Source organism: Thamnophis elegans, chromosome 2, assembly GCF_009769535.1.
Source record: "Thamnophis elegans isolate rThaEle1 chromosome 2, rThaEle1.pri, whole genome shotgun sequence".
NCBI classification, from domain to species: Eukaryota; Metazoa; Chordata; class Lepidosauria; order Squamata; family Colubridae; genus Thamnophis; species Thamnophis elegans.
The window spans coordinates 170,112,812-170,689,527 of record NC_045542.1 but is presented as its reverse complement, the minus strand read 5'-3'; the positions used below and the strand labels follow the sequence as shown (position 1 = coordinate 170,689,527).

General features: G+C 43.5%; 12 protein-coding genes, 1 long non-coding RNA gene and 1 other non-coding gene across 22 annotated transcripts in view; 4 read left to right on the top strand and 10 right to left on the bottom strand.

Moving 5' to 3' along the window:
* LOC116503384 (major histocompatibility complex class I-related gene protein-like) overlaps positions 1–5,981 on the top strand; it is a 17,200-nt gene extending 11,219 nt beyond the window's left edge. For 2 of the 3 annotated variants that reach the window (XM_032209767.1, XM_032209766.1), the window contains exons 7-8: positions 1,617–1,652; positions 4,349–5,981. In XM_032209767.1, coding sequence (XP_032065658.1) covers positions 1,617–1,652; positions 4,349–4,641 — 329 coding nt within the window. In that variant the 3' untranslated portion in view covers positions 4,642–5,981. The remainder of the gene's footprint in view (positions 1–1,616; positions 1,653–4,348) is intronic. The other variant, XM_032209768.1, reaches the window with a different exon arrangement.
* An 18,420-nt stretch (positions 5,982–24,401) lies between these two features.
* Positions 24,402–55,594, top strand: LOC116502590 (vomeronasal type-2 receptor 26-like). Its single transcript, XM_032208467.1, has 8 exons — positions 24,402–24,647; positions 24,964–25,046; positions 47,456–47,744; positions 48,537–49,355; positions 50,698–50,925; positions 52,463–52,589; positions 54,684–55,284; positions 55,399–55,594. The coding sequence occupies exons 1-8, from the start codon at positions 24,402–24,404 to the stop codon at positions 55,592–55,594; spliced, it is 2,589 nt and encodes an 862-aa protein (XP_032064358.1).
* Positions 55,595–59,113: 3,519 nt separating this feature from the next.
* On the bottom strand, positions 59,114–137,345 carry LOC116503326 (alpha-2-macroglobulin-like). The gene is made up of 36 exons (XM_032209660.1): positions 137,197–137,345; positions 132,910–133,096; positions 131,139–131,346; positions 127,995–128,047; positions 126,339–126,359; positions 120,651–120,819; positions 119,632–119,716; positions 115,968–116,085; positions 114,589–114,703; positions 111,700–111,809; positions 110,829–110,990; positions 108,734–108,949; positions 108,154–108,214; positions 105,687–105,832; positions 102,954–103,103; positions 102,136–102,291; positions 100,909–100,996; positions 96,393–96,558; positions 92,182–92,410; positions 90,062–90,188; positions 87,126–87,247; positions 85,881–85,932; positions 83,926–84,009; positions 81,565–81,741; positions 79,681–79,765; positions 73,943–74,099; positions 72,085–72,159; positions 69,376–69,541; positions 67,337–67,566; positions 66,938–67,150; positions 65,525–65,652; positions 65,154–65,244; positions 63,681–63,749; positions 62,721–62,823; positions 61,739–61,780; positions 59,114–59,415 (listed from the first exon to the last, which is right to left on the bottom strand). The coding sequence occupies exons 1-36, from the start codon at positions 137,289–137,291 to the stop codon at positions 59,393–59,395; spliced, it is 4,479 nt and encodes a 1,492-aa protein (XP_032065551.1). The 5' UTR covers positions 137,292–137,345; the 3' UTR covers positions 59,114–59,392.
* An 11,421-nt stretch (positions 137,346–148,766) lies between these two features.
* LOC116503328 (alpha-2-macroglobulin-like) lies at positions 148,767–332,000 on the bottom strand. Of its 5 annotated transcripts, none has more exons than XM_032209663.1 (36): positions 331,780–331,991; positions 315,683–315,857; positions 312,456–312,621; positions 306,232–306,287; positions 305,168–305,188; positions 302,542–302,710; positions 301,239–301,323; positions 297,447–297,543; positions 289,669–289,783; positions 287,653–287,762; positions 285,356–285,517; positions 283,479–283,703; positions 282,343–282,406; positions 281,127–281,272; positions 279,124–279,273; positions 277,376–277,540; positions 273,187–273,250; positions 269,118–269,259; positions 264,658–264,949; positions 263,915–264,041; positions 254,153–254,274; positions 253,341–253,392; positions 251,730–251,813; positions 249,731–249,907; positions 248,064–248,148; positions 245,134–245,290; positions 242,247–242,321; positions 239,243–239,408; positions 161,899–162,125; positions 161,088–161,300; positions 155,672–155,799; positions 155,291–155,381; positions 152,753–152,821; positions 151,169–151,271; positions 149,618–149,659; positions 148,767–149,009 (listed from the first exon to the last, which is right to left on the bottom strand). In XM_032209663.1, the coding sequence occupies exons 1-36, from the start codon at positions 331,872–331,874 to the stop codon at positions 148,981–148,983; spliced, it is 4,446 nt and encodes a 1,481-aa protein (XP_032065554.1). In that variant the 5' UTR covers positions 331,875–331,991; the 3' UTR covers positions 148,767–148,980. The 5 variants fall into 5 exon arrangements, with proteins under 5 accessions (XP_032065554.1, XP_032065557.1, XP_032065555.1 ...); XM_032209666.1 differs by having other exon boundaries at positions 305,168–305,190; positions 306,237–306,287; XM_032209664.1 differs by lacking the exon at positions 239,243–239,408 and adding an exon at positions 165,271–165,436 and having other exon boundaries at positions 331,780–331,990.
* Positions 163,536–163,699, bottom strand: LOC116505126. The gene has a single exon (XR_004254908.1). It is a non-coding gene; the product is annotated as a U1 spliceosomal RNA (small nuclear RNA).
* LOC116503372 (alpha-2-macroglobulin-like) lies at positions 177,648–202,475 on the bottom strand. 2 transcript variants are annotated; one of them, XM_032209746.1, is made up of 13 exons: positions 202,391–202,475; positions 199,124–199,238; positions 197,381–197,490; positions 196,151–196,312; positions 195,107–195,331; positions 190,167–190,230; positions 187,990–188,135; positions 186,314–186,463; positions 185,841–186,008; positions 184,560–184,623; positions 181,223–181,439; positions 178,719–179,006; positions 177,648–177,775 (listed from the first exon to the last, which is right to left on the bottom strand). In XM_032209746.1, the coding sequence occupies exons 2-13, from the start codon at positions 199,209–199,211 to the stop codon at positions 177,760–177,762; spliced, it is 1,698 nt and encodes a 565-aa protein (XP_032065637.1). In that variant the 5' UTR covers positions 199,212–199,238; positions 202,391–202,475; the 3' UTR covers positions 177,648–177,759. The 2 variants fall into 2 exon arrangements, with proteins under 2 accessions (XP_032065637.1, XP_032065638.1); XM_032209747.1 differs by lacking the exon at positions 202,391–202,475 and adding an exon at positions 200,761–200,775.
* LOC116503418 (alpha-1-macroglobulin-like) lies at positions 201,313–215,922 on the bottom strand. Its single transcript, XM_032209820.1, has 7 exons — positions 215,668–215,922; positions 210,310–210,493; positions 206,781–206,946; positions 205,644–205,696; positions 205,155–205,175; positions 203,735–203,903; positions 201,313–202,475 (listed from the first exon to the last, which is right to left on the bottom strand). Exons 1-7 carry the CDS (start codon positions 215,760–215,762, stop codon positions 202,315–202,317), a joined length of 849 nt encoding a protein of 282 aa, XP_032065711.1. The 5' UTR covers positions 215,763–215,922; the 3' UTR covers positions 201,313–202,314.
* A 7,744-nt stretch (positions 332,001–339,744) lies between the features above and the next one.
* Positions 339,745–410,263, bottom strand: LOC116503325 (alpha-2-macroglobulin-like). The gene is made up of 37 exons (XM_032209659.1): positions 410,070–410,263; positions 406,358–406,541; positions 406,016–406,181; positions 402,998–403,050; positions 402,290–402,310; positions 399,092–399,260; positions 395,845–395,929; positions 394,366–394,483; positions 391,331–391,445; positions 389,572–389,681; positions 387,733–387,894; positions 384,550–384,774; positions 383,483–383,546; positions 383,157–383,240; positions 381,620–381,765; positions 380,113–380,262; positions 377,257–377,421; positions 376,174–376,237; positions 373,979–374,192; positions 370,233–370,524; positions 366,976–367,102; positions 365,151–365,272; positions 364,353–364,404; positions 362,481–362,564; positions 359,857–360,033; positions 358,459–358,543; positions 354,574–354,730; positions 353,279–353,353; positions 350,935–351,100; positions 349,096–349,322; positions 348,613–348,825; positions 344,926–345,053; positions 344,565–344,655; positions 343,165–343,233; positions 341,466–341,568; positions 340,452–340,493; positions 339,745–339,947 (listed from the first exon to the last, which is right to left on the bottom strand). The coding sequence occupies exons 1-37, from the start codon at positions 410,162–410,164 to the stop codon at positions 339,922–339,924; spliced, it is 4,626 nt and encodes a 1,541-aa protein (XP_032065550.1). The 5' UTR covers positions 410,165–410,263; the 3' UTR covers positions 339,745–339,921.
* Positions 410,264–423,850: 13,587 nt separating this feature from the next.
* Positions 423,851–426,673, bottom strand: LOC116503466. The gene is made up of 2 exons (XR_004254708.1): positions 426,561–426,673; positions 423,851–424,748 (listed from the first exon to the last, which is right to left on the bottom strand). It is a non-coding gene; the product is annotated as an uncharacterized LOC116503466 (long non-coding RNA).
* A 13,189-nt stretch (positions 426,674–439,862) lies between these two features.
* Positions 439,863–452,590, top strand: LOC116503400 (major histocompatibility complex class I-related gene protein-like). Its single transcript, XM_032209800.1, has 6 exons — positions 439,863–440,042; positions 444,664–444,939; positions 445,299–445,574; positions 446,953–447,243; positions 449,252–449,332; positions 451,914–452,590. The coding sequence occupies exons 1-6, from the start codon at positions 439,991–439,993 to the stop codon at positions 452,018–452,020; spliced, it is 1,083 nt and encodes a 360-aa protein (XP_032065691.1). The 5' UTR covers positions 439,863–439,990; the 3' UTR covers positions 452,021–452,590.
* A 6,525-nt stretch (positions 452,591–459,115) lies between these two features.
* Positions 459,116–475,399, bottom strand: LOC116503391 (major histocompatibility complex class I-related gene protein-like). 2 transcript variants are annotated; one of them, XM_032209784.1, is made up of 6 exons: positions 475,184–475,399; positions 471,225–471,500; positions 462,469–462,744; positions 461,002–461,286; positions 460,190–460,270; positions 459,116–459,408 (listed from the first exon to the last, which is right to left on the bottom strand). In XM_032209784.1, the coding sequence occupies exons 1-6, from the start codon at positions 475,347–475,349 to the stop codon at positions 459,320–459,322; spliced, it is 1,173 nt and encodes a 390-aa protein (XP_032065675.1). In that variant the 5' UTR covers positions 475,350–475,399; the 3' UTR covers positions 459,116–459,319. The 2 variants fall into 2 exon arrangements, with proteins under 2 accessions (XP_032065675.1, XP_032065676.1); XM_032209785.1 differs by lacking the exon at positions 460,190–460,270.
* A 16,049-nt stretch (positions 475,400–491,448) lies between these two features.
* Positions 491,449–520,976, bottom strand: LOC116502589 (major histocompatibility complex class I-related gene protein-like). Its single transcript, XM_032208466.1, has 7 exons — positions 520,876–520,976; positions 520,662–520,780; positions 510,778–511,053; positions 496,619–496,894; positions 495,155–495,439; positions 494,337–494,417; positions 491,449–491,676 (listed from the first exon to the last, which is right to left on the bottom strand). Exons 1-7 carry the CDS (start codon positions 520,974–520,976, stop codon positions 491,669–491,671), a joined length of 1,146 nt encoding a protein of 381 aa, XP_032064357.1. The 3' UTR covers positions 491,449–491,668.
* A 718-nt stretch (positions 520,977–521,694) lies between these two features.
* LOC116503376 (major histocompatibility complex class I-related gene protein-like) lies at positions 521,695–551,860 on the bottom strand. Its single transcript, XM_032209753.1, has 9 exons — positions 551,699–551,860; positions 537,332–537,607; positions 533,330–533,515; positions 531,860–532,147; positions 528,156–528,425; positions 526,555–526,674; positions 525,757–525,789; positions 522,878–522,999; positions 521,695–522,746 (listed from the first exon to the last, which is right to left on the bottom strand). The coding sequence occupies exons 1-9, from the start codon at positions 551,763–551,765 to the stop codon at positions 522,717–522,719; spliced, it is 1,392 nt and encodes a 463-aa protein (XP_032065644.1). The 5' UTR covers positions 551,766–551,860; the 3' UTR covers positions 521,695–522,716.
* Positions 551,861–573,762: 21,902 nt separating this feature from the next.
* Positions 573,763–576,716, top strand: part of LOC116503408 (zinc-alpha-2-glycoprotein-like) — a 3,703-nt gene continuing 749 nt past the window's right edge. The window contains exons 1-3 of the mRNA XM_032209808.1: positions 573,763–573,938; positions 575,493–575,765; positions 576,164–576,439. Of these exons, the coding sequence (XP_032065699.1) occupies positions 573,773–573,938; positions 575,493–575,765; positions 576,164–576,439 (715 nt within the window). The 5' untranslated portion in view covers positions 573,763–573,772. The remainder of the gene's footprint in view (positions 573,939–575,492; positions 575,766–576,163; positions 576,440–576,716) is intronic.

Here is a 576,716-nt window from a genome sequence, read left to right as displayed (position 1 = left end):
GCAGTGTTTCTCAACCTGCTCAATTTGAAGATATGTGGATTTCAACTTCAATTCTGGGAGTTGAAGTCCGCACATCTTCAAATTGACCAGGTTGAGAAACGCTGCTCCACGCTATAATGTTGAGGTTGGTTTGCTTTTGGAGATCTGGTCTACACCATATCCTATGTTATATCCTAAGGTTGTGTTTGTCAACCTTGGCAGTTTGAAGATTGATAAACTTTAATTCTAGAATCCCCTAGTCAACCTCAGTGCCCCTGAACCTGGTGTTTCCCACAAGCTTCCTTGAACACAACCTCCAAATCTCCTGAAAATCTTGGAGACGGGCAGGGGTGGGTTCCTGCCAGTTCTAACCTCTTCTATAGAAGAGGTTTCATAAATCTACAATGCCGTTTAGAACTGGTTCCAGCTTCTCCCCCTGCCCGTCCAAACATCATCAAGATGAAGAGCGAGAAAAGGAATTCTGGGAGTTGAAGTTCACAAGTCTTAAAGCTGTCAAATTTGAACACCCCTGTTTTTTTTCCCTAAAGGGTTAGTAGTGCAAGGGTCTTGTAACTTGACAGCTTTAAGACTTGAGTGCTTCAATGCCAGATTTTCTGAGCCAACATTTTGGTTGCTAAGCAAGAGCTTTGTTAAGTGAGTTTCATCACATTTTACAATTTGGCCATGCCCACCCAGTCACATGGCTGGCAAGCCACTCCCACTCAGTCACATGGCTGGCAAGCCACTCCCACCCAGTCACATGGCTGGCAAGCCACTCCCACAAAGCAGGCCACACCTACAGAAGAGGTTCTAAAACATTTTGAAACCCACCACTGAGAACGGGTCCATATGATACCCTCAGCTAATATCACTCTATATAAAGCCTTAGTAAGACCACACCTAGAATACTGCATGCAGTGTTGGTCACTGGAAGTTGTGGGAGCTTCATCACTGGAAGCTTTCAAGAAAAGGCTGGACTGCCCTCTGTCCGAAATGGTGTAAGGTCTCCTGCTTGGGCAGGGATTGGACTAGATGACCTACAAGGTCCCTTCCAACTCTGTTAATCGAATCTGAAACCTTGGCATTTGAAGGTGCATGGCCATCTGGCTGGGGAATTCTGGGAGTTGAAGTCCATGCGCCTTTAAGTCACCAAGGCTCCAAAACACTGCCTGAAGCAATAATATTTAGGCTGATTTGCTTTTGAGGATGTTGACTGAATCCTTGGTTTGGGATCTGGAAACTCCTCTGCCTAACTGGTAGCAGCACTGAGCTGAACTTGGCAGACTCCAAAAAAGAAGCCAGAGCTGGGCTACTTTCGTGCTGGGATGGGAGACCACTAAGAAATCCAGGGGCTATAAGCTGAACTCGGGAAGTCCAAGAATTAATCAACATTGATCTTGCTTAGCTTCTTTAAACCTGCCAAACTTATTTAATGACATGTTCACACCCCTTTTGGGAGGGGGGGGGACATTCCCATCTTCCAGGATGATTTTCCGACTTCCCAGTCCAGGACTAGTAAGTTTCCGATTCTGCAGGAATGAAGTTCTGAAGCTCTGAATTTCTACCAAAGGCCGAGGGGAAAATAAGGGACCTCTAAGTGAGAACATTGTTTTTGACTTCTTGATTCTGTTTTGCAGAAAAATGTGGCAGAAACACGTACAGATCAGCGTCGGGTGAGTGGCCTTGAAATGTAATTTTGGTACAGGTTGCCTTAGAGCTGGAGCCCAAATGAAAATGTGGAAGATTTACAGTTTCCCTGCAATGAGAAACACAGGTAGTCCTTGACTTATGACAACAATTGAGCCCAAATTTTATGTTGCTAAGTGTTAGATTTGCTAAGTGCCCCATTTTTACGTTTCTTGCCACAGTTCTTAAGTGAAATCACTGCAGTTGTTAGTATGATTAAGCTTAAATTTTCTGTTGCTAAGCAAGGCAGTTGTTAAGTGAGTTTTGCCCCATTTTATCCCTTTTCTTAGCCCTGTTGTTAAGTGAATCACTGCAGTTGTTAAGTTAGTAACAAGGTTGTTAAGTGAATCTGGTTTTCCCATTGACTTTACTTGTTAGAAGATCGCAAAAGAGAATCATATGACTCTAGGACACACAATCGTCATAAATGTGTGTTCTGACCCCGCTCTCCGTACACCAAGGCACTCCAAGACAAGAATACTGCTAGACTATTTATTCACAGTAAATTAACACACTGACAAGACCTTGGCAGCAATCCAGACTTCCAAGATAAGAAATATACACAAGAGCTTCTCCAGCATTGGTAATGAAGTTGAATCCTGCAAACAGTCTCCTCCCAAAGTCTTTCCTTATATACTCTCTTGAGAGGAGCCTAATTACAACCACCTGGGTCCAATTATGTTCTGTATCTGCGTAGTTGTTCTCTGCGTCTATCTGCCCGCCGTTGACCAACTCCCTTGTCTCCTCCCCACTGCTCCAAGGCCTGACGTCATGGGCACACTCCCTTTGGCTTTCACCGCTGCTCCATGCCTCATGTGCCTCCTGGTGGCCAACCAGCCTCTCTGATCCCTGCTCGGAGTCGGAACCCTGTCCAGGGTCCTCCACATCTTTCAGAGCCGACTCATAGGGCCCCTCGCTGTTGGAGTCTGTTTGCAGCTCCAGCAGTTCCTGCTGGGCCACAACAATGTGAGTCAGTTGTCAAGAATCCAAATGCAAATTGTGTGATGTTGGGGATTCTGCAATGGTCATAAGTGTGAAAAATGGTCATAATAATCTATCCCTATGTACACTGAGAGCTTCTGCACTGGAGACAAATTCCTTGTGTGTCTAATCACACTTGGCCAATAAAGAATTCTAATTCTAATAAGTCATTGTTTTCAGTGCCGTTGTAACTTTGAATGGTCATTAAATGAAACATAAGTCAAGGACCACCTGTATAGGATCCTGTTACATACAGGTAGTCTTCAACCTACAACCCTTCATTTAGTGACCATTAGAAGTTACGACAGCATCGGAAAATATGACTTGTGACTATTTTTCACATTTAAAACTGTTGTAGCATCTCCATGTCCATATGATCAAAATTTGGACATTATCTTGTATTTATGACGGTTGCCTTGTCCTTGGGTCATGTGATCCTCTTTTGTGACCTTCTGACAAGCAAAGACAATGGGGAAGCCAGATTCACTTAACAACTATGTTACTAACTTAACAACTGCAGCGATTCCCTTAATAACTGTGCTAAGAAAAGTTGTAAAATGGGGCAAAACTCACTTAACAACTATCTTGCTTAGCAACAGAAATTCGGGGCTTAATCGTGGTTGTAAGTCGAGGATTAGCTGTAGAAGTAAGTTTGTATATATCCATATATTTACTGAATGATTAGTTAGAATTTCTAAACTGCACAGTATTCAAATCTCTCTGGGCAGTTCGCAATAAAACACACAAACAAAAATTGAGTAAAACATATAGAGGCTGTAGCAAAAGTTGCGGCCATCAGCCAACCACAATATATTTTATTAATTTTTTGTCAGCCTTGATCCAGAAACAAAGCTCTAGACATTAGAGTAATGGCAATAAATGAAACTAATTGTTAGCTGGGCATAATAAATTGGTCATTGTTTTTTTTTTAAAATGATGTCCATCACGTTCATGCCAAACAGAATTTGGAAAAGCCCTATTCTGGATCAGGAGTCTCCAAACTTGGCAACTTGTGGACTTCAACTCCCAGAATTCCCCAGACTTGAAGTTGAGAGTTGAAGTGAGAGTTGAAGTCCATAAGTCTTAAATGTTGGCAAATTTGGAAATCCCTATTCTATATAGCAAGAGCACTTAGGCTAACGTACCGCTTTCACAGTGTTTTACAGCCCCCTCTAACAGAACTGCCAAACTACTGGCAGCCGGCAATCTAGGAGAAGTAGCCTGCAGTACTGCATTCTAGCCACTGCGCCACCGTGACTCTTAAGTTAGCAATAGCAATAGCAATAGCAGTTAGACTTATATACTGCTTCATAGGGCTTTCAGCCCTCTCTAAGCGGTTTACAGAGTCAGCATATTGCCCCCAACAACAATCCGGGTCTTCATTTTACCCACCTCGGAAGGATGGAAGGCTGAGTCAACCCTGAGCTGGTGAGATTTGAACAGCCAAACTGCCGAACTAGCAGTCAGCAGAAGTAACCTGCAGTACTGCACTCTAACCACTGTGCCACCTCGGCTCTTAGTTGTATGATCATTGATGGGAGATGACAGATAGCAAGAGGAAACTCTTTTTTATGTTTTTAAAAAAGTGTACACATGGGGAGATGCCCAGGAGTTTGTATTTCGTGTATGCAAACTATTGTTTGACTAAAAGGGACCTGCTATTTTCCTCCACATCTTGCTTTTTCTCATCTCTTTGTTACAGCCAGCACCCCGGATTTTGAAAGTCCTCCAGTGGTGAGTAGGGGATGCAGGTCTGTAGGTTCACATCTCTTTCATCAGGGGCAGAAAAAAAATATCCCCAGCTCTGCAAGAAAAAAGATCTATTTATTTATCTATAAAATTTATATAGGGGCCCATCTCACTGAAAAAGACCCTGGGTTGTATTTATATTCTTTTCTTTGTTCAAAATGGCCATTTCTGGTAGCTCCATCAACTTTTGTAGCCATTCATCCAAGGAGGGGGGGAATCAAAATGCCCTTCCATTTTTCTACATAAAGTAATCTTGCTGCCATCAAGATCACAGTTTCAATTTTTTTTCAAAGTCTTTTTCCATTAAGCCCAAAAGAAAAAATTTCTGGTGAATTAGAGTGAGAATAGAGTTGGAAGGGACCTTGTAGGTCATCTAGTCCAACCCCGCTGCTCAAGCTGGATATCCTGTACTATTGCTGACAAATGGCTGTTCAGCCTCCTCTTGAAAGCCTCCAGTAATTTTATCTTTCTATTCACTTTAAGAATTTTCTGCATTAGGATGTGAATCCTAGATTCTTGTTATTATTTAGGTGGATTGCATCATGCCATTTTTCTTCATTGTTTGAATTCTTTCCTTTTCCCTCCAGAATTGAATTGTATATGGCTTAGAATCACCTGTACTTAAAGCAACCCATAAGTCTAGGTAAAAGATAGGTGGACAAAGGATTGACTGATTCAACAAACTCTGGGAATTTACTAGTCTACTAGCTGCAAGGACTGTAAGATGAGCTGACACCAGACATACACTGTTTTCCCCTCTTCTTCATGAAGCCCGCTTGGCAGATAAAACCAGAGCAAAGGAGAGCTCCACACAGGACTTGGAGTTGAATCACTTGGTGCTCCTGAAGGAGTGGTGCAGTGGCCTAGAGATGGAGCTCTCGCCTCACAATCAGGAGACTGTGAGTTTGATTGTAGATAGAGACTGATATTTCTCTCTTTGGGCACAATCGGTATATATAAAAGGCACTCCCTCATTATGAAGTCTCCAGAACCGTAAAGCCTACAAACTTGAAATTTGGCACGTACGTTCCTCTTGGCTTCTATGTGCCCGCTAAGAAAGGATTTTTTGAAACGACCATCAGGTCGTTAGTATTTCTTATAGTATTAATTAACATGCTCTGATGCTAAGGAGTTCTACTCCTCCTCCCCACCTGAAAAGAACTCTGTTCCAACTGCCAGTTGCCTTATATCAACACGGTCTGATGCTAAGGTATTAGATATTCTACTCCCCCTCCCCACGTGAAAAGAAGTCTGACATTCCATTACCTCAGTTCAAACTGGCAGATGTTCCACTCCTTCACTCAGGAGCGGTCTGGGACTCCTTACAGTACTAAACGTTGGTACCTCATCAAAATGCCTATTCCTTCCACCTATGGAACTGTTTCTGGACTCAAGGCAGTGGGAGCGACATTCTCTTATGTGTTTCAATCACCAACCACCACTGAGCCAACGTATTGTGAACCGAATTCCTCCTGCATAGCCCGATCACATGCTTTCGTCATGAAGCACAGGGTGTCAGCATTCCAAATATCATGCAGAATTAAATCAGAGTCCAAGGCAGAGCTATCCTTAAAGTTCCAATTTAATAAGACAGACATGTTAGCATGAACTGTGGAATCCCAAATCTAAAAGCTTCCTGGGATTCCACCCAGTTGAAAGTTCATGAACTTATCCCCGCACCCACAAATCCATCACATGGTCCAATCTTCTTCGGCCACACTGGCATTTCCACCCAGCTGATTCAGGTCAGGTGCAGAGGTGCGGAGACAAAAGATGACCTTGAGCTTCTAGAAAGGAATGACAACAACACATTCCACAATTCTACTCCTTTCTATTCCCCCTCCCAATTACTACACTAATAAAACAGCATAATGAAATAAAGAGTGTGGCAGGCCAAAGATCCTAAAAAGGAATATGACTGCAGGCCTGGCACAGGGATCCAGCAAGTGAGAATATACCCGCTGCAAAATTCCACATTGGTGACAGGAAGGGCATCTTGCTAGTAAACACTCAGCTCCATTCACTCCATCCCGTAAGGGATTATGGTGTCTTTAAACAACGAAGAACAACAACTTGCTGCTCCTGAAGGATCTGCATCAAAAAATGCTAGTATTGTTTTAGCCATCAGGAAGAGTTCAAGCTGTTTACACTGTCTTTTTTAATCAAAGGAAGGCTTTATAAATTGATGCAATTTCTTTTTATATAACTTCTTTCATTAAAGAAATGTTTGATAGGATTGAAATAACACATAGAATTTCCAATAAAACACTTCATGCAGCTTCTCTTGCTGCATTTCTAAAACAGTTACATCAAAAGCTATTCCCAATCATTTCTAAGTAAACCTGGGAAAAAGTCATGGCTACATTAATATATCAAATCATCTTGCGAAAAGAACATTCTTGGACTTCGGGCATTTTGTAGGGTCTTAAAAACATGTTTGGGTCACTGAATTGACCTGGATGGTATCAAAGCCTTTGCAATGGCTGTTCTTCAAAATATATTGTGATTATTACAATTAAAGGGAGGAGGCAAAAATGAGCAAAAAAAAGCCTGTTTCTCGCAAAAACAGGCCCATTTTTTGTTCAAAAAAGAGGCATGAATAGCCTTTAGGAGGCTTGCTCCTGGGGCCTGGGGGGGTGGGGGAGGCAAAAAGAATAAAACGGCCCATTTTTCGTTCATTTTGGCCCTCCCCATCCCCCAGGAGCACTCTGGAAGCCTCCTAAAGGCTATGCACAGCCATTTTTGCAAAGGGGGAAGGGATTCGGGAGGCAAAAAAAATGCTTTATTCAGTGTATAAGACGCACCCAGATTTTCAGCCTCTTTTGAGGGAAAAAGGTATATACTCCGAAAAATACAGTACTCCCTAACTTTTTTTTTTTAATGGTCGTGTGATAATTGCCAGTACAAGTCCTTGCCATTGTTCTTGGCAGGATTTCAGAAGTGGTTTCCTGGGATTACCTGCTTCCTAGGGCTGAGAGCAAAGGACTGGCTCACAGTCACCTAGCTGGCTTTGTGGCAAAGGTGGAATTCAAATTCGGAGCCTCCCAGTTCCTAGCTTGGGCCTTCAACACTATTTCACATTAGTTCCCTGAACTTAGGACCACAATTGCACCCAAAATCTCTGTTATTTTTTGGGAGTGTAAGATGCACCTTTTTCCCCTCAAAAAAGAGGCTGAAAATCTGGATGCATCTTATACACTGAATACAGCATTTTTGGCCTCCTGAAACCCTGCCCCTTCACCAAAATGGCCACGCAGAGCCTGTAGAAGGCTTTCAGAGAGCTCCTGGGGGCTGGGGAGGGCAGAAATAAGCAAAAAATGGGCCATTTTTTCTTCTTTTTGCCTCCTCCTGTCCCCAGAAACACTACAAGCCTCCTAAAGGCTATTCATGCCCCTTTTTTGGACAAAAAATGGGTCTGTTTTTGTGAGAAACTAGCTTTTTTTGGGCTCAATTTTGCCCCCCCCCAGACCCCAGGAGTACTCTATATAAGCCTTCTATGCATGCAGGGTTTTTTGACAGAACACAGGCCCGTTTTTGTAAAAAATCAGGCCATTTTTATGCTCGTTTTTTGGGGGGCCCACCCCCAGGAGCACTCTGCAAGCTCCCTAAAGGCTATTCATGCCTTTGTTGGAAAAAAAATGGGCCCATGTTCACGAAAAATGGGTGATTTGTGGGAGGTTTGCAGAGTGCAAAAACTTTTTTTTTTTTTTTTAAATTGCCTATTCAAAACCTTGGTGCGTCTTATGCTCTGAAAAATATGATAAGTTAGTTTTGCCCCATTTTATGACCTTTCTTGCCTCTTTTGTTAAGTGAATCACGGCAGTTGATAAGTTAGGAAACCGGTGGTAGGTGAGCCTGGCTTCCCTCTTGACTATGCTTGACAGAAGGTCACCAAAGGGGATCGCGTGAACTTTGGACTTTGCAACTGTCATTATACGAACCAGTTGCCAAGCATCTGAATTTTGATCACGAAACTATGGGTCTTGTGTGAAAAATGATCCTATGTCCCTCCCCCCCACACTGCCGTTGTAACTTTGAACGGTCACTAAACAAATTGTTGTAAGTCAAGGACCACTTGAACTAACCAAACCAGTAATAAAAACAGAACACCGAACTTTTAAAATGAATAATAAGGGTGGGAGAGGAATGGTCCCACTCTAGGCAGAATGCTGTTTTGATCCTGGGTTAAACCAATAGTCGAAAGTTATTATTCTCTGAAGCATTAACTAAATTGCAGCTAACATGCTGCATTCAGATTAATCGGTTCGGGTCCTATAATCTGAATTCATGCTGTGAATCAGTACACTGAATAGCCAAGTGGACTGGTTTATCACACATATACACACACATAGCAAATTTAGCAGGCAAATGAATGAGGACACTGGGATTTTAATCAAATTAGTTAAACGTGTCACAGAATGTAAGAGTGGAGGGGATTTAGAGGGGAGTGGAGGGGATTTAGAGGGGAGTGGAGGGGATTTAGCCCACACCACTCCCTGATATTTGTACAAATATCACTACTATGTTTGGTCTGCAGTCATCAAGGTCAACGCACCCCCTAATCTGATGCTCCTCAGATAAATTGGGATTAGAGTTCCTAACCAGCATCATTCTAGGATTGGGTAAATTGACCGAATCTATTATTTATATATTTTTGTATTTTTATGTTGTTTTAAATTAGCTACTCTTTTTTTTTTACAGTATTCTGTTTTAAAGGCTTGTATGCTTGTATAAAGTTGTTCGTAAATCTAATAAATGTCTGACTTGTTTTTACATCATTGGCATCAGCACTCATTGACAAAGAAATTGTCTTTCATGGATTTTGGGGGCCTGTTGAACCTTCCTTTGCCAGCAGGTGGCACTCTTAAATCAAATTTCAATCTTATTCTTCTTGATACAATTTTACTATAATACTCCAACATTTAAATGTGGTATCCAACGCCAACTCCCATCCAATTTAAAAATCCAATCTTCTGTACTTCTAGCAATTTTTTTTGTTTTCTTCCTTTAATTCTTTTGTCTTCCATTTCAAAGTTCTAAAATTTTACTCAAAGTAGCTAGATCGCTGCCACATGAAAAATAATTAGGAGTCTCTCTTTCCTGAATATTCTTTTGGGGTTACAATTCAAAAGGATTCTCCTCACCCAGTTCCGAACACTGTTTCCCATATGCACGCCAGAACTCGTCTTGGATGTCAAGCTGTCTCCGGCTTCGTGACAACTATCTTAGGTTGTCTTTTCTCTCAACATGGCCTAGAGCAGAGATGGTGAACCTTTTTTGGCTAGTGTGCCATAAGGGGGGGAGCGCAGGGGGGTTGTGCGCGGGTGTGCCACACCCATAATGCAATGCACGCCCCCAGCGCACATACACACATGACAGCAGCTCCCCTCACCATTTTTACATGCTTTTTTCACCCTCCCCAGGCTCCAGAGGTTTTATAGGGGCTTAATAGAGGTCTTCATCCTAATGGTATGCCAATGTACGTCCAATTTCTGCTACTGGTGTGGGTGTACCGATGCGAACCAGTAGGAACTCACTACTGCCTTGTGGAGGGTCCTGGCTGAACTCTCAGGAAGGTTGTGCAATGCACACCAGTTCAGTCAACACAGAAAGACTCACAGGTGGCTGTCAGTGGGTGTGTTGCACTTACATAGGTAGAGAATCCAAAGTCCCATGATCATGATGGAAAAAACAGCCACAATTCCCAAAGGACTCCACCATGTTGTAGCTAAAGAAGGAGAAACATGGTTCTGATCAGACAGTTCCCTGAAGGGAGATGCAGAAACAAATGGAAGCATTTCCCAACCTGTATGGGCCTGCAGGAAGTGCCCCCACCTGAAGGAAACCCTTCCCTTCCAAGGCTGAAGAGAGTGGAGCAAATGGCCTTGAAGCACAAAAGGAAAAGCCACAAGCAATCATATACTGTATATCACATCATTTCATACACCATCATGCATTATTTCTTCATATCTTTGCTGTTAAGTTACCACTTCCAACTATTTAGATATCACTACATTTCCTGCTCTCCATCTGAAAACATGAGGTGGTGCAGAAGAAAATCACCCTCTCCCCATTTTCAAATATTGATGTAACATTTATTTCTACACAGACATTATTTCTACACATCAAAACCTCTCAGTCCCTCACCTGTTTCCTCCTGGAAACTCAACACCGGGAGCTCCTGCAAGCCCTCATGCTCCAGGTGACACTGAAAACAGTTCCTTTCCTTGGGGTCGATCTCAACACTGAGTCAGACATAATAGGTCCCATCTCAGTTGGGGGCCACGTTCCTATGGAGGGTTTCGTTCTTCCAGACATCTCTGTCCCTCTTCCAGGTGGCAGTGAGCCTCTTGCCTTCGCCTTCTACCTCTCCGCAACGAGGTAGAAAGCGAAGGCAGGAGGCTCACTGCCACTGTTTCTCTTGAGGCTACCCACTTGAGGCTCGCATTGACAAATCCATGGCGGTACTGCAGCGATCCTAAACTCCCACCTAGAGCACGCGTGCCACAGAATCCAAATGCAGGAAGCAGGGTCTGTTTCCTCGCGCATCTCTCTCAAAGAAAACCTTCCTTGTTCTACCTCTCCTGGCTGCAATATCAGCTATCTTTGAGTCTCCCGCTGGCCAAGTGACATCACATGATATTGGATAATTCATTGGGATTTTCAAAGTCATTGAGAAAATTTTTGCTTTTAAGCTAATTAAACTTCCTATCTGTCAGTTTATCTGTGCAATTTTGTTGGATATTTTTAACAATACATTAAAATGAAGTATACAGGGCGGGGCATAACCTTTTCCTAGGGGGTCACAGCAACACTTGTAATAACAACACAAATAATTCATACACCATTCGAAAGCCCATCAAAAACTGAGTTTATTGACACGATTTAATAGTCAGTATGACCACCATTAGCCCTTCGAACAGCATTCAAACGAGGTGGATAAGAACACAACAAATCTTCAAACAGTTCCGTTCGATTTTCCAGATTTTTCAACACAGTTTCCAAATTCATTCTCAAAGTTTCAACCGAATATCGATTTTGACCTTGCTCCTGAATCATCAGAGCTTCCACTTCATCCTTAATTATGGCCCCAATGTTCTCTGCCGGATTGAGATCTGGCGAATTGAGATCTGGCTCCAGCATCGCGAGCCTCTCGAAAGGCAATGCATTTTATTCTGTCAATGATCCTTTGTTCTTCCGAATCGAATTTTCCAGCCATTCTTAAAGCAAATTTAACATTTAATAGCTCATTCAATTCAGTTTTTTATGGGCTTTAAAATGAGGTGTCGCGGAAGTTGTAAACTGCTGTCGATCTTGCTGTGACCCCCTAGGAAAAGGTTATGCCCCGCCCTGTATCAAGTGAAATTCATTAAAATGAAGTATATCAACATGTACTATTTTAATATTACCAGTATTAAGTGCCATTTATATATTCATTTCAAAGCTCTTTTTTATTTAATCCGAAATGAATTTGAAAAGATAATTGTAGTGAGTTTGCTTTTGAACAAATATTTCTAAATTTATTCGTTTACAATTATATTTGTTTTAAAATTTTATTAGTTTGATTTGATATAACACTGATTTCGTTGTTGTCTTGGGTAACATCTGTGGAAAAAATCCAGGTGCTCAGGCATGAAAATGTACCGCTCAAACACTATTCTTTTCCGCCCACACTGAAAGAAAATTAGCGGGAACATTGGTTAGGGGGCATTGAAGATTATTTTTGCTTTGCTATGTGATGGGGGACTCTTTTCTGCCAATAGTTTAAAAGGTGGCTTGATTGCTTAGGATGTAAACATATGGGGAGGGGGAGCCTTCAGAAACCTGCTCAATGGAGCCCCACTTAAGAACTTTGCTCCTTTCCTGTCTCTCACTGAAGAGGGAGGGGGGCTGCGGGGTATCTGCCTCAGAAAAAAACTTTTATTCTGCTCTGCAACAGGAGGGAGTGGGGTGCATATTAAAAGCGAGAGAAACGTTAGCGCCTTAAAACCACTAGCCAGGATGTTAGAAACAAGAACATCTCGCTTATAAGAAAACACCCAAAACCCAGATAGGTTTTGGGTGTAAAAGAAAACTCAGATAGGGTGAAAAAACAAGTGACGTGAAATCCAAATAACCAATCAATATTATCTGCTATGCAAAGGGTTTAACATGACCTAATTTGCAGGCAGATATGTGTGAATGCAGGCAGACACGCTTGGATCCACCACTCTCTGAGGGACAAATCAAAGGGGAGGCCTCCAGGTCATGTAAATTGGGAGTTGAGAAGAGAGTGAATGGTTCCTAAGAATTATATCCGGCCAGGGGACAGGTACCTTGGCTGTGCGTTCATCCGGGGGCAGCCGCCCTTAAGTCCTTGCGATCTTGTCTGAGCTGTGACTGGGAAACTTAAATAGCAAGGGCTCCTGGAGTGGACACACGTGCCATCCTGGCTCAGAGGAAGTGTGTCTGAATGACTATAAGCTGCCCACTTTTGGCCCTGAGAGAAGTCCCTGGATAGAGTGGGGCTCAAAGGTCGAAGCCCAGAAAAACCAAGGTGTGGACAATTTCATCGTGGAGAAAGAGATTGAAAACAAAAGCCAGGCTTCCTCAAGATATGTGGCAGAAGTTAACCATCCAGAGAATGAGGTGAGACACATGGGGGATTGCCCCCAAGGGTTGTGTTTAGTCCTGGGGGAACAGAATACAACACTCTTAGGAAACCCCCTGAGATATAGTCAGTTACCAGGATGGGTAACAAGTTTACAGGAGGCAAAGAACAAAGGGATGAGATCCCAGTTAACAAATCTAAAACTGGAACAAAAGAAAAAAGAAAAAAGAGGGGGGGGGGAGGAGAGTCTCAATGGAACGTTTTGTTCCTGTGTTGTTTTAACTTGCGTGTTTGTCAATGTATTTAAGTGTTTTTTTTAAAGAGAGAGAGTTTGTGACATCAGTGCCCTCCACCTGTGTATCTTTGACATGAAGTGGTTGACACTGAAGGGGTAGGAGACCCAGGGAGATAAAAGGTGGAATCAGATATCGGTCAGGAAGAAAAAAACGGTCCCATTAGGTGGGGCCAGGATGAAGGAAACCAAAAGGGTTCTTGAAGGGACAGATCAACTGGACCACAAACCCGGTCCAAAGGAGCAGTTGAGACAGGACTCCAATTGCCCCTAAGGGAAATTGTATTGCCAGGAGCTGAGGGGGAGCTATGTAAGATGTGGGTATATGCTCAATGACTGATTTATATAATTGGAACAATCAAACTCCTAATTATGAGAGAATCCAGATCAGATGCATGTCCTTTTTGCGTCCATTTTCCGAACTCACCAGCCTACATGGGCAGCCATACAGAGTCTGATGGAAATTTTATTAACCCCAGAGGAAAGAAGGATGGTGAAGGGATGCATGGATAAGGCTTTGCAGAAGGATCATACAACGGATCCGGACTGGACATGTTTACTGGAGGAACCAGATTGGGAACCTCAGTCCATTCGGCTGCAAAACTATCGGACTTAGTTTATTAGGACTCAAACAGGGTGTCCCAAAAGTTAAGAACTTCGGGAAGGTCTATCAAATTCAACAGAAACAGGATGAAAATCCATGGGAAATCCTCGAACGCATTTATCAAGCCTTTAGGAAATATACCAATTAGATCCCGAGGCTGAAGAAAATCAGAGAATGGTCAATATGACCTTCATTGGTCACTCTGCAGATGACATTAGGGCAAAATTATAGAAGAGAGAGGGGGGCCCAGGAAAGGTGATCTCTGAACCTGTGGAGTTTTACATGCTCATGGACTCTTTGGAAAGAAAGTGCTCACTGATTTTGTCACTCGACACATGCTGGAAAAAGGCACATATGCCGTTGTTAATCAGGTTGCTGCAGCCTGTCTCTGTTGTGCACAAAACAACGCAAAGACAGGATGGAAACTTCCTTTGGGAGTCCTTCTACAGGGCTCATACACAAGTGCTGTGTGGCAAATAGATTTCCCCAAATTTCCCTGGAAACTGGGATTTAGAGATCTCTTGGTTATGTGTGTAGTTTTTCTGGGTGGGTTGAGGCTTTTCCATGCCATACAAAGAAGGCTACAGAAGTAGCCCGTATCCAAACTTTGTCAGGAAGCCCACCTGCACTGGCCGCAGATAGCCGTGACCTGGGGTGAAAAACAAGGGACGTGAAATCCAAATAACCATTCAATATTATCTGTTTTCACCCGTTTTGCAAAATGCGTGCAAATTCGAAAGGAAATGCCAAATGTTGAGGGAAGGCAGACTTTTCCTTCTGGGAAAGGAGCTTAGAGGTTGAGAGACCCCAGGACACATTCATCCCTTCCTTTATGCTTCCTCCCCTCTGGGTCTCAAGTCCCTCCAGGCACTTACCCTGAAAGGCGGTTTGAAGCACTGCTGCTGGAACCATTTTCTTTCTGTATATAACTTCCGCGTTTAGACGTCAAAAATCTTCGACGGAAATGTCATCATATATGCTTGACTAGCTATTGCGTTCTATTTATCACATGGTCCAATCATCTTCTTCCACGTTGTTTTTTTTTAATTAATTTTTTTTTAATTTTTAATTTAAAACAAGTACAACATCTTTCTTTACATGCTATAGAAAGTGTGTCAGTTGGTCACAAATAAACTTTCGTACATCTCCTCCACAGTCAACAAACATGACTCATGTTAACTCGATCATTTTAACTCAAATATTCATACATATCACCATCATCATATATCTATTTTCATTTGACTGTAATTATTATTTAAAAATATTAATAAAAATAATAATCTTAAACAATACATGCCCACACCAGTGGGAAAAGAAAAAAAAAAAGACAAAAAGAACAAAAGACAAGGCAGGGAAGAAAAAACAAAACAAAAAACAAAAACAAAAACGAAAACAAAAAAGAACACAGGTATACATTATATATAAAAAAAGTATATCAGCTGTTTACAACATGTTTTGGTGCATCTCTTCCATTAATTCATATTAATTCAAATATCTTAACTCAAATGTTTACCATATTAACATCATTATACCTCCACTTTTAATTGACTACAGTTATTTAAACATCCTTCATCCTTAACTATGCCAAAGAATTAATCCATAACACCTGCTGACATTTCATTTACTTGTTTGTAAAATCATCTATTAACATCAAATCCTCATATCCTATTTTAGCTGAACATCCATAATATTTAATACCAAAAAGTCCATCTTCCATGCAGTATAGTTTATTATCATTCTCCCTTCTTTATGTAGTTATATCATATATCATAACATTTTCCCCATATTAATTAACATTTAACTGTATATATTTTATTTTATTTTTTAATAGTGATATTGTGATTAATAACCTTTGTATATAATCCAAAAATATTTCCAACCTTCCTTTCTCATATCCAATTATTATTTATCATATCAGCTCCACATTATATACATTACTATCAATATCAATTATTATTCAGCTATATCTATTACAAATAAGAGTAATTAGATTTAGCTAGTTTTCAATTGTATTCTTCAATCTATCAGCCTATGTCTCTCCAATAGCAAAACTTCCTTAGTCCTATTGCCATTCTTAAAACAAGTTCCCCAAACGTTTTTATAAGCAAGTCCAAACAGAAATATCTTCGCACCTTTTTGCTTAAGGTGCCTCTGGTGTAATAACGTTGTCCTTGGCTTGTTCCACTCAATTTGTCTTTGATTTTCAAGGGTGGTATCGAAAATTCTGCAAATAATGTTTCATAAAGTATAGATTCTTTAATGCTTCTCATTCCTCCTGCGATCTGTCTTTTGAGATAAATCTTCTGTATGGCAGCCCCTCTTTCAAGCGTTGCATCTCTTTCTCTTTCTGCCTCCGAAGTAGACCAGACGCCCGACGTGTCAGCAAGTTGAGAGACTTCCTTTCTGACATTCTTCATTTGAATTTCAGGAGCACTCAAACATTCAACGTTCTCACTCTTTCCTTCATATTTTAATGTTAAAAACAACAGATAGTCCAGTTTTTTTTCAGATTTTTCATATGTGTCAAACAACTTTTGACAAGCGGAAAAAATCATTTGAAACGAATCACTTGAAGCAAGTATAGACGCCATGATGTGACGCAGAAGATATTTGCAAGTAAGGACACGCTGGGAGCTATGCAATCTTATCTGATCTTAGACCAACACAGCCAAGCAGTAAAAGTGTCAAGTTATAAGAAGCCAAATTATAGTAAATTGGTTTACAGCCCACTTAAAGAGAGCCTGAGGGAGTGTTGAAGTAAAGTAAACTTTCCTTTATCCACGTAAACAGCATTCAAAACATTTAAGAAATAGGGTAACCACCAGCCATAAATCCATTAAAAAAAACCCAATTTGCCGCTAGATTCTTCTGTTCTTTGGTTTCAATTAGCTTAGATTTTAATGCGGACCATCTCTCTTTGAGTAATAAAATCAGCTTACCAGTTGAAATCACTTCTACCATTCTTAGGGGCTACCTGCAGTTTCGGTTAGCATACAGCTAATCCAGAAAGGGTTGGCAAAAGGGGTTGAATTCCGAGCCCCCCCGAGACCTGCGAATGTCTCTGAGGTCACTGGATCTCCCCAAACCTTCACTGTCTCTTCAGGACAGCTAGGATCGAAAACGACCCGTCCAATTCCTCCGGAATAGGGGAATTTCATCAATGGCCTGAAACTCCGTCTTCTCACTGCTAAGCCCCACCTTCTTCTTCGTCTTCTTCCACGTTGTTATCTCCACCCAAAAGGGCGGAGACAAAAGATGACCTTGGTCTTCTAGAAAAAATGACGATGTTTCTATTGCTCCCTCCTATTGACTATACTAATGAAACAGCATAATGAAATAAGAGAAAGTATGGCAGGCCAAAAATTCTAAAAGGGATATAATTGCAGGCCAGACAGGCGGTGGATGCTCTTATGCTAGACCCATTTACTAGTTTCAACAAGCTACAATGAAATTCTGGGCCAATTTTCCCTAGACTTCTGGGTAGACTGAGTTGAACTGTAAATGGGCTAACTATCTTCACAATTGGGAATGGACCGAGAAATTTTGGACCAAATTCCTTGCTAGACATTCCTAATCATATGTATTTGGTAGACAAAAAAACTTTGTCCCCCACAAGGAAGGGGTTCTGGAGCGAGTGATGTTTCTCAGCTTGCTTCTTGTAGGCTTCTGCTGCATCTGCTAGAGCCTTCTTCGTGTTCTTCCAACCTTTCTTTAGTATGTCCATCCATTCATTCAAAGACATAGAGGAGGGAGGTTCTCTAGGCAGTTCAGGCATGGGAACAAATTCCATGCCACTGGTAATCTGGAAAGGAGTAAATCCAGGGCTGCTGTGAACCGCATTGTTGTACGCCACTTCAGCGAAGGGTAGCAAGTCTGACCAGTTGTCTTGCTGATAGTCCACAAGACACTGGATGTATTGTTCCACTACTACATTGGCTCTCTCATGCTGGGATGAACCTCTGAGCTCAGTTCTTGTGCGGACCCAATGGATCTCAGGACCTCTCTCCAGAACTTGGCTGTGAACTGGACTCCACGGTATGAAATGATCCTCTTGGGCAATCCGTGCAGGCGATAAATATGTTTCACAAACATTTTCGCTAATTTCTTTGTGGACAGTAACCCTGAGCAAGCGATGAAATGCGCCTGCTTGAAACCAAGTCAATAACTGTCCAGATTACTCTGTTCCCACTGCTGTCGGGGAGTTCCATGATGATGTCCATTGCGACCTCTTCCCATGGTCGGTTAGGTCTGGCCACTCGTTGTAGCAGTCCAGGGGACTTCTCCGGGCAGTGGTTTCATCGTTGCGCAAGTAGCACAGCTTTTTACATTATCTTCCACCTCTGATTCCATCTTTGGCCACCAAAATTGACGCCTGGCGAGGTGGAGCATTTTTAGGAATCCAAAGTGGCCTCCTAGTTCTGCCTCATGGCTTCGCTGTAGAACTTCCAGCCTCAACCCCGCGGGGACGTACTGTTTGGACCCCTTCCAGGCTAATCCATTTTCCATCATTAGGATTTCCTGGTTGTTGTTGAGCCACTGGTCTGTTGGGAGCGCCAATTTCATAGCTGTCATCACCTTATCCTGGCTTCCATTTCTATCATGCTGTGGTTTTCTCAACAAAACATCCCCCAACAAGTTTTTGGGTACTTGTTGGACAGTTGAGGTTTTTGTCTCTGCTGCAGGTTCTGGGCTCTTGGATTCAATCATCCTTGGCTGGCCCATTTCTCCATCAGTAGTAGGGGCTCAACCACAATCATCAATTTCCTACCACTGTCTTCCCACTTCATCGTAGGCTTCCACTTGTCAAGCCATGCAAACCCCAAGATTATTTTTTCCGGCATCTCTGGAGCCACAATGAATCTGAGAAGCTCGCAGTGGCAGCCCACTTGTAACTTCACCAGTTCAGTTACTAGCATGGTTTGGGCCCCTCCAATTAGCGTTCTATCTACCTGCTCAACACGAATGGGACAGGCTAGAGATCTTGTGCTTATGCCTAGTTGCTTGACAATTGACATGCTGATTAATCATTGAGCGCAACTGGTGCTCACAACTGCTTCAACTTCCCCCTCCAACCCCGTCTCAGGCACTTGGAGGTTGACTTGGAAGGCGAAGGGGCGGATGGGTGCATTCACCATTGGGTCATCTTCAACATTTTCCTCCTCTGAGGCCTCCCCCTTGGTAGGAATCTTTGTCACCTTAAGTTGGGGATCCTCTTCCAGAGGTTGTTGACCCTTTTCCTCCTCCAAGACCTCCCCCTTGGTAGGACTCTTCGTCACCTTAAGCTGGGGATCCTCTTCCAGAGGTTGGTTGCCCTTTTCCTTCTCCGAGGCCTCCCTCTTGGTAGGACTCTTCATCACCCTAAGTTGGGGATCTTCTTCTAGAAGTTGTTGGCCCAGATGACTCCTTTCTGGTGGCATCTGGGGCCTTCTCTTTACTGCCATGGCGGTTGGTGCACACGTTTGTGGCAATGGAGCTGGAGCCAAGCACTCTGATGCCTTGTGGCCAAGTTGACAGCAAAGGTGGGATTTTATTGCCCCCCCCATGAGGAAAGTTACATCTCTAAACTTAGGAACCACCTCATCACAATTTTCCACCATCCATTCTGTAGCTTGCCCCTTGGTAATCCCTTCTTCCATTGTTGAGAACCTTTCTTTGTAGGAAGGTTGGGTAAGAACCTGTTGGGGCGTTGCAGGGGAGACTGGAACTGGTGGGGAGGTCAATCCCTCGGTTGGCCACTGCCCAGTTGTCTGCCATGGTGCCATCTGCTGAGGAAGGGCAGGTACCAATTGGAATCCCTTCCATCCATGACCTGGGATTAAGACCCATCCCGAGGTTGCCTGATTCACAGGTTGAGGTTCAACTAATGATGGCTGGTTAGGAGGGGTTATGTGCCAAGATCCCCTCTGCTGGCTTAGAGGATTTCTGGCCTAAGGGCCCCTCTGCTGGCTTGGAGGACTTTCCCATGTTAATGGCCCAGGAGGTGCCCACTGGCATTTTATCCATCCATACTCTGGAAGAAAGCTCAATTTAGTGGTGCTTCGTTCACAAGCTGCAGCCCAATTTCCGATGGCTGGCAAGTGAAAGATGCTGGCCAAATCTCCTCTTGCTGGCTGGGTTGAATTTCCCATTTTGATAGGGATTCTGTCTTCAACTCAGTTGCAGGGCATTGGCTTATTTGGAAGGAGTCAAAATCTCCACTCCAGGGTTTTTTCCAAGCCTTGGCTGGGGGGAAGGAGGGAGAGCATGCACTCATGTTTAGTTGTCTGAAATGGTCTGAGCCAGTCTATCCTACATAACAAAGATCTCCCCTCTTCAGATCCAGGTGAAGGATCAGATGATGGAATGTATGTCCAGATGAGGCCCTGGGGATCAGAGGAAGGGCCATATGTGGCAAGGAGACCCAGGTGTGAATGGAATGGACATGAGAGTAAGGAATATGAATTCTGATCAAACATTTTCTTTAGTCTTCATTTCTGTGCCTTGACATTTAAGAACTTTGCTCCTTTCCTGTCTCTCACTGAAGAGGGAATGGGGGTCGCAGGGGAGATGCCTCAGAAAAAGCTGTTTGTTCTTTTATTCTGCTCTGCAATAGGAAGGAGGGAGAGACATATTAATCACAAGACAAAAGTTAGCACCTTAAAGCCACTAGCCAGGATATTAGGAACAAGAAGAGCTGCTTATAAGAAAAACTGCAAAACTCTTTGCAAGATACCCGTGACTTGGGGTGAACAACAGGTCACATGACATTTAGCCTTTTCACATAAGAAGCATCAGAGTTTGGGAGGGGGCTTAAATCTAAATAACCAATCAATATTATCTATTATGCATGCATTATTAGGGGAAGGGCAAAGGGTTGAACACAACCATCCTTTGACTATAAAAACTGCTGTAAGAATCTGCTCTTGGGCCTTGGTTAGCTTTTCAAACCGGGGTCCTTATATCTTAGTATCAAAATAAAAGTACAATTCTATATCACACCTTGTGTCCGGTGACTTATCGGCTTCGACACTAATCAAGAGCCCAGTTTTGGGGACAACACAGGATAATGGGATTAAGGCATGGTAGTATTAGCTCTTTACCCATCTCACCACAGGGCACCTGGGAAGAAGCAATGCTCAACAAAACCTCTCTTCTTCTCCCAACATCTGAAGCATGTGATCCCCCTTTTCTGTTCAGGAGCTCAAGCCATGTGATCCTGTCCACCATTACACCATCTTTCCAAGCAGCCTCCATGTTTCCAGTGTCTTTTTCCCAACTTAGAACTGAACCGAGAAGGACATTTCTTCCAAAAGGATAAAGGGCTAGTACTATCATGTCCTGAGGCCCATATCGTAATCCCATCACCCTGGAGCTGAAGGGTGGAGATCTTTGTTATATAGAACAGACTGGCTCAGACCTTACTGGCTCATTCACAAAGTTGGGTGCGTCTGAGTTTCTGCCTCTCTTGAGTTTCTACTTCTTTTTTAGGGGAAATATTCTGCCTTTTTAATAGTTCACAAAATATTTCATTTCTCTAGGAAAGGGGTGCGTTTTAACTTCCAACAAAAGGATGGATACTGAAGCTGAAGCTGAACTACTTTAGCCATAAGAGAGACCTCCTTGGATAAAGACCCTGGTGATGTTGGCAAAGATGGAAGGTGAAAGGAGAAGGGGATGGCAAAGGATAAGATGGTTAGATAGTGTCATCGAGGCAATGAACATGGATTTGGGCAAACTCCAGAAACAATGGAGGATAGGAGGGCTTGGCGTACTTTAAGATCCATGGTCAAACTTGGTCCCTTTAAGATTTTTGGACTTCAACTCCCAGCATGCATGGCTGGCTGGAGAATTCTGGGAGTTGAAGTCCACAAGTCTTAAAGGGACCAAATTTTGAGAACTTCCTGCTCCATAGAGTTGTGAAGAGAGGGACAAGATTTAGCACCTGAACAACAACAAAAGTTAAGCAACGTGAGTTTTCTTGATTGCCCGGGTTCTGCCGCCTAAATCCGCCAGACTCGGCTCTCCTCCAGTCTTGCCTTTTGAGGCCTGAGGCTTCCAAGGGCGCTTAGCAAGCCCGGCCTCCTTCAGTCCCACCCTACAAATGAAATAGTGAAACTTCAAGCCTTCTTAGCCAGGGAGGATGTGTGGCCAGAATGCTGCTTCCTCCTCGTCCACCACCACCTTTGCCTCCTAAGTGGTCCCTCTAGGCTTCGCAACTCGGTATTCTTAACCCTTGAAGTGGGGACTCCAAAACTTGCCTCCATCCTTCCTTTTTAAAAGGGCACCTTCCAGCTGATATTTCTTCAACTACTCCGACTAACAGCTCCTCCACCCAGCCTTTGCCATGCCTCCTCCCGGTCCAGCCTAGAGGGAGAAAAAACAAAATAAAAAAGGTAACAGAATAACAGAGCTGGAAGTGCCCTTGTTAGATACCAGAAACATTGATAATGGTTTACACCAAGGTCCTCTGTTCCATCAAGCCAGTGCCAACAAAACATACTCCTCCCTGACTCTCAACCAACTTAATAATTATGGATTGAGGATGGCTTCCTACTTTTATACTTTAACCATTCCCAAGTATAGAAGAGCTTTTTCTCTAGCTCACTTTAATGTCTTGCCCTCAGCACTTATGGATGGTCGTTTTAAGAGGCTCCCGATTAACGAGCGGCGATACCCTTGTGACAGAGCCGAGGTTGAAACTGTGGAGCATGTCCCTCTATTTTGCCCCATGTGTAACGCAGACAGATCTAAGTTACTGTCTCTTCTTGAAATCGTCCCTTCTAGTCCTAGTGGCTGTAATTTGTTTGAGGAAAACACTGTAACTTCCCTCACTTAAGCTTTGGGTGACTGATTGCTATGATGCTACGATCAATTCTCTTATGTCTCTTTTGTAGTACTCTTATTTTGGTCTGTGACCGTAAATAAAGTATTATTATTATTATTTTAAAAAAATTGAAACTAGACAAATTGATTGGCCAGGGAATCCTAGAGCCAGTAGATCACGCAGGCTGGGAGCCCCTATAGTGACACCTGTCAAGCCTGACAGGTCTGTCCGCATCTGCATGGATTACAAGTGCACGCTAAACAAAGCTTTGCAGCAAAGCACTTATCGTGTTCCCATTGTACAGCATTTACTGCACTCATTAGGCCCTGGAAAAGTTTTTTACAAAATTAGATGTGGCACAGGCATACCAGCAGTTGCCTGTAGATGGCGCCATGGCAGAGGCTGAAACCATTGTGATGCACAGGGGTGCATTCAAATGCACCCCCCTTCAATTCGGAGTTAGTATCGCCCCTGAACTGTTCCAAAGCATCATGGAACGGCTTTTGCAGGGGATTCCAGGAGTCACCCCCTATTTTGATGACATATTGGTATCGGCTGCAAATAAGGTGCAATTGTTTAAAAGATTGGGAACTGTTCTGGCCAGAATCAGAGACAAAGGCCTCTGCCTCAAAAAAGAAAAAAAATGCCAAATTAATGTGCCAAGGGTTGAATTCCTAGGGTACCTCATCGACAGCTCTGGGATTCACCTGACCAACAAAAAAAATAGGCAATCCAGGATGCCCCTACACCTCGCAATCAGACTGAACTGCGGGCATTTCTCAGGCTCCTTAACTTCTACAGTGTCTTTCTCCAACAGAAAGCCATGCCACTTGTCCTAGCATGCAACGCTTCCCCCTTTGGCATAGGAGCTGTCCTCAGCCATCACATGCCCAATGGAACCGAGGCGCCCCTGCTACTCATGAACCTTGTCTGCTGCCGAACGGAACTACAGCCAACTGGACCGTGAGGATCTGGCTGCAGTCGCCGGCATAAAACGGTTCCACGAGTACATCTACAGATGTGACTTTGAACTTATCACAGACCACAAACCATTGCTGGGTTTGCTTGCTGGGGACCAGCCTATTCCTGCATCTTTGTCGCAGCGAATGACCAGATGGACAATCTTCCTCACAGCCTACAGTTATCGCCTTGTCCATTGACCAGGCTCTACATTGGGGCATGTCGACGCCTTAAGTTGATGCCCACTGCCTGAACTGCTTGCAGAACCTACCCCTGAGCAGCCAGTCCTCCTCATTGACTGTCTTGAGGCTGGTCCTGTCTCGTCTTCAGATGTCACCCGCCAATCAGCAAAAGACTACACTCAAACAGATTTTGAACTGGGTGTGGAGGGGGTGGCTCAAGGGGCCTGTTGGGTCTGAATTTAAAATGTTTTACTGCAAATGTTATGAACTGTCAGTAATAAATGGTTGTTTACTGTGGGGGGGGGGTCGTTGTTCCACCCAAACTGCACATTGCCATATTAGAGGCCTTGCACGTAGGGCATCCTGGAATTGTCAGGATGAAGTCTTTGGCCAGGAGCTACATGTAATGGCCTAACATGGACAGGGAGATAGAAGAATCGGTGGTTACCTGCACACCGAGCAAGGAGTCCAGACCAGCTCCCTCAGAGGCACCCGCTAAAGAGTGGGAGTGACCTCAGGCACCATGGTCTAGGGTGCACATAGATTTTGCTGGCCCTGTTCACGGCCAGACTTTCATGGTAGTTGTGGACGCCTACTGGAAATGGCTAGAAATAGTCCTCATGACCTCTACCATGGCAGAAGTGGTCATCAAGGCACTATGGAGACTTTTCTCCACTCATGGCCTGCCCGATGTCTTGGTCTCTGACAACGGGCCCCAATTTACGGCCATGCAGTTCAAGACTTACTTAGCAGCACAGGGAATCAGACATGCCCTGGTCGCTCCATTCCATCCGGCTTCTAATGGTCAGGCTGAGAGAATGGTGAGACCTGCAAAAGAAGCCCTATCCAGGATGGGCCCGGGAGATTGGCAAACACGGGTTGATCAATTCCTCCTCATACAACACATCACGCCAAGTGCTACCACTGGTAGAAGCCCTTCTGAGCTTCTAATGGGTCGCCGGCTAAGGTCCCACTTAGACCGGCTACACTACTCTGCCGTGTTGCCCCCAGATTTGACCAGCAAAATAAGAAACTTTAGCGTAGGGGATCAAGTTTACACCCACAACTATGCTGGGGGAACTCTTTGGATTCCTGCCACAGTGATAGGCATCACCGGGCCTTGCTCTTACCTATTAGAGCTCGAGGACGGTCGAAATTGGAGATGGCACATTGACCAACTCTGCGGCTGCATCTCCAACTCCAGTCTTAGGCAACCAGAGGTAACTCCTGCATGAGTTAGCCAAAGCCCTACCCAAAAGGAGCACAAATTCACTCCTAACACAGATAACTCAACCCTGAAGGTGCCAGGGAACTTATCTGTAATTGTTGCAGGCCCGTAGCAAGTTCCAAGCGAACCGGCTCCAGAAACTCCAGCTGCGGCCTGTGAGAAGTTCCAGGAGCTTCCACCAGGCGAAGCCGTGGAGCCAATAGGTCCATCTGACTTGACTGAAGAACACCCACCAACTGAATTGCGCAGGTCTGGGCGAGCCACCAGAAAACCCGCCTACCTGCCTGACTACGTCACAAGTTGGTTGAGCCCATCTAAGAGCGGAGGGGTGTTAGATACCAAAAACATTGATAATGGTTTACACCAAGGTCCTCTGTTCTGGTGGGAACAGAGATTCAATCTGATTGGTTGAAGGGTCTGCTCATAAAAGGGCTGCTGTCACACTGAACCTTCGCTGGATTGTCCATAGTTGATCTGTGCCAATAAAGAGCTGTTTGTTACTGTGAAGCCTGAGTGTGTCTTTCCTTTACCCGATCTAATAACCCTAGAGGTCATCTAGTCCAACCCCCTATTCAAGCAGGAGACCCCTACAGAATAACAGAATCACAGAGTTGGAAGGAACCCTGGAGGCCATCTAGTCCAACCCGCCTGCTCAGCATTCCCTGGCAAAGGCAGTCATATACTGAGTGTCACAATTTATTTGACATTTATACCATTTCGGTATAAATTAAGGAGAATATTGGTAGCCCAGGTTTAAAAGGAGGGGTCCTTGGTGCCCTCTGAGCTGGCATCCTTTCTTCCAGATGTTTCATTACCAAAAACAATGCTGTTTATTCATTATTTATTTATTTAGAACATTGATATTGCTGCCTATTCGCACAAGACGATTTACGGGACATAAAAACACAATGTAAAAATAATAATAACAATAAAATAATAATAATAAAATGCAGGTAGTTCTCCACTTACGACCACAACTGAACCCCAAATTTTGGTTGTTAAGTTTCAGACATTTGTTAAGGGAGTTTGCTCCATTTTATGACCTTTCTTGCCACGGTTGTTAAGCGAATCACTTTGGCCGATAAGTTAGTAACACAACTGTCAAGTGAATCTGGCTTCCCCATGGACTTTGCCTGTCAAACGTTATATGCCCAATGACATATAATAAGAGAATATGAAAGTTTGCTGATTCTTAGTGCTGTTTTGAACCATCCCAGGCAAGAGTTGGTTTTTTCTATGGATATCCAGTGTAATAAATACGATGGTGTTCACTGTGCCATGTATTTTCTTTTTTTATTGCCTTGCAAAACATTTTGAGTTTGAGCCCTTAAAACTAGGAATCCAATACCAGGTAGGTTTTATTTTGTATGGCATAACAGAATACAGAAGAGAAGGATCAGTGAAGAGAAGGACCAGGGAAGAGATGATAGCAGTGTTCCAATACTGGAGGGACTGCCACAGAGAGGAAGGGGTCAAGGTATTCTCCAAAGCACCTGAAGGCCAGGCAAGAAATAATGGGTGGAAACTGACCAAGGAGAGATTCAACCTGGAAATAAGGAGGAACTTTCTGACAGTGAGAACAATCAACCAATGGAACAGAAGTTGCCTTCAGAGGTTGTGGGAGTTTCATCACTTGGGACTTTCAAGAAGAGATTGGGCTGCCATTTGTCAGAAATGGTGTAGAGTCTCCTGCTTCAGTGGGGGGTTAGACTGGATGACTTACAAGGTCCCTTCCAACTCTGTTAATACAATATGAGTGCATAAAACACACCAAAACAACATATAAATGTGTATCAAAATAGAAAATACCAGTAATGTGAATTATCTTTAAAAAGCACTGTATGAATGAATAAAACTATTAAATTATATACAAGTGGGGACTAGAATGGCTAGACCAGGTGTCTAGCTCACCCTTGAGATGATGTATTTCTTACAGAGATCCAGAGAACCTTCTGAGGGTGCATTGCATCGCAATATGATGTAAAGTTTCCGAGGACATTTCTGCATTCCCACAATCATAGTTAGAATTATTGACCAGCCCCCATTTGTATTTCCAGAATTGGCACCTGCCAGGAATAGATCGGGTCCAGTTGAGCATAAGTAATTGTGCTTTTCCTGATGTTCATGACATTCAAGGAGAAGCAGTATGAATTGCCAAACATCAAAATTTTGATCGCGTGACCATGAGGATGCTGCAACGGTCGCTAAGTGTGAAAATGGTCGCTAAGTGTGAAAAATGGTCATCAGTCACTTTTTTCAATGCCATTGTAACTTTGCTCACTATACCACCTTTCTTGCCACAGTTCTTAAGTGAATAACTGCAGCTGGTATTTTGTATTTTGGATAGAATCTTTTTTTAAAATAGTCTAAGACAATTTTAAAAAAGAATCCATGCAGAATAAATTGAAGTAAAACATTTCAAACTATTCCACACAGAATAAATTGAAGTAAAACTATTTTTTAAAAATACTATGCACAATATATTTCAAAATATTGTGCATAGAATTTTTAAAAATGGTTTCACTTCAATTTATTTTGGATAGAATCTTTTTAAAAATAGTCTACAATAATTTAAAAAAAGAATCCACACAGAATAAAACTATTTTAAAAAATCCTATGCACAATAAATAAAATATTATTTTAAAATACATTTAAAAAATAAAAGAAGACAACCCAGCTCACTTACCAGCAGGCACAAGTGAGCACTCCAAGTCAATCCAGAATGATGTAGATGTTAATACAAAGAACTGAGCAAATTAAAATGGTGAAATTATTAGTCCCAGGGAAATATTTTTCAAAGAAACTTTGCCACCATTTTTTCCACACAAACCGACCTCCAACCTCCGTGGCCCTCCCCTCCTGGAAATCCAGGAAGAAACAGTCCTTACTTCTCTAGCCAAGTATTTCCTGCAGCTCTATGGTACTGGGTCATCTTTTCTTATAAAATGAGGTAAAAGGGGTGTGGGGGGGGTCCGTTTTGTTGCTTTAACGTTTTAATATCTTCAATGAAAGTACTAAGACATAGAGAGGGATTAGACAGGGTGTCTTTTGTCTTGCCCCGGTTAGGATTTCTTAAGCAAATCCACTGGGCTTTCAACATGAAGCCAGAAAATCAGGACTTTTTAAAAACGCCCCGGGACACGGGACAAATTGTTATAAATCGTGACTGTCCCGCCGAAATCGGGACATCTGGTCACCTTAGCCTAATGCCCCCAACAATCTGGCCCTTAATTGTTAATTGTTAGGATAGTGGCTATTTCTACTCAAGTAGGGAAACAGATCATGCAAAAGGTTGAGATGGTTACTTCTGCACACTACAACAGAGGGGGATGCTCGTGGTTCTACCCTACAACACCACAAATTTTAGAAGCAGCATGAGCTCTTCCAGAATGGTTTGAACGCCATTCACCCCGAGAAGGAAAATATTCCTGACAAAATGCCTGTTTTGCCTGATTTGAACTTGTGTATTCTGGCCAACCTCCAGCACCAGTCCACAAATCCCTGGCAGGTTTTTCACCAAGCCCAGCCACCTGAACCCCAGGTTCAGTAGCCACTTTAGACAAGAAACTCAGTGCCACAACATAAACACAATAGTTGCTTTATTGCAGAGAGAGAACTGTGCATTCACAGAGGATTTGCCAGTAGCAGAAGGATACCCATCTTACAAGTAAGGGCCCTTAATAGAATAACAGAATAAGAGAATTGGAAGGGATCTTGGAGATCTTCTAGTCCAACCCTCTGCTCAGAAGGAAACTCAATTATATTTCAGATAAATGGTTGTCTAATCTTTCCCCCAAAACCTCCAGTGTTGGAGCATCCCCAATTTCTGGAAAGAAGTGGAACCAGCTTGGAACAGTGAAACAGCTTGTCTTCAGAAGTGAGCAGGAAGGACCCCTCTGGAGGAGACATAAGTTGTAGCTATCACAATTTGGTTTAAATATCAGGAAAAATGTCCAGGTGGAAGAGCTGACCCTAGAAAAGAAACTGGAACAAATTCAGATATGCATAGAGTGCTCTTCGTTCAAATTAAACTGGTTTTTCTTGTTACAGCACTGAGGAAGAAAAATGTCACACTTATCTTTCTCATACACAAGGATCTCCAGTTAGCAAGATACATTTGTTTGCACACTTGTTAAACTCAGTGACTGAGCTTTGTCATGTTAACTCCCTCTTTTTTTTAAAAAATAGTTCCTTTATTTTTGCTTTCTTCTCCCTAGCCAGGATTTTTCCTTGTTCTTTGGTTACATCTGGATACCTTTTCCAATGTACGGTAGGTCTTTTTCACCACCAACTAGTTTTTGTCCAGCCAATCTGTTTCTTTGGATAAGCCTTTCTTCAGCATTTTCACACCCCAGTCCTGAGAAAGCTGCACCACAGCACAGAAAGGACAATTACGCGCTCAGAAAAGGATAAGCAAGAGGCTGATGGCCTCAAAACCAAGTGAGATTTTTGCTAAAGCTTTGCAGAGATACTTCACATTGAAATCTTTAGGTCATATTAGCACTTACTTAGGTGTTCAGATTGACAAAACATAGAAGGGGTTTAGTCTTTCACAAGAGGATAAAATTGAACACATTTTGCATCAATGCAATATGAAGGATGCTAATACAACAAAGACACCCATGCAAACAGATTTTTACAACTTGACACATGAATCAAGTCCTGAATTTGAGGATCAAACACTTTATCGTTCAGTCATTGGGTCACTGTTGTATATTAGTAGTTGGACCAGACCCGACATTGCACTTAGTGTTAAATCTTGTGTCTCGAGGTAAGGCAACACAGTTTCATTGGACAAGCATTAAGAAGTTATTGAAATACTTAAAACATACTAAACATATAAAGTTATTGTTAGAACCAACACATACTGATTATGCAGAATTATGTTGTTATGCAGATTGGGCAAGTGATAAGAAATCACGTAAAAATACTTCAGGTTATATGATAAGCAAGAGGCTGATGGCCTCGAAACCAACCACCAGAAAAAACAATTAAAGAATCTGGGTTTATTTAGCCTGCAACAAAGAGACAGTTGTAAGTAAATAGTAAGAGGAAATAAATGGTTGTTAGCCAGCTCAGCATAAGTGATGACTTCTTCTCTAGAGCTCTATAATGAAAAAAAAAAGGAATTGTTTATTTTAGTAGCATCTAATATGTCAGTTCAAAGGAATATTTCTTTCAGGATAAATGTTTCAGATTCAGGTGTCATCTTTCCTTTTTGTAGTGAGGTGATCTTTTGTATCAGGCCTTAGGATGATAATGTAGCACTTGGGGAAGAAGATGCAGACCAGCAGGCCACCGCTGGAGGCTAAGATGGAGAAGACCTGCACGACCACCATGGACTTCCTCTTGGTGCTCTGATAGGCAGGCACAAAGGACAGCCAAACGCTGCAGAAGACCAGCATGCTGAAGGTGATCAGCTTGGCTTCGTTGAAGGCCCCAGGCAGATTCCTGGCCAGGAAAGCCACCGTGAAGCAGATGGCGGCCAGGAAGCCCATATACCCAAGGAAGACATAAAACATGGCGACAGAGCCTTCATTGCATTGCAGGGTGATCTCTCTGGGCTGGGAGTGCATGTCGGAGTCAGGGAAAGGTGGGGAGACACTGAGCCAGATGGAGCAAATGATTATCTGGACAGCAGAACAAGAAAGGATAATGGCGTTGGCAAAACTCTTCCCAAGCCATCTGTTCATCCTCTTCCCCGGCTTTGTGGCCAGGAAAGCCAGCACCACCGTGATTGTTTTGGCCAGGATGGAAGAGACAGCCCCTGAGAAGATGATGCTGAAGGCTGTTTGTCGGAGGAGGCAAGTGGCTTTGCTTGGCCGTCCAATGAAGAGAAAAGTGGACAAGACGTTAATCAGGAGGGAATTGAGGATGATGTAAGAAACATCCCGATTATTGGCTTTGACTATTGGGGTCTCCAAATATTTAATAAAGATTCCTAAGATGAACTCAGTGATTAAGGATAAGAATAAAGCAAAGGAAACCACAATAATGCCTAAACTTTCTCTGTAATGCAAGAAGACTGTGATCTTAGGGATACATTGATCTTGATCTTTGTTTGGATGATTGTTAGGTAAGCTCCCCGTTGGGAGAGCGAGTGCGTTTAGAGAAGCGTTGTGAGAGTTGTGTTGGAGAACACACAAACCATCGTACAGAGACACTGCAGTTTAAATAGGCTTTTACTTTCGTGGAAATAGAGGTATCAGAGTCCATCAAACAGTCCAAGCCATACACGGATAAGACAGTCAGTCATCAGCGTTAAGGGATAAGCCAAATAACATAGTCCAGTATCAGTGGGTCATTTGATGCACTGATCTGCATCTGCAAAACAAATAACACCAAATTATTCTTCATTTTACATTCACTGACTCACCCATTGTTTCATTCATTTGGGTGCCTTTTTGTCAGTAATATGCCAGCTCATATACTGTTGTTCACTCACTTAAGTTGTGTCCAACTCTTCATGACCCCATGGACCATAGCCCCCCTTGTATCCTCCACTGTCTCTCAGAGTTTGCTCAAATTTATCTTTGTTGCATCGATGATGCTATTTCACCATCTCATTCTCTGTCATCCCTTTCTCATTTTGTCCTCAATCTTTCTCAACATCAGGGTCTTTTCCTATGAGTCTTCTCTTCTCATTTGGTGGCCAAAGTCTTTGTGTTTCTGTTTCAGTATCTGTCCTTCCAGTCAGGATTATTCATATTTGTTCAGTCATAATTTGGGGGCTGATACCTCAGAGACAGAATATGGAAGAGTATATTAGGGAAGACAATATATAGTGGAGTGATGAAGAGAGCAAAACAAAATGGGATATAAGATTTTTAAAAAGTCAGAGGTTTTTTTATTTGTAGCAGCACATCCAGCAAGCACACAAGTAAGTGAACTTCAACAGGATTCAATTGTATATAAGAAACTTCTTTATATACAATACCAAACAGTAGAATTCAGTATACAATATCAGGAACACAGAAGCAATATTCATAGAAGCAAGTCATTGCAAAGTAGAGAGATACAGAGGCTAATATTGTAGCGAAAATTAGAGAGGCCTAACCAACTCTTATATACAGTTGAGCAAGTCTAAGCTACGACCAGACTCCAAACTGTCTCTTATGGCCCTGTATAAACAAATACTATGTTTCACTAATCAAACAATCCCCATGTCTATTCCAGTCTATGAATATATTCTGACAAAAAAAATCTGTTATTATGGATAATTGTTATCTTTATTGCTTTGATTGCTGACACCAACAGAATTCTTATTAGACACAACCACTAATGTTGCACAAGGTTTCCCTGTGGTGATTTGATCTCCGTGTATCCATCATGTCTTACTCCGAACCCCCTTCAGCCATAACTCCATCTGCACAGGAAACACATTCATAGCAACAAACTGGTTGTCCCTCTGGAACCACCTTGACCCATCCTTGCCATACATCTAGAAGAGGGCATGGGCTAAACATATAAAAAAAGATGTTAATGAATGTTGTTTAGGGATCATTTATTTAAGTAAAAAGAGACTAAACTTTGTTTTATCTCAGAATCTGCAATTACCCAACTGGTATAATTACAGATGGCTTTCCTATTACTCTCTTCTTTTACCCCAAGTTGCTTTGTCAATGGTGCTTTTTCTTCTTTTATCTGCACTTTTCTCTGGGTTAAATTTTAGGCTGTATGTTTCTTAGGAGAAGCTACAGAAGGGCAACAACAGAGCTTAATCTACACGTCAATATAGTAGTAAAGGAAGGATAATTTACACACTGTGAAAAGCATCGTAACAATTTTGGCCTTATTACCAAAATAACTTGTATCCACCACCGATTTTAGGAAGATTATTGCTGATGCATGCTGGATAAGTGGAAACCAAAAAGAATTAATACTTGTTTCATTGATTAGACAATAGGTATAGATTTTATGCATTTCCAAGTTGTAGGATGGTCTTATAGCAATAGCAGTTAGACTTATATAACACTTCACAGTGCTTTATAAGCCACTCTAAGTGATTTACAGAGTCAGCCAATTGCCCCCAACCATCTGGGCTCTCATTTTATCCACCTCAGAAGGATGGAAGGATGAGTCAATCATGAGCTGGTGAGAATCAAACAGCCAAACTGCTGGCAGTCAGCAGAAGTAGCCTGCAGTACATCATTCTAACCACCATGTTACTAAAACTTATGAAAAGTTTGGTTGTTGTTCGGTCTCTAACTTGTGTCCAACTCTTTGTGTTCCATTAGATCATAGCACCCCTGCGTTCCACTGTCTCCCAGAGTTTGCCCAAAATCATTGCATCTATGATACTATCTAACCATCTATCATCCTCTGCTGTCCTCTGCTCCTTTTACCTTCCATCTTTACCAACATCAGAGTATTTCCAATTAGTCCTTTCTTCTCATTTGGTGGCCAAAGTATCAAAATTGGAAACCTAAAACACCTCATTCTCCTCACGAAGAAAGGTAGAGGATGGGTCAACAAGACAGCAATAGCAATAGCAATAGCAGATTTTTATATACCGCTTCATAGGGCTTTCAGCCCTCTCTAAGCGGTTTACAGAGTCAGCATATTGCCCCCAACAACAATCCGGGTCCTCATTTTACCCACCTCGGAAGGAGGGAAGGCTGAGTCAACCCTGAGCCGGTGAGATTTGAACCGCTGAACTGCTGATCTAGCAGTCAGCTGAAGTGGCCTGCAGTACTGCACTCTACCCACTGCGCCACCTCGGCTCTGCTAGACAGATTGCAAATGTCCACATAACAAAGCATGATGGCTTTAGATTATCAAAGGAGTGGGACAAAGCTGTATACACTCCAGAGGTGGGTTCCTACCAGTTCGCACCTATTCGGTAGAACCGGTTCGTCCAATCTACCAAACCGTTTATAAGAGGTTCCACCAGTGGACCTGGAAAGCAGGCCACACCTACAGAAGAGGTTCCAAAAATTTTTGAAACCCACCATTGGTCCTTGGATATGATTATTCTACACTATCAAGCTCATATTTATAAAACTCAGTGCCTCTGTGAAAGGTAAGGATGACTACTGCGTTTGTGGTGCAATCAGAACATTGCGCGTGTTGAAGTTGTTTTAATGCAAACCAAAGATGCCTTTTAAAAAAGAAGTTTACATCATATTCTTATACATGCCAGTGCTGTGTGTGAGGTAATTTAAGGTGGTTCTGACAAGTGTCATCGGCATCTTCATATCCGGTCACATGGGCGGCAAGCCACTCCCACAAAGGAGGCCACACCCACAGAGTAGGTTCAAACAATTTTTGAAACTCACCACTGAGTTCCACTCCCCTTATTTGCTGAATCTATATTAAGGAAAGCTGCATTGGAAGAAGATGAGCATGGTTCTAATATTGGAGGAATAAATGTCAGTAATCTGTGATACCCTGATGACACTGCCATTTTCACTGAAAATGCAAAGCACTTCAAAATAATAGTAATAACAGTCTAGCACAACAGTGGAACAAACAAGGCTAAAAGTAAATAAAAGACAAAGCCAATGACAATGTGGGAAGACCCCTCCCTGGAGAATGAAATGTTTTGGGAAATATTTTTTAAAAAGGCATAATAGAATATTTCCCCTAAAGGACAAATGCAACAAATCTTAAGGGAGGCAGAAACCAGCCCCAGTTTCCCTGCCCCAAGCAGAAACTGAGGAGGCCTTACCAGCCTTTTAGAAAGGCTGGTAATGCATTTGGTAATCCATTCAGAAAGATTGGGTCAGCCTATCTACAAAACAAGAGACCTTCAGCTCCAGGGTGATGGGATTAAGACATGAGGTATTAAAAGAGGAGAAGGTAGTTCAAACATGGTTCCAGTATGGGCAATTACAGGCTAGGTGGAAAATAGATCAAAAAATTGGTTTTATCCAAGTTGAGGATAACTTGTTTAAACAAATAAGAGATCAAAGCTTAATGCATATAAAGAGGATATATAATGTATTACTACAGATGGATTCGGAAACAGAATTAGTTAAAGATTGTATGATAAAATGGGCTCAAAATATTGAAGAACCAATAATGTTGGATACATGGGAAAGAATCTGGGTAAGAAATGTGAAATTTACACAAGCTCAAAATCTGAGAGAAATTTTTTACAAGATGTTCTATAGATGGCATTTAGATCCTAAAAAGTTGGCTTCTATGTATCCGAATGTACAGCCTAAATGTTGGAGGTGTGGTTCTCTCAATGCTACATATTATCATATATGGTGGACCTGCCAAAAGGTTAAGGCATTTTGGATAAAAATATGGTGGATTATGCAAAATATTTTTAAAAGAAGGATAAAGTTTATTCCTCAGTTATTTTTACTAGGTATATGTACTGACTTTACAGTGGTAGAGACTAATTTGATTCTGCACCTAATAACTGCAGCAAGACTGTTGGTGGCGCAATATTGGAAGAAGGAAAATTTGCCTACAATCCAAGAATGGACATTGAAAGTGACAAACTTAGCCGAGATGGCTAAAATATCGGCATATCTTAAAGACCATTCAAATGAGAGATATAAACGAGACTGGAAAAAATGGATTGACTATATACAAAATAAATACGGGACCAAGAAATTCCAGTTAGCCTATGCTTAAGATCAGAAATGATTTAAACTGTTAAAAGTTAGTTCAGTAAGAAGAAGCTAAGGTCAATGTAGAATGTCATTAATTTCTTTATTTCTTTTTTCTCAATAGATTTTAGACTGTGTTAGTTAAAAATCCATACCGTGTACGGGTTCTGGGAAGTCGGGGTGGGGGGAAGGAGGAGAGGGGTTGGGAGGGTGGAGGGAGGGAGGGGCACACAAAAAAATTGTACTTCAATGTCTTAATGATTGACAAATGATGAAATATTTGTGTTTTTTTTAAAGAAATAAAATAAATATTTGACTGAAAAAAAAAGAGAAAAAATAATAATAAAAGAACAATAGAAACAAAAAAAAAAAGACATGACCCTTCAGGGCATAATAGGATTAACCTTTTAGCAGAAGACACAGAGCTCACTACATTGCACAACCCCCCTAGCAGTATCTCTGAAACTTATAAAAATCCATGTACTCTTCAAGCTAGTTGAGCTGCCCCACAAACCCTGGGGGTTCTGCTTCACCAATAAATGGAGCCTCTTTCCAATCAGCCCCCAGTCCCCATTTTGTTTCCAGTGAATTTCTCCAGGGGTGGGATTCAGACAGTTTGCACCACTTCAGGAGAATCGGTTAACTTGGTGAACTGGTTGTTAGAAGAAATCATTAAGGCAGAGAAATGGTTGTTAAATCATTTGAATCCCACCACTGACTTTCTCCCAGCTTGGAATTGAACCAGGTGGATTTTCCTTCTTTTCCCCCCCAAATTTTGTTTTTGAATAAAAAACAAACAAAATCATCCTCCTTTACAAATTGCAAAAAGGTGTGTCAATTGGTTACAAAGAGTTTTTGTGCATCTCTTCCATAGTCATCACCTCTATTCATATCAAATTATCTATTTTACATCACAAATACTTATATATATTGTTATCATCACACCTCATCCTTCATATGACTATAGTTGTTTTAACGTCCCTTTAGAACAAACATTCCAAAATTTAAAACAAAACCACATAGTGGCATTCCCTTATCTATTTTCAATATCATCTAACCACATTATACCTTTATAACACATTCAAAATTAAAAAATAATTATATTTAATAACAAAAAAATTTGAACCTCTTTTCTTAATCATTGTTTACAATTTATATCCAATTTCCCTTTTATCCTGTCAATACAAATTATTACATTATCATTATCAGTCATTTATTTAACGATAGTTTGATTTTCACTTACTTTCCCCCCTTTTTTCACCTTTAAAATATTTACCAAATTTCCTCTTATCAAACCAATATATACATATACATATACATATACATATACATATACATATACATATACATATACATATACATATACATATACATATACATATACATATACATATACATATACATATACAGATACAGATACAGATACAGATACAGATACAGATACAGATACATATACATATACATATACATACATACATACATACACACATTGTTATCCTTTATCTAACTTTATCCATTAACACTACATTTTTAACATAATGCTCTAATTTTGACAAAAATTTTAAACCTCTTTTCTTAATCATTGTATACAATTTATATCCACTTTCCCCTTTTATCATATCAATACAAATTATTACATTATTATCATTATCAGTCATTTATTTAGTGATAGTTTGACTATGTTTAACTTACTTTTCCTCCTTTTTTCATCTTTTAAATATTTATACCAAATTTCTTCTTGTCAAACCAATATACAGTATATGTGTACATTGTTATCATTATCAATTATTTACCTAACTTTATCATTATCACTACATTTTTAACATAGAGCTCTAATTTTAACTAAATTTAACTATGTTTTATTATTAATTTTCATATCTCAACCTGTGTCTTTCCAGTAATAGTGTAGTCCTATTTCTTTTGCCATTTGTGGAATTGGTTTTCTGATTATTTTCTTAATCAAATTTGTTTGGACTTCTCTTCGCAACTTGTTGCTTATTACATACCTTGTAAAATCTCGAAACCCTCCATCAGCTTCCTTTATCAGTTTATCTTTGGTTATCAGTAATGTTTTGATCAAAATTTCTCTCCTTAAATCCATCCATTCTTCTCTTTTCTTCTTCTATATCTTGAATTCTGTAGTAAAACACCTTTCCATCTATCTTCCCTTCCCTTAATCCACTCTTTCCATCTCCAATCACACTCAGTTCACTGTCAATATCCACGGATGGATTTTCCTTCTAACAACAAGTACAACAACCAGCCTTGGAATCAATGATGAAGAAAATAACACAGTGGAGAGCTTCTGCTTTTTAGGAAGAACTAGGGGCTATCTGTCAGCTTGGAAGCCATTTTTCTTTGAGGCTTCTGGGCTGTCACATTCAGTGATTGGGAATTTGGGAGGGAGATTTCATGGAGTGCGGGAAAATTAGCCACAACAACATTCCTTTCTCAGAAAGTCAAGGACATGTTACTCTGCACCTGGAGGGGAATGCCTGGGGATAGTCTCCAGTTGGAACGAAATAATGATTGGACCATGTGATGAACTATTAGGTGCAGGAGTTCGATTTTGGATTATCTCTGGGCTAGGGAAAACCCAGAAATCTCAGATTTGGGTTTTCCTCAGATGTGGCAATATGACATATCTAATAAAATAGATCTTTGAGAAGATGAGCATCTCGGGGTCTTTTAATTTGGAGGTTGTTACATGGACCGCTGTCATTAGCAGTCAAAAAATATACCACACACTAACACTTGGTGGAGTCGCAGTGAAGACTTTCATTGTTTAGGAAGCAACCTATTCAATGATGGCAACGAAAAAAACTTAACATAAAGATGGATTTTGAACAAAAGAAACAAGCTTGTGATTCTGAATTGGCTCAAGCAGAGACCCTTAAAGATGCAAAGATTACAATTTCACGACAGCTGCTCTGCATCAAATGTTGAACCAGCTGAGGTCTGCAGACAACCTAAGAGAGAAGCCCCATTGAAATATTCTAACCACCAGAATTTAAGCAGGGTGCTGGTGGTGGACTCAAAACAGCTCGCCCACCTGGTTAAACCATTTTGGCCACACAATGGCATCCTCATTGATGATAAACTCGGGGTCTGGGGATCCCCATCTTTCTAGACTGCCAAAGGTTACTTTCTTAACAGAGCCATTGAGAAACTTTATCCAGTAGATGAGGTCAAAGTCAGCTGACAGGACTCCGTTCTTGTCCAAATATATACCATCCGTGGTATGGTTGTAAAACTGGAAGTTTTGCAGAAAAGGATGAAACTAGAACAAGCAATTGAACAATAAATTTAGAAGGGTAATGTGACACGTTACCATGGCAACACAGCCAGAGAAGTGGTATGAGTTCCTTTATTAACGCCAACTGTGCCCCCAACATCCCTTTCAACTCTCTGACCTGGAGAAGAACTCTTCCATAAACCTGTACAAGCCTTTGGCTGAAAATACTTCAGTTCAAACATTGTAAGCAGAAAACTTCCAACTATAAATCCAACAGGGCAAGATAAGGTAATTAATCTGGCAGGGCAAGCAAGATAAGGAGTTCCAGAAGTGAAGTAGCACAGCACTAAATCAAACCAGTTGGGAGGATGCCAAGAACTCAGATAAGCAGTTAAACAGCGTTTGTTCCCGACAACCGCCTCTCCCATTTTCCTCTCCTTTAAACTCCATCCCCAGGTGTGCCTGGTAAAGGGAATTGGGGCCCTTTCCTCCTTCGTACACACACACACACACACACACACACACGCTCGTCACAAAAAACCATCCAGGCAGAAACCCAAAATTTTTACTGTTGCCTTGAAATCCCAGTAAGGGTATGGCTAGCTGATGAGAGCTAAATAGCTTGAAATAGATCTATACTAGTCTCCCTTTATTTATTTATCAGCACAAATAGAACAAAATGTAACAAAAAGGCAACAGTAAAAATATTGGGTTTCTGCCTGGATGGTCTCTTGTGACGAGCCGAAGGACAGAGAATGGAAGTAGTGATCTTCCTCCCATATTTGGGCATACCAGGGGTTGTAAAAATCTAATAGATACCTTTCACCCTGGCCTCGCTGATAATGGATAAGAGCCTGTGGCCTAATGGCTAAGAAGTCTGCCTCGTATGTAATATAGCCCAGGTTCAAATCCCAGTAAGGGTATGGCTATCTGAGGAGAGCTAAATAGCTTGAAATAGATCTATACTAGTCTCCCTTTATTTATTTATCAGCACAAATACAACAAAATGTAACAAAAAGGCAACAGTAAAAATATTGGGTTTCTGCCTGGATGGTCTCTTGTGACGAGCCGAAGGACAGAGAATGGAAGTAGTGATCTTCCTCCCATATTTGGGCATACCAGGGGTTGTAAAAATCTAATAGATACCTTTCACCCTGGCCTCGCTGATAATGGATAAGAGCCTGTGGCCTAATGGCTAAGAAGTCTGCCTCGTATGTAATATAGCCCAGGTTCAAATCCCAGTAAGGGTATGGCTATCTGAGGAGAGCTAAATAGCTTGAAATAGATCTATACTAGTCTCCCTTTATTTATTTATCAGCACAAATACAACAAAATGTAACAAAAAGGCAACAGTAAAAATATTGGGTTTCTGCCTGGATGGTCTCTTGTGACGAGCCGAAGGACAGAGAATGGAAGTAGTGATCTTCCTCCCATATTTGGGCATACCAGGGGTTGTAAAAATCTAATAGATACCTTTCACCCTGGCCTCGCTGATAATGGATAAGAGCCTGTGGCCTAATGGCTAAGAAGTCTGCCTCGTATGTAATATAGCCCAGGTTCAAATCCCAGTAAGGGTATGGCTATCTGAGGAGAGCTAAATAGCTTGAAATAGATCTATACTAGTCTCCCTTTATTTATTTATCAGCACAAATACAACAAAATGTAACAAAAAGGCAACAGTAAAAATATTGGGTTTCTGCCTGGATGGTCTCTTGTGACGAGCCGAAGGACAGAGAATGGAATATATATGATTTTTACAACCCCCGGTATGGCCAAATATGGGAGGAAGATCACTACTTCCATTCTCTGTCCTTCGGCTCGTCACAAGAGACCATCCAGGCAGAAACCCAATATTTTTACTTTCTCCCAGGAGTAGTCTACTCCTGGAAACACCAAGCCTGAAGTAGTCTGAAGCAGCCTGAAGATGACGAATGAGACTTTGTCGAAACATCGCCAAGACATCTCCAATTCTACGCGGGAGAAAACCCGAACAACTAGAGACCTACATATACATACATACATATATATATATATATATATATATATATATATATATATATATATATATATATATATATATATATATATGTTTTTTTATTTTTTTATTTGTGCTGATAAATAAATAAAGGGAGACTAGTATAGATCTATTTCAAGCTATTTAGCTCTCATCAGCTAGCCATACCCTTACTGGGATTTGAACCTGTAAGGGTATGGCTAGCTGATGAGAGCTAAATAGCTTGAAATAGATCTATACTAGTCTCCCTTTATTTATTTATCAGCACAAATAAAAAAAAACACAAATATAACAAAGGCAACAGTAAAAATGTTGGGTTTCTGTCGTGATGGACTCTTGTGATGAGCCGATTGACAGATGATGGAAGCAGTTAGCTTCCTCCCATAATTGGGGCTTACCAGGGGTTGTAAAAATCTAATATATATATATAATCTCCTTACTGTTATCAAAGTTGAGAAAGACACTTCTAAAAATATCATGACTTTTCTACATTAAATAGTTTTATCTAGGTCTGGACAGTGAATCATCCCAGGGGGAGGAACCACAGCTGGACCCTTTGGTCAACATGTTTTCTCGGGCCCTGCATTGCGGTCACAGAGAGAATTGAGCCTGTCACCAGGTCTGGTGTTCTTTGCTTTATGATTATCAAAATCACCATCATTTCCTCTTCATAAAAATCACCCCAGGGACCTTTGCCAAGATTGTCTTTGAGCATCAAAAGAGAGCAGGTGATGTTTTCCATCCAAGTCTGCATAGACTGACTCTTAAATGCCTGTAGTCTACTGAGGCTGGACTTTGACCAAGGTCCAACTTAGAGGAAGAAGACATACGGTTTCTCCACTCCTATCCTTTCTGGAAAGGAATCAAAGGCTCAAGAAGACTTGGAAAGTTTCTCCTCATGGTCCTAATGAGTTGAGAAGCAGAGAAAAGTCTTCTAATCCTCACCAGAAATGTTGCTGGTGTTTCCCCTGCTTCTGCTGCTTCTACGGATAACCTGTGGGGTGTGGAAGACCAAATGCTCCTTGACATTGGAAGAGAGTATAACACAGCGAGTGCATGATTTCAAGTCAGCAGACTATATCCTTGGTGGGATTGCTTCTGAAAATATGGTTCTGCGCCCATTTTACCATTTCAATGTGTCTCCCTCGACCAAAGAATACATCCAGTGAGTCCAAAGAAGTGGGTGGAATTGCTTCTAGTTCATTCACTTCTGATTTCACCAACATCCAACTTCTACTAGGGATTCCCTGCACTCATGGGTGCTTCTTAAATCTCTGGGAAAGACTTTGGTGATCTATTTATTTAGAGTTTTTTTAATGCACTAAAGCAGCATTAGTGTTCTTCCTGAACTCTGAATTACCTCTGAATCAGGGTGAAATTCAACAAGTTCTGGAGAACAGTTAGCAGAAATTTTGAGTAGTTCGGAGAACTGGCAAATACCACCTCTGGCTGTCCCCAGAGTGAGGAGGGAATGGAGGTTTTGCAATATCCTTCCTCTTGAATGAGATAGGAAAGGAGATTTTGGGGTATCCTTCCACTGCCACCCTCACCAAGCCATGCCCACAGAACCAGTAGTAAAAAAAAATAGAATTTCACCACTGCTCTGAATTGGAACACCATGTCCATAATATAGCACGTAACCAATTCTGAAGGCATGATTAAAGCTCCCCAACTCTCTTGTAACCTGTGTTTGAGTTATGTTTGTAAGTTTCTCAAGGTTCTTATTTCCTGGAAGTGACAAATCTTGGGGGCAGAAAGTCCAATGAGTTCACACTGTCTCAGTCAGCATCACAGCTTCCTTTGTAACTATCAAAAGATAACTTCCCTGCTTCTAAGGCTGCTAAATAACTGTATATTAATTTTAAAAACTTATCCCTTGACAAAATTCTAGTGTATTATCATAAATTAGCCATTTGTCTTTACTTATCATTTCTCTTCTATACAATGCGCCTTCCTAAATGTATTTTCAGTCACAGTCTATGCTTCCATCAATTCTATATTCCTAGTATGACATGTCTAACAAAATGGATTTTAAAATATGCATTAATTTTATCTTTGTTGTACATAAATATCCATGCCACCCAAGTCTTGTCATGTCCTTTTATATGTCATGAATATCCACCCTTTCATTCAAATTAAACAAGTTGCAAAGTATAATTTCACATCAAGTAACCCCAGTCCCCCCCTTTCTTTCTCATCCTGTAACACCTTATATTTAACTCATGTTTTTTCTCCCTACCACACAAATGTAGATGTATCTTTCTCCCATGTTTGAATGATATTGTTATGTATGTATGTATGTATGTATGTATGTATGTATGTATGTATGTATGTATGTATGTATTTTTGTGTCACAACCCCTGGTATGCCCAAATATGGGAGGAAGCATACTGCTTCCTTTCTCTGTCTATCAGCTCATCACAAGAGACCATCCAGACAGAAAGCCATTATTTTTACTGTTGCTTTTGTTGCCTTTGCCTTTGTATGTGTATGTGTATGTGCATGTGAATGTGTGTGTGTGTGTGTGTGTGTATGTATGTATGTATGTATGTATGTATGTATCAGGGGTGGGTTTCTCGCCCCGTTCCAACCGGATCGGTTGGAACGAGGCCGGCGGCGTCCTCGCGCACGCACGCGGCGCATGCGTGCACGCATGCGGCGCATGCGTGCACGCATGCGGCACGCGCATGCATACTAGTGTCTGCGCGATGCTCCAGCTGCTCCTGGAGGATCGTGCAGGCGCTGTATGCGTTCTGCGCATGCGTGGAAAGCGCAGAATTCGTAAAAATCGGGTAAGGAGCGGGCGCGGGTGTGCGGGCGCGCGCGGGCGCGGGGGGGGGGGGCGTCGCCATTCCCGGAAGTTACTTACTTCCGGGTTCGGCGACCAACTGGATCGCAGGGACCGGTGCGAACCGGTCGAAACCCACCCCTGGTATGTATGTATGTATGTATGTATGTATGTATGTATGTATGTATGTATGTATAGGGCTCATTTGTAGGGGTGTTTCTCTATTTCAATAGCTTCCATAATTATTCTCTTGTTGAAGTGTTCTGTTTTGGAGATTAATCTGGTCCTTCAAAATTAATTTCGTGTCCTGTAGCTTTAAGGTGCTGGAAAAGGGAGGAAGCTTTTTCTTTTTTTCTTACTGCGTTTTTGTGTTCTGTGATGCATGCATTTATTCTCCTGTTCGTTTGTCCTATGTATGTGGCAGGGCAGATTTTGCATGGTATTTCGTAGGTTTTCTAGCTGGATTTTGTCTTTGGGGTTTCTTAAGATGTTGGCTATTTTTTGGTCAGTGTTGAAGGCTGTCTTGATATTGTGAAATAACATGAAAATCTACAAAGTGTGTGTGTGTGTGTGTGTGTGTGTGTGTTTTCGTAGATTTGGTTTTCTAGCTGGATTTTGTCTTCTGCTTTATCTTTTGTTTCAGTTTGGTTGTGAAACCTGCTAATAGACCAAATTATTTTAGCACCCTGATTCCCTTTAATGGATCATCAAAATCAGTCCCAAATCATCTGCAAAAGATCTTTAATTGTAAAGTAAGTGTAGTTTTAATTTTTCACTCCCAAAATTCTGGTCCTATGTCTCTATTCAGTATTACATGAACTATAATAAACAGAAAAGGGGACATAGGGCAGCCATGCCTGGTTACTTTGGTATTGTTAGATCTCTACTAACAATAATTTGTGCTTTCTATAAATGGGCTTTCTTGGCCCATTTTGTAAAATTTTCACCAAAATTCATATCTTCCCAAATTTTAAATAAGAAATACCCGTCAACAGGCTTCTATGCATTTAAAATAATCTATGCAGTTTATTTTTCAGTATGTTGTTTAAAATATTCTAAAATCTCTAACACAATTGTTAACATAGAATAGAATAGAACAGAATTCTTTATTGGCCAAGTGTGATTGGACACACAAGGAATTTGTCTTTGGTGCAGATGCTCTCAGTGTACATAAAAGAAAATATATATTGGTCAAGAATCATAAGGTACAACTTTTAATGATAGTCATAGGATACGAATATGCAATCAAATCATATTAGGAAACATTCAATATAAATTGTAAGGATACAAACAAAAGTTACAGTCATACAGTCATCAATGGGAAGAGATGGGTAATAGGTACGATGAGAAGATTAATAGTAATGCAGATTTAGTGTTGAGGGAATTATTTGTTTACAGTGATGGTGTTTGGGGAAAAACTGTTCTTGTGTCTAGTTGTTCTGGTGTGCAGTGCTCTGTAGCATCGTTTTGGGGGTAGGAGTTGAAACAATTTATGTCCAGGATGTGAGGGGTTTGTAAATATTTTCACAGCCCTCTTTTTGACTCATGCAGTGTACAGGTCTTCAATGGAAGGCAGGTTGGTAGTAATTGTTTTTTCTGCAGTTGTAATTATCCTCTGAAGTCTGTGTCTGTCTTGTTGAGTTGCAGAACCAAACCAGACATTGTCCTTTAACTGTCTTTTTGGTAACAGGACACATTGGTCTTCATGAATACATTCTTGTAAAATTATTGTCATTAGAAATGAAGTTCACAAGGACTTAATGTCCATATAAGCAACAACATATCTGTGTGAGTATATCTTATGCCTCCCAGCCACTCAACACCACCCTCCAGGCCTTCCGCAAAGCCCTTAAAACCTGGCTGTTCCGACAGGCCTGGGGCTAAAGAACCGTGCCCCTATCTTGAATGGTATGATTGTTGCGCTTTTAAATTATGTATTGTTTTGTGTTGTGTCAAATTGTTTGTATCCCCCCTTCCCTTGTTTTGAGTTGTGAGCCGCCCTGAGTCCCCCTCGGTCCCGCCCTGAGTCCCCCTCGGGGGAAAAGGGCGGCATACAAATGAAATAAACATAAACAAATGAAATAAATAAACATAAACATTCATTCACTCCTGTCATTTATTTATGGGGAGCAGCTGTTTGGAGAACAAGTGGGTTATCTTCTGATCTTGCCTTTATTTGTAGAGATTTCAGGGGCTAGTACTAACATTGAGTTTGAGTTTGAGTTTATTTCATTTGTATGCCGCCCTTTTCCCTAAGGGGACTCAGGGCGGCTCACAGCTCAAAAAGGGAAGGGGGGATACAGACAGTTTAGTAACAACACAAAACAATACATAATTAAAAAGCACAACAGTCATACCATTTGAACTAGGGCAGCGAATCTTTAGCCCCAGGCCTGTCGGAATAGCCAGGTTTTAAGGGCTATGCGGAAGGCCTGGAGGGTGGTGAGGGTACGAATTTCCACGGGGAGTTCGTTCCAAAGGGTTGGAGCAGCCACAGAGAAGGCTCTCCTCCGGGTAGTCGCCAGTCAACACTGGCCAGCGGATGGAATTCGGAGGAGGCCTAGTCTGTGGGATCTAATTTGTCTAGTGGAGGTAATTGGCAGAAGGCGGTCTCTCAAGTACCCAGGTCCAATACCATGAAGGGCTTTATAAGTGACGACTAGCACCTTGAAGCGTATACGGAGACCAATAGGCAGCCAGTGCAGCTCGCGGAGGATAGGTGTTACATGGGTGAACCGAGGTGCACCCACAATCGCTCACGCGGCTGCATTCTGGACAAGCTGAAGTCGCCAAATACTCTTCAAGGGCTGCCCCACGTAGAGCACGTTGCAGTAGTCCAGTCTGGAGGTCACAAGGGCACGACCTTTATTTGTAGAGATTTCAGGGGCTAGTACTAACATTCAGAGTACCCATCTCCATTGTAATGATGTCCCCTTTCTTCAAAAGTGTCTAGTCTGCCATAGATGTCACTGGAAACTCCTAGAAGCAGAGAGTATATTATGACACAGAAGCTACCATATTTTCCAGAGTATAAAACGCACTACCCCCCTAAAAGAGGGTGAAAATTTGGGTGTATTCTACACTGAATGTAGCTGAGATGAGCCCCGCCCACCCAACAGCCCCCCCACCCCACCCCTTTGGCCTGTGCCTCCCAGCAATTTACCTCCTTGCAAAAAAACGGAAAATGGTGCTTGTGGGGCAGCCATAAGCTATGGCAATCCCTGCAGTCTGAAACAGCTGATCATCAGGAGGCCCGTGCTTGAACTAAAAGTGAAACAGGCTGTTTGCTGCAAAGTGCTGGAAGGCAGAGGCAATTTCAGGCTAAACTGAAACAGGATGTTTGTTGTTTGCTGCAAGGAGGTAAGTCATAACTATAAATGCCTATAGAATGTTCACAGTATTAGACTTATTTTTTAAAGACTGCTTTATTATTGTTCTACACAGCTTAACAAAATGAAGAAGCTTTTTAAAATAAATGCTTGATCTGAAAAGGCCCAGTGCTATTGTATCTTCTTTTAAATAGCAGAGAATAATGAATACTTCCAGAAAGCCATATCAATTTTAATAGCATCTGTACAAGTATGGTCTGAGATATAACACCATAAACAGTGTATATCGTCTGTACTGTTTGCTGTTTGCTGCAAGGAAGAAAATTGCTGGGAGACAGAGGCAGAGGCAGATTTGTTTTCCCTTGTTTTTCTTCCCAAAAGCCAGGTGCGTCTTATACTTCGGAGTGTCTTATACTCTGAAAAATATGGTAAATGGAGGATGATAGTGTGATCTTATTTCTTTTTTGCAGGGAAAAACAAACAATATGGCATGTCCTTTCCTTCTTGTTCACCATCCAAGAGATCACCCAGAGTCCAAGTATCTTATCGAATATCACTTTGGGCTACAACGTCCATGATGTTTATTGCAGTGAAGAAATCACTTTTGAAGCCTTGCTAGACCTTCTTTCTTTTGGACAAGCCAACATTCCCAATTATAAGTGTGGAGGAGAGGAGAACCTGCTGGCTGTTCTTGATGAGACAGACTCTGACATCTCCATCCAGATTTCAACGCCCTTAGGCATCTACAAAATCCCACAGGTAAAGCTGGAAAAACTGAAAACTATCCATTTCTCCCTTAAAATACCACCTGAAAACTTAAGATTGTAAATTGAAGGCTGACTGTTATTTTGTCATTGTATTTTCTTCTTCTCTAAAGGTCACGAGGGAAAGAAAAGGCAATTGCTTATTTTAGCATCTAATATGCAAATTTGCAGTGGCTCAGTGGCTAAGACACTGAGCTTGTCGATCAGAAAGATCGGCAGTTCGAATCCCTAGTGCTTCCTAACAGAGTGAGCTCCTGTTACTTCTGCCAACCTAGCAGTTCGAAAGCATGTAAAAATGCAAGTGGAAAAATAGGAACCACCTTTGATGGGAAGGTAACAGAGTTCTGTGCACCTTCTGTGTTTAGTCATCCTGGCCACATGACCACAGAGGCGTCCTCGGTCAGTGCTGGCTCTTTGGTTTTGAAACGGAGATGACCACTGCCCTCTAGAGTCGGAACGACTAGCATATATGTGTGAGGGGACCCTTTACCTTTACCTTACCTATGTTCTTAGAAAGATTGGGAAGAATTCCGGACAAAAGAAGAAGGGGACGACAGAGAATGAGGTGGTTGGATGGAGTCACCAAAGCGGTAGGCGTGAGCTTAAATGGACTCCAGAGGATGGTAGAGGACAGGAAGGCCTGGAGGGATGTTGTCCATGGGATCACAATGGGATGGACATGACTTTGCAACTAACAACAACAACATGTCCCCAGAGAGGTTTTACAGGGTTAACATGACTCATCTGCAATCCCTTCTTTTCATTCAATCCCTTCTTTTCATTCCAGATATCTTATGCTTTTGTTTCTCAAGTGTTGAGCAATAAAGACCTATTCCCATTTTTCTACCGGATGGTGCCTGAAGAGGGAATCCAATATTCAGGGATGGTCAAACTCCTCCTTTATTTCAGGTGGACCTCCATCGGCCTCGTTGCTCCCGACACAGACAAAGGAGAGGTGTTTCTGAAAATGTTGACGCCACTCCTGGAAACGAATGGCATTTGTGTCCTTTTCTCACTAACCCTCTCAGGGATAAATCGGTACGAAGTGGATATCCCTTCTGATATCTTTCTCAAATGGAAACAAATCAATGTCTATATTTTCTTGGTGGAGACAAATTCTGACTTCATTAGAATGCGTCTTATAGAAAATGTCTTTGAGGAGGAAATAAAACCGAAACAAGGGAAAATCTGGATCATTACAGCAATGAGGAATATCATCCTTGACCTGAAGTACTCTTCTCTGTCTTTCCAGTACACCTATGGCTTTTTTTCCTTCTATCTCCGGACCGAGAAGAAGATAAAATATGATGACATGGTTCTCTTCTATGCTTCAATGGAGCTGTATGTTTATCGAGCATTTCGATGTTCGTATTCTAAACATGCCTTGTCTGTGAAAGGCTGGATAAGATGCAGAGAGAGAGAGAATCGAAGGTCTTTGCCCCAGGAGCAAATTGAAAGGGTGCTTTCCCTCAATGGCTACCGCCTCTACAAGACCATCTGGGCTGTGGCCCATGCCTTAAACGCTGCCTTTGCCTCCAGATCCAAGCAGAGGAGGAGGAGGAAAAGTGGGAAGGAGTCGGGAATTCAAACTCTGCAGCCTTGGCAGGTATTTTATTTTCGACTCTGATTTCTCTGTCTCTGTAATCATCACCTTGCAAAAGGTCAACTGTGGAATGGTTTGTTGTTTGCGATAAGGGAGAATATTTGTAGCTCAGGGTTGAAATGAGAGGTCCTTGGTACTCTCTGAGAATGTTTATTTTCTTCCAGATGTTTCATTATCCAAACTTGGTAACATCATCGGCAGACTAGCACCAATGATGTTACCTAGTTTGGGTAATGAAACGTCTGTGAAAAATGACACCAAGATGACACCAAGCTGGCAGGAATAGTCACCACTCCAGAAGATAGGCTTAAGATACAGAAGGATCTTGATAGACTATACAGTATATGTGATAACTTGCTCAATAGTAGCAACTCAATAGTAGTAAGAGGGAATCTTGGCGTCCTAGTGGACAACCATTGAAATATGAGCCAGCCATGTGCAGCAGCTGCCAAAAAAGCTGACATAGTTCTAGGCTACATAAACAGAGGGATAGATCTGTGAAGTGTTAATACCATTTTATAATGCCTTGGTAAGGCCACACTTGGAATACTGCATTCAGTTTTGGTCGCCACGATATAGAAAAGATGTGGAGACTCTAGAAAGAGTGCAGAGAAGAGCAACAAAGAGGATTAGGGGACTGGAGGCTAAAACATATTAATATTTAATATTCATATTTAATGAAAAGAAGGACCAAGGGAGACATGATAGCAGTGCTCCAATATCTCAGGGGTTGCCACAAAGAAGCTATTCTCCAAAGCACCTGAGGGTAGGACAAGAAGCAATGGGTGGAAACTAATCAAGGAGAGAAGCAATTTAGAACTGAGGAGAAATTTCCTGACATTTAGAACAATTAATCAGTGGAACAGTTTGCCTCCAAACGTTGTGATTGCTCCAACAGTGGAAGTTTTAAAGAAGCAATTGGACAACCATTTGTCTGAAATGGTATCAGGTTCCCTGCCTAAGCAGAGGGTTGGACTAGATGACCTTCAAGGTACCTTCCAACTCTGTTATTCTATTCTATTCTATTCTATTCTATTTTAAACAACCAAGTCCAGAGAGTACCAATAACACTTCGTTTGTAAAGAACAACAGGGTATCTGAGAAGAACACACATAATTTCCACTCATAATTATCACTGGCTTGCTCTGAGCCTTCTGGCTCCCTTAAGACATAGCTCGTTGGCACCTTCTGGTATTCACTGTGACACATTTTGCCAAGTGCCAAGAGTCACCTGTTCTTTGTGGGCTCTAGGACTAACTTCTTGTGGGACAACACAACGCGGGACAAGAGTTACACTAATATCAGTGAAATGGTGGCATATACCTTCTAAAATTTGTCATTCTAGCTACATCCTTTTCTACAAAATTCTCAGCTTTACAACCATTCCATAGAGAGTGTATACCTAAGTAAGGACGGAGAGCTAATAGCTGACTTGGACATTATCTACTGGGTGAAGTTTCCCAATAAATCTGTCAATCAAGTCATCTTTGGGAGCATAGAGGGACAGGGATCCTTGGAGTCCAAGTTGATTATTAAGGAGGAAGCCATTGTCTGGCCAAAATGGCTTAACCAGGTGAGAACATCACTTCCACACCTATCCCATCATTGCCAGCAGCCTTCTGGCAGTTGATTGTAGGACACAACGCAGCATCTGAATACCTTTTCCAATTCCTTCATTGCTACCTTACCATCTGTGGTGTATATCGTCACTTGCTGGTTTCTTTAATCTAAAAGGTAGAATCTATCCAACACTTTAACATCTTTATTGGTGGGTTATTGTGTTGTCATTGTTAGTTGGTCACCTTTAATGTTTGTACCGTTGTTACCATGTTCCTTACAATCAGGGAGGCATCTATAGACTTCTTTTCTTCTCTTCTTTATTTATTTATTTAGTTTGTCACTCATCTACAAGATAACAGGAATAAGAATAAACACGAATAAGAACACAGGAAATCAGAGGTGGGCTGCTACCGGTTCAGGTGAACCAGTAGTGGAAACCAGGACTGAGTCGCCAAACTGGTAGGGGGCAGCAGGCTGGCCACACCCCTGAACCGGTTCCCTAGTCACCCATGCTGTTGCGTTTTTTACTGTATTTTTAATGGTCTGCACATGCGCAGAAGAATTTGCATGCAAATTGGCAGTAACACCGGCAGTAACCCAACGCTGGTATAAATAAATGGAGACAGTAAGATGTTAGGCACGCTCGTGCACTTATGGAGGCTCCTAGCCTTTCTCATACCTCTAGCTCTTCTCGTCTCTCTCCTCTTCTCTACTCCTCCTCCCCTCTTCTCCCCTCTTTTCTTCCCTCCCTCCCTTTTCTTCCCTTCTTTCTTTTTCAATTATTCACTGTACATTACAAAGCGCCGAGGTGGCGCAGTGGTTAAATGCAGCACTGCAGGCTACTTCAGCTGACTGCAGTTCTGCAGTTCAGCTGTTTAAATCTCACTGGCTCAGGGTTGACTCAGCCTTCCATCCTTCCGAGGTGGGTAAAATGAGGACCCGGATTGTTGGGGGCAATATGCTGACTCTGTAAACCGCTTAGAGAGGGCTGAAATCCCTATGAAGCAGTATATAAGTCTAACTGCTATTGCTATTGCTATTGCTAAATAAGGTCTCATGTTCTGCTAGCATTGATCATTCAGAATCCTTTGAGATTCTTTTTAGAAGTTTTGCCTTAGTTTTTGGTTTGTTTGTCTGTTTTTGTGCCTACAAGTCAATGTTGACTCCTGGAGAAGCCCCTGCAGTTTTCTTGGCAGGACATTCAAAAGTGGCTTGCCATTGCCTTCTTCCTAGGGCTGAAAGAGGGGAACTGGCCTAAGGTCACCCAACTGGATTTGTGCTAAGGAGAGGATCTAGGATCTCCTGGTCTCCTGGTTTAAAGGCAGATGCTTTAACCACTACCCCACACTGGATCTTGCCCTAAGACACTTACAGCTTAAAAATCAACCAAGGGGAACAAAAAGGGGGATAATAGAAAGAGATTAACTGAGAAGCCATCAGCAATTATTCTCATTGAAGAAAGTGTTGAATAGTGAAACCAAGTTTAGTTTCCTTTCCTTAAATGCAGAACCCCAAGACCTGTTCATTAATATCTCTTTTTTTCTATTTAGTCCATGCCCCCTTCCAGGTGTGTTGAAAGCTGCTATCCCGGATGGGTCAAGCTAGTTCCAGAAGGAGATCCAGTCTGCTGCTACAAGTGTGTTCCATGTGCAGATGGGACCATCTCCATTCAGAAAGGTGGGGATTCTAGAGGGGTGGGGTTTCAGTCAGTCCTATTATCCATCTCTGCCACCTCATTTCTGTGCCTCCTAATTGGTGGCTGTATGAAAGTGTGGCCCAAGGCAGCCCCAAGTATAACATCATGAGAGCACGGAGCATGGAGATGAAGTCCATTCCATTCCATTCCATTCCATTTATTAGACTTGTATGCCGCCCTATTCCCGGAGGGACTCAGGGCGGCGAACAGACATAAGGGGAAGGGGGGGATACAAAACAACGGAACAAGACAGGATACAACAACAAGTTAAAACCACACAACAATCAGCAATTCGAGTGGGGCTGGGAACTCATCAGCCCCAGGCCTGCCGGAACAGCCAGGTCTTAACGGCTTTGCAGAAAGCCTGAAGGGTGGTGAGGTCACTGTGCAAAGTTGTTGACGAAGATTCACAGTCTGTCCAGGTGTAGCAAGTTAAAACCCACCCCTCACCTAGAACATGAACTATTTCAGGAAATATTAAAAAGGTAGAATATTTCCCCTAAAAAGAAAAGTAGAAACTCAGAGAGGCAGAAACTCTGCCCCCCACATTTTGTCAATGGGCCATTAAGGCCTGAGACAGTATATTCTACATAAAAAAGGTAGAATTAACCCTCTACCCATCTCACCACATGGCACTTGATCAGCCAATAAGGCAAACAAGCTTGGGTCTCAAGACAGCCTACAAATTTAGCTAAGACCCCCACCCCCCAGGAGTCTGAGAGCCAATGGGATACATTCCTTACACAGGAACATGAAACAGAGAGGTGGGGCCCAACAGAGATTATAAAACCCAGGAATTCTCAGCATCTCTGCCCTTTTCTGCTCAGGAGCTCAAGCCATGTGATCCTGCCCACCATTAAAACCATCTTTCCAAACAGCCTCCATGTTTCCAGTATCTTTTTTCCCCACTTGGAACTGAACCCAGAGGGGCGTTTCTTCCAACACAGGTAGACCTGTCTGGAAGTTGAGTCATGACAACCGGACCTTTGAAACAATTCACTGCTTGTCCAAGTAGCTTCTTCAATGTGAACAAGTTGGTTAGAGGGACCCCCATATATGTCTTCCAGTGTGGTTTCATGTATGTGCCTTATTCTCTCAATTTAACACCTAACCTGAATAGGCCTAGTATCCTGCTTAACAAGTAGGCAGAGTCATTGGTGAACCTGTCAAGTGGTCTTAATCTTCCTGGGGACTGATGCAAGAACAGCATAAATAACAGGGGACAGGTTGTGCCTGAGGCAGTGGTGGGATTCAAATAATATAACAACCGGTTCTCTGCCCTAATGACCAGCAGGGTAGGTGGGGCTTGGTGGTTATGTTACTGGGTGGACATGGCCAACTCAGCATCACTCACATTGATGGGCACTTCACCTTTGCTGTTACAATGTAATAAGGGTTAACCGGAGAGGCAGTTTCTATAAGCAGGGCGATAAAGATTAGGATAGAAACAACACCAGAATGTTTCCTTCCTGCTTTCCCTACAAGATTAGCCCTTGTAAAGTGGAAAAACAAAACAAAATGAGATTTCTTCCAACAACCGGTTCTCCGAACTGCTTAGAAAGTTACCAACCGGTTCTCCCGAATAGGTGCGAACTGGCTGAATCCCACCACTGGCCTGAGGCCTCCTTATTTTTTTCTAAAGCTAGCTTCGTCATCTGGCATCTCTTTTTCTCCATCTCAATTTGCTGTTTCCTAAGAAGAAAAAAAGTAAGATGCTGGGAGTAAATACAGATTCCAGTCAAAGATTATTCTATGAGCCATGGTGGTGCAGTGGTGCAGTGCAGTACTGCAGGCTACTTCTGCTGATCACCAGCTGCCTTCAATTTGGCAGTTCAAATCTCACCAGGCTCAAGGTTGACTCAGCCGTCTGTCCTTCTGAAGCAGGTAAAATGAGGAGCCAGATTGTTGGGGGCAAGAGGTTGAGGGGGCAAGAGGTTGACTCTGTAAACTGCTTAGAGAGGGCTGTAAAGCAGTGTGAAGTGGTATATAAGTCAAAGTGCTAATTGCTAATGATTGAAAAATGAATAGGGGGGAAATGGCAGAATAATTTAAGTTGTTATTCTTGTCCTTTGCAGATGCAGAGCAGTGCTTCCGATGTCCAAACAATCTGTATCCAAACAAAACTAAAGACCAATGTATCCCTAAGATCACAGACTTCTTGCATTACAGAGAAACTTTGGGCATTGTCATGGTTTCCTTTGCTTTAGTCTTATCCTTAATCACTGGGTTCATCTTAGGAATCTTTATTAAATATTTGGAGACCCCGATAGTCAAAGCCAATAATCGGGATGTTTCTTACATCATCCTCACTTCCCTCCTGCTTTCCTTCTTGTCCACTTTTCTCTTCATTGGACGGCCAAGGAAAGCCACTTGCCTCCTCCGACAAACAGCCTTCAGCATCATCTTCTCAGGGGCTGTCTCTTCCATCCTGGCCAAAACAATCACAGTGGTGCTGGCTTTCCTGGCCACAAAGCCGGGGAAGAGGATGAACAGATGGCTTGGGAAGAGTTTTGCCAACGCCATTATCCTTTCTTGTTCTGCTGTCCAGATAATCATTTGCTCCATCTGGCTCAGTGTCTCTCCACCTTTCCCTGACTCCGACATGCACTCCCAGCCCAGAGAGATCACCCTGCAATGCAATGAAGGCTCTGTCGCCATGTTTTATGTCTCCCTTGGGTATATGGGCTTCCTGGCCGCCATCTGCTTCACGGTGGCTTTCCTGGCCAGGAATCTGCCTGGGGCCTTCAACGAAGCCAAGCTGATCACCTTCAGCATGCTGGTCTTTTGCAGCGTTTGGGTGTCCTTTGTGCCTGCCTATCAGAGCACCAAGGGGAAGTCCATGGTGGTCGTGCAGGTCTTCTCCATCTTAGCCTCTAGCGGTGGCCTGCTGGTCTGCATCTTCTTCCCCAAGTGCTACATTATCATCCTAAGGCCTGATCTGAATACAAAAGACCACCTGACCACAAAAAGGAAAGATGGCATCTGAATCTGAAATATTTATGCAGTGGTTCATTTGTTCTGAAAAAGCAACGTTTCTTCAAATTGGCAAAGGTAAAGATAAAGGTTCCCCTGCACATGCGTGGTAGTCCTTTCTGGCTCTAGGATGTGGTGCTCATCTCCATTTCAAAGCTGAAGAGCCAGCGCTGTCCGAAGACGTCTCCGTGGTCATGTGGCCAGCATGGCTAAATGCCGAAGGCGCATGGGGCGCTGTTACCTTCCCACCAAAGGTGGTCCCTATTTTTCTACTTGCATTTTTTACATGCTTTCGAACTGCTAGGTTAAGCAGAAGCTGGGACAAGTAACGGGAGCTCACTCTGTTAAGCGGCGCTAGGGATCCGGGCCGCTGAACTGCCGACCTTTCTGATCGACAAGCTCAGCATCTTAGCCACTGAGACACTGCAAATTGGCATATTAGATGCTAAAATAAGCAATTGCCTTTTCTTTCCCTCTTGACCTTTAGAGAAGAAGTCATCACATGCTGCACCAGCTAGCAACTATTTACATCCTTTAGCTTGAATTTTCATCTATGTCATCTATGTAACAGAGATGAAGTCTATGGCTGAAGTATGATAACCTTTGAAATGTTCGTAGAGAGTTGTTGCATTTGCTTTCAACTCTCTTTGTTGTAGGCTAAACAAACCCAGTTCCTTTAACTGTTCCTCAGGGATGGAATTCTATCAGTTTAACAACTGGTTCACTGAGCGCATGCTTTGCGCACATGGGCAGTTTAGCAAAGAATTAACTTCCGGATTACTGCTGGGGAAGGAAAACAGCTGAGGCGTGGCACTCTGCCGCGCAACTCAGCTGAATAGATGACAGTAGGTAAAGTGCAGGGGGATCCAGGCTAGTGGGAGTGAACCAGTTCTCTCCCAGCTGATCTTTGGAGTTACCGGTTCGCCTGAACCAGTCTGAACAGGGAGAATCCCTGCTGTTCCTTCTGGCAATTGGTTTCCAGGTCTTTAATGTCTTGCTTATCCTTTTCTAATCTTGTAAATGTTCTTTCTGTGCTGTCCTACCCCAAAACAGGATACGTGGACTATTCTAGGTCAATGAGAAGACCTCCAGCAAGCTGATCTTACAGTCAAGATTTCTGAGGGGCAGGTTTGCCTGGAAGAGAGACCTCTGTGCTTGGGATTGCGTTATTTTTGTGGGCGAAGTGACATGGCTGCAGCTGTCCCAGGAGTGGGATGTGAAAATGCTGTAGAAAGAAGAGAGGATCGCGCAAGGAAGCGGATAGTCTCTGGACCAAGAGTGGCTGAGGGAGAAAAAGACCTATGTTGGAAAAGACGTAACTCAGATGTAACTGAGGGACGAAGGATGACCCAGATGCTGGCTAGAAGGAACAAAGCAAAAATAAAGCAAGGATTTTTTAACATGACAGACCTCAGTCAGTGGTTGAGTTTAACACGTGTGTGGGTTATGGAGGGAGCCATTCAGACAGTAAAAGAACCGCAGGAAGCTCTGTAAATACATGTATATTTGGCTCTTAATGGAAGATCCCTGCATGTGGGAAACAGAAGCATGAAATGTTTCTTCCTCATTGCTAGAAATTCCACAGTTGATTACTGGATAATTTCATATGATCTCTTGAATTTCTTACAGAAGATGGAGGTAGACTCGCAACTGGAAGTTCTTCCTCATTGCTAACAATAAAAATCTGTTTAGTTTGGCGGAACAATGTTTGTGTGCATTTCTAAATTAGTTCCAGTTTCTATGTCTAACCTCAGTTCTTCCACCCGGACATTTTTCCTGATAATGAAACCAAATTGTGATAGCTACAACCTATGGAAAGTGTTTCCTCAGCATCCTCTATATGGCTTGCTTTATGTAACTAAACCCTGATTTCAGGACCCCTCCCAATCTTAAAACTGAACAATTCCAGAATTCTCCACTACTGATTATAGTGAATTGTGCAGTTCCAGAAATGAGGTTAGGGCAAGAAAAATGTGACACTTGGTGGGATAATCTGTACAAAATCAGTTCATTTCAGCCAAAACAAATAAAAAATAATAAAAGGATATACAGGTAAGAATATAAGGAAGAATATAAGGAAGAATATATAAAGAATATAAGGAAAGAGCTGAAGATTTGAGTTCTCGGGCAAAATTGTATTGTATTGTATTTGTATTTGTATTTGGTTTATTTGTATGCCGCCCTTCTCCAGGAGGGACTCAGGGCGGCGAACAACTCAGGGGGGAAAGGGAACATAAACAACAGTACACATAATTAAAATACACGAAAATCACACAGCCATACCAGTCGAGAGGGGAGGGGAACTCATCAACCCCAGGCCTGCCGGCACAGCCAGGTTTTGACGGCTTTCCGGAAGGCCTGGAGAGAGGTGAGGGTCCGGATCTCCGCGGGGAGTTCATTCCAAAGGGCCGGAGCTGCTACAGAGAAGGTCCTCCCCCGGGTAGTAGCCAGATGGAACCCGGAGGAGGCCGACCCTGTGAGATCTGGCGGGTCTTTGGGAGGTAATTGGCAGTGGGCGGTCTCTCAAGTTATCAAAATTATTTTAAACAATATTGTAAGAGGGATGGGATGAGATGGGATGGGAAAGGAAAGTTCTTTTCATTACAAGTGATTCTAAAGAATGGGGTATTGAATTTGTAAAAATGGCTTCCTTAAGAAAGAGTCTCATAACAGTTCATTTTTGGTTTCCCCATGTTGGCTGGTGAATTCTGGAAGTTGAAGTGCACACATCTTGAAGTCGCCAAAATTGAGAAACATTAAAGTTCAATTTCAGAGAAATGTAGAGCTCCCCTGTTGACTTTTCGAATGATAATTTTCCATTCTTTTCCTGTATGTTTGAGAATGACTGAACTTGAATATTAATCTCAATATTTGTGTAAATGTACTGTATTTTTCAGAGTACAAGACGCAGCTTTTTCCCACAAAAAAGAGGGTGAAAATCTGGATGTAGCACCCAGGAGCACTCTACAAGCCTCCCAAAGCTCTGCATGCCTTTTGGTGGTTGTTGTTGCTGTTGTTGTTTTGCAAAAAATGAAGCATGCAGAGGGTTTGGGAGGCCTGTATAGTGCAAAAACCTTTTTTAAAAAAATTTACCTCTTCAAAATCATGATGCGTCTTATACGCCGGTGCGTCTTATAGTCCGAAAAATGCAGTATATATGAAAGGATGCTGTGCTGTTCCTTACCTTCACCATCCAAATATTAATTTTATACATTGATCCATTTACAGCATTAAATTTTTGGAAGTTGGGGGCATTTCTTTGCTAATAAGGGGGCTTTCTTATATTTAAAGGGGGGGGGACAATTCTCCCTACAAAATATTAATCCGTATCTGATTTTCTCCCCTCTTAATTTGCTTTGGCTTCCTTCAATCCCCACCGTGGTGCCCCATCGCACCCCACCCCAATGATTTTCCTGGTTCTCCCTAATGTTGAGAGCAGCTCTTATCGAACCTGTCTCCCATACACTGACTCTCCCTACAAACACCTCTCACCATACCCCTCAAATTAAAAGATTCATTTGAGAAACCATGATGGAATACAAAAACCTTGTTTTATTTCATCCAACGATTGTAGAAAGAAAAAAAAATATTTCTGCTCTAGATCTCCATTGGCGATCTACACCCCGGTTTTCTGTTACCATCGCTGGTGAAACTGTATGTAGCCAGTCTCCTGGAAGACAGTATAATTCAGGCACATAACATTTAGTGGGTTTTTGTATAGGAAAAAATGTGGAGGGCAGCACAATTGGTTGATTCTTCCTTGATTCTCTTCTTTGGTCAATAGTTGTGGTCTGGCCAGAGATTTTCTTGTTTAATTGTTTTTGACATTTTCGTCTGTCGAAGAAAAAGCATGAAAATTGTCATACGCAAGAGTCAGCCAAAATTCTTTCTAAGAATTGCCTGCACAGGTAGTCCTTGACTTACAACAGTTCAGTTAGTGAACATTCAAAGTTGGAAAGGCACTGAAAAGAGTGAGTTATGACTATTTTTCAGCATCCCCAGGGTAACGTGATTTACATTCAGATGCTTGACTACTGGTTCACATTTGTGATGGTGGCAGTGTCCCAGAGTCCCCTTTTGTGACCTTCTAACAACCATGTGACTAACGTTTAATAGCAATAGCAATAGCAGTTAGACTTATATACCGCTTCATAGGGCTTTCAGCCCTCTCTAAGCGGTTTACAGAGTCAGCATATTGCCCCCAACAACAATCCGGGTCCTCATTTTACCCACCTCGAAAGGATGGAAGGCTGAGTCAACCCTGAGCCAGTGAGATTTGAACAGCCGAACTGCAGTCAGCTGAAGTAGCCTGCAGTGCTGCACTCTAACCACTCCGCCACCTCGGCTCTTATAAACTGTTAACAACTGTGCCAATTCGCTTAACAACTGGGGCAAGAAAAGTTGTAAAGTGGAGCAAATTTCTCTCTTAACAACATAAATGTCAGGCTAAATTGTGATGGCTAATTTGAGGGCTACCTGCACTCATAAGATTGGGGTTTTGAAAGAGGATGTTCAATGGCTGTGTGGGAGGGTAGCAATAGCCCTTAGACTTATATACCGCTTCACAGTGCTTTACAGCCCTCTCTAAGCAGTTTACACAGTCAACATATTTCCCCCCACAATCTGGGTCCTCATTTTACCAACCTCGGAAGGATGAGTCAACCTTGGGCCTGGTGAGATTCGATCTGCCAAACTGCTGGCAGCCGGTGATCAGCAGAGGTAGCCTGCAGTACTGCACTCTAACCACTGTACCACTGCAGCTCACTAATTGTTTAATGGCTCTCGCTATCAGGAAATTTCTCTTTAATTCTAGTTTAGTTTCCATCCATTGCTTCTTGTCCTGCTCTCAGGTGTTTTGGAGAATAGCTTGATTCCCTCTTTTTTGCAGCAACCTCTTAGATATTAGAACATACCATGTCACCCCTAGTCCTTCTTTTCATTAAACTAGAAATGCCCAATTCCTGCAACCGTTCTTTATATATTTTAGCTCCTAATCATCTTTGTTGTTCTTCTCTGCACTCTTTCTAGAGCAGTGATGGAGAACCTTTTTTGGCTCATGTGCCAAAAGTGGGGGGAGCACAGGGGGGGATCATGTGTGGGCATTCCACACCCATAATGCAATGCACAACCCCAGTGCGCATGCACGCATGACCAGCGCTCCCTCCCATTTTTTGCATGCTTTTTTCCCTCCCCATGCTCCAGAGGCTTTATAGGAGCCTGGGGAGGATGAAAACAGCCTCCTCGGCCCCCTTGGAGGCCCTCCGGAGACTTCAGGAGCTTTCCTACGGGCAAACTGAAAGTTTGGAAACCAACTTCCGGTTTGCTTGTAGGGCCAGTTTTAGCCCTCCGGAGCCTTCAAGGGCCTTCTCCCTGAAGGCTCTGGAGGGCAACAAGCGACCCTACGAGCAAACCGGAAGTAAGTTCCCGAACCTCCAGTTTGCCCGTAGGACCGGTTTTTTTGCGCTCAGGAGGCTTCAGGGAAGTTCAGGAAGTCTCCGGAGGGCCTCCAGGAGGGCGGGGAGGCTGCTTTCGCCCTCCCCAGGCTCCTATAAATCCTCTGGAGCCAGGGGAGGGCACAAAATGATCTCAAAAAAAGGCTGAAGTCAGCTGGCCAGCACGCACATGTACACTGGCCAGCTGACAGGGCAACACCTTGCATGCCCTGACAAATGGCTCTGCGTTCCACCTGTGGCACGTATGTCATAGGTTCATCATCCCGGTTCTTTATATCGTGGCAACCAAAACTGGATGCAAAACTAGAATGGTTCTTATCAAGGCAATTGGGGGAGGTGTCAACCTAGCATTTTTATAGGAAAACTAGACTATTCTATGAGGTCATCTCAGCCCCAAGAAAGGCTGGTTTCTGTAGTGCAAGATCCCAAAGGATTGGCTTCAGCCAGATTTTGTCCCTATACAGATTGCAAAGTGGGGTTCCACACCATTCTAACAAAATTCACTTTTAAAAAAGGGCTCCATAGTGACCTAAGTACCCTTTTTGAAGCGCTTGTTTGTAACTTTGCAAAAACGGGATGAAACTGAATTATTTGGAAGTTCTTGTTAAAATAAAACAGCCCTGTGATGATCTCTGAGGAGGAGGAGAAAAGAAATGCCTGAAATTGGGAATTTTGGCAAGAATCAATTGCTGTTTATACTCCACCTGTGCTGCAGGGGGCGATATACTCCGAGATGGCAAAATCATCTGAAAACACACAAAAAAAGAGGTAGAACTGTCAGAGTGCCTCACTTAACTTGGTCAAAGGTTTCCTCAGTCCTCATGCTGCATTCAGGGGTGAAATGGTACCAGTTCGGACCAGTTCACCCAAACCAGTAGTAAAAAAATGCAGTATTTCCTGCTTTCTAGCTAATATAAATCGTGTGGCACAGCGGATTTCCCCCCCATTCTACTTACCTTTGCAGGCACGCTGGATAGCAGGCTCCACCCACCCGCCTGGCCATCATCAAATCTATTTTTGATGCTCTGTGCATGCATGGAGGTGGCGCCCATGAGCTCACATTTGTAAACCGGTAATGAATGTAAGTATATTTCACCCCATCCCCACCCCCGGTTCTGTTGGTATGGCTTTGTGGGGTGGGGTGTCATGTGACTGGGTGGGCGTGGCCAGCTTTTTTTTTTCACTTTCAGCTATTTTTTTAAAGCTTTTTAAAGCATTTTTTCCCTGCCTGTTCAAGCAAACTGGCAGAGAAAAAAACTCTTTAAAAAGCTAAAAAAAAAAGCTTCCGATGATCATGCGGCTCAGGGAAAAATGCTTTAAAAAGCGTGGAAAAAGCATCCAACAATCACATGGCTGACAGCTGATCCACACAATCCTCAGAAGCTTTCTTTTTTACGACTGGTTCGCAGAACCAAGGACAATTTTTCCTACCGGTAGGGCCAAACCAGGCCCTACCAATCGGGAGGATTTCACCCCTGATTTCACCCCAGGCTGCATTAGATTGTTTTCAACTAAATAACCCTTATCACTTTGACAAGACCTTTGAATCTTAGATTAGATTAACAGAGTTGGAAGGGACCTTGGAAGGGAAGCTTGGGATAAACTTGTAAAATGGAGATGGATTTTGAAAAACAGTAGAATTAACTACAGTAATCAGGCCTCTCGCCACCAGGATCCCTTTCTCACCTGTTTCATAATAATCATAAACTTTCACCAAGGCAGGCTTCAGGCCTTGGACAGGAGTCTCCTGCTCCACTCTGAAGATGAAACTCTGGGTAATATTGCTGACCTGCAGACCAAGAGAGATGATGGGATTATTCAAGAGGTGGCCAGGCTAGAGAAGTGTCTTTTCTGAAGCGTGCAACCATGCATAGAGAATTAATGGGGACTTTCTACTTGCGGGGCTATTTCCACATTCCTGAGTCACCTGATCTCGCAAGACCAAGGACATATTTTGGCCGTGTCCATAGAGGAGCTCTGGTTAGCTGACTCCCTCCCAACTAGAGAAAAAAATGAGCATCCCACTACAGGACACTGTCTAGGGACATTTCTGAAGAAAGGGACTAGCCTCAGCTCTCTCCCGGGGATGTCCCTCAGAGAGGCCACCCACCTCTTGGGCAGAAAGGGGAGTTCCTACACTTTCTCAACTGCTCAAGCAGGCGATGCTATACTGTTTCACACAAATGGTTGTCCAATCTCTTCTTAAAAACCACCAATGTTGCAGCATCCATAACTTCTGGAGGCAAATCGTTCAACTGATTAATTGTTCTAACTCTCAGGAAATTTCTCCTTAGTTCTAGGTTGCTTCTCTCCTTGATTAGTCTCAATCCATTGCTTCTTGTCCTGCCTTCAGGTGCTTTGGAGAATGGTTTGACTCCCTCTTCTTTGTGGCAACCCCTGAGATATTGGAAGACTGCTATCATGTCTCCCCTAGTCCTTCTTTTCATTAAGCTAGACATATCCAGTTCCTGCAACCGTTCTTCCTATGTTTTAGTTTCCGGTCCCCTAATCATCTTTGTTGCTCTTCTCTCAAAAGTCTCATCATCTTCTTAATATCATGGCAACCAAAGCTAATTTTGTCGCATGAGCCCTATCTTCTTGCAGGGAGGGAAGGTTCTCCCACCCCAGCTTTCGTTCACCACTCACCTCTTCCAAATACAGGAGAACCTGGGTGGTTGCAATTTCAGTCCGCTGGATGGCAGGATGATTTTCCAGCTGGTGAAGAAAGGGAAAAGATGGGGTCATAATTCAAACTCTTTGGCTTGCAATGAAGAAAAGGAAGGGGAGACCTCATGGAGGACTACCAAAGCATACCTGGCATTATCCATGTGGAAGAGGAAGGGACTTTCTCTCAGAATTGAGAGCTTAAGAGCTGTGGTGGTGTAGTGATTGGAATGCAGCATTGCAGGATAATTCTGCCCAGTGGTGGGTTTCTACCAGTTTGCACTAGTTCTCTCGAAACTGGTAGCTCTGCTGTCAAGCAGAGAGCAAACCGGTTCTCTGTTGCTTTGAAAGTGGGCCTCCCGCCCATCCCTTTATTATACCTACCTTTATTGCAGCTTCTGAAGCCCAGCTGATTGGGGACGGCAGATTGAATTGCCGCTCCTCAGCTGTTTTCCTTGCTTTCCGAGAAAGTTTCTTTCAAGTGTGCATGCATGCACAGTGAAACGTGCACTCAGCAAACCAGTAGGAACACCAGTAGGAACCCACCACTGATTCTGCCCACTTCCAAGATCAAAATACTGAACATCATTAAATTCTAATTTTTTACGGACATGCCAAAGACTACAGATATATTGCTGTGTGCCATGCTGAATGAGGCCAATGTCATGCCCCCATCTGAGCCTGAATCTGCGGAGGAAGATGAGTCAGAAGTGGAGCAGATGGAGATCGAGCGGGTGGCTTCGTTGGCTTGGAAGGAAAATGGGGAGAAGCAGGCCCAGTCACGCCAGAGACTTTCAGGATTGGGACGACTGGTAGGCAGGGAGGAAGGGGGGCAGGATGACCAAGAAAGGCTAAGCAGTGAACATGAGAGATAGAGGTCAGGCAATGAGCAAGGACTACCCCCTCCTGATCTGCGAGCATGGAGAGTGGAGAGAAGGTGAGAACAGCGCAGACTGACCCAACTACATGAGAGGAGAGTGCCTCTCCCCTCCTCACAAGGCACACCTGGGGACTGAAATTTAAGGAGACGCTGTTGGGAACAAACGCTGAATTTTTGAGTGTCAACATTTGAACTTCCCTGGTTTCCTTGCATTCTTTCTGGATTTGTTGCTTTGCAGCCGTGGTGCTCACAGCGTTGGGCTACACTATTTGCAGGAAACATGGGAGCAATAAAGGGCCAGTTTGAACTGCCAGCTACCTGTGTTACCTCTATGCCGTGCTCTGGGTCATCACACCAATTAGTCTTCCTGCTCTGTTTGTGCAAGCTGATCAAAGTTGTTTGTGGCCAGTCTGAGTGCCAGAGTTTGTGAATCCCACATGCTAATTGATGCTTCAATGGAGCATCAAATGGAGACTACTTTTATTGAATATTTAAAGGGTAATTCTTAACCTCTTAATGCCCAGTTTTGTTGCCAAGAACAGTAATTTTTCGGAGGGGACAAAAAAGGTCTTTACCAACTTTACAGTGAATTTCACCGGGATGTATCCGGATAGCATCTTAATCTGGACAATTGCCATGTTGGACACCACACGTTGGCCTGTGTAACTGGGAAACCAAGGGGGAAAAAAAGCCATGTCACATTGTTTTAAAGCAAAAGTGCACAACTTAAGGGCAACACGCTGTGGGTTCATAAAGGCTTTGATGAAGTGCCTCCATCCCATTCTCCCATTGAATGGAACTACTCGAGTGCAGGACATTGGCTTTTCAGAAGATGGAAGAGCCAAGCTGCAGCCTTTGAACCCTTAGAAGTTGCCCATCCTTGAAGGAGAAGTACTGGCTAGATAGCCCCATGCAGATGCCCACCTACTCAGCATTGACCCATTACCTGACTTGGATAGCAATATCAAAGTTCTGGTGGGCTTTAGGTCCTGTGCAATTTTGGGGAACCGTCTGCACAAGCAAATTGAATGGTGCATCCTCTCGGGGTGGTTGGATGTTGTACCTCAAGCTGGTCTGAAAAGGAAACAGCACACTCGTGTCTATCTCTGAATGGCTGCTGTGAGTGAGATGCATGATAAGATGTGAAGGGCCCGTAGAGTGGGAGACCCCATCACTTCACAGAGGCAGGGATCAAGCTCCAGGAACTATTCAACCTACAGCAAGCACCACTGGAATTTGTCTGAAGTTAAGCCTCTAAATTGGTTCGCCCAGAGACAGATGATCTTTACTCTTGAGGGCATCAGGTGATACAGCTTTTGGCCACAAGTGTGGTGCTCACAAGGATGAAAACAGAGGACTTGGAGATGTCCCACCAAAAGGCTGAGTCTCCAAGCGCCAGTTTCTGGGTAGGATTGTGGGGAAGGCTATCAAAGAACCTTCATATCAGAGCCATGGTGGCACAGTGGTTAGAATGCAGTATTGCAGGCTAACTCTGCAACTGCCAGAGGTTTAATTCTCATTGGCACAAGGTTGACTCAGCCTTCTATCCTTCCAAAGTCAGTAAAATGATAAACCAGATTGTTGAGGGCAATATGCTGGCTCTGTAAATCGCTTAGAGAGACCTGTAAAGCACTGTGAAGTGGTATATAAGTCTAGGTGCTCTTGCTGTATCTCCTTCCGGTCCAAAATCTTCTGTATTGATACCTTATTCAGATTATTTATACAGATAGTCCTCAACTTACGACCGCAACTGAGCCTCAAATTTCTGTGGCTAAGCAAGAAAAGCAAGTTAAGTGAATTATGCCCCATTTCAGGGACTTTTTTGCCACAATTGCTAAGCGAATCAGTGCAGTTGTTAAGTTAGCAACATGGCCGTGAAGTGAATCTGGCTTCCCCATTGACTTTGCTTGTCAGAAGGTTGCAAAAGATGATCATGTGACCCTGGGACACTGCAATGGTCGTAAAAGTGAACCAGTTGCCAAGCAACCAAATTTTGATCATGTGGCTGCAGGGAAGCTGCAATGATCACAAGCGTGGAAAACGGTGATAAGTACATTTTTTCAGTGTCTTTGTAACTTCAAATCAGAGGTGGGTTCCTACCAGTTCGCACCTATTCGGTAGAACCGGTTCGTCAAATCTACTGAACAGGTTAGAAGAGGTTCCACCAGTGGACCCGGAAAGCAGGCCACACCTACAGAAGAAGTTCCAAATATTTTTGAAACCCACCACTGCTTCAAGTGGTCACTAAATGAATGCTTGTAAGTCGAGGATCGCCTGTTAACTTTTCAATCTGTCCAAGCAATCTTTACAGGCGAGGGAAAGCAATTTTCTTCTCCAGCAGATGGTTAAGGAGACTCACCTGCATAAAGACGCACCCGGTCACCTCAGCCGTGTAGTCCCCTGGCACTGAGGGCAGATCTTGGCACTGAAGCAGCAGAGAGTTGGTGCTGTCTATATGGAATTTTCTCAGGGCAACATCTCCGGAACTCAAGGTCACTTCGGCGCCAGCTCTGTCCTTGGAATAAGTAATTGTCTTGTACTGGCAGAGGGCCTGGAGAGCCACCACTGTATCCTGCAAGAGAACGCAAAGCTAGGACATCTTTCTTGGATGACACACACCACAGCTGGAATCCTGGGAATTAAGACTCAGTACAACTGGAGGACACAGCGGGGAAAACGTCAGGTCCACGAAGTTGGTGCAGGGAGTATTAGAGCATCTTCCAAGTATCCTCCGAGAATCTGTGGGGAGACAACGTACCTGTGTAGAAGAGAATCCTCCATTGGGATTCTGTTGGTTGGTCAACCATTTGACGATGGTAGTTGCTATCGTCAATTCTTCCTGGGAAGGGGATGGTTTTTTGGCCACGTAAGCAAGTAGAACGTAGGAGGTCATCTCTACCTCAGCAGAGGGAGCGCGGGGGTGGTAGTATGGGAGATCGAGTGTCTTCTTTTGCTTCTCAGGTCTCTCCCAATGGATGGAGCCATCTTCTTCAGAAAGAGAATGAAGGGTTTTAGCGTTGGGTTGCCCCATTCAGGCTACACCAGAGGCCTCCAACATTGGCCAAGTATCTTTGGCTTCTCAAGGACATTTTATTGCACTTAACAGAATAACAGAATAACAGAGTGAAGGGACCTTTGGGATCTTCTAGTCTAACCCCTTGCTCAAGTAGGAACTCCTATACCATTTTAATTAAATGGCTATCTAATCTCTTCTTAAAAGCCTTCGGTGATGGAGCACTCACCAGTCGTTCTACTGGTTTATGGTTCTCACTGTCAGGAAATTTCTCCTTAGTTCTAGGTTGCTTCCCTCCTTGGTTAGTTTCCAACCACTGCTTCTTTTGTGTTATTCCACAATCCTTAAGTACCATAGCTGAAGCTTGGCATACTATTAATTGCCTAGCCCTCCAAATATTTTAGTATTTGTTAGCCCAGCATGTAGATCAGACCAGGAAATCAACTCCACAGGAAAGCTAAAAGTATCTATATTGAGGCTGGCTCCAATTACATAATCTGGTAATGCTACTAGTTTGATAATGAAACTTCTGCAAGAAAAGGTAGAGCACCAAGGACCCTCATAATCTTTGAAGTCTAATTGTGCTTCTCCTCTTCTTACATCTAGTGAATCAGGGCAGTGTCTGTCCAGACTGCTTCCAAGTGCTGTCTCATTGCTCTGGACTTAAAAAATGTTTCAGTACCTTTTACTTAAGTAATGGTTTTTGCATATTTCCATCAAGATTATCCTTAAGGTAAAGGTAAAGCTTCCCCTCACACATATGTGCCAGTCATTCCTGACTCTAGGGGGTGGTGCTCATCTCTGTTTCAAAGTGGAAAAGCCAACGCTGTCCGAAGACATCTCCGTTTTCATGTGGCTGGCATAACTAAATGCCCAAGGCGCGTGGCATGCTGTTACCTTCCCACCAAAGGTGGTTCCTATTTTTTCTACTTGCATTTTTACATACTTTGGAACTGCTAGGTTGGCAGAAGCTGGGACAAATAACAGGAGCTCACTCCATTATGCAGTACTAGGGATTCGAACCACTCAACTGCTGACCTTTCGATCAACAAGTTCAGCATCTTAGCCACTGATCCACCGTGTCCCTCTTATCCTTCTTACTCTCTGCATTATCCACTCCTTTCCCCATATCTGGAATCCTTTAATGGAGGATCAGAGGGTCTTGTTGCAATGCCAGGAATGTGGGAATAGTTTTAGTGAGAAGCAAATTAAAATGATTATGGATAAACAACAACAACAAAAAAATAATGTTACATATTTCATGTGTAAATTCCATGAGTTCATTCTTTTTTGACCTCTTCCCATAATCCTTGCTTTATGACCATAAGTGAGACTGTTGTTAAGTGAATTCTGCCTCACTTTATGATCTTTGAGGCACAAGCTCAGATGAGCAAATCTTCACAATAATAAGCAAATTAATTGTCTCCTGCAAACACCACTTCCCCTTTGCTCCCCTATTTATTCCCTATGGGAGGGGACACTGAATGTCCCCTTGTGCCTTTACTCCCGAGTCAACCTCTGTTCCTTAATTGTTCCCTTCTCCTGACAGCTCTATGCATACACACATCGGGAACAGGCTCCAGCTGTTCTTCTGCCTCACTTATCTCTGACTCCGAAGGTAGTGGATAAATGTTGGACAGCTCTGGACCCATCTCTGCCTACAATGCAGAGCACCCATCAGAGCCTTCCCCAGACTCCAGGATTGGCCCAAGTTCCTCCCCAACCTCCTCTTCATTGGAGTCTGCCGCCAGCTTCTCTGGCAGCTGTCGGGCCACAATCCTTACCTTCCTTCACGGCTAGTTTCTGAAGGGAGTCCAACATTTCTTGCCTCTTCTCCTCATTCTCTGCCAGAGTAAAGGCGTACGCCATCAGAGCCTGAAGGTAAACATGGATCTCTTCCTTCTGGGCCTCTGTCTCCAAGAAGCGCAAGGCATTTTGTACCAAAAAGTTCTGCCATGGGGGAGAAACATGAGGCAGGCAATTTACAAAAACCTGATGGGTTCACAAAAGTTGGTTCAATACCTTTTGTAACGCAAACAAACCTGGCAGATGGTTAGCTTATCAGATTAGGAAAAAAAGCAAAACTCGAAATATATCTAAACTGATTTACAGAGGGAAGGAGGTGTTTCAACAGGAAGAGATTCAAAAGTGGTAGAGAGTAACTTGATTCTGCACCTAATAACGGCAGCAAGACTGTTGGTGGCGCAATACTGGAAGAAGGAAGACTTGCCTACAACTCAGGAATGGACATTGAAAGTTACAAACTTAGCCGAGATGGCTAAAATATCGGCATATATTAAAGATCACTCAAATGAGAGATATAAACAAGACTGGAAAAAATGGATTGACTATATACAAAATAAATACGGGACCAAGAAATTCCAGTTAGCCTATGCTTAAGATCAGAAATGATTTAAATTGTTTAAAGTTAGTTCAGCAAGAAGAAGCTAAGGTCAATGTAGAATATCATTAATTTCTTTATTTCTTTTTTTCAATAGATTTTAGACTGTGTTTGTTAAAAATCCATACCGTGCACGGGTTCTGGGAAGTCGGGGGGGGGGGAAGGAGGAGGGAGGTTGGGGGGGAGGGTGGAGGGAGGGAGGGGTATACATTAGGCTAGACAAGAATTTGGTGGTAAACTAGAATTATTTTGACATACAAAAAATTGTACTTCGATGTCTTACTGATTGAGGAATGATGAAATGTTTGTCTTAAAAGAAATAAAACTTTTGAACACTAAAAAAAAAAAGTTGGTTCGTTTTGCATCCAGATCTTTCTCCCTGCTCATAATTCAACCAGAATAGATCTTGAAGGAACCTTAGAGGCCTTCTAGTCCAAACTTCAGCTCAAGCAGAAAAACTTATAGCATTATATACATATAACCCTATACCATACCAGGGACTGGGTGTGACTAGTTTAATGAAAAGAAGAACTAGGGGAGACATAACAGTGTTTCAATATCTGAGGGGTTGCCACAAAGAAGAGGGAGTCAAACTATTCTCCAAGGCATCTGAGGGTAGAACAAGAAGCAATGGGTGAAAACTAATCAAAGAGAGAAGCAACTTAGGAGAAATTTCCTGACAGTTAGAACAATTAATCAGTTGAATAATTTGCCTCCGGAAGTTGTGAATGCTACAACACTGTAAGTTTTTAAGAAGTTGTTGGATAACCATTTGTAAGGTTTCCTCCCTAAATAGGGGATTGGACTAGGAGACCTCCAAGGCCCCTTCCAACTCTGTTACTCTATTCTATTCTATTCTATTCTATTCTATTCTATTTCAAACAAATGGTTGCTCAATCTCTTAAAAACATCCACTGATGAAGAACCCATGATTTCTGGAGGCAAGCTGTTCCACTGGGTAATTGTTCTTGTGTTAGGAATTTTCTCCGTAATTCCAGGTTGTTTCTATCCTGATTAGTTTCCCTCCATTGTTTCTTGTCCTGCCCTCTGGTGCTTTGGAAAATAAATTGACACCCCCCCATCCTCTTTGTGGCAACCCCTCAAATACTGGAACACTGCTATCATATTACCCCATGCCTTTCTTTTTTTCTAAACTACACCAGGTATAGTCTTACTAAGGTTTATAAAACGGCATTAATACGTCACGTGATTTTGATTCTATGCCTCTGTTTATACAACTAAGGATGGTATTTGGGTTTTTTTTTTAAGCTGCTGCTGCACATTGCTGTCTCATTTTTAAGCGATCGTTCTGCAGGAATCAAGTTCAGTCGGAGCATTTCAGAGTTTATTTCAGGAAGTCTCCAAATTTGGCAACTTCAAGCCTTGTGGACTTCAACTCTCAGAATTCCTCAGTCAGCATTGCTGGCAGAGGAATTCTGGGAGTTGAAGAACACAAATCTTAAAGTTGTCAAGTTTAGAAACCCCTCGTTTATTTTATTGTTCCATTATTTTACTTCTAATAATGGAGAATATTTGTAGCTTAGGGTTGTAGCTTACTTCTGTTCTGTTCATACTCTTTTTCAAGTCTTTCTTTTTATTGTTGGAAGCGGCTAAGAATAGATCCCCAGTGAGATACATGGCAAAGAAATTTAACAAATAATACTTTTCTTGACCACAAGATAGTAGTGATTTGTGTCAAACTAACTTAAAGGTAAGGTAAAGGTTCCCCTCACACATATGTGCTAGTCATTCCCGACTCTAGGGGGCAGTGCTCATCTCTGTTTATAAGCCGAAGAGCCTGTGCTGTCTGAAGACGTCTCTGTGGTCATATGGCTGGCATGACTAAACGTCGAAGGTACACGGAACGCTGTTATCTTCCCACCAAACGTGGTTCCTGTTTTTCTACTTGCATTTTTACGTGCTTTCGAACTGCTAGGTTGGCAGAACCTGGGACAAATAACAGGAGCTCACTCAGTTATGCGGCGCTAGGGCTTCAAACTGCCGAATTGCTGACCTTTATGATCGACACGCTCCGCGTCTTAGCCACTGAACCCTTGAATCCCATTCAAATTAACAGAGGATGTTTACTTACCGTGCGAGGCAGAGGCATTTCCAGTAAAGCTATGGTGATATAGGCCGTAAGAGAAACACTGTCATCAACTCCACCCTGGAAGAAAGGAGACAAGCAGATATCAGCCCTTCTGCTATCTTTCTAGTCCTCTCTCCAAGATCTGTATCCCATCACACTCACACAAAGGCAAGTTTTTTTTTTCTGGCCTATGTGGATGCTACCATCCAAGGACATTTCCAATCTCCATCTTCCCTGAGCCATTGTGGCACAGTGATTAGAATGTAGTATTGCAGGCTGACTCTGCCCACTGCCAGGAATTTGATCCTGACCTGCTCAAGATTGGCTCATCCTTCCATCCTTCCAGTACAGTCAGTAAAATGAGGACCCAGATTGTTGGGGGCAAGATGCTGACTCTGTAAAACCACTTAAAGAGGGCTGTAAAGCACTATGAAGTGGTAGATAAGTCTAAATGCTATGCTGTTACTCTTCCTCCCATGTCTCCACCCTTTGTTGAAGCTTCATCTTATTTTGGGCAGTATAAATCTCCATTTCTGCCTTCTGGTACAGCTCCTACAACATAGCTAAGTGAATTAAGGCCATTGGCTAAGCCATAAGGGATGCAGAACTCCATGCTTTATGCTGTCACCTACTGGTCATTGGGAATTTTTCAGCCCACATATATTGGCCTAATAGTCTTGGGGTAGGAGAGGAGCAGTCCACCCATTGCATTTGTTAGGAATATAATCTAACGGTTGGGTTGGCAATATATAAACCATGTAACAATGTTGTACCTGTTTCTTTAAATCATACTGTAAAATGTGATTGGTTGCTGTTTTTTTCAATCGGCCATAAGAGAGAGCCAGAATGGCTATTAGCTCTCTGTTCGTTAGATGCTGGGCTGATCTGATCTGAGTGTTTTGGAAGCTGGCTGTTAGAAAGTGCTGTGAGTTATTGTAAGTTTTACAACTGTTAGCAAACTTTGAGTACTGAAGTGATTATATGATACTGGACTATGTTATTTGGATTATCCCTTAACTGAAAGAGGTTGATGACTGACTGTCTTATCCGTGTATGACTTGGACTGTTTGATGGACTCTGATACCTCTATTTCCACGAAAGTAAAAGCCTATTTAAACTGCAGTGTCTCTGTATGCTGGTTTGTGTGTCCTCCAACACAACTCTCACAACGCTTCTCTGAACGCACTCGCTCTCCCAACGGGGAGCTTACCTAACAGCATTAAAAAAAATCTTAGAAAAGAAACTTCTGCTCTATGCAAATGATGTGTTTTGCACAATCATACTGTTAGGGATCTCCAAATTTGGCAACTTTTAAGACTTGTGGACTTCAACTCCCAGAATTGCCTAGTCAATATGGGTGGTTGGGAAATTCTGGGAGTTGGCGTCCACAAGTCTTAAAGGTGTTAAGTTACAAGACCCTTGCACCCCTAACCCTTTAGAAAAAAAACCAGGGGTGTTCAAACTTGACAGCTTTAAGACTTGTGGACTTCAACTCCCAGAATCCCTCCTCCAGTTATGTTGGCTCAGGAACTCTAGCATTGAAGTGTGCAAGTCTTAAAGCTGTCAAGTTACAAGATCCTTGCACCCCTAACCCTTTAGAAAAAAATCCCCCAGGGGTGTTCAAACTTGACAGCTTTAAGACTTGTGGACTTCCCAGAATTCCTCTCTCGCTCTTCAGCTTGATGATGTGCAGCCGGGCGGGGGGAGGGAGCTGGAACCGGTTCTAAAAGGCACTGTAGATTTGTGGAACCTCTTCTATAGAAGAGGTTAGAACTGGCAGGAACCCACCCCTGCTCTGACCTTACTTCCAGCAAAACCATACTTAAAACTATCATCCAACAAATATCCCCACCCTCTGTACCTTTAGTGCGTTGTTCAGCAGTGACCCCACTTTTAGGAAGGAACCATCTGCCAACTGCCTGATTGCCAGTAAATTCTGAGCATCAATGATATGTTTTTGGTCCATGGAGATGAAGGATGCCGCCTGAGTGAAACTCTTCAGCACAAAAGCAGTCAACCTACAAAATAACCCAGAATATGAGAGTTTTCATTTTCCCCTTGTATCAAGTCTTCTAGTGTGAGGTCTTCTTCAGAATGGGGCCTTCTTGGTCCACGAAGAATTGTTTGCTTCACTCAGAATAAGGGACTTATGACCGTTTTCCACACTTACAACATTGCAGCATCCCTGTAGTTGACATGATCAAAATTCAGATATTCACCACTGCTTCACCTTTACAACGGTTGCAGTGTCCCGGGGTCATGTGATCCCCTTTTGTGACCTTCTCACCAGCGAAGTCCATGAAAAACCAGATTTCACTGGTTTCAACAACCATGTGACTAAATTAACAACTGCAGTGGTTCATTTAACAACTGTGACAAGAAAGGTCGCCAGATGGGGCAAAATTCACTTAACAAAAGCTTCACTTAGCAACAGAAATTTGGGGCTCACTTATGGTCGTAAGTTGAGGACTGCCACTAACATGATTCAGAGGTTGGGATTATGGACTGCAAAGTCCCCTGCATTTTTTTAAACATACACCTTATGTTATCAAAAGTTTTCTTTGTGTCCCTTGGCAGGGAGGGATAGGACACTCCACCCCTTCAACCCCAGGTAGAGCTGCTAGCATCTTCCCCACTCACAGAATTATTACCCCTCTTATTTAGAATGCTTCATTTCCTCCCAAAAAATTTTAAAAGCTCCTTGAGCTGCATTCAGCTCCTGGTGACTTCACTTAGGTGTCCCATGTAATTATCTTGGCAACAATACAGGTGCTCTTCACCACTGATTCGGCAACTTTTTGAAGTTACTACAGAGCAGAATGAGACTTATGACTTCAAAGTTGTGGCCAGCACTGAATTCCTGTGGTCATGTGATTGCCATCCGCAATCTTCATTTCTGAGAAGCAAAGTCAATGGGGAAGCCAGCAGGAAATTGCAAATCACAACCATGTGATGTTGCACTTAAGGATAGTGTTTGATTTGCTTATTGACCACAATCAGTCAACTAAGTTTACAAGGATGGAGTTGCTGGTTCATATTGCACTTACTCAAATGACTTATATGGAGGCTATTTGATCAGGGTCTATGACAATTCGCCACAGCCACACCATGGCCAACCTGCCATGGCCAACTCATTACAGCCAACTCGCCACAGCCATCTCGCTAGAGGACAACTCGCTGCAGGACAAAAGTTACACTAATATCAAAGATATGGTGGAATAGGACTTCCTGGGGGCGTGGCCTGTTGCCGAGGAGGGCTCCACCGAGCTCCTCAGAGATCTGGTCTGTATATCTAAATAAGATCATAGATAGCACCCCTTTTTGGCTAAGAAAGGGGCAGGGAGGATAGCTCCGTAGGCTAGGGTCTATTCGTAAGCCACAGCCTTTTTCTTTTTTTGGGCTGTGGAAGGAGATTAGACCCAGCCGTAGCGGAGCTTTATCTCCAGCCAGTTCTTCTCAGCTGCTTTTTTTTTTCTAGGCAGCCCCAGACAGGCTAGCCCCCCCCAGGACAAAACAAAGTTTTTTCAAGCTAGAATTGATACGGGCGGGTCCCACCCCTGTGAGATTTATGCTTTTATTACTATCTTAAATACCAGCACCATTTATCTTAGAGACTTCTTTGTTCTTTGTCTAAATGGACTTCAAAATGGCGATTTCTCTCCTTGGATGATTGATACTGGATCTACTTAGCCGGTTTTATCTTCCTGCAGACCGCTCCTTAACAAGATAAACTCTTCTTCTTTGGAAATAGAGGGGAGCGAAGCGCTGCTTACTTGTTTATTTATTATGGCACCCAGGTCAAAGAAGCGTCTTGCTACAAATGTGTCGAAAGAATTTAAAGAATCTTTACTGGAAACACAGCCTTTGTCTCCTATGCCCTCTACTGGAGAATTTTTAACACAGGAATATCTCTTTAAAATGTTTAATGCCTTTAAACAAGAAATTAAGGACTTTGTATTGGAATTATATGATGATTTAAAGTCTAAAGTTAATCAGATGAAGGCGAATACGTTTGCAGCCGTGTCTGCACTGTCAGATTACTCTGCTGAAATAGAGAACAAATTGGAAAGTCTGGAGAAGGCTAATTTTAATTTGACTACCAATATTCAAATTTTACAACAAAAAATTAGGGACACTGAACAACAGCTTATGATGATAAATTTTAATAGGAAGGCATTTGCAATAAGGGTCAGAGGATTCCGTGAAAAGGAGCAAGAGAATTTGAAACAGACCTTTGCTGAAGCCTTCAGCCATGCGCTGGGAAGCCCGGGACTTAACTTGGATTGGCAGATTCGGAAAATCTATCGCCAGAACTCATTGATAGCGGAACAGCGACAGCTCCCGAGGGACATAATTATACATTTCTCTACAAAAGAATCTAGAAATGCGATTGTACAAATGTTCCATAATAACAGTCTCCGAGTTGACGGCCAGGACCTGATTGTTTTCAAAGATATTCCTTTTCAGATGCTGAAAGCAAGAAGGGACTACACCTTTTTAACTAAGGAGCTTAGGAGTCAACAGATTCGATACAGATGGGAGGCCCCCGCAGGTATCACGGTTACATTTGAGAATCAAAGATTTCGTCTTAACTCTGTTTCGGAGGCTCAAGATTTCTATTGTAGGACTCTGAAGGCGGGACTTCCTGACGCGCTTGGAAGAGAGGAGAGACAAGCGGAAGGAGAAGGCAAGCGGCCGGCCATGTGGCTGCAAGATGGAGGGGGTAGCCCCTCCTCCCTCGGAGAAGCAGAAAAATGGAGATCGAGAATTTAGACATTTTAAAATGCTTGCTAAAGTTGAGGACTGAATGGGGGTTTGAGACCCCTTTCCGGTAGAAAAAGCAGACTAATTTTTATCAGAAGGGAAAGCTGGGTGAAAGTACTTTGAGCTAGATTTTAAATTAACGTTAGCATAAATTTGATAGTGGTAAACATCAGACAAGCAAGGGATGAGGGTAAAATTTACGTTGTTTAAAGCTTATTAGAACAGAAAGCTGGTTGGGATTATCTTAAGATAAGTGTAAAAAGAATGCGGAATGATTTATGTTGTTTAAACTTTGTCAGAAGGGACTACTTTAAAATAGAAGGTTAACTGACTCTTGCTGAAAGTATTATTTGAATATGTGGAATGATCCATGCTATTTAACTTTTATTTGAAGGGAAAGTTGGTTGAAATCGCTTTGAGTTACATTTTAAACAAATGTTAGTATAAATCTGATAGTGGTAAATATCAGACAAGTAAGGGATGAGGGTCAAATGCATGTGGAATTAACTACGTTATTTAAATCTTACTAGAAGAGGAAGTCGGTTGGAATTACCTTAAGATAGAAATTGATCCCTGTGTAAAGTAATATTTGATCTACGCTGCTTGATCCATGCTATTTAACTTTTATTTGAAGGGAAAGTTGGTTGAAATCGCTCTGAGTTGCATTTTAAACAAATGCTAGTATAAATTTGATAGTGGTAAATAGTAGACAAGTAAGGGATGAGGGTAAAATGCATGTGGAAGGAACTACGTTATTTAAACCCTATTAGAAGAGGAAGTCGGTTGGAATTATCTTAAGATAGAAATTGATTCCTGTGTAAAGTAATATTTGATTTACGCTGCTTAATTTTACTAAGGAGGGGAAACTTGGCTAGATTATTTTGAACTACTGTCTGAAACGGGGGTTAAGAATGCTGTTTAAATTTTACTAGAAGGGAAAGTTTGATTACTTGTCTGTAAAGTTATATTTGAATATATGGCATGAACCACGTTGCTTAAATCTTATCGGAAGGGATCATGAGGTTTAGGAAGAGGAACGGGAGAGTCTACAGAAGGTTGGGGTAAATAGCAAAGAAGTAAGAGACGAGAATAAAATATAGATAGAATGATTTATACTATTTAAGCATAGATAAAGATGGGGGGCTGAGATCAACACAAAGAGTGGTTTCTTTTTCTTTTTTTCTTCTTTTTTCTTTTCTCTTTTTTTTCTCTTTTCTTTTTTTTTCTGTTTTTCTTTCTTTTGACATATTACTTTTATTTTTTAATCTATATGTATACAAGATTTTTTAGACAGAAGGTAGTGCCAGGTGTGGGCCCTGGGAAGTCGGGAGGATTGGGGATGGGGATTTGTGGGGGGTGGGGTGGGGGGGTGGTAACATAGTCCTAATAAGAACAAGAATGTATTTATATACGGTTTTTTTTTTTTCCCCTTGGTTCATCCTATCAGATCAAATAACACTTGAATAAAGGCATACACCAAGGAGGGAGGTAGAGGGAAAGAAGAGGGAGGAGTAAGGAAGGAGTAAGGGGAATGTAAGGAGGATGTCCGGGGAGTAAGGGGAGAAGGAAGGTTTGAGGGGAAAGGGAAGTAGGAGGGGAGTGTTAGAGGGAGAAAGGAAAGTTGGAGGGGGTAGATGGGGTGTATGGAGGATGGAAGGGTTAGGTGGGGTTGTGAATGATGAGTTGTGTTTCCTTTTTATTTGTTCGTTTTATTCCCTTTTTCTTTTTTTTTTCTTTACTTTTCTTATAGTAAATACCCTGTATATAAGTGATTGTAAATGGAATGTGAAAAATGAATAAAATATATTCAAAGATATGGTGGAATAGAATCATTAAAGAAAGGATGCTAAAGGAGGAACAGAATGAAATGTGAATGGCAAAAATTAAAATAATTTTTATTTGTATTTATTTTAAATAGAATTGTTAAATTGTCCCACAATGAGTTGGCTGTGGCAAGTTCACCAGCTGCAAGTTGCCTGTTGCGAGTTGGCCGTGGCGAGTTGGCCGCAGTGAGTTTGCCACAGTTGGCTATGGCAAGTTGTTCCATTCCCATTTGAGCATTACCTTATTCAGCAAAGTGTCAGGTTTCCGAAAGATGCCCTAATTAATTCATGAGCCTCAAGCCAGGTTTCAAAAGAAATCCAGTCATTTATTAGGAACACCATTTCGGCAATACCCCATTGCAGTTAGATCTGACCTCATTTAAATTATGGCTGAACTTTGTCCCTGTTTCTTCCCTTCCCCCAGTCTGTGTCATAAATCACATTCTCCAACGAGTGCACACCTCACAAGCCTGCTCTAGTAATCTGAGAACCGACTCTAGCTGAAGGTATGCGTGGAATGCATACTCCTCCTTTCCTCCCCATGGCAACTTGATAACAGACATTGAAATGCTTTATGAGTTGACACAAAGTTTTTTTCTAACTTCCTACTGTAGCTCTTGGCCTTCTAATTTTCTGGCAGTCTCCTAGTTCAAGTGCTACCAAGGTTCAACTCTCTTACTGTGTTTCCCCGAAAATAAGACATGGTCTTATTTTCTTTGGTGCCCCGAAATAAGTGCTTGGCCTTATTTTCCGCGAGGTTTTATTATTTTTTGAGGTGCAGGAGACATCGAGCGTGGTCACCTCATGGCAGCTGCTATATCGCAATATTTTCAGGGAGGGCTTATTTTCAGAAGAGGGCTTATTTTAGCGCATGTGCTCAAAAGCCCTATTGGGTTTATTATCCGGGGAGGTCTTATTTTCAGATAAAGAGGGTAGCTTCTTGCTGTTAGTGGGAAGGGGAGAGGAACAGCCACATTAAGTATTATTTTTCCATAGAACAAAGAAATCTCACCAGGTATTTCCTATCTCTGAGCTCCGTTCTCCAAAGGTGCTGTAGGAACCGTCATGATGCTTGTAGTTTAGTTGCCTCTGATAGCCTGAAGCAGAAGATGAACATGAGTGGCAGGCAGAGAAAAATGTGCAAACCCCCTTTCAAATCCAATTCAATGTGCTTGTTCAACTATCTAAGTCAATTTGATTCTGAAATGGGATTAAACCAGTTAGGGATGATTGATGGCCAGAACCCACCCAAACTACAAGTTAAGCATCAGCGACTGTGCTTGATTATAGCTTCTTTTCCCAACAAACAGCACTCCCCTATGAGATTGAGAGTATCTGCAGGATGCATTCCTTTCCAACTGGCTCCAATTTACCTTATATTTCCAATTTCTTCCCTGGCATTTCTCAGCTACTCCAGGATAATACAAAGGAAAAGTTTTTGATTGCTCCTTTCTGCACGGTTCCTGCCCTCCTCTTTCCAACAGTTGAAGGGCTCCACATTTGACTCCGCCAATCAAATCTGACCTACCATATTTTTTGGCGTATATGATGCACCTTCCCCCCAAAGATGCACCTCACTCCCCAAAAAGAGGATGAAAATCAGGGTGCATCTTATACACTAATTCAGCACTTTGGGGCTTTTGAATCCCTGCCCCACACATCCTGTTTTTCACAAAAGTGGATGTGCAGAGAGTTTGGGAGGCCTGCAAAGTGCTACTGGTGACTGGGGAGGGCAAAAACTTTTGTTTTTGTTTTTACCTCTTCAAAATCTTGGTGCGTCTTATACTCCGGTGCTTCAGTCCAAAAAATACAGTAATTTACAACCTTAATCAATAAAGATCAAAGTTCCCCTTCCCAGCCATGTCTGACTCTAGGGGATGGTGCTGATCTCCCTTTCCTAGCCAAGAGATCCAGCTGTCAAGCTCAAAGCACGCAGTGGCATAGGGGTTAGAATGCAGTACTGTAGGCTACTTCTGCTGATTGCCGGCTGCCAGCAGCTTGGCAGTTCGATTCCCACAAGACTCAAGGTTTACTCAGGCTTCCATCCCTCTGAGGTGGGTAAAATGAGGACTCAGATTGTTGGGGCTGTTATAGGCTGACTCTGTAAACCGCTTAGAGAGAGCTGTAAAGCACTGTGAAGTGGTATACAAGTCTAAGCGCTATTGCTATTATATTGTTGCAACCATTATCACTTCTTGGCTTGCCAACAAACAAGCGGGGAGGGATGGGTGAGAAAAAATGCAGACTCCAAACTTCGAAGAGGAGAGGTATGAGACTCAAGGGCGCACTTGCAGGTGTTAGCCAAACCCAAAGATTCTTTCTCATAACAATACAAAAACACTCAATTGGACAATGTGAACTGCACAAATAATGGGGAGAGGGAATTTCATATTGAACCATGTGGGTTTGTGCAGGAATTAGGTAGAACTGGTTTTGCCTTCAATGGTACCGAAATGATGTACTCAATACAGTTCTGCACTGAGACATTGGCAGGTTTCAAATGTGCTTGGTTGGGCTTGTCAGTTGGGATGTTGACATCCTCATTGTCAGAAGATACTCCCGTGTTCATGTGCCAACATGGCTATATGCTGAGGTGCACTGAATGCTGTTACTTTCCCGCTAAAGTGCTGCCTATTTATCTACTTGCAGCTGCATGCTTTCAAACTGCTAAGTCAGCAGGATCTGGAGCAGGAATGGGAGCTCATTCTGTCATGTGGTACGGGTGAGTCTCAAACTACCAGCCTTCCAAACCCAGAGGCTTAACCACTAGACCATTGCGCCCCTTCCTTAATCAATACCAGTGGCCAATCTGTGGATCAAATCTTTGAAAGTTCCTAACCTCAGTAAGAAAACAAAGGGGAGAATTCATGTGGGACTGCCCTGGAATGCTTCTCACCTGTCACTAAATATCCAATGGCCTTGGATTTGATTTCCTCGGTCAGTTGTCCAGTCTGATTGAGATAGTTCAGGATGTAGATATTGGGGGCAAAGAGGGCCATGTTCTGCTCCCCACAGCCGTATGGCATCTTGAGAAGTTGATTGAGGTTCTTTATCGCGCCTCCTAGAATGTCTCCTGCAATAGAGAAAGAGGTGGATGGAAAATAGGGGTCATTAGAAAATTTTGGAACAGGTGTGTTGTGGATTGGGAAGCTGAAGTCCAGAACCTCTGAAGAAGAAACTGGATAATTTTGGAAGAAAATGACACAGTAAAGCTATAGAAGAATGGAGATTTAGGAGGATGCCTCTGTGTGTTTCTGGCCATTCCTATGGCAGATATAGTTCAAATGTCACTGCTGACATTGCTTGTGGAGAGTTGGCAAAAGACATCTAAGTCTGACCCTGTGAGAGCTTATGTTGTTCATCTCTAAATTACCAAAATGGAGACTTCCAGGTAGAATGGTTCTAAGGCGATCAAGTCAAGGACCATCCAGTTCAGCAATCTGTCCAACAGTTCAGGCATGAAATCCTCTTATCTTCGTTACCATTTTGGTAGCGGGAGCACGCCCACCCATGCGCTCGCTTCGCTTGCATGCGGCATACCTGGGCATGCACAGAACCTTCTGCGCATGCGCAGAGTGTGCATGATGACATTAGGGTGGGTAGGCGTAGCCTCGCACCGCTGCCACTATCGGTCCTCCTGAATACCACCTCTGCAACAGTGACCAAAGAAGCAGAGTCTGATAACCTCTTCTTTGGTCACTGTTGCACTGACCAAAAAATCTGAAACCCTCTAAACCCTGTCAATTAAAAGTGGATTTTCCATTACTGGGTCCTCTGATTTAAATCTCAAGCATGTCAAATTTTAATCAGCAAAGTTTCACTCTGTAGAATAACAGAGTTGGAAGGGATCTTGGAGGTCTCCTAGTCCAACCCCCTGCTCAAGATGGAGACCCTATACCATTTCACAGGTGGCTGTCCAATCTTATCTTAAAAAATCTCCAGTGATGGAGCATCCACAATCTCTGGAGGCAAAATATCCCATTGGTAAAGCTACAAAGAAGAAGGTTCAGTTTTGACATCAGGTGAATGTCTTGCCTTGCTGTATCAGCTTCCAGCCAGTGAAACAGGCTGCCATATGAAGTGGCGGGGAAGGCCTTCAGACAGAGGCTGTCAGAAATGCTGAACTGCAACCTAGGTATTAATGTTTAGTAATGTAAGGAGCCCCAGACTGCTCCTGAGTGAAGGAGTAGAATATCTGTCAATTTGAACTGAGGTAATGGAATGTAAGGCAGAGTTGGAACAGAGTTCTTTTCAGGTGGGGAGTGGGAGTAGAACTTCTTAGCATCAGAGCGTGTTTATATCTAAATGTCTCTCTCTGTGTGTGTGTGTGTGTGTGTGTGTGTGTGTGTGTAGAGATAGGTAGGTAGGTATATTGTAGACCATGAGTTAGTGTGTGTGTGTGTGTAGGTAGGTAGCAGGGGTGGGTTTCAACTGGTTTGCGGCGGTCCCCGCGAACCGGTTTGTCAGCGAACCCGGAAGTAAGTAACTTCCGGGAACAGCGAAGGGCCGGCCCGCCTGCCCGCGCTCCTTACCCGGTTTTGATGAGTTCTGCGCTTCCACGCATGCGCAGGATGCATACAGCGCCTGCGCGATCCTCCAGGAGCAGCTGGAGCATCGCACAGATGCTAGTATGCATGCGTGCACTGCGCACGTGCACGAGGATGCCGCTGGCCCCGTTCCAACCAAACCGGTTGGAACGGGGCGAGAAACCCACTCCTGGTAGGTAGGTAGGTAGATAGGTAGGTAGGTATATTGTAGACCATGAGTCATTGGTGGCTTATAATCCAAGAATTCTTCATTCTACTATGGTAGAATAGAGTAACAGAGTTGTAAGGGACCTTGGAGGTCTTCTAGTCCAACCCTCTGCCTAGGCAGGAAACTCTACACCGCTTCAGACAAATGGCTATCCAACATCTTCTTAAAGACTTCCAGTGTTGGGGCTTTCACAACTTCTGGAGGCAAGTTGTTCCACTGATTAATTGTTCTAACTGTCAGGAAATTTCTCCTCAGTTCCAAGTTGCTTCTCTCTATGATTAGTTTCCACCCATTGCTTCTTGTCCTACCTTCAGGTGCTTTGGAGAACCTGCACTGAATGGCTACACATGATCTGTAAGATCACATTCGATTTTATCATTTAATAAGACAGGTGAGGCAGAAGAGGTAGAAGCATAACGTCTGGAACCCACAAAAAGTAGGCGAGAGAAAAAAAGGAAGGGAAGGGGGTTTGAAGAACTAGGAGGAGGGTTCCTATACTTACCAAGCACACAAAATGTCGCCCTGGCAGAGCCTTCCACAACATTTTCTGGCACCTTCAAAGAAATAGATTCCGACTGTGCGTCTCCTGGAAGAAAACAGAATATAGACAGTGCTGGAGGCCCTACAGGGTTTGAAGCGGTATATAAGTCTAACGGCTATTGCTATTGCTATCTCAGTTGGTGTACCCAGAACAAAAGGAGATCAAACCCTACAATGACGTTATACTTAGAAACTCCAGGGTCTAAAAAAAAATCTCAAACCCTCTAAACCCCCTCAATTAAAAGTGGATTTTCCATTGGTGGATCCTCTGACTTCAATCTCAAGCATTTCCTCCTGCTGTCAAAAGACATCAAATTGTGGGCGACTTCTACAAATGCTTCTCCACCCCACCCCAAATTCCTTAGAATGCAGAATAACAGAGTTGGAAGGGACCGTGGAAGTCTTCTAAGTCCAGTCCCCCCCCCCAACTTTTCTGGCTTTGAGGATTTGGGGGGGGGCGGAGGTGGAAAGGAGAGAGGATGGTTCCGTGGGAGCAGTGGGTGAGTGTGTGCACCCACAAATCCATTTCCACAAGCGTGTGCCCACCGTTCGTACAAATGGAGCTGCACACACATACAGGTTTGGCTGTCGCTTCCGCAGCCTGGTTCCAAATGGTTCATGACCTGGCACCGAACTGCAGACTGGGGATTTATGGACTCCTGTTCTAGTTCAATCTCCTGCTCAAGCAGGAAATCCTATGCCAGGGATGGCCAACCTTTCGGTCATCATGTGCCCAAAGCATGCGCTCCCACCTGCACCCATAATGCAATGCGTACATGCCCCCCTATGTTCCCTACCCCCTGCGTATGCACCCATGACCCCCCATGCATGCATGACCCCCCGCTACCCCTGCCCCCTAGATAGGCACATGTGACCCCCTCGTGCCGTGTTTTGGGCCAAGTAGGCCTCCCTGCAGCCTCCTTAGAGGAAAAATGGACCACCCCCCCCCCCCACGCTTGTGCATGTGTGTCTTCCATGCACCCAACCCCCCATACATGCATGGCAGAGACCCAAAAATCAGTGGCTGCATGGTACATCTGCACGCACGGAGGAGCTGAGCTGGGGGCAACAGCTCATGTGCCCGCCACAGGTTTGCCATCATGGCCTTATGCCATTCTGGAGAAATGGCTGTCCGAGCTCTTCTTCTAAACCTCCAGTGATAGAGTAGCGAAGGCAAATTGTTTCACTGGTTAATTGTTCTCATTTTTTAGATTCCAGCTAGGAAAGCAAGTTTCTTTAAGCACTTAACTATTCACTATTTAGCAAATATTAACTACGTTAGGAATATAATCTAACGGTTGGGTTGGCAATATATAAATCATGTAACAATGTTGTACCTGTTTCTTTAAAGCATGCTGTAAAATGTGATTGGTTACTGTTTTCCTCAATCGGCCATAAGAGGGAGCCAGAACAACTGTTAGCTCTCTGTTTGTTAGATGCTGGGCTGATCTGATCTGAGTGCCGTGAGCTATTGTAAGTTTTGCAACTGCTAGCAAACTTTGAGTTCTGAACTGACTATATGATACTGGACTATGTTAGTTGGATTATCCCTTAACTGAAAGACCTTGATGACTGACTGTCTTATCCTTTTATGACTTGGACTGCTTGATGGACTCAGATACCTCTATGTCCACGAAAGTAAAAGCCTATTTAAATTGCAGTGTCTCTGTACGCTGGTTTGTGTGTTCTCCAACATAACTCTCACAACACTTCTTTGAACATACTCACTCTCCCAACGGGGAGCTTACCTAACAAACTGTTTTTAAGGTTTACAGCTTGCTTAAAGAAACTTAAAATTTCCTCCACGTTACCAGAAAAGGGGACCAAATTTTGGGGGGGCCCTCCGCTCTAAAGCGAATCATCCTCATCCATTTAATGCTGTGATGGAGAAGAAGCACCGTGAAGGAGCAGCCATACCTTGTGTACAGATGACAGAGTTGAAGACCACCTCTTTCTCGATCCCTTCAGGCTTCACCAGACAGACAGAAAAGAAGGAAAAAAAGAAAGTTAGGGTTGAGTACTGGAAACTCTAAATGCAAACCGGCAGAAATACATGCAAAGGGCAACAAAGGGAGATGAAGTGGCGAAGAGAAACTAGACTCTAGAGAACCTTATGACCTTATCAACTATGGCAGTTTGCTGTTAACTGTGATTTCTCTGTATCAGGAACATAGGAGGACCTGCTAAACACATACAGCATTTCCTGAACTTCTCTTATAGTTGAATGAGGCTCAGACCCCAAAATAATTAAAGGAGTATCTGACTTGACTCCCAAATGTGTCCTGTCAGTCCAAAAATCCAATTCTGAGGTACAAGTCAAGAGCTGGAGGATTCCCTTTGTCAGGTCAGTTAAAATAGAGCCATGGGGGCACAGTGGTTAGAATGCAGTATTGCAGGCTATTGTAGTTCTGCCAACTGCCAGCAGTGCAATTCTCACTGGGTCAAGGTTGACTCAATCCTTCCATCCTTCTGAGATCAGTAAAATGAGAACCTAGATTCTCATTTTACTGACCTCTGGGTAAAACTTCAGCCTGGGGGAATAGGCAGAGATTTTAACCTGCTTAAAGATGGTGGTATGTGTTTAAGCGCAATTGTTATTGCTAAAGATTAAGTTATTAAAAAGAGAGGGAACAGCTTCATGTTGTTTTCAGTGTTTCTTCTTTGTTTCTGATTCTTTCCATGGAATGAGAGCTAAGCAAGGAAGGAATCACAGCGGATGAAATCTGAGTAAGTTATATAACAATCTGGGAACTGGCAGACTAGATGTGCTATTGATTTGATGTTTTATTTTGTACAGGTAGAGTAGTGTTTCTCAATTTTATATCATGTGGACTTCAAGCCCCAGAATTCCCCAACCAGAGTCACTACGCTGAATGATGACTGGGGAATACTGGGAGGGTTCACCCAGATATCTTAAAGTTGCCAACATTGAGAAACAGTAAGGAAGTTAATTATCATTAATGGTTGTGAAGAAACAGAGAGTGATAACTCTAGGAAAGTGGAACTCATTGAATGGAAAGATGGATTGGTGACCCAAATTCATTTTCAGAAATAGAGCAGCTAAAAATTGGATTAATGCAATTGAAAACAAGAATATTGCTTTTGTACATTTTTTGCATGGTCTTCACCATGTCTGGTCCATGATTAAGCCACCCCACATACCTCAACTAAAAGTGTTTTGATCACAACGTCTTTTCGCTTTATGCTGCGTGTTTCCACCAATTCATTCCCACAAGGTTCATCTGAACTCAGGGCCTCAGCACTGGCTGTGAAATTCACTTCACCTAGGACAAAAAAGTCACAACTTGGTCACAACTATGCTATGCAAGCATTTAAGGGCGTCCCACTTAAGGATCACCGCTAATCCTAACAGACTCCTGATTATATTAAAAATGGTGGACTGGAGCTTTCTGGAGCAGATTAAGCACTGACTGAAGCTACACAGTTTTAATATACAGCTAGTTTTCAGCAGATCCTGAAAGCATTGTGAGTCTTCAGCATTTCACCACTTTGGAAGAAGGACATGCCATCTGCCATATTTAGGAACAGACAATTCATTTGTAAGCACGAGTTCCAACTTAAACACGAATTTTGGTCAGACACTGATTTACAGAATGGAACCCAGGGGCTACCTATAAATTACAGTGACTTTCCACCTTAAGTAATTGCCCATTGTATATTGGAATTTACCAAAGAGTCTGATATTGATTATGAAAAGGCTAGGATTAGCCTTTTGAATGTTGTCTCTTTGTAGAGCTCTTCTTTGTGGAGTTTGTTAAGGAATTTAAATTCAGTAGCTGAAAACAGTGGGGTTGTACAATGAGCAGAGCGTACAGTTATAGCTGATTGTTTGGAGATTGGAACTGATTGTGCTGGTTCCTGTGTGAGGCAATCTCCACTGTGATTGGATGCTGTGGGTGTGGAGGGGGAGTTTTCCTTTTCCCCCACCATTTTTTCTTCTATGCCCTGGGTGCCCAGATGATTTACCTCATGACGTATTGATGTGCCTGACTGTCTTGTTTGCTGTCAATATAGATGTTAAACATATTTATTTATATAAAACTACAAGTTTGTGTCAGGGTCTCTTGACGCCATTTGGACACCTGCTGTGCAATTCCAGGATAGAGTTTTAGAACATATTTTCACACAACTTTCTTACCCAAAGGCCTTTCTTCACCCAGTCAGCTGATAATCTAATCCAGGCAGAACTGGCAACTGACAATGGAACCATTAGACAAGAGAAATGACTACGGATCATTTTAAGGGACTATCAAGCTTTTATCCGATCTACTTCTTCCAATCTTCCTTGATATTCCATGAGCTTTGGGGTCATCAAAGCTCTTTTCCTATTGGTCAGGCAGCACCCATGGGTACCTTCTGAGTACCCTAGCCAATTTGTATTTGAGAGGAATTACTTGGACTACCATGTCTTGGTAGCCATGTTTATTCCATAGCATCTTGCGTTTTTTTGACTGCTCTTCATTTCCATATCGGTTCTTTGGAAGATTAAGTGAGCAGGGAAGAATTACTGGGTTCAATCAATCAATCAATCAATCAATCAATCAATCAAAACAGAGCTAGAAGGGACCTTGGAGGTCTTCCAGTCCAACCCCCTGCTCAAGCAGGGGACCGTACAGCATTCCAGACAAGGGACTGTCCAGTATCTTCTTAAAAAACTCCAGTGATGAAGCCTCCATAACATCTGAAGGAAAGCTGTCCCATTGGTTAATTGTCCTCATTGTTAGGGAGCTTCTCCTTAATTCCACGTTGCTGCTCTCCTGGATTAGTTTCCATGCATTGTTGCTTGTCCTGCTCTCTGGTGCTTTAGAAAATAAGCTGATGTCCTCCTCTTTGTAGTTGCCTCTCAAATACTGGAATACTGCTATCATACCCACCCCACCCCCTCCCAGTCCTTTTTCTCTCTAGACGAGCCAAATCCAAATCATGCAGCCGTTCTTCATACATATGTTTTATACTCCAGGCCTTGATAATCATCTTAGTTGTTCTTCTTTGCATTTTTCTAAAATCTCAACATCTTTTTTGCAATGTGGTGACCAAAACTGGATGCAGTATTCCAGGTGTGGCCTTACTAAGGCTTTATAAAGCGGTACTAAGACTTCAAGTGATTTTGATTCTATGCCTCTGTTTATACAACCCAGGAGTGTATTGGCTTTTTTGGCTGCCGCTGCACACTGCTGATTCATGTTTTAAGTGATCTTTCACTAGGATTCCAAGGTCCCTCTCACAGTTACTGTTTTTGAGCTAGGTTTCACCTCATCTGTACTTGTACCTGCCTAAACTTGCTTTCTCCACATTAAATTTCATTTTGTTGGATAGGGCCCATTGTTCAAGTCTGTCAAGAGTTTTTGTATCCTGAGCTTGTCTTCTAGGGTGTTGGCTATCCTTGCCAGCTTAGTGTCATCTGCTTGAATTGTTGGGTTGTTGAATTCCCGTCACAATCTTGAACCTTCTCTGACTTTGTTAAATGTGTTACCTCAATTTTGTTGTTGTCTGAAACAAGTAGTATCCAAGAAAGCCTGCTCAACCCACATTTTATTTCACATAAAACATTTTTAAAAATGACTAAAAACCGTTGTGGTTGTAAGCCACCATGGATCTTGAAAGTTCTGTGGCTCCTCTTCCTCCCAACTAGGGATGCAATGCTACTGGTTTAGACCGGTTTGCCAGAACCGTTAGTAAAAATGCTACCGGTTCACCTGAACCAGTAGCAAAAAAAAAATGCTACCGGTTCAGGCAAACCTATATTTCCGACAATCAGCTGTGACGCACAATTTATATTAGCTAGAATTGTTGGATTTCCTGCTTTCAAGCTAATCTAAATTGCATGCCTCAGCAGATTCCCCCCCCTGCTGTTCTATTTACCTTTGCAGGCATGCTTGGTAGCTCCACACACATACCCGGATGTCATTGATGTGCTACGCATGCGTGAAAGGTCACATTTGTGAGCCGGTAGCAAAGGTAAGTTGATTTCATCCCTGCTCTCAGTCCCCAACTCAAATTCACTATTTCAACTTGATTTATTTCTCATATTTATTATTTTTATAAATAATTCAAGGCAATGAACATTTACTACATACCAAGTGATGTCAGAGACACTGTCCAAGACACTGTTATCCTTCCATTTGCACCAATGCAGTAAGATTCTTCCTCCTTTTTCAGAGAGATCGCCTCAAAGCCAGCAGAGGGAGCCAGAGATATTTTGACCTGGCCATAAAGAATAAGATGACAATGAGAAAGCTGGGTGGTATCCAATGGTGGGTTTCAAATTTTTTTAGAACCTCTTCTGTAGGTGTGGCCTGCTTTGTGGGAGTGGCTTGCTGGCCATGTGACTGGGTGGGCATGGCCAACTTGTAAAATGTGGTGAAACTCACTTAACAACGCTCTTGCTTAGCAACCAAAATGTTGGCTGAAACTCTGGCATTTGAAGCACACAAGTCTTAAAGCTGTCAAGTTACAAGACCCTTGCACACCGAGCCCTTTAGAAACAAAACCCCAGGGTGTTCAAACTTGACAGCTTTAAGACTTGTGGACTTCAACTCCCAGAATTCCTCCTTCAGTCATGTTGGCTCAGGAACTCTGGCATTGAAGCACACAAGTCTTAAAGCTGTAAGAGCCAAGGTGGCGCAGTGGTTAAATGCAGCACTGCAGGCTACTGCTAGATCAGCAGGTCAGCGGTTCAAATCTCACCGGCTCAGGGTTGACTCAGCCTTCCATCCTTCCGAGGTGGGTAAAATGAGGACCCAGATTGTTGGGGGCAATATGCTGACTCTCTGTAAAACCGCTTAGAGAGGCCTGAAGGCCTATGAAGCGGTATATAAGTCTACTGCTATTGCTATTGCTATTGCTGTCAAGTTACAAGACCTTTGCACCCCTTACCCTTTAGAAAAAAACCCCCAGGGGTGTTCAAACTTGACAGCTTTAAGACTTGTGGACTTCAACTCCCAGAATCCTTCCTCTCACTCTTCATCTTGATGATGTGCGGAAGGGCGGGAGGAGGGAGCTGGAACCGGTTCTAAATGGCACTGTAGATTTGTGGAACCTCTCCTATAGAAGAGGTTAGAACTGGCAGGAACCCACCCCTGGTGGTATCCCTTGAGTGGTGCCCCTCCAGGGAAGGAATTCCTAAAAGGAGAAGAACAAGGTGGGCTTCAGTAGATAAGAAGTAAAGATTAAGAGACAGAGAGAGTTTCAGAGGGAGAAAGGCTAGGTTAGCCCTGCTGAGTTTTAGACAAATGATTGTCCAATCTCCTGGCGCATGCACAACTTCTGGAGCAATGGTCCCCAACCTTTTGGGCACCAGGGACCATTTCCATGGAGAGTGGGTTTTTTTTTTCATGGCTCAGAGGGGGTGTTGTTTAGTGTGCTGCCTGCAAACTGTGGATGGGTCTTCACTTGTTTGCGCAGCCCGGTTTCTGGGATGCTGCAACCCACTGCCAATGCATGGACTGGACGTTGAGGACACCTATGCTGGAAGGTTGAGTCATTATAATAGATTAAAACAGCATGTGAAATCTGGGAGCATTACATTGATTGAAATAATAGCAGAACAGAATAACAGAGTTGGAAGGGAGGGACCTTGGAGGTCTTCTACTCCAACCCCCTGCTCAAGCAGGAGACCCAATAGCACATCAGACAAATTGTTGTCCAATCGATTCTTAAAAATGTGTTGGATCAGTTACAACTTCTGGAGGCAAATTGTTACACTGATTAATTTTTCTCACTGTCAGAAAATGTATTTTTTTTCCAATTAGTTTTAATTAGTTTTAATTTTAATTTTAATTTTAATTTGATTTTTTTAAAAAAAATGTTATTGTCAATTCTTATTGGGTTTGTTTGGGTTATTCTATTTAATTTTTTAAAACTTTTGTATTATGTGTTTCTTTTAATGTTGTACGCCGCCCTGAGTCCTTGGGAGAAGGGCGGCATATAAATTTAATAAACCTAAACCTAAACCTAGTTTCCATCCGTTGCTTCTTGTTCTTCATTCAGGTGCATTGAAGCATGGCTTGACCCCGTCTTCCTTGTGGCAACCTCTCATATATTGGAAGAATGCTGTCATGTCATCTCTACTCCTTCTTTTCACTAGACTAGACATGCCCACAATTTTTGGCAAGTTGGTTGTCCAGTCTCTTCTTAGAAACCTCCAGTGATGGAGCACCCACAACTTTACAACCCACAACTGTTAAGGACTCTTTACCCGGATGTTGTGAGTCTGGTAGGAGAAGACAGTAGCCTTGAGTGGGAAGGTTTCTCCTCGCACCACAGAGTATGGCATGGTAAGTTCAATGAAGAATGGCTGGAAGGCCTTTAGATAAGTGGCTTGGGCCAGGCCAAAGCCTACGTCTGCTGAAAGACAGAAAGCTCCAGCTTTCCATTCGGTGATGGTGTCCGGGATGGTCACAGGAACAGACGTGGCTTTAGAATCTCTGAAAGACAGAAGAGATCAGCAAGTGAGGAGAAGCGATACCAATATCCTTGCAGTGAGGAAACCTATGCAGGTTCAATACATAGCATCTATGCTATACATAGCATAGCAGTGCTTAGAATGCAGTATTGCAGGCTATTGTAGCTCTGCCAACTGCCAGCAGTGCAATTCTCACTGGGTCAAGGTTCACTCAATCTTCCATACTGAGGTCAGTATAATGAGAACCTAGATTCTCATTTTACTGACCTCTGCGTAAAACCTCAGCCTGGGGGAATAGGCAGACATTGTAAACTGCTTAAAGATGGCTCTATATTTCTAAGTGCAATTGCTATTGCTAAAGATTAAGTTATTAAAAAGAGAGGGAACAGCTTCATGTTGTTTTCAGTGTTTCTTCTTTGTTTCCTTCTCTTTCCATGGACTGAGCGCTAAGCAAGGAAGGAATCACAGCTGATGAAATCTGAGTAAGTTATATAACAATCTAGGGACTGGCAAGCTAGATGTGCTATTGATTTGATTTTTTATTCTGTAGACTAGTGGTTCTCGATTTTACATCATGTCCGGGATGGTCACAGGAACAGACATGGGTTTAGAATCTCTGAAAGACAGAAGAGATCTTCTTTTATCTTCTTATTTGTATCCTCTTCCCCTTCTGGTTGTTAGCCGCCCTGAGTCTCTCGGGAATAGGGCGGCATACAAATTGAATAAACTACAACTAACTAAACTAACTATCAGCAAGTGAGGAGAAGGGATACCAAAATCCTTGCAGTCAGGAGAACCTATGCAGGGTCAATACATAGCATCTCAATTACAGATAATCCATAATTAACAACAGCGATGGGACCGCAATTCCATCACTAAGCAACGTGATTTTAAAGTACAATGTCATGTCACTGCACCATTCGGTAACAGCAGTTCTAGTTGCCATCATTAAGCGAATCCCATGCCATTGTTAAATGTGATATAACCTGATCACCTCTTGCTAGCTTCCCTATTGAACACATGATAGCAGGTATTCATGCAATCCTACATGATCACTGGAGTCTTCCAATATCTAAGGGGCTGCCACAAAGAAGAGGGGGACAACCAATTCTCCAAAGCACTTGAAAGGAGAACAAGAAGCAATGGCTGGAAACTAATCAAGGAGATAACCAACCTAGAAATAAGGAGAAATTTCCTGACAGTGAGAACAATTAATCAGTGGAACAACTTCCCTCCAGAAGTTATGTGTTCTCCAGCACTGGTTTTTTTTTTAAAGAAGATACTGGACAACCACTTGTCTGAATTGATACAGGTCTGCTGCTTGAGCAGGGGGTTGGACTAGAAGACCTCCAAGGTCCTTTCCAACTCTGTCATTCAGGTATTGATTATGGTTATAGGAAGCCAGAAAAGAAGGTTGCAAATTACTATCACATGACTGTGGCACACTGTGATGTCAGAACTGGGTGCCAGGTGCCAAGCATCTGAACTGTGATCATGTGATCATAGGGACACTAAAACAGCCAGAACTTTGAGGGTGTCATAAGTAGCACTCATTCAGCAAAGCCCTAAGTTTAAGTAATCACTGAATGTGTGATCATTCATATTATACTTTCAAATCAGTTTCTGAAACCATTTGGGGATTTTTTTTCTAAAGCTCCTGTTCCTTTGGCCTCCCAAAAAGGATAAATTTTAGAAACTGAAGGAAATGGGATTGATGGAATTGTTTGTGTGGAGAGAACTGCACTCAAAAGGAATTGAGAGTCAAATCCTAGATTCTCCTAGATTCTCCTAGATTCTGCCTCGGTTTACCTTCCCAGCAAGCAACCGAGTCGGAAGATCATTGAAAAGCAATTAATTAGGATAACCCTGAGAAAGTAGGATCTCCCTATGAAAAGGGAGAACCTCGAGACCCATCTTACATTCCTTTTATAGTTAACACAACAAAGAAAAATGAAAGAGGAAAGCTGGCTGGACAAGATACACAGTAAGAGGAATCCCTCAATGCACAGTAAAGTTAGATAATGCCAGTTGACACTAAGAAAGTTTTTCTTATCAGGAGATATTATCCAGCCACCCTTCTGTAACTTATCTTTTCAGTTTAAGGATGTTAGAAGCAATCTAATCAATCCATCCAATCATAGGATAAAGGTTTTCCTGGATTTCAATCTCTAATGAACCTGAACATTATTTTAAAAGGGGGAAAATAAGTCAACTTAAAATGCAAAATAACCTTGTTGGTTAACAAATTACAAAACCCATGTCATGATGTGACCCTCAGAACCTTGATGAGGGAATGAAACAAGGTCAAGGTGATAGCTAAGACTGGGGGTGGGGGGTCACCCATTTATTGCATGTTTTAAAAGGGGCAGAGCTTTCAGTTCCCATGATTGCACCTGGCCCTCATGCAGAAAGTTAAGAGACAATGCAAAAGAGAGAAATTTATTTAGAGCAGTTAGAGCTTGAATACGATAGCATTTAGCTCTGCATTTTTAGAGCAAAACACAACCCAAAAGTTTGATACCATTTAAAATAGTCAGTTCTCTGAGGTTTGCAGTGTGGTTTTCTAACCACAATACTAATGTATAGTAACGAAAAGTCAGCTCAAAAGTTGATGAGCAGGTTGATGAAATGCTCTATAAGGCTTCGGGATTGGGCGGCATATAAATATATTTAATAAATAAATATATTTAATAAATAAATAAATGTTGTCCCCATTCCCCTGCAAAATGCAGGACTTCAAATTAAAGTGTCTATGACATTTTTCTTAAAAGAAGTCCCATTAAGCAGAAAGCATCACATCTCAGGGTCATCAGTGTCTGTGGCCCTTGTTAGTGGCACTGCTCTTCCCACAATGACCATCCTTAAAGTCTTTAGAGCACCATAACGATGACCTTGGAAGAAGCCACCCGGAAGCCATTAAGTAGCTAGAAAGGTATTAGACTATCTTCCCCTCGACTCCCCTGGAATATAAAAAGGTAAGGAAGGGAAAACAGGAGACTTGCAAGATTCTGTTATCATAGCCTATTTCAATTGAAACCAAATTAAATTATAGGTGATTCTCAACTTACAACTGCCACTGAGCCCAAAATTTCTGTTGTTAAGTGAAACATTTGTTAAGTGAGTTTTGCCCCTTTTTACGATCTTTCTTGCCACCGCTGTTAAGTGACTCACTGCAGCAGTGGTGGGTTCCTACCGGTTCGGCCCAATTCAGCCGAAACGGTAGTGGTTTGGCGGCATGGGTCGCTGGAACCGGCAGTGACCCAGGCCTGCCACGCCCCTGAACTGGTTCTCCGGGCGGCGCCTACAGTGGTGCCATCTTGTTTTTTCTGTGCATGCACAGAACAATTTTTATTGCACTGTGCATCCGCGCACAGCCGACTCGAAGCGAACTGGCAGTAGTGCCTGCCGGAACCCACCCCTGCACTGCAGTTGTCAAGTGAGCAGCACACTTGCTAAGTGACTCTGTCTTCCCCATTGACTTTGCCTGTGAGAAGATCGCAGAAGGGAATCACGTGACCCCGGGACAGTGCAATGTTCACAAATATGAGTCAGTTGCCAAGCCTCTGAATTTGAAGCACATGACCACGGGAATGCTGCCATGGCCGTAAGTGTGGAAAATAGCCATAAGTCCCTTTTTCAGTGCCGTTGTAATTTTGAAAGGTCACTAAATGAACCGTTGTAAGCTGAGGACTACCTGTATTAAATGTGCTACAGCCAAGGCAACTTGCTTGAGTTTCTTTCTAATATTTTCCACCTCCCTGAGTTCAACATAAGGATCTGTAGTTGAGCTTGTCCTAAAGGCTTCTGGATGATCTCTCTAAAGTTGTCACAACACACCTAAGAAAAGGGTGTGACTTATAACACACCACCACAATGCGGCAATGAACCTGCAGGTTGGGGTGCCATAGTTTAAACATGTGGGCAGCAGCAGATACGGGAATATTTTCTGTGAAGATTTCATCAATGAATGGCCTGTTCTTTTGCAGCCTGACGCCACCACTTACTCTATTATCACCAAGTCCCACAACCACGTTTCAGGGAACTCCATTCTGACAGTCTCAGCAGGCATCCTTTCATCTTCTCTATGTGGAAGACTATAAACGAAATTACTAGAAATGTCATGACCAATCCTTGAATCAACGAGCCTTGCGGGTACTCCAAAGTGCAGACCTAGAAGAAAAGAATATGAGAGAATTTACATGTATTCCACCGTATTTGTAAAGACCCTTGATAGACCTGATCTGCAGGAACTCATCTCCTATCTTTGAAAGGCATATAAGACCCAGTCTTATGTTGTTGTTGTTGTTGTTGTTGTTGTTGTTATTATTATTATTATTATTGTTGTTGTTGTTGTACAATTGTATCACAGCGGCCAGTTGTTTCGCCGGATTTGGCATTGGTTACTAGTCGGGCCCCACTCAGGGGCCTAGGACGTCGTAACGTATTTTCGTAATATGCGTGCAGATCCAAGCAGTGCGGCTTTTTGCATTTGACTGATGGTGGTTTTGTCAATTTTTAACTGTTTCAAACGTAATTCCAGTGCTTTTGGAATAGCACCCAGTGTGCCAATTACCACTGGAATTACCACTGCTGGTTTGTGCCATAGTCGTTGAATTTCGATTTTTAAGTCCTGGTATTTTGCTATTTTTTCATGTTCCTTCTCGGCGACCCTGCTATCACCTGGTATTGCCTATGATTGTGACCTTATTTTTCTGTCTATGATTGTGACCTTATTTTTCTCAACCAGTGTGATGTCTGGTGTATTATGCGCCAGTATTTTGTCCGTTTGTATACGGAAATCTCACAAGATCTTGACCATCTGATTTTCGGTGACTTTTTCAGGCTGATGTTCCCACCAGTTTGTTGCTGTTTTAATATTATAATTTTTTCACAAATTCCAATGGATCATTTGTGCTACTGAATTGTGCCGCAATTTATAATCAGTCTGCGCAATTTTTTTACAGCAGCTGAGTATGTGATCAACAGTTTCATCAGCTTCTTTGCAAAGTCTGCATTTGGCATCAGAGGATTTTTCGATTTTGGCCTTAATTATTATTATTATTGTTATTCTAATTGTTATTGTTATTTTTATTGTTATTTTAGCTCCAAAAGATGCATTTGGCTTTATTTCCGGGGGAAACACGGTACCGGAGATGGTGAGAGACCAGCCCCTGCCACCCTAGCCCAGCGCCCTCGCCAGTGCACATCATCATCATCACTATACCTCTGGTATGGAGCAACATGACCTCTAAATGTCACTGGTAGGAGAAGGGTAGGTGCCCCTCTCCTGATTCCAAGCTCCCACAATTTTGGTTGTCTAATATGAGAAATGTGGGCGACGAAAGAGCAACACTAAATGCTTAGAAGCCTCTCTGGTGCAAAATCCAGCCAAAATATGTATGCTGTTTAGGATAGGTAAAGGTAAACGTTCCCCTTGCACATATGTGCTAGTCGTTCCTGACTCTAGGGGGCAGTGCTGATCTCCGTTTCAAAGCTGAAGAGTCAGCGCTGCCCAAAGCCGTCTCCGTGGTCATGTGGCTGGCATAACTAAATGCTGAAGATGCACAGAATGCTGTTTCCTTCCCACCAAATTTTTCTACTTGTATTTTTACATGCTTTCGAACTGCTAGTTTGGAAGAAGCTGGGACAAGTAACGGGAGTTCATTCCGTTACGCGGCACTAGGGATTTGAACTGCCAAACTGCCGACCTTTATGACCCTGCCATTTAGGATACTTTGTATAATTTTAAGAGCCTTGCTTCCAGAGAACAACAATCAGCTGCCTATGGAGATTCTCAGTCTTTTAAGAGTTAAGTGTTCAGAACTGGAGTTGATATTGATGAGTTGATAGTGGTGATAAAGTCACAACAATAATTACAAGTCATCTTTCAACTGGCAAACTTTCGTTTAGTGACTGTTCAAAGTTACAATGGCACTGAAAAAAACTTATCACTGTTTTTCAGACTTAACAATTGTTGCAGCATCCTCAGGGTGGCATGATCAAAATTCAGACACTTATCAACCGGGGCATATTTATGACAGTTGCAGTGTCCCAGGGTCATGTGATCACTTTTTGTGACCTTCGGACAAGCAAAGTCAATCGGGAAGCCAGACTGAATTTACAACTGTTTTACTAACTTAACAACTGCAGAGATTCACTTAATATCTGCAGCAGGAAAGGTCCTATAATGGGGCAAAACTCACTTAACAACTGTCTCACTTAGAAATAGAAAAACATTGGCTCAATTCTGATTGTAAAGTGGGCCGTGGTGGCTCAGCTTACTGAGCTTGCCGATCAAAAAAGATTGGCAGTTCGGTGGTTCAAATCCCTATTGCAGCGTAACGGAGTGAGCTCCCGTTACTTGTTCCAGCTTCTGCCAACCTAGCAGTTTGAAAGCATGTAAAAAATGCAAAAGCCTCCCATGCCCCACCGGAGCATCCCTGAAGCCCCCGGAGCGCAAAAAACCAGCCCTACGGGGAAAGTTTGGGGATGGACTTCTGGTTTGCTCATAGGGCCAGTTTACACCCTCCGGAGCCTTCAGGGGCCTTTCGGAGGCTTCCCCGAAGTCACTTCCAGTTTGCTCGTAGGGCTATTTTTAGTTCTCTGGAACCTTCAGGGAAGCCTCCTGAAGGTCCCTGAAGGCTCTGGAGGACCAACAACTGCCCTATGAGGAAACCAGAAGTGACTTCCAGTTTCCTCATAGGGTCGTTTTTAGTCCTCCGGAGCCTTCAGGGAAGCCTCTGGAAGGCCCCTGAAGGCTCCGGAGGGCTTAAACCGGCCCTACCAGCAAACCGGAAGTCCATTCCTGAACTTCCGGTTTGCCAATAGGGCTGTTTTTTTGCACTCCAGAGGCTTCAGGGAAGTTCCTGTTTTTGACCTCCCCAGGCTCCTATAAAGCCTGTGGAGCCTGTGGAGGGCAAAAAAGCATGAAAAAATGGGGGGGGGGGGCGCATTGCATTATGGGTGCAGCATGCCCACACACAACCCCTCTGCACTCCCCTCCGCTTATGGCATGCGAGACCGCCTTCTGCCAATTACCTCCCTGCGTCCCATCAGATCGCACAGGGTAGGCCTCCTCCGAATCCCATCCGCCAGTCAGTGCCAACTGGCGACTACGCGGAGGAGAGCCTTCTCAGTTGCAGCTCCGACGCTATGGAACAATCTCCCCGTGGAGATCCGCACCCTCACCACCGCCCAGGCCTTCCGCACGGCCCTTAAGATCTGGCTATCCCGTCAGGCCTGGGGATAAAAAATCTTAGTTTGTCCCCTCCCGAATGATGAATGAATGTTGTGTTCTATTTTTTAATATTATGTATTGTTTTATGTCTTTTGTCTTTGTACCCCCCTTTCCCGTGTTTTGTAAGCCGCCCTGAGTCCCCTCAGGGAAAAGGGCGGCCTATAAATTATAATAAACATTCCCAAACATTCCCAAACATGCGAGCCAAAAAAAGTTCGCCATCGGTGCCCTATACTGCTTGAGCAAGTCTTCTAGCCCCAGCCCCCTGCTCAAACAGTAGATCCTGCCTATACCATTTCAGACAAGGGGTTATTCAATCTCTTCTTAAAAGCCTCCAGCAATGAGGGGTTTATCACTGAAGAAGTTCAGAGCAATGTAACTATTATTCCTTCCTACAATTTTACCTTGTCAACCACTGTCCAATCCACACTCCACTTATTTTACTGAGTCATAAGGAAAATTGAAGAGTGGGGTGGTGGTGGTGGTTTCCAAGCAAGAAACTCAGTTTCAATTCTTAAAGGCAGAAAGGAAAATTTCCCTGATCTGGGTGCTTTTAAACCAGTGGTGGGATTCAATTTTTTTTTGCTACCGGCTCTGTGGCTATAGCTTGGTGGGCATGGCATGGCTTGGTAGGTGTGGTATGGCTGTGTGGGTGTGACTTGGCACAGGAAGGATACTGTAAAATCTCCATTCCCTCCCCACTCCAGGGAACGATTACAGCAAAATCCCCAATTCCCTCCAATTAGCTGGGACTCAAGAGGCAGAGAATAGTTGGTCAGAAATGGTATTTAATAGTTCTCGAAGCTACTCAAAATTTCCGCTACCAGAGGTGGCACGCAGAGCCCTCTCTGTGGGCATCTGCGCTGTCGCCAGTTGCACTTCTGGGTTCCGTCACGCACAAGCACACCAGCCAGTTGGCCTTCGCGCATGTGTGTGACGGAACTCAGAAATGTAGCTAGCGGCTGTCTGCATGCAGCCAGCCACTCTCTTCCAGGTTTCATTGCGCACAAGCACGAAGACCAGCTGGCTGGCGCACATGTGCACAATGGAACCCGGAAGTGAAGCTGGCTGCCTTGCGCATGTGCACTGGCCATCTGCTCACTTCTGAGTTTCGGTGCTCTGCCGTGCACGCTAATATGTGCGCGCACACATGCACTGCTTTGGCAATCTGTGCCACAAAGGTTAGCCACCGCTGCTTTAGAACAAAGCCATGAGAGCATTGTATTTTACATTTCCAGAGCACATATCCCACATATTCAGCCCTCCGTGGATCAAATACTTACTGGGGTATCCGTAAGTTACTCTAGGATAGGAATGGCATATGTTCGGCTTTAGTATTTTAGTGCTAGTAAAAACTTTTAAACCCAAGCCCTGTCAAAGGAATGAAGAAGTCACAGTGAAACATTTCAGAAAGCATGAACATTTTTCTTAAAAGTCCAAGGTGAAATTCCAATTTTCTTGCAGCTGAACTCAAGTCTTGTGACTTTTTCAGCAACTGCCTGGAAATAATTTACTTCTGTAAATCAACTAGTCTACAACCCGGGATTTCCAGGTGCCGTTATCTAATCAATCTAAGGTAATGGCTCAAATCAGATTCAATGCTTAGAACTTTTTGGGAGGGGAGGCATCCATCAAGTGATTTTGGAAACAGTATGGAAGGAGTTTATCCTCACTTGTATCAAGGTAGATTTTTTTCAGCCTAAATTATAATCCTGAACTTCCAACAGGTTTCTGGCCTCCTGTTAAACCAATCCAACCTTACTTCACTGTTTGAGATCAGCTAAGCAGTTTAGTTCTTATCAATTGCTTTGTTGTTGTTGTTAATTGCGAAGTCATGTCCAACCCATCGCGACCCCATTGGCACCGTTCCTCCATGCCTTCCTGTCCTCTACCATCCTCTGGAGTCCATTTAAGCTCACGCCTATTGCTTCGGGGACTCCATCCAGCACTTCATTCTCTGTTGTCCCATTCTTCTTTCGCCCTCAATCGTTCCCAGCATTAGGCTCTTCCCCTATGAGTCCTTCCTCCTCATTAGGTGGCCAAAGTATTTGAGTTTCATCTACAGGATCTGGCCTTCTAAAGAGCAGTAAGCCTTGCTCTCCTCTAGGACTGACCGGTTTGATCTCCTTGCAGTCCAAGGGACTCACAGGCATCGTCTCTAGTACCAGAGTTCAAAGGCCTCCATTCTTTGGCACACAGCCTTTCTTATGGTCCAACTTTTACAGCCATACATTGCAACTGGGAAAACCATAGCCTTGATTATAGGCATCTTTGTTAGCAAGGTGATGTCTCTGCTTTTTTAGTATGCTGTCTAAATTTGCCATAGCTTTCTGCCCCAGGAGCAAGCTATCAATTGCTACCCTGCCTCTATTCAAACCAGGAAACTGAGCTAAGGGTTTTTGTCTAAATCTCAAGAAATCTCAATACTAAAATGAGCTTGAAGAGGGAGTGACACATTATTATAGAATAAACTGGAAATTTCACCTTCCAGAAGCAGCAGAGAAGCTCACCTTAAGAATTTTGGAAACATCGGCTTCCTCATGAGAAAAAGGGATAGGGCGATAACGGATACCACCCACTTCAATATTTTCCATTTTGATGCACGGCTTCCATTCATTTTCAAAGTGTAGCTCATGTGAAGAAGAGACTGGTAGCAATGCATAGATCTGAAAAGAGAGACATTGCAATTCAGTAAATCTGTCCATCTCATGCGGGATCCCCAGAGAAGAGCAACAAAGATGATTACGGGACTGGAGACTAAAGCATATAAAGAACGGTTGCAGACATGTTAGACTTACACAGTTCCTACAACCGTTCTTCATACGTTTTAGCCTCCATCCCCTAATTATTTTTGTTGCTCTTGTCTGCACTCTTGTTAGAGTCTCAACATATTTTTTACATTGTGGCGACCAAAACTGGATGCAATATTCCAAGCGTGGCCTTACCAAGGCATTATAAAATGATATTAACACTTCACGTGATCTCGATTCCATCCCTCTGTTTATGCCGCCTAGAACTGTGCTGGCTTTTTTGGCAGCTGCTGCACCCTGCTAGCTCATATGTAAATGGTTCTCCACTAGGACCCCAAGATCCTTCTCACACTTACTACTGTTGAGCAAGGTGCCACCTATACTGTACCTGTGCATTTCGTTTTTCTTGTCTAAATGTAGAACCTTACTCTTTTCACCATTGAATTTCATTTTGTTAGATAGCACCCAATGTTCAAGTCTGTCAAGATCATTTTGATTCTTAAGCCTATCTTCTGGAGTGTTGGCTATTCCTGCCAGCTTGGTGTCATCTGACTTCATAGGTTCTCCATGTGACTCACCTTCTCATGGGAAAGCTCAGCTTCAGGTTTCAACAGAAAGATACTCTGGTCAACAGCATTGAAAGCACAGAGGGAGCCAGGGGAAGCAGCAAGATGGAGTTGAGTTTTCTGGCCAGGCAGGCCTTGTTGATCAGAGAACCACAGTCTGGCCTGCAAACATAAACCAGATCTTTGAAAAGGGCTTTTCTTTCTGCTAAATGGAATAAGAAATGGAAATACAACATGATCCACTTGGTCAGGAAGGCCTAACAGAGACTCCATTTTCTTAGGGTCTTGTGTAAAAATAGGGTGGAACAACAACCGATGACGTCCTCATTTATTGCATCACGGTATGGCATGCTGGTCTGATAGCCACGGATAGAAAAACGTTACAGAGGGTGGTGAGCACAGCACAAAACATTGTGGGCTGTCCCCTAATGCCCCCTAGGTCAGATTGCTGCCTGAGAAGAGTGAGGAAAATCCTCAGGGACAACTCTGAACAGCACTTCTTTACCCTCCTACCTTCGGGAAGGAGATATAGAAGCATAGCCAGCTGCCCAAACAGGCTGAAGAACAGTTTTTATCTGTGGGCTGTCAGACTCCTCAATACAAAATAACATCATAACTACAGAGTATGATGGACTTGCAGGGCCGGCACAATGTGTAACATGTTCACACTGGTGTAATGGGACTGGGTGTTTGTTAATATGATTTACTGGGTTAGGGATATTTTTTTTCTTTTTGTCTTCACTGTGAATTGTGTTGGGGGAGGTGCACTGAGGGAGCTCAACTAATCTCATTGTACATATGTTATGCACTTATGCAATAACAACAACAACAACAACCCCACCTCCGAGGAGCTTTACCTTGTTGTGGTGGAGGGGCTTGCATGCTCTAATGATCCTAAGGGCTATGCTGAACAGGTACAACCATATCAGACAGGTCTTAGGTGAAGGGCCAGACAAAATTTGCTCCACAACCCATTCAAATATGGTGAATACGGAAAAAATGAAATTTATGCCAGCTGAACCGTCTCCTGGATTAACAAGGATTCCATTGGATGCTATGGCTCCGGGGCATTCTGTGCAAAATGAGCTACAGGGCTCAGCTCCCTCTGCTAGGCAACCAGGGCATGGACCTGACAAGCTACTGGAAGAAAAAGCAAAAAAGCGAAAAAACTGGACTAGGGAAGAAAACATCTCTATTATGAAAGCTTACTATCAGTCTGAGCCAGCAAAACGTGGATTTCAAAAACGAATGTATCAGATTTGGAAGGTGAACCACACGGACTGTGATATCAGTGAACAAAGGCTAATGGACCAACAACGTGCAATTCTAAGCCACAAATTCTTCACTACAGCAGAATTAATAGGAACTGAAGAGAAAGCAACTAATGGTCTGAATATACCAACAAAGAAGAGTAACATCAAGAATGATTTGCAGACTCAAAAGCAAACTGAGGAAAAAAGGGAGGAAGAGGATGCTGAAATGGATGAAGATAAAGAACAAGGAAGCACTGAAGAACAAACACCAACAGATATTGCTCAATTAGCTGAGAAAATAAAGCATCAAATGAAAGATGCTGAAAGAACACATTTGCCAAAGCTGAACCAAGTGAACCGGAAAGAATTGAGAAAGGTACTAAAAAAGGTCAATGAGGCTGTGCAAACCATTCAAACCACTACTTTAGCTGAAGCAAATCAGCTGATGTATGCAGCAGCCTTCATAACCACCAAAGAATTGGGTTTGAAAATACAAAAGAACCAAAGAGGCAAGAAGAGGAAGCCTAAATGGAAAATTTGGTTGGAATTGAAGATCAAAAACCTTCGTGGAGACTTGAGCAACTTGAAGAACCTAAGGCAAGGTCAGCTAAAGAACAAGCAGGTCAAAAGCAGCCTGGAAGCAAGATACGATTTGGAGAATAAAGAGATTGTGATAGTAATTGAAGAGCTGAAGCAGAGGGTTGTTGCTGTTGCTGAAAAGATTAAAAGATATGAAAACCGAGTAACTCAATTCAAGGAAAACTCACAGTTCAGAGCAAATCAGAACCAGTTTTATAAGAGCTTAGAAAGTGGAGATGGAGTAACAACAAATGAAAAGCCTGATAAAGGGAAAGCTCTGAAATTCTGGAAGAATTTGTGGGAAAACAACAAGAAGCACAACAGAAATGCAAATGGATCAAACAGATTGAGGATTCTATTAAAGTGCATAAAATGTAAGATGTGAAAATAACAAAAGAAATGGTGCAAAGACAGCCCAGCCCCCTGCCCAAGCATGAGACCTTACACCATTTCTGACAAATGGCAGTTCAATCTGTTCTTGACAGCCTCTAGAAATCTCTCCTTGATCAGTTTGCATCAATCATTCCTTGTCTGGCCTTCAGGTGCCTTGGAAAATAGATTGACACCCCACCCTCCCTCTTTGTGGCAACCCCTCAAGTATTAGAAGATTGCTATCACGTCTCCCCTGGTCCTTTGCATTATATTTTCAAATGTCTTCTTTCAGGCTTCTCTTCTGCTTGATTTGTCCAATGTACACATTTTTCCAGCATATTCCTAGTAAATGACCATTAAATCTGGAGGTCTTCTTGTTCAGCCCCCTGTTCCAAGGTCCCTTCTTATTCTGTAATACTGTAAATCTATGCTGCCTTTTCTGTGTGCTCAGTCCAGGTCAGAAGGGAAGCCCATTAACCACATGGTCAGTATGCTATTTACGAAACATGATTAAAAGTGGCCATTTTGTTTCTTCACTTACCTTGTTGGGGAAACACTTTTCTACAGTGAAATCTCTTGAGTGAGCAACAAGTTCTCCGCTGGGCAAAATGGTGTAGAGGAACAAGCGGGTTATGGGTGCAGTGTCAACATCTACCAAGAGATCCAAAAGGAAGTCGCCTTTGGGTTCTAAAGCAAGAAAATCCCAGGTGGAGGAGAGGGGGGGGGGAGGGAGGGAGGGAGAGGGAGAGAGATTGAAAAGGGGAAAGTTAGAAGGAATTAATTCCAGTTGGAATACATCAAGCAACCACAACAGGTGAGGAATGTGGGATAGAAGTGGATCATGGAAGAATCAGGAGCTGGAGGGCTTCAACTGCTCTCTTCTCCTTCATAGTTGCATGTACTTGCCTTAGCCATGAATAAGCAGGTGAATCTCCTTCTAGTAACATCATCTACCACACAGGAGGGCAACAGACATAAAACACGCCACGTGGCACGTGCCATGGAGCCCTTTGCTATCTTAGAAAGTAAGGATGTTGGCTCAGACCCCTGTGTCAGTGCTGTTAACATGTTTCCCGGAAAATAAGACTCAGTCTTATTTTCTTTTGGGCTCCAAAATAAGCACTAGGGTTTATTTTTGGGGGGTGTCTTAATTTTTTCCCCATTTACGAGAGGCCCACTTCTTCTGTTTGTTTGCAGTGAGGCGGGAGGCCGTGCCACCGCAGTGAGGTGCAGGGAGATGGAACTGCCCCACATGCCCTGCACTGGCTTACTGTAGCTCAGGGCCCTCACACCCAGGCTATCCATGACCCAAAAACTCTCTTGCCTTGCGGTGGCAGCTCCAGCATATCACTCAGTCTCCTGCTCTATTGGGGTCATGAACAAGCAGAAGTGGTCCAGAGGTGAGGCAGTTTTTGGGGTGTGGATAGCCTGTGTGTGGGGGCCCTGAGCTATGGTAAGCCGGTCTGTGGCTTGTGGGGGGGGGCAGCTCACCTCGCCTCATGGCCGCAGCACCCCTTCCTCCTCACTTCACCATGTGTTGGCAGCACTGCAAGTAACCAGATGGAATGGGCAGGCTGTGCAGGGACTTAAGTAGGGCTTATTTTGGGGATAGGGCTTATATTAGGAACAATCACAAAAAATGCCTTGGCCTTATTTTCAGGATAGGTGTTATTTTCAGGGAAATACAGTAGTAGTGCCTCTCCAGCAGTGGTGGGTTTCAAATTTTTTTAGAACCTCTTCTGTAGGTGTGGCCTGCTTTGTGGGAGTGGCTTGCTGGCCATGTGACCAGGTGGAAGTGGCCAACTTGTAAAATGTGGTGAAACTCACTTAACAATGCTCTTGCTTAGCAACCAAAATGTTGGCTCGGAAACTCTGGCATTTGAAGCACGCAAAGTCTTCAAGCTCTCAAGTTACAAGAGCCAAGGTGGCGCAGTGGTTAAATGCAGCACTGCAGGCTACTGCTAGATCAGCAGGTCAGCGGTTCAAATCTCACCGGCTCAGAGTTGACTCAGCCTTCCATCCTTCCGAGGTGGGTAAAATGAGGACCCAGATTGTTGGGGGCAATATGCTGACTCTCTGTAAACCGCTTAGAGAGGCCTGAAAGGCCTATGAAGCGGTATATAAGTCTACTGCTATTGCTATTGCTATTGCTATTACCCTTGCACCCCTAACCCTTTACAAAAAAACCCCAGGGGTGTTCAAACTTGACAGCTTTAAGACTTGTGGACTTCAACTCCCAGAATTCCTCCTCTCTCTCTTCAACTTGATGATGTGCGGACAGGCAGAGAGAGGGAGCTGGAACTGGTTCTAAAAGGCACTGTAGATTTGTGGAACCTCTTCTATAGAAAAGGTTAGAACTATCAGGAACCCACCCCTGATCTCCAGGGTCTCTGCCCCCTGGAGAGGCACTACTAAGGGTTGAACTTAGAGCCTTTTGCATGCCAAGAAGTTGGGAGCTCCACTCTCTTCCCTCCCTTTCATCCTCCTGCCTTGCATGCATTTGCTTTCCTCAAAAGCAAAGTCACATTTAGCATGCTAGGCAGCTGCTCTGAGAGGCTGAACCTCTATGCCTCTCTGTGGATCCCCAAGAAGGGCTTGTCCGAGAAGAAAGGGTAGTAGGCAACTGGTCAGCCTGGTGGCTGCAAAAAGATATCACCGTGACACTCAACCAAAACTCAGGATGAAGGAAGTAGCTGCAGAGATTTGGGAGGAATGGCCTGATCATTCTACCCCACTGTCCCCATCCTTTCCTCTGCTCACTGGCAAGGCTGGCTGTAAGTACCCACAATCCTTTCTCTGCCAGTCTGAAATAGGATATTTCAACCAATTGCAAAGGGCAAAACTTTGCAGACAAGCAAGGGGCATCCAGCATTCAGCAAGGGAGAATTGGATTCCCTACAGATTGACACACTTCAAGCCCAGCACTTGAAATGGTAGTGACAAACACTCCAGGGAAGCTTTTTTCCCAAGCATGGAGGGGAATGCAAACTGGTGGAGGGAGCATTTACCTTTTCCCTGGATTGGCTGTGTGTGAGTCCCAGATCGTTTGATGTCTCCCTTAGTCATCACCTAGAAAAAAAAAGAGCAATTCTTGCAATGCAGGTCAAAAACTGGCAGCGGATTGATGGAATGGTGGCAGCAATCACCTTTTCTTGTTTGACTGCCTTCTGTCAATACCCTTGATCAAGATACTTTCAATAGTCCCCTGAAGTTGGGCAAGAGGGTTTCCAGTCATTTAGCAGCAAGCAACTCATCAACAGTAGCGTGAGCCAAAACAGTACTTGAATTTAGTTTCTTTTTAAAAGCAGCCAGTCCTCTGAAATTCACTCTAAAACCACAAGGGAAGAAGCTGAAGATCTGGGGCATAATGACATCCTACTCACTAGGACCCATAGCTCCTAAAATTGGTATAAGTGCAATCTCCGCCTTCTAAAAGGTTTCCCAATTGGGATTTACGCCATTGGTGAAATCTAAAATCTTACTATTCTACCTAAGGTTGAATCTTCATTAATCTATATTTACATTATGTACTCCTAAAGTATATCCTTGCTCCAGAAAAAAAGAAAATACCTTTGTTTTCCAACTCACCAAATAATAAAAGATAATTTCCTTCTTCACCGCATTTGGATCCAGGATAAAATGCACTCGAATTTGCTCTGTGCTGCCACAGCTAAATGTTTTTGGCAGAGGGTCAATGTGGAGGTAACTTTGACTTGGTGAGTAAAATCGGTTTACTGTGTGCGAGTCACGCTGATGATAAATGGGGACTGAATGTTCACAGCTTTCATTTTCTTTGTAAACGGCCTGTTTATAGAAAGGGAAAGAAATCACTTTGCTTAAAGAACAATATATATGGGCATACCAGCTGCTTTGACAAAACACCTAATCATTCCCCTGGTTCAGCTGATAAGGAAGGAGAGCTTGTGGCTTAGAGGTTAATATAACTGCCTAATGAGCCAAGGTGGCGCAGTGGTTAAATGCAGCACTGCAGGCTACTGCTAGATCAGCAGTTCAGCGGTTCAAATCTCACCGGCTCAGGGTTGACTCAGCCTTCCATCCTTCCGAGGTGGGTAAAATGAGGACCCAGATTGTTGGGGGCAATATGCTGACTCTCTGTAAACCGCTTAGAGAGGGCTGAAAGCCCTATGAAGCGGTATATAAGTCTACTGCTATTGCTATTGCTATTGCTAATATGTAAAACAGCCCAAGTTCAAATCCCAGTAAGGGGATTGGCTAGCCGATGAGAGCTAAATTGCTTGAAATAGATCTATACTACTCTCCATTTATTTATCAACAAAAGAAGACACACACACACACGCACACACACACACACACATTCAGTTATTAAGTATAATTACTTCATTTAGTAATTATATTTGGTGATATTGATATGAAAATGATGTGAAATGAAAGGTGATATGAATCTCTATCTCTATCTATCTATCTATCTATCTATCTATCTATCTATCTATCTATCTATCTATCTATCTATCTATCATCTATCTATCATCTATCATCTATCTATCTATCTATCTATCTATCTATCTATCTATCTATCTATCTATCTATCTATCTATCTATCTATCTATCTATCTATCTATCATCATCTATCTATCATCTATCATCTATCTATCTATCTATCTATCTATCTATCTATCTATCTATCTATCTATCTATCTATCATCTATCTATCATCTATCTATCTATCTATCTATCTATCTATCTATCTATCTATCTATCTATCTATCTATCTATCAAATATAATTACTGAATGAAGGAAAGAGCTAGACCAGTGTTTTTCTCGCCATGCTGACTGAGGAATTCTGGGAGTTGAAGGCCACAAGTCGTAAAAGTGCTAAGGTTGGAGACCCCTATAGACCAATAAATTCAGGTCAGTACCCTCTTTCCTCAAAAATAAGACCTCCCCAGATAATAAGCCCAATTGGGCTTTTGAACTTAAATAAGCCCTCCCAGCAGCCATGAAGTGACCATGCTCGCCACTTCCTGCACCTCAAAAATAATAAGACCTCCAAAAAATAAGGCCAAGTGCTTATTTTGGGGTCAAAAGAAAATAAGACCCTGTCTTCTTTTTGGGGAAACATGGTAATATTGCAGGGATGCGTACAGCAAAGTATGAGGCAGCAGGGCAGGTCCCTCCTTCATTATGAGATGGCTGCGGGGAACAAAAAATACATTTTGCTGGATTTCTTTACCCTGCAACAGAGCTCCAAGGTACACAAGAGTGACCCCTTTGTATGTTGTGCATCTGAAATACACATCCAGCAAAACAACTGTTATGTGATGAAGAGCAGAACTGAAATACATGCTATGAATGTGAGTGTCCTACAAGAAAAAAAAGAGGAAGTTCTCAAAGCTGTGGGAAAATTGGAAAATGGCAAGGCTGCAGGCGTAGATGGTATAGCGGCAGAAATTTTTCCAGTATGGAACAGGCAATCTGCTTATGTAATGGCAATGCAATTTGTTGAATGTATGTGAAGACGACATCTGTGTCAAACAATTGGAGAAATATTGCTATTGTTCCCCCATTTCAAAGGGAGGGATAACGAGCAAATGCAGAAACCACAGGGGGATGCATTTGTGAGTTCTCCCGAAGATGGTGCTTAGCAAAATTTGGATTGAAAAGGGCACAACCGGGGATTGTTTTTCACTTCCAAATACTCACCTGCAAATTGATGGACTCCTCTGTGAAGTTAGATGTATCTATGGAAAACTGTATTCGTCCTTCCTCATTGGTTGTGTACCTGGCTGTGTATTCCACAGAAGGTACTGTAACCGCAATGCTCTCATTAGCCATTGGCACATCCATACCATCCACCAGTTTCATCTACATGTGGAAAAAAAAATTAACCCACATCCAATGATTTTAGATTTGAACTCTCATTAAGGGCATATCTGGAGGAACAAAAGTCAAGCTGGTGGGCTGTGACCATGCCATCAAAGCCTTGCCTGGTTTTTATGTGTGTTGCACATGTGACGCTTGTTAAAAAGGGCAAGGACTTTGACGCCTGGCCACCATCTTGCCTTTTTTGACTTACCTATGAATATTCATTGTTCAAGGGCCTTAACAGCTTTGTGGGTCTTCTTATGGGGCCCTCTCCTAAGCTGAGAAAGGCCAGGATTCCTGAGAGGGGGGGGACTGCTAACATAGGTGGAATATTTATAAAAATAACCACCACCACCCCAAATCTCACCCCAAATTTTAAAGGCTAAAATTATTGTGCTAAACTCCCTTGGGAAGATCACTAAAGGAATTGTGGCAGGCTATATATGATCTTTGGTCTGTCCTTTTTTTCACCCCTCCTGTATTGACTACAGAATTTAGGGGCTCTTCTGTGAACTCTGGGTGGGGAGGATAGATAGCACTTGAGGTTGTTGAGAAATGCCACCTGTAAACATTTGCAAGAAAACAACCAAGCAGAGAGCATCGAGGACCCCTCAAACGCCATCTCCTTGGACTTGGGCAAAGAGCTACTGGTTGAAAATCAATGTTCAGCTCTTCCCCACCACCAGTCATCTCTTTCCTGCTTCCTTACCTGCAGGAAAAGGGGGATCCCAGGCTTATAATAAGGCTCTGCGTTTTCAAAACTCAGTTTGCTCACTGTCGAAGTGATGGTTATGATGATCACACTTGTCCTTACCACCCCTGTCAAAAGAGAGGAAGCATTGAAGAACATGGGAAAGGCAGAGGCTTAAGAGGCAGCATGGGCAGGGTGGGGTTTAGAGGATATTGCCATGCACTTCAAATCCACAGGCTCTGAGTTAGCAACAGGTGTATACAGTGAGCTCCCCCTTCGGGAGATGTGCAATGGGGAGCCAGAAACCAGTCTTATCTATTATGCTCTCACCTCTTTTGGAACTGCCCTCCAGACATTAGCATTGATTCTTCCAGTTAACACTGTATTCAAGAGGCTAAAATCTGCAGGAATAATGCTAATGCAAATGAAAGTAAATATGCATGTCCCGGGATAATATTGCAGGATCCAATCTGGGTTGGTCACTAGGTCCAAAGATTTATTCTTCCAAGCTTTCTGGCTCATGCTGGAACCTATCATCAGGGTACTTCTGTTTCTCTCTCCCTCTCCAGAATATGTGCTTTGGGCTGCTCAATTTATACAGTTCCCAGCTGTGTGTAGATTTTAGTTATTAGGTCATTAATGACTGACAATTAAGTCACTAATTTTGTTCTATGTCACAGTGTGGCATATTTTTGTATAATTTTGTAAGTGGATGCGTAGAGTAAATCAGAGTAGAGTAGAGTAGAGTAGAGGAATAGAACAGAACAGAACAGAATAGAATAGCTTTATTGTCACTTTGAATGTACACAAATTGGCATATATTAAAATGAATTTTTGTTGCATGCAGCTCTTAAAGGGTCACCACCTCCGATATACACTACATAAATATGATAAAATAAATAAATACAGAATTATGCATATACCTACATATGTATATTATATGACACAGAGACACAACACAGTCCAGTTCAGATGTCTACAAGTGCATGGCGAGAAAAATTAATCTTGTGAGTTTACCAAATGGATGGCATAGGGAAGAAAGCTGTTACAGAATTGGATAGTCCTGCTAGAAATATTTTGAAACCTCCTCCCAGTGGGGAGCAACAGAAACAGACTGCAAAGTGGGTGTCAGCTTCTGCTTTGCTATTGCTTCAGCTGCCATGAAACGGGGAGGGAGGGCATGGTATTTGGGAGGGGTTACTCATTGTGCTGGTGGAAAGTTCTGGAGTTCACCGACTGATCGGGCTGCGCATGCGTGGGTGTTTCCAGCCAGGTCTAATGGCACTGACATTCCATCTTCGTGATGCCTTTTGAAGTTATCTTGCACCTGACATTTGGAAGACTTATGATTGGGCTGGGACTGTGATGCCAAGGGGTGGGGAATGGGCTATTCTATATATCAACTGCTTTCGCGCCTAATTAATCAGACTTCGCTATGCATTGCCTTTAACCATTTTTAATTAGTAAAAGTACATTTGATTTCTACGCATGGAGTCTCATGGTCTTTTTTTCCTAATTAATTAATGGAGAGGAGCTGACAGTTAGCGAAGTCTCAACAACACCTTTCCAGGAGACTACAATCTACCGTGGAAGGTGCAAAATTACAAGGAGACAGAACAGAAAAAAAAATGTCTTCGCCAGCCAGCGATGGAGAAAAGGACAAAGAACCCACTGATATCTTGTTTCCTGAAGAATTGGCTCAGCTGGAGATATCGAGCCCTGCTAGTCCCCCCCGTTGGTCTTTGTCGGTGGGACAAAGAGAGGAGGGTGCAAACTGGGATGCGGCCGTTACCAGAAGAAGACACCAGGAAAGGCCGTTTGAGGCGGGAGCCGAACGAAGACCCCAGGAAAGAGATCAACCTGATTACTTGGAACAGAGGTACTCTGGGCAAAGATTTGGGGAGGGTGAAGAGGCCGAGAGGGGTGTGGAGGCTCTAACAATGCTTTGAGCTCTAAGCACATAGTACTTATAAGCAGAATCCTGAACAGTGGGAAGCGAGCTTCCTATGATCTTCTTGAGTGTCCTTACCTCTTTCTGTATGGACCTTCTATCTGAGGCACTGCTGCATAGCAATATCTACTAGAAAGTGGTTGCTTTTATGTTACCAAAATTTATAACATTCAGTTGAAATGATATCATTGCCTTTGTATTGTACAATCTTGTAAGCTGTCTAAAGTCTAGGACCGGGTCAGATTACAAATGAATTAGATCAAATCTGGTCTGAGAGTAATACAATGATCTCCCACACCCGTCATAGATCAAAAGATGCTGATCTATTGAAACCCCCATCAACCCACCCACCCCTTGTTCAGATGTCTTACAGCTAAAAGCTCCATAGAGCAGCAGTTCTCCAACATGTTGGCCTCAGGAACCCTTTACAATCTTAAAAATGATTGAGATTATATCTATAAATGTATACTGTATTAAAAATTAAAACTGAGAAATGTTAAAGCATTCATTTATTTGACTTTCCAGACTCCCTGAAAGGGTCAATTGGGAGATCACACTTTGGGAATCATTGCACTGGCCATTCATAAACTGCCTGAATAGCACTAGACTTATATACCACTTCAAAATGCTTTCCAGCCCTCTAAACGGTTTACAGAGTCAACATATTGCCCCCAACTATCTGGGTCCTCATTTTACCAACCTCAGAAGGATGGAAGACTGAATCAACTTTGAGCCTGGTGGGATTCGATCTGCCAAAATGCTGGCAGCTGGTGATCAGCAGAAGTAACTTGCAATACTGCACTCTAACCACTGCGCCATCACTACTGAAGCCCTTCGGCAAAGGAAAGTTCACTGCTTCATGCAGCCCATTCTATCAGTTCACCTCTCATCCAGTTGGGAAGTTCTTCCTAAGATCTAGTCCAAGCCCATTTCCCTGCTGCTTCCTAAAAAGATACCTGTGCCTTCCTCGGTGATCTTGCCTTCTACCGTAATACTCTTTTCCAAATCATTTTGCTTCAGATGAAACATCTTGGTTTCTACCACCTTGGAGAAACACCCCTGCCCGTTTGCCTGTAAGGGAAAGCAAAAAATACTAACCAAGAAACCAGTCATTTTAAAGGCTGTGCTTCCTTCTTTGTGGCTTTCTTCAACTAGCTGTATTCATTGGAATTGAAAGTCCATAAGTCACAGCCAGCCTGAGCTGTGCAGCTAGAGGTCATCAAATCAGCAAAGGATACTTTACAGATTACTGAAAAGAATATTCAACAGTTGAAATCCAACCAGATCTCTTGGGGAAACTACTTGCTTGCTTCAGCTCAACCTTGCCAAGTTTTCTCCAAGATTCGGAGAACCTTGAGGCCATCAAGTTCAACCCCCTGCTCAGGAAATTAACTCAGTTGATCCCCCACCTACAGTGGCTTTCATGGAATATATCTGACTCTGTCCCAATTGCTCCATCAGTCCTCCGATGCAGAAAAAGAACTAAATTCTCTTTCCCAGGGTTAACAGGAGCAGAGAAGTGGGATCTTCAAAAGAAGAACGGAAAAGAATACTAGGATGTTGTATTTGTGTGGTCGAATGGTTGTGTATGTGAGAGAGGGGGAAAGAGAGCACGAGAGAAGGGAGAATTTATGACCCCCAAGTCATTCTGTAGGAGTCATTGTAATCATCTTTCCAAAGTTGTAGGCATTGTAGGAGGAGAACTTTGTTAGTTTAAGGTAGCAAAAAAAAATCAGTAGTCTAATAACCCCTTTTCTGACTTATACATTTTGTTAAATGACATAAGCTTTCATGAACTGCAGCTCACAAAAATTACAGTCTTCTAATAAAATGTGTTAGTTGGAAAAGGCATCCCTGATTCCTCATTTTTTTCAAATTAGCTACATAGATACCCACTGGCACTCACGCAACTCTGGAATCAAGAGGAATCAAGAGATGGCTGTTAACGCAAGCACAAAATGGGGCGTGGCAATAGGCAGGGGTGGGAATAATGTTTTTGAAATGTGGCAGATGGACATCAGTTCACCTGTTATGAAATCCATAAGAAAATCAAACAGCTCAGAGAAATTGCCGGAAATTTCTGGAATAGGCATGTTTTGCGTCATCTAACTGCTTTCCCTGTCACTGAAGCTGATTAATGAGACTGTGTGAACTCACTTCCTTCATTTGAGGTCTGACAGTAGCCTTTGTTTCTCTAGTCAACCTCTTTAGTAGCTGGACTAACATTCCCATCTTCCAATTGGCCATGCTGGCTCAAACTAGCATGAATCAAAATTAAAGAATTTGTGATGAACTGCACATCCCATTGGAACATTTTCCTTGATCTGAAACATACCTCTCTGCTGTACTCTTCACACACTTTCACGTCTCTCTCTGGACATGGATTATATTGCTGATAGAGACGGCAGATGGTCATATTCACCAGGCCAGGGACAGGTTTCCCATAGGTATACCTGCATCCAGAACCAAACTGATTAAAGATACAGATTAACAGAGTTGGAAGTTACCGTATAGGTCTAGTCCAACACTCCACTCAAGCAGGAGACCCTACACCATTTCTGACAAATGGCAGTCCAATTTCTTCTTGAAAGTCTCAAGTGATGAAGCTCCCACAACTTCCGAAGGCAACTTCTATTCCATGGGTTGATTGTTCTCACTGTCAGAAAGTTCCTCTTTATTTCTAGGTTGAATCTTCTCCTTGATCAGTTTCCATCCATTGTTCCTTGTCTGGCCTTCAGGTGCTTTGGAAAATCACTTGAGCACCCCCCTCCCTCTTCTCTGTGGCAGCCCCTCAAATATTGGAAGATTGCTTTCATGTCTCCCCTGGTCCTTCTCTCCACTAGACTAGCCATGCCCAGGTCCTGTAACTGTTCTTCATATGTTTTAGCCTCCAGTCCCCTAATGGTTGCTCTCCTCTGCACTTTTTATAGAGCCTCAACATCTTCTTATAGTGTGGTGACTAAAACTGGATGCAGTTCTCTAGGTGTGGTCTTACTAGGGTTTTATAGAGTGGTATTAGTAGCTCACTTTATCTTGATTGTATCCCTCTTGCATTGGCTTTTTTGGCTGCCGTTGCACATTGCTGGCTCATATTTAGCTGGTTGTCCGACTCCAAGATCCTTCTCACAGTAAGTTTTTGTGTGCCTTTATGATATAGAAGTGTGAAGGTTTGCCTCTTTTGTGAAAACAAGGTAGTCTGCATCTGCTCATTCTTTTGAACATTGCAACTTATTTTATCAGTATGAGAAATCCTCTTACCAGTGAGGATTGTAAATGTTGTTGTAAAGCCATTCACCAAACATGGGACTCCATTATTCCATCAGCATGATTGATTATGGACGCTGGTGGCAATGCTCTCTTTCTCTGGCTAATGCCTTAGGCTGGACAGCACGAGACTCATGACACAGTGATGGCACCTATCTTGCAAAGGGTGTTTCAAGGAAGGCTTGAGACTGACAATGCATCTTATCTGTGTATTGTGCCTAAATCAATGGAAAGGGGACTAGAACATTGCATGAAGAGGAGGGAATGGGGAAATTCACAGAGTTGGACATACCCCACATTTTCCTACATGTTGTAGAACAGAGGAGGAATTACTTGGTCTCCTCCTCTCCATCTCATCTCTATTCTGCTGCTGTGGTGTATGTCAAAGATTTAAAACTAGAATAAGTAAAGACTACTCCCATTGGCTTTATACAAATTATGTGCAGCATTTGGGTGACAATGGAAAGTTTCGTGCCTTTCAATATACAGCCAGAGATATGTAGATAATTGTAGTTCTTACCTGCTCTTCACGTTTCTCCATGTTTTTACCTTGTTTTTATCCCAATTTTGCCTATTAACTGTTTCTGATGTTTGCTGATTTGTTAAATCAATGAATATATATATATATATATATATATATATATATATATATATATATATATATATATATATATATATATATATATATATATATATATATATATATATATATATATATATATATATATAGGTCTCTAGTTGTTCGGGTTTTCTCCCACGTAGAATTGGAGATGTCTTGGCGACGTTTCGACGAAGTCTCATTCGTCATCTTCAGGCTGCTTCAGACTACTTCAGGTTTGGTGTTTCCAGGAGTAGTGTGAGATCTCGGCTGTTTGTTCCTTTTAACTGCCAGTAGGGGATTAAATTTTAACTGCCAGTAGGGGATTAAATTTTGACTGCCAGTAGGGGATTAAACTGATTGGGTGGGGGCTTGGCTGTGTCTTGATTAGGTGGAGGTGTGTCCTTATTTGGTGGAGGTGTGTTCTGTTCTGATTGTTTGGGGGGTTGTGTTTCATGTGAGGGTAGGAGGGGTTTTAAAGAGGCTGATTGTGCTTTTGCTGTCTGGCTTTTGGTTCTGGGTCGTGCCTCCTCATCAGTTTGTGTTTTTGTCTGTTTTCTTTGTGGATGTTTTTTGGTGATATTCTGTGTGGCTATTGTGGGTGTGGGCCTGGTCTCATTCATCATGTTTGGGATTCGTTTGTTAATAAGGGCAGGCTTCCAAAGGGCTGGCAGGCGGGAGGTATCATCCCGCCTGTTCATGCTGTGTGGGCGTTTTTCTATTTCGATTGCTTCTCTGATTATACGGTTGTTGAAGTGTTCGGCCTTGGCGATAGTTCTTGTCTTATTGAAATCAATTTTATGTCCTGTGGCTTTGAGGTGTTGGACCAGGGAAGAGGTTGGTTTCTCTTTTTTGATTGCATTTTTGTGTTCTTCAATGCGTGCACTTATTCTTCTGTTGGTTTGTCCGATGTATGTGGTGGGGCAAGTAGTGCATGGGATTTCATATACTCCTTGATTTTCTAATTCAATTTTGTCTTTGGGGTTTCTTAGGATGGTGGATATTTTCCGGTCTGTGCAGCATCCTAAGCCACTAAGCCACAGGCTCTCCTCCTTTATCAGCTAAGCCAGGGAAATAGGTATTTAAGGGTATGGCTAGCTGATACATGTATGTATGTATGTATGTATTTAGAGTCACAACCCCTGTTATGCCCAAATATGGGAGGAAGTTTACTGCTTCCATTCTCTGTCTATCGGCTCGTCACAAGAGACCATCCAGACAGAAACCCAATATTTTTACTGTTGCCTTTGTTACATTTGTGTTGTATTTGTGCTGAGAAATAAATAAAGAGAGACTAGTATAGATCTATGTCAAGCTATTTAGCTCTCATCAGCTAGCCATACCCTTACTGATTGTTAAATCAATGAATATATATGTATGTATGTATGTGTGTGTGTGTGTGTGTGTGTGTGTGTGTGTGTATAGCCTGTGGCTGTGGCTTATTGGCTAATATAACTGCCTAATATGTAATACAGCCCAGGTTCGATTCCCAGTAAGGGTATGGCTAGCTGATGAGAGCTAAATAGCTTGAAATAGATCTATACTAGTCTCCTTTTATTTATTTATCAGCACAAATGCAACCCAAATGTAACAAGCAACATTAAAAAAATGGCTTTCTGCCTGGATGGCTCCCAGAGTGAGCCGATTGACAGAAAAGGGAAGCAGTATGCTCCTTCCCATATTTGGTCATACCAGGGGTTGTGACACAATACATACCTATTTCCCTGGCTTAGCTGATAAAGGAGGAGAGCCTGTGGCTTAGTGGCTAATATAACTGCCTAATATGTAATACAGTCCAGGTTTGATTCACAGTAAGGGTTTGGGTAGCTGATGAGAGCTAAATATATTGCTGGAATAGAATTGCTGAATAGAATTTGCTAGTATAGAAATGCTGTATAGAATTGCAAGGGTTTACTCTGAACTGGATATAGGGAGTGCCAGGGGCAAAAATTGCATCATTTTCCAACACATGGCTTCTAAAAAGTTATCATGTCTTGTCACCATCTTGACTCTTTGATACCCTCCCCATGTTCCCACCCCAAAGGAAAGTGCTGGCGATAAGACAGATATCCAAGGAGAAGTCCTCCATTCTCCCTTTCCCCCCAAAATAAAGAAGCAAAACCTTATTAGAACTCACCTCCCACAAACGGTCACTTCGAATTTTGTGGCTAGAACTGAGATTTGCTTTGATGCATTCACCGAAACTTCAAATTTGGGTAATACTAAAAAGAGGAGAGAAATGTCAACTCTAAAGGAGAACTTCATACACTCTTCAAACCATGCAGAGTCCTGTTTTGCTATCCTATAATATTAAAATGGTGTTGAACCCTAGCTGAAAATTACGAGCCTCTCTAAAAGCTAACCCAGTGTCAGAATTAAGCATACATCCTATAAATTTATTGATTTTTTTCTGCCATGGCTGGTCGCAAGCCTAGCTTTGGGTTCTCTTCCTAGGCAAAATGGAAATACAGATGCTAAGGTAATGTTTCTCTGTTTCAGCAACTTTAAGATGTGTGGACTTCAACTCCCAGAATTCCCCACTCCACACAAATTAAAGTGCTGACTTACTTCAAATGGACTAAATTAAAGATTGTGTCCAAAATCCAGGACCTATTATTCATGCGGGATTGAAATTTGGCAAAATAACAACAGATTCCAGACCATCATAGTCAGTTGCAGTCACATGTTCATTATTTCAATCACCTCCTGCCCACTTTCCACAAAAAAAAAATCAATGGGGAAGCTGGCAGGAAGTCGGAAGTCATTCCCAATCCTATTGCGTTTTTGTCCTCCCTTGATCATTCTATTACTCAATTGAGATAAGGAAATATCTCTGAAACAATGATCCAGTGAGCCAGAGGTTGTCTAGCATAACTTCAAGTACTGGCTAGGGAATCCTGGGAATTGAGTTTACATATCTTAAAACTGGTGTTCTTGAGAAACATTGTGCTGAGTCAATATTTGGAAATCCAGGAGCCTTGTTCAACACAAGAAGAATCCCTCTTATGGTCACAAGTTCATTCCAAGAATGCTCTAGAAGGTCCATAAATATCTCTTCTATTTCATTGATGAAAACATTCGTACAGAGAGATTGATAGGAACACAATCAGTATCCAATTCTACTCAGGGTTTACAAGTAGGCCTCATCCTTCTTACCATATTCTTCCACATTAAATGGCTGCTGAGTAATGTCCGTGGAGGATTTTTCTACCATCAATTTGTAGGTGCCTAAGGCAGGCTCCGAAGACAGGGGGAATGCCAGCTGGGCGAGACCCATGCTGAGCTGAACATCATTCCACTGGAATACACGGTTGTTCCTGGGGTCCTGTCAGTCACAAAAAATGCAAACACAAGAGATTTTGGTGTTGATAGAACACTTAATGCCCCATCCCATCTTCTGGTTAATCTTCCTCCAATTTTTCAGATTCTGGGAATTATAATTAACCAATTCTTAAACAATTCACATGAAGATTGTTCTGTTATTCTGTTGGCTGCACAAATACATTTCCAAATCTTATTCAGCTGCTTTCAAGCTGCTTTGTCCTAAATTTGCTGTGGGCCAATTGAAAAGCTGGTGCCGCACTTGGATTGTACTGTATTCAGAGAAGGGGACTTGATAGGAATGGAGAATAGATGCTCACAGACAGATGTCTTGCAGAGGTAAAAGGGAAAATGCCTAGTTTTGGCTTAGTGGATAGATAAAACCATCACAATCACACAAATGGAAGGCCTTGTAATTACAGTTGATTTAGAACAACATCCTCGTCAGATGTCCTCCAAAAACATGGGCTGAAAATATTGGGAAACCTCACACAAGATCTTGTAAAGTCAAGTGTTTGGGAAAATGAATGCTTTTTAAAGCCTTAGGAACCAGACCAGTTGTGAGGCAGTTGGTATATACAGTATTAGGAGGTATGTGGGTGTAAATAAAAATCAGGTTTCACCGCAGGCAAAGCTGTGAAAAAGACATCTTTTTTTAAAAAAAAATGGATCCATGAGTCTGCCTTCATTCAATCATAACCAATTGGCTCATTTCAAAAAAAAAATTACACACACACACACACACACACACACACACACACACACACTTTTGTTATTTGCACTTCCCTAACAGGAAAATAGAGCACCTTTTCCATCTGGAAGCCCCCTTGGCACTTCTCCTAGTTTTCAAGCCAATTTGCAACCAATCTTATCAGAGAACTTTACCTGGTCAATGACATTATCTCTTGATTTTGCAACAGAGACAGAAAAAAGAGAGTATTCCAGTTGTAAAATGAAACTTATTAGGTCTTTGAGGCTGCTAGGAGGGGAAAAAACAGCTTAAGACCAGTTAGCGAAGGTGCAATAATAGGTTTTGCAGTCTTCAGAAGTATAGATGAGTGGGGCGGTCATCACACAGACAAGAAGTAAGACTTTCTTCAGAAGGCAAGGCTGTGATTAGCAACTTTAAGATGTATGGACTTCAACTCCCAGAATTCCCCAGCCAGTCAACTCTGGGAGTTGAAGTCCACACATCTTAACATTATCAAGATTGAGAAACACTGAGCTATGGAATATTAGCACTGGTTGGTTAGTTGTTTGTTTGTTTGTTTGTTTGTTTGTTTGTTTGTTTGGTTGGTTACTTACTTACTTACTTACTTACTTACTTACTTACTTACTTACTTACTTACTATCAAATGGCCACCCAATCCAATAAGTAATACTTGAGTGGGAGACCACCAGGAAATTCCACTGGACTAAAAAGTCAAAAAAGCGCCTGGAGCAAAGGAATGGAAAACCACTTTTGTACTGCTGATGTTAGCCGAGTTGGAAATGGCTATTATCTTGATAGGAAATTTTAGGGCTATAAATTCAATTAAGATGTCTAAAAAAAAAGATTCCAGGAAATTGTCTGCATATTTCTGCCCAGAAGACTACCTGGACCTGTCCAGGATTGGATCAGATTAGTTTCTAGATGGAAAACCCCTAGGAAATTATTAAGCTTAAAATGGACAAGTTTTTTTTTTAAAAAAAATTCTGGGAGAAGACTACGGCAACTTACTTAAGTATGGTTGCTAATAACATTACCTGGGCAATGAGTCCAGGTGAAAACCAAGAGACACTGGCAGATTTAATTCAGTTCTACTCTTAATTTGTGGAAATATGTAAATAATAAAAACATTAAAATATTCCAGTCTTTGAGAGGTTGCCATAAAGAGGAGGGGGGCAACTTATGTCCAAAGCACCAGAAGGCAAGACAAAGCAATGGATGGAAACTAATCAAGGAGAGAAGCAACCTAGAATTAAGGAGAAACTTCTTAACAGAACAATTAACTAATGGAAGGACTTGCCCTAAGAAGTTGTAGGTACTTCATCACTGCAGGTTTTAAAGAAAAGATTGGACAGTCACTTGTCTCCTTCTTGAACAGGGGGTTGGACTAGAAGACAATGAAGGTCCCTTCAGCTATATTCTGATTGAAACTATTGAGGACCAGAGGATGAAAAACTGGAATTTGTTTGCTCTTCTCTTTTCTAACCAGTTGAAACCCAAAGCAATGAACTGGGGTTGCAATGAACTTGAAACCCTGTCACTCAATCATTAACTGATGTGGGTAGATTTGGAAATCCTATTTCACCCCAATCAGAATAGGGAGGTACTGCCCCCTCCCTCAAAGTACTTCTGACTATATCTCCTTGGTAAAAAAAAATTGCAATGGTGGTTAATATTTAAAACCTTTTTCTCCCCACTTCCACCCCTGTAGTAAATCATATTAAAAAAAATCTATTTGTTCTAGATAACCTAAGGCCGTGGCATGCGTTCCCATATCGGTGAGTACGCGAGCTCAGCTCCAGCACGCATGCCTTCAGCCCTTCTGGGCCCACCAGAAGTTGGGAAACTGGCTGTTCTCAACCTCTAGGGAGGTGGGGAAGTCCGTTTTCACCCTCCCCAGGCTCCTAGAAAGGTTCTAGGGGGCGGGTGCATAGAATTATGGGTATGGGCACGCGTGCACACAACCCCCTGTGCTCCCCACACTTTTGGCACGCGATGCCAAAAAGGTTAGCCATCACTGACCTAAGGGAACAATTGTTCCCGCAATCTGAGTAGATTGTATCACATTCCAACTACTATTCTGGAGAAGAAAATCAAATTCTGAAGCATCCATAAAAATATACTTCTACAATCAACTAGAAATTAAACTTTAATTCAAATCATAAAACTATACATTCAGTTCTTAAAAACAAAAACAGAACTTTGTGGAACTGAGCCGAGTTCACAGCCCTTCCAGATAAAAGTCCATCCCTGGTTATCCACTGCCCTCCCCAAATTTCTTCATTTCCACAGGATAATGCAAGTTTTGTTCCATTGACTGAAGGTCAATGTTTAAGTCCCAATGACTTAGAGTTCATGCTCTGATACGATAGCATGATGTGGAAAAAAATCAAGGTCGGCCAAAATATTTAGATTACTTGGAAGATGTGATAAAATACCATCCATTATCCCTATTCACATAACATCATAGCCAGCAGCTACATTTCTAATGATAGGTTTAATGCAGGAGAACTCCCAAATTGTCTGTTAAACCTATCATAATGGTGACTTCAAGTGATCATTTTTGCATTATTACTAATCTCCAGAAAGCATTGTAGAACACTTTGAAGGAATGGGATTCCAGGATGATGAGCATGACAGAATTATACTCCGGGAATATCTATAACTATTTTTTTTTGCATGGAGTCAGAAACACCCAGCCACTTCCAGATTGAAAGGATTAGCCTGTGATATCACCATTGCCCTGGAGATACCCAGCTGGGGGTCTTCTTTTATGTCCCCGAAGGGACGCAGTGGCTCAGTGACTAAGACGCTGAGATTGTCAATCAGAAAAGTCGGCAGTTCACTAGTTTGAATCCCTAAGTGCCGTAAAATGGGGTGAGCTCCCTTACCTGTCCCAGCTTCTGCCAACCTAGCAGTTCGAAAGCACGTAAAAAATGCAAGTAGAAAATAGGAACCACCTTTGGTGGGAAGATTAACAGTGCTCTGTGGGCCTTTGGCATTAAGTCATGCCAGCCACATGATCATGGAGTTGCCTCTTGAAAAAAAAAAACACCTTTGTTTATTGTTGCTCACTTATGGATTGAAAACTTGCCAGACCAAACCACTTACCTGCATAACTACCAGATAGACAGGTAGTCTTTGACTTATAACCATTCATTTAGTGAAAAAAAAGGGACTAATGACCAATTTTCACACTTACAACCATTGTAACATCCCAATGGTTGTGATCAAAATTCAAGCAATCGGCCACAGGCATGTATTTATGACACTTACACTGTCCTGGGATTGCATGGTTACTATTTGTGATTTTCCCAGTCAGCTTCTGAGATGCAAAGTCAGTGGGGAAGCCAGGTTCACTTAACGGCCACATGATTCACTTAATAGCTGTGGCCTCCAAAATGTCATAAAATAGGACAAATCACTTGGCAACTGTCTTGCTCAGCAATAGAAATTTTGGGTATAAATTGAGGATTGCCTGTAATCTGCAAAATAGGCGGAGTCCCCTTTTCTCTCTTTCTGCAAACCAGAGATTCCAAGCCCCTTTGTCTCTTGCTTGCTGGGAAACAGCCCCTCCCTCTCTCTCTCTCTCCCTCCCTCCCTCCCTCCTCCCTCCCTCCCTCCTATAACTCTGGCCTACATTCCACTGGTTCAGTCACTTTTCCACAAAGCTAAATACAGATAATCCTTGATTTACAACCAAGGATCGCTTAGCAACCATTCCAAGTTACTTCAGGCTACCTACAATCAAAATTCAAAGTTCTAACAGTTGCCCCCTTGTCACCTGACCAGGAATTTGGCTCACAGGTGGATTTACAGCCATTTGTGGGATCCCAGTCACGTGACTGCACTTTACGACAGTTTTGTCAAAAAAAAATGGCACTTACTCCTGGTTATCTACAAAACCGCATCCAAAGCAAATCATTGGTTCACTTAACAACTGCCATTAAAAAAGGTTGTAAAATCAGGTCACCCACTTTTGCAACGGATATGACGTAAAACCATGGTGGTAAGTTCAATTACTGTCGTTAGTCGACTAGTTTTATACAGTTAAGCTTTGTGGCACCCTATTCCATGTCTCTCATTGGTCTGGTGAAAAGCATTATGAAAGCTCAGGGTTTGGTTTTCAAGCCAGTTGAGGATCTACCTGATAGAATGTCTTCGAGCCCTTATTTTATTAGCTTGTAAATCAGAATCATATCTTTTGCAATACTACTTTTCTACTGAAAATGTTACCTGATGTAAAGATAAGCATCATCTGACAAAACCTGTTGACAAATGCATGCTGACCTCTGGTAAATTGTGGCACTGTTTTTAAGTGGCATAAAATCATTTTTATGACCTACTGTAGAATCCTCACATATGTTTGTATACATATGTGTTATTTTGGCTTATATACTATTGCCTTTCCAGAAATTTCCTTGTCAATTTTGATACCAAATTGATTGATCTGTCTTTTCCTGAAGAAGCAGATATTTGCCCTCTTCCAATTTTTTGGCAATTTACTCGTTTTCCAGAATTTCTTAAAGTAGAGTACACAGGGCACAATCCAATTATCTCTAGATACACCAATTTCTTCCAACTAATAGGTACAGTAATTATAATTTTATCATGCCCTAACTGGATCTCTTCCTTCACTCTGCCCCATAACATTTGCTAGATCTCCTTTTTAAACAAAAAGAAAAACTGAAACGTTGTGCATGATGACAATTGGGCTTGAATTAAGCTGAAAATTCTGTAATTTTGATACCAGCAAATATAATTTGGGGGTGTAGCAACATCTTTTTATTGTGTAAGAGAAAATGAGTACTTACCTGGATGTAAATTAAAGGAATCTGACGGAAATAAAAACAAGAGAGAGAGAAATCAGAAACTACAAGACAATGAATTATAATCTTATACACATGTATACACAAAGAGGAAATGTGAATATATGATATTATAGGTAACGTCATCTGTTTGTGGGGCAGTGTGGAATTTGCTGCAGCAGGAGCAGGGAAGTCAAATCCTCCTCAGATATAGAAAGTTCTAGGAGATTTTGAGTCAGGTTCTGTCTCTCATCCCAACCATCCAAAGATGGTTAGGGAACCGGAGAATCAAACAAAGGAAGAACGCTTGTAGGAATTGGGTATGTCTAGTCTAATGAAAAGAAGGACAAGGGGTGACATGACAGCAGTGTTCCAATATCTAAGGGGCTGCTGCTAATAAGAAGAGGTCAACCTCTTCTCCAAAGAACCTGAAGGCGGAACAAGAAGCAATGGGTGGAAACTAATCAAAGAGAGAAGCAACCTAGAACTGAGAAATTTACTGACAGCGAGAACAACTAAGCAGTGGAACAGCTTGCCTTCAGAAGCTGTGGATGCTCCATCACTGGAGGTTGTTAAGAAGGGACTGGACAGGCATTTGTTTGAAATGATATAGGGTCTCCTGTTTCAACAGGGGGTTGGACTAGAAGACTTCCAAGGTCCCTTCCAACTCTGGTATTCTATTATCCTTACAGAATTGTCATTGAGGGGAAAATGGGAGGAGGGAGCCACCTTGGGTTCCTGGACAAAAGGTAGTGTACAGAGCTGTTGTGGCCCAGCAGGAGCCGTTGGAGCTGCAAACAGACTCTGATAGCGAGGCAACCTATGAGTCAGCTCTGGAAGATGTAGAGGACCCTGGACAGGGTTCAGACTCCGAGTAGGGACAGAGAGGCTGGTTGGCCACCAGGAGGCACCTGAGGCATGGAGCAGTAGTGAAAGCCAAAGGGAGTTGGTCCCTGACATCAGGCCCTGGAGCAGTGGGGAGGAGCTAAGGGAGTTAGTCACAGATGCCAGGCAAAGACGGGCAGATAAGCGCCGACAGCAATTATGGAGATATAGAAGATAATTGGGGCCAGGTGGTTGTGATTAAGCTCCTCCCAAGAGAGTATATAAGAAGAGACTTTGGGAGGAGGCTTTTTGCAGGACACAGCTATTATACTAAATCTGGAGAAGCTCTGGTGTGTATTTCTTATCTGTGGAAGTCTGGGTTGCTCCCAAAGTCTTGTCGATGTGTTAATTTACTGTGAATAAATTGTCTAGCATTAATCTTGTGTCGGCGTGATTCATCCTACGGAGGGGGGGAGGTCAGAACACAAAGCTAACAAATAATTAATGAAAGAGGGAGCACAAGGACTCAGTTTGTATTACATATATTACTTGCATTTTTTTTGGCAGATGTCATTTTGATGTCCATTGTGGCTTTCACGGATATGGAAGATCATTGTGGTTACATGTGTGTATGATAAGATGCACATTTATGATATCGTTGTAAACCGGGATGTGCTCATTGGCCTAGCCACCTTGACATTTTAAAATATTATTGCAGGAATTACGTGAACATAGGAAAGATTTTTTTAAATTATGTCAAGGTGAATGAATCCTCAGTGAATGCTGTAGCCTTCCAGGAAAGGGAATGAGCAGCCATTGTACTCGGTCATAGCCTACCTTCTTATTTATGGGACGGAAGTCTTCCTGCAGACAGACAATGCGAATCTTCACTGTGAAAGGAAGAGGGACAGTATTGGTTTTGTGGCCACATACATCTGGAACCCAGCTTGGATAGTAGCCCCAGATTCCTCCCAAGCATTTCTATCACCCATTTATAGATTTGGATTGAAGGGAGAAGTCATCTATTCATCTAATGGGTACAAGATCAAGCTAGAATGGAATCTGCAGGGTGATTGACACCAAGGGAAATGCTTATTTGATTTATTGACTCATATTAGAAATTCTGTATATATAAAGCACCACACAGCAAATAATGAGTACAGTCACTATGTGCTTTACTGCTCAAATATATTCTGTGACAGGAAACAGGAAACTCTACTCAGAACCAGAAAGCATAGAGATCCAAACTATCGCCATTTACTGGCTGAATACTACTGTAGTTGTTGCATAGAATTCCCAACAATTAATTCCAACAGCTGATTCATTGCAGAATGTCTACCCTGTGTTCCTTTGTGAAACTTGTGACAAACGATCTGTTAAAGCATTCAGATTTTAAAAACCTGCACAGATCCCCCTATAATGGAATAAAAAAAATTATCTTCAACATGTGCCCAAAAATTAATTGGAGGTGATCTGGTCCTCCAGTGGGAAGTAATTCCTACATGAGGGGAATCCATAGAAAAAGCTTGTTTTCATGCTCTTAGTCATCTTTTATGATTACTGTCTTTCCTTTTCAAACCTCTCTACCATCCCTCAGACAGATTTGTTCAGAGAGTCAGTTCTCCCAGTAACTGGGGGCCAAGGCATGCAGGGTGATATGGGGCAAACCCAGGCACTTTTAATTGGCCTCCAAAAACCTAGTGGCAACCAGTGAAGATTTCTGGGGGAGGTATGGCAAATTGAAAACATGTATGCAAAAGTGGAACCAATCACAGCAGCAAAGACCAAATAAGATTACCAATTCCTTAGAACCCTTCTGGATAAGGAGAGGATAGGAGATCACCCACATGTGCTCCAGATGGCTGTCCCTAGCAGGACCGTGGTTTTCCGCAGGTTGGAGTGCCAGAAGACAAAGGGATTGACTATCTTGTTTGCAGTCACAACGAAGCCTTTTAAAGGACACTAAGTTTGCAAGCCTCACTTTCTAATCGCTTTCAGAAATTGCCTATTAACCATCTTAAAAAGCAATCACCATATCTTCTGCAAACCAGGCACCATTCATATTGCTGAAGCTTCTCCACTTTACCAGCAAGCTGGCAGCTACCTTCTGAAGCAAATGAAGCTTCTGGATAATTGTCCAAGGCCACTCAAAACCGAGCCCACTACAGCAGTCCAAATTCAAATAATTTCAAATTTCTCACTGCAGGAGGCATCACTACTGCTGCAGTGGAGTGAAGGGTTCTCAGGCTTTTGGTTACTATATCAGAAGCCCTGATTTTATGATTGTATCTCAGGAGGCACCAAAAATATTGTATCAAGGGCATCTGCAGGGTACATGGATCAAAGGTCTCCCAAATAGTAGGTGAGATATACTGATATAACCTCTATCTCTGTTTGCAAAAGTACTAACCAGGTCCAACACAAGGCCACTTTGATCAACTTGACCAAATGTAGCCATCTGTTTAGACTCTTTGTGTGTGTGAATGTGGGTGCCTTTGACTCTGGTTGGACAACCATTTGTCTAATTGAACAACTGAAATTTGCGACGTTTTCTCCCTTCATGGAGCTGAGGTGGGGGTGGCCTGCACATGATGCATCTGGCCCGCAGGCCGCCAGTTTGACATCCCTGGTTTAGGGTTTCCTGCTTGAGCAGGGTTTGGACTAGAAGACCTCCAAGATCCCTACCAACTCTGTTATTCTGACTCAGCATTTACTTCTGAAGCCTGCCCAAATTAGTCCCTGCATTTTTTTTGAGAAGATTTCAGAAAGGATTTGCCAGTGCCTGCTTCCCAGGGCTGAGAAAGAACGACTGTTCCAGTTAGCTTTGGGCATAAGGCAGGACTAGAATTAATGGTCCCCCCCAGGTTCTAGCCTGGGGCCTTAACCACTGCACCAAACTGCCTCTAGCACATGTGAAATATTGCAGAACAATCCGCCTTAGGAAAAGAAAGCTCATCTGTAAAAGAACCAGTGAGTGGATTTCTCACAGAAATAAGAAATTTCCAATGGTTTGGAGGGGGCACTATCTTGGCAAGGAGCCACAGATAGTCCTTAGGTGACAACTTTTAGCAACCATTCCAAATTGCAACAGTGCTGAAAAAAAGTGTCTTGCGGCCATTCCTCACACAACCATCACAGCATCCCCATGGTCACGCGATTGGCATTTCAGCACTTGACAACTAGCCTGTGCTTATGATGGTTGCGGCATGGCTGGATCGCATGGAGACATTGGTGACCTTCCCAGCTAGATTCCAGCAAGCAAAATCAAGGCGGAGGAAAGCCAGATTCCTGATTCACAGGTATTCCTTGAGTTTTGACAGATTAATTAGCAACCATTCAACTCCCCCCCCACCCCAAAAAAATATTTACAACCCGGTTCCAAAGTTACGTATGTTGCAGCACCACAGTGGCCATTCAACTTTACAACCAACTGTAGAGATGCTGCAACATGGCTATTTCAGTAAAGCCATGGGAAATGGGGTGGAGAGGAGTAAGTGGAATCGGGGCACTGGCAAAGCAGGCCCAGTCTATGGAGACCTGGCGGGGTAGGATAGGATGGGGAAGCAACTGTGTGGACCCCAGGGGAGCTTGAGGTAATCTCAGTGGATCAGAGGAAGCCTTGGGTGGCCTACTCCGGCACCAGGACATGCATGGACTTCCCCACACCGAATGACCTCATGTGCATTTAATGACATACGCAATCAATTAGCGAATGCATTGGGGAAAGCAGGGAGTGATCACATTCATTTAACATGATTCAATCAAATGAATCCTTGGGCTATGAATGTCAATTGTAGGCTCTTTTACATTCGTCACTCGAGGATTACCTATAGCTGCAGTGGTTCACTTAAGAACCATGGCAAAAAAAAGATGGTAAAATCAAGCACGACTCACTTAACTTGCTTAGCAATGGAAATTCTGATCCCAGTTGTGATTATACCCCTATTTCTACAATTTCTCTACTGGAAGGACCTCACTTACCTTCCTGTCCTGGCTTGTAGATGGGCTTGTCTGTCTGAACAACAAGTAGGTCCTTTGGGTTTCTGATTGTGACCAGCTCATGTTGCACTATGTTCAACGTTTGTCCCTTCAGTACCACCCTGAGAAGATCCTTGTGGAGCCCTCTAGAGCTGTAATATCTTGTAAAAGAGCGTGGAGAATTGCTTGAGGAACGAGTCAACTTGGGAAGCTGGAGAACAAACAAAGGTAGCAGTGTGAGGATTTTTCACAGTTCCTATTGCAAGGCCCTCTTGCTTCACTTCCTGGAGCAGGAGGGCAAAAAAGTCAAGATGGAGGCTACAACAATGCCATTGAAGCCCTGCCCTTTTTTATATGAATAGCAGTAGCACTTAGACTTATATAATGCCTTTTACAGCCCCCTCTAAACAGTTTACAGAATCAGCCTGTTGTCCCCAATGATCGGGATCCTCGTTTTATTGACCTTGAAAGGATGGAAGGATGAGTCAACCTTGAGCCGGTGAGGATCGAACTGCCAAACTGTTGGCAGTTGGTAGTCGGCAGAATTAGCCTGCAATACTGCATTCTAACCATTGTGTCCGCAAGCTGCTATGAATTGTTAACACATGTATAGCAAGGGGAAAATTTGGTACAGCTGATCACAGATTTACTTTAAAAATCTTTTCAGGTTTAATATATGATACCTATTTCATTTTACAGTTTACGGTTTACGGTTTATTAGGATTTGTATGCCGCCCGCTCTCGAGAGACTCAGGGCAGCTTACAGATAAAGCAGGAAGGGGGAACATATAAAAATTAAAAGGAACAGACATTAAAATTCCACAACATTCATATAGCTTAGAATGGGGCTGGATAAATCAACAGCCCCAGGCCTGCCGTAACAGCCAGGTCTTAATCGCTTTGCGGAAAGCCGGAAGAGTAGTAAGGGTCCGGATCTCCACGGGGAGATCGTTCCATAGGGCATTTTAGGTGACATATTTCATTTCAAAGATTGTAATGTCAAATGGCATGGCCTAAGGTCCCTGATCGCCAGTCACACCGACAACAATACTGGCTTGCCTGGGACAAAGCCGAAGGCATCACCCATGCCAAAACCCATGAGTTTACCAAAGCCTGGCATTCTACCAATGAGTCCATCAGCAAACATGTTGACTTAGAACCAGGATATGAACCAATAAGAAAATGGATCATCCAGACAGAACTCAATGAATCAATGACAGAACTGACCACCCCCTCACTAGTTGAATTTTGGGCCTCACAGAAACCCTTGAGAGTTACAACACCAGAATCAGTCAAAAGACCAACTAAGGACCTACCGGTATTTAAATGAACAAGACATTTCCCCTAAAACCCCACTGAAGTTGTTATCTAGGTTGGTAACAAAATGTCCAGCCTCCAAGCAACAAACCTGCAGTACAAACGCTGCCTAAATCTACAACTGGAGATATGAATATTCTCTACAATAGATTGTAGATTATTATAGCTAATGCTGATTTCCTTTATCTGTTGCTTTATCTTGGTTGTGCTAGTATTTTATCACATCTACTTAATTATACTTTGTATTTTTTTTCTAATTTAGTTTGTCATTGACCAAATAGCATTTCTTTTTCTGTGTTCCTTTTGAAATGATCCTGAAATTTATTTGCACCCTAAAATTGAATGTGTTTGGTTTTGCGATCACATCACATTGGTGGCTCCTATTTAGCCACTTTGGGAAGAAAAGTAGAATAAATACAACATATTTATATGACACATTCAAGTAAGGAGCTCCTACCTGGAATGAAACACACTGGAAGATGTCCTTCCCAGCCGCCATCTCCACTTCAGCCAAGCTTATGTTCTTGTCCTCAAATTCTAGGGTGATACTCAAAGTCACGGTCTCGTTCAAATGGATCATCTGGACACAAACATTCTCAGAGGTCTCTGTCCGAATTTCAGAGGGCACCAGGATCAAGTATTGCCTGGAAAGCAGGAAAGTCAAAAGGATTGATCAAGTGAGTGACATGGATGCCCTGTAACTGGGGCAGGTTTCACTACAGAAAGTTACCACCCACGCATCTAAAATAATTTTCTTGATGTCGATGGGGCGAAGGAAGGAAGGCTGGATCTTAATGGCTATGTGCATTAACATTTCCTGTCTCCTAAGAGGTGCTGGCAATTTGCAAGAAAAATCACTGTTCCTTCTCTCAATACTATTGCACCTGGGCAAATAGATTTGGTGGGCTGTTTTGCCCCAAACCAGTCAAACTTGTTTAAATGAAGAAGTGATCGAGCAGAAGATATGAATATTTTGCCACTTGATACACAGTACCTGTCTCAGAATGATTGCCCTTAGATTCGAAAAGTTATTTCTGTTCTCTTATCTAAATGGAATAATGCTCTCTGTTTCTTGTCAAAGTAGGTTCACCTTGGCTAGTTTGAAACAACTAGCCAGGACAATCTGTCTCCAGTTAAATGTCTAATGTCCTGATTGAAATACCATGGGAGGGTATGAGTTCTACCATGAGAAGGTAGCATGAAGACTAAAGGAACTGGGCAGGATGATTAAATATGAGATGATAGTCTGTGAAATCAACTTTTGGAAGCTTACTGTCCTAGAGCAGCAGCTGGAATCCCTGCTTAAACAGAACTTAACAGAACAACAGAGTTGGAAGGGACCTTGAGGTCTTCTAATCCGTGCATGCGCGGCAGAGACCCAAAGACCAGCTGGCTGGCGGGAAGCACAAACATATGCACGGCGGAGCTGAACTGTGATGGCGGCTCACATGCCCACAGAGAGGATGCTGTGTTCATCATCACGGCCCTATACTATTCTGGACAAATGGCTGTCAATCTCTTGGACTACTCAGGTGACCCTGAGGACACAGATAAAGCTCCAAGTGGCCTCAAGGACTCTCTGAAAAGAATGCAAACGACCAGCTGTCTGCAAGAAATATCAATCTTTCCATTCCATACCATCCATTAAGAGCTGAAGAAGCTTCTTGGATGAGAAGTGAAACATCTTGAAAGAAAAACAAGAAAATCCAGTTGCCTCTTGAAAAAGCTTCTTTGGGATAACCATGATCTGGATGACTGAGAATCTCCACAGACAATTGGACTGGATCTTTGATTAAATTTTTGCCATGAACTTGTCGATTGATTTTGGTAAGAAAACTGTATAACCATGCTGCTTTGTAAATTGGCAGGGCAAAAAAAATTGGGAATGGAAATCAGTGGAGCCAATCTGCTTATTCCTCTAAGCTTACCAATTTTTATCAACCCAAGGAATTAGTAGATAAAATATTCTGGGCACAAATTTATAGTTTAGCTTCATCTTCTAGGAAATGAAAGCACTTCTGAAAGTCTACATTTTGCTAAGGAAAGTCAGTTGATTAACTGAACTACCGTAGGCAAATGACTTTACAGGGTCCTAAATTCCATAACCAAGTATGCTGACCTCAATTGGCTGCTTAACTTCTTTAACTAGATCAGTGAGATTCTGTGATTATATTCCTACAACCTGCTAAAAATAGGTTTAATCTTGGTTAGGTGTCTTTGTGACCTAGCCTGTTGGCAAATCCATCCTGGTTGATTGTTGATCCAACACATTGAGCAAATTCAGAATACAGTAACCAGATAAAGGTTGTGAGAACCCAGCTATCTTGTTAATTCCTCCATAATCTCAATGGGAAGATATGCACATGATGAGTGAGACAGGGGGACACACAACTATCCACAGAATGAGACCTCATTTTATTGCACTAATTGAGAGGAGGGAAATCTCCATTTTGCAGGAACATCTCTTGGATTACAGCTGTGTTTCTCAACCTCTGTGTAGACTTCATAGGTGTGGACTTCAACTCCCAGAATTCCTCAGACAACCATCGGAAATTAGATCCCCCACAATTCTATAAAAACCCAATTTAAAGTGCCTGCAAATCCAAAGAGCAAACTCTTGGATGGAGGAGAAAAGGGGCGGGGCCATGCCGCTGGGTGACACTCGTGAATGGCCCAGTGCCCCTGTGAGTTTCCCCTCCCTCTGTGTCAGTTTGCCGCGCAGCGCGCACCGCACCATCCCCCCTCCTCACGTTCTAATGTAATGCAGGGCTGTCTTACGATTCCCCTTCCTCCCCCTCCTGCCGCTCTGCAACGATGTCCCACCTCCTCCTTGTTATGGCAAGCAGCCACATAGCGATGTCCCACCTCCTCTGGTACAGTGATCCAATGATAGGAATCACTGTGCCGTGTGTCATAGGAGGCGGGACATCGCTCCCGCGGCTGCACGGGACATCATCATCACAGCGGGACATCAGCATCATGAGGTGAGTGAAGTATTTCATTGAATACACCGCTAGTTTACTGTTTTTCTTTGAAATAAATATTCAAAAACATTATTGGTATCTATTTTTATTTTTGAAATTTACCGGTAGCTGCTGCATTTCCCACCCTAGGCTTATACTCGAGTCAATAACTTTTCCAGTTTTTTGTGGTAAAATTAGGTGCCTCGGCTTATATTCGGGTCGGCCTATACTCGAGTATATACGGTAGTTACCAAGATCCAGACATTTTTCATGCAATAACCCCCCCCCCCCAAAAAAATCTGTTTTTTTTTAAAAAAAAACTAGATTCTGCTTTCTGCTCTGGGCAACAGGCTGTCAAACATGTTTTGAATCATTAACTCTTTGTAAAATATAACTAAACAGGATTTTGGACCTGCAATAGGATAACCAAGGTATGTTGTCACCTTAATTTGTTATTTTGGATCTTCCCAGGTTCTATCAACCCAGCCTACCTGATTAGCCATGGTTTAATAGATTTTGGAAACCCAGGAAAATATTATTTCTGAAGCCCTAATTTAATCATCTTTATGGAACTCTTTGTGTACTTGACTGGCTATGGCTCAAAAATAGGCACCAACAAAATTTTCTAGAAATATGAGACAGTGAAGTTTCATAATCTGAATTTCCCTCCTTACATTGGGCTCTGGAATAAATTCCTACTGGTAAAGCATTTGGGATTGAAATGGCCAAAGGGGCTTTGGAACGTGCTATCTGCAACAACAAACACAGCTGCTTTAAAGAGTTGTGGATAAGACCTGCATTCATACCCCATCACTCTCAGCTTTTTGCCTTTGAATGTTGAGCATTGCATAGCCATAGCAAATGCATTAGGAACATTTGTTTCACCTAATGGGAAAAAAACCCACTGGTTCCTCTTAACTAGTTTTTGAAAGTTTACAAAGACCAACTTAAATGTCTTTCGGGCAACTCATGAGAATTCTAGCTTCCTATTCTCTAACTTTTTAAGAAGAGATTGGATAACCATTTGTCTGATGTAGGGTTTCCTACCTAAGCAGAGGGTTGGACTAGAAGACCTCCAAGATCCCTTCCAACTCTGTTATTCTATTCTCACCCAGGCCCCAGAGTTTGTGGGCTGATCTCTAATTAATTTCTCTAATCCTCTGGGCTTTACAAAACCAACTGTTGCCAAGCTGGGGCAGCAGTTATACAATGGCTTCACTGTTGATTGTCTACGTGGCACGACAAAACCGCGCTCGACTAAGCCGTGCCCGATTAAACCGCGTCGCTGACATCATCAACAGGGTGACAACAGCCAGCGCGGAGAAAGAAGGGTGCTTTAAATAGCGCTTTGAAAGCAAGCCGATTCAACTTAAGGTAAGGGTTAGGTTTAGGGTTAGGTTAAGGGTTAGGGTTAGGGTTAGGGTTAGGTTAAGGGTTAGGGTTAGGTTTAGGGTTAGGCTAAGGGTTAGGATTAGGATTAGGGTTAGGTTAAGGGTTAGATTTAGGGTTAGGCTTAGGGTTAGGTTAAGGGTTAGGTTTAGGTGTTAATTTTAGGTTTAGCATTTACAGCGTGCTTCTGTCTCCGTGCTGTTGTCGCGCTGTTGATGACATCAGCTACGCGGTTTCGTCGAGCACGGTTTAGTCGAACGGGTTTTGTGGTGGAACCGATTGTCTACATTCCCTACTTGCAAACCTGCAAAGAAGAAAAAGGAAGGACAAAGCCGCAAGTGGAGATTTGGTGAGGAAAGAAGGAAGACAAGAAGGTCCAACAAGCATCTTACGGTTCAGTGTTATCGGCCAAAGAAAACCAAGGAGGAAGAATCACTAGCAGCAGCAGGGAGAGGATGGGCATCCTCCAGATCCATCCCTTCCCCATGGTGGTTGGATGCCTGATGTGCAAAGCAAAGGCCTCTGACCATTCTCCCCACTGCTACTTATGCTGACTATCTGCAAACAGAGAAGATAAGAAATTAGTTGGAACAGATTGCAACAGCCAATTCTATTTGCATTAATTGATCTTTCACATTGCTGGGGGGGGGATTAAATTGAGATAACTAAATTGCCAAATTCTTTTCCAGCGGCTGCTCTGCCTTATCAGTGAATGTTAGAGAAATTGGCTGAGTAAGTTAACTTCCAACCAGCTCATATTTGCCTAGCAGCAACACTGCCCACCTTCTAACTAACTGATGTCATGATTTTCCGTCTGTAACCCTTTAAAACCCACAGCCTTAGAACGGATCTCTGTGCTTGCTTTGGAAACTTTAATCACATGTGCCCTTTTTTTCTGCAGAATAATACTTTGGGGGATATCAAGAGGCAGAATATGATATTTTCCCCAAAGAGAAATGGATAAACATGCTCTTAAAGGCAGAAAGCAGGCCCAATTTCCTGCCTAATAAAACAGCCTCCAGCAGATGCCTGAAATCTATAGAGATGAGTATTTTGTGCCCATTAAGAAATCCAGGCCAGCCTACTTACAAACAAAATGCCTTCAGCCACAGCTCTCACAGGCTGAGATTAAAATTTACATCCCACACACAAATTCTAAAAACAGGACATGACATTTAGAACATAATAGGATTAACCCACCACCACTGAAATAGCAAGAGACAAAAAAACCCCTTCATTGCATAATCCCAAGAACAGCTCAAACTTCAAAGTCACAGAAACCTATAAAGATCCATCCACTCATTCAACCAATTTGTCAGCTGCCCCAGAACTGCATGCTGTGGTTGGTTCTGCTCAATAAACAGAGTCCTTCTTTCCAATCAGCCTCCATTTTATTTCCAGCACTTTTCTCCCGACTTGAAACCGGACTGGATGTTTCTTTCAACAGTGCTTTTAAAAATTCCATTTTAGAATAAAATTCTTTATTGGCCAAGTGTGATTGGATACACAAGGAATTTGTCTTTGGTACATATGCTCTTAGTGTACATAAAAAGACAAGATACATTCGTCAAGAATCATAAGGTATACTAAGGTTTACTAAGAGGATTCTGAGTGCCTTAGTTGAAAAGGGATGCTGGAAAATTGGAGGAAGCTCAAGAGGACCATCAAGATGGTGAAGGGTCTGGAGGTCAAGCCTTTATTTATCTGTTTGTTCATCAAATTTATATGGCCACCCATCTCACGTAAAGTGATTTTGGGAAGTATACAAAACCAGTTAAAAACTTGCCAAAAGGTTAAAGCATTTTGGATAAAAATATGGTGGATTATACAAAATATTCTTTAAAAAAGGATAAAATTTACTCCTCAGCTATTCTTGTTAGGTATAATTACTGACTTTACAGTGGTAGAGGTTAACCTGATTTTGCATTTAATAACGGCAGCAAGACTGTTGGTGGCGCAATACTGGAAGAAGGAAGATTTGCCTACAATTCAGGAATGAACACTGAAAGTCACAAATTTAGCTGAGATGGCTAAAATATCTGCCTATCTTAAAAACCATTCAAATGAGAGATATAAACGAGACTGGAAAAAATGGATTGATTATATTCAAAATAAATATGGGACTAAGAAATTCCAGATAGCCTATGTTTAAGATTAGGAATGATTTAAATTGTCTAAAGTTAGTTTAGCAAGGAGGAGCTAAGTTCAACGTAAAGATGTTATTAACTTCTTACTTTTATTTTTTATCAATATATCTTAGACTGTGCTTGTTAAATATCTCTGCCATGTACGGGTTCTGGGAAGTCGGGGGGGGGGTAGGTTGTGGGGCAGGGGTGGGTTTCAAAAATTGTTCGAACCACCTCTGTGGGCGTGGCCTCCTTTGTGGGAGTGGCTTGCCGCCCATGTGACCGGATGGGAGTGGCTTGCCGCCCATGTGACCGGATGGGAGTGGCCTGCCACCCATGTGACCTGGTGGGAGTGGCCAAGACGATGTTATTACTAGATATTACTAATTACTAGATATTATTAATATTACTAGATCATTATTAATGCATAGATAACTGTGGGACATTACACACCCACCCACACCCACAAACTATGACAGTGCTAGGAAAACACCAAAAAAATAAAAATCCCCCCCCCCCAAAAGAAAGACTGCCAATGAAACCAGTTTTTTTTTCCTAAGCCTAAGAACAGGAAAGACAAAGTCACTGGAATAAAAACCATCAAGGCAATGTGGAAAATTATAAAGGACAGGCACTCACAGAACCATCAACCACCTCAGAATTACCTAAACAAGTAAGGTGACCAGATTTTCAGATTGGTAAAGAGGGACACCATTGACCGGGGGGGGGGAGCTAGGCCGCAGCAGTTACTGCCAGCCCGCGACCTCGCTAGGGACGTCTGGTCACCTTAATTTTATACATCCTCTCTCTCTCTATCCATCCATCCATCTGTCTGTCTATCTGCCTGCCTATCTAGTTATGGTATCCCTCTCCCTCTTTCCCCCTCTCTTTCTCCATCCATCTATCTGCTTGCCTACCTATCTCTCTCTCTTTCTCTCTATCCATCCGTCTATCTGCCTGCCTATCTGTCTATCTAGTTATGGTCTCTCTCTCTCTCTCCCTCTCCCTCCCTCATTATCATCTATCTCAGTGTTTCTCCACCTTTTTATAAAAATAATTTTTTTTATTTTTTTTGTTACATAGACGACACATACCCACAACAATAAAAACAAAACAAAACAAAAAGAAAAAAAACCATCATCACATATAGCATGTCGTTTGGTTACAAGTGTTTTAACATTTATCATTCTTATACATTTATTATTTCATTTAATAGGTTATAATATACAGTTTGGGTTGCTTTGTTTACCATCCCTTCCTCCTGTTATAACACCACCTTATTTTCCCTTTCTTTTCTCCCTTCCTCCCTTCTCTACTTTCTTCTTTCCTGCTCTCCTTTCCCTTCCTTCTTCCCTTACCTTTCTCTTACTCCTGCTCTTCCTCTTCCCCTTTCTATCCTCTCTCCCCCTCTTTCTCTCCTTTCCATCCTCCTCTCCTTACCTCTTTCTTCTTTCCATCTTCCTTTCATTCTCTCCTCCTTTCTCCCTTTCTCCCAACTCCCTTTCTGGGAGTTGAAGTCCACACACTTTCAAGTCTCCAAGGTGGAGAAAGACTGATCTATCTAATTAATATAATTATTTCTCCCTCTCTTTTTCACTCTCTTTCCAGCGCACACACGCAAATGCATAGGGCAGCCCACCTCACACACAGGTAACTCCGGGCGGCTTACGGGAAGAGGACAGCTCACCCACGCGGGGGGGGGGGGAGGATTTCGCCAAGAAAAGTTAACTTTCCTGCGAAAGGGGCCGGCAGCCTCTCAGCTCTTCCCGGCCGGGAAGACCTCCCCCCCACTTCCACTCCTGCGACCCTCCTCCCGCCTCCTCGGAGCTTCAAGCAAGCTAACTGGGAAGGCCGGGGAAGAAGAAGAAACGGCAGCGCGAGGTCAGCAGTCCTTGGGGGGGCGGCGGAAGCCCTGCAAAAGTGCTCCTTTCCCGGCTCGGCTGCCATTGCTGCTGCTGCGGGCGGAAGGGGAGGAGGAGGAGGAAGAAAATAAAACGGCGGGGCGGTCCCTGCAGCCGCCGACGCGGGAAAGGTGCGCTTTGACAGCCCTGCCAAAGCCCTTCCACAGCCCTGCCAAAGCGCTCCTTTCCCGCCTTGGCTGCCGTTGCTGCTGCTGCGGGCGGAAGGGGAGGAGGAGGAGGAAGAAAATAAAACGGCGGGGCGGTCCCTGCAGCCGCTGACGCGGGAAAGGTGCGCTTTGACAGCCCTGCCAAAGCCCTTCCACAGCCCTGCCAAAGCGCTCCTTTCCCGCCTCGGCTGCCGTTGCTGCTGCTGTGGGCGGAAGGAGAGGAGGAGGAGGAAGAAAATAAAACGGCGGGGCGGTCCCTGCAGCCGCCGACGCGGGAAAGGTGCGCTTTGACAGCCCTGCCAAAGCCCTTCCACAGCCCTGCCAAAGCGCTCCTTTCCCGCCTCGGCTGCTGTTGCTGCTGCTGCGGGCGGAAGGAGAGGAGGAGGAGGAAGAAAATAAAACGGCGGGGCGGTCCCTGCAGCCGCCGACGCGGGAAAGGTGCGTTTTGACAGCCCTGCCAAAGCCCTTCCACAGCCCTGCCAAAGCGCTCCTTTCCCGCCTCGGCTGCCGTTGCTGCTGCTGCGGGCGGAAGGGGAGGAGGAGGAGGAAGAAAATAAAACGGCGGGGTGGTCCCTGCAGCCGCCGACGCGGGAAAGGTGCGCTTTGACAGGGCTTCCTCTCCGGAGAGGCGTTTTTTAAAAAGAAAAACCCTGCAGGCACCCAGCGACAGAGGCTAGGAGCTAGGAACCCAGAAGTTAATTACTTCCGGGTTCACTGACGAACCGGATCGCAAGAACCGGTGCGAACCGGTAGGAACCCACCCCTGTTGTGGGGGCTGGGGGGGAGGGTGGGGGGGTGTATATTAGGCTTGATTTTAAAGCAAGATGATTGCACATGTATATTGTCCTTTCTTATAACATGATATTGTCTAGGTAATAATTTACCTGTTATGGAAATGGTTAATAAAAATTTTATAATAATAAAAAAAAACCAGTTAAAAACAATAAACATGGATAAAACAAGCCGATGAGTGGAAAAATATGAAGAATAGTGAACGGACCTGGGCCACACTTAGCCTGCAACAGGGAAGTTTAGAAGAAAGGTAAACGAAACATGGGAGCAAGCATCTGAAGGTCACACAGAGAAAGGAGTGGTTCTCTGTACTGCTCTCCACAACTTGGGGAGGATAAACCCAACCCTTCAAAGATTGGAAGATGCTATCATATTTCTCCTCAGACCAGCTCTTCTTTGGGTTAAGCATGTCAGAATAACAAAATAACAGAGTTGTGAAGAAAACGCCCCCTCCACAGATTAAAATATGCTTTATTCTTAATATTAAACAGAGGCGGGATAGAATATTTCCATGAAAGAAGAGATGGAGCAAAATCTGCAAAAAGCAGCCCCAGACCTCCTATCATAGGAAAACAGCATCAAGCAGAAGCTTGAAGAGGCTGGTCTTTTGGAATGGAGATTTTGTACCAATTCAGAAAGACTGGGCTAGTCTCTTCATAAGCAAAGAGAATCCAAATAAGCAACACAATTAGGCAAGCCAAAGCTGACAAGATTAGCTCAGACAAACAAACACCTAGGATTTGCATTCCCCCTTTTGCCTGTAGAGCCAGCCATAACCCCTACATGACCCCATAGGAATCTGGCAACAAGCATTAAAATATTAAAGGACACATTCTTACACAGGAACAGGCATCTCAATCACAAAGCCTCAAAGAAGGTATAAAAGTCCACCTATCTCAATTCCATTTTGTCAGCCACCCCAGAAACATGCTACTGTCACTGAAGTTTCTGGCTACCAAATAAACACACCTTAAAATGTGGCCTGCTTCCATTTTATTTTCAGTGTCTTTCTCCTTTTCTCCTGGCTTGGAATCGGACCAGATTTTTCTTCCAACAGTTGGAAGGGATCTTGGAGTTCTTCTAGTCCAATCTTCAGTCCAACTAGGGATCTCTAACCATTTCAGCTTTATGATTGTCCAAGCTCTTCTTTAAAACCTTCAGTGTTGGGAGTCCTGTTCCTTTAACTGCTCTTCATAGGATTCAGTCTCCAAACATCCTCCTCAACATCATCTTCACCCATATTTTCTAAACTCTTTCCATTTCCTCCACACCATTTTTCTTTTTCTTTTTTTTTAATTTTTAATTTTTTTTTAACAAACATGTAAAATACACACACACAAAACTTAGACGTATACCACATTTACGCAATACAATACGAACAGGCACTTCCTGTTCTTTATAATAGCAATTATCAATTGATACTGCTCACCTTGTATTATTTCCCTTTCTATTGTATTTCATTTGGATTTCACCATTCTTAACCCTCTTATTTTACTCATAACTATTATTTTTGAGTTTTGTTATATTCCTTCATTGATTCCTGTTTCTTTCCTCCATCCACCTATACCATTTATCCCATACCTGGTAGAATTCTGATTCTTCTTTTCCCTGGATTTCTTTAGTTAGTTTGTCCATTTTGGCATAATCCACAACCTTTCTAATTATTTCATCTTCACTTGGAATTAATTTGTTTTTCCATTTCTGGGCAAAGACAATCCTTGCCATCATAATTATATGTAGTATTAAATACTGGATTTTTTTTAATTTCGCAGACATTATTCCTAATAAAAAAAAACTTCAGGTTTCCATTCTATTTTAAACCCTGTTATTGCCTCCAGCCAATTTTTGATCCTTTTCCAAAAATTGTTAGCCTTCCACACCATTTTTCTATTGTGACAACCAGATCCAGACATAGGGCTGCAGGTACAGTCTGAAACGTTCAGAGAGAACAGAACAATCACTTCCTGTAACCTAATATAGTATCACTTCTTGATTCTATATTTCTATGGATGCAACCTAAAAGGGCATTAGCTCTTTTGTAAGCTCCAGTACCTTGATGGCTGTGGTCTATTGACTGTAGTTCCCTGGACTCCATCAGCTGAAATTCCTTGGCCCACATGGTCCATAGCATTCTCCTCCTGCCAAAGTGAGTAGGGTGGGCCAAAATATTGGGATGAGACAGTTCCTCAGATAACCTGGATCCATATGCTATAAAGAGCTTTATAGGTGTTGGAAGACAAAGGTTTCCGGTCCGTTCCCAGCCGGGAGTCACCACCGACGCTAAAAGAAAGTTTCGTGAAGACAGTTGCCTGGAAGTTTTGAGTTTTTATTGAAGAAAGAAAGAATGGGAAGGATGAGACACAGCTCCGTCATTCCCGCGTCTGCAGCACCCCATATACAGTTTGGTTTTCCCTTTTATACAGTTTTTCTTGCTTCAGGCTATTGTGTAAATTCGGATTTTATAAAGTTCTTTTATTCCGGATGATTGCTCTGATCTTGATTCTCTTGTCTTCGGATTTTGTTCGTCTGGTGTCTTATCCTTGGGCTAATCCTATCATAAGACACGAGGAGGGTGTTTTCCTGTTTGGGCGCTTATACCAAGGTGTCTGCTCTATGTAAATAGTCATGATGTTTGTGTTATCTTGGGATTGGATTTTGTGTTTTTGTTGTTCTGACTGGTCATTGCTAGATTCGGGGTTTTCCCCAACTTCCTAATCCTATTATCTCATGTTTCTTTTGTGACTGAGTGTAACCTTTTCCTGGCTACATGTGTGGCTTTCTCTGACTATGGCTCCTGGCTGCGTGTTTATTAATTTTTCTGTACATGCCTTCTGGGTTATTTCTGCTACCTTACTACATAGGTTTTTGAATTGCATTAGGAAGCAAACAGGCAGCCAAAGCAGCTCATGTAAGAGATGGAACGTAGGTCACCCTAAGGTTCCCAGAACCGTCCATGCAGCCACATTCTAGGCCAACTCTACCTTCCAAATACTCTTCAAGTCCCATGTAGAGTGCATTGCAGTAGTCCAAACAAGAGATGGGTAGGGCTTGAGTGATTGAGTGCAGGAAATTGCAAAGCAGGAAAGGGTACAATTGGTACACAACAGGAAATTGTGCAAAGGCTCTCCTAGCCATTATTGCCACCTATAGGACTTTCTTTAAAAAAATTCTCACAGTGTTTTTAAACTTCCTGCTGTGGAACGTGGTGACTGATGCAGATGTAGTTAGGACGCGTATTGACAATTTGCAAGCCCATGTTTGAGACCAGAATGCTGCTGTGTCACAGGATGAGCTCTCGTCATTCGCTCCGGCTCCTGCCGACCTATTAGTTCAAAAGCGTGCAAACTTGACTAGATAAATAGGTACCATTTTGATGGGCTCATAAATGGGCACCTCCGGATTCCATCTGCCAGCCAATGTCGGCTGGAGACCCCCCGGGGGAGAGCCTTCTCTGTTGCAGCTCCAGCCCTCTGGAATGATCTCCCTGTCGAGATCCGGACCCTTACTACCCTCCCGGCCTTCCGCAAAGCCACCAAGTCCTGGCTGCTCCAGTTGGCCGGGGGGCCTGTGAAATATCCAGCCCCACAGAAATTGTGAATGTTGTGGTTTTGTTTTTAAAGTGTTGTCTTTGTCTAGTTTTCCCCCTTTCCCTTGTCTATTGTGAACCGCCCGGAGTCCTTCGGGAGTGGGTGGCATACAAGACAAATCAAATCAAATCAAATCAATCACATGAAAGGAGCCCTCCAACTGGGCATCTCCCAGGGAATGGTGATGTAGCTGGCTAATCCTTTCATCTGTGGCGTAGTATAAGTTCTTGCTCTGCAGCCATCAAGCCTCATTGGTCACCCTCGGAATTGGGGAAGTTTCTTTTCTTTTCTTTTTTTCTTTTAAAGAAATCCTTCTGAATGAGGAGGCTCTTTTTCTGCTTTGCTTTGATAACAGTGACTAGCTTATGCTAGATCAAGGGGTTTCTCCAGGTCACTCGCTACATTTCATTTCACGGTAAGCAAAGATCCTTAACCCATTTGGCTCCTGTGCTCCATTCCCTCTGCTTCGTGAAGGGCTTTTCTTTCTGCAGGTGCGCTGATGGTGCAATGAAAGGACGGACTTTGGTTGTTGGTTTTTTTTTAAGCCAGCTAAAATCAATAAGACTAACTAACCCCAGCTGACAGTTTCCCGACAGCACTTGTGTGTCAGCCAAAAAACTAGGGGACAATCCACGTATTTTTTTCAGAGCCTTCACCTTCAGGCCTGTTGCACACAACTCGTCCTTCTTCGATTAAAAAAGAATAAAAACTGGAGATTTGGAGGACAAATTGTTAAGCGAATCATGCAATTGTTAAATGAATCTACTTCCCCCCCCCCCATTGACTTTGCTTGTCGGAAGCCAGCTGGGAAGGTTACAGGTGGTGATCATATGATCCCAGGGCAATGCAACTGTCATGAATAAGAGCCAAGCATCCGAAATGTGATCATATGACCATGGGGATGCCTCAATGGTCGTAAGTGTGAAAAATGATCGTGTCACTCTTTTCAGTGCCACGGTAACTTCGAATAATCACTAAATGAAATGTTGTAAATCAAGGATTACCTGTAAAGGGATTACAGGGTCATAAGAAGAGAAAAAGAGAGGAAAAATTATGTTGGAAATAGCAATATAAAATATATTTGAGAAGGTGCCACTCTTTTTGTTCTTATTTTCAAGGCTTTCTTCTGGATTTCTTTAAAGTACCTGCAGATGCCTGGGCACGTGTGTGTGTGTGTGTGTGTGTGTGTGTGTGTGTATTACATTTTGTTAATAAAACAATCTACCTTCTTCCTCTTTTTAAAAAACTCTCATTGCTGTCACTTCAACAACTTTCCTCATTTCAGTCTGTTGAAAGAAATGTCCTTCTGGGTTCAACTCCAAGTGGTGAAGAAGACATTGGAGACATGGAGGCTGCTTGGAAAGATGGTTTATTGTTGGACAGGGCCACATGGCTTGAGCCCTGACCAGAAAAGGTGATCACATGCTTCAATGTTGATGGAGAAGAAGAGAAGGGCTGAGGAAGGGGCTTGCTAGGCTTTTATACCCTGTTCAGTCCCACCTCTCTGTTTCCTGTTCCTGTGTAAGAAATGTATTCTGACTGGTTGTCAGACTCCCATGGTGCCATGCAGGGGGCTACTCTTTAGGCTGTGATGAGTTCTCAGTTGCCTTGTGGTCAGCTGAGTAATATCCCTTCCCCCTACAGCTGCAGTGAGGAGAAGTCTTTATTATGTAAAGTGGGCTAGCCTGGCCATCTTAATGGCCCATTAGCTGGGGATGGGCAGAAAGCTATAGGCAACTATTCTGTCTTTTGAAACATGTTTCTTTTCACATCCAGAGAGATATTCTGCCTTTTCAATATTTCCTAGGATATTTCATTTTTCTGGGAGAGCGCTGGGTGATAACTTCCCACAAGTCCAAACATCAACATTCCGACTGATGAACCCAACCAAAGCCAATCCAACCTCTGAATACAAAACATTCATTTTGAGTACATCATTTCAGCCCTGATTAGGGCAAAACCAGTTCTAGCGGATTCCCCCACAAGCCCACATAATGAAAGTATAGGATTCTTCCTCCACCCATTAGTGCAGGTTATGTTGTCCAATTGAATCTCATTGTATTGTTGTGAGAAAATCTTTGCTGAAGTGTCCTTGGCTTTCATGCTCCTCTTCTTGTTCTCCGGAGCCTACATTCCATCTCCCCCTTCCCTCGGCCCTGGTTCGTTGGCAAGCCAAGAAGCGATAATGGTTGCAACAGCAAAGTACTCCCAATCTTGACACCAACACTATAGTGGTATCTATTACTGGGGGGAATAAGGGAAGCTAATGACAAATGTCCACTAAAGTGTCCTAATGCCAATTGTGTAACTTCGAGACATGTGTCTAGCATCAGTCAGAGAAAGAAACTTAGGATGGATGCAAGGATTAAGTGGCAGTGGGAGATTTATACCTTCAGATTTACAAGATTCTATTAACATAGCCTTCCAATAAAGTAGAATAACACAGTCATAGAAGATGCTATTCTATTTCTCCTCAGACCTGCTCTTCTTTGGTTAAGCATGTCAGAATAACAAAATAACAAAAGTTAGAAAGGACCTTGTAGGTCATCTAATCCAACCCCCTATACCATTTCTGACAAGTAGCTGGTCACTCTCTTGAAAGCCTCTGGTGATGAAGCACCCACAACCTCTGAAGGCAACTTCTGTTCCACTGGTTGATAGTTCTCACTGTCAGAAAGTTTCTCCTTATTTCTAGGTTGAATCTCCCTTTGAACAGTTTCCATCCATTGTTCCTTGTTTGGCCTTCAGGTGCTTTGGAAAATAGGTTGACCCTCTCCTCTCTGTAACAACCCCTGAAATATTAGAATACTGCTATCATCTCCCCCTTGGTCCTTCTCTTCATTGGACTAGTCATGCCCAGTTCCTGCAACTGTTCTTCGTATGTTTTAGCCTCCAGACCCCTAATCATCTTTGTTGCTCTTCTCTGCACTCGTTCTAGAGTCTCAACACCCTTTTTATACAGTAGTGACCAAAACTGGATGCAGTATTCTAGGTGAGATGTAGCTCGTCTAGTTGTATTGCCTGCCTGGTTTAATTGGATGGGCTGACACTTCTTTTTCCTTAAATTATGGACAATTTTTAAAAAAACTATCGTACACATAGCAAAGAATTGTAGAATACTCAGTGGGAAAAAGCTGTCCAGCATTTGTAAGATATAGAAATATTTAAGACACCCAATTGAAATTAAACTACATTTTTATTTTTACCTAAGAAAAGATCTCCCTGTTCCCCACCCTACCCCACCCCAAAATTAAAAAGAAAATGTCTTCAGCACTGCAGTATGCCATTTGGATTGCTGCCAGGACTGGTAGAAACACACATTTAATTCTCTTTTGGGACTTAATGAATAAGGTGCCCAGGTATGAGAAGAAAAACAAAGGAGATCTTGATTCCGAAAACAATTATTTATTTATTCAGTTTCTATAGCCACCCATGTCCGTCAATGACTCTGGGTGGCTTACAGTTCAAAAAGTCAAAATATTGAAAACAGTTTAGTATTGAGCATTTAAAATACGTTCGTATATAAAATCATGTTCCTCTTTAGTTTCCAGGAAATTCATTCTTTCCGAACATGTGCTATTCCAGAAAAGATGGCCTGAATCCTTATGCTTTAGAGACTCCCTTGATATCATCTATCATGGAGGAAAAGTTAGAAAATAAGTAAGAAAGGTTCAGATCAACTGGTGAAAAACAAAGTTTAGATGGGCATGAGACAGAACGTTCAAATGAAATCTCCCCTTCCCCATTTTGCCCCTACACAAACCAAATGGAGAAATTGTCATACAGAGAAGCAAAGGAAGTAACTCTAGGTGGTCCTTGATATACGACCACAATTGAGCCCAAAATCTCTGTTGCTAAGTGAGTTAACTTAGCTTTACCTTTCTTGCGACAGTTGTTACATGAATCACTGCAGTTGTTAAGCCACGAATGTGCTTGTAAAGTGAATCTGGCTTCCCCATTGATTTTGCTCATCAGAAGGTTGCAAAAGGGGATCATGTGACTCCAGGACACTGCAACCGTCATAACTATGAGCCAGTTGCCAGGAGTCTGAATTTTAATCATGTGACCCTGGGGATGCTGCAGTAGTCATAAGGATGGAAAACGATCATAAGTCACTGTTTTCCGTGCCATTGTAACTTTAAGCAGTCACCAAACGAAGGGTTTTGGATTCAATTATGGTCATAAATCGAGGAGTACATGTACCTAAAAACATTTGAGCCAATGGCAACTCATGCTTTACCTGTACTGCAGGGGGCAGTGTACTCAGCTGTAGCAAATTCATCTGAAAGAAGAAAAGGAACATTTGTCAGGGCTGAGATGTCTCTCCTAGACTTTGATCTCCATCATACGATTCATGATACACACTTTCCTCCAGGTGTACAAAGGGGTACAAAGTACAGCTTCATACCGAGCGTGTTGTTAAATCTCGGTCAACGATCCACTCCGCAATGCAGTTGCAAACTGCAGGGAGGTGTCTGAGTCGCAACTGCCATCTTGATTTTTTGATCCCCCACTTCCAGGTGCTTCTCTCCAAAGCATTCCCAGAGATGCAATTAAAACAAAAAAATCCAAGGGACAGATGAATTGCTTAGAGAAGCTCTGTTCCACTCGGCCACTCTAGGGTCCCACCTCCCAACCAACAACCTGGTGGCATAAAACAACTCTTGCCTTCTGAAATCATCACTGGAGGTTTTTAAGAAGAGACTAGACAGTCACTAATCTGAAATGGTATAGGTTCTCCTGCTTCAGCCGGGGCGGGGTGGTGGTGGTGGTACACTAGAAAATGTCTAAGGTTTCTTCCAGCTAATGTTCTGTTCTGCTCTGCTCCTTTCCGCTCCATTCCATTGCCTCCATTCCACTCCACTCCACTCCATTCTTATTCCTATTCTGTTCTATTCTGTTCACTCCACTGTATTCCATTCCATTCCACTCCACTCCACTCCATTCTTATTCCTATTCTGTTCTATTCTGTTCACTCCAATGTATTCCATTCCATTCCACTCCACTCCACTCCACTCTCCACTCCACTCTCCACTCCACTCTCCACTCCACTCCACTCCACTCTCCACTCCACTCCACTCCACTCCACTCCATTCCATTCCATTCTATTCTATTCTATTCTATTCTATTCTATTCTATTCTAACCCTTGTTGGTTTGGACATAATCATGTTGCCTGGAAATGCTTGACCTGGGTTGTGAAACACAAAGTTGTTTTTAAACAACTGAATAAATCACAAAATGCAAACCAATCTGGGGAGGGTGGTTGTCCTTTAATTTTACATGCTGTACAAAGGGAAATGTATCTGTCTGGTTTAAAATCCTGAAGTCTCCCCAGCGATCTGCTGGATTTTCCCCACCAAGCAGCGTTTTAAGGCAGCATCTCCAACCTTTGCAGTGAGGGAGAGGGTTGTGCGAGTGGTAGCCCAGCATATGCACATGTGCACACATAGCGTAACTTGTGTGAGTTAAGCTGCATGTGCACATCCACCGGCCCGCCACTCATGTAAGTTGAGCTGCGCATGCGTGGACATGTGCCAGCCCCCTGCTTACACAGCCCAGTTCTGAATAGGCCATAGCCTGGTAATGGGCCCCAGCCAGGGGGTTGGGAACCCCTGCTGTAAGGACCAAATATATACCCACCTTCAGCAAAACTGAAATCCATTAATTTTGCCCCTTTTTGAGCCCTAAATCTCCCAATGGAAAAGGAAGAAAAAATGCCGGGCAACTACGTGTTGAAGAATAATTAATTAAACAAGCTGTTTGGAGTACCACCATTCAATCCCTTCTCACCAGTTTCATAATAATCGTAGACTTTCACCAAGGCAGGCTTCAGGCCCCGGACGGGTGTCTCCTGCTCCACTGTAAAGGAGAATGTCTGGATTGTGTCCCGTACCTGCAGAGAAAAGTTGACTATGAAATCACAAACCAGATGGAGAGCTTCTGCAGGCAACACATCGTAGAGCCTTTTTTGTTCTCTGAGCTTGATTGTTTGTGTTATACCTGAATCGGTATCTTCATCAGCGCTAGTGATGTGGAATTTGTTACCTGTTTATACCCAGTAGCTTGCTCTGCCTGTATTGGTGGGGGATTTTCTGCTTGATAGTTTTTTATTGACTGTTTTCTGCTTGACTGTTTGTCTGGTATTAGTCTCTGCTTATCTAGCTGTAGGCTACTGGAGAAAGTGTCTTCTGGACATTTTGTTTCCTTCTTAGCTTTCTATTGTCTTTTCTGAATAGTGTGTAAATGTGCTTCATTTCTGTGACTGTTGAGGGCTGATTTGTCTGAATATTAAGCTTCCAGGAATCCCATAGCATTTTTATATTTAGCTTGGTTGGAGCTACATATGGTAGCTTGTCATGAGCTACATATATCTTTAGAACCCTGAACTACATACATTTCCTTCTATTGGAGACATCACGCTAGCAGGGATCTTAGAAAAGCCTGGATGTATTTTGACTGTGTCTACCATAGGAGTGAGAAATCAAGCACTACTTCAGGACAATGTCCATGGAAAAGAAACAGACCAATAAAAGAGGAGGTGAAGTTGTGCTATATTTAAAATAATAATAATTACAACTCTATAGAAATACAACAGAAGTCACTAAGGAAAAAGATTGGCTCCAGCAATCTCTTAACTATATCCTGTAGGGAGTCTTCCAAGCTCTTTCATCATCCTTAGGCTGAAAGGGAAAGGCCTAAAATATGCTAGCAGCAGGGAAAGGATGGGCCTTGTAGTCCAATCTAAAGCCTTCAATCTTGCTTTTAATTTGTGCCCTAAAACTGTGGGAGTCTCTTGTTCTCCCTGAACAGACTGAAGGTAAAAAAAAAATTCTGAAGCTAGAAGAGGTCTTTGAGGTCACTCAGCCCACCCCCTGCTCACTGCAGGATCACAAATGAAAGCCATTTGAGCATCCTTAGGCCAAGAAGATGCTGTCTATTATTTAATAGCGGGAGAATTCCAGTAGAAATACAGTATTCTGGTGTAGTGGAACTAAGCAGCATCATGACATATGAGAGAGATGCTGTTTGTTCACATAGAAGAGGGTTTCTCAAGCTTCCTGGCTGACGATTTTTGGGGTTTGAAGTCCATTCATCAAAGCTAAAGTTACCAAAGTTGAGAAACAGCAACATATGAAAATGTTGAACTAGGTGGCCAGAGTGTAGGTTCTTGTGTAGAGAGTGTCATTGACCAGAGGTAGAGGATGTGGCACATTGTGTCAGCTATTCGGAAAAAAAAACTCAGCCCATAATAAGCTTGTAACTCCTTGCTTCCCAGAAAAATAAGGACAAGGAGAAAGGAAGGGGTCCTGCCTTCAATTTTATTCCCTTGAGATCTTGCCCCCTATTTGGGTTCTGCTCCTTATCCTTACTCACCTCATCCAAGTATAGCAGGACATGATTGATGTTCACTTCAGTCCTCTTGATCTGACTTTCCTTTTCCAGCTTCAGGGGTGGAAACATTTGAAAAACGGAAAGAGCTTTAGTAGCACTCATAGTCATACTGTTGAACTAGATGGCCATAGAAACAGTTAGAAGTGATCTTCTACTGAATTTATATTTACTGACAATAAAAGACATAAAAGGAGACTAGTATAGATCTATCTCAAGCTATTTAGCTCTCATCAGCTAGCCATAACCTTCTAGGATTCAAACCCGGGTTAGGGGTTAGGGTTTCCAGATGGGTATGGCTAGCTGATGAGAGCTAAAAGCTTGAAATAGATCTATACAAGTCTCCCTTCATTTCTTTGTCGGTAAATATAAATTCAACACAAAAATAGTTTATCGCGGAAGCGACTAGCTGCGAAGGCTCCTAGATTAGGGCTGAAAGGCAAAAGTTGAAGCAGTATGCATCCATCCCATATTTGGGTAGACCAGATTGCCCTGCTAGACCAGTCTCACCAGAAAAAAACACTTAAGTGATCCTGTAAATCACTAAGTTTTAAACCTCCTGTTCAGTAAAGAATCCACAATCCAAAGTTGGATTGTAGAAATACGTGCAATATTTCATATCAGGAGAAGGAATGGCAATTGCTATTTTCATTGGACAAAATATCAACATTCAACAAATCTGTTTTAGCATTATTAATCCCCATTTCCTATTACAGGTAGTTTATTTATTTATTATTTATTTTGTCAAGCATGTATTAGACAAAACATATATATATATATGTTGTATTTGTGCTGATAAATAAATAAAGGGAGACTAGTATAGATCTATTTCAAGCTATTTAGCTCTCATCAGCTAGCCATACCCTTACTGATGGCTAGCTGATGAGAGCTAAATAGCTTGAAATAGATCTATACTAGTCTCCCTTTATTTATTAGTAAAAGTAAAAATATTGGGTTTCTGTCTGGATGGTCTCTTATGACGAGCCGATGGACAGAGAATGGAAGCAGTGAACTTCCTCCCATATTTGGGCATACCAGGGGTTGTGACTTTAAATACATACATACATACATACATACATACATACATACATACATACGCGCACACACATTATTTTGGATACATAAAATGTATATGAATAAAAAGAAACATTAGGACAGGGAAGTAGGCACATTGGTGCGCTTATGCATGCCCCTTACAGACCTCTTAGGAATGGGGTGAAGTCAACAGTAGACAGTCTAAGGTTAAAGTTTTGGGGGTTCGGGGAAGAAACCACAGAGTCAGGTAGAGCATTCCAGGCATTGACCACTCTGTTGCAGAAGTCATATTTTCTGCAATCAAGTTTGGAGCAATTTGCCTTAAGTTTGTATCAATTGTGTGCTCATGTATTGTTGTCGTTGAAGTAGTCATTGACAGGTAGGACATTGTAGCGGATAATTTTATGAACTACACTTAGGTCAGACTGAAGGCGGCCTTGTTCTAAGTTGTCTAAGCACAAAATTTGAAGTCTGGTGGCATAAGGTATTCTGTTGCGAGTGGAGGACTCTTCTCGTGAAGTATCTCTGGACTCACTCGATTGTATTAATGCCCGATATGCAATGTGGGTTCCGGACAGATGAGCTGTATTGAAGAATTGGTCTAGCAAATGTTTTGTATGTTCTGGTTAGCAATACTATATGACCAGAGAAGAAGATATGAAAGATTAGGTTAACAACTCTTAATAACTTTTTGGTAATGTTATTACAGTGGGCTCTGGCACTTAGATCCATTCAAGGTTATGACAGACCTCCCCAGGGCCACTCCATCTGGTTGCCCTCCACCTATGGTCATGTGATCATATTTTAGGTGCTTGGCACCCACCTGCCTTTCTGGCTTTTTGAAGCATCCGACAGTCATATGACTGATTTACAATGGTTTTTACCAGAAACCAGTATTTACTTCCAATTTCTATCAAAAAACCCAAATTGGAGATAGTAATGCACTTAAGATACATATTTCTACATATGGATTAGGATTAGGATTACTTTATTTATATGCCGCCCTTTTCCCTGGGGGGACTCAGGGCGGCTCACAATCCTGACATAGGGCATACACACACACACACACACACACACACACACACACACACAAACACACACATGTAAAAGGGGAGAATTTACTGCTTCTACTTTTTCTTTTTTCAGTAACAGCTAGGGTGAATTCTACATGTTAAATGTTCAATTTATTTGATTACTTTTTTCTCCTTTTTTGTACACTATTTTGTTGTTAGTGTTGAATGTATGCTTTTATCTGGTTTGCTTTTCTGTTTTGTATTTTATTTTTCATGATCAAACAATAATATATATTTTAAAAAGGAAGAAAGAAGATTGCAAAATTAGGTGCAGTCAAAAGTTGACCCACTTAGTGAATATCACAACTTGCAACCGTAATTCCAGGCCTGATTACAGTTGTAGGTCAAGAATTACCTGCATCGAGAAATACAGTACTGAAAGTTTAGTGGAAAAGGGAACCTGGGAGAAAAATACCTTTTTTACACTGGATTTCACCGGGATGTATCCGGACAGCATCTTAATCTGGACAATTGCCATGTTGGAAACCAGACGTTGGCCAGTGTAACTGAGAAACCAAGAAAGGAGAGAAGACGTGTGACTCTTTTGGAAGCAAGGAATAGACAGGGTGAGGGAAAATGCTGCATGTGGGTCCATAAAAGCTTGGCCGTGCCCTCAGGGCTTCCATCCAATGTTGCCATTAAATGGAGCTTCTGGAGTGTGGAATTCTGTCCTTTCAGAAAGCAGGGGAGGTGAGTAGCAGCCTTCGGACCCTCAGACATGGTCCATCCTTGGAGGAGAAGGGCCTGTATCTGTTCAAGGAAGGAAGGCTCAGCACTGATCCAAGAAAGAGATTACCTGACATTCATGGCAATGTCAAAAGTGACGTGAGCTTTGACTCCTGTGCAAGTCTTGGGAACAGTGTCCACCTCCAGCCAAAATGGTGCTTCTTCTTGCCTCAAAGGGACATTGTATTTCAAGGCAGTCTGGATTAGAAAGACCATCATTTGGGGATGTTCAACACTCCCGTGATAGAAGAATGTGGAGGTTTAAAACAAGTGACATATGTAAAAGTGAGAAAAACCTGGATTCAAATAGACACACTGATCAAGAGGATTTAAAGATTAATATACAATTGAGACCAGAGGCTTTTCTTTGGACAAACAATCGGAGGAAAAGTCATGGAACTTTGTTGTTGTATAGAGTAACTGCAGTGAGATCATTGTATATGCAAAGATGGAAAGATTCAGCACTCCCCACATCATAGAGGAATGGTTGGTGAAGAGGATGGAATTGACATCTGATCAGAGAAAAGACAAATATCTACGTTTATTGCTGACTGGAAACCCCTGATGGACTTTTTATTTATTTTATTATTTATTTGTAAAGGTAAAGATAAAGATATCTCCTTTCCAGTTGTGTTCAACTCTAGGTGGTATTCATTTCCTTTTCCGAGGAAGTCGGCATTGTCCAAAGAGATATCCATTGTCATGTGGCCAGCATAACTATACAACAAAGGACACAGAATGCTGAAATGGTACCTATTTATCTACTTGCATTTGCATGCTTTCGAACTGCTAGGTGGGCAGGATCTGAAGCAAGAACAGGAACTTATCCTATCATGCAAGGCTCAGTTCTTGAACCCAGGCCATCAGCTTTCCAGCTGACAAGCACAACATCTTTAACCACTGAGCCATCATGCCCCTTTATTTGTATCCGCCTTTTATTATTTTAGAAATGAAGTAGGAAAAAAATGAATATAATCTTTGGTTTGATGATTAGACATAATAGATTATAAATAGAAGAGAGTTATGTTGTAACCATGGAGTAAGAGCTACCTTTATGGTTTTACTTATAACTGCTGTAAAGAAATTCAGAAGCTACTCCTTTCTATTTTTTCTTCTATTTTTCTTTTACTTCCTTCTTTCTCTTTTGCACATTTATTTTTCTCTTTGATTTCTTTTCTTATTTTTCTTGCTTTGTATTAATTTGTATGAATTGTGCATTTATTTGAATATTTCTATAGCTGCCCAACATTCATCAAATTTTAGGCAGCTCCCAACCAACAATTAAAAATAATAAAACATAATGCATATATATCTATTAAAACCATAAACATTACAAACCTAGAACCAAAGCTAAATTTCTAGTTGATTATTAATCCTTTTGTCTACCTCATCAATATTTGGGGGAAAGCTAGGTGTTCAAAAATCTTTTCTTAAGGCTATGAGGGCAGAGGCTTGGCAAACTTCATGGAGAAGAGTGTTCCATTGGGCAGGGACTGACACAGAACAGGCACACTTCCTACATCCCATAAATTGACAAAGTTTAAGGAAAGGAACTAGGAGCATGCTCACTGTCTGGTTTAAAATTTAATCACCTTATCACTTTATCTGATCCATTAGGACGAGTAGATATCCTTAGGGAAATGTCCCTAAGATAATCTGTGATGTATAGGGCTTTAAAGGTAATAAAACTTTTCATCTTTTGAAATGTTTATAATGTTGTTCTATGATTTTAACATTTATAATCCTAAATTATTCTGATTTTAATGGTTACTGTATTTTTCAGAGTATAAGATGCACCATTTTCCCTCAAAAAAGAGGCTCAAAATCTGGGTGCATCTTATACACTGATTACAGCATTTTTTTGCCTCCACCCCCTTCACCAAAATGGCCATGCAGAGCCTTTAGGAGGCTTTCAGAGTTCTCCTGGGGGCTGGGGAGGGCAGAAAAGAGCGAAAAATGGGCCAGTTTTTGCTCAATCCCCCCCCCCCCAGCTCCCAGGAGCACTCTAGGCTATACATTCCATTTGGTGGGGCATTTTGTGAAAAATGGACCAGTTTTTGCTTGTTTTTTGGGGGGCACTTCCTCAGGAACACTTTACAAGCCTTCTAAGGCTATTCATGCTTTTTTAAAAAAACGTGCTGTTTTCACAAAAAACAGGCCGTTTTTGGGAGATCTGCAGAGTGCAAAACTTTTTTTAAAAAAATTTGCCTCTTCAAAATCTTGGTGCATCTTACCATGTCTCCCCAAAATTATGACATGTCCTGATAATAAGGCCATGCCATATTTTTACTGTGGGCAAAAATATACGCCCTCTCCCAATAATAAGCCCCCTGGACACCCCCCCCTCCAGCCAGCCAGAGCGCCACTCACCAACCTAATGATATGCTGAAGGTGCAAAGCTACAGGAGCCAGCGGGGAGGGGGGCAAAGGTGCTCACATTGCTTGACGCCTTTGGGATACCGCTAGGTTGATGGATGGTGCTGTGCCCAGCTGGAGTGGGGGGGAGGCAGGCAACTGCTCTCATGAGCAGCCACCTGACAAGCCAGGCAGAGCACCATTCACCAACCCAGTAATATTCCAAACGTGCTAAGCCACGTGGCGCTCTGCCCGGCTGGAAAAAGAGGTTGCGTGAGCACTTGTTCTGCCTCCAGCTCACGTGCCTCCCAGCCTCACCATGCCCAGCTCTTCCTGCAGGCCTGGGCCAGGGCACCTCTGCTGTGGCCCTTCTGCCACCACCGCCGCTGCCCCACTACTGCCGCAGCTGCTGCCATACTCTGAGCATAACCGGCTTCCAAACTCCGGAGATCTGCTGCCGAGTCTTCCGGCAGCGGCCGTTCTGGGACTACACTCTATGGTCATGGCTGGCTGTTGGAAGACTCTGGTGGGACAGGGAGTCTTCCTGCAGCCAGCCCACAACCATGGAGCATAGTCCCAGAGTGGCACTGCCAGAAGACTCGGCAGCGGATCTCTGGAGTTTGGAAGCCTGTTATGCTCGGAGCATGATGGTGGCGTCAGCAGCAGGGCTGCGGTGGTGGCAGTAGGGCCCGGCGGTGCTGCCCTGGCCTAGCCCTGCAGGGAAAGCTGGGCATGGTGAGGCTGGGAGGCACGCGAGCTGGAGGCAGAACAAGTGTTTGCGCAACCTCTTTCCAGCTGGGCAAAGCACCACGCGGCTTAGAGCCTTTGGGATATTACTGGGTCGGTGAGTGGCGCTCTACCCGGCTAGATGGAGGGTTGCCGGGCGGCTGCTCATAAGCATGGTCACCTCATGGCGGCTTTGTTGCGCTGCTGCTACAGCGCAACACAGCCGTTTGCCCCTGAGGCTGTGCCCGGCTCTTCGGACGCCTGCTCACAAGAGAGCAGCCACCTGGCAACCCCAAACCAATAAGCCCCCTCCAATAATAAGGCCCAAGCAAAATTTGGGGAGGGGTCAAAAGAAAATAAGACCCTATATTATTTTCGGGGAAACATGGTATACTCCTGTGCATCTTATACTCCAAAAAATACAGTCATTTTGTTGATTAAATCGTACTGAAAGGTGCTCCTTGGTGCTCTCTGAGCTTGGTTGTTTTCTTGCAGATGTTTCGTTCCCCAAATTAGGTAACATCATCAGTGCTAGAGAGTTGGTTTTCTCTCAGTTTATATTCCAATGGCTTGCCCTGTCAGAGTGGACTTGGGAGTTCTTTGGTTGGACTGTTTACTATTAACCTTTTTGGCAATTCCTTGACTGGGATATTGTTTAATTCTTGATTGTTGGTCTGATATTAATCTTGGAGTTCATCTATGCTCATCTAGGTGCTGATTGCTTTTGTTCCTTTTCTGGCAACAAAATTAAATTGCACATTGCCCAGAGCCCTTCTCCGAGGAGAGGGGCAGTTAACAAGTATGAAATATAAACCAACGAACAAACAGCATCTTAAATTGCCCCCAGAAGGAGTCGAGAGCAAGTGAAGCTTGCACAACAGAGATATTAAATGGGTAAATCTAAAAACACCTATCACTGCATACACTGCAGCATTCTGGACCAATTGTAGCTTCCAAATGGTCTTCAAGGGCAGCCCCACGTAGAGCACATTGCAGTACTCCAAATAGGAAAAGGAAATCTCCTGGGAGGAGTGCTTCATTCATGTGTACAATTTAGTTGCTAGCAACTCCCAAAAGACCCTGGATGCGGGGGTCTTGCTTGGCTAGTGTAAACCATTCCAACCATGTCAGAAAATGGCTTCTCTAAAACACCAGTCTCTCACCATTTTTCTTCCCCAGTGCTTTTCTCCCTCCCTTCTCAGCAGTGACATGCGGTCAGCTTTAGCCCTGGTGAGGCACTTTTTAGACTTGTGGACTTCAACTCCCAGAATTCCACAGCCAGGCATGCTCAGTTCCAATTTAAAGCGACAGCATTTTCCCCCCTTGCAAAGTAAGTTTTCCCATTCTTTTTCTTCTCCCTCCCCCTCCTTCCTCCCTCTCTCCCTCCCTCCCCTCTCTCTCAAACAGACACACGCACACAGAGAACTTCGATTTCTCTCTCATTCACTCACTCTCAAAAACAAACACAGAAGTTGGATTGGATATATTTTCCAAAGGCTTGAAAGCAGCTCCTCTGACATACCCCCCCTTCCCCTGCTGCCTTCCGATCAAACCTTTTGAATTCCTCCCCCTTCCCCACACGCACCTTTTCCAGCTGTTTCAGAGACGATTTCAACTCTGCTTCTCCCTACCCTGCACTGCCCTCCCCTCTTGAAAAGCCAGAGCTCTGTCAGACTGAGCTAGCTGCTCCCAGAGAACTCTAAAAAGCCTCTAAAAATGCCCTCTACAGGAGGCGAGAGAATACATGCCTCATTTGCATAAGGAATTCTTTGCTTGTTAACCCTTGCTTAACTCTTAAAAGGCGAAAAATTCCTTATGCAAAAGAGGCCCCTAGTTCTCTGGCCTCCTCCTAGTTAATACTAAGAGCAGACACCAAGCCACTGTGACTTGAAATCTGGTAGCAACTACCCTGGCTTTAATTATTTTAAGAAAATTATTTAAAATCCTTTCCTTTCCCTGAGGAGACTGGTGAGGCCCCGCCTCCCTTGCCTCTAGTGACTGCATGTCCCTGCTTCTCAGGTCACTTATCTTTCATAACTGACATATGGAATGTATTCCGTCAAGACCCGAATGGCTTCTAAAGCAGCATTAGATGGATCCACAGAAGACAGGTCTCTCAGTGTTCCATGTTATTTCCAGAATCAGGACAGAGGTCCCCACGTGTCAGGTTGTGGGAGAATTATGAGTTCTGTCTCCTGCTTGTCATGAGTGGTCACCATGAGAAGCAAAATGCTAAATGGCCTGGCTGCTCTTATGTTCTCAAAGATATTCTCCATCCCTTATTTAACTTCATGTCTTCTTCATGCCTTTTCCTCTAAACTTGCATTCCCATAAGACCATTGGGATCGCAAAATAGATCATCACTAGGCAGCGGCACTGGTCTCTTCTCTCATCAGGGCACTCACCTTCATAAAGATGCAACCGGTCACCTCAGTCTTGTAGTTCCCTGGAACTTGGGGCAGATCTTGGCACTGGAGCAGCAGAGAGTTGTGCCTGTCCACATGGAATTCTCTCAGGACAGCATCTCCTGAACTCAAGGTCACTCTGGCATCGATGCCATCCTTGGAATAAGTAAGTGTCCTGTATTGGGAGAGGGCCTGGAGAGCCACCACTGTATCCTGAAAGAGAAATCAAAATTGGAATGGAATGGAGCTTCCCAGTCATCCAGGTCATGGTTGTTTTTCAAGAGGCAACTGGGCTTTCTGGTTTTTCTTTGAAGATATTTTGCATCTCATCCAAGAAGCTTCTTCAGTTCTTTCCCACCACCCATCCAAAGCTGAAGAAGCTTCTTGCAAGAGAACTGAAACATCCTCAAAGAAAAAAAAACAGAAAGTCCAATTGCCTCTTGAAAAAAGCACTTTTGGGACAATGGAATGGAACGGAATGGAACAGAACAGAATAGGAGCTGGAAGGTACCTTGGAGGTTTTATAGTCCATCCCCCTGCTCAAACAGGAGAACCTATACCATTTTAGATAAATGACTGTCCAGTCTCTTCCAATGATGGAGCAGCCACGATTTCTGAAGGGAAGCTGTTCCCCTGGTTAATTGCCCTCATGGTTAGGAAATTATCTCTCTTGAATGACACACCTCAGCTGGAAATCCTGGGAACTGAGACTCCAGCACATCTGGAGGTCATCCCAAGGCATATCATATCAGATTCATTTCCAGCTGCTCCTTCCTACATCCTCTTGAGAATTTGTGAGGAGCAAACATACCTGCGTAGAGGTGTATCCTCCATTGGAATTCTGTTGTTTGATCAACCATTTGACAATGGTAGTTGCTGTCGTTAATTCTTCCTCGGACGGGGACGGTTTTTTGTTCAGGAAAGCAAGGAGCACGTAAGAGGTCGCCTCTACTTCAAAGGATGGAGCACGCAAATAGAAGGGAAAATCAGATCTCTGCTTTGGCTTCCAGGACCTCTCCCAGTGGATAGAGCCATCCTCTTCAAAGAAAGAAGTTACGTTTGGGTTACACACACAGTCCAAGGACTATCAGAGATATATCAAGTTACAACTGGTATCTGTACAAAAACATTTGGTCATAGTATGCAATTAGGGAAAAGGAGAAGCACATTACAAGTAGTCCTCAACTTACAACTGATTACTTAACAATTATTCAAAGTTATGACGGATCTCTCCAGAGCTACTTATGACCCGTTTTTTGAGTTAAAATATTCAAATTGTGGCCACAATGGAGCCCAAAATTTATGATGCTAAGTGAAAAATTTGTTAAGTGAGGTTTGCTCCATTTTATGACTTTCCTTGCCACAGTTGTTAAGTGAATCCCTGCAGCTGTTACATTAGTAACACGGTTGTTAAGTGAATCTGGTTTCCCCATTGACTTCTCTGGTCAGAAGGATGCTAAAGGGAATCACATGACCCTGGGACCCCGGGTCATGACTATGAAGGTGCTATAACGGTCATAAGGGTGAAAAATGGTCATGTCCCTTTTTCAGTGCCATTATAAGTGAACTGTTGTAAATTGAAGACTACCTGTAACCATGCACACTTCCATGGTCATGTGATCACATTTTGGGTGCTTGGCAACCGACTCACCTATATGACTGTTTGCCACATTCTGCAGTCACAGGAGCATGACTGCTTTTGCCAGGTTCTGGCATTTTTACTTTCAGTTTCTAGTGAAAAACTAGAAAATGAATTCTCCTAACGACCCCCATGTTTACTTAATGACTGTCATAACAAAATGACTGTAACTTTAAATCCAGCCACCTGATGCCTCAACTTCAAGTTTCAAGTTTATTAGAATTTGTATGCCACCCACTCCCATAGGGACACAACAAACAAGAAACATTTAATTTTAAATAATAGAGATAAAAAATACAATATTAACATTCATGTCATCCATTCCATCTAAATGGGGGTGGATATCAATCAACAGCCCCAGGCCTGCCGGAACAGCTAGGTCTCGACGGCTTTACGGAAGACCGGGAGAGTAGTAAGGGTCCGGATCTCTGCAGGCAGATCGTTCCACAGGGCCGGCGCAGCAACAGAGAAGGCCCTCCCCCGGGGAGTTGCCAGCCGGCATTGTCTGGCTGACGGCACCCAGAGGAGGCCCAACCTGTGTGATCTTGTTGGTCATTGGGAGGTAAGTGGCAGGAGGCGGTCTCTCAGGTAACCAGGTCCTAAACCATGAAGGGCTTTAAAAGTAACGACTAGCACCTTGAAGCTCGTCTGGAGACCAATAGGAAGCCAGTGCAGCTCGCGGAGGATCGGTGTAATATGGGTGTATCTAGATACACCCCATATTGCTCGCGCGGCTGCATTCTGGACCAACTATAGTCTTCGAACACTCTTCAGGGGCAGCCCCATGTAGAGCGCAAAAATGTTTTTTGCAGGGGAAAGCGCGAATGCAGTCCCCCACTACCACAAATTATGCAGTCGAGTTTCCCGCATTTGGGGAAATCGCAGGGGTCAGCACACCTGAAGTGCAATGGATGAGCCTCACCCTGGGAAAACCTCCTTCATGATCAAGGTGTCTCCCCTGCCAGGTAAGTATATCTGCAACGACTTATACTCATGATTCTGAGCTCAAGTACAGCCATAAGTTGAGGACTAACCAGTAGAGAGGTTTCAGTGAACTCCAAGCCAATAAATCACCCCGTTACCATCATAATAAGGGCCAATAAGTTCATTAACAGAGTGTTAATATGATGCTAATGTGACAGGATTCATTCCATGATGGCCAGAAGGCGTACCATCTCCAGCTTATCTGCCCATTGATAGAAAGACCCGCCTCAGCTATCTTATCAGAAAAGCATGACTCTTGAAAAATTGGCATTTCAAAAGGAACTTTTATTGAGAGAAAGTGATTGCAGAGAACTGAGGCAGAGTCTGAAATTCGTGCGAGAAGCATTAGGCTAATTTTCCTCTTCAAACCCCACCCCAATGCTCCGTGTCCAATATGATGCCGCAAAGATATTTTGAGCACTCTGAGGTAGGATGGTGATAGTCGTTCCTCCTTGGGGATGCTGCAACCTTGGTAACAGGCTGGAACCGGCTGGGAGGGAGTCCATCCTGACACTCCAGTCCCCTTCCCTAATTCCCATGCAGTTACAGCCAAAGCGAAAGCATTCACCCCATGAAGAATCCCTCCTCTCCTTCGGAATGGCAGCATTCCTGCAGGGACCTGACCTCTGATTTCCTTCCAATGTTTATTAGTTAGTTATTCGTGGAATCAGTGTATGCTTTCATCTTTATATAATGAGATGGGCAGCAAGTACATTTACTAAATAAATATTTATGATAAATAAATAAATAAATAAGTATGTATGTATGTATGAAAAACACTTGGGGCCATCATGATAAAGGGATATAAGATGTTGAGTGCTAAAATGATACTAATGTCAGAAACTCAATTCATTCCAAGATGGCCAGAAGGCACATCTTCTTCAGCTCATCTGCCCACTTATTTCCTTCCAGTGGTCATTAGTTAGTTATTCATGGAATCAGTGTATGCCTCCACTCTTATTTACTGCAATGGGCAGCAAATACATGTAATAAATAAATAAATAAAATATAATCCTAGATTAAAAAAACACAGCGATTTTGGGATCATCTTCAGGGCTGCCACAGTGTGGCCGGTTGGAGCTGTGGGAACGTAAGGGGGGAGATAGAGATAATTGGTGAAGTGGGGGGGGGCTGTGTAGCCAAAATAGCATTCTTTCCCATGGGCGCTAAGGATGTTCCTACCAGGTATTGGAAGGGCTCAGACAAAAGCCAGCCAGAGTTGGGACTGCGACCTGATTGGACCATGTGATGAACACGTGACCTGGGGAAACTTTGGGTTTTGATGTGAGTGGGGAAAACCTCGGGTCCTTCAGAGTCTGGTTTTCGCCAACTGTGCCAATATGCCATTCCTAACAAATTCATACTTTGAGGAAACTCTAGGCCTCAAGGTTTTGATTGCTTTGGGTCTATTACTTGGAATTCTGACACTTGGGGCTATAGACACTTTTCTTGACCGGAGGTCCAATGAACATTATTCTTTGCATGCCAGTAAGGTTTGTTGCACATCTCCGATTTCTTCAATGGGTACCCGATTTTCATAACAAAGAGCTCATTTCTCACCGTCTTTCACAGCTACTTTTAGAAGGGAGTCCAGCATTTCTTGCCTCTTCTCCTCTTTCCCAGCCAAAGCAAAAGCATACGCCAGCAGAGCCCGGAGATAAATGTGGATCTCTTTTGCTTCAGTCGCATTCTCCAGGCAAACTAAAGCATTTTGCACCACGGAATGCTGCAGAGGAGAAGACGTTTAATGGAAGTCAATATAGCAGTATACAAAGCATATTCATCTCCACCTTCTATTACCAGTGTCGTGGTCATTTGCAATTAAGCAGAAGCTAAAGTAAATCACCACCTGGAAATGAAATTTCCCAATGTGCGCCACAGGAGTTTGAGCTGGCTTTACACCAAAGAGAAAGTCGAGCGGTTCTTCCTGCCGCTTCACCCAAGGCCCCCTCCCTTCCCGGAGCTGCCTCACAAATAGGCACAACTGAAAAAGTTCAAAACTGTCAGAAATCTGATTGCCTGCACAGAGCAACAGGTTGTCTCCCACCAAAGTAGTGCCTATCTATTTAGTTGCATAAAACGTGCTTTTGAATTGTTAGGTGGACAGAAGCTAAGGCAACTGACAGGAGCTCATCCTGCCACAGAGGGCTTCAGCTCAAACCACCAGCATTGAGACCATCTCTGAGATTAAGCCACTGAACCATCATGCCTCTTAATTGAGTGGAGGGAGAAAAGGACAGAACTGATTGGAGAAGAGGAGGGATAAGGAAGACGTCATTGGGCTTATTCAGCTTATACAGCTACATTTTGGCTTCATCAGACTATGACATGGCTTTGCGTGTGCCATGAAGCTGGTCAGATACGGTCTATTTCAGTAGCCTAAATGATTGTGAACTCCATGACCAAGTGGGAACTTGAACCTGGGTTTCCTCACTGCTAGTTTACTGCAATCATGGTTGCACTTTGCACACTTACAGTGGGAGGTAGTGGCACTTCCAGCAACGCAATGGTGATGTAAGTTGAAAGAGTAGTCAGGTCATCAACTCCCCCCTGCAGGAGAGAGAGAGAGAGATCAGCTGCACCTATTATACAAAGAACTTCCACCACCTTCTATCATCCCTCCAATTTTCCATATCTATATGATATCTTCCTCACAAGAAATCATGGAGTCTTGGGAACTGAGCAATAGAGAAATCCCAGTGGTGCTTTTTCAGGAGGCAACTGGACTTTCTTGTCTTTTCTTTTGAAGACATTTCACTTCTCATACAAGAAGCTTCTTCAGCTCTGACTGGATGGTAGGGAATGGAAGGATTTACATTCCTTGCAGACAACTGGTCATTTGAATTCTCTTAGTGAGTCACTGAGGCCACTAGGAGGTTTATCTGTGTTCTCAGGGTCACCTGAGTAGTGCAAATGGCTTGGCTGCAGGAAGTTTTGTGTCCTGTGTCCATTCACTGTTGAAGGCAGGCCCAGACAGTTGAGGCTGAATCTGTACTGTCTGCATCTCAAACAGAAGCGCAAATGGTTTTGTAGTCTGTAATTTTTCTGGCAATCCATTCAAACTCCGGCACCATTTGAAGTGTTCTCATCCCAAAGTGCATAGCTAATGCACATGGATGCTGCACATATCTGTCTGTTTTTTGTGTAAAACATTAAATCCTGACTACTGAATATTCACAAATCTTTCTGTTTTGTCAATAATGTCCTAGTTCATAAACAGAAAGATAGTTCCATATTTTCTTCCATATTAGAAATCCAGAGTAATTCCCAATCATTCTCTATATGGCCAAACCAACTCAATCTGTATCTTCAATTCACATTCCTCCTTGAGCTCATTCACTTAATGATGGTCCAAAGTTGCAACAGCCTTGGAGAAACCGGCTTTCAGTGCATCCTCAAAATTACGACTCATATCACTCACCCCACCATTTCAATTTGGGTACTTGGCAACTGTATTTACAACAGTTGCAAAGTCTTGTGTGATCACAATATGCAACCTTCCTGGCCAATTTCAGACAAAAAAAGTGAATCGTGGAAACCAGACTATACTAGTCTGGTTTAACAACTATAGTAATTTGTTTAACAAGTACAGTAAAAATGGTTGTAAAATCAGTTTGATCATGTGATGCCTTGCTTAAATGATTATAATATTTAAGGTCCAAAATTTCAGTCCAATTGTGGTTACAAGTCAAGTATTCCCAATATAGCCAATGTCAACTCATAAAGTTTCCATGGTGAGGAAACTGTGGGAGCGCGTTCTACGCATACCTTCGGCTAGAGTCGGATCTCAGATTACTATAGCAGGCTTGTGGGAGTGCACCTCATTGGAGAATGTGATTTATGATACAGACTGAAAGGAGGGAAGGAATAGGGGTAAAGTTCAGCTATAATTCAAATGAGGCTCAGATCTGACTACAAAAAAAGGTATTGCCAAAATGCTCCTAATAAATGACTGGTTTTCTTTTGAAATTTGACTCAAGGCTCATGAATCAATTAGGGCATCTTTTGGAATCCTGACACCCAACTCTCATTTCCAAAGACTTGTCTCCCTTTTTCCCTGCCCACTTCTTGTACCTTGAGGGCATTGTTAAAAAGAGACCCAGTGCTCCGAAAGCATCCAGTATTCTCCTGCTGCTGTGTCAGGAAGTTCTGAGCGTCGTTGATGTGCTTGTCTTCCACAAAGATTATGGATCTCGCCTGAGCAAAAGATTTCAGCACGAAGGCCGTCAACCTGAAAGACAGTCCAGAGCACAGGAGAACCTCATTTTTCTTTTTCTAGTTCCCAAGATCTTACAATCTTTGGCCCTCTTGGGATTGAAGAACCCATTGAAAGAAGGCATCAAGAAAGTTAGAAAGGCAGCTATAACGGGGCAATCAAAGCCCCCGTTTTCACCAGCAATGTGGTGGTTGCACAGTTATCTTCATTTTTTAAACTATTCTGAGTATGCCACCACTTGATATGGTTACCATGTTTCTCTTCAATCTCTAAGACTGCTCCCACCCACAAAGACAGGCAAGATACCAGAATATAAACTGACAGCAAACAACACACCTTGCCAGTACTGATGATGTTACCTGGTCAGGGTAATAAAACGTCTGTAAGAAAAACAAGCAAGCTCAGAGAGCCTCAAGGTTCCTTTATGTCAACCCTGAGCTACTAATATTCTCTTTATGGCTCCTGAATTTTCTGAATGTCGATTTGGTTAATCCATCATTGCAGAAATTTTGATAAACACAGCCTTACGAGCAAAGAAATCTTACCAAGTGTTCCCTTCCTCTGAACCTTTTCCAAAAGTGCTGTAAGAACCATCGGGATGCTTGTAGTTCAGTTGCCTTTGATAGCCTGAAGTAAAAGAGGAAAATTAGAAGGGAGCAGAGCAGCCTGTGTGTTTCTAAACCCGTGAAATATTTCCTTCAAGTTGTGATTCATTTCGAATAGTCAGTTTGACTTGGAAATTGAGCCAAACTGGCTTTGAATCTCCAAATCACATTTGGAAATATTATTCAGTTGGCTTCACTAACCTCTTTCAAAAGTTCCCTTTATGAGCTCTTGGACACCGGCCTTTGGCAACTGGGTGCTTAATGTTCAATGTTCCTAATTTTTACACATTTTGTTTGTTTGTTTATAATTTTTATTCATTGATTTATTGAATTTATATTGCTGCCTATTCACCCATGGCGACTCAAGGCAGCTTACAGAATATAAAACCTCGTTTATAACTATAAAATTAATAAAAAAGAATCAAATAAATAATATGATATTATAAAATCGCCCCTCGTCCCAGCGACAACAGATCACACAAGCCATTTAATGGACTCCATCCTGCTCTGGGTTCCCCAGGCCTGCTGGCAGAACCAGATCTCCAGCACCTTCTTGATGAGTATTAGAGTGGGGGCCATTCTAATGTTTGGGGCAATGATGTTCCAGAGAGAGAGAGAGAGAGAGACCACGGAGAAGGCCCTTCTTCTGGGTCCCACCTCCCTAGGGTGGGTGTCGGCAACCCGTGGCTCTGGAGCCTTTTGACCCCTCTCCTGAAGCTCCCTGCCAATGTGGTCATATGACCTGCTCTCCACCCCGAGACACTGGCCCAACCCAGCCGTGGCCAATGCCAACCATTCTAACATGAGGGCTGATGGGGTGGGAATGGGATCCAGGAGGAGGGTACGACAGAAAGGGGGACAGGCCCACAGCTGAGGAGTGAGCACAAGCCACAGTGGTTGCTTCCCTGAAGACAACCCTCCTTCTCTACATGGGGCTGCCCCTGAAAAGTGTTCAGAGACTACAACTGGTCCAGAACGCAGCTACGCGAGCGATATTGGGTGTACCGAGATAGACCCATGTTACATCCATCCTCCGCGAGCTGCACTGGCTCCCGATCGGTCTCCGAACACGCTTCAAGTTGCTGGTTATTACCTTTATAGCCCTACATGGCTTAGGACCTGGATATCTACAAGACCGTCTTCTGCCACATACCTCCCAGCGTCCAATAAGATCTCACAGGATGGGCCTTCTCTGGGTGCCGTCGACTAGACAATGTCGTCTGGCGGCTCCTCAGGGAAGGGCCTTCTCTGTAGCTGCCCTGGCCCTATGGAATGATCTACCCCCAGAGATCCGGATCCTCCCCACTCTCGCGGCCTTCCAAAAGTCTATTAAGACCTGGCTTTTCCGGCAGGCCTGGGGCTGTTGACCTCTTGAATGAGGTCCAGCCCCACTAAGGTTGAGTGCATGTTGTGTCTTTTAACTTGCCTTGTCTTTCTTTTTTAAAAATTTTTTTAGTACTCTTTTAAATTGTTTTTATGTAAGCCACCCGGAGTCCTTCGGGATTGGGCGGCATATAAATTTATTAAACATTAACATTCTCACGTGACCCCCCTGGCCAGCTATTGTGGGGCCAGGAGTGCACGCAGGAGTGGAGATACCCAAACTGGTTCTCTATATTACTAATGTCTCTTGTTCCCAACATCCGGAAAGGTTCCAAGTGTCTCAGTCAGCCTAATCTGTTGAATTTACAACCTCCTGTATCAATACCAGTGACTGATTTGTCGATTGAGCCTTTGAAAGTTCCCAACTGCAGCAGGTAAAAAGTGAGAGGAAAATTCCCGTGGGATGCTTCTCACCAGCCTCTAGGTATCCGACAGCCTTGGCTTTGATCTCCTCCGTCAGTTGTCCAGTGTTATTGAGATATTTCAGGATGTAGATATTGGGGGCAAAGAGGGCCATGTTTTGCTCCCCACAGCCGTAGGGCATCTTGAGAAGCTGATTGAGATTCTTTATCGCTCCTCCTAAAATGTCTCCTGAGAAAGGGAAAGAAGAGGCCATATGATGGAGAGGATCTTGCCAACTTTGATTCCCCCCCCCCCTCACTGTTTGAATACCCAGAGAATTTTTGCAATTTTCTTGCAATCTTAGTATCAAGTCCCTTCTAGAACGTTGCCATTCCAAGGGGGAGAAAATTGCCATCTGGGGCAAGATTCTTTGCTTGCTTTTGCTGTAATCACATGGGATTTAGGGAGAGGGACCAAGTCAACGTGATAGATGCCTCCAAGCCAACTGTCGCCTGTTACCAAGGTCACTGCATCCTTTGGATGAACCATTATCAAAGTAACACCTCAGAGTTCTCAAAACACTTTGGAGACACTTTATTGGCTACTAGTGGTCCAGGGACCATTGTAGTGGGATTTGAATGGGAAGAATATCTTAATGCTTTGCATGGGAACTTCAGATTTCACCTGACCTCTCTGCAAACACTTTCTCCCCCTAAAAGTTCCTTTCAGAATGCCAATTGTTTCAAGAGTTATGCTTTCCTGAAGAGGTAGCTGAGGCAGATTCTTACATTTAACCTAATGCTCCCAAACTGCCAACTGCAGTGACTATCTAACATGCTGGAATACAGGTAGTTTTCAACTTACAACCATAACTGAGCCCAAAATATATGTTGCTGACCTAAGTGAACTATGCCCTTTTTATGATATTTCTTGCCACCATTGTTAAGTGAATCAGTGCCAGCGGTTGGCTTAGAGAGCACTCAGCCCAGGCTTAATGGAAAACTGTCAGCCAGGGATCATATGGATAATCCTCAGCTCATGATCACAATTGAGCCCCAAATTTCCATTGCTAAGCGTGATAGTTTCTTGCCACAGTTGTTAAGAACTGAATCACTGCAATTCTTAAATTAGTAACATGATTGTTAAGTGAACCTGGCTTCCTCATTGACTTTGTTTGTCAGAAGGTCACAGAAGCTGATCACATGACCCCAGGACACTGCAACCGTCATAAATATGAGTCAGTTGCCAAGCATTTGAATTTTGATAAACACGTGGCCCAATATGGGGAAACAAACACATCAGGGCTATTTTCAGCAGTCCACCTGCATTTAAAAGACACGCACCACTCTTTTGAAGACAGAAAAGTCCATATTTTGGACAGAGAGGACCGCTGGTTTGAAAGAGGGATCAAAAAGGCCATCTGTATCAAAATTGAATAGTCCACTCTCAATAGAGAGGGAGGGATATGACGTTATCTATCTCCAATCTACAACACAGGCCTTTCAACAGTTCCAAGGAGGCTCCACACCAATTTGCACCACTCAGGTGACACTGAGGACACAGATAAACCTCCAAGTGATCTTAACGTCCTGCTAAAAGGATGCAAATGACCAGCTGTCTGCAAGGAGTATAAATCCTTCCATTCCACACCATCCAGTCGGAGCTAAAGAAGTTTCTTAAATGAGAAGCAAAACATCTTCAAAGAAAAACCAGAAAGTCCAGTTGCCTCTTGAAATGGTAAGTCAAGGACTACTTATCTATGGAATTGGAGCAGCTTCCAGACTGACTCAGGGACCTTATGTGGTAAGGACAGAAATAGTTTCCAAAATGTGTAGCACGGAATCTCACTTACCCAGCACACAAAAGGAGGCCTTGGCTGAGCCTTCTACAACATTCTCCGGTAACGTCAGAGGAAAAGATTTGGACTCGGGTTCTCCTATAAAAGAGAAGCGGAAGTTAGATCATGGTGTCCCTGGCAATGCTATTCTAACTGGACTCTTGGTATACATTCTGCTTAGAAAGTTAAGCTGCAATAGGGATTTTGGCAGGAATCAAATTGTTCAAGAGACCACTTCCAATATTTATATCCTTCCCCCACTCCTTCCTCTCATCTAAGCTTTCATGAATGTTTGGGTTAGGGAGGTGGTGATATTCTTTTTGAAAAGAGCATTTAGAGTAAGTTAAGATCTGTGTCTACAAGGGCAACGTACCAGGTGCACAGAGAAGAGAGTTGAACACCACTTCTTTCTCGATCCCTTCAGGCTTCAGCAGAAAAGAAAGGGAAGGAAAAATGGAGAGTGTTAGAGTCACTTAGAAAAATCGCTGTGGACATAACGTCTGAGTTAAGTAGGCAAGCACCAAGAGGAAATGCAGTTGAAACAAGTAACGAGAGAGATGAACCATCAAGAGGAGCATTTAGAATTCATATCACTGGATAGCTCAACACAGAATTGCTTTGTGTTGTTTCCGAACAAGGTAATTTCTGAGGGTGAAGGTTCGTTCTCCGAGCTTGTGGGTTGGTTTCCGAACTTTTCATTACCAGGCTACATAACATCTTCAGTGGAGTTTAGGGGAGTTTGGTAATTTTATTACCTAGCCTGGTAACGAAACATTCGGAAACCAACCCAGAAGCTCAGAGAACGAACATTCATCCTCATTATACACCTGAGTTACAGATGTTCACCACTATTGCAAATGAAATTTCTGTTTTCAGTTGTATTGATCAGCCCCATAAAGATCTACTTGCTTGGTCCCTTGAAGGAAAGTAAAGTTTTTTTTTTTTTAATTATCTTTTATTAGTCAAAGAAAAATACAACAGCCAATGGATTGCAAAAGACAATACAACATCCGCCACTGTTTTGCTTTACATTTGACTATGTTTCGAGACATTTCCATAATAACAACATCGTTATAGACATCAAAAGTTATCAAAAGTTAGGCATCTTCTTCCCTCCCTCCCTCTTTCCTTCCCTCGTTTCTTCTCTGCCACTCCCCTTCCTACCCTCCCTCCTTCTCTCCTTCCCTCCTTCCTTCCCTCCTTTCTTTTCTCCTTTTCTCCTTCCCTTCCCCCTCCCTTTCCTCTCTCCTTCCCCCCTTCTTTCTCTCATACATTCCCTCCTTCCTTCCCTCCTTCCCTCCTTCGTTTCTTTCTTTTCTCTTAGATTCCCTCCTTTCTTCCCTCCTTCCTTCCTTTCTTCCCTCCTTCTCTCCTTCCTTCCCTCCCTCCTTCCCTCCTTGCTTCCCTCCCTGCTTCCCTCCCTCCTTCCTCCCCCACTTTCTTCTCTTTCTACTCTCTTTCCTTCTTTCCACCTCTCCTTTCCCTTCTCTCCTTACTCTTCCTCCCTTTTAACCTTCCCCCCTTCCTCCGAAACCTCCCCTCTTTCCTACTCTTACATTCCCTCCCATTCTTCCTCTGCCTTTCCCTTTCTCCTATTTCTCTCCTTTCTCCTCTCCTTCCTGTCTTTCCTTCTACCCCTCCCTCCCTCCACTCTAACCGTTGTTGCATTTGCATATTCTCCTCTACTGAGGACGACCTGATTTTCTTTTTCTTTCCTTGTTTAAAAAAGGCAAGATTTACAGAATGCGAGATGAAGAGATATTTTCATCTCCCATTGCTCATCTCGCCTTACCTAGAATGGAACTAGGTTGCTAATTCCATGCAGGTAGTTATAGCGGATTACCTATCAGCTTTTCAAGTTTTTCCAACGTTGTAGTCTAGCAGAGTTGCTCAACGGTGAATTCTCACCTTTAATACATTTCTACTCTCATTTGTCCCTCAGTTTTTGTATAATGTTTGTTTGAGTTGTTATTTGAATCGTATTAAGTTAGTCAGCTATCTCCTTTTATATCTAAATCTTCACTGTCTCATCCATGTGACTAGGAAACGAATGTTAGTTTGGGCTTTTAGACTGATGGAGAAATGTTATATCCTTCCCTCCCTCTTAGTTACTATACAAATTCCTTCAACCCTTCACTTAGTCCACATCTACAGTCCTCAAAACCATAAATTATGACAATTTTTTTTTCTTACGGCAAAAAGTCCATGTGAGGTCTCCAGTCTTTCAAAAAGGTTTTTATTGTTTTTTCTCTCTCTACTCAAAGAGCAAATTTGGATATTTTCAAAATCCTTTTCTCCACTGTGGGAGTTTCATTAGGTTAGCAATAGCAATAGCAATAGCAGTTAGACTTATATACCGCTTCATAGGGCTTTCAGCCCTCTCTAAGTGGTTTACAGAGTCAGCATATCACCCCCACAGTCTGGGTCCTCATTTCACCCACCTCGGAAGGATGGAAGGCTGAGTCAACCTTGAGCTGGTGAGATTAGAACCGCTGAACTGCAGATAACAGTCAGCTGAAGTGGCCTGCAGTACTGCCCCCTAACCACTGCGCCACCTTGGCTCTTTCCATCATTGTGCCTACATTAATCTTGCTGTAGATCAGGGGTGTCAAACTCAAGGCCTGGGGAGTGGATCTGGCCTGTGGGGTGCTAAAATTGGCCCATGGGGCCACCCCGGAAACAGCGAAGGACTCTGCCAGTGAAAATGGAGTTTGTGAGGGCCACAGACAGCCTGCATGTGTAGGAGCCAGGGCTGTCCATAACAGGCTAGGTGAATTAGCTAAGGATCAAAAAGGATAGAATAAAGCTATCTGAATTAAGAATCCTAGTGAACATTTGCCAAAAGCCATATCAAAGAAAACAGCCCTGAGGAAAATCAGAAAAAGACAGCTCTGAAAATAACCAGAGTGTTGGAATTCATTTCGAGTGTTTATGTGAAAAGCAACCTCTGTTATCTGAAATACAAACACACAGAGATGAAAAGACCTCGCACCAAAAAGATATCTTCTCTGACCTAATTTACTGTGCAAGCCTCATGTAACAAAAAACCTGTTACTCCCTGCTGTGATTTACAGCTCAATGCCATTCAGCTGTAAATCCTTTGTTCCCCCTCCTGCCCTCCCTTTGCCAGGATGTGATTTGTAGAATACCTCCCTTTGCCAGGATGTGATTTGTAGAATACTGTGAACTTTCTTGTTAGTTTACTTATGGCATTTGTTGATTATATATGTCCTTTGATACATTCCTTTCTGATGACGTTGTGATTAGCTTTCTTCTAATAAAAAGGCATTCTGGAGAAACAGAAATTGCCACTTTGTCCAGACAGCAGCCTTCGTGTCTTATTGGGGAGCAGTCTCAGGAATTGGATCGCAAAGTGGACCGCTGGTTGAAGGGACCCCCGCAACCCTTGCGGGCGTTGTCTCCTCATGCATGAGCTCTGTTTTTGCTGGCAAAGAGTTGCAAGGATGCTATCACAGCCGAAAATGGAGCTCAAGAGCCCATTTTCCCTGGCAGAGCCCTCAGGTCACCACAGGCGCCCCTGACACGAGTGATGTTGAGCAGGCCATGCCCACTCTAGCTACGTCCATCCTGGCCCATCGAGGAGAGCCGCTTGTGGTTTTTGCGACCTCCATTTTCAGCTGCAACAGCCTCCTGCAACCCTCTGCCAGTGAAAACAGAGCTTGGGAGGGCCTCTTGTGGCCCTTGGGACCTCAATTTTCAGCTGCAATGGCCTCCTGCAACACCCTGCCAGCAAAAATGGAGCTCGGGAGGGCTGTGTATGGCCGTTGTGAGCTCCATTTTTACTGACAGAGGCACCATGGACCATCCTTTGCTGTTTCCAGGGTGGCCCCACAGGCCTTGAGTTTGACACCTCTGCTTTAGTTTTTTAGGCACCTTTTTTTCCCAATCATTGCAAATGTCTCCTCCATTCCCTTTCTTAAGTTAGTCAATTTCCTGTTAACTGATAAAGATATACCCTTCTTAATTCCTCAAACTTTTTATGTAAAGTCTCAACTAATCCATTTTTTCTGTCATTTGCTGGCTTTCTAAAAAGAACCCCTTTTTGTTGTGGTAATTTCTGTCCTTTGGTTGCCTTTCTTATAGTAGCCAATTTTTCTATTGTAAAATTCATAATCCAAAGGAGAAGAAAGCGGGGGGAGAGATAAGACTCCTCCCAAGGAGCAGCACTCCAGAGCTCAGATAGGTAATCTCCAGTGGTGGGTTTCAAAAAATTTTGGAACCTACTCTGTGGGTGTGGCCTCCTTTGTGGGAGTGGCTTGCCGGCCATGTGACCTGGTGGGAGTGGCTTGCCGGCCATGCGTTCTCTCTCTCTCTCTCTCTCTCTCTCTTTCCTTCCTTTTGTCTCTCTGTCCCTTTTTTCTTTTTTCTTTTATCTCTCTCTCACTCTTTCTTTTTTCTTTTTTTATTTATTTATTTCTTCCTTTCTTTCTCTTTCTCTCTGTGTCAGTCTGTCTGTCTGTCTGTCTGTGTCTGTGTATGTGTGTGTGTGTGTGTGTGTGTGTGTGTGTGGCAGTAGTGGGTTTCAAAAATTTTTGGAACCTCTTCTGTAGGTGTGGCCTGCTTTCCGGGTCCACTGGTAGAACCTCTTCTAACCGGTTCGGTAGATTTGACGAACTGATTCTACCGAATAGGTGCGAACTGGTAGGAACCCACCTCTGGTAATCTCACAGCTTCTTTTCTTGATCTGGGAAATTCTACTAACTGGGATAAATTGTTGGCTGTTGGTATTTTCCTCAGAATCATCTCTGACATTTTAGTACAGATATCCACTACCGCTTTACCCAGACGTCTGTGTCCCCTCATTACCCAGCCTGGGTTTAAAGCATCCCACATACCTCAATCATTAATGACTTGATCACTGTGTCTTTGTTTCCAATGTTGGGCACCTCCACTACTTCATTTCCACAGAGCTGATTTGAGGTCACGGCCTCTGCGCTTGCTTTGAGGTTTATCTCCCCTGGAACAAAAATGGCTCACCTCATTACAATATGCTACCTTTATATTGTAGATTGGGCACAGAGACCCCGCCTCAAGTATGGAACAGCAGAGCCTACAGCTGGATAGTGGGGAGATGCAAGAGGATGAGAAGAGACCCTCCCTAGTTTCTCGGGTTGTAAAGGAGACAGCGGGAGAATTGAACTTTCAGACTTGTAAGACCCATGTCAGCCTTACTAGGTGGATCAGACAGGAAACACAACCTGATGCACTAATTCTATTTCATTGTAAATTTACATTAGTAGAATCTTGTACGTAGAATCTAGTATAGATCTCCCACTTTACAGCCCAAGAAACTAGAGAGGATCCCTTCTGAGTCTCTTGCCCTGCCTTCTGTACACCTGTGGGTGATGCAGTCTCCTAGCTGACCATACCCTAGGCAGTGTCTCTTTGCCCAGTCTCCCAAGGTCTTTCTCACATGCATTACAATCCTTAGGAGGAAATGATATAATTAAAACTCTGCTCCTTGATTTACTTTACACCTGGAGGGAAAAGATCATCTTCTAAGTAATGGCTCCACTATTAGAGTTGCCGCTTACCTAGAATTTTAGGGGTCATCATCCATGACACCGTTTGTCTTCCGTTTGCACAGATACAATAGGAATCCTCCATCTTCTCCATAGGAAATGCCTCAAAGTCATCCGAAGGAGTCAGAGATATTCTGACCTGTCCATTTGGAAAGAAAAATAATTCAATGGGGAAGCTACCCATCTCCCCCTGCAGTGCAGAGAAAAAGCTCATAATCATCATTTCCCATGAGGCCCCTGTGAGCCTTTCAAAAAGGCCCTGAAAACATGGTGTCTTCAGCAACATTGGGGATCCCACGGGGAGCCTGCACAATGGTCATACTATCATTTCAGGCGGTTTTGAGACCTTGAATGCAAACAATGGACAATTTATATTTACCGACAAAGAAATAAAAGGAGATTAGTATAAATCTATTTCAAGCTGTTTAGCTCTCATCAGCTAGCCATATCCTTCTGGGATTCAAACCCAGGCTACTTCGAATCCCAGAAGGGTATGGCTAGCTGATGACAGCTAAATAGCTTGAAATAGATCTACAGTAGTCTTCCTTTATTTCTTTGTTAGTAAATATAAATTCAACGCAAAAATAGTTTTTCACAAAAGCAACTGCCTACGAAGGCTCCTGGATTGGGGCTGAAAGATGAGAGTGGAAACAATATGCTCCATCCCATATTTTGGTACACAAATTGCCCTGACAGACCAGTCTCACTGGTGGGGGCGGGGGGGAGGAAAACAATGGACAGTTAAGAATTGAGGACCTGAAGGCAGAACAAGGAACAATTGATGGAAACTAATCAAGGGGAGAAGCAACCTAGAATAAGAAGAAATTGCCTGAGAACAAGAACCATCAGTGGAATAGTCTGCCTCCAGAAATTGTGGGTGCTCCATCACTGGAGTTTTTTAAAGAAGTGACTGGAGAGGCATTTGTCCAGAATGATCTAGGTTCCTGCTAGAAGAAGGGGCTTGGCCTAGAAGATCTTCAAGGTGTCTTCCAACCCTGTTATTCTGTTGTTCTGAATCGGAGCAAATAGACTTGGGCAGAGAAAGAGGACCAAGCAATTTCAAGAGCACAAAAGGATCTCACATGCAGTAAGTCAGGTAGGAGAAGACGGTAGCCTTGAGTGGGAAGGCTTCTCCTCGCACCACAGAGTACGGCAAGGTGAGTTCAATGAAGAACGGCTGGAAGGCCTTTAGAGAAGTGGGCTGGGCCAGGCCAAAGCCTGTGTCTGCTGAAAGACAGAAAGCTCCAGCTTTCCATTCGGTGATGGTGTCCGGGATGGTCACAGGAACAGCAATCTCTTCGGATTCTTCAGATGCATCACTCTTTCTACTAGAACTATGGACTTGAGAATGGCTATTTCCTTGAGAACCACTGAAGGACACAAGAGAATAGGAAGTGAGGGAAGCAGTCCACTACTGATAGTCCTCGACTTACAACCGTTTGTTTACCAACCATTCCACGTTACAACAGCACTGAAAAAAGTGACTTATGGCCATTTTTCATGCTTATGACCATTGCTACCACCTCATGGTCACGGGATCAAAATCTGGACACTTCACAATTGGCTCATATTCCCCTTTCGTGACCTTCAGACAAGCACAGTCAACGGGGAAGCCAGATTCACTTAACAACCCTGTCACTAACTAACAAGTTGTAAAATGGGACAAAATTCACTTAACTGTCTCGCTTAGCAAGAGAAATGTTGGACTCAGTTGTGGTCCTCAGTCACTCCTTGCAATGAACTCCATCAAGGCGATACGGGATAATCGCTCACATTGATTGCAAGGAACCGCTTAACAATCGCTTGAAGTTATTATGGTGTCCCACACCCCAAAGTTACACCTTTTCAAAGTTAGGATGGCTACGCAGACACACACCAATCTCGTGATCACATTTTGCAGCCTCCTGTGGTCACATGACTGAGATTTGCAGTGGGTTTTTTTTTTTTTGCTGCTTTCTGGTATTTACTTCTGGTCACCAGCAAGCAACTCCCCATTGGGGAAAAAAGGATTTGCTTAACAACCATGGTATTTGTTTAATGACCCATTGCAAAACAAAAAAAAATTCAGGGCCAGGTCACTGTACTTCAATTTATAACTGCAATGACTTATGACCTTAATTCCAGGCTCAGTTAGGATTATAAATGTAGTACTAACCATACTTTTTGGGGGGGGGGGGGAGACAGCATAAAAGATTGCTCAGTTCAGTGGTGGGATTCAAATAATTTAACAACCAGTTCTCTGCCCTAATGATTTCCTCCAACAACCAGTTCACCAAACTGCTTAGAAAGTTACCAACCGGTTCTCCCGAAGTAGTGCGAACTGGCTGAATCCCACTACTCAGTCCCAGAGCCGTTGTGCCAAATACCTCAATGAATCAGATGTCTACACAATAATACAGGTGGTCTTCAACTTACAACAGTTCACTTAGTGACTGTTCAAAGTTACAACGGCACTGAAAAAAACGTGATTTACGGCCATTTCTCAAAGTTACAATCTTTGCGGCCTCCTCATTGACATGTGGATGAAAATGCAGGTGCTTGGCAACTGTTTCATACTTATGACCGCTGCTGTGTGCCAAGGTCATGTGATCCCCTTTTGCAAAATTCTATCAAGCAAAGTCAATGGGGAGGCCAGATTCGCTCAACAACCAGGCTCCTAACTTAACAAGGAATTCATGTAATAACGATGGCAAGGAAGGTTGTAAAATGGGGCAAAATTCACTTAAGAAATGTCTTGCTTAACAATGTTTGGCAACTGATACATGTTTATAACTGTTGCAGTGTCCCAGGGTCACGTGATCACCTCCTGCAACCTTCTGACAAGCAAAGTCAATGGGGAAGCCAGACTCACTTAACAACCCTGTTACTAATTTAACAACTGCAGAGACCTTCTTAACAAATTCCTCACTTAACAACATATATTTTGGGCTCAATTGCGGTCGTACGTTGAGGACTGTCTGTACTTTTTATTAAAATCAGTATTACAATCAAGATGCCAGCTGCTCGTCTTCACAGTCTTTGAAGCTTGCTAGCAACTGCCATAACCAGAGGGAAGGGGGCATCTGGGAAGGGAAGCGTGCTGGAGGTGTGAAAGGATGCTATGAAAAATTGGGTAGTATAGACACTAACAGAGGTGCCAAACTGAGCCATATGCCAAGCTTCAAGGATGCCAGACCTGGGCACTGAGTTCCCAAAATATCGGAACAGAGCCTAGTGGCAATTGCTTTTAATATATAATTTTTGTGCAATTTTTCTGTAGAGCTTGTCTCAGCATCTCTAGTAAAAATACCTTTTTTTCCTAAAACCTATGGAGTCAAGGGTCTTTCTTTCCTAGGGAGTAGCTGGGGCCAGACTGACAGAAGATGGAATTCTAGGCAGACTCCTCCCACTCAAATTTTAAGCAGCTGACTTCTGGTGCCTTCCAGAAATATTGGATTACAACTGATTTCATGCTCAGCCAAGCCAGCTCAAACCCGCCATTGGGGATGATGGGAGGGAGGAGTTATAGCCCTGCATGCCTGGAAGCCCCCCTAGATTGGAGAAATTGGTCTCCAGGGAAATCTCTTAGGCTGTGCCATCCACTTACTTTATAATAACCAGGTCCCATATCCACGTTTCAGGAAAGAAGCGCCGAGGTGTCCTTTTAGGGACAGCCTGAACCTGAGTGGGAATGGGAAGCCCTGAAAGAACACCACCAACAATACCACCTCCATGGAATGGCACGGAGGCACTTCCTGGGTTAAAGAAACCTTGAGCAACTCCAGGTATGTGTCCGATGCCAGAGCTGATTGGCGGTGACACCACTGTAAGAGAGAGAGAGAGAAAGCCATTTAATGAGCTGTACTCGGAGGATACTAGTCCCTCCCCTCCCAGATCCAGTTTGGGTCTTGGTCTGCATAAATTCATGGCAGATGACTGAAGGCTTCCAGACAGTTGGGCAACAGGGAAACGATGTCCAATATTTCACCACTGGAAGCCTCAACCTTTCCACCTTCTTTGCTTCATGGGACCCCATACCAGAGTTCAAACATCACCTGTTAGATTACCCGTAAACTCCACCCTCTTTGTGATGGTTAACACCAACCCCTCAATTAAAACTGTTGTTTGATGTCTAAGTATATTCATTCATGTTTTATGGCTGTGGTATTATCCTTTTCATCTTTTCTACTGACCACTCTTATTAGCAATAGCAATAGCAGTTAGACTTATATACCACTTCATAGGGCTTTCAGCCCTCTCTAAGCGGTTTACAGAGTCAGCCTATTGCCCCCAACAACAATCCGGGTCCTCATTTTACCCACCTCGGAAGGATGGAAGGCTGAGTCAACCCTGAGCCAGTGAGATTTGAACAGCCGAACTGCAGAACTGCAGTCAGCTGAAGTAGCCTGCAGTGCTGCATTTAACCACTGCGCCACCTCGGCTCTTATTGGCATTGTATTGCGATTATTACGTAAATGAAGACTCAATTATCCAGGTAAAAAGGTTAAATCGTGGCAATTAGACCAAAGTTTATTAAATGGAGACATTTCATTACTCATCCAAGTAACTCCTTCTATCAAAATGAAATTTTTTGGTTAGGCATAGAGTCAGAGAATTGTTGGATTGTACTAACTCTTGCAGGGGTTTCTCTCCAAAATGAAACACAATAAGTAAATGAAGACTCAATTATCCAGGCCAAAAGTATATAAAAAGGTTAAATTATGGCAAACTGAACCAAAGTCCTACTCAATTACTCTTTGACTTTATGCCTAACCCCAAAGTTTCCTTTAACAGAAAAAGTTAAATTTGGATGATGAATGAAGCATCTCAGTTTAGTAAACTTTGGTCCAGTTGCCATGATTTAACCTTTTTACATATTATGATTATTATTACTCTGTTGCTGTGCATATACATTAAGAGCTTTTATACCGGAGACAAATTCCTTGTGTATCTAATCATATTTATTTATTTATTTATTTATTTATTTTATTAATTAGACTTATATACCGCTTCATAAGGTTTTCAGCCCCCTCTAAGAGGTTTACAAATTTTTAGCAAATTGAGTCAGCAACTTGCCCCCACAGCCTTCTCTAAGCGGTTTACAGTTAGCATATCACCCCCAACAAACTGGGTCCTTATTTCACCCACCTCGGAAGGATGGAAGGCTGAGTCGACCTTGAGCCGGTGAGATTTGAACCGCTGAGCTGCAGATCACGGTCAGCTAAAGTGGCCTGCAGTACTGCACCCTAACCACTGCACCAAATGAAGTATTCTGTTCTGTTCTACTCCATTCCATTCTAATTAATATCAGTCTCTCAATTCCTCCCCTCACTGAACCCCAGCACCTAATTTGATGCGAGGGATGGAGGGAGGAACTCAGAAACTGACAAGATGGTGGCTGCAATTGGGTGATCAAAGTCACACCTCTTTAAATTGACATACATAAAAAAAGAGAAAGGCTTCACACAGACAGGTCTGGCTGCCATCTTGCCTTTTTTTTAAAAAAAGTTTTTTTAAAAAAAAAACTTTTTCTCAAATATCATTTTACTGAGGGTGGTTTTCTTAATGCTAACCCTGTGAATTATGTTTTGCTTAGTGGTGGGCTTTTTTTAGCCTATTGATGTTTCAATGGGAGGAGAATCTTTTGCTTTATATTTATTCACAGTTTTGATTTCTGCCACTGCCCTCTGGTACATGTCTCTGTACAAGTCAGGATTTGGGTCCTCAACAAGTCAGAAATAGCAATAGCACTTAGACTTGTATACCGCTTCACAGTGCTTTACAGCCCTCTCTAAGCAATTTACAGAGTCATCTTATTGCCCCCAACAATCTGGATCCTCATTTTACCAACCTTGGAAGGATGGAAGCTGAATCCGTGGCACAACATAACCGCGAACGTCAAAAGCGCGCCGACAACACCGCAGCGCTAAAACCGCGATGTCAAAAGCGCGCTGACAACAGCGCGCCGACAGAAGCGCGATTTAACTTAAGGTAAGGTTTAGGGTTAGGTTTAGGATTAGGTTTAGGGTTAGGTTTAGGGTTAGGTTTAGGGTTAGGTTTAGGGTTAGGTTTAGGGTTATGTTATAGCGCGCTTTTATTGGCGCGCTGTTGTCGGCGCGCTGTTGTCGCGCGGTTTTGACGGTGCGGTTTTGTCACCACGCTTTAGTCACACGCGCTTTAGTCTACCGCGGTTTTGTGGTGGAACCAGCTGAATCAGCCTTGAGCCTGGTGAGATTTGAACTGCTGGCAGTCAGCAGAATTAGCCTGCAATACTGCATTCTAACCACTGGGCCACCATGACTCTTCTCAATTGCTTAAGAGAGTTCAGGAAAAGGATTTTTGGGCATCAAGAGAAAGTAAGGGGCATTGCCCACATGGTGACATCATTTGTAACAATGACACGGTGCAGATCATGTGAATTCTAGGGTACGGAAAAATTAAACAATAGAACTGGAAGGGACCTTGGAGGTCTTCTACCTGCTGCTCAAGCAGAAGATCCTATACCATTTCAGACACGTTGTTGGCCAATCTCTTCTTAAAAATCCTCAGTGTTGGAGAACTCAGAACTTCTGAACACAAGTGGTTCCACTGGTTAATTGTTCTCTCAGGAAAGAGCTGCTTATTTCTAGGTTGGCCCTCTCCTTGATTAATTCTCAACCACTGATTCTTGTCCTGCCCTCAGATGCTTTGGAGAATAGGTTGCCACTCCCCCCATTCTCTTTGGCAGCCTCTCAAATATCGGAAGACCATTGTCATGTCAACCCTAGTCCTTCTTTTCATTAGACTAAACATATCCAATTCTCGCAACAAAGGAACAGTCCCTCAGCCCCTATGGAACAGAGAAATTTCTCCATCCATGAAAGAGTTCCAGCACTCAATCCTGAAAGTAGCTTGATTGTAAAAGATCCATTTCCTTATCATTTTCTCCCTATTCCAGTTCTTACCACGGTCAGGGCAGTATTCCGGGATACGTATCCTGGTGTTGGTAAAAATGTTCAAGCCGAAGTCCTACCAGATGAAGCAAAAAAGCCATTAAGGAACAGTCCTTTCTGCTCATGAAAACTAATGATTAATATTTATTTTTCAGTAAGATCTAATACACCCAATCACAAGGAATATATTACTGTCCAAACTCTCTCCAGTAATTTTTTTTTCATAATGCTCTGTACATCCTCTGTACATAGTGCTGTCCATTTGAGTGGCACTTAAAGGGACAGACAAGGAACAGATGGAAATTGGCATCTTCAATAGCCATCTATAGCCAGAAAGCCAATCCTTTGAGGGGTCTGCAGCAGAGAAGCACTGGGAGAGACATCTCACAGCTGTTAAACTATATCGCGTCCCGGGACATCTCATTTAATCTTTTTCTTGAATATCCATGTTTTTCTGTTTTCTTAAAAGTTCATGTAAACTATGTCTTTGCCTTTGTGGAGCTGAGCTAGGCGTGGCCTGTATGTGACACATCTGGCCTGCAGAGCTCCAGTTTGACAGGCCTGTCTTAACAGAGGGCAGCTCTTGGCTGATAGCAATAGCACATAGAATTATATACCGCTTCACAGTGCTTTTCAGCCCTCTCTGAGAGGTTTACAGAATCAACCTCTTGCCCCCAACAATCTGTGTCCTCATTTTGCCAATCTCGGAAGGATGGAAGCTGAATTAACCTAGAGCCAGTCAGGATCGAACTCCTGGAGTGAGCAGTGAGTTAGCCTGCAGTACTTCATTCTAATCACTGCACCACCAGCAATAGAATTTTGGGCCTCAATTATGGTCATAAATTGAGGGCCACCTGTAAAGTCCGATTAAATCCCAGGGCAAATTTAGAAAGGACAAACCATTAAGAAAATAAGGAAAGAATATCATGAATGAAAGCAAATACACGTGTCCCAAGATAATGTTGCGGGATCCAATTTCAGTTAGTCACTAGGATGAGAGATTTTGTCTTCTGAGGTTTCGGACTCATGCTGGAGCCCATCTTCAGGGAACATCTGTCTACCAGAATGTGTGCTAGTTTCCTGAGGATGGGCTCCAGCATGAGATGAAAAGTTCGGGAGATCTCTGGTCCTGGTGACCAAGCAAGATTGGCTCCTGCAAGGAAACTATATCTCTATGGATCTGCCCAGGAAGATACCAGAAGTCTACTTCAGCTCAGCAGAGAACCTACTATGCCCTTCTCCTTGCTTAATGAGAACATCTCCCATGTGGGGAATCATAGCTTTGATGCTTACCCTGAATATGGTGTAAGAATCCCTATCTCCAGGGAAAAATTGCACTGGGGCGGCGCCAATGTTTCCAGCTCTGAATTGTTGTTGTGTACGACAGGAATGAAAATTGATTTCATCAAAAAAGACGGAAGAAGAGAAGATGAGATCTTTTTTGGGAAGGAAGCTGTAAACCTGGAAACAGAAATGCTGCAACTGAGGATGGAGATTTGGGCTAGAGGAACTTCCTGCCCATCAATCTATCAGCCAATGAAACAGATTGTACAAGAACAATAGCATTTAACAATAGCACTTAGACTTATACCCTTCATAGTGTTTTATAGCCTTCTCTAAGTGGCTTACAGAGTCAGCCTATTGCCTCCAACAATCTGGGTCCTCATTTTTACCAACCTTGGAATGGCTGAGTCAATCTTGAGCCAGTCAGAATCAAACACCTGGATTGAGCAGTGGGCCCCAAATGAAATGCAGTTGGAACTCACCTTCTCAGAGGAGAGCTCAGCTTCAGGTTTCAAGAGAAAGACACTCTGGTCAACGGCATGGATGGCACAGAGGGAACCAGGGAAAGCTGAAAGATGGAATTGGGCTTTCTGTCCGGGGAGACCTTCTTGATCAGAGAACCACAGTTTGGCCTGTAAACATAAACCAGGTTTTTGAAAAAGCCATTTCCTCTCGGTGTGGAAAAATGGAAGGAGAAATGAATGGAATGAAGTTATCCTTCTTGTCATGCATATTATAACCTTGAGTTGCCCTCTGTGACTAACCTCAAGCCACAGTTTGACAGGCTCAATGGAACGATTGGCTGACTCCCCCAAAATAGGCTTAAGTTGACTTCCGGTTTGGCGTCATTGCGATACAGTCATAGGGATCGGGGCTCCGCTACCCTAGGCTGAACTCTCTTCATTGGGGGCCCCTTAAAGGGCTAAAGTCACCTTGGAGGAATGATAAAGAAAGGAGGGATGCCTCCTAGATTGCAGAGAGTGAAAACTCTCCTGCCTGATCTGAGGCTTCTCCTCCTATCCAGCCATGAAGAAGAAATATTTATTGATATTGTTTTAATTGAAATATTAAAACGGACAAGAGATGAAGGATAGAAATAGAGTATCTACCAATATAAGATTTGTGATATTAGAATATAGAATAGAGGTAGAAATTAGAAAGGGGGGGGGAGATAATTATGCATATTTCAATAGAATGTTACAGTTAGTAGGTAGATGAAAGGACCAGAAGTTGAAAGATGATTGTATTATATACGATGTTATTATATTGTAATATATTATATGATGTGAATAGGATTAATGTAATTAAGGCTATCAAATTTGTTAAAAAGAAAAAAGGCTTAAGGTTAGCCGATGTTTGGGGTTTTCTTTCCATTGCAATTTATTTATGACCCACTGAGATACCGGTAGTCAAGGGAACAGGTCTGGCTAGGACATAACTGATTACATCAGCCTGGACCAGCAGATAGAAAAAGCGGGTTCCACCACAAAACCGCGGAGGACAAAAGCGCGCTCGATGAAAGCGCGCATTTGACGTCATCACAGCGCAACGAAAACATCGCGCTGTGATCGAAAAATGTAAAAATAAAGCGAAAACCTTACCCTAACCCCCCCAAACGTAACCCTAAACCTAACCCTAAACCTAACCCTTAACCTAACCCTAAATCTAACCCTAAACCTAACCATTAACATAACGCTAAACCTAACGCTAACCCTTAACCTAACGCTAAACGTAACCCTAACGCTCTAAACCTAACCCTAACCCTTAACCTAACCCTAACCCTAACCCTAACCCTAACCCTTAACCTAACCCTAACCCTAACCCTAACCCTAACCCTAACCCTAACCCTAACCCTTACCTTTATGTGAATCGGCTTGCTTTAATTTTAATTTTATTTCAATTTTTAATTTTTTTCATCACGCTGTGATGACATCACATGCGCGCTTTCGTCGAGCGCGATTTTGTCCTCCGCGGTTTTGACGGGTCACGGAAAAAGCGTAACTCAAGAGCTTTTTTTTATCAAAGGATCAGGAGCAAAGAAGGCTTTGTGGATATTAGCATCAATAGAGCGGAGGAGCATCAGCTTACAGAAGACCTGTTCTGGATCATTAAGATTCTGCCTTTCTTTAACAGCACAACACAAAATGCACAATGTTACCTTGTTGGAGAAGCACTTTTCTACGGTGAAGTCTCTCGAGTCAGCAACGAGTTCTCCACTGGACAAAATGGTGTAGATCAGCAAGGAGATCTTGGGAGCACTGTCGACATCAACCAAGAGACTTAAAACGAAGTCCCCTTTGGCTTCTAAGGGATGAAAGTCCCGGGTGGAGGGAGATAGAGAGATTGAAAGAGACATATGCATTTCAATGAATAGATGGATGGGTAGGTAAGTAGGTAGATGGAATTAGTTCCAGTTGAAATACATCAGACTTCACCAGGACGACCACAACAGGCTGGGAAATGTGAGTCAAAAATGGATCATTAAAAAACCAGGAGCTGAAGGACTTCAGCTGCTGTCTTCTTCTCAGTTATGAGGGCTTGTCTTCTCCTCCACAATAAATGTTAGGTTTGTGGTGGCAATGATCAAGACGGTGGTCCTTCTTGTTTCATGGATCCATGAAGCAGCAGGTGAATCTCCCTCCAGTAACATCTCCCACTGCACAGGAGGGCAATGGACATAAAACAGGCCCTGTGGCAGATGCCCTGGAGTCCTTCAACCCTTTGCCATCCTAAAAAACCCCAAATGCTGCTAAGACCCCTGAGTCAGTGCTGTTAGTAGTGCCTTCCCATGGCTCTCCAGGGTTTCTTGACTCTGGGTTGAATTTGGGGCCTTCTGGGTACCAGGTGATTGGAAACTGCATCCCATTCTCTATCCTTCTTTCGTCCACCTTGCATGTTTTTGTTATCCTTGAAAACAAAGTCACATCCAGCATGCCAGCCTGCTGACTACAAGAGACTGAGCCCCTAATCCTCTTTGTGGGTCTCTGAGAAGGGCCTGTCCCAGAGGAAACAGCACATAGGCATTTGGGCAGCCTTTTACCGTAGTTGCAAAGAGGCTTCACTGCGATGCCCAGCAAAAACTCAGAGTGAAGGAAGCAGCTGCAGAGATTTGGGAGAAGTTCCTACTGCTTGAGACCATCCCTTTCCTCTACTCAATGGCAGAGCTGTGCCAGTGCCTGGAGGCTGTCAGGGTCTGGATGGAAGTTAACAAGCTTGTACTCAATCCAGACAAGACCGAGTGGCTGTTGTGTTTCCCTCCCAAGAATTTGGCCAGTATTCCATCACTCAGGTTGGGGAGTGAAAATTTACGCCCCTCAGACAGGGCGCGCAACTTGGGAGTCCTCCTGGACCCACAGCTGACCTTAGAACATCACCTGTCAGCTGTGACCAGAGGGGCATTTGCCCAGGTTCGCCTGGTGCACCAGTTGCGCCCCTACCTGAACCGGGAGGCACTCGTGACAGTCACTCACGCCCTCGTGACCTCAAGACTGGACTGCTGCAATGCGCTCTACACGGGGCAGCCTTTGAAGAGTATTCGGAGACTACAACTCGTCCAGAATGCAGCCGCGCGAGCGATTGTGGGTGCACCTCGGTACACCCACGTTACACCTATCCTCCATGAGCTGCACTGGCTACCGATCGGTCTCCGGATACGCTTCAAAGTGCTAGTCGTAACTTATAAAGACCTTCATGGTATTGGACCTGGGTACTTGAGAGACTGCCTGCTGCCAATTACCTCCCATAGACCCGTTAGATCGCACAGGGTCGGCCTCCTCTGGGTTCCGTCTACCAGCCAATGCCATCTGGCTACCACCCGGGGGAGGGCCTTCTCTGTAGTAGCTCCGGCCCTTTGGAATGAACTCTCCGTGGCGATTTGGACCCTCACCTCTCTCCAGGCCTTCCGGAAAGCCTTCAAAACCTGGCTGTGCCGGCAGGCCTGGGGTTGATGAGTTCCCCTCCCCTCTCGACTTGTATGGCTGTATGACTCTTGTGTATTTTAATTACATGTATTGTGTTTGTATCCCCTTTTCCCCTTTTGAGTTGTTCGCCGCCCTGAGTCCCTCCCGGAGAAGGGCAGCATACAAATAAACTAAATCTTAAAATCTTAAATCTTAAATCTATGTGTGCCCACCTCCCTTGCCCTGCTAGTGTGAAATCAGATATAGTGAACCCAGCTGTGAGTGGGAAAAGGAAGAGAGTTTTTCAGACATGCAAGAGGCACCCAGCATTCAGCAAGAGAGAACTGGAGCCCCATAGATGGAGACACCCCAAGAACTTCTGGGAAGCTTTTTGTCAAGCAGGAGGGGGAGGGTCATTTGGAGGGAGAACATTTACCTTTTTCCTGTTCCACTGATTGACTGTGTGTCCCTGTTCGTATGATGTTATCCCTAGCCTTGACCTTCATGAGGAAAAAAATCCTGTTAGAAATGACGCCTTGGAGAAATCGATCGATCGATCGATTGATTGATTGGTCAGTTGATTGATTGATTTCCAACTCTAAGCACTGGCTGTCATGTTAGATATATGGACCCCTAGAATTGCGGAGCTGCAATTGTCTAGCTTAACCTTTTGGTTAAAAGAATAGAATAATAATTCACCCATGGTGTTGATCAGGAATCTGGTGGATTTGATGATTGCCTTAAGGGAACATATGTTGAGATGGCAAGTCTAAAATCCAGGCCTATGCAGGCCTTCGTGGCCATGGAAAATCCCAAAGAAAAAGACTAGCCTGTGGATTAGGCTTGTGACCAAAACCACACAGAAGGCATGCTTGACTATTTTTATAGTCTCACACTGTGTTTGGGTCAGGATTCCTCCACCTTTAGGGAGGACCCGTCTTTATTCAGCTCAATAAACATGTTTGGCTTATCAAGACAAATCCGGACTCTGTCTTTTATTTTTTCACCTAGTCACACCTGAAAACCTGCATAACAATGGAATTGCAGTACATTAGTTAGCCAGTGTAAGATTTAATTAAAGCAATTGTTCTGAAGTATGCAACTCAAGGCAGCGCCAAAGGAGTTGAGGAGCTGAAGTGTCACATGTAGTAGTATAAGGGGCTTATTAACACAATTTCCCCACTTCTGGGGAAAGGACTCCGTCTTAGAAAAACCAATGCCCTTAAAAACTCCATTGTTATCCACAGATATTGCCATAGCCTTACAGATACTTCATTATGTTTCAGCTCATTGCAAGATAAACTATAAGCAGGGAGTTTCCGGATTAAGGTTGTCCTTGACTTAGGGCCACAATTGAGCCCAACATTTCTGTGTTTAAGTAAAATAGTGGTGGTGAGTTTTCCCCATTTTATGACCTTTCTTGCCAGAGTGTCAACTCAGAAAAGCATTTCTAGTCTGCTTTCAAGTTGCCATTAGAAGCAAGGTGGGAGCACAATGGTAATGTCACTTTTTCAGTGTAGCTATAACTTCGAATGGGCACTGTTGTGGCCCAGCAGGAGCTGTTGGAGCTGCAAACAGACTCCGATAGCAAGGGGCCCTATGAGTCGGCTCTGGAAGATGTGGAGGACTCTGGACAGGGTTCAGACTCCGAGCAGGGACCAGAGAGGCTGGTTGGCCACCAGGAGGCATCTGAGGCATGGAGCAGTGGTGAAAGCCAAAGGGATTTTGTCCCTGATGTCAGGCCCTGGAGCAGTGGGGAGGAGCTAAGGGAGTTAATTCCAGACGCCAGGCAAAGACGGGCAGATAAGCGCCGACAGCAACTACGCAGATACAGAAGATAATTGGGGCCAGGTGGTTGTGATTAGGCTCCTCCCAAGAGAGTATATAAGAAGAGACTTTGGGAGGAGGCTGTTTGCAGGACACAACTAATATACTAAAGCTGGAGAAGCTCTCGTGTGTATTTCTTATCTGTGGAAGTCTAGGTTGCTGCCAAAGTCTTGTCGGTGTGTTAATTTACTGTGAATAAATTGTCTAGCAGTAATCTTGTGTCGGTGTGCCTCACCATACGGAGGGGGGTCAGAACAGGTCACTAAACAAATGGTTGTAAATCAAGGGCTACCTGTACAATATATATAAATAGATTAGCAAATAAATCAATTTTCTGGGATCAAATGATTCAAAAATTATCCAAACCTTAGCACAAGGGTCTCTAATCCCTGGGCCACAGCCCATTATGGGACTTTGAACTATTCTGAATTATCCTGGAAGTGGCAGGCAAGCAAGTGCTTGTGCGCATCCATATTTCTGCGAGCAGTGTGCATGCATTTGATTGAGTCCCTGATTGAGCAGTGAGAACCCATGGAGTGGAGTACCTGCCACTTGTACAAATGGAACTGCATGCACACATGTCCACTACTGGCATGTTAAGATACACAAACAGATGCACACATGCACATGCACACACACACACACACACACACACACACACATTTATCTGAGTACTTGAGAGACCGCCTACTGCCAATCACCTCCACTAGACCGATAAGATCGCATAGATTAGGCCTCCTCCGAATTCCAGGGCGGCATACAAATAAAATGAACTGAACTGAACTGAACTGATTAATATTTTCTGTGGATATAGTTTTTGGATATCTGGGCCTTTCCTAAGTAGAAATGCCATCCTTGGACGATCCGAAAAAACTAACTAGGTGTGAGTCTGCTCTTCCCAGTGGGGATCCCCCTCCTGTCTCTGTGGCCTCTGTTTCAGTTCATTGCAATGGCCTCCAAAATCATGGAAAACCTAATAGATGTTATGCTTCTTGAGCAGAAATACAGTACTTTGAAGGAAACCTTGGACAGTGGCAGAAGAATAAGAGAAAACACTACTTGGACATAATTTAACTGAGATAACCACAAGTTGGAAGAAAATACAGAAGTATAGCTTTGGTTTTCACTGTTGACATTGAAACCTGGAGACCGTGAGTTCTAGTCTGGCATGAAGCCAACTAGGAGAGTGTGGGTCAGTCCCTTTTCTAGGAAGATCGAGGCAAACCTCTTCTGAAAATGTTTAGAATTTAGAATTTTAGAATTTTATTAGAATTTGTAGACCGCCCTTTTCCCTGAGGGGACTCAGGGCGGCTCACACAAAAACTGGGAAGGGGGGGAATACAGACAGTAGGACAACATGTAATAAAATAGCAAACAACATACATTCATCATTCGGGAGGGGCAACTATCCTATCCCCAGGCCTGACGGGCGAGCCAGTTCTTCAAGGCTATGCGGAAGGCCTGGACGGTGGAGAGGGTACGAATCTCCACGGGGAGCTCGTTCCAAAGGGTCGGGGCTACTGCTGAGAAGGCCCTCCTCCTTGTAGTTGCCAGCCGACACTGGCTGGCCGATGGAATGCGGAGGAGGCCTAATCTATGGGATCTTATCGGTCGCAGGGATGTAATTGGCAGAAGGCGGTCTCTCAAGTATCCAGATCCACTGCCATGTAGGGCTTTATGGGTGATTAATAGCACCTTGAAGCGCATCCGGAGATCAACAGGTAGCCAGCGCAGCTCGCGGAGGATAGGTGTAATGCGGGTGAATCGGGGTGCACCCGCAATCACTCGCGCGGCTGCATTCTGCACTAGCTGAAGTCGCCGGATGCTCTTCAAGGGCAGCCCCATGTAGAGCACATTGCAGTATTCCAGCCTAGAGGTCACAAGGGCCCGAGTGACTGTTGTGAGAGCCTCCCGATTCAGGTAGGGTCGCAACTGGCGCACCAGGCGTACCTGGGCGAACGCCCCCCTGGTCACAGCCGTTAAGTGGTGGTCAAATGACAGCTGTGGATCCAGGAGGACTCCCAAGTTGCGAACCCTCTCTGAGGGGTATAAAATTTGACCCCCCAGCCTGAGTGATGGAACAGTAGCCAAATCTTTGGGAGGGAAACACAACAGCCACTCGGTCTTTTCTGGGTTGAGCACAAGCTTGTTAACCCTCATCCAGTCCATGACGGCCTCAAGGCCCCGGCACATCACGTCCACCGCTTCATTGAGTTGGCACGGGGCGGACAGATACAATTGAGTATCGTCCGCATATTGATGGTATCTAATCCCGTGCCTGCGGATGATCTCTCCCAGCGGTTTCATGTAGATGTTGAATAGTAGGGGGGATAAGACCGAGCCCTGAGGCACCCCATAATTTAGGGGCCTAGGGGACGATCTCTGCCCCCCCACTAACACCGACTGCGACCTGTCCGAGAGGTAGGAGGAGAACCACCGTAGCACGGTGCCTCCCACTCCCACCTCCCGCAGTCGTCGCAGAAGGATACCATGGTCGATGGTATCGAAAGCCGCTGAGAGGTCAAGGAGGACCAGGATGGAGGAACGTCCTTCATCTCTGGCTCTCCAGAGATCATCCATCAATGCGACCAAAGCGGTTTCTGTGCTGTAACCGGGCCTGAAGCCTGACTGGAAGGGGTCTAGGTAGTTTGCTTCCTCCAAGGACCGTTGGAGCTGGAAGGCCACCACCTTCTCAACAACCTTCCCCAGAAATGGAAGGTTGGAGACTGGACGATAGCTATTAAGAACAGCTGGATCCAAGGATGGTTTCTTCAGGAGGGGTCTCACCACCGCCGCTTTCAGTGTGGCGGGGAAGTTCCCCTCCCGAAGGGAGGCGGTTACAACCGCCTGGATCCAGCCTCGTGTCACCTCACTGCAGTTAGTAACCAGCCATGAGGGACACGGATCCAGGACACAGGTGGAGGTACTTACAGCTCTCATGGCCTTGTCCACATCCCCGGGGGTAACGTCCTGAAACTCAACCCAGAGCTGTTCTACTTGGTCCCCTTGCGCCTCGGCTGGAACTGCAGGGGTGGAGTCCAAGTCCGACCGAAACCGAGCAATTTTGTCCGCTAAGAATTGGGCATATTCTTCAGCTCTGCCCTGCAAGGGTTCCCCCGCCTCCCTTTTGTTCAGTAGGGAGCGGGTTATCCTAAACAGGGCGGCTGGACGGGACTCAGCGGATGCTACCAGGGTGGCTATATGCGATCTTTTTGCTGCCCTAAGTGCCCTGGTGTTCTGTTACCAAGAAAAATGTAGGGAATTGGCCAAGCAGCCGCCTGGAGCCAAGATGGACTTACACCAAAAAAGGAAAAAACACAATAGGAGATTTGCTTGCCCAGATAAAGTCACCCTAACAAAGGTACAACTAAGGTTGAGTTAAGTTTGACTCACTCAAGAATCATGGGTAAAGGCAACCCTTGGGGCAGTGTGCAAAAGGGGGATTGCCTTGGTATATTTATGTTGTAGTTCAATGCACATTGGAGAAAGGCTGTTTAACAGAGCCAAGCAAAGATGCCTTGTGAATGCAGCCATCCCCTGAAGACTCACCATGTAATAGAAGACAATCTCATCCTCGTTCTCATCACCTCGGTTAAGGATGTAATGCACCCGAACCGGCTCATAGCGGCTGCAGCTTAATGTTTCTGAAGCAGGCTCGATATGTAGATAACTTTGGCTTGGAGAATAAAGCACTTCTGCTGTGTGATATGCATCTATGTGGCAGGGTGTAGCCCAGATGATGCTACTACACCAAGGTTCAGATTTATACACAGCCTGAGAGGAAAAGCACAGATTTAGAGAAATTGGGAGACTGGCTGAGAACATTTCATTGGCAAGGGCGAGAAAGATGGCAATTCAAAAATGTGACAGATCATTAGATGATATAGATAGATGATAGATGATAGATGATAGATGATAGATGATAGATGATAGATGATAGATGATAGATGATAGATGATAGATGATAGATGATAGATGATAGATGATAGATGATAGATGATAGATGATAGATGATAGATGATAGATGATAGATGATAGATGATAGATGATAGATGATAGATGATAGATAGATAGATAGATGATAGATAGATAGATAGATAGATAGATAGATAGATAGATAGATAGATAGATACATTTGATATTTCAGTAGATATCGATAATGGATGGATGATTGATGGTAGACAGACAGACAGACAGACAGACACCATGTTTCTTTGAAAATACGACCAATAATAAGCCCAACCAGAGGTGGGTTCCTCCCACGGGAAATCACCCGTGTGTTTGCGTACCCATAGTGCGGTGGTGTGGCCATGCCCCCAAACCGGTACAGTCCCCTGACCTGCCCCCGTTTGCAAGGCACTTCTGAAAGAGAAGGAAGTGAGTGTGGGGCTTCTTTTTGGAGCTAAACAACAGAATGAGTAAGATGGGAAATCACCTTAAAGGAGGAAAAAAACAGCGACAATGAGCAAGGGGAGATGGAAAAAAGAAAAAAAAGAAAAAAAGTGGGAGCCCTAAGCACTTGCCAATGCTGATGAGCTTTTTTTTTTTAAGCGAATGTGTATAATGCAGCCATCACAAATCCAGGAGACTAACCTTAAGATTCAACATTCCAAATGTGGAATCCGTGGTTTCTATGGAAAATTGAGCTCTCCCCTCAGTATCCGTCACTTGATTGAGCAGCTGGCCTCTTGACCATATCAAAATCTGCACTGTTTCATTGCGGATCGGCACATCGCTGCCATCTACCAGCTTCACCTGCGCACAAAAAACCACCACATTGACCCAACTGGTTGCGGCCAAGTATTTCAGTATTTACAAATGCAGTTTCTATTCTGCCTTTCCTTCTGGGACGCCAAGCTTTCTCGTCAATCCATCCTAATTTTTTTTTTGCCATCACTACAACTCTGTGAAAAAGGGGAGACTAGAAGGAGGTGCTTGAGCCTGGGAGTAGCTTTTGGGACTGTGGCTGAAAAAGAAAGGGGATTATTTCTAAACTCAAGCAAGGAGTCGCTAAGAGATGATGTTATTGGTTGGTTTGATAAACAGACTCTTTGTTAAGAAAAAAGGGCTTTGGGAGTTTCAAAGCAGAGGAAACTCCCTCTGCAGGGGATGATAGCAATAGCCCTTCTATACTGCCCCATAGTGCTTTACATACTCTCTGGACAGTTTACAATGTCAACATGTTGCCCCCAATTATCTGGATCCTCAGCTGCAGTTAGCCTGTAGCTCACTACTCACCACGAGCAGTTCCATGTCCTGAGTGTCTCGATGTTGACTCAGTCTTCCATCCTTCCGAGGTCGGTAAAATGAGGACCCAGATGGTTAGGGGCAATAGCCGGCTCTTTAAACCGCTTAGAGAGGGCTGTAAAGCACTTTGAAGCAGTACATAAGCCTAAGTGTTATTGCTATTGCACTGAGGCATGATCGGGGCTTTATGGTGGCTGCCATCTTGATTCTTGGGGTCACCACCATCATTTCCATGGATACCCCTGCTTAATATTTCTGCTAATGAACAAAGGCTGAAAAGTTCCTATTGTAGACTCCAGCTTGCTTGCTTGTTTTCTCCTTCCCTCCCACCCTCTCCCTCCCTTTCCTCCCTCCCTCCCTCCTTTGTCTTAAATGGTATAAGATCTCCTGCTTGAGCAAGCGATTGAACTAGAACAGTGTCCCACAATCCTTTGGGCACCAGGGATTGTTCTAGCTCAGAGCAGCTGTGCAGCAGCTGTTGGGGTGAAGAAATGGCATTGGAGCAGACTCGAGGGGCCAGCTAGGCTGATACGGCTTAAATCCATCATTGCCAAGAAACCACAGCTCCCATCTTACCTTCACGATGTAGGGAATGCCGGGTTTATAGTAATAGTCTGTGTTTTCAAAGATAATTTTGCTCAACGTGGATGTGATCTCAATGGATTCTGTGGCATTCACCTCCACTCCTGTTGAAGAGAAATGTCATCTGCAAAAGGCTCTTCCCTTTCTCTCCAATTTCCCAGAAACTCTGTGACTCTGGAGTGCCAAGAAGCCTGACTCTTTTGATGGACAATTTCCCTGCATTTATGGATTTCTGCTTTGGACAAGAGATTGGAATAGATGATCTCCAGATTTCTTTGACATGTCTATGAGGATTCTCAGTCATCCAGGTCATGGCTGTCCCAAAGATGATTTTTTTTTTTCAAGGGGCAATTAGACTTTCTGGTTTTTCTTTGAAAACATTTCGCTTCTCAATCCAAGAAACTCTTTCAAAGAACTGAAGAAGCTTCTTGGATGAGAAGTGCAACATCTTCAAAGAAAAACAAGAAAGTCCAGTTGCCTCTTGAAAAAAAAAATCATCTTTGGCATTTCTCTGACATACTAATTCCCTCTGTTGGTTTGAATTTGACACTAAATAGCCCTTTCAAGGTTTCCCCCCACCCAGTTGTGACTGGCTCAAAGGGGCAATGTGCATCTCCAGTTCTCAGCCTAGGGAATCTGTTGTCTGAGAGATACGTCCGTCATCATGTGGCCAGCACAAAAGTATGGAACACAGTAACCTTTCCTGCCGAAGAGATACCTATTTTTCTACCTAAAATTTGCATCTTTCAAACTTCTAGGTTGGCAGGAGCTGGGGCTAGGACGGGAGCTCACCCAGTCTTGAGGTGCTCGGGACTCAAGTCTGAGCTGTCAGTTTTCCAGCTGATAAGCCCAGAGTCTTAATAGCTTAGCCACTGCACTCTTTATGGGATATCAAATTTAATTAGTATTTATCAGACTGCTTGGAACCAGCTGGTCCCCCCCCCCCCAAACACACACACATACAAAATCTTATGTCAGATGTCACTATCTTAAGACATGGGGTGTTTTTTTCTATCAAGGTTGACTCAGCCCTCCATTCTTCCAAGGTGAGTAAAATGAGGACAATAGCAGTTCAATAGCAGTTAGACTTATATACCGCTTCATAGGGCTTTCAGCCCTCTCTAAGCGGTTTACAGAGTCAGCATATCGCCCCCACAGTCTGGGTCCTCATTTCACCCACCTCGGAAGGATGGAAGGCTGAGTCAACCTTGAGCCGGTGAGATTTGAACCGCTGAACTGCAGATAACAGTCAGCTGAAGTGGCCTGCAATACTGCACCCTAACCACTGCGCCACCTCGGGTCTGACCCAAGTTGTTGGGGGCAGTAGGCTGACTTTGTAAACCACTTAGAGAGGGCTGCAATAGCAATAGCCCTTAGACTTATAAACTGCTTTCACAGTGCTTTACAGCCTTCTCTAAGCGGTTTACAGTTAGCATATCACCCCCAACAAACTGGGTCCTCATTTTACCCACCTCGGAAGGATGGAAGGCTGAGTCAACCTTGAGCCTGGTGGGATTCAAACTGCTAAATTGCAGGCAATCAGCAGCCGGCAGTCAGCAGAAGTAACCTGCAATAATGCATTCTAACCACTGCACCACCAAGCACTGTGAAGTGGTATATGAGTCTAAGTGCTATTTCTATCTCCCAAACCTTCCTTGTAGGAAATGGGAGCTTTAGGTCTGGTTATGGGTCATTCTGGCAGCCAACTGATGCTCTTTGGTTGCTCATGAAGGTTACCTGTCCCTTCCTCTGTGATTTTGCCTTCGACGGCGATGTCCATCGAAAAACCGAGCAACAACAGGTGGAGCTCCTCAATATTCACCATCTTGGAGAAACAGCCGTTCCCGTCTGTCTGTGTGCCACACAACCAAGAAATCCAACTCTGTACTTTTCTATTCTATTCTATTCTTTAAATGCAGAGCAATTTAATTGGGAGAAACATTTGAAAATGTGGGAAGAATGATGTCTCTTTTTGCTAACTTTTCCCATACAGTTTCAATAGAGCGAGCATTATTTTCAATTATTATCTCAAAAATCAGTTTTCTGCATGATCACCCTCCCTACTGTTTGTCAGAGTGAATCCAGAAAATAGAGTCCCCATTTTTAAATAAAACTGCAAAATTAGGTTTAAAATAGGTCTACGAAGATATCCCAGTTTCACCAGGCCAGGCACAGGTTTCCCATAAGTGTACCTGGAATCGGAACCCACCAATGTGAATAAAAACACAGAGAGAGAGATGATTTCATAGAGAAAGAAGATCAAGGGGACGTACAGCATCCAGAGGAAGCCTTGTGAGTATTTTTTTAGAGGATCCAATCTGAGTTACTCACTTGGACCATTTAGTCTCCCAGGCTTTTGGAGTCGCTCTCTCCCTCCCTCCCCTCTCCCTCCCTCCCAGAGATTTAGTCTTCCAGGCTTTCAAAGTTGGTCTCTCTCCCTCCCTCTCCCACCTCTGTCCCTCTCTCCAGAATGAATAATATTTCTATGGCGCCCAGTTATGTGTTACTTGTTAATTTGGATATTGATAGCCAGATGCTAAGTCATTGGTTACAATAACTTAAAAGCCAGATGTCAATACCGCAATTAGCAACGAAGAGCCACACAGAACTAGGCACTACATAAATACTGCGCATAGAACAGCCCTTTGCACACATTCTGAAGAGAGAGAGTAGTTCCCTGAGGATGTACTCCAGCATGACTCCAAAACTCAGGAGATCGAACTTCCCGGTGACCCATCCAGATTGGATCCTACAATATTATCCTGGGACACATATATTTCCTTGCATTCATTTTTTTAAAATTTATAATTTTAATTTATATGGCTTATATATATCTGGCTTTGCTTTGGATTTCTTTAACCTTCTGTGTTGTCAAGTATTGTATTTCATATTTTTCTTTCTTTCATAATCAGTTATTGTAGTTGTAGTTGTAGTTGAGTTTATTTATAGGCCGCCCTTTTCCCTGAGGGGACTCAGGGCGGCTAACAACTTGTATGGGAGGGGAAAACATACAGTAACATATAAACACAATGTATAATTAAAATCGAGCAACATTCATTCAACATTCGGGTGGGGGCGGATTATACTCTTTACCCCCAGGCCTGGCGGGATAGCCAGGTCTTGAGGGCTGTGCGGAAGGTCTGAAGGGTGGTGAGGGTACGGATCTCCACGGGGAGATCGTTCCAGAGGGTCGGAGCTGCTACTGAAAAGGCTCTCCTCCGCGTAGTTGCCAGCCGGCACTGGCTGGCAGATGGCACTCAGAGGAGGCCTAATCTGTGAGATCTTATGGGTCGAGAGGAGGTAATTGGCAGGAGGCGGTCTCCCAAGTACGCAGATCCACTACCATGAAGGGCTTTATAGGTAGTAAGAAGCACCTTGAAGCGCACACGGAGATCAACAGGTAGCCAGTGCAGCTCGCGGAGGATAGGTGTTATGTGGGTGAACCGAGGTGCACCCACGATCACTCGCGCGGCCGCATTCTGGACTAGCTGAAGCCGCCGGATGCTCTTCAAGGGCAGCCCCATGTAGAGCACGTTGCAGTATTCCAGCCTAGAGGTCACGAGGGCGCGAGTGACTGTTGTGAGAGCCTCCCGATTCAGGTAGGGTCGCAACTGGCGCACCAGGCGAACCTGGGCAAATGCCCCCCTGGTCACAGCCGACAGGTGGTAATCAAAGGTCAGCTGTGGATCCAGGAGGACTCCCAAGTTGCGAACCCTGTCTGAGGGGTGTAAAATTTGACCCCCCAGTTATCTTTTTTTTTTACTTATGTCAAGTTATCGTTGATTTTATATTATATTGAATTATGTTATTTTTTGCCATTTATCCATCATCTCAGTCCAGAATGACTCTGGGCAATTTCCCGATACTATTAAAGAGCAAATCTTGCAGGCGGAATTTTTTCTTTCTTTCTGTTTGTTTATACTGTCTTTGTTTACACAACCCTTGTTCTCCCAGCCTTTCAACATAACCACCTGATTAGGACTCTGCTTAATACTGTTATACATCTCTCACAAGCTTCCTCAATATTTATCAGTTAGGTTTATTACCTCCAGAGCTTCCAGGTATATTTCTATCTATGGGTTATTGTATCTTATTATTTCTTATGAAAGATGTTTTTATTCTTCTTCTCCGGTTTCCTTCAGAAGGAAGTAAATTTCTACCATCATCATCACTATCATGCCTTTCAATCCATGCCCCACAAGGTATCAATGCAAAGTCAACCTTAGATGATCTCTGAGCAGGATACGGCCTGTTCAATATTTGGCCACCAGGAGATCCCTGGCGGGGAAATTAAATCAGACATTCTCAGAATGTCAGAAGAAAACAGCATCAAGCCACCTTCGTGTCTTGTCAAAAAACCTATATGAAAGAAGCGAGCAAAACCCAAACAGGAATAGATTTTCTGCCCTCCCTTTCATCTGCTGTTGTGGGCCGTCGGCTGCCAACAGAGCTAGTAGCAGAGTCAGATAAAGAGGAGGTTGAGGGAGGGCCTGGGCCAGCTTCAGAGCCTTTGGAGGTCTCTGATAAGAAAGCAGCATCAGAGCAAGGGTCTTCCGCCCCCCCACCCCACCCCAGGTGGAGAGGCAGCTGTCTTTCATGCTTGAATTGAATGAGGGGGGGAGGAACAGATGGGGCTCATCCCAGATGCGCCTATGTGCATAGAAGAAAGGAGAGGAGAGCAAAGGAAAGCAATATGCCGGCTCTCAGGGAAAAGCCGATGAAGGTGCTAGCCAGCCGCTCCCTGGCTGGGAAATAAATAGGAGGGGTTTGGGAGTGACTGATTGTCACAGACAATCCAGATTCTTTGGACAGAGCCAGGTTTGTTGGGACTAATTATGTTTGATTTTCGTTACTGTTTCTGTTCTATTTTGAAAAGGGGGTTCTTTTACTCATGGGTAAGTGGACTATCATTACTTGCGATGGCTGGATCAGAACAAACACCAGGAATATATTGCACCTTCTCTACTCACAATTGGAAAAAGAGAGTAGATGAGCATCACGTACCTGCCACACACACTGACTTCTATTTGCTTAGTCATAACCGTGATGAGCTTCGGGGCCTTCACGAAAACCTCAAATTTGGGCAGAACTAGAAAGAGGGAAGGGAAGGGAAGAAAACCATGAGGAGAACCTTGTGGAAGCAGAAACTGCCCAGTTCTCCCCTGTGACCTCCCTTGAGGGCTAAGGAGATGAGATCAATTGGTCAGACAATTGAGGTCTGAAAGGAAAAGTCAGATTATGCCAGAATTAATTTAAAAATTGCATTTGGGGGACCTTCTAAAACCGTGATGGTGAACCTATGGCACGCATAGGATGCGCACAGCCCTCTCTGTCGTTCCAGCTTAGCTCTGCCATGTCTCTCACTGGCCAGCTGGTCTTCGGATCTCTACTGCGCATGCGTGGGGGCAGGGTGCATGTGGGGATGCACTTGCATGGAAGGGGGACACGCACACATACACAGGGGGTACACAAGCAATGCATTTTGAGCATTGGTGCACATGCGCACTTTGGGCATTCGATGCCGAAAAGGTTAGCCATCACCGTTTTAAAATGTTTGGTTTCACTCTTAAGTAATTTGTCCTTGTTTTGGTGGCTTATGTAGAAGTTCAACCCATTGAATTAGTTTTACCGGAGTGAGGAGTTATTGAGTGAAGCTTCAATCCCACTTTCCCAACCACTACCTTAAATTCCTGGCCCAGAGACTCCATATTCAACTGTGATCTGTATGTGATTTAGCTGGTAAATCATAATCTCTGATCTCAGAAAATGGGTTAATTTAGCTGAGTAACCAGATTAATGTTGAATCTGCTGGAGAAAGTGATTCTTAGAATTAAACTGAATAAACAGAAATGTAAGGTCTCTGGCCTGCTAAATCTCATTGCCAAATATTTATTTTTATTCATCTATTCATTCATTCATTAATTCGTTTATTCATGAACTCCTTCCTTCTTTCCTTAATTCCTCCTTTCCTTTCTTCCCTATCTCCCTTCTGCCTTCCTTTCTTCTCCCTCCCTTCTTTCCTACTTATTTACTTACTTATTTACTTACTTCCATTTCCATCCTGCTTTTTCCATCATTAAAAATAATCCTAAATATAACTGTTCTAGGAATAATGGTTTTTTTAAATCTACCAGTTCAATATGAAGAGGCATTTAAATCTTCAAACTTCAGCATGCAAATTCAGCTGCTACAATTTCATTGGGACAAATAAACCTTAATTCAATAAGATCAAATAATCTGAACTGTCAGGAAGGAAGGGAGGGAGGGAAGGAGGGAGGGAGGGAGGAGGAAAGGAAGGAGGGAGGGAGAAGGAAGAAAAGAAGGGCAAACTGGATCTCTCCTTCTTACCATATTCGTCCACATCAAAGCTGTTTTCTACAACTTTCGTGGAGTCTTCCTCTACCACCACTTTGTAGGTGCCCAAGAGGGGATCAGAAGACAGAGAATAGGAAAGCTGGATTATGCCCAATGGAATCTCCACATCTCTCCATTGGAACACCTGGTTGTTTTTGGGATCCTGGAAAGAACAAGATAACAAGTTCCAAAGTTTGTCCATATCCCAGAATTGTTCTAGAATCAGCGGTTCATAATCTGGAAAATGTAGTTCTACAATCCCATTCTCTGAGCGCTTTGAGTAGTGTATCTGGATATGACAGCCTTCCAGGAGCCCATATATGTTGGGATTAAACTCTCAATATTGGAACCCAGCAAGGACAATTGCTGTGCTGGCTGGAAATTCGGGGAATTGTACTCCCTAATTTTCTGAAGGCCCCAAGTTGGAGATGGTGGCTGTAGGTCTTAGAGCCGTGGTGGCACAATGGTTAGAGTGCAGTACTGCAGGCTACTTCTGCTGACCGCCAGCTGCCTGCAATTTGGCAGTTTGAACCTCACCAGGCTCAAGGTTGACTCAGCCTTCCATCCTTCCGAGGTTGGTAAAATGAGGACCCAGATCATTGAGGGCAATATGCTGACTTTGTAAACCGCTTAGAGAGGGTGGTAAAGTACTGTGAAGGGCTATATAAGTCTAAAGGCTACGGCTATTAGCAAGAAGGCTCTGTCTTTAGACAAAGGGATGTTTCAGCTCAGATTGTACAAGCTGTGGGAGGCTGGGACATAGTTCTTTGAACATTTTAACAACTTTAGAGCAACTAATTTAAGAAAGAAATGAGCTAAACAAAACAAGCCTCTTAGCTGGTTGCCAGATCAGCACTGCATTACTCCAGAGGACCACTAGATGGAAGAAATGTGTCCACCGAGTAGTTCACCATTCTTCTACCATCTGGTGGATACCTTGAGGAATTGCAGCCCAGAAATGGTAGCACTAAACTTATGAACTACTTTATGCAGGAAGTTGATTCATGTCTTTAGTTGATTTCCTTGATTGATGCTACTGTTTCTGTGATCAAATGCAAGAAGAGGGCTCTCATTCAGCACATTCCTAGTAAAGAAGATGGGAACAAACCTCTCAAAGACAAAATATCCCATGTTTCCAGACAGCATTAATTTTGCCACTTTGTGGGACTGTGTGAAATAGCCCCGTTCTTAACAAAGTGAAATGGGCCTTGATATTAGCTACTTTAAACATCTATCTCCGTCGCCACCAAGAGATCTGCTTGTATAATTTTCTGGGCAACCATCTGAAAATGGTTGGTCATTTTGATTTCCCAAGAGCCTGTAGCCCTCAGATTTCCTGGTGGCCTCCCATCCGAAGATCAATGAGGTCCAATTAGCCATGGAGCTGGCACTGATATGGCCTTTCAGCACATACCTGAACGTACACAACTGGAAACTGTAAAAAAACAAAAGCACAGGAAAATCAGAGAAACCAAGGAAAGAAAATGAGGAGGGGGGGGGAGTAGATACATAGGGCATGGGAGATTCTTTTATATTGCATTATGGTTTTGATATGTATTTATTTGCATCCTGCCTTACCTCGAGATACAAAGATACTCTTAGAATTCTCCCCTATCCTGCAAGTTTGGTTGGCTGATAGTATCCAGCCACAAGGTTACCCAGCCAGTTTTCATGACTAAGAGTAGCTCAGCATCCTGTACTAATCCAAAGCCTTCAACTACTCCATGCATCTTCACTAGTTTTCACCCAGGGGTATCTCCCCACACACTGGGTTCAAGGTTATATGTGAGGAGGGAGGGGTGCATACAATTCCCCTAAAGGGGAATTGACCCCGGGGAGAGCACAAATTGAATGTTTTCGCATGGAGAACATCTCTGTCTGTCTCGTACCCCACTAAATTTACCTTCTTCTTCATGGGACGGAAATCTTTATCCATAGAGACGATGCGAAACTGAACTGCAAAAGACAGAGGGAGAATGGTAGGGAAAATAGCCACTGAATATAGAGATTTTAAAATATAGAAGGGATCTTGGAGATCATTGACTGCAGTCCAGTGTTTTCTCATACTTAAGAATTTGAAGACGTGTGGACTTCTGCTCCGAGAATTCCCTGACCAGCCATGGGGTCTTTCCAGAAGATTCCGTGCTGGCTGTTGAATTCTGGGAACTGAAGTCTAAACATCTTCAAGGTGCTACAGTTGAAAAACACTAATCTGACCACTGCCCAGGGCAATAATAGACTGTTGCAGCATTCCTAGTAGATGGCCATCCATCTACTCAAACTCTGTTATTCCATTCTATTCTATTCTATTCTAAATATTGGAACAGTGCTATTTTATTGTGAGTTGGACTAAGGAGAAATTTCCTAAGGTGAGACCAATGAAGTTGGCCATGCCAAGCCAGTCACATGACCAATAGCAATAGCAATAGCAGTTAGACTTATATACCGCTTCGTAGGGCTTTCAGCCCTCTCTAAGCAGTTTACAGAGTCAACATATCACCCCCACAGTCTGGGTCCTCATTTCACCTACCTCGGAGGATGGAAGGCTGAGTCAACCTTGAGCCAGTGAGATTAGAACTGCTGAACTGCAGATAACAGTCAGCTGAAGTGGCCTGCAGTACTGCACCCTAACCACTGCGCCACCTCGGCTCCTACTCAGTCACACCTACCCAGTCAGTCATTAGGGCAGAAAATCAGTTGTTAAATTATTTAAATGCCACCACTGCTTACAAGCATCTGGGAATCATGGGATCAACCAATTGCAACCTTCCCAACCAGCGTCCGACAATGGGATCAAGAGATGAAGCCAGATTTGCTTCACAACTGCACGATTCACTTCACAAATGCAGTGATTCGCTTCACAACCCAGGGAAGAAAGGTCGTAAAAGCTGGCATGACTCGCTTAACAATCGGTTGGCTAACAAATGAAAATTCTAAAATTCTAAAAATAAAACCTGTAAAAATTGCAACAATCAGGGTTTGAAAGGGTTAGAAAAGCAAGAATTTCAGGAGCAGGTTTCCCACTGGAGTGGCCCTTTACCTTTCTGTCCTGCTCTGTAGATTGGTTTGTCTGTCTGGATGAAAACCAGATGCTTTGGTTTCTCAATCCACACTTTTTTGCGGCTCCAGAAATGTTGGGTCAACCCCTGTGCTCTCAAGCTGAGAATGACTTCGGATGATGGCAAAATGTTGCTTGACCTGGGAATCTGCAGGAAGGAGAAGAGACAAAATCAAATGGTTTGAGCAATATTGTTATCATTATGTTCTATTCCTTGTGTTTGCATTTATTTATTTATTTATTTATTTATTTATTTATTTATTTATTTATTAGACTTATATACCGCTTCATAGGGCTTTCAGCCCTCTCTAAGTGGTTTACAGATTTTTTTTTAGCAAATTGAGTCAGCAACTTGCCCCCACAGTCTGGGTCCTCATTTCACCCACCTCGGAAGGATGGAAGGCTGAGTCGACCTTGAGCCGGTGAGATTTGAACGGCTGAACTGCAGATCACAGTCAGCTGAAGTGGCCTGCAGTACTGCACCCTAACCACTGCGCCACCTCGGCTCTTACAAGTTATGTTGAATTCCAGTATGACATGGTCACTCTCACCCAGGGTTCTTGCAATTTCAACCCCTTCTATCCAGAGGTGGTATTCAACAGGTTCGGACCGGATTGGATGAACCGGTTGTTAAATTTTTGTGCAGTTTGGAAAGCTGCTTGCCCCACCTTCCCCTCTCCTCCCAACCACTTCTTATCTCGCCTCACCTGCCTAGGCTGCTCGCCTAGAGTCATGCCTATGGCGTAGCTGTTGCTGCTCTCTGATTCCCGCGCTTGCCTCGGCCACATGACCCAGCTGTTCTCTGCCTGGTGGGTCTTCCTTTGCTTCTTGCCCAGCTACCTCCCACAACCCACTTTCCTGCCACCCCCACATTTGACCCCATGGCCCAGTTCGCTTGCCTGCTGTCCCTGCAGGCTCCCACACAATCCCTGCAGCCCAGCTGATCTCTGACTGGGTGTGTGTTGACACTTGGTTTCCAGAAGATGGGTAAGGGAAGCTGCTGCCCTTCATTGGGGCGTGTCAAGCGAGTTGGAGCTTCTCTTGTCATCTCCTCCATCACTGGGAGGAAGGGCTTCCTGACCCTCACTGCATGCACAGAACATTAAAAAGGGAATAAAAAACATACTGGGAACAGCATTGGCAACTAGGGAACTAGTTCGGGGGCATGGCCAGCCTGCCGTCCCTACCAGTTCAGCGACCCAGTTGCAATTTCCACTCTGTTTGTGAAAATTAAATCCAGAATGACTGTCCTTCTAGTTCCCTCCTCTACTTTTTGGACAAAAAAATTGTCAGCTTAGGTTGATTAGGAACCTATTCTATTTCTCACTTGATGCAGAATTATTCTTCTAGTGACAACAGGATAAGTCCCCAATTACTATTGCAGTGGGTGTCCTACACCTGTTCTGGTTATCTGCTGATATTCTGCCTTTATGTGTCCTTCTTTGCATTTTTGTACTTGTCCTTTTTGTCTTTCAATTTGTCAGAGAGATCTTTGTTCAGCCATGCTGGCTTCTTCTTGTGTTTCTTGTTTTTCTTTTTCAGTGGTATTGTGGTGGTCTGGGCTTTTATGATAATACTTTTCACAGTTTCCCAAGGTTCTTCAGTTGGGTTCCTTTTAGGATTTTCATCCAAGGAATCTTTCCCAAGTTCTCTCTGAGTTTTGTTAAAATCAGCTCTTTTAAAATCTAAGATTCTGGTATCATTATGTTCTATTACTTGTCTTTGCGTAATGTTGAATTCTAGTATGACATGGTCACTCTCACCCAAGGTTCTTGCAGTTTCAACTCCCTCTATCACTTCTTCTCTGTTCGCGAGAATTAAATCCAGTATGAATATCCCTCTGGTTCCCTCCTCTACATTTTGGACGAAAAAGTTGTCAACTTTAGTTTGGTCAGCAGCAACCTATTTGATTTCTCACTTGGTGCAGAATTAGTCTTCCAGTTGACATTGGAAGACTGATGTCGGAAGACGAATTGAAATCCTCCATTACGCATTAGTGCGTGTCCTACATATATTTATTAATTGGTTGGCAAAAAGTGCCTCCATTTTTTCTGCTTGATTGAGTGGCCTGTAACATATACCTATGGCAATGTCATTCTTTTTTTTTCTTTTATATTGACCCATATGCATTCTGGAAAGTTTTCATCTTTAGTTTGTGCATTTCTGTAGCAATATAGTGGCCTTTTATATTTGCCTCTAGAAGTTGGGAATGCTCTAACACTGGAGGTTTTTAAGAAGATATTTGTCTGAAATGACATAGACCAGGTTCCCTGTCAAACTGGGGACTGGACTAGAAGATCACCAAGGTCCCTCTCAACTCTGTTATTCTATTCTAAGTTTAAAAAGTGGCCCAAAAGGAGAGCATGGTCAAGCAAACTTGATTCAAGAGTTACCCCTGCACTCTCGCAGTTGCATTTTCTAGAATGACAAGTGTTTATAGAATAGAGATACAACAGTTCATTGATTAACCATTCAAAGGTACAACTGCATGGGAAAAGTGATTTACAGTTGTTTTTTCACATTACGACCACTGCAGCATCCCCACGATCATGTGATCAAAATTCAGATGCTCTGCAATCAACTCCTATTTATGACGGTTGCGATGTCCCAGAATCATGTGATCCCCTCTTGCGACCGTTTGACAAGCAAACTCAATGGGGAAAACAGGTTCATTTAACAACCGTATTACTAACTTAACAATTGCATTGATTCACTTGAAGGCTATGCCAAGAAAGGTCATAAAATGGGGCAAATTTCACTTAACAACTGCCTTACTTAGCAATGGGAATTTTGGACACAATTGTAGTGTTAACATTGAGGATTACCTGTATAAACATATAGGTATAAGGAAACTGTTTTTTCTCTTTAATAAATATGCAAGCAAATTCACATCAAGTTCTTCTGCATTGTAGATAGTAAGGCTTGAATCTGTGACCTTGGACTTAAAAAGCCAATGTCCTTTTCTTGCTCTGCACTTGTGTCTTCATTCATCTCTTTCCAGTGATGCATTGATCCCCATAGCATAAATTCATTTCCCTCGCATCCAGACATTTTGAAGGGGGCAAGGAGTATTTCCAGGGCAATACTGAAAGAGAACTGACAACAATTTTCAAGAATCCCTTCTCTCCCCCACCCCATTTCATTGGTGAAGCATCTAGTTTAGCCCAATTTTTTTTTTTTGCGAGTGTGTGTGTGTGTTGGCATAGGGCTTAGCAAATTTCTTTCACTGAAAGCTGGCACTGGTTAAGTAATCATGCCTTTAAAAGAAAAATGTCCAAGCTGTGCTTCTTCCAAGCTGGAATGTATTTGTTTTTTAAAAAAATAGTTATTGATTGACACAAATCAATATTGTGATATTGTGTGATTAAATGGTCCTGAATTTAACTGTCTGGCAATATAGGTTACAATTAGAAAGCTTGCAAGAGAGAGAGAGACAGAGAGACACACAGACACACAGACACACACAGAGAGACAGAGAGACAGAGAGACACACAGACACACACAGACTTACCTGGAAAGGGACACATTGAAATACATCTTTCCCTTCTATCGTCATTTTATTCAGGATCAAATCCTGGATATTGGATTCCAATGAAAGAGTCAAACTGACTGTTTCCTTCAGATTATTTATCTGGATGCAGAAGTTCTCAGGGGTCTCCAAGTAGATTCTGCCGGGTACCACTGCCACATATTGCCTTGGAAAGAGGAACAGGGGCTCTGATTAGGAAATACACAGAGCAAATGCAAGAGGCTTCCCTGAGATTTGGGTCTGTGTTGGTGGATGTTAGGTAAGCTCCCCGTTGGGAGAGTGAGTACGTTCAGCGAAGTGTTGTGAGAGTTGTGTTGAAGAACACACAAACCAGCATATAGAGACACTGCAGTTTAAATAGGCTTTTACTTTCGTGGAAATAAAGATATTTCAGTCCAAGTTATACACGGATAAGACAGTCAGTCATCAATGTCTTTCAGTTAAGGGATAATCCAAATAACATAGTTCAGTAACATATAATCAAGTCTGGTACACAAAGTTTGCTAACAGTTGCAAAACTTACAATAGCTCATGGCACTCAGATCGGATAAGCCCAGCATCTAACGAACAGAGAGCTAACAGTCATTGTGGCTCCCTCTTATGGCCGCTTGAGGAAAACCAACCAATCACTTTTTACAGTATGATTTAAAGAAAACAGGTACAGCATTGTTACATGATTTATATATTGCCAACCCAACCATTAGAATTATATTCCTAACAGTAGAGATAGATCCATGTCAAAAGGTTGAATCATGGCAACTGGACCAATCTTTGTTAATCTGAAGTGTTTTGTTGTTCATCCAAGCAACTTCATCAGTCAGAGCAAAATTAGTCAGAAAGAGTTAAAGAGTCATTGGAATGTAACAACTTTTATTTTATTTATTTATTTTTATTTGATTTGATTTATCAAACATGTACAAGATAACATGGACATGAACACAGGAAATGAGTACAAATAAATGAGGACGGTAGGCATGCTGGTGTGTTAATGGAGTTTGAGGTTGAAGCTGTGGGGATATGAGTATGTAACAATGGGGTGGGGTAGAGCATTCCAGGCATTGACCACTCTGTTGCTGAAGTCGTATTTTCTGCAATTGAGTTTGGAGCAGTTTACCTTGAGTTTGTATCTATTGTTTGCCAGAGTATTATTGAGGTTGAAGCTGAAGTAGTCATTGACAGGTAGGACGTTGTAGCAGACAATTTTGTGTACTATGCTTAGGTCAGACCATAGGGGGCGTAGTTCCAGGTTTTCCAAGCCCAACATTTTGAGCCTGGTGGCATAAGGGATTCTGTTGTGAGCAGAGGAGTGGAGGACTATTCTCGTGAAATATCTCTGGCTCGTTCAATTGTATTAAATTTCATTTATTAAATTTCATTTATTAAATTTATAGGCCACCCAATCCCAGAGGACTCTGGGCGGCTTACAACGAAAGAAGAAAAAAGAAAAGCAAAATAAGTAAAAAAAATAGTTTAAAATTCACAACACACATACGTTCTAATCGGGGCTGGACCTTAACACTAAGGTCAACAGCCCCAGGCCTGCCGGAACAGCCAGGTTTTAGCGGCTTTCCTGAAGGCCATGAGAGTGGGTAAGGTCCGGACCTCTGGGGGTAGCTGATTCCACAGGGTCGGAGCAGCCACAGAGAAGGCTCTCCTCCGGGGGCCTGCCAGCCGACACTGTCCCGCTGACGGTATCCGAAGGAGGCCCACCCTGTGGGATCTTATCGGCCGTTGGGAGGTGTATGGCAGTAGGTGGTCTCGCAGATAGGCTGGTCCTAAGCCATGTAGGGCTTTAAAGGTAATAACCAACACCTTGAATTGCGTCCGGAGACCAATTGGCAGCCAGTGCAGCTCGCGGAGGACAAGTGTAATATGGGTGTATCTCGGTACACCCAATATCGCTCGCGCGGCTGCATTCTGGACTAGCTGTAGTCTCTGAACGCTTTTCAAGGGTAGCCCCATGTAGAGCGCATTGCAATAATGTAACCAATACAGTGTGGATTCCAGGCAGACAAGCTGTATTTGAGAATAATCTGGCAAAGGTTTTGTATGCTCTAGTTAGCAGTTCAATATTACCGGAGAAGAAGCTTCGCAAAATTAGGTTAACAACTGATAATGCCTTTTTGGCAATGCTGTTACAGTAAGCTGTGGGGCTTAGATTGTTTGAGATGAGTATTCCTAGGTCCTTGACAGAGTGAGGGTCATTTACGAGGTCGTATCCACCAAGTTTGTATTTGGTGTTCACATTTTTGTTGCCAATGTGTAAAACACATTGTAATGTATAAGCACATGTAAGCCACACTAATTTTAGGGGATTCTCCCCAAAACAGGCTGCAATCTGGGAATAAACTCCTGGAGTTGGTGTGGTGAGAGTTGATACCTTCCAACAACTCTCTGACTCTCTGCCTAACTAATTTTGCTCTGGCTGGTCAAGTTGTTTGGATGAACAATGAAACGACTTGGATTAACAAAGATTGATCCTGTGGCCATGATTCAACCTTTGACACGTTTGACCAGGAGGACTGAGTCTTCATTGACACATATCTCTAATGCAACCTTGGCAACTTTAAGGTGTGTGGATTTCAGCTCCCAGAATTCCCCAGCCAGCATGCTAGCTAGGGAATTACAGAATAACAGAGTTGGAAGGGACCTTGTAGGTCATCCAGTCCAAGCCCCTGCTCAAGCAGGAGACCCTATACGATTTCTGACAGATGGCTGTCCAGTCTCTTCTTGAAAGCTTCCAGGGATGAAGCTCCCACAACTTCTGAAGGCAAGCTGTTCTTTGGTTGATTGTTCTCACTGTCAGAAAATTTCTACTTATTTCTAGGTTAAATCTCTTCTTCATCAGTTTCCATCCATTATTCCTTGTCTGACCTTTGGTGCTTTCCAAAATAGATTGACTGCCTCCTCTCTGCGGCAGACTCTCAAATATTGGAATGCTATCATCCTTGGGCCTTCTCTTCACTAAGTTGCCATGCCCAGTTCTTACAACCACTCTTCATATATTTCAGCTTCCAGTCCCTAATACTTTTCTTCTCTGCACTCTTTCTAGAGTCTTAACATCATTTTTATAGTGTGGTGACCAAAACTGGATGCAGTATTCTAGGTGTGGCTTTACTAAGGCTTTATAGAGTGGTATTAACACTTCACGTGATCTTGATTCAATCCCTAATTAAGACAAATTAGGATTGCATTGGCTTTTTTGGCTGCCACCACATACTACTGGCTCAATATTTAATTGATTGTCCACTAAGACTCCAAGATCCCTTTCACAGTTACTACTCTTAAGCCAGATTTCATCTAATCTGTATCTGTACTTTTGGTTTTTCTTGCCTAACTGTAAAACTTTACTTTTCTCTATGTTGAATTTCATTTTGTGAACTTGGGCCCAGTGTTCAGGTCTGTTGAGATGCATCTGGATCCTGGGTGTTGGCTATTTCTGTCAGGTTAGGATCATCTGCAAATTGGATGAGTTATATTCTTCTATTTCCTCGTCTAAGTCGTTTACGAAGATATTGAAGAGTACTGGTCCTAAGACAGAATCTAGTGGTACCCCATTGCTTACTTCCCTCCAGGTAGACGTAGTACCATTAAGGGCTACATATAGGCATGCTATATACAAAGAGTGTCTGTGTAATGTGTACATGTGTATTATGTATGTGTATGAAAAAATATATACTTTCTTTTGAGAGCAGGCAACAGAATTTCATTTTAAATGTGGGCCAGTGTGCTCACAAATGTGTGTGTGTTTGTGTACCTATGTTTTCCCCAAAATAAGACTGGTTCTTATATTAACTTTTGCTCCAAAAGACACATTAGGGCTTATTTTCTGATTAGGGTGTATTTGGGGGAAATATGGTAATAAATGTCTGTGTCTGGTTTATTTTCTTAATTGGGGCTTATTTTTCGCATAGGGCTTATATTACCAGCTTTCTGAAAAATCATGCTAGGGCTTATTTCGGTTATCCGGTTAAGTCTTATTTTCAGGAAAACAATATATAAAGGTAAAGGTTCCCCTTGCACATATATGCCAGTCATTCCTGACTCTAGGGGGCGGTGCTCATCTCTGTTTAAAAGCCAAAGAGCCAGCACTGTCTGAAGACGTCTCCGTGGTCATGTGGCCGGCATGACTAAATACCGAAGGTGAATGGAACGCTGTTACCTTCCCACCAAAGGTGGTCCCTATTTTTTCGACTTGCATTTCTACATGCTTTCAAACTGCTAGGTTGACAGCAGTTGTATATAAAGAAAACATTCTCTTCCCCAAAAGACATGCAAATTAAATATTAGCCAGCATTGTAATAAAGCTAAGGGCCAGATTTGGCATGTGCCAATTGGAGCTGAGTATTTTTAGCCTTGAAAAATGGCCTGGATAGATGACAGCACCTTTAAATTCCCGACAGGAATCTTTCCTGTCATTAGGAACTAATGGTTTTCATTTTCAGGAAGGCATATTCCAACTGGATACTAGAAACTGTTTGTTAGAATTTGAAATCTTGCCCTGAGCCAAGAATAGACTGGATGTTCTCAAAGGTTTCTTTCTTCTCTGTACTCGTAAAATGGAAAGATGCATCTGTTTGTCTGCCAAGGAGCAATTTGTCTGGTCTTTACAAAAGTTAATTCATTTGTGCTCCTAGGAAACCCTTCGAAGGAAGGAAGGAAGGAAGGAAGGAAGGAAGGAAGGAAGGAAGGAAGGAAGGAAGGAAGGAATGATAGATAGATAGGGTGCACAAATGAAACTATTATCTTTAAAATAAGCACTAAATATATGTTGCAGAAATGATCCTTCCATTTTCAGGAAAGGACTGCTGTCTTGTCTAGCATTATTATTATTTTTCACATTTCTGAAAAAAAAAACCAATCTCCCTCAAAGAATATGTCCTGTACATTATGCTCCAAAGTCACATTGCATTCTATGGGGGCCCTTCTCAGTTAAATAAATAATGTGGCTATCCCTCCACCTCCTAATGCCACCTCAGGGTCCAAAACCAATGTGGAAACTAATCTTATAGATGTCCCAAAGGTGCTTTTTCAAGAGGCAAAGCTGAAGAAGCTTTTTGGATGAGAAGCAAAATGTCTTCAAAGAAAAAACAAAAAGTTCAGTTGCCTCTTGAAAAATCACCTTTGGGACAACCATGACCTGGATGACTGAGAAATTCCATAATATTACACCTCCCACCACCAAATATCTTTGGGGCATTGCTCCTCCTTAAGTCTCCCTTTGGAAATCCTCAACTGAGAGATGTTTACTTTAAAAATAAAACAGAGTGGAGTTTAAAACCTAAATCTTTCCCAGCCAAAGAAGACAGAAAGGGAAGTAAGCAGCAGAAAGAAACTTACATTTGGGGCTCAGGAACAGCTACGGTGGTCCTGAGAAGGACAGACAGGAGAAGGAGAAGGAAGATGTTTTTTCTATGTTGCCAGCTTTCCCCCATGATATTGAAGAGAGAGGCTGCCTGCAAAACTGAGTTGAAAAGTCTCAGCTGTTCCCTCTTCAGCTCTGACTGCCTCTCTGCAAACAGTCCCTATGGAAGAAGAGGTGAAGGGGACAGGTCTGATTTCCCAGCCCAGTAGTGAGTCCTTGTCAGTGTTAAAGGCCAAAAGAGCACATGGAGGTGGAGATTGAAATAATACAACTTTATTCTCCACAGAAGGAGGATCCAGGGAGGTTTCCTTCAAAGCTTGTGTAACCTAGTGCTTTACAGTTGGGGTAACCCCAAAACTCAAAAACCTCAATGTCACAGTGACATGTGTCACTCCATTTTTTCTTACATAAAGTTACAAAAGGAGGCATACAAGCTTTCCACCAGCTTTTGTAATACAATACAACTATCATATCAGCAATGAGCTTTATTAATCTTTGTCTCAATATAAGACACAGAAATAAAGACAGTAGAAAAACAGTAGATGTAAAAGTAAAAAGAGAGAAAAGAAAGGGGAGATAAAGGAAAGGGGAGGAGAAAGAAAGCAGACTTCCAACATTTTGGGTGCAGTAAAATCAGATAGTGCTCGACTTACAACAGTTCATTTAGTATTATAGAATAACAGAGTTGGAGGGATCTTGGAGATCTTCTAATGCAACCCCCTCCCTAGGCAGGAAACCCGATATCATTTCAGAAAAATAGTTGTGCAATCTCAATACAATACAATACAATGCAATAGCAGAGTTGGAAGGGACCTTGGGGGTCTTCTAGTCCAACCTCTGCCTAGGCAGGAAACCCTATACCATTTCAGACAAATGGCTATCCAACATCTTCTTAAAGACTTCCAGTGTTGGGGCATTCACAACTTCTGGAAGCAAGCTGTTCCACTGTTTAATTGTTCTAATTGGCAGGAAATTTCTCCTCAGTTCTAAGTTGCTTCTCTCCTTGATTAGTTTCTATTCATTGCTTCTTGTTCTACCCTCAGGTGCTTTGGAGAATAGTTTGACTCCCTCTTCTTTGTGGCAACCCCTGAGATATTGGAACACTGCGATCATGTCTCCCCTAGTTTTTCTTTTCATTAAACTAGACATACCCAGTTCCTGCAACCGTTCTTCATATGTTTTAGTCTCCAATCCCCTAATCATCTTTGTTGCTCTTCTCTACACTCTTTCTAGAGTTTCCACATTTTTTTACATCATAGTGACCAAAACTGAATGCAGTATTCCAAGTGTGGCCTTACCAAGGCATTATAAAGTGGTATTAACACTTCACATGATCTTGATTCTATCCCTGTTTATGCAGTCTAGAACTTTGTTGGCTTTTTTGGCAGCTGCTGCACACTGCTGGCTCATATGTAAATGGTTGTCCACTAGGACTCCAAGATCCCTCTCATAGTTACTACTATTGAGCAAGATACCACCTATACTGTACCTGTGCATTTCATTTTTCTTGCCTAAATGTAGAACCTTACTTTTTTCACCATTGAATTTCATTTTGTTAGATAGTGCCCAATGTTCAAGTTTGTCAACATCCTTCTGTATCTTAAGCTTATCTTCTGGAGTGTTGGCTATTCCTGCCAACTTGGTGTCATCTGCAAATTTGATGAGTTCCCCATTTTTCCCCTCATCCAGATCGTTGATGAAGATATTGAAGAGTACTGGGCCTAAAACAGAGCCTTGGGGTATTCCACTGCATACCTCCCTCCATTTAGATGGAGTTCCATTGAGGACTACACATTGAGTGCATTTGGTCAGCCAGTTATGAATCCATCTGGTGGTGATGCTGTCTAACCCACATTTTCCTACTTTGTCTAGTAGTAGGTTATGGTCTACTTATCAAATGCCTTGCTGAAGTCCAAGTAAATTATGTTGAAGGCTGTCTTGATATTGTGTTTGTGGAGAAATTTGCTGATTTTATCTGACGGCATCGCCCTCCTCCCTTACATCAAAGGCACCACAGATAATATCATCAAAATTCTCCACAAACATAATATCAAGAAAGCCTTCAATACTGACCAAAAAATAGCCAACATCTTAAGTAACCCCAAAGACAAAATCCAGCTAGAAAACCAAGGAGTCTACGAAATACCATGCAAAATCTGCCCTGCAACATACATAGGACAAACGAACAGGAGAATAAATGCATGCATCGCAGAACACAAGAACGCAGTAAGAAAAAAAGAAAAAGCTTTCTCCCTTTTCCAGCACCTTAAAGCTACAGAACATGAAATTAATTTTGAAGGAACCAGATTAATCTCCAAAACAGAACCCTTCAACAAGAGAATAATTATGGAAGCTATTGAAATGGAGAAACACCACCACAACATGAATAAACGTGATGATACCTCCCGCCTACCAGACATCTGGAAACTAGCACTAGTCAACAAACGAGCCCCACCCACCACCCAGGCCATTACAATACAAAACAACAATGGACACACAGCCAGCACCAATCAGCACCAATCTACCAATCATGATACAACCACACAACCAATCATTCCACTTACTATATATATAGATATAGTATATATATCATAGTAAGTCCTCTGGTTTTTCCTTAGCACACCTCAGCTAGCTGATTAGCAAAAAGTTCATCTACTGCCTCTGCTTGGTTGAGTGGTCTGTAATATACACTTATAGCAATGATTTTCTTTTCCCCTCAATATTCACCCAAATATTCTGATGAAGGCTTTCATCCCTGACATCGTGTATTTCTGTGTAGCTGTTAGTTATTCTTTACATACATACATACATACATACATACATACATACATACGTACGTACGTACGTACATACATACATATTTTTGTGCAGCTCTAAAGGTAACCCCAACTGAGCCAAAATCTGTGTTGTTGTGAGACATTTGTTAAGTGAGTTTCGCCCCATTTTACAACATTTCTTGCCATCATTGTTAAGTGAATCACTGTGATTGATAAGTTAGTACCACAGTTGTTAAGTGAATCTGGCTTCCCTATTGATTTTGCTTGTCAAAAGATTGTAAAAGGTGATCACATGACCTTGGGACACAGCAACGGTCATAGATATGAACCAGTTGCCACGCATCTACATTTTTGATCACATGATCGTGGGGATGCTACAAAGGTCATAGCTGGGGAAAATGGCCATAAGCCACTTTTTTCAGTGCAAGTATAACTTTGAACAGTCACTAAATGAACTGTTGTAATTCGAGGACTATCCATAGTATTTTTTTACATACCTACATCTTTACATACTATGCATACATACAACTATTGCTACTCTTTTGTTGGATCTGTTTCTTCTAAACAAATTATATCCTCCTACCCTGTTTTCCCCAAAATAAGACCTCCCTGGATAATAAGCCCAATCGGGCTTTTGAGCGCATGTGCTAAAATAAACCCTCCCCTGAAAATAATATCCAAGAAAATATTGCAACACAGCAGCAGCCATGAGGTGACTACACTCGCCACCTCCTTCACCTCAAAAATAATAAGACCTTCTCAAAAATAAGGCCAAATGTTTATTTCGGAAGTCAAAAGAAAATAAGAACCTGTCTTATTTTGGGGAAAACATGGTAGTAATATAGTATAATTATGGGCTCCATCTCATCAAGTCTCAGTGATAATAGCAATGTTCATCCTCAGGTCTCAGGACAGTTCATGGGGGGGGGATTAAAATTGATTTGTATTTCCAGTAAAACAGGTGATCAACCTGTCAACGCAACCAGGAAGCCTGCCAGGTAACCCAACAGATTTACCCTAAGCTTTGCATTCTGGCCAAGGAAACTGTGGTTCTTGTGAAAAACAGGGAGTTTGGGGAATGTAATTAATTGTTCGGTTGTTTCATCAGCCTTCTTCCAGATCTGTCCTATTAAAGAAAAAATAACTGCCTCCCACCTGTGGCAAAAAAACAAATTGTTTCAGGAGGAGTAGGTGAATGACCAACATTCCTTAAAATAATATTTAGAGTACATGGACTTTCAACCAAAAGTTGGTCAATTGTTGACGTCCTTCCTTCCTGATCACCGTTTAAATTCTACTTTCATTGCTCCTACTTTAAAGAAGAGACTAGATGTACCTATTAGATATAACCACTTTTATTCTGGAGGTGAGAAGGCCCACTGGAATTGAGCAGCCAATAAATTTAAACAAATTAACATGATCATCAAAAAGCCATTAAAGACGCCATGGATGCTATACATACCAGATTGGATGCTGCAAAGAATAGAATATCTCATTAGCAGTTATCAGTGGACTTCTGTGTATTGAAGGCTAACATTTGATTTAACAAACAACATTGGCTTGTCAAAAAGAAAAAGAAAACCTAGGAATTAGAACAGTGTTGCCGAAACTGAAGCACACACTAACCTTTTCCGCACCGAGTGCCAAAACAGGTGCATGCTTGAAATCAAAAAAGCAGATAATCGTCTGGTTTCTGGTGCAGATGCACGCATGAAGACCAACTGTCCAGTGCACATGTGCCAGCTTTCCCTTGCCTTTCAGGGGTACTTGTGTCTCCCTGCCCACCCATCTCGTCCCCTCAGGGTGGCGGAACGTCCCCACTGACAGCCCAGTTCCACAACCCTGGACAGGGAGGGAAAGCCGAAGCACCTTCTCAGCCTGCCAAGGGAATGCAACTGCTTCCTGGGTGACACGGCTCTTACTGCAACTGCTTCCTGGGTGGCGTGTCTCCCAGGCAGCGGCTCTTCCGCTTTCTGGCACTCCTGCACTTGTGAAGACCAGCTGGCCGGCATGGCTGAACTCGTAAGAGCAACAGTTGATAGCTCCACGTACCCAGAGCGATGGCTCTGTATGCCACTTCTGGCACATGTGCCATAGGTTCGCCATCAATGAATTAGAAGAATACTTTAACTTGGAAAAATCAAATCTTCATCCACCTTTGCTTATGTCTGAAAAAGGCAGTGCAAAGATCTAGCTAATCCGAGAAGCTACCCAGTGGTGGGATTCAAAAATATCTCTGCTACGCTTTGAAAACTGTGGTTAGCTTCTGCTAGATCAAGGGGTTTGTCCAGGTTACCTGCTGCATTTGATATCATGGTAGGGAAAGATCCTTAAACCTGTGTTCCATTCTCTCTACTTCATGATGCATTTTTTTTCCTGCACATGCACTGATGGAGCAATGAAAGGATGGACTTTGGGTTTTTTTTGTTTTTTTTTTAAAGCCAGCTGAAATCAATAAGACTACCCCCACCTGTCAGTTTCCCAACAGCACTTGTGTGTCAGTCAAAGAACTTGGGGAGAATTTATTTTTTCAGGGATTGCACCTTCAGACCGGTTGCACCCAACCCTACCTTTGATTAAAAAACATTAAAAACTGGAGATTTGGAGATTTTTCATAACCAACATAATAGAAGCTGGCATAGGGTTTGCGTCACACATCTCTTTCCACTCCCATTTCCAAGGAACACACGGACAGTTCACAAGCAGAGAAGCCTTTGGAGGCAACATAGAAGGGATAGCAGTAGCACTTAGACTTATACACCACTTCACAGTGCTTGACAGCCCCCTCGAATCAGTTTACAGAGTCAGTCTATTGCCCCCAACAATCAGTCCTCATTTTACTGACCTCAGAAGGATAGAAGGCTGAGCCAACCTTGAACAAGTCAGGATCGAACTGCCAAACAGTTGGCAGTCGGCAGAAATAGCCTGCAGTACTACACTCTAATGTAAGGTGACCAGATTTTCAGATTGGAAAAGAGGGACACCCTTGACCGGGGGGGAGGGGGGGCTGGGGGGGGGGGGCTTGATTAAAAAAATTTTTTTTGTCAAAAGGTCACCCCAGGACACTGAAACCAGCATAAATACGAATCTGTTGCCAAACAAAATTTTGATCACGTGACCATGAGGATGCTGCAACGGTCGCTAAGTCTGAAAAATGGTCGCAACGGTCGCTAAGTGTGAAAAATGGTCGCAACGGTCGCTAAGTGTGAAAAATGGTCATCAGTCACTTTTTTCAATGCCATTGTAACTTTGGTCACTAAATGTTTTCCCCCTCCTCGAGACTCCTCACTTCTTCCTTCATTCCTCTTGCTTATCTACCTTCACCTTATCTGTCTTCTGCTCTTTCCCTCTCTTCCTTCCTTCCTCCCTCCTTCCATCCTCTTCTTTCCTCACTCACTCCCTTCCTCCTTTTTCTCTTCCTTCCTCCTTCCATTCTTTATACGATATAAAATTCAATGAGGGTGAAACACACCAAATCTGGCAAAGCTGCCTTGCACCAACCTGGCCTGCCCATAGAATAGCAGCCACTTTGAGACACATAAACCTGGTCTGAACATATTGCATCACAAAGATTTGCAAAGATCACATTTGCAAAAAGGAACATTTCTTGTAGTAAATACATTTTATAAACAATTTAAAAGTAAAAATCCCCCCAAAATAATAAAAAGGTATTCTATAAATAAAAGAAATCCTTAAAAACCATTGTTAAGTATTACACCAGCAATAATTTATACTGTCACCATTTCAAACTATCATCAGAAATACGAATCTGTTGCCAAACATCCACATTTTGATCGCGTAACCATGAGGATGCCACAATGGTCGCTAAGTGTGAAAAATGGTCATCAGTCACTTTTTTCAATGCCATTGTAACTTTGCTCACTAACCAGCCATGTTCCTGACTTAACAACCACCATGATTCACTTAACGTGGCAATAAAAGGTTGCAAAATGAGGCAAAAATCATTTAACAAACGTCTCCCTTAGCAACAGAAATTGGGGGATCAATCCTGGTCGTAAGTCGAGGATTACTGGTAGCTAATTGCAAAAGGCAACTTTACTTGGAACAGGTGAGATTGTGCCCGGATCCCTTTCATGCCACCATCCCATCCTGTCCATGGGGAGAACTCCACAGGCGGACAAAAGCCCCCAATCCCCTCTCAACCTCCAGCTGACTCTGCCATCCGCCATAACCACACATGCCCCTCAAAGGCAAAACTCAGGGGGCTGAATTCTACAGGGGGAGGAGTAAGGGGGGGATTTGAGGGGCAGCCCAAAGCACCATCTGTTTAAATTTGCATCAGGCAGGCAGTAACATTTTCATAGACCATGATCAGAAGAGCAGCTGATCCTATGGAGAGACTCCTCCTGCATTCAGTCCCAGGCCTACAAGTGGAAGTACCCCTTCCTTCCTTCCTTCCTTCCTCCTTTCACCTTCCTTCCTTCCTTCCTTCTTTCCTTCCTTCCTTCCTTCCTTCCTTCTCTCCCTCCCTCCCTCCCTCTTTCTTCCTTCTAGCCTTCCTTCCTTTCCATTCTTTCTCCTTCCTTCCTTCCTCTTGCCTATCTGCCTTCTGTCTTTCTGCTCTTTAGATCTCTCTTCCTCCTTCCTTCCTCTTTCCATCCTTTCACCAAAAATCAGGATGTTTTATTAGCATCAGCATCATTCTGCTGAAAATGCCAAATTCTGTGGTACTTCTGGATGAGATTTAGAAAATTACAGAGACATGAGGAACCATTATATAATTTCACTTGGCAAAACTCTGATTAAAATAATAGCAACAAAATGTAAGGTTTTTTAATTTTAAAACTCTAGCAAAACATAGATTTATTTCCAGTTTAGTTAATTAATGTCATTATAAAAAGGAATGCAATTGATTAAATAAAAATGACTTTTTCTTTTATTAAGAATACTTATTCTACATTAAACTAGAAAATATTTCATAGGCCCTTCAACAAGTTTGTTACAAATTTTCAGGATTGCATGCATTCTTGAAACTGATACTATGTAATGTTAAAAAGCAGGCTCCCACTTTCAACAATCGAACAGAGAAGCGAGAGACGAAGCAGGAGCCAAGCCGGGCTAGAGTGTTGGGCTGAAGGAAGGAGGGATACACACACTCGCGTTCTCCCCCTTCCTCCCTCCCTCCCCCTCTCTCTCTCAAATGGCAAATCCTTGGAAGGAATGACCCGGTTTGGCTCCCGCTTTCAACAATCGAACAGAGAAGCGAGAGACGAAGCAGGAGCCAAGCCGGGCTAGAGTGTTGGGCTGAAGGAAGGAGGGATACACACACTCGCGTTCTCCCCCTTCCTCCCTCCCTCCCTCTCTCTCTCTCAAATGGCAAATCCTTGGAAGGAATGACCCGGTTTGGCTCCCGCTTTCAACAATCGAACAGAGAAGCGAGAGAGACGAAGCAGGAGCCAAGCCGGGCTAGAGTGTTGGGCTGAAGGAAGGAGGGATACACACACTCGCGTTCTCCCCCTTCCTCCCTCCCTCCCTCTCTCTCTCTCAAATAGAACGGCTCGTGGTCACAGATCAAAAGAGGAGATCGCGACGGAGAAAGAACATCCATTATCCAGCATCTCGAAACCACCGCGTAAACAGAATTTGCTCCAACGTTTTTCCCATGGACAATGAGCTCTCCCTCAGACCTTTTACAATACAGCCACGCGCTGCCAGACTCCAAATAAGTTCTAACTAGGTTACCCAGCCCATGGAAGCCAGCAGCGTCTGGACAGGGGAACGAATGAGCCGCCCATTCGTTCCCCACTCATCTGCCCGCTCACACGCTACAATAGCCAGCCCATGGAAGCCAGCAGCGTCTGGACAGGGGAACGAATGGGCGGCTCATTCATTCCCCACTCATCTGCCCGCTCACACGCTACAGTAGCCAGCCCATGGAAGCCAGCAGTGTCTGGACAGGGGAACGAATGGGTGGCTCATTCGTTCCCCACTCATCAGCCCGCTCACATGCTACAATAGCCAGCCCATGGAAGCCAGCAGCGTCTGGACAGGGGAAGGAATGGGCGGCTCATTCGTTCCCCACTCATCTGCCCGCTCACACGCTACAATAGCCAGCCCATGGAAGCCAACAGCATATGGACAGGGGAACGAATGGGCGGCTCATTCGTTCCCCACTCATCTGCCTGCTCACACGCTACAGTAGCCAGCCCAGCGAGCTAGCAGCTGATGGGTGGGGGAGAGCGGCAGCGGCTCGCGCAGAGAACCGCTCAGTTCTGGAGCTTCTGCCACCCGTGGCGGTGCAGCGCACAGGGGCTGGCTGTAACGCGAGGAGATGAAATGAACTCCGCAAACGGGGAGAAGGAGGAGAGGAGGCCTGTCTCCTCCCCATAGCGCCTCCCGATTCCCACTGGTACCAATCTATAACATGATTACTCACCAGTGAGTAAGCGCAGCTGCAAGCAAAAGACGAAATGAAATGGAGGCTCGCGCAGGCGTGCTAAGCTAAGTGGACTCCAGCCAATCAGTGAGCTGGTTGGCCAGCTCACTGATTGGCTGGAGTCCAGGCCAATTAAATCAGTGAATGGCAGGCTGGGCTGGCTTAAATTTGTAGGTAGCATAGAACAGAACGCTGAGCCAGCCCAGCAGCTGATGGGCGGGAGCTGCAAGCGCCAAAAAAAGCGTGCCTTTTGAAAAAGCGGGCAGGACGCGGGAAAATGTATCAAAAAGCGGGGGTGCCCCGCCAAAAGCGGGACGTCTGGTCACCTTACTCTAATGACTACACTACCACAGATGCATATGTATCTTTTAAAAAGTCAAGAGGGCAGCCATGATCATGAGATGGAAGACCTGCCCCTTTTCAACCTTCAACACTCCTAAAAAAAGCGGGAGGATACTTCAATTGCAGAGACACAACCCCATTTTGATTTCCTGGGCCTCCTCTGTGGAAAATTCAGATTATAGTGAGAAATAGTGGTAGGAATATTTTTGAGAAGATGCCACCCTTTTTGTACGCATTTTCAAGCCTCACTTCTGGATTTCTTAAAAGTATGCATGGATTCCTGGGGACAACCTACATCCGTGATGGCGAACCTATAGCACACGTGCCACAGGTGGCACGCAGAGCCATTGTTGAGGGCATGTGAGGCATTGTCCTGTCAGCTCCAGCACACGCTGGCCAGTAATTTTCGGCCTTGATTTTTGGCCATTTTTCTCCTCTGGAGGCTTCTTGGGGAATGGACTTGTGAGAATAGGATGAAATCCTAGTTATTTGAGTAAATTTGTTGAGGTTATTTGAGGAACCTGATAGACTCCATTTTGAATATCTGACTAGCCAGCAAGCTACTCTGGAAAATGACAGCAAGGAGCCAAATCAGAAAGTTACAGTGACCTGACCAGAAATAGCCTGATGGGAGTAACAGGACATGGTTTGCAGGAAGCCTTCTTGTTTAGTTCTGGGAAAGGGAAGTTAATTGTTAGTTTCTATTTCCATAGTAAATTGTATTTTTGGGTGTAGGCCATTGAGATGTGTGTGGAAATTCTCCAGTTTTCCCTTCTCATGTTGTTGTTGTTGTTGTTTATTAGTTTTGTATGCCGCCCACTCCCAAAGGACTCCGGGCAGCTCACAATAAATTTGTGGCCAAATTTATATATATATTCCCAAAAACTTGGGTATGGCTAGCTGATGAGAGCTAAATAGCTTGAAATAGATCTATACTAGTCTCCCTTTATTTATTTATCAGCATAAATATAACATATATATATATATATATATATATATATATATATATATATATATATATATATATGTGTGTGTGTGTGTGTGTGTGTGTGTGTGTGTGTGTGTGTGTGTGTGTGTGTTTTTGTTTGTGCTGATAAATAAATAAAGGAAGACTAGTATAGATCTATTTCAAGCTATTTAGCTCTCATCAGCTAGCCATATCCTTACTGGGATTCGAACCTGTGCTCTATTGCCTCCCAGGCAGGGAGTTAACCATTTGAGCTACAGAGAACGACTCCTTTATCAGCCAGCCAGGGTGGGAGGTATATGTATAGATCTATTTCAAGCTATTTAGCTCTCATCAGCTAGCCATATCCTTACTGGGATTCGAATATACCTCCCACCCTGGCTGGCTGATAAAAGGAGTCGTTCTCTGTAGCTCAAATGGTTAACTCCCTGCCTGGGAGGCAATAGAGCACAGGTTCGAATCCCAGTAAGGATATGGCTAGCTGATGAGAGCTAAATAGCTTGAAATAGATCTATACTAGTCTTCCTTTATTTATTTATCAGCACAAATAAAAACACAAATATAACAAAGGCAACAGTAAAAATATTGGGTTTCTGTCTGGATGGACTCTTGTGACGAGCCTAATGACAGAGAGTGGAAGTGTGACCTTCCTCCCACACTTGGGCATACCAGGGGTTGTGACTTTAAGTATATATATATATATATATATATATATATATATATATATATATATATATATATATATATATATAATACACACACACACACACACACACACACACACACACACACACACACACACACACACACACACACATATATATATATATATATATATATATATATATATATATATATATATATATATGCATATGCAGGTCTTGGCGTATTCAGGTCTTTTTCCATGTAAGATTGAGAGTATCTTGGTGACATTTCGATGAGGTCCCACTCGCTGTCTTCAGGCTGGTGTCTTCGGCTTTTTGCTTGACAGGTTCTGGAGAACCGGTAGCAGAAATTTTAAGTAGTTCAGAGAACCTTCAAATACCACCTCTGGCTGGCTCCAGAATGGGGTGAGAATGGAGATTTTGCAGTATCCTTCCCTTGCCAAGCCCACCAAGCGAGGCCCACAGAACAAGTAGTAAAAAAAATGAATTTCAGTACTGCACACACACAAACACATATATTGCTGCCAGTACTGGTGGAAACACAGATTTGATTATCTTTTGGGAAATAATGAATAAAGTGTGCAGCTATGAGAAGAAAAACAAAGAAGCTGCCTTGATTCTGAAAACATTTATTTATTTATTCAGTTTCTATAGCCACCCATTTTAGTCAATGGCTCTGGGTGGCTCTGCGCATGTAATATGTTTGTGTATAAAACCAGATTCCTCCTTAGTTTCCAGGAGATTCATTCTTTCCGAGCATGTGCTATTCCTGGAAACATGGCCTGAATCCTTATGCTTTGACTTCCTTGGTATCATCTGTCATGGAAGAAAAGTTAGAAAGTAAGGAAGAAAGTAGGAAAGATTGGTAAAAAACAAAGTTTAGATGGGCATGAGGCAGAAGGCCCAAATGGAATCACCCGCTCCCCATTTTGCTTATACGCAAAATAAATGGAACCAATTGTCATTCTGAAAGAAGCCAGAGATGTAACGATAGATGGTCCTCGACATAGAACCCCAATTGAGCCCCAAGCTTCTGTTGCTAAGTGAGTTAAGGGAGTTTTAAAGTGAATCTGGCTTCCCTGTTGATTTTGCTCATGAGAAGGTCACAAAAGGGGATCGTGTGACCCCAGGACACTGCAACCATCATAAATATGAACCAGTTGCCAAGTGTCCGAATTTTAATCATGTGAACACGGGGATTTCCGGGCCGTTGTAACTTTGACCAGTCACCAAATGGTTTTGAAGTCAATTAGGGTCGTAAATTGAAGGCCTAAAACCATGTCCCTCAAAAAAACATTTGAGCCAATGGCAACTCATGCTTTACCTGTACTGCAGGGGGCCGTGTACTCGGCTGTTGCAAATTCATCTGAAACATAAAAAAGGAAAATTTGTCAGGGCTGAAGTGTCTCTCCTAACTTTGATCTCCATCATATGATTCATGATATGTTCCAGGAGTACAAAGGAATACAATGTACAGCTTCATATGCATAGTAATAGCTACAGCTAACCCAGGCTGTTGTTAAATCTTGGTCAACGATCCACCCAGTAATATACTGTATTTTTCGGACTATAAGATGCACCAAGATTTTGAAGAGGTAATTTTTTTTAAAAAGTTTTTGCTATCTACGGGCCTCCCAAACCCTCTGAATGCCTCATTTTTTTCAAAAAAACAGAGCATGCATAGGCTTTGGGAGGTTTGTAGAGTGCTCCTGGAAGCTGGGGGGCAAAAACAAGAAAAATACAGCCCATTTTCACTCATTTTTGCCCTCCCCAACCCCCAGGAGCACTTTGCAGACCTCCCAAATCCTCGGCACATCAATTTTTGTGAAGGGGACAGGGTTTCAGGAGGCAAAAAATTCTGCATTCAGTGTATAAGACCCACTCAGATGTTCACCCTCCTTTGTGGGGGAAGGTGTGTCTTATACTCTGAAAAATACGGTAGTTGCAGGCAAGCAGCACAACCCACATGGAGGTGTCTTGAGTCCTAACTGCCATCTTGATTTTTTGACACACATAACCACACCCACTTCCAAACGCTTCTCTGCAAAGCGGCCTGTGGGCCAGATACGTCATGCACAGGTCACACCCACCCCACCTCTGTGAATGGGGAAAACATTGCAAAATATCACTTGATGGCAACGTGACACGGTGAGTTTGACACCCGTGCTCCAAACCATTCCCAGAGATGTATTTAAAAAAAACATTCCCAGGGATAGATGACTTGACTAGAGAAGCTATGTTCTGCTCAGCCTCTCTAGGGTGCCACTTCTATGCACCCAGCCAAACAAACCTTATTGATTTGGACTTAATCATCATGCCTGGAAATGCCTGAGCTGGATTGTGAAACACAAGATTGTTTTTAAACAACCGAGTAAATCCCAACATGCAAACCAGCCTGAGGAGGTCGGTTGTCCTCAAATTTTACATGCAGTTCCAAATGTTGTACAAGAGACAATTTAATCCGTCTCCGTTAAAAATCCTGAACTCTCCCCAAGATTCTAATGGATTTTTCCCACCAAGCAGTGCTTTAAGGCAGCGGTTCCCAACCTTTGCAATGGGGGAGAAGGGAACCAGGCCATGTAAGCAGTAGCCTGGTATGCACACGCACGTAGCTTAACTTGTGGGAAGTAAGTTGCACGCACATTTGCTCATACACCAAACCGCCACTCATGCAGGTTGAGCTGCATGCATGCCAGCCCGCTCACACAACCCATTTCTGAATAGACCACGGCCTGGTAATGGGCCCCTGCCATGGGGTTTGGGCCCCTGCTGTAAGGGCCAAATATATGCCCGCCTTCAGCAAAACTGAAAGTCGTTAATTTCCCCCCCTTTTGAGCCCTAAGGAAAAGGAAGAAAAATGCCAAGCAACTACATGTTGAAAAATAATGAATTAAACAAGCTGATTGGAGTATCACCATTCAGTCCCTTCTCACCAGTTTCATAGTAATCATAGATTTTCACTAAGGCAGGCTGCAGGTCCCGGACGGGTGTCTCCTGCTCCACCGTAAAGGAGAAAGTTTGGACTGTCTTGGGTACCTGCAGAGAAAAGTTACTATGAGGTTACAAACCAGATGGAGAGCTTCTGCAGGCAATACATTGTAGAGCCCTTTTTGTAGAGGATATGGCACATCGTATCAGCCACTTGAAAAAAAACTCAGCCATAACAAGCTTGTAACGCCTTGCTTCCCAGAAAAATAAGGTCAAGGAGAAAGGAAGTGGTCCTGCCTTCAATTTTATCCCCTTGAGTGAATGATCTTGTCCCCTCTTTGGGCTCTGCCCCTTATCCTTACTCACCTTGTCCAAGTATAGCAGGACATGATTGATGTTCACTTCAGTCCTCTTGATCTGACTTTCCTCTTCCAGCTTCAGGAGTGGAAACATTTGAAAAACGGAAAGAGCTTTATTAGCATTCATAGTGATACTGTTGAACTAGGTGGCCATAGAAACAGAGTTAGAAGTGATCTTGTAAGTCACCAAGTTAAACCTCCCGCTCAATAAAGAATCCACCACAAAGTTGTGGCTAACTTTGGATTGGATGGATAGGTACAATTTTCCATATCATGAGAAAGAATGACAGCTGCTATTTTCATTGGAGAAAATATCAATATTCAACAAATCTGTTTCAGCATTCCTAATCCTCATTTCCAATTACAGGAAGTTCTCAACTTACAACCAGTTGCTTAGCAACCATTCAAGGTTACAACAGACCTCTGCAGGGCCACTCCGCCTGGCTGCCCTCCACCTATGGTCATGTGATCATATTTTAGGTGCTTGGCAACCATCTGCCTTTCTAGTTCTTTGAAGCATCCCACAGACATGTGACCACGATTTGCAATGGTTTTTACCAGAAACCAGCATTTACTTCTGATTTCCACCAAAAAAAACCCCAAATTTCAGGCAATAATGCACTGAATGTTCATCAGAAAAAAAGTGTGCTAAAAGATACATATTCATACATATACATATATACACACATACTTGTAAAATGGGAGCATTTACTGCTTTTTGTTTTCAGTGCCCAGCTAGGGTAGATCCTACATGTTAAATGCAAAATTTATTTGATGACTTTTTTCCTTCTTTTTTGTGCATTATTTTATTATTAGCATTGAATGTGTTTTGTTTTGTTTGATTTGCTTTTCTGTTTTGTATTTTATCTTTTTATGAAATATATATGTGTGTGTGTGTGTGTGTGTGTGTGTGTGTGTATTTGTGCTGATAAATAAATAAAGGGAGACTAGTATAGATCTATTTCAAGCTATTTAGCTCTCATCAGCTAGCCATACCCTTACTGGGAATCGAACCTGTGCTGTATTCCCAGTAAGGGTATGGCTAGCTGATGAGAGCTAAATAGCTTGAAATAGATCTATACTAGTCTCCCTTTATTTATTTATCAGCACAAATACACAAATGTAACAAAGGCAACAGTAAAAATATTGGGTTTCTGTCTGGATGGTCTCTTGTGACGAGCCGAAGGACAGAGAATGGAAGTAGTGATCTTCCTCCCATATTTGGGCATACCGGGGCTTGTAACTCTAAATACACAGACACACAGACACACAGACACACAGACACACAGACACACAGACACAGACACACAGACACACAGACACACAGACACACAGACACACAGACACACACACAGACACAGACACACACACAGACACACACACACACACACAGACACACACACACACATATGTGTGTGTGTGTGTGTGTTGTAAGATTAGGTATAGTGAAATGTTGACCGTTTAGTGACCAGAACAACCTGCGACCATAAATTCCAAAGTTGATCGTAGTCGTAGGTCAAGAATTACCTGCATCAAGAAATACAGCACTGAAGGTTTATCAGAAAAGGGAACCTGGGAAAAAATACCTTTTTTACACTGGATTTCACCGGGATGTATCCAGACAGCATCTTAATCTGGACAATTGCCATGTTGGAAACCGGACGTTGGCCAGTGTAACTGAGAAACCAAGAAAGGAGAGAAGACGTGTGACTCATTTTAAAGCAAGGAATAGACAGCCTGATGCAAAATGCTGCATGCGGGTTCATAAAAGGTTGGCCGTGCCCTCAGGGCCTGCATCCAATGTTGCCATTAAATGGAGCTTCTGGAATGTGGAACTCTGGCCTTTCAGAAAGCAGGGGAGGTGAGTAGCAGCCTTCGGACCCTCAGACATGGTCCATCCTTGGAGGAAAAGGGCCTGTATCTGTTCAAGGAAGGAAGGCTCAGCACCGATCCAAGAAAGAGATTACCTGACATTCATGGCAATGTCAAAAGTGATGTGTACGTTGTTTCCTATGCAAGTCTCAGGAATGGTGTGCACCTCCAGCCTAAATGGTGCCTCTTCTTGCTCCAAAGGGACATTGTATGTCAAGACAGCCTGGAATAGAAAGACCATCATTTGGGGACATTCTACACTCCCATGACAGAAGAATGTGGAGCAGGGTTGGGTTTCTCCAGGTTCGCACTGGTACACCAGAACCGGTTTGTGAAATTTAACGTACCTTTTGGAGCCTGTTCCAAAAGGAAGGAAGGAAGGAAGGAAGGAAGGAAGGAAGGAAGGAAGGGGGAGAAAAAAAGAGAGAGACAAAGATAGAAAGAGAAAGAAAAAAGAAAAAAGGAAGTGGGAGCAAGAGAAGAAATAAAGAAAGAGGGGGAGAAAGACAAAAGGAAGCAAGGAAAGAAAGAGTATGAGAGAGAGAGAAAGAAAGAAAAAGAAAGAGAACTTATGACCACAATTGAGGCCAAAATTTTGGTTGCTAAGCAAGAGCATTGTTAAGTGAGTTTCACCACATTTTCCAAGTTGACCACGACCACCCGGTCACACGCCCACCAAGCCACACCCACCCAATCACATGACCACCGAGCCACTCCCACAAAACAGGCCACACCTACAGAATAGGTTCTAAAAATTTTGAAACCCACCCCTGATGTGGAGGTTTAAAACAAGTGGCATATGTAAAAGCAAGAAAAATCTGGATTCAAATAGACACACTGATCAAGAGGATTTAAAGATTAATATACAATTGAGACCAGAGGCTTTTCTTTGGACCAACAGTCAGAGGAAAAATCATGGAACTTTATTGTTGTACATCATAACTGCAGAAAGATTACTGTATGCACAAAGATGGAAAGATTCCCCACATAATAGAGGAATGGTTGGTGAAGAGGATGGAATTCACTGATGTTACCAAATTGACTTATCTGATCAGAGAAAAGACAAATATCTATGTTTATTGCTGACTGGAAACCCATGATGGACTTTTTATTTATTTTATTATTTATTTGTAAAGGTAAAGATAAAGGTTTCCCCTTTCCAGTTGTGTTCAACTCTAGAGCGTGGTGCTCATCTCAGTTTCTTAGCCAAGGGAATCAGCATTGTTCAAAGACATTTCCATGGTCATTTGGCCAGCATGATTATACGCCGAAGTACATAGAACACTTCCCACTGAAATGGTGCCTATTTATCTACTTGCATTTGCATACTTTCGAACTGCTAGGTGGGCAGGAGCTGAGGCAAGAATGGGAAATCACCCCATCGTGCAGCACTCAGTTCTTGAGCTCTCAGCTCCCAACCAGCAATTAAAACAACATCAATAATATATCAATATAATACATATACCTATTAAAACCATAAACATTACAAATCTAGTTAAATTGCCAGTCGATCGTTAATCCTTTTCTCCACATCATCCTATCCCAATATCTGGGGGAGAAAGCCAGGTCTTCAGTGCTTTTCAGAGGGCTAGTAGTGCTCCTGGTTCCTGTAGTCTGCAATTTTTCTCTGGAAATCCATTCCCACACCACGATTGTTGGTCTGATGTTAATCTTGAAGTTAATCTATGCTCATCTGGGTGCTGATTGCTTTTTGTTCTCTTTCTGGGAACAAAATTAAACTGCACATGACAATTCATTCCCTCAAGACCTGGTGATGGTCATTAACCCGAATGGCTTCTAAAGCAGGATTGGATGCATTCACAGAAGGCAGGTTCCACGTTATTTCTGAAATGGGGACAGCAAGCCCCCAAGCGCCAAGTTGTGAGCGAATTAGAAATTCTCTGGCTGGCGACCATGAGAAGCAAAATGCTAGTCTTAAATGGCCTAATCTGACCTGGCTGCTCTTATGTTCTCAAAGATGTTCTCCATCCCTTACTTAACTTGCTCACTTTCTTCATGTCTTTTCTTCTCAACTTGCATTCCCATAAGTCCATTGGGAACCCAAAATAGATCATCACTAGGCAGTGGCACTGGTCTCTTCTCTCACCAGGGCACTCACCTGCATAAAGATGCAACCGGTCACCTCAGCTGTGTAGTTCCCTGGCCCTTGGAGCAGATCTTCACACTGGAGCAGCAGAGAGTTGTTCCTGTCTACATGGAATTCTCTCAGGAGACCATATTCTGAACTCAAGATTGCTCTGGTATCGATGCCATCCTTGGAATAATTAAATGTCTTGTATTGGGACAGAGCCTGGAGAGCCACCACCGTATCCTGCAAGAGAAAGCAAAAGAATGGAATGGAACAGAACAGAACGCTGGAAAACCTCCAGTGCTGAAGCGCCCACAATTTCTGAAGTCAAGCTGTAATTGTCCTCACTGTTAGGCAGTGACACACCTTGGTTGGTCATCCTGGGAGCTGAGATTCTGACACATCTGGAGGCCATAACAAGGCATAACATCACATCAGGTTTGTTTCCAATTGCTCCTTCCTGCATCCTCTTGAGAAATTTGTGAGGAGCAAACATACCTGTGTAGAGGCGAATCCTCCACGGGAATTCTGTTGTTTGGTCAACCATTTGACAATGGCTGCTGCTAACGTTAATTCTTCCTCAGAGGGGGACGGTTCTTTGGTCACTAAAGCAAGGAGCACGTAGGAAGTCAACTCTATTTCAGCAGCGGCAGCACGCACGAAGAGTGGAAAATCAGACTTCTGCTTTGGCTTCCAGGACCTCTCCCAGTGGATAGAGCCATCCTCTTCAAAGAGAGAAGTTAACTTTGGGTTACACACACAGTCCATGCACAGAGATATATCAACTTTCGACTAGTATCTGTACAAAAACATTTGGCCTCCCTGGTATCAAGCTCTATGCAATTGGACAACAGGAGAAGCATGTTCCAGGTGACCTCAATGTACATCCGGTTACTTAACAATTGTTCAAAGTTATGACGGGTCTCCCCACAGCTACCTATAACCAGTTTTAGAGTTACAAAAGTAAACCTACCACCACAGTTAAGCCCAAAACTGATGTCGCTAAGTGAGAAATTTGTTAAGTTTTGCCCCATTTTACAACTTTCCTTGCCACAGTTGTTAAGTGAATCACTGCAGCTGTTACATTAATAACCCAGTTGTTAATTGAATCTGGTTTCCCCATTTACTTTGCTGGTCAGAAGGTCGCAAAAGGGGATCCCATGACCCTGGGACACTGCATCCGTCATAAATGTGAGTCAGCTGACAAGCATCACAATGTAAATCACATGCCCATGGGGATGGCGCAATGGTAGTGGCAGCGTAATAGCCGTAAGTCACTCTTTCCAGGGCTCTTGTAGCCTACAATGGTTACTGGTGGCTAAAGCATATGATGAACCATGATATCCTATTGCCATTCCATTCCATTTATTGAATTTATAGGCCGCCCAATCCAGGAGGACTCCGGGCGGCTTACAGAAATAAGAAATATTTAAAAAGATTGAAACAGATAAGACACAACAAATTAAAAGAAACACAACATGCACTCAGTCTAAGCGGGGCTGGACCTCAATCAAGAAGTCAACAGCCCCAGGCCACAACACAGGAGGTTGGGAATGGGGACACCATTTTGCGGTGGTCCTCCTCCTACCTCTCGGATCGATCACAGTTCGTGTTCACTGGAGGGCAGAGATCGACCCCGAGGTCCATCACTTGTGGGGTGCCTCAGGGGTCAGTTCTCTCACCTCTCCTGTTCAACATATATATGAAACCGCTGGGCAAGATCATCTGTGGTTTCGGGGTACGGTATCAGCAATATGCTGATAATACCCAACTTTTCATCTCTACCCCAAACCACCCCAACGATGCCCTCGACATGATGTCCCAATGCTTGGAGACAGTGCAGATCTGGATGGGGAGGAACAGGCTCAAGCTCAATCCCTCCAAGACTGAGTGGCTGTGGTTCCCGTCATCCCGATTTGTGCATCACGTACCTTCTTTGATGATAGGGGGAGAAGTTTTACCCCCCTCAGAGAGGGCCCGCAATCTGGGAGTCCTCCGGGATACGCAGCTTAGTTTAGAAGAACATCTTACGGCCATGACCAGGGTGGCCTTCTACCAGGTCTGCCTGGTACACCAGTTGCACTCCTTCTTGGATCGGGATGCCCTGTGCACAGTCACTAACACCCTCATCCTTTCTCTCCTGGACTACTGTAATGCTCTCTACATGGGGCTGCCCATGAAGAGCACCTGGAGGCTCCAGCTGGTCAAGAATGCAGCCGCATGGGTTGTCATGGGGGTACCTAGGTGCTCCCATGTTACACCCCTTTTAGGGGCCTGCACTGATAGCTGGTTGTTTTCCGGGTTTGATTCAAGGTGTTAATTATGATCTTTAAAGCGCTCCATGGCTTAGGCCCAGGGTACTTGTGAAACCACCTACTGCCACCGGTAGCCTCCCACTGTCCAGTACGATCCCACAGAATTGGCCTCCTCAGGGTACCATCGGCCAGGCAGTGTTGGCTGGCGACCCCCAGGGGGAGAGCCTTCTCTGTGGGAGCGCCTTCCCTCTGGAATGAGCTGCCCCTGGAGTTTCGCATATCCCCTGACCTCTGGTCCTTCCGGCACGCCCTGAAAGTTGGCTTTTTCAGCAAGCTGGCCTGGCCTGAATAGAATAAATTAAATTATTAATTTTAAATTGTTAATTTTAATTTAATCCTAAAATTGATTTAAATTGTCAATTGAAGGTTATTGGATTTCCTATTTAATCTTTTTTAATTTTTGTCATATGTGTTTTTATGTTGTACGCCACCTTTGGGAGAAGGGCAGCATATCAGTCCAATAAAACTAAACCTAACCAAACCAAGAACTGTTGCTGGAATTGGGTATGTCCAATTTAATGAAAAGAAGGACTAGGGGAAACATGATAGCAGTGTTCCAATCTCTCAGGGGTTGCCACAAAGAAGAGGGAGTCAAGCTATTCTCCAAAGAAGGCAGGATAAGAAGCAATGGGTGGAAACTAATCAAGGACAGAAGCACCCTAGAATGAAGGAGAAATTTCCTGACCATGAGAACAATTAATCAGTGGAACAACTTGCCTCCAGAAGTTGTGGCTGCCCCAACACTGGAAGTTTTAAAGAAGAGATTAGATAACCATTTGTCTGAAGTGGGACAGGATTTCCTGCCTGAGCAGGAGGGTTGGCCTAGAAGACCTCCAAGGTCCTTTCCAACTCTGCTATTCTAATCTAGATTCTATTATAAATACTAAGCAAAGTGTTGTAAGTCGAGGGCTACCTGTACCCACTCACACCTCTGTGGTCATGTGATCACATTTTGGGTGCTTGGCAACCAACTCACCTTTATAGCTGCTTGCAGCATCCTGCAGTCATGGGAGAGCAAGATTCGTGATGGCTTTCGACAGTTACTAGCATTTTTACTTCCAGTTGATAGCAAAAGACTAGAAAATGGATTCTCTTAGCAACCACCATGGTTACTTAATGACTGTCATAACATACAATAGCAATAGCAGAGTTGGAAGGGACCTTGGAGGTCTTCTAGTCCAACCCCCTGCCTAGGCAGGAAACCCTATACCGTTTCAGACAAATGGCTATCCAACATCTTCTTAAAGACTTCCAGTGTTGGGGCATTCACAACTTCTGGAGGCAATTTCTGTTCCACTGGTTAATTGTTCTAACTGTCAGGAAATTTCTCCTCACTTCTAAGTTTCTTCTCTCCTTGATTAGTTTCCACCCTTCTTGTTCTACCCTCAGGTGCCCTGGAGAATAGTTTGACTCCCTCTTCTTTGTGGCAACCTCTGAGATATTGGAACACTGCTATCATGTCTCCCCGAGTCCTTCTTTCTATTAAACTAGACATACCCACTTCCGGCAACCGTTCTTCATATGTTTTAGTCTCCAGTCCCCTAATCATCTTTGTTGCTCTTCTCTGCACTCTTTCCAGAGTCTCCACATCTTTTCTACATTGTGGCAACCAGAACTGAATGTAGTATTCCAAGTGTGCCTTACCAAGGCATTATAAAGTGGTATTAACACTTCACATGATCTTGATTCTATCCCTCTATTTATGCAGCCTAGAACTGTGTTGGCTTTTTTGGCAGCTGCTGCACACGGCTGGCTCATATTTAAATGGTTGTCTCCAAGATCCCTTTCACAGTTACTACTACTGAGCAAGGTACCACCTATATTGTACCTGTGCATTTTGTTTTTGTTGCTTAAATGTAGAACCTTACTCTTTTCACCATTGAATTTCATTTTATTAGATAGTGCCCTGTTCTGACCCCCCTTCTTCGCTCATTCACAGACGACAGTCAGACAGACTTAAAAGGAAATAACTTTATCAGACCTGGCTCACGCTGGCTGCGAGCCCAAAATAAACATAGATAAAGTCTCTGGCAACAAGAGTTATGCAGCAGAATGCAGAAACAAAACTCTTACAGCACCAGGTTTTCAGGAAGCAAAATAACTTATCCAAGTGTCTCACAAACTCAAACCGGAACGGAACTGAATTCTCCATAAACAAATGACGAACCACGAACGAACAAGTGAACGTTGACTTCTGTAACTAGGGCGTGGCACCTTCAGTCCTTTTATCTCCAGAAGACAACACTAACGAGCCCCAGCTGCATTGTTATTCCTGCATCCCGACTCAACTCACAGCAAACTTCTGCTGAGTCACAACAGTGCCCAATATACATAATGATCATAACTTTGAATCCGGTCACCTGATGCCTCAACGCATGACTGCAATGACTTTTAATCATGACTCTGGGCTCAATTACCTTGAGGACTACAATTAAACAGATTTCACTGACCCTCAAGCCAAATAAGCCACCCCATTACCACTCCATTATAAGGTGCTGAGTGTTAATACGTTGCTAATGTGAGAGACAGATTCATTCCATGATGGCCAGAAGGCATATCTTCTCCAGCTCATCTGCCCACTTATTTCCTTCCAGTGGTCATTAGGAAATTATTCATAGACTCGGTGTATGTTTCCATCCTCATATAGTGAGATGGGCAGCAAATACATTTAATTAATAAAGTATAATTCTGTATGAAAAAAAACTTGGGGTTATAGGCTTGATTGGGGGAGGAGGAGGGTCCAATGAACATTATTCTTTGCACGCCAATAAAGTTTGCTGCACATTTCCAATTTCTTTAGTGGGTACCTAATTTTCATAACAAAGAACTCATTTCTCACCATACTTCACAGCTACTTTTAGAAGGGAGTCCAACATTTCTTGCCTCTTCTCCTCTTTCCCTGCCAAAGCAAAAGCATACGCCAACAGAGCCCGGAGATAAATGTGCATCTCTTTTGCTTCAGTTGCTTTCTCCAGGCAAACTAAAGCATTTTGCACCACGGAATGCTGCAGAGGAGAAGACATATAATGGAAGTCAATATAGCAGTATACAAAGCATATTCATCTCCCTCTTATATTCCTAGTGTTGTGATCATTTGTAGTAAAGCATAAGCGAAAGTTAATCATCATGGAAATGAGATGTTTGAGGAAAGCTACTGGAGTGATCAGAAGGGATAAAATTAAAAAAACGAGATCGTAAGAGAGAGAAGTGGAATAGATCCAATGTTAAACTATATGCAGAGATTCGCACCCTCGCCACCGTCCAGGCCTTCCGCACAACCTTGAAGAACTGGCTCGCCCGTCAGGCCTGGGGACAAGGATAGTTCCCCTCCCGAATGATGAATGTATGTTGTTTATTATTTTATTATATGTCTTATCTTAATGTCTGTATCTCCCCTTCCCCGATTTTATGTGAGCCGCCCTGAGTCCCCTCAGGGAAAAGGGCGGCCTACAAATATTAATAAAATCTCAAATCTCAAAATATGCAAAAATGGCAAATTAAGTGGTCATTTAGAGAGAATGTCTTGAGATTTTGTCTATACCATTGAAGCATATACAAAAAGAGAAGGCCAAAGAATACAATACAGACCCAGAAGAAGATGGAGACAACCAGGGGTGGGATTCAGCCAGTTCAGACTGGTTCAGACGAACTGGATGCTAATTTTACATCTGGTTCACCAAATTGGCACATAGAAAGACTGGCTGGCCCCGCCAACCCCACCCCGCCACTCCCAGGAATCTCCACGTGGCCTGTTCATCATGCCAATTAAGTGCTGGGCCCACACAGAGGCTCTGGGAAGGCAAAAAATGGGCCTCCCAGAAGTCAAGAAATGAGCCTTTTTCCGGCTTGCGGAGGGCTGAGGGACACCATTTTCACTCTCCCAGAGGCTCAGGATAAGCAGAAAAACAGGCCTCACGGGAGTCCAGAAATGGTCCTGTTTTCAACATCCCTGACACTCGAGGAATGCCTCCAGAGCCTGGGGAGGGCAAACCCACACACACCGTCATGGTGCAGAGGTGGAGTAGATCACACACCACTTTGTATCTCCTTCAACACTTGAAATGTGTTGAACACTTGAAAAGAGCCAACACTTGAAAAGAGCCAAGGTGGCGCAGTGGTTAAATGCAGCACTGCAGGCTACTGCTAGATCAGCAGTTCAGCAGTTCAAATCTCACCGGCTCAGGGTTGACTCAGCCTTCCATCCTTCCGAGGTGGGTAAAATGAGGACCCAGATTGTTGGGGGCAATATGCTGACTCTCTGTAAACCGCTTAGAGAGGGCTGAAAGCCCTATGAAGCGGTATATAAGTCTACTGCTATTGCTATAAAAAAAATGGAGGGGGGGGGAGGAAGGTTCCCGAAAGGAGATTGTGGAGAAACTCAGGATCTCAGCAAAGCCCTGTGGTGAAATTGGCTTTATTATTCATTTAAGTTGTTAACTTAAACAGTCTTCACAACAATACACTAACAGCAAGTTGATGGTCTAATTGATGCAAGCCACTTGTTATTTTCTTCCTCCAAGGACAAGAAAGAACCCAGAAGCTCAGGATGAATGAAGAGCAACTGTCAATCCTTGCGCTGCTAATCTTGGTATTTCTGCTGCCTGAGCCCCTACCAGCTACTTGCTCTTCCTACCTGCTCCTGTGTTTTGGGAACGAGTCTTAGCAATTCCAAGTCCAAGATGAGAATGCTGGTGGGTCAAGCATGAGATGAGCAGGAGCAGGCAAATCAAGATTGCCTCTGTTATTTGCTAAAAGAAGCCCCTTCTTTCCAGTTCACACAAAAGCCCTTAGACAGAAAGTCAAAAAGGCTTCACCCTAATGTGTTGAAAGGCAACATGGTCCTAAAGTGAAAGCTGCTGATGTTGTCAAACACCCTTTCCTGCTCCCTTCAATAGCAGTAGCAATAGCAATAGCAGTAGACTTATATACCGCTTCATAGGCCTTTCAGGCCTCTCTAAGCGGTTTACAGAGAGTCAGCATATTGCCCCCAACAATCTGGGTCCTCATTTTACCCACCTCGGAAGGATGGAAGGCTGAGTCAACCCTGAGCCGGTGAGATTTGAACCACTGACCTGCTGATCTAGCAGTAGCCTGCAGTGCTGCATTTAACCACTGCGCCACCTTGGCCCGTAAATCTTGCTAAAGAAGACTGTGAATATCTTCCCTGGAATAGGAATGCCCTGTTATACTACACACTTGCCAAGGTACCAGCCCTGTTATAGGACACACTTGCACGCTTCCCAATGTGCGCCACAGGAGTTTGAGCTGGCTTTACACCAAAGAGAAAGTCGAGCGGTTCTTCCTGACGCATCACGCAAGGCCCCCTCCCTTCCTGGAGCTGCCTCGCAAATAGTCACCACAACTGAAAAAGTTCAAAACTGTCAGAAATCTGATTGCCTGCACAGAGCAACAGGTTGTCTCCTCACCAAAGTAGTGCCTTTCTATTTAGTTGTATAAAACGTACTTTTGAATTGTTAGGTGGACAGAAGCTAAGGCAAGTGACAGGAGCTCATTCTGCCACACAGGGCTTCAGCTCAAACCACCAGCATTGAGACCATCTCTGAGATTAAGCCACTGAACCACCGTGCCTCTTAATTGAGTGGAGGGAGAAAAGGACAGAACTGATTGGAGAAGAGGAGGGATAATGAAGACGTCATTGGGCTTATTCAGCTTATACAGCTACATTTTGGCTTCATCAGACTATGACATGGCTTTGCATGTGCCATGAAGCTAGTCAGATACAATCTATTTCAGTAGCCTAAATGATTGTGAAATCCATGACCAAGTGGGAACTTGAACATATTTTTCCTCACTGCTATCATGGTTGCACTTTGCACACTTACAGTGGGAGGTAGCGGCACTTCCAGCAACGCAATGGTGACGTAAGTTGAAAGAGTAGTCAGGTCATCAACTCCCCCCTGCAGGAGAGAGAGAGAGAGATCAGCTGCACCTATTATACAAAGAACTTCCACCATCTTCTAGCATCTTCCATATCTATATGATATCTCCCTCACAAGAAATCATGGAGTCTTGGGAACTGAGCAATAGAGAAATCCCAGTGGTGCTTTTTCAGGAGGCAACTGGACTTTCTTGTCTTTTCTTTTGAAGACGTTTCACTTCTCATCCAAGAAGCTTCTTCGGCTCTGACTGGATGGTGGAGAATGGAAGGATTTACATTCCTTGCAGACAGCTGGTCATTTGAATTCTTTTAGTGAGTCATTGAGGCCACTAGGAGGTTTATCTGTGTTCTCAGGGTCACCTGAGTAGTGCAAATGAGTGTGGAGTTTTCTTGGCTGCAGGAAGTTTTCTGCCCTGTGTCCCTTCCCTGTTGAAGGTGCAGGCTGTGAGCAGAAAAGTATAGTGTTTGAGTGGCACATTTTCATGCCTGAGCACCTGAATGTTTTTCACAGATGTCACCTAAGACAACCACGAAATCAGTATTATTTGAAACTCAAAGTTATGTTTATTCAAGATACCTGCTTAATTAAAAGTGCTATATAATATCAGTATCACTTAACCATGCTCCTATTTAGCAACCAAAATGTTGGCTCAGGAACTCTGGCATTGAAGTGTGCAAGTCTTAAAGTTGTCAAGTTACAAGATCCTTGCATCCCTAACCCTTTAGAAAAAAAACCCAGGGGTCTTCAAACCTGACAGCTTTAAGACTTGTGGACTTCAACTCCCAGAATTCCTCCTCCAGTCATGTTGCTCTTTCGTCTCAGCACCGCTCTGGCTACCTCCGTCCGGACCTGGCAGCTGCGGTGACATCATCAGCCTGGATCTGCTCCATCTTCGTTTTTTTCACCAGGGGCAGGGCCATCGCTGAAGATGCTGACGAGCCCCCACTGCCACCAGAATAACTGCTGCCGCCTCCTCCAACAGCACCACCGCATTTGCTGTCTGCCACTGCGGCTGAGATGAAGCCGCCAAAGCTCCCGCTGGTGCCCTCACCCATGGCAGTGGTGGTGGTGCCTCCTCCTCAGCTCGGACCACCTGAGCTGGGCACCGCATTACCCCTGCCTCCTCCTCCTCTTCCGCCGTGCTTTTGAGAAGCCATGAAGCCTTTTTTTCCTGCTCCCGCCCCATCCGACACCTTCCTACTGACTCCCGTGATGGCGCCGCTGTCGGGTTCCTCCTTGCCACCTCACCTTTGCCAGCACTCCAGCACCCTTTTCCCCTCCTGTGGTCGGTCCGCACCTGCCATCCAGCTCCCACCCCACAGGAGAAAAAAGATCTCATGGCTCCTCAAAAGCACGGTGGAGGAGGAGGGGGCAGGGGTAACGTGGGGCCCAGCTCAGGTGCTCCAAGTGGAGGGGGAGGTGCTGCTGCCATGGGTGGGGGCGCCGGCGGGAGCTTTGGCGGCTTTACCTCAGCCGCAGCGCCAGGCAGCAAATCCGGCAGTGCTGTTGGAAGAGGAGGAGGAGGCAGAAGTTATTCCGGTGGTGGTGGGGACTTTGGGGCTTTACTTCAGCTGCAGTGCCGGGCGCAAGCGGCTAGGACTGGCCACCCACCAAGGACCTCTCCAGGCTTACTTTGCTGAACACAGGGCGACTGACGCTAGTTTGAGCTGCTGCGGCTGGCACAAGCTACCATCAGTTGCCCCATGTTCATCAAAACAAGCCCGGTGAGGTCCTTTGCGGGCGGCCAGTTCTAGCCACCTGCAAAGGATTTCCCTGCACTTGCTTTGCTGAACACAAGGCGACTGACGGTAGCTTGAGCGGTGCAGCCGGCACCTAGGAGGTCCTAGGAGACCGGCTGTGCTGCGTAAGCTCCTGCCACCATCCTCACCCCCCATGCCCTTGCTAACCCTAGATTTTCTGAGGCACCTCAGCTTCCGGAGCCTGTGACAGAAATCACAGCGCGACAGTTAGAAACTGCTGCACGGTGTTTTCTTGCCACATGTGTGACTGCGCAACCGCACACCTTAGAGGGAACATTGGTTGAGGATGAGTCTGTCCTGTCTGCATCTCAAACTGAAGCGCAAATGGTTCCTCTGTCTCCAAAGAAACTTGCCCCCTGAAAAAGCATCCTTGGGCTGAAGATACTCTTGTCAGTTTTTCATGTAAAATGTTAAATCCTGACTGCTGAATATTCACGAGTCTTTCTGTTTTGTCAATGCTGTCCTTGTTCATAAGCAGAAAGACAGCACATATTTTCTTCCAGACTAGAAATCCAAAGTAATTCCTGATCATTCCCAAACCAACTCAATCTGCCTGTATCTTCAATTCATTCAATTCAATTACGGTAATTCCAAAAAATACGTTCCTTCTTGAGCTCGTTCATTTAACGACGGTCCAATGTTACAACAGCCTTGGAGAATCCAGCTTTCTATGCATCCTCAAAATGATGACTCATATCACCCATCCCACCACCCCACCCCACAACCCATGAACAGAATTTGTGCCCTTGGCAACTGACTTGCATTTACAACAGTTGCAAAGTCTTGTGAGATCACAATATGCAACATTCCTGGCCCGTTTTGGACAAAAAATAAGTGAATTGGGGAAACCAGATTCACTTAAAAACCATGGTGATTTATTTAACAAGTGCCATAAAAGTGGTCATTAAATCAGGTTGGCCATGTGATGACTTGCTTAGTGACTATATCTTTTAGGGTCCAAAATTCTGGTCCGAATTGTGGTCGTAAATCGAGGAGTACCTGTAATCCCAATATACCATATTCTCATTTCCAAAGATATGTCTCCATTTTCTCCCGTCCGCCTCTTGTACCTGGAGTTCCTTGTGAAAAAGATACCCAGTGCTCCGAAAGCATCCATTATCCTCCTGCTGCTGTGTCAGGAATTTCTGAGCGTCGTTGATGTGCTTGTCATCCACAAAGATTATGGAACTCGCCTGAGCAAAAGATTTCAGCACAAAAGCCGTCAGCCTGCAAGACAGTCCAGAGCACAGGAGAACCTCATTTTTCTTTTTCTAGTTCCCAAGATCCTACAATCTTCGGCCTTCTTGGGATTGAAGAACCCATTGAAAGAAAGTATCAAGAAAGTTAGAAAGGCAGCTATAATGGGACAATCAAAGCCCCTTTTTTCACCAGTAATCTGATGGTTACACAGTTATAGGCAATTATCTTCACCTTTTTTAAACCATTCCTGAATATGGACGCTTGTACGCTTACCCTGTTTCTCTTCAATCCTGCACCCTTGGTAGGGAGGAATGGACCATTTCCCTGCTATATGAATTGCATCCTCCCCTTTTTAAAAACACCCCTCTAGAAATTGGGGGAGTGTCTCTTGGGGACCACATAAATATGTCTGTGTGATGTTCTTGGCAGCAACAGGCCACTGTCTTCCCATTGCTTTCTTCTGGGATGCTGTCTCAACTTCCAGGTTTAGCCTGAAGCCATGGGATTTCCTAGTGGCCTCCCATCCAAACACTAAAGGGAACCAACCTTACTTAGTTTTTGGGGACAAGTGTATAGCCAAGGCCAGCTAGGTGGTGGCCCCTGCTGCCTTTCTCTCTAATACAATGTTTCTCAACCTTGGCAACTTTAGACTAGGTGGACTTCAATTTCCAGAATTCCCTAGCCAACATGGTTCCGGTGGAATTCTGGAAGTTGAGGTCCACCTATCTTAAAGTTGCCAAGGTTGAGAAACGCTGCTTTAAAAGGTGAGCCACAGTCTGTTCACCGTCATTCAGCTGCTGAGACTCCATTGCTGCCTCTGGCCTTCTTTCACCATTGGTGAGTTGGTTCCGGAAAGTGGAGCAATGGCTGGAAACTCCTTCCTTGAAGTTGCCAAGCAATAATACAAGGATTAGCATTCGGAGAACTGACAACAGTAAACAGGGCACATCTGAATTGTAACTCTGCATGTGTTTTGCTAGGAGGAACTGTAATTTTACACCAGAAATCCAAATCACAAAAGCATAAAGTGGAAATACAATGATGAATATCTAAAAAATTAGACTGGGTATATTCCTACTCTTAGCCCTTTGGTTATGTCCTTCCAGGTCCTTTCTGGTCCTTCTAGGTAGACCAAACTTGGAAAGCCAAATTATGAATATTAAAATCACTTTGAGTATTCATAATTTTAGTGTTTTAGTGTTACAGTAACAGAATCTTGCAAGTCTGAATGTTTCTGTCCCTTCCCTGCCGTAATCTACAAGAGAAGTAAGGAAGGGCCAGTCTGAGACATTTCCTAAAATTGCACTTCTGCTTTGGACTCAGATTTCCTTATCTGACTGTTGTCTTGATTGCAACTTTTCCTTCTGTCCCTCAAGGTTGTTCTCATAGCCCATTATGGATAGTCCTTAACTTACAACCATTCGATTAGTGAGCATTCCAAGTTACAACAGCACTGAAAACAGTGACTTTGGACCATTGCAGCAACTCCTCATATCTATGACGGTTGTGGTGTCCCAGGGGTCATGTGATCCCCTTTTGCGACCTTCTGACAAGCAAAGACACTGGGGAAGCCAGATTCACTTAACAACCCTGTTCCTAATTTAACAACTGTGGTAAGAAAGGTTGTAAAAAGGGGCAAAATTCACTCAATAACTGGAACAGATATTGTAGCTGTAACTCGAGGACTACCTGTAGAGATGTCTACTATATAACATTCTCCAACAGGTATATAAACTAACGTCTAATTTTTGATTAAAATTACTAAACGTGGAATGATAGAATCATCACTCATATTTTATAGAATCACAGAATTATGGAATCATAGAATTAGATTTGGAGGCCTTCATTTAATTTGGAAATTTCGACCTTATAAACTTACCAGGGGTGGATTGCTGCATGCGCAGAACATGAAAAATTTAGTAAAAACCATCGCCGACCGGGAAACCTATTCAGGGCCGTGGCCAGCCTGAGTCACTGCCAATTCAGGTGACCAAGGCCAAAATATCACTACCGGTTTGCCCGGTACCAGCCCACCTCTGAAACTTGCACCGTGAGAAGCTGGTAGTGTGGAAGTGATATTTTGCACTTGAATGAGGGGTCCTTGGTGCTCTCTGAGCTGGCTTGTTTCCTTGCAGATGTTTCATTAGCCAACTGGATAACATCATCAGTACTGGTAAGGAGTGAGGTTTGCTCTCAATTTATATTCTGGTGTCTTGTGGATGGGGTGGTCTTAAGAGGTACTCTGGTTGGGCTGTTTATTCAAGGCTCTTTGATAGTTTCTTAATTGGGGTGTTGTTTACTTGATTGCTGGTCTGAGGTTGACTTTGGAGATAATCTATGCTGATCTAAGTGCTGATTACTAGTGGAGAGGTGCCACCAGGCTTTTATGCTGGTCGCTTATCTCTTTGGTATAATCTATAGATGTTGTTAATGTCTATGTGTCTATTGATGGGTCATTTGTCAGAGTTCCAGGCGACTAGAAATTCCCTGGCAGTTTTGGACTTGGCCAAGTAAACAGCCCAACTAAAGAATCTCTAAGACCGCCCCCACCCACACAGACAGGCAAGACACAGAATATAAACGGACACCCTCCTACTAGCACTGATGATGTTACCTAGTTAGAGTAATGAAACGTCTGCAAGAAAACAACCAAGCTCAGAGAGCACCAAGGATTCCTCATTTCATCCCTGAGCTACAAATGTTCTCCTTTATGGCTCCTGAATTGTTTGAATGTTGATTTGGTTAGGCCATCATTGTCGAACGTTTGAGAACTGTGACCTTAGGAACAAAGAAATCTTACCAGGTGTTCCCTGCCTCTGAGATATTTTTTGCAAAAGCGCTGTAAGAACCATCGCAATGCTTGAAGATCATTTGCCTTTGATAGCCTGAAGCGGAGGAGGAAATTTAGAGGTGAGCTGAGCAGCCTGTGCATTTCCAAACCCAACTGAAATACTTCCTTCAAATTTGTGATTCAAGATACAGAAGGATTGTGACAGAATTGAACATTGGACGCTATCTAACAAAATGAAATTCAATGGTGATAAAAGTAAGGTTCTACATTTAGACAAGAAAAACAAATTGCACAATAGTAATAACCGTGAAAGGGATCTTGGAGCTCTGGTGAACAACCATTTAAATTGGAGCCAGCAGTGTGCAAGAGCTGCCAAAAAAGCCAACACAGTTCTAGGCTGCATAAACAGAGGAATAGAATAGAATAGAATAGAATAGAATAGAATAGAATAGAATAGAATAGAATAGAAGTGTTAATACCACTTTATAATGCCTTGGTAAGGCCACACTGGCAATACTGCATCCAGTTTTGTTTACCACGATGTAAAAAAGATGTGGAGACTCTAAAAAGAGTGCAGAGAAGAGCAACAAAGATGATTAGGGGACTGGAGGCTAAAACATATAAAGAACGATTGCTGAAAGTGGGTATGTCTAGTTTAATGAAAAAAAGGAGTGGGGTGACATGATAGCAGTATTTTGATATCTCAGGGGCTGCCACAAAGAAGAGGGAGTCAAGCTATTTTCCAAAGCACCTGAGGGTAGGACAAGAAGCAATGGGTGGAAACTAAACAAGGAGAGAAGCAATTTAGAACTGAGAAAAACTTTCCTAACAGTTAGAACAATTAATCAGTGGATTTATATAGCAATAGCAGTAGCAATAGCAGTAGACTTATATACCGCTTCATAGGCCTTTCAGGCCTCTCTAAGCGGTTTACAGAGAGTCAGCATATTGCCCCCAACAATCTGGGTCCTCATTTTACCCACCTCGGAAGGATGGAAGGCTGAGTCAACCCTGAGCCGGTGAGATTTGAACCGCTGACCTGCTGATCTAGCAGTAGCCTGCAGTGCTGCATTTAACCACTGCGCCACCTTGGCTCTTAATTTAATTTATCCAACACTGGAAGTTTTTTAAAAGGGATTGGATAACCATTTGTCTGAAACGGTGTAGGGTTTCCTGCCTAAGCAGGAGGTTGGACTAGAAGACCTCCAAGGTCCCTTTCAACTCTGTTATTCTATTCTATTCTCTGCTATTGCAGGATAACTGGATTATCCAGAACAGCAAGCCACTGAGCAATATTTTATTTATTTATTTATTAGATTGTAATCCCTCATCTACTACTTTTCATAAGAAATTCAAAAGGGAGAATATGCATGATATTCCTTCCTTGTTTTATCTTCCCCACAACCCTTTTGTATTTTACCCAATCAACCTTTTGAGGTGAGTTGAACCAAGAGACAGCAACTAACCCAAAATCACTCAGTCATTTTTTTGTGCTCAGGAAGTACTAGAACTCACAGTCTCCTGGTTTCCAGGTTAGCGTACACCAAACTGGTTCTCTATATTACTAATGATTGAGACTGTCAATACCAGTGACTGATCTATCAATTGAGCCTTTGAAAGTTCCCAACTGCAGTAGGGAAAGAATGAGAGGAGAATTCCCGTGGGATGCTTCTCACCAGTCTGTATATGTCCGATGGCCTTGGCTTTGATCTCCTCTGTCAGTTGTCCAGTGTTATTGAGATATTTCAGGATGTAGATATTGGGGACAAAGAGGGCCATGTTCTGCTCCCCACAGCCGGAGGGCATCTTGAGAAGCTGGTCGAGGTTCTCTATCGCTCTTCCTAAAATGTCTCCTGAGAAAGGGAAAGAAGGGGACATATTATAGAGAGGATCTTGCCAACTTTGATTCCCCCCTCAAAAGATGTCATTGTTTGAATATCAAGAGAAATCTCCCCAACTTTCTTACCACCTTAGTATCGGGTCCCTGCCAGAACGCTCCCCTTCCAAGGGGGAGGGGGTTGCCATCTGGGGCAAGATACTTTGCATGCTTTCACTTTTGCTGTAACCATGTGGGATTTAGGGAGGGGGACCAAGTCAACATGATGGACTCCTCCCAACCAGCTCGAGTTTGTTACCAAGGTTGCAGCGTCATGACGATGAACCATTATCAACCTAATGCCTCAGAGTTCTCAAAATACCTTTGTGGTATTGTATTAGCTATTTTGGAACGGGGCCATTGGGGTAAAACTTGAATGGGAAGAATAGCTTAACGCTTTGTGTGGGAACTTCAGATTCCGCCTGACCTCTCTGCAATCACTTTCTCTCGATAAAAGTTCCTTTTGGAAATGCCAATTGTTTCAAGAGTCATGTTTTCCTGAAGAGGTAGCTGAGGCAGGTCTTTACATTTAACCCAATGCCCTAAATCCGCAATGGTGAACCTTTGGCACATGTGCCGTAAGTGGCACGTGGAGCCATTTCTGAGGGCATGCAAGGTGTTGACCTGTCAGCTACATTGATTTTCAGCCTTAATTTTCAGCTGTTTTTTGTCCACCGGAGGCGAAACGTCCGGTTTGCTCATTCGGCTGTTTTTTGCCCTCCAAAGGCTTCAGGGAAGCTTCCTGAAGCCTCCGGAGGGAGAAAAACAACCCAGCAGGTAACTGGGAACTCTGTTCCCGAACTTCCGATTTGCAAGTTGGGCCATTTTTTGCCCTCCCCAGTCTCCTAGAAAGCCTCTGGAGCCTGGGGAGGGTGAAAAACAGACCTACTGGGCTCACCGGAAGTTGGAAAATGGGCTGTTTCCGGCCTCCGGAGCGTCTCCAGAGTGAGCTGGGGGGCTGTTTTTGTCCTCCCCTGGCTCCAAAAAAGCTGTGCGTGCATGCGCAGGGCAGTGCATGTGTGTGTGTCGCATTAAATTTGGAGGGCATTAAATTATGGGAGTGGGCATGTGAGCATGCACAGTAGTACAGACACTTGTGCTTTTGGCACCCAAGGTAGCCTAAATCTTCCAACTGCAGTGATTATCCAACATGCTGGAATACAAATAGTCCTCATCTTATGACCATAATTGAGCCCAAGATTTCTGTTGCTTACAAGTGAATTTCCCCCCATTTTATTACCTTTCTTGCCACCATTGTTAAGTGAATCAGAGCCAGGGGTTGGCTTAGAAAGCACCCAGCTCAGGCTTAATGGAAAACCGTCAACCATGGACCATACGGGTAATCCTCAGCTTATGACCACAATCGACCCCAAAATTTCCATTGCTAAGTGAGATAGTTTCTTGTCCCAGTTGTTAAGTGAATCACTGAAGTTGTTAAGTTAGTAACCGAGTTGTTAAGTGAACCTGGCTTCCCCATTGACTTTCTTGTCAGAAGGTTGCAAAAGGTGACCACATGACCCCGGGACACTGCAACCGTCATAAATATGAGTCAGTTGCCAAGCATTTGAATTTTGATCACGTGACTACAGGGATGCTGTAACGGTGCTACACTAGGTGTGAAAAGGGATCATCCCTCACTTTTTTCAATGCTGTTGTGACTTCGAACGTCACTAAACAAACTGTAGTTAGTAAAGGACTACTTGTCTATGGAATTGGAGCAGCTTCTAGACTGACCCAGGGACCTTATGTGGTAAGGACAGAAATAATTTCCAAAATGTGTAGCATGGTATCTCACTTACCCAGCACACAAAAGGAGGCCCTTGCTGAGCCTTCTATAGCATTCTTCGGTAACCTCAGAAAGAAAGATTTGGACTTGGGTTCTTCTATAAAAGGGAAGCAGAAGTTAGATCATGGTGTCCCTGGCACTGTTGTCCTAACTGGACTCTTGGTGCACGTTCTGCTTAGAAAGTTAAGCTGCAATAAGGATTTTGGCAGGAATCAAATTGTTCAAGAGACCACTTCCAATATTTATATCCTTCCCCCACTCCTTCCTAAGGAAGAACTTAGAACGTGCGGAGAGGGACAAATTGATTTTAGCGGGAATCAAATATTTATATCTTCCACCACCACCACCACCACCACCACTCCTTCCTCTCATCTAGCTTTCATGAATGCCTGGGTTGGGGAGGTGGTGATCTCCATTTGAAGGAGGTTCTTCTAAAAAGAGCATTTACAGTAAGTTACAATCTGTGTCTACAGGAGCGAACTGTCGATTCTTAAGCTGACATATGTGTATGGTAAAAGTAAAGGTTCTCCTCGCACATATGTGCTAGTTGTTCCCAACTCTAGGGGGTGGTGTTCATCTCCGTTTCAAAGCCGAAGAGCCAGCACTCTTCGTCTGAAGATGTCTCTGTGATCATGTGGCCGGCATGCCATTTCCTATACTTTTCTAAGCTTTCTATAGATATTCTGCAAACGGATTTAACAGGGCTTCAGGCTCGCCACATTTCAGTAGTAGGAAGGGGGGGTTGTGGAAATATGGATGGTTGTTATGGCTAGGTGACATTCTTCCCCGTGGGAACTAAGAATATGCCTGAAGATAGCTGAACCACTGGGCAGATGGACTGTGAGCAGATTGGGAGGATATGACTAGGGAGGAAGGTTCAAACTTTTGCTTTCTACTGGGTGTAATTCTGGGGTTTGGTCAGAGCCGGAATTACACCAAGACCTTGCCAATTTAATAGGCTCCTAATAAAGAGACTAAGACATTGAGCTTGTCGATCATAAAGGTTGGCAGTTCGAATCCCTAGTGCTGCGTAATGGGGTGAGCTCCCATTACTTGTCCCGCCTTCTGCCAACCTAACAGTTCAAAAGCATGTAAAAATGAAAGTAGAAAAATAAGGACCACTTTGGTGAGAAGGTAACAGTGTTCCGTGCACCTTTGGCATTTAGTCATGCCGGCCACATGACCATAGAGATGTCTTTAGACAGCGCTGGCTATTCGGCTTTGAAATGGAGATGAGCATAACTCATCAGGAACGACTAGCACATATGTGTGAGGGGAACCTTTACCTTAAAGAGATTTGAAGAGAAAGATGGAGCATTGGTGGGTTCCTACCGGTTCATCCTGGTTCAGCCGAACGGGTAGTGGTATGGCGGCCTGGGTTGCTGAAACCAGCAGCGACCCAGGCCTGCCATGCCCCCGAACTGGTTCCCCGGTCTCTTCTGCCATCACCGGCATGTTTCTGCATATGCGCAGAACAGTTTTCAGTCAACTGTGTATGTTCCGCAATGCACAAAATGTCCTGTCAGCGAACCGGTAGTAAACCGGTTAGGAACCCACCACTGATATGGATGCCTTGCATTTTTTAGACTGACAATATATTACTTGGAACCTTGACACAATGTACCTGGTGCACAGAGAAGAGAGTTGAACACCACTTCTTTCTCGATTCCCTCAGGCTTCACCGGAACAGGAAGGGAAGGAAAAAGGGAAAGGTGAACGGGAGTGTTAGAGTCATTTAGAAAAATCGCTGTGGACACAACGTCTGAGTTAAGTAGACGAGCACCAAGAGGAAATGCAGTTGAAACAATTAACAAGAGAGGTGAACCATCAAGGGGAGCACTTAGAATTCATATCACTGGAAGCTCAAACAGAATTGCTTTGTGTTGTTTCCGAACAAGGTGATTTCTGAGGGTGAAGGTTCGTTCTCCGAGCTTGTGGGTTGTTTTCCGAACTTTTCATTGCCAGGCTAGGTAACGTCTTCAGCAGATTCTCGGGGATGTCAGTGTCATAAAACCCCTTTTTATGTAAAGCCTTGACTCCTCCCTTTTTCTGTCATTTGCTGGCTTTCTAAAAAGATCCCCTTTTTGTTGTAGCCATTTCTGCCACTTTGGTTGCCTTTCTTATAGCAGCCATGTTTTCTATTGTAAGATTCGTAATCCAAAGGAGAAGAAAGCGAAAAAGAGCGGGGGGAGATAAATAGATCACTAACAAGATCCCTTCAGATCTTCTCCCAAGGAGCAGCACTCCAGAGCTCAGAGAAGTGATCTCACAGCTTCTTTTCTTGGCCTGGGAAATTCTACTAACTGGGATAAATTGTTGGCTGTTGGTATTTTCCTTAGAATCATCTCTGACATTTAGCACAGATATCCAATATTGCTTTACCCAGACGTCTGTGTCCCCTCATTACCCAGCCTGGGTTTAAAGCATCCCACATACCTCAACTAATAATGATTTGATCACGGTTTCTTTGTTTCCAACGTTGGGCACCTCCACTACTTCATTTCCACAGAGCTGATTTGAGGTCACGGCCTCTGCGCTTGCTTTGAAGTGTATTTCCCCTGGAACAAAAATGGTTCACCTCATTACAATATGCTACCTTTATGTAGTAATGGTATGTGAGTGGTGTGGTGGCCTAGAGGTGCAGCTCTCACCTCACAATCAGGAGGCTATGAGTTCAAACCTAGGGAGAGGCAGATATTTCTCTCTCTGGGCATAATGAGAATATATCTGCTGAAAAGAACTCCGCATTGGTGTCAGGGAGGGCATCCGTCCAGTAAACGCTCAGCTGCATTCAGCTGCCCAAACTCTCTTAATCTTTTTGATTATTGAAATCATTAAAAGATGAGGTCAAGGTTTTTTTTCAAAGAATTTTGAAACTAACTCTCAAAACAATTAACATAGACATATAAGCACATGAGCAGATCATAATCCAATAACAATGACTTGGAAGGGGCAGAGGAAAAGGGGGGAATGGACTTTAAATCCAAGAATATTGAAAAAAAAGTTTTCAGCAATAAATGGAAAAGGAATTGACATATTTCTTCCAGGAAAATAGAAAGGAGGACATATCATTACAGAACGTATGGGACACTTGCAAAGCATATATCAGAGGCCTTGTAAGGACATACTTAGGGAAAAAGAATAGGCAGAACAGACAAACTCAAAAGAAGTTGGAATCAGAGTACAAAAGTTTGGAGACGGAGCTGCAGAAAAATCCACAAAATAAAAAAAGTAAAAAAGTAAAAAATATGAGGGAACTACAAAAACATAAATTGAACCTGATAGAAAATGAGGACTTGGCAAATAAAATAAAATCAGCAAAACAAAACTTTTTTGAAAATGCAAATAAACCAGGATGTTGGCTGGCTTACAAGATGAAAAAGGAAAGAGAAAAAAGGCTAATAAGTCAATTGGTGGATGGAGAAGGGAATATACAACATTTAAATGAAAAAAGAGAAAAATAATTGAGAATTTCTACCATAAGTTGTATCAACATGAGAGGGTACCAGAAGGGAAAATAGGACAATATTTAGAGAAAACCAGAATAACCAAAATCCCAGAAAAATTTAAGAAGGCATTAGAAGAAAGAATTACAATAATGGAGGTAATAGAAGGCATCAAAAGGCAAAAGAAGGGGAAAACACCAGGACCAGATGGATTATCAGCAGAACTGTACCAAACACTACAAGAAGTATTAAGCGGGGGCTTAGCAGTGAGAAGACGGACTTTCAGGCATTTCCTGAATGACCATCTATACCGGAGTCTTTTTTGGAGGATTCGTTTGAATCTAAGCTGTCCCGTAGAGACAGTGACGTGGGGGGAACTCCAGTGGTCCCAGAGATGTTCACAAAATCTCTGGGAACCTAAGGAAAGCCTTCCTAATCCAGTGACTTCCGGATCGGCTCGATGCCGACTGCAACTGCAAAGGCCCAGAGAGAGAGCTGAATATGAACATGTCGTTTGATGTGAGTTTTAAATCCTTTTTTCTTGTTGGAAAGAGAACACTCTAAATTTGGAAACTTAGTTTAAAATAAGGCTGATAAGTGAGAAAAGCGGCGGTGATAAATGTTTGCCATTTGGAAGTTTATTTTTCTGTTCCTTTTTTTTAATTCCTGGAAGCCGGGCTGGACTTTCCTGTAATTTGAATCGGCTTTTTGCGTTCCTTCTCTTTGTTGTCGATACCTTTAACTTTGAATTGAATGGGGCACTAAATCTCAAACTTAAAGTGCTTTGAAGATCTGGTTTTTTTCTTGTTTGTTTTTCTTCATTGCCTTTTAGCCCTTTTGATGTTTTTTTTTTAACAATTAGTAATTAACAAACGCCACAACGGACTAAAACAAGCTATAAACTACAAACTACAAGCCAACACTGCCATCTTGTGGACTCGAACTTTGTTATTAAAATCCCCCCTGTAATGCATTGGATTTACGTGTTTACGCAGCTGGGAACCTGTGAGATAAAACAGCAAAGCTGAGAGTGACCTTGGAGAGACTCTTATCTTAGGGGGGGGGGGAAAGAGTCCGGAAAAAATCATTTGTTTTAGCTTGTTGGCATCCTTTCATCTCCCAACACCATTCTCATATTACCGGCTGTGGAGAAATCGACATTGAGTTTTTCTTTTTTGATCATCACCATCGACCTTTTGATCTTTTACATTTTTTTTTCTTTTCTGTTTGGATTATTCTTTTTAACCTTTGGATCACCTCTTGGCTATTTACATTTTTTCTGCTTCTTTCTTTTCTCACTTGTAACTGAAGCACCCCTTCTCCCCTTTTTGGAGGGGGGGTGTCTTCCTTTTCTTTTTTACTATTTCATACTCTCTTATTTATATATATATATATTATTGCATTCTTACTGCACTTCATCTTTGAAACAAAAAAAAGCTCCCTTTTCTTTCCTTCCTCTTCTCTCCCTTCTCTCTTTTCCTTCCCTTTCTCTTTTCCCCCTTTTCTTATCTCCCCCCCTCTCCTCTGTGTACTTTACGTACTTAATCCACCATACCTATAACCCTCCACCCTCTAATACTAATTGGCTATGAGTAGAAAAGCAGCTGCCTCTGGCTTTACATCAACCCCTGCCCCCTCACCTGCGGGAGGCCATAGGACAACACAGACGATGTCCCATCAGGAAAAAGAGAAGGAAGCCAACTTTGAAATACTTATACAAATGATGCAGAAAATGCAAGCAGGAAACGATACCCTTGTAAAAAAAATGGAGGCAATGGAACAACAAAACCAAAGCATAGTACAAAAAGTTGATAATATGGAAGGAAAAGTAGAAAGTATACACAACTGGATGCTGAAATACGAAAATAGGATTCAAAAATTTGAAAATAAGATTCAAGAAGGAGAGAAGAAAACTGAAAAGCTAGAGATCAGACTCAGTGATGTAGAAAGAGAGAGCAGTGGAATATTAAGATGGGAGATGGACAGGTCTGAATTTTTTTTAAGATTTCAAAACATAGAAGAAGAAAAAGGAGAGGACTTAGTTCAGATAATTTCAAATATTTTGATAGATGTTCTGGGGATGTCCCAGGACCAAATAAAAGAAACAATTGATGAGACTTTTAGAGTATACACAAGATATGCAATGAGAAATGCTCTCCCAAGGGAAGTGCATGTAAGATTTACTAAGAAAACAATTAAATCACAAATCTTACAGAAAATGAGAGATAGAAAATTAGAATATAAAGGTAAGGAGATTGTAGTACTCAAACAAATCCCAAGAGAGGTGAGAGAGAGGAGAAGAGAATATCAATTTCTGACCAAAGCATTGATAAAAAAAGGTGTTAACTACAGATGGCTCATACCGGAAGGTTTATTATGTACTTGGCAAGGACAAAGACACAGGATAGATACAACTGAGAAGGCAGAAGCTTTCTACGAAGAATACCTTAGAGAAACGGCGGAGAAAGCCGGGAAAGACGATGCAGTGATACAAATACTGGAACCACCTGTAACCGCGACCGAAAAAATAGAAGGAGCAGTAGGTGGAAGTGAGAAAGAAGGGGAGACAGGGAATGGGAGCCGCAAAGAAAAACGAGAACCTAGATCCACTAGAGCGATAAACCCTGTATATAAAGTATAAACATGGAAGAAAGAAAAATGATTACAATTAACATTAATGGACTCAATTCGGTAACTAAAAGGAAGAAAGTATTCCATAAATTAGAGAAATTACAACTTGACATAATTTGTCTGCAAGAAGTACATATTCAAAAGAAATATGAACATTTAATAACTCAACCAAAGCTTGGGAAAATGTTTTCATCATTGGCAAATTGTAAGAAAAGAGGAGTGGTCTTCTATATTAAAGGCAACATCCCAACAAAAGTAGTATACGCAGAGGAAGAGGGAAGAATTTTGATGGTGGAAATTATGGATACCAAAAAGACACTCCTAATTGGAATCTACGCCCCCAATGAAAAACAAGATGAATTCTACAAAAAACTACACAAAAAAGTTTTGGAACTAGACTATGCTGATATTTGTATGATGGGAGACTTTAATGGCATTGTGAATCAAAATATGGACTATAAAACACATAAAACAAAAAAATTAAATAGGAAGCCTCTGCTGAAATCTTTTTTTAGGATGACAGTTGAACTAAATTTAAAAGATATATGGAGAGAAAGAAACGCTAAAAAAGAACAATATACCTTCTACTCAAATAGACATTCTTCATTCTCTAGAATAGATATGATATGGGTCTCAGCGGAGTTGAGCTCCAACATAAAAGAATTTGAGATTGAAGCAAGTACCTGGGCGGACCACAATCCAATTTCAATTAAATGGAAAGGCCAAAGGGCAAGATCTAGATGGACACTAAATAACACTATATTGAAAGAAAAAGAGTTTGTACAAAAAATGGAAAAAGAGCTAGTCCTTTTTTTAAAAGAAAATAGGAAAGAAGATACGTCGTTGCAGAATCTCTGGGACACAATGAAGGCTGTTATCAGAGGTTTGACAATAGATTACACAAGGAAGAGAAACTCAAAAAAAAGACAAATGCATAAAGCTTTAGACAATGACTATAAAATACTTGAAAGAGACCTACAGAGAGCACCACAAAAAAAAGATGTTAAAATAAAAATGGACATAATTAAACACAAAATGGACCTATTAGAAAAGGAAGAACTGGCACAAAAAATTAAAGGTGCCAAACAGAATTATTTTGAAAATGCGAACAAACCAGGCAGGTGGTTAGCATATAAGATGAAAAAAGAGAGAGAAACAAAGAAAATACTTCAACTAAGAGATAAGCAAGGAGAAATTCAATATGGAAATACCGAAAAAAAAATATTATACATGACTACTACGTTAAACTCTATGAACAAGAGAAGGTGGAGGAGGGACGAGTCAAAAAGTATTTACAAGATGCCAATCTCCCCCAGGTACCAGATAAAACTAGAACAATGTTAGAAAGAAAAATAACAATGATGGAACTAACAGAGGCACTTAAAAAACAAAATAATGGGAAAGCCCCAGGACCAGATGGCCTACCCGTGGAATTCTACAGAACATTTGAAGAAATTTTGACCCTCCCACTCCTACAAGTCATGAATGAAGTGATGACTGAGAACCAAATACCGAAGTCATGGTCAGAAGCGTATATCACATTACTACCCAAGGAAGAGACTGATTTAACACAAATCAAGAATTATAGACCAATTTCTTTATTAAACTCAGACTACAAGCTATTTGCATCTATACTAGCTGAGAGACTTAAAAAATACTTAAATGGCTTCATCCATTCAGATCAAAATGGCTTTTTACCTAAAAGACAAATCAAAGACAATATGAGAATAATTTTGAATACCTTGGAATACTATGAGGCCCACCCAGAAAAACAATTGGCACTGATGTTCCTCGATGCGCAGAAGGCCTTTGATAATGTGAATTGGCAGTTTATGTTTTTGCAACTGGAGCAGATGAACTTTGGCAAGAAATTCACTCAAAGTATACGAACGATATACCAGAAACAAGCAGCAAAGATAATGGTAAATGGAGAACTAACAGAACCGATTGAAATAAAGAGAGGTACAAGACAAGGCCGCCCACTATCACCGCTACTCTTTGTCCTAACACTAGAGGTCTTAAATAGAAAGATCAGAGAAGAAGAAGAAATAAGAGGAATGAAAATTAAGAGAGAAGAGTATAAACTGCAAGCGTTCGCAGACGACTTAGTTTTCATTCTTGAAGATCCATTAGAAACCGCACCCAAATTGTTAGAAAGAATAGAGGAATATGGAGAAGTAGCAGGCTTGAAAATAAACAAAGATAAAACAAAGATCATGACAAAGAATATCCCAGCTACACAAAAGGAACAGTTGTCAGAAATGTTGCAGATCCAAAACACAAGTAAGATTAAATATTTGGGGATACATTTATCACCTAGATGTAGCACTCTTAAAGAGGATAATTATACCAGATTAAAACGACAAATAGCAATCGATTTGGAGAAATGGGAAAACTTGCATTTATCAATGATGGGAAGAATTTCCACAATTAAAATGAACATTTTACCTAGAATTCTATATCTGTTTCAGACAATCCCAATTAGACTGGGTAAGGATTTTTTTCTAGACTTAAATAAAATAGTTTTGAAATTTATTTGGCAAGGGAAAAAAGCTAGAATAAAGCTTAAATTACTACAAGATGTTAGATCAAGAGGAGGTTTTGGTTTACCCGATTGGGAGCTATACTATCAGGCAGCAAACCTGATGTGGATTAAGAAGTGGATATCATTAAAAAACTCTAGATTATTGAACGTAGAAGGTCACGATTTGCTGTTGGGATGGCATGCTTTCTTATGGTATAAGGGAACTAAACCACATGGTTATTTTAGAAGACATTATATAAGGGAGGCGTTGTTGTTAAATTGGGAAAAGATTAAAAAATTACATTATTTAAAAATTCCAGTCTGGACATCAACAATTGAAGCATTCTCGTATCCGATAATACATAAAAAGGAACAAACAGTTAGATATATAGAATTATTGAATACAGAGGGTGAGCTCAAATCTAGTCAAGAGTTGAAGCAAGAAGGGATGGAAATGAACTGGTATTCATATGTACAGATACAATCTAGATATAATGAAGATAGAAAAACTAAAGGTCTCTATAATAAAATGACTGAGCTAGACAAAATTCTAACAGGTACCGATGAAAAAGTAATTAAAAAACTATATGGATATTTATTGGAGTTTAAATTGCATGAAGAACAAGTTAAAGAAACTATGATTGCTTGGGGGAAAAATTTTAAGTATGGGATTGATTTAGAGAATTGGCAGAAATTGTGGTCTCAAAATTATAAAATGACAATGTCTACTACATATAGAGAAAACTTGTATAAGATGTTTTACAGGTGGCATCTACCCCCGACCAGAATCGCAAGAATGTTCAAGAATCAGAAAAGTGTTGGAAATGTCACCAGATACCTGGCTCATACTACTACATGTGGTGGACTTGCACTGAAGCCAAAAGATACTGGACTAAAATCCACATGTGGTTGGAGAAAATGATGCACAAACAAATAGACTTTAAACCAGAGGTCTTTTTATTGGGAATTTTACCAGAAACCTACAACAAAGACTAAAAATATTTGATTGTAAATGTGTTAACAGCAGCCAGAATTGTATTTGCAAAAAACTGGAAAAATGAAACAATACCAAAAGAGGAAGAAATCATTCGAAAAATAATGGACTGTGCCGAAATGAGTAAATTGACATTTGAAATTAGAGAGCAAGAGGATGAACAATTTTATAAGATATGGGACTTGTTTTATCAATGGCTAAGGGGAAAAAAACAAAATTTTGGAAATGAAAAATGATACACTTATGCCCTAATTGGAAAAAGTAAATGATGATATAATTATGATGTGAAATAATTCAACAATGATATAAGGAAGTACTAATATAAGGTCTGGTGATATAATGTATAAGGTTAAGAACTTACTATAATGATATTTCGCTGCTGATAAGGCAATTCTAATAGGGGAACAAATGAAAACTGGTATATATAGGCAGCGATGCCTTGTTGAACAATGAAGGAATAAGATCTCTGTTTGAAGGTATGAAATGCAAGGTTAACAATGAATAGAAGTATATTCTCTGGGGGAAAACAATGCTAATGTTAACTGAATATATATTGTAGAAGGAAAATGAGGCCTTTAGTTACATTAGAGGAAATATCTGAGATGGTAAATATTATTTGAAGATGTAGATGTTAAAACAACCGTAACCAAACGACATGCTGCATGTGATGATGGCTCCCCCCCCCCTTTTTTTGGACTTTTTTTTGTCTTTTTTGGCCTCCCCCCCCTCCCCCCACCTTTTTTTTCTTGTTTTATTTTATTTTTTTATTTTTTTTAAACCCTAGCTTATTGTGGTGCTTATTAAATATACAACAGAGAGATACGGGATGTATAAACTTAGTAGGGATGCACCTGTGATTAAACGACATATTGTATGTGAAGATGGGTTTCCCCTCCCCCCCTTTTTTTCCCCATCCTCTCCCTTTCCCATTGTTGTCTGTGTAACAAAAAATAAAAATAATTTAAAAAAAAAAAGAAGTATTAAGCAAGGTAATGTTGGAACTATTCATTGACTTATTAAGGGAGGCAAAAATGCCAGAAACATGGATGGAGGCATATAATGCTTATACTAAAGAAGAGTCAGATCCACAACAAGTGAAGAACTATAGCCTTATTTCACTATTAAATGTGGATTATAAAATTTTTGCATCAATAATGGCAGAAAGAATTAAGAGACTTTTAAATGAATTTATAAACATTCACCAAAATGGATTTCTCCCCAAGAGACAGATCAGAGACAATATGCAAATTGTTTTGAACTTGAAAACTAGAAAAGCAAATGGCATTGTTATTTCAGGATGCTCAAAAGGCCTCTGATAATGTGAACTGGCAATTCATGATAATGCAACTTCAAATGATGGGATTTGGTGAGGGATTCATAAAAATGAAGATGAGGTCAAGGTTGACTCAGCCTTCCATCCTTCCGAGGTGGGTAAAATGAGGACCCAAAATTGTTGGGGGTAATAGGCTGACTCTGTAAACCGCTTAGAGAGGGCTGCAAAACACTGGGAAGCAGTATATAAGTCTAAGTTCTATTGCTATGATGGTGATGATGTAGTAAGGGTACGTAGAAAGAACCAAGAAAAAATTGGGCAAAGAGAACCTGCTAAGGGGAATGGTCAGATAAGATACAATAGACCCTGCAGCTGGATAGTGAGGAGAGCAAGAGGATCAGAAGAGAATCTCTATAGCATTGGTGGCTAACCTCTTTGGCATCAAGTGCCGAAATGGGAGCATGTGCATGCCAAAAAGGCATCAAGTGCCAAAATGTGTGCACGCACATGCACATGTGTGGGAAACTGGAAGCTCAGTTTCCCAGCGCATGGATGTACCATGGCCATCTGGTCTTCTGGTTTCTCATGTGCATGTGCACATGAAGACCAGCTGGCCACCACGTGCATGCATGCCAGGAAACTGCTCTTCCGGTTTCCGATGCTCTCACGTGGGCGAAGACCAGCTGCCTGATGCACGCACCAGAACTCTGAAGACCAATGGGCAACAGTTGCATGCCAATTCCAACAGGCACGTCATTGCTTCACTACAGTGATGGATTCCAGATCCTGTTGCAACCAGCGCGCACCTGCATACTTTCCACCCGTGATGCTCCAGCTGATTGACGGAGCGTCGCGCAGGTGCCGTATGCTCCGTGTGCATGCTCGGAAGCCCTGAACAGTTCAAATACCGGTAAGGAGAGCAGGCGGGAGTGTAGGCCCTCCAGAGCACAGTACTGGAATGGTACCTGGTCCTCAAATAGGCACCAGTACGCCCGTACCACGGCATACCGCCTGAACCCGCCACTGGTTTACTATCACGCCTCTATTTCTTGGGCTCTAAAGGAGGCAGCGGGAGAATTGAACTTTCAGACTTGTAAGACTCATGTCAGCCTTACTAGGTAGATCAGGCAGGAAACACAACCTGATGCACTAATTCTATTTCACTATAAATCTACATTAGTAGAATCTTGTATGTAGATTCTTTCTCACATGCATTATAATCCTTAGGAGGAAATGATATAATTAAAACTCTGCTCCTTGATTTACGTTACACATGGAGGGAAAAGTTCATCTTCTAAGTAATGGCTCCACTGTTAGAGTTGCCTCTTACCTAGAATTTTAGGGGTGATCATCCATGACACCGTTTGTCTTCCGTTTGCACAGATACAATAGGAATCCTCCATCTTCTCCATCGGAAATGCCTCAAAGTCATCAGAAGGAGTCAGAGATATTCTGACCTGTCCATTTGGAAAGAAAAAATAGTTCAATGGGAAATCTATACATCCCGCTTGCAGTGCAGAGAAAAAGCTCATAATCATCATTTCCCATGAGGCCCCTGTGAGCCTTTCAAAAAGGCCCTGAAAACATGGTGTCTTCAACAACATTGGGGATCCCACGAAGAGCCTTCACAATAGTCATACTATCATTAGGTGAATGTTCTTTTCCCCCAATTTTGCTTTTATTTATTTGTTAAGTTTTTAACACCTGTGAGAGTGTCTGAATATTTGTTTGCTTGTTGGACTTTTATGCCACCATCTTCTCTGTACACACGCATACACACACACATATACCAGGGACGTGCAGTCACTAAAGGCAGGAGAGGCGTGGCCTCACCAGTCATGAGGAAAAGGAAAGAATTTTAAAGAATTTTTAAAAAATAATTAAAGCCAAGGTAGTTGCTACCAGATTCACAGTGACTTGGAACAGTGCGTAGTGTTAACTATAGGAGGAGGCCAGAGAAAGAGGGGCCTCCTGTGCATAAGCAATTTTTTGCCTTTTAAGAGTTAAGCAAGGGTTAACAGGCAAAAAATTTCGTATAGGAAGGTCCCACAGCAGTCATTAAACACTCCTTACCCGGATGCAGGAAGTCAGGTAGGAGGAGACAGTAGCATTGAGTAGGAAGGCTTCTCCTCGCACCACAGAGTATGGGAAGGTGAATTTAATAAAGAACGCCTTGGAAGTCTGCAGAAATGTGGGCTGGGCGAGGTCAAAGCCTGTGTCTGCTGAAAGACAGAAAGCTCCAGCTTTCCATTTGGTGATGGTGCCCGGGATGGTCACAGGAACAGCAATCTCTTCGGGTTCTTCAGATACATCCCTCTTTCTACTAGAACTATGGACTTGAGAATGGCTATTTCTTTGAGAACCACTGTAGGACACAAGAGAATAGAAAGTGAGGGAAGCAGTCCACTGCAGGTAGTCCTCGACTTACAACCATTTATGACCATTTTCACACTTACGATCATTGTCATCTCCTCATGGTCATGTGATCAAAATTTGGACACTTCCCACAGTGAGAAACAAATGGCCTTGATATTTATTGACACACAAAAAAGCGTCCGACAATATTAAATGGGATTTTATGTTGTTCCAGTTAAAGTACATGGAATTTTGTGAAAACTTCATAAATATGTTTAAGGCCATTTATTGCAATCAAGTGGCCAGAGTGGTAATAAATGGGGATACAACACAAAGCTTAAAAATCCAAAAAGGCGCAAGGCAAGATTGCCCACTATCACCACTATTATTGGTATTCGTGTTGGAGGTCTTGACTAGGATAACTTGAAAAGATGAGCAAATTAAGGGTCTAGAAAGTACAAAGGAAGTATTTAAGCTCCAAGCATTTGCAGATGACCTTTTGTTATGGAAAAACCATTGCGGTCTGGTAGGAGGCTAATGGAAGTACTGGGAGAACATGGGGAAGCAGCCAATCTGAGGGTAAATAAAGAAAAAACTAAGATGTTAGTGAAAAATATGACTAATGGGCAGAAAAATGAATTGGTTGAGAGAATAAACATTCAAATAGGAAAGAAAGTGAGATATTTAGGAATACAATTAATGGCGAGATGCGTAACACTCAAAGCAGATAATTACAATAAACTACTTGATAAAATTAAGGCGGATTTAGAATGGTGGAAAAAGTTACAGCTCTTCTTCATGGGGAGAATAGCAACAGTCAAAATGAACATCTTACCCAAAATACTTTTTTTATTTTAAAATATACCCATAAGATTGGAGAAAGAATATTTCAGAAATGTAAACAAAATGGTATCTAAATTTATTTGGCAAGGAAAGAGGTCCAGAATTAAATTGAAACTTTTACAAGAGTCCAAGGGTCTTGTGATCCCTTTTCATGACCTTCAGACAAGCACAGTCAATGTGGAAGCCATTCACTTAACAACCCTGTCACTAATTAACAAGTTGTAAAATGGGGCAAAATTCACTTAACTGTCTCGCTTAGCAAGAGAAATGTTGGGCTCAGTTGTGGTCCTCAGTCACTCCCTGCAATGAACTCCATCAAGGCGACATAGGATAATCGCTCACACTGATTACAAGGAGCCGCTTAACACCAGTGGTGGGTTTCAAAAACTTTTAGAACCTAGTCTGTAGGTGTGGCCTGTTATGTGGGAGCGGCTCAGTGGTCATGTGATCAGGTGGGAGTGGCCAAGTTGGAAAATGGGGTGAAACTCATTTAACGAGGCTCTTGCTTAGCAACCAAAATTTTGGGCTAAATTGTGATCATAACTTCTCTTTCTTTTTCTTTCTTTCTTTTTTCTTTCTTTCTTTCTTTCTTTCTTTCTTTCTTCTTTCTTTCTTTTTTCTTCCTTCTTTCTTTCTTTTGCCTCTCCCTCCCTCTTTCTTTCTTTCTTTCCTTCCTTTATTTTTCTTCCTTCCTTCCTTCCTTTCTTGTCTCGGTCTCTCTTTCCCTCTTTCTTTCTTTCCTTCCTCTTCCTCTCTTTCTTTCTTTCTTCCTTCCTTCTTTCTTGTGTCTCTGTCCCCCACTTTCTTTCTTTCTCTTCTTTCCTTCCTACTTTCCTGTGTCTCTCTCCCCCACTTATTTTCTTCCTTCCTTCCTTTTTTCTTTTTTGTGTCTCTCTCCCCCACTTTCTTTCTTTCTCTTCATTCCTTCATTCCTTCTTTCTTGTCTCTCTCTCTCTCCAACTTTCTTTCTTTCTTTTCTGTCTTTTTCTTCCTTCCTTCCTTCCTTTCTTGTGTCTCTCCCTCTCTCTTTCTTTCCTTCCTTTCTCTTCCTCTTTCTTCCTTCCTTCTTTCTTGTATCTCTCCCCCACTTTCTTTCTTTCTCTTCCTTCTTTCCTTCCCTCCTTCCTTCTTTCTTGTGACTTTCTCTCCCCAACTTTCTTTCTTTTTCTTTCCTTCTTTCTCTTTCTCATTCTTTCCTTCTCTTTCTTTCTCTTTCTATCTTTGTCTCCTCTCTCTCTCTCCCTCTCTCTCTCTCTCTCTCTCTCTCACACACACACACACACACACACACACCATTTCCCTCATGTCTGCCACTGGACAGCTCTTAAAGAGAAGTGTAAGGACTGCTGCCTTGTGAGAGGGTTGGACTAGATTACCTCCATGCTTTCTTGCATCTATGTGTGTTCTCTATCCCATTTAGTCACAAACAGCCCCATTCAATTTAAAGCTGGTTGCTGTTTCTAGGGGGCACAGAGCCCTGGGGGAATCTAGTGGGGTAGGTGCATCCCAGTTTTTCCTCCCTCTGCATGGATTCCCCCCCCCCCATTGGAAACAAGGCGGCTGTCAAAGATAAGGGAGCACATGCCACGTGGGCTTCTCCCAATCCTCCACTCTGGCAAAGGAAGTGGGTGGGCAGGGCAAGCCTGATGCAGACAGGTGGGGCAAGTGAGCAAGCAGCGACTGGGCAGGCGTGGGGAGCGATCAAGGGAGCAGGCCATGGGAGGGAGTGTTCCAGTACACAGCCTCCGGAAGAACAGGTACAGGAAGACATGCTAAATTTTATGAATGGGTACGGGCGTACTGGTGCATACCACTGAAACCCACCCCTGCTTAACACTTGCTTGAAGTTATGTGTCCCCCACCCCAAAGCTACACATTTTCAAAGTTATAATGGCTGCACACATGCGCATTCACATGCACAAACCCACCAATCTCATTATTACATTTTGGGCACTTGGCAACCAGTCATCTGAATCCTCAGGGGTCACATGATTGAGATTTGCAGTGGTTTGTTTTTTTTGCTGATTTCTGGCATTTAGTTCTGGTTTCCAACAAGCAACCCCCATTGGGGAAAAATGATTTTTTTAACAATCATAGTATTTGTTTAATGACCATGGCAAAAAAAAAAATCAGGCCCAGATCATTGTGCCTCAATTTACAACTGCAATGATTTATGACCATAATTCCATGCTCAATTAGGATTATAAATTTAGCACTAACCATACATTTTTTGGGGGAGGGGGGATAGCAGCATAAAAGATTGATCAGTCCTGGAGCAATGAATCAGGTATCTAACACAATAACGCAGGTTGACCTCAACTTACAGCAGTTCATTTAGTGATCATTCAAAATTACAACGGCACTGAAAAATGTGACTTATGACCATTTCTCAAAGTTACAACCTTAAAACAAGTGATAAGGACTCTCCTTTGAAATTTAAAGTTCTGTGGCATTTAACAAAAAGTTATTATTACCGGAGAGTCCAGCCTGCTCGGCGCCATTTTAAAAGCCTCTAAGTAAATAGATTTTCAGAGGAAAAAAAAGAAGCTAAAATCTTGATAAACAATTAATGTCCACGCAAACGGATTCAGCTCGTGATAAGATCAAATCAATCAAAGCTTTGAACTGAGTGGGGGAGACCTACTTTGTACCGCACAAGGCAGTTTGAAATTCCCAGCACGGACCCCGTTCTGCTTTGGGCTGGGCCCCCTCTCTCTGCAGGCACAAAAGCTGCAAAAATCAAAGAGCATTTGCCAGCAAAACTATTTCTTCTTCCCTTCTTGCCTGAAGGATAAGAAAACCTGTTAAGACATCAGATGGATGATCATCTAAACAGGTACGTTACTAGGAATTCGGGGACGGCTAATTTTTAAGCTGCCACCATCAGCAGGCTCCTCCCAGGAAGTCCCAGAAATATTGGATTACGACTGCCTTGGTGCTCAGCCAAGCCAGCTCAAACTTGCCATGGGGAAGGATGGGAGGGGGGATCTATAGCCCTCCATGCTTGGAAGCCCCCCTAGGTTGGAAAAATTGGTCTCCATGGGAACCTCTTAGGCCCGTGATGGCAAAGCTGTGGCACTCATGCCAGAGGTGGCATGCAGAGCCTTCTTTGCAGGCACGGGAGCTGATGCCCCAGCTCTGCTGTGCATGGGCATGCAACACCCACTGGCCAGCTGGTCTTCGGGTCTCTGCTCTTCATGGAGGATGGGGTGCCTGCACGGAGGATGTGTGCAGGATGCACGTCATTGGATTTTGAGGATGCACACATGTGCACTTTGGGCACTTAGTGCTGAAACAGTTAGCCATCACAGTCTTAGTCTATGCCATCTACTTACTTTATAATAACCAGGTCCCATATCCACGTTTCAGGAAAGAAGTGCCGAGGTGTCCTTTTAGGGGCCGCCTCAACCTGAGGAGTGGCAGCATCAAAAGCAACTTCAGGGACTGGTTGGAACCATTCTCTGGAGAACATAAAACCTAGGAGGAACAAATTTTGGAAGAGGTTCAAACTTTACTGGCATCACTGTAATACAGAGAGAAAGCCATTTGATGAGTTGCACTTGGAGGTTACTAGTCCCTCCTCTCCCAGGTCCAGTTTTGGTCTTTGTCTGCATAAATTCATGGCGGATGACTGGAGGCTTTCAGACATTTGAGCAACAGGGAAACAATGTCCAATATTTCACCACTGGAAGCCTCAACCTTTCCACCTTCTTTGCTTCATGGGACTCTATACCAGAGTTCAAACCTCACCTGTAAGATTCCCCTGTAAACTCCATCCTCTTTGTGATGGTTACTATCTATCCCTCAATTAAAATTGTTGTTTGATATCTAAGTATAGACACTCATTTTGTGTGGCTGTGGTATTATTACTATCCTTTCTATCTTTTCTACTGCCCATTCTTACTGGCATCGTATTGTGATTATTATGTAAATGAAGACTCAATCATCCAAGCAGCCCCATGCTCTACATGGGGCTGCCCTTGAAGAGCATCCGGTGACTTCAGCTAGTCCAGAATGCGGCCGCGCGAGTGATCGTGGGCGCACCTCAGTTCGCCCACATAACACCGATCCTCCGTGAGCTGCGCTGGCTACCTGTTGATCTCCGGGTGTGCTTCAAGGTGCTACTTACCATTCATAAAGCCCTCCATGGTAGTGGATCTGACTATTTGAGAGACCGCCTTCTGCCGATTACCTCCCTTCGTCCCATCAGATCGCATAGAGTAGGCCTCCTCCGAATTCCATCCGCCAGTCAGTGCCGACTGGCGACTACACGGAGGAGAGCCTTCTCAGTAGCAGCTCCGACGCTTTGGAACGATCTCCCCATGGAGATTCGTACCCTCACCACCGTCCAGACCTTCCACACAGCCCTCAAGATCTGGCTATCCCGTCAGGCCTGGGGATAACACCCTAATCTCACCCCACCCGAATGTTGAATGAATGTTGTGTTTTATTGTTTTATTTTATTATACTCCACATTTTCTTTTTGTGTTTTGTCTTGCACTCCCTTCCTATAAATTGTAAGCCGCCCTGAGTCCCCTCAGGGAAAAGGGCGGCCTATAAATGTCAAATAAATGACTAAATGACTAAAATCCAAGCCAGAAGTATGTAAAAAAAGTTACATTGTGGCAAACTGGACCAAAGTCCTACTCAATTACTCTTTGACTTTCTGCCTAACCCAAACGTTTCCTTTTGACATAAGGAGTTAAACCTTGATGAGTAATGAAACATCTCAGTTTAGTAAACTTTGGTCCAGTTGCCATGATTTAATCTTTTTACATATTATGATTATTGTTACTCTGTTGCTTTCATGTACATTGAGAACTGTTATACCACAGACAAATTCCTTGTGTGTCTAATCATACTTGGCCAAATGAAGTGTTCTTTTCTGTTCTACTCCACTCCATTCTATTCTAATTAATATCAACCTCTCAGAATTCTATTCTATTCTCTTCTATCTAATTGATGCGAGGAGGGGAGAGGGAGGAAACCAGAAACTAACAAGATGGTGGCTGCAATTGGGTGATCAAAGTCATACCTCTTTAAATGGACAGACATAAAAAGAGAAAGGCTTCAAAAGTTATCAAATACAAATGAGAGAATAGAAAAAAACTGGAATACTTAGAGCATCTAACAGCAAAATATGATGAAAAAATTGACAATGTTTATCAAATGCAAAATGAGGTGATTGAAACCCCAAAAATCAAAGTGGAAAATGAATATAAAGAGATTAAACTGATATTTATGGCAATTGATTTGTTTTTGAAAATGGAAAGAATGGAATATTGAAAGAAGAATTAAATGGAGAGGAAATCTATCCCAAAGGGCAAGATATAGAAAAAGAAGAAGAAGAAGAAGAAGAAGAAGAAGAAGAAGAAGAAGAAGAAGAAGAAGAAGAAGAAGAAGAAGAAGAAGAAGAAGAAGAAGAAGAAATAATTAAAGAATTTATGGACTATGAAATTTTATCGGCAAAAATATTGATAACACTGCTGACAATCAAAGACAAACAGAGTAAGGAAATAGAAAGAGGGCATCAAGATTATATGAGAGATCTTACAAACAAGGAGTTGCTAAGAGAAGTCCATACAAAGTTGATCAAGAAGCTGTTTAGAAGATTAGTACCACAAATGGCAAAAGATATGAGATTGGTTTGTTACTGGAAAGATACAGGTTGATAGATGGAAGAGTATAATTTAAAACTAGTTAAACTTAGTGAAATTTAGTGATAATAGGTATAGTTAAACAAAAAATTGATAATGATAATAATGTATACAATGTGTAGTGTTATGATAAGCAATAATTGGATATGTACATTGAATGATACCCATGAAGGGAAGATCAGAAATCCTTTTGGATTATATCTAAAGGTTAATTTAAAAAAGAACTAAATTGGATAAAGTTAAGGTTTGATTATTAGGGGGAAAATGTTATGATATAGGATATAGTCAAATAAAGAAGGGAAAATGATAATAATTTTTATATATGTATGGGTACAACATAAGGAAACTGGATGTAAATTGTAAACAGTGATTTGGAAAGGAGGATTAGAAAAGTCTGTTATTAAATATTATGGATGCTTAGCTAGAACAGGACATAAGGATTCAGTGTTATTGGAGGATTCTAGAAATAGTAAATGAAATGCCAGTATGTGGTTATGTATTAAATTTTGGTATATTTTATGATGAAACAATTATGGTCAAATAAAAGTAGAGGTATGATGATGGTAACATGTATAAAAATATGAGTTAAAATACTTGATTTAATATGAATTATACTTGATGACGGTGGAAGAGATGCACGAAAGCCTTTTGTAACCAACTGATACACTTTCTACAGTATGTAAAGAAAGAAGATTCTATGTGTTATGTTTGTTTTGAAAATAAAAAATAAAAAAGAAATGTTTAAAAAAGAGAGGGAGAAAAGCTTCACACAGACAGGTCTAGTTGCCATCTTGACATTTTTTTTTAAAAAAAAACCTTTTCTTCAAGGTTTTCTTAACACTAACCCTGAGAATTATGCTTTGTTTAGTGGTGGGCTTTTTTAGCCTATTGATGCTTCAATGGAAGGAGAATCTGTTGCTTTATATTTATTTATATTTATTTATGGTACGTGTCTCTGTACAAGTCAGGATTTGGGTCCTCAACAAGTTAGGAATAGCAAAAGCACTGGTGAGATTTGAACTGCTGGCAGTCGGCAGAATTAGCCTGCAATACTGCATTCTTACCACTGTGCCACTAGGGCTCTTCTCAATTGCTTAAGAGACTTCAGGAAAAGGATTTGGGGACATCAAGAGAAAGTAAGGGGCATTGCCCATGTGGTGACATCGTTTGTAACAATAACACAGGGCAGATCATGTGAATTCTAGGGTACAGAAAAATGAAACAACAAAGCTGGAAGGGACCTTGGAGGTCTTCTACCTGCTGCTTAAGCAGAAGACCTTACACCATTTCAGACACGTGGTTGGCCAATCTCTTCTTAAAAATCTCCAGTGCTGGAGAACCCGGAACTTCTGAACACAAGCTGTTCCACTGGTTAATTGTTCTAACTGTCGGGAAAGACCTGCTTATTTCTAGGTTGGTCCTCTCCTTAATTAATTCTCCACCACTGATTCTTGTCTTGCCTTCAGATGCTTTGGAGAATAGATTGACACCTCCCCTCTTCTCTGTGGCAGCCCCTCAAATATTGGAAGACCACTACCCTAATCCTTCTTTTCATTAGACTAGAGTAAACATACCCAATTCCTGCAACAAAGGAACAACTCCCTCTCAACCCCTCTGGAACAGAGGGACATAGAATCAAATCTCAGCTGTCGGGGTCTCCATCCATGCAAGAGTTCCAGAACTCAATCCTGGAAGTAGCTTGATTGTAAAAGATCCCTTATTACTTTCTCCCCACTCCAGTTCTTACCAACGAAAGGGCAGAAACTTGAGATGCGTAGCCTGGTGTTGGTAAAAATGTTCACGCCGAAGTCCTACCAAACGAAGCAAAGAGCCACTGAGGAACAGTCCTTTCTGCTCATAAAAACTAATGATCATTGTTTATTCTCAGTACGTTCAATATACCCAACCTTAAGGAATATATTATTTTCCAAACCGATTTTTTTTCCCATAATGCTGCATCCTCTGTACATATCGCTGCCCATTTGGGTGGCGCTTAAAGGGACAGACAAGCAACTGATGGAAATTGGCAATACTGCATTCTAACCACTGTGCGATTACGACTCTTAACTCTTGGTGCTGTGATCCACTTAACAACTGTAGCAAGTAAAGTCATAAAATAGGGCAAAACTCACTTAACAAATGTCTCCCTTATCAATAGAATTTTGGGCCTCAGTTATGGTCATAAATTGAGGACCACCTCAGGGGTGAAATTCAGCAGGTTCTGACAGGTTCTGTAGAACTGGTAGCGGAAATTTGAGTAGTTCAGAGAACCAGCAAATACCACCTTTGGCAGGCCCCAGAGTGGGCTGGGAATGGGGATTTTCAAGTATCCTTCCCCTGCGATGCCAACCAAGCCACACCCACAGAACCGGTAGTAAAAAAATTGAATTTCACCATTGGACTACCTGTAAGGTCAGATTAAATCTCAGGGCAAATGTTTAAGAAGGACAAATTATTAAGAAAATAAGGAAAGTATATCGCCATTACCGGGGAAGGAGGGTTCGCTACATCACAGAGATCCCTCCTTCCGGCCCTATGAGTCCCACTCCGAGACCAGATGGTGCAAGTAGTCAGGACCCTGGACTCAGGCTGCTGTTGCTAAATGCCAGGTCTGTGGTACATAAAGCTCCTCTCGTCCGGGACTTAATTTTAGACGAGAGGGCAGACCTGGCATGTATTACTGAAACCTGGCTGGGCCCAGAGGGAGGAGTCCCCCTTGTAGAGCTGTGCCCAGAAGGATTTCAGGTGCTGCACCAGCCGAGAGCCCAGGGAAGGGGTGGGGGTGTGGCCATTGTTATCCAGGAGTCGTTAGTTCCTCGTAGGGTCCCTGCTCCGGAGCTTGTCGGGTGTGAGTCTCTGCTGATAAAGTTGGACCTCAAGGGTCAAGTGGGTCTGCTGTTAACGTACCTGCCTCCCAACAGCGTTGCAGCAGCCCTCCCCTCGCTCCTCGAGTCGGTAGCCGAGCTGGCGATTGAGTTCCCTAGGTTGATGGTCCTGGGGGACTTTAATTTGCCGTCGCTCGGTGAAAACTCTGATGGGGCGCAGGAGTTCATGGCTTCCATGACAGCCATGGGCTTGACCCAAGTAATCCGGGGCCCAACCCATTCGGCGGGTCACATGCTCGTCCTCGTATTCCTCTCGGAGCAGTGGATTGGTGATCTTGGTCTGAGGGGTAACGACATCATACCCCTGTCGTGGTCAGACCACTTCCTACTGAGGCTCGACTTCCGGAGACCAAACCCCCACTGTAGGGAGGAGGAACCGACCAGGTGGTTCCGCCCCAGACGACTTATGGAACCGTTAAGGTTCCAGATGGAGCTTGGGGTTATTCCTGATACTTTCGCCCACAGTCCGGTAGAGACTCTGGTTGCTGCTTGGCACTCGGCAGCATCGGAGGCCCTCGACCGGATTGCGCCACTACGGCCCCTCCGAGGCGGCGGATCCCAGAGACCTCCTTGGTTTACCGAGGAACTCCGGGAGATGAAGCGCCGGAGGAGATGCCTAGAGCACCGATGGAGGTCCGATAAGTCCGAATCGAACCGAGCAATGGTAACCACCAGCACCAAGGAATACACCAGGGCACTTAGGGCAGCGAAAAGATCTCACATAGCCACCTTGGTTGCGTCCGCTGAGTCCCGCCCAGCCGCCCTGTTTAGGATAACCCGCTCCCTACTAAATAAGAGGGAAGTGGGGGAACCCTTGCAGGGTAGAGCTGAGGATTATGCCCAATTCTTAGCGGACAAAATTGCTCGGTTTCGGTCGGACTTGGACTCCATCCCTGCAGTTCCAGCCGAGGCACAAGAGGATCAAGTAGACCATCTCTGGGTTGAGTTTCAGGATGTTGCCCCCGGGGATGTGGACAAGGCCATGAGGGCTGTAAGTGCCTCCACCTGTGTACTGGACCCGTGTCCCTCATGGCTGGTTACTAACAGCAGTGGAATGACACGAGGCTGGATCCAGGCGGTTGTTACCGCCTCTCTTCGGGAGGGGAACTTCCCCGCCGCACTGAAAGCGGCGGTGGTGAGACCCCTCCTAAAGAAGCCATCTCTGGATCCAGCTGTTCTTAATAACTATCGCCCAGTCTCCAACCTTCCCTTCCTTGGGAAGGTTGTTGAGAAGGTGGTGGCCTTCCAGCTCCAGCGGTCCTTGGAGGAAGCAAACTATCTTGACCCCTTCCAGTCAGGCTTCAGACCTGGTTACAGCACAGAAACCGCTTTGGTCGCATTGACCGATGATCTTTGGAGAGCCAGAGATGGAGGACATCCCTCCATCCTGGTTCTCCTTGACCTCTCAGCGGCGTTCGATACCATCGACCATGGTATCCTTCTGCGACGACTGCGGGAGGTGGGAGTGGGAGGCACCGTGTTGCGGTGGTTCTCCTCCTACCTCTCGGACAGGTCGCAGTCGGTGTTAGTGGGGGGGCAGAGATCGTCCCCTAGGCCCCTAACATATGGGGTGCCTCAGGGTTCGGTCTTATCCCCCCTACTATTCAACATCTACATGAAACCGCTGGGAGAGATCATCCGAAGGCACGGGATAAGATACCATCAATATGCGGACGATACCCAGTTGTATCTGTCCGCCCCGTGCCAACTCAATGAAGTGGCAGACGTGATGAACCGAGGCCTTGAGGCCGTTATGGACTGGATGAGGGCTAACAAGCTTGTACTCAACCCAGAAAAGACCAAGTGGCTGTTGTGCTTCCCTCCCAAAGATTCGACCAATATTCCATCACTCAGGCTGGGGGGTCAAATTTTACACCCCTCAGAGAGGGTTCGCAACTTGGGAGTCCTCCTGGATCCACAGCTATCTTTTGACCACCACCTGAAGGCTGTGACCAGGGGGGCATTCGCCCAGGTTCGCCTGGTGCGCCAGTTGCAACCCTACCTGAATCGGGAGGCTCTCACAACAGTCACTCGGGCCCTTGTGACCTCTAGGCTGGAATACTGCAACGTGCTCTACATGGGGCTGCCCTTGAAGAGCATCCGGCGACTTCAGCTAGTCCAGAACGCGGCCGCGCGAGTGATTGTGGGTGCACCTCGGTTCACCCACATAACACCTATCCTCCGCGAGCTGCGCTGGCTACCTGTCGATCTCCGGATGCGCTTCAAGGTGCTACTAGTCACCCATAAAGCCCTGCATGGTAGTGGATCTGCGTACTTGAGAGACCGCCTTCTGCCAATTACCTCCCTGCGACCAATTAGATCTCATAGATTGGGCCTCCTCCGAATTCCATCGGCCAGCCAGTGCCGGCTGGCAACTACAAGGAGGAGGGCCTTCTCAGTAGTAGCCCCGACCCTTTGGAACGAGCTCCCCGTGGAGATTCGTACCCTCACCACCGTCCAGGCCTTCCGCACAGCCCTTAAGAACTGGCTAGCCCGTCAGGCCTGGGGACAAAGATAGCCGCCCCTCCCGAATGATGAATGAATGTTGCTTATTATTTTTTACTATATGTGTCTACGTCATTGTTTGTATTCCCCTTCCTGATTTTTATGTGAGCCGCCCTGAGTCCCCTCAGGGAAAAGGGCGGCCTACAAATGTTAATAAACATTCCAAACATTCCAAACAAACATCGTGAATGAAGGTGAAGATATGTATCACAGGATAATGTTGCAGGATCCAATCTCGGTCAGTTATCAGAACAAGATATTTTGTCTTCCAAGCTTTCAGATTCATGCTGGCGCCCATCTTCAGGGAACATATCTCTACCAGAATGTGTGCTGGTTTCCTGAGGATGGGCTTCAGCACAAGACCCAGAAGACAAAACCTCTGGTCCCTGTGACTGACCCAGATTGGATCCTGTAAGGAAACTATATCTCTATGGATCTGCCCAGGAATATACCAGTAATCTACTTCAGCTCAGAAGATAACGTATTACTCACTTCTTGCTTAATGAGAGCACCTCCCATGTGGGGAATCATAGATTTGATGCTTACCCAGAATGTGTTGTAAATATCCCCATCTTCAGGGAGAAAACGCCGTAGGCCGCGAATTCTTTCACCCCTGGATGGTTCTTCTATAGGACAGGGATAAAAAGTGAATCTATCCCTTACGCGGTCAGTAAGGAAGATGTAGTCCTTCTTGGGAATGAAGTTGTAAACCTGAAATCAGAAAGACTGCAAATGAGGATGTAGATTTGGGCTAGAGGAACTTCCAGCCCATCAAGCTATCATCCAATGAAACAGACTGTGCAATAGCAATAGCACTTAGACTTATATACCGCTTCGTAGTGTTTTACAGCCCTCTCTAAGTGGTTTACAGAGTTAGCCTATTGCCCCTAACAATCTGGGTCCTCATATTTATCAATCTCAGAAGGATGGAAAGCTGAGTCAACCTTGAGCCGGCCTGCAGTACCTGCTTTCTAACCACTGCACACCACCATGGCTCTTGATAGAATGGGAGAATGACCTTGGGAGGTGAGAGAAGGCAGAGAAATGAGATAAAAGAAGGACAAACCTGAAGCTGAGTAGTGGACAGAGAAAGAAATGTAGAGAGGATCCACCCTAATCAATCAGGTGGTAAAAAGAGACAGCAGGCGAGTTGTACTTTCAAACCTGCAAGGTTGGTATCAGTTTCTCAAGTACAGCAGACCAAACAATAAACACAATAAGATCAGTTAATTGTAAGGCCACATTAATAGAATCTTGCAAGTCTGAAAGTTATCCGGCCACATCTTTTTAGCAGTTGAACAATTAGGACAGGTCCCTTCCACGTTTCTTTCTCTGCTCATTACTTCGTTTCGGGTTCCTTAGGCAGAATCTTTTCTGTCTGTCTTCGAAGGTCATTCTCATGTTCCATTACAAGCCACCACATGAAATGATGAGTTCTCTTTTACTGGAAATCTCAAAGCAGAGGCCATCTTGGTCTTCTGGCCAAGGTGATCCAGATTATTCTACATTGAGACACCTCTGAAACAGGCTGGGTTAAGAATTCAGGAGTGATCCAAGGAAGCATCTATGTTTGATGGAGAACCAGAATTTGGCTTCTTAGTCTGCATCCTTCCCCAGGACTCCACACTGGCTCTGGGACTCTGTGTCAACTTCAAAGGGAGATTTTGCTGATTGTAGCCATTGCCACTTCTCAGCTGCCACAGAGTCGGGTGGAGTGGGGTGAGGGATGTCATTTCCAGACAGCAACAAGAAATCGTTCCCTGGGAACCAAGGTTGTTTAAGCAGATGTTCTACTAAGACTTGGGCAGTTTTCCATAACAACAATTGGACATTTAATTGGACAACATGACCTGCAATTATGGGGAGGGAGGGAGATTCTATTCTTTAATTATGTGAAAACCATGGAAACTAGTTAGAGTTGGTTTTGCTTCAGTCTGTGCTGACATGATATACTCAATAAAGTTTAGCATAGATTGGATAATCTCAAGCTTTCTTGGATAGTTGGGTTTGTCAGTCGGAACCTTGACACTCTGAAAACTGACTCAAAGTTCCCCAGGAATTCTATTTCTAATCCATTACTTTCACCAAAGTAGTGTGTTCACCACAACTTTGCATTATGGCAAATCTCTGAACTGTGATATTGGGCTACCCTCGGTCCACGTGCTTTGTCTTTCTATTTTTCCTACATTTTCTTCCCCTAAAATTAATTTATGGACAATTTTCTTTGCCTCTCCTTCCCTGCATCCTCCCCTACCTTCTTAAATTTAGTTGTGACTGCTACAGTTAGAACTCACCTTCTCAGGGGAGAGCTCGGCTTCAGGTTTCAAGAGAAAGACACTCTGGTCAACGGCATGGATGGCACAGAGGGAACCGGGGTTGGCTGAAAGATGGAGTTGGGTTTTCTGGCCAGGCAGACCTCCTCGCTCAGAAAACCACAGTTTGGCCTGTAAACATAAACCAGGTCTTTGAAAAAGCTACTTTCTCTCGGTGTGGAATGAATGGAAGGAGAAATTATCCAGAAGGAGAAAGTGATCCAGAAGTACTTCATGAGAAAAGTCTTGCACTCTTCTGTACACAATAGAATTCCTTATGCTACTAGGCTTGAAATTTTCAGTTTGGATAATTTAGAACTGTGTTGAGTGTGGTCAGATCGAGGTATTGCATACAAAATTATATGTAGTGATGTTTGTCAGAGTGTACACAATGTGACTACTATTTTGAGACAACCCAGCAGCAAAATACAGTACACAGAGGTTTTTCAAGTCTCATTCCTCATCCTGACCAATTACAAGATTACGGGAAAAACATCAAACAAAGCTGGTTAATATATCAGTTGTGCCTGTGAAGCGGAAAAAGAGGGGGGGATATGTGGCAGGGAACTGGAGGGAATGCTGTTAAAGCAACATCAGACAACTCAGAGTTATTCCTTGGGAATGAGCAGCCCAAGCTGTGCTCGATACGGGGGGAAGGAATAGGAGCCAAGCCTCCGTCGATTAACGTATCTGAAGTAAAAACAGCAAATAACAGGTTGGAGGCAGGTGGATGGGCCTATCACACCCGCAATGGCTAAATTGATTAATTATGTATAAAGGCAGATATCTCTTTAATGGTAATTTTTACACTATGACGATGTTAGCAGAGGCTAATGACACCTAAGTGGATAATATATTTTAACTTCCAGAGATCACAATGGTTTGTCTCTTCTTTTATAACTACATCTGGAACTTTTTAGGATATTTCAATGTATGTATGTATGTATGTGTACAGGTACAGATACAAGTATAGATGTGGGTGTATGTATGTATGTATACACACACATGCCTGGCAAAACCAGGCAATCAATCAATCTTCAACTCTAACATGGAAGCACACACAGAGAGAATACATGGAGAACTACAATGGAGATAGAACACAAGGAGATAGAGACACCCACACATGGCCTCTCTTATATAGACAGCTTCTTAAAGTGGCAGTAACCCTGCTGACTCATTCTCATTTCATCATCTCGGTTTACAGCCTACAGCAGCTGGTCAGCTATTAAATCATTATCACCTTAACAATGTCTTATCTGTAAATGACTTTTTCTGTTTTAATCGCAATAATACATGTGCGAACAATCACTTTAAACTCAATGTAAATCATTCTAAACTTGACTGCAAAAAATATGATTTCTGTAATAGAGTTATCAAAGTCTGGAATGCCCTACTTGATTCAGTTGTCTCAGCTGAAAATTTTCACACTTTCAGTTACAAATTGACTTCCATGGACCTTATGTCATACTTAAGTGGTCAGAAGAGGGGGTTTACATAAGTGCACTAATGTGCCTATCGTCCCTGTCATTGTATTTTTATTCTCTTATTCTTGTTCTTGTTTTTGTTTGACAAATTCCAATAAATAAAATGAATGGAATGAAGTAATCTTTGTCATGTATATTGTAATCTTGAGTTGCCCTCTGTCACTAACCTCAAGCCACAATTTGACAGGATCAATGGGATTACTGGCTGATTCCCCAAAAATAGGCTTAAGTTTAGCCAATGTTTGGGGTTTTCTTTCCACTGCAACTTGGTTATGACCCACTGAGATACTGGCATTCAAGGGAACCTGTCTGGCAACAGCCTGGACAAGCAGATAGCAAAAGAGTAACTCAAGAACTATTTCTCAAAGGATCAGGAGCAAAGAAGGCCTGGCGGATATTACCATTAATAGAGTGGAGGAGCACCAGCTTAGAGAAGACCTGTTCTGGGTCATTAAGATTCTGCCTTTCTTTAACAGCACAACACAAAATTCACAGTTTTACCTTGTTGGAGAAGCACTTTTCTACGGTGAAGTTTCTCGAGCCAACAACGAGTTCTCTGCTGGGCAAAACAGTGTAGAGGAGCAAGTGGATCTTAGGAGCAGTGTCGACATCCACCGAGAGATTCAAAAGGAAGTCTCCTTTGATTTCTAAAGGATGAAAGTCCCAGGTAGAGGAAAGAGAAAGAGAGTTCGAAAGAGACATATAAATTTCATTAGGTAGATAGGTAGCAGTGATGGGTTCTGGATCCCGTTGCAACTGCTATGGTTGCAAAGGGGCCTGGCGTCCTCCACATGAATGCGCGAGGTGCACGTACACATGTGCATGGCATGGACAACCGTAGTATCTGTCAACGATGCCTCTGCAAACCTTGGTGATGCTCCAGCTGCTCTGCAGAGCATCACGCAGAAGCTATATGTGCCATGCACGTGTGTGGAAGCGCCAAAGGCTTTAAAGGACAGGTAAGGAGCTTGTTCGGATGGGTGGGCCCTCCAGAGTACCGTACCAGAATGGTACACAGTGCTTTGGGCAGGCTCTGGTACACCCGTACCAGGGCATACTCCTGCAACCCACAACTGGTAGGTAGGTAGGTAGGTAGGTAGGTAGGTAGGTAGGTAGGTAGGTAGGTAAGTAGGCAGGCAGGCAGGCAGGCAGGCAGGCAGGCAGACAGACAGACAGATAGTAAGTTAGTCAGGGTTCTGACAGATGCCCTAATTAACTCCTGAGCCTTAAGCCAAGCTTCAAAAGAAATCTAATTATTTATGTGAAACCAGCTCTGACCCCACATAATGTAAGGCCCCAATCATGACCCTGTTTCCCCCACCCCCTGCCTCCCCCCATCAATCACATTTGCTAGCGGGGCAATTTTGCTGGTCGTAGAGATCACTGCCCTCCAACCACTGTAAGTCCCGTCAGGCCTGGGGCTAAAGACTGTAACCCACCCGAATGGTATGAATGTTGTGCTTTTTAATTATGTATTGTTCTTATGTGTTAAATGTTTGTTTCCCCCCCCCTTGAGTTGTAAGCCGCCCTGAGTCCCCCCAGGGAAAAGGGCGGCATATAAATAAACTTTCATAACTCATAACTCATAACATGAAAGAGGCACCCAGCATTCAGCAAGAGAGAACTGGAGCCCCATAGATGGAGACACCCGGGGAACTTCTGGGAAGCTTTTTGTCAAGCAGGAGGGGGGAGTGTAATTTAGAGGGGGAGCATTTACCTTTTCTCTGTTCCACTGGTTGCCTGTGTGTCCCTGTTCGTATGATGTTATCCCTAGCCTTGACCTGCATGAGGAAAAAAATCCCGTTAGATATGACGCCTTGGAGAAATCGATCGATCGATCAATCGACTGATCGATCAGTCAATTGATTGATTGATTTCCAACTCTAAGCACTGGCTGTCATGTTAGATATATGGACCCCTAGAATTGTGGAGCTGCAATTGTCTAGCTTAACCTTTTGGTTAAAAGAATAGAATAATAATTCACCCATTGTGTTAATCAGGAATCTGGTGAATTTGATGATTGCCTGAAGGGAACATGTGTTGAGATGGCAAGGCTAAAATCCGGGCCTATGCAGGCCTTTGTGGCCATGGAAAATCCCAAAGGAAAAGACTAGCCTGTGGATTAGGCTTGTGACCAAAACCATGGAAGGCATGTTTGACTATTTTTATAATTTCTATATTTCTATATCTTATCTGTCGCATGCAAGTTTCCTCCTATGTCACCAAGCAGAAGCAAAGAAATGTATAAATATCTGCCTCAGTCTGTGTTTGGGATTCCTCCACCTTTAGGGAGAACCCATCTTTATCAGCTGAATAAACATGTTTGGCTTGTCATTTGGAAAAAGTGCAAAAAAGCGCAACTAGGGTGATTAAAGACCTGGAGACTAGAACGTATGAAGAACAGTTGCAGGATTTGGGTTTGGCTAATCTAAAGAAAACAAAGACTGGGGGGACATGATAGCAGTCTTCCAGTGTTTGAGAGGCTGCCACAAAGAAGAGGGGGGGTCAATTTATTTTCCAAAACATCAGAAGGCAGGACAAGAAACAATGGACTGAAATTAATTTAGGAGGGAAGCAACCTGGAATTAAGGAGAAACTTCCTAACAGTGAGGACAATTAACCAGTGGAACAGCTTTGCCTTTGGAAGTTCTGGGTGCTTCATCACTGGAGGTTTTCAGAAGAGACTGGACAGCCACCTGTCTGAAATGGTATAGGATCTCCTGCTTGAGCAGGGGGTTGTACTAGAAGACCTTCAAGGTCCCTTCCAGCTCTCTTCTGATTGATTGATTGATAGCTGTTTAACCAAGTGAAGCAAACATGCTTTGTGAATGAAGCCTTCACCTGAAGACTCACCATGTAATAGAAGACAATCTCGTCGTCTGTCTCACCATCTCGGTTAAGGATATAATGCACCCGAACTGGCTCATGGTGGCCGCAGCTTAATATCCCTGATGCAGGCTCAATATATAGGTAACTTTTGCTTGGAGAATAAAACTTGTACGACGTGTGACTTGCTCTACCGTGACTGGGTATAAGCCAGTACTTGAGAGCCTGCGAAGATTCATCTTGATGGGTAGCCTGAGAAGAAAAGCACAGATTTAGAGAAATTAGGTGGGAGCTGGCTGAGAGTGCAAGAGAAATCGATAGACGATAGATAGGTATAGATATACGGTAGATATTCAATAGATTTAGAAATAGATAATGCATGGGTGGATGCAGTGGTGGTATTTGATTTTTTTCCTAACAGTTCTGTGGGCGTAGCTTTGTAGGTGTGGCTTCCTGGGGGTCATGTGACTGAGTGGGTGTGGCCAACTTGAGGTCACTCATGGCTAAGCACACTCAATCACATGACCCCACCACCAAGCCACACCCACAGAACTCAGTACTCAAAAAATTGAACATACAGCTGTTGCAGTCTTTCTACCTATTATTTTCTGCCCAGGGTCTGAGGGGACTTTGGTTCAGAATCTTTCAAAGGCCTCCTGCATGCCGCCCTCTCTCCCTTCGCCACACGTCACCCCATTTCCCCTCCTTCAGAGGCCCAGCCCTTACTCAAGCTTCCCGCTTCCTCCCCCATGACCACATCTTTCTTTGTCCCGCGACCTTACCTTCATCCCATGGCTGGTGGCAGAGGGAAAGGCAAGCCAGAGCTGAGTCATCATCACTGGACTCCCAACAGCCTGCATCTCACCACCCACCTTGTTGTGAGATACCTGCAGCCGCCTCCTTTTCTTGGTACAAGACAATCCTTTCAACCACCACCTCTTTGCCAGCTGGAACCGAGCTGGCAGTGGCATCTGTAGGCTTCTTGCACTGAAAACTACTGACTTCCGCTTCTCGAACACACCATAACACAGCTTCGGTCCTGCCCCCGCTGCCACCCTGTTCTTCGCACTGTGCACACGCATCCCATTGCCTGTTGCACCAGGATCTACTAATGTTGTTAAATTCCAAGTTCCCTATCCCAACACTTGCAAATTTTCTCCCAACCAGCTCTGCGTTTACCTCTCCAACCCCACCCCACCCCCTTCCTTAAGCAGTAAAGGACTCAAAATCCAGCTTTGGGAGAGGAAGGTCACTTGCACCTCTTTTATCTAGAACAGAGCAGGGTCAGCTCTGTTCCATACACGGACAGGAGACCACAAAGAAATCTTCTAGCCTGTGGGCAATTGAAAAGACATCTGGGAAAGAGCCACAGGGAACCTTTCTTGCCATGGAGATGACAGGGTCGAGCCTGTGCGGGGATCTCAATGGTGACTTTTCAAAGGATAATATACATGGTATTTTCAGAATGAGTAAGATGGAAAATCATCTTTGGGAAGGAAGATAGCGACAATGAGAACAGAGAGACAGAGGGGGGAAAGGGAGGAGCCCTAAGTACTTTTAACTAACTAGAATAACTTTATTGTCACTTTAAATCTATACTAATCAGCATACATTAAAACGAAATTTCATTGCATACAGCTCTCAAAGGGTCACCGTCTCCAAAATACACTGCATAAATATGACAAAAATAACAGTAAATAAATAAATAAATAATGAACAAAATATGCATATATACCCACAGTTTACCAGACGGATGGCATATAGGGACCAAAGCTCTTACAGAATCTGCTAGTCCTGCTAGACATACTTCGAAATTGAAATCTCCTCCCGGAGGAGAGCAACAAAGACAAATCATCAAGTGGGAATGTCATGAAATGCAGCCGTCGCAAATCGAGAAGACTAACCGTAAAAGACAAATCGTCGCCTCTGAAATCAGTGGTTTCTATGGAGAATTCAGCTCTTCCCTCAGCATCCGTCACTTGACTGAGCCGCTGGTCAGTTGCCGTCATCAAAATCTCCACTTTTCCATTGTTGATCGGTACCTCGTTGCTGTCTACCAGCTTCACCTGCACGTGAAAAGCCGAATATTTCAGGATTTACCAATTCTGCCTTTCCTTCAGGGACGCCAAGCTTTCCCATCAAGCCATCTTAATCTTTTCCCCATCACTACAATTCTGTGTAAAAGAGGAGACTAGCAGGGGAGATTTGAGCCTGTGAGTAGCTTTTGGGGCTACGGCTGAGAAAGAAAGGGGACGATTTCTAAACCCAAGCAAGGAGCCGCTGAGAGATGGTGTTACAGGTTGGTTTAATAAACTGACTCTTCATTAGGGAAAAAGGGCTTTGGGAGTTTCAGAGAAGAGCATCTACAGGGGATGATAGCAATAGTAATAGCCTTTCTATACTGCCCCATAGTGCTTTACATACTCTCTGGACAGTTTACAATGTCGGCATGTTGTCCCCAGACATCTGGGTCCTCAGCTGCAGGCTAACTCACTACTCACCACCAGCAGTTTGATGTCCTAAGTGGCTCAAAGTTGACTCAATGTTCCATCCTTCCGAGGTGAGTAAAATGAGGACCCAGATGGTTGGGGGCAATAGGCCAGCTCTGTAAACTGCTTAGAGAGGGCTGTAAAGCACTGTGAAATTGTACATAAGCCTAAGTGTTATTGCTATTGCACTGAGGCATGATCGGGACTTTGACTGCCATCTTGACTTTTTGGGTCTACCACCATCATTTCCATGGATACCCCTGCTTAATAATCCTGCTAATGAACAAAGACTGAAAGGCTCCTATTGTAGACTCCAGCTTGCTTGCTTGCTTCTTCCTTCCCTCCTATTTATATTCTCCCCCCTCTCTCTATTGATCTATCTATCTATCTATCTATCTATCTATCTATCTATCATCTGTTGGAAGAAATGTCCATCTGGGTTCGGTTCCAAGTGGGGAGAAAGACACTGGAAACATGGAGGCTGCTTGGACAGATGATTTAGTGGTGGACAGGATCACATGGGTTTTTTGGGTCCTGGGCAAATGAGCACATGTGTGAGTGAAAGAGAAAGATTTATACCCTCTTAGGCTTTGATTTGAGTTTCCTGTTTTTGTAGCAAGGGCCTGTACTCTGATTGGTTGTAGACTCCCATGTGGCCATGCGTAAGGTGACCAGACATCCTGATTTTGGTGGGACAGTCACGATTTCTAACAATTTGTCCCGTGTCCCGGGGCGTTTTTAAAAAGTCCTGATTTTCTGGCTTCATGTTGAAGGCGCAGTGGATTTGATTAAGAAATCCTAACCGGGGCAAGACAAAAGACACTCTGTCTAACCTCTCTCTATGTCTCAGTACTTTCATTGAAAATATTAAAACATTAAAGCAAGATAACGGAACACACACACACACGGCCTTTTTTACCTCCTTTTATAAGAAAAGTTGACCCAGTACCATAGAGCTCCAGGAAATACTTTGGCTAGATAAGTAGCCAGTGTTCCTTCCTGGATTTTCCGGAGGGGAGGGGCATGGAGGTTGGAGGTTGGCTCGTGTGGGAAAAATGGTGAAATATTTTTCACTCTTTTTCTTTGAAAAATATTTCCCCTGAGACTAATTTCACCATTTTAATTTGCTCAGTTCTTTGTATTAACATCTACATCATTCTGGATTGACTTGGAGTGCCTGCATGCTGGTAAGTGAGCTGGATTTTTTCTTTTATTTTGTTAATGTATTTTAAAATAATATTTTATTTATTGTGCATAGGATTTTTTAAAATAGTTTTATTCTGTGTGGATTCTTTTTTTAAATTGTCTTAGACTATTTAAAAAAGATTCTATCCAAAATAAATTGAAGTGAAACCATTTTTAAAAATTATATGCACAATACTTTGAAACATATTGTGCATAGAATTTTTAAAAATAGTTTTACTTCAATTTATTCTGTGTGGAATAGTTTGAAATGTTTTACTTCAATTTATTCTGTGTGGATTCTTTTTTTAAATTGTCTTAGACTATTTAAAAAAAGTTTCTATCCAAAATACAAAATTCCAGCTGCAGTTATTCACTTAAGAACTGTGGCAAGAAAGGTGGTATAGTGACCAAAGTTACAATAACAGCTGTTTGGGGTGAAGAAATGGCATTGGAGCAGACTGGAGGGGCTGGCTGGGCTGATACAGCTTAAATCCATCTTAGCAGAGAAACTACAGCTCCCATCTTACCTTCACAACATAGGGTATGCCAGGTTTATAGTAAAGGTCAACGTCTTCAAAAATAATTTTGCTCAATGTTGATGTGATCTCAATGGATTCTGCGGCATTCAGCTCCACTCCTGTTGAAGAGAAATGTCATCTGCAAAAGGCTCTACCCTTCCTTTCCAATTTCCCAGAAACTCCCCATCTCTGGAATGCCAAGAAGCCTGATTCTTTTGACGGACATTCGCCCTGCATTTATGGATTTCTGCTTTGGACAAGAGATTTAAATAGTTGATCTCCAGGGTCCTCCCTTGTGCAGATTTCTCTGACATGTCTATGGAGATTCTCAGTCATCCAAGTCATGGTTATCCCAAAGATGATTTTTTTTCAAGAGGCAACTGGACTTTTCTGGGTTTTCTTTGAAAACATTTCGCTTCTCAAACCAAGAAACTCCTTCAAAGTTTCTTGGATGAGAAGGGAAACATCTTCAAAGAAAAACAAGAAAGTCCAGTTGCCTCTTCAAAAAGCACCTTATGGATTTTTCTGACATAATTCCTCTGAATTTGGCACCCACTGGCCCTTTAAAGATTTCCCCCTGTTGAGTTGTGACTGGCTCAAAGGGGAAATGTGCATCTCCACTCCTCAGCCTAGGGAATTTATTGTCTGAGAGACACGTCCATCATCATTTGGCCAGCACAAAAATATGGAATGCAGTAACCTTTCCTGCTGAAGGGGGATCTATTTTTCTACCTACATTTGCATGCTTTCAAAATGCTAGATTGGCAGGAGCTGGGGTGAGGAAGGGAACTCACCCAGTCCTGCAATGCTTGGGACTCGAACCTGAGCTGTCAGCTTTCCAGCTTATAAGGCCAGAATCTTAACCACTGAGCCAGCACTCTCTTTATTGGACATCAAATTTGATTAGTATGTCTGAGACTGCTTGCAACCAACTGATCCCCCCCCCCCCCGCAAAATCTCATCACTTCATTTTCTGTGAAATGGGTGTTGGAGCAGAGAATATTTTTCTCATTTATAACTCAGATGCCACAACTCTATTAGACTTAGACATGGCCTGGGGTGTTTTTTTTCTATCAAGATTAACTCAGCCTTCCAGCCTTCCGAGGTGGGTAAAATGACGACCCAGGTTGTTGGGAGCAATAGGCTGACTCTGCAAAACACTTAGAGAGGGCTGCAATAGCCCTTAAACCTATATACCGCTTCACAGTGCTTTACAACTCTCTCTAAGTGGTTTACACAGTTAGCCTACCACCCCCAACAATCTCGGTCCTCATTCTATCAACCTCGGAAGGATGAATGGCTGAGTCAACCTTGAGCCTGGTGAGATTTGAACTGCCAAATTGCAGGCAGCCGGCATTCAGCAGAAGTAGCCTGAAGTACTGTTTTCTAATCATTGCGCCACCAAGCACCAGGGACGTGCAGTCAGGGGAGGCAGGGGAGGTGGGGCCTCACCAGTGTCATGAGGAAAAGAAAAGAATAATTAAAAGGAAAAAGGCTAAGGTAGTTGCTGCCAGACTCCAGAGTCACAGTGGATGACTCTGAGTCTGCTTAGTGCTAACTGCAGGGGGAGGCGAGAGAACTACGGGCCTCCTTTGCATAAGGAATTTTTCACCTTTTAACCCTTGCTCCGAGTTAAGCTGAGCAAGGGTTAAAAGTCGGAGGAGGCGGGGGGGTCGGAGGAGGTGGGAGGCGAGTCGGCGGAACGCAGCAGTGGCAGGGACATTCTCACCACTGTGTCCAACATGCCAGGCATCTCATGTTTATGTCCGCCATAAACTCGAGACACCTGGCCTGTTGGACACAGCAGTGGGGACATTGCTTCTTGCCGCTGCCATGCCCTTGCTTCATCAACCATAATCCTCACTTCGCGTCACTGCCAAGCACTGTAAAGTGGTATATATAGTAAGTCTAAGTGCTATTACTATTGCTATCTCCCAAACCTTCCTTGTAGGAAACGGGAGCTTTAAGCCTGGTTCTGGGCCATTTTGTCAGCTCATTGATGCTCTTTTGTTTCAAGAAGGTTACCTGTCCCTTCCTCTGTGATTTTGCCTTCTACGGTGATCTCCATCAAATATCCATACCAGCTCAGGTGGAACGGCTCCATGTTCACCACCTTGGAGAAACAGCCATCTCCATCTGCCTGCATGACACAAGAACCAAGAAACAGCAATCTGTGATCTCTTTGCAAATAACCTCACGTTCCTTGTTTTTCAGCAACACAACTTTTTCATGCCTTCTATGGGGTTTTCAAAACCCACTCTCTGGTTCATGGACAGCAGAGTTAAGCCAAGAAAGTGGAACCCCTGTAGGAAAGTGATTCAGCGGAACTTCTCTTCTGAACACCTGTCTAAACTCCTTAGCTCTTGCCTGCTTTTTAAATAGACAATTTAAAGTTTGTCTAAACCTTGATTTATTCTTCCCATGATCATTAGTTTTACCTCCAAGTAGTCCTCGGTTTACGATCATAATTTAGCCCATATCTCTGTTGCTTAGTGGGACATTTGTTAATCTTTATTCGGTATCTAAAGTGGGCTTTTTGGCTTTTCTCTTGTGAACTGCAGTAAGATCATTCCTGGGGAGATTCCAGCAAAAGCATGGATGGACTCTGTTTCCCTCTGTATCTTTTCTCCATGCCTGTGATATCCTGGTGGAATGTCTTTCCACGCTCCTCACTCACTGCCCCACATGTCAAAGGGAAATAGCTTAAATGGGAGCGTAAGAAGTGAATTTTCAGTGCCATGTTTGCACCAAGTGCTTTATAGGATCTAAGCAAATTTTCCACGTGGTTTTCGTAGTCCTCTGCCTTTCTGGTCTCAAAGCGAAGTTAAATTTATACACTGCCATGTGGTACCATTTTCATTGTTCTACCGTACTTTATCAAGAAGTTACAAGGCATCATGATCATGAGACACTTCCCTCCCTTGTAGGTAAATATTCTTGGCTGTGCATAAATCTAAATGTGAGCATAAGAAGTGAATTTTCAGTGACATGTTTGGACCAAGTGCTTTATAGGATCTAAGCAAATTTTCCACATGGTTTTCATAGTCCTATGCCACCCCTGCAGGCAGATCCTACAGCACTGTCTGAATCCTTGGATCTGTTTTTGGGACCTAACATTTATACGTACGTATGCTGAGTTACAACACATTTGGGGGTATTTTTTTTCCCCAGAAGAAAGAGCCCAAATAAGAAAAGCTGCTATGGCTTATTGGGATAGAACCCAAATGGGAGTTGTTAACCCAAGAGCAGCTGATATCAAGTTTCCTCTGGGGGATCCGGGGTGGGATAACAATGACCGGGCAGAGAGGGGACATATGGAAGATCTAAAACAAATAGTTGTCCAAGGGGTTAGAACTGCAGTACCTCAAGAAAAGAATTTGATTAAAGCTTTTAAGGTAGGACAGCTGAAAGATGAACCGCCATCTGTATTTTTAAATAGGATTGGGGACTGTCTGAATAAATATTCTGGTCTTTCTCCTGAAACACCAGCATATGATTCCTTGATGAAAATGCAATTTGTAGCAAAGGCTTGGCCGGATGTACGGAAAAAAATTCAGACAACTAAAGATTGGGCAAATACAGATATAAAAACACTATTAAAAGAGGCCCAAAAGGTGTATTTGAATAGAAATGAAGCAAAAAGTCAGCAGAAAAGCCAGGTGATGGTGTCTGTCATTAAGACAGCTAACAAGCAAAAGAAAGGAAGGAAGAATTTGGCAGGGGCAATCGGAAACCACCTGCCATAAATCAGTGGAAACACCCTGGATAGGGAAGAGGATTTCTCCTTTGGAAGAAACCAAGTGGAGACAGTGAGAAATGGTTTGCATATGGTAAGGAAAAGCACATTGCTAGAAACTGCCCAGATAAGGGAAAAATTCGGGAAAGAAACAACCTCCTGGACCCACAGCTGAGTTTTGACCACCACTTATCAGCTGTGACCAGGGGGGCATTTGCCCAGGTTCGCCTGGTGCGCCAGTTGCGGCCCTACCTGAACCGGGAGGCCCTCACAACAGTCACTCGAGCCCTTGTGATCTCTAGGCTGGAATACTGCAATGTGCTCTACATGGGGCTGCCCTTGAAGAGCATCTGGCGACTTCAGCTAGTCCAAAATCCAGCCGCGCAAGTGATTGTGGGCGCACCACGGTTCACCCACATAACACCGATCCTCCGTGAGCTGCGCTGGCTACCTGTTGGTCTCCGGGTGCACTTCAAGGTCCTTCTTACCATCTATAAAGCGCTCCATGGTAATGGATCTGGCTATTTGAGAGACCGCCTTCTGCCGATTACCTCCCTCCGTCCCATCAGATCGCATAGAGTAGGCCTCCTCCGAATTCCATCCGCCAGTCAGTGCCGACTGGCGACTACGCGGAGGAGAGCCTTCTCAGTTGCAGCTCTGACGCTATGGAACAATCTCCCCATGGAGATCCGCACCCTCACCACCGTCCAGGCCTTCCGCACAGCCCTCAAGATCTGGCTATCCCGTCAGGCCTGGGGATAAGACTTTACTCTCGCCCCTCCCGAATGTTGAATGAATGTTGGGTTTTTTTATTGCTAATTATTTTTATTCACATTTTCTTTTTGTGTTTTGTCCTGCACTCCCCTCCCCTATTATTGTAAGCCGCCCTGAGTCCCCTCAGGGAAAAGGGCGGCCTATAAATGCTTAATAAAATGAAAAAAAAAATGAAATGAACATCTATACACCCACATGGGAGATGAAGAAGATTAGGGAGGTCAGCATCTATTGGTTTTAGGGTCCCACCAAGAGCCCTTGATAAATTTAAACGTGGGACCTGAAGGAGAAGAATATGTGTTTTTAATAGATACTAGTGCAACAAGGACATCAACATGTAAAATACTAAGAGGAATTGAATAGGATGGGTAAAAGCCTGAGAATAAAGGGAGTAAAAGGGGAACCTTTTGAAGTGACATTAGTGAAAAATGTGTGTTTAAAACGAGGAAAATGCAATATAAAAACAGGTGTAATACTAGTATGAGAAGTAGGGATAAATTTACTGGGAAGAGATGCCCTATCCCTACTGGGATGTGAGCTTAAATTTGCAGAAAATACTTATACTATAAACATGTTAACTGAGGAACAGGAGAAACAAATAGAACCTCTAGTTTAGGAGGCAAAAGATCCTCTAGTTTGGGAGGCAAAAGCCATGTCAACAGTTTACAAAGAAAACTTATACAAAATGTTTCATAGTTGGCACATGTCAGCGGAAACATTAGCAAATATGTTTAAAAATAAATCAGTGAAATGTTGGAAGTGTCAACAAATAATAGGTTCCTATTATCATATGTAGTGGACATGTGCAAAAGCAAGGAAATACTGGACTAAGATAAGAGTATGGCTAAAGAAAATGTTACAAAAAGAAATAGAATTTAGACCAGAAATATTTTTACTAGGTATTATCCCAGAGAAATTTAAGAAAGAGGATACCTATTTGATTATACATGTAACTACAGCAGCAAGAATCGTATTTGCCCAAAATTGGAAATTAAATAAGCTACCAACAGATGAAGAGATAGTAAAAAAGATATTAGATTCTGCAGAGATGAACAGGTTGACAATGAAAATAAAGGATAAAGAGGAATCGGAGTACTTCAAAACATTGGGAAGATTTTATGATTGGCTAGAAAAAGGAAACTAGAAAAGAAAGTAGGAAGAAGATACAGAACCCAGGTGATGCACTGTATGGAAAAGAGAGAAAGGAGGGGAAAACAGAAAAGATTAAATACATAAGTATATGTATAATAGAGAGATACAAAGAGGGGGGAAATATAATTAGGATAGATTAGCGAAGGTAAGGGAGCAAGAAAACCCCTAACCCTATATTTGGGTTTGCCGAAATACCATCCGAAGAAAACATAAACTGAGACCTGAAAGAGACACCTATAATAATAGAAGAGAGAGAGAGAGAGAGAGGAGGAGAGAATGAAAGGAAGATGGGGGAAAGAAGAAAGAGGTAAGGAGAAGAGGATGGAAGGGAGAGGAAGAGAAGGAGAGAGGGTAGGTAGGAGAAGAGAAAGATAAGGGAAAAAGGAAGGGAAAAGAGAGGAGGAAGAAGGAAAGGGAGGGAGGGAGAAAAGAAAGGGAAAATAAGGTGGTGTTACAACAGGAGTAAGGGATGGTAAACAAAGCAACCCAAACTGTATATGTATATTATAATCTATAAAATGGAATAACAAATGTATAAGAATGATAAATGTAAAGAAGAAAAATAATAATGTGAATGTATACTTAAAATGATATGTAAGAGAATAAAAAAATAAAAATGTTGTGGGGGAAAAAAAGAAATTTAGGATTATGGAAGAAGGGCTACTTTTACCATATCTTGAATTAAAGGCCCCATCAAAGCTTATGTTTTTATGCAGGACCATAGCAATGGCAAAACTGCCCTTTATATGGAAGGGAAGATGTACAGTTGGATATCTTAAAGCACCAGCCAGGTACACGATACGAATGGATGAGCCAATGCGGAAAGAGGGGGATATTTTTCCGGAATTAATGAAAGTGGCTTTAAATAGTTCATCTTTTTGCATAAAGCAAGAGACAAGAGTCTCAAATATTATTTTCACTTGTTTTGTTGGAGTACCAGTCCCTGGAAAGTTTCTATATGAGGAAGTAAGAATCACCATAGAACCTAATAATTATAATCTGCTGAAGTCCATTTATTAGATTAAAGCCTAATAAGTGGACAAACCAAAAGAAATTGGTGATTGAGGTGAAAACTATATTACCAGCCTATGATAGTGTGCTGTACAAACTACCAGAGAAGAAACAGGAAAAGGTTGTATATACCCCTGTGCTGAGTTAGAAGAGGTAGATGCAATGGGGCAGGTGTTATATCTACTTAAAGACCGCCTGCTGCCAATTACCTCCCAAAGACCCGTTAGATCACACAGGGTCGGCCTCCTCCAGGTTCCGTCCACCAGCCAATGCCACCTGGCTACTACCCGGGGGAGGGCCTTCTCTGTGGCAGCTCCGGTCCTTTGGAACGAACTCCCCATGGAGATTCGGACCCTCACCTCTCTCCAGGCCTTCCGGAAAGCCGTTAAAACCTGGCTGTGCCGGCAGGCCTGGGGTTGATGAGTTCCCCTCCCCCTCATTCTTGTGTATTTTAATTATGTGTATTGTGTTTTTATGTTCCCTTTTTTTCCCCCTTTGGAGTTGTTCGCCGCCCTGAGTCCCTCCCGGAGAAGGGCGGCATACAAATAAACTAAACCTTAAACCTTAAAGGATGGTTTCTATTTTGTAGGGTATGTGCTTATGTTTTAGTCCTTGTTAATGTATTAGGAGGGTCCCGTACAGTAGGATGTCTTACTACATTTATGGCAGTAGCACATTCCAACAATATTAACCAAGAAACAGAGTTTTACTATGAGATGATGAATGCTAGTCTCTATCATAGTAACAGAGTACCAAAGGAAGACACAATAGAGGATACTGCAGGTGAGACACAGTGCATGAACACAATGAATATGAAGAGAAACCTAAGATAATAAAGGACCCACGTAGGGTAAGGCCACATAGGACGCACATACCACCTGTGAAATGCCTTATAACTCCAGTGGAAAACACCTATAATTATGAAAGAATTAAGGAGGGAAGATATATAAAGGTAAAAGATCTACACTCAGTGCTGCGTATGCTGCAGAATGTAATGATGAGGTGGTAATATTAACTGAGATACAAGCAGGGCTTATTTTCCTGGGGAGCTACTCAATGTAACCGGATGCAATTAGGGCATCTTGCATGTGCTTTGGCAAAGAGTATAAATGAAACATCATCAGCTATAGCTACTATGGCTGATGAAATGGGGGAAATTAGGAAGTCTCTGTTGCAGACCCGTGTTGCCATTGATTATATATTATTATGAATGGGACATGGGTGTGAAGAATTTGATGGTTTGTGTTGCTTCAATATTTCCAATAGATCAGTTTATTGAGTCTAAAATAAAAGCTTTGCATAATATCACTACACACTTCACACACTTAACTGACAGTTCAGCCTTTAAATGGTTATGGAATCTGTTAACCGCTTGGCTACCAAATTTTGCTTGGTTAAAGGCCTTATTTGTATGTATAATTGCTATTATAGTTATAGGTTTTATCTCTTGTATTTGTATTCAATGTATACCTGTATGCTGTAATTGTTGTAAATACTGTTATCAGGTAACTAAGCCAAAGACAAAAGAGATAAGGGGGGGGGAGAATTAAGTAAGCAGGAGATACGAATCATGTTACAGAACTTATTGAAGGTTTACAGAAATACGAAAGGATAAAATAGAGAGGGGGGGATTGAGAGAAATGAGAATTATTCCTGTAAAAAAGAAAGCAATAGTAATGCCATATTTATCCTCTGTATAACCTAAGACACCAGCTGTGAGACATTAGATAGGTGTAGAAATTCCAGGTCAGGTCAGAGTAACATTGGCAGGAAGGTAGCTATCATGGCAAAATTGGTAGTATTGTTATGATAGAGATATGGTAAGTAATGGGGGATTGCTTATCTGGGAAACTAGCTGTTATGTAGCCAGAACTTATCTGACAAAAACTGACCAATGATAATAAGGGGTGTTAAAAGGGTGAGTGGGTGTTTCTTTGAAACTGTATTTAAATCGTGTATTCATGTGTATCATTTGCTCTTCTGTTGCTCTAATCATATGAGAACACTTTTGCAGAAGTTGAATAAAGTTCTTTTATTGTTCATGGAGATTCAACTCCATGACTCCTGGTGATTCAACTGAGAAGTTTAAATCTCATAGGGGTAAGGGAAAAAGATGAGGAAGCTACACAAAGAGATGACAAGAGAATTACAGAATGCCACAGAAGTGCACAGAGTTACACTGAAGTGGAAGAGGCTGTGGATGAGAATAAACTCAGGTTAGAAAATGCTTGGCGTACCTCATAAGGATGAGAGAAAGATACTGTGTGGTATGTATATAGAGCAAAAGGTGATTGCAAAGCATATAGTCAAAGAGAACATGGAATGGTTAAGATGAACGGGGAAAATGCAGCAATTGGAGATTTTACAGTATCCTTCCCCTGCCACATCCACCAAGCCAAGTCCACAGAACTGGTAGTAACAAAAATTTGAATCCCACCACTGGATATATTGGTGGAATTGAGAATGCTTAGTTTAAGGAAAAGAATAACTAGGGGGGTTGACATGATAGCAGTGTTCCAATATCTCAGGGGTTACCACAAAGAACAGGGAATCAAGTTAAGCACATGAGCAATGGATGGAAACAAATCAAGGAGAGAAGCAACCTAGAACTAAGGAGGAATTTCCTGACAGTAAGAACAATTAACCAATGCAACAACTTGACTCCAGAAGTTGTGAATGTTCCAACACTGGAAGTTTTTAAGAAGAGATTGGATAACCATTTGTCTGAATTGGTATGTTTCCTGCCTGAGAAGGGGGTTTTGGCTAGACCTCCAAGGTCCCTTCCAACTGTAATTCTGTTCTGTTCTGTTCTGTTCCATTCTGTTCTGCATTCCACTCCATTCCACTCTACTCTATTCTATTTCAATGCAAAGCAATTTTATTGAAAAAAACATGTTTGAAAATGGGGAAAGAATGGTACTTCTTCTTGCTAACTTTTCCCATACAGTTTCTATAGAGCGAGCATCGAATATTTTAAATTGTCTGAACTATTTTCAATTGTCTCAACAATCAATTGTCTGAAGATGACCTTCCCTACTATTTGCCAGAGTGAATCCAGAAAATATAATCCCCATTTTAAATAATAACAACAGCAAAGATATCCCAGCTGTGGAAACTCAGCGACCCTTACCTCGTCTTCAAATTCTTCACACAGCATTGCATCAATATCATTCATTCGGCAGATCCTCATTTGCACCATGCCAGGCACAGGTTTCCCATAGGTGTACCTGGAGTCAGAACCCACCAATGTGGAGAAAAACACAGAGAAGGAGATGGTTTGCATAGAAAAATAAGATCAAAGGGACCTGCAGGATCCAAAGAAAATCATGTGGGTATTTTTTTTTTACAGGATTCAATTCGAGTTAATCACCTGGACCATAGATTTATAGTCTTCCAAGCTTTTGGTGTCAGACTGTAGATCATCCTCAGGAAAACTTTCTCTCTCTCTCCCTCCTCCTCCCTCTCTCCCCCCTCTCTCGTTCTTTCTCCCTCTCCCTATTTCAGTTTTACCTCACTTTTTCTCTCTTTCTTCCTTTCCCTATTTCTCCCTCCCTCTTTCTCGCTCACCCTCCCTCTCCTCTCCCTATTTCTCTTCCTCCTTTTTCTCCCTCCTTCTCCCTTTCTCTTTCTTTCTGTTTCTCCATCTCTTTCTTTCTTACTCTCTCTTTTCTTTATATCTTTATCTCCCTCCCTCTTTCTATTTCCCTCCATTTTTTCTCTCTCTCTTTCTCCCTCTCTCTTTCTCCCTCCCTCTCTCTTTTTCTCTTTCTCCCTCTCTTTCTCTTCCTCCCTCTCTCTTCTACTCTCCCTCTCCCTGCCTCCCATTCTCCCACTCTCTCTTTTATTCTCGCTCTCTCCCTCTCCCTATTTCTCCCTCTCTCTCCCTCCCTCCCTCTCTTTTTCTCTTTCTCTCCCTCTCTTTCTCTTTTATTCTTTCTCTCTCCCTTTTTCTTTCTCTCTCTCAAATTCTCTTTCTCCCTCTCCCTATTTCTCACACTCTCCCTCCTTTTTCTCTCTCCTTCTCCCTTTCTCTTTCTCTCTTTATTTCTCTCTCCCTCCCTCTCCCTTTTGGCTTTCTCTTTCTCCCAAACTGTGATTTGTCATAATTGTGATGATTATGGCTTACAGCTCATGAAAACCCCAAATCCACAATCACAGAAAATTAGAATATTGTGAAAAGGTGCAATATTCTAGGCTCAAAGTGTCCCACTCTAATCAGCTAATTAAGCCATAACATCTGCAAAGGGTTCCTGAGCCTTTAAATGGTCTCAGTCTGGTTCAGTAGGAATCACAATCACAGGAAAGTCTGCTGACCTGACAGTTGTGCAGAAAACCATCAATGACACCTTCCATAAAGAGGGAAAGCCTCAAAAGGTAATTGCAAAAGAAGTTGGATATTTCCAAAGTGCTGTATCAAAGCACATTAATAGAAAGTTACAGTATGTGGAAGGGAAAAGTGTGGAAGAAAAGGTGCACAAGCAGCAGGGATGACTGCAGCCTGGAGAGGATTGTCAGGAAAAGGCCATTCAAAAGTGTTGGGGACTTTCACAAGGAGTCAGTGCATCAAGAGCCACCACACAGATGGATCTTGGACATGGGTTTCAAATGTGGTATTCCTCTTGTCAAGCCTCTCCTGAACAACAAAGTCAGAAGCGTCTTATCTGGGCTAAAGAAAAACAGACCTGGTCTGTTGCTCAGTGGTCCAAAGTCCTCTATTCTGATGAGAGCAACTTTTGCATCTCATTTGGAAACCAAGGACCCAGAGTATGGAGGAAGAATGGAGAGGCACACACTGCAAGATGCTTGAAGTCCAGTGTGAAGTTTCCACAGTCTGTGTCTGTGTCATCTGCTGGTGTTGGTCCACTGTACTTCATTAAGTCCAGGGTCAATGCAGCCATCTACCAGGAGATTTTGAAGCACTTCATGCTTCCTTCCGCAGAAGAGCTTTATGGGGATGCTGACTTCATTTTTCAGCAGGACTTGGCACCTGCCCAGCCCCAAACACCAAAACCTGGTTCAATGACCGTGGGATTACTGTGCTTGATTGGCCAGCAAACTCACCTGACCTGAACTCTATAGAGAATCTATGGGACATTGCCAAGAGAAAAATGAGAGACATGAGACTGAACAATGCAGAAGAGCTGAAGGCCACTATTGAAGCATCCTGGTCTTCCATAACACCTCAGCATTGTCACAGCTGATAGCTTCCACGCCACGCCACATTGAGGCAGTAATTGCTGCAAAAGGGGCTCAAACCAAGTACTGAGTACATATGCGTGCTTATACTTTTCAAAGGTCCACTATTGTTCTGTGTACAATCCTTGTTTTATTGATTGCATGTAATATTCTAATTTTCTGAGATTGTGAATTTGGGGTTTTCATGAGCTGTACACCATAATCATCACAATTATGACAAATCACAGCTTGAACTATCTTGCTTTGCATTTAATGAGTCTTATCTCATATATTAGTTTTACCTTTTAAGTTGCATTACTGAAATAAATGGACTTTTGCACTATATTCTAATTTTTCGAGTTTCATATATATCTAACTCTGGCTTTGCTTTTGATTTCTTTAACCTTCTGTTTTGTCAAGTATTGCATTTCATGTTTTTCTTTCTTTCATAAACAGTTATCTTTTTTATTATGTCAGGTTATCATTGATTTTATATTAAATTGAATTATGTTATTTTTGCGATTTATCCATCATTTCAGTCCAGAATGACTCTGGGCAATTTCCCAATACTATTAAAGAGCAAATCTTGCAGGTGGATTTTTTTTTTTTGAATTTCTGCTTGTTTATACTGTCTTTGTTTAAACAAGCCTTGTTCACCCAGCCTTTCACCACAACCACCTGACTAGGACTCTGCTTAATACTGTTATACATCTTCTCTCACAAGCTTCCTCAATATTTATCAGTTAGGTTTATTACCTCCAGAGCTTCCAGGTATATTTATTTATTTATACCTATGGGTTATTTTATCTTGTTATTTCTTATAAAAATGTTTTTATTACTCTGCTTCGGTTTCCTTCAGAAGAAAGTAAATTATTACCATCATCATCATCAACTTCACCACTACCTTGCCTTTCCATCTATGCTCCACAAGAGGGCAATGCAAAGCCAACCTTGGCTGATCTCTGAGCCTGAGCAGGATACGACCTGTTGGGTATTTGGATAGGAGGCCACCAAGAGATCCCAGGCCAGGATACTGAATATTACATTCTCAGAAGAAATCATCATCAAACCACTTCCGTGTTTCTGTCAATAAATCTATATGAAATCACCAAGAAGTGAGACAAACCCAAACAGGAGCAGATTTTCCACCCTCCCTTTCTTTTGCTGTTGTGGCCCGTCGGCTGCCAGCAGAGCTAGCAAGAGAGTCAGACAAGAAGGAGGTTGAGAGAGGGCCTGGGCCAGCTTCAGAGCCTTTGAAAAGCTCTGATAAGGAAGCAGCAGCAGAGCCAGGACCTTCCGTCCTCCCTCAGGTGGAAAGGCAGCTGTCTTTGGCTCCTTTAGCTGAGTGAGAAGGAACAGATGGAGCCCACCCCAGATGTGCGTATGCATAGAGAGAAAAGGAGAGGAGAGCAAAGGAAAGCAATAAGCCGGCTCTCAGGGAAAAGCAAATGTAGATGCTAACCAGCCCCTCCCTGGCTGGGAAATAAATAGGAGGGATTTGGGAGTGTCCTCTTATTGGTGACAACCATTCATTGTTCATATATAGCAAGCAATTTGGATTTCTTGGCCAGAACCAGGTTTCTTGGGATTAATTAGCTTGATTTTTGTTACTGTTCCTGCCCTGTTTTGACAAGCGGTTTATTTTACTCATGAATAGGCAGCCTATCATTACTTGCAAAGGCTGGGTCAGAACACACACCAGAATCTGCTGACAATGGCAAAAGGAGAGTAGATGAGCATCACTTACCAGCCACACACTCTGATTGTTACTTTCTCAGTTATAACCGTGATGAGCTTCGGGGCCTTCACGAAAACCTCAAATTTGGACAGAACTAGAAAGAGGGAAGGGAAGAAAACCATGAGGAGAACCTTGTGGAAGCACAAACTGCCCAGTTCTCCCCTGTGACCTCCCTTGAGGTCTAAGGAAATGGGAGAAATTGGTCAGACAATTGAGGTCTGAAAGGAAAAGTCAGATTATGCCAGAATTAATTTAAAAATTGCATTGGGGGACCTTCTAAAACTGTGATGGTGAACCTATGGCAGGCATAGGATGCGCACAGCCCTCTCTGTCGTTCCAGCTTAGCTCTGCCATGTTTCTCACCGGCCAGCTGGTCTGCGAATCTTGGCTGCGCATGCGTGGGGGCAGGGCGCATATGAGGATGCACTTGCATGGAAGGGGGACACGCACACATACACAGGGGGGTACACAAGCAATGCATTTTGGGCACTGGTGCCCATGCACACTTTGGGCATCCGATGCCAAAAAGGTTAGCCATCACCGTTTTAAAATGTTTGGTTTCACTCTTAAGTAATTTGTCCTTGTTTTGGTGGCTTATGTAGAAGTTCAACCCATTGAATTAGTTTTACCGGAGTGAGGAGTTATTGAGTGAAGCTTCAATCCCACTTTCCCAACCACTACCTTAAATTCCTGGCCCAGAGATTCCATATTCAACTGTGATCTGTATTTGATTTAGCTGGTAAATCATAATCTCTGATCTCAGAAAATGGGTTAATTTAGCTGAGTAACCAGATTAATGTTGAATCTGTTGGAGAAAGTGATTCTTAGAATTAAACTGAATAAACAGAAATGTAAGGTCTCTGGCCTGCTAAATCTCATTGCCAAATATTTATTTTTATTCATCTATTCATTCATTCATTCATTCATTCATCCATTCATGAACTCCTTCCTTCTTTCCTTAATTCCTCCTTTCCTTTCTTCCCTACCTCCCTTCTGCCTTCCTTTCTTCTCCCTCCCTTCTTTCCTATTTATTTATTTACTTATTTGCTTACTTCCATTTCCATCCTGCTTATTCCGTCAATAAAAATAATCCTAAATATAAATGTTCTAGGAATACCAGCTCAATGAAGAGGCATTTAAATCTTCAAACTTCAGCATGCAAATTCAGCTGCTACAATTTCATTGGGACAAATAAACCTTAATTCAATAAGATCAAATAATCTGAACTGTCAGGAGGGAAGGGAGGAGGAAAGGAAGGAGGGAGGGAGGGGGGAGAAAGAAAAGAAGGGCAAACTGGATCTCTCCTTCTTACCATATTCGTCCACATCAAAGCTGTATTCTGCAACTTTTGCGGAGTCTTCCTCTACCACCACTTTGAAGGTGCCCAAGAGGGGATCGGAAGACAGAGAATAGGAAAGCTGGATTATGCCCAACGGTAACTCCACATCTCTCCACTGGAACACCCGGTTGTTTTGGGGATCCTGGAAAGAATATAACAAGTTCCAAAGTTTGTCCATATCCCAGAATTGTTCTAGAATCAGTGGTTCATGACCAGGAAAATGTAGTCCTACAATCCCATTCTCCCAGCTCTTTGAGCAGTGTATCTGGATATGACAGCCTTTCAGAAGGCCACATATGTGTTGGGATTAAACTCTCAATATTGGAACCCAGTAAGGACAATTGCTCTGCTGGCTGGAAATTCAGGGAGTTGTACCTTTTTGAAGGTCCCAAGTTGGAGATGGTGGCTGTAGGACTTAGAGCCGTGGTGGCGCAGTGGTTTGAGTGCAGTACTGCAGGCTACTTCTGCTGACTGCCAGCTGCCTGCAGTTTAGCAGTTAGAACCTCATTAGGCTCATGGTTGACTCAGCCTTCCATCCTTCCGAGGTTGGGAAAATGAGGACCCAGATCATTGAGGGCAATATGCTGACATTGTAAACTGCTTAGAGAGGGCGGTAAAGTACCAGGAGGTGGGGGTGGGAGGCACTGTCTTACGGTGGTTCTCCTCTTACCTCTCGGACAGGTCGCAGTCGGTGTTGGTCGGAGGGCAGAGATCAACCCCTAGGCCCCTAACGTATGGGGTGCCGCAGGGTTTGGTCCTGTCCCCCCTCCTTTTTAATATCTACATGAAACCGCTGGGTGAGATCATTCGACGGCACAGGATAAAACACCACCAGTATGCGGACGATACACAGCTGTATCTGTCCGCCCCGTGCCAACTCAATGAAGCGATGGACGTGATGTGCCAGGGCCTCGAGGCTGTTAGGGACTGGATGGGGGTTAACAAGCTTGTTCTCAATCCAGATAAGACCGAGTGGCTGCTGTGCTTCCCTCCTATTAATTGGCCAAGTGTTCCACCTCTCAGGCTGGGAGGTCAAACAGTACGCCCCTCAGACAGGGTTCGCAACTTGGGAGTCCTCCTGGACCCACAGCTGTCTTTTGAACACCATTTGTCAGCTGTGACCAGGGGGGCATTTGCCCAGGTTCGCCTGGTGCACTAGTTGCGTCCCTACCTGAGCCGGGAGGCTCTCACAACAGTCACTCGTGCCCTTGTGACCTCTAGACTGGATTACTGCAACGTGCTCTACATGGGGCTGCCCTTGAAGAGTATTCGGCGACTTCAGCTTGTCCAGAATGCAGCCGCGCGAGCGATCGTGGGTGCGCCTCGGTTCACCCACGTGAACCTATCCTCCACGAGCTGCACTGGCTGCCTGTTGATCTCCAGGTACGCTTCAAGGTGCTAGTTGTCACCTACAAAGCCCTTCATGGTATTGGATCTGGGTACTTGAGAGACCGCCTACTGCCAATTACCTCCACTAGACCAATTAGATCCCACAGACTAGGCCTCCTCCGAATTCCATTAGCCGGCCAGTGTCGACTGGCGACTACCCGGAGGAGAGCCTTCTCTGTGGCTGCTCCGACCTTCTGGAACGAACTCCCCGTGGAGATTCGTACCCTCACCACCCTCCAGGCCTTCCGCATAGCCCTTAAATCCTGGCTGTTCCGACAGGCCTGGGGCTAAAGACTCGCTGCCCCACTTCGAATGGTATGACTGTTGTGTTTTAACTATGTATGGCTTTTTATGTTTTTTGTAATTCTGTTTGTTTTTCCCCTCCCTTTGAGTTGTGAGCCGCCCTGAGTCCCTTTAGGGAAAAGGGCAGCATACAAATAAACTAAAACTAAACTATATAAGTCTAAGGGCTATGGCTATTAGCAAGAAGGCTCTGTCATTAAACAATGGGATGTTTCAGCTCAGATTGTACAAGCTGTGGGAGGCTGGTACATAGTTCCTTGAACACTTTAACAACTTTAAAGCAACTAATTTAAGAAAGAAAGGAGCCAAACAAAAAAAGCCTCTCAGCTGGTTGCCAGATCAGCACTGCATTACTCCAGAGGACCACTAGATGGAAGGAATGTGTTCACCAAGTAGTTCACCATTCTGCTGCCATCTGGTGGACACCTTGAGGAATTGCAGCTCAGAAATGGTAGCACTAAACCTATGAACTACTTTATGCAGGAAGTTGATTTATGTCTTTAGTTGATTTCCTTGATCGATGCTACTGTTTCTGTGATCAAATGCAAGGAGAGGGCTCTCATTCAGCCCAATTCCTAGTAAAGAAGATGGGAACAGATCTTTCAAAGACAAATTATTCCTCGTTTCCCAACAGCATTAATTTTGCCACTTTGTGGGACTGTGTGAAATAGCCCCATTCTTAACAAAGTGAAATGGGACTCGGTATTAGCTACTTTAGACGTCTCTCTCTTTCTCGACATCAAGAGATCTGCTTGTATAATTTTCTGGGCAACCATCTGGAAATGGTTGGTCATTTTGATTTCCCAAGAGCCTGTAGCCCTCAGATTTCCTGGTGGTCTCCCATCCAAAGATCAATGAGGTCCAATCAGCCATGGAGCTGGCACTGCTATGGCCTTTCAGCACATACCTGGATGTACACAACTGGAAACTGTAAAAAACAAAAGCACAGGAAAATCAGAGACACCAAGGAAAGAAAATGAGAATAGAGGGGGGGGGAGTAGATACATAGGGCATGGGAGATTCTTTTATATTGCATTATGGTTTTGATATGTATTTATTTGCATCCTGCCTTACCTCGAGATACAAAGATACTCTTAGAATTCTCCCCTATCCTGGAAGGTTGGTTGGCTGACAGTGTCCAGCCACAAGGTCACCCAGCCAGTTTTCATGACTAAGAGTAGCTCAGCATCCTGTACTAATCCAAAGCCTTCAACTACTCCATATATCTTCACTAGCAATAGCAATAGCAATAGCAGTAGACTTATATACCGCTTCATAGGCCTTTCAGGCCTCTCTAAGCGGTTTACAGAGAGTCAGCATATTGCCCCCAACAATCTGGGTCCTCATTTTACCCACCTCGGAAGGATGGAAGGCTGAGTCAACCCTGAGCCGGTGAGATTTGAACTGCTGACCTGCTGATCTAGCAGTAGCCTGCAGTGCTGCATTTAACCACTGCGCCACCTTGGCTCAGTTTTCACTTGGACTAGTTTTCACCCAGTGGTATCTCCCCACACACTGGGTTCAATGTTATATGTGAGGAGGGAGGGGTCCATACAATTCAGGGGTGGGCTTCAGGTAGTTCGCGGCGGTCCCCGCGAACCGGTTGGTCGGCGAACCCGGAAGTAAGTAACTTCCGGGAACGCCAAAGGGTCCACCTGCCCGCCCACGTTTCTTACTCTTTTTTGATGAGTTCTGCGCTTCCACGCATGCGCAGGACGCATACAGCGCCTGCGCAATCCTCCAGGAGCAGCTGGAGCATCGCACAGATGCTAGTACACATGCATGCACTGCGCACGTGCATGAGGACGCTGCCGGCCCCGTTCCAACCAAACTGGTTGGAACGGGGCGAGAAACCCACCCCTGATACAATTCCCCTGGAGGGGAATTGACCCCAGGGAAAGCATGAATTGAATGTTTTCTCGCGGATATGCCATCATCTCTGTCTTAATACCCCCCCCCCAAAAAAATTACCTTCTTCTTCTTCAGAGGGCGTAAATCTTTATCCATAGAGACGATGCGAAACTGAACTGCAAAAGAAAGGAAAGAATATGTGGGGAAAGTGTTGTAATATAGTTCTTTGTGCAGGTGTGTATCCTCCATGGCCTAGTTCATACTAGGGCCTGCAGAGTTACGCTGAATCACACAGGAGACAACTGGCTCCGAGAAAGCCATAACATTCTGATAGTGAATAACATAACATTCTGAGATGTGCCCTACCATTGACGTCCAGGATTTGACCATATATAGAAAGAACTTTCCTGAAGCAGTAGATTAGCAATTGTAGTTTGACAGGCTGTCTTAAATCACATGCTGATCGCTCCTCCTGCCTTTGTCCTATCCCAATAAAAGGGGCTCTCAGACCCCAATCTGGGTCGCTCCATCCCAAGAAAATTTGTCTCCTGTCTTTTCTCAACATTGGCCTCATGGACGACCCACGGGAACATCACATTTGGTAGCAGAGGATGGTAACTTCACATTTGGTGACCCCGACGTGATTGACGTGATTGACGTGATTGACGTGATTGACATGATGCAATGTGATCGACGTGATCTTCCTGTGTCACCAGCCTTTCACTCATCCCCGACTTGGCAAAGTCTCGCAACCAGGGCCTGCCGTTAGCGAACGGAGCACCCTCCCAATCGTGAGTATGGGCTCAGGCTTCTCGAAGGCTCAGACTGCACACCTGCAGGAGCTTCGGGATCTCCCCAAATTCTCCATTGCAATCTCTCAAGCGGCAGATCGCCTGCTTCCCATTGCAATCTCTCAAGCAGCAGTTCGCTTGCTTCCCTTTCCCCCGAAAAAACATTTCCTCTCTCTATTGGCTTACATCTAAGAATTGTCCAATTTACCCTGAGAAGGGCTCTCTTAAAGTAACCTCGAGCCCTGCCGGAAGTTCTCACTACTTGGAGACTTCTTGTCAGATGCCTTCAAATTCATGAGGAAGGTATGCAGGGGGCTGCTTGTAAGCCCTCGGAATTATCTCCTCCACACTACGAGGAGATCGCCTCTCCTGCTTGCCAGGCGATGGCCCTCTCCGAGGCCTCTCTAATTCCCCCGGCCTCTCCACCTCCCCCGGCCCCTCCGGAAGAGAAGGTTTCTCCTCTCCCTTCCGCCCCTTCCCCCGCCCCGCAAGTGTGGCATAGCGCTCTCCAAGACGCTCTGTGCGATGCTTACAATCAAGGGGACATGGAATTGGCACAGGATTGTTTCCCCGTTTCCTTTCAAACCAACGCGGCTGGGGGGGTTGTGCCCACTCATAACTCAATCCCCTATAGGGCTCTTAAGGATCTTAAGCAAGCCGTTTCCACCTATGGGGTGCAATTCCCATACTGCAAGGGACTGGTCCAAACCCTTTTGTCAGACATGCTTCTTACCCCCTCTCAGTTTGCCATTTGGACCTCCAAATACCTTAGAGAGATTAACAAGGCAATTGCCAAGGGTCTGTCCAACAATGTTACTGCCCCTCAGCTACCGGGAGGGGATGGGTTTGATACGGGGCCTCTTCAGGCCACGCCCCCCCCGGGAAGCCCTTGGAATTCTTTTCACAGATGTTTCACAGAGCCACAAAAATCTGCTCAAAGAGATGAATTGGCCACTTCCATCTTGGCCTTTCAGTTATTGGACAAACAACTGTTTAACTTAATTCTTGCTAGTCTTTATGTGACTCAGATTATAACCTCTTTGTATGAGTCTTATCTCTCTCCTTCTACTGATTCACAACTTTTGTCTCTGTTTCTCACTTTACAAGGTCTTGTCTCCTCTCGCTGTTATTTTTTCCATGTCTCCCATATCTGAAGTCATCAGCCTTTCCCTGGGCCTCTCCAGGAGGGCAATGATGTTGCTGACGCTGTGGCATCAGCCCCCCCCCCCACCCCATGTCAATGTTTGTTCTGCTATCACACCTTGGGATAGCCACTCTTACTTTCACCAGAATAAAAAAGCGCTCATAAAACAATTTGGCATTACTGCAAATGAGGCATCTGCCATTGTTCAGCAGTGCCCTACCTGTAGCCAGCAGGCAAACCCCCTCCCGATGGGAGTTAATCCCTGAGGGATAGAGTGTTGCCAAATTTGGCAAATGCATGTTACCCAATATTCTCCATTTGCCCCTTGGAAATATTTACATGTTTCCATTGATACGTATTCAGGCTACATTATAGCATCCCCCCAAAGGGGTGAAGCCACCAAACATGTTATTAATCATTGTATTTGGACCTTTGCATCGCTGGGACGCCCAAAAGAATTAAAAACAGACAAGGTGCAGCCTTTGCTGCCTTTTGTAACCAATGGGGCATTGTGCATAAATTTGGCATTCCTTTTAACAGCCAGGGTCAGGCGTTGGCTGAGCGCGCCAACCAGACATTAAAACATGCCCTGGACAGATATATTGGCAATAGGGGAAAATGCCCCCTGGCCTCCCAGCAGTGCAACACACTGGCAGCCCATCATCCTCGGCAGCGACTCGTCATTTTGCAGCTCCACCTACTGCAGACACCTCCCGTCCACCTGTCTACTATCGCTGCTTGCCTGGCGAGGACCTGCTCACCTGAGTACCTGCGGAAGGAACTACGCTGCAACCCAACTAAAAGACAAAGTTCTTTGGATTCCAGGACGGCACGTAAGACCATATTTGCCAAAACCACCTATACAACTACCTACACAAACACAGAAGCAGCCTGACCATGACCAACCAACAGGAACCACAGCTTGAGGCTGTCTCTGTCTCTGACCTGGAACACAGAGCAGAGCACCCTCCACGCTACACTCCCCCGACCGGCTGCCCCGTCTTTCGCCGCAGATCCCCCTACTATGTGTTTGGTTGAATGCTACCTGTTGTCATTATTTGAACCAGTCCGGACAAATTGAAACCAGTGTGGACAAATTACATGATACCGTTCAAACAGTTGGACAAACATATAAAGCCTTGGACTCCTGGTGGGATTGGATGACCTCTTGGTTACCAAATATTAGTTGGTTGGGAAATGTTTCCAAGACCGTTATAACCCTTGTTGCTTTGCTGATACAGTTGTGTTGCTGTATTCAATGTGTACCCTCTTTATTAACTATGTGTAAGAATATACTCTCTAGCTTGGCTCCATAGAAGAATATTCACATTGTCAACCACATGGAGTTACATGAACAGTCAACCCCTTGCATGGGGAAAGCTCCCTTCTGCATGCCCAGCGATGAAGAAGGAGACGCTGCCTTTTAAAACAAAAACAGTGTTGGAATCCATTCCGTGTGTGTGTGTGCAGGGCAGTTTCTGCTGTCTGAAACACACATACACAGGGATGCAAAAACATCGCACCAGAAACATTTTTCCGGCCTAAATGGTCAGGACTCATTATGCAGCCTCATGTAACATGAACTATGTGAGCCAGCTACTCCCACACATGCCCTTTCCCCTCCCAATGCCATGCAGCTTGTAATCTTCTATTCCCCCTTTGCCCACCCTTTGCCATGATGTGATTTTCTACTGGTTTATGTGTAGAATGCTGTGATCAGCCCTGTCAGATGAAGAGGGAAAGTCTTTTTGACAAAAAGAAAATAAAAAAGTAGGAGATGTTGTAATATAGTTCTTTGTGCAGGTGTGTATCCTCCATGGCCTAATTCATACTAGGGCCTGCAGAGTCACGCTGAATCACACAGGAGACAACTGGCTCCGAGAAAGCCATAACATCCTGATAGTGAATAACATAACATTCTGAGATGTGCCCTACCATTGACGTCCAGGATTTGACCATATATAGAAAGAACTTTCCTGAAGCAGTAGATTAGCAATTGTAGTTTGACAGGCTGTCTTAAATCACATGCTGATCGCTCCTCCTGCCTTTGTCCTATCCCAATAAAAGGGGCTCTCAGACCCCAATCTGGGTCGCTCCATCCCAAGAAAATTTGTCTCCTGTCTTTTCTCAACATTGGCCTCATGGACGACCCACGGGAACATCACATTTGGTAGCAGAGGATGGTTACTTCACAGGAAAGTAGCTACTGAATATAGAAATATTAAAATATAGAAGGGATCTTGGAGATCATTGACTACAGTCCAGTGTTTTCTCATAGTTAAGAATTTGAAGACGCGTGGACTTCTGCTCCCAGAATTCCCTGACCAGCCATGGGGTCTTTCCAGAAGATTCCATGCTGGCTGTTGAATTCTGGGAACTGAAGTCTAAACATCTTCATGTTGCTACAGTTGAAAAATACTAATCTGACCACTGCCCAGGGCAATAATAGACTGTTGCAGCATTCCTAGTAGATGGCCATCCATCTTTGGTTTAAATCCTTCTGTCAATCCTTCCTCCCGGGTAGTCAATCCCATCCAGCTCCATTAATGCATTTTTTTAATCTGATGTCCAATCATAATGTACCTTTCTGACATTTAGACCATTGTTTCATGTCTCCTAGAAAGACCCCCAAAATTGAGCAGCTAAGAGATACATGAAGACTGCCGTCAAACCTCCACATAGTCTTCTCTACTCCAAGGGGAAGAGCATACCCACTATCTCTAATCATTTATCATAGATCTTTTTATTTTCTCCTTCCCTTTGGTTGCCTCCTCCCTCCTCTGGAGACACTCTGGTTTGTCTGTTTTCCTTGATGAAATCCCTCATTTTCAGACATTTTTTTCAATTAAATTGCTCTGCATTTAAAGAATAGAAATATGAAGGGAGGGAAGAGGAGAGGAGAGAAGAGAAGAGTTGGAAGGGACCTTGGATGACTTCTAGTCCAGCCCCCTGCTCAAGCAGGATACTTAGTGCCTCTAATCTTGGTTATTTTTCTTGCAGAAATATCATTACCCAAATTAGTGCACTGATGATATTACCCAGTTGGGATAATGAAATGTTTTCAAGAAACAACCAGCCACAAGAGACCAACAAGGACCCCTCAAATACTAAAATTATTCATTTCTGGAGTGAATAACAGAGGTGGAAGGTACCTTGGAGGTCTTTTAGTCCAACTCACTGCTCAGGCAGGAAACCTTATACCATTTCAGGCATATGGTTCTGCAAACTCTTTTGAAAACCTTCCAGTGTTGGAACATTCTCCACTTCTAGAGGAAAGTTATTCTATGGATTAATTGTTCTAAATGTCAGGAAATTTCATCTTAGTCCTAGGTTGCTTCTCTCCTTGATTAGTTTCCACCCATTGCTTCTTGCTCTGCCTTCATGTGCTTTGCAAACTTATTGCGGTCTCTTGCATTTCTGTTTTGCTGAATAGACTAGAATAGAATAGAAGTTGGAAGGGACCTTGGAGGTCTTCTAGGCCATCCCCTGCTTAGGCAGGAAAACCTATACCATTTCAGTCCGATGGTTGTCCAATCTATTCTTAAAAACTTCCAGTGTTGGAGCATTCACAGCTTCTGGAGTCAAGTTGTTTCACTGATTGTTTTCACTGTCAGGAAATTTCTCCTTAGTTCTAGGTTGCTTCTCTCCTTGATTGGTTTCCATCCATTGTTTCTTGTTGTGCCTTTTGGCTCTTTGAAAAATAGATTGACACCCGCATTTTTGCAGGAGCCTCTCAAATTTCCTGACAGTTAGAACAATTAATCATTGGAACAATTTGCTCCCAAAAGTTGTAAATACTCCGACACTGGAAGTTTTTAAGAAGAGATTGGATAAGCATTTATCTGAAGTGGTGTAGGATTTCCTGCCTAAGCAGGGGGTTGGACTAGAAGACCTCTAAACTACCGTCAAACTCTGTTATTCTATTCTATTCTATTCTATTCTAAATATTGGAACAGTGCTATTTTATTGTGAGTTGGACTATGGAGAAATTTCCTAAGGTGAGACCAGTGAAGTAGGCCATGTCCAGCCAGTCACATGACATGTCTACCCAGCTGGTCATTAGGGCAGAAAATGACTTGTTAAATTATTTGCATGCCACCACTGGTTACAAGCATCTGGGAATCATGGGATCAACCATTTGCAACTTTCCCAACCAGTGTCCGACAATGGGATCAAGAGAGGAAGTCAGATTTGCTTCACAACTGCATGATTCACTTCACAAATACTTCACAACCAAGGGAAGAAAGGTCATAAAAGCTGGCATGACTCGCTTAACAATCGGTTGGCTAACAAATGAAAATTCTAAAATTTGAAAAATAAAGCCTGTAAAAATTGCAACAATCAGGGTTTGAAAGGGTTAGAAAAGCAAGAATTACAGGAGCAGGTTTCCCACTGGAGTGGCCCTTTACCTTTCTGTCCTGCTCTGTAGATTGGTTTGTCTGTCTGGATGAAAACCAGATGCTTTGGTTTCTCAATCCGCACTTTTTTGAAGTCCGAGAAATGTTGGGTCAACCCCTGTGCTCTCAAGCTGAGAATGACTTCAGTTGATGGCAAAATGTTGCTCGACCTGGGAATCTGCAGGAATGAAAAGAGACAAAATCAAATGGTTTGAGCAATATTGTTATCATTATGTTCTATTGCTTGTGTTTGCATTGTGTTGAATTCCAGTATGACATGGTCACTCTCATCCAGGGTTCTTGCAATTTCAACCCCTTCTATCCAGAGGTGGTATTCAACTGGTTTCGACCGGTTCGGATGAACCGGTTGTTAAATTTTTGTGCCGTTTGGAAAGCTGCTTGCTCCACCCACCCCTCTCCTCCCAACCACTTCTTATCTCGCCTCACCTGCCTAGGCTGCTCGCCTAGAGTAATGCCTATGGCGTAGCTGTTGCTGCTCTCTGATTCCCTTGCTTGCCTCGGCCATACGGCCCAGCTGATCTCTGCCTAATGGGTCTTCCTTTGCTTCTCGCCCAGCTACCTCCCACACAGTCCATGGTCCAGCCTGCTTGCCTGACTTCTCTGTGGTCCCCACAGCCCAGTCAGCTTGCCTGCCTCCCACGCAGCACCTATGGCCCAACCTGGTTGCCTGCCTTCCCCACCGTCTCCATGCCTAACCTGCTTGACTACCACCCCTACATCTTCCCCCACAGCCCAACTCGCTTGCCTGCTGCCCCTACAGACTCCCACACAGTCCCTGCAGCCCATTTCTGCATGGGTGACTGGGTACGTGTTAACACTTGGTTTCCGGTGCTGGAGAGGGCATGGAAGGGAACCTGCTGCCTTTCATTGGGGCACATCAAGCGAGTTGGAGATGCTCTTGCCATCTCTTCTCCTCCCCCATTGCTGGGGGGGAGGGCTTCCTGATCCTCATTAGCCACCCGCCCCCTTTTTCTTTCCATTTGGGAGTGTGGCAAGTGGGAAGAGGAAGAGTATTTCAGACTCCCAAGCCAACTGGCTTCTTCTAGGCAGCTCTTGCTCTGCCTTTCAGTGTCACCCGCCAAAGCTTGCCTCCCCCGCCACCACCCAGGCCCTCACTTTCCTGAAGCATTTCTTTGCCTACTTGATTTCCAGCTCTGTTGTGTTTCTCCATCACATTTCTCACCATCGTGGGCAAGGGAAAAGAATTATGTAGGACTTTTTTAAAAAGTTCAATTAATTCCAACTTCTCATGAAAGAAAAGGACCTCACAAAGGTGGAATTGATTGAGTGATTTTTTTTTTTAGTCTCACAAAGTTTTGCTTCCCTGCATATGATGGCAAGAAATGTGACGGAGCCAGGGGTGGATTGCTGCTGGTGTTACTGCCGCTTTGCATGCACACAGACATACACAGTTGCCTATAAAGTGTTCTACGCATGCGCAGAACATTAAAAAAGGAATAAAAAACATGCTGGCAACGGCATGGGCAACTAGGGAACCAGTTCGGGGGCATGGCCAGCCTGCCGTCCCTATCAGTTTAGCGACCCAGTTGCAATTTCCACTCTGTTTGTGAAAATTAAATCCAGAATGACTGTTTCTCTAGTTCCCTCCTCTCCTTTTTGGACAAAAAAGTTGTCAACTTAGGTTGATTAGGAACCTATTCTATTTCTCACTTGATGCAGAATTATTCTTCTAGTGACATCAGGATAAGTCCTCGATTACTATTGCAGTGAGTGTCCTATACCTATTCTAAGGCTGATATTCTGCCTTAGTTATATGTCCTTCTTTCCACTTTTTTGTACTTGTCCTTTTGGTCTTTTAATTGTCAGAGAGATCTTTGTTCAGCCATGCTGGTTTTTCTTGCATTTCTTGCTTTTCTTTTTCAGTGGTATTGTGGTGGTCTGGGCTTTTATGATAATACTTTTCAGAGTTTCCTAAGGTTCTTTAGTTGTGTTCCCTTTAGGATTTTCATCCAAGGAATCTTTCTCAAGTTCTCTCTGAGTTTGTTAAAATCAGCTCTTTTAAAATCTAAAATTCTGGTATCATTATGTTCTATTACTTGTCTTTGCATAATGTTGAATTCCAGTATGACATGGTCACTCTCACCCAAGGTTCTTGCAGTTTCAACTCTCTCTATCACTTCTTCTCTGTTCGTGAGAATTAAATCCAGTATGAATATCCCTCTAGTTCCCTCCTCTACATTTTGGACGAAAAAGTTGTCAACTTTAGTTTGGTCAGCAGCAACCTATTTGATTTCTCACTTGGTGCAGAATTAGTCTTCCAGTTGACATTGGAAGACTGACGTCGGAAGACAAATTGAAATCCTCCATTACTATTGTAGTGCGTGTCCTACATGTATTTATTAATTGGTTAGCAAAAAGTGCCTCCATTTTTTCTGTTTGATTGAGTGGCCTGTAACATATACCTATGGCAATGTCATTCTTTTTTTTTCTTTTATATTGACCCATATGCATTCTGGAAAGTTTTCATCTTTAGTTTGTGCATTTCTGTAGCAATATAGTGGCCTTTTATATTTGCCTCTAGAAGTTGGGAATGCTCTAACACTGGAGGTTTTTAAGAAGATATTTGTCTGAAATGGTATAGACCAGGTTCCCTGTCAAGCTGGGGACTAGACTAGAAGACCTCCAAGGTCCCTCTCAACTCTGTTATTCTATTCTAAGTTAAAAAGCCAATGTTCTTTTCTTGCTCTACAGTTGTGTCTTCACTCATGTCTTTTCAATGATGCATTGACCCCCATAGCAACATCTGGACTGGAACTTAAATTTCCCAAATTCATTTCCCTCACATCCAGACATTTTGAAGGGAGTAATTTCCATGGCAATACTGACAACAATTTTCAAGAGTCCCTTCTCCCCCCCCCCCATTCCATTTGTGAAGCATCTAGCTTAGCCCAAATTTGGGGGGGGGGGGTGGCATAGGGCTTAGGAAATTTTTTGCTTTGATATGGTTAAGCAATCATGCCTTTAAAAGAAAAAATGTCCAAGCTGTGCTTCTTCCAAACTGGAATGTATTCGTTTTTTTAAAAAAAAATAGTTGTTGATTGACACAAATCAATATTGTGATATTGTGTGATTAAGTGGTCCTGAATTTAACTGTCTAGCAATATAGGTTACAATTAGGAAGCTTGCAAGAGAGAAAGAGACAAAGAGAGGGACAGACAGACAGACACACACACACAGAGACAGAGACAGAGACGTACCTGGAAAGGAACACATTGAAATGCATCTTTTTCTTTTATCGTCATTTTATTCAGGAACAAATCTTGGTCCAGCATGAGAGTCAAATTGACTGTTTCCTTCAGATTGTTTATCTGGATGCAGAAGTTCTCAGGGGTCTCCATGTAGATTATGCTGGGTACCACCGCCACATATTGCCTTGAAAAGAGGAACAGGGGCTCTGATTAGGAAATATGCAGAGCAAATGCAAGAGGCTTTCCTGAGTTTTGGGCCTGTGTTGATGGAGTTAGATCTGTGTCAAAAGGTTGATTCATGGCAACTGGACCAATCTTTGTTAATCTGAAGCGTTTCATCATTCATCCAAGCAACTTCATCAGTCAGAGCAAAATTAGTCAGGAAGAGTCAAAGAGTCGTTGGAATGTAACAACTTTTATTTTATTTATTTATTTTTAATTTGATTTATCAAACATGTACAAGATAACAGGTTTAAGTATAAACATGGACATGAACACAGGAAATGAGTACAAATAAATGAGGATGGTAGGCATGCTGGTGTGTTAATGGAGTTTGAGGTTGAAGCTGTGGGGATTTGAGTATGTAACAACGGGGTGGGGTAGAGCATTCCAGGCATTGACCACTCTGTTGCTGAAGTCGTATTTTCTGCAATTGAGTTTGGAGCAGTTTACCTTGAGTTTGTATCTATTGTTTGCCTGAGTATTATTGAGGTTGAAGCTGAAGTAGTCATTGACAGGTAGGACGTTGTAGCAGACAATTTTGTGGACTATGCTTAGGTCAGACCATAGGCGGCATAGTTCCAGGTTTTCCAAGCCCAACATTTTGAGCCTGGTGGCATAAGGAATTCTATTGTGAGCAGAGAAGTGGAGGACTCTTTTCATGAAATACCTCTGGACTCGTTCAATTTTATTAATGTCCAGTATACAGTGTTGTTGCAGCAGATTGAGGTTTGTAATCTACTTACGAAAGCCAGGACTTGAGACCACGAAGGTGAGAGAAACAGGTTTATTTGATGCATCGAGTTCAGCGTGTTCACACACCAAAATCTGAACTGCCTGGGCTCTGCCCAGGATGCTACTTTTATGCCGTGTTCACACTGTGCATTCTCAAGGCGTTTCCACACATGAGACAAGCATGACATTTCGAAAAAGAGAAGTTCCTATAATGTCTTAAGCTGTCAGCAGTTTTTACCTCTGTTCTATCTCTCACCCACGCCTGGCTTCCTGTGCCCCTCCTTTACAGGGTCTTGCCACACTGTAATACTTATGAGCAATAGCAATAGCAATAGCAGTAGACTTATATACCACTTCATAGGCCTTTCAGGCCTCTCTAAGCAGTTTACAGAGAGTCAGCATATTGCCCCCAACAATCTGGGTCCTCATTTTACCCACCTCGGAAGGATGGAAGGCTGAGTCAACCCTGAGCCGGTGAGATTTGAACCGCTGAACTGCTGATCTAGCAGTAGCCTGCAGTGCTGCATTTAACCACTGCGCCACCTTGGCTCTTAGGAAGTTGGAGAGAAAGTTCACTCCAGCTAAAAGTCAACTTTGGAACTCCAGGGCACTAGAATGAAAAGCCAAGCTAATATGAATTTATAAGGTCCATTCTATTATTCTATTAAGACCACCTAACCTGGCCAGCCACTGGTGGGTTTACCTGTGCCCCCCCTCCTGCATCAGTGTGGATTCCAGGCAGATGAGCTGTATTTGAGGATTGATCTGGCAAAGGTTTTGTATGCCCTAGTTTGCAGTACAATGTTACCAGAGAAGAAGCTTCGCAAAATTAAGTTAACAACTCATAATGCCTTTTTGGCATTCCTGTTACAGTAAACTCTGGGGCTTAGACTGTTTGAGATGAGTACTCCTAGGTACTTATACAATACAATAACAGAGTTGGAAGGGACCTTGGAGGTCTTCTAGTCCAACCCCCTGCCTAGGAAGGGAACCCTATACCGTTTCAGACAAATGGCTATCCAACATCTTCTTAAAGACTTCCAGGGTTGGGGCATTCACAACTTCTGGAAGCAAGCTGTTCCACTGATTTATTGTACTAAATGTCAGAAAATTTCTCCTCAGTTCTAAGTTGCTTCTCTCCTTGATTAGTTTCTACCCATTGATTCTTGTTCTATCCTCAGGTGCCCTGGAGAATAGTTTGACTCCCTCTTCTTTGTGGCATCTTCTGAGATATTGGAACACTGCTATCATGTCTCCCCTTCTTTTCATTAAACTAGACATACCCAGTACCTGCAACCGTTCTTCATATGTTTTAGTCTCCAATCCCTTAATCATCTTTGTTGCTCTTCTCTGCACTCTTTCTAGAGTCTCCACATCTTTTCTACATTGTGGTGACCAAATCTGAATGCAGTATTCCAAGTGTGCCCTTACCAAGGCATTATAAAGTGGTATTAACACTTCATGTGATCTTGATTCTATCCTTCTGTTTATGTAGCCAAGAACTGTGTTGGCTTTTTTAGCAGCTGCTGCACACTGCTGGCTCATATTTAAATGATTGCACACTAGGACTCCAAGATCCTTCGCACAGTCACTACTATTGAGCAAGGTACCACCTCTACTGTACCTGTGCTTGCCTAAATGTAGAACCTTACTCTTTTCACCATTTAATTTCATTTTATTAGATAGTGCCCTATGTTCAAATTTGTCAAGATCCTTTTGTATCTTAAGTCTATCTTCTGGAGCATTGGCTATTCCTGCCAGCTTGATGTCATCTGCCTGCAGAGCGGCCACTGCCAAAAAACTCAGGTTGGAAGCTGTGGAAAAAGCCAGGCTGGGATGGCAGCAGCGGCGGAGGTGCTCTGGCTCCATAATAAGAGCTGGGGCATGCATCCTGAGGCTGGGAGGCAGAGGAGCGAGAGTGGAACACCCCCCTCTCCAGCCATGCAGAGCGCCATTCACTGGCATTTTGAAAGCTCCCAGCCACAGGAGCAGGACAGCAGCGAACAGGCGCTCACGCTTTACCCCTAGGTCAGTGAATGTCACTGTGCCCGGCTGCAAAGGGGGTTTGCCGGGTGGCTGCTCATGAGCATGGTCGCTTCATGGCTGTTGTGTTTTGCTGCTGCGACAGCGCAACACAGCCATTCGCCCATGAGGCTGTGCCCGGCTCTTTTGGAGCCAGCTCGCAAGAGAGCAGCTGCCCGGCAACCCCCCTCTTCAGCTGGGCACAGCGCTGCTCACCAATCTAGCGGTATCTCGAAGGCACCAAGCAATGCAATCACCTTTGCCTCCCCCAGGTTCCTGCGGCTTAGCACCTTCGGGATACTGCTAGGTTGGTGAGCAGCACTCTGCCTGGCTGGAGGTGGGGGGTTGTCCAGCGGGCTTATATGCGGGGGGCTTATATTTTTGGCCACCAGAAAAATGTGGCATGGCTGTATTATGAGGACATATCGTATTTTCAGAGAAACACATTATCTTCTCTGTCTTTCAATTTGTCAGAGAGTTCTTGCATGTAGTCATGCTGGTTTCTTTTGGAAGCTGTTATTTTTCTTCTTCATTGGTATTGTGCTAGACTGGGCTTTTATAATCTCATTTTTCAAAATTTCCCAAGCTTCTTGAGTTGTTTTCCCCTTGAGGATTCTCATCCATGAATTCTTCCAAGCTCTCTCTAAATTTATTGAAATTGGCTCTCTTAAAGTCCAAGACTCTAGTTTGACTTTATTCTACTACTTGTGTTTGCATAATGTTGAATTCCAATATTGCATGGTCACTTGCCCCCAGGGTTCCTATGGCTTCAACACCTTCTATCATTTCCTCTATGTTAGTTATCAACGTCTAAAGCATTTCCATGACTACTATCAACTTGAGGGGGGGGAAATGCCATGCATACTTTTGGCCAGAGTAAAAGTCTCATATTTCTATATTGGAATGTGAATGCACATGTCCAGAACCTGACCATAATGTCCTGTTGGAGAATGTGATTAATGACCTCAACCAGAGGGGAGGGGGACACAGGGGTAAAGTTCAGACACCGTTAAGTGGGATTTAGTTTTGGCTCCACAGAAGTCTGTGCCAAGATGTTAGTCCTAATAAATGAATGGGTTTTTTTTAACCTTTTTTGAACCTCGAGGCTCGTAAATTAATTAGGCCAACTCTTGGAAACTTCACAGAGATCCAAAACTGACTTTTAAAAATCTATCAAGATTTCCAGGCTTCCTGAATCCTGGGCTCTCCAGTCACTCTCCAATATTTGGAGTGCTTGGAGGGAAAGTCAGGCAACCATGGCAGAAGGTGGATTATCGGAAGAAAGCCTGATTTCAGCTGCAGGAGTTAAACCAGTCCTCGACATCAGGGCTCCAGTCTTTCAACCTGTGATAACTTTTCCAGTGGCAGAAGCAAGAAAAGATGAGTACTGGTGGAAATTAGCCCCTAAAGCAGCTGAACTTAGTTTCCTTACCCCAATTCCCAGATAAAGGGAAGGGTTTCAAGCGAACTGGCAAGTGTGGACTGGTTGTGGGACTGGGCACAAGCCAGGCTCCCAAAGCACCAGAGGGAACCCTTGGGGAGTTCAATAGAGCAACTGAGGTAGGAGTTTGACTGGGCCACCCTTCAGGATGAGGGGCCATTGTGCCGCCCAAAAGAGAGGGGAGGGACATCTGATCCAATTGAAGGGAGGATGTGCAGACTGGAGTGCAGCCCCCCTCTCCCACCAGATAGATGGAGAAGAAGCCCAAAAGGGCAACCAGTGCCTCTCCCACACAGCAGGCAGGCTGCCAAGAACAGGCAATCCCCTCCCTCTCTCCAAACTAGGGGTGAAGAAGATGACCAGCCATATCAGGCACAGGCATACAGAGGCCGACAGGAGGTTGGAGGAGTAGAGCTGAACGACCCACCCCAATTCAGGGGAAAGTTTGACGGAGACTCAGATCAGCTAGCCCTATTCCTTGATTTAGCTAACACCCACCTAGAATGCTGTGGGCATCTCTACCCATCCCCCAGAACCATGGTGAATGCCATCGCAGAAGGGCTAGAAGGAGAAGCAAAGGAATGGCTAGCAGCCCTTCACAAAAGGAGTGCCCCCCCAACTCTGAGACATAGATGACTTTTTGCAACTACTAGAGGCCAGGTTTGAAGAGGGGGAGGATGACCTATATGTGGAAGAGGAACTCAGCAACCTAAAGCAGCGAGGCCACCCCATCAAAGAGCACATCCATGAATTCAGGAGGGTCATAGGGAGGCTACCCCATTACCAGAGCGACGGCTGGTGCATTTTTTCAGAACAAGCCAGGACAAGCAAATTGCCCAAGTAACCACATACCACGACATCCCAAATTGACTCTCTGAGTGGTTCCGAGTAGCAACAAAAGTTGACAGTGGGCTATGCGCCAATGACATGAGAAAGCAACCAGACACAAGAGAGAGAGGTCAACCTGACTGAAACCACCCCACCGACCTACAGCACCACAATGGGCCTTGAGACCAGCCCTCCCTCAAAGTCCGCTGAAATGCTACAGATGCAGGGGGATGGGCCACATGGCAGCTGCAAGCCCAACCCCAGCCCCAAAATCAAGGCCAGACCCACCACCCAGAGCCCGACCCAAATGAGGCCCCAAACGAGCCATCAACACTCCAGAAAAGCCTTTCAGGCTGCAGAAGCCCCTTCCCCTCCAGGCGAGAGATGTGGAACCCCAGGCAATGATGACCAGTTGGCCGAATCCTATGACAGCAAGTACGAGGGAGAAAACGACCCAATGGTGAGTGAGCCAATTCACCCTTTCCTTTTTCCAATACGCCTCACAGCCTGAAAAACAGGAAACCAGGGGGATTTCCAAGCCCTAATAGACTCAGGCTGCACTAGGTGCTTGATCAATCTAACTACAGTCCTGAAACTGGGGATCAGAGCAAAAAGACTGGCCCACCCAATCTGGTTTGAACAAATCTATGGGTCCCTAATGGGGGGAACTTATGCTACCCACCTAACTGAACCAGTGAAGCTAGAGCTAGCGTATCACTGGGAAGTAATTCGATTCATAATAGCCCCCAAAATGACAGATGCAGTCATACTGGGACTCTCCTGGCTAGACAAGTGGGGACCAACCATCTAATGGCAAGGGGGTACCGGCAGACTTAGGATATCAAGGGACCCCCAACCTCTCACAAACCAGCAAACAGAAACCATGCTAGAAACTCCCCAAAAGAGGCCACAAGAACAATTAGCAACCATAGCCGACAAAACACCAGAGACCAAACTGATTCCAATGGAATATCAGGACCTTGCAGAAGTATTCAGTGAGGCCGAATGCGATGTTCTGTCTCCCCACCGGGAGACAGATTGTGCCATCGAAATCATTCCCAGGGCAAAACTACCCAAGCCCAAACTGTACACCATAACACCTCGGGAAATGCAAGAGATGCGCAAATATATAGACAAAAACCTATCAAGGGGTTTCATTGAGCCAGCCAAGCCATGAGTCGCAGCTCCAGTCCTCTTCAAAGAAAAAAAAAAGATGGCACTATGAGGTTGTGTGTGGACTTTCGAGGGATAAATGGGGTGTACGTACACAACCTATAACCCCTCCCCCTCATGAAGGACATGCTATCTCATCCGGCTAAGGGAAAAGTCTTCACGAAACTAGACCTCAGAGAAGCATACTACCGAGTACGGATCAGAAAGAGAGATTAGTGGAAAACAGTGTTCAACTGCTCCCTAGGGAGCTTTCAATTCAAAGTGATGCCTTTTGGTCTGCAGGGGGGCCCAGAGGTATTCATGAAGCTAATAAATGAGGTGTTGCATGAGCACCTCTACAAGGGGTCCTCATTTACTAGATGATATCCTTATCTACGCTGAAACCATGGATGACCACGTACCCCCAGTCCGCCAAGTACTGAAAAACTTATTTGCTTCTCTACTTTTTGGGAAATAAAGTTGTCTGCTAGGTTTGTTAGGAACCTGTTGGATCTTCCACTTGGTGCAGAGTTTGTTTCCCAGTTGATGTCAGGGTACTTAAAATCCCCCACTACTATTGTGGTATGCTTCCTACATACCTTAGTTAGCTGACTAACAAAAACTGCATCTACTTCCTCTGCTTGGTTGGGTGACCTGTAGTATAGATCTATGGCAATGTCATCCCCCCCCAACCTTTAATATTGACCCAAATGCATTTAAAATAGTCCTCATCATTGTTGTGCTCTATTTCTGTAGAGAAGTAGTTATTTCTTATATGTAGTGCAACTCCACCTCTTCTTTTATTTGGTCTATTTCTTTTAAATAATTTAAATCCTGCTAGCTGTATGTTCCATTTGTGGGTTTCATCCCACCAAGTTTCTGTAATGACAACAATATCATATCTGCCCTCATTTACTTGAATTTCTAATTCACCCTGTCTATTCTTCATACTCTGTGCATTAGTGTATAGACATTTGAGTCCATTTTGACTGACCCTGTGTTTATTGTCTACATAATCTGTGTTATGCCTGACTGCCCATATTTTCTTGCCACTTGTATGATTCATGCACATGGTAGGGCACTCACTATTAAATGCTTGGTTTTGCTTGACAGCAGGAGTGATAATCTTACCCGCACAAGCACAAGAAGAGCCGAGATGGTGCAGTGGTTAAATGCAGCACTGCAGGCTATTTCAGCTGACTGGAGTTCTGCAGTTCGGCTGTTCAAATCTCACCGGCTCAGAGTTGACTCAACCTTCCATCCTTCTGAGGTGGGTAAAATGAGGACCCGGATTGTTGTTGGGGGCAATATGCTGACTCTGTAAACCGCTTAGAGAGGGCTGAAAGCCCTATGAAGCAGTATATAAGTCTAACTGCTATCTATGTTACATGCACTGATAACCTTATGAATTTTAGATTGCTGGGGACAAAAATATTCTGTATCAATTAATTCTCTGTCCCTGCTGTTCAGTTTAAATACTTATCCATAAAATCTGTGAATTTAATGCCAAATAACTCAGTCCCTTTCTTGGATGGTGCAAACCATCTCTTTTGTACAGTTTTTCATTGGACCAGCTACAGACATCATGATTAATAAAACCAAAGCCTTCCCTTTTACACTACTCCTTTAGCCACACATTAAACTCTGCTACACTCTGGCCCTTCCCTTTTTGTTCCTTAACCTCTGAAAAGATAACCCTACAACCTCTACTACTAAGTTCATACCCCAAGTTCTGGAAATCATTCTGCACAGAAAGTACATCTTTTTGGGACAGATCATTTGTGCCAAGATGTATAAGAGCATCAACGTCACAGTCCTTACTTGCATTCTTGACTATCTTAAGAATACACCTCTTGTCTCTGCTAGCAGTAGCACCTGGCAGACACCTGACCTCTTTTAAAACCTCCATATCGGCTTCGGGGGGAGGAGCCTGCCGCCGTCGGGAGCTTAACGAAGCTCCTCTCAGGGTTCTGGTCTGTATATCTTATAAGATCTATAGATATCTCCCCTTTCTGGCAGAAAGGGGCAGGGAGAAGGTCAGTCGTTAGGATCTCTTTGTAATTCATAGCTTTTTTTTTGCTGTGAATGGAGAAGAGGTTCAACATTAGCTGAGCTTTTACTCCAGCCAGTTCTCCGCAGCTGCCTTTTTTGCAGCCCTAGGCAGATTGCCCCCCCCCCCAGGACAAAGCTAAGCTATTTAAAATTAATCCGGGCGGGGACCATTCCTGAGGAATTTCTTCTATTACTATCTAAAATACCAGCTTCAACTTTGCAAAAGGCTCCCTTTTCTAGCTGCGTCACAAGATGGCGATCTTATAGCTTTTGTGTTTGATGTGACGTACTTAGTCAGCCCTACTCTCCTGAAGGCTTCTCCGTATAACTGTTAAAAGATTAACTGAGGGGAGCAGAGACTTTGATTCTTGGCTTGCTTGATTGCTTGTCTTTTATTTTTATTCTGGAATGGCTCCCAAATCTAAGCAGAAGCGCTTCCTTAATAACATATCTCAAAAAACTGCTATGAAGCCGCTACCCTTGCCTCCTACGTCCTCCACTGGAGATTTGTTAACACAAGAATTTCTTCTCAAAACGCTTAATAATTTCAGACAGGAAATTAATCAACTGATATAGGATTTATATGATCAATTTGATGCTAAAATTGCTCAAGCAAAGGAGGATATGATCGGAGTAATGACAGTCATGACAGATTATATTGCTGAAACGGAGGATAAATTGGAACTTTTGGAAGAAACTAACTTTAATTTGACATCCAAAATTCAAACGTTACAACAGGAAATTGAAAATGCTCAAAACAACTTGTCATGATAAATTATAATAAGACTGCCTTCGCAATAAGAGTTAGAGGACTGCGTGAAAACGAACAGGAGAATTTGAAACAGATCTTCTTTGAGGCTCTTAGCCGCTCGGTGGGAAGTCCGGGACTTAACTTTGATTGGCAGATTCAAAAAATTTACCGCCAGAATTCGTGGGTAGCAAAACAGCGACAGCTTCCGAGGGACATAATTATATACTTTACCACAAGGGAATCCAGAAATGTGATAATGCAGAGGCTTTACAACAAGAGGTTGAGAATTGATGGACAGGACTTGATTGTTTTTAAAGAGATACCATCTCAAATATTAAGAGCAAGGAGAGATTACATTTTCTTAACTGAAGAACTCAGAAATTCTCAGATTCCATACAAATGGGAAGTCCCAGCTGGCATTACAGTTACATTTGGCAACCAAAAATACCGCATTAATTCTGTCTGTGAAGCCCGAGAATTTTATTACAAGACCCTGAAGGCGGGACTTCCTGACTCATCCGGACCTGGAGAGAGACAAGGAGAAGGAGAAGACAAGCAGCGAGACACGTGGCTACAAGGCGGAGGGTGTTGCTTTCCTCTTCCGGAAGGGCAGAAGAGTAAAGAATAAAGACTTAGCGATGTTCTTAAAACTTTATGATTTCTGCCTGGGATAAAATGGAAAAGTTGTATATCGATGATGAGACATGGAGACTGAAAGAAGCGTTGCTGATTGTGGACACATATTGTATATAAGATTTGTTTGAACTCTAACTCAAATTGCGCATGAATTATTTTCCTAGGTGAGGAGAGCGGAGATCGCGATCTTTTTGAGTTGTGGTCTGGGACGAACAGAGTTGGGAGGCGCGTGGGAGAGGGAAGGGTAGCGAAAGCTTAACTAGACTACTTGGGGCTAGAATGCAAGCTGATGTTTGTATGAGTTGCTATTTCAATATAAGGTTAAGAAAGATTAGTCAGAGAGTCTCCAGGAAGGTGGAGTAAATATGTGAGGAGCAATGGACGCGGATAAAATATATATGTGGATATGGATAAAGGCAGGGCGGAAGGTAAAAAAATTTACATGTGGATGTGGGTAAGGATAGAAAGGGAGGTGTTGGAAATGAAAAATGAAAGAAGTACTTGAGTTTAATGGTTTTATAGAAAGGTTTGGATATTCGGATAAAAAAGAGATAAATTAAAGGTCTGAATAGATAGATAAAGCAATGAGACTTTTAGTTGGGGAATCCTAATTGATTAACTTACCTGGCTCTAATACAGTTTGAAACCCTGCAAGTAGTAAAATAACCGAAATTTGGAATGAGCTACATTGTTTAAGATTTACAGATGATGGGAAGCTGTGTTAATGTAGTGGGTTTATTGATCTTTCTTGTTTTTCTTTTTTTTGTGTGTTTGTGTGTTTTTTTCTTTTCTATTTTTTACTATTCCTTTTTTTTTTGTTTTTCTTTTATTTTTTTTTAACTTTAAAGTTAGCTGGCTTTATTATACTCAAGTGCTTGTTAAAGAACTATACCGGGTATGGGACCTGGGAAGCCGTAAGGGGGTTAGGGAGGGGGGATTATAGGGGGGAGGGGGGAGGGTGGAATTACAGTTTCAATTCTTAGAACAATAAGAATTCACTTGTATACTGCGGCTCGTTTTCCTTTTTTTTCTTTTTCTCTTTTATTTTCTAAAAAATAAACTGAATAGATTAATTGTAGGGATACACCAAGTGAGGAGAAGAGGGAAAGAAGAGGGAGAAGTAAAGAGGGAGCGAGAGGGGAATGTAAGGAGGGTGAGATGGAGGGAGGGGGAGATGTCTGAGGGGGAAGGGAAGTAGAAGAGGGGAATGCTGAGGGGAGAAATGAAAGTTGGAGGGGGAGAAGAAAGGGTGTATGGGGGATTGAAGTATTCTTTCCTTTTTTTGTTTTTTGTTACGCACAGTATATAAGTGATTGTATAAAATGGAAATGAAAATGAAATAAATAAAATGTATTAAAAAAAAAAAAAAACCTCCATATCCTTTCCTAAATTTACATCCCTTACGATTGAATCACCAACCAGAAGGTGACTTCTCTTTTTGCATACCTTGCTCTTCTTGTGTGACTGATGTGTGATACCTGGTTCCCCATTTCGCATTTCCAAAGTAAGTTCTTCATTTGAGGCAGAAAGGTTAGAGGTTGGGAATGAATTAAGACTTGCAAAAAAATTGCCCAAAATAACAAATTTAGTTTAGTTTTTTTTAATTATTTTTTTTATTTTTTCATTTTCATAACATATAATAGTGTGTATACTATTACATAGCCAACATCGTATTGTATTATTAAATGTTTATGTTAATTCACCTTACCATCAACTCCCCAAAAGGAAAAAAACCCAATTATTGCTCTTCTGCTCTCCATACACTATATTTGTACATTCACTTTCTTCTCCCTCTCTCAAATGTGGTGTTCACATTTTTGTTACCAATGTGTAAAACATATTGTAATGTATAAGACACATGTAAGCCACACTAATTTTAGGGGTTTCTCCCCAAAATGGGCTGCAATCTGGGGCGAAACTCCTGGAGTTGGTGTGATGAGAGTTGATACCTTCCAACAACTCTCTGACTCTCTGCCTAACTAATTTTGCTCTGGCTGGTCAAGTTGTTTGAATGAGCAATGAAACATCTTGGATTAACAAAGATTGATCAAGTTGCCATGATTCAACCTTTGACACATTTGACCAGGAGGACTGAGTCTTCATTGACACATATCTCTAATGCAACCTTAGCAACTTTAAGGTGTGTGGATTTCAGCTCCCAGAATTCCCCAGCCAGCATGCTAGCTAGGAAATTACAGAATAACAGAGTTGGAAGGGACCTTGTAGGTCATCCAGTCCAAGCCCCTGCTCAAGCAGGAGACCCTGTATGATTTCTGACAGATGGCTGTCCAGTCTCTTCTTGAAAGCTTCCAGGGATGAAGCTCCCACAACTTCTGAAGGCAAGCTGTTCTTTGGTTGATTGTTCTCACTGTCAGAAAATTTCTACTTATTTCTAGGTTAAATCTCTTCTTGTTCCTTTTCCATTCATTATTCCTTGTCTGACCTTTGGTGCTTTTCCAAAATAGATTGACTGCCTCCTCTGCGGCAGCCCCTCAAATATTGGAAGACCATCATCCTCTTCACTAACTTGCCATGCCCCGTTCTTATAACCATTCTTCATATGTTTCAGCCTCCAGTCCCTAATACTTTTGTTCTCTGCACTCTTTCTAGAGTCTTAACATCATTTTTATAGTGTGGTGACCAAAACTGGATGCAGTATTCTAGGTGTGGCTTTACCAAGGCTTTATAGAGTGGGATTTGTATTTCATGTGATCTTGATTCAATCCCTAATTAATGCAAATTAGGATTGCACTGGCTTTTTTGGCTGCCACCACATACTACTAGCTCAATATTTAATTGATTGTCCACTAAGACTCCAAGATCCCTTTCACAGTTACTGCTCTTAAGCCAGATTTCACCTAATCTGTCTCTGTACTTTTGGTTTTTCTTGCCTAACTGTAAAACTTTACTTTTCTCTATGTTGAATTTCATTTTGTGAACTTGGGCCTCCAGGTAGACGTAGTTAGTACCATTAAGGGCTACATATACGCATGCTATATACAAAGAGTGACTGTGTAATGTGTACATATGTATTATGTATGTGTATGAGAAAATATATACTTTCTTTTGAGAGCAGGCAACAGAATTTCATTTTAAATGTGAGCCAGTGTGCTCACAAACGTGTGTTTGTGTGTATTTGGATCTATGTTTCCCCAAAAATAAGACTGGGTCTTATATTAATTTTTGCTCCAAAATACGCATTTGGGCTTATTTTCTGATTAGGGTGTATTTGGGGGAAAATATGGTCCTAAATGTGTTTGTCTGGTTGATTATCTTAACTGGGGCTTATTTTTCGCATAGGGCTTATATTACCAGCTTTCTGAAAAATCATGCTAGGGCTTATTTCGGTTATCCAGTTAAGTCTTATTTTCAGGGAAACAATATATAAAGGTAAAGGTTCCCCTTGCACATATATGCCAGTCGTTCCTGGCTCTAGGGGGCGGTGCTCATCTCTGTTTAAAAGCCAAAGAGCCAGCACTGTCCGAAGACGTCTCCGTGGTCATGTGGCCGGCATGACTAAATGCCAAAAGTGCATGGAACGCTGTTACCTTCCCACCAAAGGTGGTCCCTATTTTTTTTGACTTCCATTTCTACATGCTTTCAAACTGCTAGGTTGGCAGCAGTTGTATATAAAGAAAACATTCTCTTCCCCAAAAGATACGCAAATTAAATATTAACCAACATTGTAATAAAGCTAAGGGCCAGATTTGGCATGTGCCAATTGGAGCTGAGTATTTTTAGCCTTGAAAAATGGCCTGGATAGATGACAGCACTTTAAATTCCCGACAGGAATCTTTCCTGTCATTAGGAACTAATGGTTTTCATTTTCAGGAAGGCATATTCCAACTGGATACTAGAAACTGTTTGTTAGAATTTGAAATCTTGCCATGCGCCAAGGAATTGACTGGATGTTCTCAAAGGTTTTTTTCTTCTCTGTATTCATAAAATGGAAAGATGTACCTGTTTGTCTGCCAAGGAGCAATTTGTTTGGTCTTTACAAAAGTCCAGACTATATTCTCATTAATTTATTTATGCTCCTAGGAAACCTTTCGAAGGAAGGAAGGAAGGAAGGAGGGAGGGAGGAAGGGAGGAAGGAAGGAAGGAAGGAATGATAGATACCGTATTTTCACAACCATAAGCCGCACCGGGTTATAAGCCGCAGTATCAGTTAACGTTAATTTTTCAAACTTTTTTCATACATAAAGCGCACCGGGTTATACGCCGCACCAATGGAGGGGCGCCCTAAAAAAAAAGAAGAAAGGAGCCAAGCCGTTCCAGAGATGTGAAGGGAAGCTCCGGGCGAGAAAGCGGCTTTCAAAGCTCCGTCGAGCCCCGCGTGTGGATTTATTTATTATTTGCTCAAGAGAGAGAGAGTATCCCTCCTTCCTTCAGCCCAACACACTCTCACTGGCATCCCGGCCAGATGAGAGGGACTGCAGAGGGTCTCCCTGAGTTTAGGGCAGCGAGTCAGGGCTGGGCCAGCTTGGGCACCGCAGAAAAGCAGCGGCAGCCAAAAGGGGAAGGGCAGGAACAGCCTGAAGCCACCCCCACACCAGCTAGAGGGGGTGCTGTGGGCTGCAGGCGGCGGCGAACAGGAAGGGAAGCGAATGGCAGCCAGCATCCCTGCCTTCTTCCTCCCAGAGCCGCTTCTTTGCCAGCCTCTCAGCTGATCGGTGCCAGGCAGCCCCCGTGGGCCAGGCAGCCCCCGCGGGGCGAGCGCTGCCGGGGGGAGATCCGGGGGAGAGGAGGGAAAAGGTGTCTCCTCCCCCTCCCGCTGGCTTCTCCCCAGCAGTGCTCGTCTCCAGCTGCAGCAACCCTGGCGGCCCCCAGGGAGACTGAAAGGGGCGCAGCGCTCTCCCAACCGCCGAGGAAGGCAGAGGAGCCGGCCCTGGGCTGTTGGGAGAAGCGCCCCAACCCTCCCTTCCCTTTGGCAGCCGCCTGGCAGAACGGGGAGATTTCTGACATTTTGCAGCTGGGGGACCAATGGGAATTCTCCCTTCTGCAGCGTCATCAGTCTCCAGGCAGTTTTCCTTGATTTCACCAATCAGAAATCAGAGTTCAGAAAGGAGGGAAGGGGGATATTTCCAGTCACATTTAAAGACATTCAAAAACACTGCGCTGCACTTTGAAACTTGTGCGCGGTGTTTCTTTGTTACCTGCGCGGCCGCTCACGCGCGCAGCTTAGAGGAAACGCTGGGTGGGGGGAGAAAACGGGGCGAGGGTCTGTCTGGTGGGTGGGCTCCGCTGGCAAATAAAACCCGGGGGGGAAATGGGTCGGTTGAACGACGCGTCAATGCAGGGGTGGAGGGAAAGCCTGGGCTGGGGCTAATGGGGCTTGTATTCCTCTACCCCAACTGGCCGGGGGCTGCTGCTGGGGCTGGTAGTCCGGCCAGTCAGCCAGCCAGACGCAGGCTTGGCTTTCGATCTGGACTTCCTACCAAGCGGGGGAGGGCTCGGAAACGGGCGCTCAGCCCAGCCGTCCTTGTGCTTCAAGTTTGAGTGTCAAATCGGGAGGGAGAGATTTTCGATCTTTTTCCATACATAAAGCACACCGGGTTATAAGCCGCACTGCCGGTTTTTTATCAAATTTTAGGATTTTCAGTGCGGCTTATAGTCGTGAAAATATGGTAGATAGGATGCACAAATGAAATTACTATCTTTAAAATAAGCACTAAATATATGTTGCAGAAATGACCCTTCCATTTTCAGCACAGGTCTTGTCTAGCATTATTTTATGTTATGTTTACTTATTTATTTTTCACATTTCTGAAGCACTCATCTTCCTCAAAGAGTATATCCTGTGCATTATACTCCAAAGTTGCCTTGCATTCTATGGGGGCCCTTCTCAGTTCAATACATAAGGTGGCTATCCCTCCACCTCCTAATGCCACCTCAGGGTCCAAAGCCAAAATGGAAATTAATCTTACAGATGTCCCAAAGGTGCTTTTGCAAGAGGCAAAGCTGAAGAAGCTTCTTGGATGAGAAGCAAAATGTCTTCAAAGAAAAACCAGAAAGTTCAGTTGTCTCTTGAAAAATCACTTTTGGGACAACCATGACCTGGATGACTGAGAAATTCCATAATATTACAGATTTCTTTTAAGGTCCCCCCGCCCAAATATCTCTGGGGCATTGCTCCTCCTTAAGTTTCCCTTTGGAAATCCTGTACTGAGAGATGCTTACTTTAAAAATAAAACAGAGCGGAGTTTAAAACCTAAATCTTTCCCAACCAAAGAAGACAGAAAAGGAAGTAAGCAGCAGAAAGAAACTTACATTTCGCGCTCAGTAACAGCTACGGTGGTCCTGAGAAGGACAGACAGGAGAAGGAGAAGGACGACATTTTTTCCACATTGCCAGCTTTCCCCCATGATATTGAAGAGAGAGGCTGGCTGCGAAGTTGTGCTGAAAAGTCTCAGCTGTTTCCTCTTCAGCTCTGACTGCCTCTCTGAAAACAGTCCGTGTGGAAGAACAGATAAATCCTAGGAAAGGGGAGAGGTCTGATTTCCCATCACAAATGTGGGTCCTTGCCAATGTTCAAGGCCAAAAGAGCACATGGGGGTGGAGGCTGAAACAACCCAACTTTATTCTGCACAGAAGGAGGATCCAGGGAGGTTTCCTTCGAATCCTATGTAATCTAGTGGTTTACAGCTGGGTTTTTTTAAACCTCCAAACCACCAAAACTCAAAAACCTCAATGTCACAGTGACATGTGTTGCTCTTTTTTGTCTTAAGTATAGTTACAAAAGTAGACATACAAGCTTTCCACCAGCTTTCATAATGTGTCACTTGTTTATCTTTCTCTGTGATATAGTTTTTTTTAAAGACCTTCATTTTGATTTTCAGTTTCCCAAGCATCCTAAATTGTTTTTCCTTTTAGGATTTCCATCCATGGAGTCCTTCCTAAGTTCTTTCTTAGTTGGTTGAAGTAGCTGTCTTAAAAGTCTAAAACACTAGTCTGACTTGGTTTAGTTACCTACATCATTATGATGAATTCCAGTACGACTTGGTCCAGTGACGTGTGGTGAGGTTTATGGCTGGTGAGGCAGTCCTCTCCCCCGACACCCCACTGACTAAAGCACTTTCTTTTGCCCGCCTGAGCTCGCGGCAGTCCGCCTGAGCTCTGCCACGAGCACAGGCGGGTGAAAGAAAGTGCTTTAGTCAATGGGATGTCGCAGGTGAGGAGAGAATGCCTGAGAATTGCATTTATTAAAGAAAAAAGAAAAAAAGGAAATTTGAAGGAAAAGAGGGAGCGTGGTGTGGGGGTGGGGGCATCAGAAATGGAGAAAGAGAGGAGGAAGAGTGAGAGTGACGCTGCAGCTTTAAACAGAATGACAGAGTTGAAGCCTCTAAAAATGTGCCCTCTACTATGAGGCAGGAGAACTGCGTGCCTCACCTACCTCGGGGATTTTTTGTGCTTTTAACCCTCGCTTAACTGCTCAAGCGCCTAAAAAGTCGGACTAGATGAGGCATGCAGTTCTCCTGCCTCATAGTAGAGGGCGCTTTTTAGAGGCTTTTTTAAACAGGCAGTCATCCACGGTGTGGCAGCAGCTAGCTAGCCTAACCTCAGCACTCGCCTTTTCCTGTTTACATTTTTTCCCTTTTCATGACATGATCCCTGACATCATGTATTTGTATGTAGCTGTAGTTATTCTTTACATACATATGTACGTACGTATGTACGTACATACGTACGTACATACATACATACATACATACATACATACATACATACATATTTTTGTGCAGCTATACAGGTAATCACAACTGAGTCAAAATCTGTGTTGTTATGAGACATTTGTTAAGTGAGTTTTGCCCCATTTTACAACATTTCTTGCCATCGTTGTTAAGTGAATCACTGTGATTGATAAGTTAGTAACACGGTTGTTAAGTGAATCTGACTTCCCTATTGATTTTGCTTGTTAAAAGATTGTAATCACATGACCTTGGGACACAGCAACAGTCATAAGTATGAACCAGTTGCCAAGCATCTACATTTTTGATCACATGATCGTGGGAATGCTACAAAGGTCATAGCTGGGGGAAATGGCCAGAAGACACTTTTTTCAGTGCAAGTGTAACTTTGAACAGTCACTAAATGGACTGTTGTAAGTCGAGGACTATCCATAATAATTTTGTACATACCTACATCTTTACATATTATGCATACATACAACTATTGCTACTCTTTTGTTGGATCTGTTTATTCTGAAAAAATTATATCCTCCTAATAATATATTATAATCATGGTCTCCATCTCATCTAGTCTCAGAGATAATAGCAATGTTCATCCTCAGGTCTCAGGACAGTTCGTGCAGGGGGAGGATTAAAATTAACTTGTCTTTCCAGTAAAACAGGTGATCAACCTGCCAACACAACCAGGGAAGCCTGCCAGGTAGGGGGGAAACCCAACAGATTTACCCTAAGCTTTGCATTCTGGCCAAGGAAACTGTGGCTCTTGTGAAAGACAGGGAGTTTTGGGAATGTAATTAATTGTTTGGTTGTTTCATCAGCCTTTTCCCGGATCTGTCAGATTAAAGAAAAAATAACTGCCTCCACCTGTGGCAAAAAAACAAATTGTTAGGGGAAGTAGGTAAATGACCAACATTCCTTAAAATAATATTTAGATTACATGGACTTTACACCAAAGCTGTTGGGAAGCTGTTGTCATCCTTCCTTCCTGATCACCGTTTAAATTCTACTTTCATTGCTCCTACTTTAAAGAAGAGACTAGATGTACCTATTAGATGTAACCACTTTTATTCTGGAGGTGAGAAGGCCCACTGGAATTGAGCAGCCAATAAATTTAAACAAATCAACATGATCATCAAAAAGTCATTAAAGACGCCATGGATGCTATACATACCAGAGTGGATGCTGCAAAGAATAGAATATCTCATTAGTAGAAGTTATCAGTGGACTTCTGTGTATTAAAGGCTAACATTTGATTTGAAAGCCAGTCATAACAAACAACATTGGCTTGTCAAAAAGAAAAAGAAAACCTAGGAATTAGAACAGTGTTGCCGAAACTGAAGCACACGGTAACTTTTTCCGCACTGAGTGCCAAAACAGGTGCATGCTTCAAACTAAAAAAGCAGATAATCGTCTGGTTTCTGGTGCAGATGCATGCACGAAGACCAACCGTCCAGTGCACATGTGCCAGCTTTGCCTTGCCTTTCAGGGGTACTTGTGCCTCCCTGCCCACCCATCTGGTCCCCGTCGGAGTAGCGGGACGTCCCCACTGACAGCTCAGTTCCGCAACCCTGGACAGGGAGGGAAAGCCGAAGCACCTTCCCAGCCTGCCAAGGGAGTGCAACCACTTCATGGGCGGTGCGGCGCTTACCGCAACCACTTTCTTGGTAGCGCGTCTCCCAGGCAGCGGCTCTTCCGCTTTCTGGCACTCCTGCACTTGTGAAGACCAGCTGACCTACACACTAGAACTCGGAAGAGCAACGGGTGATAGCTCCACGTATCCAGAACAATGGCTCTGCGTGCCATTTCTGGCACTTGTGCCATAGGTTCGCCATCGCGGAATTAGAAGAATACTTTAACTTGGAAAAATCCAATCTTCATCCACCTTTGCTTATGTCTGCACAATGCGGTGCAAAGATCTAGCTAATCCGAGAAGCTACCCAGTGGTGGGATTCAAAAACATTTCTGCTATGCTTTGAAAACTGTGCTTAGCTTCTGCTAGATCAAGGGGTTTGTCCAGGTTACCTGCTGCATTTGATGTCATGGTAAGGAAAGATCCTTAAACCTGTGCTCCATTCTCTCTACTTCATGATGGTTTTTTTTTTTCCTGCACATGCACTGATGGAGCAATGAAAGGATGGACTTTGGGTTTTTGTTTTTTTAAAAGCCAGCTGAAATCAATACAACTACCCCCAGCTGGCAGTTTCCTGACAGCACTTGTGTGTCAGCCAAAGAACTTGGGGATAATTTTTTTGCATTTTTTTTTTAATTTTTAAACATAAAAAACAACATAAAAAAATTCTCATCCATACATACTGTAGAAAGTGTATCAGTTGGTTGCAAAAGGTTTTCGTGCATCTCTTCCACATCCATCAAGCATAATTCATATTAACTCAAGTATTTTAACTCAAATATTTATACATGTTACTCTTATACCTCCATTTATGTTTGACTACAATTATTTAAACTCCTTCATCATAAACGATACCAAAATTTAATGCATAACCACATAATGGCATTTCATATACTATTTCTAAAATCCTCCAATAACACTGAATCCTTATGTCCTATTCTAGCTAAACATCCATAATATTTAATAACAGACTTTTCTAATCCTCCTTTCCAAATCACTGTTGGCAATTTTCATCTAGTTTCCTTATATTATACTCATATATATGTATATAGGTTGTCATCGTTATCCCTCCTTTATTTGACTATAGCCTGTATTATAACATTTTACCCCTAATAATCAAAACTTTACTGTATCTAGCTTGATTCTTTTTTTATTAACTTTTGTATACAATCCAAAGGGATTTCTAATCTTCCTTCCATGAGTAGCATTCAATATTCATATCCAATTATTACTTATTATAACACTACACATTGTATACATTATCATTATCAATTATTTATTTAGTTATATTTATTATTAGTAAGTTTCACTAAGTTTCACTACTGTTAAGCTATATTCTTCCATCTATCAGCCTGTATCTTTCCAATAACAAAACAATCTTACTGTATATCTTCTGCCATAGTATTATAACTCAGATATTACCCTTATACCTCCATTTTTATTTGACTATAATTGTTTAAACGTCCTTCATCATAAAATATACCAAGATTTAATACATAACCACATACTGGCATTTCATTTGATATTTCTAAAATCCTCCAATAGCAATGAATCCTTATGTCCCATTCTAGCTAAACATCCATAATATTTAATAACAAACTTTTCTAATCCTCCTTTCCAGATCACTGTTTGCAGTTTTCATCCAGTTTCTTTATATTGTACCCATACATATATATAGGTTGCCTTCATTATCCCTCCTTTATTTAACTATATCCTATATCATAACATTTTCCCCTAATAATCAAAACTTAACTATATCTAATTTAATTCTTGTTTATTAGCCTCTGTATATAATCCAAAAGGATTTCTAATCTTCCTTTCATGAGTACCATTCAATATTCATATCCAATTTTTACTTATCATAACACAACACATTGTATACATTATCATTATCAATTATTTATTTAATTATATCTATTATTACTAAATTTCACTAAATTTAACTAGTTTTAAGTTATATTCTTCCATCTATCAACCTGTATCTTTCCAATTACAAAACAATCTCATATCTTCTGCCATTTGTGGTATCAATCCTCTAGTTATCTTCTTGGTCAGCTTTGTCTGGACTTCTCTACGCATCTTCTTGCTTATAAGATCTCTCATGTAATCTTGATGCCCTCTTTCTGTTTCCTTATTCAGTTTGTCTTTGATTGTCAGCAGTGTTAGCAAAACTTTTGCTAGTAGAATTTCTTTCTTTAAGTCCATAGGTTTTTTAATTTTATCTTCTTCTATATCTTGACCCTTGAAGTAGATTTCCTCTCCATTTGATTCCTCTTTCTGTATTCCATTCTTTCCACTTCCAGCAACAAACCAATTACCATAGATATCAGAGGTTTAGTCTCTTTATATTCATTTTCCACTTCGGTGTTTTGAGTTTCAATCACCCCGTTTTGCATTTGATGAACATTTTCAATTTTTTCATCATATTTTCTTGTTATGTGCTCTAGGTATTCCAGTTGTTTCTCTTCTCTATTTAATAATTTCTGTAGCTCTGAAAATATATATGTGGGGCGTTGCCCTGTCAGCTTCAGCTCACACTGGCCAGCTGATTTTTGGCCTTGATTTTTGGCCATTTTTCTCCTCTGGAGGCTTCTTGGGGAATGAACTTGTGAGAATAGGGATGAAATCCTAATTATTTGAGTAAATTTGTTAAAGTTATTTGAGGAACCTGATAGACTCCATTTTGAATATCTGACTAGCCAGCAAGTTACCCTGGAAAATGACAGCATGGAGCCAAATCTGAAAGTTACAGTGACCTGACCAGAAATAGCCTGATGGGAATAACAGGACATGGTTTGCAGGAAGCTGGTAATGATCTTCTTGTTTACTTCTGGGAAAGTGAGGTCCTTTGGGGCTTCTGAACACTTATATTACTGGGGGGGGGGTTGGAACATTTGGGGAATTTCCATGCACTTTTCACATTGTTTTCTTTTGCACACAACTGTATTTTTGTATCCAAATTAGGAAGCATTTGATAAGTCATTTTGTGTATTTAAGGTGCGGCTGTGTACCTTCTAGGTATTCTCATTTGTGTGGGAATCCATTTGCGCAAGGGAAATAAACTAGATGCTTTTCGTTGATCATAGTCTCCTTGACCATTTCTTTGATATGTAGAAAATATATCTGGGATATTTTTCTCACAGGACTTCCGGTTTGCACATTCGGCTGTTTGTCACCACCCTGAAGCCTCTAGAAGGCGAAAAACCACCCAATGCAAAAACCGGAAGTCCATTCTCAAACTTTTGGTTTCCATGTTGGGCCATTTTTCTCCCTCCCCACACTCCTAGAAGGCTTCTAGAGCCTGGGGAGTGCAAAAACCGGACCTACTAGGTCCACCACAAGTCGGAAAACGGGCTGTTTCTGGCCCTCAGAGGGCCTCTAAGAGTGTGGGGGAGGTTGTTTGCGCCCTCCCTACCCTCCAAGAAAGCCATGTGCACATGCGCAGGGCAGTGAGGGGGCATCAAATACACATGGGGCACGGCATGGGGGGCATTAAATTATGGGGCTGGGCATGCGAGAGCATGTGATGGCGAGTGAGCGCATAATTTTGGTACCTGAGGTGAATAGCAATAGCAATAGCAGTTAGACTTATATACCGCTTCATAGGGCTTTCAGTCCTCTCTAAGTGGTTTACATAGTCACCATATTGCCCCCAACAATCCGGGTCCTCATTTTACCCACCTCAGAAGGATGGAAGGCTGAGTCAACCCTGAGCCAGTGAGATTTGAACCGCCGAACTGCCGAACTAGCAGTCAGCTAAAGTAGCCTGCAGTACTGCACTCTAACCACTGCGCCACCTCAGCTCTCCATCACTGACCTACAGTATTGTTGAATTATGACCACAGTGCAGCCCAACATTTCCATTGCTAAGCTACTTAGTTGTTAAGTGGGTTGTGCCCTTTTTTGCAAGGTGTTAAGCAAATCGTGCAATTGTTAAATGAATCTAGTTTTCCACCATTGACTGTGCTTATCGGAAGCCAGCTGGGAAGGTCGCAAATGGTGATCAGATGATCCCAGGGCAATGCAACTGTCATGAATATGAGCCAGAGCACCTGGATTTTGATCCTATGACCGTGGGGATGCTACAACCACCGCAAGTGTGAAAAATGATCATATCACTCTTTTCAGTGCCATTGTAACTTCGAACAGTCACTAAATGAAATATTGTAAGTCAAAGATTACATGTAGAAGAATTACAGGGTCAGAAAAAGAGAGAAACAATTATAATGGCAATGTCAGTATAAATATATTTGAGAAGGTCCCCCTCTCTTTGTAAGCTTCTTCAAGTCTTCTGGATTTCTTTTAAGAAGCCTGGCAACTGTGTGTGTGTGTGTGTGTGTGTGTGTGTGTGTGTGTGTGTGTGTGTGAGAGAGAGAGAGAGAGAGAGAGAGAGAGAGAGAGAGAGAGAGAGAACTGTACACATATAGATAGATACATACAGATAAACAGACATATACATACCATTATATAAACAGTATAGCTATGCCTCCTGCACCTCAAAAATAATAAGACCTCCCCAAAAATAAGGCCAAGTGCTTATTTCTGGTCAAAAGAAAATAAGACCCTGTCTTATTTTCAGGGGAAACACAGTACACACACACATACACACAATACAGCAGGTTTTGACAGGTTCTAGAGAACCAGTAGCAGAAATTTTAAGTAGTTTGGAGAACCTGCAAATACCACCTCTGGCTGGCCCCAGAGTGGGGTGGGAATGGAGATTTTGCAGTATCCTTCCCTTGCCAGGCCCACCAAGCGAGGCCCACAGAACAAGTAGTAAAAACAATGAATTTCACCACTGTACACACACACACACACACATATTGCTGCCAGTATGGTGAAAACACAGATTTGATTCTCTTTTGGGAAATAATGAATAAAGTGCCCAACTATGAGAAGAAAAACAAAGAAGCTACCTTGATTCTGAAAACATTTATTTATTTATTCAGTTTCTATAGCCACCCATTTTAGTCAATGGCTCTGGGTGGCTCTGGGTATGTAATATGTTTGTGTATAAAACCAGATTCCTCCTTAGTTTCCAGGAGATTCATTCTTTCCAAGCGTGTGCTATTCCTGGAAACATGGCTGGAATCCTTATGCTTTGACTTCCTTGGTATCATCTGTCATAGAAGAAAAGTTAGAAAGTAAGGAAGAAAGTAGGAAAGATTGGTAAAAAACAAAGTTTAGGTGGGCATGAGGCAGAAGGCCCAAATGGAATCAATCCCTCCCCATTTTGCTTATACGCAAAATAAATGGACAAATTGTCATTCTGAAAGAAGCCAGAGAAGTAACGATAGATGGTCCTCGACATAGAACCCCAATTGAGCCCCAAGCTTCTGTTGCTAAGTGAGTTAAGGGAGTTTTAAAGTGAATCTGGCTTCCCCATTGATTTTGCTCATCAGAAGGTCACAAAAGGGGATCGTGTGACCCCAGGACACTGCAACCATCATAAATATGAACCAGTGGCCAAGTGTCCAAATTTCAATCACATGAACACGGGGATTTCCATGCCGTTGTAACTTTGACCAGTCACCAAATGGTTTTGAAGTCAATTAGGGTCGTAAATTGAATACCTAAAACCATGTCCCTCAAAACATTTGAGCCAATGGAAACTCATGCTTTACCTGTACTGCAGGGGGCCGTGTACTCGGCTGTTGCAAATTCATCTGAAACATAAAAAAGGAAAATTTGTCAGGGCTGAAGTGTCTCTCCTAAACTTTGATCTCCATCATATGATTCATGATATGTTCCAGGAGTACAAAGGGGTACAATGTACAGCTTCACATGCATAGTAATAGCTACAGCTAACCAGGCTGTTGTTAAATCTTGGTCAATGATCCACCTGTGTACATGTACTGTATTTTTCAGACTATAAGACGCACCAAGATTTTGAAGAGGTAAATTTTTTAAAAAAGTTTTTGCAATCTGCGGGCCTCCCAAACCCTCTGAACACCTCCTTTTTTTCAAAAAAACAGGGCATGCTTAGGCTTTGGGAGGCTTGTAGAGTGCTCCTGGGAGTTGGGGGACAAAAACAAGCAAAATACGGCCCATTTTCACTCGTTTTTGCCCTCCCCAACCCCCAGGAGCACTTTGCAGACCTCCCAAACCCTCTGCACATCAATTTTTGTGAAGAGAACGGGGTTTCAGGAGGCCAAAAATTCTGCATTCAGTGTATAAGACCCACTCAGATTTTCACCCTCCTTTGTGGGGGGGAGGTGTCTTATACTCTGAAAAATACAGTAGTTGCAGACAAGCAGCACAACCCACATGGAGGTGTCTTGAGTCGCAACTGCCATCTTGATTTTTTGACACACATAACCACACCCACTTCCAGGCGCTTCTCTGCAAAGCGGCCTGTGGGCCAGATACGTCATGCACAGGTCACACCCACCCCACCTCTGTGAATGGGGAAAATGTTGCAAAATATCACTTGATGGCAACGTGACATGGTGAGTTTGACACCTGTGCTCCAAACCATTCCCAGAGATGCATTTTTTTAAAAAAAAAAAAAACATTCCCAGGGATAGATGAATTGACTAGAGAAACTATGTTCTGCTCAGCTTCTCTAGGATCCCAGCCAAACAACCCTTGTTGATTTGGACTTAATCATGATGCCTGGAAATTCAGTCCCTTCTCACCAGTTTCATAGTAATCGTAGACTTTCACCAAGGCAGGCTTCAGGTCCCGGACTGGTGTCTCCTGCTCCACCGTAAAGGAGAAAGTTTGCACTGTCTTGGGTACCTGCAGAGAAAAGTTGACTATGAGGTTACAAACCAGACAGAGAGCTTCTGCAGGCAACACATTGTAGAGCCCTTTTTGTTCACTGAGCTTGGTTGTTTGTGTTATACCTGACTCGGTATCATCACCAGCGCTAGCGATGTGGAATTTGTTAGCTGTTTATACCCAGTAGCTTGCTCTTCCTGTGTTGGTGGAGGGTTTTTTTGATAGTTTTTTACTTGATTGTTTTCTGCTTGATTGTTTGTCTGGTATTAGTCTCTGCTTATCTAGATGTAGGCTACTGGAGAGGATGTCTTCTGGTCATTTCGTTTCCTTCTTAGCTTTCTATTGTCTTTTCTGAATGGTGTGTAAATGTGCTTCATTTCTATGACAGTTGAAGGCTGATTTGATCCTAGAAAAGCCTGGATGTATTTTGACCATGTCTACCATAGAGGTGAAAAAACAAGCACTACTATAGGACATCTCAACAGAAATGCAATGGAAGTCTTTATGTTCTCTAGGGAGACCTCCAACCTCTTTCAGCATCCTTGGGCTGAAAGGGGATGGCCTAAAATATACTGTCAGGGGAAAGATGGACGTTGTAAAATCCTATCTATCTGGAGCTTTCAAGCTTCCTTTTTCTTTGTGTCCTAAAGCTGTGGGGTCTCTTTTTCTGCCTGAACAGACTGAAGGCGAGAAATCCTGAAGTTAGAAGAGAGCTTTGAGGTTACCCAGCCCACCACCTGCTCACTGCAGGAACCCAAATGAAAGTCATTTGAGCATCCTTAGTCTAAGAAGATACTATCTATTATTTAATATTGGAAGAATTCCAGTAGAAATATTTTCATGTAGTGCAGGGGTGTCAAACTCGATTTCATTGAGGGCCACATCAGGGTTGTGCTTGACCTCAAGGGGAAAGGTGGGTGTGGCCAAGATGGGTGTTGCCAGCTTGACGTCACTCACGTTGGGGGCACCTGTGGTAGCCCAACTGCTCTGCCAGCAAAAATGGGCACCCAAGCTCCATTTTCAGCTGAGACAGCCTCCTATAACCCTCTGCCAACAAAAACAGAGCTCAGAAGGACCATGTGCAGCCCTCCTGAGCTCTGCTTTTACTGGGAGAGGCACCATGGGCTGGTCCTTTGCTGTTTCCAGGGTGGCCCTGAGGGCTAGAGCTAAGTCCCCTGCGGGCCGGATCCAGCCCCCGAGCCATGAGTTTGACACCCCTGTTGTAGTGGAAATAAACCTCATCGTGACATATGAGAGAGATGCCATTTGTTCACATAGAACAGAGTTTATCAAACTTACGGCTTGGAAAATTCTGGGGTTTGAAGTCCATACATCTTGAAGTCACCAACGCTGAGAAACACTGACCTAGGAAAATATATCTGCCCCAGAGGGTACATCTTTGTGTAGAGAGTGGAGGCTGCCATTGACCAGAAGTAGAGGATATGGCACATTGTATCGGCCACTTGAAAAAACTCAACCCATAATAAGCTTGTAACTCCTTGCTTCCCAGAAAAATAAGGTCAAGGAGAAAAGAAGGGGTCCTGCCTTCAATTTTATCCCCTTGAGTGAATGATCTTGTCCCCTCTTTGGGCTCTGCTCCTTATCCTTACTCACCTCGTCCAAGTATAGCAGGACATGATTGATGTTCACTTCAGTCCTCTCGATCTGACTTTCCTCTTCCAGCTTCAGGAGTGGAAACATTTGAAAAACGGAAAGAGCTTTATTAGCATTCATAGTGATACTGTTGAACTAGGTGGCCATAGAAACAGAGTTAGAAGTGATCTTGTAAGTCACCAAGTTAAACCTCCCGCTCAATAAAGAATCCACCACAAAGTTGTGGCTAACTTTGGATTGGATGGATAGGTACAATTTTCCATATCATGAGAAAGAATGACAGCTGCTATTTTCATTGGAGAAAATATCAATATTCAACAAATCTGTTTTAGCATTCCTAATCCCCATTTCCAATTACAGGAAGTTCTCAACTTACAACCAGTTGCTTAGCAACCATTCAAGGTTATGACAGACCTCTGCAGGGCCACTCCGCCTGGCTGCCCTCCACCTATGGTCATGTGATCATATTTTAGGTGATTGGCAACCATCTGCCTTTCTATTTCTTTGAAGCATCCCACAGTCATGTGACCACGATTTGCAATGGTTTTTACCAGAAACCAGCATTTACTTCTGATTTCCACCAAAAAAAAACCAAATTTCAGACAATAATGCACTGAATGTTCATCAGAAAAAAGTTGATAAAAGATACATATTTATACATATACATATATACACACATATATGTAAAATGGGAGCATTTACTGCCTTTTGTTTTCAGTGCCCAGCTAAGGTGGATCCTACATGTTAAATGCTAAATTTATTTGATGACTTTTTTCCTCCTTTTTTTGTACACTATTTTATTATTAGTGTTGAATGTGTTTTGTTTTGTTTGATTTGCTTTTCTGTTTTGTATTTTATCTTTTTATGAATATATGTGTGTGTGTGTGTGTGTGTGCGTACATACATACATACATACATACATACATACATACATACATACATACATACATTCAAATCCCAGTAGGGGTATGGCTAGCTGATGAGAGCTAAATAGCTTGAAATAGATCTATACTAGTCTCTATTTATTTATCAGCACAAATAAAAAAACACAAATATAACAAAGGCAACAGTAAAAATATTGGGTTTCTGTCGTGATGGACTCTTGTGACGAGCCGATTGACAGATGATGGAAGCAGTTAGCTTCCTCCCATAATTAAGGCTTACCAGGGGTTGTAAAAATCTAATACATACATACATACATACATACATACATACATACATACATACATACATATATATGTTGTAAGATTAGGTGCAGTCAAATGTTGATCCATTTAGTGAACAGCACAACTTGCGACCACAAATTCCAAGGTTGATCGCAGTCGTAGGTCAAGAATTACCTGCATCGAGAAATACGGCACTGAAAGTTTAGCAGAAAAGGGAACCTGGGGAAAAAATACCTTTTTTACACTGGATTTCACCGGGATGTATCCGGACAGCATCTTAATCTGGACAATTGCCATGTTGGAAACCGGACGTTGGCCAGTGTAACTGAGAAACCAAGAAAGGAGAGAAGACGTGTGACTCATTTTAAAGCAAGGAATAGACAGCTTGAGGCAAAATGCTGCATGTGGGTTCATAAAAGCTTGGCCGTGCCCTCAGGGCCTCCATCCAATGTTGCCATTAAATGGAGCTTCTGGAATGTGGAAAGCAGGGGAGGTGAGTAGCAGCCTTTGGACCCTCAGACATGGTCCATCCCCGGAGGAGAAGGGCCTGTATCTGTTCACAGAAGGAAGGCTCAGCACCGATCCAAGAAATTACCTGACATTTATGGCAATGTCAAAAGTGACGTGAGCTTTGACTCCTGTGCACGTCTCAGGAATGGTGTGCACCTCCAGCCTAAATGGTGCCTCTTCTTGCTTCAAAGGGACATTGTATTTCAAGGGAATCTGGAAGAGAAAGACCATCATTTGAGGACGTTCAACACTCCCGTGACAGAAGAATGTGGAGGTTTAAAACATATGTAAAAGTGAGAAAAATCTGGATTCAAATAGACACACTGATCCAGAGGATTTAAAGATTAATATACAATTGAGACCAGAGGCTTTTCTTTGGACAAACAGTTGGAGGAAAAGTCATGGAACTTTGTTGTTGTACATAGTAACTGCAGCAAGATCATTGTATATGCAAAGATGGAAAGATTCAGCACTCCCCACATAATAGAGGAATGGTTAGTGAAGAGGATGGAATTTACAAGATGGCCAAATTGACTTATCTGATCAGAGAAAAGACAAATATCTATGTTTATTGCTGACTGGAAACCCATGATGGACTTTTTATTTATTTTATTAGGTATTTGTAAAGGTAAAGATAAAGGTTTCCCCTTTCCAGTTGTGTTCAACTCTAGTGGGTGGTGCTCATCTCAGTTTCTTAGCCAAGGGAATCAGCATTGTTCAAAGACATTTCCATGGTCATTTGGCCAGCATGATTATACGCCGAAGTACATAGAACACTTCCCACTGAAATGGTACCTATTTATCTACTTGCATTTGCATACTTTCGAACTGCTAGGTGGGCAGGAGCTGAGGCAAGAATGGGAAATCACCCCATCCTACAGCGCTCAGTTCTTGAACCCGGGCCACCAGTTTTTGAGCTGACAAGCTCAACATCTTTAACCACTGAGCCATCATGCCCCTTTGATTGTATCCCTTTATTATTTTTCAAATGAAATAGAAAAAATGAACATAATTTATGATTTTGATGATTAGACATGATAGATTATAAAAAGAAGAGAGTTGGAGTAATAGGTGCATTTACGGTTTTACTTATAACTGCTGTAAAGTTCAAAAGCTACTTCTTTCTATTTTTTCTATTTTTCTTTTACTTCTTTCTTTCTTGCAGTTTTAGCTTTCTCTTTGATTTTATTTCTTATTTTTCTTATTTTGTATTAGTTTGTATAAATTATGTATTTTTAAAAATATTCCTATAGCTCCCCATCTTACACTCTACGCAGCTCCCAGCCAACAATTAGAATAACATCAATTATATAACAATGTAATACATATACCTATTAAAACCATAAATATTGCAAATTTCTAGTCAATCATTAATCCTTTTGTCCACATCATCCCATCTTAATATTTGGGGGGAAAGCCAGGTCTTCAGTGCTTTTCAGAAGGCTATTAGTGCTCCTGGTTCCTGTAGCCAGCAATTTTTCTCTGGAAATTCATCCCCACACAGAGGTGGCTTGCTTCCGGTCTGCACCGGTACGGGCAGACCAGTATTGGAAATCAGCCACATGTTTGCATACCAGGAGGGCTGGTGGCCTGGACACACCCCCGTACCAATACTGTCCGGGCACATCCAAGGCTGGAATGGGCTTCAATGCTGCTCTGGCCTGGGCTCATCTGAAGAAGATCTCCCTGGCTGCTTCCTTCTCTTTCAGAAGCAGCTTGGAAACACAGGTACTGTCAGCCTCTGCTTCGCTTACTTGCTATCGGCTGCCGTAGAAAAGGGGAAGGAGAGGTCATGGTATTTGGGATGGGAATAAATGGCACTGGAGGTGATATGGTAAAGGGACTTTTCTTCTCACCATCTTCTGTGCAGGCTGATGGCCAACTGATGGTCAAGGCCAACTGTCCTGCATACCAATGTGATGGTGCTGTCTGGAGATGCAACCCCAGAACATCTTAGAGAGTTGCAGATTGAACACTGGGGTGGCGATCATTGAGGGGAGGGGTTGGGAAATTGTTTGATATGCATGGGTTCGTGCCTTTGTGGCTCAGATCTTGCTTTACTTTCACTGCCATCTTTTCATAACCAGTAAAATATTTTAATTCCACGAACAATGGAGTTGGAAGTTTTCTTTCTTGGTTATTGAGGGAAGCACGCCTGACATTAAGCAAGTTGTATTGGCTTCCCCAATATAACAGCGCCAGACCAACCATGGTTCATCCAGTCATTCCGGCTAAAAACCTGGCTGCCACAATGGTTACTAGGAGCCAGGAGCCAGTGGACTTAGATGTGACCACAGACTTAATGGACAAACTTAAGAAAGGCCTCAAGACTGATTCACAAAACATTCTGATGAACGCACCATGAAAGATGGACTGGCTTGGGTGGGAGCTAAGCTGTATGTTCCTGCCAGCCTAAAAACTGTTGTCCTTCAACGGGCCCATGACTCGAGAGTGGTGGGTCATTTTGGATTTGTAAAAGCTTTGCATTTGATTAAGAGGCAATTTTGGTGGCCTTCCCTGAAAAAAGACATTGAGTCCTACATAGCCAGTTGTCCTGTCTGTGCCACCGCAAAAAGACCACAAGAGAAGCCCCAAGGTCTCCTTCAAAGTGTTGCCCGTCCTGGGACCCCATGGAAGGAGATATCGATGGATTTTATTGTCGAGTTGCTGGAAAGCCTTGGAAATACCGTCATTTGGGTAATCACCTATCTGTTCTCCAAACAGATCCATTTTGTGCCTTGCTCTAAGATCCCATCAGCGAAGTCATTGGCTAAATTGTTTATTTTACACATATATGGACTACATGGAGTCCCTGAATGCATTATTTCAGACGGGGGGGGCAATTCACCTCCCACTTTTGAAAAGAGTTCCTGAAATTGATTGGCTCCACCCAGGGAGTAAACTCCACCCACCATCCACAGACTAATGAGGCTTGTGAACGGGCTAACTCGGTTCTGGAGCAGTACCTTCGATGTTTTATCAATTATCAACAGGATAACTGGGCTGAACCTTTGCCACATGCAGAGGTGGCGTACAATAATTCAGTACATAGCAGAACCGGCATGACCCCTTTTAAAGTTGTGTTTAGCTAGGATTTGGTACCAATTCCTGAATTGCCTCAAGAGAAGCCTCAAATTTTATTCTTGTCCAAGTGGAATAATCAGCTTCAACAGTTTTGGCCGATGACTCGCAAAGCCTTAGACGCAGCTCACCATGCTCACAAAATCAGGCAGATAAAAAACGGGCTACATACCAATGTAATGATGCTGTCTGGAGATGCAACCCACATGACACCTTAGAGAGTTGCAAGCTGCTTTTCAAAGAGAAGAAAGTGGGGGGGAGTGTATGCACAGGTGGATTTAAAAATCTTCAGTGAATCCAGGAAGAGGGGAGAGAGAGGGGGGGAGAGGCTGAAGATGTGTGTAGGCACAGCAAGAGGATTTTAAAAACTTTGGAGTGAATCCAGGAAGAGGGAGTGAGTGAGTGAGTGAGTGAGAGGGAGAGAGGGAGAGAGGGAGAGAGGGAGAGAGGGAGGGAGGGAGGGAGAGAGAGAGAGAGAGAGAGAGAGAGAGAGAGAGAGAGATGGTCTTAAATGGCCTAATCTGACCTGGCTGCTCTTATGTTCTCAAAAATGTTCTCCCTCCCTTACTTAATTTGCTCACTTTCTTCATGTCTTTTCTTCTCAACTTGCATTCCCAAAAGGCCATTGAGAACCCAAAACAGATCATCGCTAGGCAGCGGCAGTGGTCTCTTCTCTCACCAGGGCACTCACCTTCATAAAGATGCAACCAGTCACCTCAGCCTTGTAGTTCCCTGGCACTTGGGGCAGATCTTGGCACTGGAGCAGCAGAGAATTGTGCCTGTCTACATGGAATTCTCTCAGGACAGCATCTCCTGAACTCAACGTCGCTCTCGCATCGATGCCATCCTTGGAATAAGTAAGTGTCTTGTATTGGGACAGAGCCTGGAGAGCCACCACTGTATCCTGCAAGAGAAAGCAAAAGAATGGAATGGAACAGAACAGAATGCTAGAAAACCTCCAGTGCTGGAGCGCCCACAATTTCTGAAGTCCAGCTGTAATTGTCCTCACTGTTAGGCAGTTATCTCTCTTGAATGATACACCTCGGCTGGTCACCCTGGGAGCTGAGACTCTGACACATCTGGAGGCCATACCAAGTCATAACATATCACATCAGGTTTGTTTCCAATTGCTCCTTCCTGCATCCTCTTGAAAATTTGTGAGGAACAAACATACCTGTGAAGAGGCGAATCCTCCACGGGAATTCTGTTGTTTGGTCAACCATTTGACAATGGCAGCTGATGACGTTAATTCTTCCTCGGAGGGGTACGGTTCTTTTTTCAGTAAAGCAAGGAGCACATAGGCGGTCATTTCTACTTCAAAGGATGGAGCACGTGTGGAGTGTGGAAAATCAGATCTCTGCCTTGGCTTCCAGGTCCTCTCCCAGTGGATAGAGCCATCCTCTTCAAAGAGAGAAGTTAACTTTGGGTTACACACACAGTCCATGCACCAAGATATACCAAGTTTCAAGTGGTATCTGTACAAAAACATTTGGCCTCCCTGTTATCAAGCCCTATGCAATTGGACAACAGGAGAAGCACATTCCAGGTGACCTCAATGTACAACCAGTTACTTAACAATTGTCCAAAGTTATGACGGGTCTCCCCACAGCTACCTATAACCAGTTTTGGAATTACAAAAGTAAACCTACCACCACAATTAAGCCCAAAACTGATGTCGCTAAGTGAGAAATTTGTTAAGTCAGTTTTGCCCCATTTTACAACTTTCCTTGCCACAGTTGTTAAGTGAATCACTGTAGCTGTTACATTAGTAAACTGGTTGTTAATTGAATCTGGTTTCCCCATTGACTCTGCTGGTCAGAAGGTCGCAAAAGGGGATCCCATGACCCTGGGACACTGCATCCGTCATAAATGTGAGTCAGCTGACAAACATCCCAATGTAAATCACATGCCCATGGGGATGGTGCAATGGTAGTGGCAGCATAATGGCCGTAAGTCACTCTTTCCAGGGCTCTTGTAACCTCCAATGGTCATTGGAAGCAAACAGTCGCTGGAATTGGGTATGTCCAATTTAATGAAAAAAAGGACTAGGGGAGACATGATAGCAGTATTCCAATATCTCAGGGGCTGCCACAAAGAAGAGGGAGTCAAGCTATTCTCCAAAGAAGGCCGGACAAAAAGCAATGGGTGGAAACTAATCAAGGAGAGAAGCACCCTAGAACTAAGGAGAAATCGTCCGGATCCAGCCGCGTGTCACCTCCCTGCTGGTCGAGACCAGCCAGGAGGGGCACGGGTCCAGTATACAAGTGGAGGCACTTGGTCCACTTCCTCAGGAGAGACAAGTTGAAACTCAATCCATGAAATACGCTCAAGACCTTCCCCCGGTACCTCGGCTGGTTCCGTGCAATTGGAGTCCAGCTCTGTCCGAATCCGAGCGACTTTATCCGTTAAATACTGAACAAATTCCTCAGCTCTACTAGCATTTTTACTTCCAGTTGCTAGCAAAAAACTAGACAACCACCGTGTTTACTTAATGACTGTCATAACAAAATGATCATAACTTTGAATCCAGTCACCTGATGCCTCAACGCATGACTGCAATGACTTTTAATCATGACTCTGGGTTCAATTACCTTGAGGACTACAATTAAACAGATTTTACTGACCCTCAAGCCAAATAAGCCACCCCATTACCACTCCATTATAAGGTGCTGAGTGTTAATACGTTGCTAATGTGAGAGACAGATTCATTCCATGATGGCCAGAAGGCATATCTTCTCCAGCTCATCTGCCCACTTATTTCCTTCCAGTGGTCATTAGGAAATTATTCATAGACTCAGTGTATGTTTCCATCCTCATATAGTGAGATGGGCAGCAAATACATTTAATTAATAAAGTATAATTCTGTATGAAAAAAAACTTGGGGTTATAGGCTTGACTGGGGGAGGAGGAGGGTCCAATGAACATTATTCTTTGCACGCCAATAAAGTTTGCTGCACATTTCCAATTTCTTTGGAGGGTACCTAATTTTCATAACAAAGAACTCATTTCTCACCATCCTTCACAGCTACTTTTAGAAGGGAGTCCAACATTTCTTGCCTCTTCTCCTCTTTCCCCGCCAAAGCAAAAGCGTACGCCAACAGAGCCCGGAGATAAACGTGCATCTCTTTTGCTTCAGTCGCATTCTCCAGGCAAACTAAAGCATTTTGCACCACGGAATGCTGCAGAGGAGAAGACGTTTAATGGAAGTCAATATAGCAGTATACAAAGCATATTCATCTCCCTCTTATATTCCTAGTGTTGTGGTCATTTGTAGTAAAACATAAGCGAAAGTTAATCATCATGGAAATGAGATGTTTGAGGAAAGCTACTGGAGTGATCAGAAGGGATAAAATAAAAAAAAACGAGATCGCAAGAGAGAGAAATGGAATAGATCCAATGTTAAACTATATGCAAAAATGGCAAATTAAGTGGTCATTTAGAGAGAATGTCTTGAGATTCTGTCTATATCATTGAAGCATATACAAAAAGAGAAGGCCAAAGAATACGATGCAGATCCAGAAGAAGATGGAGACAACAAGGGGTGGGATTCAGCCAGTTCAAACCAGTTCGGGATGCTAATTTTACATCTGGTTTGTCAAACTGGTAGTTGGGAGGACTAGCTGGCTCCACCAACCCCACCCCACCAGGAGTCTCGCCGCAGCAAGTTCATCATGCCAAGTAAATGCAGGGCCCACATAGAGGCTCTGGGAGAAATGGGCCTCCCAGAAGTCCAGAAATGAGCCTGTTTCCGGCTTACGGCTTCATTCTCCCAGAGGCTCAAGGAAAGCAGAAAAACAGGCCTCATGGGAGTCCAGAAATGGTCCTGTTTTCGACCTCCCTGATACTTGAGGAATGCCTCCACAGCCTGTGGAGGGCAAACCCACACACCCCGTCATGGCGCCAGAGGTGAAGTAGACCACACCCCATGGCCACGCCCACCCAGCAAGCAGGCAGAGAACCAGTTGCTAATTTTTTCACCCCTGGAGATAATATCAAAACCACACAACAACAGCCTCAAATAACAGGGATTGAGCCAACCAAAAATGCAAGAACCAGAACTGTGTATCTCCTTCAACACTTGAAATGGAGGAGGGGGAAGAGGAAGGTTCCTGAAAGGAGATTGTGAAGAAAAAGATCTCAGCAAAGCCCTGTGATGAAATTGGCTTTATTATTCATTTAAGTTGTTAACTTAAACAGTCTTTACAACAATACACCAACAGCAAACTGATGGTCTAATTGATGCAAGCCACTTGGTATTTTCTTCCTCCAAGGACAAGAACGAACCCATAAGCTCAGGATGAATGAAGAGCAACTGTCAATCCTTGCGCTGCTCATCTTGGTATTTCTGCTGCCTGAGCCCCTACCAGCTACTTGCTCTTCCTACCTGCTCCTGTGTTTTTGGAACGAGTCTTAGCAATTCCAAGTCCAAGATGAGAATGCTGGTGGGTCAAGCATGAGATGAGCAGGAGCAGGCAAATCAAGATTGCCTCTGTTATTTGCTAAAAGAAGCCCCTTCTTTCCAGTTCACACAAAAGCCCTTAGACAGAAAGTCAAAAAGGCTTCACCCTAATGTGTTGAAAGGCAACATGGTCCTAAAGTGAAAGCTGCTGATGTTGTCAAACACCCTTTCCTGCTCCTTTCAACAAATCTTGCTAACAAAGACTGTGAATATCTTCTTTGGAATAGGAATGCCCTGTTATAGTACACACTTGTCAAGGTACCAGCCCTGTTATAGGACACACTTGCACGCTTCCCAATGTGCACCAGAGGAGGGTGAGCTGGCTTTACACCAAAGAGAAAGTCGAGCGGTTCTTTCTGCCGCATCACCCAAGGCCCCCTTCCTTCCCGGAGTGCCTCGCAAATAGGCACCACAACCGAAAAGTTTCAAAGGCGTCAGGAATCTGATTGCCTGCACAGAGCAACAGGTTGTCTCCTCACCAAAGTAGTGCCTATCTATTTAGTTGTATAAAACATGCTTTTGAATTGTTAGGTGGATAGAAGCTAAGGCAAGTGACAGGAGCTCATCCTGCCACAGAGGGCTTCAGCTCAAACCACCAGCATTGAGACCATCTCTGAGATTAAGCCACTGAGCCACCGTGCCTCTTAATTGAGTGGAGGGAGAAAAGGACAGAATTGATTGGAGAAGAGGAGGGATAAGGAAGATGTCCTTATGGGCTTATTCAGCTTATACAGCTACATTTTGGCTTCATCAGACTATGACATGGCTTTGCATGTGCCATGAAGCTAGTCAGATACAATCTATTTCAGTAGCCTAAATGATTGTGAAATCCATGACCAAGTGGGAACTTGAACATGTTTTTCCTCACTGCTATCATGGTTGCACTTTGCACACTTACAGTGGGAGGTAGCGGCACTTCCAGCAACGCAATGATGATGTAAGTTGAAAGAGTAGTCAGGTCATCAACTCCCCCCTGCAGGAGAGAGAGAGAGAGAGAGATCAGCTGCACCTATTATACAAAGAACTTCCACCATCTTCTATCATCCCTCCAATTTTCCATATCTATATGATATCTCCCTCACAAGAAATCATGGAGTCTTGGGAACTGAGCAATAGAGAAATCCCAGTGGTGCTTTTTCAGGAGGCAACTGGACTTTCTTGTCTTTTCTTTTGAAGACGTTTCACTTCTCATCCAAGAAGCTTCTTCGGCTCTGACTGGATGGTGGAGAATGGAAGGATTTACATTCCTTGCAGACAGCTGGTCATTTGAATTCTTTTAGTGAGTCATTGAGGCCACTAGGAGGTTTATTTGTGTTCTCAGGGTCACCTGAGTAGTGCAAATGAGTGTGGAGTTTTCTTGGCTGCAGGAAGTTTTCTGCCCTGTGTCCCTTCCCTGTTGAAGGCAGGGCACAGGCTGTCTTCGAAGGTTGAGTCTGTCCTGTCTGAATCTCAAACTGAAGCACAAATGGTTCCTCTGTCTCCAAAGAAACTTGCCCCCTGAAAAAGCATCCTTGGGCTGAAGATACTCTTGTCAGTTTTTCATGTAAAATGTTAAATCCTGACTGCTGAATAGTCACGAGTCTTTTTGTTTTGTCAAAGCTGTCTTTGTTGATAAGCAGAAAGACAGCACATATTTTCTTCCAGATTAGAAATCCAAAGTAATTCCTGATCATTCCCAAACCAACTCAATCTGCCTGTATCTTCAATTCATTCAATTCAATTAATTCCAAAAAATACGTTCTTTCCTGAGCTCATTCATTTAACAACGGTCCAATGTTACAACAGCCTTGGAGAATCCAGCTTTCTATGCATCCTCAAAATGATGACTCATAACACCCACCCCATCGCCCCACCCCACAATCCCATGAACAGAATTTGTGCCCTTGGCAACTGGCTTTCATTTACGACAGTTGCAAAGTCTTGTGAGATCACAATATGCAACATTCCTGGCCAGTTTTGGACAAAAAAAGTGAATTGGGGAAACCAGATTCATTTAAAAACCATGGTGATTTGTTTAACAAGTGCCGTAAAAGTGGTCATAAAATCAGGTTGGCCACATGATGACTTGCTTAGTGACTATATCAAATTCTGGTCCGAATTGTGGTCGTAAATCGAGGAGTACCGGTAATCCCAATATACCCTATTCTCATTTCCAAAGATATGTCTCCATTTTCTCCCGTCCGCCTCTTGTACCTGGAGTTCCTTGTGAAAAAGATACCCAGTGCTCCGAAAGCATCCATTTTCCTCCTGCTGCTGTGTCAGGAATTTCTGAGCGTCGTTGATGTACTTGTCATCCACAAAGATTATGGATCTCGCCTGAGCAAAAGATTTCAGCACGAAAGCCGTCAACCTGAAAGACAGTCCAGAGCACAGGAGAACCTCATTTTTCTTTTTCTAGTACCCAAGATCCTACAATCTTCGGCCATCTTGGGATTGAAGAACCCATTGAAAGAAGGTATCAAGAAAGTTAGAAAGGCAACTATAACAGGACAATCAAAGCCCCCTTTTTCACCAGTAATCTGATGGTTGCACAGTTATAGGCAATTATCTTCACCTTTTTTAAACCATTCCTGAATATGGACGCTTGTACGCTTACCCTGTTTCTCTTCAATCCTGCACCCTTGGTAGGGAGGAATGGACCATTTCCCTGCTATATGAATTGCATCCTCCCTTTTTTAAAAACACCCCTCTAGAAATTGGGGGAGTGTCTCTTGGGGACCACATAAATATGTCTGTGTGATGTTCTTGGCAGCAACAGGGCACTCTCTTCCCATTGCTTTCTTCTGGGATGCTGTCTCAACTTCCAGGTTTAGCCTAAAGCTGTGATGGCGAACCTATGGCACAGGTGCCATAGGTGCCTTGCAGAGCCCTCTCTGTGGGCACTCATACTGTCGCTAGCTGTTGGAGCGGCGGAAAATAGCATGAAAACAGCCAAAAATGCCCCAAAACAATCTATTTTTGGCCCATTTCTGGGCCATTTTCAGGCCGCTTTTGGCCATTTTAGTTTTGGGTGCTCCAGCAGGAAAACAAAAATGGCCTGAAAATGCCTCACAAATGGCCCAAAAATGGCCTGAAAACAGCCTGAAAAATGGCCCCCAAACTGGCCAAAACACAGGCATGTGCACGCTGGCCAGCTGGTCTTCGGGTTTCAAGTTTCAACATACCCGTTTGGGCACTTGGTGTTGAAAAGGTTCGCCATCACTGGCCTAAAGCCATGGGATTTCCTAATACTAAAGGGAACCAACCTTACTTAGATTTTGGGGACAGGTGTATAGCCAAGGCCAGCTAGGTGGTGGCCCCTGCTGCCTTTCTCTCTAATACAATGTTTCTCAACCTTGGCAACTTTAGACTAGGTGGACTTCAATTTCCACAATTCCCTAGCCAACATGTTGCTGGTGGAATTCTGGAAGTTGAGGTCCACCTATCTTAAAGTTGCCAAGATTGAGAAACGCTGCTTTAAAAGGTGAGCCACAGTCTGTTCACCGTCATTCAGTTGCTGAGACTCCATTGCTGCCTCTGGCCCTCTTTCACCATTGGTGAGTTGGTTCCGGAAAGTGGAGCAATGGCTGGAAACTCCTTCCTTGAAGTTGCCAAGCAATAATACAAGGATTAGCATTCGGAGAACTGACAACAGTAAACAGGGCATGTCTGAATTGTAACTCTGTATGTGTTTTGCTAGGAGGAACTGTAATTTTACACCAGAAATCCAAATCACAAAAGCATAAAGTGGAAATACAATGATGAATATCTAAAAAATTAGACTGGGGATGCTCCTGCTCTTAGCCCTTTGGTTATGTCCTTCCAGGTCCTTTCTGGTCCTTCTAGGTAGACCAGACTTGGAAAGCCAAATTATGAATATTAAAATCACTTTGAGTATTCATAATTTTTGTGTTTTTGTGTTACAGTAACAGAATCTTGCAATTCTGAATGTTTTTGTCCCTTCCCTGCCGTAATCTACAAGAGAAGTAAGGAAGGGCCAGTCTGAGACATTTCCTAAAATTACACTTCTGCTTTGGACTCAGATTTCCTTATCTGACTGTTGTCTTGATTGCAACTTTTCCTCCTGTCCCTCAAGGTTGTTCTCATAGCCCATTATGGATAGTCCTTAATTTACAACCATTCGATTAGTGAGCATTCCAAATTACAACAGCATTGAAAACAGTGACTTTGGACCATTGCAGCAACTGCTCATATCTATGATGGTTGCGGTGTCCCAGGAGTCATGTGATCACCTTTTGCGACCTTCTGACAAGCAAAGTCACTGGGGAAGCCAGATTCACTGAACAACTATGTTCCTAATTGAACAACTGTGGCAAGAAAGGTTGTAAATGGGGGCAAAACTCACTTAACAACTGGAACAGAAGTTTTAGGCTCAATTGTAATTGTAACTCGAGGACTACCTGTGGAAATATCTACTGTATAACATTCTTCACCAGGAAAGGTAAAGGTTCCCCTCATACATATGTGCTGGTCCTTCACGACTCTAGGGGGCGGTGCTCATCTCCGTTTCAAAGCCAAAGAGCCAGCGCTGTCTGAAAACCTCTCTGTGGTCATGTGGCCAGCATGACTAAACGTCGAAGGTACACAGAACGCTGTTACCTTCCCACCAAAGGTGGTTCCTATTTTTCCATTTGCATTTTTACATGCTTTCGAACTGCTCAGTTGGCAGAAGCTGGGACAAGTAATGGGAGCTCACTCTGTTACAGAGCACTAGGGATTCAAACCACTGAACTGCCAACCTTTCTGATCGACAAGCTCAGCATCTTAAAGCTATTGTCATGATATGATCCATGGTACAGAAACTAATGTCTAATTTTTGATTAAAATTACAAAACTGAGAATGATAAGATCATAACTCATATTTTATGGAATCACAGAATCATGGAATTATAGAATTAGATTTGGAGGCCTTCATTTAATTTGGAAGGGACTTTTAATTATTTCCCATTTGATGGAAAATGTAAAGTTACAATGTGAGAAGCTGGTAGTGTGGAAGTGATATTTTGCACTTGAATGAGGGGTCCTTGGTGCTCTCTGAGGTGGCTTGTTTCCTTGCAGATGTTTCATTGCCCAACTAGATAACATCATCAGTACTGGTAAGGAGTGAGATTTGCTCTCAGTTTATATCAGGGGTCGGCAACCTTAAACACTCAAAGAGCCATTTGGACCAGTTTCCCACAGAAAAGAAAACACCGGGAGCCACAAAATCCTTCCTGTGCCTGACTATTTCCTGAGCGGCCACAAAACTATCATATGTAGTTGAATTAAACATTCTGTTTTCTTCTGAAACTTTTCTTTTCTTGGATTTATCCATGGTTGGCCTACCGGGGGTTGAAAAGTTCAATAAATTGTGTGCCGGTGGGTGTCGCACATTGCTGGTTGTGACACATATTTTGAGCAACAGGGAGCCACAGCAGAGGGATGAAAGAGCCACATGCGGCTCCAGAGTCGCAGGATGCTGATCCCTAGTTTATATTCTGGTGTCTTGTGGGTGGGGGTGGTCTTAAGAGATTCTTTGGTTGGGCTGTTTACTGAAGGCACTTTGATAGTTTCTTAATTGGGGTGTTGTTTACTTGATTGCTGGTCTGAGATTGACTTTGGAGATAATCTATGCTGATCTGAGTGCTGATTACTGGTGGAGAGGTGCCACCAGGCTTTTGGACTGGTCGTTTGTCTCTTTGGCACAATCTATAGATGTTGTTAATGTCTATGTGTCTATTGATGGGTCATTTGTCAGAGTTCCAGGCATCTAGAAATTCCCTGGCAGTTTTGGACTTGGCCAAGTAAACATCCCCAACCAAAGAATCTCTAAGACAGCCCCCCCACACACACACACACAGACAGGCAAGACACCAGAATATAAACGGACACCAAACGGACACACTCCTACTAGCACTGATGATGTTACCTAGTTAGAGTAATGAAACGTCTGCAAGAAAACAACCAAGGACTCCTCATTTCATCCCTGAGCTACAAATGTTCTCCTTTAGGGCTCCTGAATTGTTTGAATGTTGATTTGGTTAGTCCATCATTGTCGAACGTTTGAGAACCGTGACCTTAAAAACAAAGAAATCTTACCAAGTGTTCCCTGCCTCTACGATATTTTTTGCAAAAGCGCTGTAAGAACCATCGCGATGCTTGAAGTTCGTTTGCCTTTGATAGCCTGAAGCAGAGGAGGAAATTTAGAGGTGAGCTGGGCAGCCCGTGCATTTCCAAACCCAACTGAAATATTTCCTTCAAATTTGTGATTCAAGATACAGAAGGATTGTGACAGACTTGAACATTGGACGCTATCTAACAAAATGAAATTCAATGGTGATAAAAGTAAGGTTCTACGTTTAGGCAAGAAAAACAAATTACACAATTGTAATAACTGTGAAAGGGATCTCGGAGCTCTAGTGGACAATCATTTAAATAGGAGCCAGCAGTGTGCAAGAGCTGCCAAAAAAGCCAACACAGTTCTAGGCTGCATAAACAGGGGTAGAATCAAGATCATGTGAAGTGTTAATACCACTTTATAATGCCTTGGTAAGGCCACACTGGCAATACTGCATCCATTTTTGTTTACCACGATGTAAAAAAGATGTGGAGACTCTAAAAAGAGTGCAGAGAAGAGCAACAAAGATGATTAGGGGACTGGAGGCTAAAACATATAAAGAACGATTGCTGAAAGTGGGTATGTCTAGTTTAATGAGAAAAAGGAGTGGGGTGACATGATAGCAGTATTTTGATATCTCAGGGGTTGCCACAAAGAAGAGGGAGTCAAGCTATTCTCCAAAGCACCTGAGGGTAGGACAAGAAGCAATGGGTGGAAACTAAACAAGGAGAGAAGCAACTTAGAACTAAGGAGAAATTTCCGAACACTTAGAACATTTAATCAGTGGAATAAGTTGCTTCCAGAAGTTGTGAATTATCCAACACTGGAAGTTGATAAAAAGGGATTGGATAACCATTTGTCTGAAATGATGTAGGGTTTCCTGCCTAAGCAGGAGGTTGGACTAGAAGACCTCCAAGGTCCCTTCCAACTCTGTTATTCTATTCTAGTCTCTGCTATTGCAGGATAACTGGATTGTCCAGAACAGCAAGCCATTGAGCAATATTTTATTTATTTATTAGATTGTAATCCCTCATCTACTACTTTTTATAAGAAATTCAAAAGGGAGAATATGCATGATATTCCTTCCTTGTTTTATCTTCCCCACAACCCTTTTGTATTTTACCCAACCAACCTTTTGAGGTGAGTTGAACCAAGAGAGAGCAACTAACCCAAAATCACTCAGTCATTTTTTTGTGCTCAGGAAGTACTAGAACTCACAATCTCCTGGTTTCCAGGTCAGCGTACACCAAACTGGTTCTCTATATTACTAATGATTGAGACTGTCAATATCAGTGACTTATCTATCAATTGAGCCTTTGAAAGTTCCCAACTGCAGTAGGGAAAGAATGAGAGGAGAATTCCCGTGGGATGCTTCTCACCAGTCTGTATATATCCGATGGCCTTGGCTTTGATCTCCTCCGTCAGTTGTCCAGTGTTATTGAGATATTTCAGGATGTAGATATTGGGGACAAAGAGGGCCATGTTCTGCTCCCCACACCCATGGGGCATCTTGAGAAGCTGATTGAGATTCTTTATCGCTCCTCCTAAAATGTCTCCTGAGAAAGGGAAAGAAGGGGACATATGATAGAGAAGATCTTGCCAACTTTGATTCCCCCCTCAAAACATGTCACTGTTTGAATATCAAGAGAAATCTACCCAACTTTCTTGCAACCTTAGTATCAGGTCCCTGCCAGAACGCTGCCCTTCCAAGGGGGAGGGGGTTGCCATCTGGGGCAAGATACTTTACATGCTTTCACTTTTGCTGTAACCATGTGGGATTTAGGGAGGGGGACCAAGTCAACATGATGGACTCCTCCTAGCCAGTTCTAGTCTGTTACCAAGGTCGTGGCGTCCTGAGCAGTGGTGGGTTGTAGGCGGTATGCCCCAGTACAGGCATACTGGTGCCTGCCCGGAGCACCGGGTACCATTCCAGTACGATGCTCCGGAGGGCCCATCTGCCGCTCGAGCTCCTTACCTGTATTTGAGTTCTTTGGAGCTTCTGCGCACGGAGTGCACAGCACCTGCACAGCACTCTGCCAAGCAGCTGGAGCGTTGCAGAGGCTTGCGGAGGCATCACAAGAAGTAAGTACGCATATGTCAGCTTCAGGATCGGCGCACATTCATGTGGTGCACGCTGGGCCCCATTGCAACTGTACCGGTTGCAATGGGATCCGGAACCCACCACTGGTCCTGAGGATGAATCATTATCAACCTAATGCCTTGGAGTTCTCAAAACATCTTTGCGGTACTGTATTAGCTATTTTGGAACGGGGGCCATTGGGGTAAAACTTGAATGGGAAGAATAGCTTAACGCTTTGCATGGGAACTTCAGATTCCGCCTGACCTCTCTACAATCACTTTCTCTCCGTAAAAGTTCCTTTTGAAATGCCAATTGTTTCAAAAGTCATGTTTTCCCGAAGAGGTAACCGAGGCAGGTCCTTACATTTATCCCAATGCCCTAAATCTTTCAACCACAGTGATTATCCAACAGTGATTATCCAACATGCTGGAATACAAGCAGTCCTCGTCTTACGACCATAGTTGAGCCCAAGATTTCTGTTGCTGATAAGTGAATTTCCCCCCATTTTATTACCTTTCTTGCCACCATTGTTAAGTGAATCAGAGCCAGGGGTTGGCTTAGAAATCACCCAGCTCAGGCTTAATGGAAAACCGTCAACCATGAACCATACGGGTAATCCTCAGCTTATGACCACAATCGACCCCAGAATTTCCATTGCTAAATGAGATAGTTTATAGTTTATAGTTTATTTGTCTTGTATGCCGCCCACTCCCGAAGGACTCTGGGCGGCTCACAATAGACAAGGAAGGGGGATAAATAGACAAAGACAACACTTTAAAAACGCAACATTCACAATTTCCGTGGGGCTGGATGTTTCACAAGCCCCCCAGCCTGCTGGAGCAGCCAGGACTTGGTGGCTTTGCGGAAGGCCGGGAGAGTAGTAAGGGTCCGGATCTCCATGGGGAGGTCATTCCAGAGGGCTGGAGCTGCAACAGAGAAGGCTCTCCCCCGGGGGGGTCGCCAGCCGACATTGGCTGGCAGATGGAATCCGGAGGAGACATAACCTGTGAGATCTAATCGGTCTGAGGGAGGTAATCGGCAGGAGGCGGTCTCTCAGGTACCCAGGTCCGATGCCATGTAGGGCTTTATAGGTAACGACCAGCACCTTGAAGCGGGTCCGGAGACTAATGGGTAGCCAGTGCATCTCGCAGAGGATAGGTGTGACGTGGGTGTACCTGGGTGCACCCACAATCGCTCGTGCGGCTGCATTCTGGACTAACTGAAGTCTTCGAACACTCTTTAAGGGCAGCCCCATGTAGAGCGTGTTACAGTAATCCAGTCTTGAGGTCACAAGGGCGTGAGTGACTGTCTGAAGGGCCTCCCGATCCAGGTAGGGTCGCAATTGGTGCACCAGGCGAACCTGGGCAAAGGTCCCCCTGGTCACAGCCGACAAATGGTGTTCTAAAGTCAGCTGAAGATCCAGGAGGACTCCCAAATTGCGGACCCTCTCTGAAGGGCGTATAATTTCACCCCCCAGCCTGAGAGATGGAATAGTTGGCCAATCTTTGGGAGGGAAGATAGTTTCTTGCCACAGTTGTTAAGTGAATCACTGAAGTTGTTAAGTTAGTAACCGAGTTGTTAAGTGAATCTGGCTTCCCCATTGACTTTGCTTGTCAGAAGGTCGGAAAAGGTGACCACATGACCCCGGGACACTGCAACCGTCATAAATATGAGTCAGTTGCCAAGCATTTGAAATTTGATCATGTGACTTCAGGGATGCCATAACGGTAATACACTAGGTGTGAAAAGGGATCATCCCTCACTTTTTCAATGCCATTGTAACTTCGAACGTCACTAAACAAACTGTAGTAAGTTAAGGACTATTTGTCTATGGAATTGGAGCAGCTTCCAGACTGACCCAGGGACCTTATGTGGTAAGGACAGAAATAGTTTCCAAAATGTGTAGCACGGAATCTCACTTACCCAGCACACAAAAGGAGGCTTTGGCTGAGCCTTCTACAACATTCTCCGGTAACGTCAGAGGAAAAGATTTGGACTCGGGTTCTCCTATAAAAGAGAAGCGGAAGTTAGATCATGGTGTCCCTGGCAATGCTATTCTAATTGGACTCTTGGTATACATTCTGTTTAGAAAGTTAAGCTGCAATAGGGATTTTGGCAGGAATCAAATTGTTCAAGAGACCACTTCCAATATTTATATCCTTCCTCCACTCCTTCCTAAGGAAGATCTTAGAATGCACAAATTGAATGGGTTGATAGGGTTAGGGACAAATTGACGAAGGAAATACAAGGAAAGGAGGAATCAGAATACTATTTAGTTTGGGGAAAATGGTACAAATGGTTAGATGATAGAAACAAGAAATAGGGAAATGCAAAACTAAGACATAGTAGAAGAATTAGGATATAGCGATAAGAAATGAGATAGGAAAAATAAAATATATTAACAAAATAAGTATATATAAAATATATATAATATAGGCAAAATGATAGACCGATATAAACGGCTAAGTATAAATAACCAAGGAATAGTACTTGAAAAGGAGTAAGAAAGAAGGGGACCATGAACATACAATTGGAATGTATAGGAGGGGAAATATTAACTGTAAAGATACACCGATATGGAACTGTTGTACAATGGAACCTTTATATCCTGTGTTGTTTTAAGTGAAGGAGGTTCTTTTAAAAAGAGCATTTACAGTAAGTTAAAATCTGTGTCTACAGGGGCAACCTGTTGATCCTGAAGCTGACATGTGTGTAAGATAAAGGTAAAGTTTCTCCTCGCACATATGTGCTAGTCAATTCCAACTCTAGGGGGCGGTGCTCATCTCCGTTTCAAAGCCGAAGAGCCAGTGCTGTCTGAAGATGTCTCTGTGGTCATGTGGCCGGCATGCCATTTCCTATACTTTTCTATAGATATTCTGCAAAGGGATTTAACAGTGCTTCAGGCTCACCACATTTCAGTAGTAGGAAGGGGGGGTTGTGGAGATAAGGATGGTTGTTACGGCTAGGTGACATTCTTTCCTGTGGGAACTAAGAATGTGCCTGCAGATGGCTGAAGGTGGAGTTTGGAATCACCGGACAGATAGACTGTGAGCAGATTGGAAGGATGTGACTATGGGGCGAAGTTTCAAACTTTTCCTTTCTGCTGTGTGTAATTCCGGGATTTGGTCAGAGCCGGAATTACAACAATCCAATTTAATAGGCTCCTAATAAAGAGACTAAGACACTCAGCTTGTCAATTACAAAGGTCGGCAGTTCGGCGGTTCGAATCCCTAGTGCTGTGTAACGGAGTGAGCTCCCATTACTTGTCCCAGCATCTGCTAACCTAGCAGTTCGAAAGCATGTAAAGATCCAAGTAGAAAAAATAGGAACCACCTTTGGTGTGAAGGTAACAGTGTTCTGTGTTCCTTCGCCATTTAGTCATGCCAGCCACATGACCACAAAGACTTCTTTGGACAGCGCTGGCTCTTTGGCTTTGAAACGGAGATGAGCACCGCCCCCTAGTGTCAGGAACGACTAGCACATATGTGCAAGGGGAACCTTTACCTTAAAGAGACTTCTAAGAGAAAGATAGAGCCATAGTGGTTCCTACCGGTTTGCACTGGAACTGCAGAGACCCAGGCCTGCCACACCCCCAAACATGTCCCCCATCGCCAGCATGTTTCTGCGCATGCGCAGAACAGTTTCCAGTCAACTTCGCATGTGCAGCAATGCACAGTAGCGCAAAACACCCTGTCAGCGAACCAGTAGTAAACTGGTTAGGAACCCGTCACTGAGATGGATGCCTTGTATTCTTTAGGTTGACAATATATTACTTGGAACCTTGACACAACCTACCTGGTGCACAGAGAAGAGAGTTGAACACCACTTCTTTCTCGATTCCCTCAGGCTTCACCGGAACAGGAAGGGAAGGAGAAAGGGAAAGGTGAACAGGAGTGTTAGAGTCATTTAGAAAAATCACTGTGGACATAACATCTGGGTTAAGTAGATGAGCACCAGAAACAATTAACGAGAGAGGTGAACCATCAAGGGGAGCATTTAGAATTCATATCACTGGAAGCTCAAACAGAATTGCTTTGTTTTGTTTCTGAACAAGGTGATTTCTGAGGGTGAAGGTTCTTTCTCCGAGCTTGTGGGTTGGTTTCCGAACTTTTCATTGCCAGGCTAAGTAACGTCTTCAGCAGATTCTCAGGGATGTCAGTGTCATAAAAACCCTTTTTATGTAAAGTCTTGACTCCTCCCTTTTTCTGTCGTTTGCTGGCTTTCTAAAAAGATCCCCTTTTTGTTGTAGTCATTTCTGCCGCTTTGGTTGCCTTTCTTATAGCAGCCATGTTTTCTATTGTAAGATTCGTAATCCAAAGGAGAAGAAAGCGAAAAAGAGTGGGGGGGAGATAAATAGATCACTAACAAGATCCCTTCAGATCTTCTCCCAAGGAGCAGCACTCCAGAACTCAGGTAAGTGATCTCACAGCTTCTTTTCTTGGCCTGGGAACTTCTACTAACTGGGATAAATTGTTGGCTGTTAATAGTTTCCTCAGAATCATCTCTGACATTTAGCACAGATATCCACCACCGTTTTACCCAGACGTCTGTGTCCCCTCATTACCCAACCTGGGTTTAAAGCATCCCACATACCTCAACTAATAATGACTTGATCACGGTGTCTTTGGTTCCAACGTTGGGCACCTCCACTACTTCATTTCCACAGAGCTGATTTGAGGTCACGGCCTCTGCGCTTGCTTTGAGGTGTATCTCCCCTGGAACAGAAATGGTTCACCTCATTACAATATGCTACTTTTATGTAGTAATGGTATGTGAGTGGTGTGGTGGCCTAGAGGTGCAGCTCTCACCTCACAATCAGGAGGCTATGAGTTCGAGCCTAGGGAGAGGCAGATATTTCTCTCTCTGGGCATAATGAGAATATATCTGCTGAAAAGAACTCCGCATTGGTGACAGGAAGGGCATTCGTCCAGCAAATGCTCAGCTCCATTCAGTTGCCCAGACTCCACCTCACAAGGGATTATTGAAATCATTAAAAGATAAGGTCAAAGTCGATTCAGCCTTCCATCCTTCTGAGGTGGGTAAAATGAGAACCTAAAATTGTTGGGGGCAATGTGCTGACTCTGTAAACCACTTAGAGAAGGCTGTAAAGCACTGGGAAGTGGTATATAAGTCTAAGTTCTATTGCTATGATGGCGATGATGTAATAAGGATATGTAGAAAGGGCCAAGAAAAAATTGGGCAAAGAGAACCTGCCAAACGGAAGTCAGATAAGGGACAATAGACCCTGCAGCTGGATAGCAGGGAGATGCAAGACGATCAGGAGAGACTCTCTATATAGCATTGGTGGTTAACCTTTTTGGCATCAAGTGATGAAACGGGAGTGTGTGCATGCCGAAAAGGCACCAAGTGTCAAAATACGCGCATGCACATGTGCATGTGTGGGAAGCTGGAAGCTCAGTTTTCCAGCGCATGGGTGCATGCCAGCCACCTGGTCTTCCGGTTTCTCATGTGCATGTGCATACGAAGACCATCTGGCCACCACGTGCATGCATGCCAGGAAACTGCTCTTTCGGTTTCTCTCAGGGGGCAAAGACCAGCTGCCTGGCGCGTGCACCAGAACCCTGAAGACCAATGGGCAACAGTTGCATGCCAATTCCAGCATGCACATCATTGGCTCACTACAGTGGTGGATTCCAGATCCTGTTGCAACCAGTACTGTGCAACGGGGCTCGGCGACCACCACATGAAGGCGCTCAGCATGCATGCGTACACGCGCAACGTGCACCTGCATACTTACTGCCCGTGATTCTCCAGCTGCTCGACAGAGATCGCACAGGTGCCGTATGCTCCGTGTGCGTGCTCGGAAGCCCTGAACAGCTCAAATACTAGTAAGGAGAGCAGGCGGGAGAGTGGGCTCTCCAGAGCACCGTACTGGACTGGTACCTGGTGCTCCCAGCAGGCACCGGTATGCCCGTACCGCCTGAACCGCCTGAACCCGCCACTGGTTCACTATCATGGCTCTATAGTTTCTCGAGCTCTAAAGGAGGCAGCAGGAGAATTGAACTTTCAGACTTGTAAGACTCATGTCAGCCTTACTAGGTAGATCAGGCAGGAAACACAACCTGATGCACTAATTCTATTTCACTGTAAATCTACATTAGTAGAATCTTGTACGTAGAATCTAGTATAGATCTCCCACTTTACAGCCCAAGAAACTAGAGAGGATCCCTTCTGAGTCTCTTGCCCTGCCTTCTGTACACCTGTGGGTGATGCAGTCTCCTAGCTGACCATACCCTAGGCAGTGTCTCTTTGCCCAGTCTCCCACTTCTTTCTCACATGCATTACAATCCTTAGGAGGAAATGATATAATTAAAACTCTGCTCCTTGATTTACTTTACACATGGAGGGAAAAGATCATCTTCTAAGTAATGGCTCCACTATTAGAGTTGCCGCTTACCTAGAATTTTAGGGGTCATCAACCATGACACCGTTTGTCTTCCGTTTGCACAGATACAATAGGAATCCTCCATCTTCTCCATAGGAAATGCCTCAAAGTCATCAGAAGGAGTCAGAGATATTCTGACCTGTCCATTTGAAAAGAAAAAATAGTTCAATGGAGAAGCTATACATCCCCCCTGCAGTGCAGAGAAAAAGCTCATAATCATCATTTCCCATGAGGCCCCTGTGAGCCTTTCAAAAAGGCCCTGAAAACATGGTGTCTTCAACAACATTGGGGATCCCACGAAGAGCCTTCACAATAGTCATACTATCATTAGGTGAATGTTCCTCTCCCCCCAATTTTGCTTTTATTTATTTGTTAAGTTTTTAACACCTGTGATAGTGTCTGAATATTTGTTTGCTTGTTGGACTTTTATGCCACCATCTTCTCTATACATATACACACGCATACACCCACACATATACATATATGAATGAATGAATGAAAAGGATAATGTACAGCCTGTTCAAAACTCTTTTATTCTCCTAGAAACTAAGCAATATGCTTTGAAAGGTTCCATCTTTACATCTATCTTTGTCAGGCTAAGCTCAAGAACAATTCAGCCAGACTTCAAGTCTTTCTCTGCTTATACACTATAGACAGAATCTTGCCAGACTAAACCCTTACCATTCCCTGTCTAACAGGGATATAACCTGGGAGATTCTAAGGAGTGGCTATCCAAAATCTCTCTCTCCTATCCCACTCTAAGCTGTGGCGCCCATTCCCCCCACCCTTTCTAGAATATGCCCCTCTTCCTGGGAAACTGCTACTTCATGATAACTCAACTCCCCAACTCTCCCTCCATGTGCATCATCATGTCTTATAGTCTTTTGGAATAAATTATCCCTTGGAACTGGTTGAATTAAAACTTCATCATACTTCCATATTGTAGGCATGAACGTATGAGGAAGGAAACAGCCAGGCTGGTCCAAGTATTTTGTTGCAAAAGATAAAGAATTATGCATTATATAGTATTATGTCCCGAGTCTTGACATCACAGTACATACAGAGCACAGTTATTCTAGTGCTTGAAGTCTGAATCCAACCAACTTCTCTTTGCTATCCTTGGTAAAAATGAGCAATTAAATAACTGAAAAAGGGGAATCAATCCAGAGGTTGGTTCAGCCCGGATCGAATGAACCGGTAGTAGTAGCAACGGCAGGAAACTCCTCCCATCCGTCCAGACACATTGCGCAAGCGTGTGCACAAGCAAACCAGTAGTAAAAAATATGGTAACCCACCACTGGATCAACCCCATTCTGGCTAATGGTAAAGCCAACCACAATCTTCTGGATGCAACCTACACTGTAAGTTCTAGTTCATTTCCCCCTGTACACTCATTACTTTCATGGCTGTATTATTCAGTAGAGAAGCATCTGCTAGAGTAGTGTTTTCAAACTCAGCAACTTTAAATTGAGTGGACTTCAATTTGCTGGCTGGGGAATTCTGGAAGTTGAAGTCCAAACATCTTAAAATCACCAAGTATTGAAAGCCAGTTCTCTGGCAAAAATGGAAGCAAGAGAAATACACAGTGTCTTAAAGAAATATGAATGTTTGAAATTTACAGAATCCAGTGTGTAGTAAGGTTTTTTGGTTTGCAAATTGGGGCAGGAAAATTTCAAGTGATTTGGAGCCCTTGAATGCAAACAATGGACAGTTAAGAATTAAGCACCTGAAGGCAGAACAAAAAGCAATGGATGGAAACTAATCAAGGAGAGAAGCAATGCCTGAAAATGAGAGCAATCACACCCCAAAAAAGGGGTTTCAAACTTACAGGCAATGGGCTGGTTATGTCACATGCGGGCCCTACTCCCACCCGGTTTAGCGAAGAGGGAAAAAGTCCCGATATATTATGTAATGATGCCATGATGACACAAGCTTGACATCCCTGGTCCAGAATGATATAGATTCCTGCTAGAAGAGGGAGATGTCATGCCCCAGCATATAACTTTTATATACTGTTGTTGCTCTCTTGCCCCATCTAGTGGCCAGTGAGACAATTACCAATTATATTGTTTGAAGCTGATCCAATCTCTTTAGCCATCAGCCTACACTCTCAAACAAGTGCACACTGGAAAGCCAGACTCCATTTCCTTTAGCATTTGGAGAAGGCAGAAGCACAAAGAAAAATCCATCTTAATCTGTGACACATATTCATCCAAGGACAAACTCACATCCCACACATAGAGCACTATTGGTGAGATTTAAATTACTTGTACTTATAGTTATGCAGTAACTCAATACTAGCAGTAACTCAATACTACCTAACTTGTATTTGGTTCTCATTGTATGTATTCATACAATGATGCAATGTGCTCTACATGGGGCTGCCCTTGAAGAGCATCCGGCGACTTCAGCTAGTCCAGAATGCGGCCGCGCAAGTGATTGTGGGTGCACCTCAGTTCGCCCACATAACACCTATCCTCCGCGAGCTGCGCTGGCTACCTGTTGATCTCCGGGTGCGCTTCAAGGTGCTACTTACCACCTACAAAGCCCTCCATGGTAGTGCATCTAGGTACTTGAGAGACCGCCTCCTGCCAATTACCTCCTCACGACCCATTAGATCGCATAGATTGGGCCTCCTCCGAGTTCCATCTGCCAGTCAGTGTCGACTGGCAACTACGCGGAGGAGAGCCTTTTCAGTAGTAGCTCCGACCCTTTGGAACGATCTCCCCGTGGAGATTCGTACCCTCACCACCCTCCAGACCTTCCGCATAGCCCTCAAGACCTGGCTATCCCGTCAGGCCTGGGGTTAAAGAGTATAATCCATCCCCGCCTGAATGTTGAATGAATGTTGCTTTACTCTTTTAATTATGTATTGTCCTATATGTCATTGTATGTTTCCCCTTCCTATATAAATTGTAAGCCGCCCTGAGTCCCCTCAGGGAAAAGGGCGGCCTATAAATAAACTTAACCTAACCTAACCTAACCTATTCCTATTTTCTCCATTTTCATCATATCCTGTTCTTTCAATAAAGCATTCAGATCTACGCACACAGTCTGTTTTATTGGAGGATAGGTTTAGCTGCATATCTAGCTGCACAAAGACTAATATGTAGTAAGGACAGAACAGGGCTTAGAAAATCTCTGAGGTGTCTTTCAACTCAGTTATTCTGTTATTCTGAATTGGAGCAAATAGACTTGGACAGACAAAGAGGACCAAGCAATTTCAAGAGTACAAAAGGATCCCACAACAGTCATTAAACAGTCCTTACCCGGATGCAGTAAGTCAGGTAGGAGAAGACGGTGGCCTTGAGTGATAAGGCTTCTCCTCGCACCATGGAGTACGGCAAGGTGAGTTCAATGAAGAATGGCTGGAAAGCCTGCAGAAATGTGGGCTGGGCCAGGCCAAAGCCTGTGTCTGCTGAAAGACAGAAAGCTCCAGCTTTCCAGTCGGTGATGGTGTCTGGGATGGTCACAGGAACAGCAATCTCTTCGGATTCTTCAGATGCATCACTCTTTCTACTAGAACTATGGACTTGAGAATGGCTATTTCCTTGAGAACCACTGAAGGACACAAGAGAGTAGAAAGTGAGGGAAGCAGTCCACTACAGGTAATCCTCGACTTACAACCATTTGTTTACTGACCTTTCCATGTAACAACAGCATTGAAAAAAGTGGCTTATTACCTTTTTTGCATGTATCACTTCATGGTCACGTGATCAAAATTTGGACACTTCTCACAGTGAAAAACAAATGGCCTTGATATTTATTGATGTACAAAAAGCCTTTGACAATGTTAAATGAGATTTTATTTTGTTCCAGTTAAAGTAGATGGAATTTGGTGAAAACTTCATAAATATGTTTAAGGCCATTTATTGCCAGAGTGGTAATAAATGGGGATACAACACAAAGCTTAAAAATACTAAAAGGCACAAGGCAAGGATGCCCACTATCACCACTATTATTTGTATTAACGTTGGAGGTCTTGACTAGGATAACGCAGAAAGATGAGCAAATTAAGGGTCTAGAATGTAAAAAGGAAGTATTTAAGCTCCAAGCATTTGCAGACAACCTGTTGATATGGAAAAACCATTGCGGTCTGGTAGGAAGCTAATGGAAGTACTGGGAGAATATGGGGAAGCAGCCAATCTGAGAGTAAATAAAGAAAAAAACTAAGATGTTAGTGAAATATATGACTAATGGGCAGAAAAATGAATTGGTTGAGAGAATAAACATTCAAATAGGAAAGAAAGTGAGATATTTAGGAATACAATTAACGGCGAGATGTGTAACACTCAAAGCAGATAATTACAATAAACTATTTGACAAAATTAAGGCAGATTTAGAACGGTGGAAAAAGTTATAGCTCTTCTTCATGGGCAGAATAGCGACAGCCAAAATGAACATCTTACCCAAAATACTTTTTTTATTTTAAAATATACCAATAAGATTGGAGAAAGAATATTTCAGAAATGTAAACAAAATGGTGTCTAAATTTATTTGGCAAGGAAAGAGGCCCAGAATTAAATGGAAACTTTTACAGGATTCCAAGGAAAGAGGAATATTCAGATTGCCCAATTGGGAAAAATATCATCAAGCGGCAGCATTAACATGAATAAAAGAATGAATAGGACTTAAAAATAGAAGACTATTAGCATTGGGAGGTCATGGTATGCATATGGGGTGGCACACCTTCCTATGGGATGGAAAGCATAAAGTTCACCAGTACTTCCAGAGGCAGCATATAAGATGAGCTCTACTTGATATGCGTGGCACGACAAAACCGCGCTCGACTAAAGCGCGCCCGATTAAATCGCGTTGCTGACATCATCAACAGGGCAACAACAGTGAGCGCGGAGAAAGAAGGGCGCTTTAAATAGCGCTTTGAAAGCAAGCCGATTCAAGTTAAGGTAAGGGTTAGGGTTAGGTTAGGGTTAGGGTTAGGGTTAGGGTTAGGGTTAGAGTTAGGTTTAGGGTTAGGTTAAGGGTTAGGGTTAGGGTTAGGTTTAGGGTTAGGGTTAGGTTTAGGGTTAGGTTAAGGGTTAGGTTAAGGGTTAGGTTAAGGGTTAGGTTAAGGGTTAGGGTTAGGTTTAGGGTTAGGTTTAGGATTAGGTTTAGGGGGGTTAGGTTTAGGTTTAGGGGTTAATTTTAGGTTTAGCGTTTACAGCGTACTTCTGTCTCCACGCTGTTGTCGCGCTGTGATGACGTCAGCTACGCGGTTTCATCGAGCGCCCTTTAGTCGAACGCGGTTTTGTGGTGGAACCCTTGATATGTGATTAAGGATTAAACAACAAAACTACATGGAAACCCCAAACTGGTTATCGACGTTGGAGATGTTCATGTATCCAAATTTTATTAATTTAGGGAAAGTAATTACTTATAAGGAGATACTAAATGAAAGAGGTGAACTAAAATCTAGAAGAGAATTATATGAGGAATGAATAGAACTGGAATGGTGGGTTTGCTTACAAGTCCAATCTTGATATTGGTTACAGCATAGATTTGGACAATTGGAAAGACTTATTAGAAAGAAACTTTAGCCACCTCGTACAAGGAAAACTTATACAAGATGTTCTATAAGTGGCACATCCCACCCACAAGATTAGCAAAAATCAACACGGTGTTGGAAATGCTGCACTAGGAACCTTCTACCATATGTGGTGGGAGTGCACAAAAGCTAGGGCTTTTTGGCGCCAGATAAAAAAGTTTTTGGAAGAGATGCTAAATCAAAAGATGGAGTTGAGACCAGAATTATTTCTACTAGGGATCACAAAAGAAAAACATGGCAAAAGTGGGCAATATTTAATGCTACATATTTTAACGGCAGCAACACTGGTTTTTGTGCAAAAATAGAAAAATGAAGAGACTCCCTCGGAACAAGAAATAATAAATAAGATACTGACTTGCACAGAAATGGACAGACTGACTCTAGAGCTCAAAGACAAAAGTGAGACAGAAAATCTGAAACCCACCCCTGCTTAACACTTGCTTGAAGTTATGTGTCCCCCACCCCAAAGCTACACATTTTCAAAGTTATGATGGCTGCATACATGTGCATTCACACGCACAAACCCACCAATTTTGTTATAACATTTTGGGCACTTGGCAACCAGCCATCTGCTTCCTCAGGGGTCACGTGACTGAGATTTGCAGTGGGTTTTTTTGCTGATTTCTGGCATTTAGTTCTAGTCTCCAGCAAGCAACCCCCATTGGGGAAAAAATGATTTTTTTTTTAACAATCATAGTATTTGTTTAATGACCATGGCCAAAAAAATCAGGGCCAGGTCACTGTGCCTCAATTTACAACTGCAATGATTTATGACCATAATTCCATGCTCAATTAGGATTATAAATTTAGCACAAACCATACATTGGGGTGGGGGAGGATAGCAGCATAAAAAATTGCTCAGTCCTGGAGCAATGAATCAGATATCTAACACAATAATACAGGTTGTCCTCAACTTACAACAGTTAATTTAGTGACCATTCAAAATTACAATGGCACTGAAAAATGTGACTTATGACCATTTCTCAAAGTTACGACCTTCGCAGCCTCCTCATTGTCATGTGGATGAAAAGTCAGATGCAGCTGACGTCTCCTGGTGCCTTCCAGAAATATTGGATTACGACTGCCTTGGTGCTCAGCCAAGCCAGCTCAAACTTGCCATGGGGAATGATGGGAGGGGGGAATCTATAGCCCTCCATGCTTGGAAGCCCATCCCCTAGGTTGGAGAAATTGGTCTCCATGGGAATCTCTTAGGCCCGTGCCAGAGGTGGCGTGCAGAGCCTTCTTTGCAGGCACGGGAGCTGATGCCCCAGCTCTGCTGTGCATGGGCATGCGACACCCACTGGCCAGCTGGTCTTCGGGTCTCTGCTCTTCATGGAGGATGGGGTGCCTGCACGGAGGATGTGTGCAGGATGCACGTCATTGGATTTTGAGGATGCACACATGTGCACTTTGGGCACTCAGTGCTGAAACAGTTAGCCATCACAGTCTTAATCTATGCCATCCACTTACTTTATAATAACCAGGTCCCATATCCACGTTTCAGGAAAGACTTGGCGAACTGTCCTTTTAAGGGCTGCCTCAACCTGAGGAGTGGCAACCTCCGGTCGAGTGCCAGCATCAGAAGCAACTCCAGGGACTGGTTGGGACTCAGTTTTCAGAGTATAACCCCCACGAGGAACAACATCTGAAGGTTCTGGTAAACCTTCACTCTGCAACTCCATCACTGTAACACAGAGAGAAAGCCATTTGATGAGTTGTACTCAGAGGTTACTAGTCCCTCCGCTCTCAGGTCCAGTTTTGGTCTTGGTCTGCATAAATTCATGGTGGATGATTGGAGGCTTCCAGACAGTTGAGCAACGGGGAAACAATGTGCAATATTTCACCACTGGAAGCCTCAACCTTTCCACCTTCTTTGCTTCATGGGACCCCATACCAGAGTTCAAACATCACCTGCTAGATTACTCATAAACTCCACCCTCTTCGTGATGGTTAACACCAACCCCTCAATTAAAACTGTTGTTTGATGTCTAAGTATATTCATTCATGTTTTATGGCTGTGGTATTATCCTTTTCATCTTTTCTACTGCCCACTCTTATTGGCATTGTATTGTGATTATTATGTAAATGAAGACTCAATCATCCAAGCCAGAAGTATGTAAAAAAAGTTACATTGTGGCAAACTGGACCAAAGTCCTACTCAATTACTCTTTGACTTTCTGCCTAACCCAAACGTTTCCTTTTGACATAAGGAGTTAAAGCTTGATGAGTAATGAAACATCTCAGTTTAGTAAACTTTGGTCCAGTTGCCATGATTTAACCTTTTTACATATTATGATTATTGTTACTCTGTTGCTTTCATGTACGTTGAGAACTGTTATACCGCAGACAAATTACTTGTGTATCTAATCATACTTGGTCAAATGAAGTGTTCTGTTCTGTTCTACTCCATTCCATTCTGTTCTAATTAATATCAATCTCTCAGAATTCTATTCTATTCTATCTAATTGATGCGAGGAGGGGGAGGGAGGAACTCAGAAACTGTCAAGATGGTGGCTGCAATTGGGTGATCAAAGTCACACCTCTTTATGTCCACAGACATAAAAAAAAGAGAAAGGTTTCACACAGACAGATCTGGCTGCCATCTTGACTTTAAAAAAAAAACTTTTCCTCAAATATGAGGAATAATATGATGGGGGTTTTCTTAACGCTAACCCTGTGAATTATGTTTTGCTTAGTGGTGGGCTTTTTTTAGCCTATTGATGCTTCAATGGAAGGAGAATCTGTTGGTTTATATTTATCCACGGTTTTGGTTTTGCCGCTGCCCTCTGGTACGTGTCTAGGTACAAGTCAGGATTTGGGTCCTCAACAAGTTAGGAATAGCAATAGCACTTTATAAACTACTTCACAGTGCTTTACGGACCTCTATAAGTGGTTTACAGAATCATCCTCTTGCCCCCAACAATCTGGCTCCTCATTTTACTGTCCTCGGAAGGATGGAAGGTTGAACTCAACTTTGAGCTTGATGAGATTTGAACTGCTGGCAGTTGGCAGAATTAGCCTGCAATACTGCATTCTAAACACTGCACCACCAGGTCAAGGATTTTTGGGCATCAAGAGAAAGTAAATGCCACTGCCCACATGGTGACATCATTTGTAACAATGACACGGTGCAGATCATATGGATTCTAGGGTACAGAAAAAATTGGAGGTCTTCTACCTGCTGCTCAAGCAGAAGATTCTATACCATTTCAGACACGTGGTTGGCCAATCTCTTCTTAAAAATCTCCAGTGCTAGAGAACTTCTGAACACAAGCATTTCCACTGGCTAATTGTTCTGTCGGGAAAGACCTCCCTTTTCTAGGTTGGTTCTCTCCTTGATTAGTTCTCAACCACTGATTCTTGTCTTGCCTTCAGATGCTTTGGAGAATAGATTGACACCTCCCCTCTTCTCTGTGGCAGCCCCTCAAATATTGGAAGACCGCTATCATGTCAACCCTAATCCTTCTTTTCATTAGACTAGAGTAAACATACCCAATTCCTGCAACAAAGGAACAACTCCCTCTCAACCCCTCTGGAACAGAGGGACATAGAATCAAATCCCAGCTATTGAGGTCTCCATCCATGCAAGAGTTCCAGCACTCAATCCTGGACGTAGCTTGATTGTAAAAGATCCTTTATCACTTTCTCCCCATTCTAGTTCTTACCGATGTCAGAGCAGAAACGCGGGATGAGTAGCCTGGTGTTGGTAAAAATGTTCACGCCGAAGTCCTACCAGATGAAGCAAAGAGTCACTGAGGAACAGCCCTTTCTGCTCATGAAAACTAATGATCATTGTTTATTCTCAGTACGTTCAATGTACCCAACCTTAAGGAATATATTATTTTCCAAACCGATATTTTTTTTCCCATAATGCTGCATCCTCTGTACATATCGCTGCCCATTTGGGTGGTGCTTAAAGGAACAGATAAGCAACTGATGGAAATTGGCAGTACTGCATTCTAACCACTGTGCGATTACGACTCTTAACTCTTGGTGCAGTGATCCACTTAACAACTGTGGCAAGTAAAGTCATAAAATAGGGCAAAACTCACTTAACAAATGTCTCCCTTATCAATAGAATGTTGAGCCTCAGTTATGGTCATAAATTGAGGACCACCTCAGGGGTGAAATTCAGCAGGTTCTGACAGGTTCTGTACAATTGGTTAGCGGAAATTTGAGTAGTTCAAAGAACTAGCAAATATCACCTCTGGCTGGCCCCAGAGTGGGGTGGGAATGGGGAATTTGCAATAGCCAACCAAGCCACACCCACAGAACTGGTAGTGAAAAAAAATGAATTTCACCACTGGACCACCTGTAAGGTCAGATTAAATCTCAGGGCAAATGGTTAAGAAGGACAAATTATTAAGAAAATAAGGAAAGTATATCGTGAATGAAGGTGAAGATATGTATCCCAGGATAATATTGCAGGATCCAATCTCGGTCAGTTACCAGGACAAGAGATTTTGCCTTCCAAGTTTCAAGATTCATGCTTGCGCCCATCTTCATGGAACATCGCTCTACCAGAATGTGTGCTGGTTTCCTGAGGATGGGCTCCAGCACGAGACCCAGAAGACAAAATCTCTGGTCCCAGTGACTGACCCAGATTGGATCCTACAAAGAAACTATATCTCTATGGATCTGCCCAAGAATATACCAGTAGTCTACTTCAGCTCAGAAGAAAACCTACTACTCACTTCTTGCTTAATGAGAGCACCTCCCATGTGGGGAATCATAGATTTGATGCTTACCCTGAATATGTTGTAAGTATCCCCATCTTTAGGAAGAAAATGCTCTGGGCGGCCAATTCTTTCACCCCTGGATGGTTCTTCTGTAGGACAGGGATAAATATTGAACGGAGCCACAAAGAGGTCAATAGAGAAGATGTAGTCCTTCTTGGGAATGAAGTTGTAAACCTGAAATCAGAAAGGCTGCAACTGAGGATGTAGATTTGGGCTAGAGGAACTTCCAGCCCATCAAGCTATCATCCAATGAAACAGACTGTGCAATAGCAATAGCACTTAACAATAGCGCTTGTTATATATACTGCTTACATACCGCTTCATAGTGTTTTAGAGTAAGGTGACCAGATTTTCAGATTGGTAAAAAGGGACACCTTTGACCGGGGGGCGGAGGGAGCTGGCCGCGGTGGTTACCGCCAGCCCGCGGCCTCGCTAGGGACATCTGGTCACCTTAATTATACACATCCTCTCTCTCTCTATCCATCCATCCGTCTGTCTGTCTATCTGCCTGCCTATCTGTCTATCTAGTCATGGTATCCCTCTCCCTCTTTCCCCCTCTCTTTCTCCATCCATCTATCTGCCTGCCTACCTATCTCTCTCTCTTTCTCTCTATCCATCTGTCTACCTGCCTGCCTATCTGTCTATCTAGTTATGTCCCTCATCTCATTATCATCTATCTCAGTGTTTCTCCACCTTGAAGACTTGAAAGTATGTGGACTTCAACTCCCAGAATTCTGGGAGTTGAAGTCCACACACTTTCAAGTCTCCAAGGTGGAGAAACACTGATCTATCTAATTAATATAATTATTTCTCCCTCTCTTTTTCACTCTCTCTCCAGCGCACACATGCAAATGCATAGGGCAGCCCACCTCACACACAGGTAACTCCAGGCGGCTTTCAACATTATGATGCACTTCTCCCCATAGGAGAGGAGATGGGGAAGCCAGGGGCCCGGAGATCACCCAGGGGATGCCGAGGATGCCCCAACTCAGCCCCTCTTCCTGCTCCAATCATGTGCCGCTACTTCCTCCGAGCGCGGCGCTTTACTCACTCCTCAGAGCGTTCGCAACTTTGCTCCTTCCAATTTCTCGGCCTGGGAGGCTCGCCGGGCTCCGCCTACCATGGGCCCCCATTGGTCCAGCGGGCCAAAGAACGCAAGAGGGGTGCAGTTGGGAGGGGAAAGCGCTTGGTGCGAAGAAGGACTTTCTTCCAACCAGCGGAACCCCCAATCGCCAGGGGCATCGGACTCCAAATCCCATCACAGGAATCCCCACTCGCCAAGATCATAGGACTCCAAGTCCCATCCCCTCCACCCGTCCCCGCCAGCGCAGCCCTTGGCGTAATTGGGCTGCAATCGGCGGCCGTCCCTGCTGCAATCCGCACTGCCCGCCGCATCAGCCGGAATCTAATTCAAGAGATCTTAATCTTGACAGCGTTGTTGGGGTCTGCGGGTGAAGAAATTACTTTAATCAGTGGGGTAAAGTCCTTTCTCTCCCCCCCCCCCCAGCTCTGATGCGGGTGAAAGAAAAGTCCTTTCTTTCCCCGACATCAGAGCTCGGGCAAGCAAAAGAAAGAACTTTACCCCACTGATTAAAGTAATTTCTGCACACCACCATGGCTCTTGATAGAATGCAGGAATGACCTTGGGAGGTGAGGGAAGGCAGAGAGATCAGATAAAAGAAGTACAAACCTGAAGCTGAGTAATGGACAGAGAAAGAAATGTAGTGAGGATCCACCCTAATCAATCAGGTGGTAAAAAGAGACAGCAGGCGAGTTGTACTTTCAAACCTGCAAGGTTGGTATCAGCTTCTCAAGTACAGCAGACCAAACAATAAACACAATAAGATCAGTTAAGTGTAAGGCCACATTAATAGAGTCTTGCAAGTCTGAAAGTTATCTGGCCACATCTTTTTAGCAGTTGATCAATTAGGACAGGTCCCTTCCACGTTTCTTTCTCTGCTCATTACTTCGTTTTGGACTCCAGACAGCAACAAGAAATCATCCCCTGGGAACCAAGGTTGTTTAACCAGATGTTCTACTAACATCCATAACATTTAATTGGATAACATGACCTGCAATTATGGGGAGGGAGGGAGATTCTATTCTTTAATTATGTGAAAACCGTGGAAACTAGTTAGAGTTGGTTTTGCTTCAATCTGTGCTGACATGATATACTCAATAAAGTTTAGCATAGATTGGATAATCTCAAGCTTTCTTTGTTGGTTGGTTTTGTCAGTCAGAACCTTGACACTCTGAAAACTGACTCAAAGTTCCTCAGGAATTCTATTTCTAATCCATTACTTTCACCAAAGTAGTTCCACAACACACTACTTTGCATTATGGCAAAATCTCTGGACTGTGATATTGGGCTACCCTCAGTCCACATGCTTTGTCTTTCTATTTTTCCTACATTTTCTTCCCCTAAAATTAATTTATGAACAATTTTCTTTGCCTCTCCTTCCCTGCATTCCTCCCCTACCTTCTTAAATTTAGTTCTGACTGCTATCCTCTGGTGTAAATTGTAAATAAACGGCTGAAAGTGATCCTATTTGAAGTACATTTCTATGGACAAGTAAATCTTGGGATGAAACCAGCAGGAGCCGAGGTGGTGCAGTGGTTAGGGTGCAGTACTGCAGGCCACTTCAGCTGACTGTTATCTGCAGTTCAGCGGTTCTAATCTCACCGGCTCAAGGTTGACTCAGCCTTCCATCCTTCCGAGGTGGGTGAAATGAGGACCCAGACTGTGGGGGCGATATGCTGACTCTGTAAACCGCTTAGAGAGGGCTGAAAGCCCTATGAAGCGGTATATAAGTCTAATTGCTATTGCTATATCTGGACCCCAAATGAAATACAGTTAGAACTCACCTTCTCAGGGGAGAGTTCAGCTTCAGGTTTCAAGAGAAAGACACTCTGGTCAACGGCATGGATGGCACAGAGGGAACCAGGGTTGGCTGAAAGATGGAGTTGGGTTTTCTGGCCAGGCAAACCTCCTCGCTCAGAAAACCACAGTTTGGCCTGTAACGATAAACCAGGTCTTTGAAAAAGCTACTTCCTCTCGGTGTGGAATGAATGGAAGGAGAAATTATCCAGAAGGAGAAAGTTATCCAGAAGTACTTCATGAGAAAAGTCTTGCACTCTTCTGTACACAATAGAATTCCTTATGCTAGTAGGCTTGAAATTTTCAGTTTGGATAATTTAGAACTGTGTTGAGTGTGGTCAGACCGAGGTATTGCATACAAAATTATATGTAGTGATGTTTGTCAGAGTGTACACAGTGTGACTACTATTTTGAGACAACCCAGCAGCAAAATACAGTACACAGAGGTTTTTCAAGTCTCATTCCTCATCCTGACCAATTACAAGATTACGGGAAAAACATCAAACAAAGCTGGTTAATATATCAGTTGTGCCTGTGAAGCGGAAAAAGAGGGGGGGATATGTGGCAGGGAACCGGAGGGAATGCTGTTAAAGCAACATCAGACAGCTCAGAGTTATTCCTTGGGAATGAGCAGCCCAAGCTGTGCTCGATAGGGGAGGAAGGAATAGGAGCCAAGCCTCCATCGATTAACATATCTGAAGTAAAAACAACAAATAACAGGTTGGAGGCAGGTGGATGGGCCTATCACACCCGCAATGGCTAAATTGATTAATTATGTATAAAGGCAGATATCTCTTTAATGGTAATTTTTAGGTAGGTAGGTAGGTAGGTAGGTAAGTAGGTAGGTAAGTAGGTAGGTAGATGATAGATAGATAGATAGATAGATAGATAGATAGATAGATAGATAGATAGATAGATAGATAGACAGACAGACAGACAGACAGACAGATAGACAGAGTGAGTGAGTCAGGGTTCCGATGGATGCCCTAATTAAATCTTGAGCATACATGCACTAATGTGCCTATCATCCCTATCGTTGTATTTTTATTGTCTTATTCTTGTTCTCGTTTTTGTTTGACAAATTCCAATAAATAAAATGAATGGAATGAAGTAATCTTTGTCATGTATATTGTAATCTTGAGTTACCCTCGGTCACTAACCTCAAGCCACAATTTGACAGGATCAATGGAACTACTGGCTGACTCCCCAAAAATAGGCTTAAGTTTAGCCGATGTTTGGGGTTTTCTTTGCATTGCAACTTGGTTATGACCCACTGAGATACTGGCATTCAAGGGAACAGGTCTGGCAACAGCCTGGACAAGCTGATAGCAAAAGTGTAACTCAAGAACTATTTCTCAAAGGATCAGGAGCAAAGAAGACTTGGCGGATATTAGCATCAATAGAGTGGAGGAGCACCAGTTTAGAGAAGACCTGTTCTGGGTCATTAAGATTCTGCCTTTCTTTAACAGCACAGCACAAAATGCACAGCTTTACCTTGTTGGAGAAGCACTTTTCTACGGTGAAGTTTCTCGAGCCAGCAACGAGTTCTCCGCTGGGCAAAATAGTGTAGAGGAGCAAGTGGATCTTAGGAGCAGTGTCGACATCCACTGAGAGATTCAAAAGGAAGTCTCCTTTGATTTCTAAAGGATGAAAGTCCCAGTGGAGGAAAGAGAAAGAGAGTTCAAAAGAGACATATAAATTTCATTAGGTAGGTAGGTAGGTAGGTGGGTGGGTGGGTGGGTGGGTGGATGGATGGATGGATGGATGGATGGATGGATGATAGATAGTCAGGGTTCCAATGGATGCCCTAATTAAATCCTGAGCCTCAAGCCAAGCTTCAAAAGAAATCTAGTTATTTATAAGGAGCAACATGTTGGCACATTCCCAAGTGAAACCAGCTCTGGCCCCACATAATGTAAGGCCCCAATCATGACCCTGTTTCCCCCATCCCCCCATCAATCACGTTTGCTAACGGGGCAATTTTGCAGGTTGTAAAGATCACTCCCCTCCGGCTGCTGTAAGTAACCCTGGGATACAGCCTTGAGAGAGATAAGTCTGGAATGTGCATCTGCCTTTGGCTGCTGTGCCATTTCATCAGTTTCCCATCTCCCCTTTCCTATGGCAACTCAAGAGCAGGCCAGGGATGCTTTGCAAGTTGACATAGAGATAGAGATAGATAGATAGATAGATAGATAGATAGATAGATGGATGGATGGATGGATGGATGGATGGATGGATGGATGGATGGATGGATGGATGGATGGATGGATAGATAGATAGATGCATAGATAGAATTAGTTCCAGTTGGAATACATCAGACTTCACCAGGACGACCACAACAGGCTGGGAAATGTGAGTCAAAAATGGATCATTAAAAAACCAGGAGCTGAAGGACTTCAGCTGCTGTCTTCTTCTCAGTTATGAGGGCTTGTCTTCTCCTCCACAATAAATGTTAGGTTTGTGGTGGCAATGAACAAGTCCTTCTTGTTTTGGGGATCCATGAAGCAGCAGGTGAATCTCCCTCCAGTAACATCTCCCACTGCACAGGAGGGCAACGGACATAAAACAGGCCCCATGGCACATGCCATGGAGTCCTTCAACCCTTTGCCATCCTAAAAACCCTAAATGCTGCCTAAGACCCCTGAGTCAGTGCTGTTAGTAGTGCCTTCCCATGGCTCTCCAGGGTTTCTTGACTCTGGGTTGAACTTGGGGTCTTCTGGGTACCAGGTGATTGGGAACTGCATCCCATTCTCTAGCCTTCATTCTTTCACCTTGCATGTTTTGGTTATCCTTGAAAACAAAGTCACATCCAGTGTGCCAGCCTGCTGACTACAAGACACTGAGCCCCTAATCCCCTCTGTGGATCTCTGAGAAGGGCCTGTCCCAGAGGAAATGGAGCATAGGCATCTGGGCAGCCTTTTACCGTAGTTGCAAAGAGGCATCACTGCGATGCGCAGCAAAAACTCAGAGCGAAGGAAGCGGCTGCGGAAATTTGGGAGAAATGACCTGTTTCTACTGCTTGAAACCATACCTTTCTTCTGCCCAAAGATATGGCTGGTTATGTGTACCCGCCTTTCCTTCCCTGCCAGTGTGAATTCAGATATAGTGACCCCATCTGTGAGTGGGAAAAGGAAGAGAGGTTTGTCAGACATGAAAGAGGCACCCAGCATTCAGCAAGAGAGAACTGGAGCCCTGGGTGGGATTCAGCTGATTCGGACCGGTTTGAGGGAGCCAGTTGTTAAGTGGGTTGCATCCCACCACTGACTGGAGCTCTATAGGTGGAGACACCCCGGGAACTTCTAGGAAGCTTTTTGTCAAGCAGGAGGGGGGAGGGTCATTTGGAGGGAGAACATTTACCTTCTCCCTGTTCCACTGGTTGCCTGTGTGTCCCTGTTTGTATGATGTTATCCCTAGCCTTGACCTGCAAGAGGAAAAAAATCCTGTTAGATATTCAAGGGCTTGGAGAAATCAATTAATTGGTTGATTGGTAGATAGATAGATAGATAGATATTGATTGATTGATTTTCAACTCTAACCACTGGCTGTCAGGCTAGATATGCGGCCCCCTAGAATTGCAGAGCTGCAATTGTCTAGCTTAATCTTTTGGTTAAAAGAATAAAATAATAATTAGCCCATGGTGTTGATCAGGAATCTGGTGGATTTGATGATTGCCTGAAGGGAACATATGTTGAGATGGCAAGTCTAAAATCCAGGCCTATGCAGGTCTTTGTGGCCATGGAAAATCCCAAAGGAAAAGACTAGCCTGTGGATTAGGCTTGTGACCAAAACTACACAGAAGGCATGCTTGACTATTTTTATAGTCTCACACTGTGTTTGGGTCAGGATTCCTCCACCTTTAGGGAGGACCCGTCTTTATTCAGCTGAATAAACATGTTTGGCTTATCAAGACAAATCCGGACTTTGTCTTTTATTTGGAAAAAGTGCAAAAAAGTGCAACTAAAATGATTAAAGACCTGGAGACTAGAACGTATGAAGAACAGTTGCAGGATTTGGGTTTGGCTAATCTAAAGAAAACAAGGACTAGGGGGGACATGATAGCAGTCTTCCAGTATTTGAGAGGCCAATTTATTTTCCAAAGCATCAGAAGGCAGGACAAGAAACAATGGACTGAAATTAATTAAGGAGAGAAGCCACCTGGAATTAAGGAGTAACTTCCTAACAGTGAGGACAATTAACCAGTGGAACAGTTTTGCCTTCTGGGTGCTTCATCACTGGAGGTTTTAAGAAGAGACTGGAATGGTATAGGATCTCTGAAATGGTATAGGATCTCCTGCTTGAGCAGGGGGTTGTACTAGAAGACCTCCAAGGTCCCTTCCAGCTCTCTTCTGATTGATTGATTGATAGCTGTTTAACCAAGCGAAGCAAACATGCTTTGTGAATGAAGCCTTCACCTGAAGACTCACCATGTAATAGAAGACAATCTCGTCGTCTGTCTCACCATCTCGGTTAAGGATGTAACGCACCCGAACTGGCTCACTGTGGCCGCAGCTTAATATCTCTGATGCAGGCTCAATATATAGGTAACTTTTGCTTGGAGAATAAAACATGTATGCCGTGTGACTTGCTCTACCGTGACTGGGTGTAACCCAATGCTTGCTAGTATGCGTAGGTTTGTCTTCATGCATAGCCTGAGAAGAAAAGCACAGATTTAGAGAAATTAGGTGGGAGCTGACTGAGAGTACAAGAGAGATCGATAGACGATAGATGATAGACGATAGATAGGTATAGATATACGGTAGATATTCAATAGATTTAGAAATAGATAATGCATGGGTGGATGCAGTGGTGGTATTCAACATTTTTTTCCTACTGGTTCTGTGGGTGTGGCTTGGTAGGTGTGGCTTCGTGGGGGTCATGTGACTGAGTGGGCGTGGCCAAGCGCACTCAATCACAAGACCCAACCACCAAGCCACGCCAGGGGTGGGTTTCTCGCCCCATTCCAACCGGTTCGGTTGGAACGGGGCCGGCAGCGTCCTCGTGCACGTGCGCAGTGCACGCATGTGTACTAGCGTCTGTGCGATGCTCCAGCTGCTCCTGGAGGATCGCGCAGGTGCTGTATGCGTCCTGCGCATGCGTGGAAGCGCAGAACTCGTCAAAACCGGGTAAGAAACACAGGCGGGCGGGTGGACCCTTCGGCGTTCCCGGAAGTTACTTACTTCCGGGTTTGCTGACCAACCGGTTCGCGGGGACCGCCGTGAACCACCTGAAACCCACCCCTGAGCCATGCCCACCAAACCCAGTACTCAAAAAAATTGAACATACAGCTGTTGCAGTCTTTCTACCTATTATTTTCCGCACAGGGTCTGAAGAGGCTTTGGTTCAGAATCTTTCAAAGGCCTCCTGCATGCCGCCCTCTCTCCCTTTGCAACACGTCACCCCATTTCCCCTCCTTCAGAGGCCCAACCCTTACTCAATCTCCCTGCTTCCTCCCCCATAATCACCTCTTTCTTCGTCCCGTGATCTTACCTTCATCCCATGGCTGGTGGCAGAGGGAAAGGCAAGCCAGAGCTGAGTCATCGTCGTTGTATTCCCCAACAGCCTGCATCTCACCCCTCTTGTTGCGAGATACCTGCAGCTGCCTCCTTTTTTCAGTGCAAGACAATCCTCCCAGGCTTCTTGCACTGGAAACTACTGACTTCCACTTCTCGAATGCACCAAAAAAGAGCTTTAGTCTCACAGCTGTCACCGCCCTGTTCTTCACGCTGGCCATGCACATTCACCCATTGCCTGATGTGCCAAAATCTGTTAACTCTGTTAAATTTTCCCAGTTCCCTATCCCAACGCGTGCAATTTTTTCCCCAACCAGCTCTGCGTTTACCTCTCCAAACCCCCTTAAAACCCTTCCTTAAGCAGTAAAGGACTCAAAATCCAGCTTTGGGAGAGGAAGATCACTTGCACCTCTTTTATCTAGAACAGAGCAGGGTCAGCTCTGTTCCATACACGGACAGGAGACCACAAAGAAATCTTCCAGCCTGTGGGCAATTGAAAACACATCTGGGAAAGAGCCACAGGGGACCTTTCTTGCCATGGAGATGACAGGGTCGAGCCTGTGCGGGGATCTCAATGGTGACTTTTCAAAGGATAATATACATGGTATTTTCAGAATGAGTAAGATGGAAAATCATCTTAAAGTTGGGAAGGAAGATAGCGACAATGAGAAAAGAGAGACAGAGGGGGGAAAGGGAGGAGCCCTAAGTACTTTTAACTAACTAACTAGAATAGCTTTATTGTCACTTTAAATCTATACTAATCGGCATACATTAAAACGAAATTTTATTGCATACAGCTCTCAAAGGGTCACCGTCTCCAAAATACACTGCATAAATATGACAAAAATAACAGTAAATAAATAAATAAATGATGATGATGATGATGATGATGATGATGATGATGATGATGATGATGATAGTGACCAAAGTATGCATACATACCCACAGTTTACCAGACGGATGGCATATAGGGACCAGTGACGTGCAGTCAGGGGAGGCAGGGGAGGCACAGCCTCACCACTGTCAATCATGAAAAGGGAAAAAATGTAAACAGGAAAAGGCGAGTGCTGAGGTTAGGCTAGCAAGCTGCTGCCACACTGTGAATGACTGCCTGTTTAAAAAAGCCTCTAAAAAAGCACCATCTGCTATGAGGCAGGAGAACTGCATGCCTCATCTAGTCCGACTTTTTAGGCGCTCGAGCAGAGTTAAGCAAGGGTTAAAAGCCTAAAAAATCCCGAGGTAGTTGAGGCACGCAGTTCTCCTGCCTCATAGGAGAGGGAGCATTTTTTAGAGGCTTTAACTCTGTCATTCTGTTTAAAGCTGCAGCGTCGTGCTCACTCTTCCTCCTCTCTTTCTCCATTTCTGATGCTCCCCACCCCATGCTCCCTCTTTTCCTTCAAATTTCCTTTTTTTTTCTTTTTTCTTTAATAAATGCAATGCTCAGGCATTCTCTCCTCTCCAGTGACATCCCACTGACTAAAGCACTTTCTTTCGCCCGCCTATGCTCGTGGCAGAGCTCAGTAGGACTGCCGCAAGCTCAGGCAGGTGAAAGAAAGTAACTTTCTTTCACCCGCCTGTGCTCGCGGCAGAGCTCAGGCGGGCTGCTGCAAGTTCATGCGAGTGAAAGAAAGTGCTTTAGTCAGTGGGGTGTCGGAGGAGAGGACTGCCTCACCAGCCATCAACCTCACCGCACATCACTGATAGGGACCAAAGCTCTTACAGAATCTGCTAGTCCTGCTAGACATACTTCGAAATTGAAATCTCCTCCCGGAGGGGAGCAACAAAAACAAATAGAGCTGAGGTGGCGCAGTGGTTAGGGTGCAGTACTGCAGCCACTTCAGCTGACTGTTATCTGCAGTTCGGTGGTTCAAATCTCACCGGCTCAAGGTTGACTCAGCCTTCCATCCTTCCGAGGTGGGTAAAATGAGGACCCAGACTGTGGGGGCGATATGCTGGCTCTGTAAACCGCTTAGAGAGGGCTGAAAGCCCTATGAAGCGGTATATAAGTCTAACTGCTACTGCTATTGCTATTGCTATTGCTAAATCATCAAGTGGGAATGTCATAAAATATAGCCATCGCAAATCGAGAAGACTAACCGTAAAAGACAAATCGTCGCCTCTGAAACCAGTGGTTTCTATGGAGAATTCAGCTCTTCCCTCAGCATCCGTCACTTGACTGAGCCGCTGGTGAGTTGCCGTTATCAAAATCTCCACTGTTCCATTGTTGATCGGTACCTCGTTGCTGTCTACCAGCTTTACCTGCGTAAAAAAAACACCACATAGACCCAATGGGTGCAGCCGAATATTTCAGGATTTACCAATTCTGCCTTTCCTTCAGGGACGCCAAGCTTTCCCATCAAGCCATCTTAATCTTTTCCCCATCACTACAACTCTGTGTAAAAGAAGAGACTATCAGGGGAGACTTGAGCCTGTGAGTAGGTTTTGGGGCTGTGGCTGAGAGAAAAAGGGAACGATTTCTAAACCCAAGCAAAGAGCCGCTGAGAGATGGTGTTACAGGTTGGTTTAATAAATTGACTTTTCGTTAGGGAAAAAGGGCTTTGGGAGTTTCAAAGGAGAGCATCTGCAGGGGATGATAGCAATAGTAATAGCCTTCCTATACTGCCCCATAGTGCTTTACATACTCTCTGGAAAGTTTACAATGTCGGCATGTTGTCCCCAGACATCTGGGTCCTCAGCTGCAGGCTAACTCACTACTCACCACCAGCAGTTTGATGCTCTAAGCAGCTCAATGTTGACTCAATCTTCCATCCTTCCGAGGTGGGTAAAATGAGGACCCAGATGGTTGGGGGCAATAGGCCGGCTCTGTAAACTGCTTAGAGAGAGCTATAAAGCACTTTGAAGTGGTATATGAGCCTAAGTGTTATTGCTATTGCACTGAGGCATGATTGGGACTTTTTGGGTCTACCACCATCATTTCCATGGTTACCCCTGCTTAATAATCCTGCTAATGAACTAAGACTGAAAGGCTCCTATTGTAGACTCCAGCTTGCTTCTTCCTTCCCTCCTATTTATATTCTCCTCCCTCCCTCCCTCCCTCCCTATCTATCTATCTATCTATCTATCATCTATCTGTCATCTATCTATCATCTATCTATCATCTATCTATCTATTTATCATCTGTTGGAAGAAATGACCATCTGGGTTCATTTCCAACTGGAGAGAAAGATACTGAAAACATGGAAGCTGTTTGGAAAGATGGTTTAATGTTAGACAGGACCACTTGGGGGGTTTTGGGTCCTGGGCAAATGAGCACATGGGTGAGTGAAAGAGAAAGATTTATACCCTCTCTTGGGCTTTGGATTTGAGTTTCCTGTTCTTGTAACAAGAGCCTGTACTCTGATTGGGTGTAGACTCCCATGTGGCTATGTGGGATCATAGGTAAAGTTTGATTGACACTTTGGGCTGATACAATGATGGGGCTTTGTTTGTGGCTGAATGGCTTTGCCCTGAAGGATAATCCCATCATCCTGGAGCTGAGGTCTTTTATTCCTCCTCCCTCCCTCCTTTGATTGAAATGGGATAAGATCTCCTGCTTGAGGCCTTTTGGGCACCAGAGCCCCATTCCAAGAAGAGAGAGAGGCTTTTCCATGGACCAAAGCGGGTGTGGTTTCACGTGCTGCCTGCCTCCTACGGATGGGGCTTCGCTTGTTTGTGCGGTCTTGTTTCTGACATGCTGCAGCCTGGTACTGGTCCATGGACCAGGGGACGGAGGGATCCCTGAACTACAAGACCTCCCAGGTCCCTTCCAAGTCTGTTATTCTGTATTCCTTAATGCTTTTACTCTGCTTTTGATCGTTCTAGCTCAGAGCAGCTGCTGTTAGGGTGAAGAAATGGCATTGGAGCAGACTGGAGGGGCCGGCTGGGCTGATATGGCTTAAATCCAGCTATGCAGAAAAACTACAGCTCCCATCTTACCTTAACATCATAGGGCATGCCAGGTTTATAGTAATGGTCAAGGTTTTCAAAGGTAATCTTGCTCAACGCGGACGTGATCTCAATGTGTTCTGTCACATTCGCCTCCACTCCTGTTAAAGAGAAATGTCATGCAAAAGGCTCTTCCCTTCCTCTCCAATTTCCCAGAAACTCCTTGTCTCTGGAGTGCCAGGAAGCCTGATTCTTTTGACAGAGATTCGCCCTGAGTTTATGGATTTCTGCTTTGGACAAGAAGTTGGAATGGACGATCTACAGCAGTGATTCTCAACCTAAGGGTCAGGCCCCCTTTGGGGGTCGAATGACCCTTTCACAGGAGTCACCTAAGACCATGGAAAACACATATTTTTGAAAAAATGCGGAAAACATAAAATAATTTTATGGTTGGGGGTCACCACAACATGAGGAACTGTATTAAAGGGTCGAAAGGTTGAGACCCACTGATCTACAGGGTCCCCCCCCCCCCATGTATAGATTTCTCTGACATGTCTATAGAGATTCTCAGTCATCCAGGTCAAGGTTGTCCCAAAGATGATTTTTCAAGAGGTAACTGGACTTTTTTGGTTTTTCTTTGAAAACATTTCGCTTCTCAAACCAAGAAACTCCTTCAAAGAACGGAAGAAGCTTCTTGGATGAGAAGTGAAACATCTTCAAAGAAAAACATCTTCAAAGAAAGTCCAGTTGCCTCTTGAAAAAGCACCTTATGGATTTCTCTGACATATTAATTCCCTCTGTTGGCTTGAATTTGGCAATTGGTAGCCCTTTAAAGGTTTCCCCCCATCCAGTTGTGACTGGCTCAAAGGGGAAATGCACAGCCCAGGGAATCTGTTGTCTGAGAGACACGTCCATCATCATTTGGCCAGCACAAAAGTGTGGAATGCAGTAACTTTTCCTGCTGAAGGGAGATCTATTTTTCTACCTACATTTGCATGCTTTCAAAGTGCTAGCTTGGCAGGAGCTGGGGTGAGGATGGGAGCTCACCCAATCCTGCAATGCTGGAGACTCGAACTTGAGCTGTCAGCTTTCCAGCTGATAAGCCCAGACTCTTAACCACTGAAACCACTGAGCCACCACACTCTTTATGGAATATCAAATTTGATTAGTATGTCTTAGACTGCTTGCAACCAACTGATTCCCCCCCCCCAAAAAAAATCTCATCACTTCATTTTCTGTGAAATGGGTGTTGGAGTAGAGAATAATTTTCTCATTTATAACGCGGATGCCACAACTCTCTTAGACTTAGATATAGGTGTTTTTTTTTTATCAAGGTTAACTCAGCCTTCCAGCCTTCCGAGGTGGGTAAAATGAGGACCCAGATTGTTGGGGACAATAGTCTGACTCTGTAAACCGCTTAGAGCGGGCTGCAATAGCAATAGCCCTTAAACCTATATACCGCTTCACAGTGCTTTACAGCTCTCTCTAAGTGGTTTACACAGTCAGCCTCTTGCCCCCCAACAATCTGGGTCCTCATTCTACCCACCTCTGAAGGATGGATGGCTGAGTCAATCTTGAGCCTGGTGAGATTTGAACTGCCAAATTGCAGGCAGCCGGCATTCAGCAGAAGTAGCCGGCACTACATTCTAATCACTGCATCACCAAGCACTGTAAAATTGTATACACAGTAAGTCTAAGTGCTATTACTATTGCTATCTCCCAAACCTTCCTTGTAGGAAACTGGAGCCTTAGGTCTGGTTCTGGGCCATTCTGTCAGCTCATTGATGCTCTTTTGTTTCATGAAAGTTACCTGTCCCTTCCTCTGTGATTTTGCCTTCTACCGTGATGCCCATCGAAAAGCCGCGCCACCTCAGGTGGAATGGCTCCAAGTCCACCACCTTCAAGAAACAGCCATTTCCATCTGCCTGCATGACACAACAACCAAGAAACAGTAGTCTGTGATCTCTCTTGTTCCTTGTTTTTCAGCAACACAAGTTTTTCATGCCTTCTACGGGGGTTTCGAAACCCACTCTCTGGTTCATGGACAGCAGAGTCAAGCCAAGAAAGTGGAACCCCTGTAGGACAGTGATTCACAGAACTTCGTCTCAACTTCTTAGCTCTCACCTGCTTTTTAAGTAGATAATTTAAAGATAGTCTAAACCCCGATTTGTTCTTCTTCCCATGGTCATTACTTTTACCTCAAGTAGTCCTCAACTTAAGACCATAATTTAGCCCAATGTTAGTAGGACATTTGTTAATCTGTATTTGGTATCTAAACTTTTGGTTTTCTCTTGTGAAATGCAGTAGGATCATCCCTGGGGAGATTCCAGCAAAAGCATGGATGGACTCCGTTTTCCTCGGTATCTTTTCTCCATGCCTGTGATATCCTGGTGGAAGGTCTCCCCATGCTCCTCACTCACTGCCCCACATTTCAAAGGGAAATAGCTTAGATGGGAGCGTAAGAGGTGAATTTTCAGTGACATGCTTGCACCAAGTGCTTTATAGGATCTAAGCAAATTTTCCACGTGGTTTTCATAGTCCTCTGCCTTTCTGGTCTCCAAGCGAAGGTAAATTTATACACTGCCATGTGGTACCATTTTCATTGGTCTACCGTACTTTATCAAGAAGTTACAAGGCATCATGATCATGAGATACTTCCCTCCCTTGTAGGTAAATATTCTTGGCTGTGCATAAATCTTCACTGTGAAACACATGAGTTACAACACATTTTGGGGTATTTGTTTTCCCCAGAAGAAAGAGCCTAACTAAGAAAAACTGCTATGGCTTATTGGGATAGAACCCAAATGGGAGTTGTTAACCCAAGAGCAGCTGATATCAAGTTTCCTCTGGGGGATCCAGGGTGGGATAACAATGACCGGGCAGAGAGGGGACATATGGAAGATCTAAAACGAATAGTTCTCCAAGGGGTTAGAACTGCAGTACCTCAAGAAAAGAATTTGATTAAAGCTTTTGAGGTAGGACAGCTGAAAGATGAAATGCCATCTGCTATTTTTAAATAGGATTGAGGACTGTCTGAATAAATATTCTGTTCTTTCTCCTGAAACACCAGCATATGATTCCTTGATGAAAATGCAATTTGTAACAAAGGCTTGACTGGATGTATGGGGAAAAAATTCAGATTGGGCAAATACAGATATAAAAAACACTATTAAAAGAAGCCCAAAGGGTGTATGTGAATAGGGATGAGGCAAAAAAAGTTGGCAGAAAAGCCAGATAATGTTGTCTGTCATTAAGGCAGCTAACAAGCCAAAAGAAAGGAAGGAAGGAAGGAAGGAAGGAAGGAAGGAAGGATGGATGGATTTCGCAGGGGCAGGGGAATTGGGAAACCACCTGCCATAAATCAGTGGAAACACCCTGAAACAGCGATGTGGAAGAAGTGGAGATAGTAAGAAATGTTTTGCCTGTGGTAAGGGAGAGCACTTTGCTAGAAACTGCCCAGATAAGGGAAAAACTCAGACAAGAGAGCATCTGTACACCCACATGGGAGACGAGGAAGATTAGGGAGGTCAGCGTCTATTGGTTTTAGGGTCCCACCAAGAGCCCTTGATAAATTTAAATGTGGGTCCCGAAGGAGAGGAATATGTATTTTTTAATAGATACTGGTGCAACGAAGACATCAATATGTAAAATACCAAGAGGAATTGAACAAGGTGGGGAAAGCCTGAGAACAAAGGGAGTAAAAGGGGAACCATTTGAAGTAACATTAGAGAAAAATGTGTGTTTAAAACGAAGAAAATGCAATATAAAAACAGGTGTAATACTAGTATGAGAAGTAGGGATAAATTTACTGGGAAGAGATGCCCTATCCCTACTGGGATGTGAGCTTAAATTTGCAGAAAATGCTTATGCTATAAACACGTTAACTGAGGAACAGGAGAAACAAATAGATTCTCTAGTTTGGGAGGCAAAAGGCAATTGGGAAGACTTGGATATTCCATCTTTAAAGGTAACTTTGAAGGAAGGAGCAGAAATAATAAAACAGAAGCAATATAATATCCCAAGGGAGGGTAGGTGAGGACTGAAGATAGTAATAGAGATACTTTTACAGGATGGGTTAACCAAGAAACAGAGTTTTTACTATGAGATGGTGAATGCTAGTCTCTATCATAGTAATGAGTACCAGAGGAAGACACAAGAGAGGACACTGCAGGTGAGACACAAGTGCATGAACACAATGAACACGAAGAGAAACCTAAGATAATAGAGGAGCCACATGGGGTAAGGCCACATAGGACACATATGTGAAATGGCCTATAATTCCAGCGGAATATACCTATGAAAGAATTAATGAGGGAAGATATATAAAGGTAAAAGATCTACACTCAGTACTGCAGAATGTAAGGATGAGGTGGTAATATTAACTAAGGTGCAAGCTTATTCTGTTATTCTGTTCTGTTCTATTCTGTTCCGTTCTGTTCTGTGTTCCGTTCCACTCCACTCCACTTACTCTACTCTATTTCAATGGACAGTAATTTAATTGAAAGAAACCTGTTTAAAAATGGGGCAAGAATGATGTCTCTTCTTGCTAATTTTTTGCATACAGTTTGATTTATTACATTTGATTTGATTTATTACATTTCTATGCCGCCCTATTCCCAGAGGGACTCAGGGAGGCTCACAAACCAAAGTAAGGGGAGGGGAATACAAACAGGAGTTTCTATAGAGGAAGCATCAAATATTTTCAATTGTCTGGATTATTTTCAATTGTCTCAACAATCAATTTTCTGAATGTGACCCTCCCTACTATTCAAGAAAATATAATCCCCATTTTAAAAAACAACAACAGCAATGATATCCCAGCTGTGGAAACTCGGCGACCCTTACCTTGCCTTCAAATTCTGTACACAGACTTTCATCAGTCTTACACTGGTATGGCACACTTTGGGGATGCCGGCAGAGGTTCAATATCACCAGGCCAGGCACAGGTTTCCCATAGGTGTACCTGGAGTCAGAACCCACCAATGTGGAGAAAAATACAGAGAGGGAGATGGTTTGCATAGAGAAAGAAGATCAAAGGGGACTGCAGGAGCCAAAGGAAACCACGTGGGTATTTTTTTTTTTACAGGATCCAAAGAAAGCCATGTGAGGTTTTTTTTACGGGAAAATAATTATTATTATTATTATTATTATTATTATTATTCCAATTCAAGTTAATCACCTGGACCATAGATTTAGTCTTCCAAACTTTTGGTGTTGGACTGGAGATCATCCAGGGATCAAGGGAACCTTTTTCTCTCTCTCCCTCCTCCACCCTCTCTCCCTCCCTTCTCTCTCTTTCTTTCTCCCTCTTCCTATTTCATCTTCTCCCTCTCTTTTTCTCTCTTTCTTCCTCTCCCTATTTCTCCCTCTCTCCCTCCCTCTTTCTCTCTCTCATCCTCCCTCTCTCTCTCCCTTTCTCTTTCTCTCGTTTACTCTTTCTCTCCCTTGTACTTTCTCCCACTTCCTATTTCTCCCTCTCTCCCTCCTTTTTCTCTTTCCCTCTTCCTTTCTCTCTTTCTCTCTCCATCTCTTTCTTTCTCTCTCCACCTTTCTCTTTCTCACTCTCTTTCTTTCTCTCTCCCTCCCTTTCCTTTTTCTTTCTCTCCCTCCCTCTCTCTCTCTCCCCCTCTCTTTCTCTCTCCCTCTCTTTCCCTCTCCCTCTTTCTAGTTCCCTCTCTCCCTCCCTCTCTCCCTCTTTCTCTCTCTCCCCTTCTTTCCCCCCTCCCCCTCTCTCCTCTTTCCTCCACAATGTGGCCATCGCGCTGTTCTATGTGTACTATTTATATGGTGCCCAGTTATGTGTGGCTTTTAGTTGTTAATTGATGGCCAGATATTAAGTCATTATTGTTTCCAAACAACAACCAACCAGGGAAATAATAATGTCTTAATAAGCAGAGAAACAACAACCAACAATCTAATAGCCAGATATTAGCACCCTAATTAACATCAAAAAGGCACACAGAACTAGGCACTACTTAAATACTACGCATAGAACAGTAGCCTGTGCACACATTCTGCATAGAGAGAGTAATTCCCTGAGGATGGACTCCAGCATGACTCCAAAACTCAAAAGATTGAACCTCTCGTCCCGGTGACCGACTCAGATTGGATCCTGCAACATTATCTTGGGACACATATATTTTCCTCGCATTCATTTTTTTTAAAAGCAATGTTTTAATTTATATGGCTCATATATATCTAAGTCTGGCTTTGCATTTGATTTCTTTAACCTGTAAGGTCATGTATTGTATTTCAGAACACTCCAGGAAAATCTTGCACCTTCTGCTCACAATTGGAAGAAGAGAGTAGATGAGCATCACGTACCTGCCACACAATTTGATTGCTATTGCCTCAGTCGTAACCGTGATGAGCTTCGGGGCCTTCACCAAAAGCTCAAATTTTGGCAGAACTAGAAAGAGGGAAGGGAAGGGAAGAAAATCATGAGATGAACCTTGTGGAAGCACAAACTGCCCAGTTCTCCCCTGTGACCTCCCTTGAGGGCTAAGGAGATGGGAGAAATTGGCCAGACAATTGAGGTCTGAAAGGAAAAGTAAGTTGTAAATCTAAGTAAGACAAATTAGATCTTGCTTTAATAAAGTAATAAACATTATGCCAATAACAATTGCGTTTGGACAACCTTCTAAAATGTTTGGCTTCAGTCTTAGGTAATTTGTGTTTGTTTGGTGGTTTATGTTTTGTAGAAGTTCAACCCGCTGAATTAGTTGAATTCAGGGGTGGGGGGAGTTGAGTAAAGCTTCAATCCCACTGTCCCAACCACTACCTTAAATTCCTGGCCCAGAGACTCCATACTCATCTTTGATCTGTATGTGATTAGCTGGTAAATCATAATCTCTGATCTCAGAAAATGGGTTAATTTAGCTAAGTAACCAGATCAATGTGAAATTTGTTGGAGAATGTGATTCTTAGAATTAAACTGAATAAATAGAATTGTAAAGTCTCTAAATCTCTGCTAAATCCCTCATTGCCAAATATTCGCTTCTTTGCTTGTTTGTTTGTTTATCCATCAATTCATTCTCTCCTTCCTTCCTTTCCTTTTCCCCCTCCCTCCCTCCTTTCTTTCCTTCCCTCCCTCCTTTCCTCCTTTCTTTCTTCCCCTCCCTCCCTCCTACCTTCTTTCCTTCCATTTCCATCCTGCTATTTCTATCCTTAAAAATAATCCTAAACATAAATGTTCTATGAGTAATGATTTTTTTAAAATCTACCAGCTCATCACTTACATTTTCAAACTTCAGTATGCAGATTAAGCTGCTACAACTTTATTGGGACAAATAAATCTTAATTCAACAAAACAGAATAATCTGGACTGTCAGGGAGGGAGGGAGGGAGGGAATATGGCATCCCAGATGGGACTCCAAGCTAACCTAACCAAGGATATGGTCCCCAGGTAAGTTCCCCTTGCCCGCACAGACACCATTGAGTCTGTGGGTGGATTTGTCCTGGACCTTAGCCATTTGGTACTAGGTTTTAAAGGGACTTTGAGTTTTGACCTCAAAGACTGCTTGGAAAGAAGGTGAGTACCTGTAAATTTGAATTTTAAAGCATGGAAAATGTGTGTAGGCCTGTGTGTGAGTGATAGAACCCATTTCCCAATCACAGCTGGATCTTGCTTCCACTGTGCATTTCCTAACCGCAGAAAGACCAACAGTCTGGAGGGCATGGGGGATTTGCCAGAGCACAGGACCTTGATCTCATGTCTTTCAGCCCTGCACAGATGAGCAGAGTACATGGATCCAGTTGCCTCCAGAGGAGATTTTTCATTCATATGAGCCAGAGAATTGGGTTTGGATCCAGTCCTCCACTGAAATTATCACAGCAACCAGAGTGGAGCAGACCTTCCCAAGCCTGACTGACTAGCCTTACCATCAAGCATGCCACCCAGAAGATGTGAAAGAAAGGACCCTGAGATGCACAAGTAAAGACTAAAAGACTCTTTTCAATCCCCAGAAGACAGCTAGAAAGACTATGGGGGGGGAGCGTACAAATTCATTGTAAGGTTTTCTTTCTTGTCTCATTTATATTGTAATCAGTTTAATGTACTCATGTAAGAAGAGAAAGGGAGAGGGGGAGGGAGGGAGGGAGGGAGAGAGAGAGAGACCATTCAAAATCAGGTTAAATTTTATTTCCTTCACCTACCTCCTCACAATGCTTCTCCTAGGTTGATGTTTGCTCTGTGGCATTAAAGCCTATGCAATCATTCCCTGCTAGTTCCATGGGGGAGGGGGAAATTCCCCTCAGGGAATTGCCTCACTTGAAGGGATAGCAGAAAAAAGATCTCCAAAACCCAAGCCCTGACTGTGACTCATAAACAATGCAGTCCAATTGCCCAGTAAAGCAGAATATGTTGCACTCCTGAATAGGAGTCCCATGGATCATTGTGTGTAATTCAAAAAATACTAAATAGCCTGGATTGCACACTGGCTAATCTCAATTTGGCCTCACAAAATAAGAGCTAGAGCAGGTTTAAGAACCATCCCTTGGAAATGGGTAGCCTGTATTATTTAAAAGGAAAAATCATGGCTGTGAAGAATTTTGGGATTTCTGCTCACTTGTAAACTGTCTGGAAGCTCACAGAAAGTGATATATAACATCTGAAATTAATTGACATGGAAAATTGGATACTGTAATTTTTTTCCCCAGAACTTTTGCCCTGACTGCTAGACCATAATTGAAAGCTCTCCTTTTGGGAGCCACTGAAGGCATCCTTATTCTGCTGCCTCTATCAATGCCTTCCCTTTTGCATCAGGAAAAATTAAAAGCACCCATCAAGTCTCCCTGAGCTGTTCAATTTTTAATCTTTTGCCAAGAACATGTGTATCCACTCACATGTTTTGAAAAAAGGGAGGGCTTGTAGGAAGTTAGTATCCTCCCTCCCTTTCCTAGAAAAATGAAATATTTTAGGAAACGTTTAAAAAAGCAGAATATTATATTTCCTTGAATGGGAAAAGAAGACAAACTAGATCCCTGCAGCTTCCTGTTGTTCCCCCCCCCCTTTGTCAATGAGCCATTAAGGCATGAGCCAGTCTATTCTACATAACAAATGTAGGATTAACCCTCTACCCATCTCACCACATGGCACCTGGGAAGATTACATCAACCAGCAAGGAAAACAAGTTTGGGTTTCAGGACAGTCTACAACGTTAGCTAAGACTCCCACCTCCACCCCCTGGGAGTCTGACAACCAATCAGAATGCAGTTCTTACACAAGAACAGGAAACAGAGAGGTGGGACCCCAGAGAGGGCATAAAGCCCAGGGACTCTCAGCATCTCTGCCCTTTTCTTCTCAGGAACTCAAGCCATGTGATTCTGCTCAGGAGCTCATGTCATGCAATCCTGTTCAGGAACTCAAGCAATGTGATCCTGTCCACCATTAAACCATCTTTCCAAGCAGCCTCCATGTTTCTAGTGTCTTTTTCCCCATTTGGAACTGAACCCAGAAGGACATTTCTTCCAACAGAAGGAAGTAAGGAAGGGGGAAGAAAAGAAGGAGGGAGGAAAGGGAGAGGGAGGGAGAAGGAAGAAAAGAAAGACAAACTGGATCTCCCCTTCTTACCATATTCGTCCACATCAAAGTCGTATTCTGCAACTTTCGTGGAGTCTTCCTCTACCACCACTTTGAAGGTGCCCAAGAGAGGATCGGAAGACAGAGAATAGGAAAGCTGGATTATGCCCAACGGTAACTCCACATCTCTCCACTGGAACACCCGGTTTTTTCGGGGATCCTGGAAAGAACATAACAAGTTCCAAAGTTTGTCCATATCCCAGAATTGTTTTAGAATCAGTGGTTCATTATCAGAAAAATGTAGTCCTACAATCCCATTCTCCCTGCACTATGAGCAGTGTATTTGGATATGAAAGAAGGCCACATATGTGTTGGGATTAAACTCTCAATATTGGAACCCAGCAAGGACAATTGCTCTGCTGGCTGGAAATTCAGGGAGTTTTCCCTAATTTTCTGAAGGTCCCAAGTTGGAGATGGTGGGTGTAGGACTTAGAGCCGTGGTGGTGCAGTGGTTTGAGTGCAGTACTGCAGGCTACTTCTGCTGACTGCCAGCTGCCTGCAATTTAGCAGTTCGAACCTCATTAGGCTCAAGGTTGACTCAGCCTTCCATCCTTCCAAGGTTGGTAAAATGAGGACCCAGATCGTTGGGAGCAAGATGCTGACTTTGTAAATTTGATTTTGATTTTGATTTTGATTTTATTGAACATTTATATGCCGCCCTTTTCCCTGAGGGGACTCAGGGCGGCTTACAACAATAGGGGAAGGGAGTGCAAGACAAGACTTGAGTAAGAAAAAAAAACGTGAGTAAGAAAAAAAATTAACCATAAAAACACAACATTCACTCAACATTCGGGCGGGGTGAGAATAAATCCTATCCCCAGGCCTGACGGGATAGCCAGATCTTGAGGGCTGTGCGGAAGGCCTGGACTGTGGTGAGGGTACGGATCTCCACGGGGAGGTTGTTCCATAGCGTCGGAGCTGCAACTGAGAAGGCTCTCCTCCGCGTAGTCGCCAGTCGGCACTGACTGGCGGATGGAATTCGGAGGAGGCCTACCCTGTGCGATCTGATGGGACGCAGGGAGGTAATTGGCAGAAGGCGGTCTCTCAGATAGCCAGATCCACTACCATGGAGCGCTTTATAGGTGGTAAGTAGGACCTTGAAGTGCACCCGACGATCAACAGGTAGCCAGCGCAGCTCACGGAGGATCGGTGTTATATGGGCGAACCGTGGTGCGCCCATGATCACTCGCGCAGCCGCGTTCTGGACTAGCTGAAGTCGCCGGATGCTCTTCAAGGGCAGCCCCATGTAGAGCACATTGCAGTATTCCAGCCTAGAGATCACAAGGGCTCGAGTGACTGTTGTGAGAGCCTCCCAGTTCAGGTAGGGCCGCAACTGGCGCACCAGGCGAACCTGGGTAAATGCCCCCCTGGTCACAGCTGACAGATGGTGATCAAAACTCAGCTGTGGATCCAGGAGGACTCCCAAGTTGCGGACCCTGTCTGAGGGGTATAAATTTTGCCCCCCCAGCCTGATTGATGGAACGTTAGCCGAATTTTTGGGAGGAAAACACAACAGCCACTCGGTCTTTTCCGGGTTGAGCACCAGTTTGTTAGCTCTCATCCAGTCTTTAACAGCCTCAAGGCCCCGGTTCATCACGTCCACCGGCACGGGGCGGACAGATACAACTGTGTATCGTCCGCGTATTGATGGTACTTAATCCCGTGCCTCCGAATGATCTCGCCCAGCGGTTTCATGTAAATGTTAAATAGCAGGGGGGACAGAACCGAGCCCTGCGGCACCCCATAGGTTAGGGGCCTCGGGGACGATCTCTCCCTCCCCACCAACACCGACTGCGACCTGTCCGAGAGGTAGGAGGAGAACCACTGTAAAACAGTGCCGCCCACCCCCACCTCCCGCAGTCGTCGCAGAAGGATACCATGGTCGATGGTATCGAAAGCCGCTGAGAGGTCAAGGAGAACCAGGATGGACGCATAGCCTCCATCTCTGGCTCTCCAGAGATCATCGGTCAATGCGACCAAAGCGGTTTCAGTGCTGTAACCGGGCCTGAAGCCAGACTGGAAGGGGTCAAGATAGTTAGCTTCCTCCAAGGTACGCTGAAGCTGTAAGGCCACCACCTTCTCAACAACCTTCCCCACAAAGGGGAGGTTGGAGACTGGACGATAGTTGTTAAGAACTGCTGGATCCAAGGACGGTTTCTTCAGGAGGGGCCTCACCACCGCCACCTTAAGCGCGGTGGGGAGGTGTCCCTCCCGAAGAGAGGCGGTAACAACCGCCTGGATCCAGCCTCGTGTCACCTCTCTGCTGTTGGCAGTCAGCCAAGAGGGACACGGGTCCAGTATACAGGTGGAGGAACTCACAGCTCGCATAGCCTTGTCCACATCCCCGGAGGCAACATCCTGAAACTCAACCCAGAGATGGTCTGCCAAGTTGTTCCCCTGTGTAAACCCCTTAGAGAGGGCGGTAAAGCACTGTGAAGCACTATATAAGTCTAAGTGCTATTGCTATTAGCAAGAAGGCTCTACCATTAGACAAAGGGAAGTTCAAGCTCAGATTGTACAAGCTGAGGGAGACTGGGACATAGTTCCTTGAACACTTTAACAACTTTAGAGCAACTAATTTAAGGAAGAAAGCAGCCAAACACACAAAAAAGCCTCTTGGTTGGTTGCCAGATCAGCACTGCATTACTCCAGAGGACCACTAGATGGAAAGAATGTGTTCACTGAGTAGCTCACCATTCTTCTTCCATCTAGGGGACACCTTGAGTAATTGCAGCCCAGAAATAGTAACACTAAACCTATGAAGTACTTTATGCAGGAAGTTGATTCATGTCTTTAGTTGATTTCCTTGATCGATGCTACTGTTTCTGCGATCAAATGCAAGGAGAGGGCCCAATTCAGCCCAATTCCTAGTAAAGAAGATGGGAACAGATCTTTCAAAGACAAATTATTCCTCATTTCCCAACAGCATTAATTTTGCCACTTTGTGGGACTGTGTGAAATAGCCCCGTTCTTAACAAAGTGAAATGGGACTCGGTATTAGCTACTTTAAACATCTCTCTCCCTCGCCACCAAGAGATCTGCTTGTATCATTTTATGGGCGACAATCTGGAAATGGTTGGTCATTTTGATTTCCCAAAAGCCTCAGATTTCCTGGTGGCCTCCCATCTAAAGATTAATGAGGTCCAATCAGCCATGGAGCTGCCTCTGTTATGGCCTTTCAGCACATACCTGGATGTACACAACTGGAAACTGTGGAGACAAAAAAAAAAAGCACAGGGAAATCAGACACCAAGGAATGAAAATGAGGATAGAGAAGAAAAGTAAGTAGAAAAAGGGGCATGGGAGATTCTTTTATGTTGCATTATGGTTTTGATATGTATTTATTTGTATCTTGTCTTACCTCAAGCGACTGCTCTTAGAATTCCCACCACACACACCCATAACAACCACCCTGTGAGGTTGGTTGGTTGACAGTGCCTAGCCACAAGGTCACCCAGCCAGTTTTCATGACTAAGGGTAGATTTAAGGTCAGCACTAATCCAAAGCCTTCAATTACTCCATGAGTCTTCACTAGTTTTCACCCAAGGGTATCTCCACACCAGAGGTGGGTTTCTACCGGTTCGCCCCGGATCAGGCGAACCGGTAGTTGCAAAGGTGGCAGCGGAAGGCCCCGCCCATCCACCTGGATGCTTCTGCACATGTGCAAAGGTGTTGCACGAGCGTGTGCACGCACAAGCAAACCAGTAGTAAAATAAATTGAAACCCACCACTACTCCACACATGGGCTGGGCTCAATGTGATATGTGAGGGGGGAGGGGTCCATAGAATTCCCCTGGAGGGGAATTGACCCCGGGGAGAGCATGAATTGAACGTTTTCTCACGGAGATGCCATCATCTCTGTCTGTCTTAGTACCCCTCCCCCCCAAAAAAATGTACCTTCTTCTTCAGGGGGCGTAAATCTTTATCCATAGAGACGATGCGAAACTGAACTGCAAAAGAAAGAGAGAATATGTGGGGAAAGTAGCTACTGAATATAGAAATATTAAGATACAGAAGAGATCTTGGAGATCATTTACTGTAGTCCAGTGTTTTCTCATACTGAGTATTTGAAGACGTGTGGACTTCTGCTCCTAGAATTTCTTGGCCAGGCATGGGGTCTTTCTAGAAGATTCCGTGCTGGCTGTTGAATTCTAGGAACTGAAGTCTAAATATCTTCAAGGTGCTACAGTTGAAAAACACTAATCTGACTGCTGCCCAGGGCAGTAATAGACTGTTGCAGCATTTCTGGTAGGTGGCCATCCAGCTTTTGTTTAAATCCTTCCGTCAATCCTTCCTCCTGGGTAGTCAAGCCCATCCAGCTCCATTAAGACATTTTATTTATCTGATGTCCAACCATAATGTATCTTTCTGACGTTTAGACCATTGTTTCATGTCTCCTAGAAAGACCTCCAAAATTGAGCAGCTAAGAGATACATGAAGACTGCTGTCAAACCTCCACATAGTCTTCTCTACTCCAAGGGGAAGAGCATACCCACTATCTCCCAATCATTTCTCATACATCTTTTTATCCTCCTTCCCTTTGGTTGTCCTTCTCTGGAGAAACTCTGGTTTTCTGTTTTCCTTGATGAAAAAAGGCAGGGTCCAGCCAACCAGAGAAGAACAATGAGGATTCCTGACATTGAAGAAGTCACGTGATTATGCCTATCCTGGCTCTATTCCACTCAGTAGATTGTGTTGGAAACTGATTATGGGCAGGGGTGGGATTGAAAAATTTTAGCAACTGGTTCCCTGCCCGGTTGCTGGGTGGGGGTGTGGCCTACTCTGCCTCCTGCACCACGGTGGAGAGGGGGCATTTTCAGCCTCTCCAGGCTCCGGAGGCTTTTCTTGCACCTCTGGGAAGGCAAAAACGGCCTTCCCTGGTCTCTGGAGGCTCTCCAGCGGCTGGAAATGGGCCCTTCCTGGAGGCCTATTTTTCACCCTCCCAGAGCCTCCACACATGCCCTGCACTTACCTCACATCCAAAACAGGCCACGTGGGGACTCCTGGGAGGGGTGGGGTGGGAGGAGCCAGCCAATCGTTGCAACTACTGGTTCAGCGAACCAGATGTACAATTAGCATCCGTTTCGCCCAAACCAGTCTGAACCATCTGAATCCCACCCCTGATTATGGGTCATCTCCAGGTTACATAAAGGTAATCCTCAACTCACGACCACAAATGAGCCCAAAATGTACGCTGTTCAGTGAGACATTTGTTAAGTGACGTTTGCCCCATTTTACAACCTTTCTTTCCTCTGATGTTAAGTGAACCACTGCAGTTGATAATTTAGCAACTTTGTTAAGTGAATCTGACTCTTACCTATTGACTTCGCTCATCAGAAAATCCCCAAAAGTGATCACATCACACTTGGGGACACTGCAACCGTCATAAATATGAGTCAGTTATCAAGCATCTAAATTTTGAGGAGGATACAAAGATTGTAATTGTGAAAAAATATGTCACTTTTTTCACTGCTGTTGTAACTTTGAACTGTGATTAAATGAACTATTGTAAGTCAAGAACTACCTGTAGTTTGCACACAGTAAGATTTAGATTTAGATTTTTTTTTTTTTAGATTTAACTTTATTTGTATGCCGCCCTTTTCCCTGAGGGGACTCAGGGCAGCTCACAATTCAGGGGGAGGGAAGGACAAAACAAGTTATACACATGAAGACAATACATCGTTAAAAAGCACAACAGTCATACTATTCGGGTGGGGTTGAAGTCTTTAGTCCCAGGCCTGTCGGGACAGCCAGGTTTTAAGGGCTACGCGGAAGGCCTGGAGGGTGGTGAGGGTACGAATCTCCATGGGGAGTTCATTCCATAGGGTCGGAGCAGCCACCGAGAAGGCTCTCCTCTGGGTAGTTGCCAGTCGACATTGACCGGCTGATGGAATTCGGAGGAGGCCTAATCTATGGGATCTTATTGGCCTAGTGGAGGTAATTGGCAGTAGATCAGAGCAATCCAACAAATTCTTCCACTGCTCAATCCACCTAGCAAAAATGTCCTTTGATGTTTACTTATGAAATATCAGCAAAGCGGAAAAACACTTGACTGGCCAAATTGGAAGATGCCACAGGCAAAATTGGGGACACGTGAACCATGTATAAGAATGAACCTTATTTCCATTTCTCTTGCTATACATCAAAAGGCAGAGCACCTTCCAAAGCCACTCAAAGCAATATGAGTCATTCCCAAAGTATGTTTCATGATGTTAAAGATTATTGTTATTGCTTTTATTATTAATGTTTTAAATCAGGGGTGTCAAACTCAATTTCATTGAGGGATGCATCAGGGTTGTGTTTGACCTTGAAGGGCCAGGGTGGGCGGGACCAGGGTGGGCGTGGCCAGCTCAACTTCACTCATATTGGCGCCCTGCCTGTGGTGGCCCGAGCACTCTGCCTGCAAAAATGGGCTCCTGAGCACCATTTTCGCCTGTGACGGCCTCCTGCAACCCTCTGCCAGCAGATATGGAGCTTGGGAGGGCTGCCTATGGGCCAATCCTTCACTCTTTCCAGCATAGCTCCGGGGCCCAGATCTAAACACCCTGCAGGCCAGATCTGACCTGGCTTTAAGTTTTAAATGATATGGTGCCCTTCAAAATCAAATTATTAGATATTCATCATTTGTTATCCCTATATTGTGGGTAATTGAGCAGGGTGAACGTGCTTGCTCTGATGGGCATAGGGTCTGGCATGGAGGAGATGGGGTGGGTGTGAACTAAACTGAAAATGCCCACAGTCATTTTCCAACATTTTCCGCCACAGTGGCCCATAACCGTAGCTTGAGTATAGATTTGTTCTCTGAGCTTGTGGGTTGATTCTCAAATATTTCGTTACCAGGCTGTAAAAAGTTTAACGATAAAGTTTTGAAAAGGTTAGAAAAGCCAGAATTGGGGAGCTGGAGTGGCCCTTTACCTTGTTGACCCGCTCTGTAGATTGGTTTGTCTGTCTGGATGAAAAGTAGATGCTTTGGCTTCTCAAGTTGCACCCTTTTGTTGACCGGGAAACTGTGGCTTGGGAATTTTACATACAACTGGAGAATGATTTCCGATGGGGGAAAAATGTTGCTCACTCTGGGAACCTGCAGGATGAAGAGACAAAAATCAAATAGTTTGAGAGGTATCGTTATCATGATGTTCCATTGCTTCATGTTTGCATTATGTTGAATGAAACAACCTAAGGGGAAGAGAGACAGACAGACAGACAGACAGACAGACACACAGACAGACAGACAGACAGACAGACAGACAGACTTACCTGGAAAGGAACACATTGAAATGCATCTTTCTCTTTTATTGTCATTTCATTCAGGATCAAATTCTGGACCCCAGGTTCCAGCACAAGAGTCAAGTTGACTGTTTCCTTCAGATTGTTTATCTGGATGCAGAAGTTCTCAGGGGTCTCCATGTAGATTATGCTGGGCACCACTGCCACATATTGCCTTGGAAAGAGGGGCAGGGGCTCTGATTAGGAAATACACCAAGCAAATACAAGAGGATTTCCTGAGATTTGGGCCTGTTAGTGGAGCTAGATCTGTGTCAAAAGGTTGAATCATGGCAACTGGGCCAATCTTTGTTAATCGGAAGCATTTCGTGGCTCATCCAAACAACTTCATCTGTCAGAGCAAAATTAGTCAGGAAGAGTCAAAGTGTCATTGGAATGTACCAACTTTTGCCACACCAACTTCAGGGGTTTCTCCCAAAATGAGTTGCAATCTGGGGAGAGCCCCCTGGAGTTGGTGTGGCAAGAGTTGGTGCCTTCCAATGACTCTCAGCCTAACTAATTTTGCTCTGACTGATGAAGTTGCTCGGAGGTTAATAAGGATTGGACCAGTTGCCCTGATTCAATCTTTTGACACCTTTTGCCAGGGAGACTAAGTCTTCAGTGACACATTTCTCTAAAGCAACCTTGGCATCTTTAAGGTGTGTGTATTTCAGTTCCCAGAATTCCCCAGCCAGCATACTCCCTGGAGAATTACAGGATAACAGAATTGGAAGGTCCCTGGGGAATTACAGGATAACAGAATTGGAAGGGACATTGTAGGTCATCTAGTCCAACCCCCTGCTCAAGCAGGAGACCCTATACCATTTCTGACAGGTGGCTGTCCAGTCCCTTCTTGAAGGCCTCCAGGGATGAAGCTCCCATAACTTCTGAAGGCAAGCTGTTCCATTGGTCGATTGTTCTCACTGTCAGAAGGTTTCTCCTTATTTCTAGGTTGAATCTCTCCTTGATCAGCTTCCATCCATTATTCCTTGTCTGGCCTTCAAGTGCTTTGGAAACTCTGTGACAACCCCTCAAATATTGGAATACTGCTATCATGCCACTCGTGCCACTTCTGTTCATTAGACTAGCATATGTTTTAGCCTCCAGTCCCCTAATCAGGGGTGGGCTTCAAAAACGTTAGCAAGAGGTTTTCTGCCCAGTTTCTAGGTGGGCGTGGCCATGGTGGCTGTGTCCTAGTCGGCCTTCTACACATTGGGTGGTATTTTTGACCTCCCTGGGCTTTGGAAGCTCTCTGAGCCTCCGGGAGGGCGAAAAACGGCCTCCCCATGCTCCAGAGGCTCTCTAGAGGCTGGAAATGGTTCCATTTCCTGCTTTCCCAAACTTCCAGTAGGCCTGTTTTTTGCCCTCCCTGAGCCTCCCCGTGGTGCTGGAGGCAGAGTAGGCCACACCCCCATGGCCACTCCTGCCCTGAACTTACCTGCACCGAAAACAGGCTGCGTGGGGAGGTGTGGGAGGGGCCAGCCAGGAGTGGGATCTGAGGCTTCTCTGAAATGCACAGAATCTTAACTAGAGGTTCTCCTGAACCCCTGCGAACCCCCGGCAACCCACCCTTGCCCCTAATCACCTTTCTTGTTCTTTTCTGTACTCTTTCTAGAGTCTCAACATCTTTTTTATAGTGTGGTGACCAAAACTGGAGGCAGTATTCTAGGTGTGGTCTTAGTAATGCTTTATAAAGTGATATTACTACTTCACATAATCTTGATTCAATCTCTCTGTTCATGCAATTTAGGACTGCATTGGCTTTTTTGGCTGCCGCCACACATTACTAGCGCAATATTTAATTGATTGTCCACTAAGACTCCAAGATCCCTTTCACAGTTACTGCTATTAAGACAGGTTTCACCTAATCTGCATGTGTACTTTTGGTTTTTCTTGCCTAACTGTAAAACTTTACTTTTCTCTATGATGAATTTCATTTTGTGAACTTGGGCCCAGTGTTCAAGTCTGTTGAGATGCATCTGGATCCTGGGTGTTGGCTATTTCTGCCAGGTTAGTATCATCTGCAAATTGGATGAGTTCTATTCTTCTATAGAATAGAAGAATAGAAGAGCATCCGGCGACTTCAGCTAGTCCAGAATGCGGCCGCGCGAGTGATAGTGGGCGCACCTCGGTTCGCCCACATAACACCTATCCTCCGCGAGCTGCGCTGGCTACCAGTTGATCTCCGGGTGCGCTTCAAGGTGCTACTCACCATCCATAAAGCCCTCCATGGTAGTGGGTCTGATTACTTGAGAGACCGCCTTCTGCCGATTACCTCCCTTCGACCCATCAGATCACACAGATTGGGCCTCCTCCGAGTTCCATCCGCCAGTCAGTGCCGACTGGCGACTACGCGGAGGAGAGCCTTCTCGGTAGCAGCTCCGACCCTTTGGAACGATCTCCCCGTAGAGATTCGTACCCTCACCACCGTCCAGACCTTCCGCGCAGCCCTTAAGATCTGGCTATCCCGTCAGTCCTGGGGATAAGATTTTCATCCGCCCCACCCAAATGCTGAATGAATGTTGTGTTTTATTGTTTTATTTTATTCACATATTATTTCATGTTTTGTCTTGCACTCCTTCCCCACGAATTGTAAGCCGCCCTGAGTCCCCTCAGGGAAAAGGGCGGCCTATAAATGACAATAAAATCTACAAAATCTACAAATCTATTTCCTCGTCTAAGTCGTTTACGAAGATATTGAAGAGTACTGGTCCTAAGACAGAATCTAGTGGTACCCCATTGTTTACTTCTCTCCAGGTAGACGTAGTACCATTAAGGTCTACATATAGGCATGCTGTTTATAAAGAGTGTCTGTGTAATGTGTACATATGTATTATGTATGTGTATGAGAAAATATATACTTTCTTTTGAGAGTAGGCAACAGAATTTCATTTTAAATGTGGGCCAGTGTGCTCACAAACATGTGTGTGTTTGTGTACCTATGTTTCCCCAAAAATAAGACTGGGTCTTATATTAAATTTTGCTCCAAAATACGCATTAGGGCTTATTTTCTGATTAGGGTGTATTTGCGGGGAAATATGGTACTAAATGTGTCTGTCTGGTTGATTATCTTATCTGGGGCTTATTTTTCACATACGGCTTATATTACCAGCTTTCTGAAAAATCATGCAAGGGCTTATTTCACTTATCCACTTAAGTCTTATTTTCAGGGAAACAATATATAAAGGTAAAGGTTCCCCTGCTTGCTTCCCTCCGTGTAGACATAATACGATTAAGGACTACATATATGGAAGCTATATGCGTGTGTGTGTGTGTGTGTGTGTGTGTGTGTGTGTGTAGCTTTGTTTCCCCGATAATAACATCGGTTCTTATATTAATTTCTTTGAAGACATTTCGCTTCTCATCCAAGACGCTTGTTCAGCTCTGAGCAGAAGAAGCTTCTTAGATGAGGAGCAAAATGTCTTCAAAGAAAAACCAGAAAGTTCAGTTGCCTCTTGAAAAAACACCTTTGGGACAACCATGACCTGGATGACTGAGAAGCTCCATAAATCTTACAGATTTTTTTTTAAATCCTACCTCTCCCCTCCCTCCCACCCACCACCAAATATCTCTGGGGCATTGCTCCTCCTTAAGTTTCCCTTTGGAAATATCCTGTACTGAGAGATGCTTACTTTAAAAATAAAACAGAGCGGAGTTTGAAGCCTAAATCTTTCCCAGCCAAAGAAGACAGAAAAAATCAACTTACAGTTTGGGCTCAGGAGCAGCTTCAGTGGTCCTGAGAAGGACAGACAGGAGAAGGAGAAGGAAGAAGTTTTTTCCATGTTGCCAGCTTTCCCCCATGATATTGAAGAGAGAGGCTGCCTGCAAAGCTGAGCTGAAAAGTCTCAGCTGTTCCCTCTTCAGCTCTGACTGCCTCTTTGCAAACAGTCCGTGTGGAAGAACAGGTAAAACCCAGGAACGGGGACAGTTTTAATGTCCCAGCCCAGCAGTGGGTCCTTGCCAATGTTTAAGGCCAAAAGACCACACGGGGGTGGAGACTGAAACAACACAACTTTATTCTGCACAGAACAAGGATCCGGGGAGGTTTCCTTCGAAGCTTGTGTAACCTAGTGGTTTACAGCTGGGTTTTTTTTATACCTTCAACCTCCAAAACTGAACAACCTGAATGTCATAGTGCGGTAATGGCGAACCTTTTAGAGACTGAGTGCCCAAACTGCACGTCTCGCTCCCTCTCCCTCTCCCTCTCCCTCTCCCTCTCCCTCTCTCTCTCTCTCTCTCTCTGGCGCTCACATACGCAGCAGCACCCCAAAGACCAGCTGGCTGGTGGGAGGCAGGACATCCCAACACCAGCAGCTCTGCAAGAGGTGAGATCTTTTTCTTTCATGAGCTTCTGTTTCCCTACAAACAACGGCGAGAAACGCCATGGAGAAACGCGGTGGAGCTGAGCTGGGGCAACACTACACGTACCCACAGAGAGGGCTCTGAGTGCCACCTCTAGCACATGTGCCATAGGTTCGCCACCACTGTCATAGTGACATGCATCGCTCGGTTTTCTCATACATACCATTACAAAAGTAGACATACAAGCTTTCCTAATACGGTATAACTATCATTTCAGCCAATGCTTTTGTGAGCTTTATTAAGCTTTGACTCAATATAAGACTCAGAAATAAAGTCTATAGTAAATCGGGAGAGGTAAAAGTAGGAAAGGGAGAAAAGAAAGAGTAGATAAAGGGGGAAAGAAAGAAAGAAAGAGAAAGAAAGAAAGAAAGAAAGAAAGAAAGAAAGAAAGAAAGAAAGAAAGAAAGAAAAAAGAAAAAAGAAAAAAAGAAAAGGAAGGAAAAGAAGGAAAGAAAGAAGGAAAGAAAGCAGATTCCAACTTTTTGGTGCAGTAAAATTGAGGTAGTCCTCAATTTACAACAGTTCATTTAGTAGAATAGAATAACAGATTTGGGTGGGACCTTAGAGGTCTCCTAGTCCAACCCCCTGCTCAGGCAGGAAACCTGATATTTCAGATAAATGGTTGTGCAATATCGTGTGTGTATGTGTGGTGTGTGTTATGTATGTATGAGAAAATATATACTTTCTTTGGAGAGCAGGCACCAGAATTTCATTTTAATATGGGCAAGCACCACAAAAGTGTGTGTGTGTGTGAGAGAGAGAGAGAGAGAGACTTTTTTTCTTGTGTAATGGCTAAGTGAAAAGAGGCTGTGAAGCAGTGGATATGAAAGTTTCCCAAATTCTTTGCGTGTTTTGACTTGCATTCCTGTTCTGTCTCCCACAGTGCTGCTTTTGTTAGACTGGACTATTTTTCCCCCCTTTCATGTGAAGACAAAGAAGGAATTAAGCAGTTCCACTTTCTCTCTGCTGCCCATCTTGCCATCTTGTCCCATTAGTGAATCTGTCATTTTGCTGATTTTCTTCTTATGCCTTAAAGACTAAACAAAACTTGTTATTTTGGGCATATATATATATTTTTTGCAAGTCTTAGTTCTTTCTGAACCTTTAGCATTTCTGACTCCATCCCTGCAAATTTCGGATATTTGCTGGTATTTTATTTGAGTTTATATGCCCTTATTTCCCTTTTTCATACTTGTCCTTTTTGTCTCTCAATTAGTCAGAAAGCGCTTTGTACAGCCATGCTGGTCTTGTCCTGAGTCTCTTGTTTATCTTTCTCTCTGATGTTGGTTTTTTAAAAAAAGACCTTTATCTTGGTTTTCAGTTTCTCAAGCATCCTAAATTGTTTTTCTTTTTAGGATTTCCATCCGTGGATTCCTTCCAAATTTCTTTCTTAGTTGGTTGAAGTAGCTGTCTTAAAAGTCTAAAACACTAGTCTGACTTTGTTCAGTTCCCTACATCATTATGATGAATTCAAGTACAACTTGGTCATTCTCTCCTAAAGTTCCTGCCTCTTCAACCCCCTTTATCATTTCATCTCGGTTAATAAGAATTAATCCAATAGAGCTGATCTCTAGTTCCCTCGTCTTCTTTTGGGATGATAAAAGTTGTCAGCCAGGCAGGTCAGGAATCTATTCAATCTACCACTCATGGCAGAGTTTAAGTTAAAGTCCCCTATTACTGTACTGGTGTTTCCTGCACACCTCAGGTAGCTGATTAGCAAAAAGTTCATCTATTGCCTCTGCTTCAGTGGTGGGTTGCAGGTGGTAGGCTCCGGTACAAACATACCAGAGTCGGCCGGAGCACCGGATACCGTTCCGGTATGGTGCTCTGGAGGGCCTGCCCGCCCGCCCAAGCTCCTTACTGGTGTTTAAAGGCTTCTGTGCTTCCGCACAGGTGCATGGCATCTACAGCACCTGCACGATGCTCCGCGGAGCAGCTGGAGTGTCGCAGAGGCGCTAAGATGCATGCCCGCGCCGTGCACGTGTCCATGAGGACGCTGCTGGCCCCGTTCCAACCATACTGGTTGGAACGGGATTTGAAACCCACCACTACTATGCTTGGTTGTGTGGTCTGTAATATGCATCTATAGCAATGACCTTTCTTTTTCCCTCAATATTCACCTAAATTTCATTTCATTTCCTTTATTTGTATGCCGCCCTTTTCCCTGGGGGGACTCAGGGCGGCTCACAATTCAAAAAGGGAGGGGGGGGGAAGACAAACAGTATTCCAATATGGAAACAATACAACATATTAAAAGAGAGCACAACAGTCACACAATTCGGGTGGGGTTGGAATCTTAACCCCAGGCCAGCCGGGACAGCCAGATCTTCAAAGCGGTGCGGAAGGATTGGAGGGTGGTGAGGGTCCGAATCTCCACGGGGAGTTCGTTCCAGTGGGTCGGAGCAGCCACCAAGAAGGCTCTCCTCCGGGTAGTTGCCAGTTTGCACTGGCTAGTAGATGGAATTCGGAGGAGGCCTAATCGATGCGATCGTATCGGTCTAGTGGAGGTAATTGGCAGTAGGCGGTCTCTCAAATACCCAGGCTGAATCTGAAGAAGGCTTTCTTCCCTGACATCATGTATTTGTATGTAGATGTAGCCATTCTTTACATACATACATACATACATACATACATACATACATACATACATACATACATACATTCCTTTGCAGCTATACAGGTAGTCCTCAAATTACCACAACTGAGCCCAAAATTTCTATTGTTGTGAGACTTTTCTTAAGTGAGTTTTGCTCCATGTTACAATTCTTAACATTCACTTGTTAAGTGAATCACTGCAGTGGATAGTTAGTAATATGTTTGTTAAGTGACTCGGGCTTCCCTATTTATTTTGCTTGTCAGAAGGTTGCAAAAGGTGATCACATGACCTTGGGACACAGCATAAGTCATAAGTCATAAGTATGAACCAGTTGCCAAGCACCTGAATTTTGATCACATGATCGTGGGGATGCTACAAAGGTCATAGCTGGGGAAAATGGCCATAAGTCACTTTTTTCAGTGCTGTTGTAACTTTGAACAGTCACTAATGAACTGTTGTAAGTCAAGGACTACCTGTAGTAATTTTTTACCTACATACATCTTCACATACTATGGATACATACAACTATTGCGGTGGTGGGTTGCAGGTAGTACGCCCTGGTACGGGTGTACCGAAACTTGCCTGGAGCACCGGGTACCATTCCGGTACGGTGCTCTGGAGGGCTCACCCGCTCGCCCATGCTCCTTACCTGTCTTTTAAAGCCTTTGGCACTTCCGCACAAGGCGCATACAGCGCCTTCACGATGCTCCGCCAAGCAGCTGGAGCATTGCAGAGGCTTGTGGCAGTGTCACTGGAAGATAAGATGCATGCGCATGCGCACCCCACACACGTTCATGTGGAGGACGCCAGTACAGTTGCAATGGGATCTGGAACCCACCACTGAACTATTGCTACTCTTTTGTTGGATCTGTTTCTTCTGAACAAATTATATCCTCCTAGTAATATATTATAATCATGGGCTCCATCTCATCAAATTTCAGTGATAATAGCAATTTTCACAATGGTTACATGTAATAGGTACATCTAGTCTCTTTTTTAAGTTTTTACAATAGGAGCAATGAAAGTAGAATTTAAACGGTGATCAGGAAGGAAGGATGCCAACAGCTGCCCCACTTTTGGCTGAAAGTCCATGTAATCTAAATATTATTTTAAGGAATGTTGGTTATTTACCTATTTCCCCTGAATCAATTTGTTCTTTTGCCACAGGTGGGAGGCAGTTATTTTATCTTTAATCTAATGGATCTGGAGGAAGGCTGATGAAATAACCAAACAATTAATTACATGCCAAAATGTCCCTGTCTTTCACAAGAGCCACAGTTTCCTTGGCCAGAGTACAAAGCCAAGTATTAATGTTGGTTTTTTCTACCTTTATCAAAGGGTGGATTAGTCAAAACACACAGGAAGGAAAAATAAGAAAAAGAAAGAATATCAAAAGACACCGGAAGAAGAGTAAAAAGATTACGATCAGAGCTACAAAAAGAACCACAAAATAATGTAAAAATCAAATGCAGTTAATAAAACATAAATTAAGCTTAATTTAAAAAAAGAATTAAAATTAAAAGTGTAAAACAAAATTTCTTTGGAAACGCTAACAAACCAGGGAGGTGGCTGGCATATAAATTAAAAAAGGAGAAAGAAAAGAAAGAGCTACAGATACGAAGTCTGGTAGAAACTGTAGCTCTTGAGAAAGACATGGAGGTTTTGGCATGTAATTAATTGTTTGACTATTTCATCAGCCTTCCTCTGGATTGGTCAGATTAAAGAAAAAATAATGGCTGCCCACCTATGGCCAAAGAACAAATTGATTCAGGGGGAGTAGGTAAAAAAACCAACATTCCTTAAAGTAATATTTAGATTACATGGAATTTCAGCCAAAATTGACATCTTTCCTTTTTTTTTTTGCATAGTTTTTTAATTTATAACATAAAAATTCCATTTTTGGTTAAACTGTGTTATCTGGGTACAAATAGTTTTAAGAAATACTCATCAAAGTGTTTACAACAATATTCATTGCATTGATATTCATTCTATCATAATGGTCATAATACTGATACTGATATTTGTTTATCCATTTTAACAAGCCTCCCTTTTTATTGTTCCTTTTCTTATACCATGTTTCCCCCAAAATAAGACAGGGTCTTATTTTTCTTTTTACACACAAAATATGGCTTGGGCCTTATTATGAGGGGAGGGTTTATTGTTTTGGGATTGCCGGGCAGCTGCTCTCTTGCGAGCAGGCTCCCAAAGAGCCGGGCACAGCCTCATGGGTGAATGGCTGTGTTGAAGCGACCACACTCATGAGCAGCCACCCGGCAAACCCCTTTTCCAGCCGGGCATAGCGCCATTCATTGACCTAAGGGTATCACCAAGCTGCATGAGTGCCTGTTCACCGCCACCCGGCTCCCACGGCTTGGCACCTTTGAAATGGCAGTGAATGGCACTCTGCACGGCTGGAGGGAGGTTGCATGAGTGGCTGTTATGCTCTCGCTCATGCGCCTGCCAGCCTCACAATGCCCTGGCCCAGCTCTCTCCACAGAGCCAGGGCACTCCGCCGCCACTGCTGTCCCATGGCTTTTTCTGCGGCTTCCAAACTGAGTCTTCCAGCAGTGGCCACTCTGGGCATACACTCTATGGTTGTGGGGCCAGCTGCCAACAGAGCGTACAACAATAGAGCATACACTCAGAGCGGCCACTGCCGGAAGACTTGGTTTCCATGGCTTAGCACCTTTGGGATACCGCTAGGTTGGTGAGTGGCACTCTGCCTAGTCAGAGGTGGGGGGGGGGTTGTCCAGGGGGCTTACTTGAGGGGGAGGGCTTATATTTTTGCCCACCAGAAAAATGTGACATGGCCTTATTATCAGGATATGTCATAATTTTGGGGAAACACGGTAGTTCCATGTTTCTAACTTCTGTTTTTGTCAGTTAACTATTGATAAAATAAGTCTCAAAAAGCATTCAGTTTCTTCCTTTTCCTTAATTGTAAGTGTTAATCCATTTCTGCTCATTGTAATATTTTTTTTATTGCATTTTCATCTGTAGGGGTTTCTTCACTTTTCCATTGTTGTGCAAATACAATTCTGGCTTCAGTCAGTACATGTAAAATCAAATATGATTTCCTCGTTATACTTGTCACTTCCTGTTAGAATCTGGTGCAATTCTATTGGTCTTTTATAAAAAGCATATAATTTAACATCTTTTTCATATCTTGATTGTATTTGTACCTGTGCCCCCGACGTGGGTTGTTCCTGTACCTGTAGTGATGGCAGCAGAAGGCTCGACCACCTGCCTGGACGCTTCTGCACATGTGCAGAAGTATCATGTGTGCGCGCACATGAGCAAACCAGTAGTAAAATAAATAGAAATCCACCATGCTAAAGTTATCCCTTGATTATTCAATTCATTTACTTTTCAATTGCCCTTCCTTATTCAAAATATCTTTATATCTTATGATTTTTTCCATATCAATCACATCTGGATGTATCAATGCCTCCATCGTAGAGAGCCAGACTGGTATTTTCAAATAGTGTTTTTCCTTAATTGTTTCCCATATTGAAAACAGGGCATTTCTAATGGAATGTCGTTGGAAATAACTATACTTTATTTTTCCCATACCATTGAAAGGAATGCCACCCCAGTTGCAAATTGAGATCTTCAAGAGATAATCATGGTCTATGTCTTAAGGTTATCCATTCTCTAGCACATAAGTACAGATGCCTAGTAATATAACTCCCAATCTGGCAGCCCAAAGCCTCCTCTAATCTTAGACTCTTGTAACAGTTTCAGACTTATTCTTGCTTTTTTACCTTGCAAATAAATTGTTACTAAAATCTGTTTAATTCCCCAAAATATTTCTTTTCCAGTTTTATTGGAATTATTTGGAACAGGTATAATAATCTCGATATTTATTTTAATGGCAGCTATTCTTCCTAATAGTAACAGTTGCAAGTTTTTCCACTTTTCCAAGTCAAGTTTAATTTACTGTATCAATTTAACATCATTATCTTATAGTTTCACATCTTGCTGATAGATGAATGCCCAGATGTTACTTTCTTCACTTTCTGAATGTCTATTTTCTCTATTAACTCTTTTTTCTGTTTATTTGTAAAGTTTTGTGTTTTCTCTTTGTTTACTTTCAATCCTGCAAGTTCCCCAGTCTTCTATTTTCTTCATTAATTTGGATCCAGTTGTTTGCAGTTCCTCTATGATAAATAACAGGTCAGCTGCAAATGCCTGTAGTTTGTATTTTTCTTTTTTAATCTCTATCCCTTTTATTTCTATATCCTGCCATATCTCTCTATTTAACACTTCCAATGTCAAAATGAATAGTAATGCAGAGAGTGGGCATCTCTGTCTTGTGCCTTTTTTAATATTAACATTCACTGTTATTCTCCATTTACAATCACTTTTGCAGTCTGTTTGCTGTATATTGCCTTGATCATATTAGTAATTTTTTTCACCAAATTCCATATATTCATATTGCCATATGATAAATTGCCAATTTACATTATCAAATGCTTTCTGCGTGTCTAAAAAGATCAGTACCATTTATTTTTCAGGTTGTGCTTCATAATATTACAACGTGTTCAAAATTATTATCTTATTACTTTTAATTTGTCTCTTAGGCAAAAATCCATTTGGATCAGTATGTATAAATTCATTCAAAAATCTCTTAAATCTTTCAGCTATTAATGATGCATAAATTTTATAGTCCTCATTTAGAAGTGAGATTGGTCTATAATTTTAAATTTGCAATAAATCTGCATCTTTCTTTAATATAAGTGCATTATTTGTTTCCATCCAGGATTTTGGTACCTTAGCTTCTAGCAAGACTTCATTCTATACTTCCAGCATTGACAGTCCTAGGATACTTGTAATTGTTTGCAAACTTCTGCCGGTAGACCATCTGGTCCTGGTGTTTTATTGTTCTTCTGTCTCTTAATCACCTGTTAATTCAAACATTGTTATCTTTTCATTTAACATAGTTCTTCCTGCTTCAGGCACTTTAAGCAACCTGGCTTCTTCCAAATATTTTATTTTATCCTGATAGCTCCTCTTGATCATACAAATTTTCATAATAATTCTAGATTATTTTCTTTTTTTATCATTTTGGTGTTGAAGGATACCCTTCTCATCACCAGACTTCGTAGCTGTTTCTTTTCTTTCTCCTTTTTTAATTTATATGCCAGCCACCTCCCTGGTTTGTTAGCATTTCCAAAGAAATTTTGTTTTACACTTTTAATTTTTTGTGCCAATTTTTCTTTTTCAATTAAGCATAATTTATGTTTTATTAATTGCATTTGATTTCTTAAATTTCTTTTTTGTGGTTCTTTCTGTAGTTCTAATCTTAATCTTTTTACTCTTCTTCCGGTGTCTTTTGATATTCTTTCTTTTTCTTATTTTTTCTTCCTGTGTGTTTTGACTAATCCACCCTTTGATAAAGGTAGAAAAAACCAACATTTATACTTGGCTTTGCACTCTGGCCTAGGAAATTGTGGCTCTTGTGAAAGTCAGGGAGTTTTTGGCATGTAATTAATTGTTTGGTTATTTCATCAGCCTTCCTCCAGATCCATCAGATTAAAGATAAAAGAATTGCCTCCCACCTGTGGCAAAAGAACAAATTGATTCAAGGGAAATAGGTAAATAACCAACATTCCTTAAAATAATATTTAGATTACATGGACTTTCAGCCAAAAGTGGGGCAGCTGTTGGCATCCTTCCTTCCTGATCACCGTTTAAATTCTACTTTCATTGCTCCTACTTTAAAGAACTTTAAAGAAGAAACTAGATGTACCTATTAGATGTAACCATTTTTATTCTGGAGGTGAGAAGGCCCACTGGAATTGAGCAGCCAATAAATTTAAACAAATCAACATTATCATCAAAAAGCCATTAAAGACACCATGGATGCTATAAATATCAGATTGGATGATGTGAAGAATGGAGTATCTCATTAGCAGAAGTTATCAGTGGACTTCCGTGTATTAAAGGTTAACATTTTATTTGAAAGACAATGATTTTGACAATCATTGCCAAAAAAAAAAACCAAAATTCAGAAAGTAGAATATTTTAACTTGGAAAAATGCAATCTTTTCATCCACTTTTGCTTATGTGTGCAAAAAGTAATGCAAAGATCTATCTAATCTGAGAGCTATCCATGCATGAGTAGTTCTAATAGAACAGAGGCTATCTTATTCTGGCTCCTAATAATCAGTAGTTAAATAACCATCTCTACATTTATTTATAGCCTGATGTAGATTGTGTGCATGAGTACATGAGGAAGGCAGCAAAATCCCTTCCAGTTGCACATTCTATCCATACATAAATATATGTGTGATGTTTTGATCCAGAAACCATCCCATAATACTCTGGCATGATTTCCTTTTACAAAGCCCACTGGACAGTAAACACCCCCTTTCATGTTGAATCAAATAACCTGGGAAAATGGAAGGCAGAGAAAATAACAGGTAGTACGAATACTGCTACCACTCAAAAAAAAACATTATTCATCAGGGACAAAAAGAGGATTGGCTCCCGCTTCATCTCTCCTGCTTCGTCTCTCCTGCCTCTGTGCTTCTCCGTTTGGTCTTTGGGCGGCAGATCGCAAGCGGAAGCCAATCTGGGTCATTCCTTCCAAGAGGCAGCTTTCCGAGAGAGAGAGAGAGAAAGAGAGAGAGAGACAGAGAGAGAGACACAGAGACACAGAGAGAGAGACAGACAGACAGACAGACAGAGACAGAGAAAGAGAGAGAGAGAGGGGGGGAGGGAAAGAGAAAGTTAAGCAGGCAATAGGCAATTACAAAAAGGGAAGCCAACTTTCTGAATTCTGTTTCTTTGACTTAGTGACTTATAAATAGTAGACTAATGTTCTGAAAACATGACCTAAATTTCTATATATTTTAAATAGCAGTAAAGCTATGCTGTAAAATTTGTTCTCAAGGTATTGTGATAAATTAAGTAAAAAGAAGGAAATTCTTGATGAACTTAAGGAGGAATGAGAGTATTGGATAGTAAATGGACAAATAAAATTACCAATCAAAGAGAATATTTGCACCTCAGGGTTGAAATGAGATGTTCTCTCTTACTCTTTCCTCTTCCTCTCTTCTCTCTCTGTCTCTCTCATCCTCTTTCTCTTTGTCTCTCTTCTTTCTTTCTTTTCCATTCTTCTGTCACTTTTTCTCTCCTTCTCCCTTCTCTCTCCTCTTTGTCTCCTTCTGTCTCATCCTTTCTCTTTGTCTCTCTTTCTCTCTCCTTCTTTCCCACTCTTCTGTCACTTTCTCTCTCCTTCTCTGTCTCTTTCTGTCTCTCTTCCCTCTTTTTTCTTCCTCTCTTCCTCTCTCCTACTCTTTTATCATTTTCTCTCTACCGCCCAACCTATCCCCATACTTATCTTCGACTGATCATGTTTGCAATAATTTACCTTCTTTTCTAAATAGGCACAGTTCCCTTACTGGATCCTCGCTCACTCAAACACGCACACACAGACACAGACACAGACACACACACACTAAAGCACAAAACCATTTTTCTCCATTCCAATTCAGATCCTATAAATCAATTGCTCTGTGAAACATCTGTGAAAAAAATTCAGGTGCTCAGACATGAAAATATGCCACTCAAACACTATATTTTTCCGCACACACTGAAAAAAAATTAGAGGGAACATTGGTCAGGGCCAACGCCTGGGCGCAGCTCTCCGTCCCGCACTCCCTCAGCCAGCCAGCCAACTCCAGGCGCAGCAGGGCCAGCAGCCACCGCTTCCCACCTGAAGGGGAGCCCCCCGTGACCTCCATTCGGTCTCCGGCTTCCCCGACGAGGAGAAACTCCCTACGAGGCTTTCGATCAAGGCGGACCCTCCCCCCCACTTGCCCCTTTCCTGGTTTCACGGGGGGAGAGAAGGGGGCGCTCCGCTCACTCAGCAGTTGAGGCGGAGAAGACCAGCTGCAAGTCGTTCCCGCCAAAATTTTCCCCACCCTCCTATCCCACTAGAACCTTGGTCAGAGATTGATACACCATAGAGAGGCAAAACCCTATTAAGCCCCTTGGTTTACTGATTTTGGCTAGAGCGTCTCCTAAGGGAACACCTCTCTGCCTCCGCTCTGTATGGAGGTCCACTGCGCGTGCTCTGTTCAGTGATGCTAATAATTGTGATTATTGTGATTTTTTTTACGCTTAAAAAATCTTCCCAGGTCCCGCTAGGGAAGCACAGGTAGTCCTCGACTTACAACCGCAGCGAGTGCCCCCCTTATTTGCAAATAGATTAATAAACCTTGGCTACATTTTGGTACCAGATTGCCTTCATTGCTTTATTTCTTCATTCCTATTTCCAACACCAGGGTGTGGAGAACTATGGGATCAATGATGATGGATACAGCGGAGGTAGAGCAGTGCTGGAATGAGCAAAGCAGCTTTGGATGGAACCTGGTTTGATTGCTGCTTCTCGGTACCTGGGATTTCTTTTCCCCAGAATTCTCTTGGAAATGTGGATGGGTTCCTGGGATAGGTGCAATTTCTGTGTTATATAGTTTTTGGGAGTAAATTAAGAGGGGAATCTGGTTGGAAAAGATAATGAGACGGTGATTGGCAACAGGGAGGAAACTGAAGGGCTTAATTCCAGCTGGCTGGGGAATTCTGGGAGTTGAAGTCCTCAAGTCTTAAAAGTTGCCAAGGTTGGAGAATCCTGGTCAACACAGAACCTCTGGGGTTATAAGAGCTGTGGTGACGCAGTGGTTAGAATGCAGTACTGCAGGCTACTTTTGCTGCCTGCCTGCAATTTGGCAGTTGGAATTTTACCAGGCTCAACTTCCATCCTTCCGAGGTGGGTAAAATGAGGACCCAGATTGTTGGGGGCAATAGACTGGCTTTGTAAACCACTTAGAGATGGCTGTAAAAGCACTGTGAAAGTGATCTGATTGCTAGTCCCCAGAAAACATATTTTGCAGAAACTCGATGTTAAACCAGGTGGGCACATTTAAAAAAATATATCTTATGGTCTTAGCTCACAAACACAGGTGTAGCCAGATGCTTTTATTCACAAATGATTGGTGTGTTCCATATGACCCATCTCAGGTCACCAAATCTGAAATTTGGGGAATTTTGCCCCCTCCTGATGCACTTTGATTACTGAAACCTTCTCAGTTTTAAAGAATGAGTGCCTTTCCAACAGCAAAGCCCATATGTGTTTAAGCATGGATGGATGAGCTACAGAGAATGAAGTTTCCTCCCAGAATGGGAAATAATATGATGCAGGTTTCATCTTTTCCAGGGAATGTAAATCTTACCCAAATTTGTTTAGGATTTGGATAAGATATCCTGAGTAAAGATAATAAATCCCGCAAGTAAATATTTCATTTGAGGAATAGTGGCTAAGACGCTGAGCTTGCCGATCGGAAGGTGGGCAGTTCAGGGGGTCAAATCCCTAGCGCCGCATAACAGAGTGAGCTCCTGTTACTTGCCCCACCTTCTGCCAATCTAACAGTTCGAAAGCACATAAAAATGCAAGTAGAAAAATAGGGACCACTTTGGTGGGAAGATAACAGCGCTCCATGCACCTTCGGCGTTTAGTCGTGCCGGCCACATGACCACAGAGACATCTTCAGACAGCGCTGGCTCTTCGGCTTTGAAATAGAGATGAACACCACCCCCTAGAGTTGGGAACGACTAGCACATATGTGTGAGGGGAACCTTTACCTTAAAGCACGGGTAGTCCTTGACTTAAAGCAGTTCATTTAGTGACCATCCAAAGTTACAAAGGCACTGAAAAAAGTTACTTATGACCATTTTTCATACAACTGTTGTAGCATCCTCATTGTCATGTGATCAAAATTCAGATGCTTCATAGCTGGTTCATACTTATGATGGTTACAGTATCTCAGGGTCATGCAATGACCTTTTGTAACCTTCTGACAAGCAGAATCAATGGGAAAGCCAGATTCATTTAACAGCAGTGTTAATAACTTAACAACTGCAATGATTCACTTAACAAATGTGGCCAGAAGAGTTGCAAAATGGGGCGAACTCACTTAACATATGTTTTACTTAGCAACATAAATTTTGAGCTCAATTGTGATCATAACTCGAAGACTATCAGTATGTATTAGTATTTAGAAAGATTCAGAAATAAAATTATTTTTATTTTAAGATAATTTGCCAGGGCAGATATTAAATTGCTCATGCAAGCAAAATTTGTGAAAACATATCGCCAAATCCTACACGTTCTTACCTCTCTTCGAATTAATGCACTAACATCACTTTTCTAGACTTGAATAAATAATCCTATTAGCAGACACATATCAAATTATGGCCAGGTCAAGAAATCATCCAGACCTGTTCAGTCATTTTTACCACACAAATTAAAATTATAGAAACAGTTCACCCAGGGAAAAGGGACCAACATACTCGCCTCTCATCCAACTTTCCCTTTGGGTCCCAGGATTCCCCAAGCAGCCTTCCCAGGCCCTATTACAGAACATTCAGATGATTACAGAAGCAAGATTGCAGAAGATAGCCAAAAGTAGTTATCATATTCCCTTCAATGAATCCTGTTCAAAAAACCCTGGGGAGGTTCTTGCTTCTTGTTGAATTGGACTGCTGGCATCTTGGCAATATAGTTTCACCTCTGTGTGAACCCTCCAATGGGAAGTAAGATCACTGCTCCATCTAAAGCTTTCTCCACACACCTTGCATTTATATGGTTTCTTCCCTGTGTGGATTCTTAGATGGTTAGTAAGGGCACTGTTGCTACTGAAACATTTCCCACATTCTGTGCACTTGTACAGCTTCTCCCTTGTGTGAATCCTTCAATGGTTAGTAAGGGCATTGCTGCTACTGAAACTCCTTCCACACTCCATGCATTCATATGGTTTCGCATCAAGATGACAAATAAGAATACTGTTTCTATAGGTGGTCTTATTACGCTTCACACATTTATATGGTTTTTCATCCGTGTGGGTCCTTTGATGGAAAGTAAGGGCACTGCTGTTACTAAAGCTCTTCCCACACTCAGAGCATTTATGCGATTTCTGTGTTGGGTGAAATCCTTCAGAGGAACTTTGACGACTGAGGTTCAGGCTAATATTCTTTCCAGATCTTAAAAATGTATGTGACTTATTTTTCATACAGAATTTTTCAGGTCCATTAAGAGGGAAGGAAATATGTTTTTGTGCTGTCTATATTTATATTGTTTCCATTTAGTCTGGGTTTTGCAAGAGGCATTTGAATCAAATTTATGTTGAACTCTTTTGTCACATTCTGGGTATTGTCCCTTTCTTTTCGGATCTGCCTGGATTGGGAAATCATGGAGTTCAACACATAGAGGAGGAAATTTCTTCTCCCCATTCTTTGAGTAGGTTCTGTCGTGGCCTCTTTGTTTCCCTTGCTTTTCAATCATCAGTTCTTCCACCTCCTGCTTGATTATTTGCAATGGCACTTCCCATGACTCCTTGTCATGCTCATTCCCTTGTTCACAACCTTTGGAGAATAAAGAAATGTCTGTTAAAAATTGTGTGCAGAAACTGAGCTTCTAGGCAACACGGTACATTCACTGTGTCTGTAATTCATCATTATTAAGAGTTCCCCTCTTTTGTCTTGCTATTCTTTGATCAAAATAAACAGACCTAATTAACGTTGACTGAAAAAAAAACCCTTCTTATGCTTCTTGTTTTCAAGGAGCTTCTTGGTTTTATGATGTCTCTCTTGAAGAGGAACAAATACATCAAACTTTGCTGCCATCATAGCAGGAAAAAGGAGTTGTTTTTCAGCCTATACATGAAAGAAACCATTTTTATGCTAAACAATGGAGGTAGTTCTCGACTTACAACAGTTCATTTAATCACTGTTCAAAGTTACAACTGCACTGAAAAAAATGACATGACCATTTTTCACACTTACGACTGTTGCAGCGTCCCCATGGTCATGTGATCAAAATTCAGACCCTTGGCAACTGACTCATATTTTTGATGGTTGCAGTGTCCTGGGGTCATGTGATCCCATTTTGCAACCTTCTTATAAACAAAGTCCATGGGGAAACCAGATTCCCTTAACAACCGCATTACAAACCCAACAACTGCAGTGATTCACTTAACAGCTACGGCAAGAAAGGTCGTAAAAAGGGGCAGAGTCACTTAACAAATGTTTTGCTTAGCAACAGAAATGTTGGGCACAATTATGGTCGTATGTCAAGGACTACCTGTATGAATGTTCTCCCCAGTCTTTCAAAAACAAGCCTTCAAAGAACAGCCCCTGTTCAACAAAGATCATATCAAGCAATAATGAAATCTAAATGAGGGAATATATGGAAGGATAAGACCCCCACACACACCAAAGGACATTGGGATAACAATTCTGGAAGTATAGTGTTGTGGCCCACCAGCAGCCAGTGGAGCTGGCAGCAAATTTGGATAGTGAGGAGGTTGTGGAGAAACATGGGCCAGTCTTGGAGTCTGGGGAAGGCTCTGATGAGGGCTCTGTGTCAGAGGCAGAGAGGGGGCCAGAGCTGTATGCCAGTTGCCTTCAGAGTCAGACCTCAGTGAGGCAGACAAACAGCTGGAGCCTGTTCCCAGTGTGCTCATGCACAGAGTTGCCAGATGAAGGGAATAGCTAAAGAACAGGAGTCGACTTGGGAGTAAGGCCACAGGTGGACAATGAGTGGTCCCTCCCAGAGGAAATAAGAGAGAAGCAAAAGGGGAGGGGAGTTTGCAAGAGACAATTAGTTCGCTAAATTGGTTCGTGACTCTCTGAGACTCCTTGCCAACTTCTGCAGATATGACCTGGCAGCTCTCCAAGCCAGATAAGGTTTGTGACTGTAAATCCTCCCTTGAAAGACTTTGCTGAATGTGAATGAGCAGTAAATTAATAAAAGGGTTTTTTTGTTTGCTTCATGCTCTTGGGAAGCCTAGGTCAGAACATATAAGGTACAATTTAAACCCACACAATTTCACATTTGGCTTGCCACATATTAAGGAAATCATTTTTCCATGAATCTATGCCCCTAGTTAGGAACAGATACATCTGTAAATTAAGATGCTGGACAGGCCAGACTCAAAAGCTCCTCAAGCCAAAGATTAATTTGGTCTTGATAAGATTAGAGAGAAGGTCAAAGTTCATTTAGGATCATCCTCACCTGCAAGATGGGAAAGGATCCAATCATACATCTAAGGAGGGACCATTTCTTCCCTTTTTAATGCTCCAGAAAGTGTTCTTTTATCCAGATGTTCCCCTGACTACAACCCCCCTGCCTAATTTATTGAATCCAGAGCAAAGAGGGGTCTTACTGTGTCTTACCACATTCCTAGAAATCTCCTGCATGACCTCCTTGTACAAAGATTCTTGGCTAGAATCCAGCAGGGCCCACTCCTCCTCCATGAAGTACACAGCCACCTCCTCAAAGCACACAGAGATCTGAAAGAGGAAGAAAACAATCCTTTAGAGAAGGGGTCCCCAACCTTTCGGACCTCAGAGACCACTAAATTCATCATTTTAAATCCCACGGACCACTAATATGATCTGCCTAATGACCGGCTGGGTGGGCGTGGCTAGGTGGTCAGGTGAGTGGGTGGGCGTGGCTAACTCTATGTCACTCACATTGAGAGGTGCCTCGCCAGCCTCTACTCATCTCTCGCCTCCCCACCTGGGATCCTTAGGGCCCCAATAGGAAGCAGTTGCTGGAGCCAAGCAGCCACCACTAGAAAGAGTTGGCAAAACAGCTCAGTTCAAATTGGATATGACCAAGAAGGAGGCTCAGCAGAAGCACCTCACCGAGGACTATGAGCATAGGCTTTCCAAGTAGAGGGAAGACCTGTGGAAGTGCAAGGCCATGTACCAGCACCTGGAGGCTCAGCGGACTGAGATGGTTAGGCAGTTACAGGCCATGATGCAGTCCAACTGGAACAAGGTCCTCCAGCTCTTCGCCACCAGCAACACTTCCCTCCAGTCTTTGCCCAAAGCCCCCCACCAGGAGGCCAGAATTTCTGCCCCATCCGACGCACACAAAAATACCCCGAAGGGGTATTGCATGTATCCATCCCAGGGGGCATAGTTTGAGGACCCCTGATTTAGCGCAATATAAAAAATGCAAATAATTTTTCTGCAGACCACCAAAACTTTGTTGCGGTCCACCAGTGGTCCATGGACCACCAGTTGGTGACCACTGCTTTAGAATACAGTCCCAGAAAAGCCTTCCATGTTTTTTCCCTTTTTTTACAAAGCAGAAAAGCAGAGCTTTGTAGTAGAACTGAATGGAACTGTTACTGTAGGATGGCTCCATTCAGCTATGTCTCTGGATGCCAACTTAGTCACCATAATAGTGACTAATGCCACTGTTTTGAATGTACAATGTGTTCTGACCCCCCCCCCCTCCGTACGGTGAGTCACGCTGACACAAGATTACTGTTAGCCAATTTAGTCACAGTAATTACTCACAGACAAGACTTTGGCAGCAACCCAGAGTCCCACAGGTAAGAAATACACACAAGAGCTTCTCCAGCTTTAGTATAACGATTGTGTTCTGCAAAAGTTCTCCTCCCAAAGTCTCTTCTTACATACTCTCTTGGGAAGAGCCTAATCACAACCACCTGGGCCCGATTATCTTCTATGTCTCCGTAATTGCTGCCGGCGCTTATCTGCCCATTTCTGCCTGGCGTCCGGGACCAACTCCCTTTGGCTTTCACCGCTGCTTCATACCTCAGCCGCCTCCTGGTGGCCAAACAGCCTCTCTGGTCCCTGCAGGGTCCTCCACATCGTCCAGAGCTGACTCATAGGGTCCCTCGCTATCAGAGTCTGTCGGCAGCTTCAACGGCTCCTGCTGGGCCACAACACAATGTATAGTTTAGCTGTATCAAGATTGGAGAACAGAGGAAGCAGAACTCCATTTCGAGAGGCTCTTACTGGTACAGAATGGTGCAGCAGAGACTTTGGGTGGTGGATATTCCCTTCCCCCACTTGCCTGTGCTGAATAAATTAGATCAGTTTTACACAAGAGCAGACCTATGCTTGGAATTTGCTTCAAACAAGAATTCAGCATTGGAGATTACTTTGGAAAACTCAACTTTCTCACAACTTTCGCTTTTATATTCTTGCAACATACACTGAGTTTATGCACCGGAGACAAATTCCTTGTATGTCCAATCACACTTAACCAATAAAAAATTCCCTTCCCTTCCTTTTTCTTCCCTTCCCTAACCTATCCTAATTCTAGACACAAGAACAGTTTTTCCCCCGAACACCATCACTCTGCAAAACAAATAATTCCCTCACCACTGTCAAACTATTCACTAAGGCTGCATTACTATTATTATTAGTGTTCTCATCATTCCTTTCACCCATTTCCTTATGACTGCATGACTGTAACTTTGTTACTTGTATCCTTACAATTTATATTGATATTGTTTCCTGATTGCTTATTTGTACCCTATGGCTATCATTAAGTGTTGTACCTTATGATCCTTGACGAATGTATCTTGTCTTTCTATGTACACTGAGAGCACATGCACCAAAGACAAACTCCTTGTATGTCCAATCTATTCTATTTTATTTACACATGTGAAAAGTTAGTATAAATTACCGCAGAACACAGGAAAAGTACTCCACGCTTTCTGCAAATTAATTACAGACCTCAATATTAGCCTCTATGGCTAGTCAATAGGTTATGTCCCTCTCTTTGTAGCTCCACAACAGACTTAAAAGTAGATCAACCAGAGTCAATTTGAAATCTTCATGTTGCTCAGGAAGCGGTCCCATATTGAGTTCCATAACAAGATTTTGAACACCCCAAACTGCTTTGCTCTTTTGAAATGCCTCCTACCTGTGTTGGAGCACCAGCTGCTGTTTCTGCTCCATCCCAAAAGGGAAACATTTTGAGGATTTCCATCAATGCCCTTCGGCTCCTGTGAGAGAAAAGTGAGGAAATAGAAATTTGAAGGCCTTGTGGAGAAGCTCTGGGCAGACTTATTTAAAAACACAGACAAGCTTAGTAAAACAGACATTTGTGATATTTAGAAGGAGCCCAGATTTCTCAGAAGAAACTTTCATTTAAACAATTGAAATGGCCTAAATTCAATGCTCTTCACAGAAGCTCCTAAAAAAAGCTGTTGGGGGATTGAACAAATCTCCTCTCCCCTCAGAATCTGTTGAGGCAACCTCCACCAATAGCTCCTCCGAAAGATCAATTACCATTTTAAAAAAATCCTAATTTATGAACAATTTTCTGATGTGCATAACAGTATGACTTGCTTTTGCCTTCTCCATCAATATCCTACCAATTTCCAGTTGCCGATGTTCTCCTAACATTGATTGTTGTTAGTTGCGAAGTCATGTCCGACCCATCGCGACCCCATGGGCAATGTTCCGCCAGGCCTTCCTGCCCTCTACCATCCTCTGGAGTCCACTTAAGCTCACACCGACTTCTTCAGTGACTCCATCTAGCCACCTCATTCTCTGTTGTCCCTTTCTTCTTTTGCCCTCAGTCGTTCCCACCATCAGGCTCTTCTCCAGGGAGTATTTGAGTTTCATCTTCAGGATCTGACCTTCTAAAGAGCAGTCAGGGTTGATCTCCTCTAGAACTGACCATTTTGATCGTCTTGCAGTCCAAGGGACCCGTAGGAGTCTTCTTAACATTGATACAATTCTCCAATTCTACTGTATTTGTCTGCCTCACCATTTTTATGGTATGCTTTTATGGTAGTTATTAAATTCCTTTCTTAAGTCTATCAGTTCTTTTCCTCTAACCTGTCTATAAAGATTGCCAATCCAGATCATGGTTGTCTAAAGATGGGTCATGTCCCCCCCCCCCCAAAAAAAAAAGACAACTGGACTTTCTGGGTCCAGTTCTGAAGAGGTTTCTTGGAAGAAAAGTGAAAGTTTTTCAAAGGGGAAAAAAACAGGACAGTGCAGTTGCCATTTGGAAAAAAACACCTTTGGGTTTCCTCTGCTCCCACCTTCAATATAGGTAGTCCTTGACTCATGACCACAACTGAGCCCAAAATTTATGTTGTTAAGTGAGAATTTGTTAAGTGATTTTGTCCTGTTTTACTACATTTCTTGTCACAGTGGTTAAGTGAATCCCTGCAGTCCCTAATCTTCTATTCTCTTTCTATTCTATTCTTCAATTCTATTCTTCTATTGAATTCTATTCTATTCTTTCTATTCTTATTCTTTCTATTCTTTTCTATTCTAATTTTCTATTCTATTCTTCAATTCTATTCTTCTATTATATTCTTTCTCTTCTAATCTTCTAATCTCTTTCTATTCTAGTCTATTCTGTATTCTTTCTATTCTTCTCTTTCTAATCTATTCTATTCTTCAATTATCTTATTCTATTCTCTTATTCTGTTTCTATTCTATTCTTCTGCCATTCTTTTTTTATTTATTTATGAACTCACACATAGATGTTTAATTTCAAATATGCATTTGAATGGCACAATTTCCACTTTTCCACAACCAGAGGAGAAACCAGTAGATATTACCCATTGGGATTTTTTCCCCCCAAATCCACAACAACCCCTTAATGTCGAAGGCTGTTAAAGATAACATGTACTAGCTCTGCTTCTGTACCAGCTGACAAAAAAAGTAATGGTATTCTTCTGCTATTCTATTCCTTCCCTCCTCTCCTCTCCCCTCCTCCATTCCTATTCCATTCTAATTTAATCCCAAGATTAAATTCCTTTCCTTGCTCCTTTCCAGGGAGGGACCCTCTGGCCACGGTTATGCCCTCTATCCAGCTCTTGACAACATCACACTTTTAGCTCCCAATGATGATGAACACATATTAGGCATATTATCAGAATATATAACCAAAAAAACCCCAATATTTAATGTTACACATAATAACGGTGGCCAGAATGCTCAAAACTGGTAAAATAGAAATATACTCTCTGAGGAAATGGTAATAAAGAAAATATTAGACTGCACTGAAATGGATAGGTTGACAATGGAAATAAAAAATACTATTTAATTTGGGGTGTATGGAATAATTGGCTTGACAGGAGATGCAAAGATTAGAAAACTAATAATGAAAGACGATTAATGAATTAGAAATCAGAAATAAGTGTAAATATAATGAAAGATGAATAATATTTATTATATATAATAGCATATAAGTTGTTACAAAAATGTAAAAATATATCTAGAACAATAACTATATAATGTATAAATATAATGGTATATATAACAAAAGAAAAACTGTGGATGCAAACCACTATAGAGTTGTTGTAAAGATGAAATTGTGATATAAAATGGACTTCCGGGGGAGGGGTCTGCCATCGCCGGTGGCTCAACGGAGCTCCCCTCAGAGTTCTGGTCTGTATATCTACAAGATCTATAGATATCTCTCCTTTCAGGCAAGAAAGGAGCAGGGAGGAACTCAGTCGTTAGAATCCTCTTTGTAGTTCACAGCTTTTTGTTTTTCACTGTGAACGGAGAAGAGGTTCAACAAAAGCTGAGGTTTTTTTTTACTCCAGCCAGATCTTCTCAGCTGTTTTTTTTTTCAGCTCAAGGCAGGTCGCCACCCCCCCTCAGGACAAAACTCAGCTATTTAAAATCAATCCGAGCAGCGACCATTCCTGAGAACCCTTTTTTTATTATTATTCAAATTACCAGCTTCAATTTTATAAAAAACTCCTTTGTCTAACTGCTTTTCAAAATGGTGATTTTATAGCTTCCGCATTTGATATATGATATATTTAATTAGCCCTGTTTTCCTGAAGACTTCTCTTTACTAATTGCCAAAAGTTTATTGAAAGTATTTTATCTTAAATCAAGGTGAGCAGAGACTTTGTTCGTTTCCTTTTTATAATGGCTCCCAAATCAAAGCAGTCTAAACGTTTTTTCAACAATACATCCCAAGCAATTGCTATAAAGCCGCAGCTTTTGCCTTCTACGCCCTCTACTGGAGATTTGTTAACGAAAGAATTTCTTTTTGAAACTCTTAAAGAATTTAGAGAGGAAATGAAGCAACTTATCTCGGAATTATGTGATAAGCTTGATGCCAAGATTGCTCAAACAAAGGAGGATATGATTGGGGTCATAACTGTAATGACAGATTATATTGCAGGAATGGAAGATAAACTGGAGCTTTGGAAGAAGCTAATTCTAATCTGACATCTAAAATTGAAATGTTGCAACAGGAAGTTGAAAACACAGAAAGACAACTTGTTATGACAAATTATAAAAAGACTGCGTTTGCAATAAGAGTTAGGGGATTGCGTGAAAATGAACAGGAGAATTTGAAACAGACCTTTTTTGAGGCTTTCAGTCGTCTGGTGGGAAGTCCGGGACTCAACTTTGATTGGCAGATCCAAAAAATTTACCGCCATAATTCGTGGGCAGCAAAACAGAGACAGCTTCCGAGAGATATAATTATATATTTTGCTACAGTCGTCTGTTTGGGAAGCCCGAGACTTTTACTATAAGATCCTAAAGGAGGGACTTCCTGAATTACCCGGACTTGGACAAAGACAAGGAGAAGTAGAAGAGAAACAACAAAACACACAACTACAAGGCGGGAGGTATCGTTTTCCCCCTCTGGAAGGGCAGAGCAGAGAACAAGGATTTAGTTATGCTTCCAAAACATTTGCTTAATTTTAATTTGAATAATACTTTGTGACTTCTGTCTTGTATAAAATGGTATAGTGGTATACCGATGAAGAGACATTAAGGCTGAAAGAAATGACGCTGATTTCCTCGGAAAATATATTGTATGAGACTTAAAAAAAGACTTGATGGATAACTCTGAACTTTTATATAAATTGTTTATGATTTATTTTCTAGGGTGAGGAGGGTGAAGTTGTGGTTTAGGTTGAATAGAGTTGGGACGCCTGGTGTAGATGGGAGGGTAGTGAAGGTTCAATTAGAGCTTATTTTGAGCCAGAAAGTAAGTTGATTTTTATATAAACTGTTATTGGAATATAATGTCTGGAAGGATATACCCAGGGAGTGTGCAGGAAGGCGGAGCAAATATGAGAGGAGTACGGATGAAAATAAAATATATATATGGACATGGGTGAGGTAGGATGAGAAGAGTTGGAAAAGGAAACCACGAGAAGTATTTGAGATGTGTTTAAACTGCTTTTTAGAGAAGGAGGTAAAAGGGACAAATTAAAGGTTTGGAAATAGACAGATATTTAGACAAAGAGATAAGGTCCCTAGCTAGAGTAGAATTCTATTTGATTAACTTATTTGGTTTCAATATAGTTTGAAATCCTGCAAGTAATAAATTAATTGAGATTAGGAATGATGTACATTGTTTAAGTTTTAATAATGATGGGAAGCTGAGTTCAATGTAGAGAGTTTATTGATTTTTTTCTTTTTTTGTTTTTTCTTTTTTTATTCTTTTTTTTCCCCTTTATCTTTTAATTTTTAATCTATTTGGTTTCAATATACTCTAGACTGTGTTTGATAAAAAACTATGCCGGGCATGGGATCTGGGAAGTCGGAAGGGGGCTTGGGAGGGGGGTTTACTGGGGGGAGGGGGGGAAGTGGGAAATATAGTTTCAATTTCCAAAACAATAAGAATGCACTTGTATACTGCTGCTCTTTTTTCTTTTTTTCTCTTTTCCTTTTATTTTCCTTTTTTTTTCTTTTTTTTCAATTTTAGTATAAAATACATATTGAATAGATTAATGAATAGTAGAAATACACCGAAGCGAGGAGTAGAGGGAAAGAAGAGGGAGGAGTAGAGAGGGAGTGAGAGGGGAATGTAAAGAGGGTGAGATGGAGGGAAGGGGAGAAAGGAATGTCTGAGGGGGAGGGGAAGTAGAAGAGGGGGATGCTGGAGGGGAGAAATGAAAGTTGGAGGGGGAGAAGAAAGGGTGTGTGGAGGATGAAGTGTTATGTTGGTTTTCTATAATGGAATAGAAGATGAGTTGTGTTTATTGTTTTTTTAATTGCACAGTATATAAGTGATTGTATAAAATGAAAATGAAATAAAAGTTAATAATTAAAAAAAAAGAAATTGTGATATAAAATGAAGAAAACTGTATAATAAAAAAATTTTTTTAAAGACAAACACATAGAAAGGAACCGAATCAAAGCAGAGGCGATCAGCCTGTCTGCACGACACCCCTCCAGCAGCCACAAGGACCCTCCGGAGTCAGGAAAGACCCCAGGGAAGCTTACCCAAGAAAGGGAAAGTAAACTAAAAAATATTTCATCAAAGTATTTCAATAATGTATAATAATATTAGAATTATATATTGTGAGTAGTGAAGTGCTAGAATTAAACAAAAGGAGATTAGTAGATATAGTTCATACCTTTTTATAATGAAAATTATCAGTATCAGCCCGGACATGTCTTACCCGCCCTCCCCCCTCCCCTGTGATTCTGGGCATGCGCAAGGCGCACTTGTCATTACAAGAGCTGGTTAGTTTGCCTTAATTTCAGCAGTCTCTTGAAGATGGCAACCTCTGATTCCAAAGATGTTTTTAAAACAACAGCAAAAGCCAGCATCGAATGCTCTGGCACAAGACCCCTGCCACCAGAATGCAACAAACCCTGTATGGCAACCTCAGAAGGGGATTTGTTTGATATAAATTTGACCCCCAAACCTCCCAAGCATGGGCGTAGAATAAGAAAAAGACCTGGCTTCATTGAAGAGAATATAAAGCTTTGTTATTGGAATCAGAGGTTGCCATCTTCACTGCTGAAATTAAGGCAAACTAACCAGCTCTTGTAATGACAAGTGTGCCTTGCGCATGCCCAGAATCACAGGGGGGGTAAGACATGTCCAGGCATGTCCCACACATGTCTCTTGTGCATGCCCGGAATCACAGAGGAGTGGGGTGGGTGGGCGAGTAAGGCATGTCAGGGCATATCCCAGGCATGAATGAACAGGCTTATCCACTGCATGCAACCTGGCGGGGTTGCCTATTGTGAACATTTTAATTCCTGTTAATATTCCTTGTCTTTTCCTGTTGGCGGGCTTCAATCTACCTAGAAATAAATACCTTTTAGAGAAAAAATGGTTAAATGCAGACCCCATGTCTCAACAAAAATTAAAACCAACATTGCCTAGAAATAAATTCCTTCTAAGGAAAAAAGTGGGTTTAAATGCAGCCCTTAGGAGATTGATTACAAATAAAAAACATTTTTTATTTCACAACCCCACTCCCCCCACCCTTGAATGTCCATAGAATGAATCTAGGGTTAAACTAATCATGTACACAGAGTCTTGGCATCTTTCTTGATGGGGTAAGTTTCAACACGTCTTATCTGAAAAATAGGATTAGGATATTGCACAACAACTTATCTATTAGGGCTACTCATCATGATGGGCTTAGGCCATTACACATATCCGGCTAGGGTTATGATCTTGTGAAACCTGCACCACGTGGGGTCAATTATGCACACCCCAGCCGGGGAGGAGGGGTATGCATGTCACACCCGGAGGGTGGGGGCTGTGCACGTCACTTCGGCTTAGGGGGCATGATCTGGTGACGTAATCAGCACGTGGGTTTGTTTACTTTGATGACGTCACTGATCAAAAGTACTGATAATTTTCATTTAAAAAAGGTATGAACTATATCTACGGTGATTAGATAATGAAAGAATAGGTTTTAATGTAAAGATGAGTATTAACAGTAGAATTATATGGACTAGAGGATTGGAAAGAACATGAAAAGATGTATGAATAAGAATTAAGTTTTAATTGAAAATTAAAGTTTGAATGATATAAGAAAAAAAACATGAAATAGATATTTTAAATGCTTTAAATGATTGTTACTGATACCAGAAGTGTATATTGAGATATTGAATATTGAAAGGATGGAATTTTAATATAAACATGATAATGATACGAGAGGCGGAGTTAAAACAGACATAGAAATACGAGGGGAAATATAGTATATGTATATCAATATATTAAGATATATGAAAGAGTAAGAAGGTGGTTTAGAACTGAAGGGTGGCAGTAAAAGATGTGGGTAAATAATATGAAACAATGAAAATGAAATGTAATAGCTATGAGTAATGATGCTGTGTCTATTTGTATTGAAATGCATGATGCGCAGGTATCACACCATTCACGCATTGATTATATGTATAAACAATATGAAATTTAAAAAAAAACTTGATAAACAAAAAGGAAAGGTCGCAGGGAAGGAGGAGGAGGTGTCGAGGATGGAGAGCGAGGCAGCCACCGGCTTTCCCGACACTCAGGCGGGGTCCCTGGATCGCTGCAGACGCCGAGAGACAGCCGGGAATCCATAGAGTCTCGCCTCTCCCGACTCACCCGCCTCCCTCTCGCTCGGGAGAAAAGCCGCTACATCCGGGTCACCCTTCCGGCGGAACTCCCCTCGGCCGACAGAAAGCTCGGAAAGGGGAGAAGAGAGAGTATATTCCTATAGTGACCCTCCTTTCCTTCCGCAACCAGCTTGGGTCCCTTTCTCCCGCGCATGCTCAGTTTTGTTCGGAAGCTCAAAAGTTTTTTGTTTTTTTTCAAAGCAAGCAACGGCTGGATCCCGGCCGTTATACGGTTATTCGGAGAATCGCGGTCGGAGTTAGGGGAAAGTTGTGACCGTTGACATTTCAGACAAGAGACTGGACAGATAATACTGAAACGGTATTATCTCCTGCTTGAGCAGGGAGCTGGACTAGAAGACCTTCAAGGTCCCTTCCAGCTCTATTCTGATTCATTGATTCGTTTCTTGCAAAGCGTATTCCCACGAGAGAAGGAAATGGGAAAGTAAACCCCCCCCCAAATTCCTTTTTAAAATATTTTTTAACTTTTTATTTTGTTTCTACAAACTTTACATCTTTGCAACACTTTACATTTTTACATATCTGTTGTGATTGTTTTATCTATACAAATACATCTTTTATAACTATAACTATATATATATATGTGCATTTATATTATTTCATGCATTTTTTCATTCTGCATATAATATTCTATATATAACGGTTTACTACATTTGAGTCATTTTGTATAATATTTATTTGCTACAGTCTATCCCATATTTCTATCTTTTAATCATTTCCCGGTTTTGTAGTTGTTTATTACGGTAATTTGTGGATCTTCCTTTCTTTTTTGCTTTCCTGCTCCCCCCCCCTTTCCTCTAGCCAATTATACAATAAATCCCATACGGAGTAATATTCAGATTCTTCTTTCTCTTTTAGTTCTTTCGTGAGCCTGTCCATCTTTGCACATTCCAATATTTTTAATTACATTTTCCTTCTGTTGGTGTATAATTATTTTTTCCAGTTTTGTGCGAATGTAATTCTTGCTGCAGTGATTATGTGTAGAATTAAGTATCTAATATTTTTTTCATAATTTCCTTTTATAATGCGTAACAAAAATAATTCAGGTTTTAGTGCAATTTGGTGTGTAGTAATCTCTAGCCAATCTTTTATTTTTTTTCCAATATTTTTTCACAGATGTGCACGTCCACCACATATGGTAGCATGTTCCATGTTGTTGGTTGCGTTTCCAACAGATAGGTGAACACTCCGGGAACATTTTCACAATTCTCGCTGGTGGGAGATGCTATCTGTAGAACACTTTGTACATGTTCTATATGCTGTTGCCATCATTAATTTGTAATTTATTTCCCAATTTTTTCCCATTCTGCCAATTCTATATTATACCCAAAATTTGTCGACCATGCTATCATCGTTGCTTTCAGTTTCTTCTTCCATTTTAAATTTTAATAAATAATAATATATTTTCCTAAAGGGGGCTCCCACAAAATCTGAGCTTCAATCAATTAGAATAGAGCTGGAAGGGACCTTGGAGGTCTTCTAGTCCAACCCCCTGCTCAAGCAGAAGACTTTATACTATTGCAGACAAGTGACTGTCTAATCTCTTCTTGAAAGCCTCCAGCCCACAACTTCTGACAGCAAGCTGTTCCATTGATTCATTATCCTCGCTTTTAGGAAGTTCCTCCTTAATTCCAGGCTGCTTCTCTCCTTGATTAGTTTCCATCCATTGTTCCCTGTCTGACCTTCTGGTGCTTTGGAAATAGGCTGACATCCTCCTCTTTGTGGCAGCTCTTCAAATACTGGAATATTGCTATCATGTCCCCCCCAGTCCTTCTTTTTGCTAGACTAGCCAAACAGAAATTCTGCAACCGTTCTTAATATGTTTTCGTCTCCAGGCCTTTAGTTGCTCTTCTCTGCTCTTTTTCAAAAGTCTCAACATTTTTTGTAATGTGACCAAAACTGGATGCCATCTTCCAGGTGTGGCCTTGCTAAGGCTTTATAAAGTGGTACTAATATTTATTTGTGTATTTGTTTGTTTGTCAAACATGTACAAGATAATAAGTATAGGTCTGAAAATAAACATGAACAAAGGAAGTAAATACAGATAAATAGGAATAGTAAGACGGGGACTATATGCATGCATGCTGGTACGCTTATGCAGGCCCCCTTTACGGACCTCTTAGGAATAGGGTGAGATCTGCAGTTTAAATAGGCTTTTACTTTCGTGGAAATAGAGGTATCAATCAAACAGTCCAGGTCATCCACGAATAAGACAGTCAGTCATCAATGTCTTTCAGTTAAAGGGGTAATCCAAATAACATAGTCCAGTATCGTATAATCAGTTTGGAAAGTTGCAAAACTTACAATAGCTCAGGGCACTCAGATCAGATCAGCCCAGCATCTAACAAAGAGCTAACAATCGTTCTGGCTCCCTCTTATGGCCAGTTGAGGAAAACAGCAACCAATCACATTTTACAGTATGCTTTAAAGAAACAGGTATAGCATTGTTACATGATTTATATATTACCAACTCAACTGTTAGATTATATTCCTAACACATGGCAGACAATTTGAGATTGAAGCTGTGATTTTATTGCTTCAATACTTCACCTGATTTTGGTTCTATGCCTCTACAACCAAGGATTGTACTAGCTTTTTTGGCTGCTAACACTCAACTGTCGGCTCATATCTAAGTGACCTGCAGCACTCTCTCCTGTGACTGTTTTTTTTTTAATCATGTGAATGCCATGCCACGGAAACTAACTTGCTCGTGGTTTGCTAGACTTGTTCCCGTTTTAACCCTATGAAAGAAGTAAAGAAGTGTGAGGTTTTAAAAAAAAACCACACACGTTTTTTTTTTTTGCCTCCAACAATGATTTAAAGGGGAAAGGATGTTTTTAATCCCCCAAAGAGGCATCCTCCTGCAAGAAAGAGAGGCAGTTCTTGAAAAAGTTCAAAGACATTCGGTAAACAGAATTTTGAATGACAGCGCAACTAAGATCTGCAGGTGATTTTTGACATTTAGCGCACAGAGAGAAGTGGGTTTTTTTCGGGGCGGGGCGAAGACCAAAGAAATTTCCTTCCGTGCGAAATAACAATGGTTTAAGTTCGGGGGTGGTGTGGGGGGTGGGGAATTCCGGAGCCCGGAAACGGGAGGCGAGCGACGGGATGCACCTGCACCGCTAGAGCACATCAAAGAGCAGTGGTTGCAACGCAAAGTTGAACGTCCCACGCACACGACCGCTTCCCCTGATCTCGCACGAAAATATAAACGGTCTTCCAACCATTTCCTTCCGTGTCTCAGGCAGGCAAGCCTTCTTCTGAACCCGATTGATCCCCGGTCAACCTTGCTCCTCCCACTCCCGTTAAGCCCGGCCTCCCAGTTCCTACCAACCATCACCACCCTGGGGGTTGCATTTGGTTTGCAGAGTATGAGATCGTAGCACAGCTGAGTAATTAACCATCAACCCTTCGGCCACAAATTCCTCGACCGTGAACTTTGGGGGCGTTAGGAGGCATCGCCGATGAAGGTTCTCCCTGGGTTGGCCTTGGTCCTCACCTTGGTAGGATGCTCAGGTGAGTGGGGGGGCTTACGAACCGTATGGGACTGCAAGTCCCATCATCCCAAGTGTTAGCTTGGGACGATGGGGGTGTGACACCGCCGAAAGCTGCGAGTTGAAGGGGGGGAGAAGGTTCCGACCAGCCCCGCTTCTCCTAGGGTGTACGATGCCATGCACGAAGCAAAGCATCGAGGAACCTCATACGTTGCGGTGGAGTACACCTTGTAGGGGAGATGGGAGAACGAAAGAGAGAGAGAAAGAAAAAGGAGAAAGATTGAGGGAGGGAGGAAATAAGAAAGAAAGAAAGAAAGAAACAAAGAAAGAAAGAAAGAAAGAAAGAGGAAGAGGAAGGAAAGAACAGAAAGGAAGGGGAAAAAGAAAAAGGAAGGAAGGAAAAAAGAAAAAGAGAGAAAGGAAGAGAAAGGAGAGAAAGGAGGAGGGAAAGAGAGAGAGAGAGAAAAGAAAGAAAGAAAGAGGAAGAGGAAGGAAAGAACAGAAAGGAAGGGGGAAAAGAAAAAGGATGGAAGGAAAAAAGAAAAAGAGAGAGAAAGGAAGAGAAAGGAGAGAAAGGAGGGGGAAAGAGAGAGAGAGAGAGAGAGAGGAAAGAAAGAAAGAGAAAGGAGGAAAAAGAGAGAGAAAGACAGAGTAAGAAAGACAAAGGAAGGAGGGAAAGAGAGAAAGAGAAAGAAAGAGAAAGAGAGAAAGGAAGAGGAAGGAAGGAGAGGAAGGAGGGAAAGAGAGAGAGAAAGCAAGGAAGAAAGAGAAAGGAGGAGAGAAAAGAGGTAAAAAAGAGAAAGAAAGAAAGAAAGATAGAAAGGAAGAAAGGAAGGAAGGACTTTCGTTCGAATCCCCCTCCTCCTTCGCTAATTGTGAAGGAATTTCCCGCACTTCAGTGAACTTTCGCTTTCGGCGGTTCGGCCAAGGCTTGCCAAGCAACGACGATGCAACCCCAGCTTCTTTGGGTTTTTTTCGATTGGATGCGCGGCCAGGTGCTTTGAGGTTTCCTGCTGCCTGGCGGAGAGAACCCCCAGAAAACCCGAGCGGGAGCTGTGGGGCTCGACCGGGGCTGCCTGGTTTGGGAGGGGAGCAAGTGGTTGATAGGGCTGCCAAATTTGGGGTGCAGAACCTCGGCCAGCCACTAGATGGCATCAAAGGATTTGCATTTCCTGTATCGTTTTGCGATTCAGATCTGCCTGGAAGATTTTTAGGCAACTGAGTTGGAATTTTCTTAAGGGAAGGGGGTTTCCTTCAGTTTCATCCCGTTCAAATCCTGGCCAAAATCTGCCCAGTTCAGCATGTAGGGCCAGCGAGGAGATGGCGTTGTGGGAAATCCCGACATAATACAGCGCACAACACTGGGGGAAGAACCATGTTCATGCAATAATTATTCCATGCCTTACTAGAAAGAGGAAGTCAGAGTTTAATTTGTATACAGAGTTTTATTTGCATACAGGAAGTCTTCAACTCATGACCTCAATTCTGTTGCTAATCAAGACCCTTATTAAGTGAGTTTTGTCCTGCTTTATGACCTTTCCTGCCGCAGTTCTTAAGTGAATCACTGCAGTTGTTCAGTTGGTAAAAGTGTTGTTAAATGAATCCAGCTTCCCCATCGAATGGGCTCATCAGAAGGTCACAAAAAGAGATCACATGACCATGGGACCCTGCAACCATTATAAATACATGCCAGTTGCCAAGTGTCCAAATCTTGATCATGTGATCACGGGGGATGCTGAAACGGTTGTAAGTGTGAAAAATGATCATGTCACTTTTTTTTCAGGGCCATTATAACTGTGAATGGTCACTAAATGAATGGTTGTAAGCTGAGGACTCCCTGAAGAGTCGAGGGTTGCAAGACAAGAAATCCTAAGGAATCTGCTTTGCTGGCAAATTTGGGGAAGCTGGCAGGTTTTAGGCAGACTGGCCCTTTTAGGAATACAATAGAATAGAAAAATAATAGAATTAGAATTAGAATAGAATAAGATAGAATAAGAATTTTATTGTCATACATTAAAATGAAATTCCATTGCATTCAGCTCTCAGAAATAACCATTATACATATAACCCCCCCCCACGCACACACACATACACATCAAACACAGAGAAAATCACAGTCTAGTAGTTTGAGTGAATGGTGAAAAAAAAAGAATCCTGCAAATTTACAAGATGAATGACATAAGGAGCAATGGCTGTTACAGAATCTGGTAATCCTGCAATAGATACTTTGAAACCTCCACCCACCCACACAGAGGGGAGCAACAGAAAAAGACCATGAAGGGGGCATGGGGGAGTCTCTAACAATGCTTCGAGCTCTAAGCACATAGCGCTTATCAGCAATAACCTGAATAATGGGAAGTGAGCTTCCTATAATCTTCTCGACTGTCCTCACCACTCTCTGTATGGACTTTCTATCAGAGGCACTGCTGCTACCAAACCACACAGTGATGCAATTTGTTAAAATGCTCTCAAATATGCCTCTGTAAAAAGTGGCCAGGACAGATGGAGAAAGATATGCTCTCCTCAGCCGTGCTGGAGAAGGAGCTGGAATGTTGAGACAATGGGAGCATGTCCTGGGTGTAGGATGCAAGGTTGGGGTTTCTCAGCTTGTTTGTTTGTTCAATTTCTATGCCCGCCCATTTCAGTCAATATTCTGGGTAACTTACAATTTTAAAAAAAAACTATTATTGAAAGCATATTGAAAGGATTTTAAAACAATAATAGCAAAAGCAATAAAAACACTGAAAGCATCCAAATTGTTACTGTATGTAGCAGTTCCTTTATTAGGCTGCCTTTGCGCTGAACATATGTACAGTCCTTTAACAGCCACTCACTCAAACAGCTCTTAGCAACTGGATCTCATACTTATAGCCAGTGCAGCATCTCCACAGTCATGTGATCAAAACCTGCAACCTTTCCCACAAGCAAAGTCAATGGGGAAACCAGCAGGAAGCCGAAAGTCATGGTCACAATGAGGCACTCACTGAACAACCCATGTGATCCTTGTTCAACAATGGCAACCGGACTGCTGGAGCTGCCACTGCTAAATGGTGATTTTTTTAATGTTACATCCGTGTGTCTTAACCACAAAGTTTCTGGTCCTAAAAAAAAAATCGTAAGCTGGTAGTGTCGCTGGTATTATTTGGTTTAAATGGGATTGGAGGGGGCTTTGTCTGGTGGCAGAGAGGGTCGATTTGGGTCGGGCAAGGAGATGAGCCCGATCTGACCCAGATCACATTTAAAAGTCAGAGAGGAAAAAGAGGGCAGCCTCCATTTTATTTGCTACATATTTATTTTCTCCACACTGCTTGATAAGGAGGTCTCTCAGTATAGAGCTGTCCATTCCACATGATTTAGAACAGCAACCTTAAGACTTGTGGACTTCAACTCCCAGAATTCCTCAGGCAGACATGCTGAAGTCCATAAGGCTTAAAAGTTCGCCAAGTTTGGAGGCCCCTGATCTAGAAAAAGGAGAGTCCCTTACATGGCTTTGAGCTGTTGGAAGAAATGTCCTTCTGGGCTCAGTTCCAAGTGGGGGGAAAGACACTGGAAACACGGGGGCTGCTTGAAAAGATGGTTTAATGGTGGACAGGATCACATGGCTTGAGTTCCTGAACAGAAAAGGGGGATCACAGGCTTCCAGATGTTGGGTGAAGAAGAAAAGAGAAAGAAGGGCTTGCTGATACTTCCTGGGTTTTTAATACTCTCTGTTTGGCCCCACCTCTCTGTTTCCTGTTCCTGTCTAAGAAATGAATTCTGATTGGTTGTCATACTCCCAGGGATGGGGGTCTTAGCTAACTTTGTAGGTTGTGTGTCTTTTTGAGTCCCATGCTTGATTGAGTTCCCAGATGCCATGTGGTGAGTTTTTGTGGAAGGCTAATCCTATCTTTGTTATATAGAGTAGACTAGCTCAGGGCCCCTAATGGCCCATTGACAAAGGTGAGGGCTATTAAGAGTGAGTCTGTTTCCTGCCTAAAAACATGTTTCTCCATTTCTGATCCAGGGAAATATACCATATTTTTCAGAATATAAGACACACCAGAGTATAAGACGCAGCAAGATTTTGAAGAGGCAAATCTTTTTTTAAAAAAAATTTGCCCTTTGCAGACCTCCCAAAAATGGCCCGTTTCTCGTGAAAATAGGCCCAATTTTTTTTGTCAAAAAAAGAGCATGTATAGCCTTTAGGAGGCTTGTACAATGCTCCTGGGGGGGCAAAAACCAGCCTATTTTTGTCAAAAAAAGGGGGCATGAATAGCCTTTAGGAGGCTTGTAGAGTGCTCCTGGGGGCTTGGGGGGACAAAAGCAAGCAAAAATTGGCCCATTTTTCATTCATTTTTACCCTCCCCAGCCCTCAGGATCACTTTGGAAGCCTATGCACGGCTATGCACGGCCATTTTTGCAAAGGGGGTGGGGTTCGGAAGGCCAGAAATGCTGTATTCAGTGTATAAGACGCACCCAGTTTTTCACTCTCTTTTTTGACGGAAAAAGGTGCATCTTATACTCCAAAAAATACGATAATATTCTGCCTTTTCAATATTTCCCAGGATATTTCATTTTTCTAGGAGAGCATTGGGTGTTAACTTCCTTCAGAGCCAGACCCAATTTCTGACAGCCTTGTCACTCTGTCTCCCTGTCTTTCCCAGATTCCCGCTCCCACACATTGCACTATTTTTACACCGCAGTTTGGGAACCCAATCAGGACACCCCCTGGTTCACTGCCGTGGGCTGCTTGAATGGCCACCTCGGCGGTCACTACAACAGCAAGACGAGGCGGGCTGTACCTCTACTGCCCTGGATGAAGAAAGTGGAGGAAGAGGATCCCCAGTTCTGGAAATGGAACACGGAGAGAGCCCGGAGCGATGAGCTGAGGCTTTGGAGGGATATGGAGAGCCTCAAGAAGCAGTATAACCAAAGTGGGGGTGAGTGGATAATGGGAGGCCACTCTAGTTTACCTGCTGGTTGTACATCAACGGTCTCCAACCTTTCGGACCAGAGGGTTGGGGAAGAGGGGATGGTTCCATGTGAGCGGCAGGCGCCTCCAACTCCATTTGGGGAAGTGGTGGGCACAAGTGCTACACTCATATAAATGGAGCTTTGTGCATGAGGGCCCGCCACGCATGTAAATGGAGCTTCGTGTGCAAGGGCCTGCCGCTTGTACAAGTAGAGCTGGGCGCATGCGTGTTCGCCCATTACATGCGTGGCCTAGTTCCAAATGGGGCCGTGGCCTGGTAGTGTCTATCACTTTCCCTGATAGTGATTTGGGCCTTGATGTTTTCAGGGCTTCACACCTGGCAGAAAATGTACGGCTGTGAGCTCAGGGAAGACGGGAGCAAAAGAGGGTATGACCAGTACAGCTATGACGGGAGGGACTTCCTCAGCTTTGACAAGGAGACCCTCACTTGGACGGCAATCGATCGCGAGGCCCAGCTGATCAAGAGAACCTGGGAGGCTGACCTGGACAGGCTCCGGAGAAACAAGCTCTTCCTGGAGGAGATCTGCATCGGACTCCTGCGGAAGTTCCTGGGATATGGGAAAGAAACGTTTGCAAGGAAAGGTAAGGCTAATGTCGAGGGCGGGAAAAGCAAGAGAGGAAATTTGTTCAATTTCCTCATACCGGAGAAAAACAGGTGATTTGAAAGTTATAAAATCAAGGACTACTTGCCTATATAAAGAACATGTTTAAAAAATTTAAAAAATCAACATTTAAAGTGACGGGCTATTAAAATTAAAAATATACCAACCTCAAGCAGAGAGAGAGAGTAAATATATTCATCTCAACAGTGAAGACCATAAACCAGGGGTGTCAAACTCACATCATCACAGCAGCGTCACGTGACATATCAGGACTTTTTCCTCCTTTGCTAAACCATGTGTGGGTGTGGCCAGCACACGATGCATTCGGCCCACGGGCCCGGAGTTTGATAGCCATGCCCTAAACTCTAAATAAGTCTTAATAAGTCTAATTTCTATACCTGGTGACATACCCAGCACGAGGGATTTCCAGAATCTCAGAAAGGATGGGAGTTAACCAGTGGTGGGTTCCTACCAGTTCGGACTGGTTCAGCCGAACTGATAGTGGTTTGGCAGCCTGGGTCACTGGAACCAGCAGTGACCCAGGCCTGCCATGCCCCTGAACCAGTCCTCCGGGCAGCGCCTATGGCGCTGCCATCTTGTTTTTTGCTTCTGCGCATGTGCAGAGCAATTTTTATTGCATTGCGCATGCACACATGGTGCTCATTAAGCGCACACATGGCACACCCATGAGCGAACCGACAGTAGTGACTGCTGGAACCCACCCCTGCAGTTAACCTATTATTTTGGGAGGGGGGAGAGAATGTTTGATAAGGGGGCACCATGGCAGAGAAGGGCTGTGACCTGGGACTAGAATAACAGAGATGGAAAGTCTTCTAGTCCAACTCCCTGCTCAAGCAGGAGACCCTATTATTCCAGACAAGTGGTTGTCCAACCTCTTCCTAAAAATCTCCAATAATGGAGCACCCACAACTTATGAAGGCAAATTGTTCCCCTGACCCATCAATTGTAACTCCCTGGCAGATAGCAATAGCACTTAGACTTATATACTGCTTTACAGCCCTTTCTATGCAATTTACAGAATTAGCCTATTGCCCCCAACAATCTGGGCCCTCATTTTACCAACCTTGAGAGTTTGGAAGGCTGACTCAACCTTGAGTTGGTCAGGATCGAACACCTGGCAGTGAGCTGAATTAGCCCGCAATACTATATTCTAACCACTGAGCCACCCCGGTTTGGTGTCCACAGCATACCTTTTCTTCTGGATCTAATGGGACAGGCTAGTGTAAATGGGGAGAGATGGTCCCTCAAATAATTACCCAGAATCCTTTCCAATCCAGCTTCCCACTTTCCATAAAGGAACCGCTAAGTAGACTCACCTTCATTTCATTCCTTTGCAGAGCTCCCAACAGTGAAAGTCACACGATCGATGGATCCGTCCGGATTGCTGGAGACGTTGGTCTGCCAAGCTTTTGGTTTTTACCCCAAGGAGATCAACGCTACGTGGAGAAGGGACGGGCTCATCTGGGAGGAGGAAACCTTTTGGAAGAGCATCGCTCCCAATTCTGACGGAACCTACCATGCCTGGCTCAGCATCCGGATCAATCCCAAGGAGAGGGACCGCTACCGGTGCCACGTGGAGCACGCCAGCCTTGCAGAGCCCCTGCTTGTGGGCTGGAAGGAGAAGACAGGTGAGAGGCAGAAGTGGAGAGGAGGTTACTGGCCTTAGAGAAAAGGTGGCCAGATCTGGACAGTGATTCTTGTCCCAGGGAATAAATAGTGGCTACGTTGAGGGATGCCTCCAGCAGTCTTGATTAGACTCCTAGTGGAAATTTTGTGTGAGCGGTCCTTGGTGCTCTCTGAGCTTGCTTGTTTTCTTGCAGATGTTTCATTACCCAAACTAGGTAACATCATCAGTGCTGGTAAGGAGTGCAGTTTGCTGTCCGTTTATATTCTAGTGCCACGATGGCAAACCTATGGCACACGTGCCACAGGTGGCCCACCTAGCCCTCTCTGAGGGCACATGAGCCGTTGCCCAGGTCAGCTCCACCACGCATGTGTGCACACCTCCCACTGGCCAGCTGATTTTTGGGGCTTTGCTGAGAGACATATGCACAGACACATGCATGGGGGAATTGTGCGTGCATGCATGGGGGTAATGCGTGGGGGGCAGGGAAGCACAGGGGGCAACACACACCCCATCCTCCATTTTTGGTGCCAGGAGGCTTTAGGGAGAGCCTCCATAGGCTCAGGAGATATTGTTGTTGCCTTCCCGGAGGCTCAAGAAAAGCCTCCGGAGCCTGGGGGGAGCATAAAATGAGCCTCCTGGAAGTTCCGGAAGTCCAGAAACAGCCTGTATGTGTGAAAACACACAAATGCTGGCGTAGTGCAGGAGACTGAGTAGGCTGCCAGGGGGGGGGGATGTTTTCATGCGCGGGGGGGGGTGTGCATTGCATTGTGGGTGTGGGCACATGTGAAGACAAAAAGGTTAGCCATCTCTGTTCTAGTGGCTCGCCTGTCAATGGTGGTGGTGGTCTTAGGGATTTTTTGATTGGGCTGTTTGCTGTTGGCTTCTTCGGCAGTTTCTTGATTGGGGTTTTGTTTACTTGAGTGTTGGTCTGATGTTAATCTTGGATTTAATCTATGCTGATCTGGGTGCTGATTACTGGTGGAGAGATCCTGGGGTCTTTTTGTTATCTCTTTTGTAGTCTACAGATGTTGTTCATGTCTATGTATCTATGGATGGCTGATTTCTTAGAGTGCTGGGCGTCTAGAAATTCTCTGGCATTTGTTGGACTTGGCTTGGTCCAGGACAGGGGTCGGCAACCTTAAATACTCAACGAGCCACAAAGGTCCTTAATGGAAGCCCCCCATTCAATTCTGGAGCCGACCGGAAATCCAGTTCCCCCATCATAGAGTTTCTTCCTAGCACAGCGTTCTTTTTCCTCTGCTGACCGGAAGTCTGGTCGTCCCCCCTCCCCCTACCATAGAGTCTCCTCCTAGCACAGCATCCTTTTTTCTCTACCTGTCCTACCAAAAGCCCTATCAATTGTGGCACCAACCGGTGACAGGGAGCCGCAGCAGAGGGATGAAAGAGCCACATGCGGCTCCAGAGCCGTGAGTTGCTGACCCCTGGTCTAGGAGGGTCACTTTTTCCCCAATTGAAACTATGGTTAAATCTATCTCTACATTGTGAAATTAAAATTCTGTGCTGTCAACTGTGACGTTTTGTGCATTTGCTGCTGCAAAATGCAGGAAATACACTTCTGCATGGGAAGGAGGGAGGAATTATAGTTCAGCTCCTAAATTAGTTAATTGGTAAAGTCTCCAACAAGCTTGACTCTTGGTGATTTCCTGGACTCCTCCGTGTAAATGAGGAAGGGAAGGGGAGATTTCCCAATCACCATGCAGGATTTTTGTTGAGCTTCCCCTACAGCCCTGGGATTTCCTGATGGCCTTCCATCCAAGTAATAATGAGGCCCAAGCTTGGACAAGTTCCTGTTGCTTTCAGGGCTTGAGGATTTTTCTCGTCTCCGGCCTTGAGATCTATTGGAATTCCCCAGTTCCAACTTTAGTGAGGTTTTTAGAGATCAACCCGGATCATTCTGTGGAGCTTGAGCAACATCTGAGAGACCAAAGGGGAGGAAGATTTTAGTTGATAAGAAGCTCTGAGCCTGCTGCTCTCTTTTCCCCTTGCAGTCCCTTTCGCTGTGGGCGCCATCCTGGGAGGAGTTCTGACTGCTTCCCTGCTGGCATCAGTTGGACTCGTGGTGTGCATCAGTAAGTCTGATTTACTACTGGAAGAGAGTACAAGTAGTCCTCGACTTACAACTCACTCATTTAGTGACCATTCAAAGTTCCAACGGCACTGGAAAAAAAGTGACCGATGACCGCTTTTCACACTTATGACTATTGCAGGATCCCATAGTCATGTGATCAAAATCCAGACACTTGTCAACTAACTGGCATGTATTTATGACAGTTGCAATGTCATGGAGTCATACGGTCACCTTTTACGGTCTCCTGACAATCAAAGCCAATGGGGAAGCCAGGTTCACTTAACGACCATGTTGCTAACTTAATATCTGCAGTGATTCGCTTAACAGTGGCGGCAAGAAAGATGGTAAATTGGGACAAAACTTCCTTAGCAATGGAACGTTTTGCTTAGCAATGGAAACTGTCTTGCTTAGCAACGGAAAGTTTGGGCTCAGCTGTGGCCGTAAGTCGAGGACTACCAGCAATCATCCTGGTTTAGGATCTGGAGAAGGGCCTGCACCAAAAGATTTCAAAATCAGCTGGTGTCCACCAACATATCCTTTGTTTTTGAAATGATCTCTGGCAATGGCATTTTGGAAGGCTGACAAACACATAATTGCTTAGCAGTTTTTGGTTTCCTGAACTATCAAGTGGGGAGAAACCCTTAAGTTCAACAGTAGGTACACTTTCTCTCAGATGAGCCTGCCTTTAGTTGCCATCCTACAAGGGCTACTGTCTCTATTCGTGGGGGAGTTAAAACAGGCCTTACAATTCCATCCCCCCCCCCCCAAAAAAGGGTTTCATCAGCTTTTTAAAGCAGCTACATCTTATCCTTCCTATCTGAATACGGGATCAGAGAGTTGGGATGAGCGTTGGAGGTCTTCTAGTCTAACTCCCTGCTCAAGCAGGAGACCCCATGCCAGTCCAGAGAAATGGCTGTCCAAACTCTTCTTATAAGAACCTCTAGTGATGGAGCACCCACAACTTCTAGGAGTAACCATTCCACTGATTAATAGCTGTCACTGTCAGGAAATTCCTCCTTAGTTCTAGATTGGATCTCTCCAGTGGTGGGATTCAACTAATTTAGCAACCGGTTCTCTGCCCTTTGACTGGCTGGATGAGTGTGGCCATGGTGGGCGTGGCCAGGGGTGTGACAGGCAGCTGGGAGCAAAAATGGGCCACAGGGGAGCAAACCCCACCCCCACCCCATTTTGGGTTTAGGAGGCCTCCCTTCACTTATCTGGGAGCCAGAACAGGGCACATGGGGACTCCTGGGAGGGGTGGGGCAGGGCCAAAAAGTCATTAGAACTATTGGTTCACCGAACTAGATGTAAAATTAACATCCATTTTGCCCGAACCGGCACGTACCAGCTGAATCCCATCCTTGGATCTCTCCTTAAAAGTTTCCATCCATTATTTGTAATCCTACCCTCAGGTGCTTTAGAGAATAGGATAACGCCCTCCCCCCCCAGTCCTTCTCTTCCTTAGGTAAGACCAGGGGTGGGTTCCTGCCAGTTCTAACCTCTTCTATAGAAGAGGTTCCACAAATCTACAGTGCCATTTAGAACTGGTTCCAGCTCCCTCCCCCCGCCCGTCCGCACATCATCAAGATGAAGAGCAAGAGGAGGAATTCTGGGAGTTGAAGTCCACAAGTCTTAAAGCTGTCAAGTTTGAACACCCCTGGGGTTTTTTTTCTAAAGGGTTAGGGGTGCAAGGGTCTTGTAACTTGACAGCTTTAAGACTTGCGTGCTTCAAATGCCAGTTTCTGAGCCAACATTTTGGTTGCTAAGCAAAAGCGTTGTTAAGTGAGTTTCATCACATTTTACAAGTTGGCCGTGCCCACCCAGTCACATGACTGCCAAGCCACTCCCACTCAGTCACATGGCTGGCAAGCCACTCCCACCCAGTTACATGACTGGCAAGCCACTCCCACAAAGCAGGCCACTCCTACAGAAGAGGTTCTAAAAAAATTTGAAACCCACCACTGGGTAAGACATACCCTGTCTAGTTCTATCGATTACTGTTGAGTCCTTGAACTGATCAGAAGCTTATCTCTGCTGCTTTCTGATTTTCTGGTTTGTCCCATCGCTCCTGAGAAGTTATTGTATTCTGGAAAATAGCACCCTTGCCCCTATGGAGCTACCGATCCTGCCCAGATATTTATTATACTTCATGCATTTGTTACTCAATGAATAAACTCCATTCTGCAAATGCTGATGAATTTTCAAATAAAATCCAGTCATACAAAGCAGCGTGTTTTTTTTCTTTTAATGACTCACTAATCCCTTGAATCAGGGTAGAGTTGGGGTGACTGATCGAAGCTCGAGCATTTAAAGTTCATATGCCCTTCCTGATGTCTACACAGTGTTCATAGCAGATAATTCCTCATTGCCCTCAGAGACAGAAATACCTGTCCTTACCTATGATCGAACTCACAGCCTCTGGATTGTGAGGTGAGACCTCCACCTCTAGGCCACCATGCCAAAGCATCAAGGGCATTCTAATTGATTTGATTAAGCAATGAGTCGGGTCAGTTAAAGTGAGGATTTTTAGATAACGCAAACAAAATCAAACTAATCCATCATTTTCCTTGTCCTAATCTCAGGAATTCAGAGGAAGAAAAGAAAAACTTCTCAAACATCTCCTGAAAAAACAGTGGAGCGGGAATCAGTGGAACTGATGGCCCCTGCTCTTAGTCACGATACAGCATGAAAGTTTTCACCATCCACCAAGCCATTCCCCTCCAGTCTCGGGAATTTGGGAAGCTGCTCTTCAAATGCAAGATCTTCTCACTTGTTTTTCTTTCAATAAGTGGCTTGGTAAAACAGTCTGCGTCTTGTTGAGCTAAAACCAAATGGTTTGATTTTGTGGGAAATAATAGGTAGATAACCTTTATTGATATATTTTTTTTTACTGTGGTTAAACTGGCACACATTAACTATGAAATTCTGTTGCCTGCTCTTGAAAGTGTACCCTTACGTATGCATATACACATGCTATATACATAGGTGTGTGTGTGTGTGTCTGTGTGTGTGTGTGTGTGTGAGAGAGAGAGAGAGAGAGAAGAAGAAAAATTCTGCCTACCCGCATCCATGATATTCAGCTGACTAACTTCCTATCAGTGTGTGAGAGTTCATCGGTCAGCCAATGACTAGGCATAGCAACTAAGTCAGCCAATGAGGGCTATTTAGACTCTGAAAGAGAATTTTCTGTGTGAGCAACAAGGAAACAGGAAGGAGCCTGACTTAGCTGAGAACTGAAAGTGAAACTCCTTGTGTTTTGCTTGTATTTACTGCTATCTTAGGAAACCTGCTTTTGGTATTGTATTGTATATTATTATTATTTTGAATCCTGCTGAATTAGTTACTAGTGTGTGATTTCTGAAAGTGATTGTTGCTGCACTCTCACCAGCCAGGTCAGCTTCAGCACTTATTGCAGCCTGATTCAGCACAGCTGATTGGCAGGTGAATCGGACTGCCGGAATACCCCCAATCAGTTGTTCTAGGCTGCAGGGATTGCCACAGACCATCACTGCCTCCATGCCTCGCATTTTTGGCCTGGGGGGAGGGAGGTGGAGCTACATTTGGTGTATAACGCACACCCAAATTTTCACCCTCTTTTGGGGGGTAAAGGTGCATCTTATACTCCAAAAAATACGGTGGTGTGGAATTACTGTCCATCTTGAATACATATTGGAAAGAGAAAGCTTGAGAGTTCACAAGGTTGATACTATATGGAACAAAACTGTGACTGAATCTGGATGTTCTGCTTCAGATACCACGAATCCTCCTTCCAGAAGGTAACAAGTAAAACAGGTCATGAACAGAATGTGTAGCAGCCCGGACAATCCTGCAGACCCTGGTCAAGCATCACTTGTATGCTATATCCTGGATAGACAGAAGTGAACTGCCAATAATAGTTTCTGCCATCCTCACCACTCTCTGCACCACCGTCCTGTCTGAAGCAGTAAGGCTTCCAAACCAGGCAGTAATGCAATATGACAGGGTGCTCTAATCGTCCCTCTATAGAAAGTGATGAAGACAGGGGAAGGAAGATGTAATCCTATTTAACTGCTTTGAAAGTATTTAGAAATTATTTTTAGATGAACAATGCAACAAAAATATGCTACTGTAGAGGCTCTGGCAGTGGTGGGATACAGCCAGTTCGCACCCCCATCATTTGGGGAGAACCAGTTGTTAACTTTCTGAGCTGTTTGGTGAACTGATTGTTGAAAAAAATCATTAGGGCAGAGAACCGGTTGTTAAATTATTTGAATCCCACCACTGGTCTGGAGAGGTGTAAAAAGTCAGCTTTTTCAAGCAATCCCACTCCAAAGAATCTCTTGGCAATAGTACGTGTTCAGTGTTGTTTTGTACTAACAAGCTCTGTTACATTTAAAATGTTGGCATATTCACTCGGAAATCAATCAGGGGTTGGCCTTTAATTATTCCTCTTTTGGTCATTTTTATTCTGAAAATACTTTAAAATTGTTTTTTGTCCTGGTGGTTGGTTCTAGCTTGGAAGAACAAGCTAGAAAAAGATTTAGACAAAACACCAGACAAAGGTAGATGAGTATTTGCTCCAAAATTAGGTATGGTTTTAATGAGATGGCTGGTATTTAATTTGTATTTATGGCTTCCTGAAGGTTTGTAATGAATGCTAGCAATGCGTACTTTATTTGCATTGTTTGATTTAAATTGTTATGCTTTTGTAACGGGATGGGGGTCGTCTTGGAAATGATGTTCAGTAGAAAATGCAATGCAGCATCCTTAAAATAAGATTTCAGATTACAATAAGATGACTTTTGTGGCATGACTTTAATCAAAACATTCACAGATGAGTCATTCTTTTGATTGACTCATAATTAAGTAATAATTAACTCACTCTCAAGTTGTACCAAGAAAGGTGGGTTGTAAATTAGAAAAGCAAATAGATACGGTTAACATCAACAATAACTTAAATAAAGGATCAGTGCCTAACTAGGGTGAGGTGGGATCTTATCTAATCGACTAGCTATCTTTGGAAATGGAACATCCCTCTGAGTCCCATGCCAATTGTCAGAGCCAAGTTTAGGCCCTTACAGAAGACCAAGAGGCTGGGGACAGACCTCATTTCTAGGGGTGTGAAATTCCAAAGGGTGGGAGTCAGAGGTGGTATTCTACCAGTTCTGACCGGTTCTCCCAAACTGGTAGCGGAAATTGTGGGTGGCCCCGCCCACCCACCCCAGCTCTATGGCATCCCATTTAGGCCCCTTTTTAGCCCAAAGCGCATACGTGGAAGGCTTAGCGCATGGACGGAGGTGGCATGGGTGAGCGGAGTGAGTTCGCGCACACGCTCACATTCGCAAATCAGTAGGGAAGGTAAGTAAATACCACCCCTGGTGGGAGTCTCTTCTCCTGGAGCCTGCCGGATGCATTTCCTTGGTTGACAGGATCTGCGTTATGCCCCTTCTGACCTCCCAAGTGGACCAGAATCAGAATCAGAATAGAGCTGGAAGAGACCTTACAGCCCCATTCCCAAGCAGGAGATCCTATATATCATTTCAGACAAGTGGCTGTCCAGTGTCTTCTTAAAAGCCTCCAGCGATGAAGCACCTAATCTCTGAAGGTAAGCTATTCCATGGGTTAATTGTCCTCATTGTTAAGGACTTTCTCCTTAATTCCAGGTCCTTGATTAGTTTCCATCCATTGTCTCTTGTCCTGCCCCCTGGTGCTTTGGAAAATAAGTTGACCCCCTTCTCTTCATGGCTGCCTCTCGAAAGAGCCGAGGTGGCGCAGGGGTTAGAGTGCAGTACAGCAGGCTACTTCAGCTGACTGCTAGCTGCTGTTCAGCAGTTCAAATCTCACCAGCTCAAGGTTGACTCAGCCTTCCATCCTTCTGAGATGGGTAAAATGAGGACCCAGATTGTTGGGGGCAAGAGGCTGACTCTGTAAACCACTTTGAGGGTGCTGTAAAAGCACTATGAAGTGGTAATATAAGTCTAAAAGCTGTTGCTAATACTATCATGAGTCTGAGTCTTCCGAGATTGGGCGGCATACAAACCAAATAAATACAAATACAAATATCATGTCCCGCTTTTCCTTCTTTTCTCTAGACTGGCCAAACCCAAATCCTGCAACCGTTCTTCAAATGTTTTAGCCTTCAGGCCTTTAATCACCTTAACTGATTTTCTTTGTACTTTTTCCAAAGTTTCAACATCTTGTTTGTAATGTGGTGACCAAAACTGGATGCAGTATACTCCAAGTCTGGTCTTACTAAGGCTTTCCAAAGTGGTACTAATACTTAATGAGATTTTGATTCTATGTCTCTGTTTATACAACCAAGGACTGTATTAGCTTTTCTGGCTGTTGGCCAGACCAGACCAGTCCCATTGGGGTAAGATAGTTCCTCGGATAGCCTAAACCCATGCCAGGTGGGGCTTTAAAAGTAATAATCAACACCTTGAATTGGATCCGGAAAGAAATTGACAGCCACTGTGACTAGCACAACAGAGGTCTTACATGGGCCACCCTAGGGCCCCCAAGAATTGTTCGAATTGCTGCATTTTTTGCCAAGTGTAGCTTGCAAAGTGTTTTCCAAGGGTAGCCCCTTGTAGAGCTCATAGCAGTAGTCCAAGTGCAAAATGACCAGGGCATGAGTGACTGGTTCACACCATGAAGTTGTGGAAAAAACTCTCCTAACCACGACTGCCACTTGGCTTTTTGAACATGAGGCCCTCTCTGTTGCTCCTGTAGAGAAGCATTTACTCACACCACAGCCTGCTCCCATAAGAAGTGATTGCTCAGTTCCACAATGACTGGCTGCAAAATCAGTTGTGGTCATAAGTCGAGGACTACCTGTTTTCAACCATGAAGCTCGCCTGGCTGAAGCCATCTTGGAGCTTCAGTGATGCCACACTGGAGCTGAGGGATAGGGAGCGGGGATTAGAGATAGCCGGGGTTGTGTAGTCAAAATGAAATACTTCCTCTTGGGAACCAAGGACATTCTCATACCTGACTGGAGGAAGGAGGAGTGATGACACCAGGCAACCAGACAGCGCCTTGATTGAACCTTGTGACTGATTGTTTGGGGTTGATGGACAAAATTTTACTTTTCATTAGGTGCAAACCGCGGGAACTTTCAGAGTTGGTTTTCACCAGGTTGTGCCAATATGATATATCCAATAAAGCTATTCTTTAAGGAATTCATCTGCCTCAGAGTTTTGCTCACTATTACTTGGAACCCTGAAACCTGTATTACAATCTATGGGGTCACTACAGTGACGTGCAGTGGGGTTTATGGCTAGTGAGGCACACAGATCTTCACCATACCCTCTGTTATGAGATGTAGATCAGGAGTGTCAAACTCAAGGCCCATGAGGTGCTTAGATCTGCCTTTTGGAGCCATCGGTTGCTCACTCTTTTGCCCACCCGGATCGCTTCAGCGCCAGTCTGGCTACCTCCATCCATCCGCACCCCCAGATGCGGCGACATCGACGAAGAGTGAGAGGGAAGAGTCCGGCCAGGAGAGGGCCCCGCTGCCACTTAGGCAGGGCACCGAGGCCTCTTCGTCTCCAAGCCACTTCGTCTTGATGACGTCGCCGCAGCTGCTGGGTGCGGCTGGACGGAGGTAGCCAGAGTGGTGCCGATGCAATCCGGGCAGACGAAAGAGCACGTGAGTGATGGAGGATCAGAAAGCCTAATCCTCGCTCGCTCGCCTGCCAGACTGCCTCTCTGGCTACCTCTGTCCATGCCCGGCAGCTGTGGCGACATCATCAAGACCAGGTCCAACAAAGGCAGAAAGGTTCTCAGCGCTCCCGGACTTCGTCTTGATGCATCGCCGCAGTTGCCGGGTGCAGAAGGACGGAGGTAGCCAGAGCTGCGCTGAGGCAGCCCAGCGGGCGAGCGAGTGGGCAAGGATCAGGCAGCCTGATCCTCCCTCCCTCCCTCCCTCCCTGGGAAGCGCGGAGAAGAGCGGAAAGTCCAGTGGAGGCAGGAAGATTCTCGGTGCTCCCGAGAACTTCCTGCCTCTGCCGGTTGCTGGTTGCCCAGCTGGCACAGCCCCACGCGCAGCCCTCCTCCTCCGTCTCCCTTCTCTTCAGTCCCCAAAGGCTCTTCTCCTCCTTACTTGAGCTCAGCGGGAGCTGGGCACAAGGGATGGGTGGAAAACCACACCTTGGAAAACTTTGCCGGAAATGGAGGCGGGAAACCAGTGGTGGGTAGGGAAGCCCTGGAACACCCCCATGCTTTGCTGGTGGCCCCGCCTCCTAGGCAGGTTCGGGGAGGTTCTAGGAGGCCGGCCGCGCCAAACAAGCTACTGCCAATGAACGGCGATGGAACGGGTGGGGCAAGCGAGTAAGGTGGGAGGGGCAGGCGGTCCATGACGAGCATCTGCTACTATGAGGCAGGAGAACTGCATGTCTCACCTAATCTGACATTTTAGGTGTTTTATGATCACTCAGCACAAAAAACATGTTCCACACATAGTTGTTGACAAAAAACACTCCATTTGATATTATATACATCAGCTAAACATTTTTTTATCATAGAAAAAAAAATATTTTTCATTTTCATAGCATATAATCACATGTATACTATTACATAGTCAGTATCATGTTGTATTATTAAGTAATTACATCAATTCATCTTACCATCAACTACCAAAGAAAAAAAAACCCAGATATTAGCTCTTCTGCTCTCCATACACCATATTTATACCTTATCCGACACTTTCTTCCCCCTCACTTCTCCCCCTTTCTACATCCTTTCTTCCCTCCATCATTTTCTACTCTACTTCCCCTTCCTTTCTCCTTCTCCTCTCTCCCCTTGCCACTCCTCCTTATACACCTCATCTTCCCCCCTCACCCTCTCTCCTATCCCTCTCTTCCTATCTTTCTTCTCTCCTCTGCTTCCCACTCTTCCTCTAATTCACTTGGTGTATTTCAGCTTCTGAGCAAACTCCCTTTTGTGTTGATGGTATTTATAATTCCATTTCAATATACATAAAAAAGAAAAAATAGCTGTATACATGTACAATCATAATACATTAAAATCCAACACCCCTCCTCCAACTTAGTAAACTCCGCTCCCTCCCCCCCCCTCTGACTTCCCAGAACCAATACAAGGTCCTGTTTATAGCCTGTGCCACCTACTTATCTGACTGCCTTTCTGAAGGTAGTCCTGCTTTAGAGGTAGTCCTTGCTTAACAACCCAACTTGGACCAGAATTTCAGTTGCTGGGTGATGTCATTAAGCAAAAGATCGCATGATTGCACTATTTAGCAACATCACTTTCAAGTAATCCCAATTGTGGTCGTGAGGTCTCGTGTTTCTTGCCCTGTCAAGTTCACCTTCAATTCAATTCCCCCCCCCCCACATCTATCTCCCTCCTATCTTGGCCCTTTTGGCTGCCCTGCACTCCCATGGTCCTCTGAGCTGTTGCCCCCTGCTGGCATTTGCTAACCTTTTCTTCCTCCTACTGATGGGAGGCATGGGGCCTAATCCTCCCCAAGCTACGTCTGCCACTCCAGACTACAGAGGCACAAACACGCATGTACACAGATGTGTGTCTGTGCTGTCTGTTTGTCTCTCTGTTGCAAAGCTCTTCTCTTTTTTATCTGAAACTAGCTGATAACCGGTGTTGGCCGGGTATTTATTTATAAGGGGGGAAATGTCCAGACTGAACATAATTTCTAATGTTAGATTTCCCCCCTTACCAGAGGGAGGCCCCTTGTGGACTACTGTGAAGCCGTTACCATGGCAACTCCACTGCGCTGTACAGTAGAAGCCAGTATGGCAGTACAGCACAACAGGCTGTATCTTAACAGAATACAAACACCGAGGGGTGTTAGGGATGTCTTATCCTCACAGTATTTGTCTCCAGAGAGTAAGTCATCTGTGTAGCAAGTTTGGTTATAGAAAATCCTAGTGATGATGTTTCCTTCAATTAAATGGACCCAAAGTTCCACAGTCTCGATCTTTCTCATGGCTTAGTGGTGCAAATTCTGGTCCCAGTTTCGGTTGTAAGCCAAAGGCTACCTATTATCCTTCACTTCTTCAAGATCATCGTCTGAAGTGGTGGACTCTTCTTCTTCATCTTTTGCCTTTTTCTTCACACAATATACTGAAAAGACAAAAAGAAAAACAATAATACAATAATACAGTGGTCCACAGACTGCCAATTGGTGACCAATGAATTAGGGTGTTGGGACTAGAAAGTGAGAGATTGTGAGATCGAGTTCTCCTTTAAACCAGCAGGGGAACGTTAGATTAGCAGTCCCCAACCTTTCTGGTTTGAGGGCCTGGCCGGGGTGGGGGGGAGGGAGAGGGAAATCCGGCTGTGCAATTTGTGGGCCAACACACACAGCTCAACTTGCACAATGTGCATGCGCACAATGGCCAGCCGCTCTTGCAGCCTGGGGGCCACGCCCGGATAGTGATCCGCGGCACATAAGTTGGGGACCCCTGTTTTAGAACTCTTGTGGTCTGCAAGTCACCTTGTGGTGAGATAGGCGGCATAAATGGATGGATGGGTGGATGGATGGATGGATGGATGGATGGATGGATGGATGGATGCATAAATAAATAAACAAACAAACAAACTAATAAAACAAACAAATAAATAAATCTCTTCATTTCTTTTGAGTGGAGATTTTGGAAGCCATGAATCCTCTAAGAAGTCTCTCTCTCCTTAGAATAATATTGTTTTCCAACACCGGCAGTTTCCAATGTGCGGACTTCAACTCCCAGAATTCTACAACCAGCATGGTCATTGATGAGAATTCTGGGAGTTGAAGTCCACACACCTGGAAGTTTCCAAATTTGGAAAACAGGGCCTTCAAGTCTAAACCAGAATGGCAACCTCGTCTTTCTACAAAGCCCTCTGTAGGTGGTAGCATACTTACCAATACATCCAATGAATACCACCAATGGAATGACAGCAATCACCATTCCTCCTTCCCTTCTGAAATACACACCAGTTAAAACTGCAATGGGAGGAGAGGAAAAGAGTGTTTCCTTCCTGAAATGTGACTGAAATATTGGCATCCGTCTCTTTTTCCTAATGTTATATACCCCATTTGGCATGAAAAAGTCAAAGAATTTTAGGCATGTGATATCCATATCCTAAAGGTAAAAGGTAAAGGAACCCCTCGCATATACTTGCTAATTGTTCCTGACTCTAGGGGGCGGTGCTCATCTCTGTTTCAAAGCCGGAGCCAGATTTCTGAAGACGTCGCCAGGGTCATGTGGCTGGCATGGCTAAACGCTGAAGGTGCACGGAATGCTGTTACCTTCCCACCAGTGGTCCCTATTTTTCTACTTGCATTTTTACGGGCTTTTGAACTGCTAGGTTGGCAGAAGCTGGGACAACTAACAGGAGCTCACTCTATTATGCGGCGCTAGGGATTTCAACCACCGAACTGCTGACCTTTATGATCGATAAGCTCAGCCTCTTAGCCACTGAGCCACTGCATCCCTACAATCTATATCCTACATTCTTCTTAATATTGGAACAATATTCTTTTTCTTTTCTTTATTTATAAACCCATGTTAATAAGTCCCTTGTGTCTTTCAAGGCTTGTTCCTGTATAACATCTCTTGTACTACACATATTCCCTTGTTTAGGTTTTGTGTTGCTGTAAATATCCCCCACCCAGATTCTTCCAAGGAGAGTCTGCCAGACCCAACCCTTCCCCATCTTTCTCTAGCCTCTCACCAGCTTCTTCCATGGGTATGTCCAGCGGCTCCTGCAGGGCGTCATGCTCAACGTGACACCGGTAGTGGCTCCTCTCTTTGGGATCGATCCGGATGCTGAGCCAGTAGTGGTAGGTCCCATCTGAGTTGGGGGCCACGGACCCCTGGAGGGTGTCTTCCAGCCAGACCTCTCCATCTCTCCTCCAGAAGGCATCGATCTCTTTGGGGTAGAAGCCGTAGGCTCGGCAGAGGAGACTTTCCATGCCGTCAACCTCAGTCCTGCTGCTCATCGTCACCACTGGGGGCTCTGCTCCAGTGTAGAGAATGCAGAGAATTGTCAGGGAAAGAAAAGTCATTTGTTCACAATGTTTGATCCCAAAATTCGCCATCCCCAAATATTTGCATTCTGGTAATGCAGCTATGGGTCTGCTTCGTGGCTCAAGGGAAACCCTGGGGAACTGCTCCCAACTGGGTGTTTCCTGGACAACGGTGATGTCACTGGCTAATCCTTTCAAGCCAGAAGCACCTTTAAATAAAAGTGCTTTCAACACTACGGCGACTATCTAAGTGAGTAAGGATGTGTTTTTGTCCTTCTTTTTGTCCTATGCGTTTTTTTCAATCTCCCTAGTGGTCTCCCATCCAATTGCCAAACAGGCCCAACACCAAAGAGTAGGAGCTTTCCAATTCTTCTTTCCTTCAATAACCCGCCACCTTTTTCTCGTTATTCTGTGAATTTGTTGTGGTCCGCCAGTGGCCTGCAGAGCTAACAGCAGAGTTGGACAGTGAGGAGGTTGGGGAGGAACATGAGCCAGTCCGGGAGTCTAGGGAAGGCTCGGCCAAGGACTCTGCGTCGGAGCCAGAGAGGAGGTTAAGGACATCTAGTAGTGATGTGCGGCCTCCGGAGCCTCCGGAGTCTGACATCAGCAAGGCAGAAGAACAGTGTGAGCCTGTTCCCAGTATGTGCATGTACAGAGCTGCCAGAAGGCAAGAATAGTTAAAACAAAACGGTCGACTTGCGAGTAAGCCTTGGAGATGATTGGCCCCTCCCAAAAGAGGAGCAAACGGATGTGAGCCTTTGCAAGAAGCAATTAGTTCATTCTGTTTGGTTCAACCTCTGAGAAGCTCCGTTTGACTCTGTGCTCCGTTTGGCCTTGCAAAACTAATTGGCAATTGGGTCTCTGGCAGCATTTCAAAGGAGATAAAGATGTGTGCTTATCAGCATTACTGAACGACTGTGGCAGACATCTGAGGACTCTTCACAGACTGTTTGTGAATCATTACCGGCTGGAATGACCCTAATTCACAGCCGTTTAAATAATAGAGGGTTTTGGGGACTAAGCATGTGATTTATGTTTTATCAGGAAGCCTAGGTCAGAACAGATTTGAAACAACCTGCTCTTTCGTCAGTTGCTGTATTTTGTACCAACCAATTAAGACTCCGGACCATAAATAGACACCCTCTCCTCATATTCACTGTTGCCATCCTTACTCTTCCTTGCCCGAGTTTCTGTGCCGTAGTCCAGATATTTCTTCAGCCAGGCAAAGCACTCCCCTTCCAGGTAAATCTTCTTGCGCCAACCCCTGTCCAAGTCAGCATCCCATTTCTTCTTGGTCACTTCGGCCTCAGCGTTGGCTGCCGTCCAGTTGAGGGTGGCCTTGTTGAAACTGAGAAAGTCCTTCCCATCGTAAGCGTAGAGATCATACCCTCTCTCGCTCCCATCTTCCACCAGCTCACAGCCGTAAAGCCGCTGCCAGACGTGAAGCTCTAAAAGAGAGCAAAATTAGTGAGACATCACCGCACACTTCTGCAAGCTCTGTCGTAAAAGAAAACCTCTCCATCCCTGCTTTACCTCCAGTTTCCAGATTCCCTGACCAACCTAGAGGAAGGCAAAGGAAAGGGATAGTCATCCACTCGTCCCATCACCTACGCAGAAATGTGCCAGGTTTTTTTAAAAAAAATTATTTCAGAAATTTAAATACAAAATAAAGGGGAAAAAAGGAGGAAACAAATTAACACCCATCCGACACTAATAATCAAAATAAACAAGCAAAAAAGGAGCAAACAATGAATATCATTCACATGGATATTGAACGTAGAAGGTCCACCCTGCAAAAATATCAGATGTGTTCTCCTCCCCTTGTATAACAGGCCTGCAAACTGTTATAAACTTTCCCATCTTTCAGAGAACGTTCTAAACCCAGATAAAGGGTCTGTTTTCTAGGATCATGATGGCCTAAATCTCTCTCCTTCAAAAGGGGTAAGTGAGCGCATGTATAGAAATCCCGATACAAATGCATCCACCGTGTCCCTAGGACAAGCTTCCCGATTCTGATTGAAGCAGGACAAAGACACACGATTTGCAAAGTTTTATTCAAGCTTAGAAAGAAAGCAAAAAGCAGGTTGGGGGGGTCAGCCAAGCCTTCTCAAAGCAGGCAATTCCTTTGACTTTCCAGCCGAGCACTGCTGATTGTTTTGCATTCTCTTAGAAGTGAATCGCCTCCTTCCACCAGCTGAAGATAGTGTGACCCTTAAACCCTTTTTATTGTTTTCTCCAGACTTGGATTTGTTCTCCGGAATATTTTAAGTAAGCAAATTATAACACTGTATGATTCTGTGTCATAGCACAGGGGTCCCTAACCCCCAGGCCGTGGCCCACTCCATGCCACAACCCATTCGGAACTGGCTGGTAGGAGCAGCGGGTGAGCGCCTACCCATTAACAGCTCCACCTGCACAAGCAGTGAGCGAGCGCCTGAATGTATGCAGCTCCACTTGTGCTTGCACACAAAGCTCCATTTGTGCAAGGGGCAGGTGCATGCACCTGTCCCTTGCACACATGGAGAGGCGTTCACTTGCGGGCGCGCCTCTTGCTCACACAGAGCCACCCCCTTCCTCCTCCCCCTTCCCCGCCGGGCCACCAAGCTGGAAAAGTCGGGGACAGGTGGCATAGCATACTTGATCTCTAATTTCTGGTCCCATCCCCCATTTACCATTCTAGGGCTCAGGAAAATTTTATGAAATTAATTAGCATTACCATTCATTACCCTAGACAGGGGGGGAAATGGCAGATGACCGGCAGATAATTCTCTGGCTTGTAAACCTTTGATCTTGGTCTGGCTGTTAACCACTAACCAAGATAGTATAGTTCATCCGTCAAAAAACACACCTCACGTGCTCCATCGACTTTGTAGGATATTTAGCTGCCGGTCAGAATTTCATTGTTCAGCTTCTTCTCTCTTGGCAGATGGATTAATATCTATTATAATGGATTAAACAATTTAGCACTAGGCAGCAAACAAAATAAGAGACAACATTCCATTAAAGCAAATCAACACACACAACTAAAAAGAAGTCAGTTTAAGCCCCCATAAAATCTGAAATCCAACATTGTATACAACCCCACCAAATCGCCACATCTGAGCCCTAGTATTTGGGGGAAGAGCCTGAGATCGTAGTTAACCATAATCCTAACTATCCTAGTTTATTTTCTTATTGGCAAAGTAAATATCAACTGTTTTGGTTAATGGTGTGGAATGATTGGAAAGATGTTGGAGAGTCAACCAGAAGCCATGAGCTGGGAAGATGCAACTTCCCAGATGTCAGGGGTTCTATGGTACTAAGAACAAGTCTTGTCTAGATCAGCGGTCTACCAAACGTGGCAACTGTAAGATGTGTGGACTTCAACCAGGCTGGCTGAGGAATTCTGGGAGTTGAAGTCCACAAGTCTTAAAAGTTGTCAACTTGGGAGACCCCCAGTCTAGATCATTCCATATGGAGACAGAAAATCAGATGCAGGTACTCCTCGACTTATAACCATTTGTTTAGCAACCATTCAAAGCTACAACAGCATTGAAACAAGTGACTTTATTTAATTTACACATTTATTCATTCAATCAATTGCTATAGCCACTCAATTCAATCAAGGGACTCTGAGCAGCTTACAATTCTAAAATTATAAAACACTTTAAACAATTTAAAGGACATTAAAACAGTAAATACACCGACAAAATAAATGAGGATAAACAACAGCCATGAAGGTTGACAAACTAATAGCAAAAACAAGTAACTGGGCTCTTAACACATTCTGAGTCCCAAGTAGAGAGTCAGGTTTTTAAAGCTTTGTGAAATGCCAACAGGGTCGGGAGTCATTCTACTCTCTGATGGGAGAATATTCCATAAGGGTGCAGCAGAAAAAGCCCATTTTCTCTTTCCTGTCAGTCGACACTCTTTGGCTGACGGGATCTGCAGCATGCCCAATTTGTAGGATCTGATCGGAGGGATAGAAACTCTTGAAAAAAGACGGTCCCAAGACGGTAACCTGGTCCCTTGTCACATAAGGCTTTAAATGGGACAACCAGCGCATTGAACACAATGACAACCAGTGCAGCTCAAGGACTAATGTGTCACATGTCATGTAGCTGGCAACATTTTCCAGCAGCTGAAGTTTCCAAAGGCTCCTCAAGTTGATAGAAGTCCAATATCTAATTAGGATGTGTGTGAGCTATATTGATATTTTTAAATGTGTAAATGTGCCTCTGTTCTCCTAACCAGGGTAAGTCCAGGTTCTGCTGCTCCCTCGCTGTCCCTTCTTCCTCACCGCCAGCATGATGGCTGCAGGGACCTTTGTCTTGGTGTCTCTTGTCCCTGGGCTCCTGCAGAAGATCTATCCTTAGGGATTCTTCAGCATGGCTATTATCACTGATGTAAACACCACCACTTCTGGGCTTGGCTGGGCATCTCCAAGCTACAGCTGGAGTCTCACCTCATTGTGCCTTCGCCTTCGCCCTGCTTTGTGTCCACATTTCCCATTTGTCAGCTGTGACCAGGGGGGCATTTGCCCAGGTTCGCCTGGTACGCCAGTTGCGGCCCTACCTGAACCGGAGGCCCTCACAACAGTCACTCGAGCCCTTGTGATCTCTAGGCTGGAATACTGCAATGTGCTCTACATGGGGCTGCCCTTGAAGAGCATCCGGCGACTTCAGCTAGTCCAGAACGCAGCCGCGCGAGTGATTGTGGGCGCACCGCGGTTCGCCCACATAACACTGATCCTCCGTGAGCTGCGCTGGCTACCTGTTGATCTCCGGGTGCGCTTCAAGGTGCTACTCACCATTCATAAAGCCCTTCATGGTAGTGGATCTGACTATTTGAGAGACCGCCTTCTGCCAATTACCTCCCTTCGTCCCATCAGATCGCATAGAGTAGGCCTCCTTCGAATTCCATCCGCCAGTCAGTGCCGACTGGCGACTACGCGGAAGAGAGCCTTCTCGGTTGCAGCTCCGACGCTTTGGAACGATCTCCCCGTGGAGATTCGCACCCTGACCACCGTCCAGACCTTCCGCACAGCCCTCAAGATCTGGCTATCCCATCAGGCCTGGGGATAAGATCTTAATCTCGCCCCGCCCGAATGTCAAATGAATGTTGTGTTTTATTGGTTATTTTCCTTTATTCACATTTCTTTTGTGTCCTGTCTTACACTCCCCTCCTATGAAATGTAAGCCGCCCTGAGTCCCTTTAGGGAAAAGGGCGGCCTATAAATGTCAATAAAATCAAAATCAAATCAAATCAAATTTCTAGCCCCAGCTCTGATTCCCAGCTGGAGATCAGGTCCTGGTGTGCATTTGAACTTGCCTCAATGGCATTGGACACCAGCTCCGTGCCTTCAACCACTAGCCTTGCCTCTGGGCAAGCAGACCTGGACAAGCAAAGTAGAAGGTAGGAAGTGGGTGTGCAGTGGGATGATCAGGGTTCGTTCTCTTTTAACGACCCCATAATCTCTTGTGAGGTAGAGTCTGGGCAACTGAATGGAGCTGTCCGAATGCCCTTCCTGTCGCCAATACGGAGTTATATTCAGCAGATATATTCACAGTGTGCCCAGAGAAAGATGTATCTGCCTCCCCAACAGAATAACAGAGTTGAAAGGGACTTTGGAAGTCTTCTAGTTGAACCCCCTGCTCAAGTAGAGGAGATCTAAATTAAGATTTATTTCACTTCAGACCACTGGTTGTCCAGTCTCTTCTTAAAAACCTCCAATGACGGAGCACCTACAACTTCCTCGGGCAAGTGGCTCCACTGATTAATTGTCCTTACTGTCAGGAAGTCCCTCCTTAATTCCAAATTGCTTCTCTCCTTGACTAGTTTCCATCCATCGCTTCTTGCCTTCAGGTGTTTTGGAGAATAGCTTGACTTCCTCTTCTTTGGGGCAGCTTCTTAGATATGGGAAGACTGTTATCATGTCACCTCTTAGTCCTTCTTTTCATTAAATTAGAGCAGGGGTGTCAAACCTGCGTCGTCACATCCTCATCTTGTGACCTATTGCGACTTTTCCCCTTTGCTAAACTGGGGGCGGGCGTGGCCAGCGCGTGACGCATCTGGCCCACGGGCCATACATTTGATACCCTCTCACCCCCCTTCAAGGCAGGGAGCCTCTGCAGCGGCTCACGCGTGCCATTTTCTCTCTGATCCTCGACTTACAACCAATCCTTGCATTTACACACAGCATCCGCACAGTCACATGATCAAAATTGGGGGACTTGGCAACCGTTGTGTACTGACGACAGTATAGTAGCATCCTGGGGTCGCATCATCGCCATTTGCTGCCTTCCCAGCCGGTTTCTGACAAGCGAAGTCAATGGGGGACGTTGGATTTCTTTAAGGACCGTCATTGACTTAACAACAGCTGCAGTGATTTGCTTAACAACCGTGGTGAAAAGGTCATAAAATCGGGCGCAACCCACTCCACAATTGCTTTGCTTAGCAGCAGAAATTTTGGCCCTAATTGTGGTTGTAAGTCGAGGACTACCTGCCATCTAATGGAAGATTTGTGGCCTAGAACCGCTTTCTTATTTTATGATTCTTAGCTTATTCTTCTCATTTTATGTATTTCATGATTCATGGTGAATGTATTTATGATTATTATGATCATGATTGATCCCTTATATCTTTTATGTACACTGAGAGCTTCTGCACCAAAGACAAATTCCTTGTGTGTCCATCCACACTTGGCCAATAAGGAATTCTATTTAATTTAAACAAACAAGAGCCACTTTGGTACCGGGCTATAAGCAGGGAGGCCCTGAGTTCTAGTCCGCCTGAGGTACAAGGCCAGCTAGATAACCTTGAGCCAGTCACTCTCTCTCAGCCCTGTTAAGGAGGCAATGGCAAAGCCTAAATCTGGCCATGAAAACCGCAGCGGATTGTCCAGGCAGTCGCCGGGGTGAACAATAATACAACACCCTTTTCAGCAGATTGTCGTGACAGACCTCGTGGGTTTGCCTCCCCAAATGTTAAGATCTGGATGGGAAGAAAACATGTTTATTTATCACATTTATTTGTTGCCCATCTGGTAATGAAACAAAATAGAAGGGAAGGTTAAGATTTTCCATGCCTTTCTCCCTTTCCTGTTGCTCTACTTCTTGAGGCTGTTTTGTTTCCCTTCTGAAGATTCCTGCAACTATTTCTTTTTCCAGCTCGTCTTGCAAGGTCAGTCTCTCCTCTAGGCAGCCTTTAAATTAGAATTTATAAGCAACCCCACAGATTCATTAACTGTAAGAGATTAGCAAAAAGCCCCTTTGTGAATCACTTTATATCGAATACAAGAGGGTTAATTCCTGCCAACAACTGATTAAAGAAAAACATCTATGATGGAAGCCAAACACAACAGGATAAGCTGACTGCAAAATGGTCACCCTCTTGGCTGCTGGTGTCCTGTCCCTTTAGGACCTCCTTCTGTGATGGTGAGTTTATCATGGTTTTATCTTACGTTAATATTAAAACTTGTATATTGAACTGTCCACATATTTTTAAAGAGGGAGGAGGGGGAGGGAGAGGAGAAGAGTGTGAGACAGATGGCAAGAGAGGGATGGCAAGAGGGATGATAGGTAGGTAGGTAGGTAGGTAGGTAGGTAGGTAGGTAGATAGATAGATAGATAGATAGATAGATAGATAGATAGATAGATAGATAGATAGATAGATAGATAGATAGAAAGAAAAAGATTCTTCTTTGTGGGAGCCCCTCCAATATTGGAGTACTGCTATCATGTCACCCCTAATTCTTCTTTTCTCTAGACTAGCCAAACCCAAATCCTGCAACCATTCTACATAGGTTTTAGTCTCTAGTCTAGGCCTTTGATCATCTTAGCTGCTCTTCTCTGAACTTTTTCCAAAGACTCAACATCTAATTTGTAGTATGGTAACCGAAATTGGTGCCATATTCCAGGGATGGCCTTACTAGGGCTTCATAAAGTGGTACTAATACATCACGTCATTTTGATTCTATGCCTCGGTTTAATACAACCCAGGATTGTATTACCTTTTTTTGGCTTCTGCTGCACTTTGCTGGCTCATATTCACATGATCGTCCACTAGGATTCCAAGGTTCCTCTCACAGTTACTGTTTTTAAGTCACATCTCACCTAATCTGTACTTATACATTTGATCTTTCCCACCTAAATATAAAACTTTGCTTTTATCCACATTAAAATTCATATTGTTGCATAGGGCCCATTGTTCAAGTTTGTCAAGATCTCTTTGGACCCTGAGCTTCTCTTCTGGGTGTTGGCTGTTCCTGCCAGCTTAGTGTCATCTGCAAATTTGATGAGTTCCCCTTCTATTCTCTCATCTAAGTCATTTATAGCAATAGCAATAGCAGTAGACTTATATACCGCTTCATAGGCCTTTCAGGCCTCTCTAAGTGGTTTACAGAGAGTCAGCATATTGCCCCCAACAATCTGGGTCCTCATTTTACCCACCTCGGAAGGATGGAAGGCTGAGTCAACCCTGAGCCGGTGAGATTTGAACCGCTGACCTGCTGATCTAGCAGTAGCCTGCAGTGCTGCATTTAACCACTGCGCCACCTTGGCTCTTTATGAAGCTACTGAAGAGTACTGGGCCTAAGATGGAGCCTTGTGGTACCCCCTGTTTACTCTATGTAGATGCAGTTCCATTAAAGACTACTTGATGAGAATGAAATAAGATTGGTTTGGAGTGATCTGTTTTTGACAAACCTGTGCGGGCTATAGTGATAACTTTATTTGTTTCTAGTTCTTTGCAGGTCTGTTTTTTGATGATCTTTTCCATGCTCTTCCTGGGTTTTGATGTTAGACTGATTGGTCTGCCATTTCCTGGATCTGTTTCCCCCCCCCTTCCTTGAAGATGGGAATCACATCACCCCTTTTCCAATCCTCAAGTACTTCCCTGGTGGATGCGGTACAGTGGTTCTGAGATAACCTGCCAGTGATAGGTGGGAGATAGAGATAGAGAGGGAGGGAGAGAGATGATAGAGGGAGAGGGAGAATAGATGATTGATAGATAGATGATAGATAGATAGATAGATAGATAGATAGATAGATAGATAGATAGATAGACAGACAGACAGACAGATAGAATGTTGTTGCTCTACTTTGTGTTTGTGTGTATAATAAATTTTATCAGTGTTGTATATCAATGACTGCATGACCTCTGCAGATGCCATATGCTAAATAAATAAATAATAAATAAGACCTCTCCCAAGCCAGCCCAGCAGCGGATAGCTGTAAAAACTGAGCAGAGAGGTGGCTGGGTGTGGTGGTGTTGGAGTGGGTGAGAGAGGGAAGGTGTTTGTTTGGAAAACCAAAGCAGCCTGAATCAGCCTAAGTTAAGTAGAAGAGTTGCTGTTCTTCAGGAGGAGAGCTCACAAAGTAGTGGAGGAACAGAATTATAGTAGCTAGAGAAAGAATACTATGGTGAACAGTATTAGCCTTTGAATACTTGTAGGTGTGTTGCCTACAGGCCAGGTGGGATTATGTTGGCTCTCTGGGGTTTTGGAGTCCACTAACCTGGATATACATGAAAGAACTTGTGACACCAACTAATATGTTAAAAAAAAACAAAAGCATATGAAGGATGAGAGCTGTTAGAATATTTATGACTGGGAGAGACATGGTAACAAGGTCAGCCAATGAATAGGCATAACCAAGTCAGCCAATGGGAGATGAAGCAGATCTGAGTCTGTGCAGAGAATTGAAACAGAAATTTAAGATTGTCTGCTCTGAACTCTGAGATGAAACTGTTCTCTCCTGCTTGTGTTCTTCTTGTAACTTCTACCACGTTGAAAGAACCTACTATTGGTATTGTACATTTATTCATCTGTTATTATGTATATGAAGAAGTTAATGAATCCAGCTGAATCAGTTATCTGTGTGTGACAAGAGCATTTTTTCCCCATGTGTAAATTAGACTGGCCCAAGGATATGAGATTTCCTGGCCTTACCTCGGCTTTGGTTGTTCTGCTGCAGGATATTCTCCAGGTCCTTCCTGAAACGCTGCCCAGAATGGGAAGCTCTCTTGGTCATCCAGTTCCAGAAGTGGGGGTCTTCTTCCTCAATCTTCTTCATCCAGGGCGCTCGGGACATGGCCCGCTCGGTGATGCTGTTGTAGGAACCAGCAAGGAAGCCATCCCCATAGCCCAGAGCAGTGAACTGGGGCAGGTCCCCAATGGATTCTGATACGGCAGTGTACAGATAAAGCAGAGAATGGGTGTGTCCATCTGGAAAACAAGGGTGGAGTTTCAGATACGGCAGGAAGGAACACTTCCGTAATGTTCAATGGAGTCATTTGTTGATGGCCATCAATTCAGTCTTTTACAATCTCAAATTTTCTGGAGACAGAAAAGGTTACAGGAAGTCCTCGACTTACGACCACAACTGAGCCCAAAACATCTATTGTTAAGTGAGATGTTTGTTAAGGGAGTTTTGTCCCATTGTACGACTTTTCTTGCCACACTTGTTAAACGAATCACTGCAGTTGATAAGTTGGTAACCTGGCTGTTAAGCAAAATCAATGGGGAAACCAGATTCACTTATCAAAAAGGTTGCAATCACATGACCTCAGGACATAGCAGCAGTCGTAAGTATGAACCCATTGCCAAGCATCTGAATTTGGCTCACGTGGTCATGGAACCGCTACAAAGGTCACAAGGGTGAAAAAGTGTGGAAAATGGTCTTAAGTCTTTTTTCAGAAATACAGGATAAAAGAAGTCAAACAAAATAAATTAAATAAGTCTCAAACAGCACAAATAATAATTTCAGCCAAGATGCTTGGTATTTATTTGTGCCCCTTCCACACTGTTGTAGTATAGTGTGATAACTTTTTTATTTACCCATGCAATAAAACAATCCCTCCACCAGCTAATCTTGTGAGAAAATAATAAAGTTGCAGGCTACCCAAATCTTAACAACGCTGAGTGGCTCACAACAATCAAAGAAATTGAAATATAAGTTTGAAATGCAGAATCCCACAACCTGGGCATCATTCCTCAATTATTTTATAACCCAAAATACCATATTTTTGGAGTATAAGACACACCTCCCCCCCCCTAAAAGAGTGTGCAAATGTTGGTGCGTCTTATACATCGAATACAGCTATTTTTGGCCTCCTGAAGCCCTACCCTTCCATCCCATTTTTGTGAAAAATGGGCCGTTTTTCGCAAAAAGGGAGCCATTTTTGCCTTCTCCCATCCCCAAGAATCACTCTGCAGGCTTCAGCAGGGACGGAGTATGGGAAAATTCTCCCGTTATTGTGAAAAATGGGAGGAAAATGGGCCACTTTTTGCAAAAAACGGGAGGGGGTGTTTTTGCCTTCCCCCACCCCCCAGGAAGTGGCTTCAACAGGGCTGGGCGAAGGCAAAAATGCCCCGGTTTTCTTACTTTCCTCTTCGAAATCTTGGTGCGTCTTGTTAGGAATATAATTCTAACGGTTCGGTTGGCAATATATAAATCATGTAACAATGCTGTACCTGTTTTCTTTAAATCATACCATAAAATGTGATTGGTTGCTGTTTTCCTCAATCGGCCATAAGAGGGACTGTTAGCTCTCTGTTCGTTAGATGCTGGGCTGATCTGATCTGAGTGCCCTGAGCTATTGTAGGTTTTGCAACTGTTAGCAAACCTTGATTACTGGACTGATTATATGTTACTGGACTATGTTATTTGGATTATCCCTTAACTGAAAGACGTTGATAACTGTCTTATCCGTGTATGATTTGGACTGTTTGATGGACTCTGGTACCTCTATTTCCACGAAAGTAAAAGCCTATTGAAACTGCAATGTCTCTGTATGCTGGTTTGTGTGTTCTCCAAAAACACTCTCACAATGCTTCTCTGAACGTACTCCCTCTCCCAATGGGGAGCTTACCTAACACGTCTCATACACTGGTGTGTCTTATAGTCCGAAAAATACGGTAAGTATTATTTATGATGCTTATGACCATGTAGGATTGAAACCCTGAACCTAAAAATTCAACAATGTGTCCTAGTTGTCTGTTTAGTATTTTAAATGCAATTAAGATAGTCCTCGACTTACGACAGTTCATTTAATGGCTGTTCAAACTTACAACACTGAAAAGAGTGTCTTATGACAGTTTTTCACACTGACGACCGTTGCAGCATCCCCATGATCATGCGATCAAACTTCAGACACTTGGCAACTGTCTCATATTTGTGACACTGTTACTCCTGGAGTCACGTGATCTCCTTTTGCGGCCTTCTGACAAGCAAAGTCAGTGGGGAACCCGGATTCATTTAACGACCTTGTCACTAACTGAACAACTGCCGTGGTTCACTTAACAACTGTGTCAAGAAAGGTTGTAAAATGGGAACAAAGTTTACTTAACAAATGCTTCGCTTACCAACAGAAATTTTGGGTTGAATTGTGGTCGTAAATCAAGGATTATCTGTATATTATATGTGTTCCCTTCTAAATGGGTTGTTTCTTATACTCTTTATGCTTCTCTCTGCTAGTAGGAAGACAGGCTAAGAGGCGCTGGGGGATGTGGGGTGGAACACTATCCAACATGGAAAATAAATAGAAGAGAACAAACAAAAATATTTTCATAGCTAAGGGCGTATCTAAACATACATCTGTGTTTGTCCAAAGTCCACATCCTATTGTTCTGGCTAGATTCCCAGATTTTTTCTATACCCTTTGGGACTTTCCAAAGCCACCTGAGATCCGCCTAATAACATGTGTTCTTTTCTTCTGCTTTTCCATTGGTTGTTCCTCCAACACACCACCAACACACCTTTGGGCAAGCACCTGACTGTCAGGGAGTGCCGGTGGGCAAAGGTCCACCTTTGATCCCGCTATCAAATTTAAATGGCCACCCATCTCACCCGAAAGTTAACTGTTTGCTGCCTGCAACACCAAGATATCAGAATCAGAATCAGAATAGAGCTGGAAGGGAGCTTGGAGGACTTCTAGTCCAGCCCCCTGCTCAACCAGGAGAGCCTATACCATTTCTGGTAAAGGTACAGATGACTGGCCAGTCTCTTCTTAAAAACCTCCAGTGATGAAGCACCTACCACTTCTGGAGGCCAGCTGTTCTACTGCTTAATTGTCCTCACTGTTAGGAAGTTCTCCTTAATTCCAGGTGGCTTCTCTCCTTGATAGTTTTTCATCCATTGTTCCTTGTCTGACCTTCAGGTTCTTTGGAGAATAATTTGACTCCCTTCTCTTCTTTGTGGCAGCCCCTCAAATATTGGAATATTATTATCCTGTCTCCCCTAGAACTTCTTTTCTCTAGATTGGCCATACTCAAATATGTTTTAGCCTCCATGCCTTTAATCCTCTTAGTTGCTCTTCTCTGCACTTTTTCCAAAGTCTCAAAATATTAAAGGACATCAGTTTATAAAATGTAAGATAGCATTAAGGCATACAAAGGATTAGATGTTAACAGACCCAATGGACTTTTGCAAGATTTCCAGGGTCCCCTGAGACCTCCCTCCCCTGATGACCCAATCAGATCTTGAAAGACCTTCGGAAAATAAACTGCGTTTAAGCTAACTTCTCGGTAAGGGGGAATGTTTCCCGAAATAGACGCCAGGTTAAGAGAGATTTTTGCAAGCAGCGAAGCCAGCGCGGTGGGACGCTTGGGCTGAGAACCATGGGCGTTGCAGTCCACTTCCCTTTTGCGGGCTCTCGAGTCCCGGTCGCACCTGCCCACCTGCTCCACGGCGATCGCGGCTTTCTCGATTCGTGGCTCCTGGATTCGTCCCTTCCTCTCGCCGCGTCCACCTAGGAGTTTCATCCTTGCAGCAGCAGCAAGAATCCTGGCGGGCAGGCCAGGCGGGGCGAGAGGAGAGGAGATCGCCCCTAGGCAAACCCACGCGGCGAAGCCCCCCCTCCCCGTCCTGCTCTCCTCCGGCGCCCACGGACACTCTCCCCGCTACTCACCGGAGTAGCCGCTGCGCAAGAGGAGCAAAAGAAGCGCCGGGAGGAAGAAGATCCTGCAGTCTGAAGCCCTTCGGAGTCTAGCCACCCTCCGCTCCCCGGACCCACGGGGGATCCTTCCTTCGGCGAAGTTCCAGGGGATCCGCAGGAAAAGATCCAGGCGATCCATGATCGAGACGTCCGAGTGGCTCTCGCGAACAACCGCCCTTAGGACGAGCCTCCCGGATACGCAGATCGCGAACAGCGCTCCGGCTGATCAAAAGCCAGTGTGGGGTGATCGATCGCTCCGCCTCCCAGATTCAGCGAACCACGCCCCGAGTGGAAAGCACCTGTCCGGACACCTGAGCAGGTGCATCCGGCGGGAAAAAGGGAGGCGGCCGATTGCTGCTGCTTCTCCCAAGCTAGGCGCTTCTCCTCGGTTTCTGGCACCTTCCTGGTTCGTAAATGTGTGGATAGGTAGTCTTCGACTTCCAGTAGTTCGTTTAGTGACCGTTTCAAGTTACAACGGCGTTAAAAAAAGGGATTTATGCCCGTTTATCATCCTTAACAATTGTGGGAAGAAATATCCATCTGGTTCAGTTCCAAGCCGGGAGAAAGGCCAAACTGGAGCCTGGAGGCTGATTGGAAAGATGGTTGAATGATGATCGGAACCACCAAGCACATGTTCCTGGGCAGAGTTGAGAGGGGGGGGATTTGCACCTGGGCTTTGTATTTTTTTGGAATTATTTTTATTTTAATTGAACAAAAACACAAAAAAAGAATCATCCTTCATTACAACTTGTAGAAAGTGTATCGATTGGTTACAGATAACTTTCGTGCATTTCTTCCACAATCATTACTTATAGTTCATATTATAGTATACACTTTAAATCAAAAATCTTTGTATATCTTACTATCAATGTACCACAATTCTCATTTGACTACAATTATTTGAACATGCTTTTACCTCAAATCATTCATACTTAAAGACACAACCACATAATGGCATTCATTAGCTATTTCAAAAAATCCTCCAATAACATTACACCTTTATAACATCTTTTAAATAAAAGTCAATTAATAAAGTTTCTAAACCTCCCCCCCTTTTTTCCCAACTCACTGTTTAGAATTTATATCCAAGTTACTTTTGCCAATACCATAGCATGTATATATTGTTAAACAATGACCATTAATATTTCCTTGTTATTATTATAATTGGCTAAAAATCATTTACTATTTACATCCCATCTCTTCTCATCAGACCCCCCCCCAAAAAAAACCTTACACCTTTATAACAAGATCTAAATAAAAATTTGTTAATAAAATTTTATAGGTCTTTTTCCCAAGTCACAATTTGCAATTTATATCCAAATTTCTTTTACTAGATTACCATGCATGTATATATCATTAAGCTGTATCCATTATCATTTCCTTATTGTTATTATAGTTAATTAATTGTTGGCGAATAAACATTTGATAACAATTTAAAACAATCTAAGAGTTACAAAATTCCTACTTATTAATCACCAAAATCAACTATTTTTTTATTATCAACTTTTATTGTCAACCTGTATCTTTCCAGTAACAAAACAATCTTAATCTCTCTTGCCAATTGTGGTGTCAGTCTTCTTTTTATCTCCTTTATAAGGTTTTTATAAACTTCTCTCCGCACTTTGTTGCTTGAAGGGTCTCTCAGGTAATCTCGTTGCCCACAAGTTGTTACTAAAATTAGCTTGTCTCTGGTTGTCAATCTTGCTTCTGAAAAAAATTCTCTTCTTATGTCTATCATCATTAGTAATTTTTTTCTTCTGTGTCCTGGAATCTGGAGTAGAGCTCCAATTCACCAAATTCCCTTTTCCATATTCCCTTCTTTGCATTTGAATTTTTGGGGCTCCAACCCCATCATCTTTTGCTGTGAGAAAGACTAGTCTTTCCAACTTCTTCTCAGTTCTCCCAAATCCTTCCAATAGACTTTGAATTCCAGCCAAGATATTTTGGAATTTTAAGGTTTCCTCATCTGAATATTGATCCATGTTTCCAAAACAGAAGAAAGAAAGAAAAAAGAAAAAAACTAATAGCCAATGCCACTCTAGCCTTCCAGGCCTCTTTTATTATTTATTTTAGATTGACTTGAACACGTTCTTTTATGCTCTTCAAAGGAGAAGGGTTCTGTTCCCCCCACTTTTTTGCCTGCCAAAATAGTTCTCAGAGGCACCTGTGAAAACAATTCGTGCTCTTGGCTCTTTATCAGTTTCTGTAAACAAGTTGCAAACCTTTCAGCTACAAAGTTAGTGAAGTCAAATATGGAAAGAAAAGAGATACGTTGTTTCAAAAATTCCAGCCTCTGACCTCTGAGTGGCAGTGTACTAATTTTTCACCTTCTAATATTTATTTTATAGGAAACAACGTTCTTTAGGTTTCTTTTAGTGGGATTTAATAACAAGTAATAGGAAGAATTGTTAAAATAAGAAGGAAGGTTTTAATCCAGAAGTAAAAAAATAAAGCAACAAAAATACATATCTTGAATACATATTGGAAAGAAAGGTTGATACTATATGGAACAAAACTGTGACTGAATCTGGATGTTCTGCTTCAGATAACACGAATCCTCCTCCCAGAAGGTAACAAGGAAAACAGGTCATGAAGAGAATGTGTAGCAGCCCTGACAATCCTGCAGACCCTGGTCAAGCATCACTTGTATGCTATATCCTGGATAGACAGAAGTGAACTGCCAATAATAGTTTCTACCATCCTCACCACTCTCTGCACCACCGTCCTGTCTGAAGCAGTAAGGCTTCCAAACCAGGCAGTAAAGCAATATGACAGGGTGCTCTCAATCGTCCCTCTATAGAAAGTGATGAGGACAGGGGAAGGAAGATGTAATCCTATTTAACTGCTGTGAAAGTATTTAGAAATTATTTTTAGATGAACAATGCAACAAAAAATATGCTACTGTAGAGGCTCTGGCAGTGGTGGGATTCAGCCAGTTCGCACCCATCATTTGGGAGAGAACCGATTGTTAACTTTCTGAGCAGTTTGGTGAACTGATTGTTGAAAAAAATCATTAGGGCAGAGAACCTGTTGTTAAATTACTTGAATCCCACCACTGGTCTGGAGAGGTGTAAAAAGTTAGCTTTTTCAAGCAATCCCACTCCAAAGAATCTCTTGGCTATAGTACCTGTTCAGTGTTATCTCTGATTCCGTTTAGAAACAAATTTTGTATTCTTGCCTTCTTGGCATGAAGCCAAGAAACAGCTTGTCCAAATAATTTAAGTTTTCATCACACATTCAGTATTGGCTGACTAAGGAAAGTCTCTTTTGAGTTGAGCTCAACTCATAGAGTGATCCTTGCTGGCTGAGGAATTCTGGGAGTTGAAGTCCACCCATCTTCTGGAAGTTGATTCACACATCTTCATGTGGCCAAGGATGAGAAACACTGTCTTAGAATGCTAGTGTACATTTTTGGAAGCAATGCAGAAGTATTATGCCTTGGCCGTCTTCTTGGCGTTTTACTTTTCCAGCAGTGTTACTCAGGGAGGAAGGGAGGGGGTAGGGGAAAACTTTTCTGAAAGTGAAGGTAAAAGTACCAAGTTAAATAAAAATATTCCAAAATGGTTATAAAATAGGACAAAATCAATTAAGGTAAGCTCTTTAAGAGAAAAGCTCTTTAAAATGTCTTTAAGTCAAAAATTTTTAACTCAAATTTCTTTTAAGTCAAATTAAATTTCTCTGTGTAATTTCCTGATTTTATTTATCTCTTTGAGGTTTTGTACTAACAAGCTCAATTATATTTAAAATCAATCAGGGATTGGCCTTTAATTATCCCTCTTTTGGTCATTTTTATTCTGATAATACTTTAAATTTGTTTTTTGATTCTAGCTTGGAAGAACAAGCTAGAAAAAGATTTAGACAAAACACCAGACAAAGGTAGATGAGTATTTGCTCCAAAATTAGGTATGGTTTTAATGAGATGGCTGGTATTTAATTTGTATTTATAGCTTACTGGAGGTTTGTAATGAATGGTAGCAATGCATACTTTATTTACATTGTTTGATTTATTTACATTGTTTGATTTATTTACATTGTTTGAATTAAATTGTTATGCTTTTGTAACGGGGTGGGGGATTGTCTTGGAAATGATGTTCAATAGAAAATGCAACGCAGAATCCTTAAAATAAGATTTCAGATTACAATAAGGTGACTTTTGTGGCATGATTTTGATCAAACAATTCACAAATGGAGCCTTCATTTGATTGACTCATAGTTAAGTAATAATTAACTCACTCTCTTGTACCAAGAAAGATGGGCTGTGAATCAGAAAAGCAAATAGATACAGTACAGTTAACATCAACAATAACTTAAATAAAGGATCAGGGTGGAGGTGGGATCTTATCTAATCGACTAGCTATCTTTTGAAATGGAACTTCCCTCTGGGCCCCATGCCAATTGTCAGAGCCAAGTTTAAGCCCTTACAGAAGACCAAGAGGCTGGGGACAGACCTCATTTCAGGGGAGTGAAATTCCAAAGGGTGAGAGTCAGAGGTGGTATTCTACCAGTTCTGACCGGTTCTCCCGAACTGGTAGCGGAAATTGTGGGTGGCCCCGCCCACCCACCCCAGCTCTATGGCATCCCATTTAGGCCCTTTTTTAGCCCAAAGCACATGCGTGGAAGGCTTAGTGCATGCACGGGGTGGCATGGGTGAGTGGAGTGAGTATGCGCAGACTCTCACATTCGCAAATCAGTAGGGAAGGTAATTAAATACCACCCCTGGTGGAAGTCCCTTCTCCTGGAGCCTGCCAGATGCATTTCCTTGGTTGACAGGATCTGCGTTATGCCCCTTCTGACCTCCCAAGTGGACCAGAATCAGAATCAGAATCAGAATAGAGCTGGAAGAGACCTTACAGCCCCATTCCCAAGCAGGAGATCCTATATATCATTTCAGACAAGTGGCTGTCCAGTGTCTTCTTAAAAGCTGCCAGCGATGAAGCACCTATAATCTCTGAAGGTAAGCTATTCCACTGGTTAATTGTCCACACTGTTAAGGACTTTCTCCTTAATTCCAGGTCCTTGATTAGTTTCCATCCATTGTTTCTTGTCCTGCCCTCTGGTGCTTTGGAAAATAAGTTGACCCCCTTCTCTTTGTAGCTGCCTCTCGAATACTGCAAAGAGCCGAGGTGGCGCAGGGGTTAGAGTGAAGTACTGCAGGCTAATTCAGCTGACTGTTAGCTGCTGTTCAGCAGTTCAAATCTCACCAGCTCAAGGTTGACTCAGCCTTCCATCCCTCTGAGATGGGTAAAATGAGGACCCAGATTGTTGGGGGCAAGAGGCTGACTCTGTAAACCACTTAGAGAGTGCTGTAAAAGCACTATGAAGCAGTAATATAAGTCTAAGTGCTATTGCTGATACTATCATGTCCCGCTTTTCCTTCTTTTCTCTAGACTGGCCAAACCCAAATCCTGCAACCGTTCTTTATATGTTTTAGCCTTCCGGCCTTAAATCACCTTAGCTGATTTCTTTGCACTTTTTCCAAAGTCTCAACATCCTTTTTGTAATGTGGTGACCAAAACTGGATGCAGTATACTCCAAGTCTGGTCTTATTAAGGCTTTCCAAAGCGGTACTAATACTTAATGAGATTTTGATTCTATGTCTCTGTTTATACAACCAAGGACTGTATTAGCTTTTTGGGCTGTTGACCAGACCAGTCCCATTGGGATAAGATAGTTCCTCGGATAGCCTGAACCCATGCCATGTGGAGCTTTAAAAGTAATAATCAACACCTTGAATTGGATCTGGAAAGAAATCGGCAGCCACTGTCACTAGCACAACAGAGGTCTTACATGGGCCACCCTAGGGCCACCAAGAATTGTTCGAATTGCTGCATTTTTTGCCAAGTGTAGCTTCCAAAGTGTCTTCCAAGGGTAGCCCCTTGTAGAGCTCATAGCAGTAGTCCAAGTGCAAAATGACCAGGGCATGAGTGACTGGTTCACACCGTGAAGTTGTGGAAAAAACTCTCCTAACCACGACTGCCACTTGGCTTTTTGAACATGAGGCCCTCTCTGTTGCTCCTGCAGAGAAGCACTTACTCACACCACAGCCTTCTCCCATAAGAAGTGATTGCTCAGTTCCACAATGACTGGCTGCAAAATCAGTTGTGGTCATAAGTCGAGGACTACCTGTTTTCAACCATGAAGCTTGCCTGGCTGAAGCCATCTTGGAGCTTCAGTGATGCCACACTGGAGCTGAGGGATAGGGAGTGGGGATTAGATAGCGCCAGGATTGTATAATCAAAATAAAATACTTCCTCTTGGGAACCAAGGACATTCTCATACCTGACCGGAGGAAATAGGAGTGATGTCACCAATCAACCAGACAGCACCTTGATTGAACCTTGTGACTGATTGTTTGGGGTTGATGGACGAACTTTTACTTTTCATTAGGTGAAAACTGCGGGAACTTTCAGAGTCGGTTTTCACCAGGTTGTGCCAATGTGATATATCCAATAAAGCTATTCTTTAAGGAATTCATCTGCCTCGGAGTTTTGCTCACTATGGGTCTATTGCTTGGAACCCTGACACCTGTATTACAATCCATGGGGTCACTACAGTGATGTGCAGTGAGGTTTATGGCAGGTGAGGCACACAAGTTTCTTCAGTTTCTTCACTTTACCCTCTGTTATGAGATGTAGATCAGAAGTGTCAAATTCAAGGCCCGTGGGCCGGATCCAGCCCATGGGGTGCTTAGATCTGGCCCGTGCAGCCATCGGTCGCTCGCTCTTTCACCCACCCGAGTCGCCAGGGCGCCGCTCTGGCTACCTCCGTCCATCCGCATCCGGCAGCTGCGGCGACATCACAAAGACGAAGAGTGAGAGGTCAAAATCTGGCTGGGAGAGGGCCCCGCTGCCGCTTAGGCAAGGCATCGAGGCTCCTCCGTCTCCAAGCCACTTCGTCTTGATGACGTCACCGCAACCTCCGGGTGCGGCCAGACAGAGGTAGCCAGAAGGGTGCCGAGGCAGTCCGGGCAGACAAAAGAGTGAATGAGCGCTGGAGGATCAGGCAGCCGCTTCTGGATGTCGATTGCAGTCGTGAGGAGTGCATGAAGTCCAGCGCTCCCGAGAACCTTCCTGCCTCCACCGGTTGCCGGTTGCCCAGCTGGCACAGCCCCATGTATGGACCTCCTCCTCCTCTTCAGTCCCCAAAGGCTCTTCTCCTCCTTACCAGAGCTCAGCGGGAGCCGGGCACAAGGGATGGGAGGAAAACCACACCTTGGAAAACTTAGCCGGGAAGGGAGGCGGGGAACCAGTGGGGGGCAGGCACGCCCTGGAACGCCCCCTTGCTTTGCTGGCAGCCACGCCTACTAGGCAAGTTCAGGGAGGTCCTAGGAGGCCGGCCGTGCTGCACAAGCTACCGGCGATGGAACAAGCGGTGCAAACAAGTGAGGGGGCGGGGCAGGTGCTCCATGACAATGAGCGCCCTCTACTATGAGGCAGGAGAACTGCATGCCTCATCTAATCTGAATTTTTAGGCGTTTTATGATCGCTCAGCACAAGAAACACGTTCCACACATAGTTGTTAAAACAACACTCTATTTGATACATTGATATATACATCAGCTAAACAATTAAAAGCGACATACAGAGAAACAGCAACATGGTCCCATTACAGATCATGTAAAACAGTTACGCAGGGTGGACCGATGACATATTGAACCCTATGGATTAGGAATGGGATGTCACTTACAGTAAGTTCATATGCGAATAAAAGCAGGTGAGTGAATACTTTTGGCAATATAGTGTATGAAATGTTATTTATTCCAGAGGTCCTCAAACTTTTTAAACAGGGGGCCAATTCACGGTCCCTCACACTATTGGGGGGCCGGACCAGCTGAGTGGGCATGGCTAGTTGGTCACGCGACTGGGCGTGTTTAGGAGGTCATGTGACTGGGTGGGTGTGGCCAATTAGCAGTCCATAAACAATGCACACAAATTAAACTTTAACTTGTTTTGCTCCTGGGGATGTTTTGTTTGCTTTTGCTTGCATATTGCTCATTTGGTTGACTTTTCTTTTTACTAGATCGTTTTTTCAGTTGTTTAGGAGTCTAGTTCTTTCTCTCTCTTGTCTCTCTCTCTCTCTTTCCCTCCTCCCTCTTTCTCTCTCTGTCTCTATGTGTCTCTTGTCTCTTTCCCTCCCTCCCCCCTCTCTCTGTGTATCACTGTATCTCTCTCTCTTTCTCTCTCTGACTTTCTGTCTCTCTATCTTCTGGAGGCGGGGGAGGCAAAAAACGGGCCTTTTTGGCCTCCTGGGCATCCACATACCCCGTTTTTCACCTCCCCGCCTCCATAAGCACTCTGCAGGGCAAAAATGGGCTAAATCTGGCCAGTTTTGTCCCCCTGAGGCATCTTCGTGCCCCATTTTTCACCTCCTTTAACTCCAGAAGCACTCTGCAGCAGTGGTGAGATTCAAATTTTTTTACCACCAGTTCTGTGGCCGTGGCTTGGTGGCCGTGGCAGGGGAAGGCTACTGCAAAATCCCCATTCCCTCCCGATCAGCTGGGACTCGGGAGGCAGAGAATAGATGGAGGCGGGGCCAGTCAAAGGTGGTATTTACCGGTTCTCCGAACTACTCAAAATTTCCACTACCGATTCTCCAGAACTGGTCAGAACCTGCTGAATACCACCTCTGCTCTACAGGCCAAAAATGGACTAAAATGTAAGGTGACCAGACGTCCCGCTTTTGGTGGGACACCCCCGCTTTTTGATACATTTTCCCGCGTCCCGCCCGCTTTTTTAAAAGGCACGCTTTTTTTGGCACTCGCAGCTCCCGCCCATCAGCTGCTGGGCTGGCTCATCGTTCTGTTCTATGCTACCTACAAATTTAAGCCAGCCCAGCCTGCTGCTCACTGATTTAATTGGCCTGGACTCCAGCCAATCAGTGAGCTGGCCAACCAGCTCACTGATTGGCTGGACTCCTTAGCTGAGGACGCCTGCGCGAGTCTCCATTTTATTTCGTCTTTGTTTTGGGCAGCTGCGCTTACTCACTGGTGGTGAGTAAATCATGTTTTGTAATGTACTTATTGTCTAATTTGGTACCGTGGGAATCGGGAGGCGCTGGGGGGAGGAGACAGCCCCCTTCTCCCCCTTTGGCTTTGCGGAGTTCACAGCCAGCCCCTGTGGTTCCATCCAGAGCTTTGCCGCCCGTGCCTGTGCTGCACTGGCACGGGCGGCAAAGCTCTGGATGGAACCACGTGGAAGTTCTCTGTGGGAGTAAAAAGCCCCTGCCGGTCGCGCAGAGAAATTCCACTCAGTCACGGACGGAGCTTTGTGGCGGCGCCTGTGCTGTGCGCTTGCCTTCCCAGCGACCACGCCGCAAGTCCGCGAGGCGTGGTCGCGTCCCGCTGCCCTCCCCTGCAGCTCTCCTGCCGCAGAGTCCGTTTTTCAGCCTTGCTGCCCTTGCAGACAACTTTCACTCGCTTCCGCGGCTCTCTCGCCACCCGGCAGAAGCCACGTGGAAGTTCTCTGGGCGAGGTGAAAAACAGCCGCCGCCCCGCCCGCCCTCCCCGGCTGGGCTGGCTTAAATTTGTAGGTAGCATAACGAAACGATGAGCCAGTCTGGGCGGGGGAGCCTCCGCCGCCCATCAGCTGCTAGCTAGCTAGCTGGGCTGGCTCATCGTTTCGTTCTATGCTACCTACAAATTTAAGCCAGCCCAGCATGCCGCTCACTGATTTAATTGGCCTGGACTCCAGCCAATCAGTGAGCTGGCTGGGATGGAAAATTTTCAGCACGCCACGTGCTGAAAATTTTCCATCCCAACCAACTCACTGATTGGCTGGACTCCTTAGCTGAGGACGCCTGCGCGAGTCTCCATTTTATTTCGTCTTTGTTTTGGGCAGCTGCGCTTACTCACTGGTGGTGAGTAAATCATGTTTTGTAATGTACTTATTTGGTACCGTGGGAATCGGGAGGCGCTGGGCTGGGGGGAGGAGACAGCCCCCTTCTCCCCCTTTGCGGAGTTTGCAGCCAGCCCCTGTGCTGCGCTGGCACGGGCAGCAAAAGCTCTGGAACCACGTGGAAGTTCTCGGGCGGCTGCTCCCTCGCTCTCCTGCCCCGGAGGGAGCAGCCACCCGAGAACTTCCACATGGTTCAGGGGCTTCAGGGGACATCTCTGATATCTCTGATATCTCTAACAGTTAAGGGAGGAAGGCGAGAGCAGCTGCAAGCCAAGAGAAATTGAGAGAGAGGGAATCGGGAGGCGCTGGGGGGAGGAGACAGCCCCCTTCTCCCCCTTTGGCTTTGCGGAGTTCACAGCCAGCCCCTGTGGTTCCATCCAGAGCTTTGCCGCCCGTTCCAGCGCAGCACAGCCTGTGCTTCCTTCCGACCTTCCCGCAAATGCGCCGCGCTCTCCAGAAGGGCTAGGACGGGTCCGGCGGCTAAGCAACGCGCGGCCTTCGCTGGGACTGACAGCCGCGGCAAAAGTAGCTTTTGTCTGCTGGGTAGTGAAGGCGGCGGCGGAGGAGGAGGAGGAAGCAGCCCGGCGTCGCTGCTCGCCGCGCGCTCCCTCGCTCGCGGCCAGGCTTTGGTCCCGCCTTTCCCGCTCTGTGCGTGGGAGAATATGTGTGTGTGTGTGTGTGTGTGAGAGAGAGAGAGAGAGAGAGAGAGGTAATTCATAAAATCACTTCCCCCTCCAGCCATTCTTCCCCGGCTTTCCTACAACTGACATTTCTGCCACTGCATGGTTTTTTTTAAAAAAAAAATTGTGGCGGAGGCTGTTTGCTTCAACGTGGCTTGCCTCGTCTTTTGGGGCGGGAGGAGGGCTCTGCCTTAAGCAAGAATTGCATTAAAGACCAGAGCAACAGGTATTTCCTTATTTGCCTGGAGATAGATAATTCCTAGGGATACTTGCCATGTTCTTTCATCACCATGACGATCTTATTTTTTTGAGCTAAATGTATTTTTCCAGTTTGAATTGGGCATAATCTTTTTTTATTGATCCACTGTCAGGAAGAGGGATTATAATTTAAAACAGATGATTTCAGTGGCATCTTTTTTTATTAATTTAAATTTCTTTCCGTTCTCCATACCCATCTTCTTGTATCAAATAATAGCTGTGGATTCATTGGTATTAAGTGTATATGTTTGAAGCAGTGCAGGAAATCTTGAAAACTTATGAATTTCTCTCCCCTCTGTGGCATTAGGCCTTAGTATCTGATTTGCTATATAACACCTTGTGTCATATATAGTCAATATAGGCACAGAGTTAATTTTTTTTAACATTTTCTAATGGTGGTGTGCCTCGTGATTTTTTTCATGGAAAAAGTGTGCCTTTGCACAAAAAAGGTTGAAAAACACTGCATTAATATATCCATTTCGGCACAGTCCATAATTTTTCTTATTATTTCTTCTTCATTTAGGTTTAGTTTATTTTTCCACTTCTGGGCGAAAGCGATCCTTGCTGCTGTAAGTATATGTAGTATTAGATATTGTATTTCTTTTTTGTATTTCATCGGTATAATTCCTAATAGAAAGAGTTCAGGTTTCCAATCTAACTTAACCTTTGTTATTTCTTCCAACCAATTTTTGATCCTTTTCCAGAATTTTTTTGCCTCTTCACAAGTCCACCATAAATGATATGTGCCATGATGTATTGAATCACATTTCCAGAAATTTAGCGAGGTATTTGTTGAAATTTTGGCCAACCTTGACGGTGCCAGATGCCATCTATAATAAAGCATTTTGTACTGGTTTTCCTTGTATGGGATTGATAGTGTCATTCTTAAATTTATTCCCCAAAATTTTTCCCATTTGTCTAGTTCAATGTTATAGCCAAAGTTCTGTGCCCATTTTATCATTGGTTCTTTTACAATTTCCTCTTCCATTTGATACTTCAAGAGGAATTTGTATATTTTCCCTATCATCTTTCTGTCCAGACTTTGAATAATTTTATCCAATTCGTGTGGTTCTGTTTCAATACCATATATTTTAGTGTCTTTATTGTATTTAGTTTTAATTTGGAGGTAGGTTAGCCAATCACCTTTCATATTCTGATCTGCCAATTCTTCAATTGTTTTTAAATTTCCCTGTCTATCAATTAGATCTCTGTATCTTAGAATTTTGTTCCAATCTGTAAAATTTGGGTGTGTCGTTCTTTCTGTTGGTGATAGCCAATTTGGGGTTTTCACATAGTGTTTTTTTTTTATTTTGAGCCATTGTTGCACTAAAGTTCCAATTAAATGATTTTGAAAGTATTTGTGCGTTTTATGTTTGTCATTCCATAAGAAATTATGCCAGCCTGCCTGCAGGTCATGGCCTTCTAAGATCAGAATTCTTTTATTCTTTAACTCAATCCAATCCTTCATCATTGTCATTGTTACTGCAGTTGCGTATATACTAGGCTCCCTGTGTGCTTCCATCCATTGCTACGAAGATCTGCTGACTCTGCCTGCCTGCTGGTAAGTGAGCCGGGTTTTTTCTTTTATTTTTTTAATGTATTTTAAAATAATATTTTATTTATTGTGCATATGATTTTTTAAAATAGTGGTATTCTGTGTTGATTCTTTTTTTAAATTGTCTTAGACTATTTAAAAAAAGATTCTATCCAAAATAAATTGAAACAAGCCCTTTTTAAAATTTCTATGCACAATACTTTGAAATGGACTCAGGAGTCATGATTGACACTGAGTGAATTTGCACTTTAATAATCAGGAAGATACAATGGCATTGAAAAAAGTGACTGATGACCATTTTTCACACTTAGCGACCATTTTCACACTTAGCGACCGTTGTGGCATCCTCATGGTTTAAAATGATTTTACTTCAATTTATTCTGTGTGGAATAGTTTGAAATGGTGACAGTATAAATTATTGCTGGTGTAATACTTAACAATGGTTTTTAAGGATTTCTTTTATTTATAGAATACCTTTTTATTATTTTGGGGGGATTTTTATTTTTAAATTGTTTATAAAATGTATTTACTACAAGAAATGTTCCTTTTTGCAAATGTGATCTTTGCAAATCTTTGTGATGCAATATGTTCAGACCAGGTTATGTGTCTCAAAGTGGCTGCTATTCTATGGGCAGGCCAGGTTGGTGCAAGGCAGCTTTGCCAGATTTGGTGTGTTTCACCCTCATTGAATTTTATATCGTATAAAATCATATAATTTTAATTTTTTTTAGATTATTAACATAATGAGTAAGAAAAGAGGATGCAAATTCAACGATGATCTAAGAAGTGAATTTCCTTTTCTTAAAAAAACAAAAAGCGATCACATAGTAAGATGTGAGAAATGTAACGGTGAATTTTCTATTGCGCACAGTGGGAGGCATGATATTACAAAGCACTTGGAGACGCAGAAACATAAGAGATATGTAGATGCTGTTGCATCTTCCTCCAGAATGCAGGACTATTTTCATAAACCAACGTATGAAGACGAAGACAAGAAATTAGCATTAGCAGAGGACTTATGTCTTTTCATGCTATTAATCACAATCATTCCTTCAGATCGATGGACTGTACATCACAAGTTGTCAAAAAGTTATTCAACAAAAAATTTACCTGTGCTAGAACTAAATCCGAGGCAATTGTGCGTAATGTGCTTTCCCCATATGCATTTTCAGAATTAAGCAAAAATCTAGAGAAAATTAATTTTGTATCCATATACTCTGATGCATCTAATCATAAGGATATCAAATTATTTCCAACCCTTATTAGATTTTTTGATTCGGAAACTGGAATAAAAATTAGAATGTTAGATTTTGTTTCTTTGCCTGGCGAAACTTCGGAAATAATTTTCAGTTCCATTGTTAATATTTTGGAACAAAACAATTTAAAACACAAAATAATTGCATATTGTGGAGACAATACGAATGCAAATTTTGGAGGAAAAGTGAGAAGGGGTACAAATAATATTTTTTATAAATTAAACCAAAACCTTAATCAAAACATTATTGGTGTTGGTTGTGCAGCGCACATAATACATAATGCCATTCAAACAGCTGCTGACTTGTTGCCCATAGATGTGGAAAATATTATTGTTAAAATATATTGTTATTTTCATATATACACTGTGCGCGTTGAAAGTCTTAAAGAATTTTGTGAAGATGCGGAAGTCGAATATCGCAAAATGCTTGGATATAGTAAAACGCGCTGGTTAGCTCTTTTGCCAGCTGTCGAAAGAATTTTGAAACTATACGATCCTTTGAAGTCCTACTTTCTATCACAGGATAAATGTCCTAGAATTTTAAAAGAGCTTTTTGAAAAAGAATCTTCAAAAATTTGGCTAGAGTTTGTACACAATCAAGCAGCTCTTTTTCAAAATAGTATAAAACTTATTGAAGGTGACAAAATTTCGGCAATCGAAGTAGCAAATGAACTTAATAATTTAAAATTTCAGTGTCAACAGCGGTTAGATGCAATTTTTATTCCCATAACTATCCGTAATATTATAAGGCAGCTAGAAGAAGAAGAAGGTGCAATAAATCATGCAGATACCATGAATCATTTTAAAAACTTCTATAGTAACTGCGTAGATTATTTAGAAGAGTGGACGGTACATTTTAACAATATCGAACATTTTAATTGGGTTGAATTAAAAAAAGAACTTGATTGGCATGATGTGCAAAAATCATTCGAGCATATTCATCAAAATTTCCCAAATAGTGATATTTCCGAAACTAATCTTTTTACTGAGGTATCACATTTAAAACTATATATGAATAAGGAAAAGGTTGAATCTTGGGCATCAGCAAAAATGACAATAAATGGATAGAAATATTTAATCATTTTCAAAGAAACCATATTTCATATAATAATGTATTAAAAATTGTGGAATACGCGCTGTCCTTACCAGGAACTAATGCTGCGACTGAACGTGTTTTTTCTACGGTAAATCAAGTGTGGACATCAGAAAAATCACAATTAAGTGTTGAGACTTTGAAAGCCATTTTATGTGTCAAATATAATTTAACGAATTCGTGTGAAAAATTTCATGACCTTTTAAACAATGACAGCAATCTACTAAAAAAAATTCACTCAAGTGAGAAATATGCCAACGAGTAAAATTATTCTGTACATAATTTTTGTCAATATATTTAATAAATATAAATGTAAATAAATGTATTATATTTGTAAATTGTAGTTATGTTGAAATAAAAAAAATATTACAATACTATTTTTGTGATGTATGAAAATTTTTGTTGCTCCGTATAAAATTTTTAATCAAGCCCCCCCACCCGGCAGAAGCCCCGGGACCGAGTGGAAGTTCTCTGCACGAGGTGAAACGGCTGGCAGCCGCCTCTCCCATGAAGATGAAAGAATGGAAGGAGGAAGGAAGAGAAAAAAGGAGGAAGGGAGTGAGTGAGGAAAGAAAAGGATGGAAGGAGGGAGGAAGGAAGGAAGAGAGGGAAAGAGCAGAAGACAGATAAGGTGAAGGTAGATAAGCAAGAGGAATGAAGGAAGAAGTGAGGTGTCTCGAGGAGGGGGAAAACATTTAGTGACCAAAGTTACAATGGCATTGAAAAAAGTGACTGATGACCATTTTTCACACTTAGCGACCGTTGCGACCATTTTTCACACTTAGCGACCGTTGCAGCATCCTCATGGTCACGTGATCAAAATTTTGTTTGGAAACAGATTCGTATTTATGGTGGTTTCAGTGTCCTGGGGTGACCTTTTGACAAAAAAATTTTTTTTAAAAAAAAGCCCCCCCCCCCTCCCCCCGGTCAAGGGCGTCCCTCTTTTCCAATCTGAAAATCTGGTCACCTTACTAAAATGGGCCCATTATTGGCCTCCCACGGTGTCCATGTGCCCCGTTTTTTACCTCTCCTTCCTTCCAGTAACACTCTGCAGGCCAAAAATGTTGGCCTTGCCTTCCACTTCCAGCCTGCGGGACTCACGAAGTTTAGTTTTGCACTTGGCCTAAGGGTGGGGGCCGGTGGGCAGCCTTGTGGTCCTAAGCTGGCTGGATTAATGGCTTTGGTGTGCCGTATGTGGTCCATGGGCCATAGTTTGAGGACCCCTGATTTATTCATTTATTGATTGTATTTATATAGGTGCCCATCTCACAGACAAAATGACAAAAAAGTGCAAAAAAGCTAAAACTAATATATAACCTTTTCTTCCTCCTCCGGATGGGAGGCACGGGGCCTAATCCTCCCCAAGCTACGTATGCCACTCCAGACTACAGAGGCACAAACACGCATGTACACAGATGTATGTGCTGTCTGTCTGTCTCTCTGTTGCAAAGCTCTTCTCTTTTTTACCTAAAACTAGCTGATAACCGGCGTTGGCCGGGTATTTATTTATAAGGGGGGAAATGTCCAGACTGAACATAATTTGTAATGTTAGATTTCCCCCCTTACCAGAGGGAGGCCCCTTGTGGACTTCTGAGAAGCTGTTACTATGGCAACTCCACTGCGTCCCAGTTTCGGTTGTAAGCCGAAGGCTACCTATAATCCTTCCCTTCTTCAAAATCTGAAGTGGTGGACTCTTCTTCTTCATCATTTTACTTTTTCTTCACCTAATATACTGAAAAGACAAAAAGAAAAACAATAATACAATAGCAGAGTAGGAAGGGACCTTGGAGGTCTTCTAGTCCAACCCCCTGCCTAGGCAGGAAACCTTATACCGTTTCAGACAAATGGCTATCCAACATCTTCTTAAAGACTTCCAGTGTTGGGGCATTCACAACTTCTGGAGGCAGGTTGTTCCACTGATTAATTGTTCTGTCAGGAAACTCCTCCTCAGTTCTAAGTTGCTTCTCTCCTTGATTAGTTTCCACCCATTTCTTGTTCTACCCTCAGGTGCCTTGAAAAATAGTTTGACTCCCTCTTCTTTGTGGCAACCCCTGAGATATTGGAACACTGCTATCATGCCACCCCTAGTCCTTCTTTCTCTTAAACTAGACATACCCAGTTCCTGCAACCGTTCTTCATATGTTTAGTCTCCAGTCCCCTAATAATCTTTGTTGCTCTTCTCTGCACTCTAGTTTCTAGAGTCTCCACATCTTTTCTACATCGTAGTGACCAAAACTGGATGCAGTATTCCAAGTGTGGCCTTACCAAGGCATTAAAAAGTGGTATTTAACACTTCATGTGATCTTGATTCTATCCCTCTGTTTATGCAGCCTAGAACCGTATAGGCTTTTTTGGCAGCTGCTGCACACGGCTGGCTCATATTTAAATGGTTGTCCACTAGGACTCCAAGATCTCTTTCACAGTTACTACTATTGAGCAAGGTACCACCTATACTGTACTTGTGCATTTCGTTTTTGTTGCCTAAATGTAGAACCTTACTCTTTTCACCATTGAATTTCATTTTATTAGATAGTGCCCAATGTTCAAGTTTGTCCAGATCCTTCTGTATCTTTAGCCTATCTTCTGGAGTGTTTGGCTATTCCTGCCAGCTTGACGTCATCTGCAAATTTGATGAGTTCCCCATTTATTCCCTCATCCAAATCATTGATGAAGATGTTGAAGAGTACTGGGCCTAAAACAGAGCCTTGGGGTACCCCACTGCATACTTCCCTCCATGTAGATGCACTCAAGATGTTCTTCCACCCTTCACCTCCAAGTCTGAGAGGTCATCAGATATCCAAAAAAAGCACAGCAAAACTTTTCTTGAGCATTCCAAGAGATCCATTGTCAGTGACCAAGAAACAGGCTACAGTCCTAACCAGGAATGAAGGATGTGACACTGTGCATTAAGTAGAGGAGCCAACTTGGTGTATTGATTAAGGCAGGGATCCCCAAACTTTGGACTTCAGGGACCACTAAATTCATAATTTTAAATCCTGCAGACCACTAATATGATCTGCTTAATGACAGGCTGGGTGGATGTGGCTAGGTGGTCATGTGACTGGATGGGTGTGGCCAACTCAATGTCACTCACATCAAGGGGCACCTCTCCAGCCTCTACTCACCCCTCCCCTCCCAGCCACTCCTTGCCTCCTTGCCCGGGCTCCTTAGGGCCCCAACAGGAAGCAGTTGTTGGAGCTAAGCAGCCACCACCAGAAAGAGTTGGCAAAACAGCTGGCTCAGTTCAAAGTGGATCTGACCAAGAAGGAGGCTCAGCCGAAACACCTTCCCTCACATAGGCTTTCCAAGCAGAGGGAAGACCTGTGGGAGTGCAAGGCCAGGTACCGGCGCATGGAGGCTCAGCGGGCTGAGGTGGTCAACCAGTTCCAGGCCATGATGCCGTCCCACTGGAACATGGCCCTCTGGCTCTTTGCCACCAGCAGCACTTCCCTCCAGCCTTCGCCCAAAGCCCTGCACCAGGAGGCTGAAGCAGAGCCCAAGTTGGAATTGCTGCCCCCCTCCAGCCCCACAAAAAGGCTCTGAAGGGGAGACTCTCTGCAGCAACACAAGCGTTTGTTGCACATATCCATCCCAGGGGCCATAATTTGAGGACCCCTGATTTAGTGTAATAAAAAAAATGCAAAAACAACTTCTGCGGACCACCCAAAAAATTTTCCACAGACCACCAGTGGTCCACAGGTCACCAATTGGTGACCAATGAATTAGGGTGTTGGGACTAGAAAGTGAGAGATTGTGAGATCGAGTTCTCCTTTAAACCAGCAGCGGAACGTTAAGACTAGCAGTCTTTCTGGCTTGAGGGCCTGGCAGGGGGGGGGGGGGGGGGGAGGGAAATCAAGCTGTGAATTGGTGGGTCAGCACACACAGCTCAACTTGCACAATGTACATGCGCATAATGGCCAGTCGCTCTTGCAGCCTGGTGGCCACGCCCCGGTAGTGGTCTGCAGCCCACAAGTTGGGGATCCTTGTTTTAGAACTCTTGGGGTCTGCAAGTCACCTTGTGGTGAGATAGGCGGCAGAAATGAATGGATGGATGGATGGATGGATGGATGGATGGATGGATGGATGGATGAATGAATGAATGAATGAATGAATCTCTTCATTTCTTTTGAGTGGAGATTTTGGAAGCCGTGAATCCTCTAAGAAGTCTCTCTCTCTCCTTAGAATAATACTGTTTTCCAACACCGACAGTTTCCAATGTGCAGACTTCAACTCCCAGAATTCTACAACCAGCATGGTCATTGATGAGAATTCTGGGAGCTGAAGTCCACACACCTGGAAGTTTCCAAATTTGGAAAACAGGGCCTTCAAGTCTAAACCAGAATGGCAACCTCGTCTTTCTACAAAGCCCTCTGTAGGTGGTAGCATACTTACCAATACATCCAATGAATACCACCAATGAAATGACAGCAATCACCATTCCTCCTTCCCTTCTGAAATACACACCAGTTGAAACTGCAATGGGAAGAGAGGAAAAGAGTGTTTCCTTCCTGAAATGTGACTGAAATATTGGCATCCGTCTCTTTTTCCTAATGTTATATACCCCATTTGGCATGAAAAAGTCAAAGAATTTTAGGCATGTGATATCCATATCCTAAAGGTAAACGGTAAAGGAACCCCTTGCACATACTTGCTAATCGTTCCTGACTCTAGGGGGCGGTGCTTATCTCTGTTTCAAAGCCGGAGCCAGATTTCTGAAGACATCGCCATGGTCATGTGGCTGGCATGGCTAAACGCTGAAGGTGCACGGAATGCTGTTACCTTCCCACCAAAGTGGTCCCTATTTTTCTACTTGCATTTTTACAGGCTTTTGAACTGCTAGGTTGGCAGAAGCTGGGACAACTAACGGGAGCCCACTCCATTATGCGGCGCTAGGGATTTCAACCGCCGAACTGCTGACCTTTATGATCGATAAGCTCAGCCTCTTAGCCACTGAGCCACCGCATCACTACAATCTATATCCTACATTCTTCTTAATATTGGAACAATATTCTTTTTCTTTTCTTTATTTATAAACCCATGTTAATAAGTCCCTTGTGTCTTTCAAGGCTTGTTCCTTCCTGTATAACATCTCTTGTACTACACATATTCCCTTGTTTAGGTTTTGTGTTGCTGTAAATATCCCCCACCCTGATTCTTCCAAGGAGAGTCTGCCAGACCCAACCCTTCCCCATCTTTCTCTAGCCTCTCACCAGCTTCTTCCATGGGTATGTCCAGCGGCTCCTGCAGGCCGTCATGCTCAACGTGACACCAATAGCGACTCCTCTCTTTGGGATCGATCCGGATGCTGAGCCAGTAGTGGTAGGTCCCATCTGAGTTGGGGGCCACGGACCCCTGGAGGGTGTCTTCCAGCCAGACCTCTCCATCTCTCCTCCAGAAGGCATTGATCTCCTTGGGGTAGAAGCCGTAGGCTCGGCAGAGGAGACTTTCCATGCCGTCAACCTCAGTCCTGCTGCTCATCGTCACCACTGGGGGCTCTGCTCCAGTGTAGAGAATACAGAGAATTGTCAGGAGGGAAAAAGTCATTTGTTCATAATGTTTAATCCCGAAATTCACCATCCCCAAATATTTGCATCCTGGTAATGCAGCTATGGGTCTGCTTCGTGGCTCAAGGGAAACCCTGGGGAACTGCTTCCAACTGGGTGTTCCCTGATGTCACTGGCTAATCCTTTCAAGCCAGAAGCGCCTTTAAATAAAAGTGCTTTCAACACTACGGCAACTATCTAAGTGAGTAAGGATGTGTTTTTGTCCTTTTTGTCCTCTGCATTTTTTTCAACCTCCCTAGTGGTCTCCCATCCAATTGCCAAACAGGCCCAACACCAAAGAATAGGAGCTTTCCAATTCTTCTTTCCTTCAATAACCCGCTACCATTTTCTGGTTATTCTGTGAATTTGTTGTGGTCCGCCAGTGGCCTGCAGAGCTGACAGCAGAGTCGGACAGTGAGGAGGTTGGGGAGGAACATGGGCCAGTCCTGGAGTCTGGGGAAGGCTCGGACAAGGGCCCTGTGTTGGAGCCAGAGAGGAGGTTAAGGACATCTAGTAGTGATGTGCTGCCTCCGGAGCCTCCAGAGTTTGACATCAGCGAGGCAGAACAGTGTGAGCCTGTTCCCAGTGTGCGCATGTACAGAGCTGCCAGAAGGCAAGAACAGTTAAAACAAAAGGGTCGACTTGCGAGTAAGCCTTGGAGATGATTGGCCCCTCCCATAAGACATAAAAGAGGAGCAAACGGACATGAGCCTTTGCAAGAAGCAATTAGTTCATTCTGTTTGGTTCAAACTCTGAGAAGCTCTGTTTGACTCTGTGCTCCATTTGGCCTTGCAAAACTAATTGGCAATTAGGTCTCTGGCAGCATTTCAAGGGAGATAAAGATGTGTGCTTATTAACATTACCCGGAACAACTGTGGCAGACATCTGCCGGACTCTTCACAGACTGTTTGTGAATCGTTACGGGCTGTGAATGACCCTAATTCACAGCCATTTAAATAATAGAGGGTTTTGGGGACTAAGCATGTGATTTATGTTTTATCAGGAAGCCTAGGTCAGAACAGATTTGAAATAACCTGCTCTTTCTTCAGTTGCTGTATTTTGTACCACCCAATCAAGACTCCGGACCATAAATAGACACCCTCTCCTCATATTCACTGTTGCCATCCTTACTCTTCCTTTCCCGAGCTTCTGTGCTGTAGTCCAGACATTTCTTCAGCCAGGCCAAGCACTCCCCTTCCAGGTAAAGCTTCTTGCGCCAACCCCTGTCCAAGTCAGCATCCCATTTCTTCTTGGTCACTTCGGCCTCAGCGTTGACTGCCATCCAGTTGAGGGTGGCCTTGTTGAAACTGAGAAAGTCCTTCCCATCGTAAGCGTAAAGATCGTACCCGCTTTCGTTCCCATCTTCTGCCAGCTCACAGCCGTAAAGCCGCTGCCAGACGTGAAGCTCTAAAAGAGAGCAAAATTAGTGAGCCATCACCGCACACCTCTGTCATAAAAGAAAACCTCTCCATCCCTGCTTTACCTCCAGTTTCCAGATTCCCTGACCTAGAGGAAGGCAAAGGAAAGGGATAATCATCCACTCGTCCCATCACCAACGCAACAATGTGCCAGGTTTTTTTTTAAAAAAATTATTTCAGAAATTTAAATACAAAATAAAGGAGAAAAAAGGAGGAAACAAATTAACACCCATCTGACACTAATAATAAAAATAAAAAAAGCAAAAAAGGAACAAACAATGAATATCATTCATATGGATATTGAACATAGAAGGTCCACCCTGCAAAAATATCAGATGTGTTCTCCTCCCCTTGTATAACAGGCCTGCAAACTGTTATGAACTTTCCCATCTTTCAGAGAACGTTCTAAACCCAGATAAAGGGTTTTCTAGGATCATGATGGCCTAAATCTCTCTCCTTCAAAAGGGGTAAGTGAGCGCATGTATAGAAATCCCGATACTAATGCATCCGTGTCCCAAGGACAAGCTTCCCGATTCTGATTGAAGCAGGACACACGATTTGCAAAGTTTTATTCAAGCTTAGAAAGAAAGCTGAATTAATAGAAGCAGATTCCTTCAGAAGATATATTGCTTTAGACTTAATCCTAGAAGGGAAAAAGACATTACTTTTGGGAATTTATGCTCCCAATCAACAGCAAGATAGATTCTATAGAAATCTTCATGCTAAATTAGTACAGTGGGACTATAGTTCCTGTATACTATTGGGTGACTGGAATGGAGTGATAGACACTAAGAGAGATAAGAAGACTTCCCGCCTAAATACTAAGATGTGAGCAAAGTTACCCAAACCTTTCTTTGACATCATGGATGACTTTGAATTGAGAGATATTTGGCGAGAAAGAAATGCAGAGGAATATGACTTCACTTTCTTCTCGGACAGGCATCAATCCCTTTCAAGGATTGATTTTATACTAACCACTAATGATTTGCTTTCTAGGGTCAAGAAGACAAAGATTGCGGCTAGGGTCCTTTCGGACCATAACCCAGTTTGGATGGAGTTGGGAAGGATAGTGCAGGCAAGAAGGTCTTGGAGATTGAATGAAAACTTATTTAGATATGAAAAGTATATTAATGATTGTAAAAAATTACTATCTGAATATTTTGTTTTGAATATGAATAAGGGTACATCTATGGAATTCGTATGGGATGCAAGCAAAGCGTATATGAGAGGAGTGCTGATGAATATAAATAAAACACATAGAGATAAACAAGGGTTAAAACGAACAGAACTGGAAGAGGAAATTAAGAGAAAAAAGTTGGAGTTACCAATGAACCCAGATGATACAAAGGTTAAGGAAGCTATTAACATATTAAAATCTCAATTTGACATGTTGATCTCTGACCAGGTAGCCACTAATTTATTATATGCAAAACACAATACTTTTTGTAATGCAAACAAACCTGGCAGATGGTTAGTTTATCAGATTAGGAAAAAAAGGAAAACTCGAAATATATCTAAACTGATTTACAGAGGGAAGGAGGTGTTTCAACAGGAAGAGATTCAAAAGGCCTTTCGGGAATTTTTTACAGAACTGTATAAAGGGGATAAAATTAATGGTTTAGATATAGACAAATATTTAGATAAAGAGAAAATACCTTCAGTTAGAGAAGAGCACAGGCAAAAATTGAATCAACCAATAACCTCGGAGGAAATCTTGCAGGTAATTAAGCAATTAAAGTCAGGGAAAGCACCAGGTACAGATGGCTTGACAGCGGTTTACTATAAAAACTTACAGTTAGAAATGGTAGAACCTCTTAGAGAATTATTTAATATGATTCAAATGGAAGGTAAAGTGCCTCCATCTTGGAAGACAGCATTTATATCTTTGATACCCAAAGAAGATCAAGATACTACTCAACCTAAAAATTATAGACCTATTTCATTACTGAATGTAGATTATAAAATTTTTACTAAAATATTAGCAAATAGGTTAATGTTGGTTATTCATCAATTGATACACACAAACCAAACAGGTTTTATACAGGGGAGACAGATGAAAAGTAATGTCAGATTAATTATTAATGCATTAGAATATTTGGGAAAGAACAACCAGATCCCTGCTGCGTTTATATTTTTGGATGCTGAGAAGGCCTTTGATCGAGTTAACTGGCAATTTCTGTTGAAGATATTGCAAAAAATGCAGATAGGAGATAATTTTTTACAGTCAATTAAAGCCATATACCAACAGCAAACAGCACAAATCATAGTCAATGGAAGTTTAACAGACTCTTTTCAAATTGGAAAAGGTACAAGACAGAGCTGTCCTTTGTCCCCATTATTGTTTATTATAACTTTGGAAGTACTGTTGAATAAAATATGGGGCTTGGATGGTTTAAAAGGGATCAAGATTAGGCAGCAAGAATATAGAGTCCGCGCTTTTGCGGATGATTTGGTCATAATATTGGAACAACCGCAGGAATCCAGTATGGTCTTAATGAATACGATTAATCAATATGGTCAAGTGTCTGGCTTTAAAATAAATTTAGGAAAAACAAAAATATTAGCTATAAATATGAATACTAAACAAAAGGAAGAATTAGGAGTGGTAGTTAAAAAAGTCAAATATCTTGGAGTTAACATTTTAACTTCAAATGGGAAATTATATAAGCATAATTATGAACCACTTTGGCATAGTATACAGACGGAGATGAAAAAATAGGAGAAATTGCACTTATCTTTGCTGGGTAGGATAGCGGCAGTGAAAAAGAACATTTTACCAAAATTTTTATTTCTTTTCCAAATGTTACCTATACTTAAAAAAGATGCGAATCTTTTAGAATGGCAGAAGGGTATCAACAAATTTGTATGGGCAGGAAAGAAGCCGAGGGTAAAGATGAAAATAATGCAAGATGTACGTGAGAGAGGAGGATTGAAATTACCTAATTTAAAATTATATTATGATGCAGTGGTATTATCTGTAATTAGTGATTGGACTCATTTAACCAATGATAGAATATTGAATATTGAGGGACATGATCTGGTATATGGTTGGCATGCTTACCTGTTATTCAACAAAAAATTGGATAAGAATTTTAAAAGTCATATTTTAAGAAATGCTTTACTGCGGGTCTGGAAAAAATACCAATATAAATTAAATGACAAGATACCCATGTGGGCAATTCCTAGACACGCAATTGAAAATATGAATATAGCACAAAAACAGGATAGAATTACTTACAGACAGCTTCTTACCTCGGAAAGGGGGGTATTACAATTAAAATCTTTAGAGGTATTAAAAGAGGAGAAGGTAGTTCAAACATGGTTCCAGTATGGGCAATTACAGGCTAGGTGGAAAATAGATCAAAAAATTGGTTTTATCCAAGTTGAGGATAATTTGTTTAAACAAATAAGAGATCAAAGCTTAATGCATATAAAGAGGATATATAATGTATTAATACAGATGGATTTGGAAACAGAATTAGTTAAAGATTGTATGATAAAATGGGCTCAAAACATTGAAGAACCAATAATGTTGGATACATGGGAAAGAATCTGGGTAAGAAATGTGAAATTTACACAAGCTCAAAATCTGAGAGAAAATTTTTACAAGATGTTCTATAGATGGCACTTAGATCCTAAAAAGTTGGCTTCTATGTATCCGAATGTACAGCCTAAATGTTGGAGGTGTGGTTCTCTCGATGCTACATATTATCATATATGGTGGACCTGCCAAAAGGTTAAGGCATTCTGGATAAAAATATGGTGGGTTATGCAAAATATCTTTAAAAGAAGGATAAAGTTTATTCCTCAGTTATTTTTACTAGGTATATGTACTGAATTTACAGTGGTAGAGACTAACTTGATTCTGCACCTAATAACGGCAGCAAGACTGTTGGTGGCGCAATACTAGAAGAAGAAAGACTTGCCTACAATCCAAGAATGGACATTGAAAGTCACAAACTTAGCCGAGATGGCTAAAATATCGGCATATCTTAAAGACCACACAAATGAGAGATATAAACAAGACTGGAAAAAATGGATTGACTATATACAAAATAAATACAGGACCATGAAATTCCAGTTAGCCTATGCTTAAGATCAGAAATGATTTAAATTGTTTAAAGTTAGTTCAGCTAGGAGAAGCTAAGCTCAATGCAGAATGTCATTAATCTCTTTATTTCTTTTTTTTTTCCAATAGATTTTAGACTGTGTTTGTTAAAAATCCCTACCGTGTACGGGTTCTGGGAAGGAGGGGGGGGGAAGGAGGGGGGGTAGAGGGGATGTAGGGAGGGAGGGGCACAAAGACAAAAAAAATTGTATTTCGATGTTTTAATGATTGACGAATGATGAAATATTTGTTTTTTAAAAGAAATAAAATCTTTGAGATCTAATCCTTGCCAACTACAGATTAAAGAAAAACATCTATGATGGAAGCCAAACACGACAGGATAGGCTGACTGCAAAATGGTCACTCTCTAGGCTGCTGGTGTCCTGTCCCTTTAGGACCTCCCTCTGTGATGGTGAGTTTATCATGGTTTTATCTTACGTTAATATTAAAACTTGTATATTGAACTGTCCACATATTTTTAAAGAGGGAGGAGGGGGAGGGAGAGGAGAAGAGTGTGAGACAGATGGCAAGAGAGGGATGGCAAGAGGGATGATAGGTAGGTAGGTAGGTAGGTAGGTAGGTAGGTAGGTAGGTAGACAGACAGACAGACAGACAGACAGACAGATAGTTGCTCTACTTAAATTTATATTTGTATTTGTGTATATAATGAATTTTATCAGTGCTGTATATCAATGATTACATGACCTCTGCAGATGCCATACACTAAATCAGTGGTAGTCAACCTGGTCCCTACCGCCCACTAGTGGACGTTCCAGCTTTCATGGTGGGCGATAGGGGTTTGCTGTAACTCTGCTTTATAAATTTTATAAAGTAAAGTTACTTCCCTACTTTATAAATCACCATTACTGTGGAACCGGTGGGTGGTTAGAAAATTTTACTACTAACATACAAAAGTGGGTATAAAAAGGTTGACTACCTCTGCACTAACTAACTAACTAACTAACTAACTATAAAATAAATAAATAAATAAATAAATAAATAAATAAATAAATAAATAAATAAATAAATAAATAAATAAATAAATAAATAAGACCTCTCCCTAGCCAGCCCAGTAGCTGATAGCTATAAAAACTGAGCAGAGAGGTGGCTGGGTGTGATGGTGTTGGAGGGGGTGAGAGAGGGAAGGTGTTTGTTTGGGAAACCAAAACAGCCTGAATCAATCTAAGTTAAGTAGAAGCGTTGCTGTTCTTTAGAAGGAGGACTCACAAAGTAGTGGAGGAACAGAATTATAGTAGCTATAGAAAGAATAGTATGGTGAACAATATTAGCCTTTGAATATTTGTAGGTGTGTTGCCTAGAGGCCAGGTGGGATTATGTTGGCTCTCTGGGGTTTTGGAGTCCACTAGCCTGATTCTCCTGTGTGCTGCTTGGGGAATCCAAGCATGGGTTAACTTTGTCCATTGAGACTGAGTTATGTAAATTGGTGACCACGCCTCCACGGGCCGGATGGGCTCAGTTTTTTAACTCAGTCCAGCCGAAGAGACGTATATCAATTCTTCTCCAGACTTCTGAGACAAATTTATACCCTTTTTCTGGATTTCCCTGCAAGCACGATGGACCTACTTGGTGGAAAAGATTTGCGGTGGGGAGGCGGCAGTTTGCTGCCTGCCAGTTCCCTTTATCGCTCAGGTAATTCTCTGCCGTTTGGAGCCGTTTGGGGCTTGAGTTTCCCCGCAGGCGATTAGAGCCTTTGCAGGCGGCTGGGCGGCAAGCTCTTTGTTCCTGCCGGCATGGGACTTCCTTGCACAGCGCGGAGCTTCGGCTGGCGCTAGCGATGATATTTAAGAACCCCCGCTGCATTAAGAGCCTTGGAGCCCTTGAATTGCCTGCCGTTCGCGGCGCGGCTTCTCCTCTCTTGCCGCTGGGAGTTACCCACAGTTCGCGGCGAGGTTTGCCTTTGCAGAATGCCGATCGCATTAGGGCAGCACGCCAGCGATTCCGGCATTATTTCCCCCCTGAGAAGCTAAGGAGACTGTGCTTTGTGGCTTACGATTTGAATTTGGCGCTCGTTTGTCGGGCGCCATGCTGGGGCCGTTTCTGACGCAGGCGCTGCTGGGACCAGGAGTTGCCTCCTCTTGCAGTTGCTGATTCATCGGCCCCTCCCAATTCCTTCACTTCGGCTTTGTGTGCCTTGAGAAGGAGTTGTTTTCCTGCTGCCTTTGCTGGCCACACGGTCTCTTTGCATTACAGTGAACTCTGTGCTTTGTGCCTTTTTGGGTCTTTTCGAATTTTTTGAGTCTTTTCGAATCTCAATTCATTGCAATGGCTATTCATTCTACTGTGGGTGGTACAGTTGAATCCTCTTCTGATAATCAGGGTGCTGCCCAAGTGGGGGTTAGTTCAAGGCCTGGCAGAGCCACCTCTAGGGCCACCAATCAGAGGCCCAGGGAGACATCCGGGGCTCCGGATAAGGGCTACAAAAAGAAGGATAAATCTAAAGCACCATCTAAAGCCTCTGGAGAGGGTAGAGTTCCCCCCCCCAATGCTCTTACCTCAGCATATTTCATCAGCCCCACAACCTGCAGGCCTCCAGACCTGGTCTCCGGATCGTTCCTTGCCTGTTATCCCTGAATCTGGGGTGGGGGGGGTTGGGGATCCAGCTCCCCACAGTACTGCCTGAGGCCCAGGCTATTCCAATATACTCTATGCCATGTGCTGGGCCCTCTGCCACATTTACTCCCACTGCTGCAGGCCTACGTCCTATGGAAGGCTATGACCAGGGCCTATCCCCAGATATTTACCAAATGATATCTGCAGCTATATCCGGGGGTGGGGGGTGGGGGGGGTGTGCTGAGCTGCTTCGGAGGAATCAGGCCCCGGTAGTGGCTAGCACCCAGGGTGGGCCTTCTCTTCCAGCTCCACAGGTGGATCTGCCTGATCTGAAGACAGGGCCTGTTTCCCCCCTTCCCTCTACTTATAGCGAGGATTCGGCCTTGGTGGAGGAAGGGGAGTTGATTGATAGGGAGTTCTCTGATGATGAGGGCCTGATCTTTGATCAGCCTAATTCTTCCAGTCTGTTTCGGCCTACGCTGTTCAAGTCCTTATTGTTTAAAGCTAAGGCCACTACCCATATGGGAGAGGTAGCTCCCAAGGATAGTTCTACTGTAGGCCTGGACACCACTGAACGCCTCTTTGCTGAGCCAGTTTCATTGCAGGAGGTGATTCCTTCTCCAAAGCTTTTCATGGATCTCATTCAAAAACAATGCAGTTACCCCACCTAGCAACGGGGACAGGAAGCTGTACACTTCTACCCCTGATTTGGAGACCCTTTTGCAATTTCCAACTGTGGATCAGCCAGTAGCAGCCCTAGCTTCCCCTGCCCTGATTCCATCTGAGATATCTGAGGGTCTGAAGGCTGAGGACTGTAAGGCCAAGACGGTTATTTGTAAGACACACCAGGCCGCGGCCTGGGCTTTATGTGCTGCTACTGCGGCATCGTTCTTTAATAGGACCTCTGTGCTCTGGCTTAAGCAGTTGCAGGAGAGGCTGGCCCCTGACGAGGTGCGCCTTCACCAGGACGTAACTAAAATTATGGCTGCCTTGGAATTTTCGGCGGATGCCACGCTCAATGCTGCTAAGTTTGCTTCTCGTGCTGTAGTCTCCAATGTGGCCTCCCGTCGCCTCTTGTGGCTCCGCCATTGGCAGGCTTACATTAAATCTAAATGGTGCCTGGCATCCACGCCCTTCAAGGGCGGGGCCTTGTTTGGATCCGTTCTCGATCCCATTCTCATAGAGACTAGGGACAAGCGCAAGGTCCTCCCTTCCTCGGGGGGGGGGGGGGGCGCAATACCAGACGGCAGCAGCCATACAACAGACGGCAGGCCTTTCGGGGCGGCTATTCTGGGTATGCAGCGGCCCCCTTTGTCCCCCATTACAACAGGGGCTTTCACCAGTCACAGGACCACAGCCAGGACCATGGGGGGGGGGGGGCAGAGATAGGGGACGCCAACAGCACCAGGCGCAATCCCACAACAGAAGATCCTTTCGTGGCTCGGGAAACTGGTCCTTTTGAAGGTACCGGTGACTCGCAGGGGGAAGAGTCAGTGGGCAGGCATCTGCTGGCCTTCGCTCATCAGTGGGCGGAAACCACCTCAGACGCCTGGGCCCTTCAGGTGGTGAGGCTGGGCCTCACACTAGAATTTCTCTCCATTCCTCCAAGACGTTTCATCAGGTGCCCCATTCCCAGGTGTTCAGTAAAGCGGCGTCTCATGGAAGCCGAAATAAATCATCTCATATCCATCAAAGCAATAGAACAGGTTCCCAAGGGGCAGGAAGGTCTAGGGTTTTACTCCATCCTATTTCTGGTGCCCAAAAGCTCAGGAGGATGGCGAGCCATTCTAGATCTAAAAAGACTCAATTGGTACATCAAGTATCAGAGGTTCAAGATGCAGTCGTTAAAGAGCATCCTGGCATCCATCCGCCAAGGCGACATGATGACATCAATCGACATCAAGGAGGCGTACCTCCATGTGCCCATTCATCCGGCTCATCGACGGTTCCTGCGCTTCCAGTTTGCGGGCCGTCATTTCCAGTACAGGGCCTTGCCTTTCGGCCTTTCATCGGCGCCCCGCACCTTTACCAAGCTCCTGGCGATGGTGACGGCCTCCCTTCGCTCGGTTCCGGTGAGAGTGAATTGTTACTTAGACGACATCTTGGTCCTGTCACCATCCCGGGACCAGGCCCTATGGGATCTTCAAGTAACGATGGACTCCCTGCGGAGGGACGGTTTTGTGCTGAATCTTCCCAAGAGCCATCTGCAGCCGACTACAACGCTGCTTCACTTAGGGACCGTCATCAATTCCGCCACTTGCCAAGTTTTCCTGTCTCTGGAAAGGCGACAGAGCATCCAACAGCTGGCTTCTCAAGTATCAGCCTTGCGGCTTGTGCCGCTGGCTTTACTCTCTCAGCTGTTAGGGAAGATGATTTCTTGCATCGACATCGTTCCCTGGGCCAGGTTTCAGGCACGACCATTCCAATGGTTCCTGCTTCCTTATCAGAGATCTCACACCAGTCATTCTCAGCTCAAGGTCCGTCTTTCACCCAAAGCCCTCAGATCACTTCGATGGGGGGCGTCCTCAAAGATTCTCAAGGGGTGTCCGTTCAAACAACCGGAACGCATCCAGGTTACGACGGACGCCAGCCTATTTGGATGGGGCGGCCATGCCCTGGACAAGGTGGCACAGGGTCGCTGGTCAGATCGGGAGCTGTCTAACACAGTGATCCCCAACCCCCGGTCCGCGGACCGGTGCCGGGCCGTGGAGTACCTGGCACCGGGCCGCGCAGCGGCCGGGGGCCATGCAACGGCCGACTCTTCACTCATGCAGCGCCGTCGCCGGAGGGGGGGAGCTGCGCGGAAGCACAGGAGCAAGTGAGGCGAGGAGGAAGAATCCCCCGCTACTACACCACCTCCACCCCCTCCCCGAGTCAGCCGTCCCCTCAGTGAACGCCTCCGCCTCTTTCTCCTTTCTCGCCTCAGTCGGCTCGCCTGGAAGCGAGGCGAGGAGGGGGCGGACCATGCGCTGGAAGCGGAGCCCTTGGAGGCCCTGGCGGCTTCCCCGGCGGTCGTTGCTGGCCGCTCTCTTCTTTTTCTCGCTGTCCTCCTCGGCTCAGTCGTCTCCGAGTTGCCCAGGGAGGGGCGGCGCGCCCGGGACGGAGACGGCGCTTCCCCGCCCGGCCTTGGCTTGTGAGAAGGAACAGCGGGAGAGGTAGAGAGAGAGAGAGAGAGAGAGAGAGAACGTCGGGCAGCCGAGGGCGGGGGGGGTCTTTTGAGGGGAGATGGGGGGTGCGCGATTTTGGCGCGCGTGCGCCCTCCGCGGGTGTGGGTGGGGGGCTGAGAGGAGTCTAACGGTAGCGCAGGAAAGGGGAGGGTATGAGCGCCGCCTGAGGTGGTGAGGGGCAGTCGCCAGATTCAGGCCGCCGCTGCCGCTATTGCAGCGCACGGTGGAAAAGCGGCGGTCTTGCCCACCCCTTCCCTGCCTCCCGCCCGCTCCAGTTGCCGCAGCCAGGGGTGGGGGCTCGGTGCCTGAAGTCTCTTGCCTCTCTTCCAAAATTTCGCCAACGGGCATCGGTGAAGCGCGCTCTTTCTCTTCCACACAAAACACATTTCCTTTCCCCCCATGCGTAGTTATTGGCGATATGGACTCTTGGACTCTTACCCAGCCAGATCAGTATCAAACATTTCCCTGACCTCAGCAGAAGCGAGGTTTTTTCTTCTCCTTTCTCTCCTTAATACTGTATTCTTTTTACATTGCTATCCTCTGGCTTATTTAATTTTGCCCTTGCTCTTTTTATCTTTGACCTTGATTAATTCAGCTGTTTATTCCTTAAAATCTACATACAAAATGGAAGGTGGGATATGATTCAGGTGTTGAATTGGGAAGGTGGATTTAAAACAACGCCCCTCCACCCCTGCGTGCGCTCAGCGGGCCACGGTAAAATTATCAAAGGCTGACTGGTCCGCGGCGATAAAAAGGTTGGGGACCACTGGTCTAACAGCATCAATTGGCTAGAGCTACGGGCCATCAGATTGGCCCTGCAAGAGTTTCAGGACATTGTGACTCACAAGCACGTGCTGATCTTGACCAACAATGTGGCCTCCAAGGCACATGTCAACCGCCAGGGGGGCACGCACTCCAGAGCCCTCATGATGGAGGCGGAGAAATTGCATCATTGGGCAGAGTCCAGGCTGTTGTCCCTTCGAGCGGAACACATTTCGGGCGAATCCAACGTCCAGGCGGATTGGCCGAGCAGAGCCACGGTGAATCATGTGAAGTGACAGTTACATCCAGACCTCTTCCAGCAGATTTCCCTCCGATTCGGCCGTCCGGTGGTGGACTTGTTCACGCAGCCTCACAATGCGCAACTGCCCCGTTTCTTCTCCAGGTATGTGACCCCCGGAGCAGAGGGAGTGGATGCCTTGTGCAGCCCGTGGCCAGACAGCCTCCTTTACACCTTTCCACCTCTTCCAGTGATCCCGACGGTCATCCAGAAGATTCTGTCGGAACGTGCGGAAGTCCTCCTGGTGGCTCCAATGTGGTCCCAGCGAACCTGGTATGCTGACCTGGTGCATCTGTCGATCTCCCGCCCGTGGAGGATCCCGAACGATCAAATCCAGCTCCATCAGGGGGCCCTCATTCATCCGAACCCCCAGTTGCTACAATTAGCCATGTGGCACGTGAGCGGACTATTCTGACGAACCTTCAGTATTCCAGCGAGGTCATCAGTATGATTCAGGCGGCCCGCCGACCTTCCACCACTCGAATTTATGAGACTACTTGACAGGCCTTCTGCAGGTGGTGCCGACGGACTGGGGCAGACCCCCTCCAGGATTCAGTGCCCCGAGTGTTGGATTTTCTGCAATCTGGTCTTAACAAAGGTTTGGCACCCAACACGCTTCGCAGGCAGGTCACGGCTCTTGCCACAGTGATTGGGGGAGGTCAAGGACGTTCCTTGTCACAACATTCTCAAGTCAAGGCCTTCCTGAAGGGGGCGGCCAACATCCGACCTCTGACCGTGCACCGCTACCCTACTTGGGATCTGTCGTTAGTGCTCAGGGCACTTATGGACTCTCCTTTCGAACCTATTTCTTCCATCAGTCTTCGACTATTGACTCTTAAGACAGTGTTTTTGGTGTTTATTACATCAGCCAGGTGGGTTTCCGAGCTGGCGGCTCTTTCCGTTCGGGCGGATCTCTGTATATTCCACCCCAACAGAGTTGTTCTCTGCTTGAGCCCAGCCTTTCTACCGAAAATCAACACGCTGTTCCACAGAGCTCAGGAGCTCGTCCTTCCAGACTTTTGTCCCAACCCTTCTCATCCGCAGGAGCGCCAATGGCATCACCTGGATGTGCGCATGGTTCTTTGCCGCTACGTGAAGCGTACAGCGTCCTTCCGACGGTCTGAAGCACTCTTTGCTTCCTTTCAACCATCCTCCATGGGACAGAAAGTTTCTTCTCATACGATAGGGCGGTGGTTGAAGGCGTGCATCGCTCTTGCTTATGACAGTCAATCCCGGCAGGTTCCCAGGCGCATCACCCCTCACTCTACCAGGAGTGCGGCCACCACGGCGGCCTGGGCCACGCAAGCCTCAGTGGAAGAAATCTGTAGAGCAGCCACCTGGTCTACACCATCACCATTTATCAGACATTACAAGGTTGATGTGTATGCCTCGGCTGAGGCGTTCTTCGGGCAGCGTGTATTGCAACAGGTGCTCCCCCCTGTGGGGGACCCTGTCCAGCCTAGTTCCCGCCCTGGACCTTAATTGCTTTGGCATGTCCCATGCTTGGATTCCCCAAGCAGCACACAGGAGAACGACTGTTGACTTACCTGAACGGTCCTTCTATGTGTGCTGCGAGGGGAATCCAAACCCGCCTGCAGCTTTGGCTGGCCAGGGTGATCATGTCTTGAATTCATTGTCTTCATTGATATGTTACCGGTTTATGACAGACGTTATTTACTTGTGACTTGTGTTCTTCCTGACTATATTTGTATACCTTTTGGCTACGGCCTTCATTACTACTGTTATTGTTATGTTATCATTGTTGTTCTTGTTATACATCATTAAACGGCTGACTTCGTACAAAACTGAGCCCATTCGGCCAGTGGAGGCTTGGTCACCAATTTACATAACTCAGTCTCAAGGCTAATGGACAAAGTTAACCCATGCTTGGATTCCCCTCGCAGCACACATAGAAGGACCGTTCAGATAAGTCAACGGTCGATATACATGAAAGAACTTGTGACACCAACTAATATGATGTAAAAAAAAACAAAAGTATACGAAGGATGAGAGGTGTTAGAATATTTATGACTGGGAGAGACATGGTAACAAGGTCAGCCAATGAATAGGCATAGTAACTAAGTCAGCCAGTGGGAGATGAAAGAGATCTGAGTCTGTGCAGAGAATTGACACAGAAACTTATGATTGTCTGCTCTGAACTCTGAGATGAAACTGTTCTCTCCTGCTTGTGCTCTTCTTGTAACTTCTACCACGTGGAAAGATCCTACTATTGTTATTGTACATTTATTCAGAATGCAGCCGCGCGAGTGATAGTGGGCGCACCGCGGTTCGCCCACGTTACACCTGTCCTCCGCGAGCTGCACTGGCTACCTGTTGGTCTCCGGGTGCGCTTCAGGGTACTGATGACCACCTTTAAAGCACTCCATGGTAGTGGATCTGAGTACTTGAGAGACCGCCTTCTGCCGATTACTTCCCTAAATCGACCAATTAGATCGCACAGACTGGGCCTCCTCCGAATCCCATCTGCCAGTCAATGCCGACTGGCGACCACACGGAGGAGAGCCTTTTCTGTTGCTGCTCCGACCCTGTGGAACGAACTCCCCATGGAGATCCGTACCCTCACCACTATCCAGACCTTCCGCGCAGCCCTCAAGATCTGGCTCTCCCAGCAGGCCTGGGGATAGGCTTCCAATTCACCCGCCCGAGTGTTTGATTGTTGAATGAAAGTTGTGTTTTACTATCTTTTCTTTGTTCACATATTGTTTTGTTTTTGACCTTGCACCCCCCCCTCCCCCCCCCTGTGGTTGTAAGCCGCCCTGAGTCCCCTCAGGGAAAAGGGCGGCATATAAATCCCAATAAACCTAAACCTAAACCTATTCATCTGTTATTATGTATATGAAGAAGTTAATGTATCCAGCTGAATCAGTTATCTGTGTGTGACAAGAGCATTTTTTCCCCATGTGTAAATTAGATTGGCACAAGGATATGAGATTTCCTGGCCTTACCTCGGCTCTGGTTGTTCTGCTGCAGGATATTCTGCAGGTCCTTCCTGAAACGCTGCCCAGAATAGGAGGCTCTGTGGGTCATCCAGTTCCAGAAGTGGGGGTCTTCTTCCTCAATCTTCTTCATCCAGGGCGCTCGGGACATGGCCCGCTCGGTGATGCTGTTGTAGGAACCAGCAAGGAAGCCGCACCCATAGCCCAGAGCAGTGAACTGGGGCAGGTCCCCAATGGATTCTGATACGGCAGTGTACAGATAAAGCAGAGAATGGGTGTGTCCATCTGGAAAACAAGGGTGGAGTTTCAGATACGGCAGGAAGGAACACTTCCGCAACATTCAATGGGGTCATTTGTTGATGGCCATCAATTCAGTCTTTTACAATCTCAAATTTTCTGGAGACAGGAAAGGTTACAGGAAGTCCTCGACTTACCACCACAACTGAGCCCAAAACATCTATTGTTAAGTGAGATATTTGTTAAGAGAGTTTTGCCCCATTGTACGACTTTTCTTGCTACACTTGTTAAGGGAATCACTGCAGTTGGTAAGTTGGTTACCTGGCTGTTAAGCAAAATCAATGGGGAGACCAGATTCACTTATCAAAAAGGTTGCAATCACATGACCTCAGGACATAGCAGCGGTCGTAAGTATAAACCCATTGCCAAGCACCTGAATTTGGCTCACATGGTCATGGAACCGCTACAGAGGTCACAAGTGTGAAAAAGTGTGGAAAATGGTCATAAGTCACTTTAAGAGCCAAGGTGGCGCAGTGGTTAAATGCAGCACTGCAGGCTACTGCTAGATCAGCAGGTCAGCGGTTCAAATCTCACCGGCTCAGGGTTGACTCAGCCTTCCATCCTTCCGAGGTGGGTAAAATGAGGACCCAGATTGTTGGGGGCAATATGCTGACTCTCTGTAAACCGCTTAGAGAGACCTGAAAGGCCTATGAAGCGGTATATAAGTCTACTGCTATTGCTATTGCTACTGCTATTTCAGTGCCAGAAATACAGGATAAAAGAAGTCAAATAAAATAAAATAAATAAGTCTCAAACAGCCCAAATAATAATTTCAGCCAAGATGCTTGGTATTTATTTGTGACTTTGCTTTTGTCCCTTCCACTCTGTTGTAGTATAGTGTGGTAACTTTTTTTTATTTACCTATGCAATCTCTCCACCAGCTAATCTTGTGAATAAAGTTGCACACTATGCAAATCTTAACAACGCTGAGTGGCTCACAACAATCAAAGAAATTGAAATATAGGTTTGAAATGCAGAACCCCACAACCTGGGCATCATTCCCCAATTATTTTATAACCTCAAATACCATATAGTTGGAGTATAAGATGCACCTTCCCCCCACCCTAAAAGAGTGTGGAGATGTTGGTGAGTCTTATACATCGAATGCAACTATTTTGGGCCACCAAAAGCCCCACCCTTCCATCCCATCTCTGTGAAAAACGGGCCGTTTTTCGCAAAAAGGGGGACATTTTTGCCTTCTCCCACCCCCAAGAAGCACTCTGCAGGCTTCAGCAGGGACAGAGTAATGGAAAATTCTCCCATTATTGTGAAAAATGGGAGGAAAATGGGCCGGTTTTTGCAAAAAATGGGGGTGTTTTTGCCTTTCCCCACCTGCTGGGAACATTCCTACAGGCTTCAGCAGGGCTGGGCAAAGGCAAGAATGCCCCCGTTTTCTTACTTTCCTCTTTGTAATCTTGGTGCGTCTCATACACTGGTGTGTCTTATAGTCCGAAAAATACGGTAAGTATTATTTATGATGCTTATGACCATGTAGGATTGAAACTCTGAACCTAAAAATTCTGCAATGTGTCCCAGTTGTCTTTTTAGTATTCTAAATATAATTACAGACAGTCCTCGACTTACGACAGTCCATTTAATGGCTGTTCAAACTTACAACACTGAAAAGAGTGACTTACGACAGTTCTTCACACTTACGACCGTTGCAGCATCCCCATGATCATGCGATCAAAATTCAGACCCTTGGCAACTGTCTCATATTTGTGACACTGTTACTCCTGGAGTCACGTGATCTCCTTTTGCGGCCTTCCGACAAGCAAAGTCAATGGGGAAGTCAGATTCATTTAACGACCTTGTCACTAACTGAACAACTACTGTGGTTCACTTAACAACTGTGGCAAGAAAGGTTGTGTTAAGTCTATCCCCATTAGGAGACTAGAGTTGCTCAGCAGAAGTTAGTAACTAATAAGCCGCTGAATAGTCACTCACAGCTACCGAAGGTAAAACAAATAATAGCTTTACCTGCGTAACAAAAATAGAATAGTCTTCAAACTCAACTATAAGCAGTCTTGTAGTATATAAACAGTCTATTTACAATACGTTGAAGTTACAGTTGCTCAACTCACAATTCAGGAAACATCAGGGAGCATCAGGGAGAGCGCTCTGTACTGTTTCCTACTTCCTTATATGGCTGCTCAAAGCAATAGCATCCAATTACCTCTCTCTGACATTTAAAGTAACAGATACATTTGTTACTTCCGGCCCTATGAGTCCCACTCCAAGGTCAGATGGCGTGAGCAATCAGGACCCTGGTCTCAGGCTGCTGTTGCTAAATGCCAGGTCTGTTATTCATAAGGCTCCCCTCGTCCGGGACTTGATTGTAGACGAGGGGGCAGACCTGGCATGTATTACTGAGACATGGCTGGGCACGGAGGGAGGAGTCCCCCTCGTAGAGATGTGCCCAGACGGGTTTCAGGTGCTTCATCAGCCGAGAGCCCAGGGAAGGGGTGGCGGTGTGGCTATTGTAGTCCGGGAGTCTTTAGCTCCTCATAGGATCCCTGCTCCGGAGCTTGCCGGGTGTGAGTCCCTACTAGTGAAGTTGGACCTCAAGGGTCAAGTGGGTTTGCTGCTAACGTACCTGCCTCCCAACTGTGTTGCAGCAGCCCTCCCCTCGCTCCTCGAGTCAGTAGCCGAGCTAGCAATTGAGTTCCCTAGGCCAGTGATCCCCAACCCCCGGTCCGCGGACCGGTGCCGGGCCGTGGAGTACCTGGCACCGGGCCGCGCAGCGGCCGGGGGCCATGCAACGGCCGACTCTTCACTCATGCAGCGCCGTCGCCGGAGGGGGGGAGCTGCGCGGAAGCACAGGAGCAAGTGAGGCGAGGAGGAAGAATCCCCCGCTACTACACCACCTCCACCCCCTCCCCGAGTCAGCCGTCCCCTCAGTGAACGCCTCCGCCTCTTTCTCCTTTCTCGCCTCAGTCGGCTCGCCTGGAAGCGAGGCGAGGAGGGGGCGGACCATGCGCTGGAAGCGGAGCCCTTGGAGGCCCTGGCGGCTTCCCCGGCGGTCGTTGCTGGCCGCTCTCTTCTTTTTCTCGCTGTCCTCCTCGGCTCAGTCGTCTCCGAGTTGCCCAGGGAGGGGCAGCGCGCCCGGGACGGAGACGGCGCTTCCCCGCCCGGCCTTGGCTTGTGAGAAGGAACGGCGGGAGAGGTAGAGAGAGAGAGAGAGAGAACGTCGGGCAGCCGAGGGCGGGGGGGGTCTTTTGAGGGGAGATGGGGGGTGCGCGATTTTGGCGCGCGTGCGCCCTCCGCGGGTGTGGGTGGGGGGCTGAGAGGAGTCTAACGGTAGCGCAGGAAAGGGGAGGGTATGAGCGCCGCCTGAGGTGGTGAGGGGCAGTCGCCAGATTCAGGCCGCCGCTGCCGCTATTGCAGCGCACGGTGGAAAAGCGGCGGTCTTGCCCACCCCTTCCCTGCCTCCCGCCCGCTCCAGTTGCCGCAGCCAGGGGTGGGGGCTCGGTGCCTGAAGTCTCTTGCCTCTCTTCCAAAATTTCGCCAACGGGCATCGGTGAAGCGCGCTCTTTCTCTTCCACACAAAACACATTTCCTTTCCCCCCATGCGTAGTTATTGGCGATATGGACTCTTGGACTCTTACCCAGCCAGATCAGTATCAAACATTTCCCTGACCTCAGCAGAAGCGAGGTTTTTTCTTCTCCTTTCTCTCCTTAATACTGTATTCTTTTTACATTGCTATCCTCTGGCTTATTTAATTTTGCCCTTGCTCTTTTTATCTTTGACCTTGATTAATTCAGCTGTTTATTCCTTAAAATCTACATACAAAATGGAAGGTGGGATATGATTCAGGTGTTGAATTGGGAAGGTGGATTTAAAACAATGCCCCTCCACCCCTGCGCGCGCTCAGCGGGCCACGGTAAAATTATCAAAGGCTGACTGGTCCGCGGCGATAAAAAGGTTGGGGACCACTGCCCTAGGCTAATGGTTCTGGGGGACTTCAATCTGCCTTCGCTCGGTGAACACTCTGATGGAGCGCAGGAGTTCATGGCTTCCATGACAGCCATGGGCTTGACCCAGGTAATCCGAGGCCCTACCCACTCAGCGGGGCACACACTCGACCTCGTATTCCTCTCGGAGCAGTGGAGTTATGATCTTGGTCTGAGGGGAAATGAGATCATTCCCCTGTCGTGGTCAGACCACTACCTACTGAGGCTAGACTTCCGGAGGCCAAACCCCCACCGTGGGGAGGAGGAACCGACCAGGTGGTTCCGCCCCAGGCGACTGATGGACCCTGTTAGGTTCCAGACGGAGCTTGGGGTTATTCCAGATGCTCTCGCCCACAGTCCGGCGGAGACTCTTGCTGCGGCCTGGCACTCGGCAGCATCAGGGTCTCTGGACCGGATTGCGCCACTACGGCCCCTCCGGGTCAATGGCTCGCGGAGGCCTCCTTGGTTCACCGAGGAGCTCCGCGAGATAAAGCGCCAGAGGAGACGCCTAGAGCAGTGGTCCCCAACCTTTTTATCGCCGCGGACCAGTCAGCCTTTGATAATTTTACCGTGGCCCGCTGAGCGCGCGCAGGGGTGGAGGGGCATTGTTTTAAATCCACCTTCCCAATTCAACACCTGAATCATATCCCACCTTCCATTTTGTATGTAGATTTTAAGGAATAAACAGCTGAATTAATCAAGGTCAAAGATAAAAAGAGCAAGGGCAAAATTAAATAAGCCAGAGGATAGCAATGTAAAAAGAATACAGTATTAAGGAGAGAAAGGAGAAGAAAAAACCTCGCTTCTGCTGAGGTCAGGGAAATGTTTGATACTGATCTGGCTGGGTAAGAGTCCAAGAGTCCATATCGCCAATAACTACGCATGGGGGGAAAGGAAATGTGTTTTGTGTGGAAGAGAAAGAGCGCGCTTCACCGATGCCCGTTGGCGAAATTTTGGAAGAGAGGCAAGAGACTTCAGGCACCGAGCCCCCACCCCTGGCTGCGGCAACTGGAGCGGGCGGGAGGCAGGGAAGGGGTGGGCAAGACCGCCGCTTTTCCACCGTGCGCTGCAATAGCGGCAGCGGCGGCCTGAATCTGGCGACTGCCCCTCACCACCTCAGGCGGCGCTCATACCCTCCCCTTTCCTGCGCTACCGTTAGACTCCTCTCAGCCCCCCACCCACACCCGCGGAGGGCGCACGCGCGCCAAAATCGCGCACCGCCCATCTCCCCTCAAAAGACCCCCCCCGCCCTCGGCTGCCCGACGTTCTCTCTCTCTCTCTCTCTCTCTCTACCTCTCCCGCCGTTCCTTCTCACAAGCCAAGGCCGGGCGGGGAAGCGCCGTCTCCGTCCCGGGCGCGCCGCCCCTCCCTGGGCAACTCGGAGACGACTGAGCCGAGGAGGACAGCGAGAAAAAGAAGAGAGCGGCCAGCAACGACCGCCGGGGGAAGCCGCCAGGGCCTCCAAGGGCTCCGCTTCCAGCGCATGGTCCGCCCCCTCCTCGCCTCGCTTCCAGGCGAGCCGACTGAGGCGAGAAAGGAGAAAGAGGCGGAGGCGTTCACTGAGGGGACGGCTGACTCGGGGAGGGGGTGGAGGTGGTGTAGTAGCGGGGGATTCTTCCTCCTCGCCTCACTTGCTCCTGTGCTTCCGCGCAGCTCCCCCCCCTCCGGCGACGGCGCTGCATGAGTGAAGAGTCGGCCGTTGCATGGCCCCCGGCCGCTGCGCGGCCCGGTGCCAGGTACTCCACGGCCCGGCACCGGTCCGCGGACCGGGGGTTGGGGATCACTGCTCTACACCACTTCAGACAAATCGTTATCCAACATCTTAAAAACTTCCAGTGTTGGAGCATTCACAACTTCTGGAGGTGAGTTGTTCCACTGATTAATTGTTCTAACTGTCAGGAAATTTCTCCTCAGTTCTAAGTTGCTTGATTAGTTTCCACGCATTGCTTCTCGTTCTACACTCTGGTGCCTTGGAGAATAGTTTGACTCCCTCTTCTATGTGGTAGTCCCTGAGATATTGGAACTCTGCTATCACATCTCCCCTAGTCCTTCTTTGCATTAAACTAGACTCAATTCCTGCAACCGTTCTTCATATGTTTTAGCCTCCAGTCCCCTAATCATCTTTGTTGCTCTTCTCTGCACTCTTTCTAGAGTCTCCACATCTTTTTTACAACGTTTTTGTTATGTAGGGGTCATAGCTGGCTCTATAGGCAAAAGAGGAAATACAAATCCTAGGTGTTGTTTAAGTTAAGTTTGCTTGAGGTTTGCTGAGGGTGATGCAACTGAAAGGGTATTGCACAATTCCTATTGTGGCTGAGGGCTAATCCTATGTGTTCAGATTTTACAGCAAAATATCCTGTCTTGAATGGATTTCTGCCTGCAGTATTTGCTTTGCCTACGAATAGAGCTACCTAGATACTTGTCTTCCTTTTTTTCAATAAGCTCTTTAACTCTTAAGTGCTGACATCTGCTGAGGGCTAAGAAAGGCGGGGGCTGCTTTCTGTCTCCAAGAGCATGTTTCTCCATTCCTCCTTTAAGGAAATATAATATTCTGCCTTTTTAAAAATATTCCTCCAAATGTTTCCTTCTTCTAGGAGACGGGTGGCTTCTCACACAACCATTGCGATATCTGATCAAAATTCAGATACTTGGCAACTGCTCTTATTTGTGACCATTGCAGTGTCCCGGAGATTATGCGATCCCGTTTTGCGACCTTCTGACAAGCAAAGTTAATGGGGAGCTCAGACTGACTCAACAGCCGTGTTGCTAATTTAACAACTGCCAGGATTCACTTAACAACTGTGACAGGAAAGGTCATAAAATGAATCAAAATTCACTTAACAAATGTTTCACTTAACAGCAGAAGTTGTTGTTGTCTTATGGCCCTTTTTCACACTTATGACCTTCACAGCAGCTGGTCATGTGATCAAATTTCAATTCATATTTATGACTGTTGCTCTGTCCCGTGATCCCCTTTTGTGACCTTTTGATAAGAATAATCAACGGGGAAGCCAGATTCACTTAATAACTGTCAACAACAATCCTGGTGTGCAGGCCAGGCAGGGCGAGGAGAGGCGATCGCCTCGAGCCAAGTCCCAAATCGTGATATTAACTTTTCAACTGCTGTGATTCGCTTAACTACTGGGGCAAAGAAAGGTTGTAAAGTGGGGCAAAGCTCACCTGACAATGTCTCACAACAACAGAAATTTTGGGCTCAATAAGTGGAGGGCTACTGGGTATTTCTGGGGTTGATTTCATGATCTTCGCTGCTGAAGGGTTTCCAGTCTGTGGCTGGTTGATTATATGTCATGTAGTCCATGTCGACTCCTAGCAACACATAGATTGAGTTTCTCCAAGAGGATCTGGCCCTAACATGGTCCTTTGTGCCCTCATCACCACGTTAACTGGATTCAGCTCCAATGCTGATGGGCCTCCTATTCCCAGCATCAGCGCCAGCTCCAGAGAACTGGATCCTTGTGTATGTCCCAAATAAGCTAATTAAAACCTGGTCATTGGTACCTCGAGTAACAACTCTGGGTTGATTTGTCCGGCAATCCATTTTCACGTTTTCTTTGCCATCGATAATATTCTCAGGAGTTTTCTCCAATGCTGAAGCTCAAAGGTATCCATGTTCCTCTTCTGCTTTTTCCAGTCTTGCCCTGCCCATTTTCCCTTCTGCCCTTCAATTTCCTTTAGGCTCCCATAGTGTGGGGCAAAGACCTTGCTCCTGGGGGTAAAATCAACTTACCTTACCAGTTTGCAATTGTGAGTGTGCACGCACACGCTCACACGCTCCACCTCCGCGCATGCACAGGACCTTCCGCGCATGCACAGAGTGTCAAAAACAGGACGGGATGATATCAGGGTGGGTGGGAGGAGCCTGCCACCGCTACCGGTTCACCTGAACTGGATAGAAGTGACTGAATAGCACCACTGCTTGCTCCTCTCTGTAGACTTTCCTTATAGAAAAACCTTCCTGTGTGCAACTCTCCAGTTGCAAATTCTGGAGCTTAATCGCTGAGGTAATATTTGACTTTGTCCCCATCAGGCCTTGCCTGCCCCCTCTCCTTAGAGCTGCCCTTCTCCCGGGGTGCCAGTTTTCCTTTGGAGGAAAGCTGCCACTCTGTGGACAAAATGCTTCCTTGGGATTTTGCCCCCAAGGAAGCCATTTCCATCTTGATTCCCCGCCCACCAAATGCAAATAAAACTCCTGTTTTGTTTCCAGGGACGTCCTTCTAAGTAGTTTCACTTCAACTTTGTAGTGGCTTCCACACTGGAAAGGAGCTCTTTATCAGGGCTGGGTGGAAGAGCAGTTTAATATTTACCCAGGGTAAGTGAAGATAAGACTGAATGAAGTCATTTAACATTTGCATTGCTGAAAGGTGTCTCTTTTGGGGCTGTCCTTGAAGACTGCGCAGAAGCTACAGCTGGTCCAAGATGCTGCAGGAGAATAATAATGGGCGCATTCTAGTTTACTAAGATGTTTCAATAGAATCAAATACTTTTGCTCTCCATGAATGGATTCACAAAGGAGAGAAGCCATATAAATATGCAGTGCAAGAAGTGTTTTAAAGTGAATTGTAGACTTACTGACCTCAAAGAATTCACCCAGCGGGAAAGCCATACAGTTTTGTTGAGCATGGAAGGGGAATCCTTGAGAACAGCAGTTTTATGCAACATAAATCCACAGGCAAGAAACCACGTTTATTTATTTAGAAAATGCAACAGCAGCCCACTCAGTCTCAGTGACTCAGGATACTTACAAAAAATAAAAATAATATATACAACAATAAAAACAATGACCTCTACCCCTCCGGCAACAGTAATCAGTCAAATGAGCCACTCGATGGGCTCCATCCCACTCCAGGTTCTCCAGGCCCATCCGTTGACAATATCAGGTCTCCAGGCCTTGCGAAAGAGTGTGCCGTTTAAGCAGTTTAACTTCCATGGGGTTGATGTTCTAAAGAGAGCCACCACCGTTAGAGATGGAGCCACATCCTGCCAACAAAACTGACACAACGTGCGTGTGAAGTTTTCGTGATCGGCCCCTTGGCTCTTTGCTAGCAGATGCCACAACTAGAATTGACTTTCAGCAAAAGCACAAATAAAGTGATTAAGATGGGGTCTCTCTGGCTGAAGCTAATTTATGGCTCACTTGCAAAAGCCCCTTAATATTTTGCTAATAATTAATAGGCCAGGCCCTCAAGCCCTCACCCCTCTAGTGTCCGATTTAAATCATTAGGCTGTCCATCTTTGTTATATACTTACTGTAGACAAAATAGTTCTGGTTCCTATGTAAAGCTGATTTTATTTCATATACTCCATACCAAAATTTTATAATAAAAGTTTCAAATTTCCAAATTTGGACCCTTAATTGATTTGTAACTCTCTTGCTTAAAAATGTTATTAAGCTTTTTTCCTACCCGTGTTTCCCCAAAAATAAGACTGGGTCTTATTTTATTTTGGGCCCCCAAATAAGCATTAGGGTTTATTTTTAGGGGTGTCTTATTTTCCTCCCCATATATGTGAGGCCCACTTCTTCTACTTGCTCACGGTGGGGCAGAAGGTTGCATGGCGTGCCAGTGCTCCTGCCATGAGGCAGGGAAGGGTGAAGCTGCCCCACGCGCCCTGCATCGGCTTACCTCGGGGCCCCTGCAGTCTGGCTACCCACGCCTTGACTCCTGCTGCAGTGACAGCTCTGGCAACTCTGTCCAGCAACACTCTGCTTGGACCCCAGTCCACTTCTTCGGCTTGCTCATGGCTGCAACAGAGCAGGAGGCTGAGCAACACACCACTGCCATGGCCACAAGGTGAGGCAGGGGGTTGACCTGGTCCACACGCCCCACGTGGGCTTACCTCAGGGCCCATGCAGCCAGGCCATCCACATCCTGACACCTGCCTTTCTTCACGGCTATGGCAGCAACACTCCACTCAGCCTCCTGCTCCATTGCAGCCATGAGCAAGCAGAAGAGGGCCAGAAGCCACTTGGGCTCCTGTTGCACATGGCTGCGGGTGCTGCTGCAGGTGTTGGGGTGTGGATGGCCTGGCTGCAGGGGCCCTGACAGTGGTGGGATTCAGCCAGTTGGCACCTATTCGGGAGAACCGGTTGTTAACTTTCTAAGCAGTTCGGGGAACCAGTTGTTGGAAGAAACCTCCTTTTGCTTTTTTCCCAGTTTGCAGGGCTAATCCTCTAAGGAAGGCAGGAAGGAAATAGTCTGGTGTTGTTTCTAGCTGAATCTTTATTGCTCTGCTTACAGAAACTGCCTCTCCAGTTAACCCTTATTACATTGTAACAGCTAAGACAAAGAGCCCATCAACTTGAGGAATGTTGAGTTGGCCACGCCCACATGGTCACATGGCCACTGAGCCACGCCTACCCAGCTGGTCATTAGGGCAGAGAACCGGTTGTTAAATTATTTGAGTCCCACCACTGGGCCTGAGGTAAGCTGGTGTAGGGTACATAGGGCAGCTCCACCATCCCGCCTCATGGCCGAGCAACCATAAGGAATGGGCAGGCTGCCCGCTGCACAGGCTATTAATTAGGACTTATTTTGGGGATAAGGCTGATGTTAGACACAAGTGTAAAAATATACTAGGTCTTATTTTCAGGATAGGTCTTATTTTCAGGGGAATTGTATTTATTTTAAATTCTTTCCTAATTAACCCTTGTAATTATTTTTTTCTTTTCTTCAGAAATGAAGATAGACTGGAAGGCAATTTTTCAAGCTTGTCATTCTGAAAATCCCTAGTGGCTTTAGGATGGTTAGATAAGCAATTTCTGAAAGTGATTAGGAATGAGGTTAGCACGCTCAATATCCTCCAAAAGGTTTACCACAATTCTGAGTGTGGGAAGCCCCCCCTTCCCCCGAGAAGGAAATATTTTGGGGGATATTAAAAGAGGCAGAATATTATATTTCTCCTAAAGAAGAAGAGGAAAAACATGTTCTTAAAGGGCAGAAAGCAGCCCCAGTCTTCCTGCTACAGGAAAACGGCTTGAAGCAGAAGCCTGAAATCTTTACAAATGGAGATTTTGTACCCATTCAAAAAGACTGGGCCAATCTATTCATAAGTAAAGAGACTCCAAATAAGCAATTTAATTAGGTAAGCCAAAACTGACAAGTTTAGCTCTGAACAAACACCTTCCTGATTTTGCCTGTAGAGGGGGCACATGAGCTTGATGATTACCCGTAATCATCTTTGCCTCCTGGCATTCAAACCATGGAAAACAGCTATCCTGTGATTTCTTTGTATGGAACCGCAGTCTGGAGCACGTATGGATAATCTCCCATCCTCCTTTTCTGGAGAACTGGTCTATAAGTTGAAAGCCTTCTGAGAGAAATAGCCATCTTAGGCTTTGTAATTCACCAGCATCAGCTACCAAATCAAATTTCAACATCCTATCTTCGGTTAGAAGATTTAAAATTACCATAAGTAGCTTTCATCTACTCCTTGAAGCTCCATCTGGAAATAAATGCATGATACTTTAGGATCTGCCTTACACAGTAGGACCGCCAGCCTAACAGATTCTGAAACAAAAAGTTTGTCCCTTAGGGGAATTTCTTCTGAAATGCTTTTTTTTCCCTCTGCCACCTTGTGGCTGTCTGAGTCCATTTTCGCACTCAATCTTCCTTTGGAGTGCTTCTCAAACAATATCAAATTTGATCCATTTTGAGAGTTAGATGTTTATTTGGTGGTTCTCAGGAGGTTGTTTTTCCCTCTCTGATGTCCTAGAACAACAAGATGAGAAAAATCAGAGCAAGAAGGCACCTTAATAAGTTATCCAATACCCATTTCTCTTGAACCAGCATAGTGACATGGTGAATGAAAAGAGGCAAAGATGTTTGGAGGTATAACTAACCTGAGAAGTTGGGATGTCTCCCGTGCGCTCTTCACCAGCAGTGTTGTTGAGTGGTGGAATTCCTTCTATCTCTTTCAGTGGGCATTTTTCAGCATTATCCAAGCTGGAATTGGGGTTATTCTCTGAAAGAAAAAAAAGGACACAGTCTATGTTGAGAAAAGAGAGCAGCTTTACATTCCCCTATTCTCACACTTACTGATCTGCAAGTTCTCATTGCGTTGGTCCCAGAAACACACCACCAGGGTCCCTTCTGCACCACCCATAATCCTTTCAGAGCTGACCTGCAATTGCTTTCATTACTGTGGTTCTCAATAAACAAATGAACAAGTATAATGTTTTGGATTCATTAGTTTAATTGGGCACTCTTTATTTAGTTTTAGGATTTGTGTGGAAAATTGGTCACATCTGTGGTCAGATTTATACAGTAATATTGAAAATTGAAAGAGGTTCTCAAACTTTAGGTGACTTATAGAGGGCAGATGTGTCTGTCACCTTGTGGACCACCTTTCCTGGGATTCAGGGCATTCTGCTCTTATCCCATACTTTTTCCTTTTCTGGAGAAATCTCATGGCATCACAAAGTTTATCAACCTACAATCTTAATTTAGCCTGGAATTATGATAGTAAGTAATTGCAGTCATAATGAAGGAATCAAGTGATCGGGTGCATTTTTTATTTTTTTTTACATTTCGCGGTGGTCATTAAGTGAGTGCCACGTTTAAATGATAGCAAACAGCAGTAAATGCCAGAAAGTGGCAAAAACATCAAAAATTGTGGTTATGGTTATGTGACAGTGGGAGACTACAAACAGCTGTAAGGACAACCCGGTTTCTGGGTTTTAAGTAGCTTTTGGGGGATCCATTGCAACTGTAAACATTCATTAAGGAACGAGTCGTAAGTCAAAAAGTACCTAAAAGTAGTTCCTGAAAGATTGATGGATCGTAAGGGTATTTGCTCAATACATAATACCATCTTTTTTGGTGTCTAATACGCACTCCCCCCCCTCCTCAAAAGTGGGTGGAAATGTATGTGCTTCTTATAGAGTGAGTGTTGCTGAAGCCCCGCCCACCTGCCTCTGCCTCTCAGCAAATTGCCTCCTTGCCGCAAACAGCAAACAGCCTAGTCAGCAAAGCCTGATTTAGCACGAGCAGCTGATTGGCTGTTGGATCAGCCTCCCAGAATACTGCCGATCGGCTGTTCCAGGCTGCAGTGATTGCTGCCACCCATAGCCACCGCCCATTGCTGCCTCTGTGCACCCCATTTTCTGCCTCGGCGCACCCCATTTTGGGCCTCCACATGTCCCATTTTTGACCCATTCCATTCTGATCCCCGCTGCCACTGTATTTACTTTACAATTGGGGCAAGAAAGGTCGTAAAATGGGCAAAACTCACTTAACAAATGTCTCACTTAGCAACAGAAATCTTGCACTCAATTTGTTGTGATAAATTGAGAACTACCTGTAGTTTTCCATCTACTCAAAAGTGGATAGAGGGCATTTATGGAGCCCATGCAGAAAAAACCTTATGGGAGGGTATTTGAAATATCCCAATATTGAAAAGATTCCTCTGCATGTCTTCCCGATTCTTTCACTGTCTCAGGATCATCCTCAGCATTTAAATCACAGAAATTACAGCACATCCCTAGGTTTTGCTCATATTTAACAGAATAAAATAACAAAGTTGGAAGGGATCTTGTAGGTTATCTAGTCGAACCCTCAGCTCAAGTAGGAGGCCCTGTACCATTTCAGACAAGTGCTGCCCAGCCTCTTCTTGAAAGCCTCCAGTGATGAAGAACCCACTACTTCTGAAGGCAAGCTATTTCACTGGTTGATTATTCTCACTGTCAAAAAATTATTCATTTCTAGGTTGAATCCCTCCTCAATCAGTTTCTATCCCTTGTTCCTTGTCTGGCCTTCGGGTATTTTGGAAAATAGGTTGTCCCCCTCTTCTATTTGACAGCTCCTCAAACACTGGAATACTGCTACCATCTTCCCCCTGGCCTTTTTTTCTTTAGACTAGTCATGCCCAGTTCCTGCAACCGTTCTTTGTGTGTTTTAGCTCCCAGGCCCCTAATCATCTTCCTTGTTCTTCTTTGCACTTTTTTTTCCAAAGTCTCAACATATTTTTTTTTGTTAGGTGGTGGCTTTACTAAGGCTTCAATCCAGTTTTTGATATCCAAGGTACTTTTCCACTATACCAATAGTGGAAAGAATAAGCAATATGGCTACAAAAGAGTAAGGTTCCACAATTTGGGAACCATGTCTCTGTTTATACAACCAAGGATTATATTAGCTTTTTTGGCTGCTGGCTCATATTTAAGAGATTGTCCACTAGGACTCCAAGATCCCTCTCACAGTTAACCGCTATTAAGCCAGGTTTCACATAATCGGTATTTGTACTTTTGGTTTTTCTTGCCTGTGTAAGACACTTTTCTCTACATCAGATGAAGTTTATTGATATATTAGAATTTATGCCCCCTTGATAAACAGAGCAGTATGTACTTATCTTTCCCTGCCCTTTTTACTATGTTGTGTGCAGGATTGATACTGTCCACTAACTATTTTTGCTCTACTTGTTAATGTTTGCTCCAGGACGAGCAAGTCCACCATCTGAGCTTTGGTGTGCTTTTCTGGTCTCAACCATTGACTGCAAAAGTCTTCGGGGACCTTCAACCTCCTGGTATTGGATGCTCCTGAAGTTGTAGGGCCCAACTTCTGAAGGGATGATGGTTTCCCCCTCCAGCATTTTCTACCCAGCAATGACATAGAAACCTATATATGGCATGTAGTTTTTCAGATATTGATGTTATGAGCCCTTCTGTCTCCCCACCTTTTTTTTTTGCTTCTGACTGTCATACAAACTGGCAAAGAGATCACTCACTTGTTGCTGCTCTGTTGTCACGTCGACGTTTCTCTGTAAGAACAAATACCAAAGAGTTAAAACTAAAAATAATTCACCAGAGACCATTCAATCTCTTCCTTTATGCCAGAAAAAACCCCAAGAGACCTTGCCATAGTTGATTTGTCATGACTTACCTGAGAAACTGTCTTAAGATAGTTAAACTATTTTTATAAGACCTGTGGTGGCTCAGTGGTTAGAATGCAGTACTGCATCCTAACTTACTATCCATTCCAGCAGTTCGATCCTGACTGGCTCAAGGTCGACTCATCCTTCCATCCTTCAGTAAAATGGGGACCCAGATTGTTGGAGGGAATATGCTGACTTTGTAAACTGCTTAGAGAGAGCTGTAAAGCACTGCGAAGCAGTATATAAGTTTAAGTGCTATTGCTACTAAGCAGAAATAGGAAGCTTTTCAAAATACAAATGTACTTCCTTTGCTCCATGGGAAACCTACTGCCTCTGGAAAGGATTGAATACAATTGGTAGAAACAGCTGGGTAAAAAGATATATTTTGTTGAAATATTTTTCTGTTGCTTTTTGACCCAAAATTATTGCAGGGTAGAATTGCAATGCCTCTTCCCAGTTACAGAAGAGAACCCGGAGCTTCAACTAAGTGCTAGGACCCCAACTAAGAGTTCAGATGCTCCTGAGGAGAGCCAAGGAAATGTGGAAGGAAGATTCACACAAGGAAGATGTGCCCTAAGGGGAAACTTGGAAGGAAAATAGCTTTTATATCTTACTACCCACCAGAAGCAAATATATTTATAGGATACTTACTGTAGCAAAAAATTCCAATGACTATAGACACTAGGAAAAGGATGCCAAGGACAGACACAGCAGCACAAAGGATGTGTAATGGCTGGAAATTTTCCTCGGTTTGTGGTACAACTGTTGGAACTTAATTGAGGGGGGAAAAGCAAAGTAATTAAAAGGAAACCAAAGTAGTATTAGTATTTGAATGTTTGAATGTTTGAATGTTTATTTTATTTATATGCCGCCCTTTTCCCCCGAAGGGGACTCAGGGCGGCTCACAACTCAGAGTGGATTAAAGCAGGCCTCTTGGCTTGAATTGGCTGGACAAACAGTATGGGAGACAGGCAGCTCCTCAAGGGCCCTATACCATGTCATAGGCAGGGACGTGCAGTCAGGGGAGACAGGGGAGGCGGGACCTCACCAGTGTCATGAGGAAAAGAAAAAAAATTAAAAGGAAAGGCTAAAGTAGTTGCTGCCAGACTCCAGAATCACAGTGATGACTCTGAGTCTGCTTAGTGCTAACTGCAGGGGAGAACTACAGACCTCCTTTGCATAAGGAATTTTTCGCCTTTTAACCCTTGCTCAGAGTTAAGCAAGGGTTAAAAGGCGAAAAATTCCTTATGCAAAGGAGGCACGTGGTTCTCTGCCTCCTGATCTGGCAGGAGCAAATTGTGCTTAAGTTGCCTTTTTATATTTACATTTTTTACATTTTCATCATGGCGGGCGGACAAGAGGAGAGTTGAAATCCACAGCTGGAAAAGGTATGTGCATTGGACGGAGGGAGGGGGGGGGAATTCAAAATTATTGTAATTTAATTTGTAATTTTTTATTGTGAGTAATTTGTGTGTGTGTGTGCGTGTGTTTCTTTCTTCACTTCACTCAAACAAACTCTCAATTTGAGAGAGAGTTTGTTTGAGAAGAGAGGGGCAGCCCTCTCCCCCCCACTGGGAGCCCCGTCCTACTCCCCTCTCCCTTTCCTCCTCCTCCTCTCCCCTTTCTTTGCCAGCTGCCGCCTCGCGCCCCCCGCTTCCTCCGTCCCCACCGCTGTGTCCGACAGGCATCTCAAGTTTATGGCGGACATAAACGCAAGACACCTGGCCTGTCAGACACAGTGGTGCAGTCGGAGGAGGCGAGGGGTGAGGCAGCGGAGCGGGGCAGCGGCAGGGATATCCCCACCGCTGTGTCCGACAGGCCAGGCGTCTCACATTTATGGCGGACATAAACGCGAAACACCTGGCCTGTCGGACACAGCGGCAGGGACGTTACTTCTTGCTGCTGCCGTGCTCTTGCCTCACCAACCATAATCCTCACCGCACATCACTGAATGTGAACATGCGTAGAAAAAAATGCATAGAAGACAGTAAAATCCTATCAAATACCCCATTAGTGGCAGTAAATTGGGAAGAGAACAGAGATCCAAGTACATCACATCACAATTAGCCTATATTAGTGTGATGGAATTTTTCAGCCATTTTTAAATAACTCCACACAAATTGTACAGACTATTCACTGCAAGTCCACAAACTAAAAGAAATGGGAGTATTTCAATAGAATAAAACCAACACAGGGAACTGCCAGGCCGAAATTCATCACCCACAATTCTCCCCCTCACTGCAATTTGTCACCTCCTATAGTGAATACGTCTGACATGCTGTCATGTTCAATATAGCAATGGTAGCGGTATCCCTCCAAGGGGTTAATTTCAGTGCTGATCCAGGTGCAGTAAGTCCCGTCCCAATTACGGATGGTATCCCCATGAAAAGTCCCTTGATCCCAATTCTCTTCATCCCTATACCAGGTGGCATCTATTTCTTTAGGATAAAAGTTGCAGATAGAGCAGTTCAAGAGAGTCTCATTAACATCCTGCACGTGAGTAGTTACTTCAACTGAGGGCCCTGCAGAAACAGAAGCATTAGAAGACAAGAGTCATTCCTATGGTTGGCAACGCAGGACAAAGTACATTCTGCTCCTATATTTGATATTCTTTCTCCCACATAGACAAATACTTGAGATGCAAAAAATTCCAAAGAACAAATATTCCAAAAGATATCCTTTAGAGAAATATGATTTTACATAGACTGCTGGCAAATAAACGGCGTGGCAATATTCAATGGGTGTCCAATGTCCAGAATTAGTGATATCTTGGATAGCCTAAGTCAGGGGTCCATAACCTCTGGGCTGTGGCACACTCCTTGGCTCTGAGCCGTTTGGAACTGGGCCACAGACGTGTTCAGTGAGCATGCATACCCACATCCCTATTTGCATGAGCAGTGGGTGAACATGTGCACTCTGTTCTGCCCCAGCGATGCAGATGGCTCGGGGCATGCAGTTAAACTCTACACTTAAGACGTTCTTTCAGACCAAGTTTATTATCAGGCATTCTTAATAGCAAAATTTACAGTTCAGTTGTTAAGACACTTCTGACTTTCCATGATCTGTCCCATCATGTAGTGTAAAAAGTCTGTGGTCTTTCTATTCCTTTGATGAGCGGTTGGCTGCCATCCCAGTTAACAAAGGGCGATTCAGAGAGTGACCAGTAATAAATCACTTTTCCCGGGCAGAGTACCCAGCTGCCCAATCAGGAAACACAGATGTGGTCACATGTTATGGAACTACATTTCCCACAAGGCAGTTCTGCCTACATTTCCCATAAGATGGCTACATTTCCCATGAGGTAGTTTCTTAAAGGAGACAGTTCTTAATTCCTACACATTAGCTATATACTGTTGGGGCAGCAGACTCTCCATTTGCAGGAGTAGTGGGTGTGCGTGCCTGCCATTCATGCAAATGGAGCTGCATGTGTGCCAGTGGTGGGATTCAAAAAATTCTACTACCAGTTCTCCAGAACCTGTCAGAACTGGCTGAATACACCTCTGATGCATGCCTGCTGCCCATGCAAATGAATGAATATGTGCCCACTACTTATCAAATGGAGCTGCATGTGTGTCTGCCATCCATGCGAATGGAGTTGCGTATACATTTGCTGGCTGCTTCCATGGAACCATCCCCTCTCCCTGCACCCTGCTGGCCCGCAAAGCCGGAAAGTTGGGGAACTCTGATCTAGGTGGACTCAAATATTTATCTTCCTTGGATTTAACCAAAGGATATTGGCAAATTCCACTGGAACACTATTCAAAAGAAGAAAATAGCACTTGCCTCTCCACAAGGCCTCTTTCAATTCATGCTTACCTTTTGTCACCTTTTTTAATATTCCAGAATTTTTGATCCTGAGCAGTAGCAAGGAAACTATTAAGGGTCTTTAAAAGAAATCTGAAAACTCTAGAGTCCTTTGACTATAATTCATGTACAGGTAGTCCTTGATTTGCAATGATTCATTTAGTGATTATTTAAAATTATGATGGCACTGAAAAGGAGACTTACGACCAGTCATTAAATGAACTGTTGTAAGTTGAGGACTACCTGTATATCCTGTATCTTTCCGGCTGGAATCCAGACATTTCTAGCGGACAAAGTTGCTCGGTTTCGGTCGGAGTTGGACTCCGATTCTGCAGATCCAGCCGAGGCACAAGGGGATAATCTGATAGACCATCGCTGGGTTGAGTTTCAGGATGTTGCCCCTGAGGACGTGGACAAGGCCATGAGAGCTGTGAGTGCCTCCACATGTGTACTGGACCCGTGCCCCTCCTGGCTGGTTGCTAACAGCAGGGAGGTGACACGGGGCTGGATCCAGGCAGTTGTTACCGCCTCCCTTTGGGAGGGGGTCTTTCCCCCCGCACTCAAAGCGGCGGTGGTGAGACCCCTCCTTGGATCCAGCCGTTCTTAAAGAAGAAACCATCCTTGGATCCAGCCGTTCTTAACAATTATCATCCAGTCTCCAACCTCCCCTTTGTGGGGAAGGTTGTTGAGAAGGTGGTGGCCTTTCAGCTCCAGCGGTCCTTGGAGGAAACTAGCTATCTTGACCCATTCCAGTCCAGCTTCAGGCCTGGCTACAGCACAGAAACCGCTTTGGTCGCATTGACCGATGACCTCTGGAGAGCCAGGGACGGAGGCTTTGCCTCCATCCTAGTCCTCCTTGACCTCTCAGCGGCTTTCGATACCATCGACCATGGTATCCTTCTGCGACGACTGCGGGAGGTGGGGGTGGGAGGCACTGTTTTGCAGTGGTTCTCCTCTTACCTCTCGGACAGGTCGCAGTCGGTGTTAGTTGGAGGGCAGAGATTGACCCCTAGGCCCCTAACATATGGGGTGCCGCAGGGTTCGGTCCTGTCCCCCCTACTTTTCAACATCTACATGAAACCGCTGGGCGAGATCATTCGGCGGCACGGGATAAAATACCACCAGTATGCAGACGATACTCAGTTGTATCTGTCCGCCCCGTGCCAACTCAATGAAGCGGTGGACGTGATGAACCAGGGACTTGAAGCTGTTAGGGACTGGATGAGGGCTAACAAACTTGTGCTCAACCCAGATAAGACCGAGTGGCTGTTGTGTTTCCCTCCCACCAATTCGGCAAGTATTCCATCTCTCAGGCTGGGGGGTCAAACACTACACCCCTCAGACAGGGTCCGCAACTTGGGAGTCCTCCTGGATCCACAGCTGACCTTCGAACACCATTTGTCAGCTGTGACCAGGGGGCCATTTGCCCAGGTTCGCCTGGTGCACCAGTTGCGCCCCTACCTGAACCGGGAGGCTCTCACAACAGTCACTCGTGCCCTTGTGACCTCTAGGCTGGAGTACTGCAACGTGCTCTACATGGGGCTGCCCTTGAAGAGTATTCGGCGACTTCAGCTAGTCCAGAATGCAGCCGCGCGAGCGATTGTGGGTGCACCTCTCTTCACCCACATAACACCTATCCTCCGCGAGCTGCACTGGCTACCTGTCGATCTCCGGGTACGCTTCAAGGTGCTACTTGTCACCCATAAAGCCCTTCATGGTATTGGATCTGGGTACTTGAGAGACCGCCTACTGCCAATTACCTCCACGCGACCTATTAGATCTCATTGATTAGGCCTCCTCCGAGTTCTATCTGCCAGTCAATGCCAACTGGCAACCACGCGGAGGAGAGCCTTCTCGGTGGCAGCTCCGACCCTATGGAACGATCTCCCCGTGGAGATTCGTACCCTCACCACCCTCCAGACCTTCCGCACAGCCCTCAGAATCTGGCTATCCCGTCAGGCCTGGGGCTAAGACTGTAACCCGCCCGAATGGTATGAATGTTGTGTTTTAATTATGTATTGTCTTATATGTTAAAAGTTTGTCTCCCCCCCCCTTTTGGGTTGTGAGCCGCCCTGAGTCCCCCCAGGGAAAAGGGCGGCATATAAATAAACTTCTACAATCTACAGACCTTTTCTCTATTGTGATTTCTCACCTATTTTCTGCAAGACAAAATCCAGGGGCTCACTGGAGCTGACATGTTCCACATGGCATCTGTAGAGCTTCCTCTCTTTGGGATTGATCTGAATACTCAGCCTCGCATTAAAAGTCCCATCTGAATTTGGGGCAATGTGCAGAGAACTGTTGGTTTGGTTGAAGATTTCCCCATCCTTCCTCCAACTGGCACTGATCTCCTTGGGATAGAAGCCATAGGCCTGGCAGGTGAGGGCTTGAAGGTTGTTGATGTTGACCTCCTGATGAGTCACTTTCACTATTGGAAGCACTGCAAAGTAACAACCATGGCCTGTGGTGAAGGATAGCCCTCCTCTGATACAAGAATCCTAAACACAAATGATGGAAAGTTTCCCAGAGCAAGGGTTTCCAACTTTGACAACTTTAAGACTTGTAGACAGAATTCTGGGACTTGAAGTCCACAAGTCTTAAAATTGCCAAGGTTGGAGACCTCTGTCCCAGAAGACCATCTACATTGGAGGGGAGACATGATAGCAGTATGCCAACATCTCAGGAGTTGCCACAAAGAAGAGGGAGTCAAACTATTTTCCAAGGCACCTGAGGGTAGAACAAGAAGCAAAGGGTGGAAACTAATCAAGGAGAGAAGGAACTTAGAGAACTAGGGAGGAATTTCCTGACAGTTAGAACAATTAATCAGTGGAACAGCTTGCTTCCAGAAGTTGTGAATGCTCCAACACTGGAAGTTTTTAAGAAGATGTTGGCTAACCATTTGTCTGAAGTGGTGTAGGGCTTCCTGCCTAAGCAGGGGGTTAGACTAGAAGACCTTCAAGGTCCCTTACAACTCTTATTCTATGCTATTCTATTATTTAGGAAAATTCAGTCCAGTGAAAATTTAGCCTGTGACAACATTGATTGCTTTGTAGATATTTCTGCAAATAATGTGGTGTAGTGGAGAGATACCACAGGGGAAGGTACCATTTCATACTGGATTGGCATTTTTAAATATCCTTAATATATAATAAATTATTATATAATTTAGTATATATTATATAATAAATAAATTATTTCTGCAATTAAAATGTTTTCCAGTGGAAGATAGATTTAGATCCAAAACTTTTTTGCTTTCCTAACTACATGGAATAGAAACAAAAGGGACATTTAAAAAAAAATCTGAGCTGTTTACAGCCATCATAATCTTGTTTGACTCCAGAGCCTATTTGTCAGGGCCACTTCGCTCAGTAACCAAGAAAGAAACCTTGGCGGCAAATCTTTTATCTGCCGCATGCACAGTAGATGGTGAGAACACCTCCCTTTTACAGTCACTCCTGTGCTGACACTTCCCCACCCACATACAATGCCCCTCCTCCCCATTTCAATGGCAGCCGAAAGCAAGCAGCAAAACAGATGCTGACACTATTATTGAGAGCTTAAGGAGAAAATTAAAAAAGGGAAGAATATGGAAGAGTTGCTCTCCACCTCCTGCCAATCCTACCTTTCTTTTCTGGCTTCATGTGCAGGTACCTATTCAACCATCGAATGCAACTTCCATCAAAGTAACGTCTTTCTGGGTGAAATGCCTCTCCCGTCATCTCTTTTCCATCAAAAGCTTCCTGATGAATTAGTATTTCGTCTTCATCAGCTGTGAGTTTACAGCCCTCAATGCATTGCAAGGTGTGATCTGAGAAATAGACGTTTATAAAAGATTGAGGCAGAAACAAAAGAAACAGCACTTTTTTTTCTAATTGTGGGACTAGAACATTGCCTACATTACATATGGAAGGTCATATTTATGCTAGCAAAAGTGGCATATCGAAATCAGTCCAGCTTGTAAAAAAACATTAAATTCTAGATTTTACATGATACAGGATACTGAAGGAATGTTTTATGTAAGGAATTGGAAACTTGAAAAATATAGGTAGAGCTCCACTTACAACAGTTCATCTAGTGATCCTTCGAAGTTACAATGGCACTGAAAAAAGTGACTTATGACCATTTTTCACACTTACAATCCTTGTAGCATTCCCGTAGTCATGCCACCAAAATTCAGATGCTTGGCAACTGACTCATATTTATGACATCTGCAGTGTCCTGGGGTCATGTGGTCACCTTTTGTGACCTGACAAATAAAATCAATGGGAAAGCCACATTTACTTAACAACCATGTTACTAAACAATTGCAATGATCCACTGAATAACTGTGGCAAGAAAGGTTGTAAAATGGTTCAAAATTAACAACAACTGTCTCGCATAGCAACAGAAATTTTGGGGTCAATTGTGGTCACAAATCAATAAATCTATCTTTGGAAAGGTAAAACACTTTATCTAGAGGTCTTTTGTGCTCTGAACTTGGTGGTTTTCTTGCAGACATTCATCACCAAACTAGGTAACATCATCAATGCTAGAAGGGAGTAGGGTTTCTTATTTTTATGTACTAGTAACTTGCCCTGGCAGCGTTGGTGGGACAATTCTTGGTAGTTCCAAGATTACTGTTAGCTTGTTTATCTGCGCTGATAATTCCTTGATCAGGGAATTTACTTGATTGATGGTCTAGTTCAGTGTTTTTCAACCTTTTTTGTGCAAAGGCACACTTTTTTCATGAAAAAAATCACGAGGCACACCACCATTAGAAAATGTTAAAAAAATTTATTTGCCTCTAAATAAAACTACTAAAACTACAACTGTGCTTATAATCTTACTTCAATTTTCCTTCCACCCTGACACACACACACCGAATCTACTTGCAATAGGACAACATGGGAATGTTTCCACAAGACATTTATACATGGTTAACCATGGTTTATTGAATTCATCCACTAATTTCTATTGGTTCTCATATAGATTGGGCTTACACAACACTTCTAGCTCTAGCATGGAAAAACTGTTGGCTAATGTGGAATTATGGCAGAGCCCTCCTCCCGCCCCAAAAGACAAGGCAAGCCACGTTGAAGCAAACAGCCTCCGCCACAATTTTTTTTAAAAAAAAAAACAATGTCAGTTGTAGGAAAGGGGAAGAATGGCTGGAGGGGGAAGGGATTTTATGAATTACCTCTCTCTCTCTCACACACACACACACAAACACATTCTCCCACGCACAGAGCGGGAAAGGCTAGCAGCGACGCCGGGCTGCTTCCTCCTCCGCCGCCGCCTTCACTACCCAGCAGACAAAAGCGAGGGCCGGCTGGCGGGGGCTGCTTTCGCCGCGGCTGTCAGTCCCGGCGAAGGCCGCGCGTTGCTTAGCCTTAGCCGCCGGACCCACTCCTAGCCCTTCTGGAGAGCGCAACGTGCACATTCCCTCTCTCAATTTCTCTTGGCTTGCAGCTGCAGCTGCTCTCAGGCAGGGTCAGCCCAGAGCCTGCAATGACAAGCCCCACCCTTGCGCGGCTCCCTCTTTCTCGGGCTCGTCGTCCCCTGGAGAAAATAGGATCGTGCACGTGTGCAACGGCCACGGGGCTTGCCCTAGCTCTGGTTCGGGTGAAAGGGACGACGGCGGTGGGAGATTAAGCGAATTCGCCCCAAAGGCTCCCAAGACAACAGAGGCCGAGTTCAGAAAGCGCATTTTAAAAACGATTTTTTTTGGGGGGGGGGTGAGTGTTTTTCCCACGGCACACCTCACACTGTGCCGCGGCACACTAGTGTGCCGCAGCACAGTGGTTGAAAAACACTGGTCTAGTTAATCAGTGTTAACCTTTACTTATACAGTATGGGTGGTGATTGCTGGTGAGAAGAATATTTTCTTTTGGGGTTTTTATTGTCTCCTTTAAGTGATATGTAAATGTTTGTCTCGATGTACTTATTTATGGTCTAATTGTCTGAGTGCCGGGCCTCCAGGAATTCTTTGACACTTTCATAGGTGGCTTGCTCTAGGATGTTCATAGTTTCCAGGTTAAATACTTTGTTACCTCTTTTCAAGTGCAAAATGAAGAAGAAACTATAATTGATAATATCATTGTGGAAAAAAACCCCACCAATCTAGATTTAGTACTGCATTCAAAGACAGTGCTGTTTGGAAACCAGTAAGATAGAGGTAGTCCTCAACTTACAACCACAATTGATCCCAAAATTTATGTTGCTAAACGAGAAATTTGTTAAGTGAGTTTTGTCCATTATTACAACTTTTCTTGCTGCATTTGTTAAGTGAATCGCTACAGTTGTTAAATTAATAACATGGTTGTAAAGGGAATCTGGTTTCCCCATTGATGTTGCTTGTTAGAAGGCTGCAAAAGGAGATCACATGACTCTGGAACACTGAAACGGTCATAAAACTGAGTCAGTTTTCAAACATCCGAATGTAAATCCTGTGACCATGGGATTCTGCAATGGTCATAAGTGTGAAAAATAGTCATAAATCACTTCAGTGCTGTTGTAACTTTGAATGATCACTAAGTGAAAATAAGTTGAGGAATACCTGTATGGGATTTTTTTTTTTAAAAAAATGAAGTCTATAAGTTGTACTATAATGGGGATAAAAAGAACCAATTGTCTCTATGGTCAGGCAATTCTCTGTACTTGTAAATTTGGAAACTAGCAATAAAATCTACATGGATATTCAATCTATATTTCTTTATTTCTATGTTTGTTGTAGTCATTGGTGGGTTTCAAAATTTTTAAGAACCTCTTCTGTAGGTGTGGCCTGCTTTGTGGGAGTGGCTTGGCAGTCATGTGACTGGGTGGGCATGGCCAATTTGTAAAATGTGGTGAAACTCACTTAACAACGCTCTTGCTTAACTACCAAAATGTTGGCTCAGGAACTCTGGCATTTGAAACACGCAAGTCTTAAAGCTGTCAAGTTACAAGACCTTTGCACCCCTAACCCTCTAGAAAAAAACCCCAGGGGTGTTCAAACTTGGCAGCCTTAATGCTTGTGAACTTCAACTCCCAGAATTCCTCCTCTCGCAAATACATGTATGTAACAGAGATATGCACTTTGTTTTAGGGTTGGTATAAAGAATAGAGTTCTTCCTTTTCCCTTTCCAAAAGCAATGGTCACCTTTCCTCCTAGAAAGTATGAAAGACACACAGGGTTGTCACAATCTATTTTAATCTTAACCCACTTCTGTTATGCAGAGTAGGCAGAGTGGACTGAACAACCAGAAAAGATGCATTATCCCTATCATGAGCCCACCAGAGGTTATCCAAAAGTGTAATGAATACTATTTCAGTCCCATGCCAAGGCCTGAATCCTGACTGCAAGGGGTCCAGATAATATATTCTCTCCCGGGGCCACTTGGCATCAGCCATTTTTTCTACCCAGACCCACGCAACAAAAATCTCTACCTGGTGAAAGAGAAGATGGATCATTCCTTTCTTTTCCTGATCCTAAGAGGAAAGGAAGGATAAAAGATCCACACTGGATCAGCCACTGAGCATCCGTTTCAAGCCTCTGTTTAACTTTCAACTGAATCATCAATGAATGTATGTTTAGCATCAAGCTGCTCAGTTGGATTTTTCACTTAATGGATGGAGGGCAATTAACACTGCTGTTTTGTCTTCTCACCATTGCTTTGGTTGTGTTTCTGTGGAACTGATAATTCTTGCAATTTTCTTAGGAAATATCTCTCAAAATTCCTCATAACAGTTGATTCAAAAGACTTGTAATAGTTATCAACCAGTTCGTTCCTCCACAGGGGGAAAGGCTGCATTCTTCTTGTATTGCTGTCATAATGTTGGATAGGCTGGCCGTCCAAGTAGGTCACCTCAGTAAATTGGGGCTGCCCCTCAAGGAGCACAGCATGGCGGAAGTAGAGCAGATAATGTGAAGAGGAGGCATTGCCTGCAAGATAGGAAACAAGGACATGATTAAAGGGTTGACAGCCAGGAGATTTCAAAAGTCAAATGTAACTATTTGCTCACTTATATATCCCTAGTGTCTTCTACCTTTCTTCCAAGCTCTTTGAATTCTTCCCACACATGCAATTTATTTTCCATATACCCTGGTCAATGAAAATCCACTCTTGGAGGCTTCCTGGGGGCGTGGCCTGTTGCCGAGGAGGGCTCAACCGAGCTCCTCTCAGAGATCTGGTCTGTATATCTAAATAAGATCATAGATATCACCCCTTTTTGGCTAAGAAAGGGGCAGGGAGTAGCTCTGTGTGTTAGGGTCTATTCGTAATCCACAGCCTTTCTCTTTTTTTTGGCTGTGGACAGAGATTAGATCCAGCGGGAGCGGAGCTTTCATCTCCAGCCAGTTCTTCTCAGCTGCCTTTTTTGGCAGCCCCAGACAGGCTAGCCCCCCCCCCCAGGACAAAGCAAAGTTTTTTTCAAGCTAGGTTTAATACGGGCGGGTCCCACTCCTGTGAGATTTATGCTTTTATTACTATCTTAAATACCAGCACCATTTGTCTTAGAGACTTCTTTGTCTAAATGGACTTCAAAATGGCGATTTCTCTCCGTTGGTGATTGATAGCGGATGTACTTAGCCGGTTTTACCTTCCTGCAGACCGCTCCTTAACAAAATAAACTCTTTTTCTTTGGAAACAGAGGGGAGCAAAAGCGCTGCTTATCTGTTTATTTATTATGGCACCCAGATCAAAGAAGCGTCTTGCTACAAATGTGCCTAAAGAATCTAAAGAATTTATATTGGAACCACAGCCTTTGTCTCCTATGCCCTCTACTGGAGAATTTTTAACACAGGAATACTTCTTTAAAATATTTAATGATTTTAAACAAGAAATTAAGGAATTTGTATTGGAACTATATGATGATTTAAAGTCTAAAATTAATCAAATGAAGGCGAATACGTTCGCAGCCGTGTCTGCCCTGTCAGATTATTCTGCTGAAATAGAGAATAAATTGGAAAGCTTGGAGAAGGCTAATTTTAATTTGACTACTAATATTCAAATATTACAACAAAAAATTAGAGACACTGAAGAACAGCTCGTGATGATGAATTTTAATAGGAAGACATTTGCAATAAGAGTTAGAGGATTCCGTGAAAAGGAGCAAGAGAATCTGAAACAGACCTTCGCTGAAGCCTTCAGCCATGCGGTGGGAAGCCCGGGACTTAACTTTGATTGGCAGATTCGGAAAATTTATCGCCAGAACTCATTGGTAGCGGAACAGCGACAGCTCCCGAGGGACATAATTATATATTTCTCCACAAAAGAATCCAGAAATGCGATTGTGCAAAAGTTTCATAATAACAGTCTCCGAGTTGATGACCAGGACCTGATTGTCTTCAAAGATATTCCTTTCCAGATGTTGAGAGCAAGAAGGGACTACGCCTTTTTAACCAAAGAGCTTAGGAGTCAACAGATTCGATACAGATGGGAGGCCCCTGCCGGCATTACGGTCACATTTGAGAATCAAAGATTTCGTCTTAACTCTGTTTCGGAGGCCCGAGATTTCTATCGTAGGACTTTGAAGGCGGGACTTCCTGACTCACTTGGAAGAGAGGAGAGACAAGCGGAAGGAGAAGGCAAGCGGCAGGCTGCGTGGCTGCAAGATGGAGGGGGTAGCCTTTCCTCCCTCGGAGAAGCAGAAAAACGGAGATCGAGAATTTAGACATTTTAAAATATTTGCCAAAGTTGTGGACTAAATGGGGGTTTGCGACCTCTCTCCGGTAGAAAAAGCGGACTAATTCTTATTAGAAGGGAAAGTTGGGTGAAATTACTTTGAGCTAGATCTTAAACTAATGTCAGCATAAATTTGATAGTGGTAAATATTAGACAAGCAAGGGATGAGGGTAAAATATATGCGGAATGATTTACGTTGTTTAAAGCTTATTAGAAGAGGAAAAGCCGGTTGGGATTATCTTAAGATAGATGTAAAATGAATGCGAAATGAATTATGTTGTTTAAATTTTGTTAGAAGGGACTACTTTAAAATAGAAGGTTAACTGACTCTTGCTGAAAGTATTATTTGAATATGTGGAATGATCCATGCTATTTAATTCTTATTAGAAGGGAAAGTTGGTTGAAATTACTTTGAGTTAGATCTTAAACAAATGTCTGCACAAATTTGTTGGTGGTGAATATCGGACAAGCAAGGGATGAGGGTAAAATGCATGTGGAATGATTTACGTTATTTAAATCCTATTAGAAGAGAAAGTCGGTTGGGATTATCTTAAGATAGAAAATGATTTCTGTGTAAAGTAATACTTGATCTATGCTGCTTAAACTTTACTAAGAAGGGGAAGCTTGGTTAGATTATTTTGAATTATTGTTTGGAAAGGAGGTTAAGAAAGATTATTTACGCTGTTTAAATTTTATTAGAAGGGAAAGCTTGATTATTCTTCTGTAAAGTAATATTTGAATATGTGGTATGAACCACGTTGCTTAAATTTTATTGGAAGGGATCAATTTTGGTTAGATTGTATATTGATGTCTACACAAATTTGTATAAATGTTTATCTGAACATAAGGTTAAGGAAAAGGAACGGGAGAGTCTACAGAAAGTTGGGGTAAATAACAAAGAAGTAAGAGACGAGAATAAAATATAGATAGAATGACTTATACTATTTAAATATAGATAAAGATGGGGGGCTGAGCTCAACACAAAGAGTGGTTTCTTTTTTTTCTCTCTCTCTTTTCTTTTCTTTCTTTTTTTTTGTTTTTCTTTCTTTTGATATATTATTTTTAATCCATACGTACACAAGATACTTTAGACAGAAGGTAGTGCCAGGTGTGGGCCCTGGGAAGTCGGGAGGATTAGGGATGGGGATTTGTGGGGGGGGGGGGGGGGGGGGTGTTAACATAGTCTCAATAAGAACAAGAATGTATTTATATACGGTGGTTTTTTTTCTTTTCTTTTCTTTCCTTTTTCTTTCTTTATATATATATATATTTTTTTCCCTTGGTTTATTTTACTTTTTATCAGATTAAACAATACTCGAATAAAGGCATACACCAAGGAGGGAGGTAGAGGGAAAGAAGAGGGAGGAGTAAGGAAGGAGTAAGGGGAATGTAAGGAGGGTGTGTGGGGAGTAAGGGGAGAAGGAAGGTTTGAGGGGAAAGGGAAGTAGGAGGGGAGTGTTAGAGGGAGAAAGGAAAGTTGGAAAAAGAAAAAAAGAAAAAAAAATCCACTCTTGGACAAATATCACTCAGAGCAGCCTCAGTTTTCCACTTACAAATGTGAGGATGTCAGGCATGCATCTTTCAGTATCCAAGAAAGAAAAACCTCAACTCCATTTGAATAGAGATAAAGTACTTTTACTAGATATGAATTGAAAGCAGTGAAAAGGAAAGCAAGATCTGAGCCAAAAAGGCACGAACATGTACATATCAAATGATTACCCAGCCCCCTCCCTCCAATTACCCCAGCCCAGTGTCCAATCTGCAACTCCCTAAGGCAGTGGTTCCCAAACTTGGCAACTTTAAGACTTGTGGACTTCAACTCCCAGAGTTCTCCAGCCAGAAGAGCTAGCTGGAGAATTCTGGGAGTTGAAGTCCACAAGTCTTAAAGTTGCCAAGTTTGGGAACCACTGCCCTAAGGTATCATGTGGGTGCATCTTCAAAAAGCCTCATCAGGTTGGTATGCAAGACGGTTGGCCTTGACCAAGGCCAAACATCGGCCATCAGCATGCGCAGAAGAAGGGAGAACAAAACTCCCTTCTACATACTCCTCCAGTACCATATAATTCCCTTCCCAAAGACCATGCCCCCACCCTCCCCATTTCTATGGCAGCCAATAGCAAGCAAGCGAAGCAGAGACTGACATAGGGAGTGGAACTGGGGGGGAAATAGCTGCAGCCAGGCAGAAATCCTTTTATCCCCATTTCCCTCATCCATTCAAAATTTAACTTTAGTCAAAAGCATCCAAGCCAATGTTCCAGCTGCCTGTTCTGATGGAACCACACTCTAGCATTTTCAAGGATGTTCTGGCATCCAAAGGTAGGGTGACCAGACGTCCCACATTTGGCGGGACAGGCATGCTTTGTCATAATTTTTCCCGCATCCCGGGCCGTTCCCAAAAGATCCCACTTTTTAATTTTGGCGCCTTCTTCGATCGCTTGCTCCCTCGCCCATCCGCTGCCACTCGCATGGGTGGAGTAGCATAGCGAGTGAGCGGGCAGATGGGTGGGGGAGCGAGCTCGCCTTTCCAGCCCCACTTCCGGATAAGCCGTGGGAAAGCCTCCGCCTCTCCGAAAAGAGCCACCTGTGTGTGTGGCCCTCGGCGGGGTCTGGAAGTGGCGCCTCTCCACCAAAGTATCCCTCACACACTTCGGGGGCCGGTGGGCGAGGCGAGCGCAGTGGCTGGAGACTCCTCCGCAGGACCCCTTCCGGCTCCGTCCGCTTCCCAGCCTGTCCTGGCTCTCCTGACTCCCGGGGCCACCGCTTCTCTGAACTCACCCAGAGTAAGTAACGGACGGGGTAGCGTAGCGAGTGAGCGGGCGGATGGTGGTGGGATCGCCGCCCGCTGCACTACAGCTGACTCGCCCCGGGCGGGCTGGGAGGCTTTGGGCCTCCAGGTGAGAAGAGCAGAGAGCGGATGGTGGTAGGATCACCACCCACTGCTCTGCAGCTGACTCGCCCCGGGCGGGCTGGGATGCTTTGGGCGTCCGGGAGGGAACAGCCGCGAGCGGATGGTGGTGAGATCACCACCCGCTGCACTGCAGCTGACTCGCCCCGGGTGGGCTGGGACGCTTTGGGCGTCCGGGCGGGAACAGCCGCGAGCGGATGGTGGTGGGATCGCTTCCCGGGAACCACCAGAAGCCTTCCTGCCCAACACCTACTCTCCCTGGACTTGTTTTGAGCGCAGGGCAACTGACAGTAGTTTGCGCCGGCCACACCCGCTCAAACTATCATCAGTCGCCCCGTGTTATAATCTGGGCACATTAGGCAGGCAGCTTCTGCCTCGGAACAGAAAAACTGCAACAGCAGCAACATGAAACAACCTTCACCACCGCAAGCGCCGGGGGAGGGGGAGGGACGGCATTTACCGCCCACCTTCCCTCAGGAAAGAGCATATAGGATTCCTACCAATGCCCCCCCTCCCCCCGGCGTTTTATCGCCCCAACTTCTTCCACTTCTTTTCGGCGCGGGGGTTGGCGAGCCTTGGAAGGAGGAGATCGTGTCGATCCGGGGACGGGCATTGTCGGCCTGCCGCTTTTCTTTGCCATGTTTTTGCAAGCCTCAGCTTTTAAGTCTGGAGATTCTCAGACGGCCCTGAGCTTTGTCTGGTACGTGCACCACTTTCATGCACTTAAAAGAAAGCGGGGTTTCCTTCCCGGGTGTATGCCTGCTGCCACTTTTCCCGCCTCTGTAGGTTCATCGTGTGTGCGCTACAATGCTTTCCTTGAGCGCACTTGCAAACGTGCATGACCCGGAGCTCCCTGCGCCTAGCTGCGTGGCACACACGCGCGGGCATTCAAGGAATCCGCTTGGGATGATCCGGCTATGGAGGGGCAGCGGCAGCAGCAGCAGTTAGCGTAGCAACCCTGCATTGCTCATAATCTTGAGGCTCCACGCGAAAGGGCCGAACGCGGAGGAAAGGAAGGTGCGTCAGGCATCCAGATCACAGCGAGGAGAAGGAGGAGGAAGGGGAGGAAAAAGGTGAGGGTGGAGGGAAGCAGGCAGAAGCAGCCGCAGCAGCAACAGCCACGCTGCCTGGGGTGGGTGTGTTCGGCACGAGCCTGACCGCCCGGGTCATCATCCCGCTTCTAAAGGATGAGGGCTTCGCGGTCAAGGCGCTCTGGGGCCGCACTCAGGAAGAGGCGGAAGAACTGGCCAAGGAGATGAGTGTCCCCTTCTATACCAGCCGGATACATGAGGTCCTGCTGCACCAGGATGTGGATTTGGTCTGCATCAACCTGCCGCCTCCTCTCACCAGGCAAATCGTGGTGAAAACTCTGGGTGAGTCTCCGGGGAGAGCTTGGCGGGCAGTTGGCTAGACTTCTAAGAGGTGGGGGGGGAGGTGGTGGAAGAAGCGGCAGCTCCTTGAAATGGAAAAAGGCCTGCTTTCCCCCCCCCCCAATGAGACGCCTTCCACGATAATAGGAGAGGAGAGCCTGGAGACAGCAATCACAAGGCAGAAAGTAGCTAAAAGAACAGGTGCGGGGATTGGGAGAAGGCATGGGATGGGCTCCCAGCAGCGGCTGCTCGGATTTGCCATTTGAGAGAGAGAGAGAGAGGGAGGGAGGGGGAGAACGCGAGTGTGTGTATCCCTCCTTCCTTCAGCCCAACACTCTCGCTGGCATTCTGGCCAGACGAGAGGGACTGCAGAGGGCCTAGGGCAGCGAGTCATTCAATGGGAAACTTGCCTCTTGGAAGGAATGACCCGGCTTGGCTCCCGCTTTGTCTCTCCTGCCTCTTCGCTTCTCCGTTCGATCGTTGAAAGCGGGAACCAAGCCAGGTCATTCCTTCCAAGAGGCTAGTTTCCCATTGAATGACTCGCTGCCCTGGACCCTCTGCAATCCCTCTCGTCTGGCCATAATGCCAGCAAGAGTGTTGGGCTGAAGGAAGGAAATGGCAAATCCGAGCAGCCGCTGCTGGGAGCCCGTCCCATGCCTTCTCCCAACCCCCGCACCCGTTCTCTTAGCTACTTTCTGCCTTTTGATTGCTGTCTCCAGGCTCTCCTCTCCTATTATCGTGGAAGGCGTCTCATTTGGGGGGGAGGGCAGGCCTTTCTCCATTCAACAGATCCAATATACAGTTTTGTTTTTTGGCCCTAAAAATATTGTCACTGAGGATGACAGAAATTTCTTCATCATTGCTATTGGCCTCAAGTAGCAAATAATGAAACATGGTTTTTAGTGTACTTAGTTAGCCATCTGCTTTTTAACATTACATGGTATCAGTTTCAAGAATGCATGCATTCCTGAAAACTTGTAACAAACTTGTTGAAGGGCCTATGAAATATTTTCTAGTTTAATGTAGAATAAGTATTCTTAATAAAAGAAAAAGTCATTTTTATTTAATCAATTGCATTCCTTTTTATAATGACATTAATTAACTAAACTGGAAATAAATCTATGTTTTGCTAGAGTTTTAAAATTAAAAAACCTTACATTTTGTTGCTATTATTTTAATCAGAGTTTTGCCAAGTGAAGTTATATAATGATTCCTCATGTCTCTGTAATTTTCTAAATCTCATCCAGAAGTACCACAGAATCTGGCATTTTCAGCAGAATGATGCTGATGCTAATAAAACATCCTGATTTTTGGTGAAAGGATGGAAAGAGGAAGAGAGATCTAAAGAGCAGAAAGACAGAAGGTAGATAGGCAAGAGGAAGGAAGGAAGGAGAAAGAATGGAAAGGAAGGAAGGCTAGAAGGAAGAAAGAGGGAGGGAGGGAGGGAAGGAAGGAAGGAAGGTGAAAGGAGGAAGGAAGGAAGGGGTACTTCCACTTGTAGGCCTGGGACTGAATGCAGGAGGAGTCTCTCCATAGGATCAGCTGCTCCTCTGATCATGGTCTATGAAAATGTTACTGCCTGCCTGATGCAAATTTAGACAGATGGTGCTTTGGGCTGCCCCTCAAATCCCCCCTTTACTCCTCCCCCTGTAGAATTCAGCCCCCTGAGTTTTGCCTTTGAGGGGCATGTGTGGTTATGGCGGATGGCAGAGTCAGGTGGAGGTTGAGAGGGGATTGGGGGCCTGTGGAGTTCTCCCCATGGACAGGATGGGATGTTGGCATGAAAGGGATCCGGGCACAATCTCACCTGTTCCAAGTAAAGTTGCCTTTTGCAATTGGCTACCGGTAATCCTCGACTTACGACCAGGATTGATCCCCCAATTTCTGTTGCTAAGGGAGATGTTTGTTAAATGATTTTTGCCTCATTTTGCGACCTTTTATTGCCACATTAAGTGAATCATGGTGGTTGTTAAGTCAGGAACATGGCTGTTTAGTGACCAAAATTACAATGGCATTGAAAAAAGTGACTGATGACAATTTTTCACACTTAGCAACCATTTTCACACTTAGCGACCATTGCAGCATCCTCATGGTCACGCGATCAAAATTTTGATGTTTGGCAACAGATTCGTATTTATGATGGTTTCAGGGTCCTGGGGTCATGTAATTGCTTTTTGTGACCTTTTGACAAAGTCAAATGTGGAAACCAGATTCACTTATGTTACTAACTTATCAGCTGCAGTTATTCATTTAAGAACTGTGGCAAGAAAGGTGGTATAATGGGCTTAGTGACCAAAGTTACAATGGCATTGAAAAAAGTGACTGATGACCATTTTTCACACTTAGCGACCATTTTCACACTTAGCGACCATTGCAGCATTCTCATGGTCACGTGATCAAAACTTTGATGTTTGCCAATAGTTACAATTTATATTTGTAAATTGTAGTTATGTTGAAATAAAAAAAATATTACAATACTATTTTTGCGTTGTATGAAAATTTTTGTTGCTCCGTATAAAATTTTTAATCAAGCCCCCCCTCCCCCCGGTCAAAGGTGTCCCTCTTTACCAATCTGAAAATCTGGTCACCTTATCCAAAGGCATCCTCACCTCACTGAGGGTCTGTTAAGTGACTCACTGCAGTTGTTAAGCTAGTAACAGTTGTTAATTGAACCTGGCTTCCTCATTGACTTTGGTGGACAGAAGGTCGCAAAAGGGGATCACATGATTCTGGGACATTAGAACTGTCATAAATACAGGTCAGTTTCTAAGCGTCCAGATTTTGAACACATGACCATGGGAATGCTGCAACAGTTGAAAGTGTGAAAAATGATGATGTCAACTTTTTCAGTGCCATTTTAACTTTGAATGATTACTAAATGAATGGTTGTAAGTCGAGGACTATCTGGAAGGAAGGTGGAAGCAAACAGCATATATTACTTTACTTTACTTAACTTTACTTTATTGTCATTTTATGTGTATGTGTATGTGTATGTGTATGTGTGTGTGTGTGTGTGTATATATATATATATATATATATATATATATATATATATATATATGTATGTATGTATGTATGTATGTATGTATGTATGTTATATTTATGCTGATAAATAAATAAAGGGAGATTAGTATAGATCTATTTCAAGCTATTTAGCTCTCAACAGCTAGCCATACCCTATGTTGGGAATCGAACTGTGCTCTGTTGCCTCTCAGGCAGATAACCATTGAGCTACAGAGCTCGATTCCTTATCAGCCAGCCAGGGTGAGAGGTATATATTTAAAGTCACAACCCCTGGTATGCCCAAATATGGGAGGAAGGTCACTCTTCCACTCTCTGTCTTCGGCTCGTCACAAGAGACCATTCAGACAGAAACCCAATATTTTTTACTGTTGCCTTTTTGTTACATTTGTTATATTTATGCTGATAAATAAATAAAGGGAGACTAGTATAGATCTATTTCAAGCTATTTAAGAGTCAGCCAAAGCCCTACCCAAAAGGAGCACGGATTCACTCCTTCCACAGACGACTCAAGCCCAAAGGTACCAGGGTACTTATCTGGTGAGGTTGCAGGGCCGCAGTGAGTTCTGAGCAAACTGGCTCCAGAATCTCCAGCCACACCCTGTGGAAAGTTCCAGGAGCTTTCACCAGGCGAAGCCAGAGAGACAACAGGGCCATCCGATCTGTCTAAGGTTTCAGCGCAAACTGAACTGCGCAGGTCCCACTAATCATCTTTTGGGCAATCTCAATCTTACCATCCAACTCATGGGGCTAGAAAGACCATAAGGGACCCCAAGAGTTCAACTATTTAGTTCCCAAACCTAGTCTTTTTCAACACAACTGGCAATTTTGGATTAATTCTTCTCATTTTGTGCAATCAGAATATTTCATTACCTTTTCCAATGATAGGAACTTGGTTTTAGTTTAATGCCAATAAATTAGGGTCAAAGCAGAAGTAGAGAAAATAAAGCCTGCCACTGTCTCTTGCAAAGCTTCATGTTCTTTGTGTTTAGTCTCAGGAAGTTAAAAGACAAAAAACTCTTTAACATTTTAAATAATGTTGAAGTTTGGCCAGAAGTCTAAATTCACCTGAAAGATACAGCAAGGCAGACTTTTTTCTCTCTACTTGCCCAATTCAATGAAACAATCATAAATAAGATCCAGCTGACAGTATTTTTCTGTTTCTTTCAAATCCAACTGAAATCAGCCATGGCTGCAAACTTTCTTGCCAAATCAAAATGCAATCAAGTGGCATTTTCCCTTTTCTACAACTTTCTGCCTAACACAAACTCCAGCTCAATGAAGACTTGGCAAAATTCAATTGCATGTGGAAGGCTGGAGGTGGTGGACACAACAAGTTTGGTTTAGGCTCTGAAATAAAATCTAGTAAAGATTTCATTGTTGAGGTAATGATATTCCTCTACACTGGTGAGGTGAAGAGGGGAATCCTCTGTGTCATATTTGAACATTTTCTAATATAGTTGTAAATGGCAACAGTGCATGGGGGGAGGAATAGCAACATCCCATATTCCAGTTCAAAGGCACTTTTTGTTTACTAATATCCCTCTTCTATTCTTTTTAGAAATAACTCAAGGTAGCAAACTTATGCAACACACTTTATTCCTCCTATTTTCCCCATAACACCAACCCTATGAGGTTAAGTTGGCTGAGAGAGCATGACTGGCTCACTTGACTTCCCACTTTCTAGCCTGGTGCCTTAACCACTTGACTTTTACTGGCATTATGAGATTTCTGATGCTTTCTCTACTTCTGTCCCACCTCAACTTTGCCAACCGTCCAAGTTTCTGATTGTGCAGGATGGAAAAGCACTTTTCTCTTGGGAGGGTAAAGCTCTGCTTCTACTTAGAAGACAAAAAACAAGTTCATTGCAAGGTGGAAGCAAAAAGATTCACAGGGGCTTGGAAATGAGTTCTTCCTCCCCACATCTTGGCAGACTCACATCAAATGTCATCCTATCCTTCTTCTCTGCTTCCCAGCACAGCATTAAACAATGGAACTTTTACTAACATAAGATACAGATAATCCTTGACTTACAACAGTGCATTTAGTAACCGTCCAAAGTTACAACGGCACTGAGAAAAGTGACTTAGGACGGTTTTTCACACTTACAACCATTGCAACATCCCCCATGTTCATGTGATCAAAATTTGGATGCTTGGCAGCTGATTCACATTTATGACGGTTGCAACATCCCTGGGTCATGTGATTTTGTGACCTTCTGACAACCTTCTGACAAGCAAAATCAATGGGGAAGCCAGATTCACTTAACAACTATGTTTCTAACAATAATTGCAATGATTCTCTGAACAATCGTGGCACAAACAGTTATATAATGGAGCAAAATTCACTTAATAAATGTTTCACCAAAATGTTGGGCTTAATTGTGATCATAAATTGAGGATAAAAGAAAAAAAAGAGTGCCAAATATCTGCAGTCTCCTACTTCTTGACACCCCCCCCCCAAAAAAAAACAACCCCACATACATATCTGAACAAGCTACAGTTCAGAGTTGTTGTATGGAGCAGGAATTGCTTCACTTTTGTTCCAACTTTCCCAATAGAAAATGACTCATTGAAGAGAAATGGAAAATTATGTGTGCCAAGCTATACTTTTCCAGAGAAATGCTTGTTGTTGCCTTCACATCCAGCCAAAAAAGGCAGCATGTGAAATAACTTTATTTATTTATATTCCTACTTTATTTATTATAAATAACTCCAGGCGGCAAACATGGTTAATACTCCTTCCTACTACTACTTTTCTCAGAACAACAACCCTGTGAATTGATTTGGGCTGAGAAAGAGTGGCATCTTAAAGTCACACAATAGACTTTTCATGCCAAAGGAGGGAATGGAACTCATGGTCCCATTGATTCTAACCTGGAACTTTAACCACTAGACCAAATCGGCTCCCAGTATTAACATTAATATTAAACAATATTAATGTTACACACTGACAGACAGTATGAAAGTTTCCACCAAGGTCCTCTGATGGCGGGAAAATACTCAAAGGTGATTGATTAAGAAGTCTGACAGCTCCCTATAAAAGGGCTGCTGCCAGACAGAGTCTTTGTTGGATTGTACGTAGTTGTGACTACGCCCCACCTGCTCCGTACGACCCAGCCACCAACCACTAGGACTTGTATATGATGAGGTTCGAATGCTTCCTGGAAGCTAATGACCCTCTTGGCCTGTCCAAAAGCTGGAAAAAAGCTATGTTCCTGAGCCATTATGGGCCAGAGGTATTTGACACCGCCAAGAACCTATCCAAGCCAACGCCAGTACAGTCAGTCACTTGGTCGGTGCTTCAACAGACGCTGAGGACACACTACGCTCCCAAACTGTCACAATATGTGCGGAGGCGAACCAGCTCTAGAAACTCCAGCCGCGGCCTATGGGAAGTTCCAGAAGCTTCCATTAGGTGAAGCCAGAGAGGCAACAGTTCCATCCAACCTGACCAAAGTTCCAGTGCCAACTGAACTGCGCAGGTCAGAGAGTGACTAGAAAACCTGCTTACCTGCATGAATATGTAACCAGCCGGATCAACCCAACTAAGAGGGGAGGGATGTTACATACTGGCAGACAGTATGGTAGTTTCCACCAAGGTCCTCTGATCCGGCAGGAAATACTCAAAGATGATTGGTTAAGATATCTGACAGCTCCCTATAAAAGGGCTGCTGCCAGACAGAGTCTTCGCTGAATTGTACATAGTTGTGACTAATAAAGAGCTGCTGTTACTGTTAGCCTGCCTCTTCCATTCACCCCATCTAACAATTAACATCAGCAGTTTGGCAGATGGTTATTTGTAAGAAGCCACCCTATCATTGCAGAACAGCAGCAAGTGAGGGAAAGGCATGGAGATAATCAATGGAGGAGCATCAAAAGTGGAATCTAAATAAGAAATAGTTGATTGAAAGATAGACAGGTATAGAAATGTTATTAAATGAACAAAAACTCCCTGGAGGTTCTGCAGTTGCAGGAAAGTGCAACTTGCTGTTCTCTCCCAAGGCTTTTTATAGCTCTCAGAGCAACTTCTCATTAAAATGTTGCTTCCTTTCCAATACTGTGAGGTGCGACATGAACAAAAACTATCTTATAAATATTAAATAATCATACAAATTAAAGGGAGGGAAAGATAAATAAATGTTCCAGAATTTCCTGAATAGCTCAATTCCTCCAGTAAGTGTAATCCTGTTTCACTCACTGTGTAACCTTTACCATCCATCTTGTTTGTATTAAATGTGTCCTTGACACAGAAAAATTGCCTACTCCTATCTAATTTGCTTTGGTAGGAGAAGGAAAAAGAGGAAGAGTTTCCAAGAAAGTACAATTCCCTGCTTACATAGTGAGTGAGACAGGATTACATTTTCTGGAGAAATTGAGTTATTAGGAAATTCTGGAACATTTATTAACCTTTTTTCATTTAATTTGTATGCCTATTTAGGATATGGCTAGTCTAGAGAAAGAAGGACTAGAGGGGACATGATAGCAATATTCCAGTATTTGAGAGGCTGCCGCAAAGAGGATGGGGGTTAATTTATTTCCCAAAGCATCAGAGGGCAAGACAAGAAATAATGGATAAAAACTAATCAAGAACAGAAGCAACCTGGAATTGAGGAGAAACTTTCTGACAGTGAGGACAATTAATCAGTGGAACAGCTTGTCTTAACACCTTGTAGGTGCTTCATCACTGGAGGTTTTTAAGAAAAGACTGGACAGTCACTTGTCTGAAATGTTATAGGTCTCCTGCTTAAGCAGGGGGCTGGAACAAAACACCTCCAAGGTCCCTTCCAGCTGTATCCTGATTCAGATTCTAATATCTCAAAATCAAGTCAGTGAGATTACACAATAAAAACCCTTATAGGGCTGTGATCTTTACAGGAAAGGATAGGTTTCCTTTTACTTCTCAAGGAGGCTGGTGGCTTTTGAACAATTGGGATTACAGAAGAAAAAGAAGAGGGCCCTACCAGGGAACGCTTCCAAAATCAGCTCAACCGTTGTAGGGAGAGAGAGGGTTCCTGGCTCGCGACTCCGTGCCTTGGTTTTGCAGCTACTCACCAGAAGCGTTTCCCAGCAGGAAAGTAGCTGCTCCCATCAGCCAAAGCCGCCACTGAAACTGCCCCATCGCACTCCTCTGCGGGAAGCAGCTTTCTTTGCGCCCCTTTCGCTCCAAACTTTCCGACTGGGGAGCCGGGGGAATTCGCGGAAGCCAACTCCGCTGCAAATGTGACGTAGATTAGGCGAGGAAGAAGGAATAGTTTGGCAAGTAGACAAAATGTTTCTCTGAGTCATCGAATGCTGGGCGTGTTTCTCCTGGACTGGAAAGTCTCTCCCCCCCCCCCCCCCCCGCCCTTCAATCGGCTACTTGTCTCTGAGAAAGCTGGGTTGAAACCTATCTTTATCAAGAACAAACGATGCATCATATCAGTGTATATCTCCTTGAAAGGAAGTCCAACAAAGGGCATTAGGATTTTTCTTCCAACTATATGGAGAAAGGATTCCCCGTCCAGAAGAGCTGAAAGATCCCGGTTCGAAACTCTGCCACAAAGCTTTGGAATTTAGATTTCTCACACACCCATCCAAGATTCAAACGGTTCCCATCCTGTTGGTGTTTCAAAGGACCTTAAACACACGGGTCTTCATCCAGATCTCTGAAGAGGATGAATGTTGCCAGTTTCTTCCTTACTTCCCCCCCTCCCCCCCCCCAGATATTGTCATCACTCTTCATTTGCCTTGTGCTGGTTTATTTTTAATCATTCAACAAAGATGATTGGGGGACTGCAGATGCTGAAATTGTGTACCTCTAGTTTAATGAAAAGGACTAGGGGTGACATGATAGCAGTCTTCCAATATCTCAGGGGTTGCCACAAAGAAGAGGGAGTCAAACTATTCTCCAAAGGGGAATAGTTTGAGGGCAGGACTAGAAGCAATGGGGGAAACCAAAGAGGGACTCAACCTAAAGAGAAATTTCCTGACAGTGAGAACAATAAATTGTAAACTATTCAGAGCCCCTGGGAGTCAGGCAGCATATAAAAGTAATAAGTGAGGAGTCCTTGTGCTCCCTGAGCTTGCTTGTTTTTTTGCAAATGTTTCATTACCCAAGCTAGGTTACAAACATCATCAATTAATAGAGCCTAGATGGTGCAGTGGTTAGAGTGCAATACTGCAGGCTACTTCAGCTGACTGCTTGCTACAGTTCAGCAGTTTAAAATCTCACGGGCTCAAGCTCAGCCTTCCATCCTTCGGAAGTTGGTAAAATGAGGATCCAGATTGTTTGGGGGCAATATGCTCACTCTGTAAACTGCCTAGAGAGGGCTATAAAAGCACTAAGTGCTTTTGCTATCAGTGCTAGGGGAAGCAGTGATATTGTTACCCAGATTAGGTAATGAAATGTCTGCAAGAAAACAAGCAAGCTCAGACCCCTCATTTAAATCCTGAGCTACAAATATTCTCCTTTGTTAGTAAACATAATACATTATTATAATTATTAGTTATAATATTATTAAGCAAGCCTCAGCCACTGTCTCCCAGCCTTGGAGCATCTGTGCATAAAATATGAGAGGTAACAATGCCAGCCTATGAGGACCATTGCAATCAAGCTCTGGAGAAGGCTTTCTTCCAAAACAATTTTGACACATTTATGAAGGCAGAAAATGACAAATAGATAAACCCCACACAAAAGCAGTAAGGAAGGATTTTAGTTAAAACAGAGAAAAGAAGAGAAAGGCAAAAGTTTGTTTTTAGAAGAGCAACAAGCAACACAGTGGGCATCTGAACACCTACACATAAAAAGGGAAAACCCCAAGAGACTTGAAACATATCAAAGATTAACACATTATGTTTTTTGTAGGAGACCATCTTTCCTCCTCTGTCTTGACATTCAGACTAAGCCTGCAAGAAGGGATAGTGTTACTTCTTTTTCATTCATGCTAGCTTTCTGGCTGAACAGTGGCACATTAGTGATGCCAATAAAACTCTTCCCACCCCCAGGGCTATTGAAAGGCCCACAGGGCTCTTGGAGTACTCATTCAATCAAGGTGCCTATCCCCCTGAAGCAAGAATCAAGGCCTCAGATGTTTCCACATTACAAGGAAATTGCTAAATCTCTGAAATGCTTCCTGGGAAAACCACAGCTTTCACAACTTGAAACAGGTGGAGGTTTTACGACTTAACCATGATGGTAGTACTCAGCACAAACAGAAAAATATGTACACAACACAATTTTTATATATATTGCTAGGTTGCACCATTTATTTATTTATTTATTCTGTTATATTATGTAGTGTATATTGGAGGTGGTGACTCTTTGAGAGCCATATGCAATGAAATTTCACTTTAATGTATGCCAATTAGTGTACATTCAAAGGGACAATAAAGTTAATATTCTATTCTATTAGCATTCTAGCCATCCCACCAAGGGGCTGAACTTGTGGCCTGTGGCTCTTCCCAGTTCCCACTTTACCCCCAAAACAACCCTGTGAGGTAAGAAGTGTTACCTGGTGAGTTTTGAAAATGGGAAATTGAACCTCCAGTCCCCATAAGCTTCCCTGGTCTGAGCCTTCAAGCACTACCTATACCAGTGATGGCGAAACTTTTTGGCACAAAGTGGCCAAACTGGAATGCGCATGCGCGCATGCATGTGAACCCTGGAAACTTGAAGACCTGCTGGCTGGTGCACATGTGTGCACTGGCCAGCTGGTCTGGTTTCCGGTATGCACATGCACACTGGGCAGCTGGTCTTTGGGTTTCCAGGGCTCTGGCACGTGCAAAGATCAGCTGGTACATGCTAGAATCCCAAAGAGCAGCTGGCGACGATGTGTATTCACAGAGGGGGCTCTGCATGTCACCTTTGGCATGCATGCCATAGGTTCGCCATCAAGGACCTATGTCTTCCTGCTTGGTGCTACCATTTTGCCAGGACAAGGAATGAATGGAATTCACCACCTTCCTTTCAGAAAAACTGGGGAGGATCTGGGAAATTGGGCATCTGGAATTAAACCAGATAAACAAAGGCTTGGAACCCTGATAGCAATTTCAGCTTCCAAACTCATCACCATTTCCTAAGCACCAGGACAATTGACTCTGAAGGAAATGGGCCTTTCTCTGCTCTGCCACTGTGCCATGAGTTAGACACCTGAAGATGACACTGCCCAGAACCATAGTTTCATTGGTTTTGTCTTCTGTGAAACCATCCAATTGTGTTTACTTAGAAAGCCATGTTTCCTTTGTCCTGCTCCTATCCATTTTACTGATTCTTTTATGAAGAATCAATTGAATGGAAAGTGACTATGCTGCAAAAATCAGCCTTAGTAAGCATTAATTTATTTTTGATTTTTTTTTCCTGAATCCTGCATGTTCTCAGAGGCATCCTTAGGGCAGACCCATCTGATCAGGTTGCCCCAGCCTAAGCACAGGCTATCATCCATTTCTCAAGGGAGGGATAAGCAGCATCATGCTCTATCAAAAAGCCCACCAAAAAGGCAATTCTTCCCAATTTTTTTCTGCTACATTATCCACTTTACTTCATTGTGGCAACTTGGTTAGTTTCAAAGTCTGCATCAAAAATGATTTCTCAACAGAAATTAAGATTATTTGTTGAAGAAATATACGATAACTAGACTTGTCTATGGAGGTTCTCGATTATCCAGATCATGGTTGTCCCAAAAGTGCTTTTCCAAAAGGCAACTAGATTTTCTTGGTTTTTTTCTTTGAAAACATTTTGATTCTCATCCAAAAAGCTTCTTCAGGTTGAAAAACCCAAGAAAGGCCAGTTGCTTTTGGAAAAAGCAACTTTGGAATAAATTGACTTAAATTATAAAATGTGGTTTGTGAATGAGTTGAAAATTCTTGAAAGCTTGAATTAGTTGGAATTGAATTGAAAATTAGTTGCTGAAAGGAACTAATGGAGGTATTTAAAGAAATTAAAATATACAAGACCCAAAAAAATTAAAGGTTTGAAAATACTTCAATGCTGAGCAGGAAGTAAAACAAGGATGTGTGACACCCTCCTTCATTCTTTAACATATCTGTTTAACATAAGGAATGCCTGCAATGTCATTAGAGAAGTGTTGGATGGAGACTTGAACGTCTGTGTACTTCCACATGCAGATGAAGCTATGTTTTTGGCTTCAAATTATTCAAATCCAAATGATTTTCAGCAAATATTATATCGATTGTATGATAGAACTAGGAGTATGAATCTGAAAATTAATGTATCAAAGGCCAAAGTGCTTGTCTTTGGCAAGTGGAGATGATTAGTTATATATACATGGAAAACAGAGTAAAATTTTAAAAACTAAAGGCAATATAGGAAACAGTATATGGACTTATAAAAAGGAAATATAGTTTGCAAGAGTAGAATGGTATAGACATCCCAAAGGTGCTTTTTCAAAAGGTAAATTGTTTTTCCTTGAAGATATTCTGAACTGAAGAAGCTTCTTGGATGAGAAGCAAAACCTCTTCAAAGAAAAACTAGAAAGCCCAGTTGCCTTTTGAAAAAGCACCTTTGGGTCAAAATAATCATGACCTGGATGACTGAGAATCTCCATAGACAAAGGTATAGAGTTCTACTGAATTTTGTTGTTTTCTTTTTACAACCTATGCTCAAAGTTATAGCCATTGCAGTGTCCTTAATTACATGATAAAAATTCAGGTATTTTACAATCTGCCCTCACTCACAACCACAGAGGTGCTTCAATTCCCTTCACTGACATATCTCCACCCTGATCTATGTCATTTTGGCTCCTGCACTCTGCGGCGTGACACATCTGGCCCAGGAGCCGCCAGTTTGACATCCCTGTGGTATAGGGTCTCCTCGCTTGAGCAGAGGGCTGGACTAGAAGATCTCAAGGTCCCTTCCAGCTCTATGCTGATTCTGATTCGTTATGGGCATTATGTACATTAGATGAAAGGATGAAAGTTTAGCTGGAGTTAGAAACCTATTTGGGAAGACCATTTTGCAGCCTCCCCTTTCTGATTATGTTTTCAGAATTTTATGATGGGTAACTGATGAACGCAGTCAAATAAATATAAAGTAAATTTTCCACTAAGTTGAGCTAGACCATTTGGACATGTACCTGGGTTTTGTTCTTGCCTTTTTCTGGGATGCACTTCCAACTTCACACACTTGCTATAGTCCTGGGATTTTCTTGAAATATCCCATTCAAGTACTCACCAGGTCTGATACTACTTAGTCTTTTTGAAGGCATAACTTAACTGTACATGAGAAGGATTTTCATTTCCTTTTTTCCCCCCTTCTTCTTTCTCTGGAAAACGTATTTGCTTAATAACACTTTCAGGCATTCTTGTTTTGTTTCCTCTTTTCTGTGTATGATTGCAGAACTGATATTTCTTATAATTAACCCCTCTTTTTCTCTAGCAGACTAGGAACAGCAAGTTATCCTGATTTGTTCATCAGAAGACAGCCAATGTATGCAATTGCATTATATGCTGGTTACAATTGAACCTCAATTATGGTTTGCAATCTCCAAGGGAATTGGGTATCAATCAAGCTGGAAGAATAGAGCTGGAAGGGACCTTACAAGTCTTCTAGTCTAGCCCCCAGCTCAAGCAAGAGATCCTATACCATTTCAGACAAGTTTTAAAGATCTCCAGTGATGAAGCACCCACAACTTCTGCAGGCAAGCTGCTCCACTTCTTAATTGTTCTCACTGTTAGGAAGTGTCTCCTTAATTCCAGTTTGCTTTTCTCCTTGATAGGTTTCCATCCATTATTCCTTGTCTTACCCTTTGGTGCTTTGGAAAATAAACTTACTGCCTCCTCTTTGTAGCAGCCTCTCAAATACTGGAATACTGCTATCATATCGCCCCATGTCTTCTTTTTTCTAGACTGGCTATACCCAATTCTATACATTCTTCATATTTTCGTCTTCAGGCATTTAATTGCTCTTCTTTGCACTTTCTCCAAACTATCTGAGCCACCATTCTTCCAAAACCACATGCATGGGAGAGAGGGCAAAGCTGGGGCAGAAAGAATGTCCTGGGGGAACTAAATGTGCTCCTGTCTCCCATTTCTGGATTTAAACTGTTGGTTAGTAGGGACATTTAGACAGGAGAAAGACTGTGTATGGAGGAACACTGAAATCAGCAGGACAATTTTTATATTCTGCAGGTTGGGCCATGCATTAAACAAAATAAAAAATATTTTAGAAAATAAAATGATGATAAGAAAGCTTGAGTTACTTTGGTCTAGTATTTTAAAAAGTATTCATCCATATAATTCCAGTATTCTTTACTATCCAAGTCAACTGTATTGTTTTGGCAGGTTTTTAAATTTAACTAATTTATAGTTGCCTTTCTCACAAGCAAGCTACTCTGAGCAGCATGTGACAAAATTAAACTATAAATTATCTAAAATCATTATCAATAAAGATTAAAATATTAAAAACTATAAAAATCTAAAATAAAGTTAACAGGTGGGATATTAATAGTAATGGAGCTGCCTCTTCCCCCCAAAAAACGGAGAAGGCTGAAGTGATTAGTCTGAAAGAACTTAGTACTTGGTTATTTTTTTATAAATTTCTTTCAACATATTGGAAAAGGCCAACAGGTAAATATGCTTTTCTATGTGCTGAAAAATGATATATTAGTTACAGACTAACGGAAGGGACCTTGGAGGTAATCTAACCTCCTACCCAAGCAGGGAACCTTATATGTTGTTAGACTGTGTGAGGAAATAAATTGTTCAGGTTTTCCAGAGTCTCTCTTTTTTTTTTAACTGAGACCAAGACAAGTTTGCTTTAAGCATAGGAATTCTTCAGTCCCCCATTTTCCACCTTGTGGGCTCTTCTTCCCTCAAACTCTCCATCCTTCTTCCCTCCGTTGTGTTCTGACACTCTCTCCCTACCCCTGGTATCGTTTAACGGCTTTCCGCCAATATTCACCCTCCCTTCTTCTTCCCTCCGTCGTACTGACCGATTCCCCTCGCTCCTTTTAACTGCTTTCCCGCCAATATTCCGCGCAGGCGTTTCTTCCCTCCATCCTATTCCAGAAGCAATGATATCATTCATCTCTTCCCTTCAAACCCTCCCCCCCCGCGCGCACATTTGACTTGTAAAAAAAAAAAAAATCAGCGTTTTATCACCCTTCGGAAAGAAGTTTTTCCTCTCCTCTTAATAATTCGGAGTGTGATTTGGACAGAACAAGTTCACAGTTGTACCGAAGGACGAACCCTCCTTTAAAATTCTGTTCCCTTCAGAGACGAAGGTGGCTCCTTCGTTCTTCTCCTCATAGCGGTGCCCTAAATAGGCACCTTCCTTAGCCCTGGGCTCTTCAGAGGCCCACTAGCTCCCCTTTCCTCCCTCTGACAGGCTCTTGCCTCTCCTTCTGACAGACTCTCGCTCTTTCCCTGACAGTTTAACGGCTCTCCCGCCAAGATTCCCTGCGGGGTTTCCTCCCCTCTCTCTCATTGCAGCAGGGGCAATGACGTCATCATCTCCCGTTCATTTGAGTTATCCTTGTATTCAATTATAACATCTGTCCTATTGCAACTCTATGGCGCCATATTATACTGGTGGTCCTCAGCTCACAGCTACAATTGAGCCCCAAATTTCTGTTCTTAAGTGAGACATTTGTTAAATGAGTTTCGCCCATTTCATGATTTTTCTTGCCACCGTTGTTAACTGAATCATTGCCGTTGTTAAATGAACCTGGCTTCTCCATTGACTTCGTTGGTCAGAAGATGGCAAAAGTTGATCACATCACCCCAGGACACTGCAAGCTTCATAAATATGAACCAATTGCCAAGCATCGGAATATTGATCACATGACCATGGGGATCTTGCAGTGGTCATAATGTGAAAAATGGCCATGTCACTTTTTCAGTACCATTGTAATTTTGAATAGAGACTAAGTGAATTGTTGTAAGTCAAGGACTAGATATAGTAATTTTATTATGGTTTTACCTTAATTTAATACTTTATCTCATATATTGTATTGGCCAAATCTTACATTAGTTTCCATCCATTGCTTCTTGTCCTGCTTCCAGGTGCCTTTGGAGAACTGGGAGTCAAACTATTCTCTAAAGCACCTGAGGGCAGGACAAAAAGCAATGGATGGAAACTAATCAAGGAGAGAAGCAACCTAGAACTAAGGAGAAATTTCTTGACAGAAAAATTAATCAGTGGAGCAACTTCCCTCCAGAAATTGTGAATGCTCCAATACTAGAAGTTTTTAAGAAGAGATTGGACAACCATTTGTCTGAAATGGGCTTCTTGCCTCAGCCAGGGGGTTGGACTAGAAGACCTCTAAAGTACCATCCAACATCTTTATTCTGTTACATACATACATACATACATACATACATACATACATACATACAAACAAACAAACAAACAAACAAACAAACAAACAATATATACATACATATTTGCTGATGCTTTATTTTAAACTTATATTTGTGTATGCAAAATATGTTTTATTAGAGTTATGTATCAATGATTGCATGATTCTGTAGATGTAATAAACTAAGTAAATTAATAAATAAACCATTGTCTGTTAGAGGAAACAGGTTGACCTTAGCATAATATCACTTGTCAGAATGAAGCTTTTATTTTATCATAGTCTGTTGCTCTCTGCTCTCAAAGAAAGATGGCAATTGTTCCCTTAGGGTTAGGCCTTGCCATTGTTAGAAGGTAATTATTAAAGTAAATATTTTTCAAAAGGCAAAATTAATTCCATTTTAGAAGGCAAGTTGATGCTTTGCCATTATACAGAAGTCAGAGTGTCATTAACATAGATAAGAAAAGAACACAAGGACATTTTTATGCTGATAGTAAGATGAATAAGTTGTGTCAATTAGAAAATGAGAAATTAGTTTGTTCCTTACTAGGAAAGTAAAATTTGAAAATTATGGATCTAGACATGCGTAGATAAGTTGTTTATACTGTATTATTAAATGGCTTGACATCCCTTATAAGTGGCTGGCTGCTCTCTGTGCCAAATGCTTTTGCTTTGCGTGTGAAACAAAACTTTTGAACACTGAATTACAACATCTAGAATTTTGAGCACCATGTGAGGTGAGGAGCCTGTGCAAGGAAGCAGCTGCTTGAGTGACAGCTCTTCTGTCCAACTTCCTGTGACTCATTTGAGGTTGATAAACCCTTTCAGCCTGGAGCTTTGTCTTGTAAACCAGCCAAACCCTGCAGCAATTTAAATATTTTGAACTTGAGAGCTCTTCCTTCCCTTTCTTGTTTATATTCCTCTTTCACCAGAAATGTTATAATAACTTCTGAAGTTCCCAGGAGTGGCCCTTTGGATTGATTCCTAGTCCGTTTCTGACACTGATGAGAATTAATGGCACATTTTTTCCAGCCAGCTTAAAATAAAGAGCACAAAGAAAGGGAGTGCAAACAGTGGTGTTCTCTACTATACTAGTGAAGGAGTATAGTGATCAAACCAATATTTGCTGCTTCTGATATGATATACTGTTAAAAATCATTTATTAAGAATTAAGCTTTGTTATTGGCTTCTGCTTATATTATTGTATACTGTGAGAAATTAACCATTAGGAACTAATTTTAGCTTATTGTAGCCTTGATACTGGTTGGCGTTAGTGCAAAGTTTGTTATCTCACTTCTGTGTCTCGCTTCTGTTCTTGGCTTCAAAAGCTAGGCAAATCCTTGAAAATATAGAAGAATCTGTTACCCAGGAATAACAGGCCCATAGATAAAGGAACCAGAGTAGGGACCATTCCTGCCTCATACATTCTGAATCCTTAAAGCATTCTGCTGAATAAACAACTTGGCCAGTGGAGAAAATTGCCCCTACATAAGGCTATAGGAATGCTCCTATAAGGTGGACAGAGACAAGGGCCTGAATAAAGAGCGCTTTAAAGACCACGTAACAAACCTTTGTCCCTGATTGGGTAAACTTTGTTTCTATCCGCCTAAAATGTATATAATACTCTGAGACACTCTCGCAGGGGTTTGGCTATTCCTTACACGCATTTTGTCTGTGTTTTGGATATAGTTTTGTCATCCAGCTTTTGCTTTGGCTATAAATAAAAGCTGATAGTTTTTGCAAGCCTCATCTCGAATCTCACTCTCTTTGGCAACTCAGTGGCTTGGGAAAACGTCTGGAATCTTACACTAGATACCAGAAGAAAACATAAAATCAACGTCTTTCATTGTTTGATCACTTACTTTCTGGCATGTCACATATACTGAATGTATGTATCATTTTTTTCTGTACCCTATAAAAAGACTTGACCCTCCCCAATAGGTTTTACTTGGCGATTCATATATTTAGATGGGGGAAGAAGCCCCTTTGCAAAGCTAAAAATCTCTCAATTTCAGAGATCTTATTAGCACCACACCAGACTCCAGATGTCTGAACCTGGAGGCAAAAGTAAGACACAAAGATCTCTAGGGAGATTCTCAGCCATCCAGGTGAGGGGTCTCCAGCCTTTCTGGCTTTGAAGAGTGGGGAGGGGATGTTGCTTACATAAATGGAGCCTCCTGCTCAAGCACGTGCCCACCACTCATGCAAATGGAGCTTCCTCTGCGAGTGCTCACCGTTCACAGAAATTGAGCTGTGTGCGCTCACCTGCTTGTGCAACTCAGTTTCAAACAGGCTGTGGCCTGGTACTGGGCCATGTCTGGAGTTGGAGGCCCCTAATCCAGGTCATGGTAATCTTAAAGATGTTTTTTCAAGAGGCAGCTCGACTTTATTTTTCATTGAAGATGTTAATGCTTCTTATCCAGAACTGAAGAAGCTTCTTGGATGAGAAGCAAAACTAATCTTGGAGGAAAAAACAAATCCAGTTGCTTCTTGAAATACCACCTTTGGGATAAGACTCAAGACAGAATCCCTCTCCACCTCAAAAAGCAGGGAGAGAATGTACTGGGAAAATTGGAAGATGGGGGGAGGCAATGGCCCCATTAGGAAACACTTGTAAGAAAGAGGAGGGGGGGGAGGGAAGAGAAAGAGAAGAGGGACCTTGGAGGTCTTCTAGTCCAACCCCCTGCTTAGGCAAGAAACACTATACCATTTAGTTTCATCCACCGTCTGAAATGAGCAAAGATTCAACCGTTGGTTTCTGCTGAACTTCAACCATTTCTCGACGCAGGGAGAAGAGTTAATATGGAGCATGCCCTGGAGATCTTTTTTTAAAAGATGAAGTAGGAAATGAGTTGCGGGTCTCTGTATGAAGCAGTGTTCTCTCATTCTGATCTCAAGCTTCCTGGAAGCTGAGAAAACATGTGGAGTCATGGCAAGAGGAGGGTGAGATGCTGCTCTTCTTGCAAGCAAATGTGGGGAAGTGAATCCCCATCCTCTTGATAGGCTTTCTGGGGGAAATGGTGCAGGGGCTGGTGATGCACGGGAGGAGGAAACTTCTTGCCCCCCCAGTGGGAATATCAGAGGGAGAGGAAGCTTGAGGAGCAGTTGAAGGCACCAGACTGAACGCCTTCTCTGCTTCCCAGTTTCCTATTGGCGCCTCCAGCAATCCGACAAACTTGGGAAGTACTTTCCCACTTAATGTCTATGGAGATTCATCCAGGCCATGGTTGTCCCAAAGTTGCTTTTTCAAGAGACCACTGAATGTTCTGTTTTTTCTTTGAAGGTGTTTTGCTTCTCATCCATGAGCTGAAGAAGCTTCTTGGATGATAAGCGAAACGTCTTCAAAGAAAAACAAAAAAATCCAGTTGTCTCTTGAAAAAGGAATTTTGGGTGCTTCCCTGCTTGCTTTCCCAGGGAGAGGGGGCCTTGCTGGCAGCCCCCACACAACCTAACCCACCCCCAACTCTGGGCCCTCCATTTCCCACATAGTTCTTTAGTTGTCTCCAGAGTGTCCTTGCTGCAGCTGGAAGATGTCTCGTGCAAAGCAGGATTGCCAACGGTGGATTTTTAAGCCTACATCTGAGTTTCTGGGTGTTTTTAAAAAAAAATAAAATCTAAAGTTTTCTATACATCACATATTGTACGTATCAAATAGGTAAAAAGTAGTTTAAAGCAGATTTACAGGTAGTCTTCGACTTACAACAGTTTGTTTAATGACCATTCAAAGTTACAACCGAACTAAAAAAAGTGACCCATGGCCATTCTTCATAACTTATCACCATTGCAGCCTCCCCAGGATCATCTGATCAAAATTCAGACACTTAACAACTGACTCGTAGTTCTGACAGTTGAGGTGTTCCAGGATTCCCTTTTGCGACCTTCTGACAAGCAAAGTCAAGGGGGAAGCCAGATTCACTTAACAACCGTATTATTAACTTAACAAGATCAGTGATTCACTTAACAACTCTGGCAAGAAAGGTTGTAAAATGGGGCTAAATTCACTTAACAAATGTCTCACTTAGTTTCTTTTTAGTTTTAATGCAGTCTCCTCCACATTCTACAGAGGAATCATTGAGTCTGTCATCTGCACCTCTGTAACCGTCTTTTGGTTCTGCAACCCAACAAGACAAACACAGACTTCAGAGAATAATCAGAACTGCAGAAAAAACAATTACTACCAACCTGCCTTCCATTGAGAACCTGTATACTGCACAAGTCAAAAAGAGGGCTGTGAAAATATTTACAGACCCCTTGCATCCTGGACATAAATTGTTTCAACTCCTACCCTCAAAATGATGCTATAGAGCGCTGCACACCAAGACAACGAGACACAAGAACAGTTTTTCCCCGAACGCCATCACTCTGCTAAACAAATAATTCCCTCAACACTGTCAAACCATTCACTAAGTCTGCATTACTATTACTATTAATCTTCTCATCATTCCTATCGCCCATCTCTTCCCACTTATGACTGCAGGGCTGTAACTTTGTTGCTTGTATCCTTATGATTTATATTGATATTGATTGTTTCCTGATTGCTTATTGTACCCTATGATTATAATTAAGTGTTGTACCTTATGATTCTTGATGAATGTATCTTGTCTTTTTAGGTACACTGAGAGCATCTGCACCAAAGACAAATGCTTTCTGTGTCCAATCACATTTGGCCAATAAAGAATTCTATTCTATTCTATTCTATTCTATTTTATTCTATTCTGTTAATGTCAGGCCTGCCTCCGTTCAAAACTCAAGAAAGAAAAACCCCAACTCCATTGATTTAGAGAAGAGGTTTGAAGTGATAGCAAACCTCCCTTTCAGTTCTCATGGGACTACACCAGCTCATTTCCCCATTCCAAATACCCAAGGCTCCCTTCCCCTTTACTATGGCAGCTGATAGCAAGCACGCTGAAGAAACCCATGTTGGAGATCCGGCTGACAGTTCCTACTCCACATAGTACTTGGAAGAATGTATTTACATTGACTAGATGAGTCACAATAACTACTTCTGCTTTATTATGGTTGAATAGTAATGTGGAGTCCTTAGTGCTTTGTGAGCTTCATTGTTTACTTGCAGATGCTTCATTAAACAACTAAATAACACCTTCAATGCTAGAGATGTTACTTGAGATGTTACTAGTGAGCCATGGTGGCACAGTGGTTAGACTGCAGTACTGCAGGCTACTTCTACTGACTGCCAAGATGGCAGTTCAAATCTCACCAAGCTCAAGATTGACTCAGCCTTCCATCCTTATGAGGTGTGTAAAATGAGAAGCCAGATTGTTGGGGGCAATATGCTGACTCTGTAAACCACTATGAAGTGGTATATAAATTTAAGTGCTATTGCTACTTAATTCAGTAATGAAACATCTTCAAGAAAAAACAAAGCCCGAAGAGCATCAAGGGCTCCAAAGTTGAACCCTGAGCTATTCTTTTCTATTGAATAGTAATATTGAGAGCTTATATATAATTCCTACTCATTCACTTTTATGAGGACTATGTGTCCATCTTCATGTTCCCAGTACTTTAGGCTGATTTTAGTTGTGCCTTTTTAGTCATTAGAAGGCATATTTATGCCAGGTGCACCTCTACAAAGTATAAAACACCTCCATAACTGTAGCTACTTTGGTAAATGTGGAGACATAAATTCAGCAGGACCACGATTACTTTCTATATATTTTGATCTTTATCTCCTTCACTTAAATTTATTACCCCCTTTGCTCCTAATAACTGATAGAAACTAATACCATATATTAATGACAAGAAACCACCACAAAATTGTCCTAAAAGCCAATTGGAAGGACTGCAAAGTACCATAAACTTTACATTATTTCATAAAGCAGATGAACAGAATTGGAAAAACATAGAAATGCTGAAATAACTGATGGAACTAATGAGGGGAGGATACCTAAGTTTTTGTTTAACATTTCTAACAGGAATTTTTTTCTCTTCAAGCTACTGATGGAAAGGAGAATTAGAAATATCAAAAAAACCACAGCTAATGCCATTGCAAACAATTAACTCCGACATGGAAAAGGGGGGGATCCACAAAGGAAAGAGGGAAGTCAGAATTCCGTCCTTCACCGTATTTCAAACGACAGCCTCTTCGGCAGGGAGAGGTGGGGTCCAATTTTACCTGCCAGCAATGCCCGTTCTTTGGACGTTCCAATTATCAGTATGACAGATATCAGTCAGATAGATCAGGATATGAAATGGGAGCCAGAGGTAGACAGCAAGCTCAGGGCAAGAAACCATTTCGTGGTGGAGGCAACAATCCATATCGTAGTGACTTAGAGACATCAATACCGATAGGGGGTCAACTGACTTTTTTCTCAGAAAGGTGGAAAGAGATTATGACCGATGCTTGGGTACTACACACTGTAGCATCAGGGCTTTCCCTGGAATTTCACTCCCCTCCTCCGAAGCTTTTTCTATGCTGTCCCATGTCAAGAGACCCAGAGAGAAGAGGTCTTATGGAAGCGGCGATCCAACATTTGTTGGAGATTCAAGCAATACAACCGGTTTCTTGGGAACAGTGGAGAAAGGGATTCTATTCAATGCTGCTTGTAATCCTGAAAGCTTCGGGGGGGGGGGGGGGATTCTAAATTTACGGGGTCTCAACAGGCATCTGATTTACAGAAGATTCAAAATGCATTCCCTTTGATCTACACTGGCGGAAATCCAGTAGGGGAACCTTTTGATTTCAGTATATCTGACAGAGGCTTATCTACATATTTCCATACATCCAAAGTACAGGCAGTATCTGAGATTTTGCTACAACAGACATTTCCAGTATGCAGCCCTTCCATTCAGACTTGTCGGCCCCATTGTCGGTGAGAAAGGATCTCTGTGTTTTTCATGTGAACAGGGTGGTCTTGCGGATGGACCCTGTATTTTTGCCGAAGGTTAACTCCTTGTTTTACCGAGCGCAGGAGTTAATACTGTCCAAAACCTCAACATTCTTTAGAAAGGCAATGACATACATTAGATGTAAGAAGGGCACTCCACATTTATATTTCTAGGACCAAGGAATTCAGAAAGACCAAGGCCCTGTTTGTATCCTTTCTGCCGTCAATCTGGGACACAAGGTGACATCTTCTACAGTGGTTCAGGGCTTGTATAGCTAAGGCATATGAGAGTCAGTCTATTACTGTACCCAAAGGGATAACTGCTCATTCTACAAGAAGTAGAATGGGCCACTCAAGCATCAGTAGAAGTGATGTGTAGGATGCCGACATGGACTTTGCCAGTATCTTTCATTCATCATTATAGACTAGATGCATTTTCATCTGCAGAAGCTGCCTTTGGTAGGCATGTACTTCAAAAGGTGATAGAGGAAGACACCAAATTGGGTCAAGACCAAGCCCATAGGACTGGCAAATCTTTGGTATGTCCCATCCTGGACTGTACCATCGATACCATGGAGAAGGGGCATTGGTCTTGCCTGTGAACGCCCTTTCTCATGAGGATCAATGGTACAGTCCAGACCCAGTTAGGGCTTGGCCAATGGCTGGGGTAGGGTGAAGTTTGGACTGGATGGAGTACAAGATTCTGCTCGCTTCGTCTTCATTGATCAAGACTGAGGACCGTTGGCAAGGAGTCGTGTCTTCAGAATTTAAATTCAGTCTTCTAACTTGAGCTGAGAGCTCAAGAAAAACAGTCCTGCGAGCTGAGACTGAATTGAAAGACTGAGGACCGTTGGCAAGGAGGCACATCTTCAGAATTCAACGAGCTAGCAGACTAGAATAATCCATCCTGCACTGTCGCATCGATCCTCATGAGAAAGGGTGTTCACAGGCAAGGCCAATGCCCCTTCTCCATGGTATCGATAGTACAGTCCAGGTTGGGACATACCAAAAAGTTGGCAGTCCTACCAACGCCCCATCTAGTAGATTAGTTAGATGGAGAGCTGTAGATATCATAGACTCAATTTTAAAAAAACTTTGGACAAGTTCTTCATCAAAGTTTTTTGGATGAACTTAGCAGGCATAGAATAAAGGGCAGATCGTCTATGCAGATTTTCACTTATCCAGATCATGGTTATCCCAAGGGTGATTTTCAAAAGACAAATGGACTTTGTTTTTCCCTTTTTGCTGAAGACGTTTTCACCTCTCATCCAAAAAGACAGCAAAGTCCACATTCTGGACAGAGAGGACCACTGGTTGGAAAGGGGTCAAAGAGGCCATCTTTGTTAAAATGGAGCAGACCTCTCAACTGGGGGGAGCGATACAATACCACCTCTCCTCTTTACAACACAATCCTTTCAGCAGTTCCAAGAAGGTTCCACACCTATTTGCACTATTCAGGTGACATTGAGGGCTCTGATAAACCTCCAAGTGGCCTCATTGATTCTCAGAGTGCTAAAGACCAGGTGATTGCAAGGAATATGAATCCTTCCATCTTTTCCCATTCAGCCAGAACTGAAGACCCTTCTTGGATGAGAAGCAAAACGACTTCAAAGAAAAAAGAAGCCCAATTGCCTTTTGAAAAAGCACCTTTGGGAAAAGGGCAGGTCCTGTTTTGGATGAGTAACTGACTAAAGAATAGAAAAGAAACACTGTGAGTAAATGAATATTTCTCACAATGGAGGGTCGAAACTAATAGGGACCCACAGGGTCCCATTCTAGGACTGATGCTTTTAAGATATTTATAAATGATCTGGAAACAGGCATGACTAATAGAGGAGACAGGTTTGCTGATGACACTGTTCGAGAAAAATCTCCTTCAGCATCCTTCTTCCTTCTCAATCACCCAAACTCCAAACATCTTTATTAAGAGTCTGCAGAATCAGGTCAAACACAGAGAGTTCAGCAACAGTTTTTGAGGGCAAGATCTTGACCAGTCTAGTAAGCTTCTATAGACAGTCTGAGTACAAGGAAATAAACAGGGAAGAGACAATATAGGTTATTAAAAACAACTAGTCTGTTTCATTCATTTTTGCATATTCAGGAAGTCTACCGTAATTGTGCTTTTAGCAGTTAGGCTTTAGTTTTCTAGGAACTTATCTCTTAGCACTCGCCACAATTGGCAGTTAGCTCAAAAGATAACCACATCCTGCCATCTGCAGGGTAATTGAAGCTTTTGCCATCAGGCTTACCAATAAAGCAGCAAAGGAGGGTTGAGGAGTTCACAGCAGATGAAAATGGATTCTAGTAATTGTCCCAAAACATCTCTTGACCTCCCCCTTCAATACAATCTCAATGTCAGACTTGCCAGTTTGCTCTCTCAAGAAAATAGAACTCCTGACTCCATTTAGTTGAAGCAAAGAAATTTCTACTGAAAGAAACTGGTTGCAGCAAAGTCAAGCGGAATCTGGTGTTCCTGCGCAAAATACATAGTTATTCTTTCCAACTCTCAATCCCTCCCAGCCATGACCAGTCCCTCCCAGCCAGCCAATGTGATGTCGGAAAGATGTTTTGAGAAACTCTGAGGTGTGAAACTGGTAACATTCCATTCTCAGGGCAAACAGCCTTGAAGTTCCTGGTACAAGTCAGTTTGGTGATCTAGTCTGCTTCCATTATCATTTCCACCTCCCATTCCTCCTGGCTGGCCGCACCATTTGATGGACATTTGTGGACAGACAGACAGACAGAGATAGATGGATGGATGGATGGATGGATGGATGATAAATAGATGATAGAGATAGATGATAGAAAGACAGACAAAAATAAATAAAGTCCAGGATTTAAAATCAAGAACTTGCAGGATTTGAAAGAATGAGATAACCTAATTACTCTGAATTACTCTGCAGCTGGGCTGCTACACACAGTAGCCCTAGTTTGCTTTGCAGACTTGCTTGGTTTCTGTGTGGTTTCTCCCCACCACTCAGCTTTGCTTCTCAAAGGTTTTGCAGTTCCAAGAATTGCTGGTTTCTCTCTCTGGCAGAGGGGAGCTGTCGAGATGCTGATCTTTGACTTGAAGGTACCTCTCCCAGAGTCTTCTGTTATCTTCTTAATATAACTCTTCTTAATCTACACTCATGCTTGTTTTCAGTTTCCTTTTTATAAAATAAACCCTCCAATGAAGGAGATGATGGGGCTGTTTTAGCCTTCCTGCCCAAGTTTGAATCAAAGCTCTAGATTCCAGGAAGAAGAAGAAAAGCCTGCTTATACCAGGTGATGAGTTCACTCTTCCACAAGATCAGACACTGCCAAGGTCCAGCACGATCCGTCCCAGACAACATTAATGTTGGAGCTCCTGCTGATCCTGCTTTCCTGCTGAAGCGCTACTCTGGTGAGTATCCAAAAAGAGGGAAGGAAGGGTTTTGTCCCCACCCCAGGCCTGGCTGTTCTGTGTGTGAAATGTTGGGGGCTATCTGAAAGATGGTGGGAGGACTCAGCAGGGGATCTGAAAATCTGCCTGACCTCAGACAAGGAGACAAAGGGGATCAGTGTTTAAAGAGGGTGCACAACCTTTTCCCAATTGATGGAGAGACCCTGTCTTCGATTCCTCCTCTGTTCTCTTATAGGAGCTTCCTGGTCATTGCCTTGTTATTTGCCTCCAGAAATTGGGAGGAAAAGAAAAGGGTCTCCTAGGTGCAGCCCCACATGTATATCGCTCTCAGGCTTGTATCACTTTTTCTTTCCCCCAGTAGAATGTCTGATCCCCAGAGGCATTCTTGGAGCTTTGGGAGAGAGTGGGGAGTTCACACATGGCAAAAAGCCTGCGGGAACAACTGAGGTTTCAACAGTCAACAACTCTGATAGGAGAAAATGAAGAAGCTGGGCATTGCAGCAGTTGTTTTTGTGTGTGTGTTGTATTACTATACTAAAAACAACACACACAAAAAGGTCTACTCTTCCTTTGGGAGAATTAGCCCAAAAGGTTATCTTCTTTCTAGGTGTGGAAAGTTATCACCCAACCCTCTCCCAGAAAAATAAAATATCCTAGGAAATATTGAAAAGGCAGAATATTATATTTCCCTGGATGTGAAAAGGAGAAATGTTTTAAAGAGAAACTTACTGCAGCTTCCTGCTCCCCCCCCCTTTGTCAATGGGCCATTAAGAAGGCCAAGCCACTCCCTTTACATAATAAAGAGTTCTCCCCTTCAGCTCCAGGGGGATGGGATTAAGGCATGATAATATTGGCACTTTACCCAACTTTACCCCACATGGCATCTGAGAACTCAACCAAACCTGGATTCAAAACAGCCTAGAGAGTTGCCCCTGCATGGTCACATGGGAATCTGACAACCAATCAGAATACAAGGTCAAGATCAAAGGCCAGAGAGGGCATAAAACCAGGGACTCAGCATCTCAGTCCTTCCTTCTCTTTTCTCCACCAACATTGAAGCATGTGATCACCTTTTCTGTTCAGGGCTCAAGCCATGTGGTCCTGTCCACCAATAAGCCATCTTTCCAAGCAGCCTCTATGTCTCCAGTGTCTTTTTCCCCACTTGGAGCTGAATCCAGGACATTTTTTTCAACACAGGAAAGTACCATAATTGAATTATTTTACTTATCTACCCAAGACCAGTTTTCCACCACTAAAGATGTATCTTTAATCACCATTTAAATCCCCGTTCAACCATTGGAATCAGGAAACAAAGGTTTTGAAATTTATTTCACTATTGGCAAGGTGGTGATAATTTAAGGTTATTACAACTTTGCAAAACTATTGGTTCTATAGCACAGATTATTTTACTTAGTTTGGGTAATGAAATATCTGCAAGAAAACAAGCAAAGGAGCACCCTTCATTTCAATCCTGAACTACAAATATTCTCCTTTATTGGTATAAATCAAATTAAAATACAAGAAAAGCCATGCTATTTATCAATACTACAAAGTCCATGTTGGTGTGGCCTTCAATTCTCAGAGAAAAATAGCCTTTTCCTGAGTAAGCAAATTGCCAATCAGGAAGCAAAGCTCAATGCATAGGATTTTTATAACTTTTTATAAGAGCAAAGTCCTAGGGCAGACCAGGGATCAAAGCCGATGTTCAGAAAACAAGGAGTTGAATTTTCAGGGTGAGACTGGAGGAAGAGAAGCGTTTCTGGTATGGTGCAGATTTAAATTCTGCAGCTCTCAAATTCACTCTCGCTGTTGAGCTTTAAGGGACAACTCACTGAGAGTTGTCCCTTAAAGAACTTATTTTTGCAAATAAACGCATTTTGAAATTTTCAGGGAAGAGGATGAAGGGTAGCAGGTCTTTCTAGCTCCAGTGTGATCATTTTTCCCCAGGTTTCTCACATTGAGACAAAGCTGGGACAACTCCAGAGATCTGGCCAGGCTGATTCCAGCAGAGAGGACACTAAGGAGGTTTCAACCAAGTGAGCCTGAAGACGCAGGGGTGCTGAACTGGACCTACAAGAAATGTTTTGTGGGGAAGAAACCTGTGGAGAAATTCCTTGATCACAAGAAAGAGACTATAAGAAGTGAGCCTACAAAGTGTAAACATTCGGAAATTGCCAGAAAGTTTCACTAGCCTAATTCTAGTATCAAAGAAATCTCAGCGAAGTTTCACAGCAACTGATCTGATGTGGAAATGAAGCATGTCCAGGAATTCTCAGAAACCAGGAAAAGGTGAGTATGGGTCAATAGGGTGTGGGTGGGCTTCATTGATTAGGAAAACTGGGGGGGGGGGGGATGTCCAGCCCTATTCCTGCAAAATAAAGACCGGATCTTGTGAAATGGCTGAAATCAGAACTCTGCTCTTCAGATAGGAAATGAACATTTTTCTCTTGGAAAATTAAACCCAGACTTTAATGCCAAGTAAATTGACACTTAATATCAAAACAGGGGAAGACTGAGTCCACATTTGGCCCATCCCCTGGAGGCATCAAGGCTTGAACTGCTAGGAATTACCACTCAGTTTATTACTATTTTCATGTGAAGTGAAAAATAGATAAGGTTGAATGTGCATGTTGGGGAATTTTCCAAGATCACTTAAAAGGAACCAAAGTGGTATGTCTTCTATCTCTATAGAAGAGTCACAGCAAGGTCATTATTTAAATGAGCAATATTATTTGAAATGGAAGAATCCAACAGAGTTATGCAAACTTCCCTAAAGGGAAATGTGTGAATGGGCACAAGATGCCTTAATTGCAGCCTAAGAGACCAACTCAAAGTAACAGAGAACCACACATACAAGCACATTTATATATTTAATGTATTAAAAGATTTCCCCACAGTACACTCCATATAGGTTTAATTCAAACTTTTCTTTAAAAAAAGGAAGCAGATACAAAAGAAAATGTAAAAATATGAGAGATTGTTCTTGCATAGTCTGAGCTTGAATTGGGATAAAAAAATATTCTTGACAATAGAAAGAAACCATGTGGCATAATAACATGAAATGAATTAGCCAGAAGGCAGCCATTGATCCAGTGTGGGGGTGATAGTGTCACAGCTCATTAATCCAGCATCCCTGAATGGTTCTTCATGAAGAGATCTATGGGATCTCTTGGGATCAAATGGAACCAGCTTGGTTAAGTTCCAGAGGAGGATAGGGTTTCAGTGGCTATGAAGTGCACTAGTCAAGGACATTACTAACCATGGGGCATCTCACCGGCTCAGGGTTGACTCAGCCTTCCATCCTTCCGAGGTGGGTAAAATGAGGACCCGGATTGTTGTTGGGGGCAATATGCTGACTCTGTAAACCGCTTAGAGAGGGCTGAAAGCCCTATGAAGCGGTATATAAGTCTAACTGCTATTGCTATTGCTATCTGTGTTCTGAAGGATGGATTAGAGTCTCTGCAAGACTAGGAAAGGATGGGAACATAACCCTAGGGATAGAACAAGGGGTGTGCATGTGTGCAAAGGGAAAAGAAGTGCCAATTTTCACAAATGTTTATTTTGTACTGGGTGTCTCTTTTCAGCTTCTCGCATTTCCATCAACATGAGCTCATGCTTGACTGCAGAAGGCTCTCCCGGGACTCTTCTTGAGCCATTTCCACCTCTCAACTATGAAAGGAACAGAAGCTGTCGAAGCCCAGCAGGATCCTCCCAGAAACGACCAATTTTGATCCTGATATTCCTGGCTCTCCAGCTGGAGGACTGCTGTGGTGAGTATCGTGGAAGAGGGAAGGAAAGCAGATTTGTTCCTATCTCAATCCTGGTGATTCTTTATGTGAAATGCACTTGGTGGGGGCTATCAAAAAATGGAGAGTAAACTCAACAAAGATCTGAAAAACTGCCTGGTTGCTTCAGGCAACAAAGAGACAAAGGGGATCCCTGTTTAAAGAAAAATAATTAAGTCTAGTGAAAAGAAGGACTCCTGGTGAGACAATAGCAGTGTTTCAATATTTGAGGGGCTGCCACAAAGCAGAGGGGGTCAACCTATTCCCCAAAGCACCAGAAGGCAGGACAAGAAGCAATGGATGGAAACTAATCAAGGACAGATTAGTTTCAATCTAGAAATGAAAAATTTCCTAACAGTAAGAACAATTAATCAGTGGAACAACTTGCCTTCAGAAGTTGTGGGTACTCTTTTAAGCTTTTAAGAAGAGATTGGACAGCCATTTGTCTGGAATGGTACAGGCCTCCTGCTTCAGCAGGGGGTCGGACTAGAAGACCTTCAAGGTCCCTGTCCAACTGTTATTCTGTTAAGAGGATACAAGATCTCTTCCCAACCTGATGGAGAGATTCTGGCTTCACTTCATCTTCTGTTCCTTCATTGGATTTTCCTGGTCTCTCCTACCTCGCCATTTGCTTCCAGAAATTGAAGGAAAAGGAAAAAGGCTTCTCAGTGCAATTTCATCTGTTTCTCTCTCTGAGGCTTGTAATCATTATTCTTTTCCTTCCCTTCCCTTCCCTTCCCTTTGTTAGAATGGCTGATCCACAGAGCCATTCTTGGGGCATTGAGAGAGAGCGGGAGTTCACACATGGCACTAAGTCTGAGGAAACAACTGTGGTTTCAACAGACAACAACTCTGATGTGAGAAATGAAGAAGCTGGGCATTGCAGCAGTTGTGGTCATACAACTATACAAAAATATATCTACTCTTTCTTTGGGAGAATTAGCTAAAATTCAAGGTCATCTTTTCAGGGAAACACTGTAATTGGACTGTTTTATTTTTTATCTACCCATTATCAGTTTTCCACCCACTAAAGCAGTGGTCTCCAACCTTGGCAACTTTAAGACTTGTGGACTTCAACTCCACAAAGCTGGCTGAGGAACTCTGGGAGTTGAAGTCCACAAGTCTTAAAGTTGCCAAGGTTGGAGACCACTGCACTAAAGGACTTGTCTTAACCTCCATTTAAATCACTGCTCTACCACTGAACTCAGGAAATAAATGTGACTCACTAGTTTTTGAAAATAAATTTCAGTGCTGGCACAATGGTGATAATTTGAGGTTGCTATACCCTTGCAAAACTATTGGTTCCTGGATACATGTCAAAAATAGTTTCTAGTGTGTCAATCATGAAATGGAGATAGCTCCCTTCTTCACCTCACCCCAAATTCTGACATATGAAAAGTGTTTGACAACAATTCTTCTGCCTATCCCAAAGAGGAAGCTAGTTTGGAAGGGGCTCTTTGCACATTCACCTGGAGAGCAGTAAGGGAGGGAGGTTCCATTTGCAGATATCCATAACTCTGTCCTCTTTGGTCTCTCCAGCCTCCTCCTCGCACTCCCTCTATTACTCCTACACCTTTGTTTCAAAGCCCAGCCAAGGGCTGCCCCAGTTTAGCATCCTGGAGTCTGTGGATGGGCAGCCCATCGCTCACTATGACAGCAACACGAAAGAGTATCTCTCTCTAGTGCCTTGGATGGAGAAGGTGAAGAAAGAGGAGCCGCTTTGGGAGGAATACACTGGAATAGCAAAGAAGGCAGAACAGGACTTTGGGAGAAACCTGGTAACCTTACAGAAGTACTACAACCACAGTGAGGGTGAGTAATTGTGTGGGGAAGGACACAAGGTCTTCATCTCTGCAGCAGAATGGGAGGGAGGGGAATTGCTACTCCATAAAGGGAAGTCAGAAAAGTCAGGTATGCTTCTCCATTCAGAAATGCAAATCCTGCTCCTCTTTGCTATAGGGAGAGTTGGAAGAGGGTCCAGAATATGGGGTTGAGTGGTTAAGGAAAACTCTAGAGAAAACACCTTTCTCCACATTCTAATAGGGAAGAACACTTCACTGTGATAAATCTGTTACGTTTGATTTGTAGGGACCTCATTGACGTTCTTCAGGATGGTTTATCCCCAACCTGACCCTTCATATTTTCCAGTGGTGTGTTCATCACCAGTCATATCCACTCTAATCTCTCTGCTTTCTTATGTATCTCCTCAGGATTTCACACCTTGCAGTGGAGGTATGGTTGTAAACTGAGTCATGATCAGCTACGAGGAGGTTCTGACCAGGACAGTTATGATGGGAGGACTTTTATCAGCTTTGACAAGGAGACACTCAGCTGGATAGCATCTGATACGGCAGCTCAACTGTCCAAGAGGAAATTGGAAGGGAAACCATCAGTTGCCAAGCACATAAAATACTACTTGGAGGAAACTTGCATTGAAATGCTGAGGAGACGCATCACATATGGGAAGGAAGTTCTGCTGAGAAAAGGTTTGGATGAGATACTTTGGGGAGAGGAGCTTCCTGAAAATGCAACAATTCTTTACACATTTCTTCTAAAGTAGACACACTTAGGTCCTTCTTTGAGTGACTTATATTCTAAATCTGAGCCCATGACAAAGCCCACCTGTGTGATGGTATGCCCTAACTGTGACATTATATCATCTCTTTGTTCCACCATAAATGGTACTGTAGCACTGGAACAGGTGTGATAAAGGGCACTCAAAAGGATTAAGAGATTGGAGGGTTTCTTCCTCAGGGCTTGAAC

Coding starts and splice junctions, on each gene's coding strand:
- LOC116503376 (XM_032209753.1), bottom strand. CDS start 551,765: ATGGGGCAGTTTCAGTGGCGGCTTTGGCTGATGGGAGCAGCTACTTTC. Junction 537,608..551,698: donor CCTGCTGGGAAACGCTTCTG/GTGAGTAGCTGC, acceptor CCTATCTTGCAG/GCAATGCCTCCTCTTCACAT. Junction 526,675..528,155: donor AGACGTATTCACTATAGGAG/GTGACAAATTGC, acceptor CCCTCAATTAAG/TTCCAACAGTTGTACCACAA.
- LOC116503328 (XM_032209663.1), bottom strand. CDS start 331,874: ATGGGGGAAAGCTGGCAATGTGGAAAAAATGTCGTCCTTCTCCTTCTC. Junction 287,763..289,668: donor AATCACAGAGGAAGGGACAG/GTAACCTTCTTG, acceptor TCTCTTCAACAG/GAGTGGAGCTGAATGCCGCA. Junction 264,042..264,657: donor ACCTGACTTCCTGCATCCGG/GTAAGGAGTGTT, acceptor CCAAATGGACAG/GTCAGAATATCTCTGACTCC.
- LOC116503418 (XM_032209820.1), bottom strand. CDS start 215,762: ATGGGGGAAAGCTGGCAACATAGAAAAAACATCTTCCTTCTCCTTCTC. Junction 206,947..210,309: donor TTCAATGTGTCCCTTTCCAG/GTAAGTCTGTGT, acceptor TCCTTCCTGCAG/ATTCCCAGGTCAAGCAACAT. Junction 205,176..205,643: donor TCCGTCCCATGAAGAAGAAG/GTAAATTTAGTG, acceptor GTTTTTTTACAG/TTTCCAGTTGTGTACGTTCA.
- LOC116503372 (XM_032209746.1), bottom strand. CDS start 199,211: ATGGTGAATATTGAGGAGCTCCACCTGTTGTTGCTCGGTTTTTCGATG. Junction 190,231..195,106: donor AGATTGTCTTCTATTACATG/GTGAGTCTTCAG, acceptor TTCCTCATGAAG/GTCAAGGCTAGGGATAACAT. Junction 184,624..185,840: donor ATTCTTACACCATATTCAGG/GTAAGCATCAAA, acceptor TTCATCTGGTAG/GACTTCGGCTTGAACATTTT.
- LOC116503326 (XM_032209660.1), bottom strand. CDS start 137,291: ATGGGGAAGGGATGGATCTGGAGGATGCCCATCCTCTCCCTGCTGCTG. Junction 74,100..79,680: donor TCAGAGATAGGAAATACCTG/GTGAGATTTCTT, acceptor GTTATTTTGTAG/GTTGACTGCTTTTGTGCTGA. Junction 63,750..65,153: donor TGAAATTCACTGTAAAGTTG/GTAAAGACCTTT, acceptor TTTCTTCACCAG/CTGGAAAATCATCCTGCCAT.
- LOC116502590 (XM_032208467.1), top strand. CDS start 24,402: ATGGTAGTTGTGGACGCCTACTGGAAATGGCTAGAAATAGTCCTCATG. Junction 24,648..24,963: donor ATGGTCAGGCTGAGAGAATG/GTGAGACCTGCA, acceptor CTTACCTATTAG/AGCTCGAGGACGGTCGAAAT. Junction 50,926..52,462: donor GGCCAAAATGGCTTAACCAG/GTGAGAACATCA, acceptor TTTTCTATTTAG/TCCATGCCCCCTTCCAGGTG.
- LOC116502589 (XM_032208466.1), bottom strand. CDS start 520,976: ATGGCTGCAATGGAGCAGGAGGCTGAGTGGAGTGTTGCTGCCATAGCC. Junction 496,895..510,777: donor GCAGAACAACCAGAGCCGAG/GTAAGGCCAGGA, acceptor GCTCTCTTTTAG/AGCTTCACGTCTGGCAGCGG. Junction 494,418..495,154: donor CATACCCATGGAAGAAGCTG/GTGAGAGGCTAG, acceptor TTCCCATTGCAG/TTTCAACTGGTGTGTATTTC.
- LOC116503400 (XM_032209800.1), top strand. CDS start 439,991: ATGAAGGTTCTCCCTGGGTTGGCCTTGGTCCTCACCTTGGTAGGATGC. Junction 445,575..446,952: donor AGAAACGTTTGCAAGGAAAG/GTAAGGCTAATG, acceptor ATTCCTTTGCAG/AGCTCCCAACAGTGAAAGTC. Junction 447,244..449,251: donor GGGCTGGAAGGAGAAGACAG/GTGAGAGGCAGA, acceptor TTCCCCTTGCAG/TCCCTTTCGCTGTGGGCGCC.
- LOC116503391 (XM_032209784.1), bottom strand. CDS start 475,349: ATGGATCGCCTGGATCTTTTCCTGCGGATCCCCTGGAACTTCGCCGAA. Junction 462,745..471,224: donor GCAGAACAACCAAAGCCGAG/GTAAGGCCAGGA, acceptor GCTCTCTTTTAG/AGCTTCACGTCTGGCAGCGG. Junction 460,271..461,001: donor CATACCCATGGAAGAAGCTG/GTGAGAGGCTAG, acceptor CTCCCATTGCAG/TTTTAACTGGTGTGTATTTC.
- LOC116503325 (XM_032209659.1), bottom strand. CDS start 410,164: ATGGGGGAAAGCTGGCAACATGGAAAAAACTTCTTCCTTCTCCTTCTC. Junction 367,103..370,232: donor ACCTGACTTACTGCATCCGG/GTAAGGACTGTT, acceptor TCAAATGGACAG/GTCAGAATATCTCTGACTCC. Junction 344,656..344,925: donor GACATTGCCATAAATGTCAG/GTAATTTCTTGG, acceptor TTGGTTTCTCAG/TTACACTGGCCAACGTCCGG.